Source organism: Urocitellus parryii, chromosome 11 (genome assembly GCF_045843805.1).
Source record: "Urocitellus parryii isolate mUroPar1 chromosome 11, mUroPar1.hap1, whole genome shotgun sequence".
Lineage (NCBI taxonomy): Eukaryota > Metazoa > Chordata > Mammalia > Rodentia > Sciuridae > Urocitellus > Urocitellus parryii.
Window position 1 is genome coordinate 12,668,519 of NC_135541.1, and position 516,037 is coordinate 13,184,555.

The window sequence follows — 516,037 nt, forward strand, 5'->3', positions numbered from 1 at the left end:
CTTCTCTATTGTCTAGCATGTGAGAGGTCCTGGGTTCAAGGCCAAAAAAGGGCAAGGTAAAGAAGCCTCTTATCAGCATTATAACTACAGAATATTTAAGAACCAGGGAGCCAACTCTTTGTAATTGAAACATCATGAAAGACTGTTTTATCTCCTTGTTGTCATAGGAGTTTTTCCTGGGTACCTAGCTCTTTGCTTTGGTACAGAAACATGAGAAATTTCATGTATTAATGGAATGAAACAGATGGTCACCAAAATTATCAAAACTTAGGATAAACTAAATTGGTGAAGTCCTATTACAGGAGGACAAGTCATTGTTGTATAAAGAATACATAAGGAATGGATTATTATCTGCCTGGCTCTATGAAAGACTTAAGCTGGCTCACTGGTGCACACCTAAAATCCCAATCTGGTTGCTAAGACAGGAAGCCTCAACAACTTAGTGAGACGATCTCAAAATAAAAAATAAAAAGGGCTGGGGATGTCTTTCAGTGGTTATGTTCCCCTGGTATCAAACAGTAACAACAACAACACTGTTGGGTATGGGGTGCATGCCTATAATCCCAGTGACTCAGGAAGCTGAGGCAGCAGGATGGCAAGTTTGCGGCCAGCCTTCACAATTTAGTGAAACCCTGTCTCAAAAAAAAAAGGGGAGGGGGGTGTGGGCAGGAGATGTAGGTCAGTAGTAGAGCACCCCTGAGTTCAACCACAGTACCAAGAAAGGAAGGGAGAGAGGGAGGAAGGAATCGATACCTTTAGTATGCAATTTCATAAGTGGAATACCTGTGATGGCTTACTGTAGTTTTGTAAATGTTTACTAAATATTAAAAACTGTTTGCCAGGCACAATAATGCACGACAATAATCCCAGTGATTCCAGAGGTCGAGGCAGGAAGAGTACGAATTTGAAGCCAGTCTCAGCAATTCAGTGAGGCTCTAAGCAACTTACTAGGACCCTGTCTCAATATAAAAAATAAAAAGGATTATGGATATAGCTCAGTGGAAAAGTGCTCCTGGAGTCAATCCCCTGAACCAAAACCATACTGGGCATCAATCTGTTTTGTTTTTGCTTTTATACATTCGTGGGAAGGATTTTATGGGTCGGCAGATTGTCCTCCTAAAAATCTATTAACAAGAATGGAAAGGCCTGGGAGTGCTTGAACTGAGCAGACTAGCTGAGGAGCTGGTGCCAAGAGATCCTGAGTTAGCAGTCTTGCAGCTCTCCATTCTCCTGGATCACATGGCAACCTCCCCAATTCTAAAATATGAGATTAAACTGTCCAAAACCTCTGAAGTAACAAAAAAAAAAAAAAAAAAAAAGGAAAGGAAATGAAGACTTGTATTGATACTTCACTACTGGTGAGGGAAGGGCAAGGGCCCAAGTGCATTGTCACAGAATTGTACTAAACAGAATAGAATGTTCCATCAATGGAACCTTCAGAGAGTTCCCACCCTTAATGCTTTAATCTCTTTCTCATTCATTCCTGAGGTTTTGTCTACATTTTTATTTTGCTTTATCTTTGCACAGCTTTCTGATCCTACAGGCTCGAACTAAATCATCTGGACTAACTCATGCTGAAGAGATTTGTCCCTCAAACTGGTTTCAATAGGTTGTGGATTCTATTCTGTCACCACCTCCAACTTTTTAAAAGAATTCTTAATGGGAATCTAAAAAAATATCAAATAGGAAACTGGTGCAGCATGAAGAAGAAAACCAGGTAAGATAAGGCTGTTTTACAATGAAGCTGTAATTGAACTGGCGAAGAATCACGATGGCAATACGGTATGTGAGAATAGTGGGTGACTGAGATGCCCACAAAAGAAACACTTGGAGGCTAAGTCCATCAGTGATTTTTCCAGGATATTTTCAGGGTGCGGTATTTGAAATGTTTGTTTGGTAATTATGCTTCCAGTTATGTGTTAAAAAAATAGGCTTCTGCTCTACGACTATTTCACAAGAAGCTTAAATAGTGTAAGACAGTGCTCAAGTCCAGCCCTTGAAGTATGATAAACAAGAAGTCTAGATTTAAAATAGACATACATAACAAATCAAAGACAGACATATATAACACAAGTGAAAATGTTTCCATTCTGGCATTAACAGTAAAACATCATCAGAACAAGAGTCAAATCCTGGTTTATTTTATTGATAGTCTCAATAGAGAATAGTGTGATATTTTTCTATGCTTTTTCCTGTTTTCTATTTCATTTAATTCCTACGTTAATTATTTCATTTGGGTTAAACTTGTTCTTTTAGCTTCAGTAGATAGAAGATCAGGTCAACAATATAAATTTCTTTCTTTTTTCTAATATAGGCAGTTTAGTGGTATAAACTTCCATCTAAATATTGTTGTAGTAGTATGGTAGGCAAAAATAAAATAAAAATAGAACACCAAAAATATCCATGCATTAAACCCTGACCCATAAATATTAACTTCACATGGCAAAAGTACCACTAATGTAATAAAATTAAGGATCATGGGATAGGAAGGGCATTATCATGAATTAACTCAGTGGATCCAATGAAATCAAAAGTGAAAGGAAGAGGCAAGAGACTAAGAGTGAGATTTGAAAATTCTCTCCTGTTGGCTTTGAAGGTAGAGGAAGGACCCCAGCTGAGGAACTCAGGAAGACTGTAAAAATGGAAAGGTAAGGAACAGATTCTCAATAGTGCTTCCAGAGGAAAGAGACCTTGATTTTTGAGAACTTGATTTCTGCCCAGTGAAACTTACTTTGTGCTTCTGACCTCCAAAACTGAAAGAACAAATTGTTACATCACTAAGTTTAAGATGATTTGTCACAACAGTAAATATATGGAATGTTCCACAAATTTTGCTGGTGGGTTTTCATTTGCATTCAGTTCAAAATAGTTGACAGGTGCCCTTTTGACTTTGAGTTATGAAGAGTATGAGGTTAGTTTCCATATATATGGAGGATTTCCAGGGATATTTTTCTCAACTTCTAATTTAACTGCACCTGGCCAGAGAACATACCGGCTTTCCACTTGAATCCTTTCAGACTCATTAGAATTTGTTTTATGCACCATGGTGTATGATCTATCTTGTTAAATTTGCCATAGTGTACTTGCTATTTCAGTGTTTACTAAAACGTCAATTAGATGAGGTAGGCTGATTACACTCTTCAAGTCCTCCATGTAAGTTTTTTGTTTACTAGTTCCATCAACTTTTGTATTTTCCATTATGTCAATTCCTATCTCTGCTTTTTGAATATATGAAATATAGTTACAACACTTCGTCATTCTGCTAATTTTACCAAGTACCTCATGTCAGTTTCAATTGATTTTTTTCTTCATTATGAATTATATTTTTCTCATGTTTTCACTGGTGAATTCTACCAAATATGTAAGGAAAAAACAGTATCTATTCCTTTGAGGACAGCAGTACCCAGGTATATAAATGATGATTATGAGAATTACACAGGCCAATGGTCCTCATGAGGGCAGATGAATATCAGTTATCAACTGCATAAATAAATCTTGTAGCTAACATCCAATGTAATGATGAAAGATGTGTTTTCTCCTCGAGACAGGAACAAAACAGGAATGTTTACTTTCAACACTTCATTTGTCACTGATATAGAGGTTCTAGCTAGTGCAATTAATTAGAAAAAAGAAAAAGCTCATCTAGTTATACAGGAAGTGAAACTATCTTTGTTCACATAAAACATAATCTATGTAGAAAAATCCAAGGAAATCTCTACAAAAAGGTGAATAAAACTAGTATAAAGTGAACTCTGTCCCAGGTGTGGTGGCGCACGCCTATAATCTCAGCAGCTCAGGAGACTGAGGCAGGAGGATTTCGAGTTCAAAGCCAGCCTCAGCAAAAGCAAGACTAAAGTGAGACACTAAGCAACTCAGTGAGACCCTGTCTCTAAATAAAATACAAAATAGGGCTGGGGATGTGGCTTCAGTGGTCCTGATTTCAATCCCTGGTACTCACCCCTGGCCCCCCAAAAAAGTGAACTTTGCAGGACACAAGACAAAAACTACTATACATGGCATTTCCACATAGTACTGATGAACAAAAATAAATAAAAACATACATTCATAAGAGCATCAAAAGAATTTAACAAAAGACCTTATTATTATACGAGGTACTTCTAGAGAATTAAAGAATTAAATAAATATCATTGGTGAGAAGACTTAATATTGTAATATGTTAATTCTGTCTGTAGAACCAGTGTAAAACAATTAAATGCCAACAGATTTTTGGGCAGAAAATAAAAAAACTGATTCAAAAATTATTTGGGGGTGGGGGGGGGAAGAACCCAGAACAGCCAAGACAATTCTGAAAAATAGGAATGTAATTGGAGAACTTAATACTATCTGATTTCAGACTTACATCATAAGAATGTGGTATTGTCATTAAAATAGACAACTAGATCAAGGGGGGAAAATGAGCAAATTCAGAAATAGGTCCGCATATGTATAGGAAAGGATAGAAAAAAATTCACCAGCAAAAGCATAGCCCCAAATTTTTATACACTGTTGGTGGGAATATAAGATGGCACAGGTACTATGGAACATTAACTGAGATTTCTGAAAAAATTAAATATATGCCTACATATATAATAAAATTATATGTAATGTATATATGTAACCAAGGTATTTCACCCATAGATATTTACCAAAACAAATGACATCATACATCCATACAGTACTTGCACATAGGTGTTTCCAGAAACTTTATTTATAATGGTCCAAACTTGAAACAACCAATTTATCTATACTGAAGAAATAGCAGCAAATCTACACTCAGCAATTCTTTTTGAAAGGGTTACTAATTACCCAATCAACAGGGATAAATTTCTGAGTGAAAGAAGTCACATAAAAGAGTTTATATTTTCATTTATATGACATTCTAAAAAATGCAATCCAGTCTACAGTGACAAACAGCTGATCAGTGCTTGCCTGAGAATAGAATTAAGGATAAACAGGCAAGGAGAAAATCTGGAAGTAATAAATCTTATCTTGATGATAGAGGCAGTTTACATAAAGTATATAAAATATCAAAACTAGGGGCTGGGGTTGTGGCTCAGTGGCAGAGCGCTTGCCTAGCATATGTGAGGCACTGGGTTCGATTCTCAGCACCACATATAATAAATAAATTTTTTAAAAAAAGGTCCATCAACAACTAATAAACTATTTTTTAAAAAAGAAATAATATAAATATCAAAACTAGTAAAATGCTTTAAATATGTGTATGTTAATCTAATGTCAATTACATCTCAGTGAAGGTGTTAATTAAAACCTAAGCATAGTCATGTACCTAATTATGCACTGACCACAAAATGGTAGTGTTTCTATGAATACTGAGCACCTTAAAAAGGGTTTAAAGTTACATGTATAGTATTTTTCCGTTTATGAAATCAAATATCTTTAAATCCAAGCAGTGGGATACCAAGGAGTATTTTTTCTCCCTCCCTCCCTTACTTCAGTTGCCTTTATTTTAAAATTTTCTATTATTATTTTGCAGTGCAGGGCCTAGGGCCTTGAACTTGCTAGTTAATTGCTATACCAGGTAGCTACATTTCCAACCTCTTCTTCTTGTTTTAACTGGAGCAAACAAATATAATTTCTTTCTCCAAATCAGCCAATGTTCCTTGTCTAAGGTGAATCTTGCCCCAGCAGGTTAACAATCTTAAGTATAGTGTTTATGGTTCATATAAATAATCACAACCAAATATACAAGTTTATTTATTAGTATTCTGCAAAAGGCTTTCAATTAAATTTATTAAGAAAATCCCTGGATCATTATACAAATTTATGTCATAAAGAAGCCCAATATTCTATAGTATGTATGCACCATTCCTTTTGAAAGAGACTATATGTTTTGCTTTTTTTCATATGCACTGTCCATATGTATGTGTTTACAAACACACATACACACCGTATCCAATGTTAACTTTTATTTCCAAAATAAGTGAACACATACTCTTTCTCTTTCTATATATGTATTTATTAATAGAAATGGTCAGACTTAGTTCCACAAAAGTAGAAATAAGACAGGTATGGAGGAACACACCTGTAATCCTTTCTGAGGCAGGAGGATAGCAAGTTCAAGGCTAACATCAGCAACTTAGGGAGGCCCTAAGAAACATAGCAAGACCCTGGGATGTAGGGTCATTGGTCAAGCACCTCAGGGTTCAAGCAAGCATACCAAAAAAAAAAAAAAAAAAAAGAAGGTATAGAGGTAATTTACATTCTATCAAAAATACATGAGTGTTGGATTTCCTCCATTCTCCAAGGTAACAGACATTCTAATATTTGCTAAACTAATAGCTAAAAAATGGTATTTTTACATTCACTAATAAGAGTGAGCATCATTTCAAATTTTTATTGGCTATTTGGACTTTTGTTTTTGTTTTCTTTTCAACCAGTAAGTATTATCCATAGGTAAATTAACCTTGTATACATCATAGGTCTTTTGATTGTTTTTCTGCCAAGTCAAAATTTAAAATTTTATTATGACTTTATATGAAATTGTCTTTCATGTAAATGTGCCATCTTTGAAAACACAACCAACAGAAAAAGAATTGTGAAATTTAATTAAGCTGAAATTAAGGAGGAGTCTTCTCTTTCCTTCTCTATATATCATAAAGCAAATGGGTGCAGGGGAGACACAGTACCTTAAAAGGAGACAGGTGCAGTGGCTCACACCTGTAATCCCAGAAACTTGGGAAGCTGAAGCAGGATCTGATTTGATGAGGCCCTGTCTCACAAAGGAAAAAAAAAGTCTAGCATCCAGTATTTCTGCTCAGCAGGTAAGCTGCTCTAAATAGGTGCTGTAGTTAGTCCTATATACATAAATTTCATCTTAATAGACAAATAAAGTTGGTAAATAGAACATATAGCTGATAAAATATGTAACTGTTAAAATGTTTTTTTGAAAATAGCCTGTTTCTCAACAGAGACTGTATGACTAATTCAAACAGTTTAATTATTTTATACAACAGATGTATTCAGAAAAATTTACACGTAATTTATTTCTGAATGAATTTTAAAATGCTAAGAATCTATTATGTAATCTAAGCACTCATAGGAAAAATTAATCCATATGAAATCCTAAATGCAATGCTTCAGATTTATAAAGAGAAAATAATCTGCTAATTTTTCCACTTCTCAAGTACCTATTTTGAAAAGGCAAAGGCCAAGAAAAGCTAAGAAAATTTTGATACAGAATTTTAATACTAGAGAAATTGAGGTGAATAAGTTGTTGCTGCAAGGTCAGAAAAAGAAAACAGAAGCAGCTCCATGGAAACTATCCTGCTGGGTAGACTAGTGAAGTAATATACCAGTTCAAGAGCAGGCTTCCTTACATAAGCTGGTCTCAGTCCCTGATCACACCCAAACAACAGCCGTTGGTTCCAAACCATGATTCTTAGGTCCATGGATGATTCAACAGGATTGCCATGTCAGACATCTGCAACGGGGATGGGCACACCAGTCCTTCAACTAATCCAGGAAATGAATTGTCGATTTCATAGTCAAAAATGCTTAGCAGAAAGAGTACTGCAGGATCCAAGTTTTTGTCATCAGAGTCCAATTTCTGTTTTCCTTAAGTTTTTACTCTAAAAGCCCCAACTTGGCCAGATGTTTGGGCTATGCTCTAGAATGGGATGGACACTGGAAGAAAATATGCACTACTCTGTGCTCCTCTCTTCATGCTTTAACAGGTTGGAGTGTTTTCGTCTAGCTATTTGCTAGTTTTTGTTTTTTTCTTTTTCCTTCCCCATTCCCTTCAGATATCCCTGAGATCTCATACTACCACAGTCATTCTTCTATCTTTATTTTCTTGTTTTCACTATTTGTTCTTCAAACTTTTCTCACAGTAGCAAAGGATGACAACTTATCACAATTTCAGTGGCTTTACTCACCATTATGCTCAAATTCCGTGTACCATTTTTGTATGTTCTGATACAAACACAATCCTTAAGTCTCTCAGCCATTTTCCTATCTATCATCATCTCCTACTGTTTCTGTTTGATACTGGACAAATACCTCTTAGAATATCAAGACTTCTATTTTGTTTCAAATAATGATTTTATTTAACTCTCATCTAAGTGCCTCTTCAAATCCAAAGATTCTGAAATGAATTCTTTTACATGAAAATGAAATCACTGGACTATTAGCCTCATAATCTGTCTCTGTAAGACTTACACTTTTGATCAATATCAGGTCCATTTACTGCTCTATGGAGGTACAAATAAACACCAATCTTTAATGTACTCTGTTACTCTACACAAAGATTCAAATTAAAAATATAATATTTGAGCTCAGTGGAGAGGGTGCATACCTGTAATCCCAGGCCGAGGCAGAAAGATCTCAAGTTCAAAGCCAGCCTTAGCAATTTAGGTAGGCCCTAAACAACTTAGCAAGACCCTGTCTCAAAATAAAAAGTAAAAAAAATTGGAGATGTGGCTCAGTGGTTAAATCCCCTTGGAGTCAATCCCCAGTACCAAAAATAATAAAAAATGTGTGTGTGTGTGTGTGTGTGTGTGTGTGTATAATTATATGAGTTTGAGCCCTTTGAGAATAAAGATTGTGTATTATTGGTGATCGATATATATCCAGCATCTGACACAGTGCCTAGTCCATAATTGATGCTCACTAAAAATCTGTTGAAGAATACATGGCCTACAAATAAAATTAAATCCAGGGGTAATGATTCTTTATAACACTGGTTAAATTTCTGTTAGGTAGGTTACACATTGTCCTTATTTCAGATCTTTACCACAGAGAGCTTTCCCATCTGGAGAGAGTAAAGAATGGAGTTGGAATGAAAACGATGATGTAACTTCAAAACGCTTGTATTTATTTCTAACAATACTCTCTTTTCAATTCTACCTTATTCCTGCACTTCTTCCTCTGATTCTACCTTCTTTTTTTATATTGGTTGTCAGTTTTTATTTTGTTATTTTGCATCTTAGACTGGAAGAATAGCAAGAAGAATGTAGTTCATCTGTTATCCTGATGACATAGTATGTCGAAGTCATTAGGAAGATGAAATAGGAAAGTGACTCCAAGTAGGTGGTTTGTTCCAAAAAAGCTTAGCAGAGAACAATACATTATGTAATTCCCAGTGATAAATAACACGACTCTAATAAGACCTTCAGCATATACTCTAGGCCTTTGTATTATATTTTACTTCTCTTTCTGCGGCCTCTTAGGCATTTCTACATTTTAGTAAACTCTCTATTGCCTCTTTTATAATCATCAGAATAGATTGAAACTTAATTCAAGGTAAATCTAGTTCAGGGGCAAAAATGTCAATCACTATTACACTTATAATTTAATTAGAGAAGAGACTACAATACAAGTAGTTACCTGTCTACTCAATGCTTTTCATCTCTGAATAAAGTTCACAGCACAGAACCTTGAATATGTAAACCTGGCTGGGGAAACAAAACAAACAAAACAATCTCCTATTTGAACATCAGTGAGTCTACACTGCCAATGGTATTCAAAGGGCAGAGCTTCCCATAACTTTAAAAAAATGGAATCACTACAAATAATAAAGCACACCCTAACAGAAGGAAGAGCTCCCTCATCTTTTCACCTTATCCATCCCAATATTTACACATTTGTCTGTGTAAAACCACTGCCTTTCTGGTGCAAAGAGATTTTGCTTCGATTATGACTGTGGTCCAGAAGTCAGAAGACGGTATGTCACACAGTGGGTAAAATTAATGTTGCCAGAACAAATGAAATTAAGCAACTTAGTTCCTGATTTCCTAATAAAACTTGTAAAGCAAGGATTTATTACGCATCCTTGGTGCATTATAAAATCCCATAGTTAGCTGGATGTGGTGGTTTACACCTGTAATCCCAGAGGCTGAGGCAGGAGGATTTTAAGTTCAAAGCCAGCCTCAGCAAAAGTGAGGTGCTAAGCAATTCAGTGAGACCCTGACTCTAAATACAAAATAGGGCTGGGGATGTGGTTCAGTAGTCGAGTGCCCCTAAATTAATCCCCGGTTACCCTCATCCCCCTAAAAAAAAATTCCACAGTTAGGCTGTCCCTATTTCTTCATTTCTCATGACAGTTCCTAATTTCAATATTATTTCTAAATGTGTCCCAAAATATGCAGTAGAGTAGGCAATCGAAAAAATATTCCAAGTTATTATTCATTTACAAATAAATAAAGGGGCGGAGCACATAATTATTAGTACATACAGGGTTCCAGGTTCAATCCCTAGTATCTACATAGATATATATCCATCCACATGTTTAATTTTCAAGAATTCCTAGAGTCTATTATTGAAATCCAAGTAAGTAAATGTCTGTATCTACTTATTTCGACTTCAGTTGCTCAAATGGTTTTTGAATGGGAAAGTAATTATAAATCCAACCAAGTAGAATTTAACTCTTCTTTTATGAAAAATTGAAGTGAACAAATGGTACCAAGAAATTATAAAAAATATGAGGAATAATTCCATTCTTTCTATTTGTATCACTTTAGAATAATAGGATGTAAAAATAAGGTACTGCAAATCTTGAAGAATATTAGGAATTCAAACACTTTAATATTTGACAATTCATATAGTTTTCCCCAATATGACCAGATAAACTGATTAATATATTTCAAATGCCAATCAAATCTTGTTTGAATTCCATGTTAAAAATAATAATTAAGGGGCTGGGATTGCAGCTCAGTGAGAGAGCGCTCGCTTCGCATGTGGAGGGCACTGGGTTCAGTCCTCAGCACAACATAAAAATAAAATCAGGGCTGGGGCTGGGGCTCAGCGGTAGAGCGCTCACCTGGCACATATGAGGCACTGGGTTCGATCCTTAGCACCATATGAAAATAAATAAAAATATATTATGTCCAACTACAACTAAAAAATAATAATTAAAATTATAGCAGCTCTAGAACCCAATACATATCTAATGGATAAAAGACAACTATTAACTTCATGTTAAAAAAGCCATAATAGTTTTTAAATAATATTGGTTCACCAAATACTGAATGTAACCATGTAAATAATACTATTTTTGATTTTCAGGTGTTCTTTTTATGCCGGAGATTGAACCATGGGGTTCATGCATGCTATCATTGTATCACTGAGCTACATGTATACTTCCTGTATTTCTACTTTATTTTTTTTTTATTGTTGGTCATTCAAAACATTACATAGTTCTTAATTCATCATATTTCACTGTTTGATTCAAGTGGGTTATGAACTCCCAATTTTACCCCGTATACAGATTGCTGTATCACATCAGTTACCCTTCCATTGATTGACATATTACCTTTCTAGTGTCTGATGTATTCTGCTGTCTGTCCTATTCTCTACTATCCCCCCTCCCCTCCCCTCTACTTTATAAACAATGTATTAGGTCTCAAGAAACCTCAGAGATGACATGTAGGGAATATGGAAATCAGTAGAAATCGGTGGAAGGAGGTATTAACTAATAACGAATGGCCCACAGATCTGTATTTTAAATATCTGATTCCAGTTGGTTCTTGCAGAATGAATTTGAAGGTTGGCAAAGCTGGGGCCAGGGAAATGAGAGGCACCCATGCAGAAGTACAAGGCTAGGCAATGGAACAAAGTCAACAGACATGAAATAAAATCAGGGATCCTTGGGAAAGAAGCAAAAGGAACTCAAGAAAGAGGTCCATCAGCCTAGTTTAATTAATTCAGAGCCACAAACAGAGACAAAAGATTTGTTTAAGGGATCCATTGATTAGTTTAGTGTTGGATATGCTGAACTGACTAGTCTGATATTTCCAAGTGAAGATACTTGGCAGAAAATTGGAAATAATAGGACTGAAGTGGAGAAAAAACTTTGGAAATCTTTGGTATCTATTAGGAGACATAATCTAGCCCTAGAGTGGATGAAATCATCTAAAAAAAATGTAGAAAAAGAATACAACATGATCCAAATATAAGAGGATTTTTTTTGGGGGGGAACTGTGTAATTATATGATTTTATGTGTTTGTAAAAACTCAGAATGAAATGCTAATGAGAGTGAATTTTACTGCATGTAAATTATGCCCAATGAACCTAAATTAAAAAAAAAAGTGATAATGTGAAATGATAAAAAAGGTAAGAAAAGTTTGTCCAGTGGTAATGCTGCTGAAGGAAATTAAGTGGCATAATGGGATCCTAAGTCAGATTTTATTAGCCAAATAGTTGAGTAGTTTATTGTAGAAGAAATGACAGACTATTTTTAGAAGTGTGAATGAGAGGAGGAAAATTAAGCTTACATGGTAGCTAAGGGATATATGGATTGAGGGAGTGTTTTGGGCATGAGAGATACTCCATGTGTTTACAAAGAATAAGAAATCTGTGGAGGGGCACTGAATATATGTAAGACTGCCAGGGACAACTAGTAGAGCTTGAAAAAGATCTGGATGTAGATGAGAGCAGTAGTGCCACTCTCAGCCACTCAGGAGGCTGAGGCAGGAGGATGTAGAGTTCAAAGCCAGCAATGTAGCAAGGCCGTAGGCAACTGAGTGAGACCCTGTCACAAAATAAAAAAAGAAACAGCACTGGGATGTAGCTCAGTGTTAAAGTGCCTCTGGGTTCAATCCCCAGTATCCAAAAAACAAACAAACAAAGTAGATGTAGGCAGATTGGTAAGTAAGGGAAGAAGGTTGAAAAATGCAAACATAGGGTCCTCAATGTTCTGAACTAAGGAGGCAAGGTCATGTGCTATAGGAGAGGAAGGATAGGCAGAGAACAAGATTTCACAACATGAAATCCATAAGAGAAAGGGCTGGAGAGAAAGTGTCAATGTTTAGTGGTACTTACAACACTTAAAGCCTATTTCACAGCACACTACTCAACATAAGTGTTCTAACTCCTGGAGATTAAGAATAGAGGTAAGGGTATAGCACTGATTCAGAGAAAGTTTTGCTAAGCAGGTTTCCCCAAAGGCAAAAAGGACTGAAAAATTAGAGATTATAAAACAGGTAGCTCTGCTCAAATCTCACCTCCTATTGAGGCCCTCGACAAAATAAACATATAATGGAAGCTCAGTCACCACTTGTAGTTGGAAATAGGTGGGCTTTCACATCTCCCTCTAAATCATGGTCAACATATATACAGATGTATTGTTGACAAATCCTAAAAAAATTAAAGGGAGCTGGGGTTGTGGCTCAGCGGTAGAGCGCTCACCTAGCAAGTGCAAGGCCCTGGGTTGCATCCTCAGCAGCAAAAATAAAAATAGTACGTACAACTAAAAAAATAAATACTAAAAAAAAAAAAATTTAAAGAATTTTGAATCAATGGAGAAACCGTGTCTGAAAAAAAAAGAATGAGACAAAGAAAAGGTTATGATTCTCCTGTGAGTCTGAGAAAGTGATTTAACATTCCTTGCCTTATTTTGATCATCAGTATAACAAAAAACAATTATATTCTAGGAATAACTGATCAATTAAAATAATAATGCTTGAGATGCCTGAGAAAGTTTCTATAAATATCAACTAATAGGATAACTTCATCATGATTACAACTAAATTACCAAGTATTTAATATGAAAATAGAACATGGAGAAAAAAATATATATTACAGAAAATGCACTTGGGGCATTTGTCTGCATTAGCAGGGAGAATTGCTTTTTAAAGGTGTGGCAACAATCCTCAAAGCTGTGTGTACAAGGACAGGTTTTCCAGGAGTAGTTCAAGTCAAGCAGGTCAAGTACAGTGGTCCCTCATAGTGAAGGAGGGTTATACTGAGCCTGGGGGAAAGGGAGCTAAATTCTAAACAAACTACTTTAGGACATATATGTTACTTAATATCCAGTGCAAGTACCTGAACTACTATTGGGCTGTTCGTGGCTCAGTGGCGAAGGGCTTGCCTAGCAGGCATGAGGTATTTGGTTTGATTCTCAACACCACATAAAAATTAACAAAATAAAGGAATTCTGTCCATTTAAAACTACAAAATTAAAACTACAAAAAAAAAAAAGTGGAGAGAGAGATCTCAAATGAAGAGGCAAAGGGAAACCGTGCAAGATGCTGGGCACAGGGGCTCCTTTTGCATTACCTGAAGGACAGAATCTGACCCATCAACAGTGTTTTCCAGGAAATAGCTATGACTGTGCTATGAAGAATAAAAAGAAAATAAGAATGGTATGGTGGAAATGTACTTTATAGGCATCTTTGAAGGAAACAGTTTTCAAATTAGGTGGGGAAAACCTTATCTCAAAGGATCACTCAGAATCAAGTCCCTGTAAAAGGGAGTTAAGAATCATTGCTTTAAGGATTGCTCTGCTGGTTTTGGCAGGTGACAGGAAAGGAGCAATGTGTAAGAAGTCCTGTTACTCAGGTTCCAGGATTTATGTCTGTAGAGAAACGTGAAGTCAAGGGATAAGGATGCACAGTGTGTTAAGATCACTGGAAGACACTCAAATCACTGGTGGTCTACTTTTGGCCTCAGCAACTAAAATTTCCAAAGACATTTCAAATGCTGCTTAGAATGTGTAAATTGAGGAAAGGTTAGAATACATTTCAAAATTCCCTAATCCAGTTGATCAAGATTTTTAAAATAAGATTTTTTTTCACACTAATGCAACACTTTTACTCTAGTTTTATGCTGTTTTCTTTAAAAGTATTTTCAATACTCTCATAGTTGTGAATAAAGCAAGCAATCTTAATTTTTTTCACCTGAATTAAAATATGCTCCATTTATACTTAAGAACTCAAAAGAGAGCACAGCAACTTGATTGGGTATATGAACTGGTACTTTACTAACATCTTCCTAAAACATTCAACCATATCTTCATTTGAGAAATAAATCTCTTGTCCTGTGACCTACAGAATCTGGAAAACCTCCTCCACTCTTAGCTGAGCTTGTGAGAATATAAGGTGAACTTTTGGAAGGCAATCAAGTGGAGAAGGTCAGTTGCTCTGCTGGGCTACATGTCTAGGGGTGTGGGGCATTGTGCCAAAGAATTGACATTCCAACACCCATATGGGGAGAGAGGACTGTTTCAGCTAGGAGGAGAGGACTGTTGAAACCCTGAAACATCAGCACCTGTGTCACACTATGTGGATTATAAATGCAGGTTTAGGATAATAAACCAGACTGAATTCCAACTAATAGTGTCCTAAATACTTACAGCAGATAAAGTAAATACAAAACTACTTTGGAAGAACTTGTCCTTAATCTCTATTCAGGAACATTTACCTGTGCTCATAAGATAAATTATATACAAAGAAAGAATACACTATGAACAAGATCGAAAAAACCAAAATAAATTAAAAAATTGGAAAACCCCCTTTGCCTAAAGAATTTCAAATACTGATTTTTATAACAGATAGAATGCCTGAAATTCTACAAAATGAATTTCCAGATAAATTAAAACTGTTTTTCCATAAAAACACTCTCTTTCTTTTCTTCCCCATGAAGAACAAAAATCATGACAAAGATTCCCGAGACTTCAAGAAACCCCTCAACAGATTTTTGCACTAAATTCTTAAAATGACCAAATATTATAAGTTTATGTCTAAAGTTTGTCCAATCTCTGAGGCTTGTCACAAGCATAGTGAACACATACACACAAACACACAATTCTCATTTCATAAAGAGCCATTCTTCTTCAATCCCTAAGCATCCAAACCCACTGCACTTTAATCTGCTCAGGAATAACTGCAAGAAAATGTATCCAGCAAAGGAGAAAAGACCTCATGTCTGACATCACACACATACACAGTAGTTAATATAGAGATACTATGTAGTATAGTAAAATGTATACATATATAAAATATATAAATATATACATATATTTATATATGCATACATAAATATATAATACAAGCACTTTTATGTATGTATACATAATATACTATTACACTAATATTCTATTATACTATACTATACTACACAGTATCTAACAGTACGCAGATACTACACAGTATCTCTGTACTGTGTATAGTGTTATTTATGTGTAATACCCATTAAAAGCAAGTGCTTTCTGAAGCCACCTTTGAAGCAATTCATTTTTAGGCAGAAACTAGTCTGAAAAGCTGGCACCCAAAATTTATCCTGACTTGGTGCACTGGCACATACCTATAGACCTAAACTATTTGGGAGGCTGTGGCAGGATGATCACTTGAGTCCAGGAGTTTCAGACCCACCCTGGGCAACAAAGCAAGAAGCTTTCTCAAATGAAAAACAAACAAGACACACACACACACACAAACTATTGATGTCCAAAAAAACCTAGTTACGTAAGTGCAAACAAGCCAGGCACATTGGTGCACACCAGTAATCCCAGCAATTTGGGAGGCTGAGGCAAGCCTCAGCAATTTAGTAAGGCCTTAAGCAATGGAGTCAGATCCTGTCTCAAAATAAAAAGAGCTGAGTATGTAGGTCAGTGGTAAAGCACCCCAGGTTCAATCTCTAATACCAAGAGAAAAAGGTGGGGGAAGCTATAGTTGCAAGGGTTTTTGATACTAATTGACAATTGGTTCTAAAGACATTTAAACAAAAAGGGAAATTACAGAACTACTAATTACCATGTCAAGAGACTTACCTCCTATCACCACCAATTTCTACCTCATTGCTAGTCATACAAAACACAGCTCTTTTTATTCTTTAGTTACTAATTCCAAGGATATTTTCATTTCAAACAAATGTGTAATAGCAAGGACAGAAGGAGAGTACTCCACTCTTATCATCCTTGGGCATTGTCTAGTATCAGGCCACCTGCCTGATAAATTACTTCAAGGAAAATGAAAGTGAAAAAGTGAAAAAGTGCGGGAGGACTATTTAGGTGCAAGGCCTTGGTTCACATCTAGTTCACTATGCTTAACTAGATATTCTATAGTTCAAGGGGACCAACGCCTCCACGGACAATGATAAGGAAACTACCTAAAGAATTGAGCTGGGCAGGAGAACCACATCTTAAGAGTAGGGATCAGACTTTCGGTTTGTCAAGTCTGCCTACCAATTCCACAGTTAAAAACAAATACTGAGGACATTTGTGATCAAATCTAATGCATATCCAAGATCAACCGAAGGAAATGAAAACATTTGTCAACATGCCCCATTTTGCTTAAGCAAAGTAAATGCCATATACACAGAGCAAATTATATAGCACATGACTACGCTGAAAAAGATGGGCTGTACAGACTTGTTAAAAGTCAAATCCCCAATATACTTAGGGGTGGGGGGGTTGACTTATCAGGTAATAAGCATCAGATAAATCAAAAGTTTAATTTTTAAAAATTGAAAAAAATTTAAACCTAGTGGCCAGAATCCTAAGATTCTAGGTGATGCTACATTAAAAGGAAAGTGGAATTGGGAAGAATATACAACTTTGAATGTGTAAATTACGTAAAAATTTATAAAAAAATAAATAAAACTTTAAAAAGTAGGGGGTGCTGGGGTTATGGCTCAGCAGTAGAACGCTTGCCTCTCACATGCAAGGCCCTGGGTTCGATCCTCAGCACCACATAAAAATAAATAAATAAAATAAAGTCAATTGTGTCCAACTACAAAAAAAAAAAAAAAAGAAAAAAGAAAAAGAAAAAAAGTCAAAAAAAGAAAAAGTGGGAGAACACCACATTTATCTGCAATTTACTCAGCGCACGTTCATTTTCCAAATGTAGCTGTAAAGCTTTGAGGTTGTCATTGTTGTTTCCTAAACCTAAGATTTAAAGAGGTCATACACAGAAGACTTCCTTTAACTTAGGGGTTTATTGGTAAGAAGCATCAGGAACTACCAATGCTGGTTTTATTGATTTTTAGCACCTAAGCAAAAAAAAAAAAAATTAACCACTGAGGAAATAATTCATATTAATCAACTATAGAAAAATTTTTAAAAAATGACCCAATGTGTACTGAGACATATACCTTGGAGGCATTTAGTATATTTGGAAATTCTCATTTGCATTTTTAGACAATGAAGTAACTCTTTTGCAGGCTGTACTAAAACACAAACACACCACTGAAGAAACCAGACTAGGAATTTCAGCATTCATTCGATGTTTCTGGAAGTCAAGGAAAGCAGCCAATTAAAAAATAACTCAAACACTGCCTCTTCTTCATGTTCAGCAAGCATAAGATTGTTAATGGTAGAACAGCTTACCTGGGGTAGGACTCTTTCTTGAATTTAAGTTCTGAGAATCTGTATTCTCTTCTGTTTGCCCATCTGCTTCTACCTCTACTTTGTTTTGAATTTCTTTTGAATCTTCACTAGGACAAGTTCTTACACTTTCTTCCTCTTCGAAGACTTTCTGTACTGCAGTGGGAGCACTTTGAGTAGTCACAGTAGAGGCAGCAGCAGGAACAATGACTGGAAGTGGAGGGGGAGAAGCTGGAGGAGTTGGAGGAGCTGGAGAAAAGGAAGGAACTGTGGAAGGGGTGATGGGAGCTGAAATACACTCCACTTTCATTTCTTCTGGGGGATTTTCCAGAATCTCCAATTCAAGAGTCAATGGCAATACTTCCTGTTTTACTATTTCCACAATGCTTTCTGTGGCTGGTAATTTTTCACTAATTCCATTCATCTCATTAATTAGGTTAGCACTAGAAATCAGTGGCATATCATTAGATGCTACACTACAGGGTTTCTTGCATATATTACTGTCAATTTCATCTGTTGGTGAAGGGTCTGATGTTTCTGTGCAGGATATAGGGCTGGGTGTGGGAACTGTATCTTCTTTTGAGGAAGAGAGTTCACATCTGTCATCTAAAGAAGTGGTGAATATTGGTTGGCTACCAAGAGCAGCGGAAGTGGGGGAAGCAACTGTACTTTGAGCAACTGACGAAACGGTGGTAGGTGATGGAGGCAGAGGATGCTCTGGTATGGATTCTATGGTGGTAGCCTCAGCTGTCTGGCCTGCATGTTCTTTCTTCTCCCCACTAAGGACTAGCCTAAGGACTGGGGAAGGAGACTTTAACACTGGATCTGGTTTTGGCTTCTCTTCTGGAGAAGAAAAAAAAAAAACAATAAAAAGTTTTAATAACAATTCTTGGACCAAAGACTACACTGTATTGCCTTAGACAATTTTTTTCCATCTCATCACAAATCATCTGGTACCTCAAAAACACTGTCATTTTTTTTTCTAGTTACACCCACTATTACATGGTCTCCAATACATATAAAGTTTATTTTGGAGTAAGAGACGGAATCAACTCACCAAATAAAATTGTGTCAAGAGTACAATGGAAAAGCTCACGAAGAATGAAGCTAAACCATACTGTAAGGTAGGTAGATCTGCATCTCTACCATATCTTGCTCCCTGTGGAAAACTTTTCCACCAAGTTTACACTATAGTGGAAATGTAGCACAAGTCAAATAATCAGAAATTAAATTATACAGACTGATGTTTCCATATATTTAACCATTTGGAGGAATCTTTACTTTAAAAAAACTTTGGGGCTGGGGTGGTGGCTCAGTGATAGAATGCTTGCCTAGCATATGTGAGGTGCTGGGTTCGATTCTCAGCACCACATATAAATAAACAAAAGGTCCATTAACAACTTAAAAATAGTAAAAAATAAAAGATATGACTTGGATAATAAATAATGTTTTAAGACAAACCACTGATCAGTTTCATATCAGTGAAACTGATCATCAGTGAAATTAAGTATGCACAAAAAAAGTTTAGAAATTAACTGTCATTTCTCCCAAATTAAATAACCAGAAATAGGTATAAAAATGGAAATGCACCTTGTGTCTTTATGTGTAAAATAAATCGTCAGGGAGAAAACAGAGTTAATGCTCAGATAAATATAACCAAAAAGAACAATGACTAAACATGTCTGTAATATTTTGGAATAATATATAAAATATGAACAGAATAATATCCAGGAAAAAAGAGAAACTGTAACAATAACAGTATCAGAGAATAAAAGTGATGCTAATTAACAAAATTTCCAGGTAAATGATACGAGATTCATCCCTGAAAGGATGAAAATAAATGAGATTTAGACTGATGTTAAGCCTTGTGCTTTTGAAGCACTGTAAGAAGCTCCAATGAAAAGAAAAGACAATTTAAACTGGAAGAAATTTTCTCCTCTATAATTCATGCATCAGTCTTTACAATAAATTGTAGTTAAGTCTGTGAAAAACAATATGTTGTTAATCAGATAAACAGATGGTAAATACTACCAGTAAGCTGTTAAAGGTTAACTCAATAATTTCCACTACACTTTATAGTCTCCAAATTCACATCAATTTATGGATATAGAAGCAAAGGCTTTTAAATTGGACTTTGCCTATTTATAGTAGTGGTGAAATAAGATCAATAGGGTCTCACAGCCAAATTCCTCTGAATAAGTTGTCAGGCAAAGAGACAATAGTTTTCAGAATATGTATGTGTGTGTGTGTGTGTGTATATATATATATATATATATATATATATATATATAAAATATATATTCCATCCAGAATGTATGTATGTGTGTGTGTGTATATATATATATATATATATATATATATATATATATATCCATCCATCCCATATGTATAGAAATTACTTCTCTCTCTATATATTTTTTTTGTACAGGGGATTGAACTCAGGTGCACTCACCCCACTGAGCCACATCCCCAGCCCTATTTTGTATTTTAGAGACAGGGTCTTCCGAGTTGCTCAGTATCTCACCATTGCTGAGGATGACTTTGAACTCGTGATCCTCCTATCTCAGCCTCCCTAGCCACTGGGATTACAGGAGTACGCCACCATGCCTGGCTTGTTTTAGGAATTTATAACTCAAGAAAGCAGGTAACATAGGGCTGGGGTTGTGGCAGAGCGCTGGTATGGCAGGTATGAGGCACTGGGTTCGATGCTCAGCACCACATAAAAATAATAAATAAAATAAAGGTATTGTGTCCATCTATATCTCTAAAAAAGTATTTTAAAAAAAGCCAGTAGGTAACACATGTTATTTCCACCCATTCTTAGAATGAAGTTAGAAACCATTAGAAAGCATGCTCAATTACTTTCTTCTCCCTATTCTTTCTGAGAATCAGTTCCCAATTTTGGCTATGTTAGGGCTAAAATCCAACTAAGCAGGAAAGACTTTGATATCCAGTTTGGGGCACAAGATTTCCCTTGAAGTTTTCCATTTTTATTCCAAAAGGCATGGTATTTACTTCAACAAACATTTGTCACTTCGTTTTCAAGGTCAATCAGGGAAAGACCTTACTTAGTATGATTCCTACATCAATCCTACATCAATAATAATGGTGTTAATTTACTAAACACTTTTCATGTGCTAGGCATGTCCTCACAACTCTGTGAGGTATGCCTTCATCCTATTCTACAAGAAAGTGAGATGCATAAGTGATCTCAATCAAGACCAATTAGCTAGTACCCAATGGAGCCAGGATTTAAACAATGATTTCTCTAATTAGGGTGAGAGTAACAGCAGCCCAATCTTGCAAGGGGAAACAATTCATCTTTTGTAAAATAGTAAATTACACAAAGACAGGTTGAATGTATAAATCAATCTGTGTTTTTCTTTGATTTACTCTTCCCTCCAACTCTTGTTTTTTGCTTTTTAAAAAAAGTCTGAAGCATCTTAGTTTTTATCTATACATAAAGACAGTAAGGCATTAATAAATGTAAAAAAAAAAAATTTACTAATAATGCCTACTTTAGTTTCCCAGAAGTAGAATATTTTCAATCTCAAAGACTTGTTTAAAAGTGAGTGATGAAATAGTTCTAAATGTTTTACTTTTGAATGCTAAGGGCAATGTAATTAAGAAAAAAGAGACTATTAAGTAAGAGGGAGGAAAATAGTCATACACAAACCTTGCTTCTGGTCACTAGCTGCAGTGACAGGGGTGCTGGCAGCAAGATGAGCGTTGTCCACAGTCCCATAAACCACAGGGCTGTGCTCAGGGACTTGGCTGGGCAGCTGCTGGGATTTGAAGTACAAAAAAGGGTGATAATGAGCATGCGAACATAAAAACTAGCAACATGGGACCCAAGCAAATGGGGAAGATAGAGCAGGAGGTCACAAAATTATTAAAAAAAAAAAAAAAAAGTGAGAAAAAAACATAGGTCAATTTATAATAAATTCAAAAAGTACATGGGAAGACAGGGAAGGGAAGGAAAGAGGCAGCAGGAAAGGGGGAAGGAAAAAAGATGATTACTATTAATCACACTAAGAGAAGACAACACAACAATTATTAGTACATTTCATTTTCTAGTGTTCCTTCTAAGGACAAGCTGACTTTTCAACCTAATAAAAGATGACACATTTGAGAAGTAATTTACAATCCTCCCAGTCAAAGACCAAAAGGATTTGGCCAATTTCACTTAAAAAATTACCTAGTAAAGTAGTTCATCTTTCAAAAGCAGGACAAATGAAAATATGAAGGGTTTAAAAACACTCAGTTGTCAATGGAAGAGTAGAGATTTCTGTTCATTTATGTCCTTGTGATCAAACAGACGAAATGCAACTTAGAAAACCATCTATATGCATTTCACTTTCTAGGTATCTTTTCAGAATCAGAAAGCCAAGTAAAATATGTGGCTTTTCAGAATCATGAGGAATCTCTCATATTGACTTGGCCATTGTACTGGAATGAAAGATGCCTATTAAAATCCAAGCAAGTAGGTTGAGAAAATTACAGCCATTATGCAACTTAGAGGGAACAGAACTACACAAGAAGGGACAATGCATCACATTCCAACCAGATATTTCGGGATTTCAGGGTTATACAAAAGCCACAAAACAAAGTAGTGTCTCTCCTCGGAGATCTAAGGTCAATATTTTCGTAATTTAATCTACATTGAATTCAACTGGCGATATCAGAGCAGAGCTTCCTGCCCAATTCTGTATTGATTTTTGTAGGGGTGGAATGAGATAGGGAGATGAAGACGTGAAGAGTCTGGTTAGATTAGGGCCAGTTTTAAAAAAAATGAGGATTAGTAAAATATTAAAAGACTTAAAACGGTAATATAAATGAAATATACACGATGATAGGTACCACTGAGGTAACACTGCTTTTTCAGAATGTACAACATGTAATTCATATTTGACTATGAATGTGAACTGAATAGAATTGCAGATAAAGAGGAAAATGCTATAATTTTGTCTATTCATTAGACATTAAAAGTGCTCACATTCCATAATTACTACGAAATGAAGACTACTAAGAGTATTCCATGTATATAAAAATGAACAGTTATTTCTTTTATTTTGAATCCTGGAGAAATAAATAAATATATAGTACTGTGAGGATCACTATACCCTGAATCCTTAATTTCAAGAGGTAAAAAACCTGTACTATTTTAAATAAAGAATTAGGAAGGCTTCATAGCTAAAAATAAAAACATGATTCTACTGGCTGAAAACAGATCTGAAAGTTCATGTTACTTAGCAGTTAATTAACAGTTATCCACATTTCCCAAGACAGAAAGATTTGTGAACTGCGTTAATGACCTAAAAGAAGAAGAAAATATTAACTACTCCACAGTTGCCTGGGAACTTAAAAACCAAAATGAAAGTCAACAAAATGACATCCATAGATCAGATGAAATGTTAAAGACAATAAAATGCTACTTATACCTATAAATTTGTTTAGATCCAAGGACTTTTCAATGTAAAATCCCTTCAATCATATAAAAGAGACAACTACACAGACATTTTTAAATTAGCAAAGTCCTTGGAAGGATTTATGTACAATAAAGAGTGATAAGAAAGGACTGAGATAATGTGTTGGTTAAAAAAAAGTTCCAAATCCAGGAATATCCTGGGGAAGTACTATTCAAGTATCCTCAATTATAAAATGAAAAGAAACTGAAGATCCTACATTTTTTCAATTTTTTACAACTTTGACATTCTCTAGACCTCTGACAGTACCAAAACTGACAACATATTAACATACAATTTTTTAAACAACCTTATTCTGGATTAATTTTAATTTAGTATAATCTCAAATTTTAGTTAACCCTCAAATCTCACCTATTCTATTTTTTTGTGTTGCTGGGGATTGAACCCAGGTCCTTGTATATGCAAGGCAAGCACACTACCAACTGAACTATATTCCCATCCCATCACCTCTGATCTCTTAATGAAGTTACTCAACTATAAACAGTCCTTATATATCCAAACCATAGATAATCAACTATTTTATTTAATTAATAATTCATAAAAATCAGGAAACACCTTAATACTATAACTGAAAACATCACAAACAACGGTATAAGCATTTTCACTGACATAAAGAAATTAAACTACATTATTGAGAATACAATTAAATTCAATTAAATTCACTACAGTTGGGAATTAATATTTGTAAAAATCATTCCTAATGGGCAATCAGTATCAAAAAAAAAATTCAACTCCTAACAATATCTAAGAAATGAACTTCCTTTATAAATTCTAGCTGAGAGACAATTTTAATGAAGATTTATATATTAAAGCACTGGTCTAAAGTGGGGCCCAGATACTGGAGGAATTAATTACTTTTTTAAAAAACAGAATGTTTACCTACTAGGTAAAATACCAATGACATTTGCAACTGTTACTTAAATACTTCGTACGATTTCAAGTTAATTCTTCTTTACATAGCAGCATACTGTTTCTGCAAAAATGAGTCACCATCCAATGCTTTCTACTTTCACTGTGTATACGATAGGATATTTAAGTACACACTCAGCAATTATGGAGGTGACATATCTGTTTTTGTACTGTCCACAAAATAAGCAGCTTTTACATTTTTTAATGTTGGGGTTGTGAGAAAGAGGAGACAATGTCTTGACACATGAAAATTATGTAAAGTCAAATTTCAGTGTCCATAAATATCATTTTGTCAAAATACACTTGCTTATTTATTTAGATATTATGAATGGCTACTTTTGGGCTATAATGACAAAGGAGTACAGATGAAAGGGATAATATAGTTAGAATGCTTAAAAATTTTACTATCTGGCATATGACAGAAAACATGTGCAGACCTATATTATGAGTTTGCACAAGACTAAAAATAGTTACAAAATTAAAAAAGCTGATGTAGGGCTGGAGTTGTGGCTCAGTGGCAAAGTGCTTGCCTAGCATGTGTGAGGCACTGGGTTCGATTCTCAGCATCAAAAATAAATAAATAAATAAAGGTACATCAACATCTAAAAAAAATTCTTAAAAAAAGCTGATGTGATTTATTGCCAGTTGAAGAGGCTACTTCAATGTTTCATATTCTATAATTAAAGGTATGAAAGCATAATTTATTTTTCCAAGTTCTATTAGTAACTTTAACATAATCCTTGTATGAAACATCTCATGTATTTAATGTCTATAAACCCAGAGCATAAACAAGTATAAAGTGTATATGAGCAAAAAGCAAGTACAGCATCCACTGAAGATCAAAACCCTATTACCAAGGAAAAAAGGACCAAAACATGCTTCTCTCATAAGTGGCAGAGAATCACCCACATTGAATCATTACAAAGGGGGTGCATGTGGTACAGGTGTTTCCTCCTTGTATTTTCCATGTGTAAGAATATGTGGTAATCTATACTGTGTATGGGAATACACTGAGAATCTACTGGTGACTTGGACAAAATTTTTAGCTTCATGGACCAAAGGAAACGATTAACAGAGCTAACATATAATCTGGGGCCTGACTTTGTATATGTATGTGGAAGACTTTTTTTTGTTGGGGGTGCTGTTTAGGATTATATGTGGTACACAAGCACCATACAACTGAGCTACATCCACAGGTATTTTTAATTTTCATTTTGGGAAAGGGGCTCGCTTTAAACTGTTTCCCTCAGCCTCCCCAGTAGCTAGGATTACCTGTCTGCAACATTTAGCATGAGTTAAAGAGTCAATATGGATTCAGCCATGGGATAGGCATGTGGTAAAAAGTGTAGGAGGATGCATTTCAGGCAGAGGAAACAGCCAAAGGAAGAGTATTATGTGATCAACCAAGTTTTATGAGAAGGTGAGAATAATACCAGAAGGACCAGTGAGCCTGGTATAAAATGAGGCAGCAGGGGTCAGAACAGATAGGGTCTTATACGTCACACCAAGGATTTCAGTCTTTTATTTCCACAGCAATAGTAAGGCAGGCATAGGTTATTTATTTCCAGGAATTGAACCCAGGTATGCTCAACTTCTAAGCCACATGTCCAGCCCCTTTTTGATATTTTATTTAGAGACAGGGTCTTGCTGAGTTGCTTAGGGCCTTGCTAAGGTGCTGACGCTGGCTTTGAACTTGCAATCCTCCTGCCTTAGCTGCTGGAATTACAGGCATGCACCTGGCCAGGTACAGGTTTTAAGGCAGCAATGTGACATAATATGAATTATGTTTTTAAAAGTTAATTCTAATTACTCATGGAGGATGAACTGGAGGGAGGTAGATAGTTCCAAGAATACAATTTATAAGGTTAGCAAAGCAGCCCAAGAGAACTAATTTTGGTGGTAATGGGTAAATGTGAAAAAAATTGATTTAAACACAGGAGGTAAACTAACAGGAGTTCATAACTGATTAACAATGATGAGCAGAGGAGTAAAAAGAAAGTAAAAAGAAAGACATTAGGTTTCTAGTTTCTGAGAAACCTAGTGTGTTAGTCACTGAGACATGGAACACTGGAGGTGACATGGAACACTGGAGGTGACACTGGGGTCAAGGGGTAGGGGGAAGAAAGACCATGAATTCAAACATATGGAAATTCGTGTGAATCCACCTGAGTGTGGAGATCAGATTGAAAACTGGGTATGAAACTTGAAGCTCCAAAATATTATTATACCTAGCAATATATGAAATGATATTAATATATATTTGTGTGTGTGAGGGCCTTGTGCATGCAAGGCAAGCATTCTACCAACTGGGCTATATCCCCAGGCCTGATGAATACTTTAATAGGTGGGTAATAAAAATGAACACAGCAGTAATGTTAACAGTAACAATGAGTAAACAAGAAATATTATGCCGGGGTCATAGGATGTAAGAATTGGAATAGAAACAACAAAGATTAGTTCTTTATTTTTACACTTTTCCAAGAAACTACCAGCTATATTAGAAAATCTTGAGTGACATGAACTCACTATCTCCAATGGTCGAGTTCATGTCAAGTTTAGAGAATTTTAAATATTTTAAGTTTAAGTGTTTTCACCTATTGATCTTAATTCTTAGCTACGAAATGAAAATCTTGTCCTCTCCATAGAAAAGTGTTTCACACACGTTAAAATGATGTTAACAAGTATCATACATTAAGCTCAGAGCGAAACAAGATATAGTGTTTCTTGTATATGTGAAGCAAAATGTTCTAAAGATGGAGACAGGTGACAAATGCGAAAATAAGCACACCAAGTGTCAGGCAGAGGCTAATGTTATGAATAAAATTAAAGTAGGGTAAAGAACACACAGAGGAGTCTGGGGGTGTCATTATAGAGTGTCAAAGACTGTCTTCCAGAGGAAGTAGAGTCAGGTTTGCATTCCACATGGAAGAACAGTAACAGCAAAAGTCCTACAGCAGAAGTAAGCTGGGGAAAGTAGGCCAGGAGTTCAATAGCAATGCAATGTGGAGAAGGTGGATGAGAGGGTATAGAGATGTAGCCAACGTTACATATGACCTTGTACAGATCTTCAAAACTGTATGAGTATGAACGCTTGTATGTTTGAATGAACAATGGAGAAATGCTGGATGATTTTCAATAGGAAGGAATGGGATCTAATCTGTATTTTAAAAAAAGGCAGCAGAATACAACAGACACTAGGTATGGCAATATGTAAATCAATGGAAGTGTAACTGATGTGATTCTGCAATCTGTATACGGGGTAAAAATGGGAGTTCATAACCCACTTGAATCAAAGTGTGAAATATGATATATCAAGAACTATGTAATGTTTTGAACAACCAACAATAAAAATAAATAAATAAATAAATGAATTAAAAAAAAAAAAAAAAAAGATCACTCATTCTGGCTGTAAAGAATGGATGCAGAGGAGATGATTAGAAAGTTCCTGTGGTTTAGTGAGGAGGCCAAAGTGGCTTAGGCTACAATAGTAGCAGTGAGTAGGTGAGAATAAGCTGCTCGAACTTGCTGAAGCAATGCATGTGGGGTGTGAGAGAAAGATGATTTAAAGAGGACTCCTAGGCGCAGTGGTGCTTGCCTGTAATTCAAACAATTCAGAGGCTAAGGCAGGAGGATTGCCAAGTTCAAGGTCACATTCAGCAACTTACGGAGACCCTTAGCAACTGACCAAGACTCTGTCACAAAATCAAAAAAGGCAGAGGGTGCAGCTCAGTAGTAAAGCTTCCGAGTTCATGCCCCAGTATTCCCCCCACCAAAAAAATAAGACTGTAGCAACTAGGGTAGATTATAGTATAATTTACCAAAAACAGGAAAACAAGGTAAGTATACCAAACACCTGAAAAATCAGTTTCTAACACAGCGGTGGCAAACTCAAATTCCTTTATACACGAACAGATTAACTAACCATATGAAGCAAAAGAGAATAACAGGATAACATAACAAACTACAGAATGTTTGCTCAGGCTTAAAGCATTGATGAAATGTTTTCCTTTAAACACTGACTTGACAAAACAACACATATTCCTCTGCAACAAGGAAAAGGTACCATGGTATCAGGAAGATTAAAAAGCTTTGAGTTAAACTGGAGGATATTAAGAAAATTATTTCAAAGTGCCTAAGGGGAAGGGGGGAAAATAAACAAAAACCATAGAAGCAAGAATAACATCCATGAGGGGTTAGAGCTGTGGCTCAGCAGACCGATCACCTACCATGTGCCAGGCGCTGGGTTCGATTCTCAGCAGTACACACAAAATAAATAAATAATAAAGGTACTGTGTCCAAATACAACTAAAAATTAAAAAAAAAATTTAAAAAAATAAATGCATGGATTCATTAAACATATTATAATCCATGCATTAAACATATTATACGTATTATAAACTATAGGATTGGCTATGGTTTGAGTTTTCCTCAGGATTTCATGTGTTGAAATTTAAACCCCAAGGTGAGTTATTAAGAGGGCAGAAACTTTTTTAGAAACTTTTTTGGATTATGCTAAGCATAGGTGGGATCTTTGGGAGGCAGTTAGGAGGAGATGAGAACACCAGCATGAAGCTCCAGTGACTGAGTCCTGGTGGCCATATGAGAAGAGGGACATAGACACACACACACACATTCCCTGTCTCTTGCCTTGTGATGCATTTTATCACACCTCAGGTCTCTGTCTAGGAGACCAGATGCAGCCCCTCCTCATCGGGACCTGCAGAATCAAGCCAACATAAACCTCTCTTCAGGTCACCCTGTCCTGTCTGTGTTGTTGGTAGCAGAAAAAAGAATAATATAGTATTTAAGACAATACAGTAAATGATTAAAATCACATCTCAAAATAAAGAGACAATGACAAACTATTCAATAAATATTGAAATAAGAAAAAAGCCATTTGTACAACCCATACTTCATGGTTATATACCAAAATTAGTTTTGTATCAATCAAATATAAATGTGAATGTAAAATAATCGAAACTTTCATCTAGGATGGGAAAGTCTTTCAAACTATAAATCTCCAAACATGAATAAGTATGGAAATTTGTGAATGAAAACATTTTAAAAACTTCTGTGACAGGGGCTAGGGATGTGGCTCAAGCGGTAGCGCGCTCGCCTGGCATGCATGCGGCCTGGGTTCGATCCTCAGCACCACATACCAACAAAGATGTTGTGTCCGCCGAGAACTAAGAAATAAATATTAAAAAATTAAAAAAAAAAAAAAAAACTTCTGTGACAGAAGGTACTATTAACAAAGTTAAAACACAATTATTAAATAAGAAAAATGTTAACATATTGCTGAGTTTTGAATGTGTTCAGTAAAATTCACAGTTGCAAACTTAATTCCCAGTGCAACAGTGTTCAGAGGTGGGGCCTAATAAGAGGTAACTACAGCATGAGGTTCTGCTCTCAGGAATAGATTTTTGATATTGCAGGAATAGATTCATTGTAAAAGTGAGTTAGGCTCTTTCTTATTCCCTTTTTTTCTCACCCTCCTGTCTTCTTCCATGGCATGATACAGCATGAAGGCCTTATCCAGAGGCTAATGTCATGTCCTTGGACTTTCCAACCTCCAGAAGCATGGGTGAAAAAAATTTCTATTGTTTATAAATTTCCCAGTCTATGATATTGCTATAGTGGCAAAACAACAGACAACTCACATATGTCAAAAAAAAATTTCTTTAACATATAGAGTGCAGATAAACATAAAATACCTAAAAAAAAAGTGTACCAAAGACATAGATACCTTCATATACACACAAAAATAACCAGGGACACCAAAAACAATAAGTAAATATCAGAGAAGCAAAACTAGACAAAGAAGTATTCTTTTATACTAATGTTACAAGATTAACCAATACATATTTAGATGGTAAGAAATACAATAACCAAAACATAGGTACACAACATTTTTCACCACAACACTGTTAATATTAGTGACAAACAAGAAACAATATGAAGTCCTATGAATCTAACTATGGTACATCCAAAGTATTGGCGGATGACCATTAAAAATTATACTTTCTTACATGTACAGGTGTTAGGAGCCACAGCAAAAATATTGATACAGACACCTTTGGATTTTATTGACTGCCAGCCAGCAATTCACATTCATATGGTATTTGGACTCATGCTGTCCAGCTGGGCCCATTTTCAGGACTCAGGTTACTCATGTCACTCTTGTAATGGGAGAGTTCCCATTGGTTGGAAAAGGATGGTAGGAGGGTGTTCCGGGGGAAGTGGAAACCCCCCCGGCTCAGGTAGACACACACGTGTGGACCCACTTGTTAGGGGACGCACATGGCCTCTCTCTAAATAAAACTTTGTCTCAGTTTGACTGGCTTGTGTTTTTGTGCCCAACCGGGCTGTAAGATTGCAAGCCGGCGTGCACTGATAGCTCAGCAGGGGATCGCTCAGCAGGGGTGCCACAGGCAGTGATCGGCGAGCGGCAGGAACGGGGCTCAGCCAGCTCGCTCGACCCGGGTCCGGGCAGCCTGCGGCATTTTGGTGGCCCTGTACTGGGAACGCCCAAAACTTAAAGGTGAGTAATATCGCTCGCCCCTAAGGAAAGGCGACAGAATGGGTATTTCTGTTTTGATTTATTCTGCTCTTATTTCAGGCTCTCTAGCCTTACAATTTTTCCAGGCAAGTTGGGATAAATGGCTGACTCAAGGTTTGAAGTTATTCGGCCCTGAGAGAGAGAAAATTGACATAATCATTTTCCTCCTCTCCGTTTCTGTTTCATTCTGTTTTGGCTTTCTTCTATCCTATCTTATTGGGTTACGTTACCTTTATAGTAGATTAGAATCTAGTAAAAAACAAACCGAAAAACTGTTAAGTAAATTGTTAGAGGTCCAAGCCATGGCAGAAAACATATTAGGTCAAGCAAAACAAAAGGTCTCTCAAGCTAGTCAGATAGAAGAAAATTTGAACAAGGCAAGCTCAGGGAAAAAACGGTTGTCAGATAGGGAGGCTGCTACTAACTCCGTTCCACCACCAGAGGGCATAGTTCAACCAACAGCTTTACCTGCCTCCATAGATGATGAACGGAATCCTGAGGCGGGACCCCAAAAACTAGCATGCCCTGTAGTTGAGCAGGGAGAAGAAAAAGAACGAGTTTACCGTGCCTTAGATTTCAAAATAATAAAGCAATTAAAGGAAGCTGTAGCAGCCTACGGCCCGGCCGCTCCCTTCACAGTCAGTATGGTCGAATCTATTACCGGCTGGAACTTAACACCAGCAGATTGGGCTAACGTGTGTAATTCTGTGCTAAATAGAGGACAGTATTTATTATGGAAAATTGCCAATGAGGAATTTTGCAAGGAGACAGCTAGGCGAAATGCAGAAGCAGGTTACCCTGAACGAGACCTCAAAATGTTACTGGGAAAAGAGGAATTTCAAGAACAGATGCAACAGCTCAGATATGATCCTGGCGTATACGCTCAGATCGCTATAAATGCAATTAAGGCATGGAAAACTTTAAAGGGACAAGGGGATTTTCAAGGTCAACTATCTAAGATAATACAAGGAGTTAATGAGCCCTACGCTGACTTTGTAGCTAGACTTATTGAAGCAGCCTCTGAGACATTTGAAAATACAGAACAGGCAATGCCATTTATAAAACAGCTGGCTTACGATCAAGCAAATCGTTGCTGCAAAGAGGTCATTAGACCGTGGAAACAGGAAGATTTAAACACATATATTAAATTATGTAGAGACATTAATGAACAAGGACAAGTCATGGCAGCTGAAGTAAAACAGGCTTTAAGTGCCAAGCCAAAAACATGCTATAATTGCAATCAAGAAGGGCATTTTAAAAGAAATTGCCCCATAGGAGGAGGGTTTAACAAAGCTAGGTATCAAAAGAGTAGAATCCCGGGTATTTGCCCACGATGCCATAGAGGGAGACATTGGGCTAATGAATGCCATTCTCAAACCACCATAGAGGGTATTCCGTTATCAAAAAATGGACAAAGACCAAGTGTCTACCCACGATATCGTGGAGAAAGGCATCAGGCCCCGTTGTCAAAAAACGAATTGGAGGGCCCAATGCCCCGGGGCCCAAAACCACAAATATACGGGGCAATGGAGGAACCCAGCAGCACCATCAAGGTGGTGCCCAGGACGCATTATCCATCAGATCCCTCATCAGACAGACTAGAGGGAGCGCAGGGTTGGACATCTGTGCCTCTGCCAGAGCAGTATTAACTCCAGAGATGGGAGTTCAAATCATTCCCACAGGAGTAAAAGGACCTCTTCCCCAGGGAACAGTAGGCTTATTATTAGGACGCAGTTCTTCTACACTTAAAGGACTTATGATAAGTCCTGGGGTAATTGATCCCGATTATGAGGGTGAAATAAAAATCATAGCTAGTTCTCCAAGAGGTATATCAGTAATTTCATCAGGAGATAGAATAGCACAGTTATTAATAATACCAAGCCTACATGATAAATTTTCCAGTTGTAATGTAGAAAGAGGTTCCAAGGGATTAGGCTCCACAGGTGTAGATTGGGCTATGCTATCTTTAAATTTAGATTCTCGCCCTATGCTAAAATTAAATATTCAAGGGCATGATTTTAATGGACTGCTGGACACAGGCGCTGACCTCAGCATCATATCTCGCCAGGAATGGCCTAAGCATTGGCCATTACAGCAAGCGACCCAAACGCTTAGAGGCCTAGGAGTGGCAACTAATCCCCATAGAAGTGCAATGGTATTAGATTGGAGGGATCCTGAAGGATGTGAAGGAACTATACAGCCCTATGTATTGGACCATCTCCCCATAAATTTATGGGGACGAGACGTCCTAGATCAATTAGGATTGACATTAACAAATAACGTCAATCCTAACGCGCCCACTACTAGGGCAAAACAAGGCTTTAGAAAAGAAAAGAGATTAAAAGATCAAGAACAAGATATAACAGCACCAATTCAAGTAGATCAAGAGATAGATAAACATGGATTGGGTTTTCAAAAAGGGCCACTGAGACAATCAAAATTACTTGGAAATCAGAAAGACCAGTGTGGGTTCCTCAGTGGCCCCTAACTAAAGAAAAGATACAAGTAGCCCATGATCTGGTCAAACAGCAATTAGCGGAAGGACATATACAACCTTCCGTATCTCCCCATAATACTCCCATTTTTGTTATTAAAAAGAAATCTGGTAAATGGAGATTATTACAAGATTTAAGAGCCATTAATAATGAGATGGTTATTATGGGACCTGCTCAATCAGGGATTCCCCAACTGTCTGCTTTACCAAAAACGTGGCATGTTCTAGCTATAGATATTAAAGATTGTTTCTTCTCAATTCCAATTCACCCCGAGGATAGTCCACATTTTGCATTTACTATCCCTGCACTGAATCATGAAGGTCCTGATCAGAGATATGAATGGAAAGTACTCCCTCAAGGGATGGCTAACAGCCCAACTTTGTGCCAAATTTATGTTGATAAAGCAATCCAGCCACTTAGAATTCAAAACCCTGAACTACAGATATTTCACTATATGGATGATGTGTTAATGGCACATAAAGATAAAAACACATTGCTAGAATGTTATGCCACGCTTACAAACTTATTAAAAAATTATAATCTAGAAATAGCAATAGATAAAGTACAATTAAATCTTCCAATTAATTATTTAGGAGTTCTATTATCCTCAACCATGGTCCGTCCACCAAAAATTCAAATACGAGTAGATCAACTCAAATCACTTAATGACTTTCAAAAGTTATTGGGAGATATAAATTGGATAAGGCCTTATCTAGGCATACCAACAGGAGAATTAGGACCTTTATTTGATATTTTAAAAGGTCCATCAGATCCAAATTCACCCCGCATGTTAACGCCTGAAGCTAGAAAGACATTAAAAATCATTGAAACATATATGGAAAATATGCATTTGGATAGAATTGATATAAGTTTGCCTTTATTATTTATTGTATTACCGACAAAAAATATTCCTACAGGGGTATTTTGGCAAGAAGGTCCATTATTATGGATACATTTATCTTATTCTCCTAATACTATTCTTACTAGATATCCTGAAGCTGTAGGGCAATTAATACTCAAAGGAATAAAAGCAGCAAAAGGAGTGTTTGGGATTTCTCCCAATAAAATTATTACTCCATATACTATGGATCAAATTGATGAGTTAGCTAATGAGTTAAATACTTGGGCAATAATCATGTGTAAATCTAGTGTTGCATTTGATAATCACTTGCCATCTAATCCTTTGTTGTCCTTTTGGTCTAAGCATCCTGTAGTTTTTCCAAAAATGACAAGAAAAACCCCTATCATAAATGCTCCAAATATATTCACTGATGGGTCAAATAATGGTACAGCAGCAGTAGTTACTCCTGATCAAACTTTTACATTTTTAGTACCCAAACAATCAGCTCAAAAGGTAGAGCTCAATGCAGTATTGCAAGCTTTTATGATGTTCAAAGATTCTACATTTAATTTATTTTCTGATAGTCAGTATGTAGTTAATGCTATCGTATCTCTTGAAGATGCTGGTAGGATTTCTCCTTCCTCTACTGTTTTCTCTTTGTTTTCTGCTATACAGAGTCTAATCTGGGATAGAAAGGATCCATTCTTTATAGGACATATCAGAGCACATACAGGATTGCCTGGAGCCCTTAGTTTGGGTAATGAACTAGCAGATAAATCTACACATGACATACATATTTTCTCCACAATAGAAGAAGCTATAAATTTTCATAAAAGGTTCCATGTCAATGCTAATACTTTACAAAAACGTTTTAAAATAACTAAAGAACAAGCCAGACATATAATAAAACAATGTCAAAATTGTGTGACATTTTTGCCACAAGTTAATCTTGGAGTCAATCCTAGAGGACTGATACCTAACCATATTTGGCAGATGGACGTCACACACTTGCCAGAATTTGGAAAATTAAAATATTTACATGTTACAGTTGATACTTCTTCTGGATTTTTGATGGGCTCCCTTCATCCCGGAGAAAAAACTAAAGATGTTATAGCTCATTGCTTACAAAATTTTGCCACTGTGGGTGTTCCTAAACAATTAAAAACCGATAACGGTCCTGGTTACATCTCCAAGTCTTTTAAACAATTTTGCTCATCATTTGGCATTACTCATATAACAGGAATCCCATACAACCCACAGGGACAAGGCATAGTTGAAAGAGCTCATCAAACTATAAAAATGTACTTATTAAAGCAAAGGGAGGGAATTAGTAAGGGGTATATATCCCCCAAAGATAAACTTAAAATAACCCTTTTTACTCTAAACTTTCTAAATTTGGATTCATCAGGACTTAGTGCTGCGGAAAGACATATGTATCCGAAAAATGTACATAAGCCTAAGGTACTTTGGAAAGATATTCTAACAGGACAATGGAAAGGTCCGGACCCAGTAATAGTCTGGAGTCGGGGCTCCGTCTGTGTTTTTCCACAGGAGGAACAGCAACCAATTTGGATTCCAGAGAGATTAACTAAAACAATTTCTACAGAAAAAGAAGATGATTTGACTCAAATCCATAACAGCTGATATCCAGAGTTCCAGCCTGGCTATTCTTGCATCTGCGACAGTGATTTACCACGGTGCCTTTTTCAATATCTATTTTATTATTTGCATTTTTCCCACATCATAAAGTTTTATTTTATTTTATTTTATTTTACCTTATTTTTTTAAGCTCATACAAACCTAGGTTAGTGTTTTTCTGATCAGTTTTATTTTTTTGACTGTGTTTTATTTATTTATTTTTTTTTTTTTTAACTGTAAAGTTTTTAAACATTGCAATGGAGATTTCACCTAGCTATAGCTACAAGGCCTTTATTTACTATTGTCTTATATGTTCTATGTTATGTATGCTGTTTTGTGTTGTATGTCTGTATGTGTGTATGTCCATATTTCATTTATAAGGAGCGCTCATGTATATATAGATACAAGTATTCAAAAAAAAAAAAAAAATTTAGTCACGTGACTTATATGGTTTAATTTACTTTAGGTAAACAGCTGTTATTAAATTTTGTTTTTAAAGGTGGTTAACAGATATGTTTGTTTACTTTCACCTTTCCTTTTCATTATATTTCATAATTCTGTTCAGGATAATGTCTCTTTAGCAACATGGCCATAATTCCCATCTCCATCCCAGTGCCGGTGAAGACTAAGACCAAACTACAACTTTTATGATAGCTATCACTATAAACTATATAAATTGATACATCAATCAAAATAACTCAATAAGACTGCTCAATCAAGGACTTAATTTACTTTGGGAGGAAATGGACATATTGATAGACTCCTCCAATTTGAACTGCTCAATCAAAGACTTAATTTACCTTGGGAGGAAATGGACATATTGATAGACTCCTCCACTTTGAACTGCTTACACAACTTGCCTGGACTATGTATCACCTGTATGCATTGTGCTCTATTTGTTGATACAGCGAACTGGTAGTGCTAAATATCTTAGCCGATGTGTCACCAGTGTTTCCAAAGGAGCCGTCAATTGGCTTGGTGTCGTGGCAATTCTGCGTCTTTCTCCCTTCTGCTAGTGATGGTCTGATTTTGGGGGCCAACAGAGGTGAGGCAAGAACCTCACCCCCCCACTGGCACCAAGGTTAAATTTGGGGGCCAACAGAGGTGAGGCAAGAACCTCACCCCCCCACTGGTGCATAGGCCTATTACACAGGTATGGCTATATACTGGACCGGTAGTCAGTGACGGGTATGATTCGGTTACAGTGGTATCAACCTAAGCCAGGAGACTGACGCTATAAGGTCAGTTTTCCCATGACGGGTAAGAACCATATGTGAATTGGACATACCTAACAGGCACGGTCCCTAGCCACATTTGCCTGTTGTTTATTTAAACAGTAGGGGGCAGATGTTAGGAGCCACAGCAAAAATATTGATACAGACACCTTTGGATTTTATTGACTGCCAGCCAGCAATTCACATTCATATGGTATTTGGACTCATGCTGTCCAGCTGGGCCCATTTTCAGGACTCAGGTTACTCATGTCACTCTTGTAATGGGAGAGTTCCCATTGGTTGGAAAAGGATGGTAGGAGGGTGTTCCGGGGGAAGTGGAAACCCCCCCGGCTCAGGTAGACACACACGTGTGGACCCACTTGTTAGGGGACGCACATGGCCTCTCTCTAAATAAAACTTTGTCTCAGTTTGACTGGCTTGTGTTTTTGTGCCCAACCGGGCTGTAAGATTGCAAGCCGGCGTGCACTGATAGCTCAGCAGGGGATCGCTCAGCAGGGGTGCCACAGGCAGTGATCGGCGAGCGGCAGGAACGGGGCTCAGCCAGCTCGCTCGACCCGGGTCCGGGCAGCCTGCGGCATACAGGTCTGGAAAAACAAAATTGTAATACACCTATAGTGAAACATGAATATTTATGAATAATCTCTGAAAAAATGCTGAGTGTGAAATAGCTCTATGAACTCCAATAAATAATATGCACTGAAAGAAGCCTGGGAGAAAATTCACCCCCAAATTAACAAAGATTAATGCTCAGTAATAGAATTTAGAGTAGCAAATTCCTTCTTTACTATCAACTTTACTGTTCTTTTCAAGGAAAATATCATTTGTACACACATAAAAAATGAAGTTTTCATTTTGAAAAACATTTTAAATAATAGACGAAAGACTGAACCAGAGAGTCCTATGATTCCTTATAAGACTTTTTGTAATCCCTGACAACTGCGAACACCATAGTTGCTGAAGGATGAGTCTCCAGGATCACTTCTTCATATCTGATTGAAAGTGGGCAGTGAAAATAGGCACTGTCACACAGACAACAATGGATTCTGACATGGAGCATCAAAGTGAAGTCAGACCACAGTAAAAGTAAAGACTATTATATAATTTGAGGAATTATGTGAAAACATAGTTTACTTAAGAGGGAAGACATAAATTTTAGTTTGATTAATGTTCTCAAAGAGAGTTTTTATTGGGATACCCAAAAAACTTAAAATGTACTTGTACCAACTCTGACTTCCAAAAATGAATATTAATAAGGAATCTCAAAAGTCAAATTCAGATTTTCCAATTCCTTTCGGAAATTCTTACTGGAGAATCTTAATAAAACCCTAAGGAAAACAGACCTGGTGAAATAAACAACCCTGTTCCACAACTCTAAGTTGGAAACACTAACTGACTGTACGATTCGGGTTAAACTACAGTTTAACAACCTAAAGGCTCTGTTCACTATGATATCACAGTTAAAAACACCAAGAGAATTCACCCCACTTTTGATTCTATTAACTTTATAAGGTTTTCATGTTAATGAAAAGTACATTTTTAAGTCAAGGAAGGTTATAAATGCTCAACTATTAAAAATGAAGTGTTGGGCTGGGGTTGTGGCTCAGTGGTAGAGCACTTGCCTGGCATGTGTGAGGCATTGGGTTCGATCCTCAGCACCACATAAAAATAAATAAATAAAGATATTGTATCCATATAAAACTAAAAAAAAATTTTTTAAAAATGAAGTGTGATTTAATAAAATAACCATTATCTTATTGCAGTCAACACTAAAAACTATACCTCTATATTTCAGGGAAGAGAATGGTATTAATTCACCAGTGCTTATAACTGAGATAACAAAATGGTACTTTAAAACTTAAGACTAAACTTATATTACATTACGTTCGACTTCTGTATGCAGGAACTCACCTCCTTACTGTACATATGAACTTATAACATGAATATTATTTACCAGTGCTTTCAACCTACCTTTAAGAAACTAATATTGCTAAAGCATGAAATGAACTGATTAAGAAATGGTCAGAGTTTGAGATATCCAGATATCAAGTGTAAGACTAAATAACCTACTGACAAGACAGGCTATCTATATCTCCTGAGATATTAAAGCAATCAATAGTTTCCTAACTTGTATCTGCTCAAGACCCCTTCCGAACTTATAACTTTGTTTTACAATAAGAAAAATTCTAAAACACCAAGCCAAAAAACAAAGAAAAACACAAACTGAAAAAGAAAGATGAGAAAGACAAAGGAACATAAGAAAATGAAAGATGTCGACTTAATTAAAAAAAAAATTTAATGACCTTGATATACCACTCGTTCCTAACAGTCTAAAGACTATCAGGCAGCTGCACACTTCTTAGTACAGGAATACTCCTTAGACCTTGTTGCCTTCAGCAACAGCTAAGGGATTTGTTGCTGGAAAAAAGTAACAATTTTTCCCCCTTTCTTCCATTTTGAGATAAAAAGAAATTATAAGTTTATTCAGCAAAATCTTTCATTTTTCATTTCATTATGAAAAAATAGGGGCTTAAGGGTTTAATATTCTTATCACAGGTCATAAATCTAAGTGACAGAGACCAACATCTAGTACTCTACCTCTCTCCATGATATCTACCAGAGAACACCTAAATCTATGCATTAGGATCATCTGTAAGGGTCCATGTATACACACATGCAGATTTTATACACAGATGATATATAAAAATCTCGAAGGGCAGTTTCAAATTCCATTCATTACTTCTTAGGAAAAAATCAGCAGCAGCAAAAAATGTGTTTCTCCTCCCCATTTTCCTCATATAAACCCAATGCAGTTTGCCAATGAACCCTTAGCTTTTGTCATGAACGTCTTTAAAATATATTAAAGTTATATTAAAGTGAAACCCAGTGTCAATCTTTGGGGCTTTGCCTAAATAAAACTTGCCCCATGATATAGGTTGCTTCTCATCTCACTGATTGAAAACCCAACACATTGCACAGCTGTTGACCATGATAAAACCTACTGGTTAACACCAGGGTAAATCAGTTTCACTTTCAAGGCTGTTTTCTTTAGATTAGCCAAACCACAACCACATGGGAAGCCTAAGAGAGAACACCCACAGAGCTTAATAAAGGCATGGCCCACAGATCTTTATTTCTTCTTCTACTCCCTTCTCCTCACCTGCTGGTTGAGCTCCTTGATGCCTCTAGGCTTCCCATTGACCTCCTGACAAGATCAATAACCTCCAAGGGATAAAAATACTCCACCCCCACGCCCCCACACTTTTCCCTTTTTTTTTTTTTGGTGGTGCTAGGGATCCATATATTTTGGTTTAATTTCCTTGTTGTGCCTTCTTGACCAACATATTCAAACCTAACTTGCCCCTGGTCAAAGCTCTCCTACAGAGTGGCCTATATAGATTTACAGCCACTCTTAAAAGATGTCAAGACCAAATTAGAAAATATCACAACAGCTTAAGAGCTTGCCAAAATCAAACTCAGTGCGTCCTTCAACAAATATCCCTTGTGCACTCTACATTGTGTTTTATTATAAATCCAGGCATTGAAGCTTAAGAGCTGCCTCTGTCTCTTCTCTCTCCCTTACACCCTTTGTACTATTTCATCCATTGATGGGTCTCTGTGATCTGACACTATTGAGTCTGTGCTGTTAATTCTGTCCCTTGAAGAGTCTAGAACTAACTCAGTGATACGGAGGCACCCTGTAAGCCCTTCGGAACTTTTTAGAACTAAGTTCGGATGCAGAGGGCTGTCCCTTCAGCAGTGATGTGGTTCAGGAGCTGTTTGGAATTGCGCTGAAATTAAAACCCCTGACGCTAAATCTGTTTGATTTTCTTTGGCTGGCATTGTGCTATCTGTTAATGGAATTAGTTGCCAAAATAAATAAAACATAAAACTTACAGCATTTTTGTTAAAGATATGGAAAGATTTCTAGCTTCTTTTGAAACACTGGATCAATAGTTTTATAAAATGTAACAATCAGGCAGGAATAACTATTTTCCTTAACCATGTTTGCCCTCTCTCACCATGTACCCCACTTTCTATTATTTTTCCAGAAAATGATGTCATTATCAGTTATCTTCATGCTTGCACTGTTGTTGTGTTAGGAAAAAGATATATTTTGATATATTTCTAGTACACATCTGTTAAAAAGTTATTCCCTCCTTACATGAATTTTATGCACTTGAAAGGACAATGGATTTACAAAGTGTGGATTTAAATGCAAATCACCTACTAACCTTAAGTTTTATAGATAATACTACAATTCTCAAAGAGAATTACCAACATCACTATTATTGACTAAGGACATTTCTCAGCCCAAAGTGTATATTTAATATACTTTTATGATTACTAAGACACATCAGCTCATGTTTAGGTCCACAGTCCTTGGAGAAAGATAGAAAGTAAAGTCATTACTGCAGCTAAGGACAGAGAAATGATCAAAATAGGATAGGCTTAAGAGGTTGAAAGATAAAAAGGAAAACAAACCCATACCTCCTAAGAAATCTAAATGCAAAAAGATAAATACATGTTTAAGATAAGAATTTAAATACAAATCAACATAGGGTGTCAACTATACTTCTTGACAGTATATTTTAATTAATATTTGACAATAAAGACTGATCGCAAATTTTTGTCATAGAATACCCTCACCTAATAGAGCACCTAAGTAAATAATTTCAGTTTGGAAATTCTGTCTGTCTCATGCTTACATCCAGGGAAGAGACTACATATAAGACCTTCTTAGTTAATCAGACTTCAGAGCAGTTGCTGAGGGGAAAATAGGGAATGGTACAGAGCAATCATTAATATGACCTTACAAATCACATATCTAGACAGCCACTTTTGTACTCATCTGGATAATGGAATAACAGAGGATTAAATTGTAGGACAATTCAAATTCATAAAATTTTCAAGGGACTCTTAAGACATCTATTTGTGAGCTCAATATTTAAGAATATTTTTAAACTTATACTACTAAAATCAAGACAACAGTTTGTTATTTGAAAATATCTTATATTGGAGAATCTGTATCATTTGTTTATAATATAATCAGGCTCGAAGGAATCTCCTCATCCAGCCATAAAAGGGAAGCAGGTAGTTCCCTACTCCTTAATAACTTTGCTTTTGTTTTTATATTCCGGGCTCAAATGTTAGAGAATTTCAAAGATTTGAAAAACACTGAACTCTGAATCATTTATCACAATTTAAGGTGACGCACTAATGAAATTAAAAACTTTCTCAGATTTGGGGAATTCCATTCTGTATTGCAAATTTACAATGTACTAAATTCCAACTCCTCCTACAATGTCTTGATTTCTAAAAATAAGAAAGCAAATTCTTAGGAGACCACATTCACCAAGATTGTGCCTGACAGAATTTACAAATAACCCTTGTAAATAATTAAAGACAACACTTTCCATTTGAGAAACTGATTTATGTATTCTTCAAAGGTGAGAAGTACATCTGTTATACATCCAAATATGCTCTGAATGACACAGGCAAACTTTCGTTTGTAAGCAACACTGGTAAAAATGTTTAAATTCTCAACCTTAATGTTACATAGTGCAACATTTAATTCCTCAGGTTCCATACGGAAAACATAAAATACTCATTTAATGATGAGATTTCCATAGGAATGCAGCTCCTTTTGGTATCATAATTCATTAGGAATAGTGGCAGCAGCTGTGCTCTGAATGTGAAGACAATACATAGAAATATTACCAATAAAATCTGGAGTTGTAACAATTTGCAAAGAGAAATAATATGTCTATTTAAATACCATTTAGATATTCGAGGCTATGAGACAACTGATGGAAATGGAAAGCACAGAAAGTAGCTATAGATAAAAGAAGAGTTCAGTAGCATTTAATGAACAAATCAACACCATTGTCCATCACGGCTCACTCTGCCTTACCTGAGGAGGAGTGGGTGTGGAAGTGGGTCTCCCTATAGGTGGAGTAGGATTTCTGCTTCCACCTCCAGACATAATCTCTTCGGTTATGTCTTTACCTCCCTGGTTTGGATCTCGAATTCTTATCTACAAGAGTAATAAAATGGCAAAGGAAGAGATGGGTGTCTACTTAGCAGATTTACAGGCATATGAGTTAAAGGTATAAACTGAAAAACCTATCAACCTTCAAGTTCATAATCACCACATCTGAAATTAGACCATTACCTCTGAGAAGAACTAATTAAAATAATAAGCCATAATGGAACCTACTTGGCTGAATTTCTAGATCAAAACTGCAAAATATTTACACTTGTTTAACAAAACAGTCATATTAATTTTATTTACAGAGTTCACAAAACAGTTTTTACATTTAGAAGTTACTAGGCAAAATAAAGTTTTAAATAACCTAAATGATTCTCTAACACATCCTGCAATATAGGAATAGAAATTTGCCCAATACTTTGTAAGTAAGCTCACTGAAGTATTATTTTTCCCAGAGAAGAGACCAAAATGTCAAAAAGGCAAATCAAGAACAGAATAGTTTAAAAAAACTATCCTACATCTTTGCAATTAAATATCAGTAAAAAAAAGAACCTACCATACTGATATGGAATAATCATCAAGATGTACTTTTTTTGTTTAAGAAAATGCTAATCACAGAACAGTGAGTGGTCTCATTTTAATTTTTTAAGGCCCCTATGTTTATAGATGTCAGTGGAGAAGGTGCTTTATCAAAGTCAGAACAGGTCCTGGCAATCCATCCTGGTATGAAGGGCCCCCTCTGCTGTTCGTGACCTGTATAGCTTAATTCAGGTAAAGTTTCTTGGATGATTTCTCAGAATTCACTAACAAAATCATCTGGATATGAAATTTAGAGGGGAGTGACTCTTCAATTAAAATTTATACATTGGCTAATTTTTCAGGTATAGAAACTTGTTTCTACTATAGTTTTAATATTGCTTCATTTATTCTAGTTTATTTAATAATAACATCTATTATTACTGATTTCCATTTTCATTATCACTTTATTCATTTTTCTGCATTATGAAATTATTGTTTAAGTCCAAATTGTAGCATGCTGATTCATCATTTCCAAAGCATAGTTTCTTGACTCTACAAGAAACTATACAATTTCTTGTAGAGTCAAGAAACTACACTGGTGTGTCCTGTTTATAATGACATGAACACGCACAAGTAATTTGGTCCTAATAATAAAGTATCACATTTTAAACCTCATTCAGTTTTATTAAAGTGCTTCAAAAGTATTGCTGTAACATTATTTCTATCTACTTTATTCTGTATGAATGTGGGAGTGTCTTTTGATTATAAATGTAATCCATTTTATAAAAGATCACAAGCCTCTCTTTTACAAAAATACTCTGCAATTTGAATTTTATGTTTCTATACTCTATACTCTACTATACTTAAATCTCTCGGGCATAACTTATTAGATAAAGTCTCAGTCTTTTGTTTTTAAAATTTAAAAAACTTCGAAATGCTGATTTGTTCTTTTAAATCTATTTCACAAAAGGGATGTTTTTGTTGTTTTTTTAATATTTTGGCTCCTTTTATTTTTTCTATTAGTTAGCAGGGAGCTAATTAGGATTGAAGATGGTCAGTATATAAGAACTGAGCTAATATTCCTCCCACTGAATGAGAACTTAGCACACTAAATCATCAGTTCTAAGGCTGTCATATAGCCCAGTGAATGGTGAAAGCTGATATCAAGCAAACGCTAAGTACAACTTCTCAATAACAAGCCAATAAAAATCCTCCAGGTAGAATTAAATGGTGAGGCTATCAGGGAAGAAACAACAACCAAAAGAACACTTATGTAAACTGAGATGAATAAGAATTTAGTAAAATTATTTGATATGTGAATAATGTGCCTTTTTAAAATAAAAAATTAATAAAGATATCTTACAGTTTTTTTCTCTCTCTTGGCTGGAGGGGGCTGTTGCTGTGTAGGCACTATGATAGGTGCTGACTGATAAACTGGCTGACTTGGATAAAAAGGCGTTCCTAAAGAAATTGAAAAAAATAAAAGCATTCAGTTATTTTGTCAAACACATTGTAAGACCATCAATGACACTGTGTCACTAGAGAATCCCTTTTAAAAAGTAAATAAACATCATCTACTCAACATTCTGAGTAATTTCTTCCCACAAGCTCTCCTCCAGTTACTAAAGTGGTCAAGAAATTACTCCAAAAATAGGCAACTTCTTGAACATTCATAAACATCTAATATGAAAACAACTACACACAGTAGAACTCCCCTGTGGATTGACAGCAGGGTTACCTTTCTAAAACATAAACTGAGCTATAGTGCTGCTTTTAAAACATCATATTCTGCCAGTCCACTACCTGCAATAGTGACTCCTAAATAAAAGTGAGTCTGTGTGGGGGCTTGGTCGGGGAAAAGGGGGAGTATCCTAATCATCTGGGGAGAAGAGGATGGTGAGATTCTTACTGATGGAGCACCAGGCCACAGGGAGTCATGATATGTCCTAAAGTTTGTGGGGAGGGGAATGAACAAGTGGCCTAAAGACAGTGGCCAAACTCCAGGTTCTCACTTATGGAACCCGCTGCCCTAGTTCTAACGTATTCCTACTACATCCTTGGAGTACACCAATCTCAACCAAATTGAACAAAATCAATCTCCTTCACTTTGTTCATGCCTTTGACTATACTCCTGCTGCTGCAGGAGTGCCTGAAAATACCTTCCATCCCTGGTACTCCCAATGAACCTTTTCACATTCAAAACTTAAATGTAATTACTATCAAACTAAGTGCTTAGGAGTGAAGATAAACTGCATATTTTGAAAGTAGAGTATGAAGATATGATGAAGAGATGGATGCTGGTGTGAGAGGAAGACGACTTAGGAAAAACTATGAAAGTGTTTTGCCTAAGCAAGTGAAAGAACAGAGAGATTATTCATGGAAATGAGGAAAAATAAGGGAAATAAATCAAGAGTTCAATTTTGAGCAAGTTTGAGATGTTTATTAAACCTTCAAATGGAGATACCAAATAAGCAAAAAAAGACACAAATCTACAGTATACCCTTTTAATAATTGCTAGAATACAGATAACATAAACCACAAGATTAGATAGTTTATGAAATTAGTATACTTTTTTTTTTTTAAAGCAGCAGCAGGAGCAGCCAAAAGTTGAAATCTTTGTTAGGGGAGAAAACAAGGAGGAAAATCAGCAAAGGAAATGGAAAGGCAGTGGTTGAAATGAAGAAAACCATACAAGAATGAAGAAGTGTACAACTGTATCAAAAGGTCCTGAAAGTGCAACTCAAGATTTGTTAAAAGTAGAAATCACTGGTTATCCCTAAAAAGGTGTTTGGGTAGAGAGGTGACAGGGTAGAGGTAGGTCTGATGTGGGCAGAGTCAATAAGTAAAAATGACAAAAGAAAATGAAGTCAGTGAGGATAGATAACTGTTTTTCTTGAAAGCTTTCTTGTGGAAGGTAAATGGCTAAAAGGGGCTATTGCTAAAGAACAATAAGGCATCCAAAAGAAACAAATTTAATATTGGCATAAAAAACATATCATCTGTTAACGGGTGACAATGTGGGGAAAAGAGGAATAGCATAGTGACAGCTTTAAGTGGGTATAGGATGGAATCTAACATGTGCATAAAAGGATGGGTCTACTGTAGGAGCAAGGATATGAAAAAGAAAATAAATGTGCATGAAGGTTCAGGTAAAGGTACAGGAAAAAAACCTGTGTTACTAACAAACAATACTGTTGGCCTTATTATCACTGTCATTTATATGATCAACATCCTCACCACCATCATAACATCTTGAAGTGAAAATTTCTTGGAAGCAGTAAGATTTGCAGTATCAAGACCTTAAAGATATGAATCAGGTTTAGAGAATCGTATTTAGAAAAGAGGTAGGTATAGGGCAAGACTAGAGTTTCAGTTAAGTTCAATGCAAACTTACAAAGAAAAACAACAAAAAACCCCAAATAGACATCTTCTACCAGCAAGTAAATTATACTCACAGTAGAGCTTTAATAATTTTATAGTCCCCTATTACATCATTAGCTACGAAATTCAGAAAACTAACCCCTAAAATTGGTTTCAAATGCAGCTAGACAAGCAACATAATCTGCCCACCTTCCCATATTTTTCAAGCTAAGTAAAATAAGATGTCAAAGGTGAACTCTCTTTAAAATAAATAAACAAACAAACAAACAAACAGATATAGCATTCTTCTAATGAAGCATTTTTGAGTCAACACAATTGGCAAGAAGGCTGGTATATCACATGCTGCAGAATAAATCTGACAGAAATGGGTGTTTTTTTCAATACAGTGTGGTTAAACTCAATCAAGTAAAAGATGAAATCTTTTTCTCAAATGTGGGCACCAGCAGAAGAAATCTACCCTACCAAACAACAGGAACACTGAAATATACTTTTTGTTATATTAAAAATGTGACACGTACAAAACCTGGATTTGATCCCCAGTTACATTAAAACACACACACACAGAATAATTTTTGCATACCATTTATCAGATAAGAAAGTTATTTATTATCTCTGTACCTCTGGTTTCCTATGCATGGAATGAAGTAGGTTTGGTTAGATCAGTCTTTCAACTATAGTCTGAGGGCCAAACCCATCCTACCACCATTTATTTTCTGAATAAAGCTGAATTGGGGCCAAGCATGGGGGCACATGCATATAATAATTCCATGGGCTTGGGAGGCTGAAGCAGGAGAATTGTGAGTTCAAAGCCAGCCTCAGACACACGGCAAGATGCTATCTTTAAATTTAAAAAGTGCAATGTGGCTCCAGTGGTTAAGTGCCCCTGGGTTCAATCCCTGGAACCAAAAAAAAACAAAAAACAAAAAACAAAAAACCCAAGTATTGAAAGACATTCCTACAAAGTAGTTTACCTACTGTGAATGTTTTTTGTTTGTTTGTTTGTTTGTTTTTCGTTTTTTTTTTTTTTTTTTTTTTAATTTTGTGTGTTGCTAGGCATGAAAAACCCAGGGCCTTATGCATGCTAGGCAAGTGCTCTAACACTAAGCTACATTCCCACCCCTTTTCATTTCACTTTGAGACAGAATAACACTGAATAGTCCAGGTTACTTGATCTTGCAATCCTTACGCTTCAGGGCTCCCAAATAGCTGGTACAGGCAGGCACTACCAAAGCACCTGGCAGCCAAGGCTGCTTTTACATTATAAGGACAGAGTTTGAATAGTTGCAATAGGTACCATACAGCCTGCAAAGCCTGAGATATTTAATATCCAGTCCCTTACAGAAAAACTGCTGACCTACATCAGTGGCTCATAAACCCCAACTTATCTAAAAGGTATAAATGATGTGTGGCAAAATTTATATAATAATAACCATGGGAATTTTACTCAGCAATAAAAGAGAATAAAATCATGGCATTTGCAGGTAAATGGGTGGCAATGGAGAGGATAATAAATACTAAGCAAACATAGCCAATCCCAAAAAAACAAATGCCGAATGTTTAATCTGATATAAGGAGGTTGACTCACAGTGGGATAGGGAAGGGGAGCATGGGAGGAATTGATGAATTCTAGATAGGGCAGAGGTGTGAGCGGGAAAGGAAGGGGGCAGGGGATTAGCAAGGATGGTGAAATGTGACAGACATCATCATCCAAAGTACATATGTGAAGACACGAATTGGTGTCAACATACTTTATATACAACCAGAGATGTGAAAATTGTGCTGTATACATGTAATAAGAATTGTAATGCATTCTGCTGTCATTTATTTAAAAAAATACAAAAATAATAACCATGAAATACACATAAATATTCTTATAGGTTTCCCAAGTTCAATTTTTATAAAGAACTATGCCTATTTTTAAATTATTTTAGTCCACCAGTCCTGGTGGCAAATACCTGTAATCCCAACTACTCAATGGTTCCACAAAAAGCATTACTTAAGGCCCAAAAATGCCATATAGGTCAGCAGTGTGGCTTGGCTATGATCAGGTATTCATGCTAATCTAGGGAGATTGCAAGTTCAAGCATAACCAGGCAACTAAACCAGATATCGTCTCAAAATGAAAAATGAAAAAGTGGCTGGGTATGTATTTCTGTGGTAGAACTGCTTGCCTCGTACTGCAACCCCAGGTACTGCAAAAAAAAAAGAAAAAAATTTCAGTACTACTCTTTTGTTGTTAAAATACCTTTCTTATATTAAAATAATACTAACAGTAAATGGCAATTTTCTGTAAAGATCTTATTGACAAAAATAAAAATGTAAAAGTCCTTGGTGTATCCTCATTTATTTCATTTTTTATTCATTATACATGCCTATAGTATTAAAAGGTCTAGAACTACTAGTGTAACCAATGGTTAAGTTTCTTCTCATTGGTAAAACGAAAGCATAAATATGAAACAAAGGTATGGTAAGATCTAGAAAGACAGGGAAATATCTTTTTCTTTTTTTTAATATTTTCTTTTTAGCAGTCATTGGACATATAATTGGACATATAATATAAAATTTATGTGGTGTGGAGAATCAAACCCAGTGCCTCACACATGCTAGGCAAGTGCTCCACCAATGAGCTACAACCCTAGCCCACGGGAAATATTTTAACATCTGCATTCCATAAAATACCTATTCATGATGTTTTACACATTATAGGCCTTCTAAAAACATCTGGAACTTTGAATTTTCTTCATAAATGAAGATGAACATAGTGGTTCAATGTCTAGGTTGACACGAAAACCCCAAAAGAGTTCAGGAAAAGATGGCAGAGAGGAGGAAATCATATAAAACTAGAAGAAAGTGAAATATACTGGTCTGAAGCAAGAGTGAATAGAAACTGTAACTATGCTTAATTCTCGATCTTTCTCCCCCCCTCCTTTTTTTTGTTCCCCCTTTACCAACATTATTGCAATGACTACCCATTAACCATCCCACCCTCTTTTGCCCATGAATCTAAATTTGCCATCTTTGGGCCAAAATCCCATAGGATTGATCTAAAAATAATGTCATGTCTCCATTAGGTATTTGTATGACACAAGAGGAGAGGCCTCAAAGTGTTTAAGAAACACCAACAAGAGAAAAACTGAAAAGTTTATATCGAGTAAATACTATTATTAGTTCATTTTCTTTGAAACTATACAAACACTCCAGGAATTATAATGAACTAGGAGAATTTCTGGATCATGATTAAAGAGATTGATGAAGACAAAAATACTTGAGAATCATTATTCAAGAGTTCAACTACAGGGGCTGGGGATGTGGCTCAAGCCGTAGCACGCTCGCCTGGCATGCCTGCGGCCCAGGTTCGATCCTCAGCACCACATACCAACAAAGATGTTGTGTCCGCCGAGAACTAAAAATAAATAAATAAATAAATAAATATTAAAAAAAAAAAGAGTTCAACTACATATGGAAATAAAATGGTAGCATGCTAGAGTGGAATATAAAGCTAAAAATGGAAAGGAAGGGGCTGGGGATAGAGTTCAGTTAGTAGTATGCTTGCCTCACTCACATGCACAAGGCCCTGGGTTCAATCCCCAGCATTAAATACCCCCCCCCCAAAAGAAACAACCAGCAAAAAAAAAAAAAACACCTCTGCAAAGAAGACCATCTAATTCATAAACTCAAGCAGCACAGTAAGAAGGAACAAGTCTCAGGATCTGTTCCTAATAGGTTTTGCCAGTGGATGGTTTTCTGTCTCAGAACAGGACACAAACTCTGATCCTATTCCCACATCCATTTTGAATCCATGCCAACAGAAGAGGTAAATGATGAAAACAATGACCTAGGAGTAGAAAGAGGAGAAAAGGTTCCAAAAACAGGGAATAGGAAGTGGAACATTCACGGCTTCTGGACCGTGAAGACCAGAACAGCTGTCCCCAGATGTTACAGCTGAGGGACTTATAACTGATGGAAACAACTGCACCAGACCCTCTCATTATGATACAAAGATTTTTACTACTGCCTAATGTGAAATCTGAAACGGCTACCCAAATTGTGAAAATAATCTATACTTCTAACTGTAAAGGATTAAATAAATTATGACTCATTCCAAAAGCAAAATCCTATATGTAATGAAATGTTTATGAATATTCTGTGAGCAGGAGGGATTGATAAACCTCCAGAAAGTTTTAGAATATTATGAACAGTTCTATGTACACTTGAGATAAATGGAAAAATATAAATCAAACCATGAAATGTTGCTTCTTTAGGGGATGGGAATGAAAAGAAACTGGCTATTTCAGCTTTATATATTTTCTATAATGTCAATTTTTGTCATTAACAATTTTCATAATAAAATAAACTTTTCTTGTCTTTTTTTTTGGGGGGGTGTGCTTGGGGTTGAACCCAGGAATTTTGCCCAGCCCTTTTTTTATTTTTTCAGACAAGGTCTCGTGTAGGACAACACACTTGGCTGAAATAAAGTAATTTAAGATCAGAGTGTTTAAATCCAGAGAATAAATTACCCATTAGATGGTAGTTGGACTTGCAAAAGAATTTACTGGGGAAAACAGAATTCTTATTAAACAGAACAGACATCAATAATGCCTGAGCAATAAGTGAACCTTAACACAGTTCATTTTCATTAAAATGATCATTTCTAACAGAAATAAAGCAAGCCAAAATATGGTATAACATTGTATAGTCAAATCTACAAATGATTTCATGACTAGTAAACTCATCCATAGTTTATACACTGCAGTCATTTATAAAAAGCAATAGAGAGGGCAGTTAGAAACTTGTAGTAAAAATTTGACCCATGTTGTTTTCCGAGTCCACAGGTGATTTACATAATCTATGAGTAAACAGAAACCTTTTAAAAATGATTTTATAATTATAAGAAATAATTATACTCTCTTTGTAACATGGTACTAAAAGAGAAATATTGTTTAATACTAGTATGTTTATTCTAAGAAGCTCATCTTAGGGGCTGGGGTTGTGGCTCGGTGATAGAATGTTCACCTATCATGCTTGAGGCACTGAGTTTGATCCTCAGCACCACATGAATATAAAAAAAAGATATTGTGCCCACTTAAATCGAAAAAATAAGTATTAAAAGAAAGAAGCTCATCTTACAATTTTCCTATTTTAAAAATAATTAAAAAGATAGCCAATGTTATACTTACAAATTACTTTCATTTAAATTTTCAGAATAAGGATCAATATACTGTATGAAAACAGTGACTTATAGCTCAATTCAAGGGATACATAAGGAATACTTGAACAGTACCAGCAATATTTTATCTCAAAAACTGGGATAGATGCAGTGGCACATGCGTGTAATCCCAGTGGCTCAGGAGGATGAGACAGGAAGGAGGATCACAAGTTCAAAGCCAGCCTCAGCAACATTAAGGCGCTAAGCAACTCAGTGAGACCCTGTCTCCCCAGGTACTGCCCGCCCCCCCAAACCAACTGGGTATTGGATGTGTTATTTTTAAAATTTATATACATGGGGCTGGAGATGTATCTCAGAGAAAAACACTTACTTTTAGCATATGCATGGCTCTGGGTTTGATCCCCAGCAAAAAACAAAAACCCCCCAAAACAAACAAAAAACTCACATATTTGAAATAGATGCTGTTCTGAAAATATCAAATAAACATATATTCAAGGCATTTAACGAGGTTTAACATACATATTTGAAATGGCAATTTCAAAAGGCAACATTAATATTGGCCAAGGTACCTACCTTCTCTAAAAGAAGCAAAGTCAGGTATACATGGTTGCTTTGCTGATTTCACCTCAAAACTAAAAAAAAAAAAAAAAAAAAAACAAAAAAAAAAAACCTTCCCTGGGCTACTCTAATATAAATCAATTTTATGAAAAGGTTCTTAACTAAGCTATTAAATCTCAATGTAAGGAAACTGGCTAATGGACAGATTACTATATTAGGCCAGTTAAAATTTTAAGGTCTGCTTTGCTGGTATTGGGAGTTTGGGGGAGACCAATGCTTATTTAATTTTTAAGCTTAATTTTTCTGGTATCCACTGATTATATCCCTAATAATACTGTAGAATTAAATTAAGTGTCAAATACAATAAAAATTTATTGGAAATATAAGTACTTCTTAATACATCTTGGTTCAGTATTGGCTTAAATGTCATATATAAGTGTGGCATTAAAAACACCTTTAATTTTTCAAAGCATTTTTACTTGAACTAATCCTCAAACCTTCCCATGGCACAGATTATATCACAATTTTGCAGATAAATAATCATAAGTTCACTGAGTTATCCTCAGTCCTCCCACATACACTCTCCAAGTGCCTACTAATCACTGTTTCAGGAGCTGGGGATATAGCAGTAAATAAAACAAACTAAAATTCCTGCCTTTGTGGATATTACATCCCAGTGGGAAAGACAGACATTACTAAACTCTCTCAGATACAGGGTGGAGGTAAATACCTGAAGAAAAATAAATCAAAGGGCAATAATTATATTTATGCCATCATAGCAGATATCACAACTGACACATGGGCTCATTCAACCAGAACTACCAACTCCTTCAGAAGGTGTCATGAACTAAATATACTCCTATAATACTCTTTCCTTGTAAGCCACTCTCTCTCTCAAAAAAAAAAGTAGCTTTCAAGACAGAAGTTTGCAAGATTTTATTTCCAAATTCTTCCCACAAGTAAGCTTCAATGCCTAAACTAACCTTTGAAATAACAAATTGAACACAACAAACTAGCAGAAGTTGTTTGATTTTTTTTTCCTACTTACCATAAGCATTAGGGAAGTCCCCAGGTCCTGGTCCAGGATAAAAGGGACCCGGTCCCGGTGGCTGAACTGGATATTGTTGTGGAGGCCCAACATAAGGGGGGCCACTATGACGGTACTAGAAGAGAAAAAGTATAGCATAAGTTTATGCATAATATGAAGGTAGCTTACTATGGAAAAACCAAGTAATATGTGTGTGTGTGTGTGTGTAATCATTTAAAAGAGGCGAAGATATGGGTGGTTATACACACACAATCAAAATGTTTGCTTCCCATCCAGATGCAAGCAAAATGAAAGTAAAACTAATCAGCAAATCAACACAGGCAACCATCAGCTCAATACAAAATAACTTCTGGCTGTTAACTTTTAGTTCCAATAAATGACATCACAAGAACAAAATAACTACTAAGTCTATAGAACAGTCTGGTTGTGGGAAACAGAAAAGGTAAGAGCTACATGTCTCCATCATCTTAGGAATTTTTGAGTAAATACACACATATACACACAAATTTTTTTGGTAAGAAGATATTCAATTATCTTATTGTAATTTTATGGGAAGTGACCAAATGGCTAGATCTTCATAGCCAATGAGAAAATTTACACATTACCAAAAAATCAATGGTATCAACCACCCTCCCTGCTAGCCTCTGATGAGAATCTGGGTTAATTCCCACTTTATCGATGGCCTAGCTGGGCCTGAGTGATACTTTACCTGTGGTATGCAGTACTGAGGCCCCTGGGGTACTGGGTACGGCATAGGCAGATGGTTAACCATCATGATGTGCTGATTGGTCTGGTACACTGCAGTGGGTGTCTGTGCACCAGGACGAATGGAAGGACTGCTGTTTGGGATGGTGGCTCGAGGAGGCTGAATTTGAGGCCTCTGGAAAAACTGGGAGGGGGAGAAAGAATTTTTTTTTAATTAAGGGGAATATGTATGTTTTACTATCTTGAGTTTTCTCCTTTTTCCACTAATAATAATCTGATGGACTCCAATTCGAAATATAATATACATGAAAAGAGAATAGACTGCCTAATGAATGGGTTCACAAAATATACTTCATATATTAAGTAAAGTTCTGATCAGTGTCTTCACATTTGAAAACAATGGGGTAATCTCAACTTTAAAGCCTCAGCTGTTTGAAAATGAATGTCCTGGACCATATTATTAATTTTTAAATGCAATATAAAAACATAATGTAATTTTAAAATAAATATATTCAAAGAGTATCTGATGTTTCTCTAAAACTTTTCTGATGTATAACTGTTGCTCTTTCATAATAGGTGGCTCATAATCAACTCGTTAAAAATTAAAAGTAGTTCCCCTCAAAATTACCACCCAAGTTTTATAAAATGTTTTAAGAAGTCTCTCTGAATAATAAAATTTTTCTCAAGTGTTCTCCCTCTTGTATTTGGAATCAAATTGAGGCCCTCATACAAGGTAGGCAAATGCTCTAACTCAGAGCTGCATTCCCAGCCCTGAATGTAAAAATTTCATCCCAGTTCATTCAAGGAAAATTAAAATGATCTATATGTTGTCACGTGCCGAACTAAGCGTTCTTTTTGAAAAAGGTGACAAAATGCCATCCTAACCTGAACTCAATTTTGCTTTCTAGAACAGTTTGCAATCAAAGTAGAAAATCTAGACAGGCCTGGAATGGTCTAGAATGAGCAGAACTCCAATCTCTCAAACAGCAACCACTACCTATAATTATTTATGGTTCTCACTGCAAGCCTAAAAGCCGTGAAACTGTAGACCAATAACATATTTCCAACATGAATGCATTTATTTATCAGCAAACAACCAATCTCATTATAATAATAATAATAATAATAATAATAATAATAATAGGACAGAGAAATAAAGAGGCCATGCAGAACCAGTAGTTTGTTACCTGAATGGGTCTGAATCCTCCCTTCAATTATGAAGCAAGAAAGCAGCAGGAAACAGAAAGAAAGCCAATGGAAAAGCTTACAGATCAGTAGGAAGGGGTAGACACAGCATGCAGCTCAAAAAAATCTTTCTATTTAGTAATCATAGGAGAAGAAAGAAGTCTAGAAAAATCGAAATGACAATTTTCCACTTGAGAATTCAAACACATGTGGAATCAAAGCTTCAATCACATTTAATTGAAAATAAGTAAATCCAGTAACAACAACAATAACAAATTAAAGTTTTATCATCCTAAAAAAACGATTGTTGCTTGGTAGCACAAGAACAGTTGGAACTACTGATTCCTATTTAGGCTCATAGATGGCCATTATATGATTTGGCCATTATTATTATATTTAGCTTTACTATGATTTACTCTTCATCTTAAATAGAGATAAGATTTAACAATAAAAGTGTCATTTGTTATTTAGGAGTCTGTAAATGTCCTAAGAAATAACTAAAAATTTCAATTTACGTCAGACTCTGCATGATAGAAACTTGCTCTTTTCAACTAATCAATCAGACATCTAATAGGCCAGATCTAAAATGGAGAGCTATAAAAATAATTTTTAAATGCTGTCTGGAGCCAAGATCCCCTGAATTGTTTCATAATTCCAGACATGAGTGTTATAACTGGTTCAAATAAAGCCAAACTTTGGCATCTGGGCCCACTCAGGACTTACTCTGTCGTATTCTTAAGCATTGAGATACTCCAAAAGTATAAGCAACTGGTCATCTTGTGCTGAGGTGGGAAAATTGTAATCTAGTGCCCAAGGCTCATCCCCATTCAACCTTCATACCTCCAGGCAAATAAAGCCCCTAAGAGGTTAAGTCAGAAAAGCAAGAGAAAGATAAACAGGAGAATGAAGTGAATGGGGGAACCCAATGGGGAAGGCCACAAAGCAGCTGATAGAGATGCAAAGAAAGCACAAGAGGCAGAGTTGATATCCCAGGAACCTGGGACAGGCCCAAACTATAGAACCAACTCCTAGTTATCTCCACTGACACACTGCAGTGACAGGCACAACAATTTTTGTTGTCTTCAAATAGGAACACTGAAGGAGTAAACTTCCCATTGCTGGACTGAAGTTTCAAAAACTACATAGCAGATGCAATCTATTATATATAAATGTATGTGAGTTGTTAACACTTTTCCCAGATGAACTTAAGCATTTTGATAATACAGCTAATATATCAGGACCACAAAAATGTTACAGGCTTCAAGGAGAGGAAAGTCATCCATCTGCTCAAATTATTGACTATTACTAGACATCAAGGACAGTGGATAAAAAGAGTCATACTGAGTTCCTTTTCCATCAACTCTTAGGGGACCGCCAAAACAAGAAAACAATCAAAAAGGTGATAGATAGTCTACTTTGGTTATATTACCACCAAATTTTGTTAAGGCACTCACATAATTGCCTAAAAAGACATGGCACTTTGGGGTGGCAAAGGAGAAGGGAAGAAACTTACACATTCACTTACATAGAGTAAGAAAAATAGATAAGGGCAAAATTTTCCCATAATTTTAACATTAAAGGAAGACTTTTCTTAAAAACTACTATTTTCATATTACTCTAATGGAATTCGTAACTAGAATAACCTAGGTTACATCTTATTCAGGGGGAGTTTAGAGTAGTATTTCCTTCAGTGACTGAAACAAAAAGTATTTCTAATGATACTCCTAATATTAACATACAGATAAGCCAACAAAACACAAAATTTGTAGTTATACTGACATACAATAATGTTCATACACTAAGATTTCAGCTTTGAAGCTAGGTAGAAATGTATATAGGCTCTTAAAATAACAACAGTGACACTTTATATGGTACTTACTACCTACCAGGCAACATCCCAAGCAACATCCTCAGGACAAATCTCAAAGGCAAGCACTACTATTAACACCCCATTAGATATGTGGAAATTGAGGGATATGGAGATTAAATTACTTGCTGAAGGTCAATTCCCATCTACAATTTAAACAGTCATGTTCCAGGTATGTACTTTAGGTTGCCCATGCTAGGGAAGTGCTCCCTCACTGAGCTATACCTCTAGCCTCTAGGTGTGTACTTTTAACTATTATACAAGCTACCTTCTCATGACCTTGAACAACAACATACTTCAAACAAGTGTGGTCATCAGTATCCGAATTGCATTTCACTATGAAATAGAGCTGTGAGATTTTAATATGTATAGGTCTAGAAAAGCTGTACCAGCTAGAAATTCAAAGAAATTTTTTAAAAAAGTGGATTCTTATTTCTGTGCCTCTAACTATCCAATGACAAATGAAGAATTAGATTTAGTAGTAGGACAAAAAAAAAAAAATCAGATTCTCAGATGGATGGGCATTGACAATAAACCCAGGTTATTAAAAGGAATATATATTAGAAGGGATTTTCCCCAACTGCTTACAATCCTTCTGAATTCCTTTTCTTCTTGGAGGAGTAAAGAATCATTTTAAGAGTCAAACACTCCTGGTTGGAAGGACAGCATATGACATTTAGTATTATCATCTACCTAAAGCTACAAAGTCTTTTCACAACATGCCATTGGCAACCCAAGTCACAGCTCTATTTCATAGTGAAATGCTTTCTTTCTACTGGCTCCAAACTTTTCCGTCTGTATCATCTGCCCACCCACTCCATGTGCATCCCTAAAACCACAGTGAAGTCAGATGTTTCTCCATAAGTGACACATCTCCACATTACCCCAAGACTGTCACCACTGTAGACATTCACTCCACTATTTTTTTCCCAAGCCAATCACCTCCTTCTCACCACCTGTCAACATGGACTCTGAACTTCCTGGCCAGCTTGCTCTGTCCTCTTAATTTGGTCCCATTAATCAAAAGTCTCACAAAATAGATAACCAGACATAATATTCAGGTGAGGTCTGCCTCACTCAAAATATATCTGCTAGACTGGAGACAAAGCTCAGTTGTGGAGCACTTTTCTAGCATAAGAGACCTTTGATTCAGTCCCTAAAACCAAAAATAGACAAGAGGAATGGAGAGGAGGGAATGGAAGGGGGATAAGAGGGGGAAGAGAAACTATTTGTTGCTGAGTGGGCAACATTTTCTCAAAGTACTACCACATGTGATTCATTAATGAAACCAAGAATCACAGAAACGCTTTTGTCAATTACATTTTGCCACTGACTAGTACTGAATTAGAATAATTTAAACCCTTAAATCTTCTTTATAAATAATTTGTCAATAAGCTATGCTCTTCACTTCTGTGCTCTTTGTTTGGTTTTGAAGCTCATATAGGGATTCTTGCTATTTGTTCCTTTGAAGCATTTATCTGGCAAATTTAACCAATCAGTTCAGATTGTACAGATTTTTTTAGATAACATCTTGATCATGCAATACCAAACTACATGACCATTAGAACAGAGAAGAGAGAACCATGCACAAGAAAAGAATCATCTGTTCAAGTACTTAAGTTCCTTGTCTTTTAATGGTTTACCATATTGCCAGAGTAGAATGGCAGAGCAGAATAACAATACTCATTTGATATATAATTGGGGGCAGATCCAAAGAGCTAGGATACACTTAAAAAAGAGGCTGAAGGTGGAATATTCATGATTGTGTATTTTTCCAGAAACATTCCAAAAGCCAGCGAGAAAAATGTTTCCTCTTGTACAATTCTTCTAGAGATGCAATAATTTACCACTCTAGCCAAAGCTTCCTGGCCAATAATAATAGTATAAATGCTTTTTAGAAGTTGCTAATAATTATGATGCATTATTTTGCATGACATTGCTCACTGAAAGCATCAAAAACAAACACATCTCTAACAAATTATATAATCAGAAATTCTTTGAAAATCTCTACTCATTTTTAGCATCCAGAAAAATCCCATTCAATCACAACAGTTCTTCCTACACGAGGAGGGGAAATCTGAGTACTTATTATTTTGGAAAGCAATAAACATACCAAAACTATGTTTCCTGACATCCCTATCTTTATTCAGTAATATAAGTCAGGGTACTGGAAGGATAAGCAGTAAGATCTTCAATTAAGACTTTTTTTTTCGGTGAATATATTTTCAAAGTCTAAAATGCTGTTGAAGGACAGGCTAAGATTCTCTGACAAGTTACAAAAGGACAAGCAGTAAAAAGTCCACATAGTGGGACATCACTCAGGTATCAACCGGATTCATAATCTACTAAGAAAGTTCAGTCTAAATTTTTTTTTTTTTGTATTTCCCTGTCTACATGTGGTCGATATTATATAATTTAGGTTTCACCAAGAATCAGAAGATGAAAGGCCAAGAGTGGAGCTCTCCAGTATGGTAGTCACTAGCCATATTTCATGAAATAAAATTTAAAATTCAGGTTTTTATCTGCATTACCCACACTTCCAGTGCTCAATAATCACATATGGCCAGTAGCTACAGTACGGAACAGTGCAGATTCAGAACATTTCCATCATCAAAGAAAACTGTACTATCCAATGCTGCCCTGGAATATTAGGTCAGGTAAGGAAAAACTAAGAATTCTATCAAGAACAAGGGGTATTCAGTCAGATCCCTAAGAAAACAGTTGGGAAGTGAGCATCCTAGTGGAAGACTTCATTCATAGATCAAATATGTTTGGGAAAAGAAAAAGGCAAGCCAACTGGCTGCTAAAGGAGCAGACCTGGCTGTTATATGGCAGGCCAGGCACTTTAATTCCCAAACACCAACAAAAAATAGGGGTTATATTACATAATTTCTATCACTTATGAGCATATTGTACCCATTTTGTAATTACAAAAGCCGAAGCATGAGGATCAACTCCTGATAGGCATTTTCTCCATTCTTCATGCTCCCCACTCTATAATTCCATGTGAACAAGACCCCAGATCCAAATGCCTATCACTATCCTTCATAAAGCTCTGAGTTTTGGACACAAGATTGTTTAGATGCTTGATCTGTTATCCTATTCACATTCACATGCCAGGTCTGACCCTAGAGGCAAACCAGAAGCCTTCACTTGTGGTTTATTTCACTTTCAAAACTCAGTGAAACTACCTAAAGCAATACAAATATGTCTCAACCTACACATACAACAGCACCATTGGTCAGTAGAGAAATCTTTAGGGATTATATTGAAAAAATAACATAAGTGAATTATTCTTGGGGAGTTGTTTCTGTTTTGTTTCTTCCCCCAAAACGAAACAAACTACAATAGGAAGAAAATGCAGTTTCAATGCTTGTCACCATGTACTATATTACTTGGTGGCACATACTGTCAAGGTTTTTGAAGTTTGTTGTTTGTTTATGCATAGTATTTAGCATTTACAAACACTGCAAGATGTAAAATTATTTGATTCCATGAATATTTCTAAATACTAATTCCCTGGTTTTTCTCATAATGAAAAGAAGACTAAGTCATGGTATGCAACCAACCACCTGATCTCTACTGTGAAACCCGAAAGTAAAATAAGGATAGGTACATACATAACTTTAAACCACAATTACACAGATTTCAAAGACCAAACACTTGAAATAAACAAGTCAGAATCTAAAAAATCATATCAATGGCTTGTTTGGGGGTTTTTGTTTTTGGTGCTGGGGATTGAACCCAGGGCCTTGTGAATGCAAGGCAAGCACTTCACCAACTGAGCTATATCGCCAGGCCCCAACGGCTTGTTTTAATTCTGAATGTATTTTCTGTTCTTTCAGTCTCTAATTACCTTGTGATTTTCAGTGTAAAAAAAAAAAAAAAAAAAGGAAACATACTTTTAAAAGCTAAGAGTGTTTTACAAATAAAATGACTCAACAATTTTTATTTTACCTTTGAAGAAAACTACAATTCCAAAAGCTCTTCAGGTAATAAAATACAAAAAAGCCAAAAACAAAAACACCACAACAAAAAAGAAAGAAAATATTTAATAATTTAAAGTATCCCTGCCACAAACTGATGGTACCAGGAAGAAGTAACCAACATAATTCTAAATGCAGCATGGTATTCCTAGTTTGCAGGGAAGCCAACAGAACTACAGGCCGGGCAGGCATCGTGGTACACACCTGTAATCCCAGGAACTCAGGAGGCTGAGGCAGGAGGATCACAAGTTCAAGGCTAGCCTCAGCAATTTGGCAAGGACCTAAGAAACTCAGTGTAACCCTGTCTCAAAATAAAAAATAAAAAGGGGCTAGGTATGTGGCTCAGTGGTTGAGCACAGCTAAAGATCAACCTGAGTCATATTACTCATGAAAAATCTTGCCCCACATAGATTTCTCAAAGTCTTCCTGGATTGTTGGAATGAAGGAAGGATAAACTGATATCAGATGCCTTTAATAACTCAGGAAAAAAAGTGAAGAAAACAAATTTCTCAGTCAACTATTTATAAATGCTTATAACATCCTGATTTAAAGACCACTGCTACTGAATACAAGCAGAGAAACAGAACTTAAAAACTAATAAGAACTTAAAACTAATAATCTATAAGAACCTGGCTACTCTTATAAGAAGGTGGGCATGGGTTATTTTGTAATATGGTACTAGTTTCAAAACCTACCCAGCATTCCATCAGTCTATTGCAAGACAATCTACAAAAAGAAATGAAGCCAAGGGTAATGTTAATTCCGTTTACTAATGCTCTGCCTTAAGAGAAAGAGAGGTATACAAAGTGAACATGTAAAAAAACAGAAACTAAACTGTGCCTTATATCAAGGAGCTTAGAGGGCCGGGGCTGAGACTCAGTGGTAGCGCACTTGCCTGGTGTGTGTGAGGCACTGGGTTTGATTCTCAGCACCACGGATAAATAAATAAATAAATAAAGAGCTATCAATAACTTAAAAAAAAAAAAAAGGCAGCTCAGAAAACTTTTCTAATTCCTTTTCACCACTTAATTCGCAAATTACATGTTTCTTTGACTCTGGTTCTTGAATGCAGATTTCCCAGGTTTCTCTTTTAGGAGAATCTGGCTTGACAGGGAATGAAATTTCAACCTTGCATATGTGGCCTGGACTAAATTGCATAAAAAAATTATAATATCTTTGGTGGGGGTTGTGGCTCAGTGGCAGAGAGCTCACCTAGCAAGTTTGAGGCCCTGGGATTTATCCTCAGCACCACATAAAAATAAATAAGTAAAATAAAGGTACTGTGTCCAACCACAAATAAAAAACGAAAGTTATAATATCACCTTTTTACCTAAGGGCCTATCTTTTTCAGTACTAGTAGTAACCCTTATGTCCTGGATTCTCACTCTGCTAATCATTTTACTTGCATTATGTCACTGATTCTTTTTTTATTATTATTATTTTTTTAAGTTGTTGACAGACCTTTATTTTGTTTATTTATATGTGGTGCTGAGAATCGAACCCAGTGCCTCACATATGCCAGGAAAAGTGTGCTACTGCTGAGTCACAGCCCAAGCCTTCACTGATTCTTTATATTAATCTTGAGATGGTATTACTATCTCCATTTTACTGATAAGAAAACTGAAGCTGTGTATTACCTGAGGGGAAACACTCAGATAATAATAAGGAATCATTAGGAAGCTGAGGCATTAGCATTAGGATCTCAAGCTTCAGGCCAGCCTCAGGAAATTGGCAAGACCCTATCCTCAAAATAAAAAGGGGTAGGGATGTAGCTCAGTGGTAAAGTACCTCTAAGATTAATTCCCAGTGCTGAGAAGATTAAAAACAGTCAAACCTAGGTCTGTCTACCTGATAGCAAGTCCAAATCCGCACCCCCTTGTTTTGCGGCAGGTGGAGGTGAGAGAGATGTGCAGGTACTGGGAATTGAACCCAGGTACCCATGACCACTGAGTCATATCCCCAACACTTTCTTTAAATTGTGAGACAGGGTCTTGCTATGTAGCTTAGGGGATCACTAGATTGCGAAGGCTGGCTTTGAATTTAAGACCCTCCTGTCTCAGCTTCTTGAGTTGCTGGGATTACAAGTGAGCCATGCCTGGGTCAAAGTCCAAACTCTTAAAGCACTTTATAATACTATTTTTTTTAAGTTATAAATGGACACAATACCTTTATTTTATTTATTTTTACGTGGTACTAAGGACTGAATCCAGTGTCTCACACATGCTAGGCGAGTGCTCTACCACTGAGTCACAATCCCAGCCCCTACAATACTATCTTTTAGGGCTAAAAACTACCCGAGATTTATTTCTTTTTGAAATCCAAACAGACATCCGATTCATTTAAAATTAAGTTTCCTACAAAGTACTTTTAACACTTCAAGATGTGAAAGGTCATTATGTTATCCAAATTGGAAGCACGACATTTTAAGAAACTGATTCTTGTACTGAAGGCCTTCAATTAAACAGTATCCATTTAGTCAGTAATAAAAGTTCTAAATATGACACCACTGGGAAATACTGGTAATATTTCCCTTATTTTTTTTTTGACAGTACTATGTTGCATAAAAATAATTACTTAAACCAGCTATCACTTACTGACTGCTTACTTTGTATGGATACCTTACGTGTATATAATCTCTAAAAGAAGGTGTTATCCCTGTTTTATCCATATTTTACATATGAGGAAACAGGCTCAGAAAGACTTGCTTAAAACAACTGGTTACACAATAGAGCTGGTAATACGAACCTTGATCTATCAGAGTCTAACCTAAACTTCTCCCAGGACACCGGGAGAAGATGTTTCAGAACACTCCCAAGTAGGAAGAAGGTGTGCATGAAAGTCTTTGTTCTCCCAAAATGCTAAGTTTTGATAAATAACACAGTACTGGCATGCACATTTTTAAAATTTTGATTCCTATAATAAATTCATTTTAATAAACCAGTAGGCAAAAATATTAAAAATAAATGAGGCATCTATTTTCTATGTATGCTAAGAATAAAGATAATTTACACAGCAATTCAATGTATGTTGTTGTTAATGTCATTAGGTCTAAGTTAGTAATTGATATTAATAGTGGTTTTAGAAATACTAAAGCTATTTTATACACATCAAAACAAATTACATCAGAATGTTAACAGAAAACCCTTAGAATGTTGCCTGCTCCATTCAGTTAAATTTCAACAATATAGAGATCAACAAAGTTTGTGAAGTCTTAATATATCTAAATTTTTCAAAGTTGTCTAATTTCAAATCAATCTTTTTTAGAAAGAAAAAAAAAGATCAGAGTATTAAAAAAAATTTGCTGTGAACAGAAGCAAAGGGGTACATTAATAACAAAATGCAAAGGAATTAGTAAAGGACAATAAGGACTGAACTACATCCGATAGAAACTACTCTGGAAAGAGTAATTTCGGTGATTCCCTGGGTGGCAGCATTCTAAGAGTCAGCAGCTACTGAAGCTCCCGCCTATTAGTTAAGGGTGATAGTGAAGGGGCAAGGGTACAGTACCTGATGATGGGCAGGTCGAGGCCCCGCTGCAAACTGAGAAAAGGAGGGAAAACAAACACAAAAGGAAAGGCACAAAGAGTCAGAAACACAACAACAAAAACCAAAATGTCACACAATATGCCAAAAGAAAAAACCCACAAGAAAAAAAAAAAAACAAAAACATAGAACAGTCAAAGCTTTGCTGCAGGACAGTGACAGACAGGTACTAAGATTCAACAGGTTAACAACACTACCAAGATAGTTTGTCATTTATCAGCTAGAAGAAAAACAGCTAAGCTGTTAGATACCTAGAGTACTCTCTAATAGGAATACTTCAAATAAACAAATAAATAAATAAAGCCTAAATCAGGCAGATGAAAGTTTTAGACACTGAGTGATTATATTAAGACAAACATGAAAATCAAGTATGCTATATGTAACTGATACAGCCAGATGACATGAGAAATGAGTTTACATTACAAGAAATAGCCAAGAGATCATAATAATGTCTGGCAGGAAATAAATGTAACAGGACTAATAGCAAATTTTCTTAAAGTAAATGAGGGATCTTATACATGAATTTGAAGTTTCTGTATTTTCCTCTTATTTCTTGAGGTTAAAGGATAAAGGTTTATGAAAAATACATTTTTTAAATGTACTTAACTGTTAAATTTAATACCAGGCATGTCAAAGCAAATAGCTGGTAAAGAACATCAGTGTCTTACATGATTAATCAAAATGGTACTATTTATAGGCTTGAGAAGGAAAAAAGAAAAAAAAAGAATTTAAAAAGTCAAATCTCATTCTTATTTGTTGAGAACAGCAAACACTATACTTATGTACCTACTGCTATTTGTTATGAGAATAAAAGGAAAAGGAAACCTAATTCCTCAGCTAAATCATACAGTGCTTCAAAGTCAATAACATATATTCCAAAGCTTCCTTCGACTCAGAATGGAAGAAAAACTCCTCATTCATGAAAATTTCTATTGCCAAACCTCTAAAATCAAACAATTCAACAGAGCAAACTTTGGCTTCCATTATTTCAATTAAAAAGGACCGAAAAAAAATACAGGGGCATATACAGCTATATATTATATAGTACTAATACATTAGGTAGGATGATGTTAATTAATCACCCCCCTTTAATAATGAAAATATTTAGAAAGTAAATGTTTTCAGTGTAAACCACACAGGGTTTTTATTTAATACCTTTAAAGTATTAATACCTTCATACTTCCTATGAAGAACATTCCATGAATTTATTATCACAGATGAATTAGACTGAAGATTAAGAAACAATCCTTCATGCTCAGAATTTAAATCATGTGCAACAGAATCTTGCAAGAGTTTCAGAATTGTTTTCCCAACTAACACTGTGTCACACACACAAAAATGTAAACAAATTGCATTGGACCACATGGCCAAAATGTCAGATAACCCGGAAGACAATTCTGTCAAGAATTAACCTTAAAAACAAAAATATCAACTATTGTTTTAAGTAATGAAAGACTCCCTAATGATTTATAGTGTAGGGGTGTGTTAGGTGGGCCATAATAATTGGCTAAACACTATAATCAGTTTTTCAGAATAGTGGTCACAGCAGCAGTTATGGTTATTGGGGAAAATATTCTCTTCAAAGAAATTGATGTCTTTTAATTTTCCAATTACGAGAACAAAATAGATCATATCTCTGTTATGGACATTAAGTTTCAAGAATAAGCAATACCACCCATGTGATATGAAAGTAGGGGGTGGGAGTAAGATGTTTCTTCACAGAAGAATTTTCAAGAAAATGGGAGAGAAGGGCCATGTAAAAGAGTAACCTGAGTACAGCAGTACCTGTCTTATCACTGTTCCACAGAAAGGCCCCGTTTCCAAAGCTCTAATATAATAGTTGAAACTTTACATATTTGGAATGCTCCATTCAGTAGAGAACTTTCCATGAACAAAGAGGACTACCTTATAAAATTATACATATATTAAAAAAAAAAAGAAAGAAAGAAAAGAAAACCACAACTTAAGGTAGTGGGAAAGTACCCTGAGATAGTACCCTAGTCTATTTTGCACTAGTCACCATTGGCTATTGAATTTTTCATTTGGAATGACAATAGTCTTAATGCTGAGGGTAACTGTAAGCAACAGAACAAACTGTAGTCGCTGCTGGCTCTAATTAAAAAGAGAAAATTTCTTTTTTTCTTTTTTCTTTTTTTAAGAGGGGTCTTTAAGATGGTGAGGATTGTAGATATAAAGGAAAGCAGCTTTATGTGAACTTGGAATCGATGTTAATGCCACCCACCCATCCACTCACGCACTCACCCTTCTATGCATACTTGGTTTACCCAATGTGACATTGATATAACTTTAGTGTTTGGCACCACAAAATATAAAAATAACCAATGGTTACAGGTTATTACAAAAGCCAAACTGTTCTCTCTTTTCCCAATTTCAAGATATCAATAGCTTCACTATTTTTAACAGACTATTAAAAAAAAAACTGCTTTAAGAGTTCCAAAACAATAAGAAAATGAAATAGATAGGTAGCTTATTAGTATTTTTTTAATAAGACGTCCCACATTATGAACTTAACTAAGATACTAAGTTTCAAATAGAAATAAAGGCACAAAGATAATCTGACAGAAAAGTGAGGGCATTTGAAGCCACCTGATTGCAAAGTCAGCTGCCCACTGAAGAACAGAAAAGCCTAAACTGTGTAATTGCCAATGGCCTATTAATGCAGAAATAGAATGGAGTAAGCCTCAGCTGCTCTACAAAGCCATGGGAAGTGCCCTTCCTTAGTGCAACACCTTACCTCTCCTCTCCTTCCCAGTTAGGACAGCTGTGGGATGAATGAGACTAGACTATGGCAACTTGGGATGTAAACAGAAAATGCAGTACTGCCAAATTTCATACCCCAACTTCACCCTCCCAGCACCAACATAAACAAAATAAAGAATATCAAACCCAAAACAATAAGCAAGAATAGTCCAGGTTTTGCTAGTCTTGCACTTGTTTTGGGGCATGTAATGGAATGTTATATGTGTGGTTTTTAGTAATGGGGGTGGTAATGGTCACTAGCAGAGCAGATGGCAAAAAACTGCATAAAGGATAGTCTCTGAAGAGTTTATGACCACAGAAAAATGGCTGACAACTATAGGTAATTTCCCCCTTGATATTCAATTATCAAATGGAAAGGGGGGATTAAAGAAGCCTTGAAATTTATCTTTTAAATTCAAATTTATCTGAAAAGAATATCCCACTTCAAGTTCAAAATAAAGAAAAACCTAAACCCCAAATTATTCCTAACTAATTCCCAATAGAGAAGACCCACCCAATTTGTTATTCTTTTCCCAGCTATGCCTGGCAAAAACTGCCATGCTAAGTTAGACTTTCAGAGAGGAAGCAATCAATGCGTTTGTGTTCATCAGCCAATAAGTGGATGTGGTCAAAAATTATGAGTGCCAGAGGCACCACTGCCTGCAAGAAGTACAGTTTGTTATATTGCTTACAATGCAGTATTTTATCCAGCCTCTTCCAGCCAAGGACCTGTAAACGGGAGTCTGTTCCAAAACCTTCCTCCTCTTCCAGTTGTCTGTGCAATGTATTGGCACTGTTCTGCTGGGCTGTCAAAAAAACTGGTTTAGAGATGCAGCTCTTCAGTCAGGTTTTGCGCCAATTCTAACCATGTAAATTTAATTCTTTTATTTTCCAATAATTAGAAAAAGGGGGAAGGGTAAGAGGTCCATAGAACTCTTTGCAATCAGAGCTTACCATAATGTTCCATGCTTAATGATTAAAACCAGGGCCTATCTAAATTGATTTGATGAGACCTCAGGCCCGCTCCAAGTAGTCAAGTGTCCACATCCCCAAACCACTCTCAGAACAAAACTTGCACCAGACATTGTGTTGACCATTTCAGCAAAAAAAAAAAAAAAAAGAAAGAAAAAAGAAAGAAAGAAAAAAAGAAAAGAAAGAAAAAGAGACAGAAAGAGAAAGAGAGAGAGACACACAAGCAAACAGGCAACTAGGACAAAAGTCCCTCCTCCTTGGAATGGTTCTTCCACCCAGTGGGGAAAACCAGGATCTAAGACCAGGTATTGGAAAAGAGGGCCACAGGGAAAAGACAGGAAGAGGGTAAGAAAGAGATTACATTTTGGTGCAGTCTATGCTGTCCTAATTCTTTGACCAAGTCTTTGGTACATTTCAACAATTTGGATTCATGCATAAAACCAAATGAATAGGAGCTAATGCAATGAAGTATTCCTGTATTCCAGGCAAAAAAGCAGTGGTGGGGAACAAAAAGAAGATTTTCTGTATTCAGAAGAATACACAGAGCTGAGGTACAAAGAGGGATGTGAGATACAATGAAAGCTGTTACAGAAACACCTTCTAGCCAAAGCTCATCATGCAGGGCAGGAAACGATGTTCTAAGGGATGGACAGCTGAAGCCACTGTATACTTTCGTGAGACAGAAGGATGAACCTTGAGTAAATTCTCAATATTTGCAGTACTTGTTGCAATCCAGGTGAAGTATAAACAAAGAGGATGATAGCATTTGCATTTGTATGACAATTTATTTACCATTTGAAGAAATGAATACACCCCTGGTGTATGTCATGCACATGTCCACACTGTAAAATGATTAGAACTGATCCAGTGACAATGAGTCAGAAGTCTTATTTCCCGAACCACCAGAATTTAAGACTACTTAGCAAAATTCAGTTTACTTTAAAAAAAATCATTATGCTTTACTCTTCTGGATTTTGAACAGTACAGCACTCACATTAACAGCTGAAATGAAGTACACCTGAATGCAACCAGACTTTAAAGAATCATCACAGACAAGCAAAAATGATCTAAAAGCTCCACCTCTTTTTTTCATAATAAATTCAAATTATTCCTAAGATTAGGTCTGAAAATGCAATGCTAACCAATAACACTAATAATAATAATAATAAATCAACTATGAAACAAATGTCCAAAATCCAGTAAAAATACTTGCCAAATGAACCCAGGCTACTACACAGACAAACTAAGGTGGAAAATATTATTTGGAACAAGCTTTTGTTTACTTACCGGAGAACGGGTTTGAGGTTGTGAATTCATTGTCTGAGGGGCTTGAGGGTATACCAACGTGGTTGGACCTGCATTCTGTCCAGAGGGATAAGGGGTCTGTCAAAGAATGGCAAGAACAATATCATATTTTGAAAAAATATGGCATGGCATCTCAAATTCAAGATTGTAAAAAAAGTTAATGAAAATGGTTATTAATGTGGTTTACAATTCTATTTTTTAAATTTTAACTTATTACAATATGCAGCAACTAAGGATCAGCACAGCATTTTTTTTTTTTTACAAATTACTGTAAATCTCCATAATAAGGATTCAACAGCAACCCAAAGATGAGGCACAATTATTTGAAACTCTGAGTGGAAGGAAAACCCACTGTAAATGCATCAATTTCTGAAATGGAAAGTCCAAGTCACAAACAGAACCCAACTCAATTGTGGTTAACTCATTACCATTGTGATGTGCTTTCCAAATTGCCCAAAGGCAGCCCTTATGGAAGACGTCTCATAACCACAACAAGTAGCGCACACAGTTAACTGGTCTCTTGCCAAAGCCTACACCTTAATCCTTCTACATGATCCCATAAAAACCAAAGGGTAAGAACTTTATAAGAGCCTAAATTAAGTGATCATACCCATATTAACTTCCATAGGTTTTTTTGAAAATAAGACATAAAGGCTAAAAACTGTGAGAATGAATTTAAAAAAGAAAAGATTTACAACATGTTTAAAGTGAAATTCGAAGAAGCTCAGGAAACATAGAACCAATTCAATTCAGACTGTAATTACAGCTACTTAATGCTGTGATTGGTTTGGGCATGAATTGTTTTTTCCCTATGAATGTAAAACGGAACACCACCTAACCTCACAAAGCAGTTGCTAAGATTAAATGAGATTAATGAGATAAATCATTATGCAGTTATATTTACTTGCCACAATTACCAGTTCTATAAATGAGGAAATCAAAGACTAGAAAATTTAAGTGTCTTACACTATATAACTATATAAAGGACACATCTGGAAAGTAGCAACTTTGCTTCAATGAATAAATGAATTATCTATAACTTCTGGCCCCTGTTTACCATTTAACAGAAGTTCAACTAGGCTCACCAATTTTAAAGTAAATGTTTGAAAAGATTCATCATGTCTTTCAAATAATGAAAACAAAACTGAAAGTTTCATAACAGACACAGAGGATATCTGGCAACCTATAATAGGATATCTATTATTATAGTTCCCTCTAAAGATAACACTAAGATTCAATATGAGCTTGATTTAATTTCTTACCAAAGTTCTATTACAACTGTTCACAAACTGGAAAACATGGCAGTAAGTATCTCATTTCTATTAAATACTTGATAACTGGATCAAACATAAACCCCAAAAAAATTATTCAGGTTTGTTTTTCACCAAGATTGCTTTTACTACATATCATGGTCAAATGCTGAAAATCTTGACTATTCACCTTAGGAGAAAATGTGGTATATGGCCAGATTTAGATCAGAACAGTACTTCTTCAAATTCTACAAAAGCATCTGGATATAACTTTAAAATGTTAATTTTATTCTTCATTAAATTGAAGAAAATCATCAAATATCCAGAAACTAATTTCTTTGTGATGAATCTCCTTGATTTTAGGATATCTAGATACCTTCTTAAGATTCAATTGCTATGTGAAGTATAAGCTTTTAGTTGTCAAAATATTATAACACTAAAATATACAACTTGTGAAAACAGTAAAAATATTATTTCTTTCTATACTTCAAAAGTAAAGTGAGCTCTTACAGAGACCAAAGAAAAGTAACCCACTGTTTTTCATAGAACATGTTAAAAACATGCATAATGATATTTGACCTCATTAAAATTTGAGTAATATTATCAACACTGGAAACAAAAACTGCAACAGATAATCAAAGGAAAAAGAAGTACACGGATTAGCATTCAGATACAAACTTCTTTTTTTCTGTAATAACACGCACCCCTAACCACAGAGTGATGTCCTATCAAGATTGCTCCCAATGCGCCCGCCTTCTATAGACTATATCACTGCTCCCAAATGATTACTAATAAAGCAAAGAATTGCATTTTACTGTAGCTTGGGCATTCTATTCTAAAACAATGTAAAAAAAAAATCCTAAAACCCCAAATACATTTTATCTTATATTTACACTGCATATATGACAAGAACTAGCTTAGACACTGCATACAATTGTATCTAAATGCAAAGAATCATGTCTAATGGAGCCATACATACAAGCAACATTAACAATATGGGGTACTTAACACTAGCATTTAATAAACAAATTTTACCTACCGCTTACTCAGTTCTCTCTCTGACCACTTGTCGATTCTTTATGGCTGCCTTTAGAAATTTCTTAGGAATGTGTATGATTTTTATCTATTGTTGCTGCAAGCAGTGCACTTGGTAAAAGATGCCTCTGTCATCTTTTATCTATCCTTTGTATTTAATGGCATGATTAATCAAGTTCACTGGTAAACTTATTCTATAATACTTTCCTTAATTTATTAGTATGCCTTGTTGAAAAATAATGCAAAAGCTGAGCACAGTGATGCATGCCTATAATCCCAACAAAGCAGGTGGCAGAGGGAAGGAGGAGGACTACAAGTTTGAGGACAGCCTGGGCAACTTAGTAAGACCCTGTATCAAAATAAAAAACAGAAAGGGCCTGGGGTTAGGGCTCAGTGGTAGAGGGAATGGGTTCAATCTTCAGCACCACATAAATAAATAAGTAGTAGTGTCCCTCTACTACTTAAAAAAAAAAAAAAAAAAAAAAAACAGAAAGGGCTGGGATACAGCTCAGTGTCTACAGCACCAGTACGGGGAGGAAATACAACAGTAAAAACAGAACTAGCCAGTATATAAACTAATAAATTGTCAACAAAATACCAGTGAAGACAAGCAAATCACAACAGTCCTTATGAAACACTCTTTTTGTAGGGTAAGAACTTAATGACCTTTAAATTCATAACAACTATTTTAAGAACACTCCTTTGGGCAAATTAACCAAAAACAGAAATTTGAGGGTGAATTCCACTGCAAGACAAAATAAGCTAATAATTCCACATATTAATTAGTTCAAAATATAGATGTGTTAAAAAAATAAACATTTGACAATGTACTAAACCGTACAAAAAACATTGCAACAGAAAAGATAGCTTACTATGACTCAGGAACTTTTCAAAGCTGAAACATCATTTCCCTTAATATTAAGGATCTTTTATTTGTTTGTTTTATAGTGTTGGGGGTAGAACCCAGGGCCTCACACATACTAGAAAGGCACTCACCCCTGAGGTACACCCCCAGCCCCTTTTTTTATTTTAAGACAGATTCTCGATGAGGGTCTCACTCAATTGCCAAGGCTGGCCTTGAACTTGTGTTCTTCCTGCCTGACTTTAAAAGCTATTGGAATTATGGGTGTGTACCACTGTATCCAGCCTGCTTTAAGACAATTTTTTTAAAAAAATATTTTTTAGTTGTAGATGGACACTATGCATTTATTTATTTATTTTTATGTGGTGCTGAGGATTGAACCCAGGGCCTCACATGTGCTATGCAAGCACTCTACCACTGAGCCACATTCCCAGCCCTTAAGATTCTTTCTTTAAATAAACACTGTCATAAAGAATAAATTCTTTAAGTAAACACTGCCATAGTGGGCATATGTGTGAATATGCCCAGATGGGCTGCCAGGTTTTCAAAGAACCATTAGGTTAACAGTTACTCAATTTTTGATTCTATAATTCGTTTTCTAGGAACTCACTCTATGGAAACTTCATAATGTGCGCTCTAAAAAATGTAGAAACATTCTAATTGCCATATATAGGACAGGTGAAATTAGGCTATGCCTAACTAATGAGAGAATACAGCATAATCTTAAAAGAATGAGGTAAATGTACATATACTAGCATGAGAAGATGTGTTACATTATTACATTAAGTGACAAGAGAAAATTGTATAATCTTTAATCCTTATGTACAAAAGAACCCTTGTTTTCTTTTAAAGAAAATAGGTACATCAAGAAAGTCAACTCATAAATCATAATGAAATATCAATAATATTTACTGAAATCTAACACAAAGAAAACACCATACTGTGGGTTTTGAGCATAAGTGAGGACTGAGATATGAATGTTTTATTTTCTGAGAATTTTAATCATCAATAAAGAGATGAATATAGGTATAAGAAGCATTTATCCAGCAAGAGAAGGCAGTCCTTGCAGTCACTGAAAAAGAAATAATTTAATGGTGGGCTGGGTACAGTTACAGCTCATTGGGTGCTTTCCTAGCATACGTGAGGCACTAGGTTCAATCCTCAGCACCACATACAAATAAATAAAATAAAGGTATTGTATTCACCTACAAATAACAGTATTTTAAAAAATAATAATTTGGGGCTGGGGTTATGGCTCAGTGGTAGAGTGTTTGCCTAGTACAGTGGGTTCAATCCTCAGCACCTCATAAAAATGAAGTAAAGATATTGTGTTTGCTACAACTAAAAATAAATAAATAGATAAATAAATAAATAAATATGATAATAATAATAATAATTTGGGACTGGGGTTGTGGCTCTGTAGCAGAGCGCTTTCCCAGCACATGTGAGGCACTGGGTTCAATACTCATCAGCACCACATAAAACAAATAAAATAAAGGCATTGTGTCCATCTACAACTACAAAAAAATATTAATTTTCGATTCTATAATTTGTTTATAGAATTATAGAATCTATAAAAAGATTATACCATTAACTAATAATAATTTAATGGTATGGAATGAATCTGAGACAAAATGTTAAAACAAACCCACATATTACAGAGAATATATTACAGACATTTCAAATCAATCAACAGAACATAAGAAAATTAATAAAATATGTCAGGAAAACTAGATCACCATTTAGGGAAACATGACTCATTATTTTTAAAAATCCAGATTGATTATAAAGTTGGAATGTAAAATTTGAAAATGCACAGGGTACTACATTTAAATTTGTTTCTATCACCCTAGAGCCTGGAATAATTTTTAAATTAAAAAGAATAAAGAGTTATGACAAAATTAAATTAAATTAAAAATCCTTAACTTGCTTAAAAATTCTTTATAAGGGTAGGACTATATATAGCTCAGAGCACTTGCCTATGGTTCGATCCTCAATACCACATAAAAATAAATAAAGATATTGTGTCCATCTACAACTAAAATTTTTTTAAATTTTCTTTACAATTATGCATATGTATATAAATGCACACATATATGCTAATTCATTCTTATTAGTAATAAATATCGGACACATAAATGTTATCAGAGAAACAATCACACTATACTGAAGTCTAGACCAACTCTTTGACTATGCTGTTACATGTTTGCAGGTACCTTCAGTCTCTTCACAACTATCGTCTACCCAATCAACACAGAAAATAATTTCTAAAATGATTACAAATGTTCTATATGTACACTCTCTAAAATGGTAGCTATAAATCACAGTCACTTGAAATATGACCAATGCAACTGACAAAATGAATTTGATTTTATTTAATGAATTTTACTCAAATAAAAATTTTTATTTTGGTAGAAAACACAATTTATAATCAACCTTTTTAAAAAAATATTTATTTTTTATTTGCAGTTGGACATAATGCCTCTATTTTTAATTTATTTACTTTTATGTGGTGCTGAGGATCGAACCCAGGGCCTTGTGAGTGCTCTACCACTGAGCCACTCAAAATGGTATAATCAACCATTTTGAGGGTAGAGTAGTGTTAACTGTATACAGTTCACAAGAGACCAAGAACTTCTTCATGTTACAAAACAAACTGATTACATTTAATAACCATACAATTTAAATTTTATTTATATATACTTTAATCATTTCGAGTTTAAATAGTCACATATGGCCAGGTTTAGAATTCTGCTACTAATAAAAGTTTTACTCTTCTGATGCCTATAATTTATCACTACAAACTTCTGCAACTCTACATTTAGAGAAGTGCAGTAATATCTAACAAACAGGAGTATAACATGAAACACTGTAGAGAGAATCACATACCTTATGAAACTATAAGCATGAGTCTTGTTTTCCCCAACTAAATAAGACTAAATAAGCCACTCATTTTCAAAGTGTGCATCACAGCCCTGGGCATGTATGTCAACCTATCAGAGAATTTGAGGGTTAGAATACTTTATAATATTAATACTAAGATGTTATCTGCCTGTGATGACATTTGCACAAATGACAGGCAAATAAGGTGCTAGTACCTTAGTAAAAATCAAGGCAAAGGTAGTCTTTGTATTCTTCACCACCAACACTATCACCTTACATTCTTATTTTTTACAAGAGGAAGGGAAAAAACCGCAGTATTTAAGAATGTCACAACAGTAACTTACTAGTTTTTATTTTGATAATTATACATATGGACTTTGGGAGTATCCATACACTCTTTATCTACTTGCACTAACAGCAATTTTACATTAGTATATAATGACAGCCAGAAAAATCACATTGATACAATCCATTAACTTAGGTTTTTCTAGTCATCAATATCTGTGCATTTAGTCCTATGCAATTTTTAGCAAATGCATAGATTCTTGTAATCACTATTACAAATACAGAGAAGTTCCTTCACAGGATCCATGATACTACTCTGCCCTATTAAAGGTGACACCATACCCACAGACAATCAACTGATTTTCTGACTCTATAATTTGCTCATTTAAAAATGATATATCAGTAGAATCAAATGCCATGCAAACAACTGTTCGATATGCTGAGTGAAAAAATGAGAAGACACGAAACAATTCTACAGCACAGAGGTAAGAGGGTTTCACCAAGTAAAAGCACTTATACAAACATTTGAGTTACAAGGCAAACTAAATGCTTTTTCAAAACAACAAACTTTACCTTTACCTAACAAACTATTGTTTATGTAGACTTTGGTATGTGGCAGATATTTTCTTATAAATGAACAAAGCAACCTGCTATTTCAAGAAAAATTGAAAGTAATTACCAATGTTAAAATTCAAATTTTCAAGTGAAAATTAACTTTTGGAAATGTATGTCTGCCACCACGAGCTTGACCATACTTCCTTATAAAGACTTTTAAAATGATAATGTAATTATTTTTATATTGCATACTATAAAAATGGTTATTTTATATTGTATAACATAAAAGTTTTTAGTAGGGAAGATATGATTAATTTAGGGAAGTGATATTTCCAAATGACCAATATATAATGTCACAAAAATCATAGATAATAATCCATTCAAATGCTTCAACAGATACAATATACTGTGTATCAGGCAGAATATATCTGAGATTCCAAATAATTTTTGTTAAGGCAGATATTAAAAAGATCTACAATATTGTAAGCAATGCCACTCTTCCTATCATTTTATTTGATTTGGATAGATATTATTTCCATGAGAATGTTAACCTAATATGTTGTTTAATTTTTATTTTAAACAAAATAAGTGTGCAAAATTTCTTCAGTTTTAACTTCTGTAGTAAATATTAACAGATATAACACACTAAAAATACTGAAAACTCCGAAGTTTTGGGGTTTGGTTTGGTTTTGGTTTGGTTTTTGTTAGGGGAACTGAACCCAGGAAATAAACATAGTAGGCATGCGCTCTATCATTTTTAAAAGTATGGAGGGAGGCTGGGGTTGTGGCTCAGTGGCAGAGGACTCGCTTAACACATGTGAGGCACTGGGTTTGATCCTCAGCACCACATAAAAATAAATAAATAAAGGTATCGTGTCTGACTACAACTTAAAAAAAATATATGGAGGGACCCTACAAAGCATACAGCTGAAACACTGGCTTCTAATTATACTAGAACTGAAAGTGTTCCTCCTTTGCCTCTGGCTATTAAAATAGGAAAAGTTCACTCTGTATACCTATACTTAAATTTTTGTTAGAAAGAGAGAGACTTTCTCATGCCTGATGACTGCAGGACAGTTTGTTTTCACTCTCCAAAATTTCCACAGGTGTAGCACATCATTTTATTATGATCCCAGTAATAATTTTCCATCTACACTGTAACTTCATAAAATTTACAATTTATCTGCGCTCTACATAACTAAATTATAAAGACAAGTCAGGAGGAATCTACTCAATTCCCAGCTCTTCCCTTATGACAGAAGGAAAGAAGTAGAACCTGTTTGCAACATTCAGGCCTGTCTAGGGGCTGCCCACAGGACTGATTTGGAGTGCTGATGGGAACAGAGGCATAGTTTTGATATTAGCAGGGGAGGTTAACTGAAAGGTAAACTGGCTCCAAGACACTGGAAAGCAACAGGAAGGGTAGAAGAAATGGGCACGAACCTAGGTTGCTGCCTAAAAGAACACTCAAAGGGTAAGCATTACATTTAAAAGCACCCACATATACCAAGGGAGGTTGGGGGAAGTATACTCATAGGCATGAAGACATACACAAAGAAAACATCTACGACCTTAACTCCAGGTTGATGACTGCCAATCTGCCCCAGCACAGAGACAGACCATAAAGACTGAAAGAGGTGGCTCTTTCTTCAGGTATGTAATTTCTAATAAAAGGCCATAAGGCCTAAAACTTAAGAGGGCAACATGGCCCATCCAAAGGAACAAAATCTCCAGAACCCCTAAGGATACAGACTTGAATTATTTGACAAAGACTTCGAAAATAAAGGTAAATAAAGAAATAATAAATAAATAAAAGATACATCAGGGCTGGGGCTATAGCTCAGTTGGTAGAGTGCTTGCCTTGCATGCGCGAGGCCCTGGGTTCAAATCCCAGCACCAAAAAAAAAAAAAAAAAATACGAACAGAAAATTAAATGAAATCAGGAAAAAATATAAACAAAATGAGACTACTGTCACAGGAGAAGAGATGTCTCTGGAAAAAGGTTCAAAAGTTCCCAGGAGAGGGAACTCAACTCAGGGCCCACGGGGTTCTTGGCAAACGTGATGGAAAAGAATTTCGGCATGAGCCAGACAGAGGTTTATTTAAGAAGGCAGATATACATTCAAGAGAGAATGTAGGCTGTCTTGAGATTGAGAAGCAGTCTTGACTTGGGCTGGGGGTCCAATGTTTATAGAGGGTCCAATGTTGTCAGGGGCTGGACTAGAGGTGGATCCAGGCTGGAGCTGCACCGTTTTACGCCAATTTTCCTGAGGTGGTTTATTTCCCTCAATATACAAGGGTGGGGGACAAGGTCTACCACAATGTTTTCTTTATATCAATGAATGGCTTGAAGGGTGTTTCCCTTAAGATTCCCCATTTCTCTCTCCTTATCCTAAATCCCTATCTCACTATCAGAAAAGAGCTATAAAAAAAGAAAAATTCTAGTAATGGCATGGTGGCACACACCTGTAATCCCAGAAGCTAGGGGGGATCACAAATTCAAAGCCATCCTCAGCAATGGTGAGGCCCTAAGCAAGTCAGGGAGACCATGTCTCTAAAAAAAAAAAAAAAAAAAAAAAAAAAAAAGAAAGAAAGAAAAATTCTAAAATTGAAAAATATAGTAAATAAATTGGGAAAAATTATTAGAGAGGTTCAAATGCTGGATCAAGTAAACAAAAGAAAATATCATCACCCTTTAAAACAAGATTACTAAAAACAATCAAGTCAAAGAAGAAAATAGAAAATAAAGTGAAGTGAACAGAGCCTCTGGGACTTATGGTATACCATCAAGTGAACCAATACTCACATTACAAAAGAAGAAAGAGAAAAGGGATCAGAAAAGTGGCTTAACACTTCCCAAATCTGAATAAAGATGGGTAACAAAAGCAAGAAGTTCAATTACTTGGAATGTAAAACAGAGACTGAAAGACAGATAAAGAATCTTCTAAGGAGCAAGGTAGGTGAAATCATCAATAAGATTATCAGCAGACAGATTTAAAAGATAAAAGCACGTGTTTGACTGCACAAATGGTGTGACCCTACTTTGTATACAACCAGAGAAGTGAAAATTTGTGCTCCATTTGTATACAATGAATAGATGAGCATTGTGGTCATGTATAACTGATTAGAACAAATGAAAAAAAAAGATAAAAGCATTAAGAAGTATATATCTACTAGGAGCAGTCACATCCCCCATAACCCCAGAGACTCTGAAGGTTGATGCATCAGGATCCCAAGTGTGAGACCAGCCTCAGCAACTTAGCAAGACTGTCTCAAAATAAAAAAATAAAAGGAGATGGGGATGTAGTTCAGTGGTTAAGAGCCCCTGAGTTCAATCCCTGGAACAAAAACAAAAAAACAAAACAAACAAACAAACAAACAAAAAAACCCACACACACATATCAATGTTAATGGATACACAATAAATATAATTATGTATCTATGATAATCTAATGTTAATGGATACACACACACACACACACACACACACACACACACACAAAGGTGTAGTTTGTAATACCAACAGCATAAAGAAAAGGGGACCAAAGTATAAAGGAGAAGTCTTTGGCAAGCAATTTAAGTTATCACTGGTATTTTATACATAATTCCCATGATAATCACAAATAAAATATCTATAAAATATACATAAAAGGAAATGAAAAGAGAATCAAAATATGACACTACAAAAACTCAAATAAACAAAACGGAAGGATATGGGGAGAAATGATCAGCATCATTCATCGAAGTCAAAAGGCAGAAGCAACCTAAAGGTCTACTGACACACAAATTATGTCTACACACAAAAAATATTCGGCCTTAAAAGAAATGAAATTCTGACAGCACACTACACCACATGGATGAATATTGAAGACATTATGCTGAGTGAAATAAGCCAGTTACAGAAAAACAAATACTGCTTGATTCCATTTACTTAATATTGAACTAAAAAATGTTCAAAGGGCTGGGGTGTGGCTTGGAGGTGGAGTGCTTGTTTAGCATGTGAAATGCCCTTTGATCCATAGTACCAAAAGAAAAACAACATAAGCTCATTTTGGTAAATTTTATGTTGTATGTATTTTACAATTAAAAATATGTCTAAAATTAAAATAGCATTATCACAAAAGTCTAATAAATAAAACAAACAAGTTTGTTCCAACTGCACTTATCCATTTAACTGGATGTTGGATTAATACATACTTTTACACATATACATGTGTATACTTGCTAGTACCTTCTTGAATTTTAAGCAGTATATGATAAAAAAAGAGCTGGCTAACCCCTGACAACTTGATAAGCAACAATATAACACATGGATCTCAAAACTGGCAAGCAGCTACAGAAAAACCACTCAGTACAGATTATAATCAACACTTAGTAGTCTGCATAGAACATTTAAGGGAAAAACGTTTTCTTTTATTACTAAGAGTCAAAAGGACCTAAAAATAATTCATATTTTCCCATCTCACAAATTAAGAGATATTGCTTTTAAAAACTACATAATCATCAAGAAAAACTATGAATAATTTAAGAAAACAGGAAGTAATTATTCTGTCACAGAGGGAAAACACTGTGTTTGATTGACAACCAGGAGGTTCAATGAGATGTCTGCTGTTGCAACTACAACAAGACAGGAATTGGGGAACTACTTCCTCTTTCCCCAAATCACAACTTACCCCTGTGGATTAGCAAAGTTCATTTGAAACCATTTTCTTATTTTTCTTCGGAAAGGTAATCTTAATAGAAAAATACAAATCTGCTATCTGTCTACTATGAAAAGGCAGATACAGGACCCATATTAGTGGCTCAATTTTTGGAATGCCTTTCAAATGATGGCTAAATTGGGTCCCACTTAGGTAAAATGAATCAGAAGATATGCATGTCAATATTACATTCTAGGGTAACACAAAATTCCTAATGACTATAAAAACTGCTGGAATTTAAATCTCATCAAATATTCTAACAATGTAATACTGAAAAATCCTCTCATTTGATTAGCATTTTAAGGAAAGATGGAATAAAACAAATTAAAACAGTGCAAGCTTGTAATGCAAGGTCTTTTAATCAACCATAAACTAATACATATTACTTACTTTATACATAACATCTAGGACTATACATAATATAACTCAATAAACTACTACAATTATTCAATATTCCCACTTCAATAGGCATTACTGTAAATAGAATGCTGGCTTTTCTTTCTTTGAAATAAATCTAGTTTCCCTTTATCTTTTAGAAAACAATCCGAGACTTGGTACGTACAGTGTATATCCTGAACCTCAAAAGAGCGAAAACACGAAATGCATTCTGCTGTCATGTATAAGTAATTAAATAAATTTAAAAATAAAAGTAATCAAACAAAAGAGGGAGAACATGTAAATGCCAAAAATAATAAATCATAAACGTTGCTTCCCAAATGAACAGATTGATTATTTTGTGTGCCCAGCATTCCACTGCTCTTTCCTTCTGAGTCAAGCATATAAATAAGTACACAGCATAATAATGACCATGTTTTGATACACTGAAGACTCAATTACAGTACATGGTGGCACTGACCTTCAGTACAATATGAGTAAACAAAAATCAAAATATTACTACATAATTTAACATAAAATTTAAAAACTATAATACTAATATTTCCATTTTTAAAAGTATTTAACCACACAAAAATGAGTTCCTATATAAAAATTTCAGAACATAAATACTTCAATGATGGCCCATGTGTCTAAAATACATGCTAAAATGAAATGGTGCTGAATTATTTTCTGGATAATTAGAAGACTATCTTTTTTCCCTAGTTTATAGTTAAATATCAAAATTTCACCTTTACATTAAAAGCAGCAAAATGGTACTGACTGATAATATAGCAAAAGTTATTTGTAAGAGAAAGCACTTAATGATGGGTCTCCATTTTGATTTTTCTACATTGTGATGCTAAATATAGTAAGAAAAACAAACAAAATACCCCACAAGTTATATTTAGATCATCACTGTGCTGGTTAAATAAACATTTTGCCTGCTGTGTAATGTGACTCCATGTACTTACTCTGCCAAGAATAAACAGAACACACAAACTCAATCACATGAGATAGGTTCACAGAACAGCTGAGTCACCTACCCATAGCAGGCTCTTCACTTCCTGTTCCCCATAACTCAGTGGAAATTTCTGTCTTACCACAACCCTTGGCCATTCCCACCAATAAGTTGCAGTTTCCTGAAAACTTTCCCTGGGTAACAGCAACCAATTCATGATAAAGCTTAATTAGGCATCACATAATTCTACCCCCATCTCTATCCACCTTGACCAATACACCAAGTTCCTGACATTACAAAAACAAAGGCAAGCAAAAACAAGAGGCAAATTAGGGCTGGCATATCTCATCTCAATTATGATGCATCTACTTTAGAGAAAACAGCCTCTTCAGTTCAGGTGGAGGTGGATCCAGTATCACTTCACTGTCCATATAGCTTGTCCGATTTGGACATGACCAATATATCCCCTAGGTTTTCATTCTAAAGCATCCCTGAACAGCAAGATAAATCTTCTAGACTTTTAATACAACTACTAAGGACTCAAAGCAAAATTGCTTTATATTTTTTTTTAACTTAGAAGATGCTAAATCCATACCATTGAAAAGGACAAGATTCCTGTGAATAGGAATTTACAATGTACCAAACAACTAAGAAAAAATACAAAGTGTTATAAGGAGTATGAATAATATGTCAAGATGTGCATGGGAGCTGGGCACAGTAATGCATGCCTGTAATCCCAGAGGCTCAGGAGTCTAGACAAAAGGATCATGAGTTCAAAGCCAGCCTCAGCAAAAGCAAGTTGCTAGTAAGCAACTCAGTGAAATATAACAAAGGACTGGGGATGTGGTTCAGGGGTCAAGTGCCCCTGAGTTCAATTCCTCCTACCAGCCCCTAAAAAACTAGAGTTGAGAGATGTTTATATTCTTTTTTTCTTGTACCAATGCTTTGACAACTGGTACATTTTATACATGCAGTATATCTCAATTTATACTACCTGTTTCAAGTACAAAAAAGCCTCAGGTGGCTTTTGTGGCTACCACATTGAATAGTACAGAACTAGACTTTGCCTCTATGGGTTGCTAGACATGCTGTTACTCTGAAGAGGTAAAGAAGAGGGAAAGGAGCTGGGGTTGTGGCTCAGCAGGGCTCTTATGTCAGGGCACGAGAAGCCCTGGGTTTGATTCTCAGCACCACATAAAAAAGAAATAAAATAAAGGTATTTTAAAAATTTTTAATTAAAAAAAAGAAGAAGAGGAGGGAGAAACAAGGATGATACAGGAGCCCACGTGCAATGGCTAGATGAGACAACAATGAATGCTAGAAGTCCACCTGATAGATGGAGGAAAAGAGTAAAATGCAGAAATTGTGAGCCATGGACTGATGGTAGCAAAGTATATTCTTAGCATGCATAAAATCAAGGTCAATACCCAATACCAAAAAAAAGAAAAGAGAAGAGGTGGGGGGGGGGTAGTCAGACCTCAAATTCTCAAAGAATGTTGAGATCTTTCCAGGAAAATTAAAGATGATGGCAACAAGGACAACTATATATGTATGCACTTCCTTCCTCTCCAGGAAGGGCCAGGAAAATGGTGAGCGTGCATTTCAAGATACAAAGACTGTTAAAGAAAACTAAGAATATCCACTTGGAAGAAGTTATAGGAAGCTAATGTTATTGAAATTTCCATAGAGTAAGTAGATAGAGGAAAGGAGAGAAAGTTTAAGAAAAAAATGGGCTTCCCAGAAGACCCACTAATGGGATATTAGCAGAGACAGATTCAATAAGCAAATGGCAGAACCAAGTTTCCTAATTCCCAAGTTTGTTCTTAAGCTTAGAATACAGAATTACATAAACTTAGGCATATTCAAAATTCTCAGAGAAATAAATGATTTAAGTACACAGTTGATAGTTTATAAGGAAAATAAATATGTAGTTTAAAATTTGAGGGGCAGCCCTTTTCATATAAACCCATTGGTGCCTACCACACAGTATGTACTCTACAAGTTATTTGACACCCAAATAACTGTAGAAGGATTGGGTTTCTAACACCTTGTTACTTGTTGTCTTAATAGTAAAACCTGACAAAAAGGAAGGAAACATTCTAACAGCTTAAAATAGGTTTTGGGGGTTTTATTTGATTTGTTTTGTTTTGTTTTGGGGTACAAGGGATTCAGGGGCACTTAACCACTGAACCACATCCCCAGCCCTTTTTTGTATTTTATTTAGAGACAGGGACTCACTAAGTTGCTTAGGGCCTTGATAGATGACTGAGGCTGGCTTTGAACCCTAAGCCACTGGGATCACATGCATATACCACTGTGCCCAGCTTAAAATAGGTTTTAATAGACATCAAAACACATGACTCCTATTTACCACAACAAATCTACGAGGTTTCTTATTTGTTACTTCCAACTTTTCTACTATAACCAATAGCATTATGAATGCAGTACACGTTTCCCTTAAGAGCCAAATTGTTATAAATTATCATAAATAAATATCCAAGAAAATTATAGGCAGGAAAGATGTAAAATAACACCTCTTCTTTAGACAAATTCTCATTCGTATTATTACTAGTTAATCTTTGGCAGAATTTCTCATGCCTAATGACATGACTTATCTAATAAATCAAAAATACCTACATTATAAATCAAAATCTAATTCTAAACATGTTTCTTATGGATAATTTGGAATAAATCTCAATCAACCCTCAGCTGAAACAAAGTACAATCAATCTAGCCAAATACATCCTCTCCCCCATTCTAATTTTTTTTTTATACCAGGAATACTTAACCACTAAGCCACACTCCCAGCCCCTTTTGGCATTTTTTATTTAGAAACAGGGTCTTGCTGTCTTGCTCTGCGCCTCACTAAATTGCTTAGGGTGTCTCTGAACTCACAATCCTCCTGCCTTGGCCTCCAGAGCTGCTGGGATTGCAGGTATACGACACTGTGCCTGGCCCATTCTAATCCTGAAGAAGAATTGTTACTTGATTTGATTTAGTAAAAAATGTTTCAGCTGTTTAGATCAAGATATCATTTTAGGTATTGTTTACAAACTTCCTCATCTTAAATTCTATTTACAAGAGTTACTAACAAAAAGCAACACCAGTGGATCAAATATTACCCATAATTTCCTTTGCCCAGATGCTACAATGCTAATGAACAAAAGGTAAAAAAGGAATGAAAATGTGATAGAGAAAAAAGAACAAAAGGCCATATGTAACATCTCAGACCTGTATACATAAACCAGGAAGTAATGACCTATTTTTAGCACTTAAACTCTTTTACAAGTCCGTCATAACAAAACGAAGACTGCTTCTCAAAAAAGCAAATAACACATATGCTTATCAGCCAGAACTTTTATTTTTTCATGTGCATTACTGTTTGCCTGAGAGTTCATGCTGCAGAATGATTTTTGGAATAATTAATGTTAATTTCACTGTGTTTCTAAATGAGAACAAGATAATTTCCATGACTTTCTGAGTGATGGTTGTGGAATTTCTAAACAACTCTATATATCAGCTTCGCTGAAGTATATAAGCTTTTTTTTTTTTTTTAAACGAGGGGTGGAAACAACATTATGGAAGAAATAAATCACACAGAATAAAAATAGCGAGAATCAAGCTAATAAAAGCTTTTAACAATACATTTAATGATACTAATGCTTACTAATCAGGCCTGGTTTTCAGTTTGATTAAAGTATCATGAACTTGTTAGAGCCCAGAAAAAGTTCTAGAATCAAGATAATAAAACATAATAAAATACCAGACAAACAATTTATTCCATAAAATTAACTGCAACCTTTCTACTCGCTCCCAGGGCCAGGCATGCTACGCAAGTGCTCTACCACTGAAACACCCCCAGTCACTTCCAAACTTAAAAATAAATAAAATAAATACACAAAAGGTACTGTAACAAAGGCAATACCACAAACATTTATTGAGCATACAGCATTGTCAGGGCCTTCGCATCTGTTCTTTGGTTTCATTTTCACATCACTCTTGGGTGCACATATTGTTATTTCCATTTAACAAATGATATCTTACCCACGATATCACAATTATCAAAAGGTAGAACTGGGATTCACACCCCAGTTTCTCTTTTTTTTAAATGAAGCTTCTCTTTCTGTAGGTAAATGCTTACTTATGTGTTATACTAAATACATTAAGTATTTATACTTTATACTAAAGTATTTATACATCAGTATTTATACTATTGTACTAAATACATAAATATTTATCCTTTATACTAAAGCAAACAAAGAATTCCTTTGCAGAGTCTATAGTTTGGATAGGAAGAAAGAGCTCCTTGCCACAGAGAGAATGGAAAGACTATATGGTCAATTCTTTTTAGTTAGATAATAGGAGGGAAATCTTTTGGGGACTTTATCATAGTTTAAATGCTGAAAAGTACCCAAGGTCTCTTCAAAAATGCTCCAGTAGAGAGGTTATTCATTTCTGAATGGAATCTCTTTTCACCATAAGGGACAGTACTACTAGAACATTAGAAGGGCTATATTTAAAATGCTATCTACCACAAATAATACTCTTACTTAATTGGGGCTTTTGCAAATTTTTAAATGAATGTTTTAGGCAACTCAACAACTCTTTAAGTCATAATATGTGTTTTATTCCACAGTAAGGCCATTCAATTATTTACTGTAACCTCAAAAACATATTTAATGAGCAGGACTACACAAATTGAGGTACACTCTAAAATCATTCATTACCCACTTCAACAACTGTATTTCGCATACTACTCTATCAACTACTCTATCAACCCAGCTCTAAAAAATATTTATCATTAAAACAATTCTAGGGCTGGGGTTGTGGCTCAGCAGTAGAGCGCTCGCCTAGCAAGTGATCCCCAGCACCCCATAAAAATAAATAAATAAAGGTATTGTGTCCAACTACAATGAAAAAATAAATATTAAAAAAACAGTTCTAGAATAAGACAATTTTGAAAAGTAAACTGATTTCACATCACACTCTTTAAGTTGAAATACTAATAACTGAGTATGCACACACACAAAGATGATTTCTCTCTTTCTTCAAATACCTTAACATGTATAATCAGTCCTACAGAGGCAGTGTTTATTTTTCTTTTCTTTTCTTTTTTTTTCTTCTGTACCAGGGATTGAACTCAGGGGCACTCAACCACTAAGCCACATTCCCAGCCCTATTTTGTATTTTACTTAGAGACAGGATCTCACTGAATTGCTTAGCACCTCACTTCTGCTGAGGCTGGCTTTGAACTCATAATCCTCCTGATTCAGCCTCCCTAGCCACTGGAAGAGACAGTACTTTTTATACCTAATCACCAAATAAATAAATGCTTACTTATATATTATATTCTGGGAATATTCAAACCATAAATGAGGTCACCTGCTTTAAAAAAAAAAGTCATCAATTCTTTATTCATTATAATACTGAACTGGTTTAAAAGACTTTAGACCTGCCATATTATCCTGACAAAAGACTTGTCCAGCTTAGGAACTCAATCTTTGAGTCATAACAACAGAATAACTATAATATCTATTAAAGAATCTCATACCCTTCCTCAGAAAAAGTCCTCTAAAGTTTTAAAACAGAATATTTGTTTCTAGCTTATACATGGAAAATAAATTTATACTGAACTGTATAAATTTTTTAACAGCACTACTCAAGAAGAGTTCTGTTAAGTAAAATAAAATACGCATACTACATCAACCAAAAAGTAGTAATTTTAGGAAATTGCAGCTATAGTTAATTTTCATTCATTAAAAGATTTAGAGGCTTACTATGGGGTCAGGCACTACTAGTCATATGGGGGGGGAAGCTTTGCTACTTTTAAAAGAAATCTGAAGACGTATATTATCTGTTGTGTTTTTTTTTTTTAAGGAAAAAAGAAAAAAAGATATTAGTTGCTTGTAGCTACCAAACAGAAATGGCTTCTCAATCACCAGAGTTATTTTTTTCTGAATTAAGAAATGTCCCAATTGTTAAGTTCTTGTGTACTGGTTCGAATGCTCAGGGGAACTGGACCACAGAGACACATCCCCAGCCCTACTTTTGGTACTTTATTTAGAGACAAAGTCTCAATAAATTGCTCAGCGTCTCACTTTTGCTGAGGCTAACTTTCAACTCCAGTTCCTCCTACCTGAGCCTTTTGAGCAGCTGGGATTACAGGCGTGCACCACCACACTCAGATACAAGAGCCCTTTTTGCTTCTTTCACTGAAAACCCTTGAGCAAAAGGGCCTAGGAAGTCTCCTTTAGGCAGTGGGTATACTTACTGTCACAGGGTGCAGGGGCGCACACCTGTAATCCCAGTGCTCAGAAGTTGAGTCAGCAGGATCCTGAGTTCAAAGTAAAACTCAGCAAGGTGCTAAGCAACTTAGCAAAACCCTATCTCTAAATAGAATATAAAAAGGGGGAATGGTTCAGTGGTTATGCAACCCTGGGTTCAGTCTGTAGTACCAAAAAAAAAAAAAAATGGTGCTGCCATACTGCTTTGTTCTTAACCCCAAATGCCCATGAGAACCGCCTAGGTCTCATACCCAGCAATTAAATGAGAACTATGGAAAACAGAACTTAAGCATCAGATGATTCTAGGGGGGAAACAGGACTTTGAATCACAGATCTCTCTCATTTCTGAGCAGAGAAACACTGGATTACACATAAAACCAATTCTGTGCTCCTAACAACTAACATTTAAATAACAGGATGGTATTCACAATACAAATATGTCTGGCAGGCTACTCATGTTCCCACAATAGTTACTGTATTATTCAAAGCTTACCTTTTCCTACACAGTAAAAGTTCAGTTCCCCCAAGTCTATAAATAAAAGCAACATAAGCCAATAAAGGAAATGCTGTGGTTTACTGCATTCCCAGATAGCAAAGGTATATAATAATCTCTGCACTGCTGATTGTTTTGCTGCTAAATGTGACACTTTCTGTTCCTTACACTGAGAGACACCACTCTCACCTCTACTACTGTCTAAATCTCTCCATAGCCTCAAGGACCACCTTTATTTAGTTGGTAGTTTCTTATCATTTGTAATGTCCCCAGCCAGAGTTCTCATTCCTTTCAAGTGCCACACAAGACACAACACACCACCTCCTCCCTCCACTAATTTCTTAAATTCCCAATTCAAGTGTACACCGAAGAATCAGAAGTTTGAACGCTGTGAGAATGAATTTTTATAAGGCCCCAATTTTGCGCAATTATGTTTCCCAAAGTGGTTTCAGAATGATTGTTAATAAAATTAAAACCTAACATTTCAAAACACCATGTTCTAACTGGTACTTGTATTTTCAAAAGGATTTATAAAGACCTAGTTTATCTTAAAAGAGTCTAAAATAAAATACTATGGTGAATTATAAGAACACAAGGAAGAGTCAACGGTTGGTGACTAGAGACCTAGAACTGGTCCCTTAACAAGGAACATGAAGCAATTTCAACCACCTCAATCTACAAAATGGGGAAAGTTGTATTTATGTCATGCAACTATTATAAATGACTTAAAATACCATGAAGTGAGAAATGCTCTAAGAATAACCTTTAATGTTATCTACCACAAACATATCATCCTTAAATATGGCAATCTGATAAGATACAGAATAAACACTGGATCACACTCTGTTACCATTCAAGTTATAGTACAGGGAAGAGCAGCTTTTAGTTATAATTATTTCTAAATATTTTCAGCCAGATCCTTCTACCAAGCTCCCTTATCTGAGGGATGTGGTATGTTTTAGGGGAACCTGTCCTTCGATCCAAAAAGCAAGAGATCTCCTTTATGAGCCTGTTATGCTTAATATCTTCTACTATAAAACTATCTTTTTTAAAATCCTAGAGGGATGGCCACTCTTTAAGAAATCTGTTTTTCTTAAGGCTTTTAGAGTAACTGCATCTAAGCAGAAGACAAGGACAAAGATTTGGTCAAGGATGCCTTCTGAATGCAATCAGCCTTCTGACGTTTTCATTTTATACAAATGTTTATAATCCCTCTGTTACTTTAGTGACTGTGGGGTGGTGGGCGAGGGTTGTTGTTTTACCCTCTCTGGTTACATGTTTTTTGATAAATTAATGTTGAAGTTATTAAGACAATCACTCTTAAAAAGCAAAGAGGTCCTTGATATACTTTACCTTTGTCTGCTGGCCTGTCTCCAATGACTTTTTGCTACTTCCCTCCATTCTTTTTTTTTAATATTTATTTTTCAGTTTGCGGTGGACACAACATCTTTATTTTATTTTTATGTGGTGCTGAGGATCCAACCCAGCACCCCGCGCACGCCAGGCCAGCGCATTACCTCTTTAGCCACATCCCCAGCCCTTCCCTCCCTTCTTAACTATTGCCAAATGATTGTATAAATGAATGAGCTGGCTTTTTAGTCAAGCTTCTTTGTCCAGCTCCTTCTGTGAACCTTCATACACCCTCTGAACCTTTAGCACACCTTAGAACTTTTCACTAACTTCCTGAACATGGCAGCTGGACATTCTCAAAGAAATTGCTACTGGCCGCTCTTGCTCACATGTTGAATTCTATAATGTGTTCTCTTGGTAACTCAAAACATTTTTCTCTAAATCTGCTACTGCTTTAGAAGAAAGAAGAAAATCTCCATATACATAAATATTGAAAAAGTAAAAACTGAAATCAATTTCTACACTGTGTTCCATGCAAAGAACTAACTGTGATTGCTTTGGGCAAACACATTCCCCTGATTCCTTAAGAACAAAAATCAAAACCCAGTACTCTGAAAATCTATATACAAGTTTAGAAGAGAGGCACACACCATGCCACAAATAAAACTGGTAATTATCTGAGATTTAACAGAAGATCCAAGAAAATAACAAAGTAGACATTCCACACTGAAGAAAAACCTAGAATTCTACCCATGGGAATCACAATTTCTTTTGATCCCAGGATTTACAAATGAAAGGAAATTTACTTTCCAAGTAGAACATTTAGAAGCTTTCACACATTGACATGGAACTTCATTTTAATCCTGTGGTACAAGATTCTTTTTTTAATTGAAATGAACTTTAGGGCAAGCTCATCAAACCTCAAAGGAGAATACATTTTAAAGTTTTCGTTTCCAAAAACCAACAAAAACCAAAGGACAAAAATGATGTGTTCTTCTTACATCTAGTCATTCAGAAAAGATTTTTGAGTTACCTATTTACTGAAGAACATTCCTGGTTATTAATGGTACCTATGTCAAAGTACTTAATTCCACCTGTAAGCAATGATTCCTTCTTCATCTAATTAGGGGGGAAATGTGGTGCCCTTTCTGATATACACATCTTAAAATAATTCCTATCAAAACGTGAACAACAAATTTTGCAAAAATTGAAAACCCATCTAAATATTCATATGGAATTGCAAGGGACACCAAAGAGCCAAACAATCTTAAAAATGCAAGAAAATATTGAAAGTCTCACTTTGATTTCAAACTTTCCTGTCAGTTAAGTACCTCTAATTCAAAAATCTGAAGTCCAAAATACTCCTGGTATAAATGTGACATATATATACATATGGCAGGGAGGGTCATCCCTGGTTCCTGGCTCATAGCCTTTATTATTTCCTAAGTGACTAGAAAAATGTTTGGATACTTTGAGGCCCAGAAAGCAAAGAGTCTCTTTCTTGTCTTCTGCCCCCTTTCACATGTACCTTTTTCTCCCCAGGACAAACTATAGAAACTAGAATTTTTCTTACACAAGGCTGATCAGGGAAACCCTTAAGCCTCTTCTCTCCTTCCCCATCCTCCTGGCGGCTGCTGACTGACCTACCTTGTCTCACAGAAAATTAAGACCCTCATAATAGAAAAGGATTCTGCCCCATAAGGAGGAAGGAATACAAAAGAACCCAGACAGGCCTCGATATGGGATTCTCCATCTTCTAGGATTCTCATCCGGTCTATCAGCATTAAATTATGTGTGTGTGTGTGTGTGTGTGTGTGTGTGTGTGTGTGTGTGTGTGTGTTTGAAGGGTTAAGGATACCTTACACGGACCTTGGACCTACATTCCCAGCCCTTTTTTGTTGTTTTGGGGCAGGGTTTGACCAAGTCACCCAGGATGGGCGCAAACTCACAATCCTCTCATCTTGATCTCCTGAGTAGCTAGAATTACCAGCACTCAGCACATCATATCCTTTTCATCCAATCACATTTCAGCACATATGCAGTTATTCCTGTGTAATGAAGTCTCCATAAAACACAAAACAGCATGGTTCAGAGAACTTCTGGACAGTCAAACATGTGAAGGCTTTCAGGAAGGTGAATGAGAACTCATACTTGAATCAGAAGGGTGGTTCACCCCAACTAGATGGGGATAGAATTTGGAGACCCATCCACACCTTGCCTTGTGTATCTCTTCATCTGGCTACTTGTTTGTGTCTTTAAAATATCCTTTACAATAAAACTGGCAAATCTAAATAGAATGTCTCGCTTAGTTCTGTAAGCCTCTCTATCAAATTATCAGACCTTAAGACGGGGTTCTAGGAACCCCAATTTATTGTCAGGTTCAGGATTCACAAGCTTTAGACTGGAACTGCAGTGGGATCAGCTCAGCAACTATGCCCTCAATCTAAGATATCTGAGGCTCCTCCACATAAATAAATGACTGAACTGACCTGAAGTAGAGGTAACCAGTTGGTGTCTACAACAGAACTGAACTGCATGCCTGGAGGATGGGGGGAAAACACCTACACAGCGTCAGAAGTAATCTTTGTTGTTAGAGTATATATAGTAGAAGAAATCAAGTCTGAACTTGTTTTTTTCTATCCAGATCCAAAATCCAAAACGTGGACTCAAGAGTATTTCAGAGTTCAGATTTTCAGATTAGGCATTCTCAACCAGTAAATACTCCAAAATATTCCAAAATCCAAAAACTCAGTACTCTACACCATGTTCCAGGCAAAAACTCCAAAATCTGAAACAATTTTGGTTCTGAATATTTCAGATAAGGGATATTCAATCCGTGCAAAGCTATGGCAATCAAATCAGGACAGCAGTAGCATTAATACAACATACAGGCTACTAGGAAAAGAACAGAAAGCCCAGAAATAAACTTTGCAGATATGATCAAATGATTTTCAACAAGATTACTTAGTAGGGAAGGGACACTCTTTAACAAATAGTGCTGGAAAACTGGGTGTGTGTACACTTTCAGGAATAATGAGACTGGGTCCTCACCTTACACCTTACACAAACATAAAAATTAACGCAACAATGAAACACAAAATGTGTATCTAAAAAGAAAACATAATAATAATAATAAGTAGTAAATAAATATGAATCATAGACCTAAAAATAAGATTTATACCAAAGTATAAAACTTCTGGGGCTGGGGATGTTGCTCAGTGGTAGAGTGCCTGTCTAGCATGTGTGAGGCACTGGGTTCAATCCTCAACACCACACATAAATAAAATAAAATTAAAAAGGCATTGTGTTCATCTACAACAACAACAACAATAAAAAAGTATAAAACTTCTAGAGGTGGGCTGGGGATGTGGCTCAAGTGGTAGCGCGCTCGCCTGGCATGCGTGCAGCCCGGGTTCGATCCTCAGCACCACATACAAACAAAGATGTTGTGTCTGCCGAAAACTAAAAAATAAATAAATATTTAAAAATTCTCTCCCTCCCTCCCTCCCCCCCCCTCAAAAAAAAAAAAAAAAACTTCTAGAGGTGAACATCAAGAAAGTTCTCAATGGTTTCTTATCAATGTTATGAATAAAATCATAAACAAAAGAAAAAACAAGAGAAATCACACTTCATCAAAATCAAAAACCTGTGCAAAAAAACTTAAAAACAGATACAAGGCAAAATGGTAAAAAATACTTGTAAATTATATAACTTGTAAGAAACTGCAATCCATAATGTATAAAGAACTCCTAAAACTCAACAAAAATAAATAAATAAATATAAATCTTTCAGGTTTTTAAAAAATAGGCAAAGGGCTTCCTCCATGCCCACATACTACTGACTAAAAATAGGGGTGCTCTGCTACAACATTAGCCCTTCATTTTTTTGAGACAGAGCCCTGCTAAATTGCTGAGGCTGGCTTCAAATGTGCAATCCACCTGCCCCAGGCTCAAGATTCTCTGGGATTATAGGCCTGTGCCACTGCAATGGGCACTAAAGGGCTTTGATAAACATATTTCCAAAAACAAATGGTCAATACCTTCTGAAAAGATGCTCTAGATCAGTCATCATTTGTGATATCCCTATCACTCCCACCCTCCCACAGGCATATAAAATTTTCGACACCATCAACAAGTTAGTTATATAAATAACACAGGGCATTAGCTGGTCAGTTCAAAGCTGAAGATATTTTCAGGGTAGTTAACCAAATTAATAAAAATCTTGACTGCTTATATTAAAACATATCACTGTGGCATTTATAGCTAGTATCTTCCATGAAAACTCTCAGAATAAGAAGCAAGCATGAAACCGGGCACAGTGGTGCACACCTATAATCTCAGCGGCTGAGGAGGAGGCTGAGATAAGAGGATCTCAAGTTCAGAGCCAGCCTCAACAATGGCGGAGTGCTAAACAACTCAGTGAGATCCTGTCTCTAAATAAAAAACAAAATGGGTTTGGGATGTGGCTCAATAATCAAGTTTCCCTGGTACCTCCCCCCCCCCAAAAAAAAAGAAGCTAGCATGAGTATACCTGAGAAAAAATTTATAATCCTGACTTTAGAGTGAAATAGTTCTCCATTCAAATCACTGGATTAATCATTTACAATTTTTCTTTTCTCTGAAGACACCTATAGGTTACATACACATTTTTGTCTTAGTAAATTAGTAGTTTCGCGCAAATTTCATATTAAAATACTATCTAGCATTTGTGAGGCCCTATGTTTACTGCCCAGGACTGCAAAAATAGAAAGAAAAAACAAATGCTGTTTGCCATTCATTCATTTCTAAAGATTGCATATCTTCAGTTTTAATTTAATCATATTTCTAAATAAATTTTTCTTCTTTTGTTGTTAAGCTATTACAAATATATTCAGAAAAAAATATAAATATGATCAGAATTTAACATTTTCCTCTGTAGTCCAAAAAGTGATCAAATTTTGCAAAAGTCCATGAGTATCTAGGGGAAAATAGCATTGTCATAGTTGAACGAGAAACGCCACTAAAACACGTCTTTTAAATTATCCAGTCATTTATATTTTATCATAAAATTTATCCATATAATTTTAAAGATTTCCTAAACATGATGTTCAAATATCTTCAATTATTTTAAAGTTCTTCATATAATTTTTAATGTCTCTATTAGTGCATTATACTTATACATTAACAGTGAGGTTCACTTTGAAAAATATGGAACAGTTCACAAATTTGTGTGAAGCTCTTGCACAATGGTTATGCCAATCTCTATGCTTTTCCAATTTTAGTACGTGTGTTATGGAAGCAAGCACCTTCACATTTTAAAAATTTGTTCATCATGCTGGGCACAATGGTGCACGCCTGTAATCCCAGCAGCTCAGGAGGCTTAGACAGGAGATTGCGAGTCCAAATACAGCCTCGGCAAAATCGAGTTACTAAGCAACTCAGTGAGACCCTGTCTCTAAATAAAATATAAAAATGGGCTTGGGAGGTGACTCAGTAATTAAGTGCCCCGGAGTTCAATCCCCAATACCAAAAAAAAAAAAAAAAAAAAAAAAAAGTTTGTTCATCATGATGTTTAAATGATACCAATCATTTAAACATTATGATGAACAATCTATATCTTAGTTGAATGTGTACAAAATTTCTATTTCTCATATATCTGTATCCTTCGTGTGTGTGTGTGTGTGTGTGTGTGTGTGTATGAGTTTACTGTGTCATTTATATTAGGGGATAGCAAACTATAGTCCTTTGTACATATTTTTGTAAGGCTAGCTAAGAAAGGTGTTTGCACATTTAAGGAAACTACAAAACCCAAAATATTTGTTATCTGACCCTTTACAGAGAAAAAGTTTGCAGATATGCCAGAGGTTGACAACTTTCTTCTGTAAAGGTCTCAACACTAAATATTGACCTTGCATTCTACATTGACCTCTACAGGTGGCTTATACCTACTTTCATTTTATTTTTATTCATTTTATTCATTCCTGTGAATGCTTTTGTTTCCACCTTTCTGTGTCATGTTTAAATGCATATACCTAGATTTTACTTTATGAGCAGTCTGAGTAACTATTTAAATGGGGAATTAAATTTTGTCATTATTACTGCTACCAACATGTTTCAGTCCTGCTGTCTAATCACATTTTCTCTGTATTTCCCCTTTCCTGGCTTGTAAAAAAAAAATTCACTGGGATTTTCTGATTCCTATCAGCTAAGGAAGTTACATATCCTATTACAATTATTTGCCCAATTACTTCACTACTCTCAGCTGTCCCCCATCTGCCAGGTGGGAGGGTGCTCTAACCCTATGTCAGTATGGTGCCACACACCAGTTCCATTAGGACCCCACAATCCATGCCTCTCACACCCATTGAGAAATGGCAGCAGCAAAGTGCCAGCCTCATCTCAGTGTCTTGCCTGCTGAGTTTCTGGTGTCAGGGACCAGCCTACAGTGACTCCATTAACAGAGGTCAGAAAAAGAGTCCTAAAGCCTACCCTGCAAACTCCTAGGTTAGGGCAACACCACATTTCTTTTTTTCACTACCTCAGCTCTATGACTGTCACCTGCTTCCTACAGGAATTAATTTCTAGATTACTTCAGCATCTCCTATATAAAATCATTTGGTGTGTATTAAAAATTCATGTACCAACAACCCCCCGCAATTTGAAATAGTGTAATTTACTTTTTTTTTTTTGACAAAATTTTGACAACTGCTGGCCACGACTGCCTGCTCAAATAATTGGGTTGTCATGTTATCTGTAATAAACAGACCAAAATTGAAAAATTAACTGTAAAAGACGATGTGCAATTTTATAGGTAATAAAGAGTTATAAGAATTGGATTAGCCAGGATCAATGGTGCAGGCATATAATCCCAGCGGCTCGGTAGTTTGAGGCAAGAGAACTGCGAATTTGAAGCCAGCCTCAGCAAAAGCCTAGTGCTAAGCAAATCCAGTGAAACCCTATCTCTAAATAAAATAAAAAATATGTTAGTTGAGTGCCCCTGAATTTAATCTCTGGTACCAAAATAAGATAATTGGATTAATAAAGTCTTTGCTACTATGGCATACTGTCTAAAATTAAGAATCACTGAGCCTGGCCTGGTGGCACTAAGGAGGCTAAGGCCGGAGAATCACAAGTTCAAAGCCAGCCTCAGCCACTTAGTGAGGCCCTAAGAAACTCAGTGAGACCCTGTCTCTAATAAAATATAAAAAAGGGCTGGGATGTGGCTCTGTGGTTAGGCAGCTTTCAGTTCAATCCCCATTATTTAAAAAAATAAAAAGTCACTGGCATTAGCAGGGCACAGTACAGCAAGCCTAGAATCCTAGTAACTAAGGAAGCTAAGGCAGAAGGTTTGCAAATTCAGGACCATCTTCAACAACTTAGTGAAAAAAAAATTTAAAACAGAAAATTTTAAATTAAAGGGGAGGGGGGGTCAGTGGTTAAGCCCATCTGGGTTCAATCCCTGCTACCCAGACACACAAAATAACCACCAACAGTGAATAGAAAAGACATTTAAGGAAGAAAAAAAAAAAAAAAACAGGAAACAAATTTATGCATTAAGACAAGTTTGTTAGTTTGTAAAATAAACTGTTAACAGTCTCACAATAGTCACCTCTACCTCTCTAGTATTCATTCTTTACAGTTAACTGATTCCACTTGCTCTAAATGCAACTAAACCTCTCCACTATTCATTGACGGAATTTAAAAGTACCATGCAAGATGATTTGTGTTCTCTGCTTTTCATTTAATGCTGATTCATGGAAATTGATAATTTTTAGTTCTATAAAGAAAGATAACTTTTAAAATACCATATCTGTAGTTAGGAAGGTAGTGTAAACCTTTCATCTTATTCTTATAAAACAAATATATATGAGATCGAACCCAGTGCCTCTCACACATGCTGGGCAAGTGTTCTCCACTGAGCCACAACCCCAGCCCTAAAACAAACAAAACAAATAATTCTCTATTTTCAAAGTCCTGCTTTTCATTATGATCCATGAACCGTTTAAACTGTTAAACTTAGGAACACTGAGTTTTCCACAAAACTTTCCATTTTGTCAAGTATGACAATTTAAGGGAATTTAAAAAAAAAAAAAAGCCTTCCTTACCCTATTACCCTATTATGTTAAAAAACTGTAAGGAGACAGATGATGTCCTGGCATTCAGAAAACCTTAGTGCTTTGGGCCACACACTTGGGTTAAATCACAATTTGAAATAGTAAAGAATTTCAAATGGAAAAAACTCTTTCCCCTATATGCCAATTATCAGTTGCTAGCCTTTCAGCTCAAAATTCACCCTTTTTGCCAGTGGTGTGAAAATGGATCTGTGCTCTATAAATATTTTGACATTTCGACTGACACAATGTCAAACTTTTTGTCAGTAGAGGGCATTGTAGCAATATTGCAAGAAGAGTGGGTTTTGCTTCTTGGTTTCCATGGCCTTAGCAATAGGCTCCTGCAGCCCAGATAGCATCTCCAAAATTTAGCTTCTCCTATGATCAGCTCCCATTCAGTGCTAGGCTTCTGTTGCCTTGCACAGCAGGCAGTGGTCTCCAGCAGCCAAAAGCCATTCCTAGTACTCTCTGGCAGGTCTGCAGCAGAGAGCCTCTTTTAAGAAACCTCCCTGCAAACAGTTTTCCCTCAGCACCATAGAGGGAAGAATTCTGGTGAGTTCCAGTAAGTTTTACTGACTTGAAATGACACCAATGCTACTTAGAAAGACCCGCCATGCCCCTTCCTAAGAGTCCAGACTTTAGTTTAAGAGGAACAGTCTTGACCCTAACACTATCTAACATAAAGGGAAAAAAGGTACAAGACAATGTATACTGTGTTTGCCATTGTTATCTTGACCAAATTCCAATTTTGAGTAAGGAAGAAGACAAAATAAACCTATGCAGCAAGTCTAGGTCACAACACAAACAGCTCAACCAACTGGCACTCATGATCCAGAAATGTTATCTGAATTATCTTTGGCAGACATGCTATAAAAGCCTTGGTCCAGCATACACTGCAGTAGCTCCTTGCTACAGATTATTAGTGGTAAAGAAGGAAGCTTTCCAAATCTTCACTACAGGGCAAATTTTGAGGAATTTCCAAAGGAAGGACCAACAGCTTTGATACCAGCATTAAAAAGGAATTGTCACCTTAGCTCTAATAGAAGCAGCTACTCCATACATCTACTATTCTTGGATTCTTGAGATTTCTTTCCTTTTAGTCAATCCATCACTATTCCAAACCCCAATTTGATTTAATAATTCCTTATGTTGCACTTTTTGTATTCAACTTAATTACAATTATTTAAGAGGTTTACCTTTCCTGATGAGACTAAGGCCTAATACACTTTAATTACAGGTCGGGTGCCTCCACTCAGTGATACAGAAACCAACACAAGAGCCTTATACAAGAGCCTTATTTAAACAACTAAGAATTCCTTTGGTTTTGCTTTCAATATTTAAAACTCACAATTATACTAGACTGATATGGGCTGAATTTAAGCATAGTACTAATAAGTCCATGACAAATTAATTCATATATTACTTAAAAGAGTTAGACCAGGGCCTGGGGTTGTGGCTCAGCAATAGAGTGCTCACTTAGCATGTGTAAGGCACTGGGTTTGATCCTCAGCACAACATAATAATAAATAAATAAAATAAAGATATTGTGTCCAACTACAACTAAGGAAAAAATTTCAAAAAAAAAGAGCTAGACCAGTCATGGTCTGACAGTTGGAATTCCTTTTCTAAACATGCTGTAATATAAACCTCATTACTTTCGGCGCCTAACTTAAAATCATCAGTTTTATAATCGTTTTAAGTAATTTCAATTGTCTCCTACTATTTCACAGATCTAAAAGTCCTAAAATATTATAGCGAAAATTAAAAATGACACAAAAATAATTTTTAATATTAAAAATAGCCACTCTTACATGTAATACTGACAATCTCAAACAGAACAAGTCAAGGTTATTGGCTTGTCTCTCTCCACGTTCCAACAGGATACTTCATAACCAGAGAGGTCTTAATCACAAGGAAACCCAAATAGGCATGTGATGGAGGGATGGTAAGAAAAAGAGTGTCTTGAGAAAACCTTAAAATGAAAAAGAACCAGAGACATAGCTTCTTCAACCAGTTGCTGAATGTCTGAACAAAAACTTAAGCCTATTAAATTCAAATTATCTACCTGCAAAATCAAAAACCAAACCAACATACAAAAACTCCCATTAAAGTTACTCAAGGGAAAAAGCAGAGGGGGGAAAAAAATTCCAGGTAGGAAAAACTTGAGGTAGGAAGACTACAGCAGAAAGGAAACCCATGTCTGTAAAGATATTTTCAATGAACTTTAGAATCACATTCTTAATTTGTTAAACAATAAAAAAAGAATACTAAATATCAATGGCAGTTTTCAATCACTCCAAACTAAAATAAATATTTGAAACTAAATGGGAGGTTATGTCTAAAGATACTAAAGACCCAACAGAAATTACTCTAAAAATATTTTATAATGCTACTTTAAAGTCTGTTCTAAGGTCTGCTTTAGAACAGAAATGCTGGTTTTACCTGGAAAAAAAAAAAAATTTCCCCCCCCCAAAACTGTTTTTCTTACTTGAGAGAGTCCAGGGGACGATGCATGTCCCGGGGGCGTTGCCGCAAGATTTGGATGCCCCTTGTTTATTTCATGTGCTGAATAAGGGGAAGGGGTTGGGGGTCCCGGCTGTCTTGCTACTTGTGTTACCTGTAAAGAAATCAAAATTTAGTAAGAAAATTATATTAGTAACCCAATCCTAATAAATACAGATAAAATAGTTAACTCATCTTTAAAAACTGGGTTTTCCACTCAAAAGTTACACTAAAATAAGTACCAAACTGAATAAAGGCTTAAATTTTCAAAAATGAAAAATTTAAATTCTAAGAAAAAATACACATGAATATTTCCATAAATTTGATACAAGATTCCTGAAGTATGATATCAAAACCTAACGTTTAATAAGGAAAAATAAGTGAAAGAATTCACACAGCCGTTTTGGAAAAGGAACAAAAAAGAAATAAATGGCTACAGTGAAGGAGAGGATTATAAAAAGAGCACAAGGAGATTTTTGGAGGTCACAAAACTTTTTTTATCTTGACTAGTAAGAATTACATGATTATATGTTCCTTAAAATTCACAGGGGGAAAAAAAGGGTGAATTTTACTCTATAGAAATAATACCTCAATAAAACTGAACCTAAAAGGGGGCAAGTTATTACAAAATACAATTTCATTTTTTAATTTAAAAAAGTCTATCTAAAAATACATATACATGTACATACGTAGACATGTTTCTTCATGCATGTTTGCCTACATGTGTGCTCACAGATATACAAATACATACATACAATATTTAAAAGCTCTATAAGGAGAAAATATAAAAATCTTAAAGCATTACATGTATCTCTTTTCCCATTTATATTTTCTAATGTAATGCAATGAAGTTGAACTTATATAACAACAACACAAAAAAATTAGCATGCTTTTATGTACTCAGAATTATGTTTTCTCCATTTCTTGCTGGCAATAAATTGTCCATGAGACCATGACCATGATCAATAAGAAACTACTTCACTAGGGTCACTCCCAGAGTATAGCAATCAATTTTACCAGGCACTTCTCCCTGACAGCAACCTAGATTAACAATGACATTTTGGCAAACCTCCATGAATGTTAGGCAACTTTATACTCTTCAAACATGAAAAAAATCTTTTCTCCATGAAACGTTTTTTTTCATGACCAGTGCTGGAGATTGAACTGGGCCTCACACATGCTCAGCAAACTGTTTACTACTGAGTACATCCATAGCCCTTTTTATTTTATTTTGAAACATAGTCTCACCAAATTGCCAGGGCTGGCCTCAAACTAGTGGACCTCCTGCCTCTGCCATTGGAGTAGACAGAATTACAGACATGTACCACCTCACACTACCTAGAGTATGGTTCTTATTTTGATGGGCCACGAACCCTGTGGCAATATAGCAGAAAATACAGATATGTTTTTATAATCATGTGGGTTTTTTTTTGGGGGGGGTGGTATTGAACTCAGGGGCACTCAACCACTGGGCCACATCCCCAGCCCTGTTTTTTTGTATTTTATTTAGAGACAGGGTCTCACTGAGTTGCTTAGTGTCTCGCTTTTACTGAGGCTGGCTTTGAACTCAAGGTCCTCCTGCCTCAGCCTCCTGAGGCACTGGGATTACAGGTGTGGGCCACTGCGCCTGGCATAATCATGTTTTTAAATGTATAAAATAAAAAATACACAATCATGTTTCTTAATGTGTGAAGTTAAAAAAAGAGAGATAAGAAAAACTAATTATAAACAATCCTCAATTTGCAATGGTTCCACATTCAAATTTTTACTTTATAACAGCTCAAAAGCATGCCTATACAACTATTATGTTTTTCACTTTCTGTGTAGTCAATAATGTTCACTTTCTGTGTATTCAATCATGTTTGTTTTTTTTTTTTTTTTGGGGGGGGGGCCACTGGGTTTGATCCTATTCAAGGTGCAAATTCCAAATTAGAATTTTGTTTTACATGGTTTTACAGAATTGCAGGCTAATGTAAGTACATTCAAGGAAGGCTGTGCTAAGTCATGATGTTCAGTACATTAGGTTATTTAAAGCATTTTCATCTTAAATATTTACAAACTTGTGATGGGTTTGGGAAATATGATCCCATCATAAATCAAGAAGCAGCTGCAGTGATATAAAAATATTAAGACCAATTCATACTGTAGTAATGTATATTCTTTAGTCTTATATCACTGCAACTGTTGTTTGCATTCAAAATTCAAAGAATGCTAAAATTCAATTAGATATTTCTTCCATCTCAATTCTTAGATCTTCTAAATTCTACCCAAGAGTTCAAAACTCTGTCCAGGAAGAAAAGCAAAGTGGTCTCCAAATGACATTAGATTTTCCCAGAATTTCCTCAGTCAGAAGCTCTATAGAAGTCTAGTTGTTGGTAATCAATCCCTACAATCCCTTATATATCTTGAAACAAAAACACACTTTTAGGTTCAGGTACCTGACCCCAAAGCTAAAACGAACTCCTATAAAACTAGCTAGAATCCAGAGCCACAATTGATGCTAACATCTGTGAGCAAAGATTAAGACTTTTTTTAAGTTATAAATTATTTTTTTGAATTTTTAGTTAAACATGACAGCAGAATGTATTTTGACACAGTATTTATACATGGAGTATAACTTCCCATTTTTGTGGTACTATATGATGTGGAGTTACACTGGTCATGTAATTCATATATGAACATGGGAAAGTTAGGTCTGCTTCATTCTACTGTCTTTCCCATTCCGATCTTCCTCTTCCCCCCACCCAGCTCTGTCCAATCCAGTGAACCTCCCCTTCTCCCCTTCCTCCCCTCAATGTGAGTCAGCATCCACATATCAGAGAGACTATTCAGCCTTTGGATTTTGGGGATTCGCTTATTTCACTTAGTATGATAGTCTCCAGTTCCATCCATTTACAGGCAAAGGCCATAAATTCATTCTTCCTTATGGCTGATAATATTCCACTGTGTGTATGTACCATATTTTCCTTATCCATTCACGTGGTAAAGGGTACCTAGGTTGGTTCTACAGCTTAGCAATTGTGAACTGAACTGCTATAAACACTGATGTGGCCATGTCACGACAGTATGTGGCTTTTAAGTCCTTTGGGTATATACCAAGCAGTGGGATAACTGGGTCAAATGGTGGTTCCATTCCAAGTTTTCTAAGGAATCTCCCCATTACTTTCCACAGTGGTTGTACCAATTTGCAGTCCCACTAGCAATGAATGAGTATACCTTTTTCCTCACTTCTGACAACATTTATTGTTACTTGTATTTTTGGATAACTTCCATTGTGACTGGAAATGAAATCTCAGTTACTTTTAATATGCATTTCAAAGATTATGATTTATAATTGTCAATCTACTTTGTTCCTTGCTTCTTAATAATTTTGATTATCATTTTATTGGAAAACTTTGCTATTAAATTTGAGTGAACATTATTTTCTAAGAGCACAAGATTTACCATATATTACAACATTTATAAAGCTCATCAAAGGAAAAAATTGGATTGCTAATTAAACATCTACTTTAGAAAACTATCTGGAAATGAACACTAATAAGCAAATTTCTCACCAACTAAGCTTATAAATATGTATTCTTACCATGTATTTTTAGAACAAGTCATTTTGATATTCCAGTAATGTAAAACATCAATATTATATTACATAAAAGGTAAAATATTTAGACACTGGTATAAAAATACATAATAATAAAGTGGACATAAAAGGAAAACAAAGAAGTCAGCTATATAAAATCCATGTTAGATCAATTCTCCAATTTTACACTGAAAAAACAACAAATGATCAAATCTGCCCAGGACAAGAAGTCATAATATAGAAAACTTTTTTAAATGCCACTGATTTAAAATAAGCAAACATTAAATCAGTAAAGTGCATGTCAATTAAACTAGCAAAAGTAAAAAAGAAGAAAAAACAGCTCATGTATTATTGGCAAGGATCTAAGCAAATGGAATATACATAGGATACTATGAATAGGTTTACTATGTCCCCAGAACTATAGGGCAATGAGTCATAACTGTCTCAAAGCTATATTCCCCCCCTCATTATTCCATTTTGAGGTATGTGCACTAAGGAAATAATCTCAACTTAAATTAGGAAATTGAAATTAGGAACTTAAAGATACATCCAACAATACTATGAAGGAACAAAAAAAAGTTAGAAATGGTAAGCAATCAGGAAATGAAGCTATATCATTGAACAAAAAACATTAAATATGTAAATTGATACCAACTAAAATAAATATATAAAGTAATCAAGAATAAACAAGAAAAAGACACTAGTTAAATCCGTTAAGAGGCACCTTTATATAATGACAAAAACTAAGAAAACGATTACTGATAAAATTCAGTATTTGTCAGTTTCTTTTTCTGAAAATTACTTCAGATGCTTTTCTAGGGGGAGAATGGGATAAAGATACTGAGAATGAACCCAGAGGTGAGGTCTCACTTTGCTAAGGGATCTAGTTAAATTATTGAAGCTGGCCTTGAAGTTAACAATCCTCCTGCTGAGGCCTCCAGAGTTGCCGGGATTACAAGTTAGTGCCTCAAAGCCCTCCTTGAGAATCCTTTCTTAAAGTATTATATAGCTCCATGAAATGCAAATGTCTATAGGGGGTGGTGGCACAAGCCTGTAATCTCAATGACCCTGGAGACTAGGGCAAGAGGAAGACAAATTCAAGACACGATACTTAGCAAGACTCTGCCGCAAAATAAATTTTTTTTTTTTTTAAAGAGAGAGTGAGAGAGGGGAGAGAGAGACAGAGAGAGAGAATTTTTAATATTTATTTTTTAGTTCTGGGCGGACACAACATCCCTGCTGGTACGCGGTGCTGAGGATCGAACCTGGGCCGCACGCACGCCAGGCGAGCGCGCTACCGCTTGAGCCACATCCCCAGCCCAAAATAAAATATTTTTAAAAGGGGACTCAGGATGGGTCTCAGTGGTTAAGTACTCCTGGGAACAAAAAATAAAATGTCTAGCTGGGGATGTGACTGAGTGATAGAGATACTGCATAGTATGTATGAGGCCCTTGGTTCTATCCCGAGCGACAGACAGGCAGACAGACAAGAGACAGATGTGTGTATGTCTAAGCGAAAGAGAAAATGTACTTTGTCAAAACCAAAAGTACTACTTGACTAAGGATTTCAATTATGAGACAGGAAGCAGAGGAATAGGTTCTGGCAACTACCTAACCACCTTCAAAGTTTAAGAAAAATTATCTTCTATAAAATATTAATCCTAATCAAAATCATCAACCATTTTTCAAAATGTATATTATATTTACATTTAAAAGATAATATGACCAAGATATATTTTTATTCACTATAGATAATATCCTTGCACTGGCAATAATGTGGAGCCTCCAGAATTCTCATTCACATGCTTCTGGAAATACAAATTGGTTCGACCATTTTAGGAAACAATTTGGCATTAGCTACTAAATTTAAAAATAGAATTACCTATGATCCAGCTATCTTGCCTCAGCCTCCAGAGCCACTGGGATTACAGGAGTGACCCATCACACCTAGCTCATTTTATTAACTAGAGGGTGAATCTTTTTTTTTTTTTCATTAGAGGGTGAGAATACAGCTTCTGCTTTAAAACTATTAAGTTCAGATTGTAAGTTTTGTGCGGTTTTATGCATAACCCATCTGCCTCCAAAAAAAGATTAAAGACAAAAACAAGCAATCTACTTAATATCTGAAATAAAATATTGGTTACATTGTTACTAGTTACACTATTATTCAACAGAGTAGAAAGAATCTCAGAAAAGAAACACTGATGCAAGAAAACCTCTGAAATTTTTATTTAGTGAAAACTTCAGCATGCTAGTGAAATTTCATTCTAGGCTGCTACCTAAAGACAGTCTCCCATGATATCAATGATATTTAATTGTTGTTGACCAATATAAATTGAAGATCCTTTTGAAATATTTAAGGTAAATCCTAAAGATCGTGCAACCTAAGGTGAGTCGTTAGGTGTATTCATCTAGCACTAACTTATTTCTAATTCCATCAAGTATCCCGGCCAATTAAGAATTATCAATCATATACTACAATATTCAAATAGTAATAGTTCCCTAAACATGATCGTTCTTTCTTGACTACAGAGCCATGGAAATAAATACCATGCAGGAAATATGGAGGAAAGTGGCCAGGGGTAAACAACAGGAATTAGGACACATGGAGAACTGGAAAAATGGCTATCCATCTCTGCTTTCCCTAGTGAGCAGTGTGATCCTCAGCTGCAATACAATGCTGTCATACAGTAATTCCAGATAAATAGGGACACGATCTTCCAAATTTTCCAAAAAAAAAAAAAAAACAACAATGGATTTTTTGGGTATTTTATCTTCATACCGGGAAATTGAACCTGGGGGTGCTTAACAGTGCCATATTACCAGCCCATTTTATATTTTATCTTGAGACAGGGGCTGTCTAAATTCTTTAGGGCCTCACTAAAATTGTTGAGGCTGGCCTCCTATTTACAAACCTCCTTCCTGAGCCTCCCAAGTCACTGGAATTACAGGCAGGCAACACCATGTCCAGCCAAATATAAATTTCCTACAAATATTCATGTATAGACTTATGACTGAATTATACACAAATATGAACTGATTGAACATAAATTATTGTTATTACACACAAACCAATGTTTCAATTTGTATTTTACATTATTTGGTAGTGGGGATTTGTGGGAGACCAACCTTGCACCTGACTTGGGTCACACTCCCCAGCTGGGTGCTGAGGCACTCAGTCGCAGAGATGTGGCAGAGCTTTCCCCACCGTTCTTGGGTTCGAGGATCTTGGGTTTGAGGATCAGTGTCTGGTACATGGGTGTGTCTTGCTACAGCCCCATGGATAAAGCTATGCTCACCTGTTGCTTTGTAATATAGCCCCTTGTCCTGTTTAGGATAGAATCTTCCATGGAAAAGTGCCTTGTGTGTGTCCCCTTGTCTTACTGTGCCCTTGGGTGTGGCCTACCCAGGTGTCAGTCAACCTGCTGACAGTGGACATCATGAAGATACTCAGCCCCCTGAAACCTGACCCCTTGCCTCATTTAAATAACTTCTCAATGAAAGGGGTGAGCATGTGCTCTCACTCTCTTTCTGGGGACTCTTAAGGTCAGAGGACCCTTAAGGTCACAGCAACCCCAAACAAAAAGGTATTTGTGTCTCTTGTGTGGTTATTTCATGCAGCCCAGTTAGCCCAGTTTATCTGGAGTGACCCCTGAGCCTTTTAGTCACGAGAACAGAAACCCGGCAGGGATTGAACCCAGGGGTGGTAAACACTGAGCTACATCCCCAGACCTTTTTGAAATTTTTATTTTGAGACAGAGTATCTCTAAATTGTTTGTTTGTTTTAATATTTTTTTTAGTTGTTAATGGACTTTTATTTTATTTATTCATATGTGGTGCTGAGAATCGAACCCAGTGCCTCACGCATTCTAGGCAAGTGCTCTACCACTGAGCCACAACCCCAGCCCCACTATAAATTGTTTAGGTACTAGTTATTTTACTGAGGCTGATCTTGAACTTGCTATCCTCTTGCCTCAACCTCCAGTGTTGCAGGAATTACAGTCATGTACTACCGTACCTGTCACAGTGTTTTATCACCTATTCATTATATATATATAACAAAAAAAAAAAAAAGTACTTAAGCCAGGAGCAGTGGGACACAGCTGTAATCCCAGCAACTAGGGAGGCTGAGGCAGGAAGATCACAAATTCAATACCAGCCTCAGCAATTTAGCAAAGCCCTATGCAACTTAGCGAAACCCTTTCTCAAAATATGTTTCAGTGGTTAAGCATCCCTGGGTTCAAGCCCTAAGTACCTGCCACCCCCCCCCAAAAAAAAAGTACTTGAGAAAAACAGTAATTAAATCTTTACTAAAATGATAAACTCCAGGATCCTATCAAGTAAAATGATTTTTTTCTTATCAATAAATGGCTCATGTAAAAGTAAAAAGCACATGGTTTATGTCCAAGAAGTCATTGCTTATTTTTTTTTCCTCAAAGTGAAGTTTATTTAGTGAGGTCATCTAAAAACATCCCAACAGCTGCAACACCCACATGGAAATGACCAAATTCATTTGGGGAAGACTGGAAAGATCCCAAAGTTTTTACTTGGCTAATTTCAACTGTGAGAAAGAGAAAGTTCAGTGGTCCATTTTCAGAATATGATATTTAGCCTTAAGTGTAGCCATTTTAACTATAGCCCTTCGCTCCCCCAACTTTAAAATTAGCCAATCCCGAATACTGTAACCTCGAGCTGCTGCTGTCATAAGCAAGGGGAACTGCTGTGCTAGGAATAGAAACAGGAGGACTGTCCACCCTCCTGGTAGAAGTCAAGGTGCCTTGCCCATGTACTTCCAGGCCACGTTTGATTCCTGCAGCACCCAGTGTCTGAAACTCAACATTTCATGCTGATCAAGCAGTAGAATGGGTTTTCACTCTCATTAGATTTTCATAACTTCCTAATTCCTCCTTGAGCTAATTTATTTCTCAAAATCTATAAATACCGAAAAATAAACAAAATCTGTTTACTCAACTACAAGGAACACTACAATAGCTAAAAGGACATTTAATTTAGTATTATTACATTTTTCGCATTCTCTTGAACACTATCATCACTATTCTGAAGTCATCTGCCAGAAAAGAAAGAAAATGCCTCCCTCCTTTTCCTACTCTTAGCTATGCTTATTAGGTTCAATTTCATGAAATTCCAGATAGTCAAGTATTTTTTGATCTTTAAAAAAAAAAAAAAAGAAAAATTCATGTGATTCAAATAATAAATTAATATTCAAGCAAACAGATGCCATGCAAGTTCTATTATGGACTCGGCACCAGATTCAATCATATGGGCTGCTTTTCTTTTCATATTTAGTAACTAGCCAATAGTAACTAGAAATACATTAAGTGTTTTTTCATTTGTTAATGTAACTGGCCTTACTCATTAACAAAAGTGAAGAAAAAACCTGCCCTCCAAAACTGGGTAGCTATAAAAAAGGTAACAAAGAGTATACCATAAGTGAATCCTTGGGGATGAGACAAGGAACTGCTATAAACAATTCTAAGATGGCTCTCAATGTTCCCTAAGTAACACACCCAGAATAATTTCCCTGAAGAGTGAATATGATGATGGGATATCACTCTGGTGCCTAGGAAATTAACCATTTCTCTTTGAAGTAATTAAGAGATATTATCTGGGTGGGCCTGAATTTATCAGATGAACTCTCCAAAGACAGACTGGGTCATCACAGACAACATTCTCCTCTAGACCTCTAAGACTAGGCAGAATGCTGTACTGTAAAAGGTCCACACTCTAAGGATAGGAGGGCAGCCTCTAGAAGCTGAGAGCAACTTCTACCCAAGAGCCAGCAAGGCAGCAGGGGAGCTAAGTACTACAACCACAAAGAAATAAATTCTTCAATCAACCTTAGTGACTAAGAAAGTGAACCAAAGCCTAAAATAAGATTATAGCCCTTGCCAAATCTTCATTTCAGCCTAATGAGATTCTGAAGAGAAAATTCTGCTAAGCAGTGCCCAGACCCACAGAAATAATAATGTTTTAAACGGTTAAGTTTATGGAGATTTGGGGGTGCTTGCCACGGCTTCCAGGGCATGCTGCAGCGAGCGGGTATTGCTGTGTCTTAGCTTTCTGAGAATCTGTTTCCATGCTCCCAGGTACGATGAGCTTCCTAAAGAGTCAGGATGAGGGGCTTCGGCAACAGCAGCCAGATACAGAGGCTGTGCTGAACGGAAGGGCGCTCTTTACATCGCAGAGAGCCGCCTGTCTTGGTTAGATGGTTCTGGATTAGGATTCTCACTGGAATATCCCACCATTAGTTTACATGCGGTGTCCAGGGACCTAAATGCTTATCCTCGAGAGCATTTGTATGTTATGGTGAATGGCAAATTTGGAGAATAATCAAAAGAATCTCTTGCTGATGAAGAGGAGGAAGATAGTGATGATGATGTTGAACCTATTACTGAATTTTGATTTGTGCCTAGTGATAAATCAGCGTTGGAGGTGAGGTTCACTGCAATTTGTGAATGCTAGGCTTTGCATCCAGATCCTGAGGATGAAGACTCAGATGATTATGATGGAGAAGAATATGATGTGGAAGCACATGAACAAGGGCAGGGGGATATTCCTACATTTTATACCTATGAAGAAGGATTATCCCATTTAACAGCAGAAGGGCAAGCCACACTGGAGAGACTAGAAGGAATGCTTTCTCAGTTTGTGAGCAGCCAGTGTAACATGGCTGGGGTCCGCACGGAAGATTCAGTAAGAGATTATGAAGATGGCATGAAGATAGACACCACACCAACAGTTGCTGGACAGTTTGAGGATGCAGATGTTGATCTCTGAAAATAATTTATGTTGCTTAAAAGTTCTGCTTATAACTAGGAGAGAACTTGATGCCTCTTCCACTTTGGAGTAGGGTTGATGAAAGTCTTTCCTTCTCCAAAACTCAACATTTAAACCAGTTCTTTCTCAAGACAGACTATACTGAGACAGCAAGTTGTCACCAGCAGAAGGAACTACGAACTTTATTAAAGGTGAATTAATTCATCCAAGGGGGTACTTGTAGTTTATCATTTACTCCAAAACTTTGTGCTAAGTACCCTATGAGTAAGTCTATAATTCCTGCCTTTGCGGTATGAATCATCTGTACGGTAGCAGACCTGTGATAAACATGCTCAGGAGCTTGGAGTGTGGGAAGAAAAGGCAAATATCTCAGAGCAATCAGCCTTTGTTATTCTCCACAGAGTCAAGAGTCTTTTACTGATTTGGGGGCCAAATTAATTAATTCAGGCCTCTGTAGTAGCCTCTTGGGAAATATCCTAGCGACAGATCCTGCCACTGACAAAGAGTGTTTCTAGCTACCTTCTGCTCCTTCTGCCCTGTTTTACCAGTCTACCCTGTATAGCCTCTTAGGTTATATCATTTAATTTCCACCCTCTTAGGTTAGTTTTCTGTAACAGAACAGTGAACTGAAATGAAAGTCCTCCAAGTACTTCTAATGATAATTGTTTTGTCTTTGTAATAGCATAACAAATAAATCTACATTTTCTATAAAAAAGTTTATAGAGATTTATTAGATGGCAATAAAAAATTAATACACCATTGGGGGGAAAAGTGGCAAGTAAAAGACTCTGAAGTTTTTGTTTTTGAGACCCTGGGGTGGAACCCAGGGCCTCAAATATGCTAAGCAACTCATCTACCAATGAGCTACAAAGCTAGACCATCCCTGAGGTCTTAATAAGGTCAAGGGATGGAAATCCACTTGACTCAATTTATTGCAGTGAAAGGGAAGTCAGTACTTCAGGAGGCTGAAAAGAGATGGCAGATTACTTAAGGGCTTCATAGACAAAGCAAAGACTTTGGAATTTCCCCCCACTGAATAAGAATCAAATGAAAATTTTAATCAGTAGCATGACTAGATCTGATATTTTCCAAGGATTATGTTGGTTAACTGAACAATCTAAGAATGGAAGCAGAGACGTGAGTTAAAAAGCCACAGAGATAACTTTAGCCATAACTTACGATGGCTTCAAACAGTAGTAATAAAGAGGATGAAAGTAAGTGCTCAGCAGCAGCACACTTGCCTAGCATATGTAAGGCACCGGGTTCAATTCTCAGCACCACATATAAATTAAAAAAAAAAAAAAAAGTCTACCAACAACGAAAAAAAATTAAAAAGGAAAAAAGTGCACTAATTTGGATTATAAGGATTTTAATTTGGAGGTAAAGCCAAGAGTAGTTGCTACCGTTTCATTGACAGGGTAAAACAGAAAGCAATAAGGACTGACGGCTAACACTTGGACTTTATTTACTGAGAACCAACTTTATGCCAGGCATTGCTCGAGGTTCATAGGATACAACAGGGACTTAAAGGCACATCCCTGTCTTTGTGGAGTTGGCATTCTAGCTGAGGAAAAGCATAACAGAAAAAACAAGTTATGTAGTACGTTTGAGAGTGACAGCTTAATGAAAATCAGGGACGGTTTTTATGAGCATGGCTTGAAATATTAATTTTCTAGATGGAAGATAGAGAGGGTGGCAGGCAGAAGAGATTTAAGAGGCCAGTACTCAAGAGTAGAGGTTTAAATGCTAATTAGATATCCAAATGGAAACAAAAAGTAGCCCATTCAATCTATGAATTTAAGCTTAAGGGGTCAAGGCTAGAGAAAGCAATCTAGAGGTAGGTTCATTATCAAAGTTCTAGATAGCATCTGATCTAAGTGCCATGACTAACAAATGAAAACATGAAAAAGTTTAAAATTATAAATGAGAGAGAAAAGGCAAACACCAGTACTGAAATCCATTTGGTCTATATTAACTGCTTACTCCAGGTTGTGCTCATATGCTTCCTCAAAGGGTTTCTTTCTCAAAGACTGACAGAGAATAAATCAGTAATGTCAGAAACTAAAATCAAAACCTCACAATTCCAAAAGACATGAGATGACTAAAAGATTATCAACACAGCTGGGATCATGAGTTCAAAACCAGGCTCAGCAAAAGCGAGGCACTAAGAAACTCAGTGACACCCTGTCTCTAAATAAAAATACAAAATAGGGCGGGGATGTGGCAAGGTGGTTGAGTGTCCGAGTTCAATCCCCAGTACCAAGAAGAAAAAAAAAGATCATCAACCAAATTTCAGCAGTTCCAAAATCAACACAGACTTCATATCATAGAGATATGACCAAAAGAAATATTTTTAGGCTAATGACTCTGTTGATGTTAGTACAGAATAAAAGCTAGGAGGAACACTGACTCCTCAGTCCACATGCCCTGCATCAGTCAATATTTAGTGTGCACCAATGCTCTATTAGGCACTATATTAAGCCTTAGAGTAACAAAGATAATGTCTTTGTCCTTGAGAGAAAGGAAGTCACAGGTGAATAAAGAAATAAACTATGTGATAAATCATATAGGATGTATATTTAAAGTACAGCAACAAGCCAGAAGGAAGTAAGTCTGAGAATCTGGAAAAGTTTGGTGGCATCTGAGATACAACTTGAGAACAGTTCAGTTCCGACCAAGAATTAAGGACAGAATCCTGAAAAGTAATGGCTGAGGAGAGAATAAAGTGAAAAACAAAGACTGGTTCAAGAGACTGTAGACAGGCTGTGGAAAAATCACATATTGCTTGTAAGAAAGCCATCTGATGGGGTGGGGTTGTGGTTCAGTGGTAGAGTGCTTGCCTAGCACATATGAGACCCTGGGTTTGATCCTCAGCACCACATTAAGTAAAATAAAGACACTGTGTCCACTTATAACTAAAACATAAATATTAAAAAAAAAAAAAAAAGAAAGAAAGCCATTGGAAGAAAACAAACAAAGCAGACCAACTGGTTGCCCACTGTGATGGACCAAGGAATGTAAGGTTTCTTTTGGGGATAATGAAAATGTCCTAAAAATAGCTGTGCTGTTGATTGTCTATACAACTATAAATACACTAAAATCTACTTAATTATACATTTATTTAAATGAGTAAAATGTATGTTTTTGTTCTGTACATTAATGGAGATTGAACACAAGAGCACTTAACCACTGAACTACACCCCCAGTTCTTTTTATTATTTTTATTTAAAGATGGGATATCACTAAGTTGCTGAGGCTGGCATCAAACTTGCCATCCTCCTGCCTCAGCCTCCAGAGTCACTGGGGTTACATGTGTGTACCACTGTACTCTGGCAGATATTTTAATTATATCTTAGCAAAGATAGGAGAGAGCTGTACACAGAGGCTAGAATTGGAGAAGCAAACTGGGTAGTAAGAAGATAGTTTTCATTAGTGTTTAAATTTGAAAAGACCAATTTCAAAAACAGTAATGACTTTAATCAAGAACATCAAAGGGCTGGGGCTGTAGCTCAGTTGTAAAGCACTTGCCTCACACATTGGCACTGGGTTTGAACCATGTAAAAAATAAAGAAAATTTTTTAAAAAAAGTATGTCAGAGAGGACTTATGATTTCTACCTGCAAATACATTACAACAGGAGAAAATATGGTGTAATTTACCAATAGATATTTCTACCCACAATGAAACATTATCGAAATTATATTTAAATATAATATGCATTGATAAGCATGGAGTACAAGTGTATGAATTTATACTGTATGTATACAAGATCAATAATTATTTCTAGAATATGAATGTGTTAATTAAGAATAAATAGGTGGGGGCTGGGGATGTGGCTCAAGCAGTAACACCCTCACCTGGCATGTGCAAGGCGCTGGGTTCGATCCTCAGCACCACAAAAAATAAAAATGAAAATGTTGTGTCTGCCGACAACTGAAAAATAAATATTAAAAAAAAAATTCTCTCTCTTAAAAAAAAAAAAAAAGAATAAATAGGTGGCTTGGTGTGGTGGTATATGTTAGAAACTTGGGAAGCTTAGGCAGAAGGATCCCCAAGTTCAAAGACAACCTCTGCAACTTAGCTAGATCTGGTTTCAAAAAATAGAAAGGGCTGTGGATGTAGCTTATTAATAAAGTTCACCTGAGTTCAATCAGGTGGGAGGACAGGGGTGTAAATGAGTTTTATCACTTGAAGTAACAAGCTCTCTAATTCCTCAAATCTGTTTTGTTGTTGATATGCCCTCAAAAACAAATTATCAGGACCAGGGATGTGACTCAGGGGTAGAGCACCTCTAGGTTCACTCACTAGTAATGCAAACAAACAAAAAAAAGTACAGTACATGTAAGAGCTGATCATGGACCCATTTCATCAGAAAACAAATTAAGTAAAAATATAACAAAAGGGGCTAGGAATATAGCTCAGTGGTAGAGTGTGCACAAGTCCTCAGGTTTAAATCCTAGCACCACCAAAAAAATTATAAAAATTATATAAGTGTGTACATATACACATATATATTCAAGCATATATATATATATATATATATATATATATACACACACACACACACACACACACACATATATACACACACACATATGCTAGTGACTAAAGGACTTACTGTGTAAAGAAATATCCTCTGATAAAGATTCTTTAAGGAAATGAACAAAATTTCTAAAAGGTACACTCATGTTCTTTACAACCAAATTTTCTGTACTCAGTCAGGTTCATCCAGTACATAGGAGAAAATCCCAAGAGACAAAATTGATATCATACTTAAAACTCTACATTTAGATTAAATAGAGAAATAGTGTTCCTCATGCTTAGTCAGCTTCATCTAGAGACTGCGTGGGTGTTCTGGAGGATCCCAAGGGAAAAGATGCATGGAGATTATCATTTTTCTTCAATATAAATTCTCTTTTACCAAAAAAAAAAAAACAAAAAACAAAAAACAAAAACATGATGGAGGGTGGGGGAGGAGTAAAGAGCGAAAAGGCAAGAGTTAAGGAGGAAACAGATTTTAGAAACAAAACAACTCTTTTCTAATTCACTTTAGAATGTGATTTTCATCAATTACCCAAACTCCATGTTCCAAAAGTTCACTTAATTAGTTGTTAAGGAGGAATAAAAATAACCTGACTGTGTTGGAAGGACATGGGCAAATAGAGGATTATTAGAAAGAAAAAAAGAAAAAAACTAAAATACCATCTGTCAAAGTAAAAGCCAATGGATAATGATAAATAAAAATAAAAAAAATAGGAGAAATCTCCTACTGCTTAGAGATAGAGTTAATAGAAGAGGAAATAAAAACAAAAATGCTTGAAAGTGGATGGGTGTAAACAACAGACCAGGAGGGGCTGGGGGTGTGGTTCAGTGGTAGAGGGATGCCTGGCATATGAGAGGCCCTGTCTTCAAATCTCAGCACCATATATAAATAAATAAAATAAGGTTCCATCAACTACTTAAAAAAAAATCATTCTTAAAAAAAAAAAGAATAGATGGGGACTTGTTTCTTTTCATCAGAAATCCTTTTATATTGTATGCTTTCATTGAAAGCATGTACATGCCATGTTCTGAACATTTTCATTAAACAGATGGGCAAATGCTAAAGCTATTTAAAGATAATCAAAAAGAAATTATCTAGATAATAAAGATCTATAGGCAAGCACATTCATCACAGCATTATGTATAAAAGCAAGAAGATAGAAATAACTCAAATATCCACCAACATATGACTAGTTATATAAATCATAGTATAAAAGGAACAGTTGCTTAAAAACATTTCTACCCTGAAAGTGGCTTTCTTCCCAATATAACCAAAAATCATAGAATGATGTAGTCCTGAATTTAATGACACACTCAAGGTCCGCTAAAATGATGTACAATTGTACACTGACACAGAACAATATAAATATGATGTGTTTAGGGCTAGGGTAGTAGCTCAGTGGTTCAGTGCTTGCCTCTGCATGCAGGAGGCACTGGGTTCAATCCTCAGCACCACATAAATAAACAAATAAAATAAAGATATTGTATCTATCTACAAATTAAAAATTTTTTAAAATAAATAAATAAATATGATGCATTAAGATAAAATGCAACATATAATCAGTATTTTAAGTATGAATTTTGTTAGGCTATGTGTGTGCAATTTATATGTCTACAAAAATATGAAACATGGAATAATTCAATCTAAAGAATAGGTGTTTCTCTAAAAAACAAGATAAAGGGTGCTTTTCATTATTTTACAATTTTTGGAATTATTTTTGTTACTTAATATTATTCAACCAGAAAAAAATTTAAAGCTATGAATCAGCCATTTGAATCTTATATTTTAATAGTAAAAACACATAACCCATTGGGAAAACAAATAACTACATCCCCAAAATATATATTTAGGAAAAAACATTTTTTACAATAAGAAGTTACTTATGGCATAAATTTAAGTAAAGCAAACAGGGTGAGAATTTTTAGTACTCTGATAGCTTTTATAGCAAAACTACTGCAAAGAACATGTCAAAAAGATGGCATGAGCCTTTCATTAGCAAGATCACAAACCAGTTTTTTCTGTCATACTTTTCTCTTGGTTTCTAACAAGCACAAATTAATTTTATAGTGAACAAACTATTAAACTTGGTGATTAGATTTCCAGATTAGCTTATAAAATCCTTCTTAAGCCAAAGATGGAGCTGAGGAAAACAGGCTGGTACTATAATCCTCTGGCGCTCCCAAAGCCACACAAAGCCACACAAAGCAGGCAGCACTGAGTCTCACTGTGTGTCTCCTTTCAGTCCTTAAGGACGAGAATAAGACATAATAAGTACTTATTACAGTACTTGCAGACAAGTGGCCACTCAGACATATAAGTATTATACTGTTATTAACTCAAGAAAATCTCACTATGATATCACTATGTGGGTGTAAAACTTACTAAGCTTATCAACTCAGGAATACCTCAGGTAGCCAGAGCTGCCTTATAGTACAGAAAAGAGGCCAAGATAGCAACCTGATTTTATTTCTTTCATTGTGAATGGTAGCCTAGAGAACTGAATTAAAATTCTAATGATCTTTCCCAGTTCAATAACAAAATCTTGATCAATTAAGGATAACTAAAGAAAAAACTGGAGAGTAGTAAGGATTATCAACCCTAACTAAGCCCAAACCACTAAGTAAAATTACCCATAACAAACAGTAATATTCTATATGACCAGAAGAAATTAATCTGCTACTTTTTTAAGGACTATTTCATAGGCTATCCATTGTCCCTGTAGATACAAGAGGAACATTTGAGAGCTTTGTGATGGGTGATGGCTTTTTAACAGAGCACATTCTCTTCTACATGTTCAAAATTCCATTGTCACAGAGTTGGAAGATTGTTGGTATATATTTAATAGCTGCAATGGTACTAGTCATTTCCCATCTTACAACTTAATTTCTTTAAAATATAGGGTCCACTGCTCTTCATTCAGCTACAATAAACCAGTTATGTGACTTATTCAAAGTAAGTGAATTCTTTTTCATTCCATGGTATTAGAACTCTGAGCCTAGGGCTGGAGATGTGGCTCAGCGGTAGCGCGCTTGCCTGGCATGCGTGCGGCCCGGGTTCGATCCTCAGCACCACATACCAACAATGATGTTGTGTCCGCGGAGAACTAAAAAATAAATATTAAAAGTTCTCTCTCTCTCTCTCTCTCTCTCTCTCCCCCCTCTCTCAAAAAAAAAAAAAAAAGAACTCTGAGCCTAGTATTCAAATATAAGAAAGCATAAATTCAGTTATCAAAACCACAATATATTTAATAGTCCAACTCACATAAGACATGTGATGTATGTCCCCAATCTGAGACTGAGTTACAGATCATCATTTTCCAAACAAAAACTTAAAAATAAGGAACACACCCAAGAAAATCAGTCTTAAGAGTCAAGAGAACTGGGTTTGAATTTTGGCTCCTGTACAAAGAAAGTATATAAGCAAAATATTTGAACTTAGTTTCTTCTGTAAAAGAGAAAACTAAAAGACTATCATGCAAATTTATTTAACACGTTAAAGCATGGTTTGCAATGCCTGCTCCATAAAAAGTCAAAAAATGGTAGCTATTTGGGGCTGGAGTTGTGGCTCACTGGTGGAGCGCTTTCCTAGCATGTGTGAGGCACTGGGTTTGATTCTCAGCACCACATAAAAAAAATAAAATATGTATCCATCCATAATTTTTTTCAAAAATAGTAGCTATTGTATTCAATCTTTTTACAAATATTTAAACTATTGATTTAAAATTCTAATATTACGCATATAACTAAAGAACAGTTTTGGATTGAAATAATTCCTCCTCTGGTTTTCATTTATGCAGATTGTATAGGATACAGTAAAGTCTCTGCTAATCCTAAAGCAGTGGTTCAAAAGATAGGTTCTGAGACCAGAGGCATCACCACCACCTGGGAACAGGTTTAAAGTGCAAATCCGTAGGCCTCTCTGACATCTGTTTTGCGTGAAGTCCCAGCAATATGTACATAGTTTCACACAGTATACCAGATAATGCTGACTACTAAAGTTTAACAAACGCTGACATTAACATAACAGTGACAGGTTTAGCAATCCTAGCATGTTGTGTCTGCATGCTTTAGTCCACTGAGTTAACCCAAAATAGCAGAAGGCAGACTACTGAACATGCATACTGCTAGCTGTATTATTGCTACAAGGGACACTGCGACTCAGGAGGCTAAGGCAGGAGGATCACAAGTTCAAAGCCAGCTCAGAAAACAATGCAAGATTCTGTCTCAAAAAGGTCAACAGGGGAGGCTGGAGAGGTAGCTCAAAGTATCTCAGATTCAATCCCCAGTACAAAAAAAAAAAAAAAAAAAAAAAATCAACCTGCAGTGCCATCGCTAGGGTAATAGCAAAACTTTGAAATCCCTGGGGGATTTAATCTTGTTAAATAAAGTTATTTTCATTGTATAATTATTTTAAATGGACATCAAAATAGTTATACAATATACTGTACACTAAATGTAATCTAAAGATTTTCATGATCACACAAATTCAGCAATATGAACATCAAATTTTATGGAAAAATATATTTAAGGTTTATGGAATGTCAATAAAGCTCTTAGTGCATATACTTTTCTGCATCCATATTTGCTGTATTGCAGTTAGGTACAACTTCCAGCCACTACCAACATTCCAATTTGAAGCTGTTGTTTAATTCCTGTTTATAACATCATGGTGGGCTTCAAAATTCAACAACCAATATTTTGCTATGTTCTAAATTTTCCAGTATTTATCAAACTTCACAAACATACGTATCTTTTTCACCTGCACATCTCTATTCATCCTTTGAAACTCTAGGCAAATCTCACTTTCCCTGAGATAAATTTCTCAACACCATGTCTCCTGACTGTGTTTCACAATGTTGCTCCACATGGAGAAGAACTGCAAGACATTCACCGCCTAAGCTTGCTCTAAAAAATAATTAGCAGTCCTGATAAAATGCATGATCAATTTCAGATAGACTGTAATGACTTTTCTTCCAAAAAGCACACCCATACACAAAACAGCCATCAGAATCTAGATACTTTTAGTCAAACATTTTAATATTAAGCCTCTTTCCTTTTCTTTTCCATAAATACCTTTTTATTTTACACAGAGTTTTTATTGGTGCATTACAGTTGTGCATATTGCCAGGATTTGTTGTACATATTTGAACACCCACACTATAAATACCTCTATCAATTAAAAAAAAAAAAAAAACTCTTTGGTCTTTCAAAGTCTCTTCCTTTGAACAATTTTGAGATACTTGACAAATGTTTTTAATTAATTTGTCTGAATTTTTTTAAGTTACTAAACAAATGTTTATTGAGCAAAGCAAAAAATTAAACTGCTCATTTATAAATCTTAAAAAAAAAATGACACAAAACCCAAAGGATCTTTGGGGTTTGTAACAGCTAAAGAAATTGAATACCTTTCTACTAAACTACCAACTAAATATCAATACATGATGTAGGGCAAATAAACCACCATGGAACAACAGTTAAAATGTACTACGAACAGAATTGGTAACCCTCACAATCACTTGTCCAGGCATCACTGGTGAACAGACGTGCATGATAAAATAAAAGGGAATTTTGTAAAGCAGTAAATATGCCTGTGTCTATCAAAGGTTACAGCTAAAAATGATCTCTCTGTTTATGCCACCAACTTAATGACAATAATAAATGTATGCCTCGAGGTAAAAATGATCTTCATTACTTTTTTCCTAAAATATTACAACTTTGTTTGTCACGAAATTAGTCCAATATCCTTTAACCAATTTTGGCTTAAACCAATCCATTATCAGTTTTGTTTATATGATACATGTAATAATTTATTAAATGAGTATGAATGTAATATTCTATAATGTAAAAAAATGTTTCCAAAATTCTCCAAAAGGAACTTGATTATTATTTCTCCTGTTTTCATCTGAAAAATTCAAAACCCATTAATAATTGACATTTCACAATAGCATATTCCTTTTTTTAATATTCATTTTTTAGATGTAGTTGGACATAATACCTTTGTTTCATGCTAGGCAAGCACTCTACACTGAGCCAACCCCAGTGTTACCATATTCCCTTTTTTATCTTCAAAGTTAATCCTTCTTTTGAAGGAGAAAAAAAATCAAATAAATACATACCAAATAACATTTTAATTAGATACCTGACTTAACATTTAAAGAGCAAATCTACATTGAATATTAACAAGGAATCCCAACTTTCATAAATGTCATTAATCAGCGTAAAAGATGAACAGAAACAAAATTCAAAATTCAGAAATTTTAATGAATGCTGTACAACCGAATTGCAGTTGAATGAATGATTTTCCCAAAGTTACTTCAAGGGGATGAAACTGCAGCTCGGTGATAGAGGGTTTACCTAGAATTTGCAAGGCCTTGGGTTCAATCCCCCAAAAATAAAACAATTGAAAAGTTCACAAGCCTGTAATCCAGGCAGCTCCGGACGCTGAGGCAGGAGGATTGGGAATTCAAAGCCAGCCTCAGCAAAAGCAAGGTGCTAAACAACCCAATGAGGTCATGTCTCTAAATAAAATACAAAAAAGGGCTGGGGATGTGACTCCGTAGTCAAGTGACCCTGAGTTCAATCCCTGGTACCCAAAGAAAAAAGAGAAAGAACAGTTATAAATACTATTCAAAAAAAAAAAACAAAACTCAAATACTTTTCAGATTACCACAACAGATAGGCGAACCTGTTCCTCAATAAGAAAAGTTCTTTTTTTGTTGGGGGGGGGGGGGGCGCAGAACCTGTGCTTGGGATCACACCCTAGGGCTTTGCACATTCTAGGCACAGCCACACTGAGTCATATCCAAGCCTCTTCCAAGTACTTCCGCCTAATGAGAATTCATGGGAACTCTACCAATAAATGTTATTTACAATTTATTTACAGATATTGGTTGCAATTTATATAGTCATTAATGTCACCTCCTTACTTTCCCACATCTACTTAAAATGATGCACCACCATCTTGCCTGGTAAATTGAGAACTCTTAAAAGACTTCAACAATCATAGTTTTCACTATTGTCTTCTCTTTTTCATCTGACACAAAATCCTGCAAATATATATCATCCAATAACCTATTACTGAATTATTTACCTCGATATCTTTAATAACTTTGCCACATCTCCAATGTTTTGGCTAAAGATTTAACACCAGACTCCATGAGGCCAAAGACTTTTTTGGTTGCTGTACATTTACAAGGACATAGAAAAGTATCTTCAAATACTTTTCAGATTACCACAACAGATAGGCAAACCTGTTATTCAATAAGAAAGAAAGGCATGCTAGAATAAAGATTGGGTCTAATTAACAAGATTTTTTTACTAAGAAAAAAACAAATAGCAGCAAGCAACAGCATCTGAACTCCATAAAAATATTTAAAAGTGCTGAGTGAGAGGTTTACCTGAAGAGGGTAAGAATGAGATTTATTTTATTTATTTATTTATTTTTAATTTTCTAAAGAAATAAAAAGGAAAACCAGAAATAAGGAAATGATGTAAATATAATCTTAGATACATTAAAAACTTTTTGAAAATTCAATCCAAAATGAATTTAATACAAGGCTTAGATGTGACTATCATAATGGAAGTTTGATAACAATAATACAGGAAACACAATGGAAAAATTGAAGGTTACAATTTATTACTGCTAATGTAATATTATTTGGGGCCTTAGGGAATATTTCAAGGCCACTGTGAATCTACTGATTTAATCAGGACAGAATTACTACTGATCCACATATCAGATCACTAGCACTAAAGGTGAGGAGGAAAAATAACTGTAAAGCTTACTTTTGATTTTTAATTGCTAAAATAATATGTAAATATACTTATTATTATTAAAAGGGGGAGTCAAAGTAGTAATTCCACTTCATTCTATTCCTAATGGATAATACTGTTAATAGTCTGAAAGCAGGTAAACTGGCACATGCCAGCAACTCCCACTCCAGGTCAAGTCCGAGGCAGGAGGGTGGAAGGAGCAAGACCAATTTAGGCAACTTAGCAAGACCCTAATTCAAAATAAAAAACAAAAAGGGGTAGGGATGGGGGCTGGTAGAGCACTGAGAACCACACAAAAATAAATAAATAAATAAATAAATAAATAAAATGAAGGTACTGTGTCCATCTATGACTAAAAATACTTTTTAAAAAGGGGGAAAACTAGGGATGTAGCTACAGTTAATATAAACGAGAAAAATAGTTTGATTTACTGGGGACACCGATACACACCTGTAATCCTAGTTAACTCAGGACTGAAATGGAAAAATCATAAATTCTAGGCCACCTTCAGCAACTTACTAAGGCTTTGTCTCAAAATAAAAAATTAAAAGGACAACAGATGTAGCTCAGTGGTATAGTGTTCCTGGATCTAACACCCTTTACCCCCCGCCCTGTAAAATGATATATATTCTTTCAAATCTTTTTTATATTTACAAATAATTATTTCATAAATAAATGTGATACAATAATTACTCCATGACAATCATTTATGAACATATCAGAGATCAGTCCAAGTCATATATATACCTACCTACTTCATTCTTCTAACACCTCAATGTGATATAACTGCATTCTTTAACTTTTTTTTTTTTTTAGTATTGGGGATTAAACCTGAACCCAGGGGTGCTTAACCCTTGATTTACATACTCAGCACCTTTTATTTTTTTATTTTGACACAACAGTCTCACTAAGATGCTTGGGGACTCACTAAATTGCTGAGGCTAGCTTTCAACTTAGAGATCCTCCTGCCTCAGCCTCATGAGCCACTGGGACTACAGGCATGCACCACTACATGTGACTTAACCATCAATATTTAAAGGTGGACTTATTTAAAATTTTTTTAAATTACTGATAATTAGTTATACATGACAGTAGAATGCTTTTTTGGTTTTGTTTGTTTTGGGAGTTTTAGAGGGTTTTTTTGTTTGTTTTGATACCAGGGATTGAACTCAGGGGCACTTGACCACTGAGCCACATCCCCAGCCCTATTTCATATTTTATTTTGAGACAGCGTCTCACTAAGTTGCTTAGAGACTCACTTTTGCTGAGACTGGCTTTGAACTCCCAAACCTCCTGCCTCAGCCTCCTGAGCTGCTGGAATTACACTGCCTGCCTAATAGAATGCATTTTGACACATCATACATAAATGTTCATATAAGCTTTCATTCTTCTGGTTGTACATAATGTAGAAACACACCGGCTGTATATACATACACGCACATAGGGTAATAATGTCGATTCATTCTACTGTCCTTCTACCCCCATATCCCTTCCCCTATAAAGGTTGTCTCTTAAACAAAAAGAATTATATTTCCTACCACTGTTGAGAGCCAAACATAAAATAAAAACAAACATTAGTAACTTTTTACTAATTTTCAACAAAAATTCAAACATCTCAGAAACAAAATAATAATAATAATAATAATAATAGGGTGTGAAGATAAGAATGTAGCTCAGAGATAGCATGTTTGTCTCGGATACTTGAGACCTGGGTTCGATCTCCAGTATCACAAAAAAAAAAAAGTGAAAGAAGGAAGAGTCTAATCAATTCATTTTACTCTATTTCATTATATATTTCTTGAGAATTGGCATAATTTGGCAACCACTACAACCTCATCATACCTTGTACATATCAGGTTCTTAAGTTTAATTGCTTGATTTTTTTTTTTTTAAAGAGAGAGTGAGAGAGAGAGGGAGAGAGAGAGAATTTTTTAATATTTATTTTTTTAGTTATTGGCGGACACAACATCTTTGTTGGTATGTGGTGCTGAGGATCGAACCCGGGCTGCACGCATGCCAGGCGAGCGCGCTACCGCTTGAGCCACATCCCCAGCCCCTAATTGCTTGATTTTTTAAAATATTTTTTTAGTTGTAGGTAGACACAATACCTTTATTTTATTTATTTATTTTTATGTTGTACTGAGGATCAAACCCAGTGCCTCGCACATGCTAGGAGAGCACTTTACCGCTGAGCCACAACCCCAGCCCGCTTAATTTTTAATACCAATAAAATTCATGATTTAAAAAAATTGAGAATTCACTTTAGGTTGATTTAGTAGCCACAGTAAATTAATGATCTAAGGTAAGAAACATGCTAACCTCTTAAATCCACTAGAATCCTGACACTCCACCAAAGGTTCCGTAAATATTCACTACATCCTCTACTACCTTCTTGGTATACTAAATACTAAACTTGGTATTTAAAAAATACTTGGAGGGGCTGGTGATGTGGCTCAAGCGGTAGTACGCTCACCTGGCGTGCGTGTGGCCCGGGTTCAATCCTCAGCACCACATACAAACAACGATGTTGTGTCCACCGAAAACTAAAAAATAAAAATATTTTTTTAAATAAATAAATAATAAAAACCACTTGGAGGGCTGGGGCTTTAGCTCAGTGGTAGAGCGCTCACCTCGTATGTGTGAGGCACTGGGTTCGATCCTCAGCACCACATAAAAATAAAGATATTGTGTCCATCCTACAACTATAAATAAACAAACAAACAAATATTTAAAAACACTTGAAGCCATTTCCCAAATGTTACTTTCCCCTATGAACCAAAGATGAAGAGAGAAATAATTTCTGCAAATTATGTCATAATAAGATACAACTGGGGGCTGGGGATGTGGCTCAGCGGTAGCGCGCTCGCCTGGCGTGCATGCGGCCCGGGTTCGATCCTCAGCACCACATACCAACAAAGATGTTGTGTCCGCCGAGAACTAAAAAATAAATATTAAAAAATTCTCTTTCTCTCTCTCTCTCTCCTCTCTCACTCTCTCTTTAAAAAAAAAAATAATAATAAGATACAACTGGGATAAAACTTGGGTAATATGTTAAAATTATATTATTTCTAAAAAAATTCATGGAATTATTAACAGTAAATCTAGCAACATGGCAATGGTTTCATAAAAGGAAGGTTGCAAGTTTGAGACCAGCCTGAGCAACTTAGCAAGACCCTGTCTCAAAATTAAAAGTGAAAATGGCTGGGAGTTGGGGCTGGGGATGTGGCTCAAGCGGTAGCGCGCTCGCCTGGCATGTGTGCGGCCAGGGTTCGATCCTCAGCACCATTATACAAACAAAGATGTTGAATATTAAAAAAAAAAAAAAAAGAAAGAAAGAAAGAAATATAAGCCAGGTGAGGTGGTGTACACCTGTAATCTCAGCAACTGAAGAAGCTACAGCAGGGGGATGGCAAGTTCAAGTTCAGATTGAAAGACTTAGACCCTGCTTCAAAATAAAATTTTAAAAGGGCTGTATATAATTTATTAGTAGAGTGTCCCTGGATTAAATTTCTAGTACCAAAACAAAAAGTGTTAACAGAATTTAACAGATTGCAAATGATACAACAAGTCTTCCAACCCCTAATATTTTAATTTTCTGCAAATACTGTTTCACTTTAATAAAGTTAGATAACCTTATTTTGTAAGTATGTACAGTGATTGTGGAAGCAGCTGCTGTTAAATATCTAGGTGTTAATTTCATACTAGGTTCTACAAGTTTTAAATGAAATTATCTCATTTAGCCTTAGCCTTCATAATGACCTTTGGAGATGAATACTATTATCTCCATTTTACTAATGAGGAAAAAAAACTGAGGTGCAAAGAGGCTAAATGACTTGTCCCACAACACACACAGCCTGTGTGTGGAAGCACCAGGATTTGAATCCACTTGGTCTGATTACACAGTGAGTTGGCCGTTCTTAACATTCTGATCCGTATAAACCCATAAACTACAGTTTATCTGCTAATACAACATCAGAATATATCCTTAATTTAAATCTTATATCAGTTCCACATTAGAAACCCTTCAATGGCCCCATCGGTATATCAAAAATCCAAACACTGGGACAGAGGATAAAGCCAAGTAGTAGCAGAGCACGTACCTATGAGGCTTTAGGTTCAAATACCAATGCAGACAGATAAATAATTAGGTAGGGAGGTAGGTAAATAGATAGATAACCAACCAAATGTCTTCTGAGAACCTGCCAATACTGTTATGACCTAGACTTTGTCAGCCTCTAGAATTTATTTCTAAAGTGGCAGCTATATGCAACTGTTTAAATCAATATTATATAAAATACAAAATTTACAATTCAGTTTCTCCATCATACTAGTCTCCAGCGCTCACTAGACATGTGTCTTACTGGACAGCACTGCTGCCCACCTATTTAAAGAGCACTAAGCTCCAGACACCAGGTCTCTTCCCACTGGAAAGTCTAGGGGCCTCTGAGACACTTATTTGGAAAGTTTATGCTCTTCCTTCCTACCCATCAGCTCTTAGTTCAGGTATCACCTGAAGTGAGGTATCACCTGAACCTAAGATGCCGCCTTCTCTTGCCTGTTCACTTAAGTCAAAATAGAAATTACACAGCCAGGCTTGATGGCTCTCATTTATAAACCCTGATACTCCAGATGCTGAGGAAGAGAACTAGAGCAACTTAGAGAGATCCTATCTCAAAATAAAATTTTTTAAAAGGACTGTGGGTATAATTTAGCTGTACAGCACTTGACTAGCATGTCTAAGGGCCTGGGTTTTGTTCCCAGTGCTGACCAAAATATATATATATATATATATATATATATATATATATATATATATATATATATATATATATATATATATATTACTCATTAATTCTATGCCCTGTTTCTTACCTCATAAATACTTACTAAAATGTTGACTCTTTCTCACTTTCATGTAAATGTTATTCTATAACACCTAGAAGAATACCAGAGAGGGGATACAAGAGGTACTGACTGGATAATGAATATTAGTACCAATGAATTTTAATCATTTTGCCTAACAAGGAAAATCTAGTAGTGGCACTACTAACATTTGGGGCTGCTGAGAACTGGTCATATGCACATGTTTATTGGCATTAATGTCTTCTCAACCTACTAAATGCTATAAGCACTCCTCTATACCCTAAGTTAAACATGACAGCAATATCTAACATTAAGAAAATGTCAAAATGTGATTTTTTTATTTAAACTTTCAATACAAATATTTGGATTCCTGGGGATTGAGGTTGTGGCTCTCCACTGACAACATATACTGGTCTACTTAATGCTCACCTGTGACTTGGAAAAAGACCTAAAAGCATGATTCTCTAAACAGGTTACATATACCTATAGGATGACAGAACCAAAACTTTCTATGTAAAATATAAACTGGCTTAAGCATCATGAAATTTTACAATATTAAAGACTAATTTGTTTTCTGTTAAAGGAGAGAGAACATTAGAAACCTCTACATGGACTTCAACCATCTCCACCTGTCTCTTTCCCCTGTTGACCCTATTATCTGTATCCTCTCCTTGCAATAAACTGAAGAGGTGAGGGAAACCAAAAAAAAAAAAAAAAGAAGACTAATTTGTTTATTAAAGAATAATTTAAATAATTTACAAGGATATTTTTCATAATGAGTTAATATTGCAATCCTTCCAATCTCCCAGAATACAAACTTCTAATCCCTATGTTAAAATCATTATTTCATTAAGTTTATCTCCACAATTATATTAATAATAATAGTCAAAATCTAATTCTCTAAATAAAATACATTAATAAAAACTATACAACATGGCAAAATTACATAGTTCCCAATAAAAAAGGATGAAAATAAAAAAGTTAACAGTTACTATATTTCAAATTAGCTTATGCCTCTCCAATTTTTCCAATTTTCTATACCATTATGGATGCTGCTTTTACTAGACTTTTAAAAATATTTCCTTGATTCTTTTTTCTTTACATTGTAACTCACATGTAATGAAATAAGCTTCCTTCTCATCCCTGATAAATATCTCAAGGACAAATTTATATATACTAAGTTAAAATAAAGTAAATGCAAAATAACCAGGCGAAGTAAATGCAAAATAACAGACATTAAAAAAAAATCAAAATCTTTATGTACTTTAAAGACTTCCTTTTCAAGGAATTTAACCAACTCCATAAACGTGACCCATGGGTGCCATATGCCAAGGCAATAAAAGGTGAGTTGAGGATTAGCCTTCATTGTATGACACAGCAATAATGCTAATAAACTAGACACTAGAGGAATAATGACCAATACATAATTCTGAGGCTGAGACAAGGGACACATAGGAATTCAAAGCACCCAGGCACATATTTTCTTTTTTTTTTTTTTTAATATTTATTTATTTATTTTTTAGTTTTCAGTGGACTCAACATCTTTGTTTGTATGTGGTGCTGAGGATCGAACCCGGGCCGCACGCTGCCAGGCGAGCGCGCTACCACTTGAGCCACATCCCCAGCCCACATATTTTCTTATCTAACGTGTTCAACACTGCAAAAGTGAAAAAAGAGACTTAATTTTTATTGCATATATGATAGTCACTATAAACAGCCAAAGTCCAACTGAAAAACTAACTGCAAAACTAAATCCAAGCAGGCATGGTGGGACACACCTGCAAATCCCAATTACTTGGAGTGCTGACGCACAAGGATCACCAAATCTGAAGGAAGCCCTGGCAATTTAGCAAGATCCTCAAAACTGGGCTGGGGCTGGGGCTAAGCAGTAGCAAATGGCATGTATGAGGCACTAGGTTCAATTCTCAGCACCCCATATAGATAAAAAAATAAATAAATAAATAAAAATAAAAGGTCTATAAACAACATCAAAAAGAAATTTTTTTGAGAGAGAATTTTTAATATTTATTTTTTAGTTTTCAGTGGACACAACATCTTTCTTTCTTTCTTTCTTTCTTTCTTTATTTATTTATTTATTTATTTATTTATTTATTTATTTTAATGTGGTGTTGAGGATCGAACCCAGTGCCCCGCTCATGCAGGCGAGCGCTACCGCTTGAGTCACATCCCCAGCCCAAAAGAAAATATTAAAAAAAAGAAAAGAAAAAAGATCCTCCCACCTCTCTTCCCTATTTAATGGTAATCTCCTCATGCTCTTCCCCCCTATCCCATTTTGAGTCATACATGTATGATGATGTGAGGGGGGGGGGGGGAACGTGTGTCACATTACATTGGGTAGAGAGAAGTGATGCGGGGGGTGGGGGAAGAGGGGATAGGAAGGGCAGCAGAATAAAATAGACACTTGTATTGCTGTATGTATATATACTGTAAAACCAATGTGATTCTGCAACCTGTACACTCAGAAAAATGAGAAATTATACCCCATTTGATTCAAATGTATGATATGTCAAGATCATTGTACTGGCATGTGTAACTAATAAAAAAATTTTTTTTAAAGAAAAATGAAAGTATATGACCACATAAATATTTGCTCACATATGTTCGCAACAAATTTATTTGTAATAGCCCAAAACAGGTAATAACCCAAATGTCCTTCAAAAGTTAACAAATAAAGTTGTAGCATCTTCACATAATAGAATATTACCCATCAACCTAAAGGGACAAATCATTAACCTAAGCACCAAGTGGATAAATATCAAAACTTGTGGAGTGAAAAAAAGTGAGTGCATCAGGTTGGGGTTGTGGCTTAGTGATAGAGCACTTGCCTAGCATGGGTTTGATTCTCGGCACTGAATAAAATAAAAGTCCATCAACAACTAAAAAAAAAAAAAAGTTTTTTAAAAAAAAGATCCTCAAAATTTAAAAAGTGGTGAGGATGTAACTCAGGGCAGAGCACTTGTCTGGTATGTGAGATGTCTCCACCCCAGGTTCAATCCCCAGTATCATTAAATTAACTAATTTGAAAAATTTAAGATTCAAATATTTCATGTAAATTGTGCACCAAGCACTGTCCTACCACTCGAAGAATTTTGATAATCTCCTCACCAAAATAGTAAATTTACAGAATTATATATGTCCTTATTTATGAGGAATCTTAATAACATACTTATTCTTTAAGCCAATAATCATATTTCTAAAAGTTATTTTTTAAAATCACCCAAAACACAGAAAATGCTTTAAATTCAAAGTTATTCCATAATAGCAAATACTGGAAACAATCTAATGCTTTAAGCCCTATGCTTCCACGTCACCACCACCTGCCCTCATCACAGTCACTCTCCATGGGGTAGCTCCAGTAACTTGGATCTGTTGCTCTTAATCCTCCACTGACTTTCCATCACAACTGGACTAAAATCGCAAACCTACATCATGGTCTACAGCACATACATGACCATGACCAACCCAACCTCTCCAATTCAGCACACTGGCACCCATGTATTCCCAAGACTAGAGTAGGCCCACTGCCATTTCTGGGCCTTCGATGTTCCTTCTCTTATAAATAATTTCTCTAGAAGTGTTCTAAGGTTTCTGCTTAAATGCCTTCTTTTCTTTTCAGAGTTTGGTTACTCGGGGGACGGGGACAGGGATTGAACCCAGGACCCTCAGACATGCCAGAGAAGCACTCTACCATTGAGCTACACCTCAAGTCATTTTTTTTTTAAGTTGTAGTTGGACACAATACCTTTATTTATTTATTTGTATGTGGTGCTGAAGATCGAACACAAGGCCTCACATGTGGTAGGAGAACACTCCATTGCTGTGCCACAACCCCAGCCCCTACACCTCAAGTCTGAAATGTTGTGTTTTATTTATTTGGGTGGGGGTAGTGCTGGGGAGTGAATCCATAACTGCGCTACCACTTAGCTACATTCCCAGCCCTATTTTGGGGGGAGGAAGGCAGGACAGGATTATAGGTGTGCACCACCATACCCAACTCTTAAATGTCTTTTCAAAGAGACTTTCCCTAGGAGCCATTGCTCGGTCATTTTCTATTCCTCTATCCTGCCTCATTTTTTATGACAGTAGCTCATACAAGTCAACAGTAGTGTTGGGGGAAGGGTGTCTGTTTATTACTGTCTATCTCACAAAAACAAAACTCCAGCACATTTTAAGTACACACAATAAAAGCTCTAGAAACATGACCAAAAGAGCATGACTAAATTCTTATAAAAATTGTAACCATTTAGTATTTAAGAAACAACACAGGATAAGCTAATATAAAGTCACCATAGAACATCTTACTCTGAGCCTATAGTACAGAAAAAAAGACATGAAACTACACCAAAAACAAGATGATTATAGTAGTTGTCTCTAAAAATCATTCAGGATTACGAGAATTTTTTCATTTTCTTTCTGTAACTTTTTATAATTTTAAAAATACTTCCAATAATGAAGGTATACTTTTATAGTATTAAAAATATATATTTTTTTAAGAAATATGTCTGACAAACATGATGCTTCCCTGTCCCAGTACTTTAAAGACTGCAACTGTTTTTAGATTCTAAAAGTGATTCATAGCTCAAACATATAAAAATCACTGCTCTATATTGTCACTTGAGATTATAATTACTTAAGGACTCATCACCCCTACCAGACTATAAGTTTGCTTATTAGCACATAATATTACATGGCATGTAGAACTGAAATATTTAGAAGTGTTTTTCAGGGCTGGGGCTAGGGTTCAGTGGAAGAGCGCTCGCCTAGCATGCATGAGGCACTGGATTCGATCCTCAGCACCACATAAATAAATAAAATAAAGGTATTATTGTCCACCTATAACTAAAATAATACATTTTTAAAAAATTAAAAGTGTTTTTCAGTACTATGTGTTTTACCATCTACTTACATCTCCAGCCCTTTTTTTAAAATTACGAGACAAGGTCTCACTATATTGCAGAAACTGGCCTCAAACCTGTGATCCTCCTGCCTCAGCCTCCCTATTAGCTGGGAATATGGTGGTACACTATCACACAAAGCTGGAATTTAAATATTGAAAATGATAGATTCAACTCTCGTAATCCCTTCAATTTCCTGAGATTCACTATAAAGCATTTAAAATGTGCTTCTAATTTTATTACCTTCATCCTCTTTTAAATATACCTTCACCTGTTAATCTGAATGAATCATTTGATATAAAAAAATTAAATTTCCTCCACTATTCGCTTTTCCAATCTTCCTGCATATTTTATATGCAACCAGGAAGGGGAAAGGTACAAGGGAAAAAAAAAAGTTAAAAAGAGCAAAAAAATGGGGCTGGGGTTGTGGCTCAGCAGTATAGCATTCACCTAGCACATGTGAGGCCCTGAGTTCAATCCTCAGTACCACATAAAAATAAATAAATAAAATAAGGTGTTTTATCCATTAAAAAAAAAAAGCAAAAAAGCCTGGCGTTGTAATCCCAGCAGCTCAGGAGCCTGAGGCAGGAGGATCGAAAGTTCAAAGCCAGCCTCAGCAAAAAGTGAGGTGCTGAGCAAATCATTGAGACCCTGTCTCTAAATGAAATACACAATAGGGCTGGGAATATGACTCAGTGGTGGAGTGCCCTTGAGTAGAATCCCTAGTACAAAAACAAACAAAAGAGCAAAAGAAAAATTATTTAAGAAAAAATTCAAAAATGGGGCTGGGGTTGTGGCTCCACAGTAGAGCATTGTCTAGCACATGTGAGGCACTGGGTTCAATCCTCAGCACCACATAGAAATAAATAAATAAAATAAAGATTAGAAAAATTCAAAAAAGTGTACAGAAAGAATCATAATACAAAGCAGAAGCTTAACATTTATGGAAAGAAAAAAAGGTGCAGGTGTACACTTCTTGGGCCTAAAAATCTTATTGTATCATATATATCTTGTTCTATTCAGAGTTTATTGAACCTTTCACATAACTCTTGTCATATATCAAACAACCATACACATCCTGTAATGCCAAGGGTTCCAGTGTGAAAACAGACATACAATAAGACAAACTTGAGACACTCACCGTGCTGTAGACTGCTGAGACAGTAGGAGTGAAGATTCGGTCCTCAAGAGGCTGTGGCACAGGTCCTCTAGGAATTCTAGAAAGGTGAGTTAAGGATAAGAGAACTCAAAAATGAACTGCACTAGCAGTAAGAGAAAAATCACCACCATAAAATTCTGCCAAAAGCCAAGCATTTTTTTACTCAATTAGTGCAGTCATATACTTTTTCCTCCACAGAAACTAGAAAATAAAGTAATTCAACTTTCCTAATGTGATTATTCCAATCTCTTCAAAAGTGGTTCCTATTATATACATTCCATGGAAACTCAAAACAAATACAATTATAAAACTTTTCCAAACTTTAAGTCCATGATAAGACTGCAACACCTAAACTTACTATGGAAAAAGACTAGAGAAGGATAACCAGAATATATTCAGGAAGATAACACTAACTCATCAAGTGAAAATTGCTGACAAGGGCCCGGTCTGTTCTGCTTACATCACAGGAATAGAACACACAATTCATTCCTTCTGGTTTTGCTTTTAATTTTAGCGGCAACTTTGCCCACAGCACTCCACCAAGTCCCCATTTTCAAAAACAGTCTCACAAACATTATATAGATTAAAATATTTTAGCACATCAACAGACCTTCTGTTTAAAGACAAAGGACTATCATTTTATTCAACTTCAAAACAAAAGACTATCATTTTATTCAACTTTAAAACTCTTCTGCCTGGTATGGTGATATTTTGGAATAGAAAATGCTTGTGAATTCCAGGCCTCTTCAACAATGACAACCAATCTGGTGGTCACAAGGCTGCACACCTGAAATCCCAGTGACTGACTCAGCATGCTGAGGCAGGAGAATTGCAAGTTCAAGGCCATACACAGCAACTTAATGAGACCCTATCTCAAAATAAAATTTACAAAAATAGTAGGAATGTAGTTCAGTGGGTTGAGTGCCTCCAGGTTCAATCTCTAGCATCACAAGAAAAAAAAAATTGACAAACAAAAGATCAATAACAATTACCCCTGGGTGATGGGCTAATATATTTGTTTTTCTAAACTGGATACAAATTATGTGTGTGGTTTAAATTTTTTTTTTTTTTTTTTTTTACAGAATGACAATAAATCCAATGGTGCCAACAAAACTGAGGCTAATTCTAAATGATTTTTAATCTCAAAAATAAGACTCTTAATGTCATAAATCCAAAATAAGATTCTTGTCCTTCAAATAAAATGCAGCCGGGGGCGGTGGTACTGAGACAGGATGATCAAGAGTTCAAAGCCAGCCTCAGCAAAATCGAGGTGCTAAGGCCCTCAGTGATACTCTGTCTCTAAATAAAATACAAAATAGGGTTGGGGATGTGACTCAGTAGTTAAGTACCCCTGAGTTCAATTCCTGGAAACTCCACCCTCCCAATAAAAATAAATACATTTATTTATGAATAAATTTTATAAATATTTGTAAATTCTATAAATATTTGTAAATAAATATAAATTTTTAAATAAATATAAACTGTATAAATTAATACATTTATTTATAAATATATTTATAAATAAATGTATCCATCCACAACTAAAAATTTTTCTTAAAAAACAGTTAATGCTTCTCACAGCATTTCCCTTTCTAATTCAGTAAGGTGGTTTGGAAGAAAAAGTAAAAGCTGCAAATAGTAATTTCTTCCCTTTTTTTTTTTTTTTTAATCTTAAGGAATGACCACAAGTTGCCAAAATCTGACAGAATTATTAGAAGTAAAATTCTTTATATCCAAATAGCCAAACCAGTTTACTGAGGTAAAAGAGGGGAACTAAACCAAAAAACCTACCCTTTAATTGTCAGAGACAATACCAGTCTCTAGACAGCATTTTAGACTACCAGCCTCAGACAATAATTTAACAACTGTCACCATCCCCCACAAAGAACTGGTTTAAAATGTTGCATTGAAAAGTGAGGAAGCTAAAACATTTCTCATAGAAACAGCCTCCTCCAAACAATGCCCCCCCCCCCCACACACACACACAAACACAAAATGTTCAAAGCACAAACCTAATAGGTTTTAGGACAAGTGTCCTTAATATAAGCTTGTTAGTTAGTTCTTCAGAATGAAGATTACCCCTCAGCTGAAATTAAACTTTCTTTGCATTAGACTTCTGCATTGTGGTCACATGACTGGTGGAAAATACAGTCATTCTTCTTCTACAGAACCAAACACTACTACATTATTGCTTTTTTCCCAGTGAGGACTAATCCTCACAATGGAGAATAACTTCTCAAGTAAGTTATCTTCTATGCCCAAGAGGCTGAGCTACTCCCCTTAACTGTACAAAGAAAAGGTTAGGACTCCTGGTGTCTATTAGTTGCTTTGTAAACTAAAATGATTACTATAATTACAAGCTTCCTGAGACAGTCTTTCATTTGGCCAACAATACAGTAACAAATAATCTTCCCCCTTGACTTCATTTATTTTGCTCCCTGTAAAATGACAAGAGAATATGGTGGAGTGATAAATTAGCTGTCTTAAAAGATCTTCTGTACAAAAAACTAATTAAAATAAAAACAATTAAAAGAGAAATGAAGAGAACAGTTTCAAGACTGATATGTGACTAACCAATTACACTGTCTGCATTGAACCACTTAATATTATGCCCTTAAGTAACCTGCCAAATTCAAAAGGCTAAATTACATATCCAGACCATGTCTCCTCATAGTCTGTAAGTATGCTCTTCCTATTATATCAACCAGTGCTAGGGCACAAAATTTAATAGCTAGATAGAAAAATATCACAAACTTTTCAAAATATGTTTGGCCCATCTAAAGATAAACTAAAGCCCAGTGCTGGCACACACCTGTAATCCTGGATGCTGAGACAGGAGGATGGCAAATTCCAAGCCAGCCTCAGCAACACCGAGGCCCTAAACAACTCAGTGAAAACCTGTATCTAAATAAAATACAAAAATAGGGCTGGGGATGCGGCACAATGATTAAGCGCCCCTTGGCTCAATCCCTGGTATAAAAAATTTTTAAAAAAAGATGAACTAAATTATTAGTCCGCTCCATAAAAGTGTCAAAGAAGCATCACTAAAAACTTTTGAAAAGTTCTGAATTCTTAGCTCAAACTCAATTATCTGTCCAATAGCAAATAGTCATTACTACAATCTATGCAGATAATGAGTTTAGCCAGAAAAACTTATTTTATGGGAGCATTTTTTTCCTTTAATTATAGTGTAGATAGTTGTACAACTTCATAAACATGCTAAAAAACAATGAACTCTTAAAAGTATGAATTACATGGAATGTAAACTTTATCTCTTCAGAAAAACCTAACTTGGATTGGAGTTGTGGCTCAGCGGTAGAGGGCTCATCTAGCACATGCGAGGCCCTGGGTTCGATCCTCAGCACCAAATAAAAATAAAATAAATAAAATAAAAGGCATTGTTTCAAAAAAAAATTAAAAACCCATTAACTTATAACAAGGATGTTTAGCCCACTACCTCACTTAAAAGGCCTACATAAATCAGTATGAGCTCAGCCCTACTAAACTTTTTCTCCTGAAAGAAATAACACAAGATGCAGACATGATGGTGTAGGCTTGTAATCCCACTTCAGCACTCAGCAACTTAGTAAGACCTTGAAATAAGAAAAGGCTGGAGAGGTAGCTCAGTGGTAAAGCATTCCTGAGTTCAATCCCCAGTACAGTTTAAAAAAAAAGGGGGGGGGGAGAAGGGAGAGGAGGACAGAGGAAGGAGGAAAGGTAAAGAAACCACAAACAGCAAATTCTACAGCAGACTTCCTCCTAATTCCCACTACCACTGAGCTTATTATCAATTCTAATCAAGCTCTGAATCTCCAGCATAAATCATTAGCTGCTTACTTCCCTTTGAACTTAAGATAATAAGCAAACAGCTTTTCATATTACCACTTACAATTCCAGTTTGACCAAAGAACAGTGTAACATGCTTGCACAATGCTCCAAAACATGTTGACCTTAGCTTTTTAAAAGCTATGACTAAAATACAGTAGTGGGCTGGGGATGCGGCTCAGTGGTAAAGTGCTTGTCTGGCATGCATAAAGCCCTGGGTTTGCTCCCCAGTACCAACAAAATAAAATGCAGTAGCATACCTATTCAAATTGTTGACTTACATACTTAGAAAATGCAATCAAAACCATTAGCAAGACTGCACAGATGGTATGAAGTAACTGAATAAAGCCTAACTCCAATAAAAAAGGCAAATTTCAAAAATAAGTAAAATGAAATGATTAAAGTACTCACTACATACACTCTAAATTAAATGCCAACCAAGCAAATAAAAAACTTAGATAATATCTGTTTAATCAAAGAAATCCAACAATCCATGAGATTACACAATGATATGTTTTTTATTTATACCATGAAAGAAGAAGGAGGTTAATAGCTTTGTAACCACAGATGTTTACTGAAACCTCATGAATGTAAACACTCTACAAGATGAACCTTCTTGATCCACGGCAATCACAACTGGCACTGGGCAGATTTTCTGGGGAGTGACAGTGACCAAGTTATATTGTCATATTGTGTGCATGTATGAATATGTAACAACAAACACCAACATTGTGTACAACTATAAAGCACCAATTTTTAAAAATGTGGAAAAAGGAAAAGAGGCAGATTTTCACAAATTAGAAACAAGAGTGAAAGTCAACATCATCTTACTTTCATTTGCTCAAACACTAATGTTCCATTTACAGCAACCAGATGAATGTTTCTAAATCTTGCCCAACTACCCTAAAACAAAAGCTACTATCCCGATGGTCATAGTTATCATTTCCACATGGAAAGAGAGCAAGAATACAAATACCATCACACAAATACTGCTCCACAAACAGGCAGCAATGTCAACAGATGAAAACAAATAATACAAAGGGCTTTTTCTATACTATTTCTTTTTTTCTTTTTCACATCAGTAACCTGCTTTATTAACACATAAACTGCACCACTGACTTGAACTTTGTAGCCAATTAACAACCCCAAAAATATCAACTGCTCAGGTACCCCCCCAAGAGACTCTTCCCCCTGCTGCAGAGAATAGTAGGGTGAGAGCAGAGGACTACTCCTCAAAGAAGACCATAGGGAACCCCTCTGCATCCTCTCCATGCTGTGGCTCCCCTTGCTCCTTGGACTCTCTTCCAATATCTTCCATGAGTTGCTCCAGGTCCAGGTCACTGGAAGCTTCATCTTCAGTGGGGATACTTTCAGCCTCCTTAGTCGGTGGTTCCTGGGGTCTAGGCTCTTCTTTTCCCTTCAAGGGACAGGCCATGTGATGAGCTGGTGGGGTCAGGCCCTTTGGCATCATTCTAACTTCTTTTTCCTAAGACAAGTTGGTTACTGAGGCCTTAGTTTGGGGAACTTGAAATTTTTTTTTAGGGCCTGGCTGGTACAGATCTTAATTCCTTGTCCTTCTTTCCTTCCCGTTATGGGTACAGGAGGCACTATGGATTCACTGCCCAGACGTCTTTTCACCATCTTCTTTTTCAGGGTCCTTTCTTGTCCATCTGCCATGCGTCTTGCCTTGGGCTTTTTTGAACGCGTTTTGGTCCAGGCAAAGTTGGGTCTCTCTTCTCTTCTTTCTCCTCCTCTATCTCTGATTCCTCCTCTTTTTTTTCCAAGTAGGACACTGAGCTGTTAGCCACAGAAAGAATTAGGTCTTTTCCATCCCCACTGCTGTCAGATCCACTGTAACAGCTCCAGAAACCAAATAAGTTGACCTGCTCCCCAATGTTGATCTGTTCTGCCTTCTGAGCCATCGTGATGGCTGCCACCAGTTTCTGGCTGTAGTCCTTATTCCTGTACTTTTTCACTCCTGCTAGCTCCAGGGACAGCTCCTGGAAATTCTTTAGCATTCAGACTGGGATTCAAGCACGAGGAACTATTTCTCAAAAAAATGTCACGTGGTATTTAGAAGGCAGAGAATCTAGATGAGAAGCGAAGAGAAAATACTCCCCCAGATCAGGATCAGATTCCACCATGCCTGACCACCAGGGGTAACCATTCTGTTTGGCCCAGATGATGGATCCTGGGACATAGGAGGCATAGGCCACATCACTCTCACGCCCTGTCCAGATCTCCTCAGAAATATCACAGCAATTATAATCCAAGTCTGTATTCTGGTCACAAGACCAATTATCTGGGAGAATTGAAGGGTCAATAGACCCACGCAGCCGCTTCCATTTCTCACAGTTTGGAGAGGAACACTGGACCCAAACTAAACATTGACCAAAACCACTCTCTTCCCCTTTTTTTTTTTTTTTCTTTTTTTTATTGGTTGTTCACAACATTACAAAGCTCATGACATATCATATTTCATACATTAGATTGAAGTGGGTTATGAACTCCCAATTTTACCCCAATCTTCCCCTTTTTGATGACCTGTGATCTGAGAATCACTCTGAATCATTTTCTCTGGTTGGTCTTTCTCTCTGCACTCATGCCCACCTTGAACTTTCTCCATTTTTTCATCCTGAGCTTCCCTCTTTCTTTTGCTTAAGGGAAGTCTATTAAATTTCTTCTCAGAGGGTGCAGGAACCAGCTGGGCCGATTTAGATGTTCTTATCTCTGGGACATCTTCTACAGAGGCTGAAGTCTCTGGAGTATGAGGTACCACTTTCCTCTCTCCAACAGCATTATCATTATCAGTAGCAGAAGCAATGCCTGGTTCTTTGCCTGACTGGGAATCGGTCTGAACACAGGAAGGCTCTGCAAAATTAAGACTAGATCCCATCTCCAAGCACTCCTGAAGGGACTTCTGAAGCACAATCTGGACAATCTCTTCAAATTCTGCATTGGTAAGACTTGATTTTCCCTTTTCCTTCTTCTGTGCTAGCTTGTCTTGAGCCTTTCCTTTTTTCTCCTGACCAACTCCTGGACCATCCTCTGTAGCTGCTTCTCCTCCTTTTCTAACCTGGCTTTTGGTGGGCTTGCCTTGGCTTCTGCCACTAGAGAACTGATCCCCAGGGTCTCTTCTCTGTGTGAGTTGGGACCACAAGGTATCATGCTATGCAATTTTTGTGTAGGTGGGGCAAAGGTTTTCTTTGATCGCTTTCCACATTCTTCTTTCTTCTGCAATGTTGTCATCATTCAGCTGAGAAACACAGCTTTCTTTGCCTCTTCTGGAAAAGACCTGAAAGCGATGAGCACAGCGTGCCACAGCCGTGACTCTTGTACGATTTCTTACTCAGGGTTTAGGCCAATATGGTAATATGGGGCAACTTAGCCTTCTCTACTTTCTCCTGGTTTCCACATAGTTTTGACAATGAACAAGGAAGTGAACTTGTATAATACATGAGAATAATGGAAGAATTGTTAGACTATACCCTATTTTTCACAAAGATACCAAAATAATTTGCCAAAAGAGGCACTTTTTAAAATACAGTTTTGGAAATCATGAGAGACCCTTTAATATTAGCACTGACCCAATGGGATAGCTCTTTGAAAATTTGAAGATTTCCAATTTAAACAAACCAGAATATTCTGAAGAAATTTTAAATATTCCAAGAAATTTTAAATGACCTTTAAAAAGGAAATGTACTAGTCAAAACTGAGAAAGAATCTACATATATTTTTAAAGTCTATAAGAATTCTGTGGTTAAGCAAGGAAGCTAATGCTAAGGGGTGGGTAAAATCACAAGTTCCAAGTCCAGTCTGAGCAAGTTAGCAAGGCCTGTCTCAAAATACAAAAAATACAGAGGGCTGGGAATGCAGCTCAGTGGTAAAGTATTTGTCTATCTTGCAAAAGACCCTGGATTCAATCCTCAACCTGACCAAAAAAAAGTTTACAGAAAAATCATCCAGATGAATTCAAGATGTTTAAAAAATATTTTAAAAGGTCCTAAATTACACTCTTTGGAATTTTCACATCTACTGAAGCTTGATTTAAAACTGACTAGTTATGGAAAGACAATTTAAAAATTACCTTTTCCAATCAGACATTGGGACACATGCCAGAAGATCCAGCTACTCTAGAGGCTGAGGCAAGAGGATAAACATTCAAGGTCAGCCTGGGCAACTCAGTAATAAGTCTGTCTCAAAAATACAAAGTGCTGGGGGATGTAACTCAGTGGTAGAGCACCCTAGGTTCAATCATAAATATCACAAAAAAAGTGGGGGGGAGGCGGGGGCAGGGTGAAGAATGGCAGAGTGGGGTGGTGCATGCCTGTAATTCTCAAGAGGCTCAGGAGACTAAGACAGGAGGATCGTGAGATCAAAGCCAGTCTCAGACCCTAAGCAACTCAGTGAGAAACCTGTCTCTAAATAAAATACAAAAAAGGGCAGGGGTCATGATTCAGTAGTTAAGTTCCCCTGGGTTCAATCCCTGGTACCAAAAAAAAAAAAAAAAAAAAAAAAAAACTGCTGTTGAATACCTAACTCACTAAACGAATAAAAATTAACTTTAAACAGATTAAAGACCTAAATGCAGAGGCTAAAACAATAAATTCTTTGAAGTAAACACAGATCTGCATTACCTGGGATTTGACAATTAGGTAGGATACCAAAAGTAGTAACAACCATAAATAAATAAATTAGAGAAATTGTTAATTTCAAAGGCTTGAACAGAAAATAAAGTCTATCACTTAAATATTTTCTAAGTTGAAGCAGAAATTGAAGCTTCCATTAAAGCCTATAAAGAGAGAGAGAGAGAGAGAGAGAGAGAGAGAGAGAGAGAGAGAGAGAGAGAGAGAAACTGTATTTCGCCAAAATTAAAAAATTTTTTATTTCATAAGACATCACCAGGGCTGGGAATGTGGCTCAAGTGGTAGCGTGTTTGCCTAGCATGCGTGAGGCACTGGGTTCAATTATCAGCACCACATAAAAATAAAAAAGATATTGTGTCCTCCTAAAACTAAAAAATAAAAAATTAAAAAAAAAAAAAAAGATATCACCAAGGCAGCTCAGTGGTTAAGCACCCCTGGGTTCAATCCCTGGTTAAAGAAAAAAAAAAAAAAGCCAACAATGAGCAGAGAAGAATTCAAAGGTTTCCAACACAGAGAAATGACAAATGTTTATGAAGATGCTAATTATCCTGATTTACTCATTATACCTGTACACATATTAAATTTTAAAAATGTACCCAATAAATATGTACAATTACAAAATGAAGAATCACAATTAATTCAATAGCTATAAAAATTACTCTGGAAAAAAATTACTGTGAATTCTTTTGGGGGTTTGGGGGGCAAATTTGGTAAATTGCTAAAGCTGGCTTTGAACTTGTGATCCTCCTGCTTCAGCCTCCCAAATCACTGGGATTCCTTCTGTGCTTATTTAATTTCATCATGCTGATTTTGATCCATTTCATTTTGAATCTAATCCTATGCTTAATTTTCCAATTTAAGATTCCCAGTAGTCTCTCCCATTTGAAATCCATGAAATAAACCCCATTTTGAGTACAGCTAACTGATCAGTTGCAAATTTCACCTAATCTGATTTATTATATTGACCCAAAAGATATCATTAATACTGGTTGAAATTAGATAATTTGTAGTTTATATACAAAGGGTGCTAGAGTAAGGTATACCCCTGCACATAACTGGTCAGAAAAAAATAAATTCAATACACTTGAGAGATTAGCCATCTGCTAAAGTTACAATTTGTAAGCAAAAAATATATATAAATAAAGCCATAAATTGCAAGTGAAAAAAACAGAATCTTGAGAAAATTGAGACAACAGAAAATGAAGCCCAATTAAACTAATAATTGAATTATAAGGCCTAAAAAGCAACGCAAGAATGTCACTAGTTGTACATGGTTATGCTGCCCAAAAACAACAAAAGGAAAATGATTTTAAGAATGAAGGCTTTTGACCAAGCTAATATTGAATAAGCCCCAAATAATACAGTCTCTTTCTCTCACAACTGAAAACTCCAGACATATAAAACAATATGCACGGGGACTCTGAAAAGTATACCAGATATGGATATTGTGGAACAAAGTCATATTGGCCAATGTCCAACAAGGGGAATGACTGCTGTATTTTTTTTTTTTTTTTGGTGGAGTGGGGGGGTGTTGATCTGGTTTTGTCCTCCTTTTTTCTATAGGCTTTGCCTTGCCTTGAATGTAGCCCCCAGTCAAGAAATTTTGTATGAGAAAAGCAACTGAAATGACTACAATTTGCCAGGCATAGTAGTACACATATATAATCCCAGCAATTCCAGAGGCTGAGGCAGGAGGATCACAGGTTCAAAGCCAGCCTCAACAATATTATGAAGGCCCTAAGCAATTTGGTGAGACACTGTCTCAAATAAAAATATAAAAAATGATGGTATGGGGCTGGGATTGTGGCTCAGTGGTAGAGTGCTCACCTAGAATGCGTGAGGCACTAGGTTCAATCCTCAGCACCACATAAAAATGAAATAAAGATATTGTATGTCCACGTACAACTAAATAATAAATACTTTTTTAAAAAAAATAACAAGATGTGTCTAAGTGGTTAAGGTCCCCTGGGTTCAATCCCTGATAACAAAGACAAAAAGCAAACAATCCACATTAAAAAGAAAGCAAAGGAGGATTCAGCAAAGCAAAGCACTCTGCACAGCAGTGGCCAATGCGGGAGGAACACCACTAGACTGGTGGGGGGTCCAAGGAACACATCACTATGTGGCTTTACACTATGTGGCCTCACACTATGTGGCCTTTACACTGCTGCTGATACATGGAGACAGGGTAACTGATCTGTCAGCCCTCCAGAAAGCAAGAGAACCAATTTTAAGACTACAAGAGCAGTTATACCCTATCCAACAAATTGGTAAAAATCTCTTCAGCATTTAAAAAAACAAAAAACACTATATTAAGGAATGTAGCAGTGCCTGGTAATATAATAACCCTCAATAAATGTTAGCTTCCAGTAGGATGTGAAGGCAAACACCTGTAATTCCACTGACATGGAGGCTGAATCAGATGCATCACAAGGTTCAAGCCAGTAAATAAGTAAATAGAAAAAATGACTTAGCAAGGCCCTGTCTCAAAAAATAAATAAATAAACAAACAGGGATATGGATGTAGTTTAGTGATAGAGCATCCCTGGGTTCATTAAAAAAAAAAAAAAAAAAGTTAGCTATCATGACTCCTGAGCCACTGAAATTATCTTAAAAATTTTACTTTTTAAAATGGCCTAGAATTTAAATTCACAGGTTTTGTTGGATAAGATATAAGTTCCAGGCCTCCAGAGCAGAGCACTTCAAAACACAGTCACACAGTTAATAGGTTTCTCAAATGTATAGTTTTGGTACAAAAACAAGTGATATCATAAGCACTGTCATGGCAATTCATACAAGTTACAATAATATTTTTTAAAGGAAGAGGAGCTAATTTCTATTTAACTAAGAAATTAGTTAACAATAGTTATGCTCAATTTTAATCAGTTATATACAGCTGTAGAAAGTTACTTGTGTCTCAGATTTAGGGCATCAATGTTCACTGTCACTCCTAAAGTAGGCAGGTGAGTAAAGAAGAGGTTAACATAATCCTTAAAGCTGGATAAAAAGGTCAATGATTGAGGGAGGTGGGAGGGAGCACTACCACAGCCAAACACCAAGTACCAAAAGCATGACATTCCTATCTTTAAAAAAAAAAACATCACAAAATATGAAAACAATTCTACTCCTAACTGTAAGTATAAAGACAAAGGCTCAGATATTCCTATTATTTAATCACATCGAACATCTTGTAAAGAGATGCACTCCTAAAGTAAATATAAGCATATGTTATTAAAGAAACCTCTTGCTAGACAAGGTGGCACACACCTGTAATCCCAGCAGATCAACAGGGTGAGGCAGGAGATCAGGAGTTCAAAGCCAGCCTCAGCAACTTAACAAGGCCCTAAGCAACACAGTGAGACCCTAACACAAACATAAAATTTAAAAAAAAATTAAAATGCAGATACCAAGAAAACGTCTCTTAACATATGTAAACACAAATAACTATTTCTACCATTGTCTATTTCTCTTTTTTTTTAAAGAGAGAGTGAGAGAGAATTTTTTAATATTTATTTTTTAGTTTTTGGCGGACACAACATCTTTGTACGTGGTGCTGAGGATTGAACCCAGGCCGCACGCATGCCAGGCGAGCTCGCTACCACTTGAGCCACATCCCTAGCCCCTACCATTGTCTATTTCACTGGCCACTATTAGAGTGGAGTAGGAGAGAAAGGCAGAATAGGGGCTCTCGGTTTTCTTATTCCATTACAATCTTCCAGTGTAGGAAACTGTAAAGTTTAGTAAAGTGAATACTTAATTGTATTAATAATTTCTAAAAACAAAGGCTTAAATAAACTACAACATATTAACATGTTAAAAAAAATTATCTTCTTTTATTAAACTACAAGATTTTTTATTGTCTTTTTTATTTGTTTCTTCCCTGGTCATGGGAGAGTTTATTTTTCCATTATTTTATCTTATGATGTTTCGTTTTTTTCCACAACAGATTTAAAGTGACTTAGAAAGGACATATAGAGTACTACAATGAAAGTAAATAATGGAAAAATAGCAGGCTATAAATTCTCACAATACAAATAATGAATATCAATTAGAATCTGAGCTTCCTGGTGACCAGAGTTAAAAGAGAAGTATCATTTACATAGTTTCCAGTATTTGATATAAGGAGAAGTGCGCTTGTGTATGTACCAGTTCCCATAATACTGTAACCTTAAAGATTAATACAACATTGAAACAAAAATTGTGTGGCCGATTTCAACACAAATTATAATAAATATTAAAGTAGAAACTTTAAAATGTAAAGTTACCAAAAAAATAATAACCCATCTTATTTTCATTTCTTAAAATGAATATTTGCTAATGAAGCAAATCAAATTCATATTCAAATCTCCTCGATTCTCCAGAGGGAGTCCTCACATCAAGATTTAGATGAATTCAGTAGACTGTCTTTTTTCTTATAGTACTGGGCATTGGACCCGGAGCTTTTTGTTTTGTCTGTGGTTTGTATTTTGTTTTGGGCACCGGGGATTGAACCCAGAGAGACTTTACCACTGAGCCACATTCCCAGCCCTTTTTTGTATTTTATTTAGGAACAGGGTGTCACTGAATTGCTCTGTTGCTAAGGCGGCTTTGACTCCCAAACCTGCCTCAGACTCCTGAGCCATTGGGATTATAGGTGCGGGCCACCATGCCAGGTGAACCCAGAGCTTTGCACACGTTAGGCCAGCACTGAGCTACATCCTAGCCCATTTTAAAATTTGTCTTATTTAGAGAATCTCAGTAAGTTGCCCAGATTGTCTTCAAACTTGTGATCCTCTTGTTTCAGCATTCTGAGTAGCTAGAATTAGGTGTGTCACTTGTATTCAGCAATTTAAGAGAACTTTTTCAAAATATTATTATTCACTGCTATGTATGGTGCACATTTCTTTTTTTTCCGGTACCAGGGATTGAACTCAGGGGCACTCTCGACCAGTGAGCCACATCCCCAGACCCATTTTGTATTTTATTTAGAGACAGGGTTTCACTGAGTTGCTTAGTGCCTCGCCATTGCTGAAGCAATGACTTTGAATCTCGATCCTCCTGTCTCAGCCTCCAGAGTCGCTGGGATTACAGGCAGGCGCCACTGCACCCGGCTGGTACACATTTTTTTTCTTCCTTACTATTAGCAAACAATCTATACCTAAACACTGGAATTTTTCTCTCAAATTCCGCATAATATGCCAATAGAAGTTAATTTTTGAATCAATCTTGGGGTGTCATCTTTCAGGAAAAAGGGTTCAGGACAAGAAGTTTCAGGCTCCTACTAAATCAGGCAATGAAAATTTAATACCATAAGCAATAAACTCCTTAATATGTCACTGAATATAAACATAAAACGTATTTTAGGACAAAATGAACTATTTGATTTACTTGTAGACTATGTTGTACATTTCTAACTACTGTCAAACAAGGACCTTCTAGGAAGAGTATGGACTTCAGAGTCAGGAAAGACAAAAACCTGAATACCAGATTCATCATTTACTAGCTAGATTATCTTGGGAAATTAACTAACCTCCTCAAACCTGTTTCCTCACCACAATTTTATAAGAATGCAGAATCACTAAATAAAATAAGGCTTGTGATGATGCTAATTATATAAAGCACTTTACTATAAAAAGATCATGATTTTTCCTTTCTCTAGACTATCCAGAGGGCAAGGCCTTCAAAGATGCACCTCCTAGGTTCCAGCTAAGTAATTCCCTAAAAGCACCAAGAGCTCTCCTAATTTAGATCTTAGAAAAGCTAGAATGAAAGGTGTGGTGAGGAAAAGTACACCTTTGGAAGCATCTGACACATACCACAACAAACACAAAAGCCAAAAAAATGCTGTCTGTTCCATACAGACAAAATTATCAAAGACACAGTCTGATCTTTGACACATGGGATAGTGAATCTGAAACAGATACTTATTCATTTCTTGAAAGCATTTCCTTCTGCTATCAAATGTGTCAAATCTAATTTAACAGCTCTTCCCAAGGTGAGCAGCTTAGTAGATGCAGAATAGCAACAGAGCTCAACCCCAAAGAAGTTTATACGGAGAGACATCAGTTAGACAGAACTGCTTCTCTTATTTATATCTGCATAACCAGTATCATTAGTCAAACTAATTCACCTAACCGTCTCATACCAAAAGACCTATATTATTGAAGATACTTTTCCCACCAGGCTAGCTTTCAAGGAGAATTATGGGAAAGTCAAATTCCTTTTGTTACCAAAATTTTCTCCAAAAGTCCCTACCCCATTAAAATTTTGTTAAACCTAATTTTTCATCTTTAAATCAATGATGTGATAAATAGAAATAACAATATAAGATACTAACCATGACCACTCAGAAAATGTAATCCTCTTCCTTCTTTCTGTAGTCATCATTCTTAATGAGATCAAAGTAGAACCCAAACACTTTAGATTACTCCATCTACTTGCAAACGCACAGCCCACAACAGTTGAAAAGCATTCTGCAAGTACATCTCACAGCAGGTCCTCTACTGACGCAATGAACAAATATGATAACAGAAGTCAATTTTCAATCACAAGCAAAAAATTAAGCTATTTTTAACTTTTGATTAAAATAGCATCAACAAGGAGAATATAAACTTTACATCCTTTATAATTTACTTCCAATCTTCAATTAAAATGTCCTTACTGAGGGGGAAAAAAAATCCCACAAATGGAACTTCAAACATGATTTCTTAGGATGCAGGTTCATATGAAGTCATGGTATTTTATTTGGCTATTCTGAGATATGGAAAAACTGTGTTTTCCTTTCTCTTTGTAGACACACCCAATTCCCAGAAAGATGTTTTCTTTCTTACAACAGTCAGCTGCATTTCTTTCAAACAACAAACTCTGAAAGGAATTAAAAAACAGCCCTGAATAGAAAGTGTTTCAGCATTATCAATTTCTTATGTAGAATGAACATAGTCAAGATGACTTTCTTCCATAAATTCAAGCATAATATAATCATATTCAGTGTCATGTTCCAATTTAATAGTCTAAAAATGCTAAAACACTCAAATGTCACTTTTAAAGATGGCATTCTAAATGTAAATTCAAGGTTATCTACATTCTAACTCCCAGCACTTAACTGATTTAACTCTTCCTCCTCCACATAAATGTAATACTACAGTTTAGCAAAAAAAGATCAGTTGACATTATTAAAAAAAAAACTTAAGTCATTGACAACAATGACTATCTCTGATATCTCTAATATATTTTGTTATGAAATATTCAAGCACAGATAAGCATATAAAACTTCTAAGGCACAGTGACACGCCTATAATCCTAGCTGCTCATGAGGCTGAGGTAGAGGATCACAAGTTCAAGGCCAGCCTCAAAAATTTACCAAGGCCTTCAAGTAACTTACTGAGACCCTATCTCAAAATAAAATATGAAAGGGCTGTGGTAAAGCGCCCCTGAGTTCAAATCCCCAGTATCGATCCCAAAAAAGATTCTAAATGTTTCCTAATGCTTCAAATCAAACAATACCATTGGGTTATGAGCATATAATCATGAAAGCTGCTTTGATTCTGCCATCTCTCTCTCAGTATCCTGGGCTGTCAACATGAAGATTCTAGTAAAACTCAGACAAAGGGAGAGCTGGCCTCCCACCAAGCTTTATGACTGTACCAAGTAAGCATTCTAGATACTTTCTGTTCTAGTATCAAACATCAAATATCTCTTGTTCTTTCCTTCCTTCCATTGTTTTTCAGTCCTAGGGGCTGAACCAAAGGCCTTGCAAATGCCATGGAAGTCCCTCCACCACTGAGCTACAAACCCAGTCCTTGTCTTGTAGCCTCTATATGCAGTAGCTACTTGGATTTTCCCAATTAGTATCTCTTCATCTTCCATTCACACTGTACATTCTTAGACCAATCTTTCTGAACACACTGTGGTCATCAATAAACAATCGATCCCCAAATTACCTCCAATTCAAACCCTGTGATTCAACTGCCACAATTACTTGAGATCCCTCCTACTAAACTCCCTAAAATAAAAATTCTCAAATAGAAAACACCAGGCACTTTCCTGTTTGTTTGCTCATATAACTCCTAATATCTGAAATGTCTTTCCTTCATTCTTTTAACTTTAATTCCCTTCAACTCCAAACTACTACCTAGATAGGATACCTGGTTGTCCTAGTTTGTAAAAGATCACATTTTCCTTTCCTTCACTTAGCCTCAGTTATTCTATTTATTAATAATAAAAAAAGACAGAAATTAATGACGCCAAGAACTACTGTAAAGATTAAATGAGAGCTGGGGTTGTAGCTCAGAGGTACAGCACTTGCCTCAAGTGCATGAGGCACTGGGTTTGATCCTCAGCACCACATAAAAATAAATAAATAAAGATATTGTGTCCATCTAAAACTAAAACATATTTTTAAAAAAGATTAAACAGAGGCTGGGGTTGTGGCTGAGAGGTAGAGCGCTCGCCTAACTTGCATGAGGCACTGGGTTTGATCCTCAGCACCACATAAATGTAAAATAAAGATATTGTGTCCACCTATAACTAAAAAATAAATATTTTTTTAAAATAGATTAAATGATTATACAGAAGCTAGAAGGTACTTATATAGTATATACATAGTAGGTATTTAATAAATAATATCTTAGATGAGAGAACACTATTCAGATACTGTTTCATCATTATTTCTAAATCTAATGTTTTTTTCCTCCAGTTAGATCACAGATTTTTTTAGCATGTACCTCATTGAAGAATTAACAGAAGTAAATTAGTTCCAAACTTAATTAGAACCCAAAGCTGCGAGCTTCTCTTTTTAAGTTTTAAAAGTTTTTAGGGTAAGGATTACTCTGCCAAGCTAAGTCTTGGTCTGAATGATCCAAAGGACCACTCACTCTCTCTCATGTGGAGACTAGGGAAAAAAAGGGATGTGGCACCAAAACCAGACCAAGCATCTCCTAATAGAGAGATCTAAGTCCTATTTGAAAATCCTGCCTAAGAAGCCTCACCAGCTGCCTAGTTACCACAGACCAATCAGATAAAAAAGACATGACAACCCAGAGGACCCACGTTAAGAGAGGGACCTCTAAGTATGCAGAAAAAAAAGGAGGGGAAGGAAAACAAATTACGAGAAAGAAGTACTGACTCTATGTTGCTTGAAAGTAACAGACAAAATGTAAAGTATCTGCTTTAAAGAAAAATAAGAGCTGACTTTTAATTTTGATCTCTTTACTTCCTAAACTGGCAACTACTTAACCTTTTGCCAAAGCTGTTTCTTCATAAAATGGTAATAATTTGTCTCACAGACTTATTATGAAGATTAGGTAGGATGCATACTTCCTTGGAATATGATAGACACAACAACTGATATTTTATTTATGTATTTTGGTACTGACGATTGAACACAGGGGCACTCTACCATTGACCAACATCCCAGCCCTGTCTATTTTTAATTTTTAAGACAGAGGTTTGTTAAGTTGCCCAGACTGGTCTTGAGCATTCAATTCTGCTGCCTCAGTCTCCTGAGTAGATAGATAACAAGCATATGCCACCAAGCCTAGATGGGGAGGGTTTTTGTTTTGGGGGCGGGAGTTTACCAAGAATTTCAGCAAGGGCATTTAACCACTGAGCCACATCCCCAGCCTTTCTTTTCATTTTTTATTTTGAGACAGAGTCTCACTAGGTTGCTTAGGGACTGCTAAATTGCCAAGACTGGCTTTAAACTTACAATCATCCTGCCTCAGCCTCCCAAGCTACTGTAATAACAGGCATGAGCCACCAGAGCCAGCAAGAGGATTAATTTTTAAATGATAAACTTTGTGGGGGTGAGATGGAAGGAACAGTGTTGAGGATTGAACCCAGGGCCTTTTGCATGCTAGGCAAACGCTTTACCACTGAACTACATCCCCAGCAATTTTATTTTGAGACAGGGTCTCCCTAAACTGCCAGGGTTGGCCTTGAATTTATGAGGTTCCTGCTTCAGCCTCCTTAACAGCTGGTATTACAGGCATGTGCCCAGCTCACCTGATCTCTTTCTGTCTCCTATGGTTTTAACCTCCAAGCTATACTTAGAAAAGGAAAAAGGAGGGAAGAACACTTGCATGCCAAAAAAAAAAAAACAGATGAAAGAACATAAGAAAAGATATTATAAGTAAACGCTATCTTAAGTGCAATTGTCATTAAATCTGATTTAATAAGAACAGAAGTTGTGAATGTAGCTCAGTTGTGGAGAATGTGCCTCACATGCTGAGTCTCCTCTGGGCTCAATCCATAGAACCACCAAAAAAAAAAAAAAAAAAGGAAGGAAGAAAGGAGAAAAAAATGATAAATCTAAAATAACAGGCCGTGGAGACAAACATTTTAACAATGTGGCCTGGTAGTACATACCTGTAATCCCTGCTGCTCAGGAGGCTGAGGCAGGAGGATCACAAGTTTGAGACCAGTCTAGAAAACTTGGCAAGATTTTGCTTTAAAATTAAGACAAAATGAAATAAAATAGTATAAAATAAAATAAAGAGCTGGAGATACAGCTAAGTAGTAGAGCCCTTGCCTAATATCTGTAAAGCCCTAGATTCAATCCTCAGAACAGCCAAAAAAAAAAAAAAGTGGACTCTGATATTAAAATGCTTTTTTTTTTTTTTTGCATGGGGGTGGGGGGTGGGGATACCAGGGATTGAACCCAGGGGCACCTGGCCACTGAACCACATCCCCAGCCCTATTGTGTATTTTATTTTAGACACAGGATCTCACAGAGTTGCTCAGACCCCCATTGTGCTGAGGCTGACCTTGAACTCTCGATCCTCCTGCACGCAGCCTCTGGAGCTGCTGGGATTATAGGCGTGATCCACCATACCCAGCAAGATGCTGACTGAATCTTATGTAGCTATTAACTTATTCTAAAATAATAAATGAACTCTATTTTAACCCAAATAACACTTTCTATTTGGAAAAACAGCCAAGTGACAAGAGGTGGGGAGGTTGGCACTATTTTACACTTTTGTAAATGTCTTTAACATCAAGAAAGGAAGATAAATCTAATAAGTCAGATGACTTCTTAAATGTGTTTCTGCATTCAATACATTGCAACATTTTAAGTCTATGAAGAAAATCTCCTCTCCCGGAAAAGAGAGAGGCATTTTAACAGTCTTTCCTGATTACTATGCATTGTTTCAATATTACACCAAAACTCAGCAAATTATTTTAATCTAATTTTTTTGTTATTTGTTTTTTGTTTTCATGCAGTGCTAGGGGTCAAACTCAAGGCTTCAAACATGCTGGACAAGTGCTCTACCACTGAGCTACATCCCAGCCCAGTAAGTGATAATTTTTAAACATTACAAGCAACTTAGTTCCAAACCATACTTCCTAATTTTTCATACACTGTTACACTGAAATCAATTCATCCACATTGCATTTTATGCATTATTTAGTAGCATTATGTACAGATCATCCGGTAATTATCAGTACTTTAAGTTATGCAGACCTTTCCTGATATCTCTTTGTTTGATCTCAAAACTCATACCTGTTAATACCACCACTGGTCTCATTAGGGAAGACTGTTAAGTACTGGGAAGCTCTCAAGGTCGTGGGATAGGAATATTGGAAACTCTTCCAATATTCTAAATTTTTGCCTCAATATTCCAGTTTTTGCTTGAAAACTATAATTTTAGTATTAGCAACAGTTTTTCTTGAAGACACAGGAACATTCACCTTTTCTTATTTTTTTGTTTTATTTATTTTTGGGGGGGTACTGGGGATTAAAACTCAGGGTACTTGGCCACTAAGCCACACCCACAGCCCTATTTTTGTATTTTACTTAGAGACAGGGTCTCAGTGAGTTGCTTAGGGCCTCACCATTGCTGAGGCTAGCTTTGAACTCATGATCCTCCTGTCTCAGCCTCCAGAGTTGCTTGGATTAAAGGCATGCACCACCACACTCAGAACATTCATGTTTTTAATAATGTATCTGTGAAATATTCAAGCATGAATAAGCAGTCTGTCATTCTTTCAAGTAAAAATGGTGAAAATTTTAAAAAGACCATAGCTGAGCATACAACTAACTTATACAAGTGGTTTTCATTATCAGACAACTATGTAACAGAAGTGATTTGTGCCATTTTATCACACAGAATATTTGACAAATTATATACTCAAGGGTCAAGACATAATTAAATGAATAGTTTATGGTGTTTCATCACAGACATTATGTGAAAGGTAAAAACTGGCTTCTTCTTTTTTTTTTTTTTTTGGAGAATACACGTACACGAAGAACACTATCATTATTAGAAATTATTAGCCCACCTTGGTACTACTTGGATTTGAGCTAAGAAACCAGAAGTTTTACCCAACACTGATATTGAAAATGTTGATAAAATGAAAAAGGAAAAAAAAAGTCCTACTTTAATTACTAAAATTCTGAGTCTCTCAACAGTACAGACATTAAAAAATCCATATACCCTCATAAAGACTCTGATTGCCAGGGGCTAAGGCTCAGTGGCAGAGTACTTGCCTATCACACATTAGCACCACATGAAAAAATAAAATGAAATAAAATAAAGGCATGCTGTCCCACTCTAACTATAACTTTTTTTAAATGACTGATGCCAGGAGCAAAATTTTTACCACTCCTTTAATATACAAAATAAAGTACTAACAAGTTCAGTAAATCAAGATGGCTAGGCCAGAAGCACATTTCTCCAAGCAAGTAAGGGCACCCCATCAAACTAGCAATGCCATGCTAACTCAAAAATGGTCATCAAATGAGGTCATGAAAAATCCAAAAGGCTTTTCATTCACAATGACAGAGAACCACTGTGTATAAGACCAACTAAATATGATTACTCATTAATGTTCTTTCTGGGAAAAAAAAAAGGAATTAAATGAAATGTATGCTGGAATGCATTTCATTAGCTCATGTTTAGTAAAATTCTAAAATAAATGTAGAAATGGCAACAGGAGATGGTGGCACACACCTGTGATCCCAGCATCCCACTGAGGCTGAAGCAGGAGGATTCCAAGTTTGAGGCCAAACTTAACAACTTAGTGAGACCCAGTCTCAAAATAAAAAATGAAATTTAAAAAAATATACATATGTGTTTCCGTGTGTGGGGGGTGGTGGTGTGTGTGTTTGTTTATGAATGACACGATTGTGGCTATATCTCAGTAGAAAAACAGTAACTTTCTCCACAGCTGTTCCATGCAGGCCTCAGCCCATGGTCATATAATTCTCCTTCTTCAACTTATTCTTGGGATCTTACACTACAGGTCCTTCCCATACCTCCTCTCACTCATCAGAGTAGTTCAAATCACTGTGAAAGTGAAGATTCCCTTGTCCTTCCTCTCTCCCAGCTCTCTTTTCCTTTTCTCTGGCAGCAGGTTTAAGAAGGTAAGAACCTACCATACCCACCACCATGAGACGTCTGTATCAACCAGGTGCCAGAACTAGTAGACTAAGCCAGGACACTCGCAAAGTCTAAGAGCTCCGGGTTCAATCACTCACATTCCACACAAGTCCTTTAGAACTAGCAGTCCCAGCCAACACTTTGGTTTCAAAGAATTTGAATATACTTCAACTTGAAGCCCAGAATTTAATTAAAACAAATCAATTTCAGACTGTACCAAAGATATTTACAATACTTCTAGTAATACTAACCTCAGGAGGTAGTTTATTCCAACCACTTATCTCATACCAATTTGGTTTTAGCGCTCCAGTTCTTCCGCTTACTACCAAGTATGACTGCTAGGACAAGTTATATTTAAACATCTACAACTATGTGCCTCTTAAACTGGAAAATCAGGACAATAACATCATCTACTTCAAAGAGTTGATGTACAGCCAAGCACCGTGGCACACGCCTATAATCCCAGCTGCTCAGGAGGCTATGGATCAAATTCAAGGCCAGCCTCACCAATTTAGCAAGGCCTTGAGAAACTCTGTAAGATATTTTTTAAAAGAGCTGAGGATGTAGCTCAGTAGTAAACTGCCCCTAGGTTAAATCCCAGGCAACCCCCACCAAATAAATACATAGATAGATAGATAGATAGATAGATAGATAGATAGATAGATAGATAGACAGACAGATGGATGGATGATAGATAAATGAGTTGGTGTATAATTTAAATGAAGCAACTTATTTAAAGCATTTAACTCAGTATCTGGCAAATAGTAGGCACACAATAAACCAATGCTAACTATAAAGAACTCTAAGAGCAATTCCTCTTTCCTATATAAATTTCAAAATGGAGTACAGAAGCTAGGATTATAGCTCAGTTCTAGAGCGCTTGCCGAGCATGTGTGAGGAGGCACTGGGTTCGTTCCTCAGCACTACATAAAAATAAATAAAGGTATTGTGTCCATCTACAACTAAATTTAAAAAAAATAATAAGTACAGGTTTTATAGCTGCTGGACCACTGACAAAAAAAAAAAAACTTCCTTCTTATTTCAATCACATACAACAGCTTATAGAACATACCTACAGTGTTTCACCATGTATATTAGATTCCCATTTTAGAACAGTGACAATCAAGTTGTAGTATCTAAAAATTTCCTATACTTAATAATAGTGAGATTAAGATTGAAAAGCTCAAAAATACTTTCCAGTGGATATTATGTAAGGGTAATGAACTGTGACATACTAGGATTACCTTAACAAATGACTTAAAAACTTTGTGACAGATGAGGTAATAAAATAATCATAAACTTTCACAAGGCATATAAGACATTAAGGCTGGGGCTAGAGTTCTAGCTCAGTGGCACTGGATTCAATTCCCAGCATCGCTTATAAATAAAGAAAGAAAACAAAGGTCCATCAACAACTAAAAAACATATTAAAAATAATAATGATGCAAATGTATCAAGCTGGGCATGGTGACTATAATCCCAGCGATTAGGTAGGCTGTGGCAGGAGGATGTCAGGTTGGAGGCCAGCCTCAGCAACTTCATGAGACCCTGTCTCAAAATTTTAGAAAAAGGGATGGGGATGCCTAGAACGCTTGCCTAGCATTCGTGAAATCCTGGGTTCAATCATCCCCAGTACCAAAAACATTTTTTTAAAGCATGCCAATACAACAAAGCTGAATGGTAGGTACACAAGCATTTGTTACATAATTCTCTATAATTTTCTACATACATTAAATATTTCATTAAAGATGAATCACTTGTGTGAAAAAAAAATGGCAAAGAACTCTTGGGTAATTTAATTTGGGAATAAAATTGTAAAATATAGTCCAGCTCTATCTCATAACATTTATATATCCAAATATAACAAATAATTTTTAAAATCTTGTATTTCATGTTGATGGTTTATTTCTATATAAGAAAAGTGTAAAACAAGGGCAAAAGCCTGGTGCCACAGTCTGTATCCCAGCAGCTTGTGAGGCTAAGGCAGAGAGGATTACAAAGCCAGGCACATCACCCTGTCTTCAAAAAATAAAAAGGGCTGGGGAGGTGGCTTAATGGTACAGCACCCCAAGTTCAATCCCCATTACTGGAAATAAACAGATAAATCTTTCCCCTGACACTGGTGAAAGTTCTAGAAATTCATGGATTAATAACAAGCACAATCAAGTTAAATGAGATATGATAATATAAAGAGGATTTTTTTGGCAGGGGGAGGGGTGTTGGGGTATGAACCCAGTGCCTGGCTGGAGCCAGGCAAGCGCTGTGCCAATGAGCTACACTCCAGCCCTGTTTGACTGTACATTTTAAAACAAATGAGGAAAATTTTACCAAGACCAAGTCTTACACTGCTGTACTTAGATACAACAGGGTACTTACTTATCCAAATCAATAACAGAAAAAGCTTTACTTTCCATTTTTCATTGCAAGAAACTGGATTTTTCTTTCTCTACTGTTCATTTTTAAATAAGGAAGAAAAACACCGAAAATGATCCAGTTGTTGCAGCACCAAGCATGAACAATGAGACTGGGGGTGGTAAGAGAAAGGGTTAGTGCAGAGCCTAACAAGAGCCCTGCACACCGGCTCTGGCTAAACCCTGAGGATGAAAGCACTCTTTGTCCTTCTGGTCAATGCAAGGCCTTTCAGTGTCCCTGTATATAATTTTTTTTTTTTTTTAAGCAAAAGAAGTGGGAGGATGGGGAGTTTTGCTTCTTTAGGGGATATCTCCTCAGCTGCCTGTCTACAATAAGGATGAAGGTCACATAGACACAGAAAAGCTTTCCAAGCACACCACTGCTGGACCTTTGTCTATTAACACAGACGAGCAAGAAGGACTTGTGTACCCTGCTTACATTACATCATATTTGCTATTAAACAAAATTCCAGGAATGGCATTTCTATTTCATATTGATCCTTGCAATCTAGTTCATTTAGAAAATCACAGAGGATATAGTCTTTTGTCTTCCACTTTGGACTCCAGGAATGGATAATCCCTCTATTTTGTGTGAGAAGACACCAGAAAAGATTAAAATTAAGAAAACCATTTTATTTCTCTGTTCAGGTGTTTTTTCAAAAGGCCACAAAACCAAATAAGATTCTCTAATAAAACTACAATTCAATGTTTTATTAAGCATTTTTTGAGACCTCCCATCTCAGTGGTACACTTTGACCCTCATGGTGTGAATCACATTTCCCTCACTGCCTTAACTTCACCAAGTAAAATAAGTTAGTGAGGGAGCTGAGAGAGTTTAACAAAATCCGATAGATAACCCACTGTGTAATCAAATATGAAGCTACAGTTAACATTAGGCATCATGTCCTTTGAAGTTTTAAACAAAACAAAGCTCATTTATCCAGTATTAAGAGTAAACATACAAATACTGGCAGGCTTTACACATATAAAACACACATAAAATGAGTGTGTGCCCTTGTGGGCGAGCATGGTGTATGTATGAGAGAGAGAAAATATTGCCACTACTGGAAATGTTCTTTTCAAATTTAACTCCTTGACTAAAATTTTATGTATGTGTATGGCTGACTTTTTGCAGAGCTATATTTAAATTCACTTATGAGACAATCAGAATGCAAACACATTTTATTAACTAAAGTTTTATTCAGATGGTTAGCAGGACTTTTCTTAATTAGAAATTTTACTATAACACTTAAGAATTACTGCATGGGTACGAAATTATACAATAAGAGATTTGGAAGAGGTCCTGGAAGATAATCAAATAAAATGAATGTTTGATTAACGATGGGGTTAAAAAGACTCAAATTAAGTAATTTGCCAAGGTTCACAAAGCTAAATTTCCTTTCTCGTGACAGTAATAAAAAGTCAATTTTATGCACAGTTTGCAGGCTCATTTTTTTATTAGGTCATGATTTACAAATGAATGAATTTTCTATACATCCCAAAGGAATGGCTTCTGGAATGAATGAACCCAGGGCATTTAATCACTGAGCCACATTCCCAACCCCCACCCCACCCCACCCCACCCTTTTTTTTTTGAGACAGGGCCTTGCCAAGTTGCCGAAACTGACTTTGAACTCTCAATGCCTTAGCCTCCCAAACTGCTGGGACTATGGGCACGTACCACTACACCTGGCATTTTTTTTTTTTTTTTTTGGTAACAGGAATTTAATTCAGGGTCCCTCAACCACTGAGCCACATCCCCAGCCCTATTCTGTATTTTATTTAGAGACAGGGTCTCACTTGAGTTGCTTAGCACCTGGCCTGTTGCTGAGGCTGGCTTTGAACTTCGATCCTCCTGTCTTAACCTCCTGAGCCTCAGGATTACAGGCATACAACACCATCCCGGCTGGCCCAGTCTTTTTAAGAATACAATTTTATAGAAAGGGAAACTAAACTTGGTAGTGGACCTTGGATTCTAGCACAAGTCTGATTTAAAAGTTCACATTCTTGCTTTTGTACAGAAATTCAGGTTGGGTTGTATGAGTTGTTGAGGTTCATATTCAGTACCATAGTCTTTTTTTTTTTAACCCCTTTTCAGTGGATATACACATTTAAAACTGGTATCTTGAACTGGGTACAAGAGGCATGTGTGCCTGAAGCCCTAGCTTCTCTGGCCATTCTCACTCTCCCTCTCCCCCCCTTCTTTCTTCCTACCTGTATTCCCCACAAATATTTTATTGGGGGGGGGTTATATATACAAAGAAAATTAACATTTTTTAAAAATATTTATTTTTTAGTTTTAAGTGGACACAATATCTTTATTTTACATTTATGTGATGCTGAGGATCCTATCAGTGCCTCAAGCATGCCATGCAAGCATTCTACCACTGAGCCACAACCCCGGGGCCCATATTTCTTTTTTTAAAAAAATATTTTTATTTGTTATTAATGGACCCTCATTTATTTGCTTAAATGTGGTGCTGAGAATCAAACCCAGTGGCTCACACATGCTAGACAAGTACTCTACCACTGAGCCACAACCCCAGCCCCCACACTTCTATTTTTACTCAAGAAAATTTCCAGTAATGATGACTTATCTCCCCCTTCTCTCTTTCTCTCCCCACCTCCACCCCACAACACATACATTTTATATGCTATGTACATAAAGCAAATCAGCATTTCCATTTTTATTTAAAAAATAAAACGAGACCAGGAGTTTGGTGCCAGCCTGAGCACTACAGTGAGAGCCCTATCTGTTAAAAATGAACAAAACACTTGGGGATATAGCTCAGTTGGTAGGCCCTGAGTTCGATCCCCAGCACCAAAAAAAAAAAAAAAACTGGTATCTTGGATTCAAATCTATAGGACATATTTACTAAAGGCTATGCATAGTGTTATAGATTTTTGTTTGCTAATTTTTTTAATTGGAACCTGGAGTGCTACTGTTAGTTTATAATTTGATACAAACTAAGAAGCAATTACTAAGCCAGCCGTGATGACACACACCTGTAATAACAGCAGCTCGGGAAGCTGAGATAGGAGGACAACAAGTTCAGAGCCAGCCTCAGCAACTTAACAAGGCCCTAAGCAACTCAGTGAGATCCTGTCTCTAAATAAAAATACATAAAGGGGGCATGTGACTTCGTGGTTAAGTGTCCCTGACCTTCAGTCCCAGGAGCCAAAAAAAAAAAAAAGGCAATTACTGGACTAAATAGACTTAATAAGATATAATTAAAGGAAATGGGTAAAATGAATATGAACTAGATTGAGAAATAACTGTGAAGATTAATAGACTAAAAATTTGCCAAAAATGACAGCATCATTTCCCTAGTACGTTTATTTAAAGTGGCTGCACCAAGTGCAAATAATGATCTTTGTATTTGACCACCTGGGTCTGTTAACACTTAGGTGATGTGTTAAATTTTAAGAAATATGAAAACTCAGCATTGAGCCTAATATATGATCTAAGGTAAAATATGAAAATACTACCTAAATGGACTTTCACCTTTCCACTTGGCCCTATAAAACATACCACAACCTTCAAAGATGGGAGGTTCTTTTACCGTGGTCAGGAATGGCTAAAGTACACATATGTGGTAGCCAAAGGTTTCACATTCTAAAACTTTGGAAGTCTAGCCAGGTGCAGCAGAACATGACTGTAATCCCAGTAACTTGGGAGGCTGTGGCAAGAGGATCTGAAGTTCAAGGCCAACCTCAGGAACTTAGTGGGGCGCTAAGCAACTTAGACCCTATCTCAAAATAAAAAAATACAAAGGGCTGAGGGTGTGGCTCAGTGGTCAAGTGTCCCTGGGTTCAATCCCTAGTACCAAAACAACAACAGCAACAACAAAAGAAAACCTCAAAGTCTAGTAGTCCAATAAGAACATGCACTTACACCATGAAAACCAAAGGTTGGGCTGGGTTTGTGGCTCAGGGGTAAAGCTCTTGCGGAGCACATGTGAGGCACTGGATTCAATCCCTGGCACCACATAGAAAATAAAAATTAAAAAATAATAATAAAGGTATTGGGTCTACCTACAACCAAAAAAAAAAAAATTTTTTTTTTTTTAAAAACCAAAGTCTAGCCAGGCTTGGTTGACATATACCTGTAGTCCCAGTGGCTTGGGAGGCTGAAGTAGGAGGATCCAAGTTCAATGCCAGCCTCAGCAACTTAGCAAAACCATAAGAAACTCAGCAAGACCCTGTCTCAAAATAAAAAATTTTAAAAAGGGCCGGAGATGTGGCTCACTGATTGAGTACCCCTGAATTCAAACCCCTATATAAAAAAAAAAAAAAAAATTTTTTTTTAACTGCTCTACCTCAATCTGCTCCACAGGAAAAGGGGATGCTGGAAGAGACTGGAAGGGAAGCTACTTAGAAATGCCTCCCAGTCTAGCACAGCTTTGGGAAGGTGTGGGGGATTAAAAGCAAGCACTGCAAGAATAGCAGACCTCTACATATAACTCCCTTTAAGGTGGGCTCCATACAAAGCATGCACATGCATCTGTCACTTAAGACCTAAAACAAGAGGCTGGGGATGTGGCTCAAGCGGTAGCACATTCGGCCCCGGTTTGATCCTCAGCACCACATACAAACAAAGATGTTGTATCCGCCAAAAACTAAAAAATAAATATTAAAAAATTCTCACTCTCTCTTTAAAAAAAAAAAAAAAAAGACCTAAAACAATTTGTAGCTAAGCCTGGTAGCGTATGCCTGTATTCCCGGTGACTCAGGAGGCTAGGGGAGGAGGATCACAAGTTTGAGGCCAGACTCAGCAAATCAGCAAGCCCCTAAGCAATTTAGCAAGACCCTGTATCAAATTTAAAAAGGCTGGGCTGAGGCTGTAGCTTAGTGGCAGAGTGCTTGCCTAGCATGTGTGAGGCACTGGGTTCGAACCTTAGCACCACATAAAAATAAAGGCACATTCTGTCCATCCACAACTACAAAAAAAAAAAAAGCCTATCAAATTTAAAAGGGCTGGGAAGTGGGGCTGGGGATGTGGCTCAGTGGTAGAGCACTTGCTTAGCATGTGTGAGGCACTGGGTTTGATTCTCAGCACCACATAAAACTGAATAAATAAAAGTATTGTGTCCATCTACAACTAATAAATAAAAAAGTATTTGGGGGGAGGGGCTGGGGAATTTGACCCACCAATTAAATCACTCCTGGGTTCAATCCCTATATTTGGGGGGAGGGGACCTTGAAAGGTAGGTTCTCTTAGTAAACCTGTTTCACATTTTCAGGAAGCTAAGGAACATAAAGGTTAGGGAACTCTCCCAAAGATACAAGCTAGTGAGAATCAGAGCACAACTGAAAAAACTCAGGTCATCTGAGCTCCACACCCTGTAGCCACCATCCTCTATTTCCCCTCTTAAAGTGTATTCATGAATATGTGAACAATAAATTTTCAAGTGAAAAGAAAACTTAAAATGTTGCTGTATTTCATTTTGAAAGGATAAAACTTTAGATGAGCTCCTAATAATGCACTTCTACTATAGTATATTCCTACCATACTAACCGTGAGGTGAACATTTTTCAAGATAGGAAAACTCCTTCACACTAAAGAATAAATTGTAATTTCTAAACAAAAACAAAAAGTCGAATAATTTCCATCCTCTCATATATTGGGAAACAAAAATATTAAATAACTAATTCATACTAGGGAAGAGAAAAGAAGAATGACCTTTTTTATCCCCCACATATTACAAATTATTTGGAAAATTAGTTACAAATTTAAACCTAATATTTTTTAAATAAACATCTCCTTTTTTAATGTGCTTTCATGTATCTAATATTTTAATACTTTTGGCAGTTAGCACAAATAAAAACAATTTCCTGCTAGGTCAAATGATAGACTTTTTTCAGTTTGGGCTAATTCAGATTCAGCTGTAATTCAATTACCATAGTCCAGACCAACATTGAGTACTCTCATGTAAAAAAACAACACAATTCAAATGTGTGAAAAACTTCTTTGCAATGCATTTAACACATCAGCTGAGGGCTTAGTCTGCCAGTTTGCATAACACATGTGAAAGACCTGCAAGTGAGCTTGGACTGGTAGTGCTGCTGTTTCACACAGCTACAGGTCCAGACTCAGGCAAGACTGGAATCATGATGACTGCAGAGCCTAAATAAACACTTGCAAGCCAAAATCATGTATCAAGGTAAAACTGCACAGTGGGAAACATGAAGTCAACATAGGAGTAACACATAGTAACATAATCCAAATCCAATTTTAAAAGAAAACTCTCTGGCAGGACACAGTGGTGCACATCTGAAATCACAGAGACTAATAAGCTTGGGACCAGCCTTAGAAACATATCAAGGGGGCTGGGATTGTGGCTCATCAGTACAGCACTCGCCTAGCACCTGTGAGACGCTGAGTTTATTTATTTATTATAGTGTATTGTGTCCAACTACTACTAAAAATATTTTAAAATATAAATAAAACTTAGCAAGGCCCTGTCTCAAAATTTAAAAAAAATATTTTAAGAAAAAATTTTTAAAAGGCTAGGGATGTGGCTCAGTGGTCAAGTGCCCCTGGGTTCAATGCCCAGTACCAAAAAAAAAAAAAAAAAAAACCCTGTGGAAACTGTTGTTCCATGTGATGAGCAGACATTTTCCTCTTAGAAAATTTCTTATTATTGTCTCCATATTCTCTTACCGGCAAATTATCAAAGTATTTAACTGTTGTTAAGACATCTTTCTGATAACAGTGGTATGCTTAAATAACACAAGAGTAAACACTGAGGAAAAGGTAGAAAAATACAGTCAATCAAAAGAAAGGAACTGGGCTGCATTTGTGGCTCAGAGGTAGAGCTTGTTCACCTAGCATGCGTGAGGCACTGGGTCAATCCTCAGCACCACATAAAAAGAAAATAATGGGGACTGGGGTTGTGGCTCAGCGGTAGAGAGCTCACCTCGCACATGCGAGACCCTGGGTTCGATCCTCAGCACCACATACAAAAATAAACAAATAAACAAGTGAAATAAAAGTGTTGTGTCCAACTACAACTAAAAAATAAATACTTCGGAGAAAAAAATCTTTACGAAAAGAAAGGAATTATGGAGTATAGCGGCACACAACTACAGTTCCAGCTACTGGGTAAAAAAGGAGTGAGTTTGAAGCCAACTTGGCCAACACAGTGAGATACCTCAGTACCTAAAACGAAGTAAATCAGAGCCTTCTGGCCAACAGCATGGCTTAGAATTTACTGGTACTATGATGAAAAGGTAGGTGGAGAGATGAAAATGCAGGAGGGAGGAGAGAAGACTTAAATTGCACTAAGAAACATTTTAAATAACAGAAAACAAACATCTGCAGAAAAAGTTCTTTCACAGATTATAATCAAGCAATATTCTATCACATAGATCCCATGAAAAGCACAGAAATACTATTCAGTGGAGAGCTAGTGAACCAGATAGGCTATACGCAAATTTAAAAGCTAAGCTTCAAATTGCTTCTATAGAATGCCAACTCCCTAAGGCAAGAACAAAGGCAGAGGCCAGATTGGGGGTAGTCAGCAGCCTTCTAGGGGCTGGAGGAAATTTGCAAAGTCAGAATACTTCAGAAATTTGAAATCTTCTCAAATCGTTCCACCCAAAATATCTCAGGGTGTTGGTTTTTAAATTGTTCTATGCAATCTTTCTTAAAGAAAGCATTAAAGTGGCATTTCTTTTTTTTTTTTTTTTTTTTTTTAAAGAGAGAGTGAGAGGGGGGGGGAGAGAGAGAGTGAGAGAGAGAGAGAGAGAGAGAGAGAGAGAGAATTTTAATATTTATTTTTTAGTTCTCGGCGGACACAACATCTTTGTTGGTATGTGGTGCTGAGGATCGAACCTGGGTCGCACGCATGCCAGGCGAGCGCACTACCGCTGAGCCACATCTCCAGCCCTAAAGTGGCATTTCTTTTGGCTTCTCAACAAAGTACATTTCTAAATAGTTCTAACAACATAATTTCTGAATAAGATTAAAATTAACCATTTTAAACTGGTCAAATAAAGGCCTTCATTTTTGTAAAAACAAATGCTAAAGAACACATTCTTTATCTTAACTGTTAATCAATAAAAGTAAAAGTTTAGTATTTCAATCATGTATTCTGATTACCCTTCTTTAACACCAAGTAAGTCTCAAGAAATAGGGGCTGGGGATGTGGCTCAAGCGGTAGCGCGCTCGCCTGACATGTGTGCGGCCCAGGGTTCGATCCTCAGCACCACGTACAAACAAGGATGTTGTATCCGCCAAAAACTAAAAAACAGATATTGAAATTCTCCCTCCCCCTCTCCCTCCCTCCTCCCCCTCCCCCCTCTCCCTCCCCCTCCCCCCCTCTCTCTATATATATATAAAATCTTAAAAAATAAATTTCACAAGTCCTAACCCAAACTGACTCTGCCCCCAAACTACAAAAAAAAAAAAAAAAAAAAAACCAGACAATATCAGCTACTACACTGGTATGAACTGGGAGGCAAGAAATTTATTTTAAGTATATATCCACTAAGAGCCATGGACTTCTCAATAACTGTGCAGTTGTTATAATACTAATGTGTAAAAAGATCAAATCTGGTTTTTACACATGGAGCATATATGGATAAAAGGAAGAGCCTTTTCAAAGAGAAAACAACTAGAGAATACCTTATGATAAAACATGACATCACAGTTCTTCACCCTAAATAACTGAGTTAATAAATATTTCTATAATCACAGATCTAACAAGTTTATTTAATGGTATCAAAGCTCTAAAGTTACTATGTTAGCATATCAGAGTATATTAACATATTTAAGCAATTTTCAGAAGACAGATGAATATGAGAAAACTGAGCTCAGTATTTTTAGTTAAGATGATCCTTTATATTTAGAGAAATATAAGTAAGTACATTAGTTACTCAAGCCCAAGTTACACTTGTTCCCAGTGTGAGATAAATTTCAGAACTATATTAACACTTAAACTTTTACTAGTCACAAGTTTATTTGAAAATGGAAAAATGAACCACACAATACCAATGGCCTTCCAGGAGTTAGCACATTCCATCAAAATCATTCAAGTGCTGACAAAGTTACTGTGAAACAAAAACAGGGAAGGCCTAGAAAGAGTGTTTAAAACACAATTGAAACAATGACCTCACTTTTTAATAATAAAAGCCCTTATGAGTTCTGTGGTTATGTATTCCATATAATACAATAACTAATATCACTAGGCACTTCCTAGAGGAGGTTCTGTTCTATGCACATTAAGTCGTTCACAACAAACCTAGGAGAAAATTTCTATTATTTAGCCCCATTCCAGAATGAAAAAATAGGCACGGAAAAGGCAAAAGAAAGGAGGAAGGAAGGTCGGTCAAGGGCTGGGGCTGTAGCTCAGTGGTAGAGTGCATGCCTCGCATGTGTGAGGCACTGGGTTCAATCCTCAGCACCACATAAAAAATAAATAAATAAAAGATATTTAAAAAAAGAAAGAAAAGTAAAAAAAAAAAATCCAGGATGTTATTTAAAGCTAAGTACTCTAACCCCAGAGCCCATATTTAACCACAATATTTTACTGTATTTACATAAAGTACTGATTCTAAATAAAATTATATTTAAAGCAAGATCTTATCTTGCTTAATGAAAAAAATTTTAAAAACAACATACTGATTCTGAACCTTAAGAGACTTAAATAAGCAAACATGTCAAGATAAGTGAAACAAGGCATCAGGTATCAAAGATATTCACAGAGAGATAGCAAGAGGACAAGGTTTCTCTAAGTGGATTAGGGTCTCACTAAATTGCTGAGGCTGCCCTCAAAGTTGTAATCCTCCTGCCTCAGCCTCCCGAGTTGTTGGGATTCTAAGAGTATACTACCATGCTCAAAGAAAAATTATTCTAAAAGAATAATTTTAAATGCTGTCTACGAAACTAAACAAAATTTTGGAATAAAATGGGGTCTTCTGGTACTTATAAACAGAAAGAACAACACATGATAAAGCAGTTTAATGAAATATTACAGAATCTAGATGGTAGGTATACATTAAATCACAGTACCCTTATAAAATAAGGCACATAAATATCGTTTCTGCGCTCTAAACCCTCTAATGGTTTTCTGCCTCACTCAAGATAAAACCCAAAATGGCTTATCATTTTCTACAAGACCTACATGAACCTGCCCCTGACTACTTCTGTGACCTTATGCTGACAACACCTGGCCTTCTTATACTGCCTCTAATACTATGTACAGAGACAGATTCAGACTCTTGACTTTCTCTTTCCTTTGCCTCACACATTCTGCACCAGATACTTAAGATATCCCCTTAAATCTCCACCACTTTCATCTTTCACTGAAATTTCTTCTTTAAAAACTAGCCTTCATGCTGAGCAGAATGGTGTACCTGGAATCCCAGCTACTTGTTAATGGACTGGGAGTGTAGCTCAGTGGTAAAGCACTTGCCTAGCTAGCATGCACAGGGTCCTGGGTTTGATCCCCAGCCCTGCAAAAAGAAAGAGGGAAAAAAAAAAAAAATACAGCAATGGAAGTTAAGTTCAGAAAATACCTTCCAAGCTGGAAAAAATATACATGTGTCAATTGAGATTTAAAAATTCTAATGATTTCTTCTTCAGCTAAAGTAATAATAAAGAGATTTGAAAATCTATAATGTACATTTGTAGCAGTACAGAAAAATATATACTGGGTTAATATAAGTCACCTCCAGTTTTCACTAGAGTAGAACAAGGAGATAAGGAGAATACAGGTGAAAGATATTTGCAAAGCTAACTGATAGATACTTGGTTTTACTGTATTTTAGTGTAAAAGATGGGAAAAGGGACAAGGGGCTATTTCTGCACTAATCATGGGCTAATAAAAACATAAGGCCAACCAGACATAGTGGAGCAGGAGTATCATAAATTTGAGGCTAGTTCCAGTAACTTAGTGAAACCCTGTTTCAAAATAAAAATTAAAAAGAGTGGGGGACATAGCTCTCAGTGGTGGAGCACTCCTAAATTCAATCCCTAGTACCACAATAAATAAATTAGTTAAATTAAAACTAAAAATATAAGGTCAAAAAGGACCTAGAAGTTCGTGTAGTCTGTTTAACAGATTTACAGAGGAAGAGTCTAAGCACAAGGAAGTAAAATTATCCCAAAGAAAATATCAGATGTTAGCAGCAGATCAAGCAGGTAAAGGGAAAGGCAGAGTACAAAGAAAGCCAGGAAAAGTTTAGTGTTTTTTCCACAGGATTATGGAATCTTACCAAAAATATCAAAAAAAAAAAAAAAAGCCTACATTTAAAAGGGAATGATGAGCATCTGCAAAATGCCAAATTTGCCTTACAAATCCTATTACTTAAGCACTGGTTTGGCAATTTACTTTCTCCTTCCATAACATAATCATGTATTTATCACCTCTAGTCAGTTTATTTAATCCCATTGGTCAGAATTACCTCTCAATTAGGCCTCCAAAATGCATGACTAAAACTGCAAACTATTTACTACTCACAACAGAAGAAAAACTTCAATGACAAGGTTAGAACATAAACACCAGAAGTAGAAATAACAGGAGAGAAATATTTTGCTAAAATGAAATCATTGCTGTCATTCATTATTTGAATACAAACTAATGTAGAAGTGTGATTTTTTTATTTATTTATTTATTTTTTTTTGGTACTGTGAATTGAACCTAGAAGTGCTTAACCACAGAGCTCAGATAAACTTTTGACCTTCCTCTCAGCCACCAGATTCACTGGGATTACAGGTGTGCAGCCCAGCCACCATTAAAATATTTTTAAACAGACAAAAGACTGATAAAGAGCTATTGTCTTGACATGGTACTCATGCAGCTTTGGGTGCCCTGGAGCACCAAGTTCTTAAGTAAATGCTATATTTTGTCATTAAAAGAGCACAAAATGTCTCCTTTGTAAGTTTTTAATACATTTTATTTCTTACATCTGAAGCTGTAAGAAAGCTTTAAAATCTGATCCATACAAAAGAACATACCAAGCCCAGAACTGAATCTTCTTTCAATGAAATATGCCAAATGAAATGAGAATTTTATGACAGTATTAAAAGAGAAATCTCTCTCTCATTTAAGAAGAAGGATCTGGCTGTTACCCAGGCTAGTCTCATATGATCCTCCTTTCTAAGCCCCTGCAAAGCAGTTGAAAGTACATGCATGCTGTAGGCCCAGCAATCACCGTTTTTACTTTTTTTTTTTTTTTTTTTTTGGTGGTGATGGGAATCAAACCCAGAGCCTTCCAGCATGCTAAGTAGGTAATCTACACTAATATCCTCCCCAAACTCTATACCATGTTCATTTCTATAATTCATTTCAATATGCATATCTAGTATTTTAAATACTGAAAAATCATATTTCAAAAACACTAAATTTTAAAAAATTCAAACCATAAGTAAAATAATTTTACTGAACTTGGGTGTAGGGATAGGGGAAGCAAACAAGCTGAAAAATCTCTTGGGAAAATTTATACAACATGCTTTCACTCTCTAAATTCATGACTAGAGATTTCAATATTCTCTGACACATTTAACAGACTTTATTGGTGAATTTCTGAGTATCATAAAGTTGAATAAAAGATACAATTAAAACATAATTCTATTATTTGGATTATGATTCAATTACACTGTTTTAAATTCTTTTATATGTGGGTGTGTGAGCTAGTATAAGAAGCATTTAACCCAGACTGAATATCTCAAGAAACCTATTTCATTCAAAATCTTCCTTTCAACACTCAGCAAACATACAACAGGCTTTTTTATTTCAGTTTAATAAATGAGTGTTTAATTGTTTCATATGAACATCTACCGAAAAAGAGTAAAGCTAATTTGTAAATCAGCAGTTTATCTAAACAGATATATTTGAGCCAGGTGTGGTAGCACACGCCTAAAATCCCAGTGGCTTCAGAGGCTGAGGCAGGAGGATGGCAAGTTCAAATCCTGCCTCAATAATTTAGCAAGGCCCTGAGAAACTTAGCAAGATTAAAAAATGAAGGTTGGGGCTGGGGATTATGGCTCAGTTATTAAGTTCCCCCAGGGTTCAATTCTTAGTAGTAAATAAATAAATAAATAAGCAAGCAAATTTGTCACCAGTTTTCCTTAAAGCTCCAGAGTAAATATAGTCGAGCAAAGAACTAGGCAAAGAGCAGATACTCAAAGGACTTGCTAAATATATATATATATATATATATATATATATATATATAATTTTAGCTGTCAACGGATTATTTATTTATTTATATGTGGTGCTGAGGATCAAATCCAGGGCCTCACACATGCCAGGCAAGTGCTCTACCACTGAGCCACAATTCCAGCCCAGGACTTGCTCTAAAACATAAATTACCACTGACTAAGCACTTATTATGAGTTCATGATTCCACTGGGTACATACTCATAAAAATCCTATATTCTATATACTGCTAGTTGCCCTCCAACTTTTGCTTCCTTTCTTGTTAAAAAGTATAATTAGCATATGACTCCTTTCTGACAGGTGCTCTCTAAAATAGAAGGCATCTCTCCATCTTCCTCATTTCCGTTACTAAAATGCAAACCTATTATCTGGGCCTGAAATAGTCCTGGCCAACAGAGGGCATGCTCAAAAAACAAAGCTAGGCCACCTGGCACCTCTGAGTGCCACAATGGCTCAGGGTTTGGTAATATGATAACTAGTGGAAGAATCTACATTAAAATCAAGAAGTGCAGGCACGGTGGCCCACATCTGTAATCCCAGCGGCTCGGGAGCCTGAGGAAGGAGGATCATGAGTTCAAAACCAGCTTCAGCAAAAGAAAGGCACTAAGCAACTCAGTGAGACCCTGTCTCTAAATAAAATACAAAATGGGACTGGGGATGTGGCTCAGTGGTGGAGTGTCGCTGAGTTCAATTCCCTGTACAAAAAAGAGAGAGAGAGAGAGAGAGAGAGAGAGAGAGAGAGAATAAAATTCTAAAATTCTGACAGCAATTTTCCCTTATCCTCAGGGCACAGGCTCCACCACACACAGGGCATGCCTGAAACCTCAGGTAGTATTCCAAACCCTCTACATGTTTAATATATATAAAATATTAATAATAAACAATAAATTAACAACATACTACAATAAAAATTATTTAAAACTTAAGAATTGTTTATTTCTAGAATTTCCCATTTACTACTTTTGGACTACTGTAGATCACAGGAAACTGAAATCATAAAATGCAAAACCACTGATAAGGCGAGACTACCACAAGAAAAAACACTATGAAGCAGATGATCCAATTTTAGTTAAAATTTAGAAATGTTAAAATAGGTACAGAAAGGGCTGGGATTGTAGCTCAGTGGTAGAGGGCTTGCCTACCACATGTGAGGCCCTGGGTTCAATCCTCAGCACCACATAAAAATGAAATGAAGATACTGTGTCATCCTACAACTAAAAATATATATATATAATAAATATAAAAAAAACAGGTACAGAAAATATTCTGGAGAAAGACATCAGAGAGTTAACTGAGAAGGAATGAACTACAGGGAATTCTACTTATTAATGCATTTCTGTAATGTACAATAAAATACATCTATTGGTTTTTCTTAGCACAACATAAATAAAATTAATTATAACAAACACTTACTGAACATACAAGATATTTTAAGAAAGCAAACACACAATAAATCAATTTCAGGTGGCCAGGAGGGGAGGATTTCATGTTTTAAGAGATGATTCTGAGTAGGGCACAGTGGCACACACCTGTAATCCCGCCTACTTGAGATATCGAGGCAGGCGGATTGAAAGTTTGAAGTCAAACTGGGCAATTTAGGGAGACCTTGTCACAAAATAAAATTTAAAAAAGGATTGTGTTATAGTGAAGTGTTAAAGCACCTACCTGACATGCATGAGGCTCCAGGTTCAACCTACATTATCCTCCAAAACAAAGACATGATTCTGATATTTGAGACAAAGCTCCAAAAATTAACCTCCAAGAATCCATGAGTAATCTTTTAGAGATAACATCTCTCCCCTAACAATTAACAGTATCTGCTTCAGTCACTTTTAGATGAAACAGAACAAGACTCAAACACCTTAGTATAGCTAGGGTAATAAAAGGTTCAACAATGAAACTGAGATTCAATTTGGTCTAACTGTAAAAAGAGCCACAAAGATTACAACAAATGAGTCCTTACATAACAAAGAATGGGTCCCAGTGGGCAAGGCAATCCCCAGCACCACCAAAAAAAAATAAAGAAGATGGGGAGCCAGGTGTGGTGGCCCATGCCTGTAATCGCAGCAGCTCAGGAGGCTGAGGCAGGAGGATCATGAGTTCAAAACCAGCCTCAGCAACTTAGCAAGGCCCTAAGAAACTCAAGAACCTGTCTCTAAATAAAAACTATTTTAAAAAAATGGCTGGGAGTGTGGCTCAGCACCCTTGGGTTCAATCCCCAGTATAAAAAAAAACAGAGATAGGGAGGAGGAGAAAAATACAGAGGCTGGAATGGGTAGGTCAGAGGCAAAGTAAGTACTTGCATGGGGAATTCAAAATCCCTAGCACTGCAAAAAAAAAAAAAAAAAGGAAAAGAAAAAGAAATACAAATTAAAATATAGTATATCATTTTCACCTATCAAATTAACAAAAATTTAATTAGAGGTCTAGCTCAGTGATGGAGTGCTTACCTGGCATGTGAGGTCCTGGGTTTGATTCCCAACACCAAAAAAAAAAAAAAAAAAAAGTAAAAAATAAAAACTACACAAGTTAATGCTGGCAAAATCACAGCAAGCACTAGAATACAGACCAACAAAGTAAAAATACATGTCTGCAGGTTGGTGGTATGAGTCACTGATAGAAAACTTGCCTGGCGAGTGTGAGGCCCTGTGTTCCATCCCCAGTGAACCAAGGAGAAGAGGGAAAAAGATGTAATATGATGTATTAAGAACTATGTAATGTTATGAACGACCAATAAAAAAAAAAAAAGAAAGAAAAAAAAAAAAAAAGAGGGAAAAAGAAAAGATGTCAGTATGTGTCAATTAACCTAAATGTTGACATCTGCTGACCCAGTAATTTTTACTTTTACTAATGCAATGTCTGAAATATGGAAAAACATTATGAACAAAGATGTTAGTCTCAGAATTCCTAAGAGCAAAACTGTTAACTTAAAAATCCAGCAATAGGGGTTAGGCGGTGCGTGTCTATAATCCCAACTATTCAAGAGGCTGGGGAATAAGAATCTCAAGATTGAGGCCAGTCTCAGAATCATAACAGCCTATACCAAAAAATAAACATGAGGGCTGGGGATGTGGCTCAAGCAGTAGCGCGTCCGCCTGGCATGCATGCAGCCCGGGTTCGATCCTCAGCACCACATACAAACAAAGATGTTGTGTCCACCGAAAACTAAAAAATAAATATTAAAATTCTTTCTCTCCTCCCTCCCTCTCTCTCTCTCTAAAAAAAAAAATTTAAAAAATAAATAAATAAACAAACATGATGAGCTGGGGCTATTGCTCAGTGGCAAAGCGCTTGCCTAACATGCATGAGGCACTGGGTTCAATCCTCAGCACTGCATAAAAATTAACAAATAAAATAAAGGCATTCTGTCCATCTATAACTACAAAAAATAAAAAGTAAAATAAAATAAAAATGAGGGCTGGGGTAGTAGCTCAGTGGTAAAGTGCTTGCCTTGCATGCATGAGGCCCTGGGTTAGATCCTCAGGACCACATAAAAATAAAGAAATGAAAATAAAGAAATGTGCCCATCTACAACTAAAAAATAATAAAAAAATAATACAAATAAAAATGAGGGCTAGATAATGTAATTCAGTTGTAGAGTGCCCAAGTTCAATACTGACATACCAACTACCAAAAAAAAAAGGCCCTCAAAATGTTTACTGAATTGTAAATACCTCAATATATCAAAATAGAAAAAAATATATAAAGTTACATTTACAAAATTATTTGCAGCTATTCAAATATTGTGTATATACATAAACACCTAAATGCCAACACATGTGTACAAATAATTCCTTGGAGGAAATTTTATCAAAATGTTTACAGTTCTCATTGAGTTTCGGAGTTATGACTGGGTATTTTTCTTTTCTGTGTTTTCTACCATGATCACATCACATATGGCCTTTCTAGGAAAGGGGCCTTTTTGGTATGCTTTTTTGTTTTTAAGCAGAAAAGCTTTTTTCTCTTCATCACACTGAAAAAGAAAGGAAGTAGTATGTTACTGTCCATCCAGATATACCATATCTTCCTGGTTGCTAAGCAGCAGATCTTGGTGTTCTTACATCATGCCTATCTTCTAGTCACACACAGAAAGAACAGGAACTCAAGCACAAACACACCCCATCAAATGGCAGTGATTCACTCTGGAAGTGGACAGAAGGGCACACAAAGCAACTTCAGTTTTCTACTCAAACCACATATCTCCCACCTTATCTACTTTTGATGTGGCACAGTATTCCTTACCCAGCTGCACATGGGGGAAGACCTCTGTAATTCTCCCACTCCATCCCTCAATGATGATTTACATTTCAGTAAATTCACCCACTAAGCCAGAAATCAGCATCATTCTCAACAATTATTTTTCATCAACTGAGAGACACAGGTAAGCCCTACTGCATTCTGAAAATGGCCAATCCTGCTCAAGAATGACAGCATCTGCTAAGATTTCTTACTGCTACAGAGAAAGGGTAGCTCCCCTGCTGAGGCTATAAATCCCAATACTCAGTGGCATCCCTCCCAACAGCAGCATCTGCAATACAGAAACTCTTCCACAAAAAAAGCCTAATTCTTGGGGCAACATCGGGTAAGAGAAACCTGACCCAGGGTGTTCTCCTCAAGCTGCTACTCCAGCTTCATCACCGGAACCATTATGGCCCGCCCCTGCTGCAGTAGCAGCCATTTTTGGCTCAGCCCTGCTGCAGCCCCAGCTAAAAGCCATAACAGCAAGGACAAGATGGCAAAGGACTTTAAAGAAAAACGCCATAATAAATAACAGATTCGGCATCATGAAAAATGCTGCACTAATCTGCCACATCATTAAAAATGTGGCTTTTTTTAATGATGCATATATTCAAAGTACTACTTAAACTACTTGTCATGATGTCACTAACAAAACAAAACTTAACTTCATCATAATACTTAAGGAACACAATGCTTAACTAGTTATGTTTCTACTTAACTAAAACAAAACCACCCTTTTTCTCCCTTAATTCCCTGATGAAAAAAAAATCCATAAATGTTATTTCAAACTCTCTTCACTCTCTAAAAACAATGTATAATAATTCAATCTGTTTGACAAAGGAGGCCCTTGCAGAGAGGCAAATGTTAGCTACCTTCATTTTTCAAAATCCAAGTACCTGGGGGTGGGATTGTGGCTCAGTGGTAAAGCGCTTGCCTGGCATGTGTGAGGCACTGGGTTTGAATCTTAGCACCAATCAAAATAAATGAATAGAGGCTATAGCTCTGAGGTACAGTGCTTCCCTAGCACGCATGAGGCACTAGATTTGATCCCAGCACTACATAAAAATAAATAAAACAAAGACATGCTGTTCATTTACAGCTACAAAATAAATAAATAAATAAATGTATTGTGGCCACCTACAACTAAAAAATATTTTTTAAAAAATCCATGTTCCACCGGGCATGGTGGTACATGCCTATAATCCCAGTGGCTTGGGAGACTGAGGCAGGAGGATCACAAGTTCAAAGCCAGCCTCAGCAACAACAAGGTACTAAGCAACTCAGTGAGACCCTGTCTCTAAATAAAATACAAAATAGGGCTGGGGATGTGGCTCATTGGTCAAGTGCCCCTGAATTTAATTCCTGGCACCAAAAAAAAAAAAAAAAAAAATTCAAGTACCTTTATTTTTCTGATTATGAAAGCAATGCTTACAAAAAGAAAATAAATTACCCAATCTTACCAGTAACCACCAGATAACCACATAAACACTGCTGTATTATCAAACACTTTATATACATATATGTTTTGGAGGAAGGTACTAGAGATTGAACTTGGGGGCACTTACCCACTGAAGCCAAAGTAATCCTTGAATATATGTTAAAATATCCCACATCAAACAGTCTCTCTCAACCTATACCACTTAGGAAAAGAAATGCTCTGTCTCAATCTACTGGCTTGGTAAAACAGACCAAGTTCAGACAAAAGAAGACAGTAGCTAAGGGCAAACTGAAAGCAATTCCATGAAGTAAAGGTGATCCAGGAATCCAATTAAGTGACTCTGAGCTCCATCTTCAGACTAAAGGACAGAGGAATTTTAAGGTTCAGAAGAGGTTCCAAAACTCCCAGATCTATAACTGACAAGAAATCAAGCACCTAGAAAATTCAGTCAAGCTCAAAAGTACACTACACATTCCATCATAGATACTACTTACGTTAAAAAAAGTATTGAGAAAGCCAACTATTAATTAATTAAATTGCTAACATTAAGGAAAGGAACCAGAATAATAAAATACCCCCTCCTTTTCAGGGCTTTCAACATCAAGCTCCCATTTATAAAAGTGAAATAAATTTCCTTCCAACCAACAGAATGGTTCCTAACACAATTTCAGCTACTGGTCAAAACTTCACCAAGTCAGAGTGAGCTGGGATGCACCACCAAGACCTACAGATTTCCTAAATACTTTTCTTATGAGATCCCACTGATATTAACTAATGTAATTTGATAATACTGCATGACGAAATACGTCAACATTAGGAAATTTTGCATAACTTAGTAAGCCAACATCTTTCAAATAACTGATGTCTAATGTTAACAATGCATGGGCCAGGCAATGGTGGCACACACCTGTAATCCCAGCAGCTCAGGAGGCTGAGGTAGGAGAGCCGGGAGTTCAAAGCCAGCCTCAGCAATTTAGCAAGGCACTAAGCAACTCAGTGCAAAAAAGGGGACTGGAGATAAAGCTCAGTTGGTAGAGTGGTGAACTCACATTCACAAGGCCCTGGGTTCAATCCCCGGCACCTCCAAAAAAAAAAAAAAAAAAAAGCAAAAAAGGGCTGGGGATGTGGCTTAGTGGTAGGGTGCCCCCTGGTACCAAAAAGAACAAGGTATGGGTAAAAGATCCATTCAAAATGCAAAACAGATTTAAGTGCTTGAAAGGTTCATGAATATAGTTTCAAGTTGAAACTAATCAACTACCATTACCAAATTTTGGTATATTAATTATCTGAGGACAGCAAAATATTTCTTCCTCCCCCAACTACCTATCTATCTGTATGAGACCAGATTTTCTTCAAACTAAATACATAGCAGGCCATGTGTGGTGGCACAAACCTATAATCTCGGCAACTCAAGAGGCACGGTGGAACACACATATAATCCCAGTGGCTCGAGAGGTTGAGATAGAAGGATCACGAGTTCAAAGCCAGCTTCAACAAAAGTGAGGCATAAGTAACTCAGTGAGACCCCGTCTTTAAATAAAATACAAAATAGAGCTAGGGATGTGGCTCAATGGTCAAGTGCCCCGTAGTTTAATTCCCGGTCCAGGTACCACCACCACCACCCCAAAGAGAGGCTGAGGCCTAAGGATTGAAAGTTCGAGGCAACTCAGTAGACCCTGTCTAAAACTAAAAAAATAAAAAGGGTTGGGGATATATCTCATTAGAAGAATACTCCTGGGTTAAAACCTCAGTACTAAAACAAATAAAATGTGTGACTGTGTGTATATGTGTGTGTGTGTATTATATACAAAAAATGAATGCAGAAGTGGGTGACAATCTAGGTATCTTCTATTGAGCTAGAAGGTTTGCAAAAATATAAAACAAAGCCATCTTATCACTACATTTGTTTTAGAAACTTATTTTTCATTTTCAGAAAAGATATTTGTTAATATCTAATGGGTTTATAACTGTTATTTTTAAATTAAATAAATATTTTCAATTGTTTTAATATCTAATATTATAAATATTAACAGATATATTTCATATAGCAAAAGCTCTTTGAGGTCCTCATCATGAAGGTAAGTGACGGCTTCGTCTGCCTGTCTCCCAAGTGCACGTGGCTTTCATGGCTCACTGTGTCCCTCTTGATATCTGGTGAGCACCCTGTGCTCCTTGGGTTTCGGGCCAGAGTGACCTCAATAAGCAGCAAATGGCTGAATCAGAGACACCTGGGTCAGAAAGCAGCTGCGGGTGGCCGAGCTGCTCCCCTCTGCCAAGCCTGAATCTCAAGGGCAAATCTGTACCCACGCTCAATTTTATCTCCCTCCCCCCCTCCCTCTCTTTCCTCACAGGGTGCTGTTATCTTAGCATCAACAATCCCCAAACCATCTCAATTAGTACCAATTCACTGTGCCCAATCATTTTATTTACTAAATATATTTTCTTTAACTGCCTTGCTGTTTTGGAGTGGCTGGTTGGCCCCGCTGGTTGGCGTGTGGTGTTAATAAATGCTTCCCTGTCTCAAACTTTAAAAAAAAAAAAGCTCTTTGAGGTCCTCAACAATATTCAATAGTGTAAAGGAATCTTGAGATTAATTAAAGAAGAAAAAAAAAAACCTGAGAACTTGCATCAATGGTTTCACTTTATTGACTATGGAATATTTACTTCCTGGAGTACTGGTTTAAAAAAATGCAGATTCCTGGACCTCTCTATAGAAATCCTATTCTATCTATAGAAATATAGAATCATCTCTGAAAATGATTTGGGGTTTTTGCATCAAAAAAATCGAAACCATGGGCTAGGGGTGTAGCTCAGTGGTAGAACGCTGTCTGGCATGTGCAAGGTCCTGGGTTTCAATCTCCAGAACAACCAGGAAAAAAAAAATCTAAACCATTGATCTGAGAGCTCATATAAATTTAAGTAAGCCTCCTTAACAATCCAAGTATCAGGTGGATCAATTTATACACTTGTTAGTAAACTAGTTCCTAAATGTTCCAATGTTTCCCACTCCTTTCTCCAATCTTTTTTTTTTTTTTTTTTAAACTGGGGATTGAGCCCAGGAGCACTTTACCACTGAGTCACTTCCCCAGCCCTTTTTATTTTTTATTTTTGAGACAGGGTCTTGCTAAGTTGCTGAGGCTGGCCTCAAACTTAGATCCTCCTGCTTCAGACTCCTGAGTCACTATCATTATGCCTGTCTCAAACCTATTTTCTATTTATATGAAAAACTTTCAGGGGCTGGGGCTGGGGCTCAGTGGCAGAGTGCTTGCCTAGCACATGTGAGGCACTGGGTCCAATCCTTAGCACCACATACAAAATCATCATCATCATCATCAAAGATTATAAGAAATCAATTTAAAAATTTTTTTAAAACAACAACTTTCAGGCACAAAAGCCACTTTTTTTTTTTTAAGCCACTCTTTTTACATCAACCCCCCCCCCCCGACCTCCTGAAGTGTACAGCAGTCATTACATGTGTGCCTTTTTTTGGTGGTGGTACTGGGGATTAAACCCAAGGCCTCTACCAACTGAGCTATATTCCCAGCCCAAATGTGTGCTTCTTTACCAACTGCTTTTAGCCACTTTCTGAATAACATTATTATTTTTGAATCAAGCATAAAAAATTCTACATCTCAAGGATTCCTAGAGAGAAAAAAGTCCTCCCTTAGAATATGGTGGCACACACCTACAATCCCAGATACTTGGGCGACGGATGCAGGAGGACCACAAGTTTGAAAATTTAATGAGACCCTGTCTCAAAATAAAAAAGGTGGAATGCAGCTCAGTGGTGCATCTGCCTAGCATGTGTGAAGAAGCCCTGAGTTCCACTCCCACAAAAGGAAAAGGTCTTTGCTTATTCAGAAGATTCTAATGGCACTCTAAAAAGCAGTATCACTAATTTCTTAAGTATCAACTGTGGCATCTGTCACAGTAATGTTTCTTTTTGATAGTTGAGGCCATTTAATAAGGGCTGAGTTAGAAAATTTTCCTGATCCACCAACCTTCACGTTCTAAGACAACTCTGGTTCTTTTTATTCTCAGTCCTCGAATTAAATAATGCTGGGCACTATAGTTGTTTAGGGGCTGGAAGATGAGTCAGCAGGTGAAGCCATTTGTGAGAAGCAGTTTCATTACACTTCGAATAACAGAGAAGCCAGCAAAAGACAGCTGCCATTGTTTACATTGCTGAACATGCTGTTGAGTTTCACAGGCCTGTAAAACCACCTATTGTCAGCAAGCTGCATTTTTCTTAGTTAAGGGTTAAGAAGCATGAGACTCATCTAGCAGCTCCTAAAGTACAATAAATAACTTTGTTTCTCAAAGCAGAACTAATGTAAGTCTTTATCCACAAAATCAGTGTTACTGGTTAAATGGCATTTAGTTCATTTCTTAAGATGTATGAACCAGAACGCAGACAATTGACCACTCAAAAATCATTCTTACCACTTGGAATGTGCCTGATCCAAATAACCTAGGTCTCTACATAACTACTAATGTTGTACATGATCAGACACACACACAAAAGTACTTCCAATAACCAAAATAATAGGTCAAAGGCTTTTTTTTTTTTTAGATCACACAATGCTACTTAAAGTACAGAGAGAAGAATGGAGGGAGTAGATAAAACAAACTGCTAATCTTTTGAGGGCCAGAAAGACACAGAAACCTCCAACTCCCAATAGAAGATCTCTGGTTGTGGTTTTGAGCATTTTCAACTCAGTTTCACTTCTCAAGAGTCAAAAAGTTTCATCTTTAAGAATCCTTATGTCATAAGAAGGATCCCCTTTCTCTAAATATTTTTTTCAAAATTTTGGTGGGTTGTTTTGACTTGGTTTCAGTGCTGGGAACAAACCCAGGGCAGTACACATCTAAAACACAACTGCTATATTACTGAGCTAGGTCCCCAGCCTTTTTTCTTTTTCTTTTTTTGGTAGTTGTGGATGAACACAATACCTTTATTTATTATTTATTTTTTAGTTGTAGTTGGAAACAATACCTTTATTTTATTTAATATTTTTATGCAGCACTGAGGATCGAACCCAGCGCCTCGAACACATTAGGCAAGCACTCTACCACGAAACTACAACCCCAGCCCGAGCCCTTTTTATTCTGAGACAGGGTCTGGCTAAGTTTCCCAGGCTGTCTCAAACTTGTGATCCTCCTGCCTCAGCATTCCTAGCAACTACCGGTCTGCCGAGTTTTTTTCAAAGTTTTCATTTCCAATAAAGGACTGGACTGAAAAATTCCTCTTAACTGCTTACTAGTTTCATACCCAATGATTTATCTAGGTATTACACTCTGAACACAACTAACTTCCTTTTCTATTTCAAAGGTACCCAAAGCCAGGTGGTGGTATGCATAGGTAGTCCCAGTTTTTTGGGACAAAAGCAGGAAGATCAGTTGAACCCAAGAGTTCAGATCAACCTGGGCAACATAACAACATGCTGACTTAAGGGGGAAAAAGCAGCCAAATCAACCTAATATTTCAACATTCCTAAATGAACTAAAAGGATCTACAGAGCTACTGATGTGATATCCCTCTATATATACCCAGTACCTCCTCCTCATCTTAAAACCTCCTCCTTGTTTTTTAATCTTTTTTTTTTTTTTTTTAATTTTTGTAGTACTGGGATTGAACCCAGGAGCTGCCTCTGAGCTACATCCCCAGCCCATTTTTTATTTAGTGTATCACTAATGCCCAGGATGACCTCAAATTTGTGATCCTCCTGCCTCAGCCTCCCCTGGAGCTGGGATTATACGCATGGCACCTTGCCAGATTCTGAGGGAATCTTATAAAACACAAATTGTGGGCTGGGGATGTGGCTCAAGCGGTAGCGCGCTCGCCTGGCATGCGTGCGGCCCGGGTTCGATCCTCAGCACCACATACCAACAAAGATGTTGTGTCCGCCGAGAACCAAAAAAAATAAATAAATATTAAAAAAAATTCTCTCTCTCTCTCTCCTCTCTCACTCTCTCTTTAAAAAAAAAACAAACAAAAAAAAAACACACAAATTGCCCTTAATATCACCTACCCTATAGTTCTAATGGCTTTCTACAGTCATCTGGGTAAATTTCAAACTCTTTAGCATGGCTGATAGAGTCCTTCCTGTGGTCTCTGTCCACTGCCTCCCCTGCAAACCCTGGCTCTAACAATAATGAATGTCATTTTTCAGTATCCTGGCTCGACATGCTAATTACTAGCTGGAATATTCTATCCCTCTGCTGTTCCTCACATGGCTCATCTGTTCTTCCAGATTCAATCCAGAACTATCCCCTTCTCTAAGAAGCTTTTGAATTCCGTCATTCTTCCCAATCTTCTCCCATTCACCTCTGCCTCTCAAGTTCAATGATCGTCCTTCAGAGGTCCCATTAGACCCTATGCTCAAAGATTCCTGTTTTCCTTCTTACTTGCTTTCTAAACTATAAGTTTCCTGAAAGCAGAAACTATACATAATTTCTATATCCTTAGTGCTTAGCCCAGAATGTACTGAATGATTCAATCAAAATACATAATATTAAAAAAAAGAAAAATCTTTCTTTTTTAGGTGTAGTTGGACACAATACCTTTATTTTTATATGGTGCTGAGGATTGAACCCAAGACCTCGAAGATGCTAGATGAGTGCTCTCCACTGAACTACAACCCCAGACCAGATTTTTCTTTTTATTTATTTATTTTTAGTTTTTTAGGTGGATACAATATCTTTATTTTATTTTTATGGGTGCTGAGGATCGAACCCAGTGCCTCACACGTGCTAGGCGAGTGCTCTACCACTTGAGCCACAACCCCAGCCCCCCAGATTTTTCTTTAGAACCTTTGGAGCAAGTATCCCAACTCTACTTTGTCCTGTTTCATACAAAACAGACTGCCAAACCACCAGCTCCTAGTTAATGCGAATAACAGACAACAAATCAATTTCCAACCTATAAGCTAGATACCTTAGGACCACACATTTATCATCCACAAGTTATTTTCATTATTTCAAAAAGCTTAAAATGGGGCTGGGGGAGGGGTGGCCCATTCCTGTAATTCCAGTGGCTTGGGAGGCTGAGACAGGAGGATTGTGAGTTCAAAGCCAGCCTCAGCAAAAGTGAGGAGACGCTAAGCATCTTAGTGAGACCCTGCCTCCAATAACAAAATCGGGCTGGGGATATGGCTCAGTGCTCAAGTGCCCCTGAGTTCAATCCCCAGATTTAAAAAAAAAAAAAAAAGCTTAAGATTGGCATAAGTACACACCTATAGCCCCTGCTACTCAGGAGGCTAAGGCAAAAAGATTACTTGAATCCAGGAATTCCAGGACAGCCTGGATAACATAAGTAAGACCACAGTCTCAAAAAAAAAAAAAAAAAAAAAAGGAAAAAAGTCTAAGAAATTATACATCAATCCATAATATGGAGGCAAAGATCAGCTAACTAAAATAGTTCCTTTTCTTCTACTCAAAATTTGTCAATTAATGGTGTTGGGATTAGAAGTACAGCATAGTGTTAGTAGGCGTGGATATTAAGGGTTTTAACCCTATCATGCTTGGCTCAATTATTGATTAGCATATATAGAGAATAAAAGAAAAAAAAAGATTCAAATTAATGGTTTCACAGTAATTACTGCCCAGAATCCCAACAGCAGTCTATGAGTAAGTAAGAGAGATAGCAGTTTAAAGTATTAATTTCAGGGCTGGGGTTGTGGTTTAGTGGTAAAGCACTGGCCTTGCACGCATGAAGCACTGGGTTCGACCCTCAGCACCCCATAATTAATAAATAAATAATTAGATAGGTAAATAGAGGTGTTCTGTCCTGCAACTAAATACATATATAAAGTATTTTTTTTTAATTTACAATCTTGACTGTTTTTTTTAAATCTTTATTTTTATTTTTATGTGGTGCTGAGAATAAAAGCCAGTGCCTCATGCATGCCAGGCGAGCGCGATACCACTTGAGCCACATCCCCAGCCCCATAAATAAAGTAATTAATTTCAAATTTTTTAATTATAAACTACATGATCAAAGAAAATAAGTGAAAGTATGGACTTATACAAAACTATTAAAACAAGTCCTTTAAGGACCAAATTAAGCAAAAAAAAACTCCTCTTTAGTCCCCAATCTTCCTTATATGTAAAAACAATGACTTACACATAATTCAAATGTTCTTGTTAAGTATTAAATGTCATTTCTCCAACTACATAAACAAAGCTCAGCAGGAACCTATTCTGGAAAGCTTAATGAGGGTGTTTCCTTGGTTTTCTACTTCCTCTCAGCAGCTCCTTCCTCTTTCTGTAGCTTCCTCAAATAACCAGCCACTCCACAGACTACTAAAAATCTTTTGCTTTTCTCTTCACTCTCCATTTTGCTTATATTATCATGGACTTGTTTTGCCAATCTTTTCTGCTTCCATCTTCCCTATTTAAACATTTTTACTTATCTTCATTTATTAAATGGAGTGCTCCATTCATTTAAAACCCAACTTGTCCTAAACTGAACTCATCTGTCCACTCTCAAAATGATGTAGGAAATTAAATCCTAGGTCTTTCTTACTCCATCAATGACAACATCATGTTTTAGTCTTTAAATATTAGAGCTGCCTATAAACCCAGCTACTCGGGAGGCTGACGCAGGAGAAACCCAAATTTAAGACCAGCCTGAGTAATTAGCAAAACCCTATTCTCAATTTAAAAAAAAAAAAAAAAAAAAAAAAGGTGGGGACACGGCTCAGTGTCCCCTAGCATACAACAAGGCGGCCCAGGGTTTGATGCCCATTACCACAATACTAAACAAAACAAACTTCAAGAGTGAGTTTTAATGCTTTCTCTTCATCAACGATATTCAAGCCCTAAGCTTTCTTCCTTTATGACAGCTTCAAGATGTGATCATCCTTTCCATTTCATTTTCCTCTAGTCTGGATGTGCATCAGCACAACCTCAGAAAACCTTCAATAGCCTACTATGTAGTATCCATGCTTCCTGTCCATCTCAATCCATCCAGCACAATCTTTCACCTTTCTCTAATAACAAGGTCTTCAAAAACCTCCCCTTGCAATGGGATGATTCTCCAAAACTGTCCCCCCACCACACATTCACTGCTTTCTATTTCTGCCAAATGGGTCTTCTGACTGCAAACACACCATTCACCATTTCTGAACTAAGACTTTGTTCACACCACTTCCCTCAACTATAGATGTCCTTCCCCTTAATGTCAAGTCTACCCAAATCTTCAATGATAGAGTGCTTGCCACCTAACAAGGTCCTGGGTTCAATTTCCAAAATCGAAAAAAAAAAAAAAAAAAAAAAAGAACTGTAACAATATCATGTTTCTGAATTAATATTTTGAAAATGCAGACCAAGGAAAACACTCTAAAGAACAAAACAAATTATTTTATACTCTCAAAATTTTCAGGATAAGAATTCAGTTAATCCAAGTTCCCATCTAATGCTCAAAGCTTAACAACATACTCACAGTGAAGTAATAAAAACAATAAAATTCAAATATCCAGTAACCCGGACACTACCGAGTCAACTATTCTCTGTTGTTACAGACTGGAGCTGGGGATAACACTCAGTGGTATTTTGCCTAGACGTTCAAGGCCCTGGGTTCGATCAAACGCCCTTCACCAAAAAAAAAAAAACCCTCGCTCAATAATTAAAAATGTAAAAAGCTATTTAATGTATCCGAAAGATAGTTAATCTGAAGAGAATCCTTCAATAATACAAAATACATATAAGCATAAGGTTATTCACTGCAACAACTCTGTAACTTTAAAATATTTGAAACAACCTAAACACCAAATATGGGTGGTTGAAGACACTTGGTACACCCACACAATGTGATACTCTGCAGCTATAAAAGAGAATAGGAAGATCTTCTGGACAGAAACAGTGATTTCTAGCGTATACTTTTCCCTTGTGGTGCTAGGCATCAAACCCAGGACCTCAAAAGTGTTTTATCACTGACCTATACCTCCAACCCCCAGGGTATAATTTTAATTGAAAAAAAAAAAAAAAAAACAAGACCCCAAATTATCTATAGTATGCTATCTTCACGTAAGAAATGGACATAAGAAAATGAATAGCTGGGTGCAGTGGTGCACGCCTATAATCCCAGTAGCTCAGGAGGCGGAGGCAGGAAAATCACGAATTCAAAGCCAGCCTCAGCAACTCAACGAGACCCTGTCCCTAAATAAAATATAAAAAAGGGCCTGGGGGGCTGGGGATGTTGCTCAAGCGGTAGCGTGCTCGCTACTCAAGAAACTGAGGCAGGAGGATTCCAGATTCAAGGGTCAGCCTCGGCAACTTAATGAGACCTGTCTCAATAACAAGGGCTAGGCATATAGCTCAGTGATAAAACACCCCGAGGAGGAGGGAGTACTTGGAGAACTGGTTGATCCCTAGACAGAGACAGGGAAAATACAACATGAGGCTGGAATACCTTGTGAACCAGAAAGCAAAGAAACTTTTTTCTTTTTAAAGGTAGTGGCTTATTCAGAGAACTCAGGAGTCAACCTGAAGGAACCCCAGAAGGCCAAAGCCAGAACAAATTGAATGACAAAAACATTTATTTGTAGTCTTGAAGTATCTCCCACAAGCTACTTATCAATTTGAAGGGGAAAAACTCTATAGGAGAAAGACCAGCAGACACCAGCTTAATAAACTAATCATCACTGACACATCACTCCTAATATGATACACTGAGAAAGAACATATAACCTCATTCTTTTCATGAGAAAACACTGAATAAATCCAAACTGAGGGCCATCTTATAAAATATCTGATCAGGAATCTTTTCAAGTGTCAAGTTCAGGGTTGAGGTGTAACTCAGAGGTAGAACATGTATTTAACATGTGCCATGCCCTGGGTTCAACCTTAGTAAGGACATTTATAGACTAGAGAAGACTGAAAAGAAATAACAAGCAGGGATTATAGCTCAGTGGTAGTACACTTGCCTAACATGAAGGACACTGGTTTCAATCACCAATACCACAAGAGAAAGAGAGAAAAAAGGGGAAAAAATTTAAAATGCTATTAGGATTCTAGAACAGAAACAGGATATAATGGGAAAATTGGTAAAAGATGAATGAGGTACATAAAGGTTGAATGAGATTGTGCCAGTATAAATTTCCTATTCTTGAAAACTGTACTATGGTATGGAATATATTAATATTCTATAAGTCAAAAATTAGTTCAAAATACAGTTTTTCTTTTTTAAAAAATGGGGCTAACAATAATTTGCTCCTATTTAGGAGCACATACTAATGTTAAAGAGCTTCACAACTTAAAAAAGATTAAACACAAATTGTTAAAAGAATGTAAAATGCTGTCTCAAAATTATCAGTAATACATCTAGAAATAGCATAGAAGACTCATAATTTTCTAAGCTCTGAAACAGTTACTAGATGGGGTAATCATATAATTTACCATGCAAATCAGGCCCTTTATAGGAAAAAAGAGAACTTTCGTCACCCCATTAGGTCAGTGGTCAATGTCACTGAAGATCTCAAATCACTCTGAGTTGGCACAAACTTTATTTTTAGGAAAGACACTCAGACCTCCCCCCTCAGCCTCTGGAGCAAAGGCATTAGGGACAGAAAGTTGAACCAAAGGATGCAAAACTCCCCTACAACTTAGAATAATCAATGATTCATGGTAACATTCTCCAAACACATCTTTTAACATATTAAAAGAGTCTACTATGTATAAGGGGAAAATAAGCTAATGTGTATTAATTTGGGGATCCCTTAATTGTGATTTTTTAAAAGAAGGACAGGAGGGCTGAGACTATAGCTCAGTGCTAGAGCGCCTGCCTCACACTTTGAGGCACTGGGTTTGTTCCTCAGCACCACATAAAAAAATAAAGAAAGAAAGATACTGTGGCCACCTACAACTAAAAAAAACTTAAAAATAAAAAAAAAAAAAAGGAGGACAGGAATGAAGTCACTGCTGCAAACAAAATCCACTAGGAGAAGAAATGTTATTTACAGTCTTGAAGTATCTCCCACAAGCTACTTATCAATTATGAAGGGGAAAAAAGTAACTCTATAGGAGTTACTTTCTAAAGAGGCATTTAGCTTTCACTGCCTTGCCTAAGTCACCACAACAAGCAAGGGTATGTGTTAAGGTCAAGTACTCTGCTGTCTGCCTTTGGAAATGCAGTTACCTCAGGAAGTTGGACTGGTTCCAAATTCCAATACTTCTGAAAAAGATCAACAATCGCAAGTATCAGTTGACAATATTAGCCTCAAAGATTCAACAATATTAACCAGTGATGTCATTAAAATTCTATATAGATTAAGACCCACTTCCCTTGTTTTTGTTTTTATATGATACCAGGGATTGAACCCACTGAGCCACATCCCCAGCCCCTTTTATTTTTTATTTTGAGATGGATCGCACCAAGTTAGGACCTTGCTCAATTTTTGAAGCTGGCTTTGAACTCATGATCATACCATCTCAGCCTCCCAAATTGACAGAACTTAAAAAGTAGGTATAATCTTACAAAATCAGTAATCCCATTCCCTCACTATAATACTTCAATTTTAAGTCCCTCAAGAGATTTTTCTAGTGGAAAATTCTGTCCAAAACCAATAACCAAGGTTTTTATTAGACCTGCAAAATTATAAAATGCCTCTCCTTTCACGTGATCTTTTTCTAAATAGCAAAAAGAATCCTGTTTGACAGAGGCTATATTTACCAAATTCTGTTTCTTTAAAATAATGCATATGGGGCTGGGGTTGTGGCTCAGTGGTAGCATCCTTGTCTGGCATGCATGAGGCGCTGAGTTCGATTCTCGGCACCACATACAATTAAATAAAATAAAGGTCCATCAACAACTTTTTAAAAAATTTTAAATAATAATGTATATATTAGAATAGCCTGAGGATATAACCTTGTAAATCAAAAATCAAATTTAAAATTACTTAAATACTTTGGGACAGAACTAACATTTAATGTGAAATACAATAACCCAAGAATCTGTAACTTCATACACAATTCCAAGTCTGCCCCAGAACAGTAAAGTAGTCAACTGCCTATACTTTTATTTTTTACAAGGCTATCCTTGCCTAGTGGGAATTTACCTTAAGAATAAAAGCAGCCAGAATATTTCATTAGTTTTTCTGTTTTATAAGAACGTTAGAAATGATAGAAGTTCAGTTATTCAATAGGCCATATTTTATGAACAGTACATCTCTCAGTAAATTTTAAATGCTTGATTATAAAACTTTACATGTGCCAGGTGCAGTGGCACAAGTCCGTAATCCCAGCAGCTCGGGAGGCTGAGACAGGAGGATCTCGAGTTTGAGACCAATCTCAGCAATTTAGCAAAGCCCTAAGCAACTCAGCAAGATCCAGTCCCAAAATAAAAAGAGCTGGGGATGTGGCTAAGTGGTTAAGTACCTTGGGTACAATCCCCAGTACTAAAAAACAACAACAACAACAACAAAAAAAAAAACTAGTTGTAGTTGTGATGCCATTTCTATTCTCCTAATCTTCCCACTTCAGATTTTAATTTGCACAAAAACAAAGTTTCAAAAATACTGTTTCAATGTCGGTTTCTCAACAACAACAAAAAAAAAGAAATACAGGGCTAGGGATGAAGCCTGGAGGTACAGTGCTTGCCTAGCATGTGGGAGGCACTGGGTTCAATCCCTAGCACCACAAAAGAAGAGAGAAAAGAAATACAAATGACTTTTTTTTTTTCATTATTTATTTATTTATTTTTAGTTCTCGGCGGACACAACATCTTTGTTGGTATGTGGTGCTGAGGATCGAACCTGGGCCGCACGCATGCCAGGCGAGTGCACTACCGCTTGAGCCACATCCCCAGTCCCCATACAAATGACTTTTGACAAGGCACTAAGATAACTCACTAGGCAAAGAACTGTCTTTTCAAGAAACGGTACTGAGACAACAAATATCTGCATACAAAATAATAAAGTTGGACCTCCACTTTACATTGTACACAGAAAATAATTTGAAATGGATCAAAGACCTAATATTATAAAACTCTTAGGGGAAAAAAAAAAACAAAACAGGACTAAATCTTCGAAAATTTGGTTTAAGCTAGGTACAGCAGCTCCTACTGACAATCCCACTATATTCCAGAGACTGGGGCACGAGGACCATAAAGTTCAAGGCCAGCCTGGGCAACTTAACAAGACACTATCTCACTGTTTCAAAATTTAAAAGAGTTGGGGGGCAAAGCTCAGTGGTAAAATACCCCTGGGTTCAATCCCTAATACCACAAAAAAATAAATAAAATTTAAAAAAAACTTTCGCCCTTCAAGAGACATCATCAAGAAAATGAAAAGACTGATTCAGGGAAAGTTTGAAAATCCCGATTCTGACAAATGGTCTATACTCAGAATATAAAGATAACTCGTCTTTTTTTTTTTTTTTAAACTGGGGGTCAAACTCAGGGCTTTGCAAATGTAAGGCAGACGCTTTGATGCTATGCTACATCCCAGCCCAAAATAACTCACAGCTCAACAATACAAAGATAAATATTGTATTTCCAAGATCCTGCATTCAATCCCTAGTAACAAAAAGAAAAAAAAAAGAATTCACATATATAAAAAGTCTAACTTCTTCTATTCATCCCCAAACCCCTAGAACCTAGATTCATTATCTTGCATATTCTGCCACCAGAATCCTCCACTCCAAGCCCATGGATCAGGTCCCTGAAAATGCAGCATACACCATGCTTGTTCCAAGCCCAAATCTTTGCTCATGCTGGTCACCTGCTCATAATACATATCCCCTCTTTCCATACAAACCCTGCCTACAGTAGTCTCAAGTTCTTTTCTTTCTTTTTAACTGATCTCTCAAGTTTTTTGTTTTGTCTTCGTTTGTTTGTTACTGAAGTGCCAAATATTAAACCTAGGGTCTCAGACTTCTATACTTATATAATATTATATACATGAGACAGAAATTAGATTAGTACTTGCCTAGGGCAGGGAGAACTGGGGGCAACTTATATGGTTATGTACTATTTCCTAGGGCCTACTAAAAAGAAAAAAAAAGTCAGGAGTCATCCAATTTATCCTTTCTTACATTCCTTTTTTCTTTTTTTTTTTTTTTTTAAAGAGAGAGTGAGAGAGAGGAGAGAGAGAGAGAGAATTTTTAATATTTATTTTTTTTTTAGTTCTCGGCGGACACAACATCTTTGTTGGTATGTGGTGCTGAGGATCGAACCCGGCTACCGATTGAGCCACATCCCCAGCCCCTACATTCCTTTTTTCTACCTTCAGGGTTCAATCCTTTCCATTCTCCTTGAAATATTATATTCTGATATATTCTGATTCAAAACTGGCTGTACTCTTCTTCTCTGCTTACTTTTCTTGTCATTCCAAAATTCTGTTTGTTCCCAGACTTCAAGCCTGCTTTCCTAGCTCCACCTGAATCCTTTATGGTCTTTTCCTCCTTCCTTTAATCACTCCCTAGATAATATTAACACTTCCTGAAAACCAAGTTAAAAAAAAAAATCAAGGAAATAAACTGGGCATGGTGGTGATGCCCATAATCCCCAAAAGTCAGGAGGCTGAAACAGGGAGGGGGGTGGGTGGAGCAAGTTCAAGACCAGCCTGGGCAACTGAGGGAGATCTCACCTCAAAACCAAAAAAAATTAAAAGGGCTGGGGACATAGCTCAATGGTATAGCACCCCTGGGTTCAATCCTCTGTTCCATCAATGAAAGAAAAAGAGAGAAAAAGAGAAAACAGGAGGGGAGGGAAGACTATATATGTATACAAACACCACTCTGGCCACTAGCTTTTTTCAAAATTTAGTATGAATATATGGATTACAGTGGTTTCTAAAAAATAAATTAATGTAAATAATCATGAGAGGAAAATGTGATGTTGCATTTGAGTTTTAGCATTGTAAATTATTACAGACACAATAACTGAAAAATGTTTGACTTACTGATAAAGGTTTGAGAGTTTGTTTTGTTTTGTTTTGTTTTGTTTTGTTTGTGGTACTGGGGATTGAACCCAGGGCCTTGTGCATGCAAGGCAAGGACTCTACCAACTGGGCTATATATCTCCAGCCCCTGAGCTCTCCTCTTTCTAATGAGCAGTCATAACTTCTGAGCCACACACCAACAGTAAAAAGACCATTCCTGAGAACCAAAAGTTCATTTATATTCTAAACTAGCTATTCAAAAGTGAATATTTCCAATGAATCTCACAGTTATGAATAATTATAATGCACCAATAAATTTTTTTTTAATTTTTGGGGGGACTTTTTTTTTTTTTTTTTGTACTGGGGATTGAACTCCACCACTGAGTCATATCCCCAGCCCTATTTCTGTATTTTATTTAGAGACAGGGTCTCGCCTAGTTATTTAGTACCTCACTTTTGCTGAGGGTGGCTTTGAACTCATAATCCTCCTACCTCAGGCAGCTGGTATTATAGGCGTGTACCACCGCTGCACCCAGCTGGTACTTTTTGATAAAAGATACAGTCAAGTAACAAAATAACAAAGATGCAAAAGCTGGGTGTAGCTCAGTGGTAAAGAACTTGCCTAGCATGTGCAAGGCCCCAAATTCAATCTCCAGTGCCATAAGAAAGAGAAAAAAAACTTCAAAAGATACAAACTGTACAGAATTTGACCTTAAGTTATATTTTTAAAAAGGGGCTAGAGATATAGCTCAGTTGGTAGAATGCTTGCCTTGCATGCACAAGGCTCTGGGTTCAATCCTCAGAACCACAAAAAAAAAAAAAAAAAAAAAAGTTATATTACAAAAAAGGACAAAATTTTAAGTTCAACAAATTAAAATCCATAGTGGGCACATGTTCAGGGCACAGGTGGTCCTGGGTTCAGTCCCCAGCAAAAATAATTTCTATACAAAAAAAAAAGAACAGGAAAGAAATATTAAATGTTAATAGTGGTGACCCCTACATAACAAGATTATAGATGATTCTTACTTCCTGTTTTTCTCTATTTTTTAAATTTCCTGCTTCATGTAATCACAAAACAAGTTTTTGAACACTAACATTTGACTATAGACTATAGATGTTCCTCTGTGGTCTTTATATCAACCCTAAACCTCAATAATATGCTTCAAATCCAAGTCTGCCACTTTAGTTTTATAAACTGGGTCAATGATATCCCATCTCAAAGGAAATTACAGAACCATTTTCAATTCAATTACATATCAGGGCAAAACAATTTTAGGGCACTCCCGAATGCTAAAATTGAGTTGTGATGCCATCTATTTTTGCCCTAAAACTTACCTGAAATTGATCCCCAGACTCCAACTTACTCAACATTTCATGTGATAAATATTTACCAATTGCCTACTGTCTGCCAAGCACTATTATAGGTGCTGACAAGTCCACAGTGAATAAAAAAGACAAAAATCTGCTTTCATGGAGTTTACATTCTATTGACAAGACTCAGCCAGCACACACCGGGCTCAAAAAAAGTAAAAAGCAACTACTAGTTAATACAGGTCATAAAAACTGACAAATTTCACATACACTTAAAATAGCTTAAACTGTCTCAAATTTCAGCTGAGGCTACAGGAGATTGAAAAACCGCCTTCTGGTTGGCAGCAAGCCAAGGAACTAGAAGCCATTTGAGAATTCAGAAGTAGCTTGAGATCCTACAGTATTTCATCCATGTAAATCTCAGCTGCAGTTTATTCACTGCTTGAAGTCATATGCACGGCTAAAAATCAGGAAAATAATAGTTTCCTATTATTTTAGGTCAATGTATTATTCTTTTTAAAAAAAATATATATTTATTTTTTTAGGTGTAGATGGACACAACACAATGCCTTTATTTTTATGTGGTGCTGAAGATCGAACCGGGTCCAGCCCATGCTAGGTGAGCGCTCTACCGCTGAGCCACAATCCCAGCCCCAATGTATTATTCTTAAAGTAAAAATAGATTATGTCTTATCACAGGAGTCTATTCCAGAACTTACTTTTTCCCTCATACTTCACAATGAACCAACTGAATGAGCCAGACACTAAATAAGACCCTTTGGTCTCAAAACATCCCACAACTGATACTAGCTAACAGGATTGGGGCACTTTAATCTCTTTGGCTAAACCCAATAATAAGACGAAAACTAGAGGCTCAGCAGTACCGCACTTGCCTGGCATGTGTAAGGCACTGGGTTGGATTCTCAGCACCGCATATCAATTAATAAAGGTCTATCAACAACTAAAAAAAGACTTAAAAAAATAATAAGTTGTCCTACAAAAATGTCACTGTCCATAAGACAAATACCATCAACTAGTCCCTATAAATCCTTCCCCTAAACATGGAAGAACAAAACAAACCTCAAAGCATAATCTTTAGAATCACAACCAATTATATATAAATCAAGATCACTAGATAAGTGAATCTATTTTTTTTTTAATTTGGGGGAAGGGTTTGGGATCTTGGGATTGAACTCAGAAGCACTTTACAACTGAGCTACATGCCTGAGCATTTTTTTTCCTCTTAGTTATAAATGTCATAAATACTCTTGTTTTCTTTCACACATGCTAGGCAAGCACTCTATCACCGAACTACAATGCCAGCTCCCCCCAGGCCTTTAAATTTTTAATTTTGAGACAGGGTCTCACAAAATTGCTGAGGCTGGCCTCCAAAGGGCAATCAGTCAGTCCTCCTGCCTCAGTCTCCAAGTTGCTCAAATTACAGGCATGTGCCACCATTTAGTTTTTAATTTTTGACACGGTTTCCCTAAATTGCTGAGGTCTCACAAGTTGCCCAAGTTCATCTCAAACTTGCAATTCTCCTGCCCCAGCCTCCCAAGATAACCTCTATATTTTAGAGAAGGGAAAACTTGACACCAGAAGCAGTTAATGTGACTACTGTAATACAATACATTTATTAAAATGGAAGAGCCAAACTCAAACCCAGATTTTTCTACTGCATGTCAGAGGCACTGCTGAATATACCAAACTAAATCATACATTTTAAGGCTAGCAGGTACCATTTGTAAGCCAGTATTTAATATCAAAAAGGGAGGGTTATTATATAATAAAGTGGGAAAACTAGCAAAGATTAGTTGCATTTCTCTTCATAAATTAATTTCTGAGGTTATAGTGCAGAAGACACTTTGAATCTATAGCAATAAGTGTTTTTACCACTGCTTTTTTTTTTAATTTTTAATTTATTTTCTAGTTTTCAACGGACACAACATCTTTGTTTGTATGTGGTGCTGAGGATCGAACCCTGGCTGCACGCATGCCAGGCGAGCGCGCTACCGCTTGAGCCACATCCCCAGCCCCTTTACCAATGCTTTCTATGGCACCTTCACTAGCTTCCCAGATCCAACAAATAAATTAAAAAAAAAAAAAAAACTCAAACATTATTGAAATGCACTTTATTAAAATTCCTTGCATCAGCAACAGCAATGGAATTAGGAAAAGTAGGTGGCAGAAGAGAAGCTAGGTAAGCCTGAGGTAACACTCATCCTTCTGATTTAGTTCAGATGTCAACTTCTAGGAATCCCTAATTCCTTCTTCCCAGACTAGATGCATAATAGAGTTAGCACTGTACTTGTCTCATGATATCTTATCTGTTTACCTTTCTGGACCAAGTTCTTTGAGTCCTCAACCCCAGACCTAGCACCAGTCTGGCACACAGAAGGTGCTGAATAAATGAACAAATGAATTCAACTTACCACTTTTTAAAAATATTTTTATTAGTTATTAATGGACTTTATTGATTTATTTGTTTTATATGTGGTGCTGAGAATCAAACCCAGTGCCTCACACATGCTAGGCAAGTGCTCTACCACTGAGCCACAACCCCAGCCCAACTTTACCACTTATGCCAAAGCTCCAATATAATTGACCCAAATGGAAGTCCTCTTCATTTTAACAATGACAAATGGATAGAGTTTTAGCATGGGGCTGGGGATGTGGCTCAAGCGGTAGTGCGCTCGCCTGGAATGCGTGCAGCCCGGGTTCGATCCTCAGCACCACATACAAACAAAGATGTTGTGTCTGCCGAAAACTAAAAAATAAATATTAAAAAATTCTCTCTCTCTCTCTTTAAAAAATATTTCTTTAAAAAAAAAGAATCTCTGCTTAAAGATCAGTGAGATAAAGATAACCTACTTGTCTAGCAGTTTGTAGCTATGAACTAATTAAGTATGGTACAGTATCACTATGTTCTAGATTACTCCACAGAGCTTCTTTTCTGTATATAGACTTTCCCCTGACTCTCAAATATAGGAGAGTATTCTTCCTCTCATTCTTACATGCAGGTTGCATAAGAAATAGCACAGCATAATAAAAACGGCAACTATAGGCTTGGAGTCAGTCATAGCAGTGCAAATCACAGACCACCCTTTACTAGGCAGATAACCCTGGCAACATTACTAACTACTCTGCACTCCAGTTTCCTTATCCGTAAAACAGCAACAATATCTACCTTATTAAAATTCTTGGAGAAATAAATAAAATCATGCATGTATGGTTCCCAGATAGTAGGCACTCAATAAATGGATATTATTATTATTGCTACTAATGTTATTTTTTAGATCTAGCTTTGGCAAAGAGGAAAAAAGAATACAGCAAACATTACTGGCTCCAACCTGTAAGATAAAACTGAAAATCAACAGAGGGTGGAAAAAAAAGAAAAACTATAGGGCTGGGGTTGTGGCTCAGTGGTAGAATACTTGCCTAGCACACATGACACACTGGGTTCAATCCCCAGCATCACATAAAAAAACTAAACAAACAAAATAAAGGTATTGTGTTCATCTACAACTAAAAACATTTTTTTTAAAAAAGGAAAACTATAATACAAAAGAAAAAAAAACAGCAACAGGAATATTGGTTTTTAATCACATATATCAGCTAGGTGTAGTGGCACACTGCATCTAATTTAGTTCAGATGTCAACTTCTTCTAGGAATCCCTAATTCCTTCTTCCCAGACTAGATGCATAACAGAGTTAGCACGTACTTGTTATAATCCCAGGAACTGAGGAGGTTGAGGCAGCAGGATGGTAAGTTTGAGGCCAGCCTCAGCAACTTAGTGAGACCCTAAGCAACTCAGCAAGACCCTGTTTCAAAATAAAAAGGATTGGAATATATAGTCTGTGGTAAAGTACCCATGGGTTCTATTGCCAGTACAAAATAATAATATCATATATCTATTACAAAACAGCTCAAGACACAGCCATTTTCTGGTTGACATAGGTCTTTTACAAATTTAGTTCCTTCAAAGAACGCACTGATTTTCTTTTTTCTTGGGGAGTGGGCTACCAGGGATTGAACTCAGGGGCTCACAACTACGGAGCCACATCCCCAGCTCTATTTTGTATTTCATTTACAGACAGGATCTCACTGAGTTGCTTAGGACCTTGCTAAATTGCCGAGGCTGGCTTTGAACTCAGAATCCTCCTGTCTCAGCCTCCTGAGCCTCTGGGATTACAGGTATGCACCACCTTACCCAGCCTAATTTTCTTCATCAATCTGGCTGCCCCAAAACAGCAACTAGACTCCCCAGAAATGTCTACAGCCCTGAGAGATATTACACTCTGAAGTCTTTTCATATAAAGAAAAAAGCTTTGTGTTCATAATAGACTATAAAGATGTTCTGTTTAAGTAAAAACTATTTGGGCACCTGAATTCAAACTCATTTGTCTTGATAATCTGAAGGATGACCAGTTTCAATCTAAAGAGTTAGACTTTTAACAGGGACCCAAGAATGCCCTGAAAAATCTAAACCAGATTTTCTGTGTATGGACAATTTTCTGTGGAAAAGGTCAAAGCAGCTTTCATCAAAATGTAAAAGTTGAGCCAAGTGCGATGGTACATGCTTATAATCCCAGCTATTCCAGACACTGAGACAAAAGGATAACAAATTCAATCAATTCCAAAATCAATCCCAAGTTTGAGGCCAGCCTGAGCAACTGAGGAGACCCAGCCTCAAAACAATATTAAGCCGGTTACATGCACCTGTAATCCCAGAGGCTTGAAAGGCTGAGGCAGGAAGATCTACAGTTCAAAGCCAGCCTGGGTAAGCACCCCTGGGTTCAATCCCTGGTACCCCAAAAAAAAAAAAAATTTAAAGGATTAGGGGTTTAGCTCATTGGTAGAGCACTTGCCTAGCATGTCTAGGCCCTGGCTTCCATTCCCAGCACCAAAAAAAAAAAAAAAGTCAAAGTGGTTAAATCACCAACCCTTCCAAAAAAATGTTAAATATTCTCAACACAGCCTCTCTCAACCTCTTTTTCTTTTGGGCAGGTGAACTCTACCACTGAGCCACATTCCCAGGCCTATTTTGTATTTTATTTAGACACAGGCTCTCACTGAGTTGCTTTGGGCCTCACTAACTTGCTGAGGCTTTCAATTTAGGATCTTCCTGTCTCAGCCTCCTAAAACCACTGGGATTATAGGTGTGCACCACCCGGCCCAGCCCTCAACCTCTTAATAGGTTGGGGTAAGCAGATCTCACAGCAGTTTTTTTCCCCCAGTACTAGGGATAGAATCCTAGGTCTCACAAATGCTGGGCAGGCACTCTACCACTAAGCTACATCCCTTGGTCCTTTTAAATTTGAGAGAGTCTCCCTAAATTGCCTAGGCTGGCTTTGAACTTGCAATCCTACCTCAGCTTTCCAAGCAGCTGGAATTACAGGCATGCACCACTGTGTCTGACTTCAATGCAAATATTTTGAAGTGACAATTTAATAAAAACTCTAAGTTCCATGTCGGCTTATGTTATCAAAATTCTAAGCATATTTCTCCCTTGCTTTTAGCATTATTCATATCAGAGTTTTCTTCTTCCAGCCCCTACTATCTACCAAGCCCCATCTTCACAGTCAAAGAGGTCATTTCTACTTGAAATGGTTTTATGGGTCCCGCCATGAAAAACTGATGCCTACTTAAGCAGGTTCCAGTTTACATTCAAATTCATTATTGCTAACATTTCCCTTCGTTTTATGATTTGTGACTTGAACACTAAGTACAAATGAAGGACACCTTGCCATATGACTCTCTCGCTCCTATTTATATATATTAAAAATGTCTGAACTCCTTAATTTGATGCAAACAGCTGTACCCATATATTTTGAGGAACTGATCTATTCAAGCTATGGAAAAAGCAACTCTAGTTCTGCACTCCAGCCTGGATGCTTCAATGTTATCAACTAATCACATGATGACCACTGTGTTAAATACAAATTCACACATTCCCTCAGGTTAGAAAAACAGAACTGCTCTGTTTCAATCCATTTCTAACCAGTTTCCATTACCAGTTGATATCATTTCCCCGCTAGTGTGTTCTGATGAAATCTGTAACCTCTAACTCATTTACTATTTATATAATGTGTTTATATTTTAGCAATTGTAACCTTTCAGTACATAAAGCAAAGGGAAAGGAAGGTAACGAGTTGAAGAATATACATCAAGAGGAAAATTAATTTTAGATTCAATGACATGAGACAAAATTAAACCTTGACGTTACATAAAACTAAGTATCTAATATACCAGATAAGTTTAAAACTGATCCCCACTGAAAATAATATCTTAAATTTATCTTTAACAACTGTTTCTTTTATTCAAAGCAAAATTAAGTTGCAGAACTAGTAACTACTTCTGTTACAACCAACTCAGCTTTTAGAAGTCCTCTCTTCGCGAAAAACCACTGAGAAAAGCAAACTTAAAAAACACTCAAATCACAGTCTGTGTGTCTAGGAAGTTACCCAATTCACCAAGCACTGTCATAGTCAGCAATGCAGTCCTACTTGTTACTTCCATTTAATTGCCAAAACATCGCAAAGATGCAGATAATGAATAATGCACTTGGTGACACAATACAGAAACTTCCAGTCTTACCCAAGAGTATGGAAAATAAGGGGGAAAAAACTGAAATTAGAAAAAAACTTAAGCTCACAAAGTACTAATGGAAGATAGAAGTACTTAGGAAATCCAGCACTGACCTCTACCTTGAAGCAGGCAAGCCAATCAACCTTCTCTCACAGTAAAACAATTAGGGATATTAATCAAAACTAACCAGGTTTTCCAGGAGCAACACTCAACATTCTCATAGGTAAACAATTCTGAATTGAACAGAATCATGCAGGATAAAAACATTGTGAAATCAGTATACACATCACACTGGAATGGAACTTATCTTTCCTCTGCGCCACAATGCCTGCAGTGAAAAATGTGGACTAACAATATTTAAAGAACAGAGAAAATGACACTTGACAAAAACCAATGACCTGAAATGACTCTGGAAGGGAGATGCCTTTTCCTTCTCAAAGTAATTGATACAGACAAGAATCAAACTAGATTGTGAAATAATCTGTGGCCCTCGGAGGAGTTACTTACTCAAACATCCTACTATCTCTAAAAATCAAATTCATCATGATTCAAACCCCAAAACACATCCAACCAATTATTATTGATTAACAGAAATACAAGGGATGAGAGAAGGAGGAGGTGCATGAAATGCAACCCTCGGTAGCTAACTAACACCTTTCTATACCTCTATGGAATTCATTAATAAAATGTTCTACCTTCCTCAGCTAGTTTTTGACTAAAACACCTCATCACCAAGACTTTTCAATCAAAGCTGTCCAAAATTCCACACTCGAGCAAATAACGTAAGACACAATACTAGCGTTTCCTCCAGGAGCCCCGCTACCCTGTAAAACATCAGGCCTACGAAGAGCAAATTAAAGCCCTTTAGAAATATTCGTCCTAACACAAGCCTTCCAAGCAGTGAGACCTTTGGGGGTGATGGGTAATGTCAGTTAACTTCCTCTTCCTTTAAAAAGGTCAAAGACAGGGAAGCGTCCGGTGTAACATTTCCTCCTTAGATCGCGCTCCACCACAAACCACATCACAACTCCCCCAATCGTTAAAAAACATTAGCCAGAGGGAAGGCTTTTTTGTACGTTTCACCGTAGACTGAAAATCCAACTTACCTCGGGAACGAGCTGATTGGTTTCAAACAGGAAATTTACCAATAAAGTTTATTATGTATTAATAATGATTCGGGGAGCCCACCAAGGCCCGCTGCAAAGGGAGCTGAAGGGAGAGGAGGAGTAGGAGGGTGTGTATCCTCACCACAACCAGAGGAAAGCCTCGCCTGCGGGGTCGATCCCAGGCACCAGCAAATTCTGCCCCATAAAGGGGAGGGGGGCCACAGGAGGAAGAGGAGGCAGCGACAAGAGAGAATGTTCCCCAGATCTAAAAGGGAAGGGCTGCAGAAGCATGGCCGAGTGGAGCTAGTTTTCACCGTACTGCGGAGGGTCCCAGTGCGCCCCGCAGTGCTGCTGCCGGGGAACCCCAAAAGCTCCGGCCAAGCCCGGTGCCTGGGCTTGAGCGGCAGTCCCTTTCCTGGCTGAAGGGTGGCGGCGGGCAAGAGGGTCCCCCCGGACTGCGGGGTCCCCCCGGGCTGCGGCAACGAGAGCCGAAGGGCCGGCAGGAAGGTGAAAAGGATACTGTTGGGGCGCCTGGGTCTGGAGGGCCCTGATGTTCGGGTGAGGAGGGGCCGCTGCTGCCGCCGCCGCCGCCGCCGCTGCTGCCGCCGCCGGGTGAGGAGGCGGTACCGCTGCTGCCGCTGCTGCTGCTGCCGCCGCCGCCGCCGCCGCCGCTCCGGTGCCGGGTCCGGTTCCTGCTGCAGCCGCTGAGCCTGATTTCAGAGCCGGTTTCTGCGGTAAACTCATGGCAAAGCGAAGCCACCAACCCCCCCAGAGCGGGACCGGGCGCGCCGGGGTGCAGGGGCCGGGGGCAGCGGGGGGGCGGGTTGGGGGCTGACCCGGGGAGGCGGCGGGAGCGGGGGGCCGGGGGGAGGCTGGGAGGAGGAGGAGGAGGGGGCCGGGGCCGGTCACACACGCCCTCCGCCGCCGCCGCCGCCGCCGCCGCCGCCGCCGGCAGCAGCAGCCGCCCCGCGGGCCAGCACCACCGGCTGCCGGTCTCCGTGACAACGCGACCCCAGGGGGGGGGCCGGACCCGGCGGGGGCAGGAGGCGGAGAGACCGGACCTTTCACGGCAATATCCTCATGGGCCGGCGGCGGGGGGTCTTTATCCCCCTCCCCGGGGGAAACGGCGCCCTTCTCGGTAGCGGGGCTCAGGCGATGCCGGCGGATTTTCTTCACTCAACGAGCAGAGCATCCAACATGGCGCTGCGGCCGCCTCCAGCAGTCCGGCAGGACGGCCGCTCGGAAAACTTCGGGTATTTTCGGAATGACTCGGTAGGCCGAGGATGGGAAGCACCTTCGGCTCTTTCCGGAGACAGAGAGCGGTCGGGATTCTTCGGAAGCGTTCGGGCGCGTCTTCGGTCTCCGTTCGGGAGCGCTCTAGGACTGACTGCCTGCCTCGGGAAAGATCGGCTAGGGGGCTTCTCGGGCTCGCCGCCGGCGAGTGCGGGGCGGAGGGAGAGACCAAAGGCGAGGTCTGGCCTGCGAGAGCCCTCCCCTGCGGCCCAGCCTCGAAGAACAATGGTAACGGCCTGGGAGTCTGCGGTCGGCAGAGCCCTGCCCGCAGGGGCGGCGAGGCGACAAACCCCAGTTCCTGCGGAGAGAACCGCTTAACCTGAGCGAAAGCGGGAGGATAGGAACCCGCCCGCCGCGGGCACTTATTAGCATAACAAATACCAGTCTGCGGCCCTTGGCGACGCATTTCACATCCATTATGTCGACACGCTGTCCCATTGGGAGGGAATTGGAATGAGGAGGCCGCGGGAGGAAAAGTGACCGGTCCAAGGTCACTCAGCTGGGCAGGGACTGAGCCAGCCAAGCCTGGATCGGAATTCCACTTTCTTTGGGAGGAACCTTGCCTGGTCCCAAGTTGATCTGACCCGCCCTATCTAGTCGGCATCCTTAACCGAGGGCTCTGGACGGGCTCTTCGGAAAGCCTACCCCAGGAGTGGCGCGCCCCTTGAGGGGGCAGCCCATGGTCTTCTCCTCACGTCCGTCGGATGCTGGGGCAACACTCGTTGATAAGGTCTTTTAATCCCCACGCTGGCTCCATCACGATCACTCCCACCCTCACCCCGCACACCCAGCCCCGTGCAAGAGCCTCGTCCCGAGCGCTCAGTAGCACTGAGGGAAAAGGAGCCTCCGGATCTCGGAGTAGTCCAGTGGCCATCGGGCATGGCACTGAGCCTTCACTAGCTCATGCAGTCCTGTGAAGTCCAAGTGGAGAAACTGAGGCCAAGAAAGGCTCAATACCATCACACACACACACACACACACACACACACACACACAAGGAAATTGAGACTCAAAACGAACTGGAGACTTGCCAGGGTCGTGTGGACAATAGTTGACCGTCCCAGTTCTGACTCCTGCGACACTGCCTCACCCTGTCCGCCTGCCTTCTATTTTTTTTTTTCAATTAAAGCTTTACATGTAGTGGATGCTTAATTCATGACAGCCCCTGGGGTCCCCAGAAGCGCCCACTGGGATAAAAGAGCAGATACCACCACTGCCACCGCTGTTGGCTGAGGCTCCACAATTCCCTGGTGAAAAGAAAATCTCATCCCCATCTCCACACAGGAAGGCAGCAGCTACTTCCTACTGAGGAATCCTAAATCGTTTGGATTTGTAACACCTTGTTATCTAGGATTGGATTTCTGCAGCCTCTCCAGTCTTGCCTGGAAAAATTCCCAAGAGGTCCTTAAGTTCCCCAGATTCTCATTTCATGTTCTGAGATCTCAGGCTTCTTTATCCCAATCAAAACCTGTTCCCAGAAAAAGATTTGACTTCTCATTTACACTAGGGTGATAACAAACTGATAATTGCTTAATTGTTATTCTTTTCTGAGCTAGTTTCATTTCCTAACTTAATAGCTACAAGCATCAGGCAATTAGTGTGTGCCTGGTCCTTGCTAAGCACTTCAGGAACATCTATCTCTTTTGAAACAGATAGACCTTGGGCAAAATAATGTCAAAGTCCCTGATAAGATTCTGGCCTCAGGCTATCAAAGGGGGAAGGTTGTAGAGAGCAAAGTCAAAAAGATACAGCTCCCTCATCCAAAAGCATGGCCCTGCTTAACACCTCCCCACTACTTACTACAAAACAGCTAATGTTTATTGATTACCCACTATGTGCCAAGGTACAATTGTGCTAAACATTTTTCTTACATCAACACAGTCCCCTAACAATCTGTAAGATGAATATATTCTCATTTTCGATTAAAGATACTGAGATTCAAAGATGTGAAAAGGCAACACGTGTAACTTTTAAGTGGAACTGTTGAGATTCAAACCCAAGGCACCAACTCCAGGTCAGCTCTGCTACACTGCCTGCAACATAGTCATCTCTTCACCACAGCCAGAGTCACTGTCAAGAAGAAAAGCTGCTTTGGGCTGGGCAAGTGGTACACGCCTGTAAGTCCCAGCTATTCAGGAAAATGAAGCAGGAGGATTGCAAGTTTAAGGCCAGCCTGTGCAACTGAGCAAGACCCTAACTCAAAATAAAAAGTAAAAAGGGCTGGGGTCTTAGCTCTGTTGAGTATTCACCTTGCATGTGTTAGACCCTGGTTTTGATCCCTTGTGCCACAAAAAAAATAAATAAATAAATAAAAAGAAAGAAAATCTGATTCGGGAGGGAGTGGGGGAGGTACTGGGGATTGAACTCAGGGGCACTCAACCACTGAGCCACATCCCCAGCCCTATTTTGTATTTATTATTAGAGACAGGGTCTCTCTGAGTTGAGGCTGGCTTCGAACTCTCAATCCTCCTGCCTCAGCCTCCTGAGCCACTGGAATTACAGGCACCGCCACTGCACCTGGCTAGAAAAGATGATTTTTTTGTTAACTTGCCTTTCATTGACTTCAGGATTATATCTAAATCCAGGGCCCTTTAGGATCTGGGTGCTACTTTCAGCCTGCTGCTACATTCCACCTTGAATCCAGAGCATCTCGGTCTTTTGCCACAATGCCATCATTCTTGCCCTGGGGCCTATATGCTGACTGCTACTATTACCTGTACCACCAAACCATCCTCTGTCCCCTTAGCCAATTGGCTAATTGCTGCTCCGGAGCTTGGCTCAAGCATCACCTCCTGCAGGCAGCCCTTTTTCTTACTCCTGGGCTGAGCTGGGCAGGGCTCCCAGGACACCCAGGGCCCCCGGGGCAGTGGAAGCTTTCACCTCTTAGGGCACTCCCTTTGGAACCAAATTATCTGAGAGTGATTCTCCGCCCTGCCAATTATTACTGTATGACCTTAGAGAAAACGCTTCACCTCAAGCCACAGTTCTCATCTGTAAAATAGATTCTATCTTCTGGAGTTATCATGAGAAATAAAACAAATACAAAGCCCATTCCCTGGCTCATAGTCACATTTTATTTTTATCTTTTTTTTTTTTTTTTTTTTTTTTTTTTGGTGCTGGGGATTGAACCCAGGGCCTTGTGCATGCAAGGCAAGCACTCTACCAATGGAGCTATAGCCCCAGCCCTCATGGTCATTTTTTTAATACATTTTACCTATTATTCATTTATGTGGGGTCATTTCTTGGTCATTTAAAGTGTCCCTTAGAGCTAGCACTCAATAAATAGGATGTGACATTTGCTGAGTGAGTTGCCAGAAGATTTGGTGTTATCCTGGAAAAGTCCTAGGCAACAGGGCCCAGGCCTCACTGCATCAGGAGAAAGAAGGAGAGGAGTACTGGGTCTTGAGCAGCCAGCCCTCTGCTGTTTCTAGAGCCCCGGGACAGGTGAGGAGGACTTAGGAATCTTCTCATGACCCAGTGACTTGTTGGCATGTGGGATCATTGCTCTTTTTCTCTCGGTGAACTGGGATCGGGCTTAAGGTGGCAAGAGCCTTAATTTCTTTTTCTTTTCCTCCTCTCCTTCTCCTTCCTCTCCTCATTCTCCTCCCTCTCCTTTTTTAAGACAGGGTCTTAATTATTTTGCCCTGCTTGGGCTCAAACAGTAGCTGAGACTACAAGCATGTACCTCCACGCCCAGACTCCTAATGTCTTTTTTTCTTTTATTTTTATTTTTTTTATTTTGAGACAGGGCCTCACTAAGTTGCTAAGGCTGACGTTGAACTTGCAATCCTCCTACCTCAGCCTCCTAAATTGCAAGGTTATAGGCATGTGCCACTATGCCCAACTCTTCATAGTCATTTTAAAAGTTTGCATGGGGCTGGGCTGGGGATGTGGCTCAAGTGGTAGCGCGCTCGCCTGGCATGCGTGAGGCAGTGGGTTCGATCCTCGGCACCACATAAAAATAAAATAAAGATATTGTGTCCACCTAAAACTAAATATATATATATATATATATATATATATATATATATATATATTTTTTTTTTTTTTTTTTTTTTTTTGCATGGGGGACTGGGCTTGTGGCTCAGGGGCAGAGCACTTGCCTAGCATGTGTGAGGCACTGGGTTCAATCCTCAGCACCACATATAAATAAATAAAAAATAAAGATACTTAAACAACTAAAAAATATTTTTTAAAAAAAAGTCTGCATGGAATGTCTTTGCACTCACAGCCGTGTCTGTCAGGAATCCAGTCCTGAGCTGGGGCTAGGGCTCAGTAGCAGAGCACTTGCCTAGCATGTCTGAGGCACTGAGTTTGATCCTCAGCACCACATAAAAACAAACAAATAAAATAAAGGCATTCTGTCCATTTACAACTACAAAAAAAAAAATGTTTAATAAAAGAGTCCTCCCAGTGGCTCGGGAGGCTGAGGCAGGAGGATTGAGAGTCCAAAGCCAGCCTCAGCACCAGTAAGGCGCTAAGCAACTCAGTGAGATCCTGTCTCTAAATAAAATACAAAGTAGAGCTGGGGATGTGGCTCAGTGGTGGAGTTCCCCTGAGTTCAATCCCTAATACAAAAAAAAAAAAAAAGTCCAGTTCTGCCTCCTGCCTCACCCAGGTCCAGGGGCCCAGTGCCCTCAGGGAACCTCTTATTCTCGGCTGTTTTCAGCTTAAGCCCATGGGATTCTCAGAAGAAATCATCTTTATTAGCCACAAAGGGTTTGTGTCTCAGTAGGTGCTCCGCTCTACCAACGCCTGCCAACAGTGGAGTCCTTACAGACCTTGGTAGCCCAAGATCTAAAACCTTGACATTAAGGTGTAGAGATGGGAGGCCCAAAGGAAGGGAGGAGAGTCAGGGTTCCTGTAGTCAGGGGATGTGAATAGAAGGAAAGACACCCTAGTGGGGAAGTAAATGTTTGCTCCTCCTGTGCGGTGCGCATGCCCATCGTGGGCTCCAAATGCTGTCCCAGGAAAGAGTCAGGCCAGCAGGGCCATGGGAGGGTGGCATGTGAGGGTGGCAGTTCCCTTCCAAGGATATAAACTTTTTCTTAGCGTGCTGGGGATTGAATCCAGGGCCTCATGGAGTATGCACTCTATCCCTGAGCCACACCCCAGCCCCAGTAGTCAAAAACTTTAGGACAGATCTGGACTCTAACCTCACAGCCTAGTGGGTCCACCGTAAGCAAGTTTCCTAACTTCTCTGGGCTATTTGCCCACTGAAGACATGAGGTCTGCCTCTAGCCAGTGTGGTGGCCACACCTGTGATCCCAGCAACTCAGAGGGCTGGGACCGGAGGATGGCAAGTGTGAGGCCAGCCTGGCCCTCTTAGGGAGATCCTGTCTCAACATAAAAATTAAAAGGGCTGGGATGTAGCTCAGTGGTGAAGCACGCCTGGGTTCAATTCCTAGTACCAAAAATAAACACAGAGAGCTCTGCCTGTAACCACGAGAGGACCCTGTCTGCAGAGACCCTTAACAAAACCTGGGTAGAGGAAGCACCTCCACAACCTTAGCTCCTCCCCTCGGGCACCTTTCAGCTTCTCTGATTTGCTGTCCCTCAGCCCTCCCGGGGCTGGCTGCCCCACACTGTGCCCGCAGTCCTTGGCTACTCCTGGAGGTGACTACAGCCAGCCTCTAGGGCTGCAGATAGTTCAGCTTCACCAGGGTGCAACAGGGAGCAAAAAGTATTATGGGATGGTTGAGAGGCTCGATCTCATGTGTAGTTACCACAGTTTTTAAAAAGTTATTCTGTGGAGTCTATTCAGGGCTGAGGATGCCTTCCGGGGGGTTACCTTTCCTAAACTCCAGGATTTAGGGATGGAGCAGATGGGAAAGCATTTTCTCAAGGTTATAGCAAGCGAGCAGCAGAGCCAGGATACAAGTTCACGGCCTCTCTTGGCTTCCAGCCCCAGGTGTCTCTCACCATCTGATGGTATCCTGCCACCCCAAAGGGCTTTTTGCCACTTGAAGCACAGGCCGCAGCTCCCCTATGTGCCTCGGGAGGGAATTCCAGAATTCACCAGACAAGCACTGTTGAGAGACAACTATGTGCAGGGCACTGTGCTGGGCCCCTAGGGAGCCCAGGAAGTCACGTCTGGTTGCAAAGAGAAATAGGTCACTGGAAAATTCTCCTGCAGAAGTCCACTTCAAGGAACGTTCGCATGATAAGTCACACCAAGCCAAGTCCTGGGGCACCTCCGTGCCAGCCCCCGACCGCCTGCTCTGCCGCTGAGTTTCCTTTTCCTAGGAAGGAGAAAGTGGATCCAGGAAACCCTCCCCAGGGGCTCTGGGGACAGCCAGACCTAGATATTCCAGCTTCGTTGCTTTGTTGTGGTGGTGATGGTAACAAAATACACACAACGTAAAACTTACCACATTACACTTCGTGCAGTTGGGTGGCATTAAAAAGTACACTCACGTTGCTCTGTAACTGTCACCACCATCCATCTCTGGAATGTTCTCATCATCCCAGACTGGAGCTCCATACCCACTACACAACAGCTCCCCGCGTGGCCTCCCCCTAGTCCCCGTCAACCACAGCACTATTTTCTGCTTCTGTGAGTCTATTTGAGGTATCTCCTGCAAGTGGAATCATGTGGCATTTGTCCTTTGGTGAGTCAATTATTTCACTTGGCATGTTTTCAAGATGCATCCATGCTGCAGCACGGATCAGAATTCATTCCTTTCGAGGACTGAGAACTATGCCACTGTGTGGGGCTGGCTTGGGTTCGGTTCATCTATTCAGATGTCTCCAGATGTTGGAGTCACTTCTACCTTTTGGCTACTGTGAATAATGCAGCTACCAACAAAAATGCATCTGTTTGAAGGTGTCTGCTTGAGTTCCTGCTTTCAGTTCTTTGGGACACGTACGTGGATGTGGAACTGCTGGGTCACATGATAATTCTCTGTTTCACCTTTGAGGGACAGCCCTGCTGTTTTTTCAAACTGGTTGCACCATTTTTTGTCACTCCATCAGCCAGGGACAGGGTTCCAGTTTTTCCACAGCTGTATTTATACTTTTTCTTTTTTCTTTTTGTGGTATCTACCTTAATGGGTATGAAGTCCCTTTCTCATTATGATTTTTTTTTTGGGGGGGGTACCAGGGATTGAACTTAGGGGCACTCGACCACTGAGCCACATCCTCAGCCCTATTTTGTATTTTATTAGAGACAGAGCCTCACTGAGTTGCTTAGTGCCTTGTACAATTGCTGAGGCTGGCTTTGAACTCTCGATCCTCCTGCCTCAGCCTCCCAAGCCACTGGGATTACAGGCATGCGTCACTGCATGTGGCTTCTTATTGTGGTTTTTTATTTTGATTTGCATTTCCTTATTTATTTTGTACCAGGGATTAAACTCAGGGGTGTTTAACCACGAAACCACATCCCCAACCCCCTTTTATATTTTATTTAGACATAGGGACTCACTAAATTGCTTAGGACCTCGCTAAGTTGCTGAGACTGTCCTCAAACTTGTGATCCTCCTGCCTCAGCCTCACAATCTGCTGGGATTACAGGTGTGTGGCACTCCACCTGGCTTTTCCCTAATGATTAGTGTTGCTGAGCATCTTCTCATGCTCACTATTCACCATTTGTATGTCTTCAGAGAAACCTCTACTAGAGTCTTTTGCCTATTTAAAATTTTTTTATGTATTTTTAAAATATATTTACTTTTGCAGTGCTGGGGATGGAACCCAGGGCCTCCCATAGGTGCTAGACAAGCACTCCACTACTAAGCCACGCCCCCAAGCTCTTTGTTTTGGTTTGGTACCAGGGATAGAACTCAGGGTGCTTTCCCGAAAAGCCTAATCCCCAGCCCTTTTGTAATATTTTATTTAGAAACAGATCTCACTAAATTGCTGAGGCTGGCTTTGAACTCAAGATCCTCCTGCCTCAGCCTCCTGAGCTACTGGGCCCGACTGGGTTATTCATTTTGTTATCATTGTTGAGCTGTAGACGTTCTTTCCAGCTCTGTCAATTTTAACTGTGTGTCCTTAAGCCAAGTGCTTCAGTTTCCTCAACTGTAAAACAATTTTTTAAATGGTGGATTTCTACCTCCTAGAGCTGTGGGGATTAAATAAACTAGTAAGAAAAAAAAAAAAACAACCATTTGGGTATCTGACTAACAACATATACTGAGCCTCATTATGCACCAAGAATTAGGCAAAATTCTTGACATGCATTAATTCATTTAATTGGGCTCTGAGGATTCATAGTGACTGCATGTAGGAGATGATACAGAGCAGAGCCCTTCCTCCCTTGTCTGGGTTCTCCCTTGTCTGGGTCCTTGGACCCTCAAATGCACCAAAGCCACTGAGCTGTCCCATTACTGAGACCAGACTGCATCTCCACTGGGCCCGGCCCAGTGAAAGGCCTCTACTACCTACTAGTGCCTCTAGCCCTGTGCAAGCCCAGGGACTTCACTCAATCACCCACACACCCCTCCAGAGTCTAGAAACCACATCCCTCTACCCTGGGTGACCCAGCCTTCCCCTGGCTCTGGTTGAGTCTGAGGCCATTTAAATATCCTGCCAAGCTAGCTGCCTTGGGAAAATCCTGGACTCTGATTTACCCCGTATCTAGTGACTAGAGGAGGAAGCTGGATTTCCAGATGCCCACAGCTGGCGCCGTCCAAGGCTGGCTCCTGTGATCTCCGTGGGAGCCAGCCCCGCCTGGCCGCCCTCGCTCCAGACACCTGGAAGAAGGCCGCAGCGTGGCTCGGCTCTGCCTTTTCCCACCAGCGGGAGAATGAAAATAGCAGCGGTTCAGGATTAATTCCGCAGATGAACATTTTTCATTTTCCCAAATTTGGCAATTAGCTCTTTTCTCCCCTCCACCCTCACCGCCTGCCTTTTCTTGCGCTGGAGCAGACACACTGGAGCAGCTGCTGGCTCTCGCGCGTTCTGCAGGGTGAGTGGGTATGGGCTACGGTCCAGTTCCTCAGATGGGCACCTGTGGCCCATCACATCTGGTACTTGTCCATCTCAGTCCCCGCCCCGAGGCCCTCTGACACACACCCGGGACACCCACACACTCTGATGTCTCCAGGGCTTTTCCACCCAGTGGCCCCCACTCCCCCTGAAGGCTCTCCTGGGTTGCCTGGAAGCTCCTGTGTGCCCTTCCAAACCCAGCTCAGGTATCATCCGTGAGACGGACTTTCCTTGGTTCCCTCTCCCTGCCCTAAACAGAATTAATTGTTCCGTCCCCTGCGGTAGGACATTATTTTCTTGTGATTTCATTGCACTATATTAAAGGGCCTGTGTAGCCTAGTATCTGGCACAGGGGAAATAGTCAATACTTATTTCTCCTGGGCGGGAGGTAGAGCTCAGGACACTTGCCTAGTGTGTGGGAGGCCCTGGGTTCGATCCCCAGCCCCAGAAAAATCAAACAAAATATATTTATCTCTTCTGTGCAGCTGGATTTTAAATAGCTTGGGGATAATAGCACAACTTGCTTTTTGAACATTAAAAAAAAAAAAAAAAAAACTTTTTCATTTCATGCCTTAACACAGAGGCTTTCTTTCTCTCAGGGACGGAGACTGTGACTTTCACCTGCATTGCTGTGTGCCCAGCACAGAGCCTGGCACATGGGAGATGGATGCTCCGTAAACAGTTAAGGAGGGAGGTTGAGTGAGTCTTTGAATGTTACCCTACCCTGTCAGATTTGGGAATTGCCATCTGTAGGGGGAAGTGGGAGCTCTCTGCCACCCAAATTTCATTTTATTTGTTTGTTTTGGTACCAGGGATTAAACCCAGGGGTGCTTAACCACTGAGTCCTTTTTATTTTTTATTTAGAGACTGGGTCTTGCTAAGTTGCTGAGGCTGGCTTTGAATTTACAATCAGCCTCAGCCTCCAGAGTTGCTGGGATTATAGGCTTGCCCCACCATGCCCGGCCACCTAGGAGTTTCAGAGTGGCCTTTCCTGCTCCTAGGGGAAATTGGGTCCTTCTCCCTGACACTATAACTGAGAAATGTGGGCGGAGGACTCAGTGCTGTCCTACTTCTGCGGCTTGGGCATGGGGTTTGGAACACAATAGATCTTGGCACAAATCCCAGTTCTGAGACCTTAGTTGAATTGCTTCACCCTCTGGACCTCAATTCCTCTCCTCTGTGCGTAGGACATGATGATAGTTCCAATGTTCCCAGGAAGTTGCAAGGTGGCAAGATCCAGCACAGTTCTGGACACACAGGAGACTGTCAATCAATGGGGATCCCCCTCCCCCTTCAGCTCTTCCTTATCTCTCATACAGCTGAAGCTCTTTGGGGCGGGAAATGCCACATGGCTCTGTGGTAGCAGCACAGAGCTCTAAATCATGGGCCAGAAGGGCACAGCGGTTAAGAGTCCCTTGGGTTCCCATCTCCGCTTACTAGCCGTGTGATCTGAACTTCAGCTTCTATCTGTAGTGTAGTCCTGATGATACCAGCCTTCATCTCCTAAGACTTTATAAATGAAAAAGTGGAAAGCACCCGTTGGGGGTGAAGGTCAGTGGTAGAGTGTGTGCTTAGACTGCACGAGGCCCTGGGTTCCATCCCCAGCACCAAAATAAATCAGAGCTCCCGATAGATAGGAAGCTCTCCAGAAACCAGAAGGCAAGCCAGCTCTTGTGTTCAAGAAGTCTCCTGCTAGACTTGGTCTGGTCAGCCTCGCAGCTGCCCCGTGACAGGACCTGCCACCAGGACTTGAGGTCTGCAAGGACTAGAATCTCTGGATTACCATTCCTGGCTGACCCTCACTCCACTCCTGGCCTGGAAGTGAGGAGAAACCTGGCTGCAGAGGTGGCTCAGTGTACTGGGTACCATGGTTTAAATAAGCCTCCAATGTTCTGGAAATTTCATCTCCAGAAATCTTGATCATGGTAATTAGAGGTGGAGATCAATAGATGGAGATCCCTTGCCTTGCAGTGATTAGAATTAGATGACGTCACAAGGGTGGGGCCCCAAGGATGGCAGGAGTGGCTTTATTAAAAGAGGAACAGAGACCAGAGTTAGCCTGCTCGCTCTGCCTTACTGTGTAAGGCACTCCGCCATGTTCTCCTGCAGCAGGAGGCCCTCACCAGATGCCGGTGCCAGGCTCTTGGACTATAAGAAATACATTTATTTTTCTTATAAATTACCCAGTGGGTGGCACTCAGTCACAGCAATAGAAAATGGACCAGGACAGTGGACTGTGAGGTCAGACTCAAAGTAGGTCTGAATCTGTTCCACCACTTCCTGGCTCCTTTACCCTCCAGATCCCAGTTTCCCACTAGGAATGACAATGTCCCTCTCACAGAGCTGATTTGAGGATTACAGAGGATCCCACATGCAAAGCCCTGACAAAGGAGCCAGGCCCCCGGAGTGGAGGCTCAGGGGAGAGTGGTTCCCTGCCCTGCCTTCTGGGCTGGCGCTCTGCCCCTTCCTGGCTCTGGCACTGCCCACTGAGTTCAAAAGTGGCTGCTGCAGCTGTCGTTTCTGAAAATACATTCCCTGGCTGCTTTCTGTCTTTTCATCCAAGTCTTTCCCAAATCCTTCAACAGTCTCAAATTGGGGGTTTCAAAACACACACACACACATATACACACACACACACACAAAAAAAAAACCTCAAGCTCTGACCTCTGTGTCCCACCAAGTTGGCAAATGTCCCAGAGGATCTTGACCACTAGTCACTGAGTTAGACATTCGGTTCCCTCGGTCAAATTCACTCATATCTGACAAGATCAATAAGGGAAACGGGCAGCAATGATCAAAAGGGCCCACACTGGCTCTGGAGGCAGCTCTCGCAGCAGGATCTCACACCACACAAAAGTGCATGCAGGGGGTGTTCCATAAAAGCTCCTCTACTCACAGGCAGCCCTCATGCCCAGAGACACTGAAAAAAAAAATGGTTCCCATGACAACGGGCTGCAAATGTTCTATATAAATGAGTGTGTGCGCTCCTGTGTGTGTACAGAGCCACACAGAGAGGCACGGAAATAAACTCTTGGCATGATTTTTTCCTATTCCAAACACAAAATAACTCGCAAGGCTTGATGGCTGGAAGGGAGAACAAAGCTTTTTGAACCAACATTTTTCCAATGGACTGGCTCCCAGTGAGGCCCAACCGTTTTAATGTGGGTCTGTTTTGGTTCCTGCACCCAGAATATAGTAGATTGTCAATAAATAATTGTTGAAGGAATGAATAAATGATGGATAAATGGAAGAAAAGAAAAGGAAGGAGGGAGGGAGGGAGAAAGAAAAGCCTGGAATATCAGGGCTGGAAAGGCTGCTACTGAGTATCCAATCCCATCTTACTCCCTGTGTCTCTGTTGGAGAAACTGAGGCTCAGAAAAGAAGGATTCTTCCTCTCTTCTGCCCCAACAGAATTACTGGCAGAGGATAGTAGCATAGACCCAGGCCTAGAAATTCATGAAATACTTAATAAATATGAGTTAAATTTCTATAATAATACACATGTATTGAACAGTTATTATCTGTCAGCCCTGCATTAACTACATGCAGACAGTATCTCATTTAAAATTTGCACCCACGCAAGGGAAAGGTTAAAATTCCCATTGAAGCCAGGGGTGGTGGTGCATGCCTATAATCCCAGCAGCTCAGGAGGCTGAGGTAAAGGGATCAGGAGTTCAAAGCCAGTCTTAGCAACTTAGCAAGGCCCTAAGCAACTTAGCAGACCCTTTCTCTAAATAAAATACAAAGGGGCTGGGGATGTGGCTCAATAGTAAAAGTGCCCTTGGGTCCAATCCCTGGCACACACACACAAAAAAATTGCATTTAACAGAGATGCAAACTGTTTATCCGAGAGGTGACATCACTTGACCTAAGTTATAGAGTCAGTATGCAGTCGAAGGGGGAAATTAAACTCAGGACACTCAGATACCAAGTCCTGAGCCTCTCCGTTCAGGACCTCTCTCTAAATCCACTGCCAAGGATAATTAGCTGCCTTCTTGCAGATGTTGAGGGCTCCAGGGGTAAAATAACTCGTCTAAGACAGGAAGCTGTGGAGGAAGGACTTGAACTCACATTTTCGGACCCGCAGTCCAGGATTCCTTCCAGTTTCCTTCCTGCTTTCGAGAGTCAGCCATCTGACTGGGCAAAGGAAGGGGACCCCCTTCTGGCTGTCTTTGCCTTCCAGGACTCAGTTCCCCCGAGGACTCTGCTGATTCTAAGCGTCTCTTTGGGTTCTTGCGCCTCCTAGTGGTAATATCTTAAATTGCATCAGACCTAACTAATGAACCAGCCCAAGCCCTCTTTGGAACCAGGTGTTTGCCCTAGTTCTCTGGAAGGAAATAGAACTGCTGCTTAGGTCCAAGTGTAGGCTCCTTGCTGTCCTGGACGGACGTGCCACACTCTCCTTTTTTCTCAGCTTCCTGACTGGCCTCCCTGACTCCATTCCAGCCTCCTCCAGTCTATTCTCTGCATAACCAGCCAGAGAACCCAAAATGAACCATGTTATTCACTCCACTCCCTGCTTATACTCCCCATAGTGGTTTTTTTTTTGTTTGTTTGTTTGTTTTTTTTGGTGGTGGTGCTGGGGATTGAACTCATGGCCTAGTGCATGCAAGGCAAGTGCTCTACCAACCAGCTATATCCTCAGCCCCTACACTCTCTCTAGTGTCCATTTTCTGAGGATGAAGTCCATCCTCCTTATGGCCTGCAGGACACAGTCAATGGTCCCCACCTCTCTCTCTCCCTGCCTCCACCCTGTCTCTCTCTGATCTTCAGCCTCCTCGTCTTCTTCCAATTGCTTGTGTCTGTCCGAGCCACTTCCTAAGTCAGCCTTTACACACACAGCCCCACACCTAGCCAGGTGCTGTACCTGGAAAATTGCTAAGTTCCTGCTTGTGAAGCTGAAAGACAACTGCCTCAGAGATGCACCGTTTTGAACCTCGGCCTGACCCTTGCTAGGCAAGTACTCTACCCTGAGCTGCACCCCCAGCCCAACAACGCACTTTTATATTCCCCTGCAATGCCACTCCCAGAGTGCTCTTTGGACTTGCAGTTACTTATGCAATGACTGCCTTTATTGTGGTTAACAAGAACCCCATCTCACTCAATCTCACTCAGTGGGACACTCCCAGCACCAGGCACAATTCCTAGACATGTAGCTTCTCAATATTTGTTAACTGAATGAATGGATTAAAATGAAGCAAAGGAAAAACCTGATACTTAGTAAGCTCTATATGCCACAAAGTACTCTAAATTATGTGTGTGTGTGTGTGTGTGTGTGTGTGTGTGCACGCGCACATCTGGGGAATGAACCCAGGGGTGCTCTACCACTGACCTTCATCCCCAGAACGCCCCTCTTTTTTTTGAGTCAGAGTCTCTATAAGTTGCCCAGGCTGGCTTTGAACAAGTGATCCTTCTGCCTCAGCATCCTGAGTCACTGGGATTACAGGCACAAGCCACTGTGCCAAAAGAAAAGCCCTTATAACCATTACCTCACATGAGCTATGACATGGCCATTATTAGCTTCATCTTACAGGTGCAGAAACAGACTCTGAAAATTTAAACTGGTGGGGCATAATGACACGTTCCTGTAGTTCTAGCCAATCAGAGGATTGAGGCAGGAGGATCATTTGAGCCTGACCAGGCACTGTTGCACACGCCTGTATTCACAGCAATTTGGGAAGTTGAGGCAGGAGGATTGCAAGTTCAAAGCCAGCCTCGGCAATTTATTGAGGCCTTAAGCAATTTAGCGAGACCCTGTCTCAACATAAAACATAAAAAAGGTTGGGGATATGACTCAGTGGTTAAGCGCCCCTTGGTTCAATCCAAACCCTGGTACGAAAACCAACCAACCAACAACAACAACAAAAATCGTAATGCATCCATTGCTGGGCATGGTGGATCATGCATGTAATCCCAGTGTCATGAGAGGCTGAGGTAGGAGGATCAAAAGTTCAAAGCCAGCCTCAGCAATTTAACAGGTCCCTAAGCCACTTAGCAAGACCCTGTCTCAAAATAAAAAATGAAAAAAGGGCTGGGGATGTTGCTCAGTGGTTAAGTGTTCCTGGGTTCAATTCCTAGTACTTAACAAAACAAATAAATAAAAACAAAAACCTTACTATAAAGCTATTAAAAAAAAGAATGCATACAAAAACTAGTGACATCTGAATAATGTCTGTATTCTGCTTAACAGTATTATACTGGTACAGTTTTTTGAGGTGATTATATCCGGTTTTGACATTGGCTATATTTATGCAGGATAGGTAAAGGGTACATAGGAATCTTTATGCAAGTTTCTGCAACTGCCTGTGAATCTATAATTATTTTATTTTTTAAAATTTGTTTATTGGTGCATTATAATCATACATAATAGTGGGATTCATTGTTACATGTTCATACATGCACACTATAATTATTTTAAAATAAGGATTCTTTAAAATGAAAGCACATTTTTTCTGTATCCTGATTGTGGTTACATGATTCTATACACGTCTCAAAACTCATTAAACTGTACATACAAAAAGTCAATATTATCATACATAAATTTTAAAAAATGTGGTCAAAGACTTCTTCAGATTAACAAAAGCTGAGAGAATTCATTACTACCAGACCTGTACTCTATGAAATCTTCTTTCTTTATTTATTTATTTTAATGTTGGTTGTTCAAAACATTACATAGTTCTTGATATATCATATTTCACATTTTGATTCAAGCGGGTTATGAACTCCCATTTTACCCCGTATACAGCTTGCAGAATCACATCAGTTACACTTCATTGCTTTACATATTGATATACTCATGTCTGTTGTATTCTGCTGTCTTTCCTATCCTCTACTATCCCCCCCCTCCCCTCCCCTCCCCTCTTCTCTCTCTACCCCCTCTACTGTAATTCATTCCTCCCCCTTGTACTGTTTTTCCCTTTCCCCTCACTTCCTCTTGTATGTAATTTTGTATAACCCTGAGGGTCTCCTTCCATTTCCATGCAATTTCCCTTCTCTCTCCCTTTCCCTCCCACCTCTCATCCTTGTTTAATGTTGGTCTTCTTCTCGTGCTCTTCTTCCCTAGTCTGTTCTTCGTTACTCTCCTTATATCAAAGAAGACATTTGGCATTTGTTTTTTAGGGCTTGGCTAGCTTCGCTTAGCATAATCTGCTCTAATGCCATCCATTTCCCACCAAATTCTATGATTTTGTCATTTTTTACTGCAGAGTAATACTCCATTGTGTATAAATGCCACATTTTTTTTTATCCATTCGTCTATTGAAGGGCATCTAGGTTGATTCCACAGTCTTGCTATTGTGAATTGTGCTGCTATGAACATCGATGTAGCAGTATCCCTGTAGCATGCTCTTTTTAGGTCTTTAGGGAATAGACCGAGAAGGGGAATGGCTGAGTCAAATGGTGGTTCCATTCTCAGCTTTCCAAGAAATCTCCACACTGCTTTCCAAATTGGCTGCACCCTCTGAAATCTTCTTTAAAAAAAGTTTTTAATTGTAGATGGACACACAATACCTTTGTTTTATTTATTTTTATGTGGTGCTGAGGATTGAACCCAGTGCCTTACTCAAGCCACTAGGACACCTCTACCTTAAAAATTCATAGACCAAAAGCACACTGCATTTCCAGAGGGATTTCAGAGGTCACTGTCACCGTCAGGACTTGAAAAACGCAGGAGTGGTGATTCCCACTCCCCCCCGCCCCCCCCGTCTGTTGGGTCTGTGCAGAAGGCTCAGGGGGATGAGTGTGGGCTATTATAAGGTCAGTGACACTATTGCAGCCACCATCTAGATACAGTGTCATGATCTGGTCCCACGGTCCCAAACCATCATGTGACACACTCACACCCATCGTAAGCCACCATGTGACATGCTCACCTCCATCCCACACCATCAAAGGACACACTCCAATCCCCAATTCTGGCAGGCAGCTACTGATCTGCAACTTGCCTTCCTTCCCCTTCCCTGTCCATCACGGCCATCACAAGGGACTTTCTTAGATCTGGAAAGGACAGCAAGACACCTTCATTGTCCTGCCTCAGGAGTGTATCGACTCTCTAAGCCAACGTCCCAACTTAGTGCACAGAGATCTCGATGACCTTCCTCTTCCACGAGGTACCACCTGGCCCATGACACGTCACGCTGAAGTGGTGACAGTCCTACACTCGGGGATCCATGTGCATGTGAGGGGTAGGGGGAGGAAGTCCAGCTGGAATTCAGAGCCTTCTACCTCAGCAAAATATCTAGGGGTCCAGCAGTGTGGGTATGCTGAGATACCCTTCTACAGCTGCTCCATCTGGTACCCCTACGTCCAAGAAAGCAGCATGGTGCCTAGTGGGCACCTCTGCACTTGAAAGATATCGAATTCTTCATTGGATGTGTTGCTCTGACCCATTTACTGGGTGATCAAAAAAAAAACTGCCCTCTCTCTCTCTCTCTATCTATCTATCTATCTATCTATCTATCTATCTATATATATATATATATATATATATTTCAGTACCAGGGATTGAAACTAGGGGTGCTCTACCACTGAGCCACACCTCCAGCCCATTTTTATTTATTTTGAGACAGGGTCTTGCTAAATTACTAAAGCTGGCCATGAACTTGTGATGCTTCTGCCTCAGCCTCTTCAGGTGCGTGCCATCAGGCCTTGCTGAAAAACTGCTAGCTTTTTTTTTTTTTTTTTTTTTTAGTACTGAGGATTAAACTCGGGGGCACTCAACCACCGGGCCCCATCCCCAGCCCTATTTTGTATTTTATTTAGAGACAGGGTCTCACTGAGTGGCTTAGTGCCTTGCTCTTGCTGAGGTTGGCTTTGAACTCACGGTCCTCCTGCCTCAGCCTCCCATGATACTGGGATTACTGGCATGTACCCCTGAGCCTGGCCAAACTTATATGTCCCTTTTTCTATATAGCAGGAAGAGAATGTAGAATGTTGGCAATTTTGAGGGCATATAAATGATTATTTGGGTAATGAATAGTTCCAGAATTGTGTGTGTGTGTGTGTGTGTGTGTGTGTGTGTGTGTACACGTGCTGGGGATGGAACCCAGTAGGTCTGACCACTGGGCTACATCCTCTTTAGAATCTGAATGAGCCCCAGGGACAAACACTATCTTGTAAGGGACATCTGTCCAGGGGCAGCGACCTCCAGCCTTCTTTCCTGAGATAGATGAGGGGATTTCAAGGTGGGGGTGGAGGAGGCCCCAATCCCTTTTGCAGCCTCCTCTTGGCATAGATCAGGGAACTCCGGGGCTCCCGGTGCTTGGGTGGGCAGAAGACACCAGCTTTCCCCTAGCTCATGAGCCCAACACACCCCAAACCCCACTGTGTTTTGGAGGCACCTTCTCTGAGCCCAGCAAGCCCCAGAGGTAAGCCCTCCTGCAGGACTGCTTCTGTGACTCTTGCAGAAAGCCACGCCTCATCCTGGGGCGGACGTCACATCTGGGATGTGACCATGCCTGGGCCACCCTGGCCATCAGCTGCCCTGGGTGACAGGTGTGTGCTGTGGGTGGCTTCTTTTCCTTCTGTTCAGAGGCGGACCACAGCTGATATGACATCTGACACTAGAGCCCTGCGTCTTGCTGAGGTGGACATTAGGGTCTTGACTGATGTGGCCTAATGCAGACTGGAGAGCAGCCAGGGGGCTCTGCACTCTCCAGGTGCTTTGAGCAGAGGAGCACCCCAAAGAGGAAACCCATGACCTCCACAAGAGGCTTTGCAGAGATCCAGGAAACCCCAGGGTCTTCCTCTTCGCTCAACCCTGTCAAGTCTCCCTCTGCCAGCTTTGGTTTTGACCGACCTCTAGACTCCTGCATCCAGCCGCCACTCATCGATCCACTCTCAACCATGCAGACTGCCTCAAATAGTCATTTGCCTACACTCATAAAAATCAGTTTGTCGCCTTGTGTTTTAGAATGAAAATGTGGCCACTCCCTGGATCCTGAATTTGACCTTAATATAAACTACAATTTGGGACCACATGCTCCTCCCGCAGGACGCTCAAGAGAACGCGGCATTCTGATTTTGAGGATGCCGATCACTTGGTTCACAATTTACATTTGTTGGAAAAAATCTGCAAGTTTGTGCATTCCCATTACCACTTAATATGAGTGTTAAGTTCAGGTTTACTCCATTCTGTGTACCCTATGTTCCCAAAGGGGAAAACCTCTCCCGTAATGGCGACAATTTATTTTGAAGGTTACAGGGACTGTGATTTACCACTTCAACTGCATTTTTTCTGAAGCTTCTCTCTCCAACAAATCCATTCCAGTCAGAACAGCCATCAGCAGTTATGCAGTAAATGAGGGCAGAGGCAAGACCTGAACCCAGGACTTCTGAACCCAGGACTTCCGTCTCCAGAGTCCATGTGCTGATTCCCTAGAACATTTCAATTCTTTTTTCCTTTTGGAGACGTACTGAGGACTAAATCCTGGGGTGCTTTACCATTAAGCCACATCCCCAATCCTTTTTACTTTTATATTTTTGAGACAGGGGCTCACCAAGTTGCTGAGGCTAGCCTCGAACTTGCGATCCTCCTGCCTCAGCCTCCTGAGTGGCTGGGATTACAGGCGTGTGCCGCATCAGACTAGAGCACTTCTAATAGTGAGAAGATGTGCTTCCTGCAGTGGAGAGGCCCATCTGAGTCCCATCTCACTCTTGATTAGTCAATGCCATAACCTTCTGCTGGACAGCTATGTATAACCAAGGACGGATTGGCGCTGCCGTCCCGGCTCCCGCTGCCTCTCGCCAGCCCTGTGATCCTTCATTTTTCACAGAACCAGCAGCCAAGCCCAGGCCAGGCCCGGTCCCAGGCACTGCCCAGTGTGTCCGTTCCCAAGCAGGTCCCAACAGAACGAACGGGCAGATGTTCACTACTGGAAAACACGAAAACAGCAGACAGATGTAGCTCCACTCGCAAGACCCTGGGGTCATTCCAGCCCCCCCCCCCCAGTTTAAAAATAAATAAAAGCAGAAGAGAGCAAATGCCAAGGAGCTTGCATTGTTCAGCCTGGAAATGGAAACAAGGACCAGGGGTGTGGCCTAGGGGCAGAGTTCCCACCTAGCAGGCGTGAGGCCTTGGATCTGAGCCCCAGCCCTTCAAAAGGAAACGCAACGTTGACACAGACAAATTAGAATAGAACCAGCAAATAGCAGAGGAGGGCTCTGGGCTGCAGGTGTAGCTCAGGTCCAGACCTGCCTGCATGCAGGAGGGCGGGATGCATCTCCAGCACCTCCCCCTGCTGGCCCACAAGGTGGTGCAGGTGAGTCTGAGTATTTCTGACCATTGGAAGTGAGTGGGGGAGGGAGGGACTGGCCTCCAATGATCAGCCATGAGCTTGCGTTCTGTAAGAGCACCCTTAGCCTTGGGTGGCAAGGCAGCAGGGTCCCCGGGCCCAGAGTTAGAAGTCCACCTGGACTGGGGGCAGAGTCCTGGACTCTGCACTCGGGTCACCCAGATTGCTTTGAACCCTGGGCTTCTTCAGAGAAATTGACTACAGATGTGTCCTGGGGTGTTCCCAGCCTTGGAGAGGATGGAGAGTCAGGCTCCTGATGACCCGGTGACCCAGTGAGCTCCTAGCACGTGCCAAGTACTTTCCATACAGTTTTCAAATCTCCATGCCAGACTGGACCAACTGGTCATTCTTTGCTCAGAGACACTGGTGTTCACAAGAGAAGCCATGTGCCCAGTGAGACCCAGACTAAGAGCTCTGGGTGGGACGGGCAGGAAGATTTTCAGTGGTCCCCTGGTATCCACAGGATACTAATTTTTTTTTCTTTTTTGGTCCTGGGGATTGAACCCAGGGAGTCTCTACCACTGAGCCACATCCCCAGCCCTTTTGCTTTTATTGGGAGACTGGGTCTGACTAATTGCTGAGGCTGTCCTTGAACTTGAGATACTCCTGTGTCGGCCTCCTGGGTCACTGGGATTACAGGCGTGTGCCACCACACTCAGCCCTCCTTTTATCTTTTCATTTTGAGCCTGATATAAGAGGTTGAGCCTGGTATAAGGGACTGAGCCGGGCACTTTACCACTGAGCTACAGCCCTGCTCCGAGGAACAGAATACGCAGGAGGATGTCAACCTGGGCCCTGGGGAGGAGCCTAACACACCTGGCAGGCTGGGCTTCCTGGCCCTTGGGAGCCACTGTCATGTAGGAAGCTCAGCCCTCCTGAGACCACCAGGCTGAGAAGGAGGCCCTGGTGGGCATCAGGCCACATACAGAAGAGGACCAGAGGGCGCTGAGGTACATACCAGCCACTCAGGAGGCTGAGGCAGGAGGAACACAAGGTTGGAGGTCAGCCTTAGCAACTTAGCAAAACCCTGTCTCAAAAAATAAATAAATAAACAAGGACTGGGGATGCAGCTCAGTCATAAAGCACCCCTGGGTTCACCTCATACCAAAAAGAGACCTCCTGAGGGGAGGTCCTACTCGAGGGAGCAGAGACATTGTTCCTGATGTGCCTCTCAAATTCCCGAGCCAGGAACACCGAGCAATGGTTCCAGCTCAGGTGTGTCGTGCCGCCCTGGACAGCTGGAGCATCCCAAGTCCTAATCCAAGCCAAAGTCCCATCTTGGCCTCAAAGAACTGGTGGGAATGGGGCAGTGTCTAGGAGGTACAGATGCAGAGTGCTCACCCAGCCCTGCGAGGCCCTGGGCTTTGGTCCCAGTTCTACAAAAAACCATAAAACAAAACCAGGCGCCAGGTGGATCTTAACAACTGGATCCCACACTTCCTGCTGAGAAGCCTCCAATCCCTCTAGGTGTTTCCGTTACTCTTGGAACAAATCCGAGCCCTTTCCCATGGCCTCTGAGGCCTTGCAGAGAGACCTGTCACCTCTCAATGCACCGCCCAGGGACAAAAGTAGCTCCAGAATATGCCAGGCCTTTCTTGCCCGTGGCTCCTCTCCTTCCCCCCAGCCTTGCCTGGAGAGGGCGGGTCACTTACCAGGTTGAGATGACTTCCTAGGTCCACTAGGGCCTCCTTCCTGACCCTGGGCTTTTCTTTTTTCCGTCCTAGTTCCTGAGCCGGTTTTGACCACCTCTGGCCCCAGCTCTGGGAACACGGCAGGTGCCGAAATCCAGGTGCCTGGGCCTCAGCAGATGCTCGCTGAGCGAATGCAGCTGCGCTGATAGGGACTGACAGGCAGGGGCTGGTGTGGGTGGAGGGGAGACAAGGTAAAGGGTATTTCCAGGGGACCCGCTCAGCAAACTGGCTTAAGAAGATTGTTAACAAATATGAGCTGGGGCCTGAAGCCAGAGAGCAGCTTTGACCACCAGCCCTCGGAAGGCCGATTTTCCATGTCTGAAGCCGCAGAGGGTGAAAGGAGATTTGGGAGCAAGAAATGCGGGTCAAAGCATGGATCCCTATCATCATGGCTGCCACCACCTAGAGTCTTTCAGTGTCAGGGTTCTTCCTACAGGGGCATTTCCCAGGCAACGCTGAGCCCCAGACAGCACCAGGGCCCTTTATCCTAAAAAAGCATCGTCTAAGGAACAATGACATTTTAAAGCATGTTAGATAACAGTCAGGCAGGGTGGTACATGCCTGTAATCCTAGAAACTGGGGAGGGTGAAGCAGGAGGATTGCAAGTTGGAGGCCAGCCTCAACACTTGAATTTAGCAAGACCACAGCAACATGTTAAGACCTTGTTTAAAAATAAAAAATAAAAAGGACTGGGGATAAAGCTCAGTGGTAAAGGGCCTCTGAGTTAAATCCTCCATACAAATAAAAGTGGGTCAGATAACAGTTTTAAGTGGTGGCTCTTTTGGATTAATTTATGCTCTAGGCCCTAACACACTAGACTGAAAATCAAAATGTAGTAACCCATACTATACTCAAACAAAAATTAAGCTGATATAGGATCTTTGTAGGAATCAGGATAGAAAGAAGACAAAACTTGAATTCCCAAAGAGTCCGTTTCAATGGCATGACAAGTTTGTTTTTTTTTTTTTTAAAGATGGACACAACACAATGCCTTTATTTATTTATTTATTTTTTTATGTGGTGCTGAGAATCGAACCTGGGTCCTGCCCGTGCAAAGCGGGCGCTCTACTGCTGAGACACAATCCTAGCCCCACATGACAAGTTTTAATCCTTATCTTTTTTGTGCAATCAAAAATTTAATAAGAGGGATGTGGATGCTGCTCTGTGGAACAGTGCTTGCCTGGCATGCGTGAAACCGTGGGTTCAATCCCTGCTTAAAAAAGAAAAATTACTAGCAAAAATACTATTTTTTTAAACATGTGTACTGTAGATGGATCCCAGCGGTGCTTTACCACTGAGCCACATCCCCAGCTCTTTTTATTTATTATTTATTTATTAAAATAAATGACACAGGCTTTGTACCACCTGAGTCTTTTTTTTTTTAATATTTATTTTTTAGTTCTCGGCGGACACAACATCTTTGTTGGTATGTGGTGCTGAGGATCGAACCCGGGCCGCACCCATGCCAGGCGAGCGCGCTACATCCCCAGCCCTCTTTTTATTTTTTATTTTGAGACAGGGTCTCACTAACTTGCCCAGGCTGGCCTTGAACCTGCTATCCTCCTGGCTCAGTCTCCCAAATTGCTGGGATTATAGGCTTGTGCCACTGTGCCAGACCAGCAAACTACTCTTTTTACTATTTTTTACTATTTACTTATTTTAACTAGATTAACTTCTTGCTTCCTGAAGCCCCATAGGATGGAAGAAAACTAAGTCCAGTATTTAAAATATGTTTCAATTGATTCTAGATGTAAAGATAATTCTTTAAAATTAAAAAGAATTTCTGAAAAATCAGTCTGTTTAGAATCATAAAAAATTGAACACATGTATATGGAACACATTTAAATGAGCATGTAAATAATTAAATTATTATGAAGTTTAATTTTTTTTTCTTTTGGGTACTAGGGGTTGAACTCAGGGGCACTCGACCACTGAGCCACATCCCCAGTTCTGTTTTGTATTTTATTAGAGACAGGGTCTCACTGAGTTGTTTTTTTTTTTTTTTTTGAAGTTTTAATTTTTATCTATTTTTTTTATTTATTTATTTTTATTGTTGGTCGTTCAAAACATTACATAGTTCTTAATACATCATATTTCATAGTTTGATTCAAGTGGGTTATGAACTCCCAATTTTACCCCGTATACAGATTGCTGTATCACATCAGTTGCCCTTCCATTGATTGACAAATTGCCTTTCTAGTGTCTGATGTATTCTGCTGTCTGTCCTATTCTCTACTATCCCCCCTCCCCTCCCCTCCCCTCCCCTTTTCTCTCTCTACCCCTTCTACTGTAAATCATTTCTTTGATTTGTATCATCTTGTCTTGCCCCTCCTTTCCTCTTATATGTCATTTTGTATATCCCTGAGGATCGCCTTCCATTTCCATGCAGTTTCCCTTCTCACTCCCTTTCCCTCCCACCTCTCGTCCCTGTTTAATGTAAATCTTCTTCTCAAACTTTCGTCCCTATCCTGTCCTTGTTTACTCCCCTTATATCAAAGGGGTCATTTGGTATTTATTTTTTAAAGATTGACTAGCTTCACTTAGCATAATCTGCTCTAATGCCATCCATTTTCCTCCAAATTCTATGATTTTGTCATTTTTTAATGCAGAGTAATACTCCATTGTGTATAAATGCCACATTTTTTTTATCCATTCATCTATTGAAGGGCATCTAGGCTGATTCCACAATCTTGCTATCGTGAATTGTGCTGCTATGAACATCGATGTAGCAGTGTCCCTGTAGCATGCTCTTATTAGGTCTTTAGGGAATAGACCGAGAAGGGGAATAGCTGGGTCAAATGGTGGTTCCATTCCCAGCTTTCCAAGAAATCTCCATACTGCTTTCCAAATTGGCTGCACCAATTTGCAGTCCCACCAGCAATGAACAAGAGTGCCCTTTTCCCCGCATCCTCTCCAGCACTTATTATTGTTTGACTTCTAATGGCTGCCAATCTTACTGGGGTGAGATGGTATCTTAGGGTGGTTTTGATTTGCATTTCTCTGACTGCTAGCGATGGTGAGCATTTTTTCATGTACTTATTGATTGATTGTATGTCCTCCTCTGAGAAGTGTCTGTTCAGGTCCTTGGCCCATTTATTGATTGGGTTATTTGTTATCTTATTGTCTAATTTTTTGAGTTCTTTGTATATTCTGGTTATTAGGGCTCTATCTGAAGTGTGTGGAGTAAAGATTTGTTCCCAGGATGTAGGCTCCCTGTTTATCTCTCTTATTGTTTCTTTTGCTGAGAAAAAACTTTTTAGTTTGAGTAAGTCCCATTTGTTGATTCTAGTTGTTAACTTTTGCGCTATGGGTGTCCTATTGAGGAATTTGGAGCCCGATCCCACAGTATGTAGATCATAACCTACTTTTTCTTCTATCAGATGCCATGTCTCTGATTTAATATCAAGCTCCTTGATCCATTTTGAGTTAACTTTTGTGCATGGCGAGAGATAGGGATTCAGATTCATTTTGATGCAAATGGATTTCCAGTTTTCCCAGCACCATTTGTTGAAGATGCTATCCTTCCTCCATTGCATGCTTTTAGCCCCTTTATCAAATATAAGATAGTTGTAGTTTTGTGGGTTGCTTACTGTGTCCTCTATTCTGTACCATTGGTCCACCCGCCTGTTTTGGTACCAGTACCATGCTGTTTTAGTTACTATTGCTCTGTAGTATAGTTTGAAGTCTGGTATCGCTATACCACCTGATTCACACTTCCTGCTTAGCATTGTTTTTGCTATTCTGGGTCTTTTATTATTCCATATGAATTTCATGATTCTTTTATCTATTTCTACAAGAAATGCTGCTGGGATTTTGATTGGCATTGCATTAAACTTATAGAGAACTTTTGGTAATATCACCATCTTGATGATGTTGGTTCTGCCTATCCATGAGCAGGGTATATTTTTCCATCTTCTAAGGTCTTCTTCTATATCTTTCTTTAGGGTTCTGTAATTTTCATTGTATAAATCTTTCACCTCTTTTGTTAGGTTGATTCCCAAGTATTTTATTTTTTGGGGGGATATTGTGAATGGAGTAGTTGTCCTCATTTCTGTTTCAGAGGATTTGTCGCTGATATACAGGAATGCCTTTGATTTATGCGTGTTGATCTTATATCCTGCCACTTTGCTGAATTCATTTATTAGTTCTAATAGCTTCTTTGTAGACCCTTTTGGGTCTGCTAGGTATAGAATCATATCATCTGCAAATAGTGATAATTTAAGTTCTTCTTTTCCTATTTTTATGCCTTTAATTTCTTTCGTCTGTCTAATTGCTCTGGCCAGTGTTTCGAGGACTATGTTGAACAGAAGTGGTGAGAGAGGGCATCCCTGTCTTGTACCAGATCTTAGAGGGAATGCCTTCAATTTTTCTCCATTCAGAATGATGCTGGCCTGTGGCTTATCATAGATTGCTTTTACAATGTTGAGGTATGATCCTGTTATCCCTAATTTTTCTAGCGTTTTGAACATAAAGGGATGCTGTACTTTGTCGAATGCTTTTTCTGCATCTATTGAGATGATCATATGGTTCTTATTTTTAAGTCTATTGATGTGGTGAATAACATTTATTGATTTCCGTATATTAAACCAGCCTTGCATCCCAGGGATGAATCCTACTTGATCATGATGTATAATTTTTTTGATATGTATTTGAATCCGATTCGCCAGAATTTTATTGAGGATTTTTGCGTCAAGGTTCATTAGAGATATTGGTCTGTAGTTTTCTTTCTTTGAAGTGTCTTTGTCTGGTTTCAGAATCAGGGTGATGTTGGCCTCGTAGAATGAATTTGGAAGTTCTCCCTCTTTTTCTATTTCCTGAAATAGCTTGAAAAGTATTGGTGTTAGTTCCTCTTTAAAGGTTTTGTAAAACTCTGCTGTATACCCATCCGGTCCTGGGCTTTTCTTAGTTGGTAGTCTTTTGATGGTTTCTTCTATTTCCTCTATTGTTATTGGTCTGTTTAGGTTGTCTATATCCTCCTGGCTCAATCTGGGCAGATCATAAGACTCAAGGAATTTATCTATGCCTTCACTATCTTCTATTTTATTGGAGTATAAGGATTCAAAGTAATTTCTGATTATCTTCTGTATTTCTGAAGTGTCTGTTGTGATATTGCCTTTTTCATCCCGTATGCTAGTAATTTGGGTTCTCTCTCTTCTTCTCTTCGTTAGCATGGCTAAGGGTCTGTCAATTTTATTTATTTTTTCAAAGAACCAGCTTTTAGTTTTGTCAATTTTTTCAATTGTTTCTTTTGTTTCAATTTCATTAATTTCAGCTCTGATTTTAATTATTTCTTGCCTTCTACTTCTTTTGCTGTTGTTTTGCTCTTCTTTTTCTAGGATTTTGAGATGAAGTATGAGATCATTTATTTGTTGTTTTTTTCTTTTTTTGAGGAATGAACTCCAAGCAATGAATTTTCCTCTTAGAACTGCTTTCAATGTGTCCCATAGATTCCGATATGTTGTGTCTGTGTTTTCATTTAACTCTAGGAATTTTTTAATTTCCTCCTTGATGTCTTCTAAAACCCATTGATCACTCAGCAACCTATTGTTCATTCTCCAGGTGATGCTTGATTTTTCCTTTCTTCTTTTATCATTGATTTTCAGTTTCATTCCATTATGATCAGATAAGATGCATGGTATTATCTCTACCCCTTTGTATTGTCTAAGAGTTGCCCTGTGACATAGTATATGGTCTATTTTTGAGAAGGTTCCATGTGCTGCTGAGAAAAAAGTGTAACTACTTGATGTTGGGTGGTATAGTCTATATATGTCAATTAAGTCTAGGTTGTTAGTTGTGTTATTGAGTGCTATAGTTTCCTTATTTAACTTTTGTTTGGAAGATCTGTCCAGTGGTGAGAGAGGTGTGTTGAAGTCTCCCATGATTATTGTATGGTGGTCTATTAGACTCTTGAACTTGAGAAGAGTTTGCTTGATGAACACGGCTGCACCATTATTTGGGGCATATATATTTATGATTGTTATGTCTTGTTGGTGTATGGTTCCCTTGAGCAGTATGAAGTGTCCTTCTTTATCCCTTTTGATTAGCTTTGGCTTGAAATGTATTTTATTAGATATGAGTATGGACACTCCTGCTTGTTTCCGCGGTCCATATGAGTGATATGATTTTTCCCAACCTTTCACCTTCAGTCTATGTATATCTTTTCCTATCAAATGCGTCTCCTGTAGACAGCATATTGTTGGGTCTTGTTTTGTGATCCATTCTACTAGCCTGTGTCTCTTCATTGGTGAGTTTAAGCCATTAACATTTAGGGTTATTATTGAGATATGGTTTGTTCTTCTATCCATATTTGTTTATTGATGTTACTAAACCTGATTTGTTATCCTCTTTGACTAGTTTCCCCCCTTTACTGTCTTACCTCCCATTGTTGGTTTTCAATGTTATTTTCCATTTCCTCTTCCTGTAATGTTTTGCCAAGGATTTTTTGAAGAGATGGTTTTCTAGCTGCGAATTCTTTTAACTTTTGTTTATCGTGGAAGGTTTTAATTTCATCTTCTAACCTGAAGCTTAATTTCGCCGGATACACGATTCTTGGTTGGAGCCCATTGTCTTTCAGTGTTTGAAATATGTTATTCCAGGATCTTCTAGCTTTCAGAGTCTGTGTTGAGAGATCAGCTGTTATCCTGATTGGTTTACCCCTAAATGTAATCTGCTTTCTTTCTCTTGCAGCTTTTAAAATTCTCTCCTTATTCTGTATGTTGGACATCTTCATTATAATGTGTCTGGGTGTGGATCTCTTATGATTTTGAACATTCGGCGTCCTGTAGGCTTCTAGGATTTGGGATTCTGTCTCATTCTTCAATTCTGGGAAGTTTTCTCGTATTATTTCACTGAATAGACTGTTTATTCCTTTGGAATGGAGCTCTGTGCCTTCCTGTATCCCAATGACTCTTAAATTTGGTCTTTTGATATTGTCCCATAATTCTTGGATGTTCTGCTCATGGTTTCTTAGCAGACTTGCTGAGCTGTCTATGTTCTTTTCCAGTTGAAATACTTTGTCTTCATTGTCTGATGTTCTCTCTTCTAAGTGATCTACTCTGCTGGTAGTATTCTCAATTGAGTTTTTAAGTTGGTTTATTGTTTCCTGCATTTCTAGAATTTCTATTTGTTTATTTTTTATTACCTCTATCTCCCTGTGAAATTGATCTTTTACTTCCTGGATTTGTTTGTCAATGTGATCTTTCATTGTCTGATTTTGCTGTCTCATGTCTTCCTTGAGACTCCAGATCATCTGAAGCATATATATCCTGAACTCTTTATCTGATATTCCATCTGTTGCAGCTATTACCTCTTCTAAAGTTGAGTTGACCTGCATTGCTTGTGGTCCTTTCTTTCCATGTCTTTTCATACTGCTCGCGTTTCTTTCTGCTTGGTGCAACTGTTGTGTTTTTGAAATTTACCGACTATTTATTTATGTTGCTCTTGTATAGTTGGAAAGTCTCCCTTGCAGGGCGGGTAGTGGCTGTGCTCCTCCTCTAATTATGGTGGTCTGTCTACCACGCTGATCGGTCGCTGGTCTGCCCCCCCTGCAGGCACGGGAGGCGGCTTTGCTCTGCCCCCGCTCCAATTGTGGTAACGTAACTACCACGCCCTGGGGTCGTAGGTCCTGATCTGGATGTGGGTGGCGGCTCTGCTGGGTCCCCACTCCAATTGGTGTGACGTGTCTACCACGCTGGCAGACCTCTAGGCCGGTGGGTGGCAGTTCTGCACAGCCCCCACTCCCAATGGGGGTACCTGACTACCTCTCCAACAGGCTGCTGAGCCCCCTCCGGACTCAGGCGGCGACCCTGCTCCACCCCCACTCCAACCAGTGTGACGTGAGTGCCTCGGTGTTACGTGTCCCCCATGCTGGCAAGCTACCTGGCTTGACTTGCCAGTGGGCGGCAGGTCTGCCTGCCCTGTTTGCTCAGATAGCAGCTCCGCACAGCCCCTACTCCAAATGAGGTAACTTGGCTACCGCGCCTCGGGGTCCCTGGTCCTATTCTAGGCGTGGGCGGCTGCTCTCTTCAGCTCCAGCTGCGTTTGGGGTGTCATGATACCCCGCCGGCGGGTCACTTGGCCTGCTCTGGGCCCAGGTGGAAGTTCCACTCTGCCCCCACAGCACCCAGCAGGAGACTGACTGAGAAGCAGTCACCGCCGGTTCCCTAGCCTTGGGCCAAAGCAGCTTAGGTAGCCGGAACCCCACCTCTCCGATCCCGATACACTTTCTGCTGGGAGCTGGCTCCAGGGAGCGACCCCACGGGTTCCCCAGCCCCAGGCCAAAACTGTTCCGGGAGTCAGAACCCAGTCGCCCCAAGCTCAGCGCACGCTCCACTTGGAGCTGGCCTCCACCGGCAGTCTCCGCAGTTTCCTCAGACCTGGGCCAGGTTAGCCCCGGGAACCAGAATCCAGCTGCTCAGTGCCCGGCGCACGCCTTGCCTGGCAAGCGCCTCTAGGAGTATTCTCCACAAGATCCCCAGTCCAGAGCCTGAGCAAGAAATCTGTCTGCTAGACACAGGCAACTACCAGCCTGAAATCACCTGATCCGTAGTTGAATGGGCTGAGATCAGTAGAACACAGGGATGATTACATCATCTCTCCGAAATGGCGGCTGCTGTCCTCCACTGTGGTCCGACCGGTGTCTGGAGCCAGGCTGGACTGCTTCTCTCCTCTATCTCAAAGCAGGAACTCAGCACTAAGGGCTGCCAATGTACCCCTGGCGTGAGCCCCCACAAACCTGTTTTGATGTTGCAATCTGTCGGAGAGTGGTGGTGTATCCTTCAGCTTTCCCGGATGGTGGCCGCTGACTGCCTCGGTGGAGTGTTCGCTGTGGGGGTGGGACTGTACCGCTTCCTTCCCCTTCTGAGATCCCGTGCTGGGCCCAAGGATCAGTGTGGGCTTGGCTGGCGGGATTCCACCTAATGGCAGTCCCTAATGTTACCGCTGTTGACCGGTGACGAGTTCTTGCTCCCCGATGTTGAAGAATAACACCAAAGAAGCACGCCGAGGCAAGGCCAGAGTAGAAATTAGAAATTTATTAAAGGACAGAAGAAAAGACTTCTCCCGGAGGAAGAAGGGGACCCAAAAGGTGGAATCCAGTTAGCGGGCAATGTGTTCCCCTTTTTATAGGTTTGGTGATGGAATGTAGGTGGGAAGGGTTTGGGACAAAGGAGTAATCTGGTCATTTCCGAGTCAAGTTTGCTGTTCATTAGCACTTCTTTGGGATGGGCTATCTCCAAATCTGTTGGGGGCTGTATCCTGGGCTTCATTAACACTTCTTTGGGATGGGCTGTCTTCAAATCTGTTGGGGGATGTTCATTAACATTTCTTCCAGGTGGACTTTGGCCTAGGGCCTTTATTAACATTCCATGAGTTGTCCTGTTTTCCCTGAGTCATTCCCAGCATGGCCTCCATTTTAGATTTCACTCGATATTAGACCCGATTTACCTAACTACACTGACTACCTAACTTTAAATCTGGCTTCACTAACCTCCCTGCTTGCTAATTAATGGCTTCTCTGAGGCGCCACGCCTTCTGTAGCCGCGGGGCAGGCCGCGCGAATCAGTCGGCCTTGATCTCCCGGGTCCTGCTGCTGGCTGTTTTTTCTCACTGAGTTGTTTAGTGCTAAATTGCTGAGGCTGGCTTTGAACTTGCATTCTTCCTGCCTCAGCCTCTGGAGCTGCTGGGATCACAGATGTGTGCCACCGCACCCAGTCAGAGCTCCTCTTAGGCCCACGTCCTGTGATTAACTCAAAGGAAAACCACCATAGCTGGATGCAGCCAGGCCCGAGATGGCTCAGACCTTCCAGGAATGAAGGGTTGGGTCACCCCACGTGGCTGAGAGCTACAGCAGATAAGGCATTTGCTGACAGAAAAGGAAATCTGAACTGGAGAGTGAAGGAAGGGAGAGATGAAAAGCAGCTCTCCCTGGGGGGGGGTGGGCAGGGGTCCTGTCTATGATCCTAGACTCAGAGAATCTCAGGTTCGAGGTCAGCCTCAGCAACTTGCCAAGATCCTGTCTCAAAATACATAATAACAAAGGGCAAAGGGCCTGGGGTTGTACCTTAGTGGAAGAGCATCCCTAGGTTCCATCCCCGCTCTATCACAGGACCAGCAGCAGAAACAGGACTGGGGGCACGAGCGTTTCTCCATTACTTTGTTAGGAACATGTTTGTGGATGTCTAAACACCTTCTTTTGGGGGGAAATGGGGATTGAACCCAGGGCCTCCAGAATGCTAGGCAAGCGTTCTAGAACTGAGCCACACCCCGGGTCCACCTCCCTGTCTGTACCTGTGTTTTGGGGACTGTGATTGGCCCTCTCCCAGCCCATTTCTTGAGGAGAATTCCCATTTTAAGCCGCCCTCCTTTGTGAATGGTGGTCAGAGGATAGGGGGAAATTTTTTATTTCTCATTTATTTCTGGATTTCTCTTTTTCTTTCTTTTTTTTTTTTGGTGATTCTGGGGGTTGAATCCAGCACCTTCAGCATGCTGAGCTGCACCCCGTGCCCCACGGTACCTTGGTTTATAAAAGAACGAAATTTCGGTATTGCCAAATGTGTTTATCTTCTTTATGTTTTTCTTTTTGTGGTTTTTAAAAGGTGGCTTTGCTGGTATGAGGTTGTGGCTCCGTGGTACAGCGCTTGCCTAGCTCATGTGAGGCTCTGGGTTCCATCCTCAGCACCACATGAAAGAAATAAAGGGGAACTGGGGTTGTGGCTCAGGGGTGGAGCACTTGCCAAGCATGTGCAAGGCCCGAGTTCAATTCTCAGCACCATATAAAAATAAAAAAATTAAAAATAAAGGTATTTTAATTAAAAAAAGAAAAAGAAATACAGGTATTGTGTGTCCAATTACAGTAAAAATAAATGCTAAAAAAAGGTGGCTTTGCTAATCCAAAGTTATAAACAGATTGTTATATTTTATCTAATACATTTATAATTTTAGTCTGTTTAGGTTTCTAATGCATAGAGAACTTACTGATGTACACAGTAGGAAGGAATTCCATCTAAATTCAAGTTTTTCTCAAATGGATCCCCCAACACCATTTATTAAATGGTTCATTTCTCCACTCACGAAGTGTTTCCTCTATCTTACACTAATTCCTGTATATGTGCAGGGTTGTCTCTGGCTTCTGGTCTATTCCAGTTTGGTACCTGCTCCTAACCTGCAGCAGCTCTCATTTACCATTGCTTTATAAATATTTACATATGGGATTTGGCTCCTTCGTTTTCAATTTTTTTTTTTTCAAAATTGTCCTGATTGTGCTTTTTCCCTTTCATGTGAATCAGCTCGTCAAATTCTATGCAAAATGATCTTGGGGTTTTGGCTGAGAGTACGCTGAAATCACACATTAATTTCGGGAGAGCTGGCGTTGAATATTACATTGGACTTTTCCGCCCACCGGCAGGGTGCTCAAGGGCATTCTCTGACGGTCTTTGGTAAAGTTTCTCAGTTTTCTCTTCTGAGGTTTTCCAAGTTCTGGTTGGGCTCTTCAAGTTTAAAGTCTGTCCTAACCCCCTGCTCCCTCACCCTTTCAGAGGCCTCTGCAGGCCCTTCTGCTTACACGATTGTTACAGATTGCTTACTTTTTCCAGCTGTTCCCAAGTTACATCCTGTGTGTTTCCACATGTGTCGGGTGAAGTCTGAAGGGCCAGGCTGGGGTTTCAAGTCCTGCTTGGGGGGAGAACAAGGTTGGGCGAGGATCTAGGAAGATGGGGACGGCAAGGGGCGCTGGGACCCCAGCCCGGGGAGGAAGGAGTCTGTCCTTAGTCCCTGGGAGGTGGCCTGTCTGGAGGGAGGGCATCTGCAGGCCCAGGGCTGGGGGGAGGGTGGCTAAAAGCTAGGTCTCCCTTCTTGGGAAAAGGGTGGGCAGCAGCCAGCTCCTCCATCCTGTGCCTTCGTGCACGTGTGTGTGTGTGTGTGTGTGTGTGTACGCGCATGCGTGTTCTGCACACGTGGCATCCCTGGGGCATTCTGTTTCTAGCGGCTTCTCATGTTTTCCAAGCGAGCGGCCTGGGTTCAGAACCCAGCTCAGCCACTTCCTGCCCTGCAACCCAGTGTCCCCGAATGACACCTCCTCTGAGCATCAGGGCTGAGAAATTCTCTGTCCCACAGACTGTGAGCTCCAGGGGAGGCGGGTGAGAACTCTTGCACATGGCTGAACTCCAATAGGCACGTGACTCATGGCGGGTCTAAACAGAATCCATCCTGCTGGGGAGGGGTGTGCCCTCTGTGCAGAGAACATTCCAGCCTGAAGGACAAAAGGGACCCAGAGCCTCAGTGGGAAAGGGCTTGGCCTGTTTGGGCTCCAGAAAGAAGCTGGAGGCCTGGGGTGTGGCTCAGTGGGGCGCTTGCAGCCTGAGGCCTGGTTAATCCCGGGCACTGCCCCAGACAAAACAAACAGGACACAACAGGGTCAAACACAAGAGGTGGGAGCCAGTGACAGGGAGGGACCTGCTCTTTTAACAGGCTGCTCTCCCGAGGACAAGAGGTGGAGGGGAGGGGGCTCTCCCAGCTGCCCTGGAGAGAGACACTGGGGCCTAGGGGCCTCGCTGGCCCCTTCGCACCTCGTGGGGACAATCTGAGCCCAAAGCATATCACTCTCTCTGGCATCCTCACTGTCCCCCATACCTGATGGTTACCAAGACAGAAGAAGAGAGTACACTGTAGGTCTTATAGCCAGAGAAACAGAGAAATGACCTACTCCTTTTAAAGACAGGTAGAGTCAGGCCGGGCTTGGTGACCCACACCCGTAACCCCAGAGACTTGGGAGGCCAACACCTCAATCTGTCGTGTAGGCCACCGTGTTTGTGGTACCTAGTTACAACAATCCTAGTGAACTAATACCCTCTGGAAGGAGAGGGAAGCCTATGTGAGCGCCCCATGCAGACCTGAAGCTTCCTCGAGGAGGTGACGGTGAGTGGGGCGCTGAAGGATGGTAGGAGTTCACCAGGAGGGGAAGTCAGAACATTCCAGGCAGCAGGAAGAACGCATGTAAAAGCCAGGGGAGGCTGTTTTTCGGACCTCTTTGAATTTCCTGCCTGCCCTGCCCAAGCATCTGAGATCCAGAAACTCTTTTGCTCTGAGATAATGGAAAGATGACGTTGACCAGGGAGCCCCTTGGGCCCAGGCCATGAGATGCATCATTCTCACGGGTAGGGGGCGCACACGAGCCTGCCCATGAAGCCCGGCTGGCTGGGGGGGGGGGTGCTGGCTAGGTGGGCACAGGCAGGAGGAAGCCCCAGCTGATCCTCAGGGTCCAAAGCCTCTTCCTAGTGAGGCTAGGGTGGGCCGCTCTGGGCTGGCTGGGGCTTTCTTGTGGTTCCAAAGGATGCACAGCACCCTGGAAGGACACTCGGACACAAGTGGCTCTCGATACAAGTACTTTATTTTAATTACAATAGTGCCACACAAAACTACAGTAGCACGAAACATAATACAAAAAATAGATTCCCACCTCCAAACCCCACACCCATGTGCCCACAGAGAAGCACGCCCGAGGCTCCCCTGGTTTTGGGAGTGCAGCTGCCCATCTCCCCTTGGCCTTGACACTGTGGAGGGGCAATGGGAGTGGGGACGCTGCCTCTGCCTGGGCCTGGGCTTCTCCCCCTGCCCCGCACATCCTGACGGGGAGTGCCATCTCCATTCCCTCTGGCTAGACTCCAGCCCGAGACACTTGCGTCTGGCTGGTGGTGCTGACAGTTTTCTGGACCACCCTTCCCTGGGGAAGGCAGGAGGGTGGGCAGCGGAGGCACAGGGAGGCGCAGGGACAGAAAAGGCCCACCTCCCAGGTGGCTGGCTGGCTCTAGCTCCTTCCCTGGTTCCTTCTTCTCTTTCTCCCAAAGAGCTCCTGGGCCTTGAACTTGTTTGTGAGGAACAGGGGCCTCACCTGGAGCCCACTCACAAGCCTCCTGCTGACCCGAGCTGTCTGTGCCTCTTGGACAAGGCTTCCTCGGTAAGGGGCGCGCCATGGGGCAGGGCCTGGTCTCTCACAGGAGCTGCTGTGCGGCTGCGGCCGGGTCCACCTACCTGGTGGAGCCTGAGCATCCGCTGTTGGGAGGAGCTGTGGCCTCTAGGAAGGGGTGACCTTCTTGGTCTCTTGACTCCACGGGCCAGACCGGGCTGAGGAACCCTTCCCTTAGCCTCCTGTCAAAGGAGGGGAGCCTGTCCAGCTGCAGGGGCCGTCCTGATCTAAACCAGGGGGCCTTGATGGCTGGAGCCCAGGGCGAGGGCAGCGGCATCTACCTTCTACTACCCAGAGCCACAGCCCTGCAGGCCAGAGCTCCTGGGGGCTGAGGGGTGGCCCTGTGAGCATCAGGAGTGGGAGTATGGCCTTGGGTTCCAATCAGGACACTTGGGGGCTCCACTGAGGAGGCCAGGGGTCATCTCCTGAGCATGGCCCAGGCCGCAGCCTCAGATAAGGCACTAGAGAACTGGTCTGGAAGCTGACCAGGCTGGGGGCTGAGGACGGAGCTCAGGGGAGGATCTGGACCCTTCTGCAGACAAGAGCGGCATTCTCTTTCCTCCTTCCCTTGGGGGAGAGGGATCCTGCAAGGCAGAGCCCAGAATGGCTGGGGTGGGGGGTTGCCACAGAGAAGCAACAGGTCCCGAGGGGTGACCCGAAGAGGAAGGGCCAAAAGAGAAGGTCTATGGGCAGCTGCGTGCATCTGGTGCTGGAGGGCCCTGTGCTCCAGATCCAGGGCGCTTGGGTGCCCTCAGACTATGCTGGGGACCCTGACCTGGCTTCATCTGCCATAGCCATCAGTCCCCTGCTGTGACTGTGGGGATGAGATCTTCCTGGCTGGGGTTTCCATGGTTGAACTCTGGGGGCAGGGACAGCAAGCTGAGAGCAGCTGGCCATGAACTGGGCCTCTGCCTGGCTCCCACACTTCCTGTCTGTGGGTGGCCATGCAGCAGTCACCACAGGCAGAGGATTTGCTTAGTGGCCTGGGGCAGGTGTGCGTGTGTCCCTGCCTCAGCCCAGCCTTGCAGTGAGGGGGTAAATCAGTGGGGCTTCCTTGTCCACAGGTTATTTAGGAAAAAAAAAAAAAAGAAAACATAATAAATATAACAATCCTTCCCGCAAAAAAAAAAAAAAGTGTTTTAAATGCATTTTTCCCTGAAGATTTCCAGTGTATTCCACAATGTTTAAAAAATAGTTTCCCCAAAAAATATATCTTAAAGCATTTGACACAGTGGTAATTGTGGTCTATGTGGTGCTGGATGTGGGCGAGGGGGCTGTGTCCCCCGGCCCTTGTCGCTGTGGGGCCCAGGCCTGGTGAGCCACCAGCCCGATACCCGAATGCCCGCCTGAGCTGGTGCACGCTGGGACGCCGGTCTGCACAGGGGAGCAACTCGGGTATGCGGAGGACCCCCACCCGGCCCAGTGCCGGCTGCAAACCCTCCAGTTCGGGGAAGGGGCCCTGGGCGGCCAAGGGGCTGGCAGGAGGGGCGGACTCGGCGGCCTCCCCTCGGGGCTCGTCCTCAGCCCCTGCCTCTCCTCCGTCTTGGCTCTCTGTGCTCTGCCCTTTACCAGACTTCACATTTGTGACGAGGGTTCATGGGTGACCCAAGGGGGCAGTGGAAGTGTTCTGAGAACTCTCTGGAATTGGAGAGGGAGCCGATGACCCTGAAGCGGGAGGGGCTGTGGGGGTCGGTGATGAGGCCTTCGTGGGAGCTCTCGGGCGTGCGGACGGAGCACCAGACCTTTGAGGGAACAAGGGGCAGAAGCTGGGGTCACTGTGCAGGGGTGGAGTGAGCCCTCGCCTGGTGCTCACGCCCCAAGGAGTCAGGAAGGCCCGGGGGTGGGTCGGAGGGGAGGCTGGTGTGCGCCCGTGCCCCTCTGACGCAGGTGTCACCGAGCTGTGTCTCTTCAGCCAGAGCCGGGTCTCTGTCTGATGCCACGGTACCAGGCTGGGATTCTGCCCAAACTCCACTTTACAAATCTTGGATTTAGTCCGGATCTCATCTTTCCTGGGCAGGACACTCTCTCGAGAAGCAGCTCTGGGAATCGACTGAAGGCCAACTCAAGTGCCGACCTGGTGGGTCTTGATTTCTTTCTCCCCTGGTTCTGGGGACTGAACCCAGGGCTGCTCTCCCACTGAGCTACATCCCAACCCTTTTCATTTTCTATTTTGAGTCAGGGTCTTGCTAAGTTGCTGAGGCTGACCTCGAACTTGTGATCCTCCTGTCTCAGCTTCCCAAGGAGCTGGGATTATAGGCATGCATTACCGTGTCTGGCTATGTTAAGAAGTTTCTAGAACCCCAGAACCAGGAGGGGCCTACTCCACCACATACAGGATACTAGTATTCTTTCTTGGCCCTTCCTTGAATCTCTCTAATGACAGGAAGCTCACCTTCTCACAGGGTAATGACCTGAAGATGGTCTGATGAGTTAGGGAGCTGGTGATCGGAGGGGACCTTACCTGTTCCCCTAATGAACTCACCTGTGCAAACCCCAGGAAGAAGAGCTGGTCATTGGTGAGACCCAGTGTGGGCAAGGTCTGCTCCTCCCCATTCTTCTTTACCCAGTTCTGGTAAGCCTGGGAGGAGAGAAGGCCAGAGGTTGAGGGCAGCCAAGACACAGGGGCGAGGGGCTAGTGTGCAGGCCGGGGCTGGTTTCTGGGGTCTGGGCCTCGGCTCAGCCTGGAGGATCCCTTCTCTTTCTCTGCTCCCTCCCTAAAGGGGAGTGCAATCGACCCCAAGGCCTAAAAACGGCTCTCCAATGTGTACTTTGGCGCCAGCCTCTTCCCTGATCTGGATATTCAACTGCCTTAGCTGGATACCCAAGGTCACATCCAACTCAGCATGGCACAGAAGGAATAAGTCACACACACACGTACCCTCACCAAACCTGCCACCATACAATGGCACCACCACTCTCCTAGTTACTCAGGCTCAAAACCCAGAGTGCCCCCCAACTCTTCCAGCCAAGCCAAACACCCCAAATCTGACCCTCCTCACCCTTCCCCCTGTTCCACACGGCCTCTTGCCTGAGTAACCTCACAACAGCTTCCAACGGGTCACCCTGACTCAAAGGAACCGAGGACACAAGCCTGGTCCCCTCCTCATGTGGCAAACCGTCTAGGGCGGGTGTTGGCAGACCTCCTCTGTGAGGGCTGGAGTAGATGTTCCAGCTTTGGGGCTACCGTTCCCTGTTGAACCATCCTCCTCTGCGTTCAGAGTGCAAAAGTAGCCACAGGCAACCTGTGGACACAGTGTGGCCAGGTCCCCCAAACCTATGGGGACAGGCTGAAGCTGGATTTGCCCACAGGCTGCGGGCTTGCAGACCTGCCTTAAAGAAGGATTTAGACCATGTCTCCTGTTTGACCCTGCAGTGGCTCCCACTGTCACCAGAATAGAACCAAGCTCCTTTCTCAGTGACAGAGGCCCTTGATCCCACTCCTTCCACCACCCCCTGCCCCTGGCCCTTTTTTCCTTGGTGAGTTGCCAGGCTGCCTCTCAGGCCGGGACCTGTGTCTGAGTTACTTGCTTTCATCTCCGGCCACCTGAGGGTGCAGGTCAGGGGCTCAGAGCCAAGCCAATGAGCTCAGACGGTAGTGACTTACTCCAGACTAGGATCAGAACCCAGAACTGGCTCTATGCTCAGTGTCCTCCTGGGCCCTGCTGCCCTACCTGGCAGTGGGTTCCCCCGCAAAGGTAAGAAGGGGCCAGCTCTGCAGGTGGACCCCACCCTGGCTCTCTCCCGGGTCTCTCAGGCAGGTGGTCTCCGAGCAGAAGGTCTTGGGCACCCGGCTCAGGCGCTGTGTCCACAGTCAGTGCTCACGTCCTCCCCACCCCCACCCAACAGATGAGGAAACCGAGGCACAGCACTCCTGCAGCTTGCCAGGCGTCTCTATGCTGACCTACTGATGAGGCATCTGGACAGATGTGGACCTGGACAGGTGCACAGGGGGAGCAGACCCACCCGATAGGCCGCCTTGAGGCCCCCGTTGTCCGCGATGTTCTCCCCGAGGGTGTGGCGGCCGTTCACGGGCTCCCCGTTCACGCTGTAGCCGCTGTACTGCTCCACCATGCACTCCGTCTGCTGCTTGAAGGCCTCCACCGAGGAGTTCTTCCACCAGGGCCGGAGGTTCCCGTCCTTGTCATACTCCCGCCCTGTGGTCGGAGCGCAGGAGTGGCACCGTGGGACCTGTCCCTGCTTTCGCTCTTCTTCCCTCCCAGTGACAAGTGGGTTCCTCTGTCTGACCCCCACCCTCCAGCCTGCACAGGGACAGGATGCCCATCAGAGGGCCAGAGGACGGGCCAGACCGAGTGGGAGAGGGTGGGGGAAAGTGGCCAGGCAGGCGGCTGAGTGGCTGTGCAAAGGCTTGAGGCGCAGGGTGGATCTCCACTGGCCAAGGGCCTCGGATCCCAAGGAATGGAGGCCAGCAAGGGGCCAGTGGAGTTGGCAGAATCAGGAGCACATGACAGGCCTGGTCTCCAGGGTCTCTGCCACTTCCTTCTTGTCCCTGAGCAGGGGGCAGTGAGGAAGACCCTCGACATTAGCTGCTGAGGAGGGTGTGACTTCCACGCCTCTGACTCCCACTGAGCACCGAGCACCCAGCACCCTGCAGAAGGTGCTCACTATATCCTTCACAGAATCCTCCCCACCCCCACCTGGATCTGTTGCACCCATTTTGCAGATAAGGAGGCTTGGGGAATGACGTAACTTGCGGAGTTGAGAGCATTTGGCAAGCGGCTGAGCCAGGGTTTAGACTCTGGTCCTTCTCTCCAAAGCTAAGTCCCAGGGAGCAGAGGCAGCGGGGCTAAGAAGCTGATGGGCTCTGTCTGGAGGGACCCCAAGGAACCTGTACCTTGATCATCAAAAGCGTGAGTCAGCTCATGGCCCACGACGACACCAATGCCACCAAAGTTTAAGGCCCTGGAGGGAGACGCAAAGTGAGAGCAAGGCCTCTGGCTCCTGCCCTGTCATGTGGCCCTCACTTCTTGGGCCTGAGATGTAGCAGAGTCTCTCGGGGCTCTGTGGGACACAGCCCTGGAGACAGTGGGAGGCTGGGCAGTCTAAGGGAGCCAGCTGTGCCCTGTGGGTGACATGCACGTGCTGGACACTCTAGAGGATCACTGTCCCCTCCCACAGACTAGCAGTTAAGCTTTAAAGCAAACGGAGCCTGGGAATGGGCCAGCACCTCTTCCCAAGCTCCACACGGTCATCCCAGGAGTCCAGCTTCTAGGGCAGCGCCCTCACCCCGCCAACTCCCTGGCTGTGACTGCTCTAAGCCCCCGTCACAGCAGTATTTCCCACATGGGGCTCTTGACTGCACAACTGTGCCATGTTCCCCGGTTGCAGGAGCTTTCGGCCCCAGAGACCCCTGGAGGGAAGGCAGGGGACGGGGGCTGCTGCGCTCTGCACCCACGACGCTGCAATCCTAGGCCACCTGGGCTACCGGGCACAGATGGTTCAGTGAGATGGCTGTCAGGGTCAGCTGCAGACACAGGGCTGGCTGAGGGGCGGGGGACCCATCGGGGCACCAGCACCAGAGATGGCCTACTTGGGCGAGGAGCGGGTGTAGAAGGGCGCCTGCAGGATCCCAGCAGGAAACACGATCTCGTTCTTGGTGGGCGAGTAGTAGGCGTTCACCATGGGCGGGGTCATGCTCCACCTGCAAGCAACAGGTGCGAGAGAGCCCAGGCGGTGGGCGGAGCGGAACTCCAGTGGGTTCTCCTTGACCCCGGGCCCAAGTCAGCACCAGGACATCGGGCAGCACTGTTTCTGAGGGGGAAGCTAGAAAACACCTGAATGTCTATACATCAGAGATGTCACCTCAGAGGGTGCCACACCGAGGCACTCACAGACAGCAAGAGGGACCATCAGATATTGAACTGAGGTTATTTTTGAGGCTTGAAATGTGTCTAGAAACTGTTCTAAGGTGTGGTCTGTGGACAGTCCCCAAGATCCTCTGGTTTATGACGTCAAAACTATCTTCATTATAACATTGAGACACTCTGCCTCTGCCACGTGTTGAGATGTGCATCGTGGTACAAAAGCAACCGTGGACGACACTGCTGCCGCCTGGGCAGGGAGCCAGGCAAGTCCTGGCGGCCACCTCTCCTTCCCCAGAAGGTGCTCCAACCAAAACAAACCAGCCAGTCATTTTCGTTGACAACACCCAGGAAAAAGTAGCCTAATTATTAATTCCATTAAATCTCGGCCCCCAAGGACCAGTCTTTAATATCCCGTGTGACCAATGGGGAATACCCACGTGGTGCTTCAGGCCTCTCTCATCCTCTTAGGTTGACTGACCAGCCATGGAATTTTGGACTTGGGCAACTAGGTGGACATGTTCTTGAAAATGAAAAAGGGAAGCTTAGCACCTCAGGGGAAATAATTCACATTTTGTCATTTATTACCAATGATAAAAATCTGAGGTTTCAAAAAAAACTAAAGTTTTAAAGAAAAATTAAAATTTTGGAAAACTTGTATTGACCATCATGAATTTGATAGTACTTTAAGACTTTTCTCAGGAGGTCAACTATGATGTTAACTAATGTGAAAAAAAATTTTTTTTGGCTGCAGTATATGAGAGTGGAAAATCTGTAAATCTTAGTGGAACCACGATTTTTTTTTCTTTTCTGTTTTTTTTTTTTTTTTTTTCGTACTGGGGACTGAACCCAGGGTGTATAACCACTGAGCCACATCCTCAGCTCTTTTTAATATAGTATTTAGAGACAGGGTCTTGCTGAGTTGCTTAGGGCCTTGCTAAGTTGCTGAGGCTGGCTTTGAACTCATGATCCCCCTGACTCAGTCTCCTCAGCTGCTGTGATTGCAGGCGTGTGCTACCATGCCTGGCAAAACGCTATTTTCCAAAGGACCAATGCATGAGGCCATGATTATGTAAAAAATCCAAGAAGTGCAAGACAGATCAATGATTTTAGTGTATAGGGTATGAAAAGTTCATGAATAAGTTTTCAGATTTTTCATATTGTATTTTTTGGGGGGGGGGCAAGGAGGCTAATGGGGATTGAACTCAGGGGCACATGACCACTGAGCTCCAGCCCAGCCCTATATTGTATTGTATTTAGAGACAGGGTCTCACTGAGTTGCTTAGTACCTCACTTTTGCTGAGGCTGGCTTTGAACTTCTGCCCTTGCCTCCTGAGCCACTGGGATTACAGGTGTGCACCACCACGACTGGTTCAGATTTTCCACACTGCATTAATCTTTCCTTCCTTGGGGACTGAACCCTGGGGTGCTCTATCACTGGGCTTCATCCCTTGCCCTTATTTTTTACTTTGCTAAATTGCCTAGGCTGGCCTTGAACTTTGGCTCCTTCTGCCTCAGCCACCTGCGTAGCTTGGGTTGTAGATGAATACTGCTGTGTCTGGCTAGAAGACAAGTTTAAGTGAAACTTTTAATCTAAAATTTAAAAAGCCAGGTAAATTGGCAGTAGTGTCTGTGCCATATTCTGAAGGTGAAGGTCCACCTACCTTCTTGTTTGTTAGGGGGACCCTGGTTGACAATGGAAAACTTGGAGGAAAAGGATGTTTGAACCTCCATTGTCCACAAGAGGGCGCCAGAGGCAAAGAGGACTCGCTCTGACTTTTGGTAAGATGTATCCTGTTTCAGGAGTGGAGGGACTAGTACCGGGCTGACTACATCTAACTTTCCTGGGGAGACCATTTTAAAAAGAAGGGTCTTTCTCCAGATTATTCTGACTTAAGATCTGGGGTAGAAGTCAGGCTATGGCCAGGTGCAGTGGTGCCCAACTGTAATCCCAGCAATTTGGGAGGTAGAGGCAGGAGGATCACATGTTCAAGGCCAGCTTCAGCAACCCAGTGAGGCTCTCAGCAACTTAGTCAAACCCTATCTCAAGATAAAACATTAAAAAGGGCTGGGAATTTAGCCCAGTGATAAAGCACTCCTGGGTTCAATCCCCAGGAACTCCCTACCCCCGCTGCAAAAGCCCCCACAACCAAACACCACCACAACATCAAAAAAAAAAAAAAAAAAAATCAGGAGGCAAGCCCCACACCCACACCCACATTTTTGGCAATGCTGGGGAGGGAACCCAGGGTCTCAAGTACTAGGCTGTACTCTACCACCGAGCTACACCCTCATCCTAGGAGACTATTTTTGAAACTGCTCCCTAAGGGACACGGATACACAGTGGGATTTGCAGTGTGTTCATGTGCTTGGTTATCAGCGCCCATCTAGAACCTTCCCCAGCCCTCAGGGGGACAGTGGGAGAAACCACCGCTCCTGTTTGTGAGGGGTTATGGGACACTCACCCATGCGGAGGGAGGGCCTCCTCTCAGGGCCTGGCTCTCCCCAGCTCCCACACTGGCTTGCTTCAGTGACTCCAGAACCAGTTCCCTTCCCTTCTACTTGGAAGATAATGAAATGAAGGCTCTGACTGCGGAGGCCATGAAGCTGGGATGTGGTGCCAGGCCCTCTCGGCCTCAGAGGCCAGGTTCACTCTGCCAACAGGCTGGGCACTGCGGCACACAGACTGGGGCCAGGATGGGCTCTACTTTGGCTTTTTTTGCAGAGGGTTCTGGGGATTGAACTCAGGGGCACTCGACCACTGGGCCACACCCCCAGTCCTCTTTTGTATTTTATTTAGAGACAGGGTCTCACTGAGTTGCTTAGCGCCTCGCCGTTGCTGAGGCTGGCTTTGAACTTGCGATCCCCTTGCCTCAGCCTCTTGAGCTGCTGGGATGACAGACATGTGCCACCGCACCCAGCGGCTTTTGGTTTCTTAATTTGAAAAGAGGGTCTCTGTGACAGTCACACCTGGCACCTGACAGTGGGTGGGGAAGGCAAGCTCAGCGGGTGCATCCCCATGGTGGGGAACCAAGGCCTTCCTGGCCGGGCCTGGGGGACTCACTGGTCTCTGTTGGGGGCTTTCCTGAGCTGGTCAGCGGTGACCCTCCAGGAGAAGTTGAAAAATCGCATGGCGTTCTCGAAGTAGAGGTCTGGAACTGCCGTGTACTGAAGAAAGAAGCAGAGACACAGGATGGGAGCATGCCCAGAGGAAACTCAGAAACAGACCCCTCGAGGTGAAGGGATGGGTCGGCAGGTCCAGGGCCAGAGTCTGGGCTCGCAGCTGCAGGCTCCGCCCCTTCGGAGGCCTCTAACCTGCTGGGCCCAGCAACAACTGTCTCCTTCAGGCGCCTGACAGTGTCACAGTGCTGCAGGATGCCCCGGCAGTGGTTCCCTTGGGCAAGAAGTATCTCCATCACTGTCCTGCAGGACTGTGACGATGGGTGTGTTCTCCGTGTGTTCTGTACCCACACTGGCCAATATGGTAGACTCTGGTGACAGGTGGCTACCGAGCATCTCAAATGTGCTAGTGTAATTAAATTTTAATTAACTTAAGTTTTGATGAATTAAATAGCCCCCCATGGCTAGTAGCTAACAAATTGGACAGCACAGATTTAATGAATCACGCTGGAATCTAGCTCTGAAATGTCAGGGGACAGGTGTGATCACACCCCCACCCCTGGGCCCGGCTTCTCAGCTCCTGACAGGTGCAAAGCCCTCCCCCAGGTCCACTCCAGATCTTTACGGCGCACTCAAGGGCTGCGATAAAACACTGGGCCCTCAGGGGCAGGCCCCTGTCCTGTGGGCCCTGCCTGAGCTATCTCCAGGAGACTCTGGGTCTCGCATCATGCTGACCCTGGGGTGTCTGAAATTATTCTCAAGAAACATGGCTTCGGAATGAGTCTCCTATTCTCAGAAGTAATTTTAATAGTCTTAGGTTTTAAATAGAACCATGATGAGAGGTTATTATAATTTCAAAAATGCCTGAATTTCAGAAATTTCACTCATGAGAAGATAGGAAACTATCATTTGGGGCAAAATCACAACCCACTTAAAGGGTTGATGTGCCCAAGGTTCTGGCAGCAGGGAGGCAGCAATCCCCCTCCGCCTCAGTGGAGCGTCACCGTGCATTTGGGATGGCTCCCTCCTCGTTCCCATCCCCATCTCAAGGTCAAAATTTGAGGTCCGAGTTTTCTCTGAGGAGGTCGGGGAGCGACCCTGAAGACAGGTGGCCACGCTGGGGCAGGATCGGGGGTGTGAGGGGCTTCACTTTCTACCCCCCCGTGGTGTTTTAGGGCCGCGATGCTGGCCAGCTGACCCCAGCCCTGTGGGCTCTGGGCTCAGGGTCAGGTGGTGCTGCACCTTTTAGGATCTGCTTCCCCAAGACCTTTTTTTTTTTTTTTTTAATTTTTTAGTTGTAGATGGACACAATATCTTTATTTTTTAATTTATTTAATGTGGTTCTGAGGATTGAACCCAGGGCCTCACGTGTGTGAGGCAAGCGCTGTGCCACTGAGCCAACCCCAGCCCCCCTGCCGCCCGTTTTAGGTAGTGCTTGGGTTGAACCAGTTGGAGTCATGATGCGAGGCCAGCGCTCTCCCGCTGAGCTAATCCCCTGATGGCTGTCATGATGCCAGGTCAGCCTCCCTGCCTCCAGAAGCCCTGGGCGCCCCGCCCACCTTGGCCCCTCCCCAAGTGGGCACTTGGGATGGCAGGGCGCAAGCCACTCACGTCGTTGAACACTTTGTCCAGTTCCTTGGGGTCCATAATGAAGTTGGGGTAGCCTATCATGTTGTAGATGGCGTCCGCCTGGATGGGAGGGACACAGAACTGAGCACCCGCGATGCTGGCCAGCTGGCCCCAGCTCTGTGGGCTCTGGGCTCAGGGTCAGATCAAGGGGTGGGGGATCAGGCTCCTCCCCACTTAGGACTTTCACATCTCTTTTTGGAAACATTCCCCCTTTGCCTAACTTATCTTTTTTAAAAAAAATATTTATTTTTTAGTTATAGGTGGACACAATATCTTTTTTTTTTTTTTTTTTTACTTTTATGTGGTGCTGAGGATCGTACCCAGTGCTTCCCACAGGCGAGGCGAGCGCTCTACCGCTGAGCCACCACCCCAGCCCCCAGTTAATCTTTTGGGTTTCTGATTAAATGGTTGCTTCCCCAAGGGAAGCTGCTATGGTCCAAATGTGTCCCCAAAGTTCAAGTGTTGGAACCTTTGGCAGGTGATGAGGTTCTGAGGCTCCGTCCCCCACCGCTGGGGGACTGGGAGCTGTGGAGGGAGCGGGCACCACAGTGGCTTGGTCCACCTCTCTTGCACGTGCTCTCCTGCCTGTCCACCTTCAGCCAAGAGATGTGTGACACTGGGCTTCAGGCTGTCCCCCCAGCCTGCTAGACTGGTCACAAGGCAGGACAGCATCCATGCGTGCCCAGGGGACAGGCTGGCCTCTCCTCGCCCTGCTCTCTCTCTGCGGCTCTCGCCCGGTGCAGGAAGCCTGGGTGCCCGAGCTCCCGGGGGCCTCACCTTCTCCTTGGCTGACTTCCGGGTGTCCTCATCCATCCACTTCAGCGTGCTCAGACTCTCCTCAAAGGCCTTCTTGATCTCCAGGATTATCTCGCTGGCCTGAGGAGACAGAGGTGGCACCCTCAGCTCTGGGCACTGGCCCCCTGGATGCAGCCAGTGCCCCAGACAGGATGACACTGGACCCGAGGCCAAACCGAGGTGGGCTCAAGGCCTCGGGTTCTGCAGAGCGGGCTAAGAGGGTGGCCACGGCTGTGCTTCCAGACCATGTTCCTAACAAGGACATCCCGCGGGACGAGACGGGCCTTTGTGCACTGGTCTCTGTGGTCGAATGAGCTTGGATGTGCCTTGGGGAAGCAGAAAGGTCCGCAGCAGGACTTTTCGGAGCCTTTAGCATGGTGGAGTGCTCTTTTGGAGCCGTCCAGAAGACATGAGAATAGAGCTTTAACACCCAGAGAACTTGATCTGAGGAGCACTCAGAAAGGCCACACTCAGGGCACAAATGGCAGCTGTTGAGGGTGATGATGCACGGGCAGACCAGGGGCCAAAGACAGAAGATGGAAGGATTCTGGGGAAGGGGAAGGCAAGAGCTATGGGGCTGGGGCCAGACAGACCTGGATTCAGATTCTGCCTCAGCAGATGTGATAAACAATCGCTGCCATTGACTGTAGCTTATTTTGGGCCAGGTGTTCTTTATGTGTAGCATCTCATTTTGTTATGGCCAGGCTGTGTGGACAATGACCACACAGACTCCATTTTGCCCTGAGACTCCACGTCATGTAAGAAACGCTTCTCCCGTGGCAAAGCTCCGCCTCTGCACCCATCAGCGAGCGGTTGCCTAGCACAGCATGTTAGGCGACACAGATGGCAATTCTTATACAACGTAAAAGTGTCCCCTCTTCAGTTCCCATTTTTCTTGGACAATCTACCCCATCAGAGGTGAACGGTCTAGATGTTAGTAGCCATTCTTTAACTTGTCCTCAACTAGGGACGTTTTGGCCCACCCTCTTTACTGCTTATGATTTTAGATCCTATGATGTTTGTTTATGGTTTTGAGTCATAGCAACAGCCACTTATGCGTTAATATGGTTTTGGACTACAAAAGGTGTGCTCGAACCCTGGGAGGGGTGGAAGGGTGTGACTAGCAGCCTGGCCCTTGGCCTGTCTCTTGCTTTAAGATCCACTTGGTGATTTATTGCTATCTCACCTTAACAATTTAACACCCCTCTGCCCCACTTTCATGTCCCAGGTGAGGGGAGAACACCGCTCAAGTCACCCAGCCAAGTGACGGAGCCAGAATCTGAGCTGGGGGCTGGCTGTCTCCCCAGCACTCAGCCATGATGATCCTCTACCTGCCTGAATAATTCTGTCACCCTCAGAGTAAGAAAAATGTCACTTCCAGGTCAACATTACCTGGTGGGGTCCTTCACAGCCCCAGGGGGTGGAGATGGCTGTGGTAGCCTCGTGGGGTGACTGGGAAGATCAAATTAAACAACACAAACTGGCCTGGCCCTCAACCACGGAAGTCATTTAGTAGGTCACGCCCTGCAGCCTGAGAAGACGGCCTCTGAGTTAGGCCCCAGGATCCTGTGGCCTGGAGCAGGAAAGGCCCAGGGCAGAGCAGAGTGTGGGCTGTCGGGCTGGGGGCGGGGTGGGGGGTGGTCCAGCAGATGCGATGCCCACTCTGTCCACAGGGGAGGTACTTACTATGTTCTTGCTGTCCTCGGCGAAGGTCGCTTTGACAAACATGGGGCCCAGGGCAAAGCCCAGGTTGTTCTCCGTGTCACTCACGCAAAACTTCCAGCGAGGAAGGCAGGTCTGGAAAACACGGGCGCAGAGGTCACTGGGCCCAGTCCTCCTCCGCCCAAGGCCTGGCTGGGAGGTGGCGCCATCGGGGTCCTGTGCTTCCCCCCAGAACTCCAGGGAGACGGACCTCTTCTGGCCGCAGAAGTTACTTTAGGCCACAGACACCCCTCGTGGCCACCACCTACTGTCTCCTGAGTACCAGCTTCTGTGCTTGGCACTTCACGAAGGTCTGCCACGGAGCACCCCTAGCGGGCAGGGATGGGCCACTGGACAGACAGGAAGCAGAAATTTAGTAAGGGCAGTCACTGGTCCAGTAGGTGACAGTGGGTAGGGGTGCCACAGGGATGGGAACTCTGACATGCCTGGCCCTCCATCCGGGGCTCCCGCCAACTCCACCTGGTCCTGCCTCCTGGAGGACACATGGAAATCTTGGAGGTGCAGAACCTCAGGAAGCTGCCCGTCCACCTGAGCAATGGCAACCTTCCCAGAAGGCCAGGGGCCCAGCCCCATTTACAGCCTCCTAGAGACAGAAGGCCACGGTGACATCACAAAACTTCAATGTCGGCTTTTTTTTAATGTGCTAAGGATGCCAGGCAAGCGCCTCACCACTGAGCTGCACGCCCACCCCAACCCCAGCTCTTTCCTTATATTTTATTTTGAGAAAGGGTTTCACAACGCTCATTGCCCAGACTGGCCTTGAATTTGCAATCCTCCTGCCTCAGCCTCCCCAGCAGCTTGGATCACAGGTGTGTCACTGCGCCGGGCTTAAGTTAGTTCTTCCTCAGTCTCACCCACAAGCAGTGCTAGCCCACAGGACGCCTCAGTATGAACCAGAAATGGTCCTTGGGCTGCAGCTCCCCAGAGCATGGGCTGATAAAGAGCACCGGGAGGGTTTCAGCCCACTGGCCCCCTGCCCGGCCATCCCTCCATGGACAGTGTGAATGACGAGGTGTGATGACCCTGCTTATGGAAACCGGTCCGGCTGCAGGGTCCTCTTAACCCTGAGGAACAGGCGTGACAACCGGCTCGGGGCAGCCTGCTTCACACCAGCCCTACTGCGAACAACCCAAATGCCCATCGGCAGACAGATGGATAAACAAAATGTGGTGTTTTTCTACAGCGACATACCACTTGGCAGCACGGAGGAACCAGCTACTCAGAGATGCCACAACATGACGAATTCCACAGACTCACTGAGCCAGGCGGCCAGGCAGGCAGCGTAGGACGCGGCTGCCCATCTGCAGCACCTCGGGGAGACGCAGGAAGGGGCCCGAGGGCATGCCGGGTAACTGGGTCATGGAAACCTTCTCTGTCCTGACCGGGCTGGTGGTCACACACACGACTTCATTGTCACAAATCAACCAACTGTATCTCTCACCCACACTCTCTGCACATGTGTGTGCATATTGTTTTAAGTGCTGGGGGTTGAACCCAGGGCTTCACACATGCTAGGCGGCCTTGCTTTCTTTTTTTCTTAATGGGGTGCTACGGATGGAACCCAGGGCCACCCTAACACCACACTAAACTAGTCTATGTCTCAAATTTTTATTTTGAGACAGGGTCTCCCTGGAATGACCAGAGTGTGCCACCATGGCCAGGTATACTGAATACTCTATTGTATGTAAATTATGACTTAAAACATTTTTTTTTTTAGTCAAGAAGGAAGGGAAGGCCATTCTAGTCTAAGTGTAGCCCCTGGATTCTGCTGAGCTGTCCCAACCTGTGTCCGTTTCAATGGCTGCTTTCTGCTCCCCTCTCCCTCCTGCCTGCCGCCCTGCCAGCCACTGGGTAGCCCACAGCTGGACACAGACTTGGCCTGGATATGCTGAGGCCGAGCACATAGTGGGTCACAGCTAGGGAGCCTCCAACTTTGAGGCTGGGCAGAGGCTCTGACGGCTGGATCACGGGCAGATTCTTATCGTCTTCTGCCCGGCATCTCTGGAGAAGCCCATTCACTTTACACACACGCATTTGTCCCCTGAGTGACTCCCCTGCTCAGGGACTGTGCCAGGTCTCAGGAATTTGGAGCTGAATCAACGGCGGGCCTGCCCTTGAGGACTCTGTGGAAATGCCCAGAACATCCAGCACGAGACAGAGGCGCAGTAATGATGTCAACAGCCGTGACAGCACCGAGCGCCTGAGAGCCAGGGTGTGCAGGCCTCGCGCCTAGAATGCTCCAGGGAGACTAAGGGAGAGAAGCGAGGCACAGAGAGGTTAAGTCACTGGCCCCAAAGGAGCACTCAGGGAGTAAGTGCTGCGGTGGGCTTGAGCCCAGAGTCTGGCTCCAGTGACTTCCCGCAAAAAGGCCACTCTGCCTGCCTACGACAAAGGTTTTGGAATGAGGAGAGAACTCTTTAAACAAGAAAGGGTCAGGCAGCGTTCATCTGACGTGGGGGCTACCTCCGGGCAGAAAAGGAGGGGCCCACAGGCCCCTGAGGAGGCTGTGCGACGCGTAGCCTCTTCACTGTAACCCGAGGAGCACCAGCAGGGAGCGGAGAGGGGTCCCTCCTCCCCGCCAAGATCTGCGGATTGTGGGCAGGGAGCATGAGGACAGCGGCCAGCCCTCCAGCAGAAGCTTCCGCCTTTGGAACCGACTTTACGGCCTGAGGAAACGGAGCCCAGGGATCCGTCACCCCTTTTCACAGACGGGAAGACTGAGTCCCTGCCCCATTTAAGTGACCCGCCCAAGGCTGTGTGGTAAGAAGCAGAACCTCCCATTCAAATCTCTGCCCAGCGCCCCCTGCTCTGCAGCCGGGGCACTCCCAGCCATTCTCTGAGCCTTAGGTACGTGAGGGCAGGTCAGCCCTGGCACCTCCCAGGCAGGCAGGGCTCCTGGGCACAGACCCACCCCACCCATCTTGGTACTCCCACTCTGGGCTCGGGGCCTGGCCCACGGTGACAGTGCAGGAGTAACTGTTTGTTGGATGCGTAAATGAGATGGGGAGGCCTCATTCTTGGCATCAGAATTCTGGGCATCAGCTTCCTGGGCGAGAGGGAGGGAGGGAGGCCTGGAAGCCTCTTACAAAAGGAGCCGCAGAGGTTTGGGGGCACTTAAGATGGGTGGAGCCTACTGGGTCTGGGGCCTGGGACTCCTGCCCCTGAGAGAACCTGGGTCTGGACTGGGTTCCCCTGACCACAAACAGGGAGGATAAGAATCAGGGAGCCCTTGTGAGCAGGTGTTTGATGTGTTTGATGCTTCTGGGGAAGAAGTCCCCTCCTATAGAGTCACAGTTACATAAGGAGCGCGCTGACATCTCCACGGGGAAGCAGCTGGAGGGACAGAACAGAAACTACCTTCTCTGCAAACCAGCCGAGTTGCTAAGACTCCTCTTTGTGCTTTGGCTTGGCATAACCACCTCCTTCCAGAAGCCTCTGCCCACCCTGGGGGCCTAAGTCCCCATCAGTGTTCCCATGTGCCCAGACGGACCCTCAGTGGCCTCTTCATTCTCCTCCTAGACTCAACCCTCGTAAGTGCCACAGCCCTGAGGGTACAGTGGTCTGACCAGCCCCAGGGCAGAGCACACAGTAGGTGCTCAGCATGAACCCGGGAATCACGGTCGCAGCTCACCTTCTTGGTCCCGTACATGACTTCCATGAACTTCTCGTCGGCGTCCTGAAAGCGCTGGTCGAGGAAGGAGCTCGTTTTCCGCACCAGGTTCCAGATCATGTAGTTGTTCAGCAGGCTGGGGAAGAGGACGCTGGCTCAGAAATGCCCGGGGCTCCCGAACAGCCTCACCCCGGCCTCCTTCCTAGCCTACCTGGGGCTCGGCTGGCGGCTGCCTTCCAAGCACATGGAATGTAACTCTCCGAGGAACGCCTGGCGCTCCGCCTAGAACCCCCCAGTGTCCGGTGCAATCACTTGCATACCAGCAGTGCTCAATACATGCTGCTGCTTAGCTGCTTTGTGTCTGAAGCTGTGAAGCCGCTGCCTAGAGACTCGCCTGGTGGTGTATGCTACAGTGGGGAGGAGGCTGCCATTCCCTTCTCAAACGGGAAATAGAGGCCTTAGAGCAGCAGGGGCAGGAAAGGAAGCTCTGGCCAGCCAGGTTTCATGAATGACAGTTCCCATGTTCCACCCACAGGGCACAGGGAACCTATCTGTGGCTGACCAACTGACCATGCTGAGTCAAGTTTGCAAAGATGTTACCTTAGTACAAAGATGTTCGCTATATTCAACATCTAGCCTCAACCGGAATCACCCTAAAAGTCTGACTACGGGGGAGGGTGTGGCAAATACTGCATGTACAGTTGATGGAATACTATGCAACTATAAAAATGATCCTCACAGAGGGTTTGGAATGGCACTGGGAAATATTCATAATGAAAGCCAAGGCAAGGCTTGGAGCGGTGGTGCATGTCTGTAATCCCAGTGGCTCGGGAGGCTAAGGCAGGAGGACAGTGAGTTCAAAGCCAGCCTCAGTAACAGCGAGGCCCTAAGCAACTCAGTGAGACCCTGTCTCTAAATAAAATACAAAAAGTTTGGGGATATGGCTCGGTGGTTAAGTGCCCCTGGGTTCAATCCTCAGTACTCCTACTACTAAAATAAAAATGAAGAGTCAAGGGAAAAGTAGATTATCCATCTAGTCACATTAAGGAGAAAGAAGAACTATGGATTGGAAACCTCTCTTCCCTCACACCTTCTCTCCTTGATATGCACACACACAAACACCCCCCAAAATGACCAAGAGTAGTATTTTGAATAATTTTACATTTTTCCTATTTTCTGTATTTTTCAACATTTCTATAAGCCTTTGAAATAATAAAATAAAATAAAATAAAATAAAAAACCCGTAAGTATTCACCAAAAAATTATGGGTGGTATTGGCAGCATCCCGTTCCATGCCAGGCAAGTGTTAAAACATGAATCATTTTGTGTGACTCTCACGAATCCCCTGCTTGGTAGGTGCTATCTGCATCCCCATCTTATGGGTGACAGTATGACCCCGACAAAGGACAAGGGACATGCCCACAGCTACACAGCTGGCTGAGGGCAGCAGGATTTGAAGCTGCCCAGGGGACCAGCACCCTCTGCTGCCTCTCGGGGAAGCCCACCAGGGTGCGGTGCCCTGCGTCCGGCCGCCCTGCCCCTCCTGCCCCTCCTGCCCAGCAGGGCTGCCGGCCTCACCATCTGTCTGTGGCGTTGATGAGGGCGGAGACCTGCTCCAGGTAGTCCTTGTCATAGACTACGATGGGCTCCGACGCGTTGATCTCCACGGGGTGGAAGATGGCGTTGAGGAAGGGCAGCCAGTTGATGGCCGGTGCCAAGGTCTGCAAGGGAAGGGGACAGCGTGAGGTTGGAGGGTGGCTTCTCCTCAGCCCCGTCTTCGAGTGTCCCTCGGAAGGCGTCATTGTGCCTCTGCCCTGGGACCACGGTGCAGATGGAGCTCCAGGCAGAGGCTGGCTGGCTGGTGAGTGCTGCAGTGGACAGCGTCCCCGGGAGCCAGAGGCAAACCTCATCTGAAGCGGAACCAGGGTGGGATGAGAGGCTGCAGCAGCAGCCGCAGGCACAGCAGCCACCACCATCACCATGCCCTTCCCATGCGGCATGTGCTACTGCCCAACTGACCAAGCAGTGGCCACAATTATCCCCATTTACAGAGGAAGACATGGAGCCTCAGACCCCTAACAATTAAGAATCAGGAGATGGGCTAGGTAGCTTTCCTGGTGTAGCTTTCTTGCTTATGAGCTGTGCAACCTTTAATAAGTTAATGTGCCCATCTGTGCCTCAGCACCTCATGTGAAAAACAGGGATCATCATGACAATGAGTCCTGTGTATCTGGTAACTGGGAGGGTCACACACAGAAGCCAGCACTGTCCCACTCAACAAGGGTGTCAGCAGCACCAGTCTGCTGCAGAGGATCCAACATTCAGGAGGGCCAGTGTTGTGGGGTAAACTGTGGTCCACAGGTGAGGCTGCCGAGGGGGGAGCTGGGACAGCAAAGTCGGTGATGACTGCAGCAAGAAGGGAGAAGCCTGCAGCTCAGCCCTGCACACACCAGGCCCGCGGCTCTTTGTGCTTGTTTGTTTTGGGGAGTTATTGGGGTCTGAACTCAGGGCCACTTTGCCACTGAGCCACACCCCCAGCCCTTTTTATTTTGAGGCAGCTAAGTGGCTTGGGGCCTCACTAAGTTGCTGAGGCTGGCCTTGAACTCTTGATCCTCCTGCCTTAGCCTCCCAAGCCTCTGGGATTATAGTAGGCATGCACCATCATGCCCAGCGGCAGCTCTTTTTTTTTTTTTTTTTTTAAGTATTTTTTTAGGTGGACATGATGCCTTTATTTTTATTGATTTATCTTTATGTGGTGCTGAGGATTGAACCCAGTGCCTCACCCGCGTTAGGAGAGCGCTCCACCACTGAACCACAACCTCAGCCCCAGCAGCTCTGTTTTAAGGACCTAAAATGAGAACCTGTACCCAGGGCTTTCCAAAAAGACCCTTGACTTTTCATAACTATCAGCTCCCAACAGATCTCACTTTCCCTTTGGCACCCCAAGGTGCCCTGCTCAGAGGTGTCTCCCCCAACACCTCCACATCACGGCCAGCATCTCCTGCAGCAGCAGCCTCCAGCCATGCAAGCTATCCCTCTTGAGATTGCAGATTTTTGTTGTGAAGTCCTACAACACTTTAAAAATAAATTGTGGTAAAATATGCTGCACATTTGTAATCCCAGAAACCCAGGAGGCTGAGGCAGGAGGATCTCAAATCAAGGCCAGCCTCAGCAACCTAGCGGGACCCTGTCTCAAAATGAAAAATAAAAAGGGCTGGGGATGTGGCTCACCCAGCTGCAGATGACTTTTGCAAGACTTGAACTCTGTGCTTTCCACTTCCCACCCCCACCTGTCTCTGTGAGTTCGACGCTGGCCTGAGCGGCCCAGCTTAAGTGCAGACACATAGAGATTCGGGCTTCAATGCTGACGTGTGTCCCTTGGTGTCACTTCCTCAAGCAGAGCTGCGCAATGTGTCTGCTCTGGCCCTGTATTCCCCACACGCTCGGTTATTTTTAGTGTGCAGTTTTACAGAACACGAGGCTTTGGGCTGCATATCTCGTCTTTTAGCAAAGACACCTCTACATGTCAATCACTTGGATGGGCACCTGACTTAGCCAGCAATCCCAGAAATTACGATCATCGCTTAAGACCTTCCAAAAGTGGCCCTGGGCCTGGCAGATTTCAAACTCCATTCTCTATTCTCTTGAAAGGGCAAAATGTAAGACAAATAGGGAAGTGAGAAATGCATTCCCTTCATACAGGAAAACCGTACCCATAAAGCCACCTAAGATCCACCCCCGCCTGCTGGGACAGGCAGTCAGTCACAAGACCCCCAATTCACAGAGGCTGAGTTTGCTGATCAGGGAAGGTGACTTTCCTGAGGTTATATGGTTTACTGTGGGGGTTAAATAAAACTCAGGGCACTCATCTCTGGGTGTATTTGGTGGGGTGCTGGGGATTGAACTCAGGGCCGTGAGCAGGCTAAGCACAGGCTTTACCACTGGGCTCCACCCCAAGGCCATTGTTCCTGGGTTTATTTTTTTTATTTTTAAATTTTTTTTTGGTTGTAGATGGACATAATACCTTCCTCTATTTATATGTGGTGCTGAGACTTGAACCCAGTGCCTCACACGTGCAAGGCAAGCGCTCTACCACTGAGCCACAACCCCAGCCCCTGCTCCTGGGTTTAAGTGGACATCTAATCCATTGGGGAACAAACATCTCAAAGGACAGATGAGGCTGGGGACAGGGCGGGGGCAGCTCCCAAAGGCGGTATTGTGCTGGTACAAGTCATCGACCAGTTCTCAGTAGGGGGCTGACTGGCGTCATCCCTGGGTGAATGTTCCCACCAACACCGATGGCAAACCCCCAGGAGGCTGGGAAGAGAAGCGCACAGTGGGCCCCGAGCCGGCAGGCGCCAGCACAGCCCTGCGACATGAGCTGGGTGACATGAGCTGGTGACATTGAGCTGGGCGCGAGGAGGCCTAGATCAGAGTCCCCAGCAGGAACCAGCTCTGGGCACTGTCTCTCCTTTCCCTGAGATGGGGTCAGCGACCCTGCCCCCAGAGCTGACTGCCGCAGGCCTTTCAGCCTGGCCTCCCCCGTGGCCCGGAGCCTCCCCTCTCCCTGGCAGGAGACCCTCCGGCCAATCTCTACATTTCTGTGGCCACAGAATTCAGAGGTGTGTGATGAGACCTTCAAACTGGGTCCCACGATCAGGGTCACCTGACTGCATGGCCTGGCGGCAAAGACCCTGGGAGAGTGGGTTAGTTTACCGAATGTCACCAGCTACAGGGCTCACGAGAGCTTCATGAACTGAGGTGGCGGATCCTGGTGCAGGGTGAGGCATCAGGTGGGGAAAGCTCTACGTACTCATCACAAACCTGCTCCTTCCAGGAGAGCAGAGTCCCGACAGGGCAATTCTCACAACTCGGAGATAAAGAGGCTTGTGCTGACAGCGGGACGTCCACATTTCAGTGTCTTGCTTTAGTGAACTCCTGAGGCGCAGGTGCCGAGATCCATCTCCATGGATGTGGAAGTTCTGTTTGTTTGGTTGGTTGGTGCTGGGGAATTAAACTCAGGGTGCTCGACCACTGAGCCACACCCCCAGCCCTATTTTGTATTTTCTTTAGAGACAGGGTCTCGCTGAGTAGCTTAGCACCTTGCTTTTTGCTGAGGCTGGCTTGGAACTCACTATCCTCCTGCCTCAGCCTCCCGAGCCACTGGGATTACAGGTGGGCCTGGCTAATGCAGCAGTTTTAATGGACTAGGACACTCTGCCCTGACTCAAATCCCCTCGAGGCAGGCCCGAGAGCTGCTTCCCACGCCCACAGCCTAGGAGGACCGCTGGGCACCCACCAACTCAGGCCTGAGGAGTGGAAAGATGAGGGTGCTTTCGGGCTTCATTTTTACAGGAGAAATGGCAGAGGATGGGGCCGAGGCCCAAACAGCCTGCGGGGCGGGAGGTCCTAGAAAGGAACGAGAAGGTCCCCTCCACCCCCAGAGCAGCAGAAGGTGGTCTGACTCATGGCTCTGAATCCGAACTCCACTTGGGGCTAGCCCGGAACACCATTCTGTTCCAGTAGGTCTAGCCTTGAACCACACGTAAGCCTGGAGTCCCTCTCCTCGATTCATCCTGAGTAGGAGAAGAAAACAAATCCCCAGCTACCAGAGAAGAAGACACTGTCCCAGGGTGGAATGATTCAAGTTAATTTAGTGATAGGGACCTGAGAAATACCACCGATCACAAAAGCACAGCACTACTGATAATGACTTCCGGGATGCTACTTTTCCACGGCGCATGCCAGTTTACAAAACAAAATCTCATCCTTTTCGTCATGTTCTGTCCTCCTAACCCACGGGCAGGCCAGGCAGGTTTCGGGGGCGTCCAGGACTTCTCTAAATGTTAGCCTGTGTGTTTTTTTCATGCACACATGCCCATTTTTCCTGGGTGACAGTCCGTAGTTTTTGAGCTGTTCTCAAAAGACTCCATGACTTAAGAGTTAAGAGCCACTGTCCCTGGTGAAGGCAGGGGCCGTGTCTCATTTGTCTCTGTTCCCGCACAGAACAGGTGTGAGCAGATGACCAAGGGCTTTTTACCTGGAAGGAAACCAAGGCTCAGGGTGGGCTCCTCACCTGCCAAGGCCACACGGCTCAAGGTGCGACCCTCTGACTCCAGGCCCCCGGCAGGCACTGTGTGGTCTTCAGCCCCTGCTGAAGTTATGACCTTTCCTTTCTTCCATGAAACAAGAGAGCGGAAGCAATAGGGAGAGGCTGCCAGGGCAGAACCCGCTGGCCACGCCAGATTGATGTCCAATCTCTGAGCACCACGTCAGAGCCGTGAGGCGAGCGCTCAGGCCGGGCCCCTGCAGCTGGGGGGTGAACTGCATCTCCCTCCACCTCCCGGCCTCAGAGCGGAAAAACAGTGCCAGATGGTGCCGACACAGGCTGCCGATCTCCATAACAACCCGCGCGAACCACTCACCCTGCCGCCAACCTCCCCGGGGACCCGAGGGGCAGCTGTGCCACCAGAAGGCTGGGCTTTCTTGCCTCAGCCCACGTCTTTGCATGGGCTGCACCTGTGCCCGGGAGACCCCACCCCCCGCAGCCCTCAGGATAAAGTGCGTCTCAAAGTCCAGGATCTGCTGCATCCGGGGCCAGGTGGTGCCCTAGCCCCCGGGCCCAGCAGCCTCCCAGCCGGACCATGTAGTGCAGGTATCCAGTCAGCCAGGGACTCAACACTCCCAAACTGCTGCCCATTAGGCCAGGGTGGAGCCGGGCTGGCTGTAGCCCTGTGCCTGGGGCCAGAGGGACACACACTTCACCCAGGAAACCCCATGGAAGCACGACTTCCAGAATGAAGCCCACGAGGCCCTGCACAGGCCAAGGTCCCTGCGGGGCAGGTGTACACTCAGCTTCCCCAGCCCTTCCCCACCGGGCCTCAGCACCCTGCTTCTCTCGCCCACAGCACTAGGCAGGGAGACTGGGATTGTTTCTTAGTGTCCCCACCAGACCAGAAGCACAGGAAAGCGGGGCCCAAGTGGCCCCTGATACATCTGTCAGATGGAGGAGGAAAAAAGGGCAGGAACTTCCTCCTCGAAGGAAGAGGGAAAGGATGGGAGAGAAGCCGGGAGAAGACGGACCAGCAGTGGAGCCCACCGCAGGCGCAGGGTCCGCCCCAGCAGAACAGCAAGGGCCACCAGGCGCTCCTGCCTGAGGGCAAGGAACAGGGAGATCCGTGGGACCACTCTGCTCATTCCTCGGAGACCACCAGGGCCCAGGACAAGCGGGTCAGCAACAGCACACCGGCCAGAAAGAAGGAAGCAGTAGGAAGTCCACCCCAGGCCCTGGAGGCCTGAGCAGCCACCAGGGGGCAGCCTCGGCAAGGCTGACCTACAGAGGGGACAGCAGGTCTCCGGTGAGTCACACCGGTTTCACAGAAAGTACAGGTCTGACTCCCAGTTCCGCCTCTGGATATTGCCGAGGGACATGGTCAAGAGCTGAGCCAAGCCTGAGTCCCAGGGCCAGCACCCCTGCCCTCAGGAGGCTCCGGGCCCTGACCATGTCTCTTCATCTCCTGTTCAGCAAAGGGAGAAGCAACGTCGGAATCCACACCCCACCTTTACTCAGTGCTCGGTGCTGGATGCCTGGGAGCTGCTAGGGAAATGCTGTCACACGCAGCAGCCCGGCGAGGGAAGAAGCCTGGCTCTGGAGTCCCTTCGCACTCTGTGGCCACCAGCAGGTCATCTGACTTGTCTGAGCCCCAGTCTATCTGTAACCTGGGCATAAACACCTCCTTCCAAGGGTGGCTTTAAGGTCATGATGAAGTGGGTATGACCCCTCCCCGCAAGCGCCCTGTCCGACTCTGTGTACTCCAGTGGCCCTGCCCCTGCGGTAGCTGGCGCACAGGGTACCTGCAGCTCGGCGGCCGTCACTTTGTGGTAAATGAGCTCCTCGTCCCGACGCTTCTCCTGGGGGATGGTGATATTGGCCAGCGCCGTCTCAAAGTCCAGGATCTGCTGCATCTGGGGCCGGATGGCGTCCTCATCCCCCCCGCCCAGCAGCTTCCCCAGCTGGACCATGTAGTTCAGGTATCCGGTCAGCACCTGTGGGACCCAGCACCCCAAAACTGTCTGTCAGTGGCTGCCACCTGCCGCCCAGTGGGCCAGGTGAGGCCGGCCCAGCTGCGGCCCTGTGCACGGGGCCCAGGAAACATGCTGGAAAACAGCTCTGGGGAGGATTCTGGCGCTGTGTGTATTCACTGGTGTCCGTGGCGCTCCTGGTAAAGCCCACCGCCTCTGCACACACACAGGTCCCTGAGGCTGGCCCCTGCTGCTCTGGCCCTGCCTTCAGGGATCGTCCTTGGCCATCTTCCTGTTCTAGAAATGCACCTTTTCTGAACCACCCTCTGCCACCACGTCCCTAGAGCTGAATCAAGTCCTTTCTCGGCTCCCTCTGCCCTGATCACAATGTATACAGTTGGCATCTAGTTGGGTGATCAGTTAAGTAATGTCTCCCTCTCCTACTGGACCTCGAGCCCCGTGGACAGGCGAGTGAACCTCAGGTGGGCCGGGCAGGGGAAGGGAGAGCTGTGAGGGGCTAGAGGTGATCTGGTTGTGGCTCTGGATCTCCCCACTTACTGGCTGTGTGACCTTGAACAGGTCACTTCTGTCTCTGAGACTTATTTCTTCCTCTGTATAGGGCAAGGTAAAACGAATATCCATTTGACAGATAAAGCAAATGATGTTCAGAGAAGCTGAGTGACTTTGGGGTGACTGGGAGGGTTAGAGGTGAGGTATATAAAAGGTCTGAGACCCTCAAATGGTGGGGGCTGCTACTGCACCTCTCTACAATGGGGACAAATGACACCTAACCCCTGCCCTTTGAGCCCACAGTGCCTGCATAGGAACTAGCGAGCCTGGGGGCATCCCTCCCCTGACTGGGCTGCCTGTTGCCCATCAGGAAAGCGATACCTCTGTGTTCCCCCAGCTTCTAAGACCTTCCCAGGTATGCTGTGGGGGACACGGTGGGAGAACCACTGCAAAGTCCCACTCACCTTCTCGTTTTCCGTCTTGTTCAGGTAGTAATCTCTGGAGGGCAGGCCCAGGCCAGACTGGTCCACCTAAAGAGGGAGGCAGAGTGAGAGGAAGGCCCTGCTGCAGGCTTGTGTGTCCCCTGCGGCCTCTGCCTGCCCCAGGACTTCTCACACCAGGCACTGGGGACCAGCTCAGGTCCCAGCAGGAGCACAAGCCGGTAGCCGAAGTCACAGATGGGATCACTCAGTGATAAGACAGACGCGTTCCTGCCCACCTGTGGGGTCAGCTGCAGGGACCTGGGCCCTTCTGAGGGCTGGACAGAGCCTCCTTCCTCTTCAAACACCCCTTGGCCTCAGCAATGCACTCTACTTCTCTAAACCCTTCCCAAGTGGCGAGGAGCCGACACAGGTGACTTAACCTTAACCCACGTTACTTAACCTTTCTGATCCCCAGGTTCCTGGCCCAGAACGTTAGGGAGGTCACACCTAACCTTCAGAGCTGGAATGAGGATTCCAGGGGACAGTGTCAGTACAGGGTTTCCTGAGAGTGGGGCAGGCAGAGGAGGGTCAATTCCTGATGGCTACCATTGGAACCTTGGGTAGCTGCTATTATAGTTCATTAGGATGAAAAGGAAAGTGTAGCTCAGTGAGGTTGACGCTTGCTAAGGTCACACAGTGAGTGAGTGGCGCAGCTGGGCTGAGAACCAAGCCTTTATGACCCCTAATCTGGGGGCTCTCCTGGGTGTGCTGATCCTCAGCCTTGGGCAGGCTCTGGTGGGAGAGATGGACCAAAAGCATTCCAAGCAGCACCACAGAGCCAGAGGCTAAGGGAGGGGACAAAGAGGTGGCTACAGCTGTGCCCAGGAGTTGATATCACTTGTCATTTCTGTGGCCCACGATGAGCTGCCCACCGAGATGGCTAGTCTGCCCTCTCATAGTCTCTTGCCTGTAAAAATCTCACTGCTTGGGGCTGCCAGAAATAACCCGGGCTTAGAAACCAGCGCGGCCCAGGGCAGGTCTCCCTCCACCCCAGGAGGCCACACCCTTTGCTTCCCTGGCCCAGGCCTGCTCACCTGGATCACATTGCTATTGGAGTTCTTAGAGTCTGCACTGACGTAGACGGAGAAGAAGGGTGAGGTTCGGTAGTGGGCAGTGACCACCTGCAGGGTGTCCTGGAAGTTGTCCTTGGCCCAGGGACTTGTGATATTCCAGCCTCCGAGCTGGGAGAAGGCAGAGCAGATAGGGAGGGGAAGGTGGTAAGGAGCCTGTATGCAAATTCTGGTTCTGCAGCTGACTTGCTCTGTGACCCTGGAGCAGTCATCTGACCTCTGGGAGCGTCCAGAACAAATGAAAGGGCTTCTGACCTGTGACCTGGAGACCCACGGAGGGAGCAAAGACTCATCCTTGACAACTGAGCTGTGAATCCCAGAGACTTTGCCCCCTGTGCTGTTCATTTGTTGGACAATCAATCACACGAACGTAATTACTATTAAGACATAAATCCAATTGTGACCACGGGAAATAAGGCTCTGTATTTTGAAAAAGGCTGATAAGCTGTGGTCTACCTTGGTCTCTCTCCAAGTTGGGACTTAAAAAAAAGTCTCTTTGGTCCTCCAAGATTGGCACACACTGGCACATGGGGCCTGTGCCAGAGAGGAGGGACTGGGAGAGTCCCCATGCCTGCAGCAATACCTTCCCTGAACTGAGATAGGATGGGGAGCCCTTGAGCAAGCAAAGGGTGGCCAGAAAAGCCGCAGCCATCTCCGTCTGTGCCAGGCAGCCTGGCCCGGAGGGAAGATTTCTCCTGGGCTCAGGAGCAAGGCGAGGCCTCCAGCCAGCAGGTCTGGCTCTGTTGCTGGCCTAAGACTCCCTGTTGGTTTCTCGGGAACAACACACACCTCTCGAACACTCACACCCACCTCCTGAGGAAAGGGAAGTGGCAATCCAGAGGAAGAGATTCCCAGTGAATATCGTCCCCAAGGCCCACGCAGATGCACTGAGACACTTAGATGTCCTCAACAGATGCCGACACACAACCCCACACATTACAACAGACAGTCCCCCCACGCACAGACGTGCATGCACACGCAGTGGCAGACAGACAGGCTGCGCGTTCCGGCTGGGTGCGGAGGCTGGAGGTGTGGGGTGGCTGAGCACCAGTGGGCCTGAGAGCTGCAGCCAGAGGGGCTGGCAGGAGGCGCGGCAGGAGGAGGAGGCGAGAGTGTGTCCCAGGGACTCACCTTCTCAATCAGCTCCATCAGGGGCTTGGCCCTGAGCTCCTCGATCCTGGTTTCATTCATACATGCGCGGTAGTATACTTGGGCCTTCCTCTCTGCCTCACTCGAGCTGGCTGTGGAATTTTCTAGAAGGATAAGAGATAGCAGATATTGAATAAGCCCCCATTTACCTGCTGGGGATCCCCAGGCAAGTTTCTTTTGGAGCCTCGGTGCTCCCCACTGTGAAGCCGTCAGGGCAGCTGCTGTCAGGCAGGGAGCAGCCAGCCCCAGTGGGTATGAGTGACCCTGGGCAGAGCTGGCACACTGGAGGTGCCCCCATCCTAGCTGGGTGCAGATCAGGAGGGCATGCCCTGTCTCTGCCCATCTGCTGATCAGGCCTGAGGACCTGTCCCTGGCATGGCAGCCTGGACCCACCCAGCAGGACAGTCGACATCCCTGCCAGCCAACACGTGGCAGGAACTCCCCTGCCTGGTGCTGGGACAGAGCCATGTCTCGGCTTCAGATCCCAGCTGACCTTCCTTGTGAGAAACACTGGGGTTGAGTGAGCCTGAAAGGCCTCATTCACTGTGAACTGACTTTCCGCTTCCTCCTCGGGGGGCCAGGCACAGTCAACAGACCTGCGGAGGACTCCAAGGGCGGTTTTCCCCGTCCCTCCCCAGCTCAGGCCAGCAGCACCTCATCCTCTTTGGTTCTCAGACCCCCACCCACCCACCCACCCGCCCAGAGACTCCCTTCCCATCCCCCCCTCTCCTTAGCCGCTGGTCCAGAGCCGCCTGCTGAAGGCCACCCTCCTGTGTGAGCACAGCACGGAAGGTCCCCATCTGTACCTGGCGAGTTTGAGTACTCAGGTCCCCAGGACCTACTATGTGCTGGGGCTTCTGGGCCTGCATGTTTGTCTCAGAGCTCCACTCCAGACCACGCCAGATTCCTGGCCCCTTCGTCCATCTGTCCAGCTTGCTCCCACCCTGGGCTGGCCACTTGTCCTTCTCTCAGATTAGTTGCTCTCTGACTTTAAACCTCTTCCTTTGCTTTCTCCCAAGATCTCTCCAAACCCACCTCCTCCACAGGCATCTTTCTCGTGGGCCTCTATCGACCCATCCATCCATCCATCCATCCATGGGACGCAGAGCAAAGGGTTGCTCTGTGCCAGGTACTGCGGGTACTCTGGGGCCAGGCGACAATGTCCTCAACCCCAGGAGGCTTCGGCATGGGACCCTGCTAAAACCCCACTTGCTTCCATCCTTTCTCAGTCTATTTTTTTTAACCCAGAACCTCTCCTATGTTGCTCCTTCCAGAACATTCTCAGCGCTCTGGGCACAAAATTAAGACCTGCTCTCTATCCCCAAAGAGCTTACGGTCTAGCGGGGACATAGATGTGCCAAGGAAGGAACACAGCACACAAAAGTGCTTTAACACTGCAGAGGCTCTGGAACTCAGAGAAGCACCCCCCTCTGCCTGGGGGTGGGGGGCCTCCAGAGGAGGTTCTATTGGAGCTGGGTCTCCAGGTAGAAACAGGGCAAAGGGCGCTGGGTGGAGGGAGTGGACAGCGTGGGGCCAAGGAAGGAAGCAGGAAGGGCCTGCTGCTAGAAGAAAAGGAAAGTGTGTGGCATTCGCTGGGTGCCAAGGGCACGAGTCACTTCCTGGCCAGTCTTTAATCAGCTTCTCCAGTCCTCACCCCAGAAGGCTCCCGTCCCTCCATTCTGGCATAAATAGCACCATGGTTATCACTGGTCAGAGGGCATCAAGCCCAGTCTAGCTGAGATCTGGGAGGTAGCCCCGGAAAGGGCACGCGGCGGGCTGGACTGAAGGCAGGTCAGAGCCAAGAGAAGGCCCTGAGTGAGAGATGGAGGTTGGGGGCTTGAACAGGGAGGGGCAAGCCCTGCCCTGGAGACCCAGGGCTGCTGCTGGGCTCTGGAGACACCTGGGTGAGGCTTCCTGGGGACAAAGGAGGGAACGGGGGCTGAGCTAGGGTTGCTGCCACACCTCCGACTCAGGAAGCAGAGCATGGGGCGGCAGAGGGGAGTCCCTTACCCCAGGGGCCTCAGCTCTGTGGCAATGCTTTTCCCTTCCCAGCAGCGAGGCTCTTGGAAGGACAAGCAGGAGAACTGCCATCATTTGCCAGGCCCAGAAGCTGCGCCTCACCATCCACATCTGGCTCCAGTCGTGACCCTGAATGCCAGGGCCACTATTAGGGGAGGTGCTCTGTGCACGGCTAGAGGGCCTGGCATCTCCCTCCCCCAGAGCCCAAGGCCACCCAGATAAGAGGCCCACGGAAGGCTCACCAGGAACAGCCTGGCTGTGCTAATCACAGCACATTCTGAGTTCCAGCTTGAGGCTGCCTGGCCCTTCCTTCCCTAGCACCTGGAGGTCAAGGACACCGCCTTCAAGCATGGCCTCCCTCTCTCCTTTGTTGAGAGGCTCCCCAGCCAAGCCCAAAGTTCCTCCAGCAACCTGGGGTCCTGCTCACTGGCTTTCCCACAGCTGTGGGTCTTGGGTGTTTGGTGGCCGCCAGGCTGGGTGTGGAGATGCACGGATCTGTCCGCGGAAGCTGGCAGCCCAGTGGTGAACAGATGGCAACTAAAGTCACAAGAGTGTTTGATTCCACACAGGGGAGTATGAAGAGAAGGTGCTGGAAGCCATGAGAGGATGGTGGGAGAGGCCTGGGAAGGCGGCCAGAGGAAGCCCTGCTTGGGCAGGAGGAGGCTGACGTGGAGCGGGAGTGGGGCTGCGTGGGCTGCCTCGCCCCACATTGTGTCTTAGTCATCCCTGTGTCCCCAGAACCTGAACAGGCACAAAGTAGGCCTTCAGCAACATGAGCTCAAAGAAGGGAGCTCAGCGTCCGTGTTTAACAAGGAGGATGTCACCTCAGGGGAGGAGGGTGATGGGGCTGGTGCCACCCAGGATTTGCATGGAGAGGAAATGCAGGTGTGTGCTGTGCTACGCCCCCTCCAGGGGCACCGCGCCTGGACCCCGCTTCAGCTCTGACTGGGGCAGGAGCCCTGGTGGAAGTTCAAGTTCCTCTTCCCACCTCTGCTTCCTGGATCCCCGGGATTCTCCCACCCCTCTCCTTCCTCACTCAAGGGCTCCAGGGACAAGTGCTGAAGCAAGATGGCCAGTGGAGGCCACTGGAGTAGAGCAGGTGGGCCAAGATGGGGGCATGGGCCAGCAGAGGAGGGGTGAGAGTGTCAGGAACGGTGCCAGGCTTCCTCAGCCTGGGCAAGCAGCTGCCTTTACCAGGATGTGGAGCCCGGGAACCAGTGGCAAGTGAAGAGCGTCGGTCTGAAGTTCAGGTTCAGACACCTGGGGATCTCTACCAGACCCCCGAGTGGACCTCTGCCCTGGGCCTCAGCCACTGACTCGTGCGACCTCCAGTAAATTACCCAACCTCTCACCTATAAATTGGGTGTGGTACTAGTAAGAGCCGCAGTGGGAACTGTTAGGATGAGATGTACACACACAGCCACACCCACACAGGGGTGGCTGGTCCCCAGAGAAGCTTAAGTGGCCTGGGTTCAAATTCCAGGAAGCCCAAGCCGCTATGGGCTCTGCCCTCCCAGGCAGGCGCCTCCCCTCCCCTCCCTGGGCCTAACCTTCTCCCTGTCTCTGAAATGCCAGGATGCTGCTGAATCCCCATGGGCTGTCCACGAGACCTCGGTGCAGGGCCTGGCCTGCAGTAGGCACCAGGAATGGCAACGACACATGGTACCCTGATGTTTTTTCTCCTGCAGAACAAGGCGCCTTCTTTATCAGCTCCCCCTTCCCCAGCAGGATGGGGCTCCGGAGGCCTGTGACTGTTGGAACTGAGTCTGTGGTTTTTATCTAAAACAAACACAGGTCCTGCCCTGATGGCCAAGTGGGGGCCCCACACGTCCCTGGCCAGGCAGTCCTGCTGCAGCCAGGGAGACCACGGAATTCCCAGCCCCCCGTCCCGCAGCCTGCCTGGGTCACCGCTCTGCCCCCCTGGGTCACCGCTCTCCTGCCTGGGCTCCTGCAGGCTCCTGCGGAGTGATGTGGGAAAGGGCGTTCCAATACAAACTCCCAGAGGAAGAAGTGGCCTGATTAAATGGGATGCTGTCCTTCCTCTCCGGGACTTTGGGGAAGTGACTGGGGAAGTTTCTGGAACTCAGGGCCCCAAGAAGGAAGTATCCAGGCAGTTGGAAACTCTGTGGTCTGGTCTCAGGTTGCCAAACAATTTCTATGCCCTTGGGACCCCAGAGAGGCCCTGTCCCCAGAATGTGCCCCGCACGGAGCCAGCATTTCAGAGACACAGCCTGTCACAGAGGGCAGGAAGACGAAACAGCAAATGCGGGAAACATAAAAACAAAACCATGAGCGATGACACAGGGTGACCTGATTCGTTGCCAGATCAGTGACATGGACACATCTCATGCTGCTGGAATAGCGTGCATGTGTAGATTGGTGTTTGGGATAGAAGGAAGGAGGCTGCGAACTTTTCCTTATGGTCCCGGTATTGCTTGAATTATTACAAGCTGGCATTACATTTTTTTGTTATGATATATATATGATATTGTAGAGTAAACCTGTTAGCACCACGATGTAGCTCAGGCCCTAAGAAGCCCTTGGAAGACTCAACAGAGGCAGTGGGTAGAAGGGGTCTTGAAGGGCCCGGTGGGGGCACTCTAGAGGCTGGATCCAAGCACAGTGGGAAAGCCTCAGGCAAGGGCCAGGCTAAGGAGTGAGGGGCCTGTCTGTTGGCTTCCCCGATGATGTGAGGCCACACTTTTTTTTTTTTTTTTTGGTACCTGGGACTGAACCCAGGGTCGCTTAACCACTGAGCCTCATCCCAAGCCCTTTTTATTTTTCATTTTGAGACAGGGTCTCACTAAGCCGCTTAGGGCCTCGCTAAGGTGCCTCAAACTTGTGATCCTCTTGCTTTTGCTTCCCATGTGGCTGGGATTACAGGCCTGCGCCCCTGTATCTGGTGAGGCCACACTCTTGTCTCCCCTAAGTCCACAAGGTACTGCTTGTATGTCTCTTGGGGGAGAGGCAGAGTGCAGTGAGGCGCCTGTGTTCTAGCCAGCAGGCTGCAAGGAGGACACACCACAGTGGCCCCGGGCCTAGTTCAGCCCACCTGCTCCAGGTCTCTGGATTTCCTGAGGGGCCTGGGGTGAATTCACCCATGAAAGAAACACACGGCTTGCCCAAGCTCACTTGGCACATGGATGGTAGTTGCTGTCCTCTGGACCAGTGGACGCCATCCTTGCCGGCACTGCAAATATCTTTTCCTCTGTCCATCTAGAAAGAAGTCTGCTCCGGGTGACCTCAGAGGAGCCTGAGCACTCTCTCTTGTTCCAGTGTCCACCCAGGTATCAAGGCCCCAGGTATCGAGGCCCACAGGTGAGGGGCTGTTCTAGACTAATCCCCAGGAGTAACCCTGATGGGGACGGGACCCCAGGATGTGCCTTCCAAGCCTCTGGTCAGTGTGACGTGAAGGTGACCCCAGTACTGAGTCAGGCCTAGGCCAAGGCTTGGCTGGCCTGCAAAGCTCGGCCAAGCAGCCACTGCAGATGGGAGCCATGAGGCCGGAGGCTCTGCTCAGTCAATCTCTTGAGCAGCGTCACTCGGGGCCTGTCGGTGGGGAATCTGACTTCAGGAGAGCCAGGAGACAAAGGACAGAAGTTCTGAGGCCCCATAGCTGATCCCAGCTGCACCTTTTCCTGGGAAATACACTTCTTTTGTCTTTGTGAGTCTCATCTGTAAAATGGGAATATACTGGTGCCTACTTGAATGCACCACGGGAATAAAATGAAGTAACCCAAGGCCTCGGTGGCGGGGACGTGCCTGTACTGCCTGCTCTGGAGCCAGGTCCGCGTCAGTGCTTCCCTGAGAAATAAAATAAGCAGAGATTCTTTCCCTTAGAGCATCCTGATTAACCACGTGAGCTAGACGCCACTTCACAGGTGGAGAGCTGAGGCCTGAGAGGCTGGTGGCCCTCTGCAGTCACACAGCTTGTCAGGATGAAGTCCGGTTGGAACCCACCCCACCAAGAAGGGCGCCTATGCCCTGCCGAGCCCTCGGTGGGTGGCAGGCCCTGTGCGTGGCCCTCTGAACCACATGTGCCAGTCAGTGTCACAGCCGCCTCACTCCCGGTGGCACTGGCTCCTCCATTTCACAGAGACTGGAGCTACGGTGGAGAGAAGCAGGTCACTTGGCAGCGGCCAAGCTCGCAGGCCAAGGCCACCAGACTTCGCAGCTCTCTGGTCTGCCTCCTGATACCGTCAGCCCCTGGCCCTGGGGTCAAGGGTTTGATGGCCTGATGCCGGCTGTTCTGTGCCCAGCTCAGAGCAGCTTTCCATGTACAACGGGACTCTCAGGGACACGGTGATGTAAGGCTACGGCCCAGGCCTGGAGGCCACTCCTCATGAGCCCTGCCAACGTACAGGGAACAGGACAGGATGGATCCAATCTTGGCACAGGTCTAAGGTCCTCCCAGTAAGAATCAGTTCAGGACAGTAAGAGGCCAGCCCCCTTGACCACAAAGCAAAAGGAGTGGTTCTGGGCCTAATTGCCCATCTTTCTTCCTCCCCCCCCCATGCTATCTGCCCCCCAGAGCACGAGCCCCACTCCATTCTGGAACGAAGGTATGTTCTTGGCAAGATTATCTCACATTTCTGAGCCTCGGTTTCCTCATCTATAAAATGGGAACGATAATCCCTAAGTTCCAGGATGTTAATGAGAATTAAAGAGGCAGTAGATATAAACAGCCTAAAACATAACAGACACTCAAAAACTGCCAATGTCCTTCCCACTCTCCTTCAGCCCTCAGTGTTCTGTGCTCCCTTCAACACAGTGACAAGGGAGCTATATCTGTCCGTCATACCTGAGGAGAGGGCATGGGACAGGGGAAAGGGCACAGGACCAGGAATCAGGCCAACTATGAGCCTATCTTGAGGACCTCTCTGAACCTCAGTTTTTTCATCTATCAAATGAGGTGAACGATACCTCCCCAGCTCCCACCCTACAGGATAAAATGGGATGAAGTTCAAAAGCGTTCTGCGAACCGTACAGTCCTGTGCGGGGATTAATGTGAGGAACGAGAGTACTACCACCGCAAAGAGCAACCACCACGTGCAGGCTGAGGAGAGCTCTTTACTCATATTTTCCCATTAAATTTTACAACCTGGAGGAGCGCGGTTGCCAGTGTGTCAATGAAAAACCAGTCTGGCCCAGACTTCGCAGTGAGAGTCGGCACTGAACCAGCCCACCTCGCTACATGTCTGGACCACCCGCTGCTTCGTTATGGTCCTGCCAAGGCCCCGGCTGTGTCACTGGGCTCTGGGGAAGGGACTGTCCTGAGTTGTAGCCTTGAAACCACAGACATATTTGCCACTTGAGCTTCCAGATCTGAAACAAAAGGTGGCACCCCCTTTGGAAGACACCTTTGGTGGCCTCAGATGGCCTGGGGCCATCTCAGGCTGGGGCTTGGCCATGTTGGCCTGCAGATTCCTTCACTCCACGTTCGCGAACCACCCTGCTCCATCCCTGGGGGGCCAGCAGGAGGCTGTCGCTGCACTGGGTGCTGAGGGGCATCCCACCCAGGAACCGCCCGGGGTCAAGGAGAAAGGACAGGCAGGTTTTACCTGGTGGCAGCTGTGCCCCAGCACGAGGCACGAGCGAGTAAGGACTCCTTCACCTTCACCAAGAGCCCCAGCTGCCTTGATTTCATAATTGTCAAATTAGAATCATTTCCTGTCTCGTAAGGAGATGACTGTCCTTTTGAGAAGATTTGTCCCCTCTCAGGTAGCTTCTTCCATTTTACCTACCTTGGGTGTCTTGAGTGGTTTTCAAAAAGTTAATAATGAGTATTTGTCAAAGCCAAGGTCTGTCCAGTATGGCTGCATGGATTGTTTTTTTTCATAATCTGGCCCTTCCCAGCATTTAGGGTCCCAGGACAGGGGACAGCAGGGGGCAGCAGGAAAAGATCCCTACTGCCAAGGGGTTTGAGTCAGGACTGGGGTGCAGCTTGGCGCTGCAACTCCCTCTGGGTTCCGTGGGGCTGATGGGAATTCAACAACATGAACCAGAAATCCAGCTGCACACAAGGCAGACGGGGATTGGAATCTGAGGATGAAACCATCAATCCCAAAGTCAAAAGTACTTTTGAGAGTCTGTGAGGCCACGGAAGACCCCTGCCTACGTGGACAACTTAACTCTCCGATAAGCTGTTAGAACTTTTGTTGGGCCGTAGCCTTAAAGTCCGACGTGGTATGTCCAGCCTCGACTCCATTTGCTCATAGCTTTCAAAACTCAGTCAATGCCAGTCAAGGATGATGCTGCATCCTGAAGCCACAACATAAAATGACCACAGCTTCCAGCTCCTGTGTGCCCGGTATATGTCATAGACGGGCTGACGAATCACCGTGTGTTCTGTGGTGCTCAAAGCCCTGCAGTTTGGGCTGAGCGCAATGGTGCATGATTGTAATCTCAGCTACTTTGGAGGCTGAGGCAGGAGGACTGCAAATTTGAAGCCACCCTGGCCAATTTAGCAAGTACCCTGTTTCAAAACTTTGACAAAGCACCTGCCTAACATATGCAAGGCCCTGAGTTTGATTCCCAGCACCTCAAACAAAACAACCCTACAGTTTGGATGTTATTAATGCTGTCACACAAAGAAACTGAGACTAGAGATGAATAACTCACACAGCAGGGCCCCACAGCGAGTGACAGGGCAATGGCCCTCCTCTGACCAGGCCTGGCTGGCAGGTGCAGTAGGTGGCGCCCCCTGCAGCCCATTCCTTAGTGTCCCCATTGGTGCTTACCCAGCAGGTACTTGATGATGGCTTGATTGTGTTCCCAGAGGTTGCTGAAGGTCCCCCAGCGTGAGTGGCCATCAGGCACGGGGTTGGCCTTGATCCAGCCCCCACAGGCATAGCTGAAGAAGTCCTGGCAGGGGTCCACCGTGGGGTCCATGGAGTTCAAGATGGAGCTGGTCACCGAGACGCAGGCCTCGCTCAGGCACACGGGGGGTGTTCCTGGAGGGGTAAGGGAAAAAAGTCAGTGATGGGCAGGGAGGAGGGCTGGGAGGGTGGCACAGGTGGCCTGGGGCCCCCAGCACACGTGCCCCACCCTTGCCCTGACCGAACAGACTAGGAACTGGATGGTCACTAGACCCCGAACAAGAAAGGGTTCAGCAGCTTCATGATCTTCTGGTTTGTGAAGTAAGACTTCGGCCCATTGCCTAAAGTCCCTTCTGTGGCTTAAAAGTACCTGGAGCCCAGGTGCTTTTTTCTCTTTCTAGGGATTGAATCCAGGGGCTCATCACCCCGGGGCTACATCCCCAGCCTTTTTTACTTTGAGACAGTTTTGCTAAACTGAGGGTGACTTCAAATGTCCTATCCTTTTAACTCAGCCTCCGACGTAATCTGGGATTACAGGCGGGCACCAGCACACCCAGGGGTGCTTTTCCCTTAATCAACCCTCCCTCCACAAAGATTCTCTGACCTCTTATTATTCCCCGACGCTCAACACACTTATCCACTCATTCACGCACTCAGCTACTCCACAAAATCAATACTGAGGCCCTTTGCCGAGGACAGAGTGTGTGCGAGGCGGGGAGACAGGAGGCAGTCCTTCCCTTCAGGAGCCGACCCTTTTCTGTTGGGGACACACATGTTACATAAGCAAAGTCAAAACACACCAGGAGAAACAGCCACTTATTTACAAAACTAAACTGAACGTTGACTAGGAGCCAACTGGGTGATGCGGACATAGGGTACCAGGACTCAGGGACAGGGAAAGGACTGGGAGAAGCCATTCCCTCACCAGGCAGGAGAGCTGCTTGTCCCAATTGAGGGGGGGGGGGTCGGTGGCTGAACAACCCTAAACCAAAACAATAAATAAACAGAAACAACCTGAGAGTCTGGTTTGCCAAAGGCGTGAGCAAGGGCCAGACCCTGCCTCAAGGCTGTCCGATGAGCTCTCGCAAGGGACCAACCTGGCAGGTCCCCAGAGGCTCATGGCCTGCCCCCAGGAGCCACCCAGGCCACAGGGGGGACTGCTTCCTGAACAGGCTGGGCACCAGGACCACCACCCACGTTCACGGTCTTTCAACCCTCGCTCCAGCGTCAGATGCAGGTGGAATATCCCTGAGGAAACTGAGGCTCTGAGAGAGCGACCAGATCGAGGTCATCCAGCTGCACAGGAGAGCTGAGAGCCAACGCTGGCCTGTCCTGGCCCAGCAGCCCCAAGGCCGTGTTTTCCTGCTTTCCGTCTCCTCTTTGGTGGCCACAGCGGGCTGGAGTGGCCTGATTGGCAGGATTGGTTCCTTCACCACACAGGGAGGCAGTGAGGCTGGGTAGCTTTGGAGACTGGTAGATCTGGGTTCAAATCTGGTGCAGAGACCTCCTGTCCGAGCCTGGGTTGGGGGCGCAGCTCGGCAGTATGCACTCTGCCACCGAAGGCCCTGGGTCAACCCCCAGCACTGCCAACGAAAACCAAAAACAAAACCTCTGAGCCTCAGTTTTTCCAGGGTCCATTTCACAGTGACGACAGGAAGACCTCACACGATCCCATCACACAGGGCACATCAGACAGGTCTGAGCTTCCAGGCTGATCTTCAGAGAGGAGGAAAGACTGCAGCCTTCAGCTCACTCAGAAACAATCCCAGCCGGGCTGAGGGTCTTGAGCAGGTCCGCCGGGGGCTTATCCACCTCAGCTGACAAACCCCAAGTCCTTCAGGTGGATGAAGGGCTCAGAGGAGTCACACCACAGCAAGAAAATCAGGGTGACTTAATTTTGAGATTAGGCAGTAATTAAAAATTACCGAGCTACTGTGCATGAACCCAGAGCATCTCTTCTACGGCAGGACCGAAGCTGCCATTTTCAATGTTTCCAGATGAGCTCGTCATGAGTTTCAGAGTTGCATGTCCCCGTCCCCGTCCCCAGCCACAGCGACGACAGGACTCTTTATGGGGGAAGGCGGAAGAGAACTTGTGTGTGGCTTGACAAGGCCTATTCACTATTATGATAAAACTTCATAGTTGGGAAGGAAAAAGAATACCTATTGTTTTTACAACCAAACCACAGGAAGTAAAGCTTGGCACGATCCTGGCTGGTGGAAAGACCCAGAAGGCAGAGTGCTGAGGGGCTCAGGGTTGAAGACAAAAGCAGAAACCAGCACCTAGAGTCGGTCCTGCAGGTGGCATCCTCAGCGGGTGCCTCCTCTGCAGACACTGCCCTGGGTTCCTGGCTGGGCCCGGGCAGTGACCGTTGGGTTATCTAACTATTCTAGGGTTTGAGGATCTTTAAACAAATAGTCTTGGCCAAGCAGGTCTTAATGTAAATTTGGTTAGTTAATTAATGGTTTCCCGCCCTGCTCATCCAAGGCTTCCGTTCCTTAGGGAAACCTTTCCAGACCCTCTTCCCCTCTGGGTCCTCGCTGCCTGGGTGTTTGCCATCATAGTGTGGGCTGTGCTGGGTCACGACCGTATCTCCCTGTCCACCTCCTGCACTAGAAATGAGCTTGAGGGTGGGTCAGGTATCTCCCTTGCTCCTCTCTGTCCCCTTCTTGTCACTGTGCTTGGCATCCGGCAGCTCTTCAATACACGTCTGTGGGATGAACAAGTGACGGAATGAAAGTGCCTTGCCCAGCGCCTGTCACCACCTGCAGCAGGGCTCATATTTCTTCCCTTCAGGATGTGTGGTCAGCTGAGAAGCAGGAACCAGACCCACGTCGAAAGCATTCATCTGGATAGTGCCATAAAGATGCTTTGAAAAATTAAATGGGAGAACATAATTGTTTGTTTGGCGGCTGCTGTTTGCAAAGTACCTGAGAGTTTCCGGGAGGGAGGGCCTAGCAGGAGGGTGGACGGGAATGCACTTCACTGGCCAGACATCACTCACCGGCGGGTCTTGTAGAATCACCAGAGGATCTGCCTTGACTGGCCTGATGTTTGCACATCCGTGGCCAATGTCAGCACCTACTGCTGTGTAACGAGGTTACTGTCAACATCCGAGGTGGCCACTGCTTTCTCAGGTGGCCCAGGGTCACTGATCTCTGCCCGGCTCATTCCTCTCCCGGGTCTAGGCCAGGGAAAATCTGAGGCCCTGAGAGCCAGGAACACAAGGCAGAAGCAGGATTCTTCCGTGTGGGCCCCACTTGGCAGAATTGTTTTGGGTTTGATAGCTAGGAGCTGACCCTGGGGGTTCCCTTTTGGTTCCTGGTGAAGAAACTTCCTGGGCAGGAACTCCTAGGGATGGTCGCAGGCAACACTGGCTGCTGAATCTGCCCCACTCCCCATGTCCTGGGCCATGAGCTGAGCAACGGGGCTGGCCAGGCTCCACACTGACTGGCCAGTTGTTCTGGACTGACTTTGGTGAGGACAAGGTAAGGTGGCAGCTTCAGGGCGAGGAAGATCTACATGTGCCCTGTTGACAGAGAGGTGCATGCACACACTCGCAACTCACACCTGCACAGTCAGGTACACACGCACACACTCGGCAGAGAAAGGCTGTCCCCGGCTTAATCCTCCTACTCTGTGGTTCACTCCAACTTCCAGTTCCTAGGCCAACATGATGGAGATTTGGCCTACTTTTTCTTCCAGTAGGTGCAGGATCTCTAAGAAAATTTCGTCTATTCGATTTACTATTTGCACAGTTAAGTTATGCAGGCACGATGCCAGGCACATATGGTTAGAAGTCTGGAGATTAGTAATTAATGAATCAAATAGGCATTAAGCACCTGCTGGGCCAGGCACATTTGGTAAAAAGCCCATAAACCATTAAATAGTTAAATAATCAAGTGATTATTTCTTAAGTATTACACAGGTCCTTAGCTCAGTGCCTGACACAGAGTAAGCACCCGTCACGTTTGTGGAATGAATGAATGATATGGGTCCCCTACAAGAGGGATGCAGGGGTGACTCAGATGAAGTCTCTGCCCTCTCCTCAGGCCCCCAAGGGCCCTCCCCACCCCAGCCCAACACGGCTACCCTCACAGGTCAGCAACTTCACAGTGGCAAAGGCTCAACACAGCCATGAGCTCTCTGATGGGGTGAGTGACCAAGTTGGTGGATGGAACCCCTGGGGCTGCTCACCAGGTGGACCAGCAGAAAGCAGGATGTGGGGGTACAGGAGAGTGGGCCCCTGGCCTTGGGTGTAACCTGAATCCACCCTGTTGGGTTGTGTAAGGGCTGAGCAATGAGGCACTGACTGGATCTACGCAGCTGGACATGAGATCCAGCCTCGAACTCCTGACCGCAGGACCTGAGAGGCCCCATGGCATCACCGTGTGGGATGGAACAGACACGCCCACTTACAGAGCGGTGCGAAGGCCTTGGGTCACAGAGCTGAGCTCCTCTGGGGTCCTGGTGTGCTCTGGAGTGCATCCTGATTACAAAGCGGGTGGGCAGGGCCTGGGCCCCAGAGCCCTCCGGAGCCGGCAGCCTGTGCACACTTCTCCACTCCACCTGCCACTCGACCCCCACTGGCTGTGTAAGCTTGGCCAAGCTACTTGGTCTATGCCCATTTCCTCATATGGAAAAGGACCCAAAGCAACCACACCTTGCAGGGGTGCTCTGAGGAGGACAGGAGGCGACAGACTTAAATGACAGGCGTTTGGCCGGCGGGTGGTGTACAGTAAACAGAAGCCTTTGTTGCTAGTCTGTTGGGGCTGAGGACAGCAGGCAGTGGCAGCCTGTCTAACCGTCCTGCGTCCTAACAACAGCAGTGCCCAGAACCGAGCTGAGAACGTCCTCGCAGGTACCAGGTATGTCCTCAGAGCCATCTCCAAATTGGGCACTGCTGACCCATTTAAAGTAGAGAAGACGAAGGCTCTGGGAAGTGACGTGGCCTGTCCAGGTCACACAGCTGAGAACTTGCCGGTCCTTCTGGTTCCAAGACTTTCATACCATCCGTGCCGCCCACCTCCCTGGGCTCGGTCTATCCTCAGCTCCCTGAGCCCACCAGCCCAGCCCCAGCTCATCCTTGGAAGCCGGTCCCAGCTTGAGCAGGAAGCTGCCCTTGCAGAGCTGGACAGGGCGGAGGGCAGGAGGGAGTCGAGCCCACCACGAGACACAGAGGCACCTACTTGTCTGGATCTGGATGCCCAGAGCTGCCAGGCAGGCCACCAGTCCTGCCACCAGAAGTACCACCAGCACCACCAGCCGCTTCTCCACCTGGGTCCGTGCTGCCCAGCACCTCTGGCTGCTCCGGGGGCTGCGGAAGTTCACCTGCAGGGGAGGAGGCAGGAGGGGTGGGGAGGACAGGTGCCGGGGGTGCCCCCTGCCCAGGAGGAAGGGGCTCCACGGCAGGCCCGGGCCCTGGGGAGGCATCAGGGCTGCCCTCCTAACTCAGGGGTGGTCCAGTTCCCACAGAGTCAGCCCTAATCCAGGAAAGCAGCCACCACCCTGCTCAGGAGCTTGGACTTGCTTCCACACACAGAGAGCCAGCAGCTCAAGCCAGCCAGGCTTGTGTGTTCCCTGTCACCCGAGAGGAGGAGATGAAAAAACCTACAGCGTTTCCCCGTGGCTCCAGGAGGGAGTTCAAGAAAGAACAGGATGTTTGGACTTGCGGGCGTCCAGCTGGGCTCTCCTCAGAGCCCCCTCGTCCACAGAGCTGGGGACAAGGCTGACCACGGCTCAGGCTTCCCAGAGCAGGGACGCCCTTAGCTCAGTGAGCCCTCCCAGCCCCACAAGAGCAACCTGATCAGTCCTCTTTTTACATTCGAGGGAGCGGAGGGGGAGCGGGTGCGACCCCACCTCCCAGCACACAGCTCAAGGGGCGGAGTCTGCAGACCCCAGAGCCCACGAGAGGGAGGGCCAGAGAGGGGGTCTCTGGAGATGCTGCGGAAAACACAAGGCAGGTCCTCAAAGGGAGGGAGAATGTCCCCCGCCTCCAGGCTCAACAGGAAAGGAGGCACAATGGGGGGAAGCCGAGGGTGTGGCAGGCCCTTCAGCTCTAGGGACAGAGCAGACAACAGCTTTCAGCCCAGGCCCCGCACACCCAAAGCCTGCCCTGGGTTCCCCGCTGTTCTTAGAGGTACTTCCTGCAACAGCCAGGACAGGAAGGGTCTCCTGAGGGTGGGGGTGGGCGCAGTGTCATGACCTCCCTGTACAAACAGCTGGGCACCAACTCAGGCCACACTAGAAACGCTGACGAAGGGGAAGGTGGACTGTTCTGCTTTCCACTGCTCCTGCGCAGCAGGCAGGCAGACCAAGAAAAGTTTGGGGTGGGCAGGGTTTCAGTCTGGGAAGGCTTCCTGGAGGGGGTGATGTCTGGGCTGGGTCTTGAAGAGTAAGTAGGAGTTGGTGAGGGGTGCGAGGCCTGGATCCCACAGGGCGCTGTTAGCTAAAGAAGGCGGACTGCCTCCTGGGGCCTGGAGAGACGGCATTAGATTTGCCCTTTGGGAAGGGCTGGGAGAGAGGAGTGAGGCCTGGCAAGGAGGGGAAGGGAGATAGGGCAACATTAAGGAGGCCATGGCAGCCTGCCGGGGGGTTCAAGGAGACCCAGACTCCAAGCGGCACAAGGAGGGGCTCTCTAGAGCCAGGAGAGGGCCCTGAGGATGTCCCACGCCACCACTTAGGGATCTGACGTGGGCGCCTGAGGGAAGGGCACTGTGGCCATCCTCGGGGACTCTCCAGGCAGGAGAGGACTGGGAACTGCTGCACCAGAGAAAGGGGAACACGAGAACTTTCTGTGGAAGAAAAATTGTGTCCTAAAACTGAGAAAGGAACTTGAGAACCGGAGACACTTTCATGGACATCCGGGAGGCTCCCACCCCGTGGTGGGTCAGCAGAGGGAGGGAGCCGCTGCCTGCTGGGACCCTGCAGGGGAGACGCAGGCTGGGTGCAGTGGCGCAGCCTGTAATCCCAGCTATGGGGAGGCTGAGGCAGGAGGATCGCAAGTTCAAGGCCAGTCTCAGCAATTTAGTGAGATCCTGTCTCAAAATAAAAACAAAAAGGGCCGGGGATGTGGCTCGGTGGTGGAGCACTTGCCCAGCGTGTGTAAGGCCCTCGGTTCTATCCTCAGCACTGCAGAAAAATAAAAGAAAGAAAAAAAATGGGGTGGGGCGGGCAAAGATTTCTGACCATGTTACTTTGATTACTTAAACTTTATATTAAGCTGGGCATGGTGGCTCACATCTTTAATCCCAGCAAGTGGGAGGTTGAGGCAGGAGGACAGCAAGTTCAAGGCCAGCCTGGGCAACTTAGCAAGACTCTTGTTTCAAAACAAAATTTAAAAAGACTGGAAGATAGCTCAGTGTAAAGCAAGCCTGGTTTTGATAGCCAGTACCAAAAAAAAAAAAAAAAAAAAAGCCTTGTATTAAGGTGAAAGCCACCGGTGCTGACACACACACACACACACACACACACACACACACACACACGGCTCTCCAAAGTTCATAAGGTGCTTTTTTTAGGCATCGGTGACCTCATCCCATTTACCTGGGCACTGATAATCAGAGGGGCCCATGGGTTTGAGGCAGGCACTGCCTCCCCTGGAGACACGGTCACTGTGCCCTCTGCCTGGCCATGGTTTTGCCCCTGGACTTGTGGCGGCCTTCCTCCTCCTCCTTGTGGCCTCTCCTGCCCCGGCCGTGGTGGCTCAGCTCACAGGGTGCAGAGGCTCCCCCTGCTGCAGCCAGCCTTAGGAGGCTGGAGGGCACACCACGAGGCTTGGGGAGACACAGGACACCCTCACCATGTGGGGAGACTCAAAACTGCTGAAGTGAGGGGACCCGGAGGCAGCCAGAGCAGAGGTACTGAAGGGGGGGAAGAGCGGGGGACAAACCAGAAGGCAGAAGAGGGAGGAGCGGGGAGCACGGGGAGGAAGAGGCACCGATGGCAGCTGGGAAATGCTTGCGGGCCTGGCGTCCTGAGCCTTCTGATTTGTCACAGACGGTATGATTCTGGTTTTGTCCCTAAGAGTAGGTACTAGCGTTAGCTCCAGAAGAAGCACAGAAGGGGGGCGGAGGGGAAGAATAAGGAGAGAGGACAATGAGGCGCCCCATCTCTCCAGGACTGGCGCCACGTCCCAAGGCGGCCGTGCCACCTGCCAGAGGAGCCGAGTCAAGCCGGGAGTCATTGTTCGATGTCAAGCAAAGTGTTGAATCTAAACAGATGGTGTCCGCTGGAAATTAAATTAGAATTAGGCCAGAATTGAATTAAAAACTCATAGTTCCAGGCAAGAACCACAAACAGAATTTGAAAAGCGATTCTTAACCCGTGGCATGTTTCTGGCTCGACTTGTGCTGCCGGGCCAAGGCCTCCTGGTTTCTGGCCGGGCCTCACCTCGAAGGGCAGAGCGGATCCAGAGGCAGCTCCCCGGGGCAGGGAAAGTCACCTGGCAGCACTGGCCAATTCTGGGTGCAATGGACAGGGCAGAGGCTGGGCCAGGTACCACTCTGCTCCTTACGGCCACCTGCTCAGCCAAGTCCCTTTTCTCTGAGCCCCCACTGCACCTGCCCTGCCCCCTGCATAGGACCCTGGGGACCATCCCAGGAGATGATGTCACAGCAAGGGGAGAGGTGAGCGATTTCTCGCTTTCCTTTTAGAAACAAGGGCCTGTCAATCATGGGAGACTGGGCTGTGGCCAGTTGGAGGGCAGAGGATTAGTGGCAAGCAGCCCAATCCATCTTGGGGAACATCCCTGGGAAGTGGCCCTTGGCCAAAGTCCAGAGCCAAAGGCTGGAAGATGGAGCTGCGAGTCGGGTGGGCGCTCCCCGCTGGCCGGCCTTGTTTCCCAGCATCATCATGTGAGGCACAGAGAGAAGGAAAGCGGTAGAGAAAGGAGCGTGTCCCCCCAGAGAGCAGCCGAGGAGACCAAGGAGGAAGCACTGGATCCAGAAAAGCCTGGGGGTGGGGGGGTGGAGAGAACGGAGCGGCCGGGCCCAGGAGTTCCCAGGGTTTCCACAGCCAAAAAGCAAAGCCCTAATCGGGGATAAATATTCGGTTACAGAACCAAGTGCGTGGCTCACCGAGGCTTTCAGCAAGAACGAGTTCTGCAGGTGAGGACGGACCGCCTGGGGCCCAGGAGCCGCGCCAGTAGCAGCAGGGGCGGGGAGCCTGGCTCTCAGAGTCGGGGAGCAAGGTTCTTCCCAGCCAGAGCCAGGTCCCCCAGTGACCAGGCCGCATGGAGCAGCAGACGGGAAGCCATTTTCAAAGGTCTGGTGGGGAGCCCACCCCCTGCGTCCAGAAGCCCAGCTGCTCCGAGGGCGAGGGCTGGCAGCGGACCAGGCTGCCCTGGAGTCAGCCTTTCGGAACAGGCAGACCGTGACCTAGCAGGGGGGCCCTGCCTCCACAAGGGTGTCAGTTTGGGGAAGTTTCTTTCATTACAGTTTCCATGAGGTGGACTTCCTGCTGAGGCCACTAGGGTCAGCCCAGAGCAAACCTATGGTGCCTTGTCTCCCGCCATCTGCCTGAGCCCTCCCTACCATCCGGTCCCCAAGCCTGATCTTCTTTGAGTAATAGCTTAAAATTTTCCCATCATAGGGGAGGGGACACCTTGCAGGTCCAGTCTTTAGAGAAACACTTCCCAGCCGTCTTTGATTTCCAGAACGAACACCCAGGTCTCTGTGGCACAGGGAAGAAAGAAGTCAGAGGCCGGCCGAGCCTCCATCACAGGCGCCTGGGCAGCCTCTGGGCCTCCTCAGTGTCCCCTCTCTAAAGTGAGGAAGCTGGGATGAAGCCCCACATGGGACTGTCTCAGATTCTAGAACCTTCAGGCCAAGAGTCTGATCCTGTAACTGGAGGAGAGTTGAAAGGCCTCCTGCTAAGCCGAGAAGGCTTTTTAAAGTCCTGAATGGGTCTGCCTCCAGAATCACCCTCCAAATCACTGCCCTAGGAACTTCAATAGCTCAGTACTCCTAAAAAATAAATCTAAAAGATTTTGAGAAATCACTGGATGAGTGTCACAGGTTTGGGGAGACAGTTGTGGCTGGAGGCTTCCCAGGTTGGCTGCAGGGGCAACCAAGGCTACTTCCCTTCAAGCCCCTGAAGTGCACAAGTGTGGGGCGACCAGGCTCCAGCTTTAGCAGGCCGAGGCCCAGGCAGGGAAAGCTGGTACATAAGGGCTGAGATGTTAGGAGTGGTGAGTTTCTCAGAGAATTCTGCTAGCAGCCAGGTCTGTGCTCTGAGCACTGAGACCACTTTCACCTCTGTGGCCTCATTTGAATATTTGCAGCAGCTCCCAGAGGTGAGTTGCAATATTATTAACCCATTTTATAAAGCTGTGCGAGTGAGCTGCTTTCAGGTCTAAGGCCACGAGGGACAGAGCCAGGGCTCCAGGTTAGGACGAGGTGGCTTAGAGGCTGAGCTGTAGCTCAGTGGGAAAGCGCTTGCCTCATGTGCACAAATCCCTGGCTTTGATCCCTAGCACCAAGAAAGAAAAGACCAAAAAAATAAATGAATAAAAATAGGCTTAGCCCTCAAACAATTCATTTGAGTGGATTGTAAGTAATCCGCCTAAAACAAGATAATAAGATAAAGGAAAACTGCTTTCAAATAAGGTATAGGTAGAACTTTCCTCCAGCTAAATTCAGCACTTTGTTAACACATCCAGTAATAAAAATGGCAAGTGTAGCTGAGAGATGAAAATTTATATTTTCATTTCTTAGCTATTGGTGTGATCACTTTGGAATTAGAGCTAATTACTGCTTCTTCTTCTTCTTCTTCTTTTTTTTTTTGGTACTGAGGATTTAACTCGGGAGCACTCTCCACTGAGCTACACCCGCAGCCCTTTTTATTTTTTATTTTGAGACAGGGTCTCGTTAAGTTGCTAAGGCTGGCCTTGAACTTGCCATCCTCCTGCCTCAGCTTCCTAAGCAGCTAGGATGATAGATGTACACCACCATGGCTGACAAATAGCTTATTTTTATAGTTGCCAATTAAAAGAGGAAGATTTGGGGGTTCACAGTCCATCTTTAAAAGGCTAACATGGAGGGACCGGTTATGTTTCAAGCATCCAGACCATGGAATAACCTGAAAGGCTAAAGATGGTCACCTGTAGTGTGATGACAATTGTCCTAACTGTTCATCTATACTAGATTGAATAAATAATATGCACAAAAGCTACAGATTATTCTAAAAAAATATTTTAGTTGTAGATGGACACAATATCTTTAGTTTATTTATTTACTTTTATGTGGTGCTGGGGATCAAACCCAGTGCCTCACATGTGCTAGGCAATCGCTCCACCACTGAGCCACAAACCCCAGCCCTCTATAGATTTTTAGTAGTGGCATGTTTTGGAAGATTTTAACATGGAAAATGCTTATGAAGTGCAAAATTCAGGACACATAACATTGTACATTTAGAGTGAGCTCAATTATCTTTCAACATACACATACACACACACACACACACACACACACACACACACACGTATACACACAAAAGGGACCAAGGAAGTAGCTAATGGAAGAGCACATACCCAGCATCATGCACAAAGTCCTAGGTTCAATCTCTAGCACCAAACACACACATGTATGCATAGAAAAAAACTAGAACCCATTATTTCTGAGCAGTGGGATCACTGTTTCTTTTTAAATCCTTTTATATATTTCTCTCTCTCTCTCTCTCTCTCTCTCTCTCTCTCTCTTCTAACCACAAATGAGCATGTAAAGATTTTATAGGAAAAAGACCTTCAAATGATTAAAAACATTGAATTAATAATAATAAAAAAGTGTTGCCTTGAGCTGTGCATTTGGTGCACAATGACTTGGGAGGCTGAGGCAGAAGGATAGAAAACTCAAGGCTAGCCTCAGCAACTTAGCAAGACCCTGTCTTAAAAAAATAAAGGGGGAGGCAGGGGTGTTGCTCAGTGGTCGAGTGCCCCTGAGTTCAATCCCTAATACTGCAAAAAAAAAAAAAAAAAAAAAAAGGAACAGCAGAAACCCAACTCTGCCTTGTAAGTTGAGGTAGACAGGTCTTAACTCAGAAACGCAGGCACTGGAGAATTCACAAAAGTTTGCCCTGGGCACCAAGCAAGCCAAGTGAGGTACCCACAGAAATGTCCCAGCCTGGGCTAACCCTTTTGCCTTTCCTTGCTTGGCAAGTGGAAAATATACCCAGCTGGGCAGTGTGACATGGGGATACCAACTGACCTCCAATTCACATGACAGCGATATGGCCACAGGATGTCCCCAACTTGTCCCTAGGGCTCAGCTTTGACATCTATCTGTACCATGGCCACGCTGGCCCTTACTTCATAGGTCATAAAAACAACGATGCTCTGAGCAGACGCTGGAGTGTGCCTTCCAAGCACTTTCTCTGATCCCATCTCACAGATGAGGGAATGAGGACTGATGGAGACGCGGCACCTCACCCACGCCCACCAGTGGGTCCCTGGCTTCAGAGTGGGCTCCCTGCACTCTGCCAGGGGGTGCACCTGGATGAATGTACTGCTGATCTGAAAAAGGCTGTAAACTCAAGTGGGCTGCTGTCAGAACAGTGGCACAGCATGTGATTTTGTTGTGAATTTTGATGCTTTTGTGCTGATATATTTAGAACCTTCTGGGGAAGATGAGATGGAAAAAAAAGATTGCTGATTAGATTCTGTTTTGATTTGTGAAGGAAAAAATGCCTGCTACAGAAAAATAACTTCCGGCTGGATTTAGCCTCTGAAGGGTTCACAGGGAAGCAGATTTAGACAGGTTGGGTTGTCTCTCCCAGACTTCTAGGTCTGTGACCAAGCTAAGTTCGGTTATTCTCCTCTCAGGGCCTCAGTTTCCCTATCTGTGAGTTGGGAGAAGTCACTCTGCAGCTCCTAGTGGTGGTCCTGAAGGTTAAGTGGGACCACATAGGTAGGAGTACTGAATCTTAGTGTGTATAGCACTTGGAATATGAGTCTGGATATCCCTGGGCCTAGTTAACTAGTCTGGAGGCTTGGGATATCGCTCGGGGGTACCGCACTTGGCTAGCATGCACCCAGGACCCTGGTTCAATCCCCAGCACTAAAAAATCAAAACAGAACTGACTGGAGAAGGAACTCAATCAATGCTACTCCCCTTTACTGCTGTCTGAATTCCAGCTTCTCAGGGGTGTGTCTGTCCAGAGCTGCGCTGTCCCCTTCTTGGGAGGAGTTCTGACTGGCTTTCAGTTCCCCAAGCAGCCCCAAGACTCTCCTGGACACCTCTCTTGGTCTATCTGCCAGAAGTCCTCCTGGGCTGAGGGGGTCCCACTCCTCCTCTCTCTGGGCTGGTTTCTCAAGATCCAGATCACAGGGCCACCCTGGGTGTTCTCTTCACCACCCCTACCTGCCCAGGTGCAAACCCCACCAGGGCTGACCGCCTGGCAAGAACTGTCCTGGGGCAGGTGTGCAGGGCAAGGACAGCAAAAGGCGTCCTGGTTCACCACTCTGCTGCCAGGCAGGAGCTGGCCAGTCCGGTGTCAGACTCCCATAGGGCACACCCTGGAGGGAGGAATCCAGCTGCCCCGGTAGGTTGAAAAGGGCTAGGGAGAAGGGGACAGAAGACCATATCCTCTCCCTCCCTTCCCCCAGGAAATTCAGGTAGTGGGGCAGGGAGGGGCAGGAAGAAAGGGTCATGTCCCCAGATAGGGTGGGTTGCCCAGGGCCATGTGTGGAATGTAGGGACTTTCAGGCTAAAGCTGGAGCAGTTTTAGATCCCGCCAGCAGTGGGTGGTGGGACCCGGGACAAGTCCCACCAAACACGGGGACTGCCTCTTCTGTGACTTGGTAACTGGGCCGACTCGGTCGAGGGGGTGCTGGACTCTGCCACCTGGGCGTGACGGGGAAGCAGGTGTGGGGGGGTGGATCGGGGGCAGGCTGGCCAGGCGCGGGGAGCGGCAGGCCTCAGCGGCCCTGCGGCCAGCAGGGGACCCTGCTCGCGGGGAGCGGCCGGGGTCCTGCGGGACCGGACAGGACGGGACGGGACGGGGCGGGGCGGCGCCAGCGCGCATGCCCGGGCCTGGCCGGCTCCTACCTGCAGGCCGTTGGGGTACGCGTCGCCCTCGGAGAGCGAGTCCACCAGGTCCTCCTCGTCCAGCGTGGCCCGCTTGTAGGTCGACATCTGCAAGGCCAAATGCAGCACGGACTCCCTCAGCGCCTCCATGGCTCGCGCCCGAATGGGGAAGCGCCCGCGCCCCGCCCCGGCCGGGACACCCGAGCCCTCGGCCGCCCGCCCGCGCTCACCCCCAGCGCCGACAGCACGGCGGCCACCGGGCGCGGCGGCCACACGCTCCGCATGCTGCGCCCCGCGGTGCCGGTCCCCGCCGCCTCCGCCGCGGGATGGGGGGAGGGCCCGCCGGCGACGCGCCACCTTCGCGGGCGGGGCCTGAGCGGCGCGGCTCGGGTTCCCTCGCTGGTCTCCGAGCGGAACCCCGCGGGCCTGGGGCCCCGGAGGAGAGGGGGACCCCGGCCTCCCCCGCGGGGAGGACCCCGACTCCAGACCCTAGCAGGCAGGAAGGGCCTCTCAGAGTTCCCTCCTCAGTAATGAGGTCCCCAGTGCCAGTCGGTATCAGGCCTGGCAGGAAAGAAAGAGGTCCCCCCACTCTCAGCCCTTAGGTGGGTCCAGGGGGGGTGTCCCCATCAAGCTAGAAAGGCTAGGCAGGGGGCTGGGCGAGGAGGGGGGGAGATTAAAATGGCAGGTGTCTCCTGTCTGAGCTCTGATTGCCTCTTTCCTCTATCTCAAAAGGGTTGATTTTTTTCCCCCTTCTTTTTCTGTTTTTGATACCCAGGGGCACTTTACCTTTGAGTCACATCCGCAGCCCTTTTTGTTTCATTTTGAGACTGAGTCTCACGAAGTTGCTTAGGCCTGGCTAAATTGCTGAGGCCGGGTCTAACTTGAGATCCTCCTGCCTTAGCCTCCCCAGTCGCTGGGATTACAGGAGTGAGCCATCGCACCTGGCTAGCTCGGGGATTTTAAAGCTGGATGAATGAATTTCAGAAAATTCCAGGGAAATTTCTTGACATGGAATGAAAAAAGCCATATGCATTTGATTGGCCAAAGGGTAATCAGGTGCCTGCCACACTCTTCCTCAAAGGTTGTGTCCCTTCCTGGGTACATGAAGAACGGTAGCTTTGAGAGTGCTGGGGATGTATCGCAGGAATGGACCATTCTCCTAAGCATGCAGAGGCCCCAAGTTCCATCCCCAGCACACAAAAACAGAACAAAGACATCATGGATTTGGACCAGGTCAAAACTCACGCTACTCATGTTATCAGTTGTTAAACAAACCAACCACGAAAGTGACCCTTGGGTCCCCCCTCCCACAGGAGTAGAGAGCTCCACACAGGTATCCCTTCCCTCGCCTTCCTCCACCCACTGGAAGAGTGGGCTCTCTTAGGTGTCCGGTGTTTAGGTGGGGACTCTGGGGCCCAGCACTGTCCCTGCCACACTGAATCCACAAAAGGCCGAATCCAGCAGAATGCCAGAGGACACGCCACTTTAAACCATGGAGTGCCTGAACTTGAACATATTTTTCAGTTTTGGAAAATACATTTTTGATCATTCCCAGTGGATTCTCACAACCACACACAGGTTCGAATTCGCAGGATCAGAGCAGGGAGATGCCCGACCAAGTTCTCAGGATCAGCAAGATGGTGGCTCCTCAGAGTGTCCTGGCTGCCACCCCTGCTGTCTTGTGGTCTCCCCAGCAGCCAGAGCTGTCTTCAGAACCAAAGTTCTCATCTTGCCACCCCTTGCTTAAAAGCCCTCGGCCACCCCTGGAATGACATTTGCCAGGGCCCCAGAGCCCTGGCCACTCCTGTCCCTTATCTCAGGCTGCACCTCACCCACTCAGGCCCATCTTCTCTGGCATTCACGCCGTTCTTCAGATTCCCCGAGTTGCCCCTTCCCCCAAGATCTTTGTAGCTGCTGCTGTCTCCTCTGGAACTTTCTTCTTTCATCTTTCTCCTTTCAGCCAGCGCCTGTTTCAGGGCTCAGCTGAAATGCCACCTCCTGCAATATCCCAGCCACCCGCAGGAGCTCTGCACCTTCTTTATTACAGAAGTCTGTTTGCTTTCCTTTAGAGAATTTATTGTAGTCTGTTAATACTTTGTTGTTTTTAAGTTTTCATTGTCTAGCTCTTTGCCTCTTCCCAGAATCACAAGCCCTATCAGGGCTGGGACCTTGTCTGGCCTGTCAGCAGAGAATCTCCAGCCCCTGGCATATAGTAGGTGCTCAACAAACAGCACCCTACTTAAAATGAATGGTAGAACAAATGGGGGGGGGAAGTGTTAAAATGAATGGTGGAGCGAGTTGGGGAAGGTGCCTTTATATCCTCAAGATTTCTGTCTTTGTAATGTCTAAGTCCAAAGAAAACAGGGGCACAGGTCCTGGATGAGCGGGGAGAAAGTTAAATTCTTGAAACTTCTGCCTCACTCCCCCTTGGTAGAAAAAAATCCCATTGTACCCCTCAAAGAGAGAAGGGACTTCAGAACTGCTTCATTTGGGTTATAGCTGGGATTCTTCTACACCAGAACACTGCTTTACACCAAGAGACAGGAGTCGAAACAGCTCCTAAACTTCCTCATGCCAAAAATATAAACTACTCCCTTTCCCATCAGCACCACTGACATGTGCTCTTGCTAAATCTACATACATTTATCGCCTGACTTTTGTTTCTGTAAACTGTCACCACTTCCCTGGGACCCGCAGAGGAGCAATCTAGTTCCTTCTCCCCAGTTTGATCAAACTACCTAAGATTCCTTTTTCCATCGTTGGTCTATTTCTTAGGTGGGCAGTGGGCAGGTGGACGGCTGAGTCAGCCCGGCCCTGCCCGGGCAGCCTCCCTAACTTGGCTGCCAGTAGAGTGTCAAGTGCCCGAGGGAGAGGCCCTTGAAAACGAAGCTAAATCCCAGACATCTCTCCAGGAGCCCCTGGGTGTGAGGGATTGTCACCCCCTCTCACCCACCTGTTCTCCGCTTGGCCCCTTTGGTGGAAAATGAAACTGAGGCTGGGTGTCACTTGCTAGTGTCCTTTAGCAAGGGCTTCCTCTCTCTCCTCTGTCTCATTTCAGAGACCTCCCTTTCTGGGAAGATCTCCTGACTACCCGCCACCTGCTTGCCTGCTGTGTCCCAGGACAGCTCGCAGGACAGTGGTGTCTTCCACTCTGGACAGAAGGTCCAGAAGCTGGGTCTGTAGCCTCCAGGCCTCCAGATGTGTGAGCAAAGGTGGGAGGCAAGACAGGGAGGCTGGCCGCTGGCTCCAGGACCAAGGCCAGGCACCCTGAAGTCCACCGCGCCACGGCCATCTGTAGCTGGGTGATACAGGAAGCTTATGTGCACCCCAAAACACTGAGATGGAGGCCTCTTTATTTTTCAGCACACAAAAGTTGAGGGCCCCCTTCCTGAAATACTGCTGCAGGCCCCCCCTCGAGGTGGGGAAGGCTTAGCGGGGCTCCGCTGGGTGGGGAGCACCATGGGGCCTCCTTGGTGAGTGACACTCCTTCAGTGGCAGCCCCACCCCCGGACGTGCTAGTCAGCCACTGTGTGGAGTCCCTACACCCCCTTAGGCTTGGCCTCAGCGGGAATTAGGAAGGGCAGGGGAGAGGGGCTGCACAGACCTGACCCCCACCGTGTGCCGTGAACACCTACTATGTGCCATGGACATCTACTATGTGCCATAACACAAAAAAAGTATCCCTCCTCTGCTCTACTCTGCTTCACTTAAAGACTGAGGATCAGGGAGGAGGCAGCACTTGCCCCCTCCTGTCACCAGGCTGGAGAGCAAGGACCAGGATCTTCTGCGCTTGTCTCCCCATCCTGTTGGCACTGACTTCACTGAGCAGCCTCCAGAGCCCAAGGCACAGCTAGAAGGTGGCCAGGCCTGCCTGGGGCCCGGACTCTGCTCCATGCATTTTGCGGAGGGCGGGCTGCTTCTCCAGGTGGGGACCTCACAGAGTGGGTGCCCCAGGAAGACCGGGGTGCTGGGCTGGCGGAGGGCCAGCGCTGTGCTCCCTAATTGCCTCATTTGCGGTTGCAGATGCCACACCCGGCCCCAGGAGCGCAGGGAAAGGAGAACAACCTTGGCTTTGTGGGGAGTTTCCGCCTTGGTGTGCCTGCAGCTGCGGAGGAGGAACCTGGGCTGACTCCGGGCCTGGTGCTCACCAGAAGGGTTTGGCTGAGACCGAGAATGAGCAGTGGAACCCTAGCGCCCTGCAGAATGCCCCGGTCCCCCATGTCCCCGCCAGACGGGGAAAGTGCCAGGAACCAGATGAGGGCTGGAAGCCCTGCCCTGTGGAGACGGAAGGCCCGGGGTGGGCGAGAGCGAGACATATAAATGCTCACATGTTTCTGACAACAAAGGCCTCGTGGCCTGGTGCCACCCGGGCACGGCCCATTTGTCTGGACAGCGTTAGTCACTCCCAGGGCTCTTGCGGTTGGTTTGCCAAAGGCAGGGGATCTTCAGGGAATCCTGGACATGTCGGAGGCAACAAACAGCAGCCCCGTGAGAGGGACTCTGAGGCCAAGGGCTGACGGCCACACCCTCAGCTGCCTGCACACTCTACTCCGAAGCTCAGCTCTGTAGACATGCCGTCCTGTGGCCAAGTGCCCATCAGTTCCTGCTCCTGGAGCCCGTCATTGGCTGTTCAACTGTCACATGGCACCCAGGGCACAAGCATGTGGCCTGTGAGCTAAATGCTTACATTCAGCAGGCACAGTGAGTAAAAGGCCTGTTCCAAACCTCAGTTTAGAGCCTTATTCTACAGTTCCAAGCTGAGTGACCTTGGGCAAGGGACTCAGTGGTCTCTCTGTGCTCAGTGGTCCCATCTGTAAAATGGGGGAAGATTAAGATAGTACCTCCCTCTAGGACAGCAAGACCCTGTCAAAAATAAATGAAAGGGGCTGGGAATAGAGCTCAGTGGTAAGTGTCCCTAGTACTGCCAAATAAATAAATAAATAAACGGGCGCGGTGGGACACGCCTATAAGCTCAGGGACTCAGAAGGCAGAGGCAGGAAGATTGCAAATTCAAGGCCAATCTGAGCGACTTAACGAGGCCCCAAGCCACTTAGCAAGATCGTCTCAAAATGAAAAATAGAAAGGACTGGGGATGTAGCTCAGGGGTAAAGCACCCATCGGTTAAATTCCCAGAACTTAAATAAATACATAAAGAAAATAAACGGTCCCTCCCCCACAGGACTGCTCTGATAACTAATACAGACAAAGTACCCGAACAGTGAGGGCCCTCAGGGGGTGCCCACCAGGTGTTAGCTGTTATTACTGTGCCATCGTCACTTTATAAAATATCAGGTTTGAGGGGCTTCAGTTGATCTGCAATGTGTAAAGAACAAACCCCCCCCCCTCCTTGGACCGGCACTCAGGGGTTCCCCAAATGGCCCAGCCTCCCCCACCCATCCCCTGCCCCATCTTGTCTCATTCGACACAAGCTTGCTAGTCCCTGATACTTGCCAGGCCCTGGCTGCGAGCTGACGGGGCAGCTCTGAGTAGGACCTGGTCCCCACCTGCAAGGGGCCTGGGGCTGTTTTCTCCCTGACCAGGATTCTGCCTGCTCGACTCTAACTGCCCCTCTCCATCTTGGATTGCCGCCTCCTCCTCCTCCAGGAAGCCCTTCTTTCCTCCCCAGTCAGAAGGAATTGTGCCCTTCCCTCCAGCGGGCCCCAGCACAGCACCCGCAGGATATTTAGGCCTCTGGGTGTCCACCTGCGATGGCCAGAACCTGAGGGGCAGGCAGCCATCGCTTCACCTTCCCACCTGCTGGTTGGTTTATATCCCAGATTTTCACTAGGGGACAGGCATCTGTGATTTCAACCATGAAAAAACAGAATTTACGGCTTGAATAAACTCCAGGAAGAGTCAAATAGGATGACTGTGGGTAAAAGGCAAGACAGTAACAAAATGGCCGCCACTCTGAAGGATGACACCCTTGACATCACGATGACTTTTGGGGGCGGGGAGTACCAGAGACTGATTTGGGGCACTTGGCCACTGCACCACATCCCCAGCCCTATTTTTGTATTTTATTTAGAGACGGGTCTTACTGAGTTGCTTGTTAGCACCTCAGTTTTTGCTGAGGCTGGCTTTGAACTCGAGATCGTTCTGCCTCAGCCTCCCGAGCCACTGGGATTACAGATGGGCACCACCACACCCAGGTTTTACTTTTTGTCATGGGAGTCAGCCTCTATCCCTTTTTCCTTGGCTGCCAGGATCCTCACAGCCAAATCTGAAATTCACCTATTGGTACTTTCCTGGCCTTTACGTTTGGCTTTTCTTTGTTGACGTCTTCCACGATCCTGATTGTCTATTTCTAGAGCATATCATTTTACTGAATGTAGTAGTTGTAACCAACCATGAATCCTGTGGAATAAAGTGAGTTAAAAATAACCTTATCAGGAACGCGCTTCCCCTAACACCCTGTCCTAGAAAGGCAGCTTCCAGACATGTACTTGGCAGTGGGAAGGCCTGGCCCCGAGGCAGTAAAGACAGACCCGGGCCCAGCCCCAGGTTCCCTGGCTCACATGACCTTGGCCATGTTGCTTTCCCTCTGGGGGCTCCGGGACCCCACCTCAGGCCTGCTTCCCGCCACTGGCTCGTGCTCTCAGGTACACTGTCTAGTCTTGGCCTTGGTTCCGCCAACATTTGGCTCTGTCCCAACCCTGTTGCTGTCCTCAGGGCAAAAATAACTGACTGCCCAGGTGACCGAGCCTGCTGCCCACAGCCAGGGCCGGAACACAGTCGTCAGCAGGTTCGCTGAGCCCTCGATGTGGTGACCAGGTGCTTGACCTCTGTGGTCCCCCTCCCCAAACCACGCCACCCGGGTCTGATTGTGAGCCACAAGAGGAGACCCACTCGAGGATCGTCCTACAGAGCACCTGGCTGGGCCCTCAAATCTGCGAGGGCATCAGAAGCCAGGAGAGCCTGAGAAGCTGTCACGGTCACGAGGAGCCGAAAGACACACAGAGTGACCTAGTGTGGCCTGCGGAGGGCACAGAAGAGGACGCTGGGCACCCCTGAGGGACGTGAGTGGGGTGTGGACGTCGGTGAGTCCTGAGGCCCCAGTCCTGGAAGCGCGTCATATAAGATGCTGATGATTCGGGGAATTGAGAGTGGGGTGCCAGGGCCCTCTCCACACCGTCGTCCCCATGATTCTACCTAAAACTGCTCTAAAGTTAAAAGGTTTATCTAACAAAATAACTGGCCATTCCCTGGAAGAGAAAGCAGTCCTTGACCGACACAGCTCTTCTACGCTCTCCTCTTACTCATGGCTTGGGGTCGCCTTGTGGAGTCAGCCCCGGGAGCCCCATTTCACAGACGCAGAGACCGAGGCTCCAGCCAGGGTGGCGCTGGCTAGTGAGCAGCGCTGAGATGCAGATGGGGCCTTCCTGGCTTCCTCGGGGTCTCCCCATCTCCTGTGCCTCCAGACAATCTCCTGTGGGGCCTACGGGTCTCCCCAGTCGGGCTGTGGGACAAAGGGAGGGATGTGGCCGCAGGTGGTGGGGGAGGGAGACTGCTTTGTGCCACCAAGGGGTCGGAGGGGCTGGAGGCCTAGCAGGGAGCGGTGGCGGGGGTGGCGCAGGTGCCCCAGGGAGACACGGGAAGGCCAAGGGTAGAGGGGCACTGGGAGGTCAGCCTGCTCCCCCTTCCTTTGAGCAGCAGCAGCCCCCCCAGCCCCCAGCCCGTGAGTCAGTCGCCCTGGTCTGGACCGCAGTCCCTGGGCTGGCGCTGGCTCTGGAGCGGGTGGGAGAGACGTGCCCGCACACGCAGGGGCCAGGGAGCACTCGCCACCGGCCCAGGGCTGACTCACGTGCAGGGGCCCCGGGGGCATGGAGAACCCTGCCCAGCTGCCTTGGTGCCCAGGGAGGAGGCCATTCGTGCCAAGCCCCCCACCTCGTGGCACCACCTGTTCCTCCCCATGGGCCACCCCCTCACCCACCTGAGGGCCTCTACCCGCCCGCTGAGCCTCTGTCCAGGCCTCCTGGCTCTGCCCTCCTCGGAGGTCAGCACCCAGGCCCTGGACCTCCAACTCCACTCACCCTGGCCCCTCATCGGCCGTTGGGCTCGGGTGGAACTTTCTAAATGGATTTGTGCGACTCAGTCACTCTCTGCCTCATGCGGAGCTGGCTGAATAAAGGCTCTCGGCCCCACCTCCCCCACAGGGACCTGCTCCTGGCCCCTCACCTCTCACTGCTCCCCCGCACTGTGACTGGCTGCACCCCAACCGCCCAGCTTCCTGCTCGCAGGCCCCAACCCTCTCCGCCTTCCGTCCTGCTTGACTCCTACGTGCATCTTCCTCCAGGCGGCGGGACCCTTCCCCAAGGCCCCCAGAAGCTCGCTTCTAGCATCTCATCCCGAGGGAGGGGCTGTGCGGCCTTGACAAAGGCATTTCCTGCTGGTCTGGGCTTTGGTTTTCTCCTCTCCTAACAGGAGGCTCAGGGTGCCTTGTCTGTGGGGTCACTTATCCAAATAAGCTAAGTGAGACTCAAGGTCCTCAGCTGTCCCCGGGAAACCTCAGCGCATGTGGCAGGAGCGAGAGACCCCCGGGGAAGAGTGCACGCGCCAGGCACAGGTGAGTTCTTGACTCTTTTCCAACTCGGTGTAAACCACCTGGGCTGCAGGGGCTGAGCAGCCTGCCCAGTCCCCCACCTGGTAAATAACAAGGCTGGATGTGAACCAGGTGTCTCTGTCCCCAGAGCTCGCTGTATTGCCATGATAATAAACCAGGTGGTGGCCGCCACCTCCCTCCACCCTGCCCTGCCCACCAGCTTCATCCTCACCATTTTGGGCACCGCCTCCCAGCTGGGTTCAAGGGGCTTGGATGTCTTCCTGAGCTTCGCTGAGCACCAAGTTCAAGGCAGACCAGGGAACCACAGCTGGCCCTGACCCTGGGGCCACCGCAGATGCCAGGGCACCTTCTCCAGCTCCGGCACCCTTGGGTGCAGCACGAGCGGGCTGGGTGAGTCTCCAGCTGGGGAGGCCAAGGGTGCCCGGACAATTTGCCGATCTAATCACATAAAACTCAGGACAAAGTTAATCTGTCTCATTTAATGATATTTAAAATGGTGATGATGACTGTCCTGCCCAGTAATTAGGCACAACCAGGAAACAGCTCATGGAAACAGTTGTTATAATTAGTATTTGTGCTACCCAAGTGGGAGGGTGGTGGCTGAGAAGAGGGAAGAAGAAGTAGATGGAACAGGAAGCCTTGGGGACTCCCCAGATCGATGAACCCCAAGCTGACCAGTGCATGAGAAGGATCCCATCCGACTCTCACGATGACTTCCCGTTGTGGGCACTGTTACCCCTTTTCTAGGGTGAGCAAACATGCTCAGAGAGGTCACTTATCCAGAGTCACAGGGTCATTGAATGGCAGCCAGGGTTCACCCAGGCTTGCCCATCTCCCCCTCCAGCCCAGGTGATGTCTTGGGCAGTAGAAGCGACTGGGAAGAGGCTGGGAGGTGGCAATTCTGGTGCCACCTTTCCCTGGGTGTCAGCGAGTGACTTCCCCCTTTGGATTATAAGAAGGAGTGCGTCAACCTGGGGGCTGGGTGAGAGGGCAGCTTTGGAGCCAGGCTCCCCGGAGTCTAATCCTTGGGCACCTGAGCCTTGGAGGGCCAGGGTCTCCTCACAGGGCTATGAAGTCAAAGAGCAAGAAAGACTTGGAACCAGGCGTGAATCGTATCCCCATTAGTGGGGAAAGAGCAGGCTTTGCCGTCAGTATTTTTCGTCTATGAAATGGGGAGGTGGTGGCTGGATCACAGCAGTGGTTTACAAATATACAGATTTTTAATCCCATGGAGCCATTTATTTTTAAAAAAAGAAACTCAACATGGGTGGAACACTGTGGCACACACCTGTATCCCAGGGGCTTGGGAGGCTGAGGCAAGAGGATTGTAAGTTCAAAGTTCAGCCTCAGCAACTTAGCAAGATGCCATCTCCAAATAAAAAAATAAAAAGGGCTGGGGATGAGGCTCAGCAGTTAAGTGCCCCTGAGTGTGATCCCTGGGACCAAACAACAACCACAAGAACCTTGATCTAAGCCGAGCTGCTGCTTCTGTCCTCCATGGCCTCGTGCCCTGACCCTGAACCGGGTCCTCTCAAAGGATCCAAGAAACAGTTTGAAAAGCTCTCTGAGAACTAATGGCTCTAAAGCTCCAAGACCGCATGCAGGGTGGGCACAGAAAGTCCCAGCCTCCGTGGGGATGGTGCTCGGCATCACGGGGTGGACACACGGGCCGTGGCACAGGCAGGCCACCCTCATGGTGGATTCCCTGAGGCCTGCTGGCTGCTGCGTGCAGGCGGCACAGCTGTCCTCCACGGAGATGGCTGAGGAGCAGGGGGAGAGCGCTGGACCTGGGCTGGCCGGGGCCCCACATCCTGGCCCAGCCACGTGGCCTAGAGCAGTTGGTGTCAGGGTCTCACTTTCCTCAACTGTGAGATGGGGTGACAGCACCATCCTCATTGGATGTCATGAGGACAGATGGATTCAGGTGTGGGAAAAGGCTCTGACAGTGGACGGCCACTCCAGATGGGCACTTCCTGATCCGGAAGGCTGCTGTCCCTCCTCGAGGACTGACTCTGGAGCCACGCTCCACAGGGCCGAGCTCCAACCCCAGCGCCTGCCGGCTCCGCCTGGTTCCTGGTATGCAGTAAGTGCTCAGCAAGTGATTGCTGGGCGCAGGTTTGGGGGACAACAACTATTGGCCAGGTGGCTCCCTGATGCCCTTGTGCGGCGACAGAGCTGCTGAAAAGACTCAGTGCCTCCTTCCCGGCCTCGGCGAGTGGGGTTCTGAGCTAGCGTGTGGACCAGCTCCCCGGGGCTCTGCTGGGGACCCGTCTTCTGTCCTCAAAGGCCAATCACCTCAGCAGCCACTTCCCAGAGGTTCTGACGCCTGCTTCCTGAGCACCTACCACACGCCAGGCCTTCGCCACCACCCTGCAGGGTAGATAGTGCTGCCCCCACTGGACCGAGGAGGGAAGCGAGGATTGGAGAGGTGACGTGACCAGCAGCTGGCCTGGAGGGCTCCCCAGGGGTGGAAGCTGCTGGAAGGTCTGGAAAGGCTCCAGGGACCCGCCCAAGCTGCTGGGTGCTCTCACCCAGGTCCCAGAGCTGGCTCCAGGGGAAACCGGCAGCCTAGTCCAGTCACCTCCTCTGCAAGCCGTCTTTGACCAGTCCTGCCCCCCCCACGCCTCCTCTGCTGCCACCGTGGGTCCTGCGCCATGCACCAGGCTGGCACCAAGGGCACCACACATCAGTTTACTAGTCCTGCCAAATGCCTCTCTGGCCGTGTGTCCTAGGCAACCTCTCCGATCCTCAGCTCTCTCATGGCGGGTGATAACAGCACAGATCTGGAAAGTGGTGGTGAACAGCAAACTGGGGAAACCCAGAAACAATGGCAAAAACTTATTTAGCACTTACTGCATACCAACACAGGGACTTGCCTGTAGGATAAGGGCCAGAGGGGAAAGTGTATTGGTCCCACCCTGCCATCCCCTTCAAGTGCCAGAGAAACCACAGACCCTCTTCCCTGCAGCTCTGGGCTTTGGGGATGTGGCCAGATGGCACAGGATGGGAATTCAGGCCTGGGGTGCAGGCCCCGCCCCTTTGGGTGGGAGGTGAGGATAGAGGGGGCTGTTCTGCCAGGTGATCCTTATCTTTCCTCCTGCTTCTCCAGGCAGCAGGCCTGTCTGGACGAGTCCCCAGGGAGTGGGCATGCCCAGCCACTGGCACCCTGGGGCAGCAGCTCATCCTGTCCTGGATGCTCTCACCCAGGACACATTCTTTTCCCTGTCTCCCGCCTCCTGTCCCTCCTGGGCTGGGCTCCCCCTCTGCAGGGTCCTGCTACTTCTCCCCTTTCCACACCTCTGGTGGCTCCCCGTGGAGCACTGGCCGGGCCTGTGCTCCTGACTCCACCTCTGGCTTCTCTCCAGGCACTGCTTACAGTCAGGTTCCTCCAACCGCCTGCCAAGGTGCCCGGACATCAAAACTGCCGGTGCCAGGGCAGACCTGGGGGCAGCACCCCTGGTGACTGGCAAAGCTGCAGCCCCAGCAGCCTCGGCCACCACCCTGCTCCCTGAGGAGGCCGTGCAGCGTGTGGGAACCCAGACACTCAGGATCCAGATCCCCACCCTGCCAAGGCCTCGGTCTGTAACCTTGAGCTGCCCCTAATCCCTCCCCAGGGCTCAGTTTACCGTCATCTGTGAAACGGATTTATGAGCACATTGTTCTGAGGACTTCAGTGACTTCATAGGCAGCCCTTAGAACAGGACAGAAAACAAAGGACACCCTGGACAAGTCTCAGCTATGACTGCCACAGACACTGCCCCAAGACCAAGCTCACGGAGCGGCTGACCCTGGATCTGGCCCACCGCTGTATCAAAGTTTTTGAAATGCCAACTTTCTGGAGATTTTGGAGATGACATGAAAATCAGTATTTCCAACTTTCCTTTAAAAAGGAAAAAAAAAGATAGCAACAAATAAAAAAAAACTGAGTGATGCTGGACCCACATTCTCTCGTGGTAACTGCCCACTGCAGTTGGGGGGTGTGTCCCGAGGACAGGCCAAGTCCCCAGGCTCCACAGCCCACCCTTTCCTCCTCCGCATGGCCCACGGCTGCCTCACTATTTACCGCGCAGTGTCACTCGAAGCAAAGAGAAAAGACACATATTTCTTGGAGCTTTGTCTGAGTCAAAAGTGGGAAAATGATTTATGTGACACTTCAAAATGGGTCAGACTAATCCATGGTGACAGACGTCAGAACAGTGGTGCCTCTGAGGCTGGAAGAGAGGGAACTTCCCGGGGGATGGAAATGTTTGGGAAATGTCGTCTACAGGGATCCCAACGTGCTCATGAGACAGCAGTGAGCCACCGAGGTGGACAAAGGCTGAGAGTATTCAACAGACCCCTGGGCACGGTAAACAGACTCTGGGCTTTGAGGAGGGCGCTTCACTCTTGGCAACGGACCTGTCGGGAGATCCTGATGAAACCTCAAAGCAGATGTCTGCAGAGATGGAACTGTCGTGGGGCGGCCTAAATAACGCCCAGCTTCACTGAGTCAACTTCCAAATCACTGAGTTTGGAGGTCACACAGCTGGGCAATATGCTATTAGTTTCCCCAAAACTGGCTTGGCTGTAGATGACACTTCTGACACCCAGGGTACGATGCTAACGGTCGCCAAGGTTACATTCCAGGGACCCAAAGGCTGTTTTTGCTGAAAATCCTGAGTCTTCCCTTGGGCCGCTGGCGGTCTGATGGTGACCCTGGAACAGGGCTCTGTCCCCTTTGCTGCCCGTGTGCTTTTCCAGCAGCCACAGCAGCCTGAGCACCGGGAGCCCTCAGCCCTGTCCTGGGGCCCGGATGGAGTCAGAGGCCAGGGTATTGGCCCAGGAGGGTGGCACCGGCCACAGGGCAGCTCAGCAATTCCTCAGACAAGTTGAAGATAACCTCTGGGCCATCGGAGCCTCATGCCAGACTGTCTCTTGGAACCCTGCCCAACCAATGCAAAGTCACCAGGCTTGTGCCCGGCTCGCCTCCCCCTATGTCCAGGGACCAGCCCGGCCTCTGGGTCGGGCTGCTGTCTTGGGCTGAAGCCCCCGTTAACGCCGCTGTCCCTGTATATCTGTGTTCACGTGACTCAATTCTGTTTCCACTGTCACTGAGCCAATGGGTCCCCTCTCTGGTGTCAGTTACATGGCTGTCTGCATTTGTCAAAGCTCCTGGCCCGCGTGCTTTGCCTTGTGTAAGTCGCTGAAGCAGAAAGATGGGTCAGGACGGGTCTCACATTTCAAGGAAAATAGGGACTGATTCCTCCGGGCGTGAAGAAAACGCCACCCGGGTTTAACACGCCGACAGCTGTGACGGACACATAACTCAGGATGCCTCTAGGAAGCCAGTCCGGCTCCCTGCGCGGTCCCTGCTCACTGGGAGCCGGAGACGTGCGGTTCAAGGCCAGGAATAAGGTTCATCCTCAAAGAACGGTCCACACCCGAGGGCCCCGACACAGAGCCGTCAGCTGCGTGTGGCTCTTCAACTTAATTAAAATGGAATAAAGTGAAAAGTTCAATTCCTCATTTGGACAAGTCACACATGGCTCCCTGACAGCCCAGACACAGAACCCACAGATCCTTGTGGAAAGTCCTCCTGGACGACAGTGGTGTGCAGTCGCCAAAGCTGGGCTCCCTCCTGGTCTGGTGCCAGCCTGGGCCTCGGCAGGGCAGCCCGACCAGGCGCCCAGAGCGGCTCATGAACGTGCGCTGAGCTGAACGAGGAGGAGGCCGACAGCCAGGCCCGGGTTGCAATCCCAGCTCTGGCTCTGGACTGCGGGCCTCCAGCAGACCTGTCCTCTACAGGGGACAGTCCCATCAGGACTGGGCCCATCCACAATGTTCTCAGGGGCAATCAGAGCACCAGGGACCAAGAAAAAGCCTGCAGGGGGACTGATGCGTCAGGAGCGGTACCTGCCTGGCCAGACAGCAGGGCAGGGCGGTGTGAGGGCTAGGGCACTCTGCTTGTGAGGGTGGCCTCTGAAAATGGGGGCAGGAGGGCGAAGATGAGCGAGGCTGGGCGCACCGCGAGCTTGGGGGAGGGCTCCTGAGCCCAGGGAAACTGTCCCCTTCCTGGCAGCTGGATCCTGAGCTGGAAAACAGCACCAGACACCCAGACACCTGCTGTGGCCAAGGTGACAGAACAGGGGCTACCCTGATCCCTGGGGGCATGGACCCCCTACCTGGGAAGGCTGAAGTAGGGACTTACCACGGGAGCCGCTGGGAACAGAGAGGACTGACCGCCCTGAGCCAGAGCTGGCTTTGTCTTCCCAGCACCCACCCTCCCTACCTAGGCATGGCGCAGCAGGGTGTCCACACTCGTCTGTTCTTAGTTCATGCCATGAATACTCACCATGTCCCCGGAACCGGGAACGAGCTGCCTGCCAGGAAGGCATCACTGAACCCGAGTCCTGGCCCTCAGGAGCACGAACTGCCCAATAACACAGACAATAAACAATGCTGCTGAGAGTAAAAATGATTGCCTCTAACATTTACTGAGTGCTTACTGTATGCCAAATTCTAAGTGCTTTTTCATGCATTCTATCTAATCCTTACAAAATAATCATATGTATTTACTGACCTGATCCGAAGAAACTGAGGCACAGTAAGATCACGTATGTCATCCAATAAAGATGACCCAGCTCTCAGTGGTGGAATTTGAGATCTGAACCCAGAAACCCGAGTCCCTAACAGTAGGCGGACGGCCTGACTGCGGAGAGGAGTGGGCAGTGTGAGGAGAAAGGACGGCAGGGAGGTACTGAAAGGAGTCAGGGAAGGCCTCTGTGAGCTGGGGACATGCAAACTGAGGCAGGAACGTCCAGGTGCCCATCATGAGAAGAGCACTTTAAGCCCTTGGCAAGAGCAAAGTCCAGAGGCAGGCAGGTGGCGGGCACCTGTGATCCCAGCAACTCCGGAGGCTGACGCAAGGGAATCGCAAGTTTGAGGCCAGCCTGGGCCTCTTAGCAAGACCTGTCTCAAAATAGAAATTTTTGAAAAGAACTGGGGTTGTAGCTCACTAGCATGTGAGGCCCTGGGGTCACCCAAATACTGGAAAAAATGAAGCAGGGCAATATGGTTGTAGGAGGGGGTGACCCTGTCTGACCCTCCCAGGCCCCATGCCATTCTACAGAGGAACTCACTGAGGCCCTGAGGTGAGGCCTTGAGAGAAGAAATCCACCCCCCAAGGAAGCCGATCAGGAGCAAAGCCAGGGCAGGACTGGAAGCCAGGCCTCTGCATCCCTGGCCCAGGCTCCTTCCAGAGCCCTGCACACCTGGCCACCGAGGCTAAGGGCTCAGCTAACGATGCCAGGCCAGCTGAGGGGTCCCCTGTCTTCGTGCACCCAGACTCTACCTTCCTCTGAGTCCAATGCGTGTGTGTCAGGCCTGGGCGGCCCCCTGCTCAGAGTGCACGCTACCCCAGCCAGGCTGCGCGGTGCTGGCCGAGGTGACGGCACTTCCACCTCGGTGGGGCCAGGCTGCCCCCTGCACTTGCTCTGAGCGGCGGGAGCGAGGGCTGCCCTGTGGTGGCCACAAGCAGGTTTTGAAGTCAGACACACTCGGCTCAGCTCTTCGGAGCTGTGTACTGAGCGAGCCCGGCTGCCTCTGAGCCTGGGTTTCCTCTCTGTACACAGGAAGGGAGCAGTGGATTCCCCACTGAGGATCTGAGGGTCAGAAGACACAGAAGAAAGTGCCCAGTACGGCGGCCGGGGCCTCATGTATCACAACGGCAGGGTTGTCTTTTCTTTTTTGGCGCTGGGGATTGAACCCAGGGGCACTTAACCCCCGAGCCACATCCCCAGCCCTTTGTATTTTGAGACAGGCTCAGGGTCTCATCAAGTTGCTGAGGCTGGCCTTGAACTTGTGATGCTCCTGCCTCAGCCTCCCGAGTTGCTGGGGTTCCAGGCGAGTGCCACTGCAGCACAAAGGCAAGTTTTAAACACTGTTGTCACGGTCATTGATGTGAGGGTGCCAGCAGCGCAGGGGCCCTCAAGAGATCATGCCTTGCACTCCAGAGGCCTTTCTGGTCCCTTACCCCCACGGGGACGGGAGCCGGCTGCTTTCTGTACCACTGAGGAAAATAACCGAGGACTGGAAATGGAAGCTCCACCTCGCTGGCTGAGAGCAGCCCACAGGCTGCACACATGGGGCTGCTGCTCCTGGGCCTTGGGCTCTGGACAGGAAATGAGAAGGGATGGGTAAACCTTTGTGGCAGGCAGCCAGGCCCAGGTGAGGCCCCGCCCACCAGGGAGCCTGGCCCCGCCCACCAGGGAGCCTGGCCTTCCCCTGCCAGGCAACCTACCCCGTCCACTGGGAGACTGGGCTGCACCCTGAGCATCCTTGCTGGGTAGAGATCTGGGGCAGGACAGAAGAGCCTGGCTCACTGTTTCCCTAATTAGGCAGCAGGTCACCTACCTCTGGAGCCCCACAGAGGGTCTAGAACAGGGTCTCTTCTAGACAACTGCCTGCCCTGCTGTTGGCATGGAAGTATGATGGGGGGGCTCCCCCCTGGGGACTGGTGGCCTTAGAGATCTCTGCTACTCTCCACCTGCAGGCTTCCCTGATGCTGTTTCCTTTTTCTCTTCTCTTTCAAATTTTTTAGTGTGAAGGAGCAGGGTTTATTTATTTTGGTACAGGGATTGAATTCAGGGGCATGTGACCACTGCGCCACATCCCCAGCCCTATTTTGTATTTTATTTAGAGACAGGGTCTCACCGAGTTGCTTAGTGCCTCCCACTGCTGAGGCTGGCTTTGAACTCACGATCCTCCTGCCTCAGCCTCTTGAGAGGCTGGGATTACAGGTGGGCGCCACCACACCTGGCTTATAGGATTTATTTAAGGGAAAAGAAAAGAGACCGCTCCCTCAGGTCAAGAGGGAGCCCAGTGGGGGCGGCCTCCCTTATACTGTTCTGTCAACTAGAAAACCTCACTTTCAGCTCTTTACTCGGAAAAGGGCCAACTCTGGGGGGCTCAGCCTAAAATTCCCTTTATCTGCAGCAGGAGCAGCTCCCTCCTCCCAGCTGGGGTTTATCAAAGGCTCTCAAGACTCTCGCTGGGCTCTTCTCTCAAATATCCTGCCAGGGCTGGCCACCAGGGGGACATTAGAGTCCACCAACGCAAGGCCATCTGTGTAGGCCTCCCCACGAATGGCAGAGCCCTCCTCACTGGGGGAAAGCCCTCTGTGGAATTGGGGTTAAGAAGGAAAGGGGTGTTTGATGGGAAGGAGGGGTGAGGCCCGAGGGAGCTCAGGCATCTGTGCCTGAAACTGTCCCATCAGCCTGAGCCCTGCCCAGCACCTGACGTGGAGCTCGGCAAACTGGCTGTGTGACCTCAGGAAAGTCCTAGCCCCGGCTGAGCCTCAGCCCCCTCCCTTGTAAACAGGGCTCATACCCCCAACCCCTGTGAATGAGGAGGTGAGCGTCCTGAGCGCCCGAGGACCTGGCCTGGGCGTCACGGCGGGCTGGCACCCGGGCTGATGCCGAAGGTCCTCGGGCTCCACTGCAAATGCCCGGTCCGGAGCACTGTCCCCTCTGGCCTGCCCAGGGCTTCCCTGGCCAGCACCAGCTGAGAACTCCAGAACCCGGGCAAAGCGCCAGAGCTTCTCAAAGCCACCAGCTTCCCGCTGAGGGCTCAGTGGCCCAGCCAGAGCCGTCACTTAGAGCTTATCGCAGCGGGCGCTGGCAGGAGCCTGGTGCTGGTCCTCACTGCCTGGGGCTGGGGCTGGACCAGGGCAGCACCCCACGGCCTCCGAGGGGAGCCACAGGGCTTTGTCCCTTCCTTCCCCGCCACGCAGGCCACCCGGGCGCCTCCCAGGCACGGTCCCGCAGTCTCACCCCCGGGGGCCAGGAGACAGGAAGAGAACCCGGGCTGGAGTGGCAGGCGCTGTGGGCAGGCCTAACTCTGTCACTCCCGCGTGTGACCTGGAGCAAGCTGCTCAGGCTCTCTGTGCCTGTGCTCTCCCCTGTGGGTGGTGAATCGGTGGCCCCCGCTAGGTTGCTGAGGGGACAGAACTGGATCTTCACTAGGCGTCTGGGGTAGCCCAGCACGTGACAGTGACCCACTCGGGGGCTGAAGGGAGAGTGAGTGGCTGAGTCGTAGGTCTGAGCTCCGCTCTGTGACACAGGAGACGTCCCTTCCTGCGGGTCAGGGCCACGTGCTTCCGCCCAGCTCCCTTTCAGATGGACATTGGTCCCAATAACTCCTCCAGCGCGTGGTTCAAGTGCCGCTCCCTCTGTGAAGCTTCCTCGATGACCCTCAGGGTCATAAGTGACAGAAAATCAACTCCTGCCTGGTTTGATGACAAACATCTTGGCTTGTGTCGTCTGAATGGAGGGAGGATCAGGGATCAGGTGGGAGGTGACACAGGAGTTCAGGTGATGGTGTGCTGTGTCTCCGGGTCCTGATCCAATGGCCTGCCCTCCCTCACTCTCGTCCCTGAGCTTAGCCATCTTGGCGGGCAGAGGGCCGGGTCGGGCTCCCCTCGCAGCGGCCTGGAGGACAGAAACCTCCCCGGGAAGAACTGACTGGCCAGGCCTCATTCTTGTGCCAGTTCTTGTGACAGAGTGGGGTGGGGCCAGATACTGTGACTGGCAGGGGGGACAGTCCCCTGAGGAAGGCAGCTGCTCTTAGCCAAAGCAGGAAGAGCAGCCCAGCAGGACCAGCCCGTCCCCACGGCCACACGACAGCAGCCCCCCCACAGTCCTCCCTGTGTTCCCACGCGCTCTGCAGCCCTCCGCGGGCCCACAGGGCTCAGGGACAGCTCAGGGACTTGGGTCTGGGTGGCTCTCTTTGCTGTGGACCATGAAGTTCTGCAGGAGCGGGCTCCGGGTGGGTTGTCCCTCAGCCCCGCCCCTCTACCTGATGTCAGTCATCAAACCTGGAAACCATGTTGACAAGGACACTGCCACCCACCTCTTGGGAAGCAGGATGCGGGTCCCTGACACCGCCCCTGGAGAAGCCGGACACACACTCAAAACTCACTTCCCTGCGCCTGAGGGCTGGGGAGGGAGGAGCGCAGTGGGGATGGTGAGGCTGACTCACTGGGAGGTGGGCTCCTCCTGGGGACAATGGCTGGGTCACAACCCCAGCGCCTCCCCTGGGCCCAAGGTCCAGCCCCTCCTCCCTGTGTCCTATGCTCCAGCCACACAGCGACGCGAGGAGAGCACCCGGCTGGCACAGCGCTCTCCTGCCCGTCGGCACCATGTCATCAGAGGCAGGACACAGGGCAGGCAGGCGTGTGGCAGCCCCGGGACGCAGGTGGCCTGCATGCTTGGCCTGGCCCCGCGCCTCGGCTTCCCCATCAGTAACAGCATGAGCACCCCACGTCCAGGAGCACTGGTGAGAATAAGAACGGTTCAAAGGTCACGCAGGGGGACGCGGGCGGCTGCCCACTCGACTCTCCCACCGCCTGCAGGCTCGGTACTGGCCCCAGGCCCCCATTTTGCAGAGATAAACCTACAACTCAGAGATAGGAACTTGTGACGGAGCCAGGCCTGTTTGTCATTTCACTCTGCCCCTTTGCCCCCCAACGCTCCCTCCCGCCCTCTGAAATCCCGCCTAAGAAGTGCTTGTCCCCAGCTGCACAGTTCCCAGGCCTCACCGGGAACCGCTCCCCACATCCAGCCCGGCAGAGGGGACCCGCGGCCAAACCAGATGCTGCTGAGCTGCCTCTGCCCAAGGCAGCCCCCCAGCTCGGCTTCCCACCGGGTCCCCGCTGCCCCCACACACCCATGTGTCGTGCTGGCCTGGGGCTCTGCAGGGGACCCAGGAGGATCCCCTAGTGGGGAGCGGAGGACTGACAGTTGCTGACCGTGGGGGAGCGATGGTTGTACTAGCTCCAGAGGACATGAGTGGCCCATGTGTGGACTTAGCTCAAAGCAGTCCCCAGGCCCTGAGGGGTTGGGGGAGAACCAGGGACAGGAGGACATGACAGTGGGGGTGGGAGGATGGAGACTAGCTCAGAGTCCACTGGAATAAGCTGCTGTCCCAATCTTAAAGTAGGAAGAGCAAAGATTTTGGAACAGTAGATCTTGGGGTGAATCCCTGTAATTTATTGCTGTGTGTCCCTGGGCAAGTTGCCTCACCTCTCTGAGCGTGTATCCTCATCTATAAAATGGGAACATGTACACCCACCTCATTAGGCCTGGAAGGAATTACAGAGGAAATCCAGGAAAAGGCACACAGGAGTTCAAGTCCTGCCTGCTGAGGGACACTGCCTAGGTGTCACTGCCTAGGTACCAGCTATGACACTGGATGCAAATGTCCTGGCTCATGGGCAGCTGGAATGACCCTGGGGGTTTCACCTGAGCAATAGAGTGGCCTGGGTTATGGACTCAGTGGAAAGACGAAAATGTTGCTGCTGTAATGACAACAGCAGTAGCAGACGCGGCGAAACTGCTTCTTGAGCCGTAACTTTGTTCTGGGCCTTTGCTTGCGGTCTCCGTGTGTTTTCTAGTTTACTCATCCTGTGACTCCATGTAAGAAGAGATGTGCAAGTAGAGGCACAGAGACGTTAAGTAACCAGCCCAAAGCCACCCAGCTGGTGGATGAGATAAAATTTGAATCCAGGTCTACCTCACTCTTATCACTCTGGAGTTCTGCAGAGTGGAGTGGAAATCCTGGTCGGGGAAGCGTGGCTAGGTCAGGCAGGTGTCCCTGCTTGGGACATTCACATGGTGACATTCCCAAACCCCCTCTTGGGCCCCCCAAATCACGGCTCTGTAGCCATCCAGGCCCCCTCCTTCCCCTCTGGGGCTTGGCTCTGCTCTGCTCCGCACAGCTCAGGAGCCAGTTTGCAATTTCACAATTAATAATTAGGAACAAGTTTTCTTCTCTTTTTTTTTTTTTAAAAAGAGAGAGTGAGGGCTGGGGTTGTGGCTCAGTGGTAGAGTGCTTGCTTAGCATGTGCAAGGCACTGGGTTCGATTCTCAGCACCACATATAAATAAATGAACGAAATAAAGATCCATCAACATTAAAAAAAAGTTATATTTCTTTGAATAGGGAAAGCTTTTAGGGGTAAGGAATTCTGTTAGCTCTTACTTTACATACAAATTTGATAAGCTCAATAATGTTTCTTGCTAAAAGCAGTTTAGCTAAAAATGAGTAAAGTATAATGTATCACTAAAAAAAAAAAAAAAAAAAAAAAAAAAAAGAGAGAGTGAGAGAGGAGAGAGAGAGAGAGAATTTTTAATATTTATTTTTTAGTTCTCGGCAGACACAACATCTTTGTTGGTATGTGGTGCTGAGGATCGAACCCTGGCCGCACGCATGCCAGGCGAGCGCGCTACCGCTGAGCCACATCTCCAGCCCAAGTTTTCTTCTCTTTCAAGAGGGATTTGCTAGAGCCGAGGTGACAAGAACACAGCAGGGCTCCTGAGAGCACCCAGGGTGTCTGTCCCCAGGCCAGAGATAGGCAGCCCCTCTCCTGAGCAGGGCCAGCCAGGAAAGGAAGGGTCAGGTAGCCTCTCTCCCCCTTGCCCACCACGCCTCCCCTCCAGGAAGCTTGCTGACCACCCGGCCCATGGCTCTCAGGTGGTCCTCTGACCCAATGCCACTGACTGTCTCATCAGCGGCCTGTAACAGCCCCAGGCGACACAGAGAGCCCTATGGGCGTCTATGCAGGTGCTGGTCCTTCTATCTAGAAGCTTTCCCTGTGCACCGAGCTCTGCAAATCTACCCTGTTCACATGGCAACCTCAGGAAAGAGCTGGCTGATTCGGGGGTTGGCTTTAGGACCTTGGGACAAGATGTGACCTTTCACTGAAATGGGAAGGACTCCTCCTTAGGAACGACTGAGTAAGACTATGAAAATTTCACCCAGAACCTGGCAAACATCCACTCGTCTTGTGAACAGATGTTCACTGTGCACCTACTACATGCAGCCCACTTGACGCGGCTCGCAACGGTGAACAAGAGAGAGCGACATTCCTGTCCTGGGGGCTTCTCACTTGCAGAACAGGAACCCCGATATCCTTGGCCAATTATCTCAGTCCTAAAATGTGGGGCCTGACCCGATTCCAATCCTTAATGAATACCAAATAACGTCTCCTTGGAACCTTCAGGTCACCAGGAGCCAGCGCTCGAGTGACAGCAGTGAACATGGTAATCGCCCATCTCCAGTGGCCTGGATAAACCACAGGATACAGCCCCACGGTGACATTCACACTCAGGCCCACAGGAGGAGGGACCAGCAAGCTGCAGAAGAGAAATGACAGCCTCCTGCGTGTTGTTAACACCTCCAAACAGTGGGCGGCGCCAGGTGTCATTTAGGGAGGTGGCAACGTCATCGACGTTGTCATTCACAAAGTAGTTTCCCCACGAGATGCACTGGCCGGGGGCTGGCCCTGGGAGGGCCCCGCAGGGAGGCGATGGCTGCGTCTGGAAGGTTTTCTTTTGCATTCACTGTGCTCTGCACTTTGTAGACCCCAAAGTCTCGGGCTGTGGCGTCAGACAGGTGTGAAGAAAAGCCCGCCGTGCTTTGCCTCTGCAAACGGGGACCCGGTGCGCACAGCTGGCCTCCAGCCTCGGCCCCTGCTGCTGTGAGGGGGTCTCCACAGTGACTAGCTGGAGGGAGGGGCCGGGCCCAGGCCTCGGATGAAGAAGAAAGAGCTCACTAGTCGTCACAGGCCAGGCCACACTGCAGCAATTCTTAGCTGGTGACACATCAGGGGCCTGGCAGTTGCGCGACCTCGGTCCCTTCATCAGCACACAGAAAGTCGCAGCCAGGCCTGGTGGGACTCCCTCTGCCGGCCCCCTCAGACCTTCTGCGCAGTGTCCCCTGGGGGTCCCTCGAAGCCCAGAGCTGGAGGGAAGCCGGGCTCCTCCCCTGCCCGAATTCTCCTGGGCCTCCTGAGACCTGCGCATGCTCCAGGAGGCATCTCAACCACCCTGGACCCGAGAGACCCTCTGGGTGACCTTGGCTGGTCCCTGGCTCTAGCAGGTGTGGCTGAGCTTATGGGATCTGGGGGTCTGATTTCCGTCTCAGATCCAAACTCAGAGTGGGATGCCGACCTTCCCAGACTCACACAGAGATGACAGCCCCCCTCTCTCTCACAGACTAGGGCAGCACCTGTATCTCCAGGTGCCCACCCCTCCAGCTGTTATGTGTAAATAGTCCCTTCCCCCTCCCCCAAACCCAGGTCAAATCTGGGTTTGATCCCCACTACTGGGGAGGGTGGGCGAGGGGAGAAACCCGGCCAGCGCTCCCTTGCTCTCTCAAGTGCGAGGCCCTCCGCCATGTTCTCCTGCAGCAGCAAGCCCTCACCAGATGTCAGTGCCAGGCTCTTGGACTTTCCAGCCTCTGGAACCCTGAGCCAAATCATTTCCATTTTTATAAGTGACCTGATCTCAAGTATTTTGTTATAGCAGCAGAAAACAGCTGGAGATGCTCTCCTAGGTACCCACATTTTGTGGGCTTTGAATGGAGTTGGGTTTGTACAACTCCCGGGGCTCATTTCCTCATCAGCTGGGTAAAAATAATCATCCAGGCTGCGTAGGGCCGTGTGGAGGGGTGAGAAGACCCGGCCTGCAAATGGCCTGGCGCATACCAGATGCTCAATAAAGTCTGACTCTGGGCCGCCCCCACCTACAGGGGCACCTCCGGCAGTGTGCCAGGCTCAGGGAGGCACTGGCTGCTGCTTCCCTGGCCTGTCTCAGGCCCCCACTGGGCTGACAAGCAGTCCGGATGTTTACACTGGCTGGTCAGGGCCCTCTGCCTGCCTGGGACAGGCTGAATAAACACACCCGGTCCCACGGCTCCCACCACCAGCTTCCCACGCAGGCAGGCGGCTCTCCGCTGCCTGCCCCTGCCCTGTTTACAGCTCACACCTGAGAACCCTAACTCCAGAGGAGGGGCGCAGGGAGAGGAGGGGCTCTGTGGTCCGTAGCTCTGGGCTGGGACAGGTCTCCTCCTGCTGCTGGTAGGCTGGCTTCCTCATTGATAAAGAGGGGTCGAGGCCAGCGCCAAGCCCACAGAGGACGACAAACATGAAACGGGGTGATTTGGCGAAGGCACTGAAGACGTCCTGGCTCACAGAAGGTGAAGGAGAGATGGCTTCAGAACTGTCATCGCGGTTTTAGGAGTCATTAAAGAGTTTGGCCAGGAAGTCAGCGGAAGCTCAGTGCACAGCCCAAAGCAAATAGAAAATTCTTGGCCAGACCGTGCCCAAAAATCTCCATACACAGCTCACACCAGTGGCTCTCCCCGCCCCAGGCCACGGGCCCTGGAGCTGCCCGCAGCCTGGGGACACCTGAACCTGTAGTGCTCTTCCCTGGCCTAGGTCTGAGCCGGGGGACCAGCTGCTGCCACTGTTGCTGGGCCTCCCGGTCTGGAAGAAGGGGAAGGGGCCATTCTGACTGTCCACCCACCCCGTGCCAGGAGGTGCCCAGACACTGTCCACATCATCTTCAAGATCACCCAGGGCCAGAAGTTTTACTGTCCCTAATTTACAGAGGAGGAAATTGAAGTTCCAAGAGGCAAAGTCACTCTCCCAGGGTCCCATGTCCCAGAGCTGGGGCCTGAAACCCGGGTTAGCTTGACTGATTCCACAGTCTTGGCGCTCACCAGTCTGCCCTGGGGTCTCTCCTGGGAGAGAGGAGACAGGGACATAAACAAGCCTAACACAGACCAGAAAGGCCTTGGGGGAGGGCCAGATAAGGGGCTGGGGACAAACACAAAGAAGGTCTGGCCAATCTCCCTGGGGAGTCTGTGTGAATGGCACAGGGGACTCCCCTCAGGGAGGAGGGATTGGCAGCTCAGGAAGCTTCCAGAGAGGGGCAGGGGCGGGGGCGGGGCACAGGCAGGGCAGGGGCAGGACCCCGAAGGAGCCTGCTGAGTGCAGACTCCAGAGCTCGGTTGGGGACAGGCTTCCTCCACCCAGGACCCCACCTAGGTGACTCAAGCTCTCTGAGCCTCCGTTCCCTCCTAGAAAAAGGAGGGACAGTGATGTGCCCTTCTCTTGAGGTGGCGGCAAGGGGTAGATGAGCTCAAGCAGGAAAGTGCTTGGCACAGCCTAGAGGGAGCAGGGGCTTTGCCGGTGACTCTGATGACTCTGGGCGGCTGGGGCTGGGGCGTGGTCACAGGGGGACGGAGGCAGGCATCTGCCTGGCACCAGCGAGGGCCAAGCATCCCCACCTCTCATCTCACTCTGTCACCAGGCAGCCCAGCACAGTGGCTGTTTCTGTCCCCATTTTACAGACAGGAGACTGAAGCTCAGGAAGGCCAAGTGACGCATCCAAGGTCACTCGCCTGAGAAAGGATCCGGTTATGTCTCTCCCCCAGCCCCCCCCTGCACTCTTAACCCAACACCTGCTCTCGCTCTGAGGATAGAGAAACTCACAGGGATCTCGGGGTCTGGCCCCGTCACCCTGTTCAGCCTCATTCCACAGCCTGTCCCCACCCTCCTGACCCTGGGTCCTCTAATGACTCTTTTAAGTCCTTCATATTCCCTAAATCACAGGGCCTTTGCACACACCGCTCCTCGCACCCAGAATGCTCTTCCCTTCGTGCCTAGTTAACATGGCCTCTCCTTCACATCATGTATCGAAGGCCACACGGGAAGGGACGTTCTGCAAGCTGACCTCCCCGAGCTTCTGACGGAGACCCACCTGCACACACTCGTCACTGCTGCAACTCCCATGTCCTGTCTCTACTCCTTCACACCATCATGGGGTATCCATCAAGCACTTAGTGCACCAGTCACTGTCCAAGGTACTGCGGGGACAGGGGAGAGCCAGAGGAGGTCTCCATGCTCAGGGAGTCACCTCCCAAGGGCAGGAAAGGAAGAGGGCAGCGCAGGGTGCGGGAGGGTCAGGGGGGGCCTAGGAGAAGCCTAGGGGTCAGCGAGGGTCCCTAGGAAGCCTGACCGGCTCCCAGGGTGACGGGGAGCCGCAGAGGGGTCTGAAGCAGGCCGTGCCCTGCCCAGACCTGAGCTGCTGAGATGCAGCTGAGCAGGAGGAAGGCACCAGGAGAGCAGGTGCCCGGCCAAGGCCGACCAGGGCCAGAGGAGCAAAGAGCAAGGCCGAATCCAAAGGATCTGGTCAAGAATGGGGATGGGGGACAGGGGGACACCCTGAATTCCATCCAGGAATGGATGCCCTGGGCTGAGGTGGAGGGGCAGGCCACAAGAAGGTCTGGACAGGACAGGGGACAGGGGTGGCCTTCATCAGTGAAGAGAGGAGACGCAGAGCGCAGGGCAGAGGAAGAGGGGATGACCTCGAGGCCCACGCCATCACGGGTCTCAAGAAAGATAGGAAGAAACCCAGACAGGACGCAGGACACACCCACACTGAAGGGCACCACCGTCCACATCACCTGGCCAGCGCCCTCCACGCTGCCAAGGTCCTGAGAAACAAGACAGGCTGAGAAACTGCCCCGGACAGGTGAGGCCAGAACGACGGGACAAGCAAATGTCACGAGGTATCCCGGACAGGACTCCGGCACAGAAGAAGGACGTCAGCGTCAAAGCCGGTGACATTGAACATGTGTGCACGTTGACAGGAAGGCAGCAGCGTCTCTCAGGGTTGACCACGGCAGAGGAAATGGTCAGCGTCACAGGGCTACACCGGGGAAGCCGTGGGGCGAGGTGGGGGACCTGAGCCAGGCTGGGCAGGTCTAAGGACACAGTTCAAGTCTGCTGCAGTCTCATCTTTGTTTATCTTAAAAATTTGTGCCAATTCTGCATTCGACTCCAAAATAGCACGTTTGGACTTAATGTGCCTCGCTCTATTCCCCAGGGCAGTCCGGACCCTGCCAGGAAAAGCCAAATGTAAAAATCAAGCATGAAACCTCAAGAGCTGGGTGAGCAGCCCGAGAGGGAGGCTGGGGGGAGGGGGTGCGCCCGGAGCCGCAGCTGGAGAGGAGCCAGGCGCGAGGCTGATGGGGACCAGCCGCGGCCGCCGCTCACACTCCCTCATCCGTTCATTTTCTCCATTTATTCTTTTTACATAACGTGTGACACTATGTGCCAGCACTGCTCTGGGTGGGTACGACAGGGGACAAAACAGACCCAGTCCTTGCCTCCGGGGACCTGATATGCTAGTAGGAGACAATAAGAACGTCCAATAGGGAGCAGGTTCGGTTGTGGCAAGTGCCAAAAAGAGGGAAGAGGGACAGAAAATGGGAGGTGGGGGCGAGTGTCACTAGGCTGTCGGGGGGAGGTGATGTTTAAGGAGACACTCACGGAAAGTGAGACAGAGGTTTTTCTCAGCTGTGGGTGGTGACCAGCTCTCCTGGAGGCCCAGGGAGGTGGCAGGAGTTCCTCCAGGCCACCCTGGAGTTGACCCGGGAATCCAGGGAGGGCTCGAGGCTGAATCCAGGTGGCTTCTCCCCAGGGAGGGCAGTGAGGTGCATCCTTGCCCACCCGCCCCCGGCTTGGCACATGTCACCAACTGAGGGAATCCATCCCACTTCTCCCTCCCTCGCTGAAGCTAGATTTCCAAATCCTTCAAATAACGACCATGCCACAGGGCGGGCCCAGGCTCCAGGGCTGGCTGCCAACACCACAGGACTTAGGAGAAGAGACGGGACAAGGGGCGGAGAGGACCCTGCTACCTCCCCTCGTGCACCTTCTTAACCTGGCCTAGCCGCAGAGGGGGGAGAGGTGCATGGGTCAGCCCACCCTGCCGAGGCTCAGGGCAGCAGAGGACAGGGGAGGCAGAAGCCATCAGTGGGGGACTAAGAGGGATGCCCCACCTTCTGGGCCCAGCACGATTCTGCCCAGGGTGACCCGGATACCCACCAGGGATGGGGATTCTGGCCTGCCAGGGTCTGGCTGCCCCGCCCCTCCAGACAAGGTGCCCCCCAGAGCTGAGGACTATTGGGGGGCCCGAGGTGCTGCTTCTACCTCACCCTGTCGCTCTCTCTCCCACTGAGAGACAAACATCTCAGGGCTGGAGAAGTGACTCATCTTCCCCAGAGGACCCGGGTGGGGCTGAGCCAGGATGGAGGAGCCTCTGGTCACCAAACCCGCCTCCCTGCTTTGGCTGATGGCCCCGGGCCCCAGGAGGACAGGGAACAAAGGGAGGCAGAGGTGCCCCCTCCCTACCCAGCCCGAGTGTGTGTGTCACTGGGTGTCACCCAGCCTGCTCAAATACAACCTGATGGAGAAGAAAAATTCCTCAGGACTTTCCTGAATGAATTTAGGGTTGACTCATGGCCACCTGGGGACATCGCGAAAACTCACAACTCACCAAAGAAGGAAGAGACGGTTCTCCTTCCGAAGCTCTTCAGTGGCGAGTCAGAGACGGGGAGAGAGGCTCACACCTCGTTCTGGTTTTTGCTCTTTTTTTTTTTTTTTTTGTAGTGGTAGATGGACTGAGTGCCTTTATTTGTGTATGTTTCTGTGGTGCTGAGGAGGGAACCGCATGCTAGGCAAGCGCTCTGCCCACCCCCCCAGCTACAGCCCAGCCCTGGTTTTATTCTTTAAAGGAACACATTACACCATGGGGGGGAGGGTAGGACTGACTGCAAAGTGCAATTGTGAGTAGTGAACTCTGTTTCTTTGTTGGCTGACACTAAACGAAGCTCCCTAAAGGCCCGAGGGACACACACTGCTCCAGGACCTGCACCTGCGCCTCAGCAGACCCTGCCTGAACATCTGCCCCAAGTGGGAGACAGCCAGGGTCTCTGTTCTCAGGGATGGTCCCCCTCCCGCCCCAGGGAAAAGAAGTCACAGTGGCAATTAAAGGGCATGAGTGCCCCAGGGCAGGACGGCACCACCTTATTCAGCTGAGAACGGGCTCCCAATGTGTCCAGAACATCCCCTGCTAGGGTCCAGTAGGACCTTCTCATCCTCTTCTTTTCTCTTCCTTCCTCTTTGCTGCATGAGGCCTTTCTGAGCTGTAAGCAAAGCACCCTGAGTCTTGAAGGCGGATGCTCCCAGGACCTACAAAGAACAGACTCTGGAATCAGCAAGGATTCTAGCTCTATCACCTCTCACCTGTGGGGCTTTGGCCTCATTCTCATTGCCTCCCCAAGCCTCAGCCTCCTCATCTGTTAAATGGGGGCACAGGCAGAAGGTGATGGTACACACCTGTAGCCCAGCTACTGGGGAGCATGGGGCAGGAGGATCGCTTGAGTCCATGAGTTCAAGGCCAGCCTGGGCAATTCAGCAAGACCCCCCTATCTAAGAAACACTGGGGACACATAAAACCCATCTCTTTAGAGCGAACCCGGATAGGAAACGAGTCTGTCTGTCGCCCAGCTCAGTTAAGGTCCCGCAGTGGGTCCCACCGCATGCTCCAGGGAGCAGACCCGGAACAGATAAGGGAGGCAGTGAATCGGGTGGCACAGAGTGCCTGAGGAGGTGCTGGCTCCGTCCTCTGGACTTCAGCTGAGGCTCGGGCATCCAGCTTCTGCATGAAGCCGCTGGGGGCTTTCTCCACCCGACTCATTCCCAGACTCATTCCCAAACTTAGTGCGCGGCCCCCAGTGCAGCTGAGGCCGCGTCCTCAGCCAAACATAGTCACTTCCCCTGCACGGCTGACGCCTGCGTGCCCCTCCTGAGCGAGGACCAAAAATACCCGTGTGCGGGGAGGCGGGAGGCTCAGAGGAGCCACAGAAATAGGGCAGAGGGAGGGGGTGGCAGAAGCGAGCATAGCACTTGAATGCCTACTGTGTGTCAGGCTGGTGGGACACAGGACCCTGGGAGGCTGTGGGGGGAAGGTCCTAGACTCCTGGCCAGCTGGGGACCAGTCCCCAGAGAGGGGTGAGGCCCAGATCAAGAGTCCAGGAGGCTGAGGGGAGAGGAGGCTCCTGACACAGTGAGAAAAGGGAGCCCAGCCTCACGGGGTCCGAGTCCTGAAAAAACGGGGCTCAGATGCGGGTGGCCAGGTTGCTCCTGGGGGAGCCATGGCTGTCCTGGGGGCCAGGAAGGGATGGCTTTGCCCAGGGGGAAGAGGTGCAGGAGGCCCCCGGCCCCTAGTCACTTAACAGAGCCTCTTAGAGGCGGGCGGTCTGGGGAGGAAGCCTCTCTAACTCTCCCCATTAGGTGGGAGGCCAGGCCCAGGCTTTGGCCCGTCACCCTCTCCTCTCGGGGACAGGGGCATCTCTGCAGAGCTCTGCAGGCCGGTTCTGCTCCAGGAGGGGCTGTCTGTGCACAGGAGGTCCAGCCCCAACCGACCCCCACTTCTGTGGAACTCTGTGGAGGCCCGGGGAGGGCGGGGTCCCCAGGGCCCCAGTCTCTCCAGGGTCACAGAGGTCATGAGGAAAGAATTTGGAGGTCAGCGACTGCCCTTCCCCCATCCGAGGCTTCAAAGCCAGAGCGGCTGCCCTCCCAGCATCCCGCTCCCCTGAAGCTGCAGGGAAGAGGGGCGGGAGGGGGCAGCCACCAGAGGCCCGGGTGGGGTCTGCGAAAGCAGCTGCCTGGACCTGGCTCCAGGCCGGAGGCTCCAGCTCAGCATCTGGGCTCTGCCGCTCACTCGGTGTGACACCAGCAGCTCACAACGACCCTTCTGGGCTCTGCGCTCCCACTTGTCAAAGCCATGGGCAGGCGCCCGGGCCCCACCTCCATCAGTTACCAAGCCAATCGCCAGGCGCGGTCAGCTGACCCTGCTCCTCCATCTGGGTCCCCTCTCCCAGGCCAGCACCATCCTGAGCCCACTCCTGCCCCTCCCCCAGCCTATCTCGCTGGCACCTGGGACCAGGCATGAGGTTAATAAACGGCACAGGGGACCCTGCTAACCCTGCTCCCAGCCCTGCCAGATCCGGGCAAAACCCCCACCCCGTCAGCCATACGTTTTGGCTTTTTCTTCCTTTGAGGACTTAAAAGGGTTTTTTAGTGTAGAAAAAAAAAAAGAAAACGAAGCCTTTGCAATAAAGAAATAAAGAAAAAAAGTTTAAGTTTGAACACACACACACACACACACACACACACACATCCTAGGGACAAAGTCCAAATCTCTCCCCTGGTCTCTCTCTCTGCCCCTGCAGGGCCCAACCCTGGCCACCCCTCCCACTCAGCCTCACCTGGGTCACTGTCCCCTTGCTCTCTGCTCCAGCTCCATGGAACATGCTATGTAGGTCGCCCATCTCGGGGCCTTTGCAGATGCTCCTGTTCCCTTAGCATCCTTCGCTCTCCATCTCACCTGGTTCACACACCAGCTCTCTCCTTCAGCGTTTCTTTCTCAGGGATCTCGTCCCTGCCCCTGCTCTCCGCCTGGGACGGCTCCTCTGACATCGGCTGACATAGCACCCTGGTCATAAAGAGGGACCTGCGCAACTATCGAAGACCATGTAGTTATCACCATTAGTTGTCCTCTGTTTACCTGCAGCAGTGGTTGGCACAGCTGGAGTCTGCCCTCTGTGAGACAGTATGCAAAGGTGGCCTCCTGAGCTGAGGGCCCAGGTTCCAATCCCAGCTCTGCCACTACAGCTGTGTGGCTGTGGCTAGTTGCCTAACCTCTCTGAGCCTGTTTCCTCAGGCAATTGGTTTGTAAATGAACCGAATACCTTAGACACACAGGAGGCTGAGGCAGGAGGATCAAGTTCTAAGTCACCCTCAGCAACTCAGTGGGATCCTATCTCTAAATAAAATACAAAAACGGGCTGGGGATGTTGCCTAGTGGCTAAGCACCCCTGGGTTCAATCCCCAGTGCCCCCCCCCCCCCAAAAAAAAGTCTCCACGTGACTAGTGGAAGTCACTCTCAGGACTTCTTGCCTCCCTTTGTACCAATTTCCCCTACCAGGAGGTGATCTGATGACCAAAATGACAAAATAAAACACCCAGGACAGTGCTGAGCCCAGAACAGGCCTATAATATATCAGGATTTAAAGTGCGTTCTGAGGCCACCAGCGTTGGAACCAGATCCCGGACCCCACTGCAAAGGTGCTGACTCAGAATCTCGGGAAGGATGGCGGAGACACCCGGCAGCACCTGCGGTCCTCGGCGTCCTCCAGTGAGAACAGCTGCAGGGGACACGGACGGTGTGCCCGCTGGCAGTGCCCTGCAAGTCCTGGGTCCTGACACCATACCGCAGGGTTTCCAGGGGGACCGAGCATCTGTCCACACAGGTGCACGGCCCGTGGTGACCAGGGTTCTCCCTAATAGCTTGGAGCTCCAGTCCCTCCACTTGCTTAGCTGTGTGAAGCAGGACAGGTGGCTCCCGAGTCACCTTCAGAATGACAACCAACAACCCCTACCTGCCAGGTTGTGGGGTGGTCTGAGCAGGTGCTTTATGCAAAGTCTACTCCAGGCACGGGGGGGGGGGGGGGGGCGGGAGGGGGGCAGGGAACAGTCGCAAACAAACCAGGAAACGCTCCGGGGTCTCCCTGCCACAGGCCCACCAGGGGTGAGGGCCCTGTGTGCTCGGGACACCTCAGTCCTGGATATTTTTTTTTAACTTTTAAAAAATGTTTTTTATGTTAATTTTTTTATTTTCAGGTGGTGCTGAGGATCGAACCCAGTGCCTCACACCTGTGAGCCAAGCGCTCCTCCACTGAGCCCCGGCCCCGGCCCCAGGCCTGGATATTTAGAGTGGAGACCCTCTTGCAAGTCCGGCCAGCCACCCGCAGACGGCGCTGGGAGTGGAATTCATGAGGCACAGCACAGGGACTGCTTTTGGCTCCCACTGAGTGACACAGAAGTCACATTTCCCAAGACCAGACTTTGCAGGGCAGCAGAGCGGAGCACCGGCTGTGGGTGGGAACACAGACCAGAGTCCCCTGGGATAAACTGCCCTGAATGGTAAACCCCTACTCATCCTTTAAGACCCAACTCATGGACTCCCTGCGCCAGGTTAGTTGTCCAATCTCACTGGGCCTCATGAGGGCTCCTGCCCACTGCTTATCAAATACCATTTGGCAATGCCCCCCCTGACTTGTTCACCTCTCCCACAGGCTGGGCCTTCCTGGGGGACCCAGGCACCCCCGTGCCTGGTACTGGTTCAGCTGGAATCCCAGCCGTTCCCCTTCTGAGCTCCCCTTCCCCCAGCTAGGCGCTTTGCACCCTCTCTCTATCTCAGAAAGGCCCTGTGTGAACCTCTCCCACGGCAGGTGAAGTGCTCTCTAGAGTCCCTGCGTGGCCGTCATCAGGGACGATGGAAAGCTCCGTTGCAGAGAAGGCGTGGAAGCATGGGGTTAAGGACCTGTCTGGGTCTGCTGCCCACAGACAGAAGGTTCCACCAGTTGTTCTGTGCCTCAGTTTCCCACCAAGAAAGGAAGGATAATAAAAAACACCTTGTAGGACTGATGGGAAGATTAAGTGACTTTATAACAGAATATTGAGCTCTGTACTTGGCAAACACTGAACAGACACCATTCTATTACTGCCAAGACCAATAAACACTAGAGGCAGGAAAACCCAGTGTAGTCAGAGTTGGTGTCGCCTAGGAATCAAGTGTCACTGGTCCTAGGAAGACCAATCCGAAGCAACCTGACCCGCTCTGGGCTGGTCATTTCTAACGGTGTCAGGGCCATTCTGCCCTACATCCCTCCACAGAATATGAGCTCGGTAAGGGCCGCACCCTCCCCTGCCTGTCCCCAGCACACAGTGGTGCAGGGTTGTGGGAAAAGCCTGCCAATCCACCCACTAGACAAGTTCACAGTGTGACCTTGACCAAAGCCTCACACATAGTCTCACTGGAATGGATTCTCCACTGCCCACAGTGCAGATCCCCAGAGAGCCGATCCCACCCTTCCCAGGTGCTGGGGACCAGAGTGAAAAGGCAAGGGGCTCTGTCCAGCGGCAAACTGCCTAGCGGCAAATCACTTCACATTTCTTAGGCACTTGCTGTAGGGCAGGCACCCATCCTAGCACCTTACAAGATTTCGATCACTTATTTAAACAACTCTGAGTTTGATCCTATTTTGTTCCTGCAGCAACAGAGGCCAAGGCTTAAGCAATTTGCCGACGGCCGCTCAGGTACCAGGGATCTGGGAGTTCAGACGCGGGGCTGCTGGGCCAGAGCTCCAGCTCCTCATCTGTCAGAGCACAGAGAATTCGAAAGAGCAGGGAGGAGACAGGCTGGGGCGGTGCAGAAACGCACGAGGGTCCAGGAGGTGACCCAGAAAGCTTGGGAGAGCAGCTATGGAAAGAAGAATGGGCCTAGGGAGTTTAGGATCCAATCTGTCATCAGTGCCGCCCACTTTTTTGAGTCCACGCGCACCAGGCCTGTCTGGGCGTATTTTCTCATTTAACATTTGCAATCACCAAGGAAAGCCCCCACTTCACAGACGGGAAACCGCAGGCTCAGAGGGAGACTCACCTGCCCGCTGATAAGCGGGGATCTGGGGCTGAAGTTCAAGTTGGCCCCATGGTCCCTGATCCTAACCACTCGATCACAAACGGGCACTGGGGGCAAGAGGGAGGGACCAATGCAGGAAGAGAAGAGCCACCCGGTCTTTACCTGGGGTGACAGTTTTGCCTGTCTGCCCCACACTGAGGGTGCAGCTCCAGCTCACATGAGCTTGTGTGCATGTTCTGGGTGACGGAGGCAGTCAAGGGCCTGGGCAAAGGGCCTGCCCCCTATAACGGGGAAGCAAACAGAACAAACTGCTGCAGTTGGACCAGGGACGGAGATCTCACTCCCCCCCCCCCCCGCCCTCCCTGCGCTCCTCCGGACTGGAGAGCGAGCAGGCAGCCACCCTCCCAGCTCTTCCCAGGCTTCGGGTGACAGACCCTCCCTGGTATTCTCAGCTCCCATTCACTGAGCACCTGCTGCACACACCAGCCCACGAGCTTCTCAACTCCACACAAGCCACCCGCCACTCCTCACAGTGCCACCCCGAGGAGGGCTTTAGCTTCATCTTGGCCCACAGAGGAGGAAACTGAGGGTCAGAGATGGACACCTGCTTCAGCCAGCTGGGACTAAGTGGCACTGTCTGGCTGCATCTAACCTGCCGTGTGGCCTCAGACAGAGTCCCTTTCCCCTTTTGAGTCTCAGCCTCTCCAGCAGGAAGTTGGTGTGGGCGATGCCAAAGCTCATTTCCACTCAGGCCTGTGAGCCCTTCTGGCCCCTGCCACCCTCCCCTGCCCACTGCTCTCCAAAGCCCAGCAGGACACCAAGTCACCACCCCAGACACTCGGAGGCAAGGAAAGACGAAGTACTGGGTTTTGCCCAAACCAGCCCAGGACACCAAGAACCACAAAACCACAGGATTGCCTTGCCCCTGGCCATGGGAGCAGCAGCCCAGAGGGCAGAGGGGACAGCCACCCCATGCAGCCGGGACTTCCTCTCCCCACTTCCCAGCAGGCAGGGTGCGTAGGAGCAGGAGAGGCAGGATCAGGCTCTGTGCCCTCCGGGTCTCTGGGGGCTGGGGGGTGGGATGGAGGTCACTCTAGGAGAGTCCTGAGGCTGAGTTCAAGGGGAGGTCTGGGGACAGGTCTGTGGCTCTGGAGGGAACTTCTGCCCACTCTGCCCTGTTGCTGGGAATGTCTGGAAGCATCTGGGAGGGAGGCCCTGTCCCCTCACTCCTGTCCCTGAAGTAGCTAAAATCCCAGATGCTGGAGCCTCCTGGCCCTGGGGACAGGTGCACAGGGGAGGTCAGGCTCGCCCCTCCCTCCACCAGCCTCCCCGCCTCACTGCTGCCCCCTGCATTCCACGCTCCATACGGCAGCCAGGGCCTCTGAACAGTCCACACTGAGTCATCTCCCTGGCGCCCTCCAGTGACTTCCCATCACTCAGAACAAAATGCCACCGCCCCCAATTCCAGGCAAGGCCCTCCCTGACGGCCCCCGCCATGCCCACCTCTTCCCACTCCGCGTGGGCCTTCCCGCCGCCCATAACACCCAGGCTCCCGGTCCGTCCTTCTGCACTTGCTGTTTTTCCTGCCGGGAAGCCCCACGACCTTGGCTCTCAGCTTAGGCGCTGGCTCCTGCCCTGGCACCGCCTGGAGCAGCCCCGTCCCTCACTGCCACTCGCTAGGCACCGTCCTGTCCTCTCCGACATGCTCTTTCTGGCTGGCCAATGTTCCCGTTTGGCCTCCTGCTTCCTCCCCTGGAATGGAGCTCCCCAGGGGGCAGGGATCTGGCTGCCCACTCGCTCGTCTCAGCAATGAGTCGGGGCCTCGTTGGGTCCCCACAGCCTGGCAGATGGGGATGCTGTCGCTCAGGGAAGTGGAGGGGACTGCTCGGGGCCCGGCCAAGAGGGTGGCAGGATTCGAACCCAAGGTGGCCTGGTGCCCAGGCGGTCTCCAGAGAGCCTCGCAGGGCAGTGTCCACATCCGGGGGCTCTTGCCCACAGGACACTCGCCCACAGTGACGCTCTCAGGGAGGGGACCAGGACACAAGCCCCTCCCCACTGTCCCAGCGGTCCTCCTGAAGAGACTGGCCGGCTCCACCCTCACCTCCCCGGCTCCGCAGGCCTAGCAGCAGCACAGTGACAAGGCAGCCGTTCACCAGGCTGCGTCCCGGGAGGCTGCAGGTCCACCGCTCACACTTCCTAAGGACCTGCCACCTGCGCCAGCCTGCGGCAGAGGAACGCAGTCAGCAGGAGCCATCGGCACCAAGGGAGGGAGGCCACCAGACACCAGGGACCCCTCAGCCTCCCGGTGGGAGGAGACCGAGGATAGGGAGGGGGAAGGGCAGCCCAAGGCCACAGAGCCTAACAGTGGGAGGCCCCATGGCTGGGGACCCTAGCACCAGGACCCCTGAGAGCGCCAGGTGAAGCAGAGGCTCAGCGTGGGACAGAATGCAGCTGGGAGCTGCCAGGCGCTGGGGATGGGAAGGCCAGAGTGGGGCTGAGGCCCTGGGGCAGGGAAGGCCCTCAGAGTCCCTCCTGCCTCCAAGCACCCACTGAGCTGAGGAGAGAGGAGACCCATCTGCTCTGAGAATGGATGGCCCCTCGGGATCCTGGGCAGCTCCCGGGAGGGTCAGACTCAGGCCACCCGCACAACGGCCAGTCCCCGCTCCTGGCTATGCACCAGGAGACGGGGGTTACAGGTCTGCAGAGACCCCCGAGAAGGCCACAGCAGCCCCAGACTGGGCCAACCCAATGTCATCCACGGACACTGCCACGTCCATCCCCCAACACACTCAGCCTAAAGAGACCAGAGGCCGGAGCCCACGCCCCTGGGATGGGCCTCAGAAACGGTGCCACCTGCCGCCGAAGGAAACCAGGCATGAACGGTGCGCTGCGTGGACCAGGCAGACGACGCTCAAACCAGGCCAGCCAAGGGGACAGCAAGGGCAGGGGACTGGCGAAGGGCCACGTGGGGACTGGGGACATGTTCTGCGTTTTGGTCCAGTGGTGTGCAGGTGTGCCCTTGGGACAGTCGAGCTGCCTGCGACGTCCCCTCTCTCCCGCAGAACGCACCACTCGGCCCTGGGGAAGGTGCGGGCCGCCAGCCACAGCAGCAGGCTGCCATGGAGCCCCCGTGTGCCAGCCAGCGCCCGGCTCTTCCGAAGCACTTCAGATGAAACCCTCCCAACAAAACAGGCGGCAACCACTCAGAGAGGGGACACGTTGTCCCAAGTGACACAGCAAAAAGTGACGCAGCCAGGTTTGAATCTGGGCCCACTCCTACTACCCCGGCAGTCCCCTGTCCCCGTCCTGCCCTGTCCACACTCTGGGCTGCCAGTCCCTCCCCACAGCTGCCCTCCTCTCCAGGCCTGGGAACAGGAGCTTGTGCGAAACAGCAGCTTAGGAAATGCGTCCTTCCTCCCCTTCCCGCTCCCTCCACCCTCCCTCGCTCCTCTCAGGGCACATCTCTGAGGTCATTTCAGCCCTGGACCTCAGCCCGATAAGAAGGAACTCCAAACACTGGGCAGCTGGGGACAGGGGCGGTGCTGACTAGGGGTCTTTCTCCACCCCTGGGATCCCCCAGCCCAGCCTGTGGCCCCAGAGAGGCAGGAGGGCTTGAGGTTAGAGTCCCCACCCTTGGCTCTGATTCCCGAGTGACGCAACCCAGCGTCTGGATTCAGAGAGTCATAAAATGTTTATTTGGAATAACAACTACCACCACGACCATTTGTCCCTCTCCTCTCCTGTGCCAAGAGCTCTGCTGTGTACGGCAGGTAGCCGACAGCCTCCAAAGCAGGTGCCGTCGGGATCCCACTTACAGATGGGGAAACCGAGGCTCCAGGGGTCAAGCGCGTGCAGCAGGGTCCGAGGCCAACTCCAGTCTGCGTAGCTTCGAGGCTGTGCCACAGCACTGGGCTCGTCCCCCTACCTGTCACTGCTGAAAACAGCCCTTGCGTGGGTCTGTCCCAGCTGTGTCATTTTACAGATGGGAAGACTGAGGCCCGGGAAGGGAGAGTGCTTGGTTCAGGGTCACATCAAAGGTGAGTGGCCCAGCTTGGGCTGGAAGGCAGGTCCCCACCTTTGGCCTCGTTCTCAATGGCCAGACCTGAGCCAGGAGCAGGCCATGTGCACCTGGCTGGGCGTGGGAGGCAGCAGGGAGGTGGGAGGCTCGGGTTCCAGCCAGAGGTAAATATTGACATGACTGTGTTTACGCGGTAACTGGACTCCTCCTGGCTGCCGCCTCCTTTCTCCCAGCCAAGGAGGGAAGGAGTCTGTGGGGAGAGGAGGCTTGTGGGCCAGGGGCATGGGGTCAGAAAGCCTGGGACATCCACAGCTGGGGGGGCCTGGAGTCCGGGAGATGGGGGTCCCAGGCCTGGGTTTGAGTCCTGGCCCTGCCAGTGGGTTCCAAGACACTTAGTGAATGGGGACGAGAGGGCTTTCTAACTGTCACAAGCACAAAGGTCAAAGATAAATACCCAGCAGCTCAGCCTGGCCAGCGTCCACCCTGTCCACCCCGTTAGCTCCTGAGAGCTTCACCCCTGGTGGGGGTGGGGGGCTTTCCCAGGAAAGTGGAGTTTCACTAAATCTAGTGGCACCCTGGGGTGAGGCCAGAGCTCTGAAGAATGGGGTGGCAGGCGCTGCCTCACGCCGGCCCCTGGCTCCTGAGAGGCTCCTGAGCCTGGGCTTTGGCTTCCACAACTCAAAAAGTGGCTGCTGCCTGGGGGTGGTGCAAAGATCAGGGAGATTACGATTGTTTGCTTGTTTGTTTGTTTGTTTTGAGGGATTGAGAATCCAACCCAGGGCCCCTCTACTGCTGATCCTCATCCCAGCCCTTTTGTTTTTATTTTGAGACAGTTCCTTGCTTAGTTGCAGAAGCTGGCCTCAAACCTGTGATCCTCCTACTTCAGCCCCCCAAGTCACCGGGATGATAGAGTGCACCACCATGCCCGGCAAAGGGCACATTCAGGTGCCAGGCAGGTGTAGTAGGTGCTCATTTCACGCCTCAGTCTTCCTCCGTACACATCCCATGGCTCCCAATCCCCCTTTAGCAGAAGCATTCTGGGCTTAGCTCCCTCTTGGGCCCTGATGGCAGCCCCTCCCTCAGCTGATTCCCTGAATGTTCTCCAGAAATCCGCTCCTCTGTGTATTATCCCCCCAAGCCCTGGGGGGCGGGGAAGAGCCATTCCTAGGCTTGTCAGGGGCCAGGACAGGCCTGCAGACACCCCAGCCACCCTGACCTGCAGGGTCCAGAGACAGGGTGGCAGCCCAGGCGGAGACTCCCAGCGCCATCGTGACGCTGGGGCTGCAGGGTGCCGCTCCTCACTGCCTGCTGACATGGCTCTGGAAGGACGGACAGCCCCCCATTCTTATCTGTGGATGAGTGAAGCACCTAGGGGCACTGCCGCCAGCTGCCACCTCCCCGGGATGGCTTCCCTGACACACGTGCACCCTGGAGGGAGGCCTGCATCGCACCCTGGTTGGCGCTTGGTGTTGTCCTGGTGGGAGGAAGGTGGGGGAGTAGGCGGGGCCCACAGGGGAAGGGGCTGCAGGGACCCTGGGCTTCTCGTCTTCACGGCCCTCTAGGAAGCGTGATGGAGTGGCCTGGGGGGTGCAGGGCAGTGCCCGGCGACCGACCACCGGTGTCCCCCCAGGCCCCTCTCGTGGTCTCCTAACTGCCCCCTACCATTCCTGCCCTCGGGTTCCCTCTCTGCTCCCCTGGCTCCGCACGTCTCCTTGGCAACAGTAACCACACTGGTATTTCCTGGCCACATCGGCCTGTCCCCAGCTGTGGCAGAGAGACCCCACTGCCCTCCATGCTGACCCCGGCCCCAGCGCCGTTTGGGCCAGGCACTTGTTGGGTGAATACAGGAACGAAGCACCTTGGCCGTGGCCTGGGCACTGGCCTCGCCAGCTGAAAAGACACTGAACAGAGGCACAAAAGGTCGTCACCATTTGCTGAAGGTCCCCCTCCCCGTAAACCCCAGAGCGCTGACTTCAGCTAAGCCACGATCTCAGCTCAGGCCAGGGCACTGCCGCCGACCCCAGGGCTTCGCACCGGAGCCCTGCTCCCCACCTGCCAGGGGCGAGCCCTCGGCTGCTGGCAGGAAAAGAGAGCTCACCCCTCAACACAAAGCGACAACATCCTTACTTACCCCAAAACCTAGCAATGCAAGGAAACATGAGTAACCTGGTTACCGGACAGGTGCTGGCCGCCCAAGTGGCTGAGGCGCGACTGTGGCCTGGCGTGCAGCCGTCCTCCTACCTGCAAACAATAACCTTGCCCCTCGTGTGCACCCATTGTGTCCTCACAATGGTACCCCAAGAAGCGGAGCAATCTGCCCCCCTTGGTAGGGAAGGTGCACAGACAGGGAGGGTGGCTGCCCCAAGGTCACACAGCAAGTTGGTAGTTCAACAGGATTCCAACTTGGGCCCTGGACCTGTCCTCAATTCCACCACTGGGAGTAAGGATGACCCACAGCTCTTAGGCCCCCGCTTGGAACGGGAAGGCACCGTGCGGGCAGAGGGGAAGCTGGGCTGGTCTCCTTCCCCGGAGCCTGCCTGTCTGGCTCACATTTCAAACATCCAGGCGATGGGTGCCTGTCCTGGCACTGTGCCCTGGCAGCCTCCCACACCTCTCTGTGCCTGATGTTGGGTGGTCTGAGGACAGCCAGAGGCAGGGGGTACAAAAAGCCACCTCATCCCCAGCCTGCACGGAGGTGGGGTGGGTCCACTGAGGGTTTTTTTTCTTTTTAATAATGTTATTATATTTTTATGCCTTTATTTTATTTATTTTTAGGTGGTGCTGAGGCTGGAACCCGGGGAGCGCTCCCCCAGGGAGCCCCAGCCCAGCCCCTCCACTGAGTTTTAAGATCAGTGCTGACTCCCTGCCACCGGGGAGAGACCTGGTGGGGAGCGGAGCTTAGGGGAGTCGGGCAGCAGAGCAGGAAGCAGCCCACACGGTCTGCCAAGGAGCCCCATCAGGACCCAGGGGCCAGGGGAACCTTGGCCACGCTGGAGGGGAAGGACACTAGACTTCAGTGTCCACAGAGCAGGAGACCAGGGGCAAACGCTGTGGCAGTCCTGAATCGCCCCCACCTCAGGAATGACGGCCCAGGGACCCCTGTTTGGGGGAAAGCTAAATGACGGGGGCCAAGGAAGCCTGGCATCAGCCCCACCCCAATCACAGGTGGTGTGTCAAGGATCCACACTGGGCCTCCACTCAGCCTGCTGCAGCCTGCTCTCTGCCCCTGCGCCCCTCTACCTGTTTCCCCCCCTCTTCCCGGCTCCCTCACACACTTGCCAGGCCAGCTCCATCCTGGGCTTTCAGAGTTCCATGTCACTCAGCTCCTATGTCACCCAGGTCCCCGAACTGGGATGAATTTTCCAATTCACATGCCACCTGCTCAGTGATGCCTTCTCTCATCTCTCCAGCCAGAAGTCAGCCCTCTCTTGGTGTGATACTGCCACCTCTCCTAAGGACATGCCATACAGCCTGAGGACCAGGTAGACATTGAAGGACTGGTGGACGCTCTCTTAACATGGTATTTCAGTTTTTTCTTCCCCTGCACAAGGTTTGGTATATAATAAGTGTTCAATAAATCTCTGTTGAATGACACACAAAATATTATCTACATATCACTGTCCTCTTCTCCTCATATCATGATAAACATTAATCCTTCTTCCAGACTATCAAACAGGTCAGACATACCTGAGCTCAAGGTTGTAAAAGTAAGGAAACTAAGCTATATCCAAGCAAAACATTCTCACTTGGGTTATCTCAACCAATCTCCAAGTCATCCCTAGAAGATAAGACTTATCATCTCCTGTCATTGATGAGCCAACTTGTAACCTGGGAAAAATGGTGCAACTCGACCAAAGTCCCTGTGGGGAAGTGGAGGAGCTGGAACTCGAACCTAGACCTGTTTGATGCCAGAATCTGGAATCTTCCTGATGGGCTGGGAGGCTTCTCAGATGTGAGGTTCTGGAAAGTGTCACCAAGGCAAGGTGGGGACCTCTCCCTCTTCCTCTTTATGATGGTTTTTAAGGAGGAAAAAAGACTTCCTTCCATGTAACTTAGGTCAGAGTGGGCTTGAAGGCACAATGGGTGACATGATCTCACAGACTTACCCTCTTTTATGACTCATATTTTAAGACTTTGAATCAAGTGCTGGTCCCCGGGTAATGCACCCTAACAGTGAAACTGACCAAGCAGAGCATTCCTGTGGGATTCTTAAATCAGAGGTAGGTGGAGTCCAAGACCGTGTCTGGGTGCTTTGGCAGGTAGAATAAAGCCACAGTTCTCTAAAGAGGTAGGTGGTGGTACACAGGAGGAAGATTCTAGTTGGTGCATAAGGAAGAAAATTCTAGAAGTGACTGTCAGGGAAAGGGAGTTTGTAAGGAGTCTCTTGGAGCTGAGCAGAGCAGGGAGTGGTCCTGGGTAGTCACTGGGGGCTCTTCAGCTGTTCCTAATGTGCCCCTCAATCTTGGCAGCAGCATCACAAGAGAAATAGAAGAGCTGCATCCCTGGGACTGGCATCCACCATCACTGGCACGTGCTCTCCTGGGGCCTGACCTGATGCCTTGTGCCTACTGCAGAGGGCACAGAACCTGACTGGTAGGTGACAGAATCAGAGGGACTTGTCCATTGGAAAAGGGCCAAAGAGAAGCAGGTGGCCTCTTCCTGGTGATGGAGAGGAAACCTCCAGGCCCTGGAGAGGTGACCAGAGGCCTTGGCTCTGGGCAGAGCTAACTCCCTCCAGACAAGGACCATGTTGGATCAGCCTGGACCAAAAGGATTTCCTTGAGGACTTCAGAGACCCCCATGAAACTTCCTCCCCTCGGTTCCCCTTTTCTCTGGTGCCTCTGCCCATCCCTGCCAGCACCTGGCCCCTCCTCTGAAGACTCTTGCTGAGAGATGCTGGGGAGACCAGACCTCTGGACGTGGAGCCTCTAAGTGCCCCTGGTCTCTGACAGCCTCCAACCTGGCCTGGCCACAACCACCAACCCTTATGCCAGAGCGGGATCAGCAGTCCGGGAGTGTCCCTGTCTAGCCCTGCGAATGCTCACGGTGCAGCCACACACCACTTCCCAATGGAGCCCCAGAAGGCCCCCAGCTTTCCGGACACTCAGGTCCAGGTGGATTCAGAGCCTCGGAATCACCACCACCCTCAAACCCGACCCAGCCCGCTGCCAAGGGTCTGCACGCCAAGCAGGGTGAAAGGACTTCCGGATGCCCCAAATCAGACCGCACCAACGGTCCCCAAGCCGAACCGGCCACCGCGAGTCCTCCCCACCCAGCCCGGGCCAGCTGCCCAGAACCAAGCTCCGCGCGACCGGCCTCAGGCCATGAAGCCAGCGCGGGGCGTGGGGCGCGGGGCGAGCCGAGCCCTGCCCGGGCGCCCCTCGGCTCCACGCTCCCGAGGGCCGAGCGGGGGCTGCACTGCAGCGGGCGCCCAGCCCCCGCGAGTCGGGCGGGCCCGGGTGCCATCCGCGGCGGCCGGCGGAGACCGTCGAGGCTGGACCGGAACAGTGCGCAGGCTGGAACCGCACTCACCATAGCGCGCGTGCTCGGCTCCGGCCCGGCTCGGGCTCCCGGCTCGCGGCTCCCGGCTGGCGGCCCCGGCTGGCGGCTCCGGCTCCGGCTCGGGCTCCGGCTCGGGCTCCCGGCGCGCTGCGCAGCTCGGACGGCGCGGCTGGCTGGCCCCGGCCGCGCGCCTGGCTCCCCGCGGGCGAGCGCGCGGCTCCGGCGCCCACTCCCGGGAAGGCGGGGCCCGCCGCGGGCCAATGGCGGGGCGCGGGAGCCCGGGCCCGGGAGGCGCAGCCAATCACACGCGGAGGCCGGACTGCCCCTCCCGCCCCCCGCGAGCCCCTTAACCCTTGGCGCGCCGGGAGCTCGAGGCCAGGGCTGCCTGGGGACCTCGGAGGGGCCGGCGCCGGCTCCAGCCTCGGGCTTCGGGGTGCAGAGTCCAGACCCGCCGAGACTGGTTTTGAGGGCGGGAGGAGTCGGGGAGAGGCTGTGTGGTGTCCGGTGCGGGGCTCGGGAGTCTTGGCGACCTTTGTCTCCTGCCTGGCGCCTGCACTGGAGTATGACCCGGGGCTCTGCAGCTGCGTGTGTGTGTGTGTGTGTGTGTGTGTGTGTGTGTGTGTGTGTGAGAGAGAGAGAGAGAGAGAGAGAGAAGGGGGAAGGGATGGATTCCGCATGCCTGTGTGTTTATGTGTGAAGGAAAGACAGACGGCTATATTTGGGGATTGTTACTGCACGTGTGTGTGTGTGTGTGTGTGTGTGTGTGTGTGTGAGAGAGAGAGAGAGAGAGAGAGAGACACGAGTGGGTGTGGGAGGGAAGCAGAGAGGAGCCCGCGGGCTCTCCAGGCGTGTGCATTGGTAGATTCAGCAGAGAAACTGTCTCTACATGTATATTGTGGAGGTGCGGGTGAAGCAGGAAAAATAAAACAGAAAACATGCCTCTCTGTATGTTTTTATGATGTGTAATTTGTACACTTGCATTATGTTGTGTATGCACCAGGGTGTGGTGGAAAGAGACTTTGTGTCTCTTTTATAATCAAGAAGAGAGCAAATCCCTGTGGGTTTTTTTGGTGTCTCTTGTGCATGTGTGTATGTGCGCACGGGAGAGGGATGTGGTTAGGATTTGCTACAACTTTGTGTGTGGCCCAATTTGTGAGACAGAGGGAGAAAAACACTATGTGTGCCGTGAAAGCATTGAGCATTTATTGTGTCTGTTTCACCATCCTCTATGTTTGGGTTAAGGAACTAATGTGGAGCTGGCATGATGAGTACCTGTTAAGGAAAGCAAAGGCAGCCTGGAGGAATTGGGACTTGGGTTTTGAAGCATGACTAAGAGTTTATGAGCTCCCAAGGAAAGACCTGGGAAGTCTTGCCTACTCCCCACAGGGGACGAAGGGTTGAACTGGCTGGGGATGACAGTGGACTGAGGAGAAAAGAGAACCTACCACTGGGAGGGAACAGTAGAAGCAGTTGGCTGGACCCTTGTCCAGGAACTAGCTCAGAGTGACCCTGGGAATACCAGGGAGAGAAGAGCTAGGTGCAGAGTCCTGGGCAGCTGGTATGAGGACCCGGAGGGCGGGGAGGGGCTCTGAGCAAATAACTCTCTGCAGCACTGGCCCCCCCTTGTTTGACAGTGCTCAGAATTCTTCACTGTAGAGGGAAGGACACAGGGAGGACGGCCAGGAGGCGTGTGGAGTGCCACAGGTAGGGAGCAAGGTGAAGAGCAGAGGGCCACCCAAGCCACTCACTGGGCCGGCAGCAGAACCAGGGCCTCCCAACACCCAGCCAAGTCTCTTCCGTCCCCCAGGCTGCCCCGGGAGACGCAGCCCCTGGTCTTACGCGGCTCAAGGGGAAGCACTTGAAGTTTGCTGCCAACTCCAACGCTTACCTCTGTCTCCTTGGGGTCCTCAGAGGTCATCTCCCCCAAGCTCTCTGGGAACCCCAGCTGTAGTAAGCGCTGAGCATTTATTGTGTGCCAGACATTTATCATTTGGTAGGTGCTTTGCGGCATTTTCTTAGTGATTCTGACAATTCCATATTACAGATGTTATGTTTCCCGTAATATCCCATGGCCACCCACGTCCACACTGCGGGTGGGAAAATCAGTATTCAGAGAGGGAAAGTGATTTGCTCCAGGAGGCACAGCTATTCTGAAGGGATTCTCATCTGCTGGCCTCCTGCTTCTGCTCAACATTCATGCCCTCTCTAAGCGACCCATGGTGATTGTGGTTGGGAGAACATGTTTCCCTGGTTAGACTCCTAGAGATGGTGAGCTACTCCAGCCTCTGGTCACAGCGATTGCTCAGTCAGAGAGCATCAGGGTTCAAATTGGCAGAAAGGCCAATTTAATCTGGCCAACCAAAAACAAAGCACTCTTTTGCCTATATAACTTCAAAGTACAGGGGAAAGCTAGCTTTAGGCATGGCTCCTTGAGGAGCTCAGACGACGCCATTAGGATTCAATATCCTTCGCTCCATCTCTCAGAACAGCTTCCTTTTCTCCTGGCCTGTTTTTGGCAGTTCTCGCCTCATGATGACAAGGTGGCTGCCAGCAATACCAGGCTCACATCCTACTGCCTCAGCACCTCCCACAGAAACAGGGATTCATTGTTCCCCATAGTTTCAACCACATTCCCCAATCCAAGACTCATTGGCTCTCATGGAGACATGTGTCAGTTCTTTGGCCAATCACCAGGACCAAGGGTTCTGATTGGTCAGACCACTCAGCGTGGGACCCTCTGAGGTGACCTAGCCTGTGCTCTGGTTGGGGTCCAGTTTCTCACTTTCCCAGCCTTAAGACTCCCCAGGATCCAAAAGGAATAGTCCAGAATTTGCAAAGAGGCTGACTGGTCAGTACGTGATGACAGCTGATATTGGTGTCATTCTAACTCTGCTCGGCCTCTGTTACCCTGTACGGAATAGGTGCTCGGGACTGTCTAGCACACAGTGGGTCCTCAAGGCCTCCCTTTTGGTTGGCTGATTTTTTTTTTTAACCGATGCCACATGTGTGCCAAGTCAGTCATCGCCCGGCCAACCTGGGCAGCCCACGGCGTGCAGACAGAGTGAGACGCAGAAGAGATTTTAATTTTGCTTTGTTTTCATAACTTAAATGAAACTACAGTCAAGGGCTCCTGGGGAAATCACTGGACTGTCCAGGGACTGGCACTAGCTTGGCTGAGAGGACATAGTCAGGAAGACACGAGGAGGAGCCCCGAAGAGGCTGGCAGGGGAGGGCACTGGCTTCAGACCGTCTGGCCCCTGCTCCAGGCAGTCAGGAGGGGTCCCCCAGACTGATCGGGCCATTTCCTCCACTCACCCAACCCCGCCCAGAGGTAGCCACGCTCTCCCCTTCCCTCACCCGGGACCTGGTGTGAGCCTGGGGCCTGGATGTCCCGGCTGGGTCACCCCTCTAGCTTCTTGGGTCACCAACTTCTCTGATCCCACAGCCAGTTGAGTTTCAGGGAGGAATGAGATTCCTGAAGCCCAGGGACAGCTGTTGTTCATCACGTCTACCCTGAGCCCGTCCTGGGGGCTTCTCAAGACTTGAGACAGACACAACGGGACAGGTTCAGGAAATCCACTCTGTCCCTGCACTTGACTTACTGTCTATGCCGTTCTTCCCTCTGCCCTGGTTTCTTTACTTTTGAAAAAAAAAAAAAATGAGGGGTTGGGGGTGCAGCTGGGGCTGGAGCCCTCGCCCAGCTGTGAGAGGTGTCGAGGGGCCCTGGCTCCATCCCCTGCACCGCAAAGCGAGAGAGAGCTCTGTTTTCCTGATTTCAAATAGAACAATACCGTGTCACGAAGGCAGAGATGAACAGGGGAGAAGAGGAGCCCCCGCCGCCCCACTCCTCGGGTATCCACCTCCACCACCTCTCCCTGCCATTGCGCACTTGGAGAGGAAAGCCATCAAGAACCCGTGGCCAGCTTCCCTCCCTCCCTGCCTCCCCCCAGGAAGGAAACCCGGTGGTGGTCCCGGCAGCCCCAGCCCGGCCCCATCCTGTGGGTCTGCTGGGGGGGGAGGGTGGGGGGGGGAGGGTCGGGGGGGGGGGAGCTGCAGGAGAGGGGGTGGGGCCGAGTGGGGGCTCAGAGGGAACTGGGACACGGCCTTGGGGGCTGCTCAGCTGTGTGCCGGGGGACAAAAGGGTGAAGAAGGGAAAGACGGAGAAGCCAGCAGGAAGGGAATTGGGGAAACTTTTATTGAGATTCTGGATGAAAGCCGCTTTAACATTCTCAAAAGAATTGGGCAAATATTTAAATTATTTTTCAATGACCCCCACACACACCAGGAGGAGCTAGTGTTTCTAATAGAGCAGGGGCTGGGACTGGACTCACCGTGTCTCCGCTTTATCCAGATTACTTTTTTTTATAAACAAAAACTGAGATTACATCATAAAAATAAGTGCTAAAATACATTGCCTTCACACTATATGCCAGACGACGCTGTGCTAAGAACTCTTGTGAACTAATTTATTGACTTCTTCAATAGCCCAAAGGTGGGGGGATATCACTATTATCCCATTTCATGGAGGAGGAAACTGAGGTTCAGAGATGTAAAGCAATTTGTTCAAAGTCACACAGCTGGCCAGTGGGGAACTGGGATGAGCCAACTTGTCTATGATTTTATCTTTCTGGGAAATGTCTGTTTTAAAATGCTGTTTTTTGTTTTTTTGTAAGGTGATTCAAATCCATTCTGTGGTTGGGTGGGGGTGGGGATGTATATAAAAGAAAGCGAGGCGGCACTGCCTGGAACCCACCACTGAGTCCTCGAGGCGGGCATTTCCACCACTCTACGCTGAGAAGTTGAAGCGAAGTCTCAGGCCGAGATCAGCAGCGCACAGGGGCAGCTTATAGGTTGTGGGATTCGAACTCAGGGTGGTTTTTCTGAAGAACCGAGTGGGAGCTGAGTCTCTGTGGTCGCCATTGTGGGGAGCAGGGTTCAGTTACCCAGGCAACAGGCCAGGGAGGCTGGACCCGGACCTGTGGACATTTATCTGTTCTAGTTCCTCTTTTGATTTATGATTCTCCTCTGCAGTTTCCCCAGAGGAAACTCTCTGACGGCAACTTTCAGGCAGACCAGAGCCTGGGAGACAGAGGAGGAAGTAGGCCAGGCAGAGCAGCTAAGTAGAAGAAATGCCCAAGCCTTAGCTGGCAGGGCACAGGGAGACTGCCAGGTGCCAGGGGAGTGGAAAGCCATTTCCAGTGTCTTCGCTGCAGAAGGGGTTCTATGGCATCCAGCCCCTCCCAGCTGAGGGAGGAAGCAACTCATCCCAGGACCAGGCTACTATACCCCACTATATTTCCCTCTTTGCCTTGGCTGCTAGGAAGCTCTTAAGAGAAATATTCCCTTTAATCTCAGCAACCAATTCAGTCCAGGTGCTAGAGAGATTTCTTTCAATCTTTCCTTTTAGATAAAGGTTTTGAAATGTTTGCTTTAACACTGAGTAGACACCCATTGCATTTTTGAAAGTGGAAGAGATGTTATAACAAACAAACATTTCCTAGTGTGAATCTGACAGCGAGGTGGAGCAGATGGTGAAGGAATGGGAGCAGCACAGGACTGGGCAAGGCGGGGCGGCCCAGGAGGAAGAGGAGGGTAAGAGCCACTTAGCAGGGGTGACCCAAGGCAGGGCGAGGAGGTGCTTGGTGCTGGGGATAACTGTCAGGGGGAGGGGGTGCGAGGAGCTGAGGAGGAAAAGGTGGAGTGTAACCTCAGGGTTGCCCAAGTCAGGAGCGAAGAGGGAGTGCCCCAGGTAGTGAAGCTTCCAGGGGCTGGGTCCCCCTGGCAGTGAGGCAGCAGGTGAGCGGGGTGGTGTGCAGCAGTGGCCAGGCCTTGCCTTCGTGGAAAATCCTGGTGTCTGTCCTGGGTCTGAATCCTCCAGCCCTTGGGAAGGTTCCTGGGAGCTGGCCTTAGCGCAAGGCTGGGCGTGGCTGTCCCAGGCCGAGTTCTGTGGCCAGCTCCTGGGGATCTCCAGCAGATGCAGCCACGCCCTTCCAGCTGGGGTGCAGGAGAGGCAGAGGGAAAGGCCTTGAGGTGCCCAGATGCAAACGCAGCTAACTCGGGCTATGGGAACTCCCCAGGGCAGCCCAGGCAGCCAGAGCCCAGGATGAAAATCCAGCGCTTTGACCAGGACCAGGGGCAGGTCAGACCCACAAAATGACCCATCCGACCAGGATGGGGGGCCAGCCTGGATGAGGGTCTGCTTTTCTGGGCTTCATCTCTAAGCTGGAAAGGATATCGCCTACCTGAAGGGTTGTTTTGAAGAGGTGGGTTTACAGATGCACAAGACTTAGCAAAAAAGAGTTACTTGATAAACGTCGACTCCAAATCGGAAGTGCTAGGAAAGAAGCCCTGGATCCAGCCACTCCTGTTCTCCATACCCCTGCCACATCTCAAGTCTGCTGCTCACGTTTCAGAAGGGAGATTAGTCAGATGTTCCTCAGGCTCCTCTCTCTCACCTCAGAGCTTTTGCTCAAATTGCTCCCTCCCCTTCCCTCTCCTTGTCACCTACCTCTACTCTCTTGGTCTCACTACCTGACCCCAATTCTGCAGCCCCAGAACAGCACAGGGTTGATGCTCTGTAAATGTCCATCCGACTCCTCTTTGCAAGCACTATCTCATTTAGCTCTCGAACGACCTCTAGTTTACCAGATGAAGATAACGAGGGTCAGAGCAGTGAAGAGACTTGCCCAGGTCACCCAATCCATAAGTAGCAATGCAGATTTTTTTTTTTTTTTTTTTTTTTGTACCAGGGATTGAACTCAGGGGCACTTGACCACTCAGCCACATCCCCAGCTCTATTTTGTATTTTATTTGGAGACAGGGTCTCACTGAGTAGCTTAGCGCCTCATTTTTTGCTGAGGCTGGCTTTGAACTCACGAGCCTCCTGCCTCAGCCTCCCGAGGCTCTGGGATTACGGGCGTGCTCCACTGGAGCTGGCAAAATGCAGAATTTGAACTCACCTCTGCCTTTAAGGTTCCTGCCCCTTTCTGCGGCTTCCTCTGTCATCCCTACAGCACTTTGATGTGGAGGGGAGGGTTCAAAGACTCCAACTGCAGCTCCATATAAGTGGGTGGCCTTGGGCAGAGAGAAAGTCACGCAGAGTCTCTGGGTCTCAGTCTCCTCTTTATTCAATGAGTGGCTGGACTAGCAGCGTTTGCCTCATCTGGGGAGCCCACATCCGACCCCAGCTCAGGTCATTGGAAGCCAAGACTAGGAAGGTGGGTCCTAGGGTTCGCCTCCTCTGGACACAAGGATGGAGCTGAGAACACTGAGCCCGTGGGCAAGAAGCCCTCACCCCCCGGCCTGGCAGGTGGGAAAGAGCAGGGATGAGAGGCCAAGGGGTGTGGATCCCGACCCCAGATCTGCTCCCTGCCGTCATCGATGCCCTGGTTCAGCAGACAGGAGAGCCAGGCTGGGTGCAGGGGGAGGCCCTGCAGTCAGGAAGCCCATGTGAGGCTCCAGATCTCACCCTGGAGCTGGAGGCCCATGGAGGAGGCTGGGGCACAGGGAGGGGCGTGACTGTGATGGGGCAGGTCCGCTTGGAGTCTGTGGCTCCCCTGTAGCCAGGGCGGGCTGCCGGGGATCTCACAGCCTCCAGGCCTGTGACTCACACTGTTTGGTCACAGCCCTCCTGGCGGCATGAAGTCACATCACACATGCCTCGGCTGCGCCTCACCCACCACGTGCCCAGGCACCTCTAATACCCACCGTGGCCCGGGCTCTGGCTGTGGCAGGCCCCGGGCGGACATGCCACCCAGCATGTGTGGATCGGGTGTTGGCACTGGCTGCAAGAACACTCTGGCAGGGAGGCCGGTGCCACCCAAGGCACCCGCAGACCTGGCGTCCAACGCTCGCCGTGGCGGATGCGCTGTGTGGTCTCGGGCAGGTCCAGGCACCTCTTTTTTTAAATTTTTTGGCACCGAGAATGGAACCCAGGGGTGCTTTTCCACTGGTGTGCATCTCTGGGCCTTTTAATTTCTTATTTTGAGACAGGATATTGCTAAACTGCTGAGGGTCTTGCTAAGTTACCCACATTGGCCTTCAACGCGGGATCTTCCTGCCTCAGCCTCCCAAGTGGTTGGGACTGCAGGTGTGCACTGCCTCACCCAATTCAAAACCTCGGTGAGAATTTATAAGATGCGTGTAAATGTTGGCCCAGAAGCTTCTAGAACACTGGCCATTCTCCTGCCGGCCAGGTCTTGACCCCTCACCCGAACTCCCTCCCTGTCTCCCTCCTTTGAAGTCTCAGTTCCAGGTCCCGGCTCCTGAGGTCTCCTTTCTTCTCTGTCCCTGCATCGGCCCCACGTCTCCGTTGCATTTAGCAGGTTTCATTATTCCACACTGACCTGCTGACAGTGACCCTTATTTATTTATTTATTTATTTTGCAGTGCTTGGGATTGCACCCAGGGCCTTGGGCATGGCAAGCACAGGCTCTACTCCCAGCCCCCCATTAGATTATGACGCCCCCAAATGTAGGCACCATGTCATTTCTGTTGAGTGTCTCTCTATTGAGGTGTGACAGACATGCCACAACATTCACCTAAGAGTCTCATTCACTCATTTTTCGTAAATCCACCAAGTTTTCCACCATCACTCCAATCCGGCTTTAGAATAGTCGCAGCCCTCAAAAATCCCCTCGTGCTGGGGCTGGTGGCGCTCGCCGGTAATCCCAGCCACTCGGGGAGGCTGAGGCAGGAGCATCACAAGTTCAAGGCCAGCCTCTGCAATTTATCGAGGTCCTAAGCAACTTAGCAAGACCCTGTCTCAAAATTTAAAAAAATAAAAAGGGCTGGGATGTGGCTCAGAGGTTGAGCACCCCTGGATTCAATCCCCCCCAAATATTTTTTCAGTGCCCCATATATTTTTAAAAAACCCGTCTGTGTAGTTTGCTATAGACGCTATAACTGCTAGTTGGGGGTGTGTAAATTATGAAGGGGTCCTCATGAAGAAAAGAGTCCCTGAGAAGAACACATTCAATCAAAGAACCACTGGAAAGGAAACAAGAAAGTGACCAACATCATAAAGGAGCTGGCAGGGGCTGGCGGAGTCTGTGAGCCAGAGAGGGCGGGAGAGGCCAGTGAGTGAGCACAGGTCAGAGTCCAGGGGCAGGTGCTCATGAAGAGGTACAGGGGCCAGCTCTAGGGCCACCAGGCCCTCCTGTCCTGCAGGTAGAAGCAGCAGCTGGCTCAAGAGTTCTCAGGGCAGTTGGTCTTGAAAACACAGATCCCTCAGACCCAGTGGCACAGACATGGCATCCCAGAGACTTGGGAGGCTGAGGCAGGAGGATCGCTTTCATTAAAAAAACAAACAAACAAAAAAAAAAAAACAGTAAAATTGCGAGGACTTCTCATGACTCGATTTTGAATGGGTATATGTTATACTAGTCTCTACATTTTTTTGTTTTGCTTATAATACTTCACTTGAAAAGCAGCACTCATTACATTTTGTTAATATAAATGTATGCACGGGGGAAAAGTATAAAGAAAATAATCATTAATCTTGGTTATTCCTGAATGATGACATCATTGATCATTTTAATTTTCCTTTTTTGGGTACTGGGATTGAATCCAGGGGTCCTTTACCACGGAGCCACATCCCCAGCTCTTTTTTTTTTTTTTTTTTTTTTTGAGACAGGGTTGCTACGTTGCTGAGGCTAGCCTCAAACTTGTGATCCTCCTGTCTCAGCCTCCTGAGCTACTGGGATTACAGGCATGCACTACCCGCCTGGCTTAATTTTCCTATTTTTACATGCTGATATTTTCTGGTTTTCCTGTAGTGAACATGTGTAACCTGTGCGATGTTTTAACACCTAAAAAGATCCAACAAACCTTAGGGAGGGCATTCTGGGCACAGCCGGAGCAGGGGCAGAGGCCTGGCAGTGGGAAGCTGCCAGGAAGCTGGGTTGCAGAGAGGGGCGTGGTGGGAAGAACAGCCACCGGAAAGGGGGCCAGTGGAGTAAGGCTGGACCTGAGAGCTGGGCCAGGGGCTGCGACTTGGCCTTGGAGCCCACGAGGCCTCAACTCGGGGCCGGGGGCCTTGGGGGAGCCTCGGGCGAGCCTCGGGCATGTTCCCAGGAATCTGGCTCCACAGGATCTTCATGATCTAGCGTTTTCACCTGGGTGATATCTGAAAACCAGGAGTAAGAACATGCCCTGACTCCTGAGTGCCCCCGCAGCCTTGGGACGCGGACATGCCCACCCTCAGTGCCTGCGGGTCTGCACCCGAGGTCAGCTCAGAGCCGGCTGCCCGACCTGAACTGCTGGGACCCATGAGGAGGTGGAAAGGGGCCCCAGCCCAGCCGGGTTATTCTCCAGTACCAGGAGCTCAGCCCCGGCCTGGGAGGAGTCCAAGGGCCTGGGAGATGTTTTAGACCTGAACAAAGAATTTTAATGACTTCAAAGTAACAACCACCACCGAGTGAGGCACAGCACCCTGTTAACTGAAATAGTTACAATTGCAAAATTATACATTCCTTTTTTTTTTTGCATGTACTATGGATTGAACCCAGGGGCGCTTTACCACTGTGCCACCTCCCCAGCCCTTTTTATTTGTTTATTTAAAATATTTTTTTTTTAGTTGTAGATGGACACAATACCTTTATTTTTTTTAATGGGGTGCAGAGGATCAAACCCAGTGCCTCACATGTGCTAGGCGAGTGCTCTGCCACTGAGCCACAACCCCAGCCCCGTCTTTTTCTTTTTTACTTCGAGAGAGGGTCTCGCTGAGTTGCTGAGAGCCTCACCAAGTTGCAGAGGCTGGCCTCCAACTTGTGATCCTCCTGCCTCAGCCTCAGGAGCTGCTGGCATTCCAGGCGTGGACCACCACACCTGGTTTGATTACTTTTGTAGCAAAAAGAAAAGTTTATGTTTGGTGTGGGGTGTGACTGTGTTTTAATATGACTGATAAGAGGAGAAACAAAGTATCCAAAGGTATAAAGGTCCTGGAAGGTCCTTAAAACTGTCCTGGACTTGCAACAGGGAGAGGGCTGGGGTGTTTCTCAGGGGTGGAGCCCTCGCCCTGTCTGGGTCTCCAGGCTGAAGGCGGAGGTGCATCTGTCCTGGTCCCCGTGGACGCATTGAGTGGACCCATCACACGGAGGTCTCAATGCATATTTTCAAATGATAGGACTTGAAGGAGGAAGCGGCTCCTTCCCTCATCCCTCACACGCACGCAGGCTTCCTGTCCTACCTCTCAAGTCCACCTGGCCAGGCCCCTCCCTGGACCAGGTCAGTGGCCTCCTCACCAGCCTCCTCCCCTCGTAGCAGTGTGTGTGTGGGGGGTGTTAAAGGAACACTAGATATTTTTAGGGTAGTTTTAAGCTCACAGCAAAATTGAAGTAAGAAAGCCAGAGACTTCCCATACCCCCACTGCCCTGCCACGGCACAAACTCCCCGCCACCGACATGCCCCTGCAGAGTGGCCCGTTCACCAGTTTGATCCATGGGCACCAGCCCGAGTCCACAGTTTCCCCGGGATCAGTGCTTGGTGCTGGGCGTAGGTGAGGCTGTGAGCTGTGCACCTTTAAAGGGTCCTACAGGGTAGGCTCAGGCCCTGGACACCCGCTGTGCTCCACTGCCCTGTCCCTTCCTCTCCCAACGCCTGGCAACTTGATCAGTAAAAAGATCCAAGTCCCCGTCGCTCCTCCTTCCCCAGAGTGACACACCGTGAGGATCATACAGTGAAGCCTTCCGGGTTCCTCTGTCCACTCAGGTTACGAAGAGAACTAGGTGTGCTGGACATCTCCCCAAGCTTCTTACGGTTTGTTTTCTTTTTCACACTGAAAAAGATTCTGTTGTCTGGACGACCCACAAGTCTGTTCACTCGTTCCTCCTGCTGAAGGGCGGTCTTGGTTGCTTCCTGGTTTTTACAATCGTAGACAAAGCTGCTGTCACATATCTGTGCAGGTTTTGTATCCACATGGGCTTTCAACTCCTTGGATAAATACCGACAAGCGTGATTGTTGGGTTGTTCAGTATTGTGAAAGGCAGCCCAATTGTCTTCCAAAGTGGCTGTACCAGGAGGGCATGCATGGTGGTGTGCGCCTGTCATCCCTGTAACCTGGGAGGCTGAGGCAGGAGGAACGCAAGTTGGAGGCCAGCCTTAGCCACTTATAGAGATCTCATCTCAAAATAAAAAATAAAAAGGGCTGGTGGTGTAGGTCAGGGTAGAGGGCCCCTGGGTTCAGTCCCCAGGAAAACAAAAGCCAAAACGAGGCAGCTGTAGTACTTGGCATCCTGCTGCCCCAAATCCTCATCGGCATTTGATGTTGTTCTGAAGTTTGGCCATTCCTACAGGTGTGTAAGGAGGGGTTTTTGTTTTTTTCCTTCTTAGGTACAGTCTTGCTATGTGGCCCAGGCTGACTGAAACTCCTGGTCTCCACCAAACTTTCTGCCTCCAAATAACTAAATTGCCTCGCTGGCTCTAGGAAGATTTTTTTTTTTTCCACGCTGTCTCTTCCAGGGACATTTTTCTTTTTAAAAAAATTTTTTTAGTTGTCAATGGACCTTTCTTTTATTTATTTATATGTGGTGCTGAGGATCAGACCCAGGGCCTCATACATGCTAGGCAAGTGCTCTACCGCTGAGCCACAACCCCCACCTTTTTTATGTTTTATTTTGAGACAGGGTCTCATTAAATTGCCAGGCTGGCCTCGCACTTGCAATCCTCCTGCCTCAGCCTCCCACGTCGTTGGGATTACAGGTGTGTGCCTACCACGCCGGGCTCTAGGGAGATTTTAAAAGTGTCAAATACCCTGCTTTCAGAATTTGAGTGGATTCATGCCCAGTTTAGAATTAAATATGAATCCTCCCCCCACCCAGCTCTGCCCCCGCCTCTCCTCCTGCTCTTCCTCCCTAAGCTCCGGTTATCTTTGGTGTTCCTAGGAAACCCGGAACCCCTCGGGTCTCAGGGCCTCTGCTCCCCTGCTCCTGTGCCTGGATTCTTCCTCCAGGGCTGAGCAAGGTGGCTCCTCCTTACCCAAGTCTCATCCCGAATGCTGCTTCCCCAGGGGACCTTCGCCCCGACCCTGGGATGATGCAGAACCTCCGTGAGAACCGTGCTTCAGGCCTTCACAGCACGTGCTGCTTCCTGGAGTGGCCTTGTGACACGTTCATTGCTCCTCTAATGTCTAAATCTACATCATCTTGGGTCTCCACAAAGGCAGGGGCCACCGTTGTCCTGTTCACTGCTAAATCTCCAACACCCAGAACAGAACCTGGCACATAGCAGTTGCTCAGTAAATGTTGACTGAGTGAACAGTGAAAGGCCGTGTCCCACCTCCTAGCATGGCTTCCATCCAAAAGGTAAGGATGCAGTGACCTAAGAGCTTTAATACTTTGCTGGTCAGTGTGACTGTTCCTCACGAAACAAACAAAGCGCTGCCACGTGACCCAGCAGTTGTGCTCCTAGGTATACACCCAAGAGCAATGAAAACACCCCTCCGCACAAAGACTTGTTTTCGCGAACGTTCACAGCAGCGCTCTTTATACAGCAAAGAGCAGAAAGCACTCAAATGCCTGTCAGCTGACAAATACATAAACACGATGTGGCATGTCATTGTCCTGCAGCAGTACCCAGCAACAGAAAGGAATGACGTGCGGGTACGTGCTGTGGCGTGGGCAGCCTCAGAAACATTACACCGAGCAAAAGAGGCCAGACCCGAAAGGCCACAGTGTACGATTTCACTGATGGGAAATGTCCAGAATAGGCACAGGAGAGGCGGGGGGTAGCTGCCGGGCACCAGGGGAGGGGAGGCAGAGGGCAAGGCCAGCGAGGGCTGTCCGGGTGTCCCGGGATGGTGACGTGTTCTGGGGTGGTGGTGCAGGTTGCCCGATTTTGTGAACATACCAAGAACCAACTGGTTCACCGAGAGGGCAAAAGTATACCCAGTCTTTGTTTTACTTATTTTTGTGGGTGCAGTATGGGGGGTTGAATCCAGGGCGCTCTACTGCTGAACTACATTCCCAAACTTTTTTTATTTTTTGAGACTGGGTCTTGCTAAGTTGTTGAGGCTGGCCTGGAACTTGTGGTTACAGGTGTGCATCACCTGGTCCGGCTATTCATTCATTCATTCTTTCTTTCTTTCTTTTAGAGAGAGAGAGAGAGAGAGATAGATAGAGAGAGAGAGAGAGAGAGAGAGAGAGAGAGAGAGAGGATATGAATCTTTTTTGTAGATGGACACAACACAATGCCTTTATTTTTATGTGGTGCTACGAATTGAACTTGAGCCGCTGAGCCACAATTCCAGCCCCTCATTCTTTCTTTAAGATTGAATTTTGTGCTGGGTGTGGTGGCGCCCGCCTGTAATCCCGCAGCTCTGGAGGCTGAGGCAGGAGGACTGCAAGTTCAAAGCCAGCCTCCGCAACTTAGTGAAGCTCTAAGCAAGTCAGTGAGACCCTGTTCCTAGATAAAATATAAAAAAGGGCTGGGGATGTGGCGCAGTGGTGAAGTGCCCCTGAGTTCAATTCCTGGTACCAAAATAAATAATATCTGTATTAAGTAAAAAAGAGTAGACAAATGTTCATAACAGCATAGTCATAAGGGCCCCCCAAAGGAAACAAGCCATCAGTTGATTAATAGATGGACAAATACAGTAACACAAAGTAACGAAGTCCTGATCCAAGCTACACACACACCACGGATGAATCTTGAAAACACACTTAAATGAAAGAAACAAGACACAGAAGACGGCAGGTTCTTTGATTTCATTCCTAGGGAACGTCCACAACAGGCAAATCCACAGGGACAGAAAGTGGGCGAGGGCTGCAGGGGCCGGGAAGGAGGGGAAGGGGTGTGTGCGCGAAGGCGCGGGCCAGGCGCCTGGGCGTGCGGTTTCTTTGGGGATGGAGGCTGTTCCCACGTTGGCCTGCACTAATGCTTTCACGACTCTAAATATACTAGCTGTCGCTGCCTTGTGCACTTTTAGTGGGAAACTTTTGTGGTGCATAAGTTACAGATCAATAGGCTGTTTTTCAAGTGTCTTGAATGAGCAAATGATAAGGAGACAAGCCTGTCCCTGGTCTGGACAGACCTGACTCCCTGAACCACCCCACCCGAGGAGCGCGGGTCCCTTCTTGGTCCCCTTCCTTGGGCTCCTTTCCTCGCTGCCCCTAGGTCAGGTTCTGGCAGGACCGCCGCCCTGTCGCGGGAGCCGGGGGTGGCCGCCCGAGGCGGAGCACGGCTGCCCCCTGCTGGCGACCTGAAGGGAGCGCTTGGGGATGTGCTGACCCTGGGCGCGGGCTGGCATCAGACGCCAGGGAGGCCCTGGTGACGGGCTGGGGCGGCAGAAACTTCCAGATGCCTGGAGTTGGGAGTGTCAGGGAAGAACCCTGCGACACTTGGAGTAGCGTCCGAGGCTCACGAATGGATTGTGATGGTCCCTGTGCTTGTTCCCCTGCAGTGATGTGGCGCAAGAGGGCGGATGTGTCTGCGGTGCGCTCTGCCTCCCTGGGCCCCTCGCACTTAGCAGGTGCCACGGAGAGCCGGGCCAGAGCGGGCGATGGTGCAAATGACAGAGAAGCCTGGGCTTGAATCCAGTAGCTACGCTAGCTTGGTGACTTGGGCCAGTCCTGGGACCCCCGTGGGCCTGAATTGGAACACTTATCTGTGACATGAAGAAAACATCCCTTGGCTCACAGCTCTGTGGGCGTCAACAGCCACCTACAGGTAAGAGCAGCACCCCTCAAGGCCTCCTGGCCTGGAGGAGGAGCCTGGCCTCCGGGGTCTGCAGGCCCGGCTGGGCCCTGCAGTGCCATGATGTCAGACAAGTCCCTTTACCTTCTCTGCAGGGCTGGGGATGGAACCGGGGACTTCACATGTGCCAGGCATGTGAACCACTGAGCTACGTTTCACATTTTTTTTTGACAGAGGGAAAACATAGAAGTTATTATGTGGCGAAGGCACGGGAGTGTTAGACTCCCTCCCTCCCCTTATATTTGTCCTGTTTTCTCCCCTTTAAAATGAGAGACTGATACCTCTGAGAGCCCGCCATAGGCCAGCACGGTGCTAGCCGAGTCCACATAGAGACACATGGCTATGTCCCCACTCCCAGGCGGCGAGCGCTCCAGAGAGTGAGGCTGGCGGTGGCACCGTGTCACATACCGAAGCCTGTAAATGCAAAGGCGAGTCGGAGAGTTATGGGGACGCAGAGCAGGTGGGGACCAAGACCCCCTAATTAGGTCATAGAAACCCCCTCTGGATTAAGACATTCAGTTTGAGAACTGGGGGACGGTGAGGCATGGTGACACGATTGTTCAAAGACACGTGAAAGGAAGGAGCTTAGTTCAAGGGGAGTCTCTTGGAGGCCAGGGCTGCCAGAGCCCAGAGAGGTCACTTGGGAGAAGTGGACAGACCAGATCACATGGAGCTTTGTGGGCCACTTGAAGATTTGGATTTAAAAAAAAAATTTTAAATTGTAAATGGACACAATACCTTTGTTTTGTTTATTTATTATGGTGCTGAGATCAAACTCAGTGCCTCACATGTGCAATGCAAGCACTCTACCACTGAGCCACAACCCCAGCCCCAAGATTTGGATTTTAATCCTAAGTACAACAGGAAGTTATCAGAGTGTGCTGAATTGGGTTGAGACTTGATATAACCTTGGTTTTAAAAAGTGGTTCACACCTGTAATCCAGTCTACTGAGGAGGCTGAGGCAAGAGGATCACAAGTTGGAGACCAGCCTCAACAATTTAGTGAGACTCTGTCAAACAAATAAACAAACAAAAACTTCCCAGATATTTGAATGCAGGAAGCCCACGGAGAACCTGTTGGTTAAGGAAAAAGCTTTTTCTCCTTACATATATAACAGAATATCGGGCTGGGGATGTGGCTCAAGCGGTAGCGCGCTCGCCTGGCATGCGTGCGGCCCGGGTTCGATCCTCAGCACCACATACCAACAAAGATGTTGTGTCCACCGAGAACTAAAAAATAAATATTAAGAAAAAAATTCTCTCTCTCTCTCTCTCTCTCTCTCTCTCTCTCTCTCTCTCTCTCTCTCTCCCCCCGAGAACTAAAAAATTAAAAAAAAAATTAAAAATATAACAGAATATCATGCACTCAGCACAATGTTGAACAACAGGGTTACAGAAATGTAGCTACTGACATGCATCTATTCTGTGCCTATTGTTCTTATCATTCAGGATAATAAGCAGTTTGCAAAATAGTTTGTGCAACACAACCACACATTCCTCTTCTTGCTGTGTTTTCTGATTTTTTTACAACAAGCATTGGTTGCTTTTTCAATATGGAAGGAGTGGAAGGAATGTTCTTCAGGGCAGAGGAAACAGAGGCTGAGTTAGATGCTGTTTCGTGGTGTGATCCCTGTGTGGTCGATGGAAAGGCCAGATTTCATTGACTCCGTCCTTCCTCGATGGCAGTGAGCCCCCTCGATGTCCCTGGCCCCCAGGGCTTCTGATCAAGCACAGATGTGGTCCTGCCCTGGTGGACACAGAGCCAAGGCGAGGAGACACGCTGATCATCAGGAGGAGGAGTGGGGGTGACGAGGTGGGCTAAGTGTGTCAGAGGAGGAAACACATCATTTGACCTGGACTCTGGGGTTTTGGATGGCCTCCCCAAGAGGTGGTCTTGGTGGTGACCCTACAGGGTGAACTGGCGCTAACTGGGGAGGAGGCGGGGAGCGGTCCAACTGTCTGCGCAAAGCCCTGGGCTGGAGGGTGGACAGGGGACAGGACCTGTGGGCCTTGCAGGCTGCAGTAAGGATTTGGGGGAGAAGCGGTGGGGAGCCAGCCGTGTTTCCAACGAGGTGACGTCATGATCCGCTGGACCAATCCGCTGCTGTGTGGTGAACATGTGGGGCGGGGCCTGGGGCAGGGCGTGGGGACCAGGCTTTGCCAAAGGCCGAGGGCAGGCTGGACGGGCGCCGCGGGCTGGTGTAGGGAGGTGGGCTGGGCAGGTCCTGCGGGTGGACCATGGGGTGGGGGAGAAGGCGGCTTCCCAGATGAGTCCTGGGTTTACGGCTTGTGCAACAGGTCGAAGGGTCAGGAGAGCCACAAGTTGACAAGCTGAGTGTGAGGTGCCCTTGAGGTGTCCACGTGGAGAGGGGCCCGGGTAGCTGGATGGGCCCCCTGGTCAGAGCAGAGGTTAGCGGGCTCCCAGCCTCGGCACTGTTGACACCGAGTTCTTTGTCGTGGGGGTCATCCTGGGTGCTGTAGGATGTTTGGCATCTTTCCTGTCCTCTATCCACTGGATGGTGGCAGTGACAACTGCAAATGCCTCCAGACATTGCTGAATGTCCCCTGGGGGCAAAGCTGCTGGCAGTTGAGACACCGCCCCCCCATGGAGGACTACATGTGGGAGTCTGCCTCTGCCCGGTGTGGACGGGAGGACCCAGGGAGGGTGCAGGACAGGAGGTCCCAGAGTCAGCATTTAATGGGCAGGAAATGACCGACCACAGAAGGGGGTATTCAGGAGAACAGAAGCCAGGGGAGGGGTTTCCAGAGGAGGATGTGGCCAGGGCCTCGGGGGCTGCTGAGAAAGAGGCCAAGTGCCTTGAGATTGAACAAGGTCTGCTGGGTTTGGGAACATGCAGGGTGTGACTTTAGGATGCTTTGGGGACGCTGTGGGTCAGACCCCAGAACAGCCTGGGCTGAAGATGAGGAGGAGGTGGAGGGCAGATGGACTCTCCCTGGAGGACGGGTATGGAGGCATCCAGGGGTTGGGGCAGGATTTTCAGCTTGGGGGTGGACCCGCTGGGGAGAGAGGGAAAACTCACTGAAAACAGGAAGAAAAGGACCCGAGGGCAGGGGCGCAGCCTGGCCTGTTGCAGGAGGGGAAGGTGAGGCAGGACACAGGTGCGGGAAGCTCTGCACATCTTGCAGGTGGTTGGGGACCCACGGAGAGTAGAGGAGCCAGGCAGACGCATTGTGGGGGGGGAGGACGTTGTAAGTGTGGAATGATGGAGAGCTGACACCAGGTTGCAGAAAGTGAGAGGAAGGTCAAGGACACGACACATTTAAAGAGCCCCGTGCAGATCTGGGTCCTGGGAAAGCTGGATTTGTGCCAGGGGCTCTCTTTCTTGAGCTGGGAGCTCTCTATGAAGCCCAGGACGGCGTCCGACTTCTGGCTGAAGTGATCCACCTGCTTCAGGCCTCCTGAGTGACAGGTGGGCCCTGGTGCGCTCCTCTCTCTCCCTCTCGGTACCAGGGATTGAATTCAGGAGTACTCCACCACTGAGCCACATCCTCAGCTCTCTTTTGTATTTTATTTAAACACTGCGTTGCTTAGCACCTCACTTTTGCTGAGGCTGGCTTTGAACTCTCAATCCTCCTGCCTCAGCCTCCTGAGATGCCGGGATTTCAGGCCTGCACCACCACACCTGGTGATCTCCTTCTTATTACTAATTTGCATTGGGTTGGGAACTGACTCTCTCCTTCAGTTAAGGGACTTGCCATCTTGGTGTCTTCGTTTCTGATTTGTAAAATGGGTCAATAGAAGAGCCTACCTCGTGCAGTGGCTGTGTAAATTTAGTTCAGCGAAGGGTGTTGAGTGCTCACTGTGGCTTGTGGTCCTGCAGGGAAGGGTGGGTGGCCAGTCTGCACGGTGGGCCTTGAAGTGGTTGAGGTTGGTAGTGGACTGACCAGCAGGGGACAGCAAACATCCACTCAGGGAAGGGCATGTGCCAGCCTCCCGGGAGGTAGCCCTGATTCCTCTGAGGGGAGCCCGGCCAGCATGGAATCCCAGGCAGCATCCCTGTCAGGAGGCATGGGGAGCCACCAGGTCAAGCTCATGGACAGGGTGGGCAAGGACAAGGACAGCTCTGATGACAGAGAAAAGCAGCCTCCTAGAAGAGCCAGGAGGGAGACAAACAAGAAGACTGGCCATTTCTCCAGAGCAGGGCCCCTTGGGTGAGCTGGGAATTCTGGGCAGGGGGATGAAGACCCGGGGCCAGTCTAGCCAGAGCCCTGCATGGGCGGGGGCTGGGCTCGGGGTGGAGCGCTGGCCTAGCACGGGTGAGGCCCGGGCTCGGATCCTCAGCACCACACCAAAATAAAGAAAATAAAGGTACTGGGTCCATCTCCACCTAAAAAAAGTGTGTGTGGGGTCCTTTCCTGGGAGAGGGGCTCCGTGGAGGGGACGGGGTCTTGTCATGGGACTGCAAGGACAGAGCCCAGGCTGGGTGTGGGATGGGGCCCGCTGGTTTTGCCGACTAGGAGTCAGGGCTGGGGCTGGGGCTGGGCAGAGGAGCCGCTGGCGGACACCCAAAGCCAGGCTCAGCTGGCCTCTGAAGGACCAGGGAGGCCCCGAGGTGGGGACTGTGACCCACTCGGCATGACAGCCTGGCTGGAGGGTAGTAAGGTGGCCTCTTCCTCCCCTTCCTGCCGCTCCCAGGCCCCTTCTGGAACCTGCCCGCTGTCTCAGAGGACACACAACCCAGAGCCTGCTCTCTCCACAGCAGACCACAGGCCCGCCCCGTCCAGGACTGAGAACTCAGGGCCGGCCAGGCTTCCATGCGGACGGCGCGCCCACCGAGCGTCCTTCCCTGCTCCTCCAGGTTCTGGGTGCTCCTCTGAAGCTGGGCCTCAACTCTCGGGACTGTCCCAGCCCTCAGCGTGGCCTGGTCTGCACTCCGCGTTGTGGAGGGGAAGCCCATGTATGACGTCAGACTGCGACAGAGAGGACTCAAGCCCAAGGCCTGCTTGGCAGCCACCCTGTGTCCAGAACTCCTGCGTTAGACGCAGGAGCCCAGGACAGGGACATCTCCAAGAGGAGTCTTTTTTTCAGGACAGAAAATGTCACTGACTCTCCTTGTGATCCTCGCCAAATCCAGTGTCTCAACTCTAAAGCAGGGGATCAGGGGATAAAAGGCGGGGGGCATAGTTAAACTCATTTAATGAGGCCACGTAATCCTACTTTCAAAACTGGAAAACACAACGAGGAGAAAATTATAGGTTCATTTCACCTATGAACACAAAGATAAAAATCTTAAAATAAAATATTGGTTAAGGGAATCCTCTGTTTGTTTTTTTTTAAGCATGACCAAATTAGATTTATCCCAGATAAGAAAGGAGAATTAACCATCAGAAAATACATGCATTAAAATTTCCCCATTAATCAATAGACTGAAGGAGAAAATTCACATGATTATTTATGTTATCGTCGGCAAATAGACACAAAGGGGTTTTTTGTTTGTTGATTTGGTACCGGGGATTGAACTCAGGGGGCACTTAACCACTGGAACATGTCCCCAGCCTTATTTGTATTTTATTTAGAGACAGGGTCTCACTGAATGGCTTAGCACCTCTCTGTTGCTGAGGCTGGCTTTGAACTCGAGATCCTCCTGTCTCAGCCTCCTGAGCTGCTGGGATTGCAGGCATTCGCCACCGTGCCCTGCAACATAAGTTTTTGATATCTTCAGCAATAACTGTGACTTGAAAAAATTCTTAGCAAACTAAGGAAAGAACATAAATCTGATGAAAATTATAAGCTATAGTTTAGGGTGAATATATTCTTAAGGAATGAACTTCTGGAAAGAACTCAAGGATGCCTGAAATTATAGCCACTAGTTAACTTAGGCCTGAGGTTCTTGCTGACATGACAAAGAAAAAGAAAAGAACTCTAAGGATTGGAAGATAAAAGGTAAAACTGTCATTACGTGCAGATTATGTAGCCACCTACCTCGAAAAACCAACACAGTAATTACCAGATGAATGATGTACCTACAAAAATTAGTAGCATTTTTCCAGATCAGCAATAACGCATTGGAAAGTGTGAAGGACAATAAAATACTAAAGTTTGTAGGCACTAGTCTCCCCTTCCTTCTCCCTTCTCCCTTCCCTTCTTGAAGAATCCAGTCCTAAAGGCATTAGGTGGGGCCCACGGGTGGGCGTCTATGAAGAGACCCAGTGGGGTGAGGAGGGCATGTAGCTTGGGGGACACTGGCATGGGAGCTGCTTCCCAAGAGCCGTGGGGACAGTGCTGTATGTGTCCCAGGTCCATCCACCCAGAAGGCCAGCCGCAGTGAGGCTCTGACAGCCACGAGCACGCCTTGTACTCGGAGTTTGGCTTTGAAACACCATTCTCCATTCAAGACTTCTGGTCTCCTGGGGCAAATGCAGGATTCCAGGATCCGGGGAGAGGAAGGAAAAGATGATCGTAAGTCTTCTTAGATGAGGAAGCAAGGAAGCACCCAGAGAATAATAGGAACAGGTCAAAAGGACATGTGCGCCCCGAAAAGGCTCCCTGTGGACAGAAAGGAAGAATTTGAGCGCCACATTAATAAGGATAGTAACAGAGCGAATAAAGCAAAAAACCACGAGTCCTGCTGCGGTTGGCCGAGACTTGTTTACAGCGTTGTGCGGACAGAACCACTCCCCAAACACCTTTCCTTACCCAGGGCAGAAGAGGGACATTACGGTGATGAGTCTCGCAGATAGACCACTGTCATCAAGCTGTCCAAGGTGACGTCATCAGCCATAGACAAGCTGAAATGATGTGTCCTCTGATAGGACAGAATGAGAACATTGTCGCTGGCTCTGTGATGTCCCTGCCAAAGATGCACAACCTGAATCTCATCGGGAGCAAGTTCCAGACGGCGGAGCAGAGGACGTTCCGTGAAAGAGCTCCCTGGGATCCTCCTAAGGCCATATAAGTCAAAGTCAGGCCGAGGAACTCTTCCACGTGCAGAGACTGTCCTAGTTTGTAGGGAACATGAACTATGCATAGGGGACGGGGTTGGCAACTAAACACAAGGGTTCTGGAAAAGATTAAATTTTTTGGATTGTTTTTGCAGCTCTTCTGTACATCTGAGATCGTTTCAAAAATTTTTTTGGGGGGGGATGCTAAAGTTTATATTAAAAGTTACCAATAGGGGCTGGGGTGTAGTTCGGGGGTGGAACACTTGTGCAGCATGCGTGAAGTCCTGGGTTCACCCCCAGCACCACACTCACACACACACACACACACACACACACACACACATGTGCGCACATCTAGAAATCATCTAAAGGAAGACAAAAGATTCCCGAGATGAAATTTTAAAACTTTTATCAAAGGACATAAGAGAAGACAGAAGTAGATGCCTGTTCCATATTCACAGAGCAACTGAACATCATGAAGCTGCTAGTTCTCCTCAAATTAATCTATACGTTAGAACAGACTCAAGAAAAATTTCAGCTGGATTTTGTTTTGGAGAAATTAAATGAGCTTGCTCTAAATTACAAACGAAAGAATAAAAATCCACAAAGAATGAGCCAGGTGTGGTGGCTTACACCTATAATCCCAGCAGCTCGGGAGGCTGAGGCAGGAGGATCGTGAGTTCAAAGCCAGCCTCAGCAATTTAGGGAGCCCCTAAGCAACTCAGGGAGACCCTGTCTTTAAATAAAATATAAAAAATGGCTGGGGTTGTGTCTCAGTGGTAAAGCACCTCTGGATCCAATCTCTGGTACCCGCCCCCCCCAAAAAAAAATCCACAAAAATGAAATCAAGTAGGTAGGTAGATTTGATGTATAACAAAAGAGATACCATAAATCCGGGAAGGAGAGAGCAGACTTCTGAGCAGATGATGCTTTGGGGAAAGCTGGCTCGCTCTACAGAAACAGTCTCCCTGCCCAAGACAACCACAAAGCGGGGTGCCAGATCTATCAAGTGTATTTGTGCTATCTAGCAATGGGGGAGATACATTAGACCCCCCAAAGCAAAAATTGTGAGGCAAAAATTGCTGGAGTGGCTGGGGCAGACCAGGGAGACACTGGCCCACGGCCAGTGGGAACGTGGACTGAGGCAGCCATTCTGGAAAGCAACTGGGTCAACAGTTAAGCCAACTGGAGCATGCTCAGTGGGTTCCAAGGTGCAGTTAGGCAGGAGCAAGGAGGTCGGCGTGATTCTAGATAACGCTAACATGCTGTGCATTTCAAAAAGGTAGAAGAAAGGATTTTGAAGGTTTTTGCCATAAGGAAATGATAAATATTTGAGGAGAAAGACATGTTTAACCTGATTGAAACATTATGTGATGTATACATGCTTTAAAACATCACGTAGTCTTGTTAATATGGACAATTTTTAGGTTCCCATCTATCAGTTAAAAATAAATTTTATCTTTTTTTTTTTTTTTTGAACCCAGGGGTGCTTTTCCACTGAGTCACATCCCCAGCCCTTTTTATTTTTTATTTTGAGACAGGGTCTCATTGAGTTGCTGAGGCTGGCCTCAAACTTGCTATCCTCTTGCCCCAGCCTCCCGAGTCACTGAGATTACAGGTGTGTGCCAACACACCTGGATGATAAATGTAATTTTAAAAAGAAATTAAGCTTCCATGTGCACTTTTCCTTAGCAAGCCCAATTCTGAGTCAAAATTGGTAGAGATTGGATAATGGTCCTAATTTTTCATTTCATGTCTTTGTCATAGTCTCATGATGGGCAGAGATTTCTTCACACTTAAGACTCTGAGGTAGCTGTGATTTTTCAGACCCAACGTGTGTTAGCAAGTGCCACATGCCACCTGGAAATGACTGATACGGTTGGGCTTCTGCCATCATCATGAGAACACACCTGGGTGACCCACTGCCCTGAAGTACAGAGAGAAAGAAGAGGAGAAACAAGAAGCCCCCTTCCTGCACAGCCACTCAGACACCTAGAACCAACCACACCTGATGCCGAAATCCCACCTGGACTTCTCTGTTGTGTGAACCAGTGAAGTTCCTCATAAGCCCAATTTGATTTAGGCTCCTGTCACTCACCAGAGTTCTACTGACTCATCTCCTGTACAGTAATTTTCAGCTCCAACTTAACAGAAGTACCCATGGTGCCTTAAACATTCATTGTCTCTCTGCCCTTGGTCAAGTTCAAGGTGACTTGATGGGCATCTCCCATGAAAAAGCTAGAACATTCCAAGATCAGGGATGAGCTGCCCATGTTCTGACACCCTTCAAATGCAGACATGAGTCACTCAATCTGGTCATTCAAAGAACCAATGTTTAAAGGTGCTGTCGATTTTAATTTCTGCTCTTGGCTTAGCTAGTTGTTTCTTCTTCTTCTTCTTCTTCTCCTTCTCCTTCTCCTTCTCCTTCTCCTCCTCCTCCTTCCTTCTTCTTCTTCTCTCCTCCTCCTCCTCCTCCTCCTTCTTCCTTCTCCTTCTCCTCCTCCTCCTCCTCCTCCTCCTCCTCCTCCTCCTCCTCCTTCTTCCTTCTCCTTCTCCTTCTCCTTCTCCTTCTCCTTCTCCTTCTCCTCCTCTCCTCCTCCTCCTCCTCCTCCTTCTTCTCCTTCCTTCCTTCCTTCTCCTTCTCCTCCTCCTCCCCTCCTCCTTCTTCCTTCTTCCTTCCTCCTTCTCCTTCTCTCCTCCTCCTCCTCCTCCTCTCCTCCTCTTCTTCCTTCTCCTTCTCCTTCTCCTTCCTCCTCCTCCTCCTCCTCCTCCTCCTTCTTCCTTCTCCTTCTCCTCCTCCTCCTCCTCCTCCTCCTCCTTCCTTCTCCTTCTCCTTCTCCTCCTCCTCCTCCTCCTTCCTTCTCCTTCTCCTTCTCCTTCTCCTTCTCCTTCTCCCTCCTCCTCTCTCCTCCTCCTCCTCCTCCTTCTTCCTTCTCCTTCTCCTTCTCCTTCTTCCTTCTCCTCCTCCTCCTCCTCCTCCTTCCTCCTCCTCCTCCTTTCCTTCTTCCTTCTCCTTCTCCTTCTCCTTCTCCTTCTCCTTCTCCTTCTCCTTCTCCTTCTCCTTCTCCTTCTCCTTCTCCTTCTCTCTCCTTCTTCTTCTTCCCCTTGGGTTAGATCTGCTCTTCTCTTTCAGTTTCTTGAGATGGAAGTTTTAATGAGTACTTTCAAACCTTTCCCCAAGGCCACACATTTCCTCCTAAACACTGCTTTAGCTGCATCCTGTAAGTTTGCTATGTCCTGTTCTCATCACCACTCAATTCAGTGTCTTCTGATTTCCATTCTGATTTCTTCTTTGACTAATGCAACATTTAATTCTCCGGCAGTGAAGAAGTTTCTGTGTATCCGTTTGCTCTGGATTTCTAGTTTAGTTCCCTTGTGGTCAGAGAACATAGTCTGAAGAATTTCCATTTTCTAAAGTGTGTCGTGATTATTCCTTTTTGGTACCGGGGATGAAGCCCAGGGACACTTCACCACGGAGCCTCACCCCCAGCCCTTTCTAATATTATATTTAGAGACAGGGTCTCGCTGAGTTGCTGAGGGCCTTGTGTTGTATCTTTTTGTGTGTGTGTGCCAGTACGTGATTGATTTTGAGAAATGTTGTGTGCTCACGTGAAGAGATGTGAATTTTGTATCCTCAGGTCAAATATTCAGACATCACTAATTGATCTCAGAAGCACCCCTGCCATTCTGTCTCAGAATCGACCTCAGAATCCTTCTCAACACGGATTCCCAGTGGCACTAGCCACGGACAGCAGCGTGATCAGTGTGGAGCTCACATCTCACCTAGTGCAGGGGGCTCAGGCCAGGCGTCCCCGGGCCTGCATTCAGGTCCCAGCTCGGCCACCGTCGAGCTGTACCATCTCAGGCAAGTTCACCTGACCTCCTTCCTCTTCAAGTTTCTTGCCTGAAAATTGCTGCTAATAACAGCTCCTGGGGCCTCCCGTTGAGGGGATTAAGTGAGAATGAGGAGCTTGGCTCCGCGTCCCACCCAGTCAGCAGGCTGAGCCAGACAGAGGCCCTGCCCTCCCCACCCTCGGTCCCCTGTCCCTCCTGGCTCTTGGCAGGCTCAGAGCCTGGTGGGACCCAGCCCTGGGACGCTGTTGCACCCAGCCTTCTCCTGTTCACGTTCGCGGAGGCTGCTTGGTGTCTGCAGTCTCTCTCTTGTTCTGGAAGCATCTTTTCCTGGGGACTCCTGGAGCCAGGAGCAGAACTGCCTCCCCATGTTTGTTGGGCTTGGTCCTGTGACCCTGGTTCTGCTAATCAGCTCTTCCCAATGCAGAGATGGCATCTGGACACAGGGACACAGAGAGACAGCGTCCTGGGCCAGGGGGTGGAGATGGCAGCAGCTAGGCTGGACGTGGCCTCCGCTTCTGCCACCTGTTGCCCGTCTGGTTGCGCAGTGGAGGCTGGGCTTTAGGCTCGGCGTTCTTCATCTGACCTGTTCTGTAGGTGACTTTTGGCCACTTCTTGGCCCTCAGGCCTCTGAGCTGGACTGTCCACTTATGGATGCCCTGGACCTGGCCTGATAGCCTCCCAACAAGTTCCCTGGCTGCTGACATCAGCTGGAGCTGTTCTGTTGAAACCAAGATGCCCTCTGACAGGTCCTTTGTCCTCAGCCTTCTCTCAGGGCCTCCCACTCCCTGCGCCCAGTAGGTGTGGCTTTCACCAAGTCTCCCTTAGGCCCCTGTCCCCAACTCCAGGGCCAGAGGTGATTCAGAATGCAGCATAGTTCAGATTCTAAAAAGGTGATTTGGTGCATATTTGGGGGTCACACCCAGGAATCCACTGCATAATACCTTCACAGATACCAGGTGAGCGTGATAGGAGCGTGCTGTGTTTGATCTGAAATGTCTCCTAAAGTTAAAGGTTTGGTCCTCAGGTTGGTGCTATCGGGAGGCGGTGGAAACCTCGAGAGATAGACCTAGAAGGTCTTTAGGTCATTGGGGGTGTAGCCGCCCAAGGATTGTAGAACAGCAGTCCCTGTCTCCTCATTTATGTGTTTTTTGCAACACTAGGGATGGAACTCAGTACATACTGGGCAAGAACTCTACCACTGAGCTACATCCCCTTTTTATATCTACTTTGAGTTAGGGTTTCACTGAGTTGCCCAGGCTGGTCTTGAACTTGGGATTCTCTTACCTCAGCCTCCCAGGCAGCTGGGACGACAGGGGTGCGCCATCATGCCCGGCTTCCTGACCTCTTCTTCTCTCTCTTTCACTGCTTGGTCATGAGTGGAATGGTTTGCTTTGCAGTGCACTCTGGCCATGATGTACTTGCTCTCTCACCTAAAGCAATAGGGGCCAATGAATGATGGACTGAATCTTCTACAGCTGTGAGCTGAAGAAAACCTTGCCTCTTTATAAGCTGATTATCTTGGGTGTTTGTTATAGCAGCAGGGAGCTGACTGACACAAACTATATATAGCTTGGCATCATTCTGGTCAGGTTTTGTTGTCCCATGAATTTGCGGGACAATTTACAAAATCACTTTCAGTTTTCAGAGTCTGAGGAATTTCAGATTGCAAATATGGGATTATGACCCTGTATTAAAAGTGAAAGGGCAATATTAGCTGGCATTTATTGAGCATTTACTTGTGTCAGGAATCTTGCCAATGTTAATCTTTGCCTCCATTTGATAAGGTTAGATGTAATTTTTATGCCCAATTTATGATTGAGGAAACTGAGCCTTAAACTTGATCATGACAGCAGAAACCATCCCACACTGGGAGGAGATTGTTATTTTAACAGAAAAAAAGAAGAGGTGAAGTGACTTGGCTTTGGACACACATCAAGAAAGGACGAGGGAAGGATTTTTGAGCCATCAAGCAGTCTGTCTTTGAAAGAAGGCACCCCAGCCCTCTTGGGGGTCTAGCCCAGCCCAGTCCTCCCTGACCCTGCCTCCCCTACAATCCAGAGCTTCCTCTACCCTGGTTTATCCCAAGTTTGGATTACAAGGGGCGGGGGTGGGGGGCAGAGGAGGAAAATCCCAGCCCCGAGAAACAGCTGCTCTGGCAAATGAGCAAAAGATGATGCAAATTCCTTCCCAGGGACTCGCCCCACTGTCCAGGGTCTTCACCTGCACCAACTGGCCGTGGCCTGCAGAGGCCGGGGGTTCCAGCAGAGAGCATCCTGGCCTGGCCACCTTCTCTGCACTCTCTCCCAGGGACACCTACAGAGTTTCAAGAAGAGACAGCGGGACTGGGGCAGGATCTCCACGGAAGGACGCTAAATAGCCGCAACTTCCGCGGCCCTCCCCCAGCTCTTCAAGAGCATTTTAACGCCAGCACTGGGGACGTGCACTTAGTTTCATTAAATAGTCATGACAGTCTTGTTGCTACTGCAGAGACAGTAAGCCCCCAATTAACAGCACGGCCACCCACGTCCCTCAGCAGATGGCTGGTTTCCATTTTTAGACCGGAAACTCATCAAGCTAAGAAGCCAGACCAGGGTAACCTACAGTCCCAGCCCATCTATCCCTCCCCTCCCCTAGACCAAGCCTTGCAGTCTGGTGTAAACACTTGCTTTGTACTAGGATCAGAGCTGAGTGCCTTGTATAACCCAAGAGGTAATCATCTCTTCTCAGCCTCCTCTGAGAGGTGGGTGGGTCAGAGAGGTTAATAATGTAACCCAAGTCACACAGCTAATTAAGTAATAGGGCAAGAATTTAAACTTGAGTCTTTAGCTCCAAACTTACTATCCTGTGATGTGGATGGAGAGGGGGTACCAAGAGCACCCTATAATTTGCACATAGTTCACATTAGGGAGAGAACCCTAGGAAAGCATAATGGACAGCAGAACAAACTGTTGGGACAAGAGTCTGGAAGCTTCCAAAGATCTTAGCCCCACATGGTTCTTGTTCCAATGAAATGGAACGTTTGGATTTTATTTTTTTCCTTTGAGATGGAATCTTGCTGTGTTGCCTAGTCTGGTCTCAAACTCCTGGGCTCAAGTGAGCCTCCTGCCTCAGCCTCCTAAGTAGCTGGGACCACAGGCACACAGCACGGCGTCTGGGTCACATCAGGAATTTTTTTTTGCCCTTTTCTTTACCTCCTGTCCCTGGGAAGAGGAGCACAATCAGCACCTCCAGGGGCAGCACCAAGATTTACCACCTGCTTTCATTTGAACACATTTGCTTTTTCTCTGTGTCGGCAGCACAGGAAACTAGAAATTTCTGTGAGGATGGAAAGAAAAATCTCGTCGGGGCTGCAGATGGAACCCAGGGCCTCACGCATGCTGGGCGAGCACTCGACCACTGAGCTGCACCCCAGCCCCTGCAGAAACGTCCTCCACCTGCACTGTCCAGCGCCTGAGCCACTGACCACATGTGGCTACCTAGCACTTAAGATGTGGCCACTGTACGGGAGGAACTGGGTTTTAGTTTGTATTTATTTTTAGTTAATTTTAATGTATGCATAAGGAACTACACATGGCCAGTGGCTGTGGTATTGGACCCCGCGGCTCTACGTGATTCTTGGATTTTGCTGAACGACTTGAAAAGGAGTGGCAGGCGTCAGGACACATCACAGACAGACCAAGCTGTGCTCTGCCTCTAGGGACTCGCCTATTCAGGAATCACACTCCATGTGTCTGGCTTCTTTCCATTGCATATGTTTTTAAAGTCCATTCATTTTGTAGAATGGATCCATTTTTGGGGGGGCGGGGGGTGTACCAGGGATTGAACTCAGGGGCACTTGACCACTGAACCACATTCTCAGCCCTATTTTGTATTTTACTTAGAGACAGGGTCTCACTGAGTTGCTGAGCACCTCGCTATTGCTGAGGCTGGCTTTGAACCTTTTTTGTGTGTGTTTAAATTTGGAGACAGCCTTGTTAGGCTTCTGAGGCTGGCCTCACACTTACAGTCCTCCTGCCTCAGCCTCCTGAGTTGCTGTACCATTGCTCTTGGCCTCATTATGGTTTTGATCTGCTTTTCTGTAACTGCTAACAATATTGACCATCATTCCACACGCTTGTTGGTCATTTGTATATCTTCGAAGAAATGGCCATTTAAGTGCTTCACCTATTTTTCAATTGGGTTGTCTTTTTGTTGTTACATTGTAAGAGCTTTTCTTTTCTTTCTTTCCTTTGGTTCTTGGGATTGAACCCGGGGTGCTTTACCACTGAGCTACATTCCCAGCCCTTTTATGTTTCATTTTGAGACAGGTCCTCACTAAATTGCTGAGGCTGGCCTTGAACTTGCAATTCTTCTGTCTCAGTCTCCAGAGTCACTGGGATTCCAGGTGTTCATGCAGCTTCTGAGAGTTCTTTGTATTTTCTGGATACCAGAACCTTATCAGTTATATGGTCTACAAATATTTTTTCCTGTTCTGTGGGTGGTTTTTTGTTTTGTTTTTACTTTTTTGATTGTGTCCCTTGATACACAGAAGTTTGTAATGTTGACAGAGTTCAATTTATCTTTTTTTTTTTTTCCCTTTGTGATTTGTGCTTTTGTGTCATACTTAAGAATCCGTTGTCAAATCCGTGGTCATATAGATCTAGCCCTGCTTTCTTCTAGGAATTTTACTTTTCAACTTTTACTTTAGGTCTCTGATCCATTTTCAGTTAACTTTTGTATATGGTGTGAGGTAGGGGTCTAGCTCATTCTTTTGTATGATGAGGGCATCCTGCTGTCCCAGCACCGTTTATTGAAAAGACTGTTCTTTCGCCTTTGAATGGTTTTAAAATAAGGAATTGTGTCTCCCAATTTTGTTTTCAATATTGTTTCAACTATTTGTCTTGAAGATTTGGGGGTGGGGACTGGGGATTGAACCTGGGGCTTCAAGCATGCTAGGCAAGCACTCTACCATTGAGCCACACCCCCAGCCCACTTCAACTATTCTGTTTCCATTGGGTTTCCATGAAGATTTCAAGACCAGCTTGTCTGTTTCTGAAAAAAATGTTGGTTGAAATTTTGGTACAGAACACATTGAATCTCTATAGCAATCTGTGGAGTATTTGCTGCCTTGTAAATATTGTCTTCTAATCTGTGAACATGGGCTATTTTTCTTTTTGTTAAGGATTTTTTTTTAACCTGAGGATTAAATTCAAGGGTGCTCTACCACTGACTTTAGGGCATGGTGGCACACATCTGTAATCCCAGTGACTTGGCAGTCTGAGTCCAGAGGATTATAAATTTGAGGCCAGTCTCAGCAACTTAGTGAAACCCCATCTCAAAAAAAAAAAAAAAAAAAAAAAAAAGGACTGAGGATTGGCTCAGTGGTAGGGTGCTCCTGAACTCAACCCCTAGTACTACCAAAAAAAAAAAAAAAAAAAAAGGAAGAAGAAGGAGGAGGAGTTAGAGGAGGAAGGAAGAGAAGAAGAAGGGGAGGAAGGGTATAATGATTTTATAGTCTTTCACATCCTTGGTTAAATTTATACTTAAGTAATTTATTCTCTTTTTTTATTTTTTAGGTGTAGATGGACACAACACAATGCCTTTTATTCTTTATGTGGTGCTGAGGATCGAACCCAGGTCCTGCCTCTGCTAGACGAGCGCTCCACCACTGAGCCACAATCCCAGCTCCTAATTTATTCTTTTTGATGCTAATATAATGGAATTTTTTGTCAATTTCATCTTGAGATTGTTTATTGCTAGTGTATAAAAATACAATTTACTTTTTTAGTTCAATTTTGTATCCTGCAACCTAGCTGAAATTGTTTATTGATTCTAATAGCTTTCTTTAAAAGCAGAATAGCAGATTCTGTAGAATTTTCTATATGTAAGATCATGTCATCTGAGAATAGATGTAGTTTTACTTCTACCTTTCAAATCTGAAGATCTTTTATTTCTCTTTCTTGCCTGATTGCTTTGGCTAGAACCTCTAGTATAGTGTTTAATAAAAGTGGTAAGAATAAACATCCTTGTCTTGTTTCTGATCATAGGGAGAAAGAATTACTAGTCAGTATTTATTGTTGTGGGTTTTTTCATAGATGCCCTTTGTCAGGTTGAGCAGAATTCCTTCACTTTCTATTTTGTGTAGTGGTTTTGTTTTCTTAACAGTGCTGGAGTGACCCCAGGACCTTGCACATAATAGGTAAGTACTGGACCAATGAGCTACCTCCCAGCTTTGTGTTGAGGATTTTTAATCATGACAAGATGTTGACTCTTTTTAGAAGTGTTTTTCTGCAGCAATTTCACTATATTGTGGTTTTCTCTTTCATTACACTAATTTGGTATATTATATTCGTTGATTTTTGTATGGTTAAATTAACCTCCTCAGATAAATTCCATTTGGTTGTGGTGTAACAATCATTTTAATACGTTGCTATTTTCAGTGTGCTAGTATTTTGTGGAGGATTTTTGCATGTAAATTCATGAAGGACGTTGGTCTATGGTTTTCTTTTCTTTTGATGTCTTTTATGACTTCACAATTAGGATAATACTGACCTTATGGAATGAGCTGGGAAGCCTCCTTGTCCTCTATTTTTTTTTTTTTTGGGGGGAAGAGTTTAAAAAGGATTGGTGTGAATTCTTCCATAAATGGTTGATGTAATCCAGTAACATTGTGTAGTCCTAGGTGCTTCTTTGTTGAAAGTTGAGGTGTTTTTTTTTTTGGAGTGTTTTTATTGTTTCCTATGATTCAATCTCTTTACTTATTATAGGTCTATTCAGATTTTTCTTTTTGATTCAGTTTTGGTGGTTTGTGTCTTCCTGGGAATTTGTTAATTTAATCCACACTAATTTGTTGGAATACAATTGTTCACAGTATTATCCCCCAATCCTTTTTATTTCTATAAAGTTGGTAGCAATGTTCCCATTTTCATTTCTGATTTTAGTCAATCAGATCTTCTCCCTTTCTTTCTTGGTCTGTCTAGACAAAGGTCTGTCCATTGTGTTGATTTTTACAAAGAAACAATTTTTGGTTTGATTGATTCTCTCTTGTTATTCTATTCTCTATTTCCACCCCAGTCTTCATCATTCCCTTCCTCATGCTGGTTTGAGGTAACTTAGTTCTTTTTCTGGTTAAGATGGAAGGTTAGGGTATGGATTTTAGATTGTGGGACCCCCAAGAACTGGCATAAAGATTATTTTAAAGTGAAACCTTTGCCAGATGTGGTGGTTCATGCTTGAATCCCACCTATTCAGGAGGCTGAGGCAGGAGGATCGAAAGTTCAAGGTCAGCCTCAGAAACTTAGATACTGTCTCAAAAAAAATTATATATATATATATATGGAGAGAGAGAGAGAGAGAGCTGAAAATATAGTTCAGTAGTAAAGTGGTCCTGGATTTGATCCCCAATACCACCAAAACAAAAACAAAGACAAAAACCAAGCAGGATTATGTTCATAGCAAAAGAGAGCTGAAGGTAGGATTCCCCATGTGTCCCCAGGCCCACAGACTCCCTCCACAGACCCTCAACAGGGTGGTGCATAGGTTGCAGCTGAAGAGCCCACGTCACCCCTCATCACCACCCAAGGCCCTTGGTCCACGCAGGGCTCAGCCTCGGGTTGCACACCCGTGGGTTGGACAGGCGCGTGGTGCTGCGAGTCCACCACTGCCCTGCGGATCCCCGTGCGCCTCCTCCTCCTCCCCCCCTCACCCTGCCACCCACCACCTCGGTGCCACCTCCACAGTTCTGCCTTGCTCAGAATGTCACACAGTTGGCATCGAACAGCACAGAGACTCTCCAGCTTGGCTTCTTTCACTTAGCAACAGGCATCTACGCTTCCTCCGGGGGTTTTCGCGGCTCGATGGCTGATTACTTGTGAGCCCTGAACGATATTCCATCTTCTGGGTGAACCACGGCTCATCTGTCCCCCTGCTGAAGGACGTCTCGGTGGCTTCCAAGTTTGGGCGATTGTGAATAAAGCGGCAGGAGGGAGACCTCGGCGTGCAGGTTCCTGTTTTCAGCTCCTTTGGGTAAATATCAAGGAATAGATTGATGGACCCTGCGGGAAGACTCTGTTCAGTTTTGTAGGAACCTGCCAGCCCTCCCAGCTCCACACCCTTGCCAGCTTTTGGTGTTGTCTGCGCTTTGGATTTTGGCTACTCTAATAGATACATAGTCGTATCTGATTTTATTAAATGTTTTACAAATTAAATTAATTAATTGCAGGGCTGAAATTGAACCCAGGGCCTTGCGCATGCTAGGCAAATGCTCTACTATTGAGCTCCACACCCAGACTTATTTTTATCTTGGGGGGGATGGGGTCTAGCTGTGTTGCTCAGGCTGTCCCCAATGCCTAGGCTCAAGGGATGCTCCAGCCTCAGCCTCCTGAGCAGCAGGGCCTGCGGGCAGCACCCTGGGAACTCTTCATTAATTTGCATTTTCCTGGTGCATTTCCTGAGCAGTCTCTTTTCCTACACTTATTTGAAGACTTATTTCATATACTTATCTGTAAGTTTTCTTTGGTGAGGTGACTTTTAAGATCTTTGGCCCATTTTAAATTCAGGATGTTTGTTTTCCTTCTTGTTGGGTTTTGAGAGCTCTTTGTATATTTTGAATAACAGTCTTTTATCAAGTGTCTCCCATAAATATTTTCTTAGACTGTGGCTTATATTTCCATTCTTGACTTTTTTTTTAAAATTTTAATGGAGGCCAGTCTATTAATTTTTTACTTTCCCGGATTATGCCTTTGATGTTCTGTCTAGAAAAAGTCAGTCGAGGGCTGGGGTTGTAGCTCAGCGGTAGAGCGCTCGCCTAGCACATGGGAGGCGCTGGGTTGGGTCCTCAGCACCACATTAAAATAAACAAATAAATAAATAAATAAATGTAATGGGTTCAACTACAATTAAAAAAATAAATAGTTAAAAAAAATCAGTCGAACCCAAGGTCAGACCAAACCCAAGGTCATTTAGGTTTCCTTCTGCTATCTCCCAGGAATTTTATAGTTTTTCATTTTCCCTTAGGTTCTTGGTGCATTTTGAACTGATTTTTGTGGAGGGCGTAAGGTCTATGTCTAGATTCTTTTTTTTTTATTTATTTTTGTAGTTGTAGACGGACACGATGCCTTTACTTTTATTGATTTTTATGTGGTGCTGAGGATGGAACCCAGGGCTAGGCAAACACTCTACCCTGAGCCCCGCCCAGCCGGGGTCTGGATTCTTCTTTCTGCATGGAGGCCCACGGGTCCCAGCACCATTTGTTTGAAAAGACAATACTTTTTTTTTTTCCTACTCTGTTTTAGCCACTCACTCATCGACTGAAAGGCTCTCGGGTGGTTTCGGTGGTTGCCCTCTGAGGCGTGCTGTGCAGGCCTGGGCCTCCGGGTGTGTGTGTGAGTTGTCACCTGGGTGTCTGTTCCCATTTCTCTTGGGTCCACACTGAGGACTGAATCATAGGACGCGTCCTCCTCACAGTAACTCTGTGGTTAACCCAAGAACTGAACACTGACCCAATAATATCATTTAATGCGGACCTATTTAAACTTCCCTGGTCATGTCAACGACGCTCTTTGCTTTTGGAGTGAAAGTGAACCTACGTCTAGTGAAACTCACAGATATCAGCTGCACACGTCAACGAGTTGCCACAATAAATACACCTGTGCGGCCACCACCCAAACAAGACCCTGAGCACTGCTACCGCTCCTCAGAGTTCCTCCCTCCAGGGAGGCCCCATCCTCTGACACCTGTTGTCACCGCAGGTAGCTCTGGGCACGGTCATAAAGAATAAGGAATTATCTGCAACTTAGAATTTGCAGGACGCGTCCTCCTCTGTTAACATGGGGGTGGACGGGGAAGGGGCAGCTGGTGAGTAATGACCTACCTTGACCCTTTACTGGCTGTAGGGGTGGGCAGGTTGTCTAACCTCTCTAAGTCCCAGGGGGGCCATGTGTAAAAGGTGGTTAGAACAATCTATCCTCACCACTTGGCCGACATTGACTCCCTCTCCCTTTCTGCCTTCTTCCTCCTTATTTGATCCTCCAAACATCCTTCATTCAATCATTCAACAAATTCCTGCTGGGCATGTGCTGTGAGTCAGGCGCTAAGCTCTGGGGAACACTGTGAGGTGAAAGAATCCCGGTCCCGAAGATGAAGTCAAGAGGGGAAGTTGGAACATGGTGTCAATCAAATAACCCTCTGTGGGGCTCTGAGAGGGTATAATGGGAGCCTGACTCGGGGCTGCTAATCGGGGAGGGCATACAGTAGGAGGAGAGCCTATAGCTGAGAGTGTGTAAATAGAATAGAACTGAGGCAAAGTTTTAGGGAGGGTGGGGGGCTTTCTTAGCAGGAGAGTCAGGATATGCAAATGTCCTGTGCCAGGAGAGAGCATGGAGCATTCAAATAATTGCAGGAAGACTCAGGTAGCTACAGCTAGGGGCAAGAAGTGGCTGAAGGTGGTGAGGACAAGACCTTGCAGGGCCCAGTCATCCTTAGAAATCCGATTTTCAGACAAGAACTAGGAGGAGCCATAGCTGTGTTTCCCGTCACTGTGACAAAATAACCTGACACAATCTGCTTACAAAGAGGAAAGGTTTCAGTTCAAGGTTGCTTGCTCCAGTGGTTTTGGGCCTGGGGTGAGGCAGCACATCACAGCAGGAGTCCAGGGAAGAGCAAGCTGCTCACCTCACAGGAAGTAGAGAGTCCTTCAAGGACACACCCGTTTGACCTAACTTCTACTAGGCCCCACCTCCCAGTAGCACCGCAGGCTGGGGATCAAACTTTTAACACTTAGACCTTCGGGGGACCCTCAAGAGCCACAGCATAGCGATGGCTTTTCAGCAGGAGTGGGGTCCAGCCACGATATGGTCAGATGTGCCCTGAGACAAGAGAGCAGTGTGACACCCTGAGCCCCTCGTTCCAGGTGGAGGAGCTGGAGGGGGTACTCAGCACCTAGCACTTACTGGCAAAATCAACAGGACCCAGGGAGGGAAGGACCAGCAGGACGCTCAGGTTTCAGGCACGATCCATGGAAGGCAGGTGGTGCCAGTGACATCGGGACTCCAAGAGGGGACAGGACTGAGGGGCTGGGGAGGAGCCGAGCACCATCATCTTCATTTTGAGTTGAAGAAGCTGAGGTTCTGCCAGAAAAAGATTCAAGCGATGGCCGGGAGTTGGGGGTGGGGGCGCACAATGCTGTTTGATCAGACACCTGCTGCGCCAAGGGCCACTTCCTGTAGGGCAGTTAGAAGTGTCCCCTCGCTGAAGGACTGGGAGCCTGGCATCTGGCTATTCTGGAAAGAGAACTTCACACCTCATATGGAAGACAGAGCTGGTGAGAACGAAACCAAGAACGGTTTCCTGAGCTCACAAAAATATCCTGGGTGCTTTTAAAAATACTTCTGGGACATTCTTTGAATACTTGCCAGTTAGGCCCTTCCACCTACAGCGAGATTGCTTTGAAGCCGAATGATTTTATAGATAAGAAAACCAGAGGTTGAGGTTCAGAGAGGGAAGTACTTTTGCTCACGGACACACAGCCAAGTCCAGTATGTGAGGTTCCAACTTGGGACAAGGAGGTCAACCTTGAATTTTTCTGAATTTCCCCAGGATTCAGAAATTTGAAGAAAAAAAAAAAAAGTGACATGGATGTTAATATAATTGGCAGAAGTTAATTTCAATTTCCAAACCATTTCTCCATCCATCCCCTGGAGGGGGTATAATTGCCAAGTTGGGGGAAATGAATACATCTCATGCAAACACTGGCAACCTGACCCAAAGGGTAATTGGTACTGAATGCTAGAAGTCAGGAGAGAGCAAATGCTGGCTGGGGTCATGAGAGAAGTGGCAACAAATGATTGTTCTTTTAAAACTGCAAATATCCACAAGGCATGGATTGTACTGGGGGCATTGTTCTGTACCCAAGAGCTCTGTCTCCCCCTCCTCCCAGAGCCCTCTGCGGCAGCTGAGGGTGAGGCAAGGGGGGCGCTTCACCCTGGTCCCACCTCTGCTTAGGAGACCCCAGGACCCAGAGCAGCTGGACAGTGACCCCAGCACTCAGCCATCCACGGGAGGCTGCCTGCCACAGTCCTGGGAGACCGTCCTTGTGCACAGGACATCCAACATGCAGGAGGTAGTTACTGAGGATTCGGGATGTGAGGGATGTTCTGTGAGATGCTTTAGTAGGGAAAAGAGGACATGGATTCACCTCCCCCCCACCCACCCCAAAGAGCTCACCTTCTCGGTACCCCGGAGTGGAGAGCCCTTTGGGACGGCACCCTGAAGTGACCTTAAACAGCCTTGGATCACGGGCTGGAAGGCTTTCATGGTTCAATTCTATTCCACTCTCTCTAAGCCAGTGGACCCCCAGTGCCTCCCCATACTTGCTCCAAGTCTGCAGCAGGTAGACAACAGGTTCAGGCTCAAATTTATGACCCATTTTGCGTTCGCTGAAATCTACACTCACCATTAAACTTTCTGCTTACAGTGAATGAAGCTGGTTTTCCATTTGTGATGGTCGTTTCTTTCTAAAATAAGTTTATTGGTATCAGAAAATCAAAAGCGTCTCCGTGGCAAGGAACATAGCCACCGAGATTAAGGACCGGTGGAGACCTGCCCGTGGCTGTCTCGCATTTGAGAGAAATTTCTAGAGAGGAAAGAAACCGCCTCCCACCCAGCGCCACGGACTCCGAATAGCCCTATGGAATCCTTGTCCCACCTATTTCCAAAATACCCTCAAGATTAGAGGACTTTCCTTTTGGCCCAGGATCCACTGGCAAAGGTCCTGCTTGGGCTAAGACAGCAATGAACAACTTGGATATTGTCTTCGGGGGGTGGGGGGGGATGGTTTCCCTCCCCCCCAACTCACCCGCTGAGGAAAAATAAATTAATAAAAACAAAAAGCCGGACATTGTTTCGCAACTAAGGCCTCAAGATATTTCAAGGGACAGTGATAAAAGAGACAAGGTCTTCTAGAGAGAGACAGACAGACGCAGAAGTGAAGCTAGGGGCCACCAGGTCGAAGGTTGGGACACAACACCCCACCCGCTGCCAGGGCCAGCATGAGACCTCAGATGCCCTGAGCAGGGAGGCTTCTCTCTCACCCCTTCCTGCGTCATGCAAAATATAAATAAACCAAATCACAGACACATCCTAACATGTATGCCAGAATTAAAATTAGTTTATACTTCTGATAAACTAACCGATTGCAAAATTCTAGATAAGATTGTCACAATGAACTTTTGTTCTTAGGTTTTGTTTGTCCCCCCTCCTGCCACCAACTCCCCTGGTGCACTGGGTGCATTTTTTAGAGTAACCACTGGTTGCTAAGGGACAGTGTGGTGGGAGTGTGGCTGGCCTAGTCCAGGGGCTGCCACGGTGCCCAGGCGCAGAATGTGGTCATGCCACCTGTCAAGAGTCACTCTGTGCCCTGAGTCATCTGTCAGCCTTTCAGCCAGTGGGTCAGGAACCGCCCCCTTCTCCCCGACCCCATCTGGGCCCAGAGACAAGCAGTTTTGAGAGTTTACTCTGCACGGATCCACACAGGGACATCGGCAAACACGGTGTTTGCCTTCACAGGTGTAGAAAGTGACCTATGAATAAGGAATAGGATGGTCTACCAGCCGCTGTCGTGTCACGCACAGTGGCAGTGAGAGACCTTCCTGGGGCGGCACAGCATGCTTTGTCCCACCTTATCCTTTTACAAATAAGGAAATGGGAGTTCAGCTCCCCATGGCTCCTGTCAGGGAGGGATGGCAGGAGTTGGTGTTTGATTTAATTATGGACAGATCCTGACACATGGTGCTCAGAAACTCTTCACTGTATCAGAACAAATCTTGGTTGATCTGCTGGAGGAGAGACAGGTTGGAACCTGGTCTCAGTGAGCCACCATTAGGCCTGGCGGGAGGTGGGAGGTGGAAGCGGGAGAGAGCTCGCAGGTGGTGATGGAGGCAGGTGCAGAACCATCCCTCTCCCAGCCTGCGGCTGCCTGGTCTGTGGGCAGCTTCTGTGTCTAACCAAGTGCAGAATCACCAAGATCGGTGCTTTGAGGGAAATACTTTCCTGAAAGTTCTACTCCGGCTCTACTTTAACGTGTCATGACCGGCCCAACTTGGAGGCCTGGAGAATCCTCCCTTCTCCCAGGCCAACTGGGGACCTTCCCCTCCTGCCCTCAGGGGCACAATGCCCACTGCGGGGAGTTGGTGGCCAAAATGGTTGTTTCTACAGCTCTCTCTGGGCAGCTTGCCTTCTGTCCCCTATCTAGTGGAGATCAGGCGATACGGGGACAAGGAGAGTATTATGGTGGGAACCCGTGTCCAGAGTGTCCTTAAAAGGGTGTGATTCTGTGAGCGCTGCAGGTTCGCAAGGGACACCGCCCACCCCTGTGTCCACTGGACCTTGGGCAGGAGAAGCACAGGCGTGGGCTGGCTGGGTCTTCTGTGCCTGGAGGAATGAAGAAGTCGAATTCCTTGTGTTTCATTTTATGGAGAAATAAGGAAAGGATTTTTTTCTTTCTTTTTTTCTGAGTAGGGCCTTTTTTGGTGACATAAAACAAACTTTTGTGTTGGCAGAACTGTGAGGCTGCAGCTGGGAATTCCAGGCCAGTGGGCCTCCCAGCACTGCAAGTGGGAACAGGCGAGTGGGGCCTGGAGCTCCCCCCCCCCCCCCCCCCCCCCCGGGCTGGCTGCGGTGGCTGCTCTGCCTCCGCGTCTCTCTGGGTGACCCCCCCCCAGTGGGTCCCCAACACCCAGGAGGACCAGATTTCGCCTGGCTCCTGGTGGACAACTGCCCTCCCCTCAGGGTTCAGGTTCTGATGGTGCATCCGACTGGGAGGCTCCCCCTGTTGAGAGTGGGGATTAGTGGACCCCGACACAGTCCCCTGCGAGGTAGGAGCGTGAGTCCTCTCGTTGGAAGGAGCAAAACCAGTTTGTGACAGAAGGAAGTAGACGGGTCACCTCATTCTCTGGGACGTCCGATCCATTTATGGGCCAAGCCCTTCTTTCCTGGGAGCGGCCTGCCACGTTGGCACCGCAGGGTCCCACCCCCATCCGCGGTTGATTGGTCCAGGGACGAACACGTGACACCGCCGGGCCAATCCGGTTCTTCCCCTGGACTCTGCAATTACAGGGCCTTTGCTTGGGGAGCTCTGGAGTGGCCGGTGCCTCTGCAAAGGCCAGGGGGTAAGAACAAGGCTGCAGGAAAGAAGAACAAAGCCGGTGCTGAGAGAAGACACCCAGAGACAGACAATGGACTGGACTGGTGCTCACCAAATGCCTGCTCCCTGTCTTTTTTTCTGGTGCTCTGGCTATCATGCCCCCTTAATAAATTTCCCCTTCTGTTAGTCCAGCAGGAGTGATTTTTCATTACCTGAAACTAAAATCTTTATTAATGTAGATATTTAATAAAATATGACCAGTAATAACCAATATTTACTGAATGCTAACTATGTGCCACATACTCTTCCAAGAGGCATGTGAGTATTATCTTATTTAAACATCTCAACAGCTCTATGTGGGAGGTGGCATTATTCCCATTTCATAGATGAAGAAACTGAGGCACAGAGAGCATTACTTGCTCAAGATCACATAGCTAGTGGGGCCAGACTTGAACCCAGCATTCTGACTTCAGCTTCAGATTCCTGGCCATGACCTTTCAATTTAGGGCCCCCCTCCTATTTTGGGGGTGGGTACTGGGGATTAAACACAGGGGTGCTTAACCACTGAGTCACATCCCCAGCCCATTTTTACATTTTTTAACTTTGGGACAGAGTTTTGCTAGGTTGCTGGGGCTGACCTCAAACTTGCCATCCTCCTGCCTCAGCCTCCTGAGGGATTGCAGGAGTGTGCCATCGCACCTGGCGCTACAGCCCTTTTCGATGGAGACTTCTGGAAGGTGGCGACTAGGCCCTTCTGAGCCCACCTCAGCACACATTCACTCAGGTCAGGAGTTGCTGACCGAGAAGGAGGGCTTGCTCTCTGTCCCCTCTGTCCCCTCTGCCCTGACCACCCCCTGTCTCTGGAAGCAGGGGGAGAGTCCAAAGTCCCTGGACTCTGCATTGGGTGGTAAACATTAAACCCACTGGCCTTCCTTATTCTGAGTGCCCAGAGGGACCACCCAGGAGGAGGGTAGAGAGGGGACTGGGCCATCTGGGAAGGTCACTCTCACCTGGAAGCACTTGCTGGGTATCCCGGAATGAGAGGCCTGGCCTTTCTGTACCTCTCAGAGACAGGGCCTTGCTTAGGGGCCTCCACCGGGAGTCATGAGCTGGCTGACCTTGGCCGGGCCTCTGAGCCTCCGTTTCATTATCTGTCAGGTGGGGATTAAAACAACCCCTACCCAGAGCAGTACAGAGACGATGCTTCCAAAGGGCTTAGAAACCTGGACAGGGTTGGGAAAATGTTGATGTATGGTGTGAGCCAAGTAGGGGCCCTCCGTCTGGGTCCTTGGGCCCCATTCTTTCAAAGTTTTTGTTTGATTTTTAAAATTAAAATTGGGAAGATAAATATCAGGGAGTTAAATGGGATATCTCTGTGTGATAGGTTGCCAGGTATTTCAATTTACTTTTTCTTTTTGCATGTAAACTTTCTTGCCTGAACATAGATGATTTATATATTTTAAAACGTATTGGACTTTACACATAGGAAATATTTTTTAATATTTACTTTGAAAGGCTTTGGCAAACATAAAATCCTCCAGACACACCAAAGAGCAGGAGAACTTGTCTAATGTTTGGGGGACATTTGTGAGTTGCGTCCCCAGCATCCTCTCTGCTCTTCTCTTTTGGGGAAGATCTGGTGGGTTGGTCCCCACCCACGGTGGGCCTGGATTGACTTAAGTCAGTCACCCTGGTGAGTGGTTTAGGGAGCCCATGGTGGACGTTGGGCCTGTGAGACTCAATTCCAAGACTTATATTTGTTTGAGGAAATAGATTTTCATTAAAAAAAATATGAAAGATGACATCCATCATATATCCTGGGAGCCTCTACCTGGGTGAGAACGGGGTCAGGAGGGAGGAAGAGGAGCCATGAAATGGAAAGAGAGAAGCTATGTCCTGATGATGTCCCTGAGCCACCGGGAAAGTGGACTTTTCTATTTAGTGAGCCAACAGGTTCCCCACTCCCCTCCCCTCCCCTTCCCTCTTTCCTTCCTTTCCTGGTGCTGGGGAGGGGAGCGGGGGCCTCCTGCGCGCTAGACGAGCTCTTTACCACTGAGCTCCATCCCAGCCCCAGATGCCTTGATTTTCAAAACCAGTTTCAGAAGTTGGGTTTTCTGTTACTTCAGCTTCCTAACTGGTAACCTGGGACCTGACGTGGAGTGCTGGGAGCAGCAGGCCCCCGCCAGGCAGAGCTGGCAGAGCTGATACCAGAGCTGCCGAAGGTGGACCCGAGGCTCCTGGCTGGGAAGTTGGGATTCTCAAATAGCTGCCTGAGAGAGAGTTGGTTACACTGCAGCCCGCTCCGTCTTGGGATTCAAACTTGAGCCGAGAAGGCTGCTCCTCAGGAGCCTCGTGGGGAAATGTCAGGAGTTTGGAATGCTTGGCCACTTCTTGTGTCCTCATAAATTCTTACCAGAAAGGGCCATGCTTCCTTGATAATGCACTTGTTGAAGGGAGAGAGGGAAGACCTGGGCTCTGCTGAGAGAGGCCCTTTCCATCTGAGTCTTGAACTTTGAGTTGATGACGTACCCAGGGTCCAGCCCCAAAGCCGAATTCTCCACTCCATGCTGTTTAGTATAACAGAGGCCAGGAGGCAGGAGACTTAGCGGGAGATCAAACCACACACCCCTCAGGTTCCTCCTGAGCCCATCCTGACCCATGCTCCCTGTTCAACAAGGAGACCCATCTCCTCTTCTCAGCTCCTGCTGGATGGAGACAGGAGGCTGATCAGTAAGACCTCTCCTTCCCCGCCATGGCTTTGACCTGCTGCACTAGAGACCATCTATTAACAGGGGGCTGGCTGGGTGGGGGCCAGGCACAGAGACCAAGGCCAGTTATCAGAAGAGAGATTGTCCCAGGTTCTGTTCTGAACACAAAGTCATGGCAAGGCCACCTGGTTGGGTGACTAGTCCATGCATTTGAGTGGAAACAAATAGATCAGATGCCTATGAGGCCTTTCAAAATAGTACGGCTGGGGGTGAAGCCCAGTGGCGGAACTGTGCTTAGATGTGCAGGGTCCTGGGTTCTATTGCCAGTGCTGTATATAGTAACCCCCACAGGGCCCATATCAGTCTGCCATGTAGACTTCTGCACTAACAGGAAGTGGGACCTTAATCATTACAATCTCCATGGGCACCTCACCATGGTCCGTTTCAGATGTGTGCAGGGAAGGCAGGGAGGTGGACTGGCAGACAGGCAGGAGGATGGACGGTCTTCAGGGATGGATGATGAAAGCCCCGGGGCGGAGTCGGGTGGAGGAGACTCCTCTCTGCCATCTGGTGCGCAGCCAAGCTTGGTTCTCAGTTATTAGAGATGGGTTCTTTCCTGCTTGCCTTCTGGAAAGGGCCACAGAGCTGCTCAGGCCGGGCCTGCCTGAGTCTGCTCTGGCCTCCAGAATCCAGCCTCTAGCCGACTGCCTTGACCTTTCCTCTTGGCCTGCAGCCGTCTCCAGGGCTGAGAATAGGAAGAGACATGCTCCCTCTCCAAGCACGGAGCATGCTCCCAAGTCCCTTGAGAAATAAGGACAAAATGAGGGCACTGTTTGCTGGACAATAGGGTTTTTCTTACAGGGCAGGCCTTTGGAAGGAAGGCTCCCTTTGAGGGCGGGAGGGGCTGAAGGACACCCTCTGGGTAGGGGCTGAGATGGGGATGACTGATGGAGGGAGTCCAGGGGCTGGAGTGGAGCTGTAGGTGTGAAGGGGCCAGGTGGGTTAATTCTGCCTGTGACCGAATGAAGATAAAGAAAAGGCTGGAGCAAAGGCTTGGCCACACAAGGGGTTAGGAGAGGGGGTGGAACAGGATCAGAGTGTGAACCTAGGCCTGGGGTGAGGCCTGGGGCTTGGGCCTGGGAGGAACGTCACACGCTGCTCAAACCCAGACTTCAGACACAGGCAACCTGGGTTCAGAGTCTCCTTCTCCCCGGACTATTTGGGTAGTCTCCGGTGGACTCCCGCAACCAGTTGTCTTCACCCTAATCTCACTTTTTCTCCCCAGAATACTACTTAATGCCCCAGTTTGTCCCCTTTGGCCTGCCTGTCCCTTATCTGCTCCAGCTCTTTGTCTATACCCTTATCATCTCTGAGTTACTGTATAATCTACTTATTTGTAACGTTTATCATCTGACTTCCCTACCAGGGTGGCAGCTCTCTAAGGACATCTTTCTCTGCTCACTTGCGTCTCCAGGTCTTAGGACCCTGAGTGGCGCTTAACAGGCAAACCACAAATCTTGGTCGAGTGAATGAAGCTTCTAACCCTGTCCTGAGCAGACCCTCATTTAGAAAGCCAGGATGCCAATCCTGGGCTGCCTCTGTGTCACCACGGGAGCAGATGAGAGCTCCCTGTAAAGAGCTGGAGGACACAAAGGAAGTGCTCAGCGACCGGCCCTTCCTACGCACCCGGCTTCCACATCGGTAGAGTAAGGGTAAAAGCCCCTCCGTACAGCACAGTTGGAACACCCTCTGCTTTCTTGGTGTCTTCCATTTCATGTCTTTTGAGTTTATTTTTTATTGCATGGAGAGTGAGGCCAGAGCCGAATGACTGAAGCTTTGGTTGGGTCTGGGTTTGAGAGAAAATGATCTCTCAAGTCCAAGGTCAAAACAGACTCCCTCCTCTTTAAATACTGACCTGGATTTCAGGCTTTCCCCCCTCCCCACCCAGCACCAGGCCAGAGCTGCCCCCACACTGCCTCCACATAAACAGGCTTCAGAATCCGCTGCTTCTTTTCACCCTCTCCCCCTCACCCATGTCCACCGAGGCCCTGGCTGTCCCCACGTCTCATGCTCCTGGGCTCCTGGCTTCTGTTCAGTTTCTAACGCCCAGTGAAGATCTGGTTTGAGGCAGGGCATCCGTGGCATCCACTTAATAAAAGTCGAGTAAATGAATGAATAGAAAGGGCTCTGGTCTGGGCTTCCATCCTCAGCCCTGACCCTGACCTTTAAACGGCTAACATCTGGCCTTCAGTTTGCCCAGCTCCAGTGGGGATCAGGAACACTGCCCTGCCCACCTTCCAGAACCGTTGTGGGAACCAAATGAGATCGTCAACTCTTTAGAACCAAAGGAACTTGGAAGCCAACTGGTCTAGTTTCCCTATTTTTTATTTTAATTAAGAAATAATGCCCAGGGATGATGTGTGCACAGATGACGAGAATCTAATGTAATGAGCTTCTCTAGCTGATTGTCCCCGAATCCTGGAATCTGGACTGCATTTAGAGATTGTCCAATCCAGCTAGCCAGAGGGAATCTGAGCACCCCCAGGGAAAGTGACCTGCTTAGCTCCTCTGCAAGTTTGTCCCCTGGTTTGAGAGTCAGGCCTCCTTCTTGCCATGTTGATGGCACTAAGAGAAGTGGCACCGAGAGAACAGGAGAGACAGTACCTGTTGGGTGACCCCCATCTCAGCTGAATTTTATTTTATTTTTTGGTTATAGAGATTGAACCCAGGAGCCCTTTACCACTGAGCTACATCTCCACTTTTATTTTTAAATTTGGAGGCAGGATCTTGCTGTTGCAGAGGGTCTCACTAAGTTTCCCAGGTGGACCTCATACTTAAGATCCTCCTGCCTCAGCCTACTGAGTCCCTGGGATTATAGGCATGCACCATTGAACCCGGCTCCCATCAGATTCTTGAGGGACAGAGCCCAGGAGCAGGGTAAGAGAGTGTGAGGGAGGAATGTGACAGGGCTGACCAAGCAGCTGTCCCTCTTGCTGACATCTAATTACTAGACTCCCAAAGTGGAGGGTGCTTGGGGGCAAAGCACTGAGACACAGGTGACCCCATGCTGGCCATGTGGTCTAACCAGAAGTGCCTGTCCCCCTCCTTTGGGGAGATCAGAAGCCAGAGACGGGTGTTGGGGGCCTATGATATATGGATAGGGTGCCTCCCACAACCCGCTAGCTCAGCCTCGCAGGCTCTGTCCAGGCTGGGACAGGGGAGTTTCCGTGTCTGGCTCACAGACCTTGATTCCATCTCAAGTCTTCTGGGATCTCAAAATGCTTTCTTGGCATTAGGGAGAAATTCCTGGGCCCCTCCCATGTATTGGGCTCAGGACTGGGTGCTTTTGCTCACCTTATAGAGGAGCATGGCGTTTCCTAAGCTTCATTGCCCTCTCCAGGACTCTGGCTCATGTCACCTAACTAATAAAATATATCAATAAACAGTATTTACTCAATACTTGGACTTGCTTTTTAAAAACAAACTATCTTCTAAAGGGAAACTTTAGATTACTTCTGTAAATAAACAGAATCAATTATAAAAAATACAAGAAGAAATGAAAATAAATCCAGACATTCTTGGCTTTTTGACATCCAGGCCCTGGTTTTGCCTTCAGTCTTATACATGAGTCATGTGCTTTTTTCTGGGTCTCAGTTTTCTCCTCTGTAAAATGGACTTGCTGGGAGATAATGGGTGCAAAGTTCCTGGCTCCGCACCTGCATACAGTATGTAAGAGAGAATTCTGGGCCAATTCTAGTTCTGTGGGCACTGACACCTGCTGTGCTCTGGCCTTGGTCTCCTATTATAACCTTCCGGGAGAGGTGGCTGCAAGAACAGCAGGCCTTGGATACTGAGGAAAGCAGGTTTCACGGGGACCCTTGATCTCTGCCTTCAAATCTCTGACTAGCTGCCATGGGTTAGAGGTACAAGTTCTTTCAGGCAGCCCCAGGGGTCACTAGGAAGACCCTCCTGTTAGGAGACAGTGAAGTTCCTTGTCACAGATGAGCATTCAAGCAGAGCTGGGGAACTTCTTGGCAGGAAATTGCCGGGAGAATTTGAACTTGGTCTGGTTCTCAGAGGAAAGGCAGGTGATCCTTGAGGAGAGCCCACTCCTCATCCAGCATCCTGCTCCGTTTACCCCTCTCTTAAGAGCGGGTGGGAGGGAACAGGCCCCTGTTTAGCTTCCTGTGGCCATAGCCCAAGGCAGGGCAAGAGAGGAGGAGAGGAAAAGTCTGGAGCGGAGAGAGCAGAGTCAGAGACAAACGTGGACAGAGATGGAGACACAGACGAGGACAGCCAGATGGGCAGACAGAGACAGACGCTCAGAGAAAGGCGCAGACAAGACAGAGGCGAGAGACAAAGACACCCACCAAGGGACCAAAGATAAAGACCAGCGGAGCGGCGCGCGCGGGCGGGGACAAGAGTCCAGCTCGCCGAGAGGGAGCGAGGACTGGGCCGGAGCAACCTGCAGGCAGAGGGACAGCCGGACACACGCGGCGCGAGACCGCGGGGCTGGGACACCCCTCTGGCCCCCAGCCCGCGCGATCGGGCGGAGCGTCGGCCGCCGGCAGGGGGCGCCCTGGCCGCGCTGTGCGACCCGCCGCGGGCGCGGGGTGGGGGGCGGGGCGGGCGGGCAGGGCTGCGGGAGCGCGGGCCCCGGGTCGCCTTTATAAGCCGGCGGGGGAGGCGGCCCGGGCAGCGACGCGCTCCCGCCACTCCGCGCCCTCGGCCCCAGCTCGCCGACCCCACTCCACTTGCGCCAGGACGGAGCCTCCCCCACGAGTTGTGCGCAGGTAGGGACTCGCTGCCCCCGGCTCCCGGGACTCCCGCCCAGGTGGTCGGTCCATGCACCCTCCGCTGGCCCCCGGCGGCGGCGACGTTGAAGACCGATGGCAGAGCAGGAGCCTGTGCGCCCCCACACCGCTCGCGGCAGCCCATTCGGGACCCCAGGCCACTTGTCCCGCTCCCGCCCTCGCGTGCAGCGGAGACGTGGCGCTCGGGAGCCGGCGAGCTAAGTGGACCGCGATCCGGACCGCTGGGCAGTCCCGGGGTCTCCGGCCTCCCGAGCTGCTCCCTAGGACCTCACGCTAGGCACCTGCCCCGGTGTCCCCTCCACCCCCAGCCCAGGATTGTTGTCCTCCCAGGCCCTCATCTAGCAACCTCCAGGTCCCTGCACCTCCAGGGGAGGGAACTGCTCTGTCCCGGGGAATTCTAAAGTAGTTTGGGCCGGAACTGGGAAGGAGGCGCTCGGATCCGGGGCTGGAGGGAGAGGGGAGACCGCGTGTTGGTGTCTTGGGGATGGGGGTGGCACCGCAGCCACCGGCAAAGTTCTGGAGCCCGCCAAGCCCAAGGAGCCGCGCCGCTCTGCGTGGCGGCAGGTGAGGCGCGCTGTGCCGCGCTGGGGCTCGGGTCTCGGTAAGAAAAGGGTTAAAAGCATGGTCACAGCGGAAGGGCGGGAGGCTGAGAAAAACCCCATCCTTCTCCCACTTTGTCACTTACGACTCTTTTACTCTTTCAACACATAATGGGGCCAGGGAAGGGGCATTTACAAAGGCCTCCGGGTGTGGGGGGACCCTGGAGACTGAAAGAGAGAGCGATTCTTAGATTCTCAGGCTGCAAAGGGCCTTTGGGCCCTTGGAAATTCTCAGAGACCCCTCGGGTAGACCCAGCTTCTCAGGGAGTCGGGGGCTGACTCCTCACACCGGCAAACATAACAAATGTTGATTGGATGTGGCTCCAACACCTGGCAGGCAGCATCTCCATTCACAAAGGGGGGAAACTGAGGCTTAGATAATTTAAGCAAGTGGTAGGATCAGGATTTGAATCCTCCCTCCAAACCCTGAAGCTGGAGCCTCCTATCCCCCAGTGTCCACAAGAGGAGGGTCTGAGCCCGGCTCCCTGCAGGCCCTGCCTGGGTTCAGCCCTGCCTCCCTCCCTCCCTCCTGCAGACCTGCCCCCAGATTTACAGTCCTCCCACCCCCCTGCCCATCTTGTCCCTCCCACCCCTTGTTTCTCCCTCAACTGAAGGTTTCTGAATTCCCTGAGCAGCAAGAATCCCTGGACACAGCTCCCCAACATCCCACTAGTGGAGGGAAGACAGGGCTGGGCTGGTCCCTATTGGTGTCTCCATCTATCAAAAGGGTGACACACCTCTCTAGAGGACTACGGTGAGCCAAACTGAGGCCAGAAAAGGAAAATGATGTCTTCCAGCCACACATGTCTAAGGACATCAGCTTTGTACCAGGTTCTGTTCTAGGTGCTGGCGGTAGTGCAGGAAAGGAAGCAGAAAGAAAGTCCCCCCCCCCTTCATGGAGTAGATGTTGGCATCACCAAACTTTTTTCAGGCTCTGAAAACTGAGCGTCAACATGGACATTGTAGAATTGAACAATTCACAAGGAAGGATACTAAGATGCAATATCAGTTGCAAAATCAATCTGCAAACATTTGACCCTCACTGTTAGAAACGGCAGCCTAGCTGTGTGACCGGGGGACAGGTTCTTTTCTTTCTGTGCCTCTGTCTCCTTGAGCTGCAGAGACCAGCAGTAGCCACTGGCGGTGAGGTCTCCGTGTGATTAAAACTTGCTGTGTTTAGCTGTGCCTGTGCTTAAAAAAAAAAAAAAAAAAATCAGCTGTCACCAGCTCCAATCTCAGCAGAAAATGCAGCAGTGAGATTGTGTGCAGGGTCATGTCACTGCTTCTGATTCCTGGATTCTGTCTCTCGCCTTTGCCCTGGCCCTTGCCCTGGCCATCCCCTGCACATGGGGTGGCTTGCTGCCCTCCCTGTTCGCACTCACAGGCCACCTCCTACCTTCCCAGACCCAGCTGGGCTGGGAGCCCTGAGCACCAGGCTGGGAACAGGCAGGAGCTGGTGTCTCCTGTGCCCTCTGCCCTCACGAGGCTTCTCATGCCTCACTGTGCCCTGGCTCAGGACCAGATCTGCCCTGTTGTGTCCTGTGACTTGTGTCTCCAACATTCTCTGCAAATTAGATGGGGTCCTCAGGTTTCATGTGAAGAAGTACCTTGGAGAGGGGAAGCCACTTGCTCCAAGGACATGCAGGGGCTCCCTGGGGACCTGGAGTGTGCAAATCTAGAAAGTCTCGGAATCTCCCTGTGGTACTGTCTCCAGGCACGAAGCTTCTTAATCTAGGAGACAGGATCCAGAGGCAGAGCTTGGGGTTCTCACCTTGAAATTGGTCCAACTGGGCTTATTAATAAAAAACCCGGAGCTCCCAGGGAGAACACTGCGGGGAGTGCGAGGGAGCTAGGCTGAGAACCAGCACTCAGAAACCTCCACGTGGCCACAGGAATGCTGACTCAGCTTCCAGCAGCCGCCCGTCCTCCTGGTCATTGGCAGACCAGGGCTGGGCTGTGTGGTATGGGTTTTTTTTTTTTGTTTTTTTTTTTTTTTTTTTTTTTTTAATTCTTGTTTTTCTGTTTTTCTTCCAGAGATGTCCTAACTTTTAGAGTACAGTTGGGGGCAGTAGAGTGGAGGTTCATTCCCAGCACTGCTGTGTGACCCCTGACAAATCACTTTCCTTCTCAGAGCCTCAGTTTCCTCATCTGTAATATGGATTAATGATATGTGTTCTGCAGGGTGGCTGTGAGCGGCCAGGGAGATCATAAATAGTCTCCCAACATTGGGCTTCACCCCAGAGGGCCCAAGTGAAGTCCCTGCTTAGGGTACAAAGGCTGACCTGGCAGAGAAAATGCCAGTTGAAGGGTCAACATCCTGGGTTCCAGTCCCCTGCTGTGTGACTTGGGGGCAGGTCACTTGGCCTCTCTGAGCCTCTGCTTCGAGTCGGCCCTCAACATCATGATATGATGCTTGGTGTCCAAGGAACATTCAAGAATACTCTCCATATTTTTCTGCCTTCCCATACCGCTCCCCGACATTTTGTAATTGCTCCCATAAAAACTCCATGCTTAAAGTTTTCCATGCTTAAGTTCTCAGCCCCACTGTGGCATGAAATCAATTGTTTGCATTTAATCTGACTTCTCGGATGAAGGGGTAACATTTGAGATGAGGGTAGGGGTGGGGGAGGAGATGAGGAAGAAGTTAAACCAGATGTGTTTGTGTTTAACTGTAGGACGGTGGTTAAACCGTGTTACCGCCGTGCTTTCTGAATTCCAGTAACCAGGCCTCAGGTTTCACTAAAAATTGTAGTGTTCCTGACTGGCTGGGCTGGACTCGCCTTCCCTGTATTCTTATTATTACTATTTTATATTCATCTGAGGCCGCAGAGTACTGGCGAGCGGGAGGGAGAGAAGACCTCATAGATGCTTCGAATTTTAGAGCTGGCTTCAGAAACTGGCACTGTCAACTGGCATCTTCCCGACCAAGGAGACTGAGGCCCGGAGAGCAGAGGGACTTGGCCAGGGGCACCCGGCAGCCTAGGGTAGGGTGGACCAGACGTCCAGTCTCCTGGATGCACGCTCCATGACCTTTCCGAAGCAGACCATCTCTTGAATTTGGTGTGTCTCATTTGCACGCGCTTGGTATGTCGGTTTTTTGAAAAGAAAGAAATGTTCAAGGCAGGATGCAGGTGAACAGGTTGGTAGAAAAAGATCTTCAGCTCAGGAGAGCAGAGTTTAGATCCTTGAGCTTCTAATACACTACCTGTGTGACCTTGAGCGAGTCACTTTCCCCTCTCTGGGCCTCGGTTTCCTCATCTGTAAACCAAGATATCTAAAGAGCTGGAGGGTGAAGATGGGTTTGAATCCATCGGGCCTCAAATACTTATGGCCTACTGTGTGCGAGGTTATGGTAGGTCAGTCACAAACTGCCCTCCCCGGGCCACCAGGGTGGGAGACTGTTGACTTCTATGGGGCTTTTAAAACTTCAGTTTAGTTCCTGGTGTCGTTCAACAGGCAGTTTCATTTTACATAAAACCATGGGTTTCTGGCTTCTCTTGAAAGATCAGAAGATGTGGCCGTTTCGGGCTCTGTCCCTGCCTGACCACAATGGCCAGAGCTGAGTGGCAGCTGCTCTGTTGTGTGTGCTCTGCCGCAGCCCCCGTCCCTCCTGCCTCCTGACAGTCCCTTGGCCCTCTGGGCCTGCAGCTCCTGGCCCCGGAGAGGGGCTTGAATCTCATTAGAATGACTACGAGGCCGGAGCCACCGCCGGGGGGGCTGGGGTGGGAACGTGGGAGGACACAGGACACCAGCCCCGCTCCTGTGGCCTGGCAGCATCTCTGAAAGATGGCAGCTGGTGGGGGGCGGGGTAGCTTTCCTTCTGCTTTGGTGGCCCCAGCGGGAGTCGGTGGCTCTAGAGGTCTGGAGGTGACAGGACTGTCAAGGCTCAAAGCTGAGCCCATCAGGGTGGGAGCCCCGAGAGCTTCTATCTAAAGGTTGCACAGCCCCCTCGGGAAGGGGCTCCCTTGACCTCTGACCCACCCCACCCCACCCCACCCCCAGACCCGTGCTCCCCACAGACCCGCACGTTGGTGTGCCTCCATGTCACAGACGGGACACACGGTCTCACACTCTGTCCCATGGCTGTCTGTGCCGAGGCCTGAGATAACAGGTGGGCACCCCCGGGGTCACAGTGTGCATCTCAGGATGGCCTTGCCGGAGCTGGAGGACAGCACCAGAGTGTGGGCAGCCATCCTGACACTTGATTGGGCAGCTCCCGTTAAGGGTCTGAGGCGCTTTGGCTGTGTCGCAGCTTTCCCAGCCCTTTCCTGATGAGAGAGCCCATCCGTGTGGGGGTGTGCCTGACCACTGACCCCGGGGGCCCAATCACTGACCCTGACCTTGGAGTGCAGTCCCCCCTCAACCTTCACTGGATGGAATTCTCCCCTGAATCTCTTGTTCCCCAATAAAAAGCTACTCCCAGGCTGTTCACTCTCTCTCTCCTGCTAGCCCTGAGTAATCCTCGCTGCCCTGCTGGGCGGTTAGAGGTGGGAACCAGAGAGGGGAGCCGTCTCGGACCTGGCAATAGAGATAAGGTAACTGAGTCTGTGTGTTTTATTTCGATCTCTGCTAGCTAACTTTTATGCCAAGAACCTCATTAATGAAACCATTGCGCTGGCCGCATGGTGGACCAGAGGCCTGAAGCCGGGTGGTTAAATATGGGAGTTCTGGAGGGAAGCTGCACACTGGAGGGAGCCTAAGTGTGATGGCAGGTCTCCTGATTCTCCCTCTTGCTCTGTGTGGCAAGGGGCATTTCATGTAACACTGGGTCCCAGGAGTGATACCGAGCCCCACTCTCTGCTGTTCTGCACTGGAGAAGGTGGACCCCTCCGTACAACTTACTCTCCCAGAGCTGGGCGAGGTGCCGCACACCAGTAATCCCAGCAACTCAGGAGGCTGAGGCAGGAGGATCAGGAGTTCAAAGCCAGCCTCAGCAGATTAGCAAGGCTCTTGGCAACTCAGCGAGACCCAGCCTCTAAATAAATTAAGTAAAAAAGGGCTGGTAGTGTTGCTCAATGGTTAAGCACCCCTGGTTCAAACCCTGGTGCCAGAAAAGAAAGAAAAGAAAAAAATTCCTCTCCCAGGTGCCTCTGTTAGCTGCGCTGGCCCAGGGAAGGGAGGAGAGGGGGGCTGGGAGGTTATTTTTGGAGAACCAGATCTGGAGGCCCTGTAGTGGAGCCCAAGCCCGGAGCCGCCTGCGCCACCCCCTGCCCTCCACGGTGGCTGGTTCTGAGATGCTTCCTGCTCAGGTGGTGGGTTCGTGACTCGGTGAATGAACTTCACCTGGCCGGATCTGCACACGGCAGGACAGAGCGGGGCCCACATTTTATGGGCTTTAGAGGACTGTGTAAGTGGCCAAGGCACATTGCGTTTATTTGGAGACCGACCTTTATAAGAATCCACCTGTTGACTTTTTTTTTTTTTTTTTTTTTTTTGCGCCACTCTGACGTGGACCTCGGGGCCTGCGCGCTCCTCCACTGACCACGCCCAGCCCTGGGCCCTAATCAATGCCCTGGCCTCTGAGCCCCTCGCCCTGTCCCTTCGGCGCAGGCTGGGCGCGCTGCAGCTCCGCGCTGCATGGGCTCTTGGGCCCCCAGGTTTGAGTCACCGAGCTGGCCCCGGCTTGGTGTTGCTGAGCTTGTCTCCTTGTTTCTCCACCTGAACCCCCTGTGCCCGGCCTGCCTCTGAGCACACAGCAGTTAATCACATGTCCTGGGCCACCAGCCACCAGCCTCCTCTGAGTCCGGCTCCCCTCCTCCACGGCTCCGTTTCTCCGGCTCATTAAGTGACCCTCCCAATGAAAGTCCATGTCTCCAGCCTTGGAGCTTGGATGCCTGCGTGGGGCACAGGCCCTAGCCTGGAGCCTGGGTTTGGTCCCCGTGTGCACGGCGGGTGCCGAATCCCCGAGGTCCAGAGGAGGACACCGAGGCCCCAGCTCCCGGGGAGCGGGAGTCCTGGCCATCGCCACCCACTGAGCTGTGCCCCCCACCTTGTGAGTGACATCAGTGCTCTTCCTAGAAGAGTCAGTTCCCTTTGGTTTCGAAATAATCTGATTCAGGAATTCGCCTTTCCTCTCAGGGAGCCTCTCGAGGTATCCAAGAAATCGATCCCCCCACAGCTTGTTCGAGCCATCACCTCATCCGAGTAATTTTGGTTAAAAACACTGTTTTTCTTTGATTGTTGTTTTTCCCCTTGATTTGTCCTTATAGTTAACATTTAAGGGATGACTCCGTGCCAGAAACTGAGCTAATGACTTTGAATGACGGTATTGTGTTGAACCTGTAATTCTCTCCATTTGACACAGGAGAAAACAGAAGCTCAGAGAAGTTGAGTAACTTCTCCAGGTCACACAGATGGAATGTGGAGGTGAGACCCTGATACAGGTCTCCTGCCCACCTGCCCAGGCAGATTAGCATCTGAAGTCAACTTTCTACCTTTGGATACAATTCCTCTGGAGACTTTGCTGTATGCATCATCTGTCTCTGTGGTTTTTGACCCGGGGGTGGAGGCCGCAGAGGGAGAGGATCAAGCACAGGTGCTGGTTGGGCAGCAGGGAAGTAGCATCTGAGTCTCAGCCTGGACACCCCCCTCCTGTTCCAGAAGGCAGTGACGGTCTCAGAGGAAGGTGTCCTTAGATCCCCAGAGGAGCCCAGGTTTCAATCCCAGCCCGCCCATCTCAAGCTGTGTGGCCTTGGGCAAGTCCCCTGCCCCCCGTTTTGGGTATCCTGCCAGACAGCCCTCACTCAGATGAGGCAAGAGCTTCAGACTCTTCTAGTTCATGGATGATAAATAGCTGGAATGCACAGTGCCACGCCCCTGCCCCACGCCCACGTCAGACATCACTAATCCACCACTGCACACACACTCTCTCTCCCCCTCCAAAGTCCTTTTAAATATGGTGTGCGCCTCCAGGCTAGCCACTAATTAGAACTGGCCCGCAGGGTGAAAGGACATCCAGAACCAGAGGAGACTTGGTGAGTGTGTGGAGGAGGAGGGGCCAGGCCCAGGTGGCACTCGGCTCAGTGATATGGTGCTCCTCGGTCTTCTTGTCCCTTGCCTGGAAAATAGGAGGGACCTTGCGCTGGGCTGTGCCAGAGCTCGCCTCTGTCCTGGGGTGGAACCTCTGCAGGGTGCGCAGCCGGGCTCTTATTCAGGTGGAGACTGCTTTCTGGGTCTGGTCACTGCCCAGGTGTCAGGAAGAGGGTCAGAAAGGGGCTGGTTTCGGGTCCTCTTGGAAAGGGTTAGACTCCCTCTTCCCCCACGGTTCATGATAATGTCGGTGGTGGTAATAATAATGGCAATAAGAGCGACCCGCGTTCAGGGCGTGTTTGTTAGGCACCGAGCCCTCTGCGAGCTTGTACATTCACGCCCCAGTCCTCCTAGAAGCCCAGGGCTTCCAATGATCCAAGTGCATGGCCTGAGCTCCCCAGTGGTACGCGGTGGCACATCTGTCCAGCTCCAAGCCAGGCCCTGCTCGCCTCCAAGGGCCAGTGTGGAGGACAGCCAGACTGCACATTTGCTGTCTATCAGTCGCCGTTATCATTTCTCACTTGTGATGGTGCGTTCCTGTGCCTGTGGAAAGTCCCCTCCCGCTGGCAGGACCTTTTGCTAAGCACGTGCTCTACTGCGGGGATACACCCCAGCCCAAAGCCTTCCCGATCTCTGTGGGGGCAGCACCGCAAGCAGCACCTCTGTTTCACAAGTTAGAAAATTGAAGTTCAGAGAGGGAGGGTGGCCAGCCCTGGACCACACAGCAAGCAGCTGTCCTGCCTGTTCCCTGAGCCTTGCTGAGAAGGTCCCCAAGGAGAGCCCGGTGGGGGTGGGAGTGTTGACTCCACTGAGGCCAGGTGGGGACTGCCCTGTGTCCTGGAGGGTCCATGCGACCCTCGACAAGGCACTCTCAACACTCCCCACCTGGGTTTTCAGGTTCCTGTTACACGTTCAGTTTTCAGAGCCGTGTCTTGCTCATGAACTCACCGAATCCTTAACACAACCCGAGGCTCCCAGAGGCAAGGCTACTTGCCTAAGGGTGTCCCTCCAGCCCCTGTCATCTCTGCCTTGGTACCTGCTGTTCCCTTCCCTGCGGTGGCCCACCCCCTGCCTGTGTGACCCCTTGGCATCATGGCTGTTTTTCCTAGATCTTGCTGGGAAGTCTTGAGCCATGTGATCGTCCGCGTGCTGTCTAGCTCAGGCCTCGGAGGCTGGTTCCCGTGTTTAACAGGGTGATGTGTAGCTTTTTTCTTTTTTGGTACTAGGGATTGAACCCAGGGGCACCTAACCACGGAGCCACATCCCCAGCCCCTTTTTATATTTTATTTTGACACAGGGGCTTGCTGGGTTGTTTAGGGCCTTGCTGAGTTGCTGAGGCTGGCTTTGAACTTGTGATCCTCCTGCCTCAGCCTCCCGGGTTGCTGGGATTACGGGCGTGCACCTCCATGCCTGGCTGTCCCCCAGGTCTGATGCCTGGGCCGTGCCCTGGCCACCCACCCTTCCCAGCCTCTGCTGATGTCTTGCCCTCTCCACCAGTGATACCAGCTCTTCACTGGCTATTAGTGTTTGGCAGCAGGACAAGCCAGCTTCCTGGGTGACAGGCTCCCGTTGGCAGCTCTGCCTTTTGTCTCCCAAGTGCCATCTCTGGCTACTCTTTTTGTCCATTTTGTTCACAGAGGAACCCCCCTTCCCCAGTCCCAGACAACTTTATTTCCTAATGAGAATAGTTATAGCTATCATTTGCGAAATCCTTACATGTCATGTTCCTTGGTGCAAAAAGCAGGCACAGCATACGCATTTGTCGAGTGACGCTGGCAGAGAGTAACCTGTCACAGGGACTAAGAGTTGTTTGACCTCAGTTTCCTCATGCGTCAAATCCTACCTCCACCAGGCAGAGGAGTCACTGATACATATATCAATACATATTTGTTTTAAATACCACACATATTTAGACATCGGTTCCTTGCAGTTGAATCTCTGAGAGGTAAATATTTGTCCCCCAGGGCACAGTCTGTAACAAGTGCAAATATTTCAACACCTTTCGGGGCACTTGGGTTTCAAGTAGCCCACTTCAGAAGCTGCCCCCCACCGTCCTGTTCGCGTCACACAGCCCTGCCCCGCACCTGAGGGTCAGGTGGTCAGGTTGCTCGGGCTGTGACACATCTCTGAGAATCTAGTGTGCTCGTCCAGCTTGGAGCGCATGGTGGGTCTTGTGACCGTCATCTGCGGAGCAGGCAGTGATTGAGCCCTGCGTAGGAGCCAGCAGGAGGGAGACCTAGCTAGAGCCAGCCAGCTGGAGCCTTTGGGGAAGGAAGGACAGTGGCCCTGAGTGACTGTAGCAGTCGCGGCCCACAGGCATTAGCTACGGTCACTCCCTGACCCTCACATCAGGAGGTAGGTGCCCTTGTCATTGTTCTTGCTCATGATGGGGAACCAGGCTCAGCAAGGTGCTCATTTGCCCAGGAGATGGTTCGTCGCCCACTGATGGGTCTGGGTGTGCACCTGGGCCGCCGGGCTGTGGCGCCTGGCCATGCTACCACCTCCCAAAAGGACCCCTGGAGCTCCCTGCGGGCGGTTTCCTGGTCCTCCCTGGGCCGGTCCTTGGCAGGCAGGCTGGTGTGAGAGTGCATGGGGGCACCGTGCATCTGTGGGGTGCAGGTTAGTCTCCCCATCTCCTCCCGGGGCCTCCTCCGGATCTCAGACACCTTGATGCTGGGCCCAGACAGTTTCTGGGAAGGGAAGCCGCCTGTCGCCTACCCAGCCCAGGGCGTGTGTCCACTCAATTCCACGGCATTGTTCGAGGCCCACCGCCCTGGGGACCACCTCCCCTCCAAGGTCGGGAAGGTCTGCCAGGCAGACTGCGATCTGGGTCATACAGAGGCGGAGACAAGGCTCAGCGGGGCCGCCCAGGGTCCCAGGCCAGTGGGCAGTGGCTCTGGGATTTGAGACCAGAGCCTGGGCGTTTCCTTCCTGCCTCCCAGGTCGGCTCTGGGCAGGCTGTGGTTGAGAGGATACGTCTGCCTTGGGGGAGTCTTGTCCAGAGGTCCAGGCCTGGTCCTCCTTAAGCCTTAATCTGTTTGCTAATAGTGGTAGGAATTGTCATTTACTGGAGCCCCATGGTCAGTGTGGCCAGCTAAGTTGGTCTCTATGTCCGTTCTCACATGGTCCTTTGAACCACTCCAAAGGGTGGGTACTGGAATCTGTTTTTTTTTTTTTTTTCCTTTTTTGGTACCAGAGATTGAACCCAGGGACACTTAATCACTGAGTCACATCCATAGCATCCCCCTCCCCCCATTTTTTGGAGACAGTGTCTTACTGAGTTGCTTAGGGCCTTACTAAATTGTTGAAGCTGGCCTCGAACTTGTGATCCTCCTACCTCAGCCTCCTGAGTAGCTGGAATTACAGGCGTGTTCCACCATGGGCAACCTGGATTCCCTGCTTTTTCAGGCAGAGAAGAGACACACAGAGGAAGGGAAGGGACACCTTCCCAGGTCACGTAGCTAGCTCACAAGAGGTTAACCCAGAATGGAACCAGGGCAGCCTGCTTCCAGAGTCTGGACCCATAATCACTTAATAAATGTTAGATAAATCTCTGCAGGCCACATGTATAAACTCTTCTTGAACTGTTGTTTCTTCCAGAGCCAGACTTGTGTGTCAGGGGTGGGGGGACGGCAGGAGTCCAGCAAACAGCAGGAGTCGGCTGCGTGACACTCCAGGGCAGGACGCTCCAGGGGAGTCTCCGAGGCTGGTGCCTCTGAGCTGGAGCCGAGAGTTTTTCTGTGCCGTGTGATTCCTGGGGGGAGGGCGGGTGGGGATCGAGGTGGGGGCCCCACAGGGCAGTCCTGGTGTCTCCAGGACCAGGTCAGGGGGAGGCCAGAGCAATTAGCCTGGCCAAGGCTGCAGCTAACTCAGAAGCCTGGGTGGGGAATCAGGCCCAGCCTCAGTCCAGGGCTCTGGCCTCGTGCCTGGCCCTCCTGTGTGTCTATCGCAGGCTTCCAGAGTCTTCCTGGGATGGGGAGGCTCCCGCTGAGGGCTCGGGCGAGAACTTGGCTCTGCCATTCCTCCTTCCTTACCCAGCTCGGCCGGCGGCCCGCGCTCCCTCCCGGAGGAAGCGTCCTTTCCTCTGGTAGCTGCCTGATTTGAATTTGAGTGTTTCCCGGTGGCCCCCGGCCAAGTGGAGCTCTGCTGTGCAGGCCTCGGGCTTGGAGGAGGGCCCGCCAGCCTCCTGGTCCTGTGACGCCCTCCCGCTGCCAAGGCCCGTCTCCGGGGCCCTGTGGGACCCGGCCCTGGGTGGCTCCTGTGACAGAGGATGGCCGTGGGCTTTGTCCCCTCACTGCCTGGAGTGGCTCCCCCATCCAGGAAGTCCCTGCGGGTGGCCTTTCTTGGCAGCTTGCCCGGGTGCCAGCATCTTGGCACCGACGAGGGTGGAGAATGGAGGGAACGGTCCGGAGAGGGAAGGAGGGGAGGGTGCAGGGGACCTTGGCTCATTCCTTAGCACAGGTCTCGGGCCAGGTGCTGGATACAGGGCTTCTGGTCGGGGAGGGCCCCAGACCCACACAGAACCCACAGCAGGAAGGAAAGCGGGAGGGCCGCCGGCCTCCACCACGGACACCCCAAAGGCTTTCCCCCAGAGGGACGTTTGCCCTCTTTCCCCCCAACACAGCCTTCTTGAGCCTCGTGGGGAGGCAGCAGTGAGCACCTGGATCCCTGGGAAAGACAGAGAGGGAGTGGCGAGGTTGTTTCAGGTTGTGCTGGGCGCTGGGGAGAAGACGAGGAGCCTGAGGGGCAGCAGGGGCCTGGCAGGGGCCGGGCTCCTTCTCTTGGCCTGGGCAGGGACCCTGCGGAGGTGGCCTTGGAGCCGGAGATGGAGAAGGAGGGAGCCAAGCAAAGATCAGAGATGAGTGTCCCCGGCAGGGGACAGTACAGTACAAAACCCTGGGGGTCAGGAGGAGGCACTGTCAAGGGCGGGGCCGGGCTGATGTCAGAAAGGTGGGTAGGACCCTGGCCAAGCCTGAGCAGGGCCTGCCACAGGGAGGGCTGGCACCGCCCATTTGTTGAATGGGCCCTAAGAACAGTCTGTGCCAGCATGGCCGCGGGGACCTGCCACTCCCACCCACTCCAGGTAGAGAGGGGCTGTTGGGCTTAGTGTGTTTCTTATTTTGGTTAACATTTCTGATTGGCATGAGTGTCACATATAGAGAAATCTATGCATCTACTGGGGGCTTCTCATTCTCGCCTTTTTTGATCAGTGTCCTTTAAATTTTTGTCCCTTATTAGTATTGATAAGAGATATAGAAAGACACATATTGTCCATATGGGGCTTCTCATTCCCTTTGCCTTTTTTGATTAGCATTAAATGCTTATATATATATATATATATATATATATATATATATATATATATATAAAATATATACCAGCGTTATAAAAGGGTATTGGTCCCACATAACCTCCTGGAACTTGCTTTTTTCACTCAGTCTCATGTTTCTGAGACTTAATCCATATTATTGCACATCTGTAATTTATTTTTAAATTTTTAAAAATTCTTTTTTGTTGGTGCACGGTAATTATGCAGAATGGTGGGTTTCTTTGTGGCACATTCAAGCAAGCATAGAAATATAGTTTGTCCGGGCATGTGATGCACACTTAATTGTAGTGCTAGGAACTCGGAAGGCTGAGGCAGGAGAATTGCAAGTTCAAGGCCAGCCTCAGCAACTTAGGCCCTGCCTCAAAATTAAAAAATAAAAAGGGACTGTGGATATCGCTCAGAGGTGCACCCCTGGGTTCAGTTTCCAGCACTCAAAAAGCAAAACTAAAAACCCCACAATGTAATTTGATGAATTTTACTGCCCAGTACTTCCTCTGCCCTTCCCCTTCCGTCCCCCTGACCCTCTTCCTCTGCCCTGCTAGACTCCCTTCTAATTTCCTGGGCCCCCCTCAACAACTGACCTATTTTTTTCTTTTAGCTTCCACACATGAGAGAAAACATACAACCTTTTTTTTTTTTTCTTTTTCCTGAGTCTGACTGATTTTGCTCAAAGTCATGGTCTCCAGTTCCATCCATTTCCCTGCAAATGACAATTTCATTTCTTGGCTGAGTAAAGCTCCGCGCTGTACACAGACATCATTTTCCTCATTCATTCATCTGCTGACAGACACTTGGGCTGATTCCATCACTTGGCTTATGTGAATCGTGCTGCAATAGATATGGATGTGCATCTATCTCGGAAATATGCTAATTCTTTGGCAAGAGAGGTGTAGCTGGATCACAAGGGAGATCTATTTTTAGCTTTTTGAGGAACCTCCATGCTGATTTCCATAGCGGGCTCTACTCATTTACAGTCCCACCGACAGTTATCTAAGAGTTCCCCTTTCCCCGCATCCTCGCCAGCATTTATTGTTATTTGGATTCTTGATGCTTGCCATTCTAACTGGAACGGCCTGGGACCTCTGGTAGCTTTGATTTGCATCCCCCACTGTGCTAAAGATGTTGAAATTTCCTCCCCTAATCCTTGGTCTTTTGCACTTCTTCCTTTGAGAAGTGTCTGTTCAGTTCCCTTACCGATTGGGGTTGTTTTGTAATGTTGAATTTCCACTTGTTGAAGAGGCTGTCCTTTCTCCCATGTATGGCATTTTTGGACACCTTTGTCAAGAATCAGATGACTATAATTGTGCAGATTTGTCTATGTCTTCTGTTCCATTGGTCCATGTGTCTGTTTTTTTTTTGCCAGTGCCATATAGCTTTAGTGACTATAGCTCTTTAATCTAATTTGAAATTGGATATCATGATGCCTCCAGCATTGCTCTCTTTGCTCATTGATTTGGCTATTCTGGGGCTTTTGTTTCTCCATATAAAATCTAAGATTTTATTTTTAGTTCTGTGAAGAATGTCATTGGTATTATAGTGTGGGGGTTGCATTGAATCAGTAGATGGCTTTTGGTAATATGGCTGTTTTAACTATGGATTCTGCCTATCCATGAACATGGGAGATCTTACCATCTTCTAGTGTCTTCTTCAATTTCTTTCTTGAGTATCCTATAGTTTTCATTGTAGAGGTCTTTCACCTCTTTGGTTGGGTTTATGTAATTCATTTCTTTATCACTGTATAATATGCCACTGGATAACTATTCCACACTCATTTTTTTTTTTTCAGTGCTGGGATCAGAACCCAAAGCTTTGTGCATGCTAGACAAGTGCTCTACCACTGATTTCCACCTCCAGCCTCCATTTACTTATTATCTCGTTGGTGGCATTGGTTTTCAGATTTTTGGCAGTGTGGAAAAGGTGCTTACAAATATCCTTGCTCCCACTTCCTCATGCATGGCCATAGGAATTTTCTCCTAATACATACCTGGGAGTGAAACTGTTGGATCATAGGATATGTGAAAGTTTGTTCAGTGTTCCAAGATAAGACCAAATTGTTTTCCAGAATGATTGTACCAGTGTACACTTCTACCAGGAATGTACAAGACAACCTATTTCTCTATACCTTCTACAACACACATGTTGTCAGGCTTCTCACATATTTCCAATCAAACGAGTGCAGTGATTTCTCACTATAGACATGAGGTGCGACTCCCTGGTTACCTCTGGGGGTGAACGGGTGTGGATGAGTGTGTGTGAGCCCTCTTTTAAAATGCATTTCTGCCCATTTTTCTGTTTGTCCTTTTTTTTTTTTTCTTTTCCAAAATCCGTTGCTTATTGCTTGGTAATAGTTCTCTATATTCCTGAGACATTATGTTTTGGGTAAGCTAAAAACCTAAAATTTAATGTAGTCTCATTTAGCAACTTTTTATTTAATAATCAGTGCTTTCCAAGTCTTATTTAAGAAAGTTTGCCTTACTCCAAGGTCAGAGAGCCGTTCATCTGTAGTTCCCAGTAAACATTTTAATGTTTTGTTTTTCACATTTAAGACCTTGATCCATGCATTGTTGATTTTTGTGTATGGTATAAGGTAGGGATCCAATTTGATTTTTTCCATCTATATATCCATTTTTTTTCTTTCTTTCTTTTTCTTTTTTTTTTTTTGTGAGGGGAGGTACCAAAGATTGAACTCAGGGGCACTCAACCACTGAGCCATACCCCCAGCCTTATTTTGTATTTTATTTAGAGAAAGGGTCTCACTGAGTTGCTAGTGCCGTACTGTTGCTGAGGCTGGCTTTGAATTTGAGGTCTTTCTGCCTCAGCCTCCCGAGTGGTTGGGGTTACAGGCATGAGCCACCATACCTGGCTCATTTTTCTTTTGTTTTCCAAATATATAAAAATGTAGTTGACTTTATTTTGAGCTTATCAAGCTAATTTTCTAAACTATTTCCAAATATTTGTAGACTCTAGGCAATCAGTTGCAACTAAGGATCACTTCCATTTTTAAATAAATCTTTATTCTTTTTTATATTTATTTTTTATTTATAGGTGGACCCAATCCCTTTTTATTTTATTATTATTATTATTTTTTAATGTGGTGATGAGGATCAAATCCAGTGCTTCACACATGCTAGGCGAGCGCTCTACCTCTGAGCCACAACCTCAGCCCTAAATCTTTATTCTTTTAACTTTTTTTTTCTTTTTGCACTGTGTAGGATTGCCAGTACAAAGTCAAATGAACATGGTGGGACTAAGTAGTTTTGCCTTATTTGATTTTAGAGGAAATATCCTAATGTTTCCCCCTTTAGGATGAGGCGGAGATTTTCCAGGTTAAGGAAGCTCTCTTTTATTCATAACTTAATGAGAGCTTTTTTTAAAAAATTAAAAATTTATATGTAAATATATCACATGTTTTTAAAAAAGCATCTCGAGGTGTTTCATTTTTCTGTTTTAATCTGTTAGTGTGGTTAATTACAGAATAGACCTCCTATTATGTAATTATGTAATGCACCCTGTGCATTCCTATCATCCGCACTTATTTGGTGTGTTCTGATGACATTTTGTCCAGAATGGTTACATCAGTTTGTACTCTTCTGTCTTTGGGATCCCATTTATAATGGCCTCATAGAATTAGATGGTAATTTTTTTTTTTTTTTTGTATACTGTCCTTTGCAAAAGTTTGGATAAAAATGAGATCATGTGTTTCTTAAAGTTTGATAGAATTTCCTTGTAAAATCATTTTAGCCTGTTTTCTTTGTGGAAAGATTTTGTAACTACTGTTTCAATCTCTTTATTCAGGTTCTTTATGTCTTCTTGAGTCAGTTTTGGTAAGTTATATCTTTAGAAATGTATTCTTTTAATCTTTATAATTTATTAGCATAAGGTGGTTTATTGCATTTTCTCATGATATTCCTATTTTCGATAATAATGTGTCTCCTCTGTCACTTTTAATATTGCCACGGATTTATTGACCTTTTATATAATTTTTATACCTTTATTTAATTTATTTATTTTTATGTGGTGCTGAGGATCGAACCCAGGGCCTGGCACATGCTAAGTGAGCACTCTACCACTGAGCCCCGGCCCCAGCCCTATTGACCTTTTTAAAGATTCCAACTTGTGGCTTTGATCTTCTCAATTAAATCATTTTTCACTCTGCTTTTTGATTTCTGCTCTTTATAATCTGCCACTTTCTTTGGCCCCCCACCCCAACCCCCTAACTTCCTAAGCCGGACACTTACCTCATTGACCTTTAGCGTTTCTTTGCAGTCTTACACAATTTTTGTTATGTAGTGTTTTTATTATCATTCAGTTCTAAGCAATTTAAAATTTCTGCTATGACTTCTCTTTGATCCATAAGTTACTTAGGGTGTTTGTCATTCCTAAGAATATGTGTAACTATTTGCCCTTTGTAAACTTAACTTCTATGGCTCTGGTCACAGAATGTGGACTATATGGAAACCTATTATTTGAAATATGCGGCTTGCTTTACCGCCTGGTATGTGCTCCATATTTAAAATGTTGAGGTTCCTGTAAAGAATATGTGTTTATGTACATTTCTATTTCAATTTCTCCTGCTTTTTTGGTTTCATTTTTTTAAAAGAGAGAGTGAGAGAGAGGGAGAGAGAGAGAGAATTTTTTTAATATTTATTTTTTAGTATTTGGTGGACACAACATCTTTGTTGGTATGTGGTGCTGAGGATCGAACCCGGGGCCGCACGCATGCCAGGCGAGCGCGCTACCGCTTGAGCCACATCCCTAGCCCCTTGGGTTCATTTTGAGGTTTTATTACTTTCAGAAAAGTGTGACTTTTCCCTACAAAATATATATTTTCTCCTACTGTTGGAGATCCTCCTCCCTTCCCCACTGTGCCCTCAAGCCCCACGACACCACAGCAGATTTGTCCAGTTGTTTTAGTTCTGAGTTATTAAAAGAAGGTCCAACATTTGCTTTCCTTGTTCTTTGAGCTATCCTCTCCACTTCTGGAGAGAAGCACAGAAAACAGGGTTAGGAAAATATGTGCTCATGTTTATTATTCAGGCCCAAAACTTGTTTGAAAAGAAAAAAAAAAACCCAAAGCCTAAACTAAACTTCACTGGGTCTGCAGATATCTTTAGTACCAGCTGTGGATTTTGTTGCTATACAGTTCAATAGTTGCTATATACTTAAATAGTTCCTATTTTTAAAAGTTTGTGTGTTTGTGGGCGTAGTTGTAGTTTTGGGCAAACCTGAGCCCTTGAATGGTGCGACTTTTACTGTCTTTCACAGTTTGGATGACAGTTTAGCTGGCTATAAAATTCTCACTTCAAAATTTTTTTTTCCCTTAGGAATTTTGGTCAATTCAATTTGATACTTATTCCTTTTGTAAGTGACAGGTTTTGTTCTAGACTCTTAGAATGTTGTCTTTTGGTCGTCACTAGAATATGTCTAAGTGGTTTTTATTTATTTATTTATTTGTCCTGCCTGGTATATTTTGTTCCTGCTCAAACCAAGATGTCGCATCCTTCTTAAGTCCTAAGGTCACCTTCACTAATCTTCAAACAGCTCCAGGGGCCACGTATGTTCTCAGAGTTGGCGCTGACACTAGTCTCGTTCTTTCTGGTTTTGGTTGAGCTGTAATTCTGCACAGTAAAATGCCCAGATCTGACGTGTCCAATTCAATGCATTTTGACTAAAGTCAGTTACCTTGAAGCTAGGACTCTGAAACAAGATCCCCGCCCCCCCCCAAGCAGGGCTTTATTCTGCAATATGGAGGGAACATGCTTGGCCCACCTGCCCCCACTCAGGACCTGGCCAGCAATGCCCCTTGCGGACCCCTTGCAGGGTTCTAAAGACACACCAGAGCCCCCAAATTCTTTCTTCCCTCAAACACACCCATATCATTATTTGCAGAATTCACTTTTATACTGGTATCAAAAATTATACTAGAAATTTTTCACTAAACTAACTTTATTAAAAATTTTCCCTCTTACATTTCTTTGCTAAATATCACTTCACTGTCCTGGTGCCTTCTGCTGCTTATTCTCTTGGTGTCCACTGCCCTTCTCCTTCTGTAGGTCTTCTGCACATCTCTTGGCCCCTCGAGCGACTCTCTGCTCAGACTCTGTCCGGTCGAGGCTGGGCGCTGGCCTTCCAGGACCTCAGACACCTGAAGTCCCAGTTTGCGGTTGCGCCTTTCTCTTCCTGGTTCCTCGTGGGGACGCTTTCCTCCCTGGCCCCCTCCTCGGCTGTGCGAGGTGGCCATCTGACTCCCGGGCTCCCGCGCGCTCTTTCCCTGACTTGGCCCGGGGCGCGGGGCTCTGGTCTCGGTCTCCTGCGGGGTTTTCATGCCCAGGGAAAGGGCCGATCTCCTGAGCCCTGGATCATGAATAAGGATCGAGAGATCTTAATAAACAGAATTGAACTGGGGGAGAACCCCACCCTCCAGGGGAGCTGGGAAAAGGGGCACGGAGGAGACCCCTGGCCTGCAGTGAGGGAGGTCGCTGCGCAGCGGAAAGAGCCAAAGCGGGGATCACCGTGTGGGCAGAAAGATGAGGAGACCGCAACGAAACAAGATTCCCAAGATCATTTCCACCTCCAGCGAGCTCCCTCGTGCCTCCTTCCAGTCAGTTCTGCCTCCTGATGGCGACCACCTTGTGGGTTCCCCTCGCCATGGACCCGACTGAACTCTGGAGTTTCCTCTGAATGGCGTCATGTGGCAGCACTCTTGGGGCCCAGATGGTTCCATTTATCATGTTTCTTTTTAAAAAAATCTGTCCTAGGGAGGAGGCCTCGCTGGCACATGCTAAGCACACGCTCTAGCTCGAGCTCTGCCCTTGCCCAGCTTCCCATGTCTCTGAGTTCCCGTGTCTCTGAATGCCACCCCGGCTTGTCGCATCGGTAGCCCAAGCCTCTGTATGGCCGAGTCCTGTTCCACAGCTCAGTGTTCCATTATCTATCTCGGACACTTCAACTTTCCAGTTTGGAGAACTGGAACATTTATATACAAATCTTTTTTTGTGCATCTATCTGTTCTCCACCACCCTAAAAGCACACCTGCCTTTTCTCCCTACAAACACCATCTGAAAGCCCCTCCGTCTCCCAGGGAGCATCTGGTGGCATTGTGCTGGAGGGTCACTCTGGGGTTGACTTGGGAGGAAGGATGTGGAAGCCACCGACTTCCTCACTGGTTTTCAGAGCAAGGTGTGCCCGCCCCACCCCACGGCCAGCCGAGCACAGTGACTTCCACATAAAAGCCACAGCTGGATCAGCATGCTCTGTAGCCAACAGCTCTAGAGCAGGTCACCTGGACCTTCACTGTAACGAACTACTTCATCATTTTGTGGTGTTGGGGATGGAACTCAGGGCTTTGAACTTGGTGGGCAAGAGCCCTGCCACGGGGTGACACCTCCGGCCCAAACCTAGAATGTTAAGTGAACATCAGGAGCCTGCTAAAGAAAGACGCGCACATCAGAGAGCAGCATGAGAGTGTTTCAGAGAAAAGAAGTGCATGGAAATGGGTGGTGATAGAGCCAGCCTTCCCCAGACCCTGCATGTTCCTGTCTGCAGCCCTGGGAGTCCCCAGGCCCCTGTCTAATCTCCCAACACTGCAGCCTGGTGGAAGGCAACCTTGGAGGAGGCGGACCTGGGGTGACAATCTTTCTCCAAAAGAACCTCTGGGTCTTCACATGGGCTCCTCTCACTGTGCCTTCCCTTCACTTCCAGCACCTTGGGAAGTCTCCTTCTCTGATGGCACCTCGAGGCCAAGGTGACACTCAGTGGTGGCGTAGGGCTCTGGAGTCAGAACCGCCCCTCCCCACCCCATGCTTGTCCTGATTCTCCAGCTCACCTGCTGTGTGACTGGGGCCAGGTCATGTGACCTCCCTGGTCCTCAGGTTCCTCCTGGGGTGGGGGTGGGGTGGTGATGAGAACACTGGGCTAGATTATCCCCAGAGTCTCCTTCAACTTGATGAGCTGGTGCCATGGTTCCAAGCACAGGCTCAGGAATGGGGCTGCCCTGCACCCCTCCTGGGTCAGCTCTTGCTGCTGCATGTCGCTGAGCAGTTATTTCAACTCCCAAACTTCCACTGACTTCCCCCGGGCAGAATGGTCAAGAATTGGAACTTTGGAATTGCACAGTTTGGATTCGTGATCCAGCTCTGATGCGTGGCTGCTGTGTGATCTTAGACAAGTCACTTAACCTCTCTATGCTTTTTTTCCTTCTTGCTAAATGAGAATGGTACTAAGAGTACCTTCAGGGACTGCAGTGGTGCTGTCCCAGTGAGAACACAGTCTTCTCCATTCAGTGCAATGAATTCCTCCCCCCACCCCGCCACCGGGTACTAGGTGCCCCACTATGGAGCGGCTTCCTGGTCCTTTTTATTTTTCATCTGGAGACAGATCCTTGATGGCCTTGACTTTGCAATTCTCTTGCCTCAGTTGGGTATTGGAGGAGTGTGGCTGGGACTAGGGAGCCAGCCAATGCACCCCGCAGCCCAGCGAATTCTGACACTAAGTGCTCTCTAGATACATCCTGTCAAATTGTATCTTTTACCCGCTTCTCTCATCTGATCTGCAAGGTGGGATGACTCACCCTGATGTGCAGATAAGGAATCTGAAGCTCCAGACAGTCACTTTCAAAGCTACAGGGCCAGGATGTCACCCCAGGTCCCCCTCCTCCAAGGCTGCCTTCCACCAGGCTGCGGTGTTGGGAGATTAGACAGGGGCCTGGGGACTCCCAGGGCTGCAGACAGGAGAGCCCGGAGAAGCCCCCACCCGGGCGTATTCCAGCTGTTCCAGCTGTCTACCTTGGCCTCATGCAAGGTGGCTTTTGTAGGTCTCATGCAAATGTGGATTCAGTGATGGGACACAGTGGAATGAGGAGACAGATTCAGGGTGTGTGGGACAATTCGGGGCTCAGGGAACCTGAAATGGAGAGCTAAAGGGGTCCAGGGACAGGGAGGAGGATGCCTGGAGGCACCAGCCAGCAGAGACTGCACAAGTCCAGGGCTTAAGCCTGGGGTCTCATGGGTGGGCCTCGCCACCAGGCAGCTGGAGGTCCAGCTCCCCTCCCACGCCACGTCTGGGCCTGGACGTCCTCTCGGAGCCTCAGTTTCCTCATCTGCAAAGGGGCTGCTGCTACCACTGGGACAAGTGGGGGGAGGGCACCGGGTGGCCAGGCAGCCCTGGGCGAGGATCCCAGGGGCACGGCTGGCTCGATGGACATGCAGGGACTTGAGAGTGAACCCGAAGCCTCAGTTTCCTTCTCCGGGATTTAGACATCTGGCTCTTAGCTGCCTGGGATACTGCAAAGGCAACAATGAGATCATTCTTTGGTGAGACGTTCGCTCTTGGACTTTTCTAAAACTGCAAATGCCACTGTCCCCCTCCTCCCTGCTGTCTCTCTCCCTGGTACCTGCTGCCGCCTGGTGTCCCCTGGATCTGGCTTATCTCCTTGTTTGTTCACCCCACTAACAGGGACTTGGCTGTTTTGTTTAGCGCCTAGAACGGCCCCTGACATACAGTAGCTGCTCAGTAAACAGCAGTCCAAGATCATTGGTTGGATGACGTCTCTGGAAGGTCCCGGGGCCTAGGGGGTGCTGACCAGTGCCAGCTGTATAGCCAAGAGACGCAGGACAGAGGCCCCAGAGAGACCAGCACGGTCAGCTTGAGGTGAGGAAGGCCGCCCAGGAGGGCGCTGGGGCCCTGTTTTCAGGGGGTGCTGGGCTCCCTCTGTGGCCACTGTGGTGGCAGCAAGGCCTGTGGGGAGCAGAAGCAGACGGGCCTGGGGTTTTTCTCAAGGAGGCAGGACCCTGGGGCTGCAGGGAGCCTGCGCCACGTGGCTGTTCTAAACCAGTCCCTGGGCTAATCCACCCCCAAGGATTAAGTGCAGCTCCAGGCAGGTAGGGTGTGGCTGGAGGAGGAGGGTCACCGGGGCATGACTTTGGGCCCATGTTTTGTCCCTGGTGAGCACAGCCCACTCCACTTCCCGGTTGCCACATCCTGAGTTGCTTCCCTCTGCCAGACCCGCCTCTGTGAGGGTCACCTCAGGCCCAGAGCATCGGAGCTGGCCGTCTGCAGACTGACACCCAGAACAGCGAGCCCCAAATGACCTTCTCCTCTGCTTTGTTCTCATGGGGTCTTTGGTGACACAGATGCGACACTAAGATAGAGGCTTCCCCTTTTCCCTTACCTTTTGGATCCAACCCTGCCCCCTGCTCCTGTGTGGAACAAACTGTCTCAACAAATGACAGTCCAGCCCCATTGCAGCCACCACAATGGCTGGGAGAGAAAGAGCCGGGAGCGGAGCCAGCAGATCCTGTGCCTGGCCTGGCCCTGCCCGCGGGCCGGGCAGAGGGACCTTGCCAAGTCACCTCACCTCGCTGCTCCTCCGTTTCCTCTAAAGCAAGAGTAAACAGTGGTGTCCCCCTACAGTGACCTCCTAGAGCTGTTATATAAAGCTCATAGAAATGTGAATCAGGACCCATGTTCCTACACAGGCCTCGAAGGCAGAGCTGGGACCTGCAGCCCCCAGCATGGGACCAGGCACACGAGAGACACAGAGGACGGATGGCCACAATGTCGAGACTAGACCCATGACCACCTAATGGAAGGGGGGGTGGCCAGGACCTGCTCATGGAGCAGAGCTGCTAGGCAAATCCCACCCTGGAAAATTTCACCCAGGATTCCCCTATACTTCTATAAATGCCAAGTAGAAAAGTGCTGGTATTGAGCTGCGATCTTCTTTTATCACATACTGGAACCTTCTCAACCCGCCTTTGGTTTGTTTGCCAGAGTTTTCCTTTGGTAGAAACAGTTGACTGAGTATGAATGACTTTGTGTGGTGATTTACAATGTAAAGGGCTTAGAAAACCTAGCGGAACTGACCTCTGAGCTCAGAGACCATGTTCCTAGTAACAGAAAAGCCAAGGCAAACAGTAAGGGGAATTAATTGTTACCAGAATGTTCAGATGTCAGCTTCAGGCATGGCTGCATCCAGGAACCCAAGTAATATCATGAAAAACAGACTCTGCATCTCTCTATTGTGCCTTCGGAAAACTCTCATGACAAGGCCATCCAGGTGGAGAAGTGTCTTCCAGCTGTGACAGTCAGGGCCCTCCTGCACGTAGGGGTGGAAATAATCCCACGCAAACCAGGCCAAAGAGGGAAGGGCCGATACTCAGGAACACTGTGGCATTGCTAGGAAAGGAAATGGATTTTGAGTGGCCCAAAATGATAGCAGATATCCTGCAGGCCTCAGAGGGGAAGCCGGGGAGAGCATCAAACTTCAAAGTTTGCTGAGTTCCTTCCCTTGTGTTATGGGTTACATGTGAGGTGACCACCCCAGTTCATGTGGGTGACAATATGAGAACCTTCAGAGGTGAAAAGATCGGGTTATGAGAGCCTTAACCCAATCAGGGAATTAATCCCCTGATGGCAGCTGAGGGCAGGTAGGGTATGGCTAGAGGAGGTGGGCATTGGAGGCGTACCTTTGGGGTATCTCGCCAGCTACCCACACTGACGGGATGAGCTGGCTTCAAAAGAACTGGCTGCAGCATCAAGCTAAGAAACCGGTAAGAAATCACGCAACACACGGACATGAGTTTCTCAGATCAAGGGTGGGACGGCTCTGCAACCTTAAGTCTCAGCTTGCGCGCTGGACAGCACTGGAAAGAGAGTGTGCACCCAGAATCTGTTTATTTTGTAAGGGGGGACACACAAAAGAGCTTCGATGGAGTGTTCACCAAATAAGGCAGGAGATAGGGTTTCAAAACACGGGGGTTGTCCAATCCCATTGGGTAACGCCCAAGTCTGGGGCTAGGGCAAACTTCTTTGCAGAGCAAAGGTGGAGGCCACTTGCTACACACAGTGAGTGGAGTGTGGTGCCTGACCAAACACCCCCTTACTCAAGGCTGAGAGAGGACGCTCAGCCCATGGGGAGGGCGGCCCCCCACAGGGGTATATATTTTGTATCTGGCCAGTGGAAGCTCTCTCTCTGCTTTCTGATCATCATAACCTGAGCCCTTTACTCCACCACACTCTTCCACCATGATGTTCTGCCTCACCTCAAGCCCCAAAGAATGGAACTGAGACCTCTGAAACCGTGAGCCCCCACCCCCACCCCCAAATAAACTTTTCCTCCTCTAATTGTTCTTGTCAGGTGTTTTAGTCAAAGCAGCAAGTAAGCTGACTAAAACGGAAATTGGTACCAGGAGTGGGGTTGTTGCTGTGACGAACCTGACCGTGCGGTTCAGAAGATTTTTGGAGCTTTTTGGAATCTGTGGGAGAAGCTTTGGAAAGTTGAGTGATATGAGCTGGGAAAGCCAATTATTGTTGTTAAGTGGAGCTTAATGGGTGTTTCTGGTGGGAGCTCAGAAGACCAGAATGCCAAAAGGACTGTGGACAGTAAAGACTGGGCTCATGAGGTTTCAGAGGAAAAGGAGGACACTATTGGTAATTGGACTAGAGGCCATTCACAATGTTATGTTCTGGCTGAGAAGTTGCCTGTATTTTTCCCGAGTGCTGAGACTTTCTGTGAGGTTGATTTTAAAAGTGATGGACTTCTTAATCTGGCATAAGAAATTTCTAAGTGGCATAGTATGCAGGCAGTGGCATAGGTATTGCTGGAGGCTTTTTATCCAAATTTAAATTGTGATATTCAGGAGCAAAAAGCAGAGTAGAAATATTTGAAAAACTTGAACTTGAAAGGTTGGAGTAAAATGGAACTAAGAAAGTTGCAATTGTTAAAGACATCCTCACCACTAAAGAAACGCTAAAGACTTTGCCCAGAGATAATAAGAGAGCATCGCAGGAGTTGGCAAGACCACACCCAGCTCCGGATCAAAGTTGTAAAAGTAAAAATTTTCTTGAGACCAGTGGGGTCCCCTCCATGCACTGGGTGGCCTAGGAAGTGGTTTCGACATCTCAGCCACCAGGCACTTAGAGGCTGCTGCTGTAGCTGTGGCCCTTGGAGGCTTGGCAACTGCTCCAGATGGTGGCAGACCTTGGTGTCAACCACATGGTGCTGATTCTGCAGGAATGCAGGACACTGGAGTTCAGGGGTCATGGAGGTTTCCACCGAGATTTCAAAGGAAGGCCTGGGAGGCCAGGCAGAGTGCGCCAGGGTCAGGGTCCCTGGGGACCTGGGTCCCAGGGCCCCAGGGGTTCTGCTGAGAGAGTGATGCGTGGAGGTGTGAGGAGGAAACTGAAGCCGCAGCGGAGACCCCGAGATTGAGAAGTGCCAGTAACATGGACCATTGTCCTAAGAACGCTGCAGGAACCCATTGGAGACAAACCAAGAGAGCGGCCCCGTGGGCCGCAACCAGCAAGGCCACAGGGGCAGAGCCACACGGCCCTTTGGAGAGAACATCCTGACCCACGTGCTCCGGAAGCCAGACGCGGAACAGAGGGCTTGTTTGCCCAGCCGGATTTGGGTCTTGCTTTGGTCCCATCCCTTCTTTCCGTGTCCCTGCTTTTCTGAATGGGAATGTTCCTCCTGGGCCTTTATAGAGCGGATACTTGTAAATGGCTTTTGATTTTTACAGCAGCTCACCCTGTGGGTTGGCTGTGGACTTGGACTTGGGGGCATCTGGGAACTGCTGAGACCTCGGGGACCCTTGGAAGGGGCCTCAGTGTGTTTTGCACTGTGAGGTGGACATGGGCTCTGGGGGCCAGAGATGGAACATCATCATTTAGATGTGAGATGTCCCCGAGAGCTCGTGTGTGAGAAAATGTGAGACGGTTCCCAGGGGGAATGACTGGGTTGTGAGGGCCTGATGGGATTCGCCCGGTGGTCACCAGGCAGGTGGGGTGTGGCTGGAGGCGGTGGCCTCGCGGTGCGCCTTTGGGGCACGTCTTTTGTGTCTGGTGAGCGAGTCTCTTGCTTCCTGAGCATCCCATCATCCCGGGAGCCCTTCCCTCTACCACACTCTTCCCCACGAGCTTCCGCCTCCCCTTGAGCCCTGGGGAATGGGGCCGGCCATCTATGGACTGAGACCTCTGAAACCCTGAGCCCCCAGATACACTTTTCCTCTTCTAGTGGTCGCTGTCAGGTCTGTCAGGACAGCGGGGGACGGCTGACGAGGACATCTTCTTGTCGGGAGCTGGCTTGGAGGCCCCACGGCGTCGGCCCTCCCTGCTTCACACATGGATCCCCCAGGACCCTGGGCAGCCCCTCTGGTCTCTGGGAAGGGACCCCAGGAGACCCCAGCTTCCCTGCAGGGAGGAGCCCTCTGTCAGGTGGGAGGGGTCCCAGGAGGCAGCAATCACGTGACATGGGGACCGTGGCAGGGCCACAGCAGGCACGGTATCCTCTTGCTGCCAGGTCCTCCACCCGGACATAGGTCACAACCTTGCTGATCTCTGGGCTTCCTGTGCCTGGGGAGGCCGAGGAGGCACGAGGTCTCCCAGGGCCTGAGGTTGTCCTGGCAGAGGACGGGGTGGGGGTGGAAGCACACTGCTCGCAGGCCTGGCCTCGGTCCCAGCCCTCCCACACTGCTGGGCCTGACCCTGAACCTCCTCCCTTTCTGGGCCCTGGAGCTGCAGATCCCAACCTTACGGGGTTCTCAGAGGCTGAGGGAGAAGATCCCCGCACATGGTAGGTGCCCCGTCAAGAGCTTCTCCCCTTCCTGTTGATGGCTGTGTGACCCTGGCCAAGTTACTTGACTTCTCTCTGCATTGGAAGCCAGGATAGCCTGTGCTGTAGGGGGTTATTGTGAGGACAGGCACTCATCATGAGTGTCCCCACTGAACACTCGAGCACACTGAGGCCCAGGGAGGCGAGATGATGTGCTCAAGGACACACAGCCAGTGAGCCACGGAAGCTCTGCTGAGGTGGGTGCCCTGGGTGGGGTGTCACCGTCACTGGCCCTGGTCTCCTGGGGAAACTGGAGTAGGGGACTGTGGGAGAGGTGGGGCGTGTCCAGGGTCACCCTGCCTGGCCAGGGACGGAGCCAAGTCTCCAGTCCCATCTGGGCAGAGTGTACTGTGCAGTCCTGTGGCCGCTGTTGAGTCCAGTCACCCACAGAGGTGTGGTGTGGATGCCATGTACATGTGACATGGCGCAGTTGGTGGTGCCCACCTGGCCTTGTCTGAGAGTCAGAAACATCACAGTCAAGCTGAATCGGGTTTGTTCACTTAGTTGGGTGCGCTCCTTAACCTCTCTGTGCTTTTGTTTTACTGTCTGTATAAAAGGGATAATAAAGTGTTTACCTTGCAAGTTGTTTGGGGGATTAAATGGGTTAATACAGGTGCAACATTTTGAACAGTGCCTGGAACATAGTATGGGCTATGAAAAGTTTTGCTGTTATTATAAGCCACATGATGACAAATTATGTAAAACAGGGATTTTTCTAGAATACTGTTTGAAATGTTCTTTAATTGACGCAAATCATTAGTGTCTATAATTTTGAAACACTGGTGTCTACGCTATGCCTTGTGGTCCCCAAATCCTTAGCTGGTTAGTGGGGAGACCTATCCCTGCCTTTGATGTGCTGTGTGACTCTGGGGAGGTTATGCACCCTCTCTGTGCCTTTCTTTTCTTGATGTTGTGAGGATAAGGATGGAACAGGGACTCCTCCTGGTTCCCGAGAGGCTCCCGCTGCAGGGGTGCTGAGTGGGGTGCCAGGCCTGGGGGCTGGTGACCATCTTGGAGACACAGAGCACATGTGCCACCCCCATCCCCCACCCCTTGCCTGCTCAGCGTCCAGGCTTGGCACGGAGCTCGGTAGCCTGGGACAGAACGTGTTCCGACCGTGGGTTGGCAGAAGCCCATGTGCCCGCAGAGCCACCGTCCCAGGCCTCAGGCATGGTGTCCCTGGCCCTGCACCCCTCACTCCTGCTGCTGCTCCTCCCACAGCTGAACTGGGCCTGGCTCAGTCCTCTGCCCACAGAGCCGCACTGTGGCATCGGGACTGTCACCGTGCCCCAGGGAGCCTCGGGCCAGCTTTGGCTTGGGCAGATCCTGGGGCTGGCCCAGGCCACCTCCGCCTGCCGCCCGCCCACCTATCTTCCCGACCCTGTCTGCACCCTCCCAGCCTCTGCACAGGGGCCTCCCGGAGGCCGCCTCCGCCGCCTCTGCCCTGCGCCTCTGTCACGGAGCCAGCTGCACCCTCAGGGGCCAAGGGCCTCCCGCTGCTTGGGTGGGGTGGGGACCTGTCCTCCCGTTGTGCGTGGGGGCGGGTCTGGTCCCCTCAGGACTCAGCCCCTGGAGGAGTCGGCCACTGTCCTTCCTCAACCACCTGCAGGTGCCTGGCAGCGCTGGGCTGTGGGTTCTAGAATCTCGAAGCCCTTGGGCCCCCAAGGAGCAGGGGCGTGGGAACCCGGGGCGTGCCTGGCCAAGCGGGCAGACGGGTCCCTCTGTTCCTGGCCCCGGCCCTCACCTGCTCCTGTGCTGCCCCTTTCACGTGTCCCCTCCCCCGTCGGAGTTACTGGCCAGCGCTCGCTCTCACCTGCCTGTCCCAGGCGCTCTCCTGTCCCTCCAGCAGCCCCCACCCCCGCTGTGCAGGTGACCGCTGCGGAGCCCAGGCGAGGCCCCACCCTGAGTGCCCAGCTGGAGGGGGCAGAGGCAGGGCCTGTGCCCAGGCCGCCTGGTCCAGCGCCCACTCTTGGTGCTCCTGAGCTGCCGCTTCAGCCACCCTCCCTGTGGGGCCGTCCTGCCACCACCACATCCCCGCCCAGGTGCTGCCTGCTCTCTGGAGCTCATGCCTGGTGGGGTAGCGGCCATCTGCTGTCTAAGGCTCTGAGACTGCCACCAAGGTCTAGGGCCCAGGTTCTGGGGGCTCAGGGCTGGACTAGGGGGGACATCAGATGGATGGCAGGGATCCCCTCAGTCTGGGGAGCACAGCACACTGGGTGTCGAGGCTGGGGACTCAGCAGCTTGGCACCCACACTTCTGGGCCCTCCCATACCTGTTTCCTGCTGGGCTGGGGTGCTGTCAGCGGCCAGAGGTCTGAGCCTTGCTCCATCCCCCACTCCTGGCTCCCCGCCCTCTGGGGAAGTCCCTCCTTGGATCTGACCTACAGCCCACTCTGACCAGCACACATTCCTTTCCCGCCCCCTCACCCAGAGGCTGCTTAATGGCAGCCATAAATAACCTCCACCAGTAAATGAATAAAGTCCCGCCAGCAAGGGTGCCAGAGATGCTGGCTTGGTTGACAGGCAGATTCCACACCGCTCCCGGTGACCCTGCAGCTGAGACTTCTCTGGGCTGGTCTTCAGCGGGCTCCGGCCCAGGCAGCTGCTCCAGCCATCTGCAAGTCTGCTGCAGCAGCCCGGCCCAGCCCTACCCCATCCCTCCGCTCCCCCGGAGGAGCCTCTCTCCATCCTCAGCTCTGCCAGGAGCCGGGAAGACCAAGTAGAGCCCCAGGGACCAGGCTCCACTGGCCCCTGTGTGTCTCCCTGTCTGCAGGGGGGAGGAGCAGGGAGGCAGAGCCCCTCAGGTCATTACAAAGAACACTTCCACCCCCAGGAAATCTGCTCATGTACTCATCAGTCACCATCCTGTCCCTGGAACCACTGGGGACAGGACTTTTCCCTCAAACACCCCGTGATTTTTGCAACCTGGTACTTTTGGGAAATCACCCAGCGGCCCCTCCAAGCCCAGGTAGCCTGGAACTCCAGCTCTGGATGGGGCTCCCCAAGGACCCCGTGAGACCCGCCAGGCCCAGGCTGGGGGAGCAAGGTGATCCTCCAGGGTCTCATCACCTTATGAGGCTGCCTTTGAAGGTGTCCCAGGAGCTGAATGAGTCAGTGAGGGTCCCTGGGTGAGCCTGATGCAGGTGTGGCCCTGGGTGGGGGCTGTGAGGGCCTGGCTCAGCATCTGTGACCCAGGACCATCCTCCCCGTGGCCACTGGGGCCTTGGTTCCTTGGTTCCTTGGTACCTGTGTGGGGACAGCTTGGCCTCGCTAGGGTTGCTGATGAGGATTATGTTAGTGTGCGTGTCAGAGCACCTGGCACACCTCGGTGCTCCTTTGAATGGAAGACCGGTGTCAGACAGATTGGGAAACAGCTTCGGGGGTGCAGGGGCTGACCCTGTGTCACACAGCCACGACATGATGGGGCTAGGGCTTGGACAGACCCGCTGGCCACCTGAGAGGGGACCCCGTGACTTCCCTGCTAAGCCTCCGTCTCCCCATGCGTCCCAGGGTGGCTGGGATTGGTGAGTGAGCTTCAGTTTGAGTCTAGGGACGGGACAGTGGGGAAGGCCCAGGCTCAGCAGGGGCAGGTGCCTGGCTTTCTGCTCTCTTGGTGAGCTCAGTGGCCCTTGTGGAGGGTTGAAGCATCTCCCTGACCTGGGTATCGTCTCCTGAGGTTTCAGGAAAAAGCCAGGGCTCAGGGCGCCTAGCTGTGTGTGTCCAGGGGCATCAGCTCTTGGCCTGTTTCTGAGTCTGTGGGACAGGGACCACGTCCCCAGCCTGACTTGTGGGATGTTCCTGGGACCCCAGAGAGACTGGGCAGGAAGCAGAAAGGGCGCTCTGTGCAGGCAGCCGCTCATGCTCCATCCTGTGCCCTGACTCTCGGGTGACCACGGGCATTAGCACGATGATGAGAGCCTCCGCTGTCCTGGTGCAGGCCTGGTGCCAGTTCAGGGCCAGCAGCTGTGTTTGAACCCTTACGCCATCGCTACGCCTCTGAGCTTCTAGCGCCAATGGAGCTGGGCATGCAGTAGGTGCTCAATGAGTACGGCTGCTTCTATTTTGGACATGGCGCAGCCTCGGTTTGGGAGTGGGCACGTAGAAGGTGCTTTATCTGCACGACCTCATCCGTAATCTCCAGGCGGACAGTCTGTGCTGTCCCCATGTTTCCTGGGAACCTAGAACACAGCCAGGTATCCAGCAGGCACTCAGTAGTGAGGGACGTGTGGACAGAGGTGAATGACAAGCCTCTGGACCCTCCCCTGAATGGAGCTGGAGTGGGGGAGGGGAGCCCGCGGGTCACCCCCCAGGTCACCCCCCACCCCAGCTAATCACCAGGATTAACCTGGGATAAGGCCAGGTCGGTGCCACTGACCAGGGCTCTGGAGCCAGCGTCCAAGACCAGTGGCAGTGGGTGCAGGGTGGTCCCTCCTGAGGGCTCCCCCTCCAGGTGGCCTTCCTGGTGCCCACCCTGAACGTGGTCCTCACGGGGGTCCTCAGCTTCCTCCTCTTCATGCTGGCCCTGGGCCTGCTCTGCTTCTTCACGGGCCGCCTGGCAGGGCCACTCGGGTAGGGACACCCCCCTGCTGAGTGTTGTTCTGTGGGCTGAGTGGCGTGGGCTGGGGCTCCCTCTCCGTGGCGGGAGGCTGAGCCTGGGGTGAGCTGGGTGTTCCCCGCAGTCGCTGGCCTTCTGCTCTGCCCCCAGCTGTCAGGTAGGGCTGTGACGCCGTGTGGCGGGTCACAGGGACAACATTGAGCGTCCTGCGTTGTCTTCGGATGGTCCTGGATCTGCCGAGGCTCAGGCTGGTTCTCACCGACTCCCAGGTGCTCCAGGGCTTAGATGCTATAGTCCCCAGGGCCCAGCCTGGCCCCTGGGCCACCCCATGTCCTGCCAAACAGCCGCTCCTCGGGGCTCGTAGACAGTCAGGGCACGTAGCAGGGCCTGGCAGAGAAGGCCCAGTGGGAGGCGGCGGGTGGCAAAGGGGCTGGCGACATCGAGGCCCCATTCTGAGCTGGTGGAACTTGGCAGAGGGCAGTGGACAATTGGGTCCCCTGAAGCCCCGGACTGGGCCCCTCCCCCAGGCTGCCAGAGGCCACTGGAGCTTCCTCCCAAGAGGCGGAGGGTCTGCGGGGAGGAGCCAGCAGGAGGCCCGGCTCCCAGGTCCCCACCCCCTCTCTGTCCTGGGCAGAGAGGAGAGGGCACCTGGGCCAGGCCAAGCCCATCCCAGTGCAGAGCCCTGGGCCCGCGCTCAGCGGCCCTGGCCTGGACGCACGCGGCCTGGTTAAGCCGCCTTGGCAGAGCGCGGCTGTGCGCCGGGCCAGGGGCAGGTGGCCCTGGCTCTCCAGAGCCGCAGGCTGGGCACACGTGGCCACAAGGACAGCCAAGCTGCTGCACCGCGCCCCTGCCCCGCTGTTCTCCTGAGTGAGCTCCCATCCTCGCTCCGCCCTTGCTTTATCGTCGTCCCTGCTCCGCGTCCTCTCGGCTCCCCAGAGGCCCTCGAGCTGAGGCGTCTAGTAGGTCCTTGGATTTGCACACGTCGCTGTAAGTCGCGACGCGCTGTCTGTGGCCGCAGCCCTCCGTGCTGAAGCGGACCGATCGCCAGGGTTGATCCTGCTGCCATGTAGGGGTGCCTTCGCCGCTGGGACTCCCACAGGTTCCCCGCTGTGGACGGAGAGCTGGACCGCAGCTTCTGTAATCACAAGCCCTGGGGGAAGAGCATCTGTAACCGTTTTCCCAACAGCAGGACAGTTTCCCTAGGTTTGGGGCATCAAACCTTTTTCAGGCTGAAGAAATTCTTTCCTGGGCTGTGGATGTAGCTCGGAGGTGGAGCGATGGCCTAGCCAGGCCCTGGGTTCCATCCCCAGTACCAGGCAGGGAGGGAGGAAAAGGAAAAGAGAGACAGAGCTTTGCAGTGCCCTGTTTCCTAAGGGCTGTTGTCCCCTATAGGTCTCTGCGCCCCCACTCCCTCCAGATGATCTCCTTAAGTTTCACGAGGCCACAACTGCTACCCACATGACCGTGATTCCCAAATGGATGCCTCTAGCCAGGACCTCTCTTCCAGATGCCAACTGCCCATTCAATGTCTCCTTTTTTTTTTTTTTTGGTACTGGGGATACAACCAGAAACACTTTACCACTGAGCCCCAGCCCCAACCCTTTTATTTATTTATTTATTTATTTTAATTTTGAGACAGGGTCTTACTAAATTCCTAGGGCCTCACTGAATTGCTGAGACTGACTTCAAACTTGTGGCCCTCCTGCCTCAGCCTCATGAACTGCTGGGATTACAGGTGGCCACCACTACACCCTGCTCAGGGTCTCCACTTCTTAGAGACACCTCATACTCTATATGTCCAAGGCCAAGTTCCTGATTTTACACCACAAACTCTTCTCTGCCTCACACCTCAAGATGCACCCCCAACCCCCATTGCCAAAAGGCTGGACATTGGGCTGGGGATGTGGCTCAAGCGGTAGCGCCACAGCTTGAGCCACAGCACCACATATAAACAAAGGTTCGATCCTCAGCACCACATATAAACAAAGATGTTGTGTCTGCCGATAACTAAAAAATAAAATATTTAAAAAAAAATTCTCTCTCTCTCTCTCTCTCTCTCTCTCTCTCTCTCTCTCTCTCTCCCTCCCTCTCCCCCTCTCCCTCTCTCTTAAAACAAACAACAACAACAACAAAAAAGGCTGGACGTTCTCCCTGAATATCAGGAACTAGAAGCTGGGGCAGTGGTGCATTCACTCCCGCAATCCCAGTGACTCTAGCGGCTGGAGGCAGGAGGATCGCAAGTTCAAGGCCAGCCTTAGCAACTTAGTGAGACCCTGTCTCAAAGTAAAAACTAAAAAAAAAAAAAAGGGGGGGGCTGGGGATGGAGCTCAGTGGCAGAGTGGCCCTGGGTTGGAATCCTAGTGCCACAAAAACAAATAAATAAAAAGGAAAAAAAAATTCAGATTGGAAAAAGGATACAGGTTAAAAAAGGAAACACTGAAACACTTGGTAAATAACATGATTATCTACATAGAAAATGCCAAGGAAGCCCCACCTGCACACAGAATTCCTAGAATTAGTGAGTTTGGAAAGGTCATAGGATACAAAGTAGAACATGAGAACCTGCGGTACTTCTAGGTATGAGCAATTTCAGAAACAATATCACTTATGATAGCTTCCCCAAAGTGCAGTCCAAGGTGTCCATGTTAACAACATATCCAGATCCATCTGCTGAGGACTAAGAATGCCCATCAAGTCAAAGAATCAGTGGAGAGAGGAGCTGTGTCCCTGGTGGGAAGACACCGCGCTGCGGTGACGTGACCTCTCCCACGCTCATCCACGGGTTGCATACCGTAGCAGTCAAAGGGTGAGAGCACACAGATTGGGGACCGCCAAGTTTAGGGATAGGGGGACGGCTGATCACCAAGAGACTGCGCCAGAGGCTTTGGGGCTGCCCAGCTGTCCTGGGTCTTGCCTGTGGGGCGGTAAGAAGAATCTACTCCTGCGTCAATCTCCCATCACCAGTTGAAGAAAAGGAAGCCCTGTCCAGGGGGGTCACTGGTGGTCGCCACATGGCTAATTCTGGAATCAGAAGGCCTGTGGTCAAGGTTCTGAATGCCACCTTGTCGTTTGTAACCTTGAGCAAGTGGCTTCTCCTCTGAGAGCCTTGGTCTGTAAAAGGGGATCATCAGTTCTCTGTCCACGCATCAGTGAGGAGTCATAGTGAAAGTCTTACACACCATGGAGGGCCATGCGGGCCTGTTTGCACACTCAGTCCTTTATAGATCATTTCTATAAACTCCCGAAGAGTAACTTTGTTTTTTTTAATACCAGGATTGAACCCAGGAGTGTGCAACCCCCGAGTCGCATCCCCCGAGTCGCATCCCCTGCCATTTAAAAAAATTTTTATTTTGAGACAGGGTCTTGCTAAATTGCTCAGGGCCTTGCTAAGTTGCTGAGGCTGGATTTGAATTCTCCATCCTCCTGCCTCCGCCTCCCAGGCTGCTGGGATTACGGGAGTGCGCCACTGTACCCAGCTCCAAAGAGTAACTTTTACCCTACTGAAGTATAACACACACCCAGAAAAGTGTCCCTAGTGTGAACTAGCAGCCTGTTGGATTTTCAAACAGAACCCACTGGCGTGACCAGCACCCGATCAATCAACAGCGCAGCTGCACTGGGAAGCTCCCCCGTGCTCCGTCGGCCTCCACACCCCGCAGGGGAGCTTTGTCCTGTCCTCTGACGCCCTCCATGGGGTTCTGTGCTTTGGAAGCCACACTGTAGGTGCCCTTAGTCATCTTCCCTGGCTCAAACATAGCCATGTTGTTGCAAGGAGCTGTCCATCATTCTGTCTCCACCCTCGGGGGTCCAAGGTCATGAGCCCAGTATGTTGTTCCAACCTGATGTCGTGGGCACTGTAAAGCTGCCCTGAAGAGGGCTGGCGGCAAGGCTCTGTTGGAGCGAGGTGGGTCAAAGGGCTCGTGTATGATGCTCAGTTTTGCGGGGTGCTGCTGGCTCCCCAGTGTTGTACCTGTCGACGTTCCGCCAACCACGCTCCATTCTCCCCAACACTTGAACTTGAACTTTTCTGCACACGCAAAAGAGAGATTTTTGGATGCTTCTCCTCTCCCCGCAACTCCTCTCCCCCCACTCCCCTCCTTAGCGCCTTGGCTTTCCATTGGGGTAAATATTAACTGTGCCAAGCACAGAGATAAACAAAGGCAAAGTCCCTGCCCTTGGGTGTCCGCTGAGCAGAGGCCCAGATGGACCAGGAAAGAAATGTTTTGAAAGCAGAGAAGTACTTGGAGTGAGTAAAGTGGCCTGAAGTTCAGAGGTCAACATCGGGATGAGTGACAGTCCTGGCGGCCTCCTAAAAGGGGGAACTCTGGGTTTTTAAACTCTGGTGAATAATGATGTTTTAATACATTTTATAGCAAGTTAATGATATTTCTTCTGGTCGTAGGGTTTGCCATAGAACGTTTAGCAACTAAAGTCAAAGAAAAAATTTGGAACTCATCTAGAATTTCACCCCTCAATGTCAAGTGCGGTCAGATGTTCGGTGTGCACCATTTCCTTTCAGTTCCGGCCCCCTCTACCCACAGTCCTGCCCCAGGACCCTTGCAATTGAGGTTGAAACACAACCCCTTTCTCTAGGGACAAGAGTGACTTCTTATCTTTCACAACACCTTTCTAACGTGGCATCTGTGTCATTTCCTTTTCCCAGAGCAAATGGAATAATCATTAAAATCTTGGTTTGGGTTGAAATAACTATTTCCCAATGAAACTCTTGCCATGTAAAATTGCACATCTTCCAGTTCGGTTCACACATAACAGGGCTAGTCCATTTCTCCGCTGCCAGTGGCGTTGTCCCTTGTGATCCCAACAGGATGACCACGGTTTGAAAACATTCTTAAGCCATTAATACATGCTCATTTCAGGCAGCTTGGAAAAAAAAATTAAAGAGGAAATAATCATTCGTAGTCCCACCACCCAGAGAAAAACCGCAACGGTCCGTGTGTTTCCTCCCGTCTTTTTTTTTTTTTTTAATTAATAATACTGTTCAAAATATTATGAAACTGGGCTGGGGATGTCTCTTGTGGCTTGCCTACCATGCATGAAGCCTTGGAGTCAACCTCTAGCACCAAAGAATGAATGAATGAATGAATAGACAAACAAATGTCACATTCCAACACAGAAGAAAATGTAAGAAATATAGAAAAGACAATGAAAAATAACCTAAGTTATCTATATAATGTGGCCACCCAGAATAGCTACCCTGACCGGCAGCCTATTCCCTTAATTCCTCCTAACGGCTTCTATGTCTCTTATCAAAAATGACCTGCTCTAGAAGAGAATGTAGAAAACAGGTCCCGTGGAAGCAAAGATCCCTATTGGAAAGGCCATCAAAAGTCTCAAGAACATCAAAAGGTGTTTCAGAACAGGCCTCTCCAGGTGTGGTCTAGGAAACGGCAGCATCTGAATCGCCTGGGAACTGGGAACTCCAGTCAGAGAGTCTGGGCTGGAGCCCGGGGATGCTTACCAAGCCCTCAGGAAGCCCCGGGCAGGCCACAGCTGAGGAGCACTACACAGAGAGACTGCATCCCGGCCAGGGTGGATTCAAAGTGGGAGTCTCCTGGGAAGTGGGGTGGACCGACTTTGCAGCCTAGAACCTATTTATCCTTATGCAACTGTTTTTGTGATTTCATTTCCAGAGAGAGAGAGAGAGAGAGGGAGCCCACCTGGCTTTGGCTCCCAATGGCCAACCCCATTCGGGGCCTGTAGTAGGTGCTCAGCAAACACTGGTGGAATGAATCAGGTTACGAACACCTGAGTGGAGAATTGAACTCCAGAGCAGTGCCCGACACTTCTATTCTTTGTTTTTTTTTTTTTTTTCTTCTTCTTCTTCTGATTTCTAGGATTGGAACATCAGCTAACGGTTGATCACTTCTCGTCCTCCTCCACACCCACCACGTCCTCCACATCTCTGGGCTCCAGAGAGGAAGCAAGCTCTTGGGGTGCACCATGATTTCACCATTCCTAGTACTGGCCATCAGCACCTGCCTTACCAACTCCCTAGTGCCAGGTAGGACCGGGGCAGGCCTGGTGCAGGTGGGGGGGTAGGGTGAGGGCAGACGAAGTCACAGAACCATCCATGGTCTTTGAGAACTGGAAAACAAGTGTGCAGAGCCCGAATCTCGGCTCTGACCCTGCATGGGCTTCTGTGGCCAGGCCCCTCTTCCTCCCTTTGTGTTAGCCTGTGCTTTGACCGGGGTCCTCTCCTCCCCTTTGTCTGGAATATAATGAATCCTGTCGACTCCTCCGGGTCTTGGCTTTGCTCACATTTCCTCGTGGTCTGAGTCCTTGCTTGGGAACTCATCTTGGATGGGAGTTCTGTTTGGTCTTATCTTCCTGTTGGAGGTGCATTGCAGGGGTCCCTACCCTGTGGTCTTGACCTTGATCCTTTCAGGGCCTGACAAGTTCCCATGTCAACCTCTCCGTTTGCAGATCTTACACTTCTAAATTCGAATCCCCACTTAGACGTGCCTCGGATCTGGAGTGGCGTTTCCCTTCCTCGTGGCTGGCTCTTTCCCTTCCAGTTCCGAGGCCAAATGTGTCTATTATTACATCAGCTTCCGTCAGACCCGCATCTGAGCCGCATCCCGGGGTTCCTCTGCGGCAGCTGCTTACCTCCCTGGTCTTGAACTTCCTCCTAAATTCTGCCTCGTGGGGCTTTCCCGCCCCTCTCTCCTTCCTTCCTGAAGCTGGAGCTGGTTGGGGCTGTTTACCTTTCTCAGCGTTTCTGTAGCTGGTGTCGGAGGGACGGGCCTCTCCAGCTGTCCTTCATGCGGCTGAAGTCCCCACCTGGCCCCCTGAGCCTCAGTTTCCCCATCTGTACAGCAGAGATCACGTTCCCCCTCCCTGGGACTGCTGCGGGAATGACATGGGACAGTCGCCGCCCAGCGGGGAGTGGACACTAGGTGAACTTCGGTCTCATAGGAAAATGATAGACAGGGGTGCAGAGAGGGCACGGACCCTGCAGTTAGTGGCAGGGCCCAGGATAGACCCCAAGCACGGTGGGATTCCCAAGCCAGCACGCCATCTGACCTCACCTTCCTGTGTGGACCCCTGGGGACCCAGGTCACGCTGACGGAAGTCCTGACTTTCTCAGCACCCACAGTCCCCCTGGGTGCAAGATGGGTCGGTGGATGAAAAGCAGCAAATGGAAAAGTCTTCAGCGAGTAGCAACCCCCCCTCCCCCATTTCGCTCTTGACCTTCCGGGTGGGCAGCGGCGCTGCGGTCCCTTCCCCAGGTATGACTCGCGGGGAGGGCAGAGACCTTCAGTGTACGCTGTGATGAACCTTTACCTGTACTCACACCCGGTGACCAGGTTGGGAGATCATTCGCAGGCACAGGACAGGACATCAGTGGGACTCTCTGGGCCCCTCCCCCAGAGCCCCCTCCAGGAGCCACAGGACAGACTTCCCCCGGCCACGGTAGTCTTTTGCTGTTTTGAGTTTCCTGTGCATGGAGCCTGCTTCAGTCCACTTTCTCGCTGCCGTGACCAAAAGACCCGACAAGAACAATTTTAGAGGAAAAGTTTATCTTGGGGCTCAGGGGATCCGAGGTCGTCCATGACGGGATGGATGCGCTGATCGGTTCAGCTCTAAACTGATCACTTCACCTCGAAACTCCTGCATTGGCTCCCTCGTGAGCTTCTGGGGGCACCTCACATCACAGAACCACGTCCTGCACACTGAGAAGGACCCCACTGATGCAGCCTCCTACCTCAGGCTTTTGATAGTCTCTAGAAACGGTGGCCTTCTGGGATTCAGGTGTCTCGAGCCATCATGGCTTGAGCCAGATCCCTGATGATGAAGACAGTTTGACCTTCATTGCACCCTTTCAGGGAACAGGCCCAGGGGCTGCTCGGGTGACAGACGGGTTCTGCTCTCAGTGCAGGAGCAAGCACAGCGGGGACCCGGCAGGCTGGTGGCAGAGCCCGTGCTGAGAAGGCTACGGGTGCAGGGCAGGCTGGCCTCAGCCAGGCTGCTGGGGGCAGGCGGTCAGGATGGGGACAAGTTCTTCACCTTCTCAGTGCCACCCAAGGGGCCAAAGAGGCTCTGTGACCGTGATGTGCGGAGGAAGGCAGGAGGGAGATTGGAGCCAGGTCACGTGGCAGCCAGGTTTCTCCCTCAGTAATCCCCAAACTGCCTGTGGGCCCCATCAGCCCCCGTTTCCTGAGAGAGAAACTTCAGGGGACAGCACTCGCCAGCACACAGCAGGATGGGAAGGCCACGGCCTCCAGATTCCCAGCTGGGGACTTGGCCTGTACGGTCTGAGACTGGGGACTTGGCAGACATTTCCAGAAAGGAGATGGAGCTGGGCTCCCCGGTGGAGGTGGCAGGCAGAGGGACTGGGCTCCGGGGCCGCGTGGGGCCACTCCTGGTGGACGTGGGCATGCTGGGCCCAGGGCTGGAGCCCCGCCCCTCCTCGCCCGTCCATCCATGCGTGAGTGACCCCGTCTTCCCTGGTGCTGTCCTGTAAGCTTCTTCTCCTGCTGTGGAGGACAGGAAGCTGCTCCCAACCTCTCTCTGCTGGGAGTCTCCAGATGACACGCAGAGGCGGCTGCGTGTGAAACCCTTGGCCGGCCTCCCAGAAACCAGGCACACACGAGGGAGAGGACCCTCCCGAGAGGCCAGGGAGGAGCCTCATGTCCCCAGCCTTGGTCCAGACCCTCCACTTCTCATACCTCAGCCTTTCCCCCGCTTCAGGGGGGCGCCACTGAGAGAGACTCCCTGAGGGACTCTGCCTCCAGGCTTCTAGGTCCCCACAGGCAGCTTGGATGGGCCCCAAGTAGAAGAAAACGCTGCGTTCAGTGGGCAGTTCTGCACCCCCAGGGAGGGGACCCGAGGCCTCTGCATGGATCAGGGGAGACACTTGCCCCGTTTGACAGGGGAGGAAACCGGCTCAGGGAGGTCACTTGCCCAGTCATGCGGCTGGTACTTGGCACAGCTAAGGTTTAGACTGAGGTCCGTCAGGTGCTGAGGCCGTGGATTGATTGCTAGATGAGAGAGACAGACAGACATTCCTAAAGCACTGTTGAAATGGGAGTTATTGGTGACGAGCGGGGGACAGGCGATCGGAGCCTGCCCTCCTGGCTGATCTGTCCTACCAGCACTGATGGCGTGCTCTCTTTAAATTTGAGGCATTTGACAAAAGGCAAGTCTTGTGTCCAGTGCTGTCACCTGGTGGGTTTCCTGCTGAACCTGCCGTAAGGACTAAGCCCAGCAGAGTTTATAATTGGTGGCTGGACACATCTGGAGACTCGTGCAGTTGGAAACAGTCTGTTCTGTTGAATCAGTTAAGTGTTACCTTGTAGTCGCTCTAGCACCTGTTTATAAACCACACTGTTGTCTGAGGTGGGCGAGCACCGTGTCCTCCCGAGTTCTGACTTTCCAGCCCCCACCAGTGAGGTGCTGGGGTGTCTGTAAATCCGGGGGTAGGAGGCTGTCCCCCAACCTCCACCAAATAACTGCCTCTCTCTGCGCAGAGAAAGAGAAAGACCCCAATTACTGGCGAAAACAAGCCCAGCAAACCCTGGAGCATGCCCTGGAGCTCCAGAAGCTCAATACCAATGTGGCCAAGAATGTGATCATGTTCCTGGGAGACGGTGAGGCCGGGGCCCTGGCAGGGAAAGGGGCTGGTGTCGAAGAGGCTGGGCTCTGGGGAAGGGGGCTGGCAGACGGGGTCAGGCTGGGGACCTAAGAAGTCTGCTCTGCCCAGCAGCCCCCGAGAGATCTGGGGAGGGGAGGAGGAGAGGGGCAGACCCGTGACATTTCCTGCTCTGGTGCCCACTGCCCCTAAAAGCTGCCTGGGGAGGCCGGGAGCCCGAGAAACTGAGCGCCCCCCCCCCAACAGGGATGGGTGTCTCCACGGTCACGGCCGCCCGCATCCTCAAGGGTCAGCTCCACCACAAACCTGGAGAGGAGACCCGCCTTGAGATGGACCAGTTCCCCTTCGTGGCCCTCTCCAAGGTGAGCCCCAGCCCTGGGCCCTGGCCCGAGCCTCCCACCTCACACTTGGGCTGCTTGGAGGAAAGAGCAGGACGATGGCATCCTCGGTGTCACTGTGGGTCCCCCACTGTGCAGCCACTTCCCAAGTCTGATTTTGAGCCTTTTAACTCATAGATTCTAAAAAAAAAAAAAAAACTTTGTACTGAAGTGTGACATAACACGGAAAAAAGTGCCCACGGAGCAGCTTGGACATCCCTGAGCTTCAGGGTCTGTACACCCAGCTCCCAGGTGGAGTAACTGGGTGTGACAGCAGCCAGAGGTCCCCCAGGCCCCTGCAGCCGCCCAATCCCAACAGTCGCCACCGTCCCGACTGCGCACTGCCCCGTCCCAAGAGCGCACTGGCCTGTGTTTTTAGTGTGTCCTATACAGAGTGGCCCTGGGTCACTCCCTCCCTCCCGGGCCATCGGGGATCTCATGAGGTCACTGGAGTAAACCGTCCAGTGTTGGGAGCGCTAAAGCGGCTGTGACGGGAGGGGGCAGAATAATCATCCCAGACAGTCCATCAGGCCTCCTCGAGGCGAAGAGTGGGATTGGGGTCTTTTCTGTGCTGGGGGAGCTCCCGGGCTGGTGGAGAAGGGAGATAGGCAGGTAGATCCGGGTCTCTGTTGGAGGTCGGGATGGGGTGGGAGGCACCTGGCAGGAGCGTGGCAGAGAGGTCAGCGCTGGTCTCCCGGCCCCTTCCCCTCCCCCGCCTCCCTAGGCCCCCCACTCTTCAGGGACCCCGTTCCACTCCCTTCTCCGGGACTCTGTTCCCAGGCTCCTTGCTGGATGCTGCAGCCCCAGAGACCCAGGGCGAGGCTTCTGCTGACCCAGCCTGACCCCCATGCCTCTGCCCAACATCTCCCCAGAGCTTGGAGGCTTTGGCTGCTGCCTGTCACTGCCAGGGCCCAGGCAGCAGGCAGCAGGCAGCTCAGTTAGATGACCCTGGGGCTCTGCAAGGGCCTCTGGGTAGCGGGGCCCAGCCAAGCCTGCAAAGGGCCTCTGGCATCCTCCACGCCTGGTCCCCATGGCGTGAGTGGAGGTGGGTGGCAGGAGGAGGGCCAAGGCCGGCCACCCCCAATGCTGCCCCCTGTCTGCAGACGTACAACACCAACGCCCAAGTCCCCGACAGTGCTGGCACTGCCACCGCCTACCTGTGTGGAGTGAAGGCCAACGAGGGCACCGTGGGGGTGAGCGCGGCCACCGAGCGCTCCCGCTGCAACACCACTCGGGGGAACGAGGTCACCTCCATCCTGCGCTGGGCCAAGGACGCTGGTGAGCCTTGGGGCAGGGGCAGGGGGTGAGCAGCTACAGGAGATGGCCGGGCTCTGTGGCTGTCTGGGCCTCAGCCATTCTGACCTGAGAAGGTAGAGAAAAGCTCTCCAGGGCTCCAGATGTCCGCCAGAGGGTCACGAAGCCCCTTCCAGGACAGGGAAGGCCGTGGTCCCGGCTGCTTAGATGTGGCCCCAGCTCGTGTCCCTGGGTCTGTGCATTCGACTGTAAAATCGGACTGAAAACGTAGCCCCTCGTAGATTTGAATGAGGAGGAAAGCTTGGAGCCCAGGCCAGACCATCCATGGGGTCCACTCCTTCCCCTTCCTCCTGGAAATTGAAGCCCTAGCCCCAGGGACTTTGGAGTCAAGGGACAAAGCCAAAAGACCCAGGTGATGGGACCTTGCTCCACCTGAGGGCCCAGGGCTTCCTGCAGGAGGTTCCTGGGGTTGTGGATGGAGGGAGACCCCACCACCCTCTTTGGGCAGTTGCCCTCTGCCTCATACAGACAGGGAAACCCAGCCCCAGGCAGTCAGAGGCCAGTGTTCAGCCAGCAGATGGAGGGAGAGGGCAGCTGATGTCCCCACCCGCAGGGGGCCAACTTCTCCTCTGAACCTCAGGGAAATCTGCTGGCATTGTGACCACCACACGGGTGAACCACGCCACCCCCAGCGCCGCCTACGCCCACTCAGCCGACAGGGACTGGTACTCGGACAACGAGATGCCCCTGGAGGCCCGGGACCAGGGCTGCAAGGACATCGCCTACCAGCTCATGCACAATATCAAGGACATCGACGTGAGTGGGGATGGGCCCGGGCAGGGCAGGGCAGCCCCGGGCTGGCCCGGGAAAGCCGCCTGGCCCAGCTCCCCACACACCTGGGCGGGCTCCCAGCCCAGTAGGGGATTTGCGATTGGGGCCGGCAGGCACTGTAGGATTTCTCTGCGAAGGGGCTGCAGGGTGAACCCTCAAGTGGCCGCCACCACAGCCTGAGAACCAGGTCCCTGGGATCATTCATGAACTAGAACCTGGGGCCGCGCTGCCCCCTCACCAGCTCTGGGAGGTGAGGGTGACACAGTGACCCTCTGAGGGGAGGACCTATCCTTTTGCTCGGTGTGTGGCCTAGAGTCGGCCCCTTAACTTCTTTGAGTCTCCCCTTTCATCCTCCTCCTGAACCGGACCTACCCTGGGAGCCCGTTGCAAGTTGCAAGAACCGAGTGAACTTATCCCCAGGGCATTCCGACTGGCCCGGTCCTGCGGGTTCTCGGGAGGCTCTCACGTGACAGCACATGTCCTTGCTCCAAAGCGTGCACTTGGGTGTGTGGCGTGTGCAGGCCGTGCTGCATACCTGTTCTTGAGTGAGGAATTCTGTTTTGTTCCAGTGCCTTTTACCTGCTGCGGGGGACCCGAGGGGCACATCAGGGAGACTTGGATCCCCTGAGCCTGGAATGGGGAGGTGCAGGGAGGCTCGGAGGAAGCCCTAGGCCCCCTCACCTGCTTCTCCCTGCTGCCACACTGGCCTCCCCTCTGTCCTCCATGCAGCACCCCCTAATTTCCAGGTGCCACCTGGCCCTCTACAAACATCTTCCCTTTCCTGAGTGGCAGGGGAAGCCCCCTTGCAGGACAGTGGTCCTGCAGACCCTCGCGGCCTCCACCGACGGCCCTCCCCTCCGTGAGCCTTGGTCTCCCCACCTGTGCGCTAAGAACAGAGAGCCCCACCTGCCGGCTCCCAGGGCCTCTGGAGGCGGCCGCGAGGCCGAGTGTGAGAACTGTGTTGTAGCAGCACAGGGTGGTTACCAGCTGCTCCCAGGGGAGGGTTGGCAGGAGCAGCCCGCGTGGGGCGCGGGAGCTTAAGGTCAGCCTGAGTAGAGGGAAGATGTTTGGGGTGGGGGGCGAGGGTGGGGGTGTCTACGGGGACCACAGGACATGGGCCAGGGAGTGAGTGAGGAGGGGGCTGTGTGACACCCCCTTCCTCGTCTCGCTCTCCTCTCCCAGCCCCATCGGCCCCTTCCCCACAGCCACTCCGGGAATCCCCAGCCCCCAGGCTATACATGAAACAAAACTCCTGGTGTCCGCCCTGAAAATAAATATCTTGCTTAAAAGAAAGAAAGAAAGAAAGAAAGACACAAACCCAAACCCCAAAGCCAAACAGCAAGCCTGTTATTTGGGAGTTTAATGAGCCCGTGTGAAGTCTCTGCTGGGATTGGAAACCATGAGGCTCCAGCAAGAAGGCTGGGGTCTCCGTTTCCCACTCTGAAAATGCCAAGGGTCAGTTCCTGTGGGAACGGTGGGAGGGAGGGCAAGGGACCCGTGACCTGGGGTCCCCTTCTCCTTCTACCCTCACAGCCATCCCGCCCCAGAGCTTCGCCCTACTGCAAAGGACCTAGTCCTTCTGGAAATAGCTTTCATTGTCACTTGGTGGGGACACACTCCTTGGGAAGCTTCCCCGTGGGTGTCGGGGGGCCGTAGGAGGACCCCTGCACTTCCTCCTGGGATAGTCGAGTGGACGTTGTTCCCAATGTATAGATAGGGAAACTGAGGCTCAGCCAGGTTAAAACGACAGGCCCTTGATCCACAAGCCAGCGAGTCTGGATTCAAACCCTAGTACAGCTGCAAAGCCCAAACCTTGTCCAGGCCCCGTGACCCCTGCTGTCCTGGGGCACCGTCCCCAGGTCTATCGCTGGCTGGGACACTCCCTTTCCCCCCCACCAAGCCCGAGGTGGGAAATGGAGTGAAGGTAGAAAAAGGGCCCATGAGGTGCCAGGCCTGGGGCAGTGGCCTGGGCTGGCACCCACGGTGACAGGAGGACACCGGTGTGGTGGTCACTGCGGGCGGCGGCTGTTATGCTCTTGGCCCTTGTCTTAAAAATAGTCAGGACTTCAAACATGGACTCCCAAGGAAAACAAACAGTCCCGCGTCCGTCTGCCCGCTCACGCCAGCCGCGGCGGGTAAAATTAGCCCAGTGGTGACTACACAGCCGTGCGGCCGTCCCCACTGCTGGCCCAGGCCGCAGGGGCTGCTCCCAGCTGGGCTGCCCCAGAGACCTCCCTGGCTGGGACAGCTCCCTGAGCACATGCCGCTTCTCACGGTGGGAGAGGAGGCCCCTGGAGGCCCGTCCTGGGCTCAGCAGACCTGGCAGGGCAGGGATGCTGGAGGTAGAGAAGCCCTGGGTTCAAATCCTGGCCCTCCCACTAGGCTGCGTGGCCTTAAGACGAAGAAATCACATTTCTGTGCCAGTTTCTTCATGGGGAAAATGATGGGCGCCTTCGGGGCTCAGTGCCTGGCGTGCAGGGCTTTTCTTCCGTGGGTGGAGGCTGGCGTGTCAGGCTCGTAATGAAGTCATCAGAAGCTCCAGTCTCACCCAGAAGCCCCAAAGCAGCGATTTCATTTCCCAAGCTGAAAATGTGGAGACCCAGAGAGGGCTGGACCTGGGACTCAGGGACTTGGGAAAGTCTCCCACCTCCCCAGGGACCCCAGGAATCCTGCTGTCCAGGCCAGCGCAGTGGGGCTTCTGGACATCTTGGAACCCCCCCGGCATGCAGATGGCTCCTGTCCCCTTTAGGTGATCCTGGGAGGTGGCCGGAAGTACATGTTCCCTAAGAATAAAACCGACGTGGAGTACAGGATGGACGAGAAGGCTGGGGGCACGCGGCTGGACGGCCTGAACCTCGTGGACATCTGGAAGAGCTTCAAGCCGAAAGAGAAGGTAGCCCCAGCAGGCAGCTAGGGGACCCTGGGCTGGGGACCCACTCTGTGCCTCGGTGTTCTCTGTGAATAGGGATCACCACCTGTCCCTCCACGGGTTCTAAGGGACCAACAGTCCCGTGACTGGCACATAGTAGGTGATCAACTGGTGTCTTGCTGCAGAGGAGGGCACCGAAGCCCGAGGCATAAGGATGAATCAGACACAGGGAATGTCGTATGCTCTGATGGCGGGAAGCCTGGGGCCTGCAGGCACCCAGAGGGGACAGGCCACCAGGGAAGGGCCCGGAAGTCCCTAGCAAGTGGAAGACAGGGGTGGAAGCAGTAGCCCTGGACAGATGGCAGGAGGGCACAGGAGTGTGTGAACCAGGGACCTTTGACCAGGGGAGGGAATGGGTGGGGCTTGGAGAGGGTCCCGGGCTCTGGCTCTGGGAAGAGGCTCTGTGCCTTTAAATCTGCACGGTGCGCCTGCTCGGGGCAGCTGGGGTCTGGAAATGACTGTGGTCAGGCTGAAGACAGTGGGGAGCAGCCTGGCAGCCGCTTTGATGTCACTCTGGGGTTGGGTTTCTCAGGGTTCCAGGACTGGCCCCTGGGGAGGCATGGGATGAAGCTAGGCCAAGAACTAGGTGGGGACAGGGCCCAGCCATGGCCCCCGGGCCTGGGGCGGCTAGGGACTGAGTGGCTTCTGGCCCTTTTCTGCCTCCTGCATCGGCTCAGGCTGGCCAGAGTCACCGCCCCTCCCAGCCTCAGTTTCCCCACCAGGAACACGGGGCTGAGCTTCGCCCTTCTTGCCCTGGCACTGCCTCTCGATCCCCGAGATGCGGAGGGGCCATACCATGGCCCCGAGTCCTGCCAGAGTGTCACGGTCTGGTCCCGTATGGGTGGCATTCTAGAAAACCAGACCTGAAGAGTGCGTGTCCCACCAACGTCACCGGGACCACCTAGGAGCTGCAGGTCCCGGGTGTCTCGGGGTCCTTGTCTGTGAAACGGGAGTATCCTCCGGGGACTGAAGTGAGGACCAACTGACCTCACGTAGCAGGGACTCGGAGCCCGACTTTAGTCTCCTTGCCCCCCCCCACAGCAGCCTCTGAGGTTTTGAAGACCACTGACCCCAATTCCACTGCCCAGAGAAGGCAAGGGGTGTCCTGAGGACACACGGCTGATTCTTGGCAGTCCTGGGTCCCCAGGTGCAGGCCTGAGCGGTGCCGTCCCCAGACTGAGCTGGGCCTGCCTATGTCTGTGTCTCCATGCCCCAGGGAGGCTGCACCTCCTTTGTCTCCCCTCCTGGATGGGGACCCCAAGATGGGGAGGGTGCGAGGCTGCCTTACCACCACCCCAGACATAGCTCCTGCCCCTCAGTGGGCACCCATGGCCCCTGGGGACCTGGGCCTGCCTCCTCTTTGCCCCGTGACCCCCCTGACAATTTCTGCTTGGCCTCCAGGGCTCCGGTAGGACATCACCTCCACCAGGAAGCCCTCCCTGACCCGGCCCCTGGGCTCACCGCCCTCCTAGTTCCCCAGAGCCCTCCCGCCTGCGTTCTCCGTTAGAATTGCCTTTTTGCTTGTCACTTCTTGAGGTCAGGGAGGGTGGATCCTCAGGGAGGGATGGTAAATGATGGAAAGAAACAATGAAATGCCCCAGACTGAGGCCAGCTGGGGACGCACGCGCTGACCCTGTCCCTGCTCCTAGCACTCCTACTTTGTCTGGAACCGCACGGAGCTCCTGAGCCTCAACCCCGACGGCGTGGACTACCTCTTGGGTAAGTGGGGCCTGCGGCTGGGGCTGCGTGAGCCCGGGCCCCAGGAGAAGCCCTGGCCTGCCCCCTCTCCGGGCCTTTGTCATCGGTTTCTAGGACCTGGGAGGGGTCAGGGAAGGTATCTGTTCGTGGAAGGAGGCCTGAAGCCTGCTGGCTGTGCAAAGGGATCCGCCCCATCGGGCTCAAGGAGAAATTGAAGCTCAGAGAGGGCGGTGGCCGGCAGCATGCCACACAGCTGAGAGCAGTATGACCCAGACAGCCAAACCCTGGCTGGGAGCCAAGGCTTAAACTGCCCCTGGATTAGGGGTGGGCAGAGGGAGGGGACAGGGAGCTGGAGTCAGCCCGGGGACATGCCAGGGAGGAAGCCAGTTAAGTTGTCTCTGCCCGTCCTGATGGTTGACCCCGCTCCGCAGGGAATGGAGAGTAGGCAAGGGGCCTGGGGCAGCCCTAGGTGGCCAGTGTGCGAGGGGACCACAGTAGGGCATGGACTCCAGGGGACAGGGATTATGGGGTGCCATCTTGGAAGCCAACTCCCACCTGTTTCCAAAGCACCCAGGACAGCGTGTGGCCCGAGTGGGCGGTCCTTGTTGGAGCTGTCCGGCTGTGCGCACCCGCGTGGCAGCCAAGGTGTTCTGGAAGGACATTCAGAACTGGAAACGCCCAGATGGGCTACACGGGCAAGGAGTGGTCACTCTCCAGTGTCACAAGAGACAAAATTGAGCTCAGGGAACAAAAGGGACGATGACGTCAAACTTCCTGCTGTGCCACGGTGGCACCAGCCCCGGTGCCCCTCCGAGCTCCCACAGAAATACGCCTGTGTTCACGTGGCCTGGCCAGGCCCAGGCCAGAGCCCTTGCCTTGAGGCCACGGTACTGTGTCCTGGGTCCTCCGTGCTGGGGCAGGATGACGGGGGAGATCTCAGATCTGGCACTTCCCAGCTGCCCAGCAAGAAGCTGGACGCCTCTGAGCGTCCGTCTCCTCGGTAGGATGGGCCCGGAGATCCCCGGACTCTGGCGGTGGTTGAGAAGATGGTAGGAACCGTGGGCACAATTCTGGACCCACGGGAGCCACCAGGATAAGGCTCCTCCCCCACCACACCACCCCAAGCTGGGTGTGGGAACCTGTGTCCTGAGACACCCCAGGCTCCCCGTGGTCCTCCTGGCAGGGCCAGGGCGTGCGACATCCCACCTCGTCCTTGTGTCCGCAGGTCTCTTCGAGCCTGGGGACATGCAGTACGAGCTGAACAGGAACAATGTGACTGACCCGTCACTCTCTGAGATGGTGGGCGTGGCCATCAAGATCCTGAAGAAGAACCCCAAAGGCTTCTTCTTGCTGGTGGAAGGTGGGTACGGCAGCCTGCTGGGAGGACACTTCCAGAAGCAGCCCTGGAGCCCGGGGAGGGGTGGGCCAGCTCTCAAAGGGAACTTCCCCGTTTGGGGATGAAGAGAGAAATTCCGTTTGGGCTGAGGAGCTGCAGACTGGGGGTGAGGATACTGGAAACCCCCACTCAAGTTCCCCCTGCAGACGACTCAGAGAGGCCTCCTCAGCGCAGAGGCCGCCATTCCACACGGGACTTCTTGCTCGGCCTCCGCGAGAGGCTGTGGAGTCAGATTGGGGCTCTCGTCCTGGTGCTGCCACCCACGGGCTGTGTGGCCTCCAGGGGTGACAGGCCTCCGCAGGACTCAGAAATGGGAACTACTTGGAACAGGACCCAGGGAAGAATAAGTCCTCGGTATTCCTGTTGTTATCAGGGTTAGGATTGCGCACTAGCCCAGGCAGCCGCAGTGGGAAGCGAGGGGAATGATAAAAGATCCCGGATCTTTCCAGAGCTCTGAGAGCCACTGCCCTGTTTCCTCACCCTGTGCTGTGGAGATGTGCGTGCACACACCCCCACACAGACACGTGGACCTATTTGCACAGCCACACTCTCCCCACACACATGTGCACGGGCTCCTCCACCTTCCGGGGGCCAGGGGCCACCCCCCCAGCTCGGCTGCTCTCTTGCCAAACCCTGGGGTTCCCACAAGCCCAGCGGTCTCGGCCTGGCCTCTGGTGCTGAGGAGCTGGCCAGGAACCAGTGGTGGCGGACACGCTCCCCCGGGGATTGTCCTCTTTGTGGGCAGGGCCAGGCCAGCCCGCCGGGCCAGCTGCTCCCAAAGCCACAATAAAGGTAAGGCCCGCCCTGCAGCCCGCCGGCCAGAGCCGCGAGGCAGGGGCTGGTGGAGGGAGGGCAGCCAGGCGCCCAGGCACCCGGGCGCAGGACCCTCAGCTGGGCGTGTCCACCCAGGCAGCATCTGCTGGTGGACAGGATGGGGAGGTGTCCCCCAAAAGCCACTCAACCCTCAGCTGCGAGGCCAAGCTCAGAGCCAGGGCTGTGCACACACCGAGGGAGGTGGCATGAGCTCAGGCCCCCATGGGCTGGCATGGAAGGCCTCTCACAGCGTGAGGACAGTGACCTGGGCCTTCTGTGTACGGGATTGTTTCAAGGTGCAGATGGAGAACCAGGGCCGTAGGAGTCTGCCTCAGCCCCGCAGGCCCCACCACAGGCACCCGCTCTCCCTCTGTAGGCCTCATGTGTAAACAGGGCCCGTCGCGCCCATCTCAGCCCAGGCCCGCCGTGGAGGGCACCCTGACATGGCTCTGCTGTGCCCGCCTGCAGGACTCAGGGCTGCTCCCCTCCCCGGCCTCCCTGAAGTCCTCAGCGACTCTGAAGAGACAGTGCTAGGACAGACGGGTGGTGGACAGACGGCAGGGATTCAGTCTGGCGGATCTGCCTTTGGACCGGGCTCTGCAGCCTCCGTCCCTGGGCCTCTGGTCCTGCGGCCCCTGTGTGGCCTCTGGAAAGACCAAACGGCTCACGGGCCGCCTGAGACGTGCCCGGCCCACGGTGCTTCCTAGTGACAGTCACTGTGCGCGCCTGTCAAGGCCACTGTGACCTGGACAGGGTCGTGGGGCTTGAGGGGGCCCATCTGTTCCCCTTGCCCCCTCTCAAGGCCTTTGCCTTGGTGTCCCAAGGAGGCAGGATTGACCACGGACACCACGAGGGCAAAGCCAAGCAGGCGCTGCACGAGGCGGTGGAGATGGACCGGGCGATTGGGCTGGCAGGAGTCATGACCTCTCCGGAAGACACGCTGACCGTGGTCACTGCTGACCATTCCCACGTCTTCACCTTTGGTGGATACACCCCCCGGGGCAACTCCATCTTTGGTAAGGGGCCCTCCACAGGGGCGCAGGAAGCAGGAAGCAGCCCGAGGCGAGGACCAGCGGTAGCTGGGCAGGACGAGGCTGGAGCGGGTCCAGTGTGGATGGTGAAGTGGGGTCTGCGTGGCTGGGGATTGAGTGGGAGAGAGGAAGGACAGACGGACAGGAAGGGGAGGGGAGGGATGGACGGTGGGTGGACTCTTGTCTCTGTGCAGGTCTGGCCCCCATGGTGAGCGACACGGACAAGAAGCCTTTCACCGCCATCCTGTACGGGAACGGGCCTGGCTACAAGGTGGTGGACGGCGAGCGGGAGAACGTATCCATGGTGGACTATGGTGAGACCCCAAGGCCAAGGCAGGACAGGCACGGGGCAGCCCTCGGGACAGGCTGGGAAGAACGGTGTAGCTTGTCGCCAAGGTCAGTGGTCCTGGAATAGCCCAGACTTGAGTGAGAGCAACCTCCATTTGAATCCCCTCTTACAAATTAGTAGCTCTGTGACTTTGGGCATGGACCGTCCCCTTTCTCAGCTTCAGTTTCCTCCCTAAAAAGGTTGTGCCTTCCAAGGACTTTAACCTGGAGGAGTCAATAGGTCTGATGAGCTTAGCATGGTGCCTGGCATATGTAGGTACTTGGTGTGTTACAGTCGTTTTTACTGGCTGTGTAATATTCCAGCCCATGAGGCTTCGCAGTTAGCTCATCCAGCTCCATACCGTTGAGTATTCATTTGCTCTTGACACCCCAATAGTCCCTGGGGGGGCCGATGATGCAGCCATTGGTGACTTCTCTTTAGTCGACTCTTCCCTGCTAATCCAAATAGCCCAGAAAAAGTTAGTTCTCTCATGTGTGCCAGACAAGTTCTCTGCCACTGAGCTACACCTCTTCCTTTAGTGGGGCACTCAGGCCGGCTGGATGGGGAGGGAGAGGTCGCTTGCCCAGCGCCAGGGCCCAGTGGGCCCTCAGCCACGTTTCTCCTGGCCCACAGCTCACAACAACTACCAGGCCCAGTCTGCTGTGCCCCTGCGCCACGAGACCCACGGCGGGGAGGACGTGGCCGTCTTTGCCAAGGGCCCCATGGCCCACCTGCTGCACGGTGTCCACGAGCAGAACTACATCCCCCACGTGATGGCGTACGCGGCCTGCATCGGGGCCAACCTGGACCACTGTGCCCGGGCCGCCGCGGCGGGCAGCCCCACTCCGGGGCCCCTGCTGCTCCTGCTGGCGCTGCTGCCCCTGGGCACCCTGTTCTGAGGGCTCAGGGCCCGGCACCCAAAGCCCACGGCAGATGGCCAGCTTCCCCCTCCCGAAGCCGCCGACTGCCCTGCAGCTCACACTTCCCGGGCGGGGAGGCCAAGGTCCCCACGGCCTCTGCAGCTGCCAGAACCGGGGACCAGGAACCAAAGCTGCCCACCTCACTCCCCTCTGGAGCCCTCCACGGGGCCAGCCTGACTCCTGGCCTCTGCTCCCGAAGCCCTCCCGCTGCCCTTGGCCCACGGGGTCGGTTTTCTTGGGCAGGCAGAGCACGGACTGCAGGAACTCTCAAAGCGTCTTATTTTTCTAACTAAGATCCTTCTCCAGACCCACGGGGCTGCACCTCCACGGAACATGCCAGACCCGGCCCTCTCCTTCCCTTCCTCCTCCTCCGGAAGCCCCTGGGCCCCGCGCTCTTGGTCCCTGAGCCCAGCCATGCCTTCGGGGGGACCAGGCCTCTCTGCTCAGGGTGGGGGTCACTCTCTCCCTCCAAGGTCGCCAGGCTCCCAGGAAGCCACCTCCTGAGACTGGCTGTCCTCGCAGGGTGGCCGTGCTGGGAAGAGCAGCCTGGCTCTGAACACACACCAGCTCCTCGCTGAAGCCTCTCTCCTGTTTGGAAGGAAAAAAAAAAAAAAAAAAATCTCCTTTCGGTGTTGGTTAAAAGGGAACACAAAACATTTAAATAAAACTTTCCAAATATTTCTGAGGACAGAGCTGCGTCTTTGTGGTCAGTGAGAAAGAGACTGAAATAAGCTCACTTCTCTGGGAAGAGCTGGACTCGGGAGCAGGAGGGTTGGGCAGGGACGTGGGGCTTCCTGCCGGCCTGGGCCACTCTGGACAAAGGCTTTGTGTGTCTGGGTCTCAGTTTTGCTACCTGTGAAGTGGGAGAGGGTCCTTGCAGAGGAGGGCCTGCCTGAGACCCACTGCCAGGGGTCTCTCGTGGCCAGGTGGCACCCCTGCTGCGGGGACCCAGGGACTGCCATGCCCTGGCCCGTGGTAACGCGTCCATCCCCAGCCTCCCACAAACGCAGAGTGCCTGCCGGGCTCTGACCGAGAGCTGAGAGCTGAGCCCTCAAGGGGCTTCCGCCGACCTTGGCCTTGGCCATCGCGCCTTCCCAACCCCGATGCTGGACTCAGGGTCACTTACAACATGAAAAGGCTGCTTCTGAGGCTCCAATGGATTCCTCCCCATTTATAAGTAAGGACACCAGGAGCGCGGGAGGCGATGTGATTGTCAAGGTCCCCCACGTGGTGGAGCAGGGATTTGGACCCAGATGGGCCAGATTCCAAAGCTCCTGGACTTAATGACATCCCTTCTTTGTTGATGATACACTTCCACACTCCTGCCCACCAGGTCCCAGCCAATACAAATGACTCAGAGCCCACGCTGGGTAACTAGGAACCAAGAACCATGAGAGGCCCTGGGCCTGGGGCCGACATCCTCCAGGATGGAAATGCAAACCAAGATTCGTCTCTGAGCTTCCTGGTAGTCCTGGCAAAAAGGGAAGCAGAGCCAAACTGTGCTGGGATAAGAAGGAAACTACAGGGGCTGGGGCTGGGGCTGGGGCTCCGTGGAAGAGCGCTCGCCTGGCACGTGTGAGGTGCTGGGTTCGATCCGCAGCACCACATAAAAATAAATAAATAAAATAAAGGTATTGTGTCCACCTAAAACTAAAAAATAAATATTTCCCAAAAAAAAAAAAAGAAAAGAAAAAAAGAAACTACATACATACTCAGCTACCTCATCTTGGACTGTGCAGTGCAGTACATTCAGGTGTTATTCTTCTAGTATCTTCACAATTTTTGCCATATCTCTGTACTAGTATTTCCTTAACTGATCTTTCATTTCATATGTAATGCAGTTTTTTTTTTTTTTTTTAAGTTTCCCAACTGGGTATGGTGGTGCATACCTGTAATCCTGACAGCTTGGAAGGCTGAGGCAGGAGGATCACAAGTTCAAGGCCAGCCTCAGCAACTTACGGAGGCCCTAAGCAACGTAGCTAGACCCTGTCTCAAAATTAAAAAAAAAAAAAAAAAAGTAAATAGGGCTGGCGATGTGGCTCAGAGGGTAAGCACCTCTAGTTCCATGTCCAGTACCCAAATAATAATAATAGAAGTTCCCCAGCACCGCCTGAAACCCAGCCACCGTACCTGGTATCTTTGATTGAGTTTCCCACACCCAGACCCTAAGACAAGGAGTTGGGCCCAAGTTGTTTGTTAGAGGAGCCCAGAGAGCACCAGCTGGGGACAGAAGCAGCAGAGCCCGGAAGGGCAGGGAGCTGGGAACGCTTCCTCCGTGGCTGGGGGTGGAGGAGGTGGCCCTTGGTGGGTGGCAGCACTGGACCCCTCTGTGGACCCCTGGGGGACAGTGTAGGAGAGGCGCTCCAGACCTCCAGACCCCCGTGGGGAGAGGAACAGGTGTATTTCCTCTTCTGTGCTCCTCCCTCGTCGGCCAAGGGCTCCTCCCAGGAGAATTGACCTTGGCCTTCCAACAAATTCAAGGCCAGCCTCAGCAACTTATGGAGGCCCTAAGCCACTTATCCAGGCTGTCTCAAAATAAAGAAATAAAATAGCCCTCTCGAAGGGCCCGGGGGAAGCCCCATGGCATGGTGCAGGAGCCCTGCGTGCCCAGAGGCTACCAGCCCATGTCATCTGGGGGTTGCCCACAGGGCTAGGAAGCAGGGGGCCGGGGATCACAGAGAGGGGTCCACATCTCTACTCTGTCACCTTCTTCTTCCTGGGGACTCGGGCAAGGTCATCGACGTCTCTGGCACCCCTGCCCTCGGAGGGCCAGGAGCTCTCCCTACCCCAGGGCCGTGTGTCCTCCCAGAACCAGGTGTGGCTGAGGCTCAGGTGCCCTCAGCTCCAGAGCCCTCTCCAGCCTCCTCGCCCAGGTGGGGCCTGGCTCCTGTCCCCAGACCCACTTGGCACACTCTGTGTTGACCATCCTGGACGTGGGTCCTAATCTGGTCCTCGAAGCAGAGGTCCCAGCTCCAGCCACCAGGATCCCCGACCATGAAACTAGAGGGTACAATGACAGCTTCTTGGGACAGGCCACTCCCCTCCGCTGCGCTCTCGGGCTGTTAAAGGTAAGCCCAGAACCTCGAGACCCACACAGTCAGAATTTACTTCCATCTCAAGCACCAGGGGTGTGCCTGGCCAGGAGGCGGGGACCCAGGCCCTTTCCACCTGTGGCTTAGCTCCTGGATGTGCTACCTGACCAGCGCCTCCATGGGGGGAGGTGACACACCCACTTTTAAACCACTTCTGCCCCCACAACCACATTTCCACTCGGAGCCCATAGGTAAGAATTCGTCCTGAGCCCACCTCGTCGCAAAGGAGTCTGGGAAATGTAGTTTTTGATGGGACATTTAGATCCAGCTAAGTCTCTACTGTAGGCACCGTCCTCTGCACAGTGGGGTGTGGCCGCACCCCTGGCCTTTGACCACTGGATTTCTGGGGGACAAAATTGCCCCCTGCACTGGGGGAGATCGCCTGCTCTAAAGGGGCACCAGCGGGGTCAGCTCTGTGGGAGTCGGACACCAACACGCACCCCACACATCTCTGTCATTGGGATATTTCAGATCATTGAAGATTTGGAATTCTGAGTTTTTTGAAAAATTGGAAGACTCAGCTGGCCCTGGACCCCACCTCTCTGCTGGGCAGTGGTCAGTTGGGGCTGAGAAATGGCCACCCATCAGGGAGGTGTAGCTCCTCTGGTTGCCGCAGTCCCCAGCCCAAGAGGGGAGGCCGCAGGGAGGGGCAGAGGGGACAGGAGGGAGCAGAGGCTTACCACGGGCAGGGGCCTGGGGTGTGAGGTGCAGAGAGGACTTCAGAAGGAAGCACTGTGGGGAGAGTCGGCAGGGAGGCCTCAGGTGCAGTTCCAAGAAATGGGGATTTGACCATGCAGACCCTGGGAGCTGTGACATGCTCTGGCGCCCTGGGGCCGGAGAGTGTTTGAAAGATCATCCCCTCATCCACTGAGCCACATCCTCTGCCCCTTTTTGTTTTTTTTTTATTTTGAGACAGGGTCTGGCTGGGTTGCTTAGGGCCTCCATATGTTGCTGCAGCTGGCCTTGAACTTGGGATCCTCCTGCCTCAGCCTCCTGAGCCACTGGGATTACAGGCCTGGGCCACCGCGCCTGGCTGGAAGCCAGTTTTGAAGTCACTTCAAGAAGAGGAAGTAGAGGGCTGGAGGCCAGACTGAGATGGCTCCTGGACAGTCGAAGCTGGGGCCATGGAGATGGGCTGGGAGGGAGAGGACAAGTCCCCAGGAGGGCCCTGACAGTCCCTGCCTGTTGGTCAGAATGAAGCTGCCTGACACGGGAACAGACAGCCCATCAGCAAACTAAAGGCTCTAGGTCTGAGCCGGAGGCAACCGGACACCTACTAAGTGCCACCCACCCTAGGAAGCTCCCAGGGAAGGCAGTGGGGTGAGGGGGGCTGCAGCCCTGGGGCAGGCCTCGCACACCCCACCCTGGGAGGTGGCCTCCCCCTTACAGAAGAGAAAATGGGTGTTCAGCAGGGCAGCCACCCCGCCCCCAGGCCCTGTGACTTACAGGTGACGGCTGGATTTGGAGCCTGGATGGGTCTGCCTGGCTCCAACCCATGCCTCTCCTTGAGCTTCTCCCAGGAAAACAACCCCAGCCCATCAGCCAGACTCCGGGCTCCCTGGTGGGGTGGTGGACAGAGCCCTGGTGGGGGCCGGGGGAGGGAGGCAGCCAGTTATAATTAGCCCTGGGGGCTGAACCCAGACCTCCCACCAAGTCAGTCCCACCGTGGGGCCGGGAGGGGATTAGGTTCTCAGGAGGCTTTGGGCTGCGAAGTCCCTCCTGGGGCCTCCTGGCGGCCCTGCCCCAGCCAGGCGCCAGCCCTTCCCTGGCTCCTCCACAGTCCGTGTGACCCTGGGGTGGAGTGGGCATGTGGAGCCGCCGACCAGGGGGAGGCAGGCTGGGCTGGAGCCCCAGGTTGGGGCCGGCCGGCCAGGGCCACCTCAACCTCCTGCCTCCTGGAGCCCAGGGTTAGGATCCCGGTGGGGACCTAGCACAGTCACAATGAGGGACACTTCGTGGTGTATCGCCTGGGTCCCAGGCACTGCTCCTGCGTGTCCCCCACACACATGACCTCATTTTCCTTCCTACCACCCTGGGAGGATGGGACTGTCATTATCCTCATTTTACAGATGAACAAACAGAAGCAAAATCTGGCAGCTTATGGGAGTCGCACCGTTAACCAGGGCCAGGGCCAGCACCCGGAGCCAAGCGGCAGGCTCAGAGGGCAGGGTTCTGTTTTTGTTTTTGATTTTTGTGCTGCCGGGGATGGACCCCAGGGGCGCTCCACCACAGAGCTACCTCCCCAGCCCCCTCTTTAAATGTTATTTGGAGGCAGCGTCTAAGTGGCCGAGGCTGGCCTCAAACCCGGGATCCTCCTGCCTCAGCCTTCTGCGTGGCTGGGACACGGGTGGTGTAGGCCACTGCGCCCGGCCAGAGGCAGGGTTTAACACACTGGGTTACCTTGGGTGACCGACAGGGCTGGACTTCAATGCCTGCTTCTCCTGGAGCACAGGTCTCCCGCACTGTGACTTCTAGGAGAGAGGAGGGCTCGGTGTGTGGGTGAGGGTCACTGTGCCCACCCTTTGGTCCTGGGGTCAGAGGCTGACTGGTCATCACCGCCTGCTAACTGGAGCCCACTGCTTCTCCGTGGACTCCTTGACCTTGAAGCCATCCTCCCAAGCTGGGGTGATGGGCAGGGGGTGGGGAGGGCTGAGGAGGCACAGACAGGAGGAGTCCGGGGTGTAAGAGCATGGCTCCAGGTGCGTGGGCGGGGGGACATCAGAGGCTGGACCTGACCACCCAGCCCCGAAACTGGGAGTGGGTGCCGTGCTGAGCCCCTGTCCTGTGGGCTTATCCATGCCAGGCGGGTGGCCCCAGGGGTCTGGGCCCCCCGAGTCAACCTGGATGGAACACCTTGGCTCAAGGCCCTGACATTAGCTTCCTGCCCACACAGGTCACCTGGCTGCAGGGACATCACAGCAGCCATGAGGCTGAGCACCGAGGGCGGCTGCCTGCAGGGGGAGAGAGGACCTGGGGCAGGCTTCAGACATGGCTCTTCACCCTCCACCTCCAGATCCCCAGCAGAGGCCTGGCAGCTGCTGCTTGACCTGGGGACATGAGCAGCTGCCACTGGACACCCACCTTCCAGGTGAGGTAGGTGTCCTGACCCTGCATATCTCTCTCTCTCTCTCTCTCTCTCTCTCTCTCTCTCAGGAGTCTCCTTCCCCCAAACCCCAGGCAAAGCTCAGGGCTGGAGTGGACTTCAACAGTCCAGGGAAGAAAGGCAGCACAGAGAGGCTCAGACGCCAAGCCGAAGTCACGAAGTGAAACGGGCAGAGGAGTCCAGTGTCCACTTCCAGCCAAGGGTTCTCGTGGCTTCCTGTCAGCTATGCCAGAGCAGCCGGTGTGCTGAGACAGGAGGCCTCCAGGGTCCAGCACCTGCTGGGTGGCAGGGACTTCAGCTTCACCCTCCTGCTGTGGTCCCTTCCTACCCTCTGACATCACTGGAGTAGGACACAGGCACTGGCCCATTTTTCAGATCAGAGCAAGGTCCAGGGAGTGACTGGGGGTGCGACTGGAGCTGGTGGTCAGGGAAGGCCTGTCTGAACTGGTGACATTGGAGCTGAGACCCAATAGTGAGATGGTGGCTTTGCAAAAACCTGGAGGACAAATTGCTCTCAGCAGGGAAAAGAGGGAGGCGGCGATGAACTTGCCACGTTTGAGGGGCAGAGCAAGGTGATGGGGCCCCAGCGCGAGGAGGGGGCAGTGGCGGGGGCTGGGCAGGGGCCTACGTTTGCTTCTGGTGGCGGAGGGCTGGAAGCATGGGCAACGTGACCACTCGCGCTCTCCCTCGGTGGCTCTGGAGTGCCAGGAGAGGACACTGGCGCGGGCCAGAGGCCCTGTGTCGTGCTGGTTGAAGCTGGCAGTGGCGGGAAGGCGCTGGAGCCCAGACATGCTTGGAAGCTCAGCCAGCAGGCCTTGCTGGTGGCCGGTGCATGGGAAGAAGCAGGGAATGGGACACCTCCCAGGTGTGAGGCCCGAGCACCTGGGGATGGAGGTGCTGTCATGGCCACGGGGGGACCAAACCTGGGGAGAGATGGAGCACTGGCCCGCAGCACGTTGTGTTGGAGGCGCCCACCGTCCTGGGTGGGAGCGCTGGACAGGGGCCGGGAGAAGGGTCTGGAGTGGAGGACACGTCCAGGCTGCAGGCCCACAGCGTCATGGTGGTACTTGCAGCAAAGGGCAGAGAGAAGGGGAGGCTGCCTGAGGCCACAGAGAGCCAGCTGTGGGGTTTGAGCCGGGGCCTGTCCGGAGCTCTCACACTCCAGGGGTGTCGAGCTCTGGGGACAGGGGCAGAGAGTGCTTTGATGAAGTGGGAGAGGATCCCTGGGACAGGGACAAGGAGAGGCCCCTCACAAGGGGTTGGGAACTGGGGGAGATCCTTCCAGCCTGGGCCACCTGCCACCCATGGACTGCCCACCTGGGAGGGACCTTGAAGAACACCAAGTCCTGTCCCCTGCCTGTCGCACAAATGGAGAAACCAAGGTTCCGAGGAGGCAGGGCTGGGGTCCGAGTCTTCGGCCAGTCAACCCTGACCTTCTACCAGCCCCTGAGGCAGGATCCTGCCTGAGGCAGCGCTGGCTGGCAGAGAGCACCCAACTGGGGTGCTGCCGAGGGAGGTGGGTGTCTTCCTCGAGGCCTTCAGACGCAGGAAGGGGCACCCCCGAGGCACAGACCGCCTGAGGCATATCTCTGTCCCATGTCCAGCCCTTCCCTGGCCAGGGGACCTCTATGCAGCCTCAAGCCTGACTCTGGTCATGGCTCCTGCCCTGTGGCCAGGCCCAAGGCCTCCCTGGCCGCTGCCCAGACCACCCAGCGCCAGGGCCTGGCGGAGCCCGGCGGGGCTGGCCGGCAGTGCTTCCAAGCTGGCCAGCCGTGGTCTGGCTCCGCCTGAGGGGCTGTGGCCTGGGAACCACTGGCTGTCTCCTCGGGGAAGCGCCGGGCTCTCCAGAACAAACAGGGAACCGCAGGCTCCTCGCCCGGCCCAGGAGGGAGCTGCCCCTGGCCTGTCTGCCCACACCCCGCTCTTCAGGCCTGGCTCCTTGCTTCTGGGGGCTGGGACAGGCGGCCGTCAAGTGGACACACAGCCCTGAGCTGGAGGCCGGAGGTCTGCAGAGCAGGAAAGACAGAGGGAGAGGGTCTTGGTGATCAGCGGGGAAGGGGCAGGCGCCTGGGAGCAGACCCGGATGGAAAGGACAGCCAGGGCGGCCAGCACAGTCCTGGGCACCCTCAGAGCCGCTCGGGAGGGAGCCTCGACAGCGCTGGGGTCACTGCTTCGCCTCCAGACGAGGACAGGACCCTGGAGCCCACAGAGCTGAGTTCAAATTCAGACTCTGCCAACACGTGACTTTGTCGGAGCCTCAGTTTCTCCCTTAAAAACAAATCACCTCCCCTCCCCCAAATTGTCCCTGCCTCCCACAGCCGTGGGGAGTGACACGTGCCCTAGACAGAAAGTGCCCCACCCAGAACATGGCACCCAGCAGGTCCTCAAGAGACAGGAGCTGCTGTCCCAAGGCTGGCTCCGTGGGAGCCCGGACAGGCCCTGGGGGCGCCTCGGCCCCCAGTGGGGCAGGCCAGGACAGCCTCACTGATTCACGCCAGCTGGGGGTGGGGTGGGGGTGCCTCTGACTCCACTAAAAGCCACAATTAGAGCCCAATTTCAAGAAACGCTGGGTTAGTTCTTCCCTGGACAGATGTGATTATAGGCTCAGAGTTAGAGCGTTACTAACAGGATGACACAGAGGCCTGGCCGGGCACGGCCGGGTGACCAGCCCAGCCCCCTTGACACATGGGGGGGAAAACGAGGCCCAAAGAGCGGGGGCCGGGCTCCAGCCCACCATCAGGTGAAGGCCCCCTCTCACTCTCTGAAAGCCCCTCCGTGGCACCTAGGCCCAGAGGGACCTCGGAGGAGGCTAGGGCTCAGCTGGTGGCAGCCCCGAGGGGAAAGGGGGCTGCTGGGATGGCAAGTGGGACGCAGGCCCTGGAGCCGGCCAGCTGCCCTCCCCGCCCTCTAGGGGCCTCGACCTGGCAATCAGCAGCAGCAGCAGCAGCTGACCCCCCTCCAGAGCACTTCGGGCTGCTGTCCCTGCAGAATCGCAGAGGGAGGGACCAGCCTTAGACCCGCTTTAGGGCTGGGTAAACTGAGGCGCGGGACTGCCCAAGGTCATGCTGGGAGCCACTGGCCCGGCTGGCCTGGGGACAGGTGTTCCCGGTGGGAGTGGCCACCCTTTCAGCAGGAGGTGTGGATGTGGGGGATGCACCTCAGCGAATGGAGCCACCACCCCGCGCGCAAGTGAAGGAGGACAATGAATGAAAAAGCCCAAGAACGCTGCCCCCGGCGGATGTGACAGGCCACAGGCCCGGATGCCACCCCACCTGGGGAAAGCCCTGAGGTGAGTGGACCACAGGATAAAGGTCCAAATCTCACCTCGCCAGACTCTGGTCCCCAACTTTGTGGGCCTCTGGAGTCCCCGGCTCGTCCAAATGCACCTGCTCTGAGCTGCGCCTCCTTGGCCTGTCCCTCCTGCGCAGTGGCATCCACCCCTCCAGAAGCCAAGGTCACCCTGCCCTGGGTCCCCCTCCGTCTGCACCGTGGTCCAGCCAGCACTCCGGGAAAGACTGGGGAGAGGACAGAGGAGGAGGGGACCTCCCCACCCGTCCTTTTCCTCCTCTCTGCAGCTCCCTTTGGGGAGCCCCGAGGGTGGAGGCAGTGCGCCCCCCCCGGCCCCCAGGAGCTTGGGAGTGGGCTTCTACAGCCTCATGCTGGCCAGGTGCCCCCCAAGCCCAGGGGACGGGATGGGCTGGAGGCTTTTTATTTATTCAAGAAACACGAAGGAAGCTCCTACTGTGCGCCAACCCAAGCGCCCAGCAGAGTGCATGGACCCTCCCTTCTGCTGCCTCTGACTTTGCTGAGAAGGAGACTGTGTTTGGGTGCCGTGTACCCCGCACCTGGTTCCTAAGGACCCTCCCCACTCCTAGGAAATTGAGCTCCCTGTGGGCAGGACCTGTGCCTCCCCCCTCCGACTAGGATTTTCCCAGGGCCTGGAGTGTCCCCCCATCCGACTGGCCTATAGAACTCACTGTCCCCAGAAGCCTCCCCTCACTCCTAGAGCCTCCCTGGACTGGGGTGCCAGATAAAACACAGGACGCCCAGTTCAATTTGAATGTCAAATAAACATCTTTTACTATAAGTATGTCTCAAATATTGCATGAGGTATACTTAAAACTAAAAACGATTCCTTGTTTATCTGACATTCAAATTGAACTGGGCACCTTGTGTTTGTGTGTAGCGCCTGGCAGCCCAACCTCTGGAGCTATTTCTCCTGCTGGCTGGCACCTGGCCTGGCCAGATGGCCCAGGTCGTGCCTGGACTTGGCCCCTGCCTGCCCGGTTATAGCTACTGTCGGCCCCAGGATGGCCGCCCTCCCCACGGGCCCCACCTGCAGCCCTCGCCCCCGTGGACACCACCCCCACCTGGTCTGGCCTGCACCGCCCAGCTCACGGCCCCTCAGGAATGCTGCATCCAGCCTCCCGGGGCCCAGAGGGAGGTGCAGAGACACCACAAGCATCAGAGACTGAGAGGGGCAGAGACACTGAGTAAAGGGATGCAGAGACCAGGAAATGCAGACGGGGGAGAGGCCAAGACAGAGGCAGGGGAGGGCCCTGAGAGCCACCAGGCGGACCCTGGGGGACTGAGGCAGAAGGGAGCCTGGATCCCTGGAACCCCACAGCTTGGGGGCTCCCGCACGGGTAGGCAGAAGGGGGAGCCCATTCCGAGCCCCTCCCAGGGGCACACACAGGGACATTCACGGCTTCCCAGAAGGGCCCATGGGGCAGCCAGAGTGGCTTTTAAAATTAGCCTTGCTAACCAGATTTGGTTATTTCAGGAGGCTCCGTCCTGGGCTGTCCCCTGGGTAGGGCAGGCACGGGAAGGAGGGAGGGACCTCAACATTCCAGGGTCCCTGGCTGAGCACCCCCTGTGGCCTGAACAGTAGAGAACGTCCAGGTCCCAGTCCCCTGGCACTAGGCCAGCCTGGGCCTGTGGCCATCTCTTTGGCAAAGTGCCCTGGGGTTGGACGTGGACGTCCAGGGGTGCCCTAGCTGCAGGGTAGGGGGGACCCTTGGGTTCTGTGCCAGGCAAAGAGCCTTAGCAGTTTGACAGCCTGTTTGTGCAGCAGGTAGGGCCTTGACCTGGGCCGCAGGTGAGAAACAGACTTGGAGAAACAGGAGGCCCAGCTGAGCCGCGGAGATGGGGCCGGTCAGGCCCGCAGGTGTCCCCGCTGTCCTCCTCTGGGAGAGCACCCCCCCCCGCCTCTGGAGGACTTTCCACCACAGGGTTGTTTCTCCACTTCCTGGAGCCCAGTGCCCCCCGCCCAAGCCCTAATTCCAGCCTCGGGTCAGTGTCCTGGCTCGCCCTCCCCACCTCTGAGCCCAGGGCGGGCGCAGAGCTGGCACCGGCACAAGAGAAACAGTGCCAAACACTTTGATCCCAGAGGCCAGGACCGTCCTCAGCCTCCCCCAGCCCCACCTTGGAGCCCTGGAGGTGGGACCTAGACTGGACCCTGGCCTAGAGGCCCTCCCTTTCCACAGACAGGGTCTGGCACAGCTGGGGAGGGAGGGGGCCTGGGCAGGTGGCCAAGCCCCCCACCTGCTCTGCCACAACGGGCCCCAGCTGCTCCATCTCAGCCTAGGGAGGGGTGCACGGCTGAGTGAAAGGTGCTTAAGGATGTCGCCCCAATGAGGCCGGGACGCCGAGGCTCAGGGAAGTACCTGGTGGCTGTCCATTCCCACAGCCAGGCTGGGCTGGGCTCTGCCCAGTTACCACTTGGAAGGTAGCTGATCACCCCGTGGAGGGCCACTGCCCACCCCGTGAGCGAAGCAATACGGTGAGGTCAGAACCGCTCACACCCAGGGCTGGGGGGCAGCACTGGAGGACTCTCAGCATCCCTGCCTCCAGATGAGGAGACGGAGGAGACGGAGGAGACGGAGGCGCAGCCGAGCCCTGCGGACCCAGGGCCCTAGGGGCCTCCAGGAGATGCCCGGAGGCTGCTCTGGGAGGGGGCAGGTCCCAGGGGACCACCAAGCCCAGAGCAGCCGGGGGCCAAACCAGCTGGGTGGGGTTGGGGTTGGGTGTGAGTCACAGCCCCAGGGTGGTCTGAGGCTCCAGGGTCGTGGTAGGGTCCTGTCAGGAAAGGGTGGCACTCCCCAGGGAGCCCCCAGGGTGCCCTCAGCCCCCTCATCCTGGGGAGGAGATAGGAGCAGGGGAGGGGGCTGCCAAGCTGTCAGGGAGGCCCAGCGGCTGACCTCACCTGGTTCCACTCATGCCCCCCCCAGGCCAATGCCTCCCAGGCCACCCTGAAACCTGCTCTTGCCTCCAACCCCAGGGGAGACCCTCGCCCACCCCACCCCTACGCTGAGCCCCTGGAGCTGCACCAGGCTCTTTGTCCAGACCTCATGCCTCCTAGCACCTTCCAGCCTGCCCACTGTGCTCCTGGCCACCCCTGTCCCCAACAGCCCCCTTGCCCTCTCCTCCCTCCTCTGACCTGCCCAGACTCCAGCGGCACCCACTGCCAAGTTCTAGGGCTCCTGGCTGCCCTGGGCATACAGCCCTGGTTCCTGGCCTGGCATTCAAGGCCATGCAGCCTCTGGCCTCATCCCTGCCCATCTCCCTGTCCCCTCCATCACCAATTCCCAATTCCAGGTGCCACTGCCCTCAGGCTCACACAGGCAGCTCCCTCCCCATCCCCACTCTCCCAGGCCTCCTTCCCCCCCCCTCCCTTTTAGGGCCGGACACTGGGAGCACCTGCCTCAGGGACTGACCCACTCATCCCCCTCCCGCCCAGCCAGCCGGGTTAGCTATCCCTTGGTGCCCCCTGGTGGCCACAGCAGGGAAGTTCTTAGGATTTCCTGAGCTGGGAAAGGAGCGATCTTTAACTGAGCCCTTGCTGTGTGCCTGGCGTTTGTGGGCACCAGCCCCCTGAATCCTCATAACCAGCCCTGGCGGGGAGCTCGTCCTGCTGCTTCTATGATATGGAAGTAAAAAGAAGCTGGTGGTCACAGACCCTCTGGTTTGGCCTTGGAGGGGTGCCTGGACCCAGCAGCTCTGCTGGGGACAGGTCTGCCCCTTCTACCTCGGAAACACTGGACACCTGCTTTGCTGTTGGCCTGGCGGGGTCACACAAAGCCAGGCCCAACTCCAGGTACAATAGCGATAAATAGAATTTATTTTGTACAATGTCACTGACATACACACAGCCACTGGGGCTTTCAAAGTGGGTGGTGGCCGGAGGCTGGCCTTTGGCGTGGCACCTAAAAGTGTGGACAGACACACGGGGACAGGGACTCACAGCAGCTGTGCCTGGCTGACCCCTCCATAGCAGTGGGCGGGGGGTGGCCAGGCCCGCAGCTCCAGGCCAGCTGAGACCCCTCAGCCTTGGGTGCCCAGGAGCGCAGGACAGCAGGGGTTAAGCTGGGCCGGAGGAGCCAGGTGCCCCCCACACGGGGTCACTTTTCTGTCACTTGTAGGCAGTGGACAGGGCATCAGCAGATCTGTGGCCAGGCTGAGGCTCCAGGAGGGGCAATGGGCACAGCCACTTCCCTGCCATTAGCCCACCTGGGGCCTCAGGGACCTCAAGAAGCAGATTAGTGTGATGGGAGGTTCTGGGGGACACGTTCCCCCTTCTGGTGCAGGTGGTGGAACCAGTCTTCAGTGACCTCTGAAATAATCGTGTCCAGTTGTAGCAGATGCCCAGAGAAGGTGAGTGACTTGCCCAGTGTCACACAGCCAAACCCCAATCAGGAGCCAGGACGCCCAGCCCAGTGCCCACTCCACACATCTTGCCGCCTACCTGGTAGGCTCTGTGTGCACTGACCTCTCCCAATCTGCCTCTCCCACCCTGCCCCCCTAAGTCCATGGGGGCACCCAGGGGTGACAGAGACCCAGGGGGGAGGCTAGCTAGACCTGCAGTCCTGCTTCACTGACCAATCCCTGGCCAAGCCCAGACCTCCAGCCTGGGGGACAGGATGGTGCCAGCAGCTTCCCCGCCCAGGTCTGGATGGCTCCGCCCTGCAGAGACAGCCCAGGGGGTGGGCCAAGGGGAGGGCTGGGAGGCCGGGCAGCTCCAGGGCCGGTGGCCTTGAGGGCAGAGGTCCCAGCTGCCTGGCTTGACACAGAGTCTTCACCTTGTGCTTCTGTGGCCTCATCTACAGGGAAAAGGGGGGCAGAGGCATCATGATGCGGAGCCCCGGCTCTGGGTCCCCACCCCACCCAGCCCGGCCCAGCTCCTTCCGGCTCCACCAGTTCCTCCAGCACCTCTTCAGGGGAGGCCAGGGGCCTACGAACCCACCACAGAGGTAGGGAAACGGAGGCAGAGGAGCCGGCCCGGGGCCGCGTCCCCACTGGGGACAGCTGGCTCTCACAGAGACGCCTTCCCTCCCTCCAGGTGGGAGCTGCTGACCTGCTGAGCGGCACCTTCCCGGTGGGCGGCTAACAGCCCTGCACACGAGGTGGCCATGGAGAGAGGTGGCAGCACAGACGGAGCCGAGGGCAGGAGACACAGGAAGCAGAGTCACTGGCTGGGCCCAGGCTCGTGGGCCCAAGCCCTCCTGGCCTCTGGGTCCCCTGAGAACCCCACCCCAACTAGTCCCCTCCCGGCGGGATGTCCCCCAGGGTGGGCCTCATACCAGCTGCGGCAGGTGCTGCTCAGACGTTTCCAGCTGGATCTTGATCTCGGGACACGCAGGGTCCCCCGACTTGCCGGCGTCTGGGTGGGGTGACCGTGAGGGGCCTGGGGAGGGGGGCAGGAGGGAGCCACCTCACTGGCCGCGGGGAGGCACCAGGGAGACGGGGCATGGGTGGGCGGTCGGCACCGGTGCTGCCCCACACCGCCAAGTCCCTCCCTGAGGGACCCCCACCCCTAATCCACCCCCACTGTCCTCGGAGGCTGATCCAGGAAGCTACCGGCCTCCAATCCGTGTCGGGATAGTCACATGCCCACCACCTGGGGCAGGGGAACGCACCCACCCTCTGTTCCCCACCCCCACGAGTGGTCCTGCCCGGGGGCTGCCCGGCCTGGTACCTGGGGAGCTGCCCCCGCTGGTCGTACTGACGCTGTCCTCCAGCCACGTGCTGTAGAGGAACGAGTCCCGCTTGTGGGGTGTCCCTGAGGAGGAGACGCTGTCCTGGGGACAAGGGGAGGAAGGTCAGCCCCATGGGCAAGAGTGACAGGGAACTGGGGCAGGGGCAGCAATGTCGGCCCCTGGGGAGCCACCGGCCAGGCCTGGGCCGCCCTCTCCACGCACGGACTTCTCCACCAGGCCACGGCACGAAGCAGGAAGCAGCCGGTCCTGGGGTCTAGGAGGCACGCCAGGCCCACGGGACCCCACAGGGGACCCCGGACTGCCTGGCTCCCCGCAGCCCCTGGAGCAGGGCCAGCAAGGCACAGGGGGCCGCTAACGGGGGGCTGGAGAAGGGGGGGGCAGCCCAGGGGCTGTGAGGCCGGGGCTGCCAGCCATGGGGCCCTGGGAGGGAACAGGGTGCCGGGAGGAGGCCACCCAGGCGGGGACGGCCCGAGTCAGCAGGGCCTCGCGGGAAGAGGGCTCCAGGGAGAAGTGGCAGGGCACGGCTGGCAGTGGCCCGCCCGGCACGTGTGGGGGCTGCGGAACAGCCTGGAAGGTGTGAGGTGGTGAGAGAGGGGCAGGAGGCCAGCCACCAACCGCGCAGGCGGGGCTCCCGGGCGGCACTGGGCGGCCAGCCCTGCCCTCTGAGCTAGGTCCCCTGATCACATCTCGGCCACGTGCTCATGCTTCTGCCCTGAGCATCTCCAGGGTCCCCCTCCTGTCCCCTCCCATGGCGGCAGAGCACCCAGCCCCGGCGTCTCACCAGGCCCGTGTCCTCCCCGTCCCCGCCCTCCGTCTCCTCCACCACGCTGGCGAAGCTGCTGGCGCTGGACGAGGAGCGGGAGAAGTCCTTCAGAGCGTCTGCTCTCTGGGCTGCGGTCTCCGCCCTGGCACAAAAGCCCCCGTTAGCCACACCCACCGGAGCAGGCTGGTCACTGCGGCACAGGGAGGCCCCACCTGGAGCCGGCCAAGTGCCTCAGTGGCCTCCGAGAGAGCTCCTGGGCCCCGGGCCTCCCAGTGCAGCCCCCAACTGTCCTTCCTGGTGCATGGAGCTGACCAGGTCCCCCCGGCTCCACGTCAGTCTCATGGCTCACCAGTGTCCCCGGACAGCCCCACGCCTGGACTTGGTGTTCGATGGCAGTAGTGCTTAACTGTCACACGGCCACACACAGCATGCTCACAGGGCAGGCGTGGACCAGCACGGTCACCCAAGCTCCCTCGGCTAGACCCATCTCCAGATGAGGAGAGGCCGTGGGGGGGCGTGTGGCTGGGGGACAGCGACCTGGGCCCAGGCACCACGGCCTACTCCCCGACCCTTGCTGCCTGTTGTCCCGGGTCCCCGGCCTGGAGTCTCACTCCTTGGCTCAGACCCCAGGGAATCTGACTCCCAGACATAGCCTCTGGCCGGCTCGCCTGGTCTGGCTCCTGCCACTCCTCTTGAGCCAGCAGAACCCAGCCCAGAGGGACTCAGCCTGTGCACAGGGAGAGAGCAGCCCCCTCTGGCCTCCCTGCTCCTGGGCCTGTCCCGCCAGCCCCTGCTCCAGACAGCACCCTGGACGGGGCTCTCTCACGAGAATCTTCTAAAGGCTCCTATTCCTCTCAGATCAGATTCAAAGCTCTCATTCAGGCTTAGCCCTCTGCCCTCGTTCCTGTCACCCAGCACAGCCCCTCACTTGCTTGGCTCCAGCTGCATACTACCCTTCCTTGCAGGTATCCAGCATGCCTCAGGGCCTTTGCACTTGCTGGGCTCCTCGCTGGAGACCCTCTTCTCTCCGTCAGGCAGGCCAGACCTAGCCAGGCAGACTCCTTGCTCCACTCTCAATTCAGATGCCACCCCTGGGAGAGGTCTCCCCTGGAGACCCACAGAGAACACTACGACCCCAGCCATGATGGAGACCACACCCACTGACTGGGCTGTCTGGAACGGCTTGTTACACCTTGCCGAGGTGGGGGCTGGCGCCACAGGGTGCTCAGTGGGTGTGTCAGAGGGTGCCCAGGCCTCCCTGATGCCTCGTGGCAGTGTCGGGCTCCTGGGCAGCCCAAGGCCCAGGATGTGAAAGGGCCACCCCCAAGCCCCGGCTTGGCGGCCAGAGCCCAACCTGTTCTTGGTGGTGGGCATCTCCGGGGAGCTCTGGGTGGACGAGTTCTCCGACTTGGGCTCCTGGGAGACATGCCCGCTGTCCGGGGTCTTCTGGCCAGCCGGAGGGCTCTCCCTGCGGGGCACACGGGGGCAGCGGGGGGGTTCAGCGCCAGGCCTGGCATTGGGGTAGAACGAGGCCCAGGCGGTGAGGGGGGTCAGAGCGCCTCCTGCCTTCACCCACCCCCTTCCAGGGCCACGTCATCCCGCGCACACCGTGGCCAGCGATGGGGAAGGCACCGTGCAGCGCCACACAACAGGACATCTCCCAAGTTCTCCTCGACATGGGAGGGAGCATAATGGTCCCCGTGACAGATAGGGAAACTGGGCCTGAGAGATGGAAAGGGACCGGCCAGCTCCAACCTGGCAGTGCCAACACCTGAACCTGGGCTTTATAGCATTCTGAACGTTGGTGGCAGTGAGGACAGTGTTGGCTCCATTCTTGGAATGCTCTTGGTTCCCCTAACCCCGCTTCATAGTCACAGCATGGAACCCTCACAGCAGCCCCCTGCTATTGGCTGTTTTCTTATCCCAGTTTTTCAGATTAGAATCATGAAGTTCAGAGAAGTACAGTGACTTGCCCTAGGTCACACAGCCCCGGGATAGTGGAAACAGGTTCATACCAGCAGATTCTCTGCTGTCCTGGGGCAGCTCTGCTGCTAACAAGGTTTTGCGGCCTACACAGCCCACAGGCATGCACAAGGCCCCACCCACCCGTGCCTGCCCAGACCAGTGCCGGCCCCTCTCACACCTAGGCAGCAGTGGAAAACCCAGGTGCTGGTCCCAGACAGGGCTCAATCCCAGCTGCCCTGTGCTGGCCCTGTGATCTGGGTGAGCCCCTTGACCCTCTGACCTACAGCCTCCTGATCTGCAGGGCGCGGGCCTCCAGGGAGCCGGTATGCTGCCCAGGTCACGGAGGCACTTCCTGTGGCACCTGTTTGCCACCGGGCAGGGGTCAGAGCAGCTCAGGGGACAGGGCGGTCCTGCTGCGCCACCCACCTCTTCTCCTGCACCTCCTGGATGTTCTCGATCCCGATGGCGCTGCTGCGGCGGGAGCCAAACGGGCCCGACTTCTTCCTTGTGGGGCTCTTCCCAGGGACAATCAGTGACTGTGGGGAGAGGCCCCAACTCAGTGCCCACCTGCCCTGGGAGCCCCAGGGCCCCCCGCTTCCCCCTGGGCCCTGCAGCCCACCCTCACCCCCCTGAAGCAGAGGTAATGAGCAAAAAAGGAGAGAAGACGTGCGTTCGGAGGCAGCCCCTAGTTCAGACAGGAAAACAGGCCCAGAGAGGGCCAGGGCCTCTCTGCGTCCACACAGCAGGGATCCTGGTTCAGGAGAAGGGCAGGGACCTGAGGGGCTGGGGCAGCCATGCTGGGCGGGGAGGGGAGGGGACCAAGTCATCAGAATGGCCACTGTCCTGCTCCCTGGGCTTCAAGGGACCTACAGCTCGGGGACAGGTGGTGACTGTGAGTAGCAACCCCTGCCCCCCAGAGAGGCTCTGGCCCAGCAGCTGAAAGACCCCATCCGCACACACCACAGGGCAGGCAGGAGGTGGCCCTGAGGCACGGAGGGCGGGACCCCCCAGGGCAGCTGGTGGTGGAGCGGGTCAGGGCGGGGGAGGCGCGGCACTCCATGCAGAACCAGCGATATTGGGGGACGTGCATCTGGCAGAGGGGCCTGGGCACCAGACCCCGGCAGGGACTGGGCAGAGCCAGGAGCCCCTGGAAAGGGCCCCTGGCTCTGGCCCAGGTGCCAGCCCCCAGAGAGGTGTTGAGTGCCCTCAGCGCTGCTGGCATCCCGTCCCGCACGCCCTTGGGCCTGTCCCAGGGAAAGGGGGCAATGTCCCCAATATGGCCTCCGTCCCGAGAGTGAGCAGTGGACAGCGCGTGCAGGCAGCCTCCAGAGCCGCGGCCCGCGGGCGACAACCTCCTCCACGGTTCCTATGCCTATGGCACTGCCCCGGCGTCCGAATCTACTCGCGCTTTTCCCAGGAATAAGCAATGACTGGCAAGCAGCAGAGGGCGGGGCAGAGAAGGCGAGGGAGGGGACAGAGAGCAAAGGGGAGAGCGAGGTGGGACAGAGACAGGGAGGCACGAGGCGGAGGAGACAGAAAGAGATGGGGCCCAGGGGAGGGGGCAGAGCAGCAGGACAGAGATGGCCCAGGGAGCGAGGGGCAGAGACCAATGGGAGAAGGCAGGGGTGAGGGGAGAGGGAGGGCGTGAGGAGTGGGCAAGGGAGGGGAGAGGAGCAAAGGACAACGGGCAAGAGAAGGAAGAGGCGGGGAGGCAGGGAGGCCGAGGGAACAGGAAAGAGGGGAGACGGAAGAAAAACAGAGACAAGAAAGTGGAGGGAGAGGAAGTAACATGAAGAGAAGAGAGTTGTGCAAAAACAAAAACAGAAATGGGTCTGATTACTGCCATGGTGGGTGCCGCTGGCCTGTCCCTGTCCCCGGGGTCCCTCGGAGGCCACCCACAGGAGGCTGGGCCACTCCAATAGGGAGGAAGGGAGTGGCTGGAGAACCTGGGTTGGGGGAGGTTGGGCCACTTCCTCGGATGACAGTGGTGAGCTTGGTGACTCTTGGGCAGCAGAGGCCTTACCTAGCTCCCCAGCTAGATCAGCCCACAGGGCAGGTGCGGGTGGGCCCTGCCACACAACAGCCTCGAAGCACTGAGCACAGGGCTTGGCATGCAGAAGACAGGGGCAGGTGGGTGGATGGGTGGGTAAATGAATGGGAAAAGGAGTGGGTGGACGGATAGGTAGGTAGAGGAGTGGACTGGTGGGTGGGTGAATGGGTGCGTGGACAGATATGTAGACAGGTGGGTAGAGGAGTGGTGGATGGGTGGGTGGGTGAATAGATGGGTGGATGGGTGGGTGGGTATGTAGACAGGTGGATGGGTGGATGGGTGGAGGGATGGACAGATAGATGGATGGGAGGGTTAACAGGAGGAGGGGTGGATGGATGGATGGAGTGTGGAGAGGTGTGAGAGCAGTGAGTGCAGTGTCCCGGGAGGCCAGGAGGTGGCGCAAAGCAGCTAGGCCCCCACGCAGACAAGTTTCTCCTGCCCACAGCACTCCCCGGAGTGAGGGGCCAGCTCTCACAGGGTCTGGCAGACAGTCAGGAGGGGCTCCCTCAGGAGGCGTCCACACAGAAGTCCAGTTCCTGACACACAATAGGTAGCCACAGCCACAGAGGCCCAGGCTGCTGCAGACACACAGTAGGAGGTGCCACAGAGGAAATGCCCACATAGCAGCCGGCTTTCTGACACACAGTAGGTGTTCACTGATATCCCAGGCTCTGTACACATCATATGCTCACACAACAGCCCAGGTCCTGACACACAATAGGTGCTCACACACCAGCCCAGGGCTGGCCACACAAACTCAGGACCAGGCCCACATGGGTGCTCACAGAGTGCATGTCTACACAGCAACGCAGGTCCTGACACACAGTGGGTGCCCACAGCCTGACACACATTAGGTGCTCCCAGAAACCCCAGGCTGGACAGTAGGTGCCCACACAGCAGCCCAGTTCCCAGCACACACAGACAGTAGGTACTCAATAAGGATGGGACACAGACTGCCCAGGAGCTGACCTGCAGAAAGTCACACCTAAATAAAGGGCCAAAGAGCTGGGGAAGGGGCTGCAGGCTCTTAGCACCCAGGTCCTGGCAGGAGCACTTGACCCCCGTGGAAAGCAGTGGTTAGACCAAGTCCAGAGCCCAGGGTGGGCATGTGGACAGCAAGGCCAGGGAGCGAGGTGGGCCAGACTTCAGGAGGTGGGGGCACTGAGGGCCCTGGGAGGGGCGGGGAGGGTGGGGACACTCACTATTCCAGCAGCCTTGGCCAGGTCAGGGTTGTTGGGTGCAAAGCTCCCACTGTGGCTGGTGGACACGGTGTTGGGCTTCTTGTTGCTTAGTCCCATGGCATCCATGGACTGGCTCCGGCTCCGGATGACCCGCTGCGAAGGCGAGATGGGTGTGGAGGAGGCATGGGGAAGCCCAGGCATCTAGTCCTTCCCTATTAATACCACCCTGGTGACCCAGGAAGTCCCATCCCATCTCCTTGTGAGTTCTAGGTGTCTTTATATGCCACCCAAGAGGCAGGTACGCACAGTGCATAAGAGTAGTTTGGCCTGGCTCTGTCACCAGCTTGCTGGGCAGCCTTGGGCATGTCACACTACCTCTCTGAGCCGCACAGGCTGCTGTGTGCTGGGTCTCAGGCAGTTGTAGGAACAGGAGAAATGCTGAGTCATGATCAAATGTGCACAGAACCCTCCAGAAACCTGTTTCTTGCCCTTTTTTTTTTGGGGGGGGGGGGTCTGAGATCTCCTTTCTCCTTCCTTCCTCCCTCCCTTCTTGTGTGCTCCCTGGGGGACCAGATGCTTCACATTCACCCTGCTGCTGAGTCCCCCCACAGGGTGCTGATCCTCATGCCCACTTTACAGGTGATGAGATAGGAAGAGGTGAGCTAGAACCCATCTGCCAAATCCTATGCCCTTGACTGTGGACTCTGAGAAACTCCCTGACCTAATCTAGGTCTGGCGTCTTCCTGATGTGAGACCACTGGAATCCTTCTCAAAGAAACCACTCCAAACCCATGTTCACCCCCGTTTCCTGCCTCCAGCGGGCAGAGGCAGGGCGGCTCCTTCCGGGTCACTGGGCTATCCCTGTATACAAACCCACAGCCTGGTGGCCTGCCCGAGGGTAAGGGTACAGCTCAACTACCTGGCTGGGCACCCAGAGGAGAGACAGTCCTCTGTGGGTGGAGGAGATGGTAGCAAAGAGGCCACTGCCTAGGTCCCTGCTGCCCAAGCCCCTCCAGGGGTGGGGGAACCTCCTCTGCTTCTCACTTGGACACTCATGCTGAGGCAGCGGAGCAGTCTTGCATTTTGCTTTTTAACTTATATCGTGCCAACCTGACTGCCTTACAAGTAGCTACAGTGGTCTGAGGTGGTTTCCCATGACCCAAGTCCACGGAGAAAGAAGCTGAGGCTCAGAAAACGCCTGTGCTGGTAAGGGGCAGAGCTGGGTCTGACCCCTGGGAACCTGTTCTCTCAACACTGAACCCAACCAGGGGTAGCCACCGTGGGTCCCACGGGTCAGGTCCCTCTTCAACAGGTACAGGCTCACAAACCCCTCCTAGGACCTCTATTTCTTCCTCTGGGTCAAGACAGAGGTCTCTTCTCTGCTGGCAGACCCTGGCAGCCACAGCCCAGGACACCAGCAGCACCAGGCTGCCACCCCAGGGACTTCGACCTTCAGCTGACTTCCCAGAGGTACTCTGCCCCCAGGCCTCAGCCTCACCTCCGGCCACTACCTCCTCCCCTAGTCACTGTCCCCGCTTACACTCTCCCCCCAGCCTGGTACTACCCAAGGCCCAGGTACCTCCCAGCTCACCTAGACGGTAGGCACCCGGCCCCGCCCCCAACGGGGAGCCCGCCTCTAGCCCCGCCCACGCCCAGCTAGCTCTTCTAGCCACGCCCCACGCCGGCCCTCGCCCCGCCCCGACTCCACCCCAGCCCCGCCCTGCGCCGGCTCCCCGCTCGGGCCATCCGGACCCTCCACCTTGAAAGACTCGAAGAAGCCGCCCCCGCCGCCGCCGTTCTCCATCTTGTCCTCGTCGCCGCCCAGGCCCATCATGGACTGGCTGTGGATGTGCAGCTCCTCGTAGAGCGTCTCTAGCAGGGCGGCGCGCGTCCGCTCCTGCGGGCCGGAGAGCCCCGGTGACCCGCCCCGTCCTCCCGCAGTTCCAATCCTGGTCCCCTCCCGAGCGCCGGCCACCTTCTCAGAGTGAGGGGGGTGCGGGGGGGGGGGGTCCTGGACCCCGGAGCCGCGCTGGCTCCCTCCTTCCCTCCACAGGTCAGGCAGCCCCCAGGACCCTCCCGTCCCGGCCCCCTCTTCTCTGCCCACCTGGGGCCCCGGACAGGGCCCTCCTGCTTCCTCCCACCCAGGTAGCCCCCAGGGCCAGGGTCTGAAGGAGCCTTTTCCCTCCCTACAGCCGGCTGAGATTCTAGACTAGGAAAGGGAAGAAGGGGCTCAGCCCCCAAAGCCCATCCTCACCTCCAGTTTGGCAAACTTCTCGGCCTTGTAGCACGCGTATTCAGCATTGATCAGCTTCGTCAGCAAAAATTCCTGGAACTCAGGCCCCTGGGAGCCCCCAGTGCCGAGGAGATGGGGAAGGGGGTGGGGTGGTAAATGAACGGGAAGGGCCTGCTGAGCCTGTGAGGCAGGGGCTGGAGCTCCTGCGCTGTGCCTGGCCTGGGTCACCCTGGGCACTCCTAGAAGGGCATCTCCTTGGCTCAGCCCCCAGCCCAGGCACTAAGGGTCATCCACCCCCTCGGGAGAGCAACCTCCACAGGTTTTAGGGCCTGGGGTAACCTGGGGATGAAGCCAAGGTCTGCAGTGTGGCTTCTGAAAGGTCACAGAGACATGTGCCCTCTTCCCAAATATTTTAGAGGAAAGATTGAACTTTCAGAAAGAATAAGACTGAGGAAAGGCCAAGGTCTGCTATGAAAATGGCAGTCATATCATTTACTCCATGACCTTCGGGGGGCAGCGGGGGGGGGGGGGGGGAGACCCAATTCTTATCAAGATCAAGAGAAAAGCCAGATCCCAGGTGCAGGGTTAGGGTGTCCCAGCTGCCCCGGCTTCAGAACCTCATGAGGCAGAACCTGAGCCTCCCAAGACCCTCCCCTTTAGTCCTGCTCTGCACACCACAGGGTTGGGACAGTCTCTCTCACCTTCCTAAACACCGCAGGGTCCGGAAGGGGGGGCCCAAAGAAGGGCACATCATCCCTTGCCGTGACCGAGACCTGAAAGAGAAGGGGCAGTTCTCCTTGTGGATGGGGCGGCCTGTTCCACCCCACACCAGCCAGAAGTCCCTCATTCCCTTCCCCTCCTGCCCCTGGGTGCAGGAGGCTCTGATCGCTGAGTGGAGAATCCTCTTGGCATTTCAGCTCCTCCATCCTTGGCCCTGAATTTGAGGGGTGGGGCTGGCCAGGGGACCTCAGATCATTGGGAGGAGGCTAAAGGAGGCAGAGGGCTTGGCAGCAGGCAGGAGGTAGGGGAGGGAGGAGTCTCTCTGAGGAGTGAAGGGTGTGGGGGGTCCTCCCTGGCCTCTGCCTACAGTGGGAAGGACCGAGACAGGTGTGCTGGGGGGCTGAGCTGTGGCAGGGCCCTTGCTAGTGCCCCTGGAGAGCTCTGAGACCACCTACCTTATAGAGCGGGCCATCAGGGCCCCCACCCTCAGCCTGCACCACCACATAGGCGTGCAGGAAGTTGGATGCGATCATGTCGGGCACAAAGGGCGTGTTCTCATCCTGGAAGACCACAGCGACGATGTCGTTCCCGATGTGTCTCTTCCGCTGCAACTGAGCACAGGGCCACAGGACTTACAGCCTGCCCCTGGGGGGTGGGGGTGACCAAAGGGGTGGGGGGGGTTTGGGGTAGGCAGAGAGCACATCTTAGGATTTGCTTGCCCCCCGCTCAAAAATAAATATTGAACACTTGTCTTTGAATTATTTTAGTTGTCTTGGAAACCTGTGGCAGGTGAGAAAATCGAGACCAAGAGAGAAGTGATTTGCAAGGACCTACAATGAGCTCAGAGACCTGGATCCAAATCCTGGTTTCCAGGCCCTTCCTCTCAAATCTTCTCCTATCTAAATGCCCCCAAATGTGACCCTCTATTAAATAAACAAGTTCTACTCCACGTATATTCATGTTGCTCAAAAGAACAGATGGTCTTATGAAAAGAGAAGAAAAGAAAAAGCCACCAAGAACAGGGGAAAGTGTATTTCCATTTTTCTCAAGTACCCTTTAGCACCCTGGGCTGGGTAAGTGGGGTAAGGCAGATGGCCTAAGGCAGCTCGGGTCAAGGTGACACATGGTGCCTGCGCCTCCTGGACTCCAGGACTTTGCAGAAGCTGGTCTGAAGTATTCCGAACTCCTGCCAGCTCCTTTGCAGCCTGTCTTGAAAGTTCTTCCTTACCCCGGATCGGCCAGACCTCAGTGCCACCACCTGACCCCATAATGCCCCTCACTTCTCACAAAAATCCTAGCTCACCTTTTTGGCTCTTGCTATGTATCAGAACCTATCCCTGTGTGTCCCTCCTCCACTCTCACCCACGAGGTCGCGCCATTACTATCCCCACTTCACAGAATGAAGTGAAGGTTTCCCAGGGCCCTCTGTTGGAGGAACTGGATGATTTCCGTGCCTGTATCCCAGGGCCCAGCACCAAGCCTGGCGTGGTAGATGCTGAACAGAGGTGGGTGGGGGCACAGGTGGACAGTGAGAGGCAGGTGGTTGGGTGCCAGGCTACCTGCTGGGCGTCCCCTTCTGTGTAGGGCAGCTTGGTGGACACGTGAAACATGATCTCCTTGTTGCGGAAGTTGCAGTACACAGACTCGGTCCCCGTCTGCCCATGGGTCACGTCCAGGCCTCCTCGGAACCTGCCCCCGGGCCCCCCCAGGCCACGGCTCAGTCTCAGCCCCGGCCAGGCCTCCATGGGGCCAGGACGGGGGCTCCCTCCCTGCCCAGATGCCCGCGTCGGCTCAGCTGCGCATGTCCACCCCAGCACTCACCCCTTGAAGTCCTGCAGTTTGACCTTCTGACCCAGGAACTCCAGGAACTCCACGAAGGCTGGGCTCTCCTCGTTGGTACTGAAGAGTTCTTCCTCTGAGGTCTGGGAACCAACCACAGGGGCCATGGTCACCGTGCTGGGTCTGAGCTGCCCCGCCCCCAGCCCCACTCACTCCCGGTGGGGGACAGTCCCCTGGCAGGTCTGAGGTGCCAGACGGAGGGCAGGGGGTGGGGGCAGATGGGAGGCACACACCTGCCCGAGCTTCTGATAAATGACTCCGAACTTGAAGTTATTGCTGATGACATGCTCATCAAAGGTGACGATGAGCCTGGAAGCCTGCAGGGCACGGGGGGACCGTGGTGACTGGACTGCACTTACAAGTTACCCTTCTCTGAGCAGCACGTGTCCAGTGCCACACCTGGCACCATATGTAACAGTCTCAGCAAGCCCACAGGGACCCTCAGGCTGCCCTGGGCTTCAGAGAGCTTTGGCAATGTGTCTCCAGCCAGCAGCCTGCAAGTGTGTGCAGGGCGGGACTTGACCCCGCTCTGCTGGGTGCCTGGGCTTTGCTATGAGCCCCCCAGCCTGTCCCGGACAAAGATGCCCCACTCTACGCCAGAACGCCCACCTGCTCCCTGGGTACCCTGCAAACCCGCCTCATCCTTCTAGAATGGCCAAGTCCCACCGGCGGCGGATTGTGAGGCCTTCAGCAGCCCCTCCCCACCCTGGGCCTCAGTTCCCCTTCCATAGTCGGGAGGTGGGACCTGATTTCTGAGACCTCATCCATCCTTCGGGACACCTTTCCTAGACCATGACACCCCGCAGGACCTCACCCTGCTCCGGGATCCAGTCAGGACCCAGGGTTTACATGTCTTCAAGTCCCACCTCTTCCAGGAAGCCCCACGGCTGGCTGCAAACAGAAGCCTCTGTCCCTATCCCCACATGGCCACAGCACCTGGAACTAGCAGGCCCAGTGGGAGAGCAGCTGCTTGGACGGCAGCATCTCCACAGGTGACCATGACCCCTCTGGGGTCAGAAGTCAAGGCCAGTGGTAGTCTGGAGACCAGCTGCCCTTAGGAGGGTCCCCAGACAGCACTGAGAGTTTCCCAACATGAGTGAGACCTGCCTCCAAGGCAACCCTCAATTCAAATGAGGCCTTCCGTATCTGCTGTGCATCCTTAGGTAAGACCCAGAGCTCTCTGTGCTTTCTGTTCTGCAAACTGTGGACTTTGCAGAGAAGACACGAGGATCAAATGAGGAGACTTAAGGGAAATGGCCAGCACACAGCAGGTCCCCAATAAATGCTCAGCTCCGGGGCACCCGCCCTCAGTGATCAGGGCCCAGGTCCTGTCATACCTTGGGGTAGAGCACAGGGTAGAATCGATCCACATTGACGTCTTCACACACCAGCTGCAGGAGGCAACAGGGAGGGGCGTGAGGTGTGGCCAGGCAGGAGGGAGAGGGCCTCCTGGCCTCTCTGGCCAGCTCTGGGAGGACAGCAGCAAAAGGGAGAGGGAAGGGTGTTCTGGGAACAACTGAGGCTGAAGCAGGACCAGGGCTCATGGCTATTCAGAACTGGACTTGGAAACTGGGGCCCCCGATATCTGAGGGTGCTGCGAAGAGTGCCACAGGCAGCACGAAGACCCTGCGGGAGCAGATGGGAAGCAGGAGTGCAGGGGGGCTGCGGCACTCGGAGCAGAAGCCGAGGGAGTGCTGGGGCCCAGCCGCCGCCCAGCCCTGTGTCCCCCCGGGCAGGGGCCAGACACAGGAGGCCTGGGAGCGAGGCCTTACCTTTGCCATCTGGACCACGTTAGGGAACTCCGTGAGGCAGGAGATGGGGATGACATCGTGGTATGTCCGGCACTTGGTCCTGGGAGGAGAAAGCCCACGGTGAAGGGCTGGGCAGTGCGGGGAGCCGTCCAGCCTCCACACCAAGGCCAGAGAGGACAGACTTCAGGGAGGACCACAGGCAACGATGGCACCAGGCCTGGCTGGGGCACTCACTTGCTGTGTGACCTCCAGCAAATCCTGCCCTTCTCTGGGCCTCAATTAGAAGAGTGGATAAAATGAGATGGGCTCTTGTAGACCCCCATCTTCCCTGCTGTCCTGGGGTCCCTCACACTGTCCTCACCTGAGCAGCAGCCGCAGGTGCTCTTGATCCCCAATGACATCATACTTGAGTGAGAAGACCAGGTGGCCGAGGGCAGTGTCCAGTGAGTAGTAGTTGAAGTGCTCCTGTGGCGGGGGAGGGGGGGAGTGGGCGAGGCTGAGCTGGAAGCTTCTGGAAACCAGAAGCCAACTTGCCCCCAGATGGGTCCCTCACCAAGCAGCAAGTGTTGTGGCCAGTAGCCGGCTCCACTTCAGACAGATCTGTCACTAGCTGGGTCACCTCACCTCTGTGCCTCACCTTCCTAATATATAAAGTGGGAATGATGCCACCTACCTGGATCAGGTGGCAGGGACTGAAAGCGATGCCACCTGGCAAAGACACAGTGTTCGGAGCATCTGTAGTGACTTTTGCTCTCTGGCTCCGCACCAAAGTCGGGCCACACTGCCCATGCATGCCTGTCACCGGCCCTTGCCTTTCTTGGGGATGCACACAATAGGTGCTCAGTAAGAAAAAGCCAACTAGCATTAGCACGGCCCTGGGTTCCAGCCAACTAGCTGATTGCCCGACCTGCGGCTCTGTGGCTCTGTGGCCCCGGCCAGGACCCATGGGAAACAGGAAGTGGACCATCTCACAACATACATGGCAGCTGACCAGGTGGGTCCCACCCTCCTGCCTCCTGAAAAGAGGGATCGGCAGGGAAAGACACCCCAGAGGGCATGAGGGGTGGCGGCTTCGGGTGACACCAGAAGGGAGCTGGCTGACGGCTCCAGGTGGAGAAGTCGGAAACCAAGCCACCCCAGCCTGGCTCCCGGCTCCCTGCCAGTCCCAGCCCTGGGTGGAGCCGGCAGCCCAGCCACACCCACCCGGGGATCAACCTGGAAGTGAATCCTGTTTCTACATGAACCCTGGTGTTCAGCAGCCCCGTGGGGAAAGGGGGACAGGGGATTGGCCCCACAGATCTGCAGTTCAGGGACAAACGAGTGGACAGGGGCAGGGCGTCCACCCAGCACTGCCTTGCCCCGAGGAGCAGAAACCCCCAAATGCTCAGCACTGTCCCCTGAGGAGTGGCAGGCACCTGCAAGAAGGCCAGTGGCTGGGGAGTTTCTTTGGACACCTGCCTCCCAAGCCCAGAGGAGCCCAAGGGACACAGTGAAGGATGGACTCAGGGCCCAGGACAGCAATGCCCACAGTCACCCTCACCTCCTTCCTCACTCAGAACAGGCTCAGTGCCCGCACACCGGGCTGCTTCCCGAGGCACCCCATCTGGAGTCTGGAGCCCCGTCCCCTGTCCTGCTGACCTAAGCCCAGTCTCTGTGCCTCTGACTGCCACCTGTACCTCTTCAAATCCCGCTGTGCTCAAGGCCCTGCACCACCATCTGCGGCTCCTCACTGCTTTGGCAACCTCTCCCGAGTGCCAACGTCTGCTCTTCCCTGGATCCCGCCTCTGCCAGACCCAGCCAAGAGCCTCTGGCGGAGGCCACCTCTGGCCGAGGCCACCTGGGGTGCAGTTCTCTCCACCCACAGGGCTCAGTGGAAGACAAATCCCTCTGCGCTGCTCTGCATTTGTCCCAGGCGATGGCTCCTGAGCCCCGCCTGCTGGGTGCACCCTCCTCCAACCCAGACAGTTTACACCCGTGTTTCCCAGGGTCAGGCAGGTGTCCTGGGCCCAGGCTGAGGTCACGCAGCTTCTCAATCCCCCCAAAGGGCCAGCCCCTCCTCCGGGATGGAGGATAAAGAGAAGGACACACACTGCTAGGAGCCCAGTCCTCGGCAGTGCGGCTGCAACCTTGACCAAGTCACTTCACCTCTCTGAGTTTCAATTACCTCTTCTGTAAAAACGGGATGATCTTGACCTCACAGAGGGATGAGGAAGAGGTAATAACAGCTGTGGCTAATTGCTTATTTACTATGCGACACGCATGGTTCTATCTGCCTTCTCTGGCAGCACCAAGGAGTAAACCCCAGGGCAGCTCTACCACAGAGCTACCTCCCCAGCCCTTTTTATTTTGAGACAGGATCTTACTAAGTTCCCCAAGCTGGCCTCGAACTTACAGTCCTCCTGCCTCGGCCTCCCAAGGGGCTGAATTTACAGGTGTGTGCCATCACACCTGGCTCTATATGTTTTAAATGTACTTTTATTATCCCTGTTTTTATAGACAAGGAAACAGACTCCAGAAGGCTAAATAACTCGCCCAAGACGACACCATCAACAGAGGGAAGAGCCTGGGCCAGGAGGCTCCACACCTAGGGTGTGCTCCAACGTTCTGTCTGTGACCCCGCATGCAGCAGCACCGCTGTGGAGCCTGACTGGCAGGAGGCCCGAGCAGGGGACCACCCCTCCGGTCCCCATGGCTCCACCCAGCAACTCTCAAGAACACCGTGAGTGTCACTCTGACAAGCTCTTGCTGGCAGGGTCCCTGCTCTGCAGCTGTGGTCAATCCAGGCCCAGCCATCACGTGACACTGTCCTCCCAGCCCCACCCCAAGCTGCTCAAGGGCGGGCCGAGCCTGTTTTGTTTGCTGCCTTCTGCAAGGTGAGAGCAGCGCCCGGCACACAGCTGGAGCTCATTATTTGCTCACCTGAGGAGCGCTTACTTTGTTCCAGATGCCACTCAAACCACCTTATAAGCATGGTCTGTTGAAACCTCACAACAGCCTCGTGAGGTGGGTGTCATTATCCCCATTTTTACAGACAGACTCTGAGGCACACGGAAGCTAAGCAGCTCGCCCCGTGCCTGGGCAGCAGGTGGCAGAGCCGGGGCCCACCCCCTGGTATCTCTCCTGTTAACCGCCATGTCATCCCACCTCCTTTTGCAATAGATGTTTGTGGAATGGATGAATAACCCCACACGCATGCTCCCTGAGACTCAGGACTCTGGGACTGTCACCCAGCCCCATCACGAGGGCGCTCTTCCTGGGCCCATCCTCCCGTGAGGCTGGATTGTGACAACCCCAGCCAAACCCCAATACCAGCTGGCCACCCACCTTGCCGAGAAAGTGCTTCCGGTAGACGCGGGCAGTGGGGTTACACTCCAGCTTCACCTTGGTGGTGGGTGACTGCAGTGGCTCTGTCTCGGGGATGCTGGTGATTTCGTGGTTGGTGCCCTCGATCCAATAGCCCCCAAACTGGGGCAGCAGGATGAGAGGGAAGGGCCCTTCTCGCCCCAGGACCTGAAGAGGGACTCAGCTGAGAGCCACCCACACAGCACCTTGATGGGGGCCTCAGGACACTCCCCAGCTCAGACTTGGGCCCCTTCTGTCATGGCAAAGGAATACTACGGACCGGCCAGAGCTGGGTGGACTCCAGGGTGCACATCCACCCTCTCTGGGTACCTGCTCCAGCCCTTTCCCTCCCCGACCCCACAGCACCGAGCCCTCTGTCCCAGACTCAAAGGATGGGAGTTGGGGGCAGGTAGGGGAGGGGGACACATGGCTTTGACCCAGGAGGCGAAACGTCTGGCTCAGAAGCCTACGGTTCAAATCAGCCCAAAGTCTTGGGCCTGTTCACTGAGCAGCCCAGCAGAGCCTGCAGCCAGGCCCCCGGGAGGGAGGACCTGGTGTCCAGATGCCCTTCACAAAGGCCTCCCTGGACTGGGGAAGGGTGGCTCGGGGGTCCAGCCAGGTACCTCGTGGACGCTCGGGTAGGGAATATAGTCCTCCTCTGTCTGCAAAAGAGAGGAGAGGCACGGCTGGGTGGTGTCCCCACCCTCCTCGCCTCCCAGGCTCCCTGGGACCATGGCCTCATCCCCCAGCTTACAGATGGGGCAGTGACTTGCCCCGGGGGACCCTCAAGGCCAGCTCAGAGGCAGGCCAGGCTGAGTGCTGGGTCTTCGGGGTTCACTCTGCCTGGGGAAAGGAGGCTCTTGCCTCCCCGGAGGAGAACTCTGGGCCACCAGGAGGCCTAGAAGACACAGGGTGCTGCGCCTCACACCAGTTCTTGGTGCAGCCAGGCAGGTGGCACCCGGGGACTGGCATCCTCATGCTCCCAGATGACCAGAGGCCGCTGATCTGAGCACCATACTCTGAGACCCCTGGCCCTGAAGAGGCAGCTGGCTTGCTGCCCAGGAGCCTGCTTAGCTCTGGGCCCACTCCCCCAAGCCCAGCTGTGTCTTCTAGGGCCATTCAGTCCTCTAGGGTTGATGGGTCCCACATCACCAAGAGCCAATGCCCCTCCTGGGTGGGTCTTTCTGCAGCTGCGGACGGAAGAGGGTCAGGGAAGCTGCCTGGAGAGGCGAGCAAGGGCAGCAGGGCGGTGGGCAGGGAGGAGCTCCAGGACTCAGAGCTCCTGGGGCAGTGGCCACCCAGGGCCCAGCACAAGGCACACAGTAAGACCCTTCGCAACTGGGTGGCTGTGGCGCCACCTGGAGCCCCTCCCCCAGCCCGCGGGGGGACCTCTGCTGACCTCTGCTGCAGAGGTCAGGCTGCTTCACCTACTTTGAGGGGTGGCGGGAAGGAGCATCGCTGTTCGTCCATCCTGCTTCCCTGAAAGACAAGGCATCACCCATTACACCCCCACCTGCGGCCAGGCGCCCTTCCATGTGTGGAAGGCTCGCTCTCCTGCGCTCCTGCCCCTGTGGAAGGGAAGCCCTGGGAGAGCCCTGGACGTGGGGAGCAGGACGGGTACTCCCAGGGTAGGGTGCTGGCCAGCTCATGCCTCAGGCCCCTCTGAAGAGCCAGCGCAGCAGGGAGGGGCGGGGGCTCTGTTCAGGAATGCACGTGCTGCTGGGAGTGGGGGCAGGGGTGCGTGCGCAGGCCCATGTGTGAGCGTGGGGAGGGGGCCACTGCATCATCCAGATACGTGGAGAGCGGGAGGAGGTGGAGACGGAGAGAGGCAGGAAAGAGCAGGGCTGGGGAGGGTGAGCTGACGTCAGGCAAGGCTCCTGAGGCTTCTGTGAGCCACCCCCACGCCACCACCCTCCCACCCATCTCCCCCGACACACGCCCACACAAGACACAGACGAGGGCCTGGGAGACCAGGACTGGACGAAGGTGGCCGGGGTGCGGCAGGGGCAGAGCTGCTCCCCAGGCTGCCCGGATCCTTAACAGCTCCCCCACAGCAGCGCAGCTCTGGCTGACAGGCACCCTGGCCTCTGTCCCCTCCGTCATTCTGCCTGGGGTCCAGCCCAGCTGTGATGCCTCTTATGGGGTGAGGGTGAGCTGAGCTGATGTAGCCCTGCTGGGGACCTACACAGGGAAGGGAGCTGGGAGCCTGGGTGGGTCCTCAGAGAGGTCCCCTCTTCCACAGGACCCCCAGACAGGACTCTGGACAAAAACTGCCACCATCTTCTCCTGGCATGGTCTATCGAAGACTCCTGGCCTGTCCTCAGAAAGATGTAGGGCTAGAAATACTGAAAGGGCCCCCACTTCCAGCCCAGCCAGCTCGGTGGCTCCCAGGGCTGGCGTCTCCAGCGTCCTCACCTGCATCTTTTCAATCATCTCAAACAGATCTGTGTTCTGCAACAGAGACGGGAAGGCAGGTCAGTCCCGAGGTGGCCCAGCTGGCCCTGTCAAGCCCCAGGAGTCTCCCCAACCCCAGCCTTCCTGATCCCCTCAGTTCTGACCAGCCATCAGGGCTCGAGGCAGCAAGACGGGGTGCAGCAGGCATCATAGGAGGGGGCTGAGGCACAGGACTTGGCCAACTGCCAGTGGAGGTGAGCCCACACCCAGGTCCTGGGCCCCAGGGAGCCCACCCCACTCAGTCCTTTTTCCTAGGGAGGAGGCCGTGACCCTTGGGGAGGGACAGATCCCCTTCATGCCATTGCAAGGTTGGCACTGCCAGGACAGGCCCCTGAGAAATGCCCCTGGTGCCAGCCCCAGAGATGAGCCCAGGTGGAATGAGAAGGTTCCATCTCCAGGAAGAGGACAGTCAACCCAGGCCACCGGCCACCGCTCACACAACCCAACAATGTGGGGTGGGGGCCCTGCTGGAGAGGATGCTGAGGTGCCCGATGGCCTGACACCTGTGCCTGAGCCCACTGGCGCCCTCTCATGCCCAAGCCAGCCTGTCCTGAAGCTAGCCAGGGTACACGCAGGGTTAATCAGCATCTGCCAGCTGCCTGGCAGCATGGGCCTCTCCAGCGCCAACTCCCTGAGAACCTTCCTGGAAGGCGGCAAGGATGCCCAGTGGCGGCTGGCAAGGCTGGGGCTGGGGCTGGGAAACCCCTAGAGTCTCTGGTGGTGCCCCTCCCCCAACCCTTCCAAGGCTCCAACAGTTCCTGCTGCCCAGTGGGGGCACTGCCTGAGCTCACACACCCATGCTATGGGGTTGTACAACAGGAAATCTGTGCACACGTGCACACATACACACACAATCTCTCCCTCTCCTGCTCAGACACACAGAGGCTTGACACCAATACTTATTCTCCCAGCACACTACATGTTTTGTGCACACACACACACACACACACACACACACACACGGTGTCTAGATACAGTGATTCTTAGAGCTCTATATGAACACACAAATACACATATTGACATCCTGAGTTACACAACAGCACACCAATTTACACACACACACAAATCCACGGACCACAAGAGATACACAGACTAGAGCAAACCCACACCTGTGAGTTCTGCACCCTGTACCGCACGTGACGCAGCATGAACATCACAAAACCACCCTCCTGAGACCAAGACACAGTGACATGCACTCTGGGGGACAGGTTGTCAGGGACACAGAGTCCCCTTTCCCCATCTGGCCACACACGCTGTGCAACAGACACAACAGACCCCATCCCACAACAGGCTTGAGAGTTCTGAGCAAAGGAGGCTGCACAGGGGCAACTCCAAGGTCATTAATGTCCACAGGAGGGACACAGCCCTGCATCCCCCCATCCACCCAAGTCACCTCCCTCCCCCCATGTACACACACACACACACTGCGCTAAAGGTCACGAGACACAAACACTGCATGTGCAAGCTCTGAAGCCTGCCCACAGAACAAGACATCTTCTGAAGTCCACCTCAGGAGTCCTCAGGAGACCACCTCATGGTCACACAGCCAAACCCAAGACCTGAGTGGAGAAGAGATGATTCCATGGGCAGTTACCAGACACGCCTGTCAACTCCACACTCTGTGGGACAGCGACACTGGCATCTGGGCAGAGTCAGACCACCTCCCATTCCCCAGTGGTTCCAGCAGTTGGGGGCACTTTAATGACCTCCAGGGACCCCACTCAGGGTGACCTAACAGGCAGGACAATGAAATGCAATGCCTTGTTGCACTAGCGAGAATCACTCCCTTAAACACTGACACATGGTCCTGTCACCCTGAGTGTACACAGCAACAAGTGACACCTACAGTTACAGCCGCACAGGCAGCAGCAGCAGCAGACGCCCTGACACATGGCAATGGAAGGCTGGGAATGATGTGGCCCGGATGGGGGTCCCCACCTCATTTGGGCACCACCACAAAGTTACACTCTGACATTAGGATCCCCAAACCTGGCAGGGAAGACATAAAGTGGCCCCGATGGCAGGACTCACACGCAGTGCCACTGTACCCCGGGGCCACAGTTTCGGGGGTAGCAGCAGGAAGAACCCCAGGCCCAGACCCCTGAGCAGGGTGCGCCCTTGGCCGCCGTGGCCGGTGTCAGCCCAGAAGCTAACACACCCGCTGGGATGGAGCCTGCACACCCGCCCTGCCTCGGGCACAGCTGCCGCGCTCCAGAGAAGTCGGGCCGACCCGGCCCGGGATCCCCCTCAGCCGGGACGCCCCCGCCCGGTCCTCACCTGCCAGCCGGCCCCCACCGGCAGCGAGCCCCTCCGAGGACGGCCTTGGGGCGCTGGGGGCCGCGGCTGCGCCATCCCGAGCTCGGCCCGGCCCGGCCCCCGGCCCGCAGGCGCTTCGGCTGGCCCGGCCGGCTCCGGCCACGCGCGCCCCGGCCCGGGCCCCGCAGCGCCAGGCTCCGCGCTCCGGGTTCCCGCGGCGGCGGAGCTGCCTGCGCTGGGCTTGCCCCGCGGCCGGGCCCGGAGGGGGCGGGGCGCCAGGTACCGGCGGCGCGGGGCCGGGGCGGGGCTGCGGCGGCCCGGGGCGGGGACACAGAGGCCCCGCCCCCGGTGCGGCCCGGCCCGCGGCCGCAGACACTGCGCCTGCGCTCTCCGGGTGGCGCGCTGGAAGCTGGCTGCGAGTTGAGCTCCCGGGGGCACCCCGTCTGGTGTGTCTTCCCAGACTCTGGGTACCCCGATTCGGGGCCTCCTGACGAGCTACTTTGGACAGGCTGTGAAGCCGGGCAGGAGGAGGAGAGGTTACCTGGAGACAGGACTTTTCGCGAGCACTTAGTTAATGCGGGCCCTTTGCACATCTCACCATTTCGCCATAACCCAGGAGTTTCAAATGTCATCCCCATTATGCAAATGAGGAAACTGTTCCGGAGAGGTGAAATAGCTTGCCCAGGACCACACAGCTAGGAAGGGGCCTGGAGCTGTTATTTAGGGCCTCTCCCCTCTCCCCACACCTCTTCCCCAGCCTGACAGTGGCTGACTGGCCTATACCCGCTCTTCCCAAAGCCCTAGCTGTCCCCTACCCTGGGGGAGATTGCCACAGTGCTGGGTGGTATGGAGGAGAGGATTTAAGTGGGCTTCAGGACATATGGGTTCTAGCTCTGGCCTTGCTGCAGTTTGCTAGGTGGTATGAGTTCTTGCCACTCTCTGGGTCTCAGTTTAACCGTCAGTAAAATATGAAGCCTCTTCAAGTCCTCCCAGCTGACCCTGTGAAGTGTCCTGACCTGATAGAGCCACTGTATAGCAGCTGGGCCTTGCAAACCCCTCCTCCAGACAGATGTTGGGAAAGTAGCAAATGCTTCCTGTTCTGTGGCCAAGTCAAAACCAGCTGCTTGGTGCTGCAGGGGCAGGGCTACCCACCAGCCCATTACCAGACCTCTCTGCAGCTCCCCAGAAGAGCCGCCAGCGGCTGCCCACCACCTCCATCCCTCCAGGCCAAGAGATCCTGGAAAGAAGGCAAAGTGTGCTCTCTCCTCCCCCACCCCAGACCTGGCCCGGGGTCAGGTTTGGGCCCCACAGCCGGCAGAAACTCCAAGATGTGTGTTCCAGGCACAGAGTAGCTTTGGTTTTAATAATTAACAGCAGCAAATATTGATTTACACAACCACTTCCAGGCCTGCGCACTTCCGGGCACCCATTGAAATGCAGCCAGAGGAATATCCATTCCCACACTGGCCCTGGGGGAGGTGAGACCTCTGTGTTCCAGGTGGACAGGAGGGTGTGCACACACAGGCTGACTTGGCTGTGTGTACATGGACATATTGTGTTTCTGAGTGCGTGGGAATGCCTGTGTGTGTGTATACATGTGTAGCTCTTGCACGTGTGTGTGTGTGTGTGTGAAAGTCCCTGAGTACATTTACAGTGGGTGGCTGTATCTGTGTGCTTCATCTGTCACTGTGCCCCTGTACCTAGGTGCAATAGGCCAGGTATGTACCTGTGTGCAGATTTCCAAACCCCTGAGTGGAGAAACCCCTGTAGGGAGCAGGAGGGCCCTGGAGAGTTCGCTGTCTCTTCAAGTGTAACTTCCCAAAGAGAAGGCAATGTCCCTGCTCCGTGTCTGTCAGCAAGCGTGCTGTAACAGTTCAGCTTCCTGATTTCCGCCTTCCAAAGTATTTTCACAGAATGTCCAATGGCGGGCCGGCATGGTGGGTGGGGAAGGAACGGTCAGACCCATTATACGGATGAGGATAGAAGCCCTGGGGAGGTCACCTGCTCCTCAGATGGGTTCCATCAATGTTAGAAACGTGCAGATTCAGAGATACTGGGGGAGAAATGGAGAATGTGTCCCAGGCTTGTGTTCCTTCAGCCTACAGCTGGCTTGCTGGGGACCTTTCTGAGTCTGATTCCCTCCCTGTCAAAGGAAGATGATCCACAAACTAGGCTTGATTCTGGGGTAGGGATGGGGTGACTTGGACCCACAGTCTGGGCTCTGCTGATACAAACAGAGGCTGCCCACCAGACTGGGCAGGGGCCAGGAGGCCTGAGGAGAGGCTGCTGGGCACTAATGCGGGAAGCCCCACCCCAGGCTGTCTAAGAGGCAGGATGCAGGACAATGGGCTGCTGCAACCCTCCTTCCCCGTCAGGATGACTGAGGCGCAGCAGGGGAAGCCACGGTCCGGGGCGTGCAGCCATTGATGAGAAGCCAGGCCTCCTCCTGGACAGGGGCCCAGAGGCTCATTCATGAACCGGTGTCTCTGCGAGCAGCTGCCACTGAGTCTCTCCTTCTGTGCTGAGCCCTGGAATCCACACAGGCCAGTCCTGGGCAGTTACCAAGCAGAGAAACCAAGAGAGGGTCTCAAGAACGCCCTTCTGCTACCACTAGCACCTCTGCCTGGGACCCCCGTGAAGGTGGTGTTTCCACAAGTGGACTCCATCCCGTGGCCATCTGCCCTCCCAGCCGGGAGAGGATTACTCCAGGCCAGTGCTATCAGAAAGGAGCTTAGTCAATCCTGCTTCTGCTACTTCCTGGCCACCTGACCTTGGGAAGACCCCTGTTCACCTTTCTGAACATCTGATCCTGGCAGGATGTCTGTCCGCAGCTGTAAAGCTACACAGTGCCCTCCCTAGAGAGCAGGAGACCTTCAGTCCTGGCCCCACCATACCCCACCTGCAGGGCTGTGGGCAGGTAACGCAACCTTCCTGAACCTCAATCTCCTCATCGGCGAGATGGGACTAATGACAGTCGCTGTGGCACAGCACTAATGGCTGGAGAGTAAGGCAAGATACTGCAGGCGAGCACTAAGCTCTCGGCCAGCCGTGGTGGACCTCGGGGAGCACTGGTGGGTCTGGCTGGCACTTCACACCTGCACGAGTTGCTCAGTCCTTTATCTCTTTACCAGACCATGGTTCCTTGAGGGCAGGGCCTGTGCTAGGTTGATTTCTGGCCCTTTGGGGCCAAGTCCAAGGTTTGGCACTAATCAGAAGCTGGAAAACCTTGATGATGCTAATAAGAGGAACAGCCTCATGTACAGGGCTCTTGCTGCAGGCCAGGTATCGTGCCTGGGCTGCTTTGTGGGCACCGTGGCATGCCGTTCGGTCTGCACAGTGCACTGTCAGGCAGCTGCTGCCCTTCTCCTGACCACAGGTGAGGACGTGGAGGGGACTGTTTATGGTGAAGATGAGAGCTGGGTGGCCAGTTGACAGCCCTAAGCCACTTCCTTGGACACTTCTCCAGACCTGGGTTCAACCTCTCAGATTATACAGGCCACTCAGGGGTCAGGAGTGGTATCCCTTTGGGTTAAATCCCAGTAGCATCTACCCACACATTTTATATCTGACCAGTAGCCATTCTTCATCATTGCCCAGCACTGGCCAGGAAAGGGGCAGCAGGTGTGGAGGAGGACATTTACCTTAGGGTAGAGTGAAGTAGGATGAGAGGGAACTAAGTCCACTTGTGACAGGTCTAGTGCCTGAGGGAAGCGCTGGTTCTGCCCATCACTCCTCCTAGAAGAGAAGAAGATTCTGAGGTCAGGGATGGCCCCAAGTTGAGAGATTTGGGAACTCTGGGAGGAAGTCCCCTCAGAGCTGGGGGAGCTGAAGGGAGATAGACTCCATGGAGCAAGTGTCCTGGGCTTCCCAGGGGGGGAGGGAGGAGAGGGGCTTCGAGAACAGGACTGTGAAGCAGGCTCTCCTTCCCAGAGACCAGAAGTGTGGGCAGAGTCTCTCCATCAGGCCTCCAGTCACAGGATGTCCACAGCCCATCTGAAGAGGGGGAGACTGGGGCGGGCAGAGAGGAGAGCAGTGGAGGCTGAGGCTTCTGGAAAAATAGGGTGCCCAGCCTCTACTCACTCACCACCCCATGCTTCAGGGAGTCACCACCTCAGGCCAGCGGCTACTGCCCTGCTAATGACAACAGCCGCTCGCTGGCTGGGCCACCGCAGGCGGGCCCTGTGCCGAGCCCTCCCTCCAGGCCGGAGGACACAGCCTCCTCGCCACACTGGTCTTCCCACTTTACAGGACCCGGATGTGCCCAAGGGTCACACGGCCCGTCTGCAGCAGCGCTGTCACCCGTGTGAAGCCGTGTGACTTGTGGGGCTCCAGCCACACCCACAGCCCTCACACCCCCACCCAGGAAAGGGAGCAGGCCTGGAGAGGGTGGCGTCAGTGCCTGTCACCCTGGGAAGCCTGCGAGGCCATCTCTGGGGTCAAGGGGAGGAAGTGCCCAGAGGTTCCCAGCATCCAGGGAGCCTGGGGCCGGGAGAGCAGGCCCAGCTTCCGCTGCCGCCTAGGGCCACCCTGACGTGGCCGCACCCCCACCCAGGTCCCATGGAGCAAGGCTGGTCCTGCCAGGGTGAGTCACCTTCCAGACACTCTTCAGTGGCCTGTGGTAGACTTGAGTCAGGCAGAGCTAGGACCGCCACGCCCCAAGAGGGACCAGCCCTCGGGAACCCAGGGCAGCAAGGAGATGCCCAGGCAGCTCTGAGCCCCCTCGGACTCCCCCCCGCAGGAGCCACCCCGGCCCTGCTTGGTGCCAGGGCTCTGCCTCCCAGGGGTGCTGGCGTCTTGAAAGGAGGTCTGTTCTAGACAGCGCTTGACCCCAAAGGATGGATCTGGTGGCAGTGGCATTTCAAGCCGCTGGCATCGTTGTGGGGGAGAGATTCTCGGGCACTGACCACGTGAAGCGTGAGTTGAAGACACACCCCCTCACCCCCAGGTGCCAAAACAATCCACCCCGGGCTCTGGCAGCCCACAGGGCCTCGGCACACGGACGCTTTCGGCCTCACTCAGCCCCAGGGAATGAGAGGGTCTCCCCATTAGGGTCCCATTAAACATTTGCTCAATGACTGACGGAGTGAGGCGGCAGCAGGGGTCACTGAGGACTGTGAGCACTTCCTGGGTGCCAGGGTGCACCCACGTGGGGAGAGGCTGGAGATGGGGGCGGGGCTGGACAGAGCCCCATGGAGATGTCCAGGCAAACTCCCCGGGGACCCACAGGGTCCCTGTGGAGACCTGCTGTGGGCCTGGAACTGTGTCCACCGTGTTAGACGACCTCTCCCCTGTCCCCTGCTGGAAGGTTGGTGGCATTTATCCTCATTTTTACCGATAAACAGAGGCTCAGAGAGCCAAAGCCACCGCTCCTACTAGTGGTGACAGAGCTGGAATTTAAAGCATGTGCCCCGGAGTGAATAGGGACAGCACTACGGGTGGACAGCAGAGGCTGCCCGGAGGCCAGAAAGTCCTGGGGTTGGAGTCTCGGAGAAGCCAGGCGCCCTTCATGGTGGGGACCGCTGTCCTGAGTGGCCCTGTGTGGTGGCTGCTGCCCCGGATCAGCCTAGTTGAGTGGTACCCCCTGTCCACCCTTCTCAGCCCAGGCTCAGACGCTGGCCACTGCAGCTGCCAGCTCCTACCGCACTTCCCTCCAGAGCACCTCAGCCTGCCTTCCCATGTCCCGGGGCCACTTCCCAGGGGGATCGCTCACGTTGGCACAGGACCAAGGCTCGCTCAAGGCTCTGGGGCTCAGCGTCCACCTGGGACCCTGTGCCTGGCCTCTTGGCTCTAGTTCCTGTTGGCCAGAGTCCTGCCCCCTGCAGGGAGCACCCAGCCCTCCCCCCACCCCGCCCGGAAGTCCACCTAAAAGGCCAGGACTGAGCCTAAAGGGCAGGGCAGGGAGGGGCAGCAGGATGGGGCTGAGGAGGGAATTCCTCCCGGCCCTGAAGGGCAGCGGGACAGTAATGACAAAAGCCGCCACCTACTCTGTGCCTTGCGTTTTGTTGAATCGCTCAGATGCCACCTGCCTTGCACATGGGGAAACTGAGGCTCAGAAGGGGCATCGACTCGCCCAAGGTCAAGTTAATGAGACACGACAGACGTCTGGACCCAACTCCAGGTCCAGACCTGAACTTTCAAAACGCAGGTGGCCGGCCTGTGGGCCCCGCCTGCCCGACCTCCAGCTGGGAACACAGCCGCTCAACAAGGCAAGTAATAGTACCAGGGACAATGGCCGCCAGGGCCCTTGCTACGCTGCTGGGGGCGGGCTCCACCCGTGACTGGACTTGTGTGCACTCACCGAACCCTCATCTGCAGAATGAAGGAATAGGACAGAGAGGTTAAGTAACTTGCCCAAGGTCACAGTCACACACAGTCAGTGAAAGTCCAACTTTCACTGACCGTCTGGGTGTCCATGTGGGCCTTCAACACTACCCTGCCCGCCTCTCACCTCCTCCTATCCCAAGGCCCCTCCAGCCAGGCTCCCCTCCTCCGCCCTCCCTCCTGCCCGCCCCTCCATCCCCTCTGCCTCTGGCCCCTCCGACCTCTTCCCACTGGGTCACTGTCTTCCCTGGTCTCTCTCCTAACCCACCCTGCCTTCTGGTCCCCACATTCTCTTCACATGGGGTCCCTCAAGTCTCTGTCCCCTCCCACTTCTCTCAAAACCCCTCTGACCCCATGGCCAGCTCAGCCTAAAATGCTTTGCATTTTTCCAGCTACCACATCTGGGAGGAGCCCAGAGCATGCCAGGACACGGCAGCTGTCCCTCCTCCCTCCCCTCTGCCGTGACCCCAGTGGCACCCTGTAGTTCACGCAGGTATTATCTCCTTCCACCACTGCAGAGGCTTTCTGAGGTGGGACTTTATCAACCTTTTATCCAGATGGGGAAACTGAGGCTCAGAGAGGTTAAGGGATGAACCCAAGGTCACACAGCCAGGAAAGGGCAGCCATCCCAGCTGCCTTCCACTCAGGCTCCCTGCTCCCCAGTGACCTCCCTAGCTCAGCCCGAGTCTTGCTGCCACCACCAAGCCATCCTGCCCAGGCCCAGCTGCAACCCTGCAGGGTCTGGCCTGGACACCTACCCACTGCCGCCTCAGGAAAAGGCAGCAGCCAGGGAACAGGGGACTTGTCCAAGGTCACCGGGGAAGCCAGAGCCAACCTGAGTCCAGGCCAGGCACATTCTGGGGTCACCTTGAGCCCTGCAGCTGCCTGGCCACCGGCCAGCCGGCCCCAGCTCCCTCCCGCTACAGCACCCAGCTTTTTCCCTGGGAACGGGAGAGGCAGGGCGTGGGGGGAGGGGCCAGGCGGAAGCCGCTGCTCCAGCTCGCGGGTGTCTTGGCAACTGTCGCTGCGCCTCCTCCCTCCCTTATCTCCACATCAAGGTAACAATAATAATGGCACCTTCGTGAGAAGGGCTCTTTGTACTCTTCAAAGCCCTCTTTATCTGCTCTCCTGGGACTCTCACCGGAACTGGAGTGGGAGATAAGGCGGTGGCCAGGGTCCCCAATTCCTGGGAGGGCACACTGAGGCTGGGGCAGTGGAACCGCCACCTCACGGTGACCCAGCGAGGGAGCAGACCCGGGAAGGGAGCCCAGGGCCTCCACCCACCCAGAGCCGAATGCCACGGGAGGATGCGGCCCTCGGAGGGGTCCTCGCGCTGCCAGACAGCAGCGTCCAACCCAGGCCGGCGGGGAGGTAGCCGGGGACACCAAAGACAGGTGACAGGATGCAGTCCTGGGGCGTGTCCCACCTGCAAGCCAGCTAGGCGCTGGGGCTGGCCGAGGCACCTGTGTGGTAGGGACGGGAGAGGCTGGAGAGGGACTGCCGGGTGCCACTGTTGGTCACTCCTGGAGAAGCCAACCTGGGGGCCGCCCCGCTGGCCCGGGTGCCCGTATCTTTGGACGGGGTCCCCAGGCGGGTCTGGCCCTGCTGAGCCTCCCTCCCAGTCTCTGCCTGTCCTATCAACATCCCTGCTCCTGTCCGTGGCCACCCACCCTGTCCCAGCCTCCCTCAGCTGCAGGTGTCCCAGGGGAGCCACACTGCCCCCGAGGCTAAGCTTTTGAACTTGCTGTCCCCTCTGCTGGGGTTCCTGTCTTTCTCTTCTCCCTGGTGACACGCTCACGTTTTGAAACAGGTGACCTGTGAGCGTCAGGCCGGAAGACCATGACTGGGAGCAGGGGGTGCTGCACCCTGGGGAGCCCCTCAGCACCCAGTTCAGGAAGCCAGACCCAGGAGGCCGAGGGGGGCCCAGGGAGCCGATGAAGGGAGAGCGCGGAAGGACCCGGCCAGGCCCGGGCGGAGGGCGGAGGCCAGCCTGCAGCAGAGGCCAGGTGGGGGAGGCCCAGGGCATGTCCCTTGGGTCTCCCTGGCTCCACCCACTGGAGACACCTGGAGGCAGAGGGGCCCCAGGAAGGGGCACTGGCTGTGACGGACACTCCCATCCCGGGACAGCTGGATCTGGGGGGACTCTGATGGAAGCCACAGCCACTCCCTGCCCTGGAGCTGCCTCATCTTGGGGGCCACAGAGGCACACTGTCCTCAGACCTCCACCAGCCAGCCGGGGAAGGAGGCCGGGGACAGCAGGCGAGCAGTGTCCAAAGCCAGGTCTTGAGGGGACGTGCCGCCACCCCAGGCCCACCTGGGACCCAGGCCAGGTCACTCTCAGGCACCTTTGACCTCTGCCAGGTCTGGAGAAGGGGGCAGGTGGGGAAGGGACAAGCAGGCTTGTTTGGCAGTGACACTGTGATGTCACTTAATCTTTATGACAGTCCCCGGAGGGCAGGCGGGCGTCCTCAGCAGAGGTGAGCAGGCAGAGGCTCCACAGGGCTTCGAGGAGGGCCAGGGGCTCACAGGGATCAGGCGGCAGAGCTGCCAGGGCCCCGTGGGCAAGGGCAGGGGCTCAGGGCTCGGAGCTGGGCAGAGCGGGTCAGGAGGCAGGCGGCACAGGGCCCTCGCCCCACGCTGGCCCAGGGCCTAGACACCCGGATCCCGGAGCTGGGCCAGGCAGCAGCCTGCTAAGCAAACAAGTTGGCAGCTCAGAGGGGAGGTCACGGGACCTCAGCACCCGGGACCAGGCCAGCCTTCCACCTGCTGCCTGCCCAGGACTCACCTTTCCCACCAGGTGACCAGAGCCCAGCTGGACTATGCCGAAGCCTGACCCTCCCCGCTCCCTAGAAACTGCCAGGACAGACTCCTCCCCTCCCCTGGGACTCAAATGACCTGGCCACAGGGCGGGGGCCTCCTCCTGCTGGGAGAACCCACACCTGCTCTCCCAGCACCGCACTTTACAGTTTATAGACGGCCTTCACCTGACAGCCTCCCAGGAGCCTAGAGAGGTCATCCCGTCCCCTGCCACCAGGGACAAGGCAGAACCCCAGCGGACACGGTGGCTTGCCCAGGGTCACAGCTGAAGCTCAAGCTGGCGCCACCCCGACCCTCCCTGGCACAAGACACAGGGGCATCCTGGCCCTCCCCTCAGCACCCAGCACAGGGGCTGCCAGGGTGCCCCCCAGCACCCGAAGGCCCCCCCACAGCATTACAGCCATCTCCACGTGTCCCCCACACCCCCGCCGACCACACTGTCCCTCGGATCTCCTGCATTCCGCTGCTCACTCGCTCGCCCACGCCACCAGCCCTGCCCCCATCTGCCCTTCATTCCTGTGCTCAGCCATCCATTCAGAAGGCAGGATCCGATGCCCACTCTGGGCCGGACAATGGTGCTCCGTGTTGGCATTAGAGTGGGTGGGCCAGGCCTGCCGCCCTCAAAGAACAGTCCCATCCAGACGACCCTCCCTCCAGCTCTTCTTGGGGGCTCCTCTGGTCTTACCACCCAGAATCCTCCAGTGCTGAGACCTTGTGGAATCCATCCCCCCCCCACACACACCCACCCTAGTTGATACTGAAGCTGGGCTTTACCCCCTCATGGGCTCCAGGTAAGTCTGCTGAGCAGAAGTCGCTGCCTCTCATGACTGCCCGGGGGTGGAGGTGGCCACCGAGACCAAGGCACAACACCCAGGGAGAAGAACAAGGCCACCATCTGCTAACTGAAGACTCAGGAAAGCCCTGGTTCCGTCTCTAGGTCTCTGTGTGCAGCATGAGGTCTCCATAAGCTCTCTCAGCCTCAGTCTCCATTGGAAACTGGTCCCAGACTAGAGGACCCTGAGGTCCAGCTCTGACAGCCCACTGAGGGCGAATGGATGACAAGGAGCTTGGAACTGGGCCCTCCGGGGCGTGGTGGAGGGCTGCACCCGGAGAAGGGCTTTTCCCTGCAGAGGGGGTCCTAAGCCTCCTCCAAGTGGCTTTTCTTCTCTGAACCTCAATTTCTTCATCTGCAAAATGGGCTAGTAAAGACCTACTCTGAGGAGATTGTCATGGGGAATAAGTTAGACCTAGGTACCATCTGACTCGCCTGGAGCTGAGCAAATAGTATGTGCTCAGTAAATGACAGGCCACCTCCCGGAAAGGCAGCAGAGGTCAGACTGCCTGGGCTGGAGTCCTGGTTTGGCCATTCAGCCTCGTGTGCCCTCGCTGAGCCTCGGTTGCCTCATCCACAAGATGGGCAAGTGGGCGCAGTGTGGTGGTGGGTGCCCCCATGCCTGAGGCCCTGGTTTGCCCCAGCACTGCAGAGACCAACCAGGGACCGGGGACAACACCACCATCTGTGTGCGGGGTCCGTGGGTTCAGGTGTGTTCTGTGCTCCGCGTCAAGTCCAGGCGGGGGGGTCCTGGGTGGGGTAAGCAGGAGAGGCCAGGAGCTGAGCGCCAGCCTGGGCACCCGAGCCAGGGGAACAAAGGCGGGGCGTGTCCTGGGCCCCGCTCCCTGAGCACCTGGCTCTGTCTCGGTCCTCTGGGAAGGCTGCATGAGTCACCCCTGCTCCCCTGACACCAGGAGGTCAGCACTGTGACCAAAGTCCTCCAGGCAGGAGGGACAGAGTGCAGGCTCTCCCCTACACTAGGCACGGGACAACCTGCCCCGAGGGCCGGGAAGAAGAGAGGCAGAGACAGAGCGGCCCAGGCCCCGGGCACGGGGCTGTCCTGACTAGAGCAGGGACAGTCTGTGCACCTCATCTGTAAATGCAAACGCAGGCCCTGCGTCCAGCTCTGGCTTTGTCCAGCTGGCAGGTGCCCGGCCCCACACGGCACCACGCACCGAGGGCTCCCGGGCAGAGGGCACGTGGGCATGGGCTGCCGGCCCCACCCCGGAGCTCCAGAGAGTGGTCAGTACTGATCAGTCCATTGCTGGAAGGATGCAGCCTTGCAGGTGACTCATGGTCTTCTCAGCGAGGGCTCGGGAAGGGGCAGATGGGCACTCGGGTGTGGGCTGGGTGGGCCAGCAACAGACCTGGAAGTCAGATAGCCCTGCGCTCAGACCCCAGCTGTGCCAAGCTCTCGCTGTGTGGCCTGGGGCGAGTTCCCTCACCTCTCTGAGCCTCAGCTTCCTTGGGTGTAAAATGGTGTCAGTAACGGGGACCCTCGGGGCTGGAGGATTCGGCTGGCGCACGTGAAGGGGCTCCCCTGGCATAGCCCCCCGGCACACAGCGGCCAGGGCGATGGCTGCACGTGGGTGCCACAGGCCTGTGCCAACGAGGGGGGAGCCAGTCCTGCCGCGGCGCCGACACTTGTTGGGCCGGGTTTCCTGCAGCTCTGCGTCTCCGTGGGTGGGATCGTGACCGGGAAGTGGGTGTGGGAGGCAGCGCGTGTCTGGGTGTGCGTGGCCTGAGCGATCTCGCCACCCACCTGCCTAATGGCTCCCCGCCACGTGCCTCCCCGCAGCCACCCACGGCCTGCAGCTCCGACCTCCCCTCCGGCCTCTCCTCCCTCGCAGGCCTCCTTTCAGCCCCTGGACCTCCTGGCCTCCACACTTCCTGTCCTCAACACCGTGCCTGGCACACGCCCGTCCTGGTCCCTCCATCCCGGTGTCCCCTCCCCAGGCTGGGAGAAGCCCCCGCCCTGCCCTGCTCTCCCAGGAGCCTGGCCTGCGCCCATCTCACGGAGTGACCAGTGGACGCCGTCAGCCCCTCACCCAGGACCAGGTGGGGACTCTGGTGTGTTGACAGTCAACACCCCACGGCCGTCTGCGGCCTGAGTGACGTGTGCACCTGGGTCTGTGGGCAGGACCAAGCTGTCACCAGGCGAGGGCCAGGGAGGGGGTGGGGAGGGAGCGAGGCCATGCGCAAGGGGTCCCCCGAGGCCCTGTGGGCAGGTGGGCAGCCAGGGAAGGCGGAGGCCTCTGGGCCCCCTTCCCCACCCCAGGTCCCTCCTGACACGGGCCTGGGGTCTGCGTGCCAGGGCCCCGCATCCCTGTGGGCACTGGGAGAGTGGGCACTGGGAGAAGCAGCGAGCTCTGCCGGCAGAGGTGCCACCAACGGGCCCAGCCACAGTGCCCACCTGCCCTGTGGCCTGTCTGGGTCTGAGAGGAGGTGGCCTCAGCCTCTGGCAGGAGGAGTCCTGCTCCTTACCCTGAATGGCCCTCTGCCTCAACCACCAGGTGGCCCTGTGAGGGCAGCCCCTTCACTCCACCCTGCCGCTCACTACCCAGCACCATCTGAAATGACCTTGTCTGTCTGCTGTCATTTGTCCTTTATGTCTGTCCCCCACACTGAAAGGTAACCTGTGTGGAGTAAGGGACCGTAGCATCTGTCCCCAATTCTTACACGAGTCCCTGGCTCAATATGGGGACTCAATAAGTATCTGCTGAATGAACAAATGGCCAGTGGAAGCCTTGAGAGAATCCTATGAGGCAAACATCATCCCTATTTGCAGGCATGGAAACCGAGATTCAGAGAAGTTAAGTCTCTAGGCTAAGGTCACACAGCAAACAGGTGGATCAGGCCAAAGATCAAATCCCACTAGAACGGCATCACTGTAGCGGCACAGCAGAGCGGGTCCTCCCCAGGTGTGAAAACGAGCCTCAGAGAAGAGCGATACTGCCACAGTCCAAATGCGTCTCCCCTCCCACAGCCCGTGGGGAACAGCAGGGCTGCTGCACCTCCTCCCCGCCTCGCCCTCCCCCAAGGTGGGGGCTACTGACACACCCCACTGAGGCCAGCGACAGTGGCAACAGCCACAACAGCGGGGACCTATAGGCGCTCGCTGGGCCAGGTCCTGGTGTAGGCCACAGCATGCGCGGTCTCCTCTCTCCCCGCGACAGGTCTCGCGGTGGCCGCGCACCGTCCCCATTCTCAAGGCCAGGGGACTAAAACCCAGAGAAGCCACCGAGTCCCCGAGCCCAGCAGGCAGGCAGCTGAGGCATCGCCCGCAGCCCCACCAGGAGCAGGGCCCCCAGAGCCACCAGGCCCATGTCACAGGGCAAGTCCACACGTAGGGGAGGAGGGGGACAGATGCCCACGGAAGCCTAGGGCTCGGATCCCTCCAGGGCACACCACAGGAGGTCCCAGAGGGGCCTCGGCCACCGCCCCCTGCCAGGCCCATCTCAGGCCCAGCAACACCGCCCCCTGCCTCTCTCCTCCACGTGGCTGCCCTCCCGCCCCCTCTTCCGGAACATTCTCTCGCACTGGCCTTCCTCCCCCCCAGGCTCTGTCTCTCACTAAATGGCCTCTTACTTGTGATCCTCCTGCCTCAGCCTCCCGCTGGGTGGCTCCTGCAGGACCCTCCGTCTAGAAAGATGGCGGCTGTTCTAACGGTGGTGAGGGCGCTGACTGGGGTGACCTGGGTGCTGAGGCTCAGAGAGCGGGTCACCCCAGTCAGTCATTTAGTGAGGCCTGGGGCTGTGGCTCAGTGGCAGGGTTCAAGTCCCAACGACCCCAACCAAACAAAACAAGGAGAGTCCGTGAGAAGAGGGGCTGTCCACTATCCACCGGCCCGGGCGTGGGCCCTCTGAGGGTCCCCCAGCACCGCTGGTTGAATCGATCTGCTGAGTGAGTGAACAGCTCCCTGGGACACCCTGAAAGCCCTCGCAGGATCCGAGCTGTCAGGACGGTCCCCTCCTCCTCGTGCACTCCACCAGCCACCCCAGGCCTGACGCTCCCCGCGCGAGTCTCCTTTTGGATCAATGAATCTTTTCTTCCAAAATGCAAATCCTCATGGAGGGGAAGAACGTTCCCCAGGACCCACACTGGATGCATTCAGGCTAAGCCCTGCCGTTTCCATGGTTACCGATCTGATGCTCAGAGAGGCGAAGCAGATTGGGGTAGGCCACTCAGCGAGGAAGTAAAAGTCAGAGTGAGTGTCTGGACTCGGTTCCTCCTTTCTTTTTGGTCCTGGGCATTGAACCCAGGGGCGCTTTACCACTGAGCTCCATCCCCAGCCCCCATTTTTAAAATTATTATTATTATTATTATTATTATTATTATTATTATTATTATTTTATTAATAATGCATAAATGGTCAATGGACAGATGTCACCTGAATTAACTATCCTGTGTATTTTCTATATTATCCAACTTCACAATGATGGTGATAAGCTGGTTTACATAATAAATAAACCTAACTCTTACAATCAACCATCAATCATATCCTTAAAAAACAAGATACAGGGGCTGGGGTTGGGGCTCAGTGGTAGAGTGCTTGCCTGGCACTTGTGAGGCACTGGGTTCGATCCTCAGCACCACATAAGAACAAACATAAATAAATAAATTTTTTTTTTTTTAAAAAAGCATACCTTCAACTTTTTTTTTTTTTTTTTGGACCAGGGACTGAACCCAGGGGTGCTAACCACTGAGACACACCCCAGCCCTTTTTATTTTTTATCCGGGCGTGCGCCACCCCACATGGCTTGAAGGCTTTTTTTAATGGTCAAAAGGGCAGGAATTAGACAGGATTTTCCTGCTAAGTGAGGGGCCATAAAAGTGGACCTCAAGAGCCTCTTCCACTTCCAAAGTGTCCAGGAAGCCCAGATTCTGATTCTGAGATGTGGTGGACACGCCGGCCACTGACCCAAGCAAGCTCCTGTCCGACCGCAAGACCCAGTTCAGCTGGACCCCCGCGCCGCGCTCCAGGCACCCCGGACCCCAGCCTCGTCATCCCTCCAGCCACCCTGACGTCACTGTTCTCAGGAGTTCCACGCTGGTTCCTGCCATCGGCCTTCACGCGGGCGGCTTCCTGCCTGGGCCCCTGTCCCCACCCTGCCGGCCCTTCCCATGGCTGCTCCCCTCCTTCTTCAGGTTTGGGTTCCAGGGCCACCTCTCCTGAGTGGCCACACTGAGGGCCAGGCAGCCAGCTCAGGCTCCACTCTCGGCTCTGCTGGAGGCTGAGCAGGCCACCGGCCCCTCTGCCTCAGTCCCCTCGGCCTTAACCCCGGGCGCAATGGCACTGGCCCTAAGCGGTCACTGTGCTGGGGAGCCCCGCCCAGCCCACAGGGAGCTCAGGAAGAAGCTTCTTGGGAGCTCATCACCCTCCTCCAGATCCCGCCTGATGGTCAGGTTTGGTTTTCTTGTCTATTTAGTGAGGGTCCCTCCCACCCGCCCCCATGTCACAAGTGAGCAAACTGAGGCCCGAGGGAGGGACGTGCTGGCCACGCTGAGCTCCCAAGGACAGGCACTGAGGCTGGCTGATTTTCCACTCCCTCGCAATCCCCGGACCATGCCCGGCACACAGTAGGTGCTCAGTGGTCACTTGTAGCTCAGTCAGTGACGACCACGCAGTCAGGAGCTTGTGCGTCTCAGATCCAGGCCACCTCTGCCCACCTCAGTCCCAGGGACCAAATCCCCAGCCCCTCTCAGAAGCGGCTGCGAGGATGGGCAGGCAGGAGCTCGGGCCGCATCCATGCCTCTGTCCCCGGTGGGCCCCAGGCTCCGGCTGGGCTAGGGGGACAGGACAGGTGCTGCCCAGAGGTGGTGGCAGGTGTGGGCTCAGGAGGCAGCAGCCAGCTCCCTGGCCCGTGCCCGCTGGGTCCTGCCCACCAGATGCATAATAGATGAGGCCGCCCAGCGGGCTGTGCCTGCCTGGCATTTCAGAGCCACTAATGAGGCCGCCTCGTGCTGCCTGCTGCCGCACACAGGTCCCCAGGGCCGCTGGCCGGGCGACTGCTGAGAGGAGCCACCTGCAGAGGGGGCCACCCACCCAAGCCCCCCAGTCAGGCAGGCAGCCTCCAGGAGAGTGAGGGCAAAGGCGGGACTCAGGGTGACCGGGTGTTTGCCACTCACTGCCTGGGTGACCTGGGGCCAGCCACTTCCCTTCTCTGGGCCTCAGTTTCCTCATCTGTAAAATGGGGGTGCACAGTACTAGTCTCCACCAGGCTGGAGCCCGCTGCAGTGGAGCAATCCCCGTGAACACTGGCCCAGGCCCTGGGACCCAGGAAGCTGACCACATGCAGGAACGACTGGGACTCACTGTCAGGAGAGACACCCCCGTGGCTAGGCGGGCCCCTCAGTGGGACACACCGGGCTGGGCAGTGACTCCTGTTTGGGGGGCATTCAGATGCAGGACCGGTTCACTTTCCCCCTCTTCCCTTGCCCCCAACCCAGCCAGGTCCCATCCTCGGCAAGAGACAGAGAGCGCGCTGGGTTCAGGCCCAGCCCTGGCCAGCCGTGTGACTGGGCCGGAGCCTCCTCCTGTCCCACACTGACTCTGGCCTCTAAAACGGGGCCACAAGACCGACTTCCAGGACCGAGGTCACTCATGAGCGAATGAGGCCACCATAACAAGATGCCCAGCCCACTCCAGCGCTAACCCTGGCCAAGTTCTTCCTCCCCCACGGCCCCAGTTTCACGGTCAAAGTCAACTCTCCTATTCTGAGAGGTATTCCCAGAACCCCCTGCCCTGGGCCAGCCCACCTGACCACCCTCCTACCTCTGCACCTCCTGTCCCCTTTGACTCTACCTCGCATGCCCAGCCCCTCGCTGAATTCCTGGGTCACTCCCTGGCTCCCACCCTTCTGCTGCGCCTCCTGCCTCTTCTGTTGGTCACCTACTCAGAGCTCCAGGCCTGTGGACGTCCTGCTGATAAGGGTGGGGGTGGGGACTCCAGCCAAGGTCACATCTGACCTCAACCAGACCTCAGTACCTTAGGATCCAAGCCCTGACTTAAAAAAAAAAAAAAAAAAGATGAGGAAAATCCCGACTCCTCCAGGAAGCCCTCCCAGCCTGCTGAGAACGTCCATTCTCTGGGTGCACTAGAGTCAACTCCACCTCAGGAAGCATTTACTGGACTCGGGTAGCTTGGAAAGACCTAGTGGGGGACACAGACCTGAGGAGAGCAGAGCCTGGCCGGCGGTCAGGGGACACACACCGGGAAGGGGGGTGGCACAAAGTAACTTCAGCAACCCGAGGGGCTCAGAGCCTGCTGCCGGCTTCAGGGTGACTGGGACACATTCAACTCCCCTGAAGTCACCTGGCATCAAGGGGGCTCAGAGAGGGGGAAGGACCTGGCCAAGGTCACACAGCGAGGACAAGGCTGACCCCATCAGCATCTGTCAGAATTCAAAACCCACGCTCTCTCCTCTCCTCCAGGAAGGAGCAGGGACGTGCCACTCCAGAAATGAGCGCTAATGTGTGACGGTGACCGTGGCCGACAGCGGGGAGGCCAGCTGAGGGGAGAACAAGGGACCAGGACAGGAGCGCTGGTGGGGGGAGTGGTGATTTGGGTGGACTCCAGGAAGTGGGGAACTGCAGGAAGTGGGGCCTCGTGGGAGGAAGGAGGTCATGGGGGCGTGTCCTGGAGCCTCCCCCCCCAGGCCACCAGGAGGTGACCAGCGTGGCCCTGCCACACGCCCCTTGCCTGACGTGCGGCCTCTCCACAGATCTGAGACCTCGGAAGCCCTGAGCCAAGATAGACCTTTCCCCCTCTGTTTTTCTCAGGTATTCTGTCACAGTCTGTCACAGCAACGGACAGCTGACCGCCACACCTGCCAAGGGAGGAGGCGGGGGCAGGACCGTGGTGCTGCTGCTGACCTGGGCCGTGCTCCCATTGGCTGGGAACTCTGGGGACAGGACACGTGAGTCCCTACCAGAAGGGAGGAGGCAGGCTCTGAATACCAGGAGACTATCATTGGTGGTCAAAATGGCCACCATTTACTGAGCAGGACCTAGATGCCAGGTACACAGGTGGGCTAAGCCACTGGCTTCCAGGGCCTGCAGCTTAGCACCTTGGACAGCAGCTCTCACAAGGAGGGTGAAGGGCAAGGCATTGTGGGTAATAAGCTTGCCCTGGGAATTCCAGATGCTGACTTCACAGATATCAACTGAGGCCCAGAGAGGGGAAGCGACTTGCCCAAAGACACACAGCTGGACAGTTACTATCGGTCCTGGGCCCTCGCTGCTAACTCTTGGTTCAGGGCTCCCCAGGGTGGACCTTCTGGTCCCATCTCCAAGTCTTCCTTCCCGTCCATCTCTTGCTCAGACCCTCCCTGTGGCCTGGAAGCCTTGGGACAGAATGAGTGAGGCTCAGAGCTCTGCACAGAGTTTGAAAGGCCAAGGTTCAGGTCCCACGTCTGCTGCCACGTCACCTCGGGCAAGTCATTTTCCCCTCTGTGTGGCATCAGGGGTTGTAGACCCTCCCTGCCAGGTGTGGAGGGGGGTCGGGGTGTGGTTCAGTGGTCCAGTGCTTACCCAGCATGCACCAGGCGCTGGGCTGGATCCCCAGCACCACAGACAGAAAAAATGATGCAGAGATGACGCACAGGAAGGCCCGCAGCGCCCAGTAGGCCCTGACGAGGGGCAGCTGAAGTCCTGCAATGGAAGGGGGCGCCTTCCTCGCCTCTGCATCGCCCCTGCCACCCTGCCCCGGGCACAGCACACTGTCTCAAACTGACTGGGCATGGCAGCAGGAGAGAGAGCCCAGAGAGGGAGAGAAACCGGCCCCAGGTTGCACAGGGAGCATCAAAGGGAAATGAAAAGGTCACCCTGGAGCTCCGCCTGGACACGCCTGCTGTGTGTGGCCTCCCAGGGGACTGTGGGGGGCACCGAGGCCAAATGGGAAGCTTCGGCCAGACCTGCAGACCCCAGGATGCTCTCAGCAGGGCCAGGAAGCAGGGCAGGAGCTAGTGGGGGTCCCTCCTATGGGGCAAAGTGGCAGCAGGAGAAGCTGGCTGGGCCGGAGGTGCCCACCTGCAGAGCATCCGGCCGGGCTGCAGTGAATCCTGGGGTGGGGCTGCTCCCCCACCACAGCCTCTTGGTGTCGGAGAAGCTGCAGGTGCAGCTGCCTCCCTTCTTCCCTCCTCCAGAACAAGGACTCCTCAGATGCAGGATGGGGTCTGAGGCCTGGGTACCGGGTGGCACTAGAGGGTTTGGGAGTTACTGAAAAAGCTAAGGGCACCCCCCAGGCCAGCCAGGAGCCATCCTGAGGTGGGAAGGACTGAAGAGGAGGAGAAGGAAGGATCCCTTTTAGTGAGGCCTACAATATGCCAGGCCTTGACTTTCACAGACTTGCCCTTGCAGAAACATCTTAACCCCCATTTCACAGATGAGATAACTGAGGCTCGGAGGGGTTCAGGAATCACGGAAGGTCACGCAGGCAGTGGTAGAACTAGATGGGAGCCTGATCTATCTGACTCCAAGGCTGAGCTGCACTAGGGAGCACAAGGTGTGGGCACCAGGGGGAAGGTCTCCCAGTCCCGTGTCCTGAGAAGACGTCTGGAGGGTCGGCGGATCTGGCCTGGCACCATGGGGACATGAGTGGATTGGGGTTTCCCCAGGAGTCAGACAGCCCAGACCCTCCTGAAGGTCCCCAGTACTCACCACACGCTCCGGCAAGGGGAGAAGGACTTGTCCACCCTGAAACACAGCAAGTGGGACAGCTGTGAGGGGCCGTCCCTGTCACCAGCCTTGCCCTGCACACCAGGCCCAACTCATGCCACCCTGCCCACCGCGACCAGAGGTTGTGCTTCTGAGAGTGTCCCTGCTGTCACCATCTCCCTTGGGCCGTTTAGGGACATGGGCAGGTGTGGGGGTTACAGAGTGAGGAAAAGAGGCAGGGGGCTGGTAAGGTAGCCCCGGGACAGGAAGGTGACAAGGACAGGTTGGAGGCCAGCTGGGGTGTGGGGGAGGGGCAGGGCGAGCTTAGAGCATCTCAGACGGCTCAGAACTGGCCTGGGCACCTCCAACCGGAGCAGGCAGGAAGATGGCCACGCCTGCTCCAGGCCACTGCGGCCTGCGTCCCTCTGCTGATTTTTACATCCTTATGCTGTTACACTGACCTTCAGTGACTCACTGACCTTTCTGAACCTGCGTTTTCTTGCTCATCTCTACCCAGGGACAATGCGTGAGGACCTCCCTCCCCTCCCCTCCTCTGACACACCCGACCCCGAGAGTTCAGGGGCACCTGAGGCTCCCTTTTCCCAAGCCCGGTGGGTCCAGCCACCAGGAGAGTGTGTCTCCCAGACTCTGCTCCCCATTCCTTCTAAGGGCACCTTGGGCTTGGGGGGATGGGGCTGGAGGGACCGCCTTCCTGACCATCCGGGGCCCAGGGGTTGGGCAGCTGTTGAGACAACAAACAACTCTTGCCTTCTACCCTGAGGCAAGAAGGGAATGGAAAGGGAGCCCCAAACCGGACTCCTCCAGCTAGAGGGTGTCTTCTGGGGACGCAGGATTGGGGGCTCCAGGGGGCAGATAATGTGGAGAGTGAACTGTGCTGGGGAGGGTGAGGCCACAGAGGCCAGGACTCATCCAGGGTCACTCACACCCCCTGGGCTGCCCCTCTGCGTCTGCTGACCAGGAAGCTTGGAGGCCCAACCCAGCCTCCCCTCTCCACCTGAGAAGGAGCGCACAGCCCCACGCTCAGCCGGGGTCCCCTGGAGGCTAAGCTACCAGGGTGGGGAGACACTTGACTCAATCCCACAGCCAGAGGACCAGCTGGGTCCCAGTGGCATTCCTGCAGGGGCCCAAAGTACTCCACACCAGGAGCCAGGGCCTGGCCAAGGTCACACAGCCCCTCGGCTGGCTGGGGAGGGTCTCCGGGCCCAGTCTGTGTAGCCCTCTTCCTTCCAATTTGCTAACTTTCTGCCAGAGGCAAGCATTCCCCCATCCCACCTCTGCACCCCACTGAGGTGAGCCCTCAGAGTCAGGAGGGGTAGTGACCCCAAGGTGGCCTAGCTGCCACTCCTCTCTCTGGCAGTCCTCCAGGCCCAGGCGGCAAGCAGCCCTGGGGAAAGGGGGTGTCCCAGGACCAGGGGGCTGAGTCGGGGTGCACAGGTGCGCGGGGTGGGCCGGCTGTAGATGGCTTCTGGGTGTCCCGCAGCTGGAGGCCGAGTGGGAGCCCCAGCTGGCGTCGCCCTGGCTGACGGCCACCCCACAGACCTGTGCGTGCACCCAGACGTGCGAGCGCACACGCACACACCCGGGCTCAGCGTGGGTCCCCACTGGTCCCACTGGCACCCTGCGATCCGAGGCCGCCTCTACACTCGCGTCCCACTGTGCGCGCGGACACGCACCGGAACACGCGCGCAAACACCCGCGCTCACCAACACAGCGAGCCGTGCACGCACCCGGCGCCCCGCACACGCGGGCGCACGCTCAGCCCCAGGACGCCCGGCCCGGCCGGGACCCAGGCGCGGCCCGCAGCGCACGGCCCCGCGCACCTACCCGCCGTAGGCGCCGAAGGTGAAGCTGCGCTTGCGGCCGCTCATGGTGCCGCCGCCGCCGCCGCCGCCGCCCGCCCCTCCGCGCCGGTCACCTTGGCAACGGCGCCCCGCCCCGCGCAGCCCCGGGCCGTCCGCGCCCCCGCCGCCGCGGTCCAGCTGCCCGGCCGCGGGCGCAGAAAGGGCCGCTTGTTTGCGCCGCCCTTAGCCGCCGGCGGGGTGCGCGGGGCTTTCCGAGACGGTGGCCGCCACCCCTCGCCACCGGGGCCAGCGCCCAGCCGACCGAGGGACACCGGCTGCGGGCCCTCTTGGGTCCCCTCTGGAGGCCACCGCGCTCTGTGGGCGGGCCGGACCCCGTCATTCAGAGGGGACAGTCACAGCGGGCCCAGCAAGAACTCGGTATCCAGCGTGAAAAGTGGTCTGCCCCGTGGGCAGATGCCGAGAATTTCTCATCTGTCACATGGGTCTGATCCGCCTGCCTCCTAGGGTCCTTGCTATGAGGTGCTGAGTTAAGGCACCTGACAGTGACACACAGCCAAGGCCGATCAGTGCCAGCGGCGAGTGCCGCACCGGGGTCAGACACGGCTCTTCAGGTCTAGAATCAGCGAAGGAGGGAAAGGAAGTAGCCCTTCTATTGCCACCTCATCCCCTCCTTAAGAACCCCCGGCCCAGGCCCTGGTGACGAGGAGGAGCAGAGGGGAACAGTGCAGACGCCTCACTTCTCTTGAAAATTCTTCTAGCCCAGGTCCCCATCCAACCTTTGGAAGCAGAACTGAGCTGGGGTGCATTTGTGCATTCATTCAACAAACACAAGAGCTGTGCTCCCATCCGAGTGGAGATGGGTCAGCTGACACGGGACAGTAGCCCTGCCCTCAGGACTTACCAACCCCACCAGCAATAGCTCTCCCATAGAGGGCCGTCCCTAGGTCCTTGAGGGTTTCCATGGGGCTTTCTGTTTAAAGAACCTGTAGGGAAGGGCAGTGGGGGATGAGGGAGGAAGAGTGAGAGGGTCCCGGGGCAGGGCCTGGGCCTGGTTAGCACCATCTTCCCCTGGGAAATGACAGCTGTGGGGACAGGGCTCCACAGTCCTGGCCCAGGCAGGGGCAGGCAGCTCTGCCAGTCCCCCCCTTTCAGATAAGAAGAAACCCAGACCTGGGGATCTGCTCCAGCCCCCTCCTGCTCCCACCATGATGGTGCACTCTGGGGGGCCGAGGAGCCCCAAAGAGGCCTCTCCGGGGTTCCTCACCTCTAGACCCACCGGCCTCAGCTTTCAGCCTTCAGCGAAGCATCTGGCTTCCCCTTGTCAGGGTGCTCTGGAGCCAGGGCTGGGCCAGGCTGCAGACTGCGGGTGGGGCAGAACCCTGCAGTGGGAAGCCCCCTCGGCCCAGGGCGGTCAGGTGGCCTCCTGAGAGGCTCTGGGAGCCCCAGGTTCACCTGAGGCTGAGGAAGTCCCTCCTTCTTTCCTTCCCAAGTGGAAGCTGCAGAGGCTTCCAGAGAGGGGCTGGGAGGGGTGCAAGAGGATCCAGAGCCAGGCCTGGGTTCTGGGGGTGCACACAGTGCTAGGCCTGGGGCCCCAGCCTCCAGCCCCATGTGGGCTGCTGCACCCCCTTGCACATGGCCACAGCCTCGCCAGGCTCCCTTCAGAGCGAGTGACTCCCGAGTGGACTCTGCAGGCCCAGCTGGCAGGGAGGCCAAGGAGCCCCAACATGCCAAGCTTCCCAGCCAGGCCTGGCCCCTGGGAGGCCCCACTGGTGCTGGGACAGTGGGCCCTTGAGAGGGGCCAAGGGGGCCGCAGGGTTCCCACCGAGGACAAAGAGCCCAGTGTGGACTCCAGCCTCTGGGTTCTGGCCAGCACAGCTGCCTCCTTGGCAAGGGTGGGGGTGGGGTGGTTAATGGGGGTCACGTTCCCTCAGCCAGAGATGCACAGGACACTTCCTGGCCAAGTCCTGGCCCCTCCGATGGCAGCAGAATTTAAATGTGCCTCCCCAACCTGCAAGACCCCTCCAAGAATCTACCCTCCTCCTCACAGCACATGAGCCCCGAGACCAAAAGCCAAGGATGAGGGAGAGAGGTGGGCGCTACCTCCTCATCCCAGTGAACCCGTCCATGTTCAAATCCCAGTGCTCCCACTTGTCAGCTGTGTGACCCGGGAAAGTTACTTAATCTTTCTGTGCCTCAGTTTCTTCATCTGCAAAGTAGGTTCGATGATGAAAATACCTGCTTCTAAGGGTTTTGCCAAGTATTAAATTAATTGTGAATCATAAAGCACTGAGAATCGTATCTGGCATGCGCTGGTTAAGACGTTTGCTGCAGCATCGTTGGTGTTGGGCTTAACTTATGAAACTGCCATTTCTTGTAAGGCTAGCAGAGGTTTATTAATAAGAATTCCAAAACAAACTTAATGGCCATCCAGAGGCACCTTGATAAATAAATTAAGTTCCATTTACACCGGACAGAATCCTGCAGATGATGGAAAGAATTGGGCAGATCTATGTGCGTGCAAGTGGAGCCACCTCCAAGACAGACAAACGGATAAACAGGCTTGTGCACCACACGGACACACACGCACAGGGGCTGCTTACTAAGGGACCCGCCCTGGGGCAGACTGTGGTGCTTCCTGGCTTTGTGACCACAAACACATTATTTCACACCCACCGACGCGGGTGTTTGCAGACTGGCACTGGGAAGTCGTTGCCATCGCGGGGGGTGAGGCGCAGCCCCCTTCTGCCTTGACTCCCCCTGGAGCCGGCTGCCCTCCGGGGTCCCGGCCTTCCTCTAGAAGTTAGCTCCCCTTCTCCGCCTCCTGGGTTTGTTCAGGTTCTTCAGCCACGTGCCGGGCCGTGTGAGGACGAGGGGGGGCGGAGGGGTGCAGGGCTGCAGAGCTCCCTTCTGAAGTTCACCCCACCCTGAACTCCGACTTCCACCCACTTGCCTCCAGCTCCCCCTTCCCAGCTCTTGGCAGCTGAAAGGCAAGGGCAGAGGGAGGGGCAGCCAGGGGAGGTTGTGAGGCCTGGGCTCCAGAAGGGATTGGCAGGGCCGACTCTCGCCAGGGTCCCCAAGCGATTCAGGATATCTGCCTGGGCAGCCCTGGGCTCCCTGCGCTGGTCCCGATCGCTCCTGTGTGGCTCTGCATTCATCAGGGTTCCTCAGTTTGCTCCTCTCCTAACCGCCCACCCTCTCTGTGCCGGGTTAAAGAGAACGGAAGCCAGTGCCACCCTGGGAGAACTCCGCCAGCTCCCGAAGCTTCATTATCCTTCCTTAGCCGGGGCCTTTCCAGCCAAGCCACACCCACCAATCCCGGGACTGCAAACCCTGAACTCCTGGAGAAGTGTGTGTGTGGGGGGGTCCCCACAGGCACTAGAAAGGAGGGAGGAGTCGGTGTGGCTTGGCTCACACCCGTCCCCAAGCAGCCAGCTGCCCCGGAGCAGTGCCTACCCCAGCCATTCCCTGCTGTGGCAATGAGATTCCTGAGATCCCTGCCTATTTAGGGACCAGGACAATCTGGCTGGTCAGAATGACCACAGTAAATGTCCCCACTCAGACCCCCACCCATGAGCCTGTATCTCTGGTCTCCACACAAACTGTGTGCTTCAAGTCCTTCTGGAGATCAGGGCATGTACTATGCACTCATTTCTCTCTTTCCCCTTCCTTCCATCACCCAGTAAACTCATATTGAACACTTGCTGTGTGCCCGGTATTTCCTCTTGCTCAGAGAATGAGCAAGACAGACAAAGTCTCTGGTGGACCCGTGTGCACAGCTGCATGAAAACTTTCCAGGGTCACAAATGCCCTTGGCCCTGGTACCATGCATATGCATAGGGACATCTACCTTGTGCCTGGAGACCGCAGTAAAATCAAAGGTATGTGCATATGCTCACATGAATGTCAGCCCTCACACTGCAAACTCACATGCACACACATGTGCAAAGGTCTAATGGAGGTATGCCCACAAGTCCCAAGTCAGTGTGTGACCAGGGCTGAGTTTGCACACGCACATGAGCACACACTGAGGACCACAGATCCATGCACAGAAGTCACAGATCCTTATCCTTACTGAGATCGTACTATTTTCATACAAGAGGACGCAGTGCACACATTTACTCACATCACACACACAGAGCACCCAGCTAATGACTGTGAGGAAATGAAGCAGGAGATGGCTGGGATGTAGCTCAGTAAAGCGCTTGCCCAGCATGCATGAAGCCCTGGGTCCCATCCCCAACACTGCGACGGCAATAACGGAAGGAAGGAAGGAAGGAAGGAAGGAAGGAAGGAAGGAAGGAAGGAAGGAAGGAAGGAAGGAAAGAAAGAAGGAAGGAAGGAAAGAAGGGAGGGAGGGAAGGAAACAAAGTAGGAGAGGATGGCTCTTCATAGATCCGAGGGGTACACAGTCACCATATCCCCAAGAGAGCAAGGGGAGGCCAAGGCCACCCTCACATGGCACAGCCTGGGATCTAGCCAGCCTCCCTCTGCTACCTTCCTCTTTCAGGGGCAGGTGGGCAAAGCAGGGAGGGACAAGGCTGGGCTTGATATCCAGAGTCCCACCCAGGGCAGCCGGCTTGACTGAGCCCTGGACAGGGATCAGGAGTGGTGGGTATGGCCCCCGGTTCCATCGGCCACTTGCTCTGTTTCCTAGTGAAATCTGCTTCCCACTTCTGGTCTCTGCTGGTCATCTGTAAGATGGGGGCAGGGGACAGTCCCTTAACATACCCCTCCCAGTCAGCCAGCCAGGGTGGGACTCCATAAAACCCTGGCCCTGGGGCTGTGGCTGTGACTCAGTGGCAGAGCACTTGCTTAGCATGTGTGAGGCCCTGGCTTTGATCCCCAGCCCCACATAAAATTTTAAAAAATAAATAAAGGTACTGTGTCCATCTACAACCAAAACAATATTTATTAAAAACAACAACAACAACAACAACAACAAATACCCTGTTCTTGGCAGTGACTCTCAATTCGGGGGTGGATTCTGCCCCCTAAAGGACATTACAGGAATATATGAAGGTGGTTTTGGTCCTCAGCAACTACTTGGGGTCACCACTGTCATTCAGAGGGTGGAAATGAGCAAGCCATGCCAGGGACAGTCTGGCTTGAGGAAGACTTGGGTATCCATGGCCCTTCATGTGGGTTAACAGCCTGGGTAGATCATTCTAGAACTTAGCTCATGGTTTGCATGAGTGTTTTTCTGTTGTGGCTCTAATCCATAATAAAATTTTCAGAGATACAAGTACTTTAGCTGTTCTGAACTAGAGGTCGGGTAGGTGGGTGAGTTCACGCTCCTGAGCGGAAACGTGTGTTTTTGCAATAGGTAAAAGCGTTTGGTTTTCATTTTTCTATCCTTTGAAGTAAACCATGCCAGAGCATCCATCTAGGCGAGAAGGCGGCTTTTTGCCTTTTTTAGGGGAGTATATCGTTGGTTTTTGAAGTTAGGTGGGTGGGTAGGCTTATTACAAAAGAATATTATTACAGGAAAATAAAGAATGTTTTTCAAAACAGTCTCACACGAGCCTAGAGTCCGCCGCGGTCCCTGGCGCCCTCCACTGGCCAAAACAGGAACTGCAGTCCAGAGCCGGACGAGCTCCAGGACCAGGGACAGCGCCCCGGGGCTGCGCCCCGAGACTCTCGCCCTGAAGAGTGGGGACCCGGAGCCGCCCCGCGTCTCGGCCGCCAGCTCGCTCCCGACCCCCGCTCCCTCTCCCCTCCCCTCGCGCGGAGGCGGTCCCCAAGCCCGCACCAACCGCCGCGCCTCTCCCGGCCCACAATGGCACACCTGCGAGCCACAATGGCGGCACCTGTGCCACCGCCCACGGTGTTCCCTCCGCTCCCTCTGCCACCCGCCCTGAGCTCCTCGGTGCACGGATCCCAGAACCTCATCCACGCCCTGGGACCTCTGCGATCCTCACAACAGCCCGATGAGGCAGGTCATGCGAGAGTTGTCTGTCTGCCAGGCCTGATGGGGAAACCGAGGCTGGCAAACTGCAGCTCCCGCTCTTGAGCTGCTCCTGGACACCTCGGTCCCCGTGGAGCACATCCCGGTCCACCACCAACAGCAGACTACTAGCTTCCGACGACGCCCTGTGCCCAGCGCGTCCCCCATGAAAATTAGGTCCAACCATCTTCCTCATTTCACAGATGAGGAAACAGAGGTTCCCAGGGGCTTCCCCAAAGGTTGGTGGAAATAGCAGTGGCTGTAAAGACCTCTGAGGCCCTCACTCTGCTCTGAGTCAGGGACACTGCTGCCAAGAAGAAAGTGTCAGACACCCACATGGCCCTGCCCCGGCTGCTCTGCCCTGGTATCTGCAGAGGTCAGAAGGCTCCCTGACCTCAGGGCTGGGCTGGGGTGGGGTGGGGTGGGACCTCCACACCCATCACAGAGATGTGCTACTCCCCACCCTCCCAAGTGGGAAATGCAGAGAGGGACACTTCTGCTTGGCCAAAGCCCTGCCCTCCAGGAACCAGGGTGCCGAAGGCATAATCCCACAGGCTGCTCCCGAGGCCTGGACACCGCAGGGCGGAGTGGGCAGGGGCAGGGGCACAGGAACAGGGGCATCAAGAGTGGGGCTCGGTGCCCACAGTGGAAGATGGGGAACGCTGGCTCTAGCTGGTGGCTGGGGGTGAGCGCTGACAGAGGGGAGCTCACACAGAGCAGCACTGCGCCTTGCGCCCTCAGAGGCCTGTGTGGTGGTGGGTATTGAAGCTGTGGCCAGCAGGGTCTTCTCCATGTGCACAGAGCTCAGGAACCCCTGCTGCATCATGCCCCCACCCCCGCCATTTCTCCCCAGGGTAAACCAGGTGCACCTGGGCAAGCAGGAGAGGCAGAGAAAGAGGTCACAAATGCCAGTCTGGCTGGATGGAGGATGAGAGAAGGGAGAGGCAGCCATTGCTGGTGGGTGTCTGGGGATTCCCTGCTTGTGGCCTCACCTCTGACCCTCCGCCCCCGCCAGGCCCAGGGCCTCATCATAAGCCCTCCACCAATGTCCTAGGTCGGCTGTCTGCAGCCCAGCTCCACCTGGCTCACAGCGTGCTTGCAGGCAGATCCCTACTCCTCTCGGGCCCGGTCTCCTTCTCTCCATCCCGAGGGCTCTCCAAGGGCCCTTCTTGCTCTGATTTTCTTGGGCAGCCCAGCCCGTGTGGGCAAGCAGGTGGGAAGCCTCTCAGGAAGGGGCAGGGGTGCAGCTCAAACCCCACCCCTGGGACTCAGCAGCCTGGGCTGGGCTGGGCAAGAGGATGAAGGAGGAGGTTTGGAGAGGTCCCCACTGACCCTGGCCTCTCCCAGCCCGCGCTGTCTGTGCGAACTCCCAGCTCCGAAACCCGAGAAATCCTCTGCATCAGAGCTGGAGAGGAGCCCACGGAGATCAGCTGGTCCAACCTCCTCATTTTACAGATAATAATTATTATGATTATGCCTGATGGTAGCAATTCACAAAGGGCTTTTCTGGGTTGTACCAGAGCCCAGGGGGCTGGCAGGACTCCTCTCGGAGATGCTATTCTCCCTTCCCCCATTCTGTGGCTGAGAAAACTGAGGTCCAGAGAGGCGGGGCAGTGGGCCTGGGGGCACACAGCTGACATCGATGCTGGACTCCAAATCCACGTCTCTTCCCCTGAGCCACGCACCACCCGGGCCCCGTAGGATGTGGCTCTGGGGACTCACCTCCCCTCAGAGTGCTGCTGGTTCTAAGGTCTGGGGGGGAGGGCAGGTATCAGAAGAGGGTCTGGGATGCCCAGTGATGCCCACCGTCCTCCCTGTCGTGGGGACACCCCCTCCTCCATGCTGGCAGTGACAGGTTGATGGGCAGAACTGAAGGAAAGATCCCCAGATTTCCTGGGGCAGCCTTGTCCCCAGGGCCACAGCCCCACCCGGAACTGCTTCTACCCCCTAGGCCCTTCCCCTCCTCATCTCTTTCCACACTGGTGCAGGGAAGTGGTTAAAAGTGAATCCAACAGCCTTCATTCAAAACTCAGCCCCAGTCTCTCACCAGCTGGGTGACCTTGGACAGGCTATTAACCTCTCTGAGCTTCTCATGGTTGCTAATAACAGTTGCTCTGGGGAGTAAATGGGAGGGGTCCACACATAGTGCCCGCCACAGGCCTGGCACACACTCGTGCTCGGTTCACGCCCCATCTGGGCTCCGGCGCTCAGCCTAGCGCCGCTTCTCCCCACACCAGAATCCTCCCGGGATCCCTGAGCTCCCAGGGCAGGGAGCAGAGCCCAGGCCTCTCTGCCCTTCAGAGGCCCCCTCTCCAGCCAAGGAGGGCTGCGGGCCTGGAGCCTGGGACAGGAGGGGACTCTGTCCTAGGGGCTCCGCCCAGCCCTGACTCTGGGGGCTGGAAGCCCTGGAGAGGAGAGCCCTGGAGATCGGCCTGTGCACTGGGGCAAACTCTCACCTCCGGCAGAGGCAGGTGTGGACAGGGCAAGGCTCAAACGCCCACCCAGAGTCTAGAGAGGTGGCCTCCTGAGCCTGCCACCTGGGCTGGCAGGAGGGTCTGCGGCCGTCTTTGGGGTATGTGGCCTCTTTCTGGACCTCCAAGGCCAGGGAAGAGGTGGCAGCCAGGTGGTAACCGCCAGCACCTGGCATTGTCCAGAGATGAGAGCTGCCCCCGCAGGGCCAGCCCCGAGCTCCACGGCAGAGAGAGATCCCCCAGGTCACCTGGGCTCAGGAGTGGAGCTGGAGAGGGCTGTCCTCGAGCTGAGTCGGCCTCTCTCCCTCACACACACGGGCCCAGGGCTCAAGGGCCGCCCCCACCTTTCCCTCTGCTTCCTCCGGCAACCTGGCCACAGACGCACGTGGCTCCTGTGGCCTGGAGGAGGTCACGGCCTCTCCAGTGCTCAGGTGTCTGGTCCTCACCCACTGTCCCTCCTGCATTCTGCCAGCAGTCCCAAATTCTCAGGGGAGCCCCAGGAACAGTTAGCAAGAAACATCTTGATTTCCCCAGAGATGCAACGCACCCAAGGCTCGCGCAACACCACCACCAGCTCGGCTCACTGGAGTCGCTGCAAGAGCAAGTCCTCCACCCCCGGCACAGAGGCCAGGAGGCCACAGAGACTGGGCCATTGCCCCCCCCTAGAGGGGCAGGGCCAGGGAGGAGCACGAGGGCCTGACTTCCTGTGTAGATGATAGGGCTGGGTCTTCGCTCAGAGCACTTGTTCCCTGGTGGGAACATCACAGATGGAAGATGCTGGAGCCCTCTGCCTTGCACACTCAGGGAAGAGGAGGCCCGGGGAGATGGGGGACGTGGCCTTATTTCCCCCACAGGGGTCGGGCCCAGGACCGAGCAGGTTGATTCCTCATTCCTGGCTAGTGGGCCTGACAGGTACCCACGGTCCACCTGCAGAGAACAGATGGTCCCTCTGACGGATCCCTCACTGACTCCAGGGGAAATGCCAACGACTCCGCCCAGTATTCAAGGCCTGGACACACACACCTTTCACTAAAACCAAACCAGTGTCCTGACGGCCACCTCCCAGTCTATGCCCAAGCCAGAGCTGGTCACACCACCAGGAATGCTTTCATGTCTCTCCGTGGAACGCACAGTCCTACCAATGACCACATACCGTTTATTGAACACCTACTATGTGCCCATGACTCCACGGGGGATAAATAACCCCACTGCCAACCACCTTGGAAATGTGAAGTCATGGAAAAAATTCTCATTACCCCAAAACATTGATGAAAAGACTTATTTTTTTTTTTCTTGCTCTAAATAAATTTTTGAAGTTTTTTAAAAAAGATTTTTCTCCAGATTTTCCTGGTGTTTGTTTGGCCTTCTGTGCACTCTTGTGTTTTTCTCGGAGTGCAGCTCTGGGTTTTTTTTAAAGAAGTTCCTAAGTGGTTATGTCTGACCTCACCAACAACACTCCCAGGTAGGCAGGCAAATAGGAGCTCGTCAGCCCTCCATCCCTGATCTGTGATGAGGGTATGAGGCTCAAGACAGCAGGTCACTTGTTCAAAGTCACACGGCAAAAACTGCATTTGTTTGTTTGTTTGTTTGGTTTTTTTTTGAGACAGAATCCAAACTCATGGGCTCAAGTGATCCTCCCATCGAAGCCTCCCAAGTAGCTGGGACTACAGGTGTGCACCACCATGCCTGATTTGGACTTGGATTCCTGATGTCTCCTAGCCCATGTCCTTTAAGACTGGACCAAAAACCCACAATGAGTTGGGTACTAACTGATCTTGGGTACTGACCTATGTTAGTCTTTTTTTTTTTTGTATTGGGGATTGAACTCAGGGGTGTTACCCACTGAGCCACATCCCCAGGCCTTTTTATATTTTATTTAGAGACAGGGTCTTGCAACGTTGCTTAGGGCCTTGCTAAGTTGCTGAAGCTGGCTTTGAACTCATGATCCTCCTGCCTTGGCCTCCAGAGTCGCTGGGATTACAGGCATGTGCCACCATGCCCAGCTCCAAATAATCTTTTTAAACCTTAAAAAAAAAAAAAAAACCCATCATGTAGGTACCATGATCCCGACTTTACAGACAAAAGAAACAGAGGCTCAGGGAGAGGAGCAACTTGCCCAGGTTGCACAGTTCGTCAGCGGCCAACCTAAAAAGAACTCGGTTCTGCTTCCTCCCAAAGGGGACCCAAGAAAGGATGGTCTCGTGTTGGCAGAGGTATTACTGGCAGCGTGAGCCTCTCTTCATCTGAGACATAGCACAGTGACACATACCACGCAGGCTATGGTAGGGACCAATGAACGCCACTTCTAGCTCCGGTGTCCCCAGTGCCAGTCACAGTCTCTGGGACATACTACATGCTCATTAAATGCAGAGTGAAGTGTGCAGGCGAGGCCCCCAGCGTGGCCAGCACACTACAGGCAGATAGATCTTATGTTGCTTCCTTTCTTCCTGGAGGCTGGTTATCCCAGTGGGACCCCTGTTTTTGGGGTGTCCCCCAGCCGCTTCTTTCCTCCTCTCTGAGTCATGCTTACAAATGCCAGTCTTTAGCCCTAAAAATAGAGCACATTTTGAAGGATAAAAATACCCACAGATGTAAACTACAACTGCAGGCCCTGGCCTTGGGTTCCCCTCTTCCTGGGGTTCACTCTAGGGGGCCTTCCTGGAAGTCCCAGGCCTGGCAGCCCTGCCTGACCTAGCGGGGACCGAGATTTCCAGCCTGCAGCAAGTCCTCGGCCATGTCCCATGTGGCGCCGCTGCTCACCTGAGCCAAAATTCCTTTCCGTTTTGGCTCAGGGCTGACACCTCACACCTCTGACTTGCCTCCCTCCCCAGCTGGACCAAGCTGCCTCCCAGAGCTGGAGCTGGGCCCAGAGAGGGAAAATGATTTGCTCAGGCCACACAGCCAATAAGTCAGGGCCGGGCTTGGACCGAGACTCAGCACTCTGGCCAGCCTAGGGTCAGGGCCCAAGTGAGCGTGGAGGGGCCCAGAGTCCCTCACCGTCCCCGCCTGGCAGCAGCTCTGCTGTGTGACAAGGTGAGCAGATCCCGCCATTCACACCAGCTGGTCCCCAACCTTGCTGGGAGGGTAGAACGGAAGCCAGGACGTGGTCAGGTGGCTGCAAAGGAAAGGAACCCCAGGACTGCATGGAGCCTGGGGGCTGGGAGTGTCCTGTCTTGGGAGGGACCCCTGCACTGGCCTCTTCATGGACAGGCGGTGGGGAGGGCAGGAGAGAAGGGGCTATTGAGGGAGAATCACCCTCAGGGCAGCCAAGCCGGATTCACATAAAGCACCACAGAGGATGGAGGTGAGGCTCTGCTGGGGTGTTCAGAGGGGCCCTGCCACCTCCGGGGCCATGAGGTATTCACATCCCACACGCAGGAAGCTGACGTAATGCACGCATGTGTGCACCCATGGTGGCCTGGGTGTGGGTGGGTGCAGGAGCATGTCTGCCAGGTTCATTTTTTAGGGCGTGGGGCTTCCTCCTGTTCTTCCTGCGTGTGCATATATCACGCCTGCGCAGTGGGGGAGGCCAAAGAAGCGAGAGCCACGGGGTGAGGGCTCCCAGGGCCCTCTTCCTCTTGCTGTCAACCACCCCGGCCACTGAACATGGGCTGTCGTCTCTGGTGTGCGAGGGGTCGGGCAGGCGGCGGGGGTCTTGGCCCGGGTGCGTCTGTGTGTCCCTGTGTCTGGGTCTCGGGGTATTTGTGAGTCAAACCGTGTTTGCGTCTGGGTCCAGTCTGTGCGGGTCTCCGGCTGTCGTGTGCAGTTTGTGTGGCTGCTCAGCCACCTCTGACAGCCAGGACAAAGGCTCCGCAGACAGGCAGGTGGCGAGGAAGACAGAGGTCCTCCCAGCTTGGGATCTTGACAGCTGGTCAGGGGCAGGAGGTGGCGGGCAGAGGCTCAGGGCTCCCTCGATCCACGCCTGCAGGGGCCTCTTGAGTCTGGAGTAAGAGACCTTGAGGCCAGAAGGAGACCTGTAGCTCTCTAGAGGAGAATCCTCCTGAGCCCTGGGTGAAGGGTGGTGCCTCCTGAGACCCCTGCCAGGCAGGGATTTGGCCAGGAGGGAAGGAAAAGGGCTTTGCCCAGAAGGCAGTGATCTGGGAAGGGCCCAGGGTGGGACTTCATCATGTCTATGGGAGGGGACAGCAAAACAAGCACAGCTTCCAGACCTTCCGGCCAAGCCAGTCCATCTCCCCACCTCCTTCCAGAGGCACCCGCCCCCTAGAAAGCAAAGGGGAACAGGTCACTGTGACCATTCCAGCCATCAGAGACCCTTCTCCACCCTGTGGCTGTGGAGATCCACCTTTGGAACAGGAGTCAGAGAACTGTAACTGTAACGGCAGTGAACTCAGCCTCTCTGAGCCTCGTTTTCTCATCTGTGCAATGGAGACCTTGGCCCACACCTTGAAATGCTGCTGTGGATAGGGAAGGTGCCGGCTGCCACCTGAGGACTGATCCTAAACCTGGAATCCTTTCCAAGGCACACCCACCCCTTGCCAAGAGGCTTCAACTGCCAGAGGGCCTCTGAGCCAGGCTGAGGTCGTGAAAGGGGAAAGGGGAGACCTAGGGGCCCGCGGGCCTGGCCACCACCACCTCCTCACTGTGCCCCTCTAGGCACCAGATCAGGGATACCTTTGGCCAAAGTTCTTGCTCATTAACTAGGAAACTCAAGGCCACCTCTGCCCCCAGTTTCCTCTACCAAATACCCTCAGGAAGAAGGGTCACCGCCCTCTGGATCCCTGAGCGTGGGCCCCAGCCTCCCTTGGGAAAGAATTTGTACCCTTCACCTCCCTTCCTCTTGTCTTCCTGGCCTGCTGGCCACCAGGGGTCTGACCCTCTGACTTTGACAGGGAGGAGAAGGAAGCACAGGGACCCGTGCCAAAGTGCCACGGGAAAGGTGGCTGTCCTTCTTGAACCCACCCCAGGTCTGTGCTCTGACCCCAACAAAGACTCAGTGGTCAAGCACTCGCTGGGGCCGGAACTTCTGGGGGTGGGGCTGGGGGTCAATGACATCCCGAGCTTTGGAGTGGGTGTTTTGGGGTGAATGAGTTTGTTGTATGCGAGGTTTCCTCCTCAAGCCCCAGCATCCCGTGGATGGCATTAAAGCGCCTGCAGGGCACGGGGACCGCCCTGTGATTTCCCACTGAGTCCTCAGATTCTGCTGAGCCTGGGAGGCGACGAGGGGGCGCCCGACTGCGTGACGCGTGTGCCCGGCTCGCGGAGGGTCAGACAGGGGGCGGGGAAAATGCGCTCTCTCCCTGGGGGGTGCAAGGACATCGCGGCCCTCTGGGCTCCGGGTCATTGGACCTGAGGACCCCCACTTCCCTCCACTGAGGACGGAGCGCCTCCCGCAGAGGGGACTCTCCGGCCCGGGCCCTCCCCAGGGAGGGAGGAAACGCGCCCAATTTACCGCAGACCCTCCTCCAAACCCAAGGCGCCCCCGCCGCAGGGAGAGAGGAAGGCAGGAACCCGGCCACCAGGGCGCAACCCGAGCCCCAGCCGCGGCCCGCGGGCTCTGCCCAGGCCTCTCGCGGCCGCTGTCAAACCCGGCGGCGCCCTCCCCGCGCCCCTCGGGGACCGGGTCCCCACCCGCTCGCCCCCTCCGGTCCAGCCCGCCGCGCAGGGTCCCGGCGCTGGCCGAGGGGAGCTCGGGCTACCTCCGTCCCCTTCCCCTTCCCGGGGCCGCGGCCGGCGCGGCGCACTCACCGCGGGCCTGGGCCGGGGGCGTCCTGGCTCGGCACTCCGGTGCCCGCGGCAGCCGCTGCAGCTCTGCCCGGACGCGGTCGGCGCTCGCCCGCCGCCGCCGCAGTTCGGGGAGGGGGACGTCACGTGACCGCGGAGCGCTCCTTCCCCGGCGCCGCTCCCCCCTCACTGCGGAGCCCGAGCCGCGGGCGCGAGAGCGGCGGGAAGGCCCCCACCCTGCCGCGCGCTCCAGGCCGCACGCAGCTCGCGGAGGTGGGCGCTGGGCGCCCCCATCTTACAGGTGGGGAAACTGAGGACCAGACAGCGGTAGGACTCAGCTAGGCAGCGACGGGGCCTGGGTGCTCTGGCCAACAGCCTGTGCTTCAAGGGGACGGGGACAACTTCTGGGGCAAGTGGGGGCGATCCGAGAGGCAGGGGACACGCCTAAGCCCCACACCTGCTGGGGAGGGTGAGAGGAAGAAACGCGCGGGGTTGGCCGCGCGAGGCTCGCGGCCCGCACGGCCTCGGATCCGCGCGCCTGCTGCGTGTCCTGGCAGAGGCTGCGCACTGACCTGGCCAGCCGGTCCACAGCTCCAGACCTTCTCCCGGGCGCGCCTCCGCCCCAGCCTAACTCGGTAGCGCGCGCGAGGAGCCTCGCAGAGTGAGCTCTGTTGAGGTGGAGGGGAGGCAGCCGGAGGGAGGTGGCCGCAGCACAAGGTGTGAACCCAAGCAGGAAAGGGCTGCAGAGACCATCCCCAGACTGACCTCCGAGGACAAGAGAGGGAAGAGACCAGCCCAAGGTCACCGGGCAAGTGAGCAGCAATGCAGACACTTGAGCCAGGTCACTCATGGACTCTTCTCTTTGAAGGCCAACAGAGCCAGGGGTTCTGAGCCCACCGACACACACCTCTTCTTTCCTCCACTGAGCTCCCCTCCAAGGCCCAACCCCAGGGGAAGCCAGGAAACACAGCAGCCTCTAAGGCTACAGCTGTGGGGGACACCGGGTAAAAGGGTGTGGCTGGTACCCCTAAGAACGCAATCAACTCACAGACCACTCATTTGAGGGGAATCGTTGCGATCTCTGGCTCTTACCCCATTTTTCTAATAACTGGGGAAATAGGCTGTAAGAGGGGAGACAAACCACCTCCTTATCAACTATTTCTTATTAGCAGCCAAGCTGACCAGGCCTCCAAGGTCACAAAGCCCAGGAAAGGGAAAGGACACAAGACATGTATTCAGTATATTTATTGAGCATAGGTGGACTAGCTAGAAGTGACTGCCAGTCCCACCTCCCACTCTGTTTTCCCAGCCACAGGGACTGCATTTCATTAAGAAAAAGATCCCAGGTCTTCAGCAATCCTTAGTCAGCTTCTGCAGGATCTGAGACATGCAGGCCCAAGTTCAGTCCCACAGGAGGCAGGGACCAGGGCCATGGTACCTGGCCAAGACTCTCACCCCAAAGGAGAAGAGTTTAGAGGAAGGCAAAGTAGCCTCGTCCCACGTCTCCACAAGCAGGAAAAGCTGACAGGGATCAAGCACTCGCTCCTTCCAGTCTGAATTTCTTGGGGGAAGTGCCTACAGCTATAGATGAAAAACTCTAGCCCAAGGTGCCTCAAACTTCTAGGAACACAGGAGTGCCCTGTGGATGTGTCACCTGTTCAGTGTTCTGGGGCCCGACTCCTGGATTTGCAATACAACTTTGCAATGTTGCTGGTGCTGCCAACCCCGGATGGCATTTTGAGTGGTGCTGGTGGAACAAAGCAAGAGGAAGATGCCGAGGCTCTGGAGAGACTCCTGGAGTGTCACCTGCTCACCATGGGCCCACCCCACCCCTGGAGGCCTTTCAATTCCTGCCTATACAGTTGGGTCAAAGCTGAAAAAAGAAGGGAGAAATTGAATGTTGGCCAGTGCCTTCTGGGGATGATGGGTAAGGGACTTGGTGTAGCGACTGCCCCAGACACAACGCTGTGCTGAGCACTGGTCCTGGAGATGAAATCAATGCTACTTGGGAAATGACAACAGAATGCCTAGAGATCTTCAGTGGCAGCATGCACTGGCTGGTCACCTGTCTCGGAAGTCAGGCTTCAGGATTCTCTTAAGAACCACGTCTCCACCCATCTTTTTTTTTGGCACAGTGAGCCGACTGATCTTTGCATTCATTTCCAAGCTCAACCACAATGCCCCTTCCTCCTCTGTAACTCCTTTCCCAAAATAGGGCTCTTCTCACAAGTTGAGACAGAGACCACGAGCTCCTGAAGTCTCCCAAGGGAGGCAGGCCTGTTGATGGCCCACTGCAGGTCACTGAGCGGAGCCAGAGGTGCCCCACCTGAGCGAGAGGGAGGGGCAGGCTGAGGCAATGGCAGTGAGTTCAGCCTCTCGTGGTCCCTTATCCATGCAGGGTTTGAACCAGTAGATTCGAGGGTCCCCAGGGGCCGTAGAGCCTATTAGCATGGGGGGACGCAGCATGCCCATGCTGAGTAGACCCAGGAACGAAGGCTCCGCTGTGCGGGGCCTATTTCTTTCTATAATGGAAGAACTGTTCAATCACAGCATTTTCCTCTTTACAAGAAACCTCAACAAGAGCCTTATCATCGCCTGTGTGTCCTGGGGGGCACCATTCTGAGACTCCAGGGCCCCCGGGGAGGAGGCAACACGTGTCGTAGGGGGCTGGGAACGGAGCCTGGCAAGGAGCCTGGCTACTGAAGGGAAGATTGGACAAAGGCCTCAGAGCTTTGCTTTCTGTCCTATTTCAATCCAAACCACTCAGGGCTGAGCGCTCATGCACTGCTGCCTGCGGGCGCAAGCCTCCTCTTTCTCGACACTTAACACGCTGCAACCCAGGCCCCACCCTTGCCCTCCCGACTGCTGAGAAATGGAAGCTGGCTTCAGACCTGGGACATCTGAGTCGGCTGGAGAATGGACACAGTTCGTGACACAGTGGTGAACACCACATGTCAACAGGGCTGTCCGGATGGAGAACCCTACCACGGGAACAAGGCCCCTGGAAATGACTCTCCCTCTCTGCCAGCCATGCCCAGAGGTCAGAGGGGAGAAAAGCTGGGCATGGGCCGTACACTGGAACCCACAGGAGCAAACGCACATCAGCGAGCCCTCCAGGTGCACTGAGAGGCCTTGGGGGGCCTAGGCAGGAAGTGCAGGTGGTGGTGATGGGTGCTTATCCAGGCGTGCCTGAGAAAATACCTCCCTCCAGAGGCAGGCAAGATGGTGAGTGGGAGTCAGCACCAGGCGCGTCTCCGGCAAGGACTTAGCCTGGCTGGAAAGGAGATCACCTCGCTGGTGCTTGATCAGTAAGAGGCAGAGAGGCTGCGACCCTGGGGGACCCACCCTTGGGAGTTGGGGTTTTGGGTCACAAGCGCAAACACACCAAGAAGCCCCACCCCCATTTAGAATACAAGTCAAAAAAGAGTGAGATCCTAGAAAGCTCCCCCAGGGCTTTTCTAGTGGACCCTGTGGGTTCACTCATCCCCCCCCCCAACAAACCATGTGACACAGAGGGGAGGGGATGGACAGCAGCAAATGAGACGGAGTCCAGTGCAACTATGTTAACTCATTTTCTGGGAAGGGCAGTTTTAGGTGCAGATAAAATCCAGTCCAGCCCCAAACCTCAACAGCTCCGTCCACCTTCACTATTCTATCCCAACGGGCACCACAGGGGCCTCCCACCAAGAGAAGCAGGGAAGCGCCGCAGGCAGCTGAGCAGATGCCACAGAAGCTCCAGAGTAAACCAGAGGTGACTGGTAGCTTGATAAGCCAAGCCTCAGAGGTGGCGCTGCTGGAGCTTCCCGAGGGAGCAGGATTGTGGGAAGAAGGGGACCTGGAGTGATGGAGGACCCACAGCTCCTCCCATGGAGCTTCCACTTGACTTCTGCACATCCCCACTCCCTTGCAGAGAGGACAGAGGCTCAAAGGGGAACAGACTTGTCCAGATCATAAAAGGAGCTGGTTGCCAGCAGCAGCTTGGGGTTTCCTTGGTTACAAAACAAAGTCAGGCTGGGGGCAGACACAATTGAGAGTGGCCAAAGTGCAAGGGGCAGTGTTCCAATCCAGCCAGGGGCTGCTGAGGCCTAGGGCTTCCCTGGAGTGTCCCCACCTCCTATAGCCCAGGGCCCTCCTGGCTTAGCAGGACTATGAAGCCACTCTGCTGGTGCCCCACCCCCACCCAGCAGCAGGGTCACTCCACAGGCCCTGGCCTACAAAGTCTTAGCCCTTAAAAGCAGGATTTTCCCCCTTTCCTTTTTTGAGCATGCTGGGAGGCAGATGATGTCCTTTGTTTGGGATTAACACAGTATTTATGCTGGACAAGCTCCTAGGGGAATTCGGACAGCCTCCTGCACCAGTGTGGTGTGAGGAAGGCCAAGGAGCCATCTGGGTTGTGGGGTGGAGTGCCTGCAGGAGCAGCCACCTAGGCAGGAAACTTGGTTTCACCTCCATTGCATGACATAGCAAAGACTTGGTCCAGGTCCCAATTCTAAGAGCAGACCTATGTCACCTCAAGTTCATACAATGCCTGGCAACCTCTTCTTTCCTAAAATTTAGTGGCGCTCAGAAGAGGAACTTAGGAAGTATGTGGCATGGTTGGCAGTGTGCACACCGACCTGACAGAACTGGTTCTGAGGTGTGCTTGTTGGGGGAGGGGAAGCACATAGGAAAGACCTGTTCAGAGTCCTCTGCTCCTGGACAGTGTGATTCACTAAGCCACATCTCAACAGTGAAAATCTCAAGACAGGAAGTAGCATCTGGCTGGTCCCTGGCCTGGTCTTCTGCATTGCTTTTTGCTGCCCCTGAGGCTAGAGGCATCTGCTCCTGATTTCTTGTAACAAAAAAAAAAAAACTGAAGGTGCCCACAGAGAAAACTCTCACAAAAGGCATAAATCTTCAACAAACATTCTAACCGTGTTTTGAATACCTGGACAGGATCCTGCACGTAAACAGGGTCTGAAGCTGTTGGCCACTGTCCTTTGTTTTATGTGGGCCACAGTGAAAGTTCTAAACAACAGGAAGACTGAACCCTGCCCACCATCCCCAGCTGAAGGGCTCCAGTGCAGTCCAACAGTAGGGCGTGAGAGGGGCTAGGGACCTCGTGGGCTGTGGCTCAAGGCCTCTTTATACAGACTTGCAGGGGGAAAGAAGGGTCCCACATTTCTGAAGAAATGTCTAATTGCAAAGAATAATGATAATAAAAAAAGCATTTTAAACCAACAATATTGATTACTGCTTAATCCTTGGTGTAGGAGGCAGTGATTGCTGCCTGTTCCAGTAACTTCTCTTGGTTACAAGATAAATGGCTAACTGACTTGGGACAGAGGTGACCCAATTTTTAACACTCTTTTCAACACCTCCTAAATGCTGCGCTTGCTGTTCGAAGATCTGGTGGACCCTCAGACGAAGGGACTCCACTGCTGGCCTGGAAGAGTCACCCAGTTTGGGTCATGTCCAATGGAGAGGTGTGCTTTTGGTCTCTGGGCTGGGCTGTCCCAGGCACAGAACTGCTGCTCAGTGAACTAGTTGTTCAAATTAGTTACCATTATTCTGCAAATGTTAATTTGGAACTTAATGAATAAGGGCTCCAATAATGTCGAGGCCAACATTCTGCCCATCCGTGTGGCAGAAGGAAGGGGCAGGGGTAGCTGCAGGCCCAAGGGCAAGATCCTTAAGATGAAAGTGACACTTCTCATTGGCCTGCACCCTGTTCTCAGTGCCCCGTACACTGAACAGGCTGAGCACTCATGTGACCCTCTTCCCTCAAGCCTGTGACAGGAAAGACAGGCTTCCCTGTTCAGTTTGCTTTAACAGTTTGTCGAGACAGATAAGTCATCCCTTGGGTATTTAAAACAGGTTATTCAATCTGAGTATTAGTTTCTAACATTAAGCAGGATCTGATTGAGCAGATTCTTGACTTCACAAACTGAGCAAGTGGCCATCTGACAGGACTGAGACTCTGTGCAGGGCGATGACTGCATAGAAAGACACTCTCATGGCGTGTTACTTTGGCAGAATTCTAAACAACAAGGCTCCTAAACACAGACATTCCCCCAGGAAGGAAAGATGCCCAAATTGTAAGCCACCTTCAGATAGTGGCAACAACCTGTGCCAGCACAGGATGGTACACGTCCTCCTGGGATTAAATGGTCAGAAATGTGTGTGGGGGGGGGGACCTTGAGCCCCCGATTGCTGTTATGGGGCCTGATCTGACATGCAAGCAGATTGGCTTTAGATTATCACCTTGTACCTGCTTCCCCACACAAAGTGAGTAGGAGGCAGGGGAGCCCGAAAGTTCACCTCATGGATCATCTAGGGAGAAGAGAAGCCTCAGGCCAGGCGCTCTCTGAGTTCTGCGGGTGCAGACCTGACTCAGTGGTTCTGAGGCCTGGGCTCCTGGGCTGCTGTTGCCAGGCCCCGATGAGATTCTGATCAGTGCTGGGAACCCTGGCATAGTGTCAGAGCTTAAGAAAGAACCCGAGGAGACACTCCTAGAGCATCACCAGCTCACTCTGCACTGAGGCCACCTGCACTGCGTGAAAGAAAAGCAAGCAAAACATCTTAAGGGAAAAAACTGAAAACTGGTATCAACATCAAATTGGGAAAAATTGGTTTCTATGGTGCTGACCCGTCCATGTTGGTCCCCAAATGAACCTCCCTGGGCCTTGCTCACGCTAGGTGAATGCTCTACTACTGACACCCCGGCCCCCAAACAAGCTTCTCTGTAAAGAAAAGC

The 516,037-nt window shown here is 47.9% G+C and overlaps 4 protein-coding genes, 1 long non-coding RNA gene and 2 pseudogenes across 14 annotated transcripts; 3 read left to right on the top strand and 4 right to left on the bottom strand.

The window, feature by feature from the left end:
- Nucleotides 1-7,418: 7,418 nt before the first annotated feature.
- Nucleotides 7,419-204,247, bottom strand: Eif4g3 (eukaryotic translation initiation factor 4 gamma 3). Of its 7 annotated transcripts, none has more exons than XM_077791290.1 (13): nucleotides 203,946-204,247; nucleotides 135,438-135,513; nucleotides 101,815-101,943; nucleotides 70,190-70,285; nucleotides 68,623-68,736; nucleotides 65,135-65,167; nucleotides 54,594-54,773; nucleotides 53,885-53,999; nucleotides 45,094-45,191; nucleotides 43,134-43,256; nucleotides 21,736-21,844; nucleotides 18,063-18,902; nucleotides 7,419-7,441 (listed from the first exon to the last, which is right to left on the bottom strand). In XM_077791290.1, exons 1-13 carry the CDS (start codon nucleotides 204,167-204,169, stop codon nucleotides 7,434-7,436), a joined length of 2,145 nt encoding a protein of 714 aa, XP_077647416.1. In that variant the 5' UTR covers nucleotides 204,170-204,247; the 3' UTR covers nucleotides 7,419-7,433. The 7 variants fall into 7 exon arrangements, with proteins under 7 accessions (XP_077647416.1, XP_077647415.1, XP_077647414.1 ...); XM_077791289.1 differs by lacking the exon at nucleotides 7,419-7,441 and adding an exon at nucleotides 17,875-17,964 and having other exon boundaries at nucleotides 21,736-21,841; XM_077791288.1 differs by lacking the exon at nucleotides 7,419-7,441 and adding an exon at nucleotides 17,875-17,964.
- LOC113199866 (methylosome subunit pICln-like) lies at nucleotides 111,518-112,203 on the top strand (annotated as a pseudogene).
- On the bottom strand, nucleotides 140,506-142,532 carry LOC113199876 (zinc finger CW-type PWWP domain protein 1 pseudogene; annotated as a pseudogene).
- Nucleotides 204,248-211,122: 6,875 nt separating the features above from the next.
- LOC113199884 (uncharacterized) lies at nucleotides 211,123-214,330 on the top strand. Its single transcript, XR_003302989.2, has 3 exons — nucleotides 211,123-211,329; nucleotides 213,297-213,623; nucleotides 214,243-214,330. It is a non-coding gene; the product is annotated as an uncharacterized LOC113199884 (long non-coding RNA).
- A 23,815-nt stretch (nucleotides 214,331-238,145) lies between these two features.
- Ece1 (endothelin converting enzyme 1) lies at nucleotides 238,146-335,750 on the bottom strand. Of its 3 annotated transcripts, none has more exons than XM_077791652.1 (19): nucleotides 291,602-291,684; nucleotides 291,393-291,479; nucleotides 282,540-282,681; nucleotides 277,273-277,485; nucleotides 268,496-268,617; nucleotides 267,329-267,475; nucleotides 266,277-266,342; nucleotides 265,135-265,326; nucleotides 258,859-259,001; nucleotides 257,302-257,416; nucleotides 253,635-253,745; nucleotides 251,931-252,029; nucleotides 251,136-251,213; nucleotides 249,469-249,572; nucleotides 246,134-246,244; nucleotides 245,438-245,505; nucleotides 244,549-244,739; nucleotides 243,068-243,163; nucleotides 238,146-238,292 (listed from the first exon to the last, which is right to left on the bottom strand). In XM_077791652.1, the coding sequence occupies exons 1-19, from the start codon at nucleotides 291,653-291,655 to the stop codon at nucleotides 238,182-238,184; spliced, it is 2,250 nt and encodes a 749-aa protein (XP_077647778.1). In that variant the 5' UTR covers nucleotides 291,656-291,684; the 3' UTR covers nucleotides 238,146-238,181. The 3 variants fall into 3 exon arrangements, with proteins under 3 accessions (XP_077647778.1, XP_077647777.1, XP_077647776.1); XM_077791651.1 differs by lacking the exons at nucleotides 238,146-238,292; nucleotides 291,602-291,684 and adding exons at nucleotides 239,996-242,327; nucleotides 335,640-335,750; XM_077791650.1 differs by lacking the exon at nucleotides 238,146-238,292 and adding an exon at nucleotides 239,996-242,327.
- Nucleotides 335,751-384,621: 48,871 nt separating this feature from the next.
- Alpl (alkaline phosphatase, biomineralization associated) lies at nucleotides 384,622-438,558 on the top strand. Of its 2 annotated transcripts, XM_077791216.1 has the most exons (13): nucleotides 384,622-384,676; nucleotides 401,450-401,478; nucleotides 422,675-422,841; nucleotides 426,311-426,430; nucleotides 426,679-426,794; nucleotides 427,913-428,087; nucleotides 428,704-428,879; nucleotides 431,644-431,787; nucleotides 433,473-433,542; nucleotides 434,747-434,881; nucleotides 436,555-436,746; nucleotides 436,956-437,075; nucleotides 437,723-438,558. In XM_077791216.1, the coding sequence occupies exons 3-13, from the start codon at nucleotides 422,781-422,783 to the stop codon at nucleotides 437,986-437,988; spliced, it is 1,575 nt and encodes a 524-aa protein (XP_077647342.1). In that variant the 5' UTR covers nucleotides 384,622-384,676; nucleotides 401,450-401,478; nucleotides 422,675-422,780; the 3' UTR covers nucleotides 437,989-438,558. The 2 variants fall into 2 exon arrangements, with proteins under 2 accessions (XP_077647342.1, XP_077647343.1); XM_077791217.1 differs by lacking the exons at nucleotides 384,622-384,676; nucleotides 401,450-401,478 and adding an exon at nucleotides 412,209-412,226.
- A 13,715-nt stretch (nucleotides 438,559-452,273) lies between these two features.
- On the bottom strand, nucleotides 452,274-471,495 carry Rap1gap (RAP1 GTPase activating protein). Its single transcript, XM_077791660.1, has 23 exons — nucleotides 471,460-471,495; nucleotides 470,476-470,523; nucleotides 469,668-469,706; nucleotides 469,027-469,212; nucleotides 466,064-466,167; nucleotides 465,724-465,802; nucleotides 465,289-465,342; nucleotides 464,185-464,268; nucleotides 463,934-464,034; nucleotides 463,672-463,801; nucleotides 462,568-462,723; nucleotides 462,094-462,165; nucleotides 461,414-461,500; nucleotides 460,919-461,056; nucleotides 459,181-459,312; nucleotides 457,281-457,358; nucleotides 456,355-456,464; nucleotides 455,318-455,431; nucleotides 453,982-454,105; nucleotides 453,179-453,281; nucleotides 452,784-452,887; nucleotides 452,558-452,595; nucleotides 452,274-452,303 (listed from the first exon to the last, which is right to left on the bottom strand). Exons 1-22 carry the CDS (start codon nucleotides 471,475-471,477, stop codon nucleotides 452,587-452,589), a joined length of 2,070 nt encoding a protein of 689 aa, XP_077647786.1. The 5' UTR covers nucleotides 471,478-471,495; the 3' UTR covers nucleotides 452,274-452,303; nucleotides 452,558-452,586.
- Nucleotides 471,496-516,037: the final 44,542 nt, after the last annotated feature.

Coding starts and splice junctions, on each gene's coding strand:
- Ece1 (XM_077791650.1), bottom strand. CDS start 291,655: ATGCGGAGCGTGTGGCCGCCGCGCCCGGTGGCCGCCGTGCTGTCGGCG. Junction 268,618..277,272: donor CATCATCAAGTACCTGCTGG/GTAAGCACCAAT, acceptor TTATCCTTCTAG/AAAATTCCACAGCCAGCTCG. Junction 244,740..245,437: donor TCACGCTTTTGATGATCAAG/GTACAGGTTCCT, acceptor CTCCGACCACAG/GGCGGGAGTATGACAAGGAC.
- Alpl (XM_077791216.1), top strand. CDS start 422,781: ATGATTTCACCATTCCTAGTACTGGCCATCAGCACCTGCCTTACCAAC. Junction 428,880..431,643: donor ACAATATCAAGGACATCGAC/GTGAGTGGGGAT, acceptor TGTCCCCTTTAG/GTGATCCTGGGAGGTGGCCG. Junction 433,543..434,746: donor CGGCGTGGACTACCTCTTGG/GTAAGTGGGGCC, acceptor TTGTGTCCGCAG/GTCTCTTCGAGCCTGGGGAC.
- Eif4g3 (XM_077791288.1), bottom strand. CDS start 204,169: ATGAGTTTACCGCAGAAACCGGCTCTGAAATCAGGCTCAGCGGCTGCA. Junction 68,737..70,189: donor AACCTCAAACCCGTTCTCCG/GTAAGTAAACAA, acceptor TTTTTTTGACAG/CCCAGCAGAACAGTGCCAAT. Junction 54,774..65,134: donor CTCGACCTGCCCATCATCAG/GTACTGTACCCT, acceptor TCCCCCTCCCAG/TTTTTCCAGAGGCCTCAAAT.
- Rap1gap (XM_077791660.1), bottom strand. Junction 466,168..469,026: donor GGAAGCACTTTCTCGGCAAG/GTGGGTGGCCAG, acceptor CCCCCGCCACAG/GAGCACTTCAACTACTACTC. Junction 452,888..453,178: donor CAGCGGGGGCAGCTCCCCAG/GTACCAGGCCGG, acceptor CCCCCTCCCCAG/GCCCCTCACGGTCACCCCAC.